Genomic DNA, 576,716 nt, shown 5'->3' on the forward strand with positions numbered 1-576,716 from the left:
GAGGCATTGTCGTTACAAGAAGTTATTATATTATTGCCGATGTGCTTGTTAATAGGCCCGAACATAATAAATTTAGCTTCTTGTGCTATTAGTTTTAGTTTGTTCTTTGTTATACAATCAGAAAGTTTAGACAGTGTTGCTTCTGGGTCGCAATCCCCAAGGGTAGCGTTGGCCTGGCGGCCTGGGGCAAAGCTGAAAGCATCCGAAGGTCCTGGCAAAGGATGAGTCGACTGCTAACAGAACAACTTGTTTATTATAGCATTGCAAAAGAGCGGCCGGTCAGGTCGACCGAAGTGGAGAGACGGGAGAGCACGTTACTCGACGGAAGAAATCGGAGCCTCTCTCGGCGTCCGTGGGCTGCTGCTTTTATACTCTCGGAGCCGAGGGCAAGAGGGAACGGCTCGCGATGAGGCGCGCGTGACGGCGCCGCACGGACACGTTGAGACTAGAAGTGACGCATCCGCCGGGCCGGCACCGGTCAGACCTCCTCGCTTCACAGTTGGGGAGCTCCTCTCCCCGGCTGCCGCGCTTTGACAAGCGTGCGTGCGTGCGTGCGTGCGTGCGTGCGTGCGTGCGTGCGTGCGTGTGCGTGTGCGTGTGCGTGTGCGTGTGTGTGTGTGTGTGTGTGTGTGTGTGTGTGTGTGTATGTGTGTGTGTGTGTGTGTGTGTCTGTGTGTGTGTGTGTGTGTGTGTGTGTGTGTGTGTGTGTGTGTGTGTGTGTGTGTGTCTGTGTGTGTGTGTGTGTGTGTGTGTGTGTGTGTGTGTGTGTGTGTGTGTGTGTGTGTGTGTGTGTGTGTGTGTGTGTGTGTGTGTGTGTGTGTGTGTGTGTGTGTGTGTGTGTGGCAGAAGACATTTGGCAGAAGAACGCCGTTACTCTACTCTATACTACTCATTTATCCATTCACATTCAAACTATTGGTTTGCATGCTGGGGCAATACGTATCGTACCCACTTACAATCATTACAAGTATTACAAACCAGGCGGTTAGAATAATTACATTTAGTCCTAACCATTTCAATTCCAAACAGTTATTACGTAACTATAACCTTCTTATTGTGGACGAACTTATTAACTTTAGTCTTGGTACGTTTTCATGCCGACAACTAGATAACGCTCACCGAAACAGTCTGATACCTCGATCTTGTCTAATGAATACTAATCTTACGCGATTTGCACTACACAATAATTTTATTCTTCCCAAGGTACGCACAAATTATGGTAAGCAGAGTATCCATTCTTCTGTCCGTTTCCTTCTGGAACACACTACCTCCTAATATTAAGTCATGTAAATCATTCCAATTTTAACGACAACTAAAAGACCACATTTCATCATCTGCAACCACTTAGATAAGCTTTCTTTTTCTTTTCTCCCTTCCAAATGTACATTTGGTTACGCTACACAAATAAAAGTTCAATTGGTTATGTCTCATTAACCATTTACTTTCATAATGGCGTTATAGTTATGTAAGTAGTCGAATGTATCAATAATTATTATACTTTTTTACTAGCATGTCTGCAGCTGATTTGTATTAGTGCTGCCAAAGCTAAACCAATACTATGTTTGCTATTTCTTTTAACATTTTACATTATTTGTTGTAACTGTTGTTTATATTTTACTTATACGCTGTACAGGAGGTCCCATTACAGTCTTCGACCTCGGAACCTCCTCCTGTATAATATTCTCTTCTACTGTGTCTTGTCTATTAGTAAAACCTCATTCATCATCATCGAATTCTCTTCGCAGTCTTAAGCCGGCTGCGAGAGTCACATTTTTCAATGCAAAACATACCGGCCGCAAAATAAGACACACACACCATCACACAGGTAGTGCGCGAGCACGTGTGTGTGTGTTCTTTCACGGCAACTACGTCTTACAGCTAGTGCCAAACAGGCCAAGAAGCAGTTTTATAGAAACGTGTTTTATACAGATCAAATTGCAAGAAACGCCGCGAGCCCTCACTTTGAACACTTGCGGTGAGTCTATGACACACACACACACACACACACACACACATACGCACACAGGCACGCACACAGGTCTTGGATACATATTAATGCCGGGAAGTGACAGCAGGGACAGTCTAAACTTCCAGCAGTGCGCACCACCTACTCCATACCGTAAACATATAGCAAAGAGTAAAAAATAGCTGACAAGCTAGACTGAAAAAAAAAAAAAAAGAAGCGGCCAATGATGCCCTCCGCTCCTCCTATCCCTCCATTTTTTGATATTCAAGCTCCTTCATTGAAACGAGTTGGGAGAGTAGCGGGGCGGAATAACACGGAGGCGGGTGGGCGCATGCTGAAATATTCATGAGTGAAGGCATTTATAGCGTTTGCCGATTCCGCGTGCGCAACCAAATCGTGGAGCACACCGGCAAAGCGAACGTCAAAAAAATAAAAAAAGCAGGGGGGGGGGGGGGGTAAAATACATCTATTTGGCCAAGCGCGGCGTTTCCAGCATTCTCGCTGGTGTTGAAGACACGCAGACACTGAGGAAAAGCCCGAAGCACGTGCCTTGATCTCTGTGAGAACCCAGAGGATCGCGGAGTAGCCACGGAGATGTGCTACGCACTCGTTCTCGGTCGGTGCAGTGGCCGTAATACGAACACTAATGAGATGGGAATTCGCGCCCTTTTCTCGTATTCTTATATGTGCCTGTGCCTGCAGATGAGTTTCTGCGTGTCACGAAATATGAAAACGAGAAAGACGCAACGTCAACGAAAGAGCACGGCCCCATATAGGAGGCGGTGGCGTTCTCGGCTATATATACATATTTGCCTGCTTGATTTATTTATTGGATGATATTGAAAATGTTGATGGCTTTCATCCCCGGCCTTTCGACAACATTTGATTATCTAATGAATATCCCGAAACTACATGAATAAATGAGCAAATAAGAACACGCGCATTCGCGCTCTCTCATAGATGTAGGGAAAGATCGAAATCCTTCCAGGAAGAATACAGAAATGGCGGCCACATACAAGTGCAACATATTGGAAAATGCCTATATGTGAATAAGTATACGATGGAATGGACAAGTAACCGCACATAAACATAAAAAGCAGAAAGAACAATATAGGCATCAATAGTTAGAAACAATGTCCCTGTCCCTCAAGAGACTTATGAAAGCTTTCAGAGCGTTCGCCTTCTTGTTATTTGCATTCTAGTCAGCCTACTGTGGTTCATCAGTGTGGAGCCTGGCGGTTATTAGATCGTTATAGCTCAGCGAGCCAGCGGGTCAGCGTAGACGCCACTGCACACGTTGTACCGCGCATGCGCACTGGCGTCTATGCTGGCCTGCTGGGCCCGCTGGCCCGCTGAGCTATCTCTTTTCTGATCCCTGTCGTTCGCTGCGATAGCTTCCCTGCTGATTTCATCAGCATGCGGTGAAAGCTGACGTCATACCTGTCTTGCGTAAAATTTGCAGCTTTCCTCTTGTTTTGTCTTAGTTGTGTAATCAAATAATGTGCGCTGAAAAATAACTCGTTTAGCAGATTGTTGGCAGATGGTCAGCAAAGGTGTACGAGCTCTGCTCAGTTAAAATTCTTCAGACACACTGGCGCAGAAGGCGTTCATGTGAAGTAACACTTAAATCACGGACGGCCATAACTGAAATGAGGTGGACGTATGCTACTACAGCGATGCTATGCATGTGCTATGCATACTAAACGAGAATATACACTACTACCGTGGACACTCGAAATACGAAATGTTGAGCGCATATCTGGTGGACTGGCTTATACTTGAGGCGATGAAAGCGACGACGCAGGGCCCATTCTCATGTGATGGTTCATCGCTCTATGCGTGTTTGCTTTGATGCCATGCCACCTGATGGTGATAGCGTCGTATTCAATGACGGCCATTTGAGATTACCGCACGGTATGTGTTAGTCCTGCAGCCCTGCAAAAACTACGAGAGCCAGAGGCGACGATCAGACTTCTCCGGGCCCCAGGCCACGAAGGTAACCTGGGCAGTGAAGCTGCCCACCTAGACACCCGCGCACACACCAACCTGGGGGTTGGGGCAGCTTGCCCGAGTGCTCATGAAGAGGCCTCAAATAGTTTTGGGCATAAACTTAGACAATAGCGCTAGGACCGATGTGCGTGTCCACCTCCACATAACACTCTGGAACGACACCAAGCGGTCGCCATCCGAAGGGCTCAGACACAGCGCTCTGAGCCCCCGCAGGCTGGTGGCCATTCTCAAAAATGAGAGCGCGTGCGGGTGCACGCATTATGGTTTGACGCCGGCAGCGCAGGAGCACATAACGGATTGGTGCAACCGTAACCTACCCTCGGGTGACCTCATACGATCGGCTTCCTCCGTGGAGACCTGGGAGCGCGTGCTCCGAGCGTCAAAACATCTGCTGCGAGCCATGCTGGCAGAGTTGGTCGACAAACTTGCGGCCCCATGGGCCCCGACCTAGACCTCCCTGCGGCCTGGCCTCCCTCCGCTTTGTGATGGAAGAAAGTTGCTACCACCACCACCGCCACCTCCGCTGTTAGCCCTTCAATTGGGCACCGTTGTAAAATGTTAGCGGGATGAAACGCGTCAGCCTGCGACTAACTAATGCGCATACAGTCGTTTCCACCCGTTGGCAATTCGTGTCACATTGGTGCAATTCCGCACTTAGATCAGATTTGTGTACTAAGATCGGAGTCCGCATCACCTTTAGTGAGTAGGTCATACACTTACAAGCTCTTACACACTAAAACACTTCGTAAGAGCCAATTCAAGCCAATCGCGATGCCAGCCATGTGATTAGCGAAGCCGGCCAACCGATAAAATAGCGCTTACGAACGTGAAGCTTAGTGAATAGGGCCCCAGAATCGCATCGACATGAAATGGCAGTATTGAGTAATTACACATAAGGAGTGTTCTACTTTAAATTTTCCATGTTGCGTTTCATTCCGCGAGTAAAGCACCTGCAGCCGTTTCATTAGTACTGCATGGCTTCGTACATTAAGCTATGCCATAGTCACAGCAGGAGGAGGGAATACAGTTTATTGGGACGCTATGGCGACGGGGTTGTCTGAGGCTTCCAATTGCTGCGCCAATTTTAGAACAAAAAGGTGACCTGTGTGCCGAACTACGGCAGGGAAAGAAGGTTCTTTTACTCTGCTAAGAGCTCTAATCTTCATCTAGTCGTTCTATTTGTCGGCAGGTTTACCAAGGACGCAATCAAAATTCCAAATTATAATCACCTGCTATCTGGTTAGTTGTGCTGATTGTACGGCGGCAGCGCTACTGGGACAAGAATTGAAGCATTGAAAGACAGAACATGCGCTGATGTGCTGCACATGTGCTAAACAGGACAGCGTATGTCCTGCTCCTACTCTCCTCAGTCTTTGTCCCAGTAGTGCTGTCGCCATAGAATGGACGCTCGCCAACTCGCGTAGTTCTATTTTTTTATTCGCCTGGGTTGCCACGCGGCATAATGTCAGTATGACTCTATGTATAAACGGACGTGCGTAGTTTTTTATTCTGATGGTTAGTTCTGCTGCTTTACATTGACCATGACTCTCTCTCTCTCTCTCTCTCTCTCTCTCTCTCTCTCTCTCTCTCTCTCTCTCTCTCTCTCTCTCTCTCTCTCTCTTTCTTTCTTTCTCGCTCGCTCGCCCACTCACTCATTCATTCGCTCATTCCCTCATTCACTAAGTGACTAACTCACACACTCTCTCACTGATTCTTCGTGTTTAGCTTGAAAAGAGAACGCCTTGAAATTTCTTGTTTACGTACTTGAACATGCAGCTCCGTCCGAAAATAACATCTATTTGATCAAGAAACGGACATAAAACCGTTTCACGACAGAAGGGCCCGTTTCACAAGAATATCGGCCCTTATGTATTCGTTCCACAGAAGGCGAGGCTATAAGTGCAGGCTCAGTCAGCTCCTATATTTGATACAGTGGGTCCCCAAGATTTTATTCCCCCTTCTGCTCAGTCGCCTTCTCGGCCGACGAAGCACGCCTTCTCCACGTCGAAGATGAAATGTAATGGCTCATAACCCATCCACAGGCGTCGATGGCCGTATTCTCGGACCTAACCGCGCAAGTGCCATTTTCCAGCCTCTCGCGCATGTTCGTGCCTCGAAACTTTCTCTATAATTCAAAAAAGTTTCTCGACCTCGCTCTTATATAGTGCACCAAGAGATAACCTCGGGCCACATCCGGAACGACAAGCCGTTTCGCTTAATGCTTTCCTCTCTTTGGAGGATTTTTTTTTTTTGCGTCCTCGGTCTATGTCATTAAAATTTTGGCCATTATCTTTTGTGCGTGTAGTTTTGCTTTCACTGTGTTATTTCAAGCTCTTCTTTAAAAGTGAACCTACAGCTATTTTCTTCATAGCGAAACCAGTTATTGGAGTATTCCGCTATATTCGCCAAGTCACTGTGGGTCGTCACTGTCTGTCGTGCCGTTAGTAGCCGCCATTAAGGATTATCCCGGTATAGAGAGAGAGAGAGAGAGAGAATCAACTTTTGAACTGAGCCCTTAGTGACGGTTGGTGCGCGCTGGCACCAGATGGGGTGGAACCTTATTCTCAGGTCCCATATGCGTCCAGCAGTTCCTGGCCCCTAGCCGCCAGCGCGAGCTGGGTCGGTAGGTCGGGGCTGGACAACAAGGTCTCCCATCGCTCGGGGGGGTTGGGGCTGGGGAGGGTGGGGGGTAGGGATGGTGGGGGGTTCTTGAGCTTAGTGCACTCTGCAAGGATGTGTGCTAGAGTGCCTTTTGACCGTCTGCAAAAAGGGCATAAAGTGTCATGCTCTGTTGGGAACATCTTGTGCAAGAGCACGGGATGCGCTAGCGACCCCGCTTGCGTGCGTCGCAAGATCGTTTGCTGCTGTCGGCTGAGTTGCGGATGCGGACGGGGAAGCCTACATCTGCCGCTTCTGTACATTTGCGTGATTTCTTTGTAGCTTGTCACGGGGTGCGGTAGCTCTGGCTCGTCCTCGGCCCGGATTGACTGTTCTCGGGCATAGTGGTCGGCGAGTGCGTTGCCTTCCACTTGCGAGTGAGCCGGGACCCACACGAGCTCAACGGCCCGTCCCGGTGATTTGCATTTGGTGAGGATCGCTAGTGCCGCGGGAGAGATGTCCCCCTTGCGGTAGCTTGCGTAGACGGTCTGGGAGTCTGTGACCACGGTCCTCACTCCCGGTTGTGCGAGTGCGAGGGCCACGGCCACTTCTTCTGCTTCGGCTGTATTCGTCGTCCGTATCGACGCGCCTGTGACCAGTTTATCGATGGTGGTGACGACCGCCGTTGCTCTGGTTCCCGGTATAGACTAAGTGAAATACGCAAGAAAGGAGGTGCCGCCACTGGTTTTGAAACTGGGACCCTGACATTGGTAAAGGGGGACTAATAATATTAGGGCATTCTTGTACAAAAGATATAGCAGTCAGGTGCCGTACTTCCTTTTATTTGCAATATAGTATGGCCACGAGGTCTAATTAAGGTGGACACGATACGAAATACACAACAATAACGAAAATTTACAAACGCACTAAATAAATGAATACAACTTTGTCACTGGTGTCAATATTGTATTTTCAGATCGACGCCATTCCTGTTTCGTAATTTTATCGTCGCCATAGAGTAGTCGTCAGGGCACCATTTTCATGCGCGACCTTGGCAAACGTGTGCCATAGTGGCACGGGCAAATACCGGAGACAGTGTATGTCGCATACAGCCGAAGTAACAGAAGTGTCGCAATGACCCCTACTTCCGCGGCTTTCTTTGCCACATATACCAATGTTGTCCTTATCGTCAAAGGCCTCGGTACGATCAACTCTCAACCCCAGCGCCCAACATCCAATGGCCTTCAATGGCGCAATCACGTTCTCGCAGCAACTTTTGGCAAGGAAACTTTCGTAACCGCTCCCCAGCTTCCGACCGCAGCGTGATGGCGCCTCCTGCTCCTCGACTGCACCGGTCTCCTTCACCACGGTGTCGTTCAAGGTCCCCACCACCAGAAAACTAGTGAGCGCAACCAATAGAGGTGAGATCGCTGGAGGATCGCTGCTGAATGATATGCCTCGCCCGGTGTTTATGTTGAAGAACAAAGCGGCAGTCCTTGACGACGGTGTGTCTACAATGGCGTTAGTGGACACTGGTGCTATGGTTTATCTGATGAGCTTTGCTTTTAAAAGGTTATTAGGACGTAAAATGATCTTTCAATGGAACCAAGTGGCAAGACTTTGTGGCGTAAGTGGGCATTCGTGGCAGCCCGTTCGTGTTTGCACTGCACAAGTCTCACTGGGTGGTCAAGTTCTCACGACTGAATTTACCATTCTCCGCCGATCCTCACATGATGTTATATTAGGTTTTCATTTTCTACAGATGTGCTGTGCCACAGTTGATTGACGAACAGGGGAGATGCTTGTAAGTGGCGACATTTCGTACCAGCTCAGACAGGATGCTCCAAGCGAGGAAGGTGCATTTCATGCCTGTGAGGACACTCTCGTACCTGCTTTGTCCACTGTGTGTGTTCCGGTGGGCTGTGCTAGTAGCAATCATCAAGCCCCATTCTTCGGCATCTCGACCCAGCCGCACCGACAGAGATCCACACCGATGCGAGTGGCGTGGTCGTCGGTGGAGTCCTCGTGTAACGATGTGACCGGAAAGAGCACGTAATTGCTAATGCGAGTCGCACGCTAAGAAAGCCTGAACGCAATTACACCGTTACGGAGCAAGAATGCCTAGCGGTCATTTTTGCTGTGCAACGTTTCCACTCGTATGTGTATGGGCTTCCATTCACAATCGTCACGGATCATCATTCGTTGCGCTGGCTTGTCAACCTCCGTGATCCCTCTGGTCGTCTCCCGCGCTGGGCTCTACGTCTCCAGGAGTACAGCTTCACAGTTTCATACAAGAGTGGTCGCCGACACGCTGATGCAGACTGCCTTTCGGGAATGCAACTAAACACGACACTTTGGATGCGGATAACTTTGACCACCGGATTGCTTCTTTGACGCCAGCATTTCCTGACAAAGAGACCTTTGAAGAGGAGTAGTGAGAAGACCTCAGCTTACAGCCGCTTTTCAACGCTGCGCATGACTCCACAACAACCCGAGGCTTTTCGTATTCGTGATGGCCTCCTCTACAAAAGTAATTTCGCTACAACTGCTGCCCGCTACCTTCTTGTTATTCCGGAGAAGCTACGCTCCACTATTCTGCGGGCCATGCATGACGATCCTGCCTCCGGACATCTAGGGGCAGCGCACACACTTCATCGTGCCCAAAAGAGCTTTAGTGGCTCCGTATGCGTCGGTCGACTGAAGTGTATGTGGCTGGTTGCGCTCAGTGTCAGGCCCACAAGTACTTAACTACCAAGCCATCTGGACTCCTACAACCACTGACGCCTCCTAGCTCTCCTTTCGAGCACGTTGTAATTGGTCTCATGGATCCCTTTCCCGCTCATCGAAAGGAAACCGCTGGATCATCGTAGCTGCCGATCATCTGACCCGGTACTGCGAGACGGCTGCCTTACCATCTGCCACCGCCAGCCAAGTTTCTCTTTTTCTGCTGCACTCAATCATTCTCCGTCACGGCCCTCCTCGAGTCATCATCAGCGACTGCGACTGCCAGTTTACTGCAGGTGTCGTAGAAGAGCTTCTTCGATTTCGCGTTTCCAGCTTTCGCCATTCGACATCCTATCACCCGCAAACAAATTGGCTGACCGATAGTACCAACCGCACACCGGTGAACATGTTGTCCATGCACGTCACATCGGACCATAAAGACTCGGACGAAATTGTTCCCTTTATTACATACGCCTTTACCACTGCAAAGCCCGTACTGGCTACAGCCCCTTTTTCCTCCTCTACTCTCGTCCGCCACGCCGCACACTGGACACCATATTTTCTTTCTTAACCCACGAAGATATCTCTATCGGTGGGGCTCTGTGTCTCGGTGAAGAAGCTCGACGCTTGACCCGCATGCATACTCTGGCTTCGTAAGACCGGTCGAAAGCACGGTACCATCGCGATGTCGTCTATTCTCCAGGGGATCTAGTCTTGGTGTGGTGTCCGGTGCGCAAACGTGACCTGTGTCAGAAACTTCTCGCTAGCTATTAAAGCCCATACTTTGTTTTTCACAAGTTCAGTCAGGTAGACTATCTACTGGCGCGTCTCACCACAACTGAACGACGCTCCGCCAAGACTGAGGAGGTACACGTCGCTCGTCTGAAGCCCTTCACTCTTAACTTAAATGGTTCGCCCGGTGGGCTTCGTCTAGGAGGGGTGAAATATTACTGTAAATGCAGCGCATGAGCGGAAAAAGTGTGGGCGAAGAACACGAGGAAGAGGAGAAGGACGTTTTGCCCCGTCTCAGGCTCACCTTGATTCCTCTCAAATAAACCCCGTTTCTTTCGTGACGTAACAATATCTTAATAAACGTGGCTTCAACAGTGGAATGTCACACTACGTTGCTTGTATGCTAATCGCATTACCGTCGAAAGTCATCGTGAGGTGGCTTCTGCTGTAATATCTTAAAGCATGAAATGCTTTTAGGTCCCTTTTTCGATGACCTTCAAGTGACCTTGAGCCAAAAGCCAGAGCCGTTGTCCGGGCACTCAAACGAGAACATCCAGCAACGTTGCGAGAACAAAACGAGATCATCCGGGCAACCAGTAAAACTTAAGAAAATGAGGTCTCGGGCCCCGTACCTTTTGCACAGAACCGCATTACATCCGCTAGTTGTTGCCCAAATAAGTTACAGAGAGTTCTTCCTAACAGTTGTTCACAATATTACTCAATCTGTAACACGTAGTATGCTGAAGTTTTATTTGTCATTTTCAATAGCGACGTTCACAAGGGAGATACAGGGCACCGTACACTTCATTGTCATCTTTCGGCGCTGAGATAGAGTTGCCTGTGCTCCTTTGACTCCAGCGGTCCGTGAGTTCCGCGGCGCGGGTTCTGCGTCGCCTCGGGAGATGGCGCCGCGTTACGTGGCGCCTTCTTCAGGCGCTTTTTTTATTCTAGCTGGGCAGTGTGCTCTGTCTTTCTGGTGTCTTTTGCTGCCTGTCGGGGCGCCTTCAGCCGGCTTTGTTCTCCTAGCTTGGCAGCGTCCGCGTGGACCAGTGAACAGTATGGCGTGGCGCGTTGTGGTGGGGTGAGCCGTTGCGAACAGGCACTACACCAATTTTAAGATTGTGGCTAGTATCATCTCCAGCCAGTCTGCTTTGCCGGTTGCCATTTCAAGCTTACATCTACTCTCAATTGCGGGAGAGCCAGCAATTCATTTCGGTTTCGCTCCGGAGTGAAACAAATTGTAACGTTCCGCGTTCAGTTCCGGTTCGAGCGAAAGTAAAGGCTTTTCCCGGTTTTCGGTTCGGTTCCTGTTCTACACCCTTCCGGCTACAATCCGCGATTTGCAATATACGTCATTATGTATTCCTAACACAGTTTTCGAACAAGTTAATTATTCATTTTTATTTCTCGTGCAAATGACATCCCACTCTTAGAGGAGTAAAACTCATGGAGAAGACATCCGCGATATGAAGCTTCTGTTAATTCCTACAAAGAAACATAATAAAATTTCTGTTACCGCCTTTCATTAATTGAAATTCGCTCTCCATATTTTCTCATGTTGCCCGCCTTGTTACCTGTCAAGATTACAATGGTGAATTAAAACCACCATTTTAATGGTGATAATGGTGTCATGGTAGTATGTCTTCATTTCCGTCCTTCACGTGACCATCTTTGTAACAATCGTCTCCAAAATGTTCTTTTCATCGAGAGCGTAGGAGCGATGGGCACTAATTGTTTAACGCTTCACTTAATTCGTTTTAGTGCTACAACGTGTCACGGGAAACGGTGGGGCCATCCAGTGCATAATTCGCAAACGCGGCCTTCTCCGCCCAGATGTCAAACGGATAGCCTCGCTGATATGTCGGCTGTGGTCTATAAAATTGGCGTGCTAGCAGTGCGGTTACAGCTTTTGAAATCAAGACGCAATGGGATATTTTCAATATAATTTAATTACTTCAGCACTTTACAGTTGGAAACATATCGCGCCTTTGTTCTCGCTAGGCACGAAAGTAGACACACGATAACGAGCAAAAAGGGGAGCGTGACTGCACGCGTAGGCACATCGGTAGAGGCCAGAACGAACGATTATGAATGCAATGGTGGTGAGGTGAACGAATACCGCGAGTGACACAAATGACGCGGCAGATTTCGCGACTACAAGGGTGGCACCCGCGATGGCACGACTGATGAAGAGGATGAAAGTTTCGCCGGCGACGAAGCGTCCGCATTTTGTCCTCGTCGCAGGCCATCTGGACAACGCGGACCACCGTCGAAGCACCAGCTGACCGCGGTCAGCCAGACTCGGTGGCGGACGAGGCCAGAAACTACGGAGTCGGTGACGTCGCCTCTTCGAGTAGGATGGAACTCCCACTCGAGAGCCACCTCACCGGCGTCAACACCGCGGCTGGCACACGCTGCACTGGTGGCCTACCCCTGCTGCCATCAGCCGCCCGCGCCGTAGGAATGGCCATATCCTTGCGCCAGCTGGGCTTGCGGGGCTCGACGAGGTCGTCCGGCAGCCGACCCCAGTGGTCCATGACGCGCGCCGTGGCTGGGAAGCGGGCCAGGTGCAGCAAGGTGGCGACGACCGGGGTGCTGGTCGAGTGGAGCAGGCCCGCAGGCAGCATACGACGAGCTGCAGCGAGCAGCCGGCAGCAGTGCTCGCAAGGCGATGGGCTTCGGTCTTGGACGTCCAAGTAGCCGCCCGCGATTCGCCGCCGCGCCGTGCTCAAGGAGCCGGTTGGTCGGAAGACGCCGCACGAAGGATAGGCTGGTCCGCTGGGGCACCATGACCGCGGACAACATTCGAACGCTACGATGGCGACGGTGAGAAAGCCTGACGCGAGCCACGCGCATGCCGGCACGTGATCTTCTTCGTCCACCTTTTCGTCGCCGCGACCGTGGAGTGGCACCCTTGAGTGATGCACCAAGTTTTATTGAATATTTAGTTCGTTTGAAGACAGCTCGGCAGCGAGAAAGAAGAAGTTGGAAAGCGATTCAACCTCCAGTTTCTGCATCTACATCTACAACCTCCAGTTTAAGTCGATAAAAAGGCAAAGTTTTTCTAAGCGAGTTGGGGAGTGAGAAAAAGGCGGAGTCACTGCGCACCACACTTTGTCACGTCACTCCTCGCGTCAGAGGAGTAGGTGGACAATGTTTCGGATCGGCCTACATTTTGACGTATGATGACGTTTTACATATATTAAATAAATTTCCGGGATTTAACAAGTCAGAACTATGATACGATTTTGAGGCATGCCGTTATGGAGAGACAGTTTCATTGATCGATTGAGTGAAAAGATCAAAAATTTACCATCAGGCCGAAAGTATGAATGCGATAGCAACATGTTAAAATAACCCGCCGCAGTGGCTTAGCGGATATGGTGTTGCACTGCTCAGCACGAGGTGGCGGGATCAAATCCCAGCCGCGTGTGGACTTTGTTTCCGAGAAACGCGAGTGGTTATCCTTTGTAGCTTCGTGCTACATACGGGTGGATGTGAATTTTTTCTTCGATGAACCTTCCGCCACCTTGCGTCCACCTTTCTCCACCTTGGAAATCCGCAGAACGGATTTGTCACACTCAGTGCCCTTGACCTTCGAGTTGTCAATCAATTCGCCATCCCGTTGCAATCTCCTAGCCTCCTGGTTAGCCGAGATGGTAAAGCGACCGTCCCGGAAATGCGTTAGTCCCGGGTTCGAATCCTCCGATCCTTCTTCGACTACGATGCTTTGCTTCTGAGAATCCCGTGACGATTTTCCTTTGTACGTTCGCGCAACATACGGGTGGCTGTCAATTTTTCTTCTTGATGAACCTTCCTCCCCGCTGCGTAATTCCGCAGAACTGATTCTCCGTTGGAGAGATTGTATCTCCTTGCCTGATCTCTTTCTTCGTCGGTAGTTTTCCCCTTTTCTTGCGGATAAGTACGATAGCTGTGGAACCTTTTTAGATATTTCCCATGATATTCACGTATGCATCCACGATTCCTTGATTGCGCAATGCCTCCGTGACTGCTGGTATCTGCACTGAGTGCCTTTTCATAATCCATGAAAGTCATACACAGAGGTTGATTGTACTCCACGTCGTTCAGGAGCTATACCGAAATGCAAACTCCAGATCAGGTGGATGCGTAGTGTGGGACACATACGTAACGATTTCATAAGGATGAAGCCGATGTGCGTGACGCCTCTAGAGGGAGGAATGCTGATGACAGGAGTATGCACAGAGAAGAGCAGCATGTATCTAGCTATATTTAGGGATTCTATGCCTTTTGTGTTGCAGTGGCACATGCCCATCCTGGAGGATTGGCCAAGAAGGGGCACACCCCCAGGGACCCATACCAAATGGCTATATCAATAAATGTAAAGTAAATCAAACAAGCTGAGAAATATAATTCACCATTCTATTAACAGATCTGTGTGCCTCAGATATAGCTCTGAGTGGTCATTATGTATTTAGATTCGCAATGGAAACATAATAGAAGTTCCTCGTTCCCGCTAATTTAGTGACCTGCATTACCTATATTAGGATAATAATAACTATAGATACTTAGCATTATATGAAAAGTGATAACGCCAATTTTGATGAAGCCGCTGGTATAATAAGAAATGCGAATCAAATGTTAATAAAGAGAAAAAGGGTGTTTAACATGTCAGCCTCCCTGTAGCAATGAAGTATTCAAGCACAATATGACACTCTCGCTTTCGGGCACGACCAAGGGCATTCGCACCAACAGATAAACTATTAGGTAGTGAGAGAGGAAGGCCAATACGCGATAGGGGTTGCTCTAAATATGCCTTTCTTTCGGGATTATATTTTCGCGAAGAGAGGAGGAAATTGTCAAGAGATTCTGCATCCTCACTCGACACACAATAGTTCGATGGTTTGAACGCACATCTATTCGAGTAGAGGTTTAACTATTGTAATCGACACCACTGAAGGGTAACCGATACTTCACATTGTCGTTACAGATGTGACCGGGCATTCCGTGGCAAAGCTAAATGTATGTAGGCCGGTTAAGCAGAAGGGGCCCGTTTTTGCTACCAAAAAATTGCTCTCTTCGGAACCTTGTCACAGCCATCAGCGTAAGATTTGGTTTAAAGAAATCGACGGGCACACTAAGCCCTACCTTTGTCAAACGGTCATGAGCATCATTAAGCGCAAGTGCACTCTGCTTCGTTATCCACGCAAAAAAATTTGTGAACATGAGTGTATTAAAAAAAATGTTGCGAAGAGTGCACTAGTGAATGATCCGTACTTTCTGGCGACATAAAAATATGAGACAGTCGGCGATCGTTATTATTTGTGACACATTCTAGGGAATTGTGCATAGCGCCATGCAATGGCCATGAATCTGGTGACAAAAATGTGAGTATTAACGCGAAGACGGATAGCAAAGCCCCATGATAGTTTTTCGCGGCATATGCCAATTGCCGATCCCTCATCTCTCTATGAGGCGTAGGTGCACACTGCAAAGTGCGAGGGAAAGTATTTTAGGTGTATTCAAGAGTCTAACTTCCGTATGATGGACTACTAGCTTAGAACTACTTGGAAAAACGTAATCAAACTTACAAGTATTGCCACCTTCAATGAAATTGACACGTTGAATTGGTCGTAAGGTAACGTTTATTTTTACTAAAAAACTGTGCGTAAACAAAACCTCAGGAAGCTTGATATAGGTCACATAGAAAAAAAAAGTTGTGCTTGTTGTGAGACAGACACCGGATGGCTTGTCCCGGGAGCATGTTCTAATAAAGGTTTCACTGTTAGCAATTGAAATTACTGCGCTAAATATGTGACACTTACGTTAGCAATTGAAATCTCGACGCGGAATATGTGACGCTACGTGTGTGCCGCTCTTCTTTCAAACAAACTTAGGGCACTCAGTGTGTGCCAGAGGGTGTACGCGCGTTTCGGTAGACCTCTCTGACGCCATCTTGGGTCACAGGGCACGTGTCCCTAGGTAGGTGTGGCTCTTCAATCAAGAGTCCTTCGAAATGTCGCCAATGCGAGGCGTAATCGAACCCCTATCGTATCAGGAAAAGGAGGAGGATGTCGTTGGCCTTGTAAGACATGCCGGCGACTGGATCGCCCGAGTGCCCCCTTTCAGGAAAGAGAGTCACCATTCACAAACCAATAACAGATAATTCGGTCCGAATATTCACGCACAATACGCGCCTCCAGAGCGACGCAGCGCATCCAGAGAAATGCGCGAGAGAGGAGCCCTGCAGCACACACGCCTTTTACATGACGCGTTTCGGCGGTTTCAATATAATGTGTCACTACATCGCTTCAATTCTCATAGCATTAACGGCAACGTTCATAGTGAGGTGTATATTGCTGCTGTCTTCTTATTTTTTGGAAACGCTTTCTGGTGCATAGAGATATTAATATCAGTGAAACATCAATCTACTGTATCACATATTTGTAGAATGGATATCTCGAAACTGAAACTGGGGCTATCCTCAGAGTCAGTTCCAAGGGGATGTGCCTTGGCTATGCACCGGCTACCGGAGTGTCAAACCGAAACTTTTTCGTTCCGGTTTTCGTTTCGGTTCACCGAAAACTGTTCAGTTCGGGCTCAACTATGGAGCGAAAAGAATAACGAGTCAAACCAGTTCATGATCACTTGCATAACCACAGAATATTTACAGGAAAACAGCTAAATGTATTTTGCCTAACAACTTGATGCTGCTGCTAAGCTGCACTTGTTTCGGATCTCTCGTGCGCGCCTGATTTTGGCTGCTGATTGTTCCTAAGCCAGTACGTAAATACAAAAGAATTATGCAGATCCAACACCAGTGCTGGGATCCATGGACAACGAGGTTTTATTAATGGAGAGAGAGAGAGAGAGAGACGGAGTAGAGAATGTATTGAGGAAACACAGAGTCTTCCTGCCTGCTACTCTGCTCAGGGAAAAAGGGAAAAGCGGAAGAGTAGGGGACGGACGAACAATAATAAAGACAGGCACAAGGATGGCCTTCAAATACACATTCGTGTTTGACGGGCTCATTCACAGCCATATGTATTAGCCTGTGTTAACTAGTCGAAGAAAGCCTTGATGGCTCGCTTCATCGACATGTCCGGTCAATGATCCAGTAACACGTTCTCGCTATTAATTGTTGTTAATTGCTTCGCTCGTTGTGACGTTATGGGTGCTAACGAAGCGATCAATGCCTGCCGTTCACTGGGTAGAAGCAACAAGTGTAGGTGGTCCAGTGTCTCAGGCACTGGCACGCATCACATTTTGGCGAGCCCACGCGTCGGATGCGATGCAGTAGTTGGGCCACAAGTGCAGGCCATCCTAAACTTGACCACTGCGATGGGTCCATCCGGTGCCGGTATGGTGCGGTTTGTGTGTGCGTATGTGCACGCGTGTGTATGTGTGTGTTCTCGTGAACAGACACAAGCGCCCTATATCGTTGCTTAATGCGCAACTCTAGGTTGGAGCACTGGACCCAACCAGATCGACGACACAAGTGACTGCATAAGTGGGACCCAGGAACGAAACTTTCCTTCTCATATCATCATAATTCATCGGCCCTTTTCCTCCCCGTCGCTGTTCCCCAGTGTAGAGTAAAAGGCCCGAGCAAGCTATAGCTCAGGCAATAAGTAAATTTTCTATAAGTCTCTCTCTCTTTCTTTCTCTCTCTCTCAACAGAATAGAGCGAAGAAAGGCAGCAGGGAAGCACCTGTGCTGCTCACCATGTTGAGAGGCGACAGCTGCGAACCGTGGAGGTCCATGATCAAACCCAGCATTCAGGCTAAGGAAAAAAAAGAGAAGAAAATGTACGGAAGGAAACTGAACTGAACGAAAATAAATCTGCTAACATGTATCTATATATATATATATATATATATATATATATATATATATATATATATATATATCATTTTTGTTGTCAGTTCGCGTGGATATTCCCTTTAATGACACAGTTCACGGACTCTTCACATCAAAGCGAAGAGCTTCCACATAGATTTCATAGACAATGTCACGCTAATATTTAACTATGCATATTTTATAATTAGCTGCTTTATTTTACATTCCAGTTTCTTGTTTTGGTCAGCTCCTACCGTACCGGGTTAATCGATATTACTTCATCCTGTATTCAACTGATCTGCCGTTAATGAAGAAACGAAGTCCGGCACATTTCATTTCTCTGCACAGAGCGAAGCAAAGTAAGTGTCAAGCTCTTAAGGTGAGAAGATATTTAAAAAAAAAGAACGCTACACTGGAAATTGCATGACTGATAAAGAACGGAGAATTAGCATATTATTACACTTGCCGCAGCAAACCAGCAGGTGACGCTGTTCTCGTTTCAGTGAGGTAGGACATTAGGCAGTATAATAGCTAGAGCTTTGTGGCGCAACCCACCGCCCCGTTCCAAAGGGGACGCTCATAACATCCATCCATCCATGACGCGAATTCGCAAGAATTACGATAGAGAAATGAGAAAGAGAAATCTGTACAACAGAAAAGACAGTGCCTTGCTATTTGAGGCTTGAGCTGGTTGCCTATGGAAAAAAACATACCGGAGCAAATATTCGCAATTCTATGAGACATGTCTGCTGCAGTAAAAATCTGGAGCAATTCAGTATGTCTTGTTTATTCCATTTATATATGATATAATACCTGTCATAGCCGTAAAAGTCAAGCTACACGAGTACCGAATTGAACGATTCATCTCAAAAGGGTTATTGGTTGCTGCTGTAATTCGCAAATTTCTATTAATTTCGCAGCGACTATATTTATGAAAATGTTCCATAAAACTAACTCTCTTCATTTTAGGTATTCAGTTCGTAGAATTCTTTTTTTTTTTGCATTCGAGCCATATAAATACCTTGGGCTTTGATTTTAAGTGAACTCAGCCGACGCAACACATACAGTAATTAGCTCAGCTAACGATAAACTTTGATAAATAGTATGGTTCAATTCGTCCAAATTTAATTAATTTCTTCTGTGAGGTATGCGATTGATTTATTATCCAGATTTCGCAACGTCTTGTTGGAGATGCCATCCGGCCCTTGTGCGGATCTACCATTGAGTCCATGTGGAGCCCTACGAATCTCCTCAACGCCAAACTCCGCATCCAGGTAGGAATTGGCCCTGGTAATCCATATGTACAGGAGACCGCCCTGACCCGACTGGGAGATATTTGTCAGCAAGCGTGCGGATTAACTCATCTTCGGAAGTCATTCATGTGGCCTCATGTATGGTTCTACCGATGACATGCCCCTGATTAGATTTAGTATTGGTCTCGTTATGCAGCTGCTTAAGCAAGTTCCAAGTTCTGCCATTACGCATCTTCCCATCTATGGAATTGCAAACACCATCCCACTGCTGTTTTGAGAGGCTTATACAATGCTCCTCAATGTGTTTGTTAATCTCAGATATGTTTTGCGTAGCGTACGATTCAGTCGTTGACTCATCCGTCTGTTGAGAATGAACTGTTTGTCCTCTAACAGATGGGCTAACCTGCTGTCCGTTTTCTCAACAGGAAGGTTGGTGCAAAGTTTAGAGGTCGCACGCTGATCGTCCTCTTGGACCTGAACCATCCATTGCTCTATGGTAGGTCGGGAATCTGAGGGAGGCCTCTCCTCCCGAAGCTTGAGGAATTTATCCCAGTCCGTGTACGAGAATTCGCGCTGTTTTTTACCCACGATAGGAAGCTGGGCCTCACAAATATAATGGTAACTACCAAGGTTCTCAGCCAAGTTATTCCATTTCGCCTCAGTCACATTCTTGACGAAGATGAGATCAGGAGTAGAGTAGGAAACGTGGTGGTCCCGATTCGGATCGGAAAGTTAGGGTCAGGGATCAGCGTCAGGTCCAGATCCATGACATTCTGCGAGAGGTGCTTACCCTTATTGGTATCATATTTATAAGCACAGATATGAAGCCGGGCATTAAAGTCCCTGCGACATTAAGAGGACTTGAGCCTGCCAGGTCTACGGCCTTGCGGAGCAGAGGCCGTAGAACTGGCACCTTCTGTCGTTAGGAACAACGATGGCCTCAAGTTTCACGCACGCGCTCGTCCTATCTTTATCTGCGTGTGGAATTTTTGGCTCTGAACCTCCATCATGAGTGGGGCCGCAATATTCTGTGCATGGGAGAGGGGATCGCCCCCATGGTACCCCCCCCTTTTCGTACCGCCACTAGCCTTCGCCTCGCTTTCACATTCAAGCTTACCCTTTCATTCATGTCGCTCTTTCGGAGCCCACCTCCGGACACTTTCTCTTCCGTGGGAAAGGGTTAAGTGGGAAAATTTCGGGTGTGGGGAGGGGCTCGATTGCCCAAACATTCCTACCCCCTCCCCCCCCAAGCTACGCCAATGAGTAGGTGGCACTCTTCGGTGATGAAGAAGGAAGCCACTGACTTCGTTTAACCTACGTATGTTTACTACAACCGATCGTGCACGAGGCAGTGCAATACTTACTGAGTGTAATATTGTGTCAGCTATCACGTCGGTTTGCATTATGGGCGAAACTGCAAGATTTTTTCTGCCATTTGCCTCCCATTTTCAAAAAAAAAACTAAAAGTGCTCCTTTATATACTGGAAAACTTAATTAGCTGAAACGCCAATGTTTTTCATCGCACATCTTGAAAACTGTGACCACGAAACTGCAGATGTGTCATCCTTAGAATTTGTTTCGAGTAGATAACCTTTGTAAATTGAGTCGCCGTATATGATTCCTAATTTGCAATATGTACCGTAAAGTAATTGGTCGAAACGTTCGATAGCAACAATCGGTGATTAGTCGATCCTGCTAATAATGTCCGCCTGCTAGAGAAGTTTAAGTCAAAGAGTAAACTTTTTTTTTTCATGCCATAGTTTACCTTACTGTTCGTGTGAACTTTTAATATATGGGAGAGAGAGAGGCGGGAGGGGGGGAGGCCAGCCGACTTCCAGGATTCTTTGGACTCCAAGCTCATTTACCGCGATAGCAACAACCTCCCGTAGTGAAAACCACCATCTTGTTATCTCTTACTTGCTTTCCTTCAAAAAATTGCGTGCAGCCACTACTCATGACTGGACAAGAAAGTAGCGGTTGTAATGTTGTCGGCTGGGGGTGGTTGCTTCGAGAAAAAGACAAAGTTTGTAAATAATACTCGAATCATAACTATACGTATTTTATATATTAGAGAAATAACATTGTTGTTTAGATACCTAAGTTGGCGCTTTATTTTATTTGTGACGTACGCAACTTCGTTTCTGTATTTCATAGTTATGCATGTTGCTGAATTCTATATACATGCGCACATTTTAGCACCCTCATGAACACTATCTCCAAATGTATAAAATTTGTTGAGTTTAAATGTATAGCTTTATGCAACCTTACATTCGCAGTTGTTAGGCCAAAGAGTTCTGCAAATTATTTTTTGTGCGAGGTTCTCAAATATTTCCTTATTTGAATATATTTAATTCAAACAATCTGGGTGCATCATGTTTATTTTCGCTTACTTCGTAATGAGCACACTTTGTGGCCCACCTGATAAGTTTCTGGGAGCTGTGTCAAAACAGTCCTTTTATTTTTGCTTCTGTCATTCAGTAAGACGTCTTCCAAGCACTTACCTACTTGACGTGACAGAAGCATTCTTTATTCATTTTATTTATCGGTGCTGCAATCCCAATATCAGGATTATAGCAGGGTGGGGAAAAAAAACCAAGCAGTTTCACAAAATAGGCAAAATGTAAACGAAAAGAAATAAGGGTACAAGTTCAAGCTCTGCAGTGAGCTGCAAGCATACATTTGAACATGTGAAAGAATAAAAATAAAATATACAATAAACAATAGAACAATAAATTGCCCAATGCAATAACACATATGTTGTGCGAACAACGTCCGTGACGGCTGAAACAGTTCGTTGTTAGTGAGGCTACTCCAATCAATAAATGTTCGCGGACGGAATGAGTATTTAAAGCAAGTATTACTGACGCGAAAACGAGTTAAAGTTAGCTGATGTCATTGTGGGGTCGCAAACCTAGACAAAAAATTAAGCAAATTGGTGAAATCAGTTCTGAAGTGTCCTTTAGTTAATTGGTACAAGAACTGAAGTCGTTCAGACCCATTTCGCTCAGTTATTGTCGGCAAGCCAACTCAGATTAAAGGATGTTAAAGCAGGGCGTTAAAGATGACATTCAGATATACAGTTTCCTTCCACCATTTTTGACATTCTGTGTTTTTGTAGGCCAATGTTTATGCCAGTGGGATGAGGTAGCTGCTGTGTTAAACGCGTCTTGATTTTCAGGCTCTATAACTCGTTTTGACAGCCCTGGGTGGGGATTCATCAACTATAAGGTGAGAACATAGATTTGTGGGAGAGTTCTTTTCCCTGTCCATTTGCAATTTAGGGTACATGGCGGCTGCGATTGTGAATTGCCAAATGCTGTAACACATGTTGTGCGAATAACGTACATGGCGGCTGCGAGATTCATGCACAGGCACCAACAGTTCTCAGAGTATGTATGCAGCGCGAAACCTTGAACTTAATTCCCAACCTTTTCTTCTTTTTTTTTTGCGTGTGCAGTGTAGGCGCGCCCAAATTTCATATGCGCAATGCTGCTGTGACTTAATTAGTTCGACTTCCAAAAACAGCGATTGTAAACAATGTCTTGTTTCGTACCAATGCTTATTGCTGGGCTAGTTGCGTCAACTTATTACACAATGTTAAGGCGCAACCGAGGGCGGGAAAGAGTTCATTGCGAGAAAGTTGTTGTTTGCTGCAATGAGCTCCTTTCCGCCCTCCGTCGCGTCTTAACATTGCATTTTTCTCCACATTACATATATGGCGATGCTGACGCTCAAGATGAAGCGGATTAACGACGAAATAACGTACACCATGGCAACGGTGAATGGACGGATGCGCGGACAACGCGAATCTAGTTTCGCGCACTTAACTTCCGTTGCAGTAAAAACAATAATAAGACTCTAGGCAGACTGTGCAACTCGCTGTCTCCGTGTCTCAGCTCAATCGCCCTGCTAGTGTTGAAAATCGCTAAGGCTAATCGTAGCACTCACCACAATCAGGAACATGGGACAGAGGTCGGTTTTACGTGCTTCGCATGGCGCTCTCCACGTAGTAATCGTTGCAATATTACTCTTCGATGAGGGTGCGGCAAGGACTACTGTTACCTTTTCTTACGGATTAATTTATTCGTCTCACTTCAACACTGCGCCACGTATACAGCTCAGGGTGAAGCTCGCTAACACGGCCAGCTTGGTACAATACTACCGCTGTGAGACCACGGTGACGTCAGGAGGACAAACTCGCTCTGCAGCGCATATACGGCTAACACGACCAACCGCGCTGGCTGACGAGCAGGCAATGGTCTACAAGGTTTGCCTGCGAGCAGCGCAGTTCCAGCTTGAAAAAGGAAGATGCAACGGAATATTTTCAACACAATTTAATTATTTCAGCGCTTACGAGTTCGAAACGCACTACCCCAAAATTCTTTTCGATGAGTATAACATTATATAAGCAAGAATGACCAAGAAAGAGTGCGTGATGGCACGCATGGGCCCATTCATAGAGGCGGTCACGGGTGACTACGAACGCGTTGATGGAATGCTGAATGGACACCGTGAGAGACGAATAGCTAAGAGCAGTGGGCAACGACATCGGCGGCGCCCACGATGATGCGACATATGAAGAGGATGAAGGCTTCGCCAACGATGGATCACATAGCCGGCCACCCAGATGACGACGAAGACAACCGTTGCGCTGCCGCTACCACTCGGCCCGACTCGGCGGCAGACGGAGCCACAACCTGCGGAGGCCGTGACGTGAGGGAGGTCGAATTCCCACGCATCGCGGGACTCGAGACACACCCCACCGCCGTCCGCACAAAGGTGGCCGCACGCTGCACTGACGCTACCCAGGCTGGTGTCGGCTGCCTGCGCCGGAGGAATTGCCAGTTCCTTCCGCCAGGTGGACTTGGCAGGGATGGCGAACTCGTCCGGCAGCCGACACCAGTGGTCCATGACGCGCGCCGTGGATGGGAAGCGGGCCAGGTGCAGCAAGGTGGCGACGACCGGGGTGCTGGCCGAGTGGAGCAGGCCGGCAGGCAGCATGCGACGAGCTGTGGCGAGCAGCCGGCAGCAGTGCTCGTAAGGCGATGGGCTTCGGTCTTGGACGTCCAAGTAGTCGTCCGCGATACGCTGCCGCTTCGTGCTCGAGGAGCCGGTTTGTCGGAAGACGCCCCACGGAGGATAGGCTGGTCCGCTGGGGAACCATGACCGCGGACAACGTTCGAACGCTACGATGGCGACGGTGCCTGACGCGAGCCACACGCATGCCGGCACGGGATCTTCTTCGTCCACCTTTTCGTCGCCGCGAGCGTGGAGTGGCAGCCTTGAGTAATGCACCAAGTTTCGTATTTCCAAGTAATCATATTTCGGGATTGGAATTGCTCTTTCAGTTAATTAAATGTCAGTATAAGTTAGATGTCTGGAAGATACTTTCCTTCTCTGCAGGATATGTTACAAGACAGAGACAGGAGTTCATTATAACTCCTTTCTGGGCTCATCATCATCATCATGAGCCTATTTATATCCACCTCAGGACGAAGGCCTCTCCCTGCGATCTCCAATTACCCCTGTCCTGCACCAACCGATTCTGGGTTCATAATAACACTTATTGTTTTTCACTTTTACACCAAGTGAATGGAATAAACTTTCTAACGAAATGGTTTTGCAGCCATCTTTACACCTGTTTGCCGTAAGGTTCAGCAGGGATAAGTCCCACATGAGGTGCTTTGTTTGAAATGTTTCCTTCTAGTGAAGCACTGTGTTGCATTGACAAAATGTGTAGTTCTTTTCCCCGTTGTATTGTTGTTCCTATTTGCCAGTTTGCCAAACCCAGCAAATGTAACTCCACCCTGCCTAAAACCCCACATCTGGGTTGCAGTATATGTAAACGTAAGTAAATGAGATATTAAACATCCTGATAGAATGCGATAGTATTCACCCAGCGAGACCTATAGGTAATGTAAACCTTCCAGAAGCGCTTGGATTTAAAGTGCACAGAAGCATTAACCGGTCTGCAGTAGAGATAAGCAAGAGACATTTAGAGAACTACTAAAAAAAAGTTCGGGCCGAACCATTCATACGGTGGCGGATTAGCCAGCGAAGTTTTCGGTCGCCGATCGAGCAACTATGGCCAAACTCCTCGTTCTCTTGAATTTTCGAATTCGCCCGGGTGAAACTCGAAGGAGGTCGCAACTCACGCTTCTGCCGCTTGGACGCAGACTCGAACGACCTAGCTCGACGCTTACGAGCGGCCTCCAGTGCGCGATTTTCATCAGTAGCTTGCGCTCAACGCCAACGATTACTCTCGCATCTGCTCTCGCTGACGTTCTTCGGAGGCAAAGTCACTGGCCGCATTCTCTGCTTTCGCACGGGCACCTTGTCGTTGGTTATAGATGCGTCTGTGCGGTCGACGCTTCTCCTCGTACTCGGCTTGTTCTTCGGCCGTGCGCACAAGGCGTGGTCTTCCCACTTTCCCCACATTTGTTGGAGTTCCAGCTGTTGCGATGATCTACGTCTGCAGTGCACAATGCGGTTCTTACACACAGCGGCGGCTACCGAGGTGCACACTTCCGTGTTTTCCCTCCACACTTGCCGCGTCGTTGTAGTGAGGGCAGACGGCAGCCGACGCAGCCGGCAGCAACTCCCCCACTGAGCACGTGCCCTTTCTTTCCTTTGCACCGTGCCGCCGCTCGTTATCTTTTTTGTTCGCTTTACAGACATTAGCCAGCTCATATAACCCCCCTACGATACCACGCAGCGCCGCCATCTTTTTTGTTCACTTTACGGACGTTAGCCAGACCCAGATAACCGCCTACGAGACCACGCATACGGATCATTCATACAGGTCCGTCAGGTAAACAGCTTCGATGTAAAAAGCAAGGACGAGATTGATCAGACCGGATACGTTACAGGCATAGGTAACGGTACAAGATCGAGAAGCTTTAAGTAAGAGAAGTAGGATAACTGAGATGTAGACAAAGTACTAGGCTGGAAAGTATCTATAGCATACCTGATTACCTCCAACGGGCTAGGTGACTATTTGTCACCGCCACGTCTCAAATAGGATCCCATGAAATCATCAACATCATCAGCATCATCATTACAAAAAGGAGGAGGCAAGAGTAGTAACAAAACGGCACTCCTTGTATTCGAGCGCTGCGCTGAGCACACACTGAAGATGTGCGGGTGCTTGTTTTCTTTTCTTTTAATCTTATACAGAAACTTTTTAATGTGCCTGTGGCAGATAGCACTATTATAATTATTGAGCTGTGTTGCTTAAAGAGGGAGACGTTATTTGTACCATAAATCAATGTACATATTTCTATACTTAACACAATTTAATTAATTAAAATTGTACCTCAATTCTTTACGGCGTCTATAACAATTCACGAATTGTAACTGGCGAGTTTTCAAGGCGTATCAATTTGGAACCACGTCTCATAATTGAAATACGCTGAAAATTCTTATTTATTCAGGCCCGTGACAAAAGAAAAGTACAATAAAAGATAGGAATGTGCGCTCGTTTCGGGTCGCAGTTTAGCCAGGCGTCGCGCTATATACGGACTGCTAGAGCTTCATGCAGTGAGCCTCACTGCTCTCTCCCCCAAGTCCTTCATCGGTACAATGTTCGTAGGCTTGGTAGCCGTGGCGCTAATGAACCGCATCGCGTCTTCAGTAGAGATGCGAGAAAGCGTAGTAAGCCAAGCGAGTATATGACAATTAAATGAGGGTCATCAAGTTGGAATCATACGTGCCGATGATGAGGCATGTGATTCTTCTACATGATAAACTGCTCATATCAGCCACACGTTGTCAAAAGTGGTCGCGCCATGTGCACAACAATATTCTTGCACAGAAAACGATTGTGTGCAAACATTTAGGAAGAGACCTCTAGCACTGGCATAATCTGTGCAACTATTATAACAAGTGGAAAGAGAGAGAGAGGAATATAGAGGAAGGCAGGGACGTTAACCAGTTTAGACTCCTGTACTGCGCGAAAGGGACAACGTCAATGTCCAGAATGTTCTTTCTTAAGTCTCACAAGCATCGCTCCTATTGAAGTTATAACAAGTAGCAAGGCGGCTTATTTAAGCTCGTGAACTGGTCAGTCAGTGTTAATCGCAGCATTCTCGGTCGCTACGTCACTGACTCTAACGTCTGAGTACAGTGTTAATATAGCTAATATCAAGTTTTTATTCCATATCCCGACACCTTCGGCGCTACATGAACTCCCTGTGGGCTTCATTTATTTCTACGTTCTGGACATACTGCCCCCTCCAAGTCTCCACTTGTTCACAAATTATCCTAACGGCTAAATCTAGACGAAATCTGGTAGCTGGAACAAGAAGTCACTCATTTCATCGTGGATAAACACTGTGTAGGTGCACACACAACCCTGCGCAAGTGCCTCTTATACTAAATAAAATAACTGTGATTGTACGTCTATGCTCCTTTCTTTCTTTATCTCTACTTTGTTATCACTTTACCCCCCCCCTCTTTCCCCAGCGTAGGGTAGCAAACCGGATCTTCCCCTCTAGTTAACCTCCCTGCATTTCTCCTTTCCTCTATCTCTCTCTAAGGGGCAGGCCAAGGTCTTTAGTTTAAAAGGAAGCTTCACCTCGGAGTCAACTTCGATTTCTCCTTTCCCCAGTGCAGGGTAGCCAGCCGGACTCTTGACTGGTTAACATCCCTGCTTTCCTTTTATCTATCTCTTCTATCCAGGAAACCCAAAAATATTAGACAACTGATGTACCAATTTGAACGAAATTTGTTGCATTTGAGGGAGAAATTTTAGTTATAGCACCAGTAGGCAACAGCATTCCGATTTAGGACATTATACTTTTTGCGAAAATTGCCATAAATGCGGAAATAATTTTTAAACTGTAGCTTGCAGTTTTTAAATCCGTAACTCTGCACAAAAAAGAAAACAGATATCGCAGATCTCTAAACTGTTTCTGTTTGAGCGTATAACGAGCATATAAACTTGATGTATAAACTTAAAGCTTACTTGAAAATTTTACAGCGTTTACGAGGATTTTGTATAGCTACTAATGATTATTTAGTGGTATACTTGAAAGCGGTGTATAATGTGCGAAGTTTGTCTGCTTTAGGTGGCTTAATCGGCGCAGTTTACGTAATCTTAATATCTTTATATACAGAGTTGACTTCGTACATGAATATTTCTTGCAATTTTCAACAGTCCTTGCAAAAAAATGACATAAATAAAAAATTTCTCCAGTCAATAGATTCTAGTTTAATTTCTTTTTATAATTGCTGCGAAACTCATAAATGTAGGTGCAGCGGATGCCGAGCTCCAGAGGTAAAGCTCGGTTTTTAACAACGAAACAGAATCATCTCGAGCTGCCTTTGTTTCTTGCACGTGGTTCAATTCGTGGCGCACCTCGCTGTTCTTTCCACCAGCGCAACAAGGCGACATCGCGTCGTCGCCCTTCGTTTCATCAATTTTCCAGGCGCTTTACCTTTCACACGGTCTATTGCTTCACGCCAGAACAACGTCACAGGATCTCCAGAACTTCCGGTTAAAAAGTTGGAGGGAGCGCAGGCCTCCCTTCGGCCTTAACGCAGAACTGCATCGCAACTGGGGCCATATTCACAAAGACTTTCATCCGTAAGTGCTCTTTGCCATTGCCTGGCCATCTTTGCTAATCATATTTCCAGAATCGGGGCCGAGTGGCTGAAATTTTCTTTTACGAACAACCGCTGCCTAAGAGCTTTTCGGGAATTCGAGTCGTGATGTGCGTCAGGTAACGAAGCGTAGGAAGAAATGAATTCAGCTTAGGTTTGCATGACAGAGTTCTCTTAGGATACGTCTGTTTAATGTATACGTGTGCCATACATGTGCGAAAACAAGTGTACCTCCCTCGCATATCTCAACTAGTGTTTCTTGGAATGTTTCCTATTTCTTTTCTTCCTATTTAGAGCCCTCATTTTTTTCACGAAATGAATGAAAGTGTTTTGGATTACTTTATTGCCGTGCTGAAGGAAACCCTTATTTTCTTGCTTGCCTCTTTTGTTTTTGTACTCGGTTTGTAGCATTTATAAGCTAGTTATCTTCCAACATGGTACTTATATTATGCGCGTTTGTGCAAACACTTACTCCCGTATTCAGATATGCATCTTAACTTGAAGCCCATGCTTGACTTAATATAAATGACGACTGGCGCCAACGCGCCCAAGACGCTCATCGCGTTTCGTTATGTGCGTTCGCGACAGGAGTCATTTAAATCGAGTCAAGCGTGTGCTTCAAGTTAAGACGCATTTCTGGATACGGGGGTTAATGATTCCTTCGATGTATTTTTCTTAATTAAAGTTTGCTTCTTTCGTACCATGCTGCTTTTGCCTGTGTTACGGTGTGCGGGAACGAAGGGTTTGTCCACTTGCTCACGCAACTCTTTTTTTTCTTGATCTCTTTCCACATTTATATGTCTACGGAAAAAATAAGCAAACAAACGAGCAATCAAATCAGACTGAAGTGAAATACAAGCAGAGACAAATTCAGTCTACAGGGCCACAGTGGTATTCTATTAACGTTCCCCCGCATTGTGGCTCATTGAAGGTAAGCGGCCGGTGATCGCGTTAGCGGCGAATCTTACCATGCCGACTCCATCACAGAAACACACAGGGACAAGTACGACGAGCAAATCAGCCGCGCGGTGGCATAATCACGCCGCTCGGAATGTGACCGTAATTTCTCCAGTACAGTCGGTCAGTCAAAGAACTTTATTGATAGGTGATGCGAGCTTGTGGGACGGGTACTTGCTCATTGATTTTCTCCGCCTTGCTCAATGGCGGTCCCGGACTTGGTAACACTGCCCGACTGCTTCGAAGTTGCCTGCCAGCGTCTTCTTTCTTTTTTTTTTTCTTCTTTTCTTTCGGGGGGGGGGGGGGGGGAGGGGGGGGTCTCTGTGCATGCACCTCGTTTAGACCTATTTCTAGACGTCAGCGCGGCGAAGTTCTCGCGCTCTTGATGTGGCGCTGCCGGCAACACGCCGGCCGCATGCGCATGCTAACGACGTCTTAATGTTCCCGGAACGTTCCCTAATGCTCCCTAATGCCGTTAAGCGGGTGGTTTGGAGGACAGCTTGACAAAGAACTATCCGGGCATGTTTCTTCGCAGATTATAGTCCCTTTACATCACTCGGCGTTAGCTGTTGACTCGTGATATTACCTGGTCTCTTCACAGTGACATCTGAAAAAAGAATCCACACTTCGTAGCCTTCGTAATAGTCCCAGTCCATTGTACTGCCTGGGATAGTGGCTTATGAAATAATCCTACGAATACTTGAATAAAGAAGCCTTATGGCGGACAACCCACCTCCCCCGTTTGTACGATATTGACCAAGTACAAACACTAGAGTATTCAAATGTGCCGTCTGTGAATGTTTTACATGTGGTGTCTATACGACGCACCGAATTTGGCCTGGTGTAATAATCCCTGCCTCATCCCTGCTTCGCGCACTTTGGTATTTCTGCCGTTATGTCCGTGAACAGCTGTCCATAAATGTTACGGGGTAGTGCTGAGATCAATCTCCGTATTCAGAAATTCATCTTATATTGAAGTCTATGCTTGACTTGTTTAAATTACGCCTGTCGTGAACGCGCCGAAGGAAACCCAGTGAGTGTCTTTGGCGAATTAGCGCCAGGGGTTATATACATATATATATATATATATATATATATATAAAAGAGTTCCGTCATGAGCTTCAAGTTAAGGTGCATTTCAGAATGCTGTGCTAAGCCTTGCAAGGCTGCTTAATGTCGGCAAAAAAGGAAACCCATACGGGTTTCTCGAAAGAAAAGCCTCCTTTGCAGCAATTTTTACAAACGGGTGTATGTCTCATTTTCCCTTAATTAATTAATTCTCTCCACCTTGCGGGTTTCCGCAGAACTATTACATCAAACCCTTGCCTTTGCTTCGCATTATTGACAAATTCGACTTTGCCCTGCCATCTGCTAGCCGCCTGGTTGGCTCAGATATGGTAGAGTGGCTGCCCCGGAAAGACGTTGGTCCTGGGTTCAAGTCCCGGACTAGGACGAATGTTTCTTCAACTGCGAGGCTTTTTCTTTCGAGGAACCCGTATGGGTTTCCTTTGTAGTAATTACTACAAATGGGTGGGCGTCTCATTTTCCCTTAGTTAGTTACTTCTCTCCACCTTGCGGGTTTCCGCAGAATTATTACGTTAAAAAAGCATTTCTGAGTTTTAAATGTACTTGAACAGAAAAATCGCACTTAGGCCCGAGCTAAAGCTTTCTCTTAAGCATTTTCATTTAGCCTAAAATATGGGGTTATCGCCAGCTTTTTTCATACCTTTGTTTCCACATAGGGTGGCACTATAATACTATGAAATCCATTTCATTCTTGTGGAGCCGCGCAAGAGGGAAAAGCTGTCGCAATATGAAGGAGCTTTTCAAAGCCACCGTGGCGTGTGGAAACCCCGTTCGTGTTGACGTCGTCCATAACGACTGTTCAAAAATTGTGCGCTCCAAGCGGGCACTATTGTCCAATACCTGCAGGGTAAAGTGCCTCGAAGTCTGGTCGCCTCGCAGATCGAAAACAATGGTACACTTCATCCTCCCTACAGACAACACTGGCGGATAGAGGGTCACACTGGCATCCCTGGAGCTGCGTGTGTTTGAGCGGTTTCATCTAGAACTAAACTCATCCATAAGAGAAAAGCCCGAGGCCTCTGAAAAGCGACCCGCCGCCCAAGGCGGGATACTTTCGTAAACTGCCCGTGCGCTCGGAGACAAAGGCCGTCGCTTGAAGTGACCAGTTAGGTCTGACCAGCGATGCTGTTCTAGTGTTTCTGTTGTTTGATTACGTTTATTCGTGGTGTTGTAATCTGGCGGCGCTCATGTGCGAAGACGGTCTCCAGAGCGCTTTACTCAACTTCACTAAAATGTAATACGATGAAAAGATACAAAGGGGGCTTTTCCTTTACGGAAACAAAGCGAAATAAAGAAATAGGGTCATGGAAGGGCGCTTCGGAGCAGTTGAAAACGAGGCGCCCGGGAAAATATACAAAAATTATCATGACTTTCCTTTATGAGGCAACAACTCGCCCGTCTTGGAAAACCAATAATTAAGCTCGCGATAACTGAGGTTGGGAGCCGAAACCAAGTGCTTTCATTTGTTCTTTGCACTAAATATGGTTTGCTTTCTTGCCTTCCTAGTGAATGTCTTCATGTCATAAAAGCATGGGAGCGAACAAGAGGGGCCCACTATCTCAATTCCAGTATGGATTTACGCATGATGGCGCTGTACGACCATGCATATGAAAAGTCCGCCACTTCTATGCTTCAGGTGGACGGCTGAGAAATATACGAGTAGCATGTACACAGTTACACAGCTTTCCACACCCAGCTGTTCTCATAACGTGAACCTTGCGAAGCATTGCTCATGAATATTTATCCGTAGCGAGAGAGAGAGAGAGGAAGAGAGAGAGAGATAAGAGGAGCGATGATGATCTTAATTAACGTTCTGGGTAGCTATAATGACATAAGATACGTCTGCGATCTCGTCACAACCCTTTCTTTCTTGTACAGGTCATACAGCAGTACTCTGTAGTTGTTATGCAGGCGTCCGACGTTTTACGAAGCGTGCGGCCGCATTGCAACGTTAGCTGCCGCCGAGCACGCCGCCAGATCACCAGGTGATTGCGGTGTGAAGAGCGCGCCGTCGAGGCATTTGCCGCACTGTAACGAAACTGCATGGCCACTGGGGCATACCAGCTGGCGTGGCGAGGAACGATGAACTCTTGTATTTGATTGAAGTATTAAGTATAGATTGTTTGATATATTCCAGTGTAATTGATAATTTTATTAGACTGATTACTCATTTAGCGACGATGTTCAACGAGCGTTTATGTTGACGGCCAGTGTCAGTCACTGGAGGATCACATTCGTTCATCGCCAGGTGTCAATGTGAAAGACAATTCTTCCGCAGTAATCGCGGTTTAACGACTTTCCGTTTCCCGCTTTGGTTGTGCACGTTTATCGTTCGAAAGAAAGATTCTCGTTGTGCCTTTCCTCTGTCCTGATTTGTACAGTTGTCGTGCAATGTGAATGTACCTGATAATGCTAAGTGTCGACTGGATTACCTTTCCTCACCAACGTACTGCTCGCTCGCCTGGTTAACTGCTCAGTGTCCCTTACTCGCTGCACGGTCGCAGGAATTGCACACTCATGCATGTATGCGTCGAGCAAATGGCGGCCAACCTTCCATTCTATCAAAAGTTATTTAGGGAACGATACAGAAGTGGTTAGCAATACATAACGTCACGGCGGCACGGGAAGCTTTCCGACAGTCTTTTTTCGCGTGACCTGCTAGGTGGGAACCACAGCTGCCATCAAAGCTACCGGCCGGGTCGCCTTTTCTAACGATCCCTTCTGACCTGACAAATTACAGCTCTAACGAGATCACACGCTAAAGTCTCTCTGGCTCTCCAAGACTATTCCTTTTTTTTGTCTTCCTTTTCCTTGTTTGTCGATCTGCTCTGCTACACCGTCCATAATGGCAGCAGCTCCGGGCGGAGTGCTAATGCGTCAGTATAGGTTTGCATCAGTGTACACGCCACTATACAGATAGCAGCTCTCCGAGATTCACCACCGCAGTTTTGTCGCGGTAGCTCATGTACAACGCCTATTATTCTTTTACATTATGACGGACTTTATTGCAACAGAATTCAATTCGGCCATTAATTTTCATTGCCCCTTGTGGCTTGCCCACGCTTTTCCCTCCGTTTTGTCTTTTCTCTACTCAAAGCTTATATACGGTCGTGGTGCCGCTGGAATGTGGCATTAACTATCCGGCTTTTTTTTTATTTTTAGCGCATTTTCGCTACTATATTTAGCGCAACTTGAAGGCGTCCACATACGCTCAACGAAGTAACGCTTGTGTTGTGCTTCCAAAGGTAAGTCTGCCTAACTTTGTGCAATCCTCTTGACTTGTAGCACGAACGTATAATTGTTTCCAGCAAGTACGGACGCGAGCACAAGTAAGTAGAAACGGACAGGACAACGCTGGACTTACAACTGTCCTGGGGACTTACAACTCTCCTGACTTGCAACTGTACAGCGTTGTCCTGTCCGTTTCTACTTACTTGTGCTCGCGTCCGTACTTGCTGGAAACCATTATACGTTCACTATGCACCAACTGGCCCAGCAAACTACTCTACTAAACTGCTTGTAGCACGAAGCTGTGAAGGTAGCCTCTACGAGATTTCTCCACTTTGCGGGCTTCCGCAGAACTGTTTTGCTAATTTTACGTTAACTGGGAGACGGAGAGAGAGCAAGGACAGGAAATGCAGGGAGGTCAACCAGACGAGCACCCAGTTTGCTACCCTATACTGGAAGGGGGGAAAGGGGAATAGAAAGAGGAAAAAGGGGAGAGAGTAATCACTGAGTGCGTGTGGGAGGAGGCACAGGGACACTATAAAAGGTCTCTTAAGCAAGTGCACTTCAAGTAGTGTACTAGTACACGAATCGCTTTTCGTGCCAGTGATGGGTGTGGCCACGGTCCGAGTGTCTTCGACTCGGAGAACAGTCTTGAGTCCAGTCGGTTGAAAGTTGTCCGCAGAGAGAGGTGTTGTACGTCGTAGCGAGGGCAGCTACACAATAGGTGCTCGATGGTTTTCTCGCATCCACGGGAATCGCACACCGGGCTCTCAGCCATTCCCATGCAATAGGAGTAGGCGTTCGTGAACGCCACTCCCAGCCACAAGCAGCACAGCAAGGTCGTTAACTGGGAAATGTGTACTTAATCATGTGGAGGACATCACATACTCCTGTATGTTAGGTGGTACAGTTAGAATGAGAGAATGAGCATAAAAGCAGACAAAAGGCTTAAACAAATTACAATAGTTGACTTGTTTGTGTAACTGCTTGTTCATTTCTGGGACTAGAAAATTGAGCAAAAGTAAACGACAAAGCCTGAAGAAAGTTCATTGCTCCAAATACAGTGTGGCAGAGTGGAGGTTGGGGCTACAAAAGAGAAAGCTCCAGACAAACACTGTATTAACAATAGGGCATACACAAGAACCATGAGGTGACATGTAGAAATGATTTTTAAAAAAAAATCAAGTTGAAAGAACAATTTTGAACAGGAGAGGTATATACACTGCATCGCAAGTTCACAAAGCGTGAAAAATGCGCAAGTTGCAAAAAGGTAAAAATTGTTCAAATGGCAAACATCGCATAAACTATAGAAATGCAATGTCATTCTGAATCGGAGATTCTTTGCATACTTCTTTGAGAACACTGTCAGGGAAACCAATCTACTTTTTGTTCGAGTCAGGGACGTGGGCACTTGGTACTTTATGCATTGTCGTACATAGTTTATTCTTGTTCTAGTGACTAGCCTATTCTGCGCGCGAAATGCATATATTTGCGTATATATATATAGTTTTTTTTTTCTTTTTTGATGACATCGTAATCTAGACGCCCTGAAAGAAGGCAGGATGCGACGCAATATACGCAAGGCGCCAGATTGAAAAGACGAGCGTTAACGGACGGCACCTCGGCAAAGCGTTGTAATCGACAAAGAGAACAAAGTCAGACGGTCGAAGCTGACATGAAGAAATGAACGCAGAGATGAGAAGGGTACGATCAACCTCGCGTCGTCAAAGCAAGTACGTCGCGGTGGGCGAACGAGAACGTCAGGTGGGAAATATGGGGGTCGCGAGTGGTAGAAACGGCTCGAATTATATCACCGTCGCAATAAGCCCCGGTGTCATTCGTTCCCGATGCTCGAAGCCTCCTCTTTCGGAATCATCAGGCGCGACGAGTAGTCACGGAGGGAAAAGGCTGGCGCTTCTATATGGGAACAAGCGGAGCGATCGGTTCTGAATGAGTCGTATAGGTGTTGCCTGGACGGTACCGTGTATAAGAGAGAGAGAGAGAGAGAGAGAGAGAGCTGTCACTGCTTCTTCGAGATTATCGCCCGCCGCAACGAAGATTCTGATGCCCTTCTTTTCTGCTCCGTTGTCTCTCGACCCACGAAGTGCCTTGGTTGGTTCATTCACTTTGCTTCTTATATTTGACGTCTGATGGAAGGAAGAGCTCTGAGACGACGCGAAAACACCCTGGGGCGCGGAAAGGGATCGAAGGAAAGCTGAATTGTGGACAGCGTGAAAAAAAAAGGGGGCTAAGAGGAATTTGAACCGGTGCGGTGAGGTGTCTGGCTGAAGTTTAACCCTGCCTTCGTCTGTGACTTTGTTGAAGACGCCCTGGCGAGCTGTCGAGCGCGATACTATACCCGGTATTTCGCTTCGAGCCGCGCTGTGTTGCAGGCGTCGCGCTCGAAAGGAAATGGAAGGCTTCCCCGCGGAAGCTCCGAGCCAAGATTTTATGACTGCCTCTTTGTATTAGGTTAGTTCTCTGACATAAAGAAGATGGGCAAAGTTTGGGCGGAGAATTGAAGGGAAATGGAAAGGCCGCGTGTTATCGGCGCCCATTGATAACCAGCGTAGTACGTTAAAACGACGTGCGAGTCTTTGTCCCTTTCTTCTTCTTTTTTTTTTTTCGGTGAAAGGATGCGGATGAGGAGGCGTTCTACTTCCGAAATGTGCAGAAAGAGAGAGATAGATAAAGGTGTACTGCGCCAAAGGGAGTGTTTTGTATCGATCAAAACCTGGAGCTCCTTTCTTTGTGCGAAGGCATGAAGTGACGCTCGAAATTTGGAGTAAAGACCCGCGAACAATGACCACAACTAGCGCAAGCCGCACAAGAAAAGCGTGCAGAACGTTGCGCTGCTGGACTGTCTACCGTCCTCATAACGCATGGTAAAATGGTAAAATACAAGGGCGGCTGTCATTTTTCGAAAGAGAATTCGTTTTCTGTTTGTCCTAAAAGCGTGTAAAAGCTTCTTTAAGACAACGAAAGCAAAGCGCACCTTCTTGATGTTGCATAGAATCTTGTCAAAAAGTGAACTGACCGTTATGCTATAGTTTATCATTCGTCTCTGCAGTTCTTTTTTTTTCTTCTTTTTTTTACGTGCAGCAACGAAAAAAAATGGAAAGCTGCTGTCTACTTGTTCGATGCGAGTCCACGGTGGTAAGCAAGCAATAGCAATTTCTTAGTAGAGATAGAGAGAGAAATGAGATGGGAAGGCAGGGTGGTTAACCGGAAGAGAAGCTTTTGTTTGCTACCCTACACTGGTGGGAAGGGTAAAAGGGGAAGAAAGACGGAAAGTGGGGAGGGAAAGCAATATTCTTTAGTTATGGGTTAGGATCGGCTGTGAAGTCAGCGCAAGCTCTCGGTGCATGCGTCGTTGTATATACGCCTATAACTTCACCGCGCCCGAGAACACGGAGTTGGTCATTGGGTATAACGCTCCTTTGAGTACTTCGTATAGACATCGTATACAGGGTGTCTCCAGTAGTCGATATAGAATACGTTTACAAGGTGTTCCAGTTGATTTCATGCAACGTTTATACCTACTTAAGTGTGGTATAGAATAACGCGAATAATTGTATACGCCATTCGTGACTGTATACGAAGCAAACCACGCAATTTCTTTTACTCTTTATCTGAACAACAAGTCTACATTGCTTATTTGATTTCTCAATCGTCACGTTTATTGCAAGATATCCACAAAGATTTAAGAGCGTTATAAGAAAAATCCCATTCAGCAGCATCTATAGACTTGCTAGCTATTGCGTAAGCATTTTCTCTTTCAATTTCATAAAGAAACCGCGCAAAGTATGTAATAAGAAAAAAAAACAATGCGTTTGCGCGCCGAACTAGTAGTATATACTGTAGAGCGTGCCACACGGGGACGAATAGTATTTTTAACCTAGCGCGCTGGGGCTAAGAAAGTGACAGGGTTATGGTGCATGGCGTTGGATTCGACATTCCTGGCACCGATCGTTCTCAGTCGCACTGCCGAAATCTACAGACGCGGTCGTTCGTGACAGCAATATACAGAATGAAGAACCTGAAGCAGTCGCTACCCTGCAAGTTTCCAAGTAGCAACGCACTGACTTAATACCGCTGTCCGTTCACGTGCGTTGCGACTGAGAGCACTACGATGGCGGCGAACAAGTGGGCAGTCATGTGGGTTCCTCTCGTATTCCGCCTTTCTTCAGGACGAGGGGCAAAATTGATCGAAAGGTGCGAATTGAAATACTGCTGAATTGGAGGTTTTCTGGAGCGCGCTAGCATTTTCGCTTTCGAAGTTTCTTTCTCTGCAAATAAAGTTTGCGGAGTTGAGTAATTCTCGATTATTTATGCGCCTATAGTGAATGCAAAACATTTCGTTTTGTTGTTTGTTCTGCAGAGTCGCCAACAATATGCCTTTAGAGGATTCCTTCTATTGCGAACTCGAATATTTCTGAACCTAGGCTACCATATAGATAGTTGGGACACCTCGTAAATTCAGCAATTAGGCTATTTTTGTATACCTTGTGTATATATAGCGTAAATGTCGGCACTCGACAACCAAGAACTGCGTGAGGACTTACCATACATAAAGAAAGGATACGAAAGCTCTATAAACGAAAGGTGTCATGTCCAATGAAGGCTGTGTGAGAGAGGAAGAGAGAGAGAAGCTCTTTATTGAAAGCTGGAGGAGTTTGCCTGGCGGTACGCGTAGCATGCTACTCTAGATGAATATGATGATAAATAAAATTATACAAACAGTATATGCGACAATTAACGCAAACACATAACAAACGGATAACACATACAATATCAATGTCTTATAACTGCGAGTGCTTTCTTGGGAGTCGGCGAGCGTCTAACTTCAGGTAGATGAAAACTAACTAGACTACATTTGTATACTTGCTCTCTCCCTCCACTCTCTTCCCTCTCTCCTCCCTCTCTCCCCCTCTATCTCTCTGGGAATACCGTGCTTTCACCTTAACCCCAAGTTTGCTTCTTGGGAAAGCACTGCTATCATTTAAAGTAAAGGGAAACAGCGCTTGCAGAGGTACCCTTTCTGCTTCTGTTCTGCTTGCTATTGTAAGGAACTGAGTTGATGATAATGGCGTGGCAAAAGTTTTAGGTACGAGGATAGTTACCTTGTTCTAATTCTTCGTTAAGACTATGTGCTTGAATATGTAGTTCAGCAGATTCTGTCTGTGTTCATGCAGTGCCGTTAGCCTTTCGTTCTACCACACGAATCACCCGAGAATGGATCAATCAGGTTTCCAGAACCGGGGACATTGGAACCACAGGCTGAAAACTCATAGACTTTTTACGCAAAAGCGTAACTCGCCAGCTCGTGAAATCGGCGGTATATGTCTGAAGCCGCGAAGCAAGCGAACGAAGAAGGCGCCTGGTCCTCCGTGCTGGTTCCGGTTTGTTTGGAAATTTCGTCTGCACATTTAATTAGCACTGTCGGCAACCACAACGCAGAAATCAGAGGTTAAAAATCGTTAAGCGTCCTTCATACTCTTTAAACTAACACTTTTAACATAAAATCTGGCATACATACGCCTGAAGTTGCACTGCTGAAATGTTTGCTGTTAATGGATAACGAAAAAAATGTATAAAGAACCAATCTCGCTTACTATTTGAGACAAATTTAAGCATGCATTGGGAGGTGGTTATTTGCGGCACTAAATTTTACCCTGTTATGGGGGGTGCTCCCCCTTAACACCGTGTCTTACTCCTACGCGAAAGCCAGCCGGTACTTCGACTTCGAGTGTCACTTCCTTAAACAACGCGTTCGGAACCCCGTGCAGCGCCTGCCACCTCCTCGATCGCAGACGCATCTCAAAACGATAGCTGTCACGAGGGAAGAATGCGAGAACGCTCCCCTTACCACCGTTCCACCATGCGGCACTGAACGGTACTACCCTGCCAGCGGTACCACCATAAGCAGTCCCACGGCGCGGTTGCGCGCGGTCACGTGGGCTTTATCTTTAAAGCGATCTGCTTTGGGGGCACAGTCTAGATCGGTCGACGGCTCGTATAGCTTTGCGTGCGCTGTGTTCTCACCGCTCAGTTTGCGTTGAAGCGATGGACAGCATGAAGATCACTTCGCTCACTGCTGCTGCCGCGATTCCTCACGCCAGCATTTTGACAGCGAGTGTCCGCGGTCATCGAGTGTGAAGTGTTCACATGTGCCTGTGCGCATTGACACCATGCTAGTTAATTTAGATGGTAAGCGAATGTTTACAACGGGGCCTTCTACTCCGGCTGCTGCTGCGTATGGCGCGGCCGCGCGAGCCCTGTCTTGTATACGAACAGTGTAGGCGTCTAGGCGCACCGAGGGCCGATAGCATCGCGTGCGCTATAGCACCCATACGCTTGCGCGTCACCCGCGTTCACGAAGTGAAACGACACTGTAACTTTTTTTCTTTGCTTCTGGAGGTCAAATTAAAGAACCTTCAGAAACTGCGCACGTGCGCATGACGTCATCAAGTTTGTACTCAAGAGCAATACGGAATAACGTACACTGCGAAGAAAGAGAGGCCCCAGGATTGCGGTTGCAACACGGAAGTCCGTGTTCGCAAGCTCTTTGCCCCCGTGTTGTAGACCTGCAGAGGGCGCAACCGAACGGTGTTTGCACAGAGAGGAAACTCCGCTCGGGGCGCGTACGTATCCCACGTGCTTCGAATAACGAGTGCACATTAGGCATTCTCCTCAGATGCGGCTCACATTCTCGAATTCGAGACACTAAGTGCATGCCTACACAGCCTCCCACGATGGCGAGGAGCCGCTTTACATCTCCCGGTTAGGGAACGACTGCAGAAGTGAATGCAGTAGCCAGAGCATTACGAATCGAGAAATGGAAGTGCGTTTATTCTCGCAGAGTCCAAAAATTCGATACGCTTTGATTCAACGCCTTCATCACTATTAGGAAATGAGTGCAGCGCCACAGGCAAGCACGACACCACAAACTGTTTGGGGTGTTGCAACGCCCTCTTTCTTTATTTTCTTTTGTCGGGCTGCCATCACTGCATCATTGATTCGTACGTAGTGGACAAAAGTAAACCTTTCTGCGTTCTTTACTCACTCTTTATAGTGTGGTCATTACCGTTTGTCAGCGCTTTTCTTGAAGGCGCGTGCGTGCCCTTAAGTTGAAGCATTAGCGCCATTGCTATACCGCTCCTAACACACTACTCTATTTATAAAGTCCTGTAGGTTTTTTTCGATAACTAGATATTCAAAGGGGGATCGAAGGTTCCTGAGAGAATGATTAATTCTGCAGTGCGCAATATAGATAAGCTGGTGGTGGTGACATAGGGACCGAGGTTAGGTCCACATCAACAGCGTGCGAGTCAGCGAGCGAAAGACCTGAGAACAGGAACAGCAGGAGCAGCAGTTCTTTCTTATTCTTCCCTTAGTGAAGATGATGATCATCATCATCATCATCATCATCATCATCATCATCATCATTATTATTATTATTATTATTATTATTATTATTATTATTATTATTATTATTATTATTATTATTATTATTATTATTATTATTATTATTATTATTATTATTATTATTATTATTATTATTATTATTATTATAGTTCTCTTCGCAAGTAGCTCCACTCGCATCGTCAGCATTTGCACTTCCTCGCCTCCTCTCCGTTCTCGCAGCTGCCCGTTAACAATATCAGCGAGATATGCAATGTTCACGCTAAGCAGTGATCGTTCGATTCGTCGTGGACTCTTGAGAAAGAAGTCCATGTACAACTTCCAAACGTTGGCTTAAATGAAAACAATTTCGGTTGTGCTCCTTGATAAGTTTGGAACAAACGAAAACGATCCGAGCACTCAGTTCTGCTCCCCTGTATAACTTCTGTGCACTTTTGCATTTATTTATTGATTCGCTTAATTTCTCCTCGGTGTTATATTTCAAAGGCGGAGGCGCATCTGAAGCAGCATGTTCGGAAATGCCAGCAATGTTCATAAATATTGCCGCCATATTTTCCCATGCGAGAAAACGGGCGGTGAATGAGACGGTCAAGGAGCGACTGAGCATTCGATGCGAGGCGCAGATGGTCAATATAATATATATCTTTCTAAAGGCTACGCTCAGAATTTTTTCGCTCCAGGTCTCGTTGCGCCCTCCTTAGCAGTTTCTCAAGGATTTACGTACAAGCGTAGAAACATTACTCAAGAAGCGGCAACATCATACGTGCGATCGCATGCGATTGGTTTCGCTGGATGACGTCAATGACGTTATGAACAGTGCTTGACTGTAGTCTATCTATACAGGTCAAAATGTAAACGTTATGGAGGACAGTTGTGAGGCATCGACGTCCGCATGTCGAGTTATTGAATAAGTAGCACTTCATTGCAAACGTCCAACAATTCGCATGGCTCGCTTTGCCCTAAACGTAATGCCATACAAGAGACGAGACCATCTGTAACTGAATATTGTATAGAGTATATAGGTTACCGTTTGTAACCTCAGGGCAAATCGCGACAAGTTGGATTTAGGGTAGGTACAATTTAAATTTTATCTTTAAGGCCGAAAAATTGCGCGTTAAATGTTTGAGGGACAATTTTAACGGTTACTGGAAAAAAAAGAAAGAAAACCGTTTGGTGATCGAACTTTTCTTGCATCTACACCGGTAATAACAGGACCGCTTAGGTCAAATGAACGCCGGTAAATATGGATGTTTCCTGTGGATAAAAGCGTACGAACTTTGTACGTACAGTTGCGAATGCTTCGGGAACCACGAAATGCTGTGGCTTGTCTTTGGATACTGAAAGTTTGTAGACGCGAATTGACCAAGTGCGCAGACGTTAACGCACCCCCTTCAAGTACTCGTGCGATCGAATCGGACCCAATCAGGCCGAAACTTACACTGAGCAGCTGAATTTTCTCTTTTCTTTGATTCGCGAGCTCTCTTCAATCAAGTCGAGACCAACACTGAGCTGCTCAACTACTTATTTACTTCTGATTCGTTGTCCTTGTTTTATTTGCGCGAGTGGTCAACGCGAAGATTGATTTCCGATAAAAGGTCTACGTCCGCGTGCCTTCGGACAAGGCAGTAACTCTGCCTTGCAGGGCACGCTCCACCGCCAAATGGTGCAGTTCCTGTTTGCGATTTATCGAGTTAAGAAAGGCACAATGTGGCTGGGGAAAAAAGAGGTTGTTGGACAAGCACAGAGACACAATTCCGAGGGTCCACTCTAAGCCATTGGGTCAGCAAGAGCCCGTTCCAAGCTCCTTCCGGCGCTGAAACGTGACGGAGCAGGCAGATTTGGAAAAAAAAAAAGAAGAAAGAAAACATTTTGTTTTCGTAAGAAAAAACGGAGATTTCAGCCTGAGCCCAGAGGGCGGGAGTTTTTCGATTGTGATGGAAATAAAACACACAAAAAACAGAAAGAAAGAAAGAAACAGAGTCAGGGAAAAATATGCTCCCTACGGGTAAACTGTATTTCGTACTGCAAACAATTTAGTTTAGCCGGCTGGAGATTTCGGGCGAGCCGGTATGTTATATTTAAATTTGTTAAAGCGTGCTGCAGGCAGGACAAAAGCGATAGAGACATTTGCATGAAACACGGAGCCGCGTTTCTGCAACTGTCTATAGCAGCCTGCCGCAAGCTTGAATTGAAAACAAGGCTGCGCGGAGAGATATGAAAGGATGAGGTGCTGGACAGAACTGATTAGTTATAGAAAACGAGTTTTTATGACGGCCTGCCTTTCGTGAGTTCAGCATAGGAAACGAAACAATTTGCGAGGCCCACTTTATCACAACGCACCACACGGGTACAACGAGAAACGAAAACGGAAATAGATGCCCCATCGAACAAATAATGCGCTGATACAGAGGAGCGCTGAAATTTCCGCATAAATAGTTGTTGCTATTGTTGACAGTGATGACCGCGTTGCGTACAGGACTGCATTGCGTACTAATGCTCAAAAGAAACTCACAGGCCGTGGGAGATGCCGGTGTGCAGGGTTCCGGATTACTTCAACTATACCCGCAGTTCTTGAGCGTTGCGCGCAAAGCTGGGTGCGCGAGTGTGAAGGCAGTTGCCGCGGCAGCGACTCGAACCCGCGACCTCGTTCTCAGCAGTAAAGAACACGGCCGCTACTCAACGACCCCGGCAGGTCAGGACAAATAGTGAGACGGAGAAAAAAGAAAGCAGTGAAAATGAGACTAACGTGCACAAGAGTGCTTGTGGCGCGTACAGTGCATCAGATGCTCCACGAAGGCAAAGACATTGCATACATGCATCCCGCACTCCTTATAGTAATGATGAAGATCACAGAGCATGAATTCGTACAGAAAACAAGGAATCAGCAAAGTTAGAGATGTGTGCCTGTCCCTTACACACTGTAACCTTTAGTGCGCCGAGAATGACATCACAATGAAACGCTAGCAACCTGCCCAAACTGTCACGTTCGTCCTTTTTTATAATACGCACTTTTGTCTTGCGGAAAGTAAAGTGACAGCATTAAGGCTAGTCTGTAAGTCAGGTATCGAAATCGTAAATGAGCCAATGACCTCTGTTATGAATACTGCTGTAGTTGTTGGCGAGAACAGGAATTCTACATTCCTGCAGCGCTCTCAACGTTGTGAGTGGCTACAGCAGAACCGTTGAAAGAGTCCAGGCAGCCTATAATAATTGAGTACTGCATACCGTGTATGTCTACTCTCCAAGCGGAAAACGTCTGCAAGTGCTGGGCCACAACCACATCGTAACATCATTATTTCTAAGTCCCATTGTTTATCGCGTTATCTCAGGACGCGTTCCACGGATCTCTCAGCACGCGGCGTTTCTTGCGGCGTTAGATTCGCCATATGCGACGCTCGCAACCACGACCACTCAAATTTCATTGGTGCCGTAGGAATGAGCGTCGGAAGCAGTTCAGCTCATGGAATTCCGTTCACCCTCCATCTATCTCGGCACTTCTAAGAAAAGCATATTGCAGTGTATTAAGTAATGCGCGCCCTCCGCATTGCAGTTTGGGCACAACTTGTCTTTGAGAATCATGTCTATGACTGCACACTGACTGCATCATCACTGCATGCTGTTCTGTCCGGAGTGGGTTGTAACTGCTCCTCAGCGGCAGTGGCACAGAATAAAGGGAGCAATTGTTTCAGTTGAAGGCACAGTTTTGCCTTCCACTGAAAGTGCCAGAAATGGCGATGTCACTTGTGACAAAACCTGATGCACAGCGTATTTCACCATTAAAGCGACAGACGGCAGCGTTGCTCTGTAGCTGCGAAAGTGCACATTTTATCTGGAATCACTGCGGATGATTTGAGATTGGAATTCGTTCTGCTTGAGACGACAGGCAGCTACTGCGTTGACATGTAGCCGGGCGGCTTGTAACTGGAGATCACTCCAGCATTGCTTAACGATTACATCGCGATGCAACTTGTTCACTGTCGCACATTTCGAAATAGGGCACTCGGCGGCGGTGCATACAGAAGTGCGCTGCCGCCCTTTCTCAAACTGCGAAAGACGAACTGTATTTCGAAAGACTTATGTACGTTCCCTCTCCTGCAGCTTTTCGTCAAGAAACCATGAGCCCGAATATGCGTTCCTTGCATTCGTGTTGGGATTAATGCAAACTGTTTTGCCTTGAGCGCGACAGTATTAGAGACAAATGAGGTATGGAGGATCCTAGCCGCAGGAGGAGTTCCAACGCATAAAGTATTCGCTCATGCGGTTTCTTATATTCAAGGTGCTCCCATACAACTCTTACTAATCCGTACGAGCTCCGCAAGCGCTGCAACTTTTGCGAGAGCATTGCGCAAGGTTAAAATGCGTACGAAATCATATGTAAAAAAAAAAAGGTGCGTCTTTCGGGCGATCTGCTTCGTTTCACCGTCCTCATTAATGCAGTCCTTGCCCTGAGTTCGCTAGCCGTAAGCCTCGTCAGTTGTTCTAACGGCGAACAAATAGCTAGTGTGTCACGCCACACCGAACTCCTATCTTGGATATCCGTTCTTTTTTCCTTTGTGGGACACAAACGCTTTCTACCGAGGCTCGAGTGACCCGCCCACTTCGTGTTTGTTCTTGCGTCATTGAGACCGAAGGTAAGTAGCTTCCAAAATGAGGGGACTCGGACCACTGTTGCTGCAAGCGCCGGTACTCAGAAGAATCCAAGCAATATCGTGAGAGAAAATAAAACTAAAAGCAAAGCCGGTGGGGGGACTTGTCTGAATTCTTATATCGTAAGCTAGCCAATACTACCTCGTGCGTATGCCTGCGGGAGAACAACGACTGGGCAGGGCTCAGGCACAAAAGACACGTCCCTGACCGTATAACTTGTCCGAGGTGCCATACCTTTATTCGTCGTCAGCTTTCTCGAAACCTCTTCTGTATCTTAGCGCTTCACTCACGCTCCGATATCATTTACCAACCCTCCATAAAAATACATTAAATACAAAGGGAGGAAATATTGTCAACGTTTTCGTACACTCGCAGCAGTGGACGTAAGAAAGACACAACGAAGGTGGTAGGATGGGAGAAGTGCACCTGGACGCATACATTTATTATTATTATTAGTAGTAGTACTAGTAGTAGTAGTAGTAGTAGTAGTAGTAGTAGTAGTAGTAGTAGTAGTAGTAGTAGTAGTAGTAGTAGTAGTAGTAGTAGTAGTAGCAGTAGTAGTAGTAGTATGCCATATTAAAAAACATATACAATGGAAAGAAACAGGGATGGAGCAAGCTGGCAACTGCCACCGGGAGGGGACACAACTTCTGCCTGCATTTTAGGAAGGAGGATATCGAAAAAGAAGTTGGAGATAGGAATGAGGGAAATAAAGGGAACATAAACAGTAATATGACAGGCCAAAAGTATTTTGTGACGACTGCGTATTGTGCGCAGTCTTCCGGAAGCGCGCTGCTGACGTGGTATGAGGGATAACATGCGGCGCTCATAATTTGGCCGCCGGCACTCAAATCAATAAGCACCGCGCGGGCACCCTCCTAGACATTTCAGTAAGTGTCCTAAAAGCGAGCGAAGTCTCTAGCTATTAAATGGTCGGTCCTGGACAAGCTGCAAACACACAACACTTTACAAGTTACGCTCTTTTTTTTTTTTTTTAGTTGTAACAGATTGTTTCAAGATCATCTGTGAAAGATAACGCAACAGATGGATTATGAGAAGAGGCGGAATTTTCTTGCTAAATAAATTGAAATGGCCATGCAACTAATTGAAAATATTCAGTAATAAACTGCTTTTATGTAGACACTTGTTGCAATTGCGATACTGAAATCGAAACGTCCTGAAAATAAACCTGCCTATAGCAGAAACCTTGATTCTATAGCATCTCCTTTTGAGACATTCATCTACACGATATGCTAAAAATGAGTAGGCGTTGCAGTTATTTACGTTCCCAGATCTCAGGGAGTGGCTTTCGTGGAACTGTTAATAGAAACGCCATATACTTCGTACCACGTTTAGGGGACCGGGATGCCAAAGTTGGTGCTAGTGTTTGAATTTTCGCTAAACGGGAATGACAAACGGGAACGGGAATACGGCTGCTCAATTTCGCAATCTCAACATGTAACATAAAGAGAACAATTACAAAGTTAATTGGCGAATATTTTACACTTAGCTACCTGGACATTGCGATTTGCCGTTCAAGTATTGTTCGGCTCTTCAAAACACCCATATGAGAAGGCCACATTTCGCCATCAAGAAGGTCTCTTTAGAAAAAATGAATTTTTTGAATGACCATAAGTGAATGAATAAATAAATAAATAAGACACAATATCTTGCAAACGCGCATTAATAAAAACTTGGTATACGGCTTCATGCCCTATAAACAATGAAGAAAGGAGTACAATGAAGGAAGAACAGCACGAGGCTTTTCTGTCCGCTCTTTTCCCATTTCCCGCGAAAAAAAAAGATATTTAGTCATGAGCGCAGTATGTACGTAATGCATGTATTTGCACCGTGGCGTGGGCTTTAAGTCGCAGCATATAAAAGAGAGAGAGAGAGAATATTTAACGGCAGAAAGCTGGAGAGGTCAGCCTGAGTGAAGTGCCTCTAGCCTGCTACTCCACGCTGGGTAAGGGTTTTGGGGAATAAGAAAGATAGGATGTGAACAGGAAGGAGGATAGCGGTATGGTGAGTATGATGAGGGCTACACAGCATACTGTTTCTGTGCAATGCGCACGTGTACGCTTCACAGCACAGCACAGTCATCTTCGCGGGCCGAGGTAGAAGTTACTGCAGTGTAGCTAGGAGACTGTCTATAGCGTTAACAATTTTTGCCGCTGTTAGCGCCACTGGCGTATATAAACTGGACAGTAGCAGCTGCAGGGCAGCATATAATCATTTGTTGGGACGAAAGCAAACATCTTTGGGGGAAGGCTTCCGGAGCTGTTCGAAATTACTTTCGCTGTGCAGCTAGAGATATCGTCGCCCACGAGGAGATGCGATAGCCCTTCGTAACAATCCAATCACTTTATTTTTTTCCTGAGCTCTACTTGTTGTGTCAATATGTATCGCCGATGCGCTACGAATCACAGCACGGCTAAGGCTTCGCTGACGTTGCTAAAGCTTTCACTCTCAGCTACCCCCCCGCCCCGCTCCCCTACTTTAGACGCGGACGACGTGGCAGCTGTGCCCACGTAATCCCTCGTACCATGTCACGTCGACTACAGCGTCAGTCTTTCCAGCGGTGGCATTCCCCCTAATAGCGCGAACTTCGCTGAAGTAACCGTGATTGTAATGTGCGCCTTCGTGGCAATATCTTGTAGCCCGTTCTTTTTTTTTTTTCAAACATAAAATGCTGTAAACAGAATATCTGCGACGTCATACGATTGAGTAATCCGTGCTTTCGTTTATTGGGTTTACTAAAACCAAGAGCGTGAAAACAACAAAGACGCAGAGACAGAGGTGTACCCCACAGCGCTCTTCTGTGTCTCTGCGTTTCTGTTCTTTTCGCGCTATTGCTATTAGCAGTCATTGTGACTCGAGGTGGTGTTCGGGCCAGGAATCCACCTGGCACATTGATGAGTACGTCCGCAAGTAGGAATGGAGGAAAAGGGGTTTAATTTAGATTATTGACACTGGCTCCGGATACGGAAGCCAACTCCATGTAGGAGCATATTAAACGACTGAGTTCACATCACGACACGTCGTAACACTCTCTACTGCCCCAAAAGTATCCGCTTTTAATACAGGCGTCTTCTCTAGAACACTAGACTAGGGAATTTGATTACTGTATCGCGGCCAATCACAATTGATCGCAAAATCCCGCGCATGATATCACACCGTACCGCCGAACTCCACCTCCTAAGTCGCACCTTCGCCCCTGCATATGGCGCAAGCGTGTAGCAATCTGGGAATACGAGGTCGAAGCCATTCCCACGGTAGCAATCGACGTTGGCCCTATTCATCAATTAGTTTAGGTTGTCCGGTTGAGGTCGAGGGGTCTTTTTTTGATCCGTCAACAGTCGGCGTCAACTCTGCGTCCACTTCTGGATAGGCGCTGACAAATGGAGGGGGAGGGGGGAAGGGGTGTTGCCCCGTGGTAAACGTCTAACTAATGCCTCTGGCCCTATTGAGACGTAACACAGTGCTGTACCAACACGCCCAACCATTCACGTTTGTGTTTAGTGCGAAAGCGCCTTTCTAATTGGGCCATCGATTGGAATTTTACGCGCCGGCAAGAAATATTCGCCGTTCGCACAAACACCACGTAATCCCCCAAACAGTCACAACGTTAGGATATTAGTCGTATGATATGATGTTATGAACCTTTTATTGCGCCTGTTACTTCGCATGCCACAGCATTTACGCTTCGTCTGACAATGACGGAGTGCAAGAAAGCTGACTCTGCAAGCTGCAGACATTTCGAATATATCGATCGATCAACCAATGAACTAAGTAGTCATTCAATAAATCGATCAATCGAAACGTGTGACGCCAGTGTAACCTAATATACCGTTACGATTAACTATTCCTTTAAGGCACCCGCTAATTGCTTAGAACCTCACTCTTCCGGGTCTTCAATGTCCGCAGCTAAGTTTGTAAGATTGCACACAGATCACTCAATTAAGCTAATTGCATTAGCCGGTTCATTTATTCTGTGCTTTAATGGAACCACGGGAACGATTAAGACTCGGCATTCCGGAACTCCGCGTGAGCTCCCTATATTGCCGACCAATGCAGACAGGCTTGTACGGGGAAGGAGTTCACGTAGGCTCAACCCTTTCCCCACTTGTGAAGAGCGTTCCTGTAACGATGTATTTATTTTGAACGCGCACTTTCAGTCAGTGTACGTACTGCACGTGCACAGGATGCTCACATTAGCAGATGAGCCCGACGTTTCCATAATTCTAATGTGACATGTCTTCTTTCTTGGCACTTTTTTAAAGAAAATCTAAATAAGTCGCTTATAAACAGAGGGCGTATTCTTCGGCGATAGTACCGCCCAAGTGATCGTCGCAGAATACGTCCCCAGTATATTGCGCTAGAACTGTTCGTCTTGCTTATTGCTGTCAATTTTAAAGCTGTTAGCCTCTCGTTGGTCGGCATTTTCCATATCCGCGGGCCAAAATGTGGGCCCATCCCGGAGTAAATTCAATATCGGGCCGACCCGCGGCGGAGCTGAAGCAGGCTTCAAGCACTCGGCAAACTCAAGCGAAAATAGCATACATTCTTTGGATTCACGCATACAACATGCAGAACAGCACTCGGTTCAATAAATAACAAGTACAAAACAAGCATCCGAACCACATAATTGATGATAAGGCGATACTGATGACAATGCAAAGCACGAAGCGCTCCCCGTTTACGTTTGCCGGTAAAGATTACTCTTGCGCAAGCTGCCACGGCGACGGCAGCTTGCGACGTGGGTTGTGACGTCACTAGCCGTTCGTTTATGAAAACCATCCTAGCAACTGATTTTATTGTTGTTGCAGAACCGCTATGTGTGAGCAAAACATAGTTAGGACTCTTGAGCAGCTTCGTGAATACGAGGAGCGGCACGGGGAAAAAGGAACGGCAATACGATCAGCCGCGGCCTGCTGTCAATATTACCAGTCCTTCCATTACTACCATTGCCATAAAGCAATAAATTATTTCATGCCCTCATCAGCAGTTGTAGTGGTGAGTCAAGCTTTTCTTGTGTAAATGTATATATATATATATATATATATATATATATATATATATATATATATATATATATATATATGTATGTATATATATATATATATATTTGGACGCTTCAACAATATTGTTAAGCCCCGAAGATGTTCAGGTGTATGACGTATACACCTGAAAGTTGAAAGAACCATCAAGCTTCAAATTTTCAAAAGCTCCAGGCGCCTATAAATATTGCGCATGCTGCGTGGCCACCATCCACTCAGCCGGGATCGCTTAAGCTTCGGTGGAAAGCATCGCGGCTAGAGAGAGAGAGAGAGAGAGAGAGCAGTGAAGCCAAAGGGCCGATGCAGCCTCATCGGAGATTCACGGCGGGCGTTAGAGGCCGAGTACGGCGAGGAATTCGGACACGCCGCCCGAAGGAGCCGTCTGAATCCTTCTTCGCCAACCACTCTCGCAGTCCGAAACATTTCCTACAAACTCGCCCACCGAGTAGCCTGGATTCATTCCGCGTTCCGCACACCGTTCGCTTAAAGCGAAGCCGACCATGCATAAGGCAAAGCGGCCCCGCTCTATATCTACCGTACTTCGGGCATCTGTAAAGGCTGGAAAAAAAGGTGGTCCAGTCGGTCACTCGAGCTTGCTCAATTACAGAAGACAAGACAGTTTGGCTACATGTACGACACCGTGCGCGCGCGTGTGTGTGTGTGTGTGTGTGTGTGTGTGTGTGTGTGTGTGTGTGTGTGTGTGTGTGTGTGTGTGTGTGTGTGTGTGTGTGTGTGTGTGTGTGTGTGTGTGTGTGTGTGTGTGTGTGTGTGTGTGTGTGTGTGTGTGTGTGTGTGTGTGTGTGTGTGTGTGTGTGTGTGTGTGTGTGTGTGTGTGTGTGTGTGTGTGTGTGTGTGTGTGTGTGTGTGTGTGTGTGTGTGTGTGTGTGTGTGTGTGTGTGTGTGTGTGTGTGTGTGTGTGTGTGTGTGTGTGTGTGTGTGTGTGTGTGTGTGTGTGTGTGTGTGTGTGTGTGTGTGTGTGTGTGTGTGTGTGTGTGTGTGTGTGTGTGTGTGTGTGTGTGTGTGTGTGTGTGTGTGTGTGTGTGTGTGTGTGTGTGTGTGTGTGTGTGTGTGTGTGTGTGTGTGTGTGTGTGTGTGTGTGTGTGTGTGTGTGTGTGGTGACGGGCAGCGTCAGTTTGACAGGCAGCGTCAGTTCCGTGCGTAGACTCAAGTAGACTCAAGTCACCACTTTATAGCCAGAGCGTGTCAGTACCGTAATTAAACCTACTTCATTGTGAACCTCTTCACTACCGAAGGAAAATGTAGGCAAGAAAAGAGTAAATGTTTTTTAAAGTTTATTTCACACTGTTTTAGCAGCTCATAGAAAAGAAATTGTGACATAAGAAACATTTCTACGCCTGAACACCGTTTCTGCAAGTGTGGACAGAAGTTGCGAAAGTATCGCTTGAGCTGCTTGCAGACATCTCTTTCTTATCTTTTTTTGTTCTGCCACAGCCGAAATATGGCGTCCTCCTTTGCAAACTGGGTAAACCACGATGCAGGCTAATAAAGGCACGTAATTTGAAGGCCTCGGAACTTTTCGCTGAGGCGTACTTAACTTTAGAGCAAGTGTTCATAAATATGGACACTGGTAACGAACAGGAAGATTTGCCAGAACGCTCACAACTAGCTTTCTTTTTTTTTTTTTTAGCGGCCGTCTCAGCCAAGATATGACGTCCTCCTTTGGAAGAACCTGAGTAAACCATGGTCCAGGTTTAGAAAGGCGCGCGAGTTTACCTCGCTACTTTTCGCTCAGGAGTACTTCGCAACTCCTGAGAAGTGAGAAGCGTACTGCACAACAAAAGAGAATGCACGCGCAGATGAGGTCAGTGAACTCTCTAGCAAACTTACCGTACTGGCAACACGTACGGCCTCGAGAAGACGCCAAGTATTGCCTAGAGAACTGGAGCATAGGAGGAGGAAAAGTCCTTCGTTTCACCTGTTCGTGTGCTCGGTCACCACTTTCTTTGGCTTTCTCTTGTCTTGCCTAGAAGAGAGACAAAAGAATAGCACGTTGTAATGTCGTTGTACGAGTAACGCTGATCAGTCGCCACGAGAACAGTGACGTCCCCTGTCTCTGTCAGCACACGTTCATCTCACTCCGTGTAACGCGTGCTTTGTTTATGTACAAACCGACTGGCACTGCCGTTAGGTCTTCCTTCTGCCGGATGGTGCCGCCCGGAAGGACGTGGAATTAAATCAGGCTCCATTCGCTGTCCACGTCAAACATTGTTACCATTCTAACGCTGGAACGTGGCGACAAATACAATTTCGGCACCTTTGTCTTTTGTCTGTGGCTTCTTCTGCCTCACTCAGGTTCCTGCCATAGCTGTGTCCCTCGATGGTCGCCAATGTGATTATTACTGCCTGGAGAGCTTGACCGTACCTTGCGGGTTTTTTCGGTTCCTTTTGCCGCGTGCGAAGAACAAGACCAAAAAAAAATAGATGTTTGTTTTGCCGACTCGACTCCCGGTGCATAGAGCGTGATAGCGTTAGTGTCCAGGAGATAACGTAAGAAAATGACCGAAGATACTCTTGCAGCAACAACGATCTTCCAGTTGCTTTGACAACGCACTCATGGCCACGTGGCACCACTATAAGCGTTTTCCTGCTTCGACACAGTGGAGGAACGTTTCTAATGTACGTCACCTTTTTTCCCTGCTTCCTTTTACGTGTGTGCGAATGCCGTCCGTCCTTATTCCTGCTTTTGAAATCTCCACGAGCAGCTACAGCCACCAAGGTACATCCTTCTCCGCGCAGCTGTGTAAAACCTATGCCTCTTCGGTTTCACGTTTTGCTTATCGGGTGCCTTAACTGCTTGCTATTGTCACGTTGCAATAGCGGAGGAGGAGCAAACACTGCCAAGAGCATGAGTAATTAATTTAACTCTTCATTGGGTGATGTGTTCCCAGGAAGACACGCAACACCCCATTAACAACGATAGCGGCGAGCACAGTCGTAGTTCGAGTTCACGGATCCAGTCTGTTCGTTATTTATACATGTGTCATCCCTGCATTACTACATTGCAGAATCGTTGGCCATACGTGTACACTCAGGAGTCTGCAACACTATCCGCGTCGTCGTTATAAAAGGTTCTTTCGCTGCACTAGCATAATTGGCGACAACATTTAATAGAAATGGAATACAGTATGCGCGCCCTGGGGGTAAATTGATAGCTGCGATTTCGTGGTTTTGGCATGTAAAACCCCATAATTTAGTTGAGTCGCATTCTGTGGGAAAGAGGAAGGAGGCACGCTAGAGCACGAGAATCACAGTACATTATTTCTGTGTTTTAGGGAGAAACTGCTCGGTGGCATGCCATGAGCGCATTGAGGTGGTGCCGCATTTATCTAACGAGCAAACACCGTTGAATGCTGTCAAAGACAAATTGAGTGGCTCACTTCGCGCATGCGCTCTTGATGCATATTGCGTCATGCGTATGCAAGCGTACCCTTTCGCTAATTTCCTCACTTTCGTGAGCTTGGAAACTGGGCAGGGAGTAGGTTTAAGTGACTTGGTAGGGGAATAAAACTGCAGGGTATAGCGCGGTGCAGGGCTCAGTTCAAACACCGACTTCCATTTGCGTTTAGTTTTATATCGACACGCAAACTTGGTATTGAGGACTCTCCCCCCCCCCCCCTCCCCTCCGCCCAGGCGCATACACAACCATCAAACAGATACATAATGCTTCAATGATAAAATCAAGAACAAACAAACAAACGCCACTAGCGAGCCAATAAACATGTGTCTTACCAAAGATAACAACTTATGTTTTCTATCAGTCACTCACAGCCCGGCGATGTGACGCCGCTCCGGGAAAAATATAATTATGTAATCGACAACTTTAGCAACGACGCTTTGGGATATTGTTCGGTACTTCATGAGAATAGATCGTGAATCACACGTAAGGATTCGCGGACAATCATGCCCAGCGAGTGATAACTGGCATTACATGCCAGAGACCGTTCGACTGGGCTGATTTAATTAACGGCTATTATACTGATTCTGTGGATGACGGAGAGCTGCGTCTTTTATTGCGCAGCGCATATTAACTCACAAATTCGTACTTTCGCTATACCGCTGTCGTTGTGGTACACTTAAAATGTAGAGATGTAGACTGCTAAACACGCGCCCATTGATGTGCCCCTTACGCACTTTCTCGTAGCGTTGTAAAACAGCGCGGTTGGTTCCTCATTTATGTGGTACTTTCAGCGCCCAAACCCATCTGTACATAAGCCGCCGCGGGTTGCTCAATAAGAACCTGCAACGTTGGCTTCCCCGCAGCAAGAGTCCTTGTGAGGTAAAGACCCACTCAGTTGTTCCCATTGCTCCAGTTGCAATGCGACCGCTTTTATTGCACGGTTAACGATGTGGCGCGTGCATACGCATCAGTCCTTATCATTTTATCTTCCTTTCCTTTTTTTACGCTTTCCACTCCCCCTTTAGAGTATCGAGCTAGATGCAATCTGGTTAACCTCTCTCTCTCTCTCTCTCTCTCTCTCTGCATTACTCGCCCGTTTTCCCCTCCCCTGATGCTGAGTCATGCTCCCTCACGGGTAGCAGAAAATAGCCTATGTTTCTCCTTCCTCTGAATCACTATATAAGTATAGGCGGAAGAGTCCTCCCGTCGGGCTCTGCGTGTAAGAATGTAATGAACGCCAATTGTGATTCCAGTGTAAAGCAGTGAGGTAGCGGTGGGATCTTTAGGGTGTACTAAAATATCGAACTTGGAGAAAAATCACGCAACGCATAGCGCTTAATTAGGTGAAAGGAAATACAGATAATCAGCTATGACATAATTATATGCAAATAAATGAGAATATTTGTGCAACGGTGGCTATAAAACCCGTTGGCTGTCTTCTAGACAAACGCACACACATGCAGACACAAACAAAAATATTTTGTCAAAGATACGTTATTTACCTCACCTGAAATTTGCTGAAAGAGAAAACAAAGAGAAGAAAGACAGGAAAGTGAACCACTGAGATGTTAAAAAAAAAAGGGTCACCGGCGCTTTTCATTGGTAAGGGAATCAACCTTATGTTGTCGTCTTATACCTGATCATTACCATTAATCTGATATTGAATAATTATGTTGTGGGGTTATTGTCAATGTCCAGCTTGTTAGGGCGGAGCATTAGTTTCTATGGCACAAGAAACAAATGCAGGCAGCAATACTTATGTTTGTAGTCAATAATTATGTAAAACCTTCTTTTGCTTTTAGTTTTAATGATTTGCTTTCCTCTACTTCAGAAAAATACAACCGTTTAACGCAGGAGCCGTGGCGCAGGAGCGGCGGCAATTGCCATTCCATCGAACGCAGCATAGCTTCAAGGAGAAACAAGGCGAAATAAGGACACAAGGCACTCGCGAGAATTGGTCTAATTGGCACTTAGCTTGAAGGCACTTCCTTTCTTTGAGCAAGAGGCAAACACAAGAATCGAGCCAGCCCGGGTGACCTCAGGGCTGAGAATTAATCGCGTCCTTGTTAGCCTTCACTTGGGCGAATACCATGGCCACTCTGGTCTAACCCAGGACGCCTCCGTACAGGTTGTCTCCAATAGTCTAATCGAATTAGACGCTGGCCACCACTGCTCGTAGTGAACTGGGTCGACGCAGAAAGTGTGGCGTTCACGGCGAAACCAAAAGACAGAAGTCAAATGTCAGCCGAAGTATAAATGGGTTGTAGTTGCCAGTTTAGTTCGGCGCAGCATCTTGCGAAGCTACGCTCACGCCGTAGTGCGTCAATGAGGCGGTTCCTCGTGCAGCTTGTATTGTCACTGGGCGAAGAATGTGTTGTTCGAACCAATTAGGGCATCGTGATCATATAGATCTCACTTATGGGTACAGCAAGGAAAACAGCCTAGCCACAGCGTATAGTGCAACGGAGAGCTTCAACGTTGCCTTTTCGCGAATGTGTTTATTGAGCGTTGGCTTCTTTGCGATGATGCAATCCTTCAGGCGATAGAACCTTGGTCCAAAAGAAGTGCGAGGAGATATGCGCCGAGGTTGGTGTAAAGGAGTTGTGGGATTAGGTGAGGGAATTGGAATCCGCCCTATAGAAGCCACTCCGCTCCGCTTTTCAAGAATAATTGTATTTTAACATTAGAAAACCTTATTGTTGCTGTTGGAGAAGTATGGGAGAGGCCTTTGCCCTGCAGTGGGCTTAACCAGGCGGATGATGATGATGATGATGATGATGATGATGATGGTGATGATGATGGTGATGATGATGGTGATGATGGTGGTGATGATGATGATGATGATGATGATGATGATGATGATGATGATGATGATGATGATGATGATGATGATGATGATGATGATGATGATGATGATGATGAACAAAAAACAGCCATTGCAATATTTAAAGAGGTAAGACTCAATGAAAGCGCCTTTTTAAAACATACCTCCCGAATGAACATAAATACAACACGAGGCAATTAACTTACAAGGGCAAGATCCGTACCAATTACGGCATGCAAAAGCAGACATTCATAGTTGCAGATTTTTTGAATCATCACCCTGGCTTACTCACTATAATAAATGAATCACCGTCCCTAAACACTTTCAAAAAAAAAGTGAACATGTATTTGCTGTCGCTTCAGGTATGACTGTTCATTCTTTTGTACAGTATTTGTGTTACGTATTTCATGTACTTTTCATTTTTTTGTGTGTGTATCCACTTTGTGTACCATGATTGCCCTGTGTGCTTGAGTGTTTTGTGCACTGGGAATGGGTTGGGAAAGGGGACTGACACTTAGTCAGGCATTCGTGCCTTTTTGTCAGCCTCTTTGACAGAGATTCTTTGTATTTTATTTCTGTCAAAATAAACATTCATTCATTCATTCATTCATTCAAAAGCAATGTAGTGTGGTGAGGGTGGCGGAGGGCGAGGGAGTCGGCGAGTGATCGCGCGTTTCCAGTGGGCGCGCGAAAGCACACACTTGGCGAAACCGCTTACATAGATGCCTTACATAGCCATCTATGCTGAAAATATTCTGGTGAAAGACACTGTTCGAAATTACGCAATGAAACACCAAATGATACCTTAATATTCTCACTGCAATAAATATGGGTCTTCCAACACATAATTCCTTTGTGAAAGTGAAGCTTTCTTTACTTTCATTCAAGTGCTCTGGCTCGGCCGCATAAACTAAAAACGCATAAACGCATAAACTAAAGTGGGCCAATCCCGGAGACACTGGACCGATCCAAGAGATGGTGTAATGAAAACTGTGCCGATTCGATCTTAAAATATTACAAGGGAGTTGTGAATGAATGAAAGGCCAAAGATTATGCGAGGGGAGTTGAGGAATGAGGGAAAGCAGCGTGCTGAAGCCGGAACCCTTCAACGGAACCCACCTTCCAAGCGAAGCAAAATCATGATGGGGCCTTCCTGGTACGTGCAGATCATCTGTATGTAATCTACTGCAGTGACGTCATATTGGACCGCCCATTCATGGTAAAGCCGGGTCCCTCCACTTGCAAAGCCGAGAATATAAAAGAAGTCCCGATGTTCTGGCCCTTCAGTGAGCGACGCGACATCGCTTGGACAACCAAGCTGAAGCGATGTCTGTTTCTTACGCAGGTACGTCATTTCGATAATGCCTTTGCGTACGTTCCGATAACAGATTTTTGCTGCTGGTTCCTCGCCCACGCAGCAAATATTTTTTATGTAATTTCTTGTTTTTAAAAAGTATTATATTGAGTGGAGATGTTGAACTAAAACTCCTGGCCCTCCTAAAACTGTTGAGACGTAACGTTCTCTTCTCCTCATGTAGATATTGTGAATGAACCCAGTACTCTTGGTTCTCAATGAGAATCTGTTCGTCCCTTCAACAACGTCCTCAGCGTGGATGACTCAGACGAAGGCATGGGCCAGCTACCCCTTTTGACATCATCATCACCATCATCATCATCATCATCATCATCATCCTGGTTACGCCCACTGCAGGGCAAAGGCCTCTCCCATACTTCTCCAACTACCCCGGTCATGTACTAGTTGTGGCCATGTTGTCCCTGCAAACTCCTTAATCTCATCCGCCCACCTAACTTTCTGCCGCCCCCTGCTACGCTTCCCTTCCCTTGGAATCCAGTCCGTAACCCTTATTGACCATCGGTTATCTTCCCTCCTCATTACATGTCCTGTCCATGCCCCATTTCTTTTTCTTGATTTCAACTAACTAAGATGTCATTAACTCGCGTTTGTTCCCTCACCCAATCTGCTCTTTTCTTATCCCTTAACGTCACACCCATCATTCTTCTTTCCATAGCTCGTTGCGTCGTCCTCAATTTAAGTAGAACCCTTTTCGTAAGCCTCCAGGTTTCTGCCCCTACGTGAGTACTGGTAAGACAGAGCTGTTATACACTTTTCTCTTGAGGGCCTTTTGACATGCCCGACCCAAACTCTTCCACCCCCTCCCGCGAAAATCTAGACATTTTAAATGTTAATGCCAGAAGCCTCGTTAACAAATACCCAGACTTTGTTTTCTTGATTTCGTCATATTCTCCCTATATTGTTGGTGTGACAGAAACACAGCTACATTGCAATATTTCTGACGCCAAAATAACACCGCCAGGTTTTACCTATGCTTAGACCTGACCGTACTATATTGGCAGATGAGGTGGCGTGGCTATGATTTATTTGTTCTAAACTTCAATTTTCAGCTATCCAAGGCCCTGCTGATATTGAATCAGTATGGTTTTAATGTGCACCTAGATAACGATACTGTATATATATATTTGGTACTCTTTACCATCATCCAGGTTCTTCACTTCTTCATTTACATAGCTTAAGTACATTTCTTCATGAACATGGCCTGCATTCCTCTAATTAAGTTTTATTTGGAAATTTGAACACCCCGGGCATTGCATGGTCATCCCTTTCAGTTTCCTGTTATGAACGCTCTGTCTGGCAGGGCACTGGTAAACTTATCCTTGTCGTGCAGACTGAGACAAGATAGTGGACAGTAACCCCAGACGTACGCCAGGGTTCACCATTTGGGTTTCCTCAGTGAACAATAGCTCAAATTGGCTTACGCGTGTGAAATTTTTGATGATATATCTGATCGCAAAGCTGTTTATGTTTCTGTTTGGACAAAGGGTCCCAAAATGCATTTCCTTTATTTGACATTTTGGGATTTTTCCCGCGCTGATGATGTGTCCATCATGGATAATTTAGCTGATTTCTTTTCTATTCTTAAAGAATTTAGCGTCTTAACCTGATGTTTTCGATGTGACGTGTGCAATGGTGCACGCACTAGGCACATAGTTAGTCAACAAAAACCGTGAAGCCGCCATGGCGTCGGGGAAGCGTGCTCATATCGCAGGCCCGGGTTCAATTCCCACCAAGACTTAAATTTACCTAATATTCTTTTCAAACGGCATTAATTTACTTTGTTTGCAGGGACCTCCCTGAGAAATTTGACGTCAATCCGAGCATTTATTGAAGAGTTTTTACTCTTCGGTGTCGGCTATTTTTGGTACCATCATTCGCTCACGCCGCCTTTAATGCTTTCGCACTAAGAAGAACCCAGGACCAGATGACATTCCGGACTAATTTCTTTTACGTTGTTCATTATGAATTTGACAGTACCTTGCGATGATTTTAAGAAATCCCGGTTCACATGGTAGCCCCAAATTCGTGGAAGGATAAGGCTCTCCCATTATAGAAATCGGGTGATGCGTATACATTAACAAATTACAGACCAATTTCATTAGCTTTTCTGTGAGACAAGTTCCTAAAGCACAATGTCTATAAACACATAGCCCAGTTTATTTAATCTAACAGCACGCTATCTATGTCCCAACATGGTTTTAGAAAAGACCTAAGCATGGTTTACAAACTCGTTGAGTTTGCCCGTGATATAACTGAGTCCCTTGACATAGGTGTCCAAATTGACGCGTTATTTGTCGAATTTGCTAAAGTTTTCAACACAGTAGACCCCACTAAGCTGTTGCATGAACTTAATGGCATCTTAATAAACCAAAATATTGTAAACTGGTTATCTAGTTTTCTCTCCCAACGTTCTCAGTATGTACTCTGCAACTTTAGTAAATTCTCCGGCTGTAAATGTGTCATCTGACGTACCGCAGGGCTCCGTGCTGGGAACACTCTCTTTTCTGGCCTACATTACCTTCTAATATCTTCGCAAATATCGGCTTACATGCCGATGGTTGCGTCATTTATCACGTCATTAAATCTCGCGCTGATTAAATCCGCTCTTAACCGTTGTTTTGAAAGCTTTTGTAACTGATGCCAGCAGTGGCAGATGACCATCAACTTCAGTAAAAGTGTTCTTTTTTGCCATTTTCAAGATGTCAATTGATTTCCGATTTCACATATACTTTTAACAGCCAATGCTCAGATATAGTTTATCCGTATAAATATTTGGGAGTTGTCTTATCTCACGATGTGTCTTGGTGTTCACTTATAAACTTTAACATGCAATAAAGCGCTTCGGTGACTTGGTTATCTACAGCGCACGCCCCCCTGCTTTCTGCCCCGAAATCCCACCAACTCTTAACCCTATAAAACTCCTATCCGTCCGATTTTAGAGTATATGCATAATTCATCTGGAATCCGCATCAAAAAATGAGATAAAGACGTTGTGTTATTATAAAAATAAATCAGCTAGATTGACCACGTGCACTTGACTATATTACTTTTCCGGCACCTTCAAGAACTAGGCTGTACAATAATCTAAATATTATGCCATATACTACCCGTGCAAACATGGTTACGTATAGTTTTTTTTTCCAATACCATTCAGTGCTGGAATGTTGTGCCTGGAAATGTTCGCGAATTGCCTGTAAATGAATTTCTAGCAGTCATTGAACGCTTGTAATATTTTTGTGTACTTTATTGCTTTACTGTTTTGTAACCAACCCCTGCTATAACTCAAGGTGGGCCGCGGTATGTCCAAATAAATAAATTAAATAATGCCAGCGGATTTCAATGAAGCCAGCGCTTTCTTTGACGACTTTCACCGCTGGTTTCTACCGGAATTTTCATTCGTCAGAAACATGGTAGGCTGCTCACGAGGAGTCAGTTTGAATGAAGTGGACATTCTCTCGAACTGGCTCAAGTTAACGATCGCGTCGTTCGGCGTCCTGGTTGTCAGCCTGCGCTGAACGCTTTATTGAGCAGAATGCTTCGCGATATGTGCTGGAAAAAAAAAGCTCCTGGGAATTAAACCAGATAGATCACGTTCGATAGTAGGAGAGAACGGTAAAAGGTTGTGCACAGCTTCGAAGTACAAAGTGCACTTCCATCTGAACGAACGGGAGTGTCAGGACTGCGTCAACGACGTTGATAGTGCACAGAATTAAAGAGTCGTAGTTTTGGCGCCAGCGGCAACTTTGCCATACGGGAGGTCGCGTGCTGTGTCGATAATATCGAACTGGCTAGTCTGTATCCCAGCATTTTTCTTTCTTTCTTTCTTTCTTTCTTTCTTTCTTTCTTTCTTTCTTTCTTTCTTTCCTTCTTTCTTTCTTTCTTTGGAGGGAGTAGGGGGTGGGGGTTGTCAGGCCTCTTGTAGGTACGCACGTTGGCTTCGCTCTCCATTTGATATTACTCTTCACTTCCATAACGACCTGCGGAGTATTGCTTTCCTCAGTTGCAGGGTGCATTTTATTCCGGCATTTGGACTTACGTCGTCAGGCTTTTTGCGGCATTCTCTCTCGTTTCCTCTTTTCTTATATATTTGCAGTGCGGACTTGAAATAACTTCGGACCAACGGAGAGCGAAGCGATGTGACGAAATAACATCGTTCGCAAAAGCACGAAGTTTGCGACTTAGGAAAGTGTACGTGCCCGATATTCACGCAGAGAAATACAAGCAGAACGGCAACGGTAGAAAGCTGATAGTGTTCGTAGGTTCCGCTTCCATATCACGATATATTATCCGCTGTGACAGCAGTGATTGTCGGAACTGGACACTTGCGCTGTATAAACCCTGCAGTGTGAATGTTTTGAGAAGGCGCCCTATGCATAAAAAAGGTGCTCGTATTCTGTATTCTCTATTGCGTTTATCAGCGGTGTCAAGCCTACACTGGGTTAACCTTTCAATTAAATAGTAAAGAGTAGTCGACGGAAGGTGGTAGTGGGCTCTGGCAGACGTCAACATAAGCGCAGCCTCATAGTCTCAGCAACAATGGAGCCGTCATCAGCCGGAATATCCTAATAAAGGGTAATTTCCTCCAGCCCCAGTTAGATGAGGTGAGTAAAGATATACAGGAAGCTCGACGACATAAAAGCCGCCAAGGGAGATAATAATACGCAAACCATAAAGATAACAAAAAGGGGGGCTCGCGATTTGTCGGAAGTAGGTGATAGAATAGATGTGCTAGAGCATGAAAGAAATTTACGCTGCCTAAGTTCGCTGTCCTGTTCCCAGATCTTGACGGCGACCGGTGTGAATGAAGTTCCAAAGCTGTCACTAGATCATGGTATAACGGAATTTAATATTGCTATTGACGATGAAAAAGAGATGGCTTTCTGGCATTTATTGAAGGAGGGGGACGTATTCAGCCATCTCTTAAAATATGCTAGCAGTATTTAAAATTAAGCCTAAAATGAAAATTAAGCTTAAGTTAAACATTAAAATTTAAGCTAGCAGTATGCTATTGTACTACATTGTTGTGTGAAATGAACGAGAAGAACGGGGAAACCAAGGGGCCCAATTTTCGTTAATCAAAACCATATGAAACCAACAGATAATTGAGCCAAAGAAAGCATAGGAGAAGTTATTTGTGGTAATAAATGAAATGTAGAAATGATAAAGGGAAATGAACGTGGATCAAAAAGCAACCTGCCATCGACGCGAACCAAACTCACAACCTTCACCTCACGCGAAGGTCGTAGGTTCGGATTACGCATTGCGTACAAGGTTCGCATTCATTTCCCTTCAATGTATTATTTCTACGTTGCAATTATTATTACACATAAGTTCGCCCGTGCATTCGCCGGCTTCGTTATCTGTTGGCTTCTTATTATTGCGTGAAATAGTTCGATTGATTAAGCAAGTCTTGCTCTACAGTCGGCTCTCCATTTTCTTTTTCTTTTTTTTTCTGTTTGCCAGAACACTGGTGACCCAGCCGCCGATATCACGGCCATTACGACTCCACAAAGCGCCGCTCTGTTTATCAATCAGAGTTTCTTCTGACTCGAATCAACATGGTCACAATTAACTCCCCGTCCCTTGCTACTCTAAAACTGCATCACGGCGTGCCTCTAGCGCAGTCATAAGACTCAAATCTATGGCCCATGTAACTGATCACTCAAGATACTTTCGGGCGTGATATCATGCTAACTTATAACGATGCAGAGGGCTCTTGCTCAGAGGCGTTCGCACAGACACCTATAAAACAACAGAGCAACAGTGTCAAGTTCCTTCCCGTCGTATAGGTGTCGAAATTTATGGAACTCTGAAGCGATCACTTTAAGGTTTTCTTGAAGTACAGTACTGCAAAAATACATAGTTAGCATTTGGGGTCTTCTGAGCTAAACTCCTCAGAAAGCTGGCGTGGCACTATGCCAGACCACCAGGCTCGAACAAGTGCCTCCTGAACTCTCACATTAATCGCAACGTGTAGCCTACCCATCGCACGCGCGACTTGCGAGTCACCGCCATGGACACCTTCACGGACTTGAACCCAGACATGCAAGTGAAGTTACCGCCATCATCTAAAGTAGTGCAAGCTTGCTGCTCAGGTTGCGACTAGATGTGGCATTCACTAGGCGCTACCTACACCTTATCGGCTGTGCAGACAGTACGGACCACATACCGGACTGCGAGGAGTGAGATAAACTCGAGACTGCGGAAACAGGTCTTGTACATCTTCCCGTGAACAACATTTGTCCAAATTCATCAATCAACCTTAGTCTGCATCTGAAAAGTTCGATCATATAGAACCTTGGCGGGACCATTGTCGTGGGCGTGATGTTCCAAATGCTCTTATCAAATTCTTGCACTGAGTGATCTGGGTTGGAGACTTTAAAGGGTCGTCTCTGGTCAACAATCAGTACCATTTTCATCCTCACCATCTACACTTTACTATCTCTCCCTTTCTTGACTCCCATTTCCCTTCCCCATTGCTGAGTAACCGGTCAGAACTTCGGTTCAGGTCTCCCTCGCAGCTTTTCTATCTATCTATCTATCTATCTATCTATCTATCTATCTATCTATCTATCTATCTATCTATCTATCTATCTATCTATCTATCTATCTATCTATCTATCTTGCGTACTCCGAGAATTCATCACAAGGAAACCCTTTGCATCTACCAGTAAGCTCGAAAGCACGGGCGCTAGGGAGAGAAGGTTTAATGACAACTGGATAGGGTAACCTAGCTAATGAAAGGCTTGGCATGCTACTGCAGATTCAATATTGGCACGTGCTGTATGCAGACATGTAGACGACTATGAGGACAGTGCTTTAACGGACTCCGTGTAGTGGGACTGAGGAAATGCAGAGACGAAGAAGACGTTTTTGTTCTGGTAGTTTTGCAGCAGGCTGTTCCGCCGTCTTGCTCAACGTGTTGTCTCTTGTTCACGTTGAACCACGACACTGGTGGAGGTGCGGGGTACGACAACCCGATGCTCCGGACTCCTCTTGGGAGCCGTTCATCCAGTCCGAACACTCTGTCGTCCATTGCAACGCCTATGCATCCTTTCAGTCGTTGGTTGCAAGGCCTCTCCGGCGCTCACACCCTGCACGAACCTTCGTCCAGACGCTGCCCATCGCAGCCCATGGCCGACGCCAGCTCGCCACAGGATCCCGAAAGCGTCCGTTCGTCCAGACCGCCACAGGTAACCCTTCTTCAACCGCAGATTTCGGATCGCTTTCACGGCGGCACCTTTGAAGACGTCGAAGACTGGCTTGACCAGTTTGAGCGCGTCACCAAGATCAATGAGTGGAGTTTAAAACAAAAGCTCTCTAATGTCTATTTTGCTCTTGGTGATCGTGCTCGTACGTGGTATGAAAACCGAGAAGGCAGTCTATCGACCTGGAGCGACTTCCGCCAGCATCTCCTTGATATCTTTGCGAGTGTCGACCGACGGGACCGTGCCCAGCAGCTAATTTAGTTACAGGTTCAAAAACCCAATGAAACTGTCGCAATGTTCGCCGAGGGCATGGCCCGTCTGTGTCGTAGAGCCGACCCAAACATGACAGATGATAAAAAGCTACGCTACCTCACGAGCGGCGTGAAAGAGCAGTTGTTCGCCGAACTGGTGCGCCTGCGAGACGGTAGCCTGCGTTTTTGTGTCGACTGCTGCAAGCTAAATCAGGTCACAAAGAAAGATGTCTACCCACACCCAGGTATAGATGACTCCCTCGACCGGCTTCGGCATTCTCGTTACTCTTCCTCGATGGACTTGAAGAGTAGGTATTGGCAAATCGAAGTGGACCCGAGAGACTGTGAGAAAACCGCTTTTGTGACGCCAGATAGACTTTGCGAATTTAAAGTTTTGCCCTTCGGGTTGTGCTCTGCGCCCGCCACTTTCCAACGGCTTATGAACACCGTGATTTCGGGGCTGAAGTGGAAAACCAGCTTAGTCTACCTCGACGATGTCATAGTGTTTTCCGCAAAGTTTGAAGAGCACCTTGAGCGGCTTAAAGCGGTTCTGCGGTCAACACGGTCCGTTGGCCTCACCCTAAAGCCGGAGAAACGTCATTTTTGCTTTGAGGAGCTAGAGTTTCTTGGCCATGTCGTCAGTCACGCGGGTGTCCGCCCGAATCCTAACAAAATGGCTGCTGTCGCACAGTTCCCTGTACTCACAGATAAAAAGGCTGTCGGACGCTTTCTGGACCTCTGTGGATATTATCGGCGCTTTATTGCAGACTTTGCTCGCATTGTGTCGCCGTTAACTCGCCTCACGAGGGATGGCGTTGCTCTTGTGTGGGGCGACGAACAGCAAGCTGCATTTACCGATTTGCGGAACCGTTTACAAACGCCTCCTGTGCTTGGCCACGATGACGAGACAGCTCGTACAATGCTTCACACTGATGCCAACAACGTTGGTCTCGGAGCCGTGCTTGTGCAGTGCCAGGAGGACACAGAAAGAGTGATCGCTTATGCAAGCAGAACGCTGTCACTCACAGAAGCAAGATACTTTACAACTTAGAAGGAGTGTCTCGCCGTCGTAAGGGTGGTAACAAAGTTTCGCCCGTATTTGTATGGTCACCCCTTAAAATTTATCAGCGACCATCATTCGCTCTGCTAGCTCACAAATCTTAAAGCTCCGAATTCCCGGCGATTATTACGTTGGATCCTTAGACTGCAAGTGTTTGATATGACGGTCATGTACAAGTCGGGAAAACGCCATACCGGCGCCGACTGCCTGTCTCGGTAGCCCGTAGAGTCGGCTCCTTCTGCCGATGAACAGCATTCCTCGGTCTTCTCGACACGTCTACCATTGCACAACAATAACGTGACGACCCTGAGCTGATTGGCCTGGTTAATTTTTTGAACGGACAAACTCAGACCCCACCTAAGTAAGGCTTTCGCAAGAGGCTTTTTGTCGTTTTGCGTAAAAAACAAAGTTCTGTAGAAAATGAACTTCTCTTCGAGCGGATCCAGCTATTTGCTCGTCGTTCCTAATGCTCTTCGTTGTGAAGTACTGGAAGCGTGTCATAACCAGACCACTTCTGGGCATCTAGGATACACGCGAACGCTGAACAGAGTACGACAAAAATACTAGTGGCCCGGATTGCCCGTTGCCGTGAAACACCACGTTCGGACTTGCCTAGATGGTCAGCGGCGCAAGTCACCTCCAAGTACTGCTAGTTCAAGTACTGCAAACGCCATTTGACCAGATCGGAATGGACATCTTGGGTCCACTTGCTACGGGTAACCGCTGGGTTATTGTAGGAACTGGCTATCTTACTCGCTACGCCGAAACAAAAGCTATTCAGAGAGGCACCGCAGCATAGGTGGCGCGGTTTTTCATTGAGAGTGTTGTCCCGAGACATGGCGCACCTACCATCGTCATAACAGACCAAGGCACCGCATTCACAGCCGCGCTTTTAGATCCTGACGCTCAGAGGCACAACTCATCGAAAGACGACAGCGTACCATCCACAAATGAATGGACTAACAGAGCGCCTGAACAAAGCAATCGAAGGCACGCTTTCAATGTACGTGAATATAGAGCACAAAGATTGGGACGGAGATTCTGCCTTATATCACATTTGCTTATAACACGGTTAAACAGGAAACTACACGGATGAGTCCATTCAGCCTTGTTCACGGACGGGAAGTGAGGACGATGCTCGATGACACGCTACCACACGAATCTGACGACATTGACACGAATGCCGGCGCGTTTACGCAGCGTGAAGAAGAAGCCAGGCAGCTCGAACGCGTGCGAATACACCGGCAGCAAGAGTACGACACAGGGGCCGTATTCTGTAGCGGTTCCTTTGGGAACCGGTTCCTTTGGGCTGTTGCCATTGGTCGGCGTTTCGTTGTCGTCATCCCTGGTGGGCGGGACGACAAATTTTGATGACGTCACACAGGTTGCCAATCTTCTGGAAAGGAACCGGTTCCCTGCTAGGAGAGGAACCGCGGAGAAGTGGTTCTCTCGAGGGTCGCGCGCGGGGGCGAGCATGATGTCGAGGGTTGCTAGGGCAACCGTGGCTGCCGGCTAATCTCGCGCCAGCTGACGAGCCGGCACCTAGACGAGACGAGACAGAGACGGCAATGGCGGCTCCTTTGGTTGTGTTGCTGGCGAGTGCCGAAAGACAACGACGCGACGAGAGGCAACGACGCGACGCGTTCGGCATGGCCGAAGAAGAGTTTCGAACGCATTTTAGGCTCTCCAAAGACATAGTGTGACGTCTTTGCGATGAGCTGGAAGGACATCTCGGACCTCAAAGATTTCGTGGTGTCGACACTACGATGAAAGTGCTGTGCGCGCTGCGGTTTTTTGCCACCGGGAGCTTTCAACAGTGCGTCGGGAATGAAGAAGCGATTGCACTGTCGCAGCCTTCGGTCAGCCGGATCATTACAGCCGTCGCCAAGGCCATTACGGTTGTGGGCAAAGAAAAAGGATGGGTTAGATTCCCATCCACGGCGCAACAGAAAGCCGCCGTCAAGGAAGGCTTTCTTAGCCGTGGAAAAATTCCATGAGTTCTAGGATGTGTGGACGGGAGTCTGATAGCCATCGTTCGCCCTAAGAAGCTCGGCCCCGGCGAAACGGAATCGTACTTGAGCCGTAAAGGGTATTACGCCCTCAACTGCAAGGTCGTGAGTATTGTTCATTGACAAATATTTTCGATATGTGATTGCGCGAGTGCACGTTGTAAAAAACTTCGTTTCGTTATTTTCCTATTCGAGAAAGTAGCGTTTGTGTTGTATGTGTAATGACAACTTTGATCTTGGCAATAGAACCCGGCCGCACTTTTTCAGTGCTCTCTAATCACAGTTGAATAGCCTTTTCGATGCTACAATGTAAACACATTACGCGCGACTTAAACCGGAATAGACGCCGTAGCAGTGAAGGGAGTCTTCGTCTGCGAGCGATCCTAACAGAAGACGAGCCCTTGTGATTCTTATTCGACGTAAAACTAAAGCATTGTGGCCAACAGACTGTAAACGTGAAAAGGAGCATCCCATCAATGAAAATGGTGTGAGGGAGAATGAGAATGTGTGGACACCCATTTGCTCTAGCTGTTGCTACGGCACATGCTGCCACTTCCGCGTTCTTTCGCTTGTAATAGGCACTTTGTCTGGAAAAACAAGAAAAAAACACAGGTGGCACTCTCTAGCAGAATCTTGTACAATATGGACGGAAGAAACCAAAGGAATTATTTTGCACATTGTGTTGTGACCGCACGCCATACATGAGCACATGTACACATGCCAACATTGCATTTGTAGGTTAAGATGACATTGTTATCATGCTGATGATTAGTTCAACTGCCTACTGCGTATGTTGATATCTCCTTTTCTGTAATTGTGTTGGCTGACTGAACAGTAACTGATTGGCAAGTAGTGTTGTAAGCAAAAGTTTGTGCCAGATATTTGTTGCAGTGGCATTGACACCTTCTCTTTGCTTTCCCTTACGAGGTGTGTGATGCAAAGCTGAATATCCTGGCAATTGACCCACGGTTTCCGGGATCGTGCCACGATTATTTCGTTTGGAGGCATTCTGCATTTCGCCGCCGCCTCACTCGTGGCCTGTTACTTCATGGAGAAGTCTTGCTTGGTAAGTGCACCTAAAGTAGCAGTGCTTCTTCCACATGTAAAACATACACAGTCAAATAGTTTTGCATCCTAGCAAGCTTTAAGAAAGCGTGATTTGCTAGAAATGTGTTGTGAATGCAGCAGTACCTAATGAACCTACAGCGACTATCGAGAGAAACATGTCTCTCTTAGAAGGCAGATATTTTTACCAGCATGTATACAACAGCTGACATGTTATTCTGTTTATTTACTTATTAATTTCAATACACTGAATGCCACGTGGAGCGTTACAGGCGGGGGTGTAATTCTACAGAACACGTCGAAATGGCAGTTTTCAAGTATGATGGAAAAGGGTTGGTGACAATGGACTCGGGTAGCTGGTTGCTGGTCACTGTCCTTGGAACGAAGGAATAAGCGTGTGCGTGAAACTTTCGGCATCGACGTTAGTGATCGGTGTAGTATATATTGTAGAATAGTGCAAGTTGCGCTATTTTTCTTTGTGTCACAATGTCTGCAATTTTTTTTGTTGCAGCGACATGTGGTGCTGGAGTGATTAGAAAGGATCAAACAGGTAGCTCGAGTTCGGGTACCTTCACGAGAAGAGGTACGAAAGGTAGAGTAAGGATCCCAGATACTGGCAGCATATTCGAGAGTAGACCTTAGAAGTGTTTTATAAAATAACACTTCTGAAGAGAGAAGAGCTAATTAGTTTTAGTGGAGGATGTACATTTAGGGAGAAGCAAATGGGATGAGCGGAGCAGAAAACCACGAGTATGAAATAAATATTACATGTCCAACTTAACCCGAGAATGAGATTTGCAGCCGAGACAACAGGTGAAATTGGGCTTTTCTTTAAAATGAGTCGAACTTTCTTTACAACTTTCTGGGAAGGTCAATGTTCGATAGATATTGCAACAATAAATCCAAGACCCGCTGCTGTTGTAAAAGGGCCCTGGCGTAGACTGTGTTCTTGCATTGTGCCTTAATGTATCCACGTTCGTTCACTGACGTGCAACACTTTACAGGGGACTCTGGGTACCCGCTAGAGCCATGGATCATGACTCCTGTGCCTGGTCACCCAAATCGCCTCATGGCAGAGGGGCGCTATAATGAGGCACACGCATCAATGCGAAATGCCGTTGAGCGGTGCATAGGAGTCGTCAGGAGCCGCTTCCGATGCCTGCAGAGGTATCGGGTGCTCCACTACTCGCCTCAGAAAGCAGCCACTATTGTTGCAGCTTGTGCAGCACTGCATAACCTCTGCCTTGCAGCAGGCGTGCCTCTGCCAGACGACCCAGGTGATGACGGTGCACATGACGACAGCGCACAGGAGCCAGCCCAGGCACAAGTGCCGCTTCAAGTACAGGTGCCACCGCAGGCGCACCCTGTACAGCCTTCTCGAGCTTTGTTTCAAAGAGGCCGTGCGGTGCGTGAATCCATAGTTGGTGTGTTTCGGCTGCCCAGAAATTTTCGCATTGCCTACCTGCAAAGTGTTCGCCGGCGCATTCGCTGGCAAATGAGGCGGAGACATGTGCTGGTGTAACATGTTTTATTTTTATTTTCATGAAAGTAAATAGGCCGTGCACTTCAACATAACACATTGCGTGTGCTCACATGTGGCTAATCATAGTATGCTGCATACTGCAGTAGTGAAAAGCACATGATTTGTCTATGTTGAGCATGACAGATACACATGCAGTGACAAATAACCATGTGCCATTATGTTACTCCTTTGCTTTGTTCACTGTGCTTTTGAATATTGTCTCGCCAGGGAATTTTCTTTAAATAAAGGTTATTTCCAAGGTGAATGGCAACCAATCTTGCATTGTTGAATATTGCTTTGCAATGCCTATTTTACTGTGCAGTATGCATTGTTCCAAAGCTGAAGATGTCTGTTCATGTGTGACACGCAAGAGCAGCATGAGTTACACAGCAACTGAAATGTCGTCAGCAATCTGTATAGCACATATTGAAACGTATAGCAACAAACGAGACATGTCAAGCACTTATTGGAGCAGGATTTCTTTAAATAGCAGACACTCAAGCTTACTACTGCTTTGTTTAAACTCAAGAGTTGCTTCAACATTGCATTTCTTGCACACATGATTTCACATAATGCTCGTAATTGCTGCTTAACAAGGTGCAACAATATAAACAATTCTTTATTTATTCATTTTATTCATTGGGTACCTGCTTCGCCATTCAGGCATTACAGCAGGGAGGGTACAACTCATATAAATGAACACTCAGAATTACACTCATAAAGCATGGAAGAAATCATCATTTGAACAAATACAGACAGTGTCAGGTGGTAGAGTATTCCAGTCTCTTATAGTACGAACATAGAAAGAGTAGCGGAAAGCGTCGCTTTTAACCCTCTATTGCATGGCGTCCCATATTTGGCACATACCGGTTACCATTCTTTTTCGCGTGTGTGAGATTCCCAGTTGAGAATGTGATACCGTCAGAGTAAATCTCGTAGTTATGCGCACTTATTATGGGCAAGTGCTGCCATCTCTTGAGTGATACGCAAAACAGAGGTGAAGTAGATTTTGGGATGCGACGTGAAACTCGGAGGGGGCAAACACGAGCAATTGGTTTTTTTTTCTCTGAAAAGTTCGACCGCAGAAACATAGAAAAATTTTGGCATATTTTTTGGCCTCGCCAATTCAAGGCAGTTACTAGTTTTCTCAATTTTGCCTGCAACTACAGCAGAGAAACCGAAATCGGTGTGTGCCATATTTGGCACAATATGAACTTGAAATACAAAATATGGTAACGTGCTGCCATCTGTTCAATAGCCCGAAGCTGCAGGTCACTCTATCACAAGATGTAATTTTGACGATCGGTGTGGTGAGGGCGAATCGTCTACCAAACAGCCGCCTGAAAAGTGAAAAGGAACTGAAATGTAAAGGAAGTGGTGCTTCAGAGGCACTCACAAGCGCGATAGATGATGTAGAGTTATCGTGTGTGCGTTGATACGACAACCGCGCCGTGACATTTCTGTCGAGCTTTGTTGGGAGAGATCCAGTCCAAAAGACTCAGCGCTGGTTTACCTCCGCCAAGGTGTTTCGCGAAATTGATTGCCCCAGCGTAGTAAAGGTCCATAACAGGCACATGGGTGGTGTCGACCTGCTGGACTCTCTGTTTGGACTTTACTGCATACATATCAGATGTCGAAGAAATGGCACTTTCGAATTTTTACGCCTATGCTAGACTTATCGGTACTAACAGCATGGGTATTGTACAGGAGGGTGCAGGAGCAGCTTAGGAGGAGACAAGTACTACCGCTGGCTCAATTAAAAGCAGAAATTGCAGAATGCCTTACCTCGGATAACAAGTGCCTACCCAACTAGCGACCAGGAAGGACTTCTAGTCAGGACATCGAATTCCATGTTCAAGTCAAAAAAGCACAGGGACCAGCGGCCGCAATGCCACCCAAAGACGACCGATCTGACCAAGTCAGCCACTGGCCAGAATTTGACGAGAAGAAACAAAGATGTAAGCGGCCACCTTGCACAAACAAGTCGTTGGTAAGATAGAGGAAGTGAAACATTCATCTGTGCCTGAACGCAGCAAACAACTGTTTCATTTCATTCCCCACATCACATTAAAAGGCCACCGTCCGTGAAGCTTTGTTTTCCGCCCATGGCAGCAAGAGCGCTCAGCCATCTTCATGGTGTGCGATGTTTGGCACAAAGCTTTACCTTTATTATTACAGTCATGTTTGTTCATTAAATCAATAATGAAAGCTGAAAATATGACTTTCATAATTCATGCAATAGAGGGTCAAAAGGAATCTCACATATCTTTAATTTGTGATCTCTCCTTTTAGAAACATATGTGGGCGGCTGAAAATACAATTACCTGGCTATCCCCGTATTAGAGTGGTATATGTTATGAAGAAATTTTAATCTGAGATTTCGGCGACGGTGTTCAAGAAGATGCCAATTTAATGCTTTTTTGCTTTCTGTCATGCTAAGCATCCTGTCATAATTGCCAAGGACAAACCGAACTGCCCTGTTCTGCACTTTTTCTAGTTTATCTACAAGTTCTGCAGCATATGGATCCCAGCAAACACACGCATACTCCAGTGTACTGCGCACATGTGTGAAATACAGTTGCTCCCTAAGTTTCTGTGGCAAGCTACTAAAGTTACGTTTCAAAAAATCTAATGCTCCGACAGCCTTGTTCCTAACATGAGTAACGTGTCTGTTCCACCTTAGATCAGCAGAAGAAAATACATCTAAGTATTTATATTCTGACACTTGTTCAAGAGTAGCATTATTTATAGTGTTATGATTGCTGTCATATGAGCTCTTCCCGGTAAAGGTGACGTGGACACTCTTTTTCTCATTCAGTGACATTTTCCATTTTTCACACCATATGGCAATCAAATCCAAATCGTGTTGTAGTGCTTGTTGGTCAGATTCGCTGTTGATGACCCTGTATACTATACAGTCATCTGCAAACATTGTAAATATTTATTTATTTATTTACATGTACCTTACAGGCCTTCGAGAAGGTATAGTGTAAATGGGGAAATACGGTAACATATTAGTATGGAATCGGGAAAGAAATAAACATCAGCATAATGAAAGGAGTACGCACAGAACATGGAAAATTATTACATTAGCAAATACAATATGTAGAGCAATAACAATAAATGGTAAACAACAACATAATAGCATAATAACATTGTAAACGTTTTTGCATGTTATACAGTAGTAAGTATTGTAAAGAAATTGGGACCACTGAAATTCTTTAACTTGTAGAAAAAATGCAAGAAAATTACAAAAGACATGACGTGTTTAGACGGATGAAACGGCATATTGATCGTTTAGCAGATTGCGAAATGCAGTGTTTATATTGGCATGCAATGGTATCTGGTAGTGCGTTCCATAAACGGACCGCACGGGGCAAAGTTGAAAAATTAGAAGCGTGTGTGTTGCCATAAATCGCGACAGCGCGTCGACTTGGCGTTGACCTATTGAAACCCATGCGCTGATGTTCACCTCTTCGTCGGGCTCGAAGAACGGCGGGCAGACTCCGATGGCGCTCGCCCTTCCAACTAGGGAGAGGACGCGCCCTCGCGGTCCGGGCAGGCTGCCTCCTCCGGTTCCTCTGTGATTAACACGTTTGTTAGAATATGGTGCGCAAAAGCTCCGTCAACGAGTGTGCTTACCTGCTTTCGGCGTGCAAGGCGGCTGCATCACGACGGGCGTTATACACATCTTTCTTCCACACGCCGCGCCATTGGGCTGCAGTTTTCACTGCCGGGCCCTCAGCATTCAGCAAGGCAGTCACTGGCTGCCAGAGCTCCTCCTTGCGCGCCGCCGTCAGCTGTTGACCCAGCACACACGACGCCTTCGCAAGGTAGGGGTGCTCTTCAACAAATGACACGAGTATATCGCGCGGCCTCGCTCAAACATGAGGACCCAGTTTCGGATTCGGCGCGCAAACTGGCAAGTCCAAAACGTAAACAAAGCGAGGCAACTTGTTTGCATAACGTATGGCACACCACCTAGCGACTAAATAAGAAAAAAACACAAATAAAATTACAACTCCCAGTAGCGGTCTGCGCCGCAAGCTCACATTTATTACTGAAAATATATTTGCAAGTGTTCTATACAAACCAATGTTTTTTTATCAAACCAGCAACATCCTTCAATTGCTATACCGTCCCCTAAGTACAAACAAAAATGATGACGTGATCTTCCGGCAGACCGCCGCTCGTTGATTGGTTCCCCTCACGCCGCCCCGTTCCACTCTTTCTCCGAGTGACGTAATCCAGACGTAACAGCCAAAGGGAACCGGTTCCCAAAGGAACCGCTACAGAATACGGCCCCAGGCCGCTATAATGGCCATCATAGACCTGTCATTTACGAACCCGGTGACCGAGTATGGGTCTGGACGCCTATACGAAAACGGGGGCTATCCGAAAACGGGGGCTCCGCAGGCGATATTTCGGACCCTATAAAGTGCTGCGACGGCTAAGTGACGTCACATACGAGGTCATTCCAGATAGCCCTTACTGCACAAGGCGCCGCCAACACCCTTCTGAACTTGTCCACGTAGTGCGCATGAAGCCCTGTGTCAACGAGTGAATGTACGACGGGCTTTCCTTTTCACCAAGTAAAGGGTACGCAAAATCCCAGAATACAATTAATTTAACCTAACCCAACTGAACTGAACCAAACCGAACCTAACATTCGAGAGTCACCGTGGTCCGCATCCTGTTTGACAATACTGGAGAAAAAGAAACAGCAACTGATAGCTGAGAAAAATACGCAATTGACTGTTCACGGGAAACCGCAATACAAAATATTTTTTCTTACACCAATGCTATCCGCGTTTATATCCAAGAGACGCGTGTAAAACTCGCGGACAAAGAGCAACGCTGCGACACATGCTCTGGGAATGTGCTGGCAACAACGGTAATCAAACCAGCCGCGTTCGCGACGCGTCCATAATCGCGGCCGTTGCCAGAGTCCGGGAAGGCTCGAGCTCGCGTCTTCCCGGCGCCGCCCCGGATGCGGGAGCCGCCGGGGACCTTCTCCGTAGGCGTCGCCGCCGCTGGGAGGCGGCTTTTAAATGTTCAGAGCTGGCAGACCAGCTCTGGGCCGTCCGGCAAGCCGAAGGTGCCGCCCGAGTCCAAGCACTTCGAGTCGCCACCTGAGGCCACCACAGCAAGAACTGCCGGACTATTCTTGTCTTGTCTTGTGTCCCAGACAGTGGCGCGTACCCACTATGGGGGATTGGCCAAGAAGCAGGCGGTTTTCCGTATGGTTAGGAGTAGAGAGAAGCTAGATTTGTATAGTGGAGCGTGGGACGATAGTACTGTAATTTAGAAGTGTAATTAAATATTGTTAGAAATTCCGATAAAATAAGTAAACGTAAAGAAATGAAATAATATAAATTATGGACAATTTTAGAAATTCAGCAAGGTACTCCTTTTCAGTCTCTAATAAAATTGTAAACTGCCAGAAAAGCATCCCTGTGGCTGGATCCCAGTGAAGTCGCCCCAAAAGAAAGAGTGGTTGGCGAGGTTAGCGAGAGGCCAAGTTTGGTAAATGAGTATTCTAATAGTTTTCTTTGTCTTAGAAAGCGGTGGCACGAGAGAAAGTAATGTTCTATAGTTTCAGGTTCACTGCAAAAAGAACATAGAGGGGACACTGCGAGACCAGATCTGTGTAAGTTAAAACTTAGAGGAGGTATGCGACCTCTCAATTTTGTAAAAGAAACTTCCAATTGCCTTGAAGGGCACCAATTAGTATTCCATGGGAAGCCAAGATGGTGGAAATCAGAAGACGGTGTTAGCATGAATATTGCAGAATATTGAGATATAGCGAAATTTCTGTACCTAGCCGCGGTGACATAAGCTGATGTCGGCAAAACAGATATGATAGGGCCGTTCAGGGAAGCTCGTGCGAGTGAATCAGCCATTTCATTCAAGTCCATGATGTCCCGGTACCCAAAGCAAACGTACTTTTCGTAAGTACGGAGGCACCATCAAACGAATTGTTCTTTCAATTGCTGAATTTAAAGATGCAGTTAGTGCTGTGCATACAGATAGCGAGTCGGTCACAATAACAGCTAATGGGTCATTTTGGGGCAGTTTTCGTAATGCTAATATAATCGCTAATAATTCTGCCTGAAATATAGGTGTGAAGTCGGGAAGGCGAAGGGAGTAAGACCACTGAAGAGATTCAGAGAAGATCCCCACTATTGCCTTCTCATTGCACATAGAAGCGTCCGTAGCTATTACATTGTCAGTGGTTAGCTGGTGTAAATGGCCGTTTAAGATATCAATTAAATCTCGCCTTGGTAATACTTTAGCGTGATTTGGAAATATGTCATCGAACTGAATTTTGAGGTCTGGTAAGGCATCATTTGAATGGTAAACATGGCGTAGGGACACATCCAATTTTTGTAACTGTTCTTGTACGAATATTACCTGAGGACTGTGGGATCTCGACTACGATACTTGGAAAAACTCAGACGGTTCAGTGATAAATATATATTGCGTACGCCTTTTTAAATAGTCATAAATGTTTAAAAATGTCTGAGCCGTAAGTATGCGGAATCTGCAATCTAGGGTGGGTATATGAGCTTCCTGATAAAGAACAACGTTGGCAACAAATCGAGGTAGCCCAAGGCATGACCGTAGAGCTTCTCTTTCTAAAAGTATCATAGGTTTAATTTTGTAGGCGTGGCTACCGGAAAATATTACGCAGCCGAATTCTAATATGGGCCGAATATACATTTTATAGATCATCAGTAAGGTATCTCTGCGTAGTCCAGAGCGTCGGTGGCTGAGCCGGCGGAGCATAGCTACGGCTCGTTCTGCCTTTGTTTTAATATATTCAATGTTCTTTAATAAATAGTATGGTATGGTATTCCTTATGCGATGGCGCACACCCACTGTGGGGGATTGGCCAAGATTTGGGTAAAATTAGGCTATCTTTATTAAAGGACTAAAATTGGTAAGGCTAACTGGAGAAAATGAACAAAAATAAAATGTTTAAGAATTCAATACAATCTCTTTGTAGCACTTATAAAATCCTCCACGGTTGAGCAAATATCCCTGTGGCACTTTCCAAGAGAGTAGGCTCCTAGAGAAAGGATATTTATAATAGAAAAGCTCAAACCAAGCTGTGTAAATCTTGATTCTAGATTTTTTCTTAAAGAAGTGAAACGGCGGCAGAATATGAAAAAATGATCTATTGTTTCATCTTCTCCACAGACTGGGCACAGAGGGGAGGGCACCAGACCAGCCCTGTGACGATAGAACTTTAATTTTGGTATTCGACAACGTAATCGGGTAAAGATGACTTCAGTTTTTCTGGTGTGAAAGGAATTTTTGGGCCAAGGGAATAGGAGGTGTCGATATTCTGAAAAATTAGCTACAGCTGGGTTCAACAAGTCTTGAGTAATTGTATATCTCCTGAATCTTGTAGTCGTCAGGTAAGCTATTGTAGGAAGTTATAAAGTTAATAAAGTTTCTTCTTCTTCTTCTTCTTCTTCTTCTTCTTCTTCTTCTTCTTCTTCTTCGCTGCTGCATATCAACGTTGCGCCATCTGTGTTGTTTCCAACGAAGTCTACTTCACTTCAGCGGTTAAAAGCAGCGGAGGCGTCGAGTCAGCCGTGCGCTTTTCAAGCACTCAGGTCATGTCACGACTTCCACGTGGAAAGGAACGGAAAGCTCGTTCTCTCGGATTATAAAGAAGTGGACGTCACCAGAAGGGTCGCAAACTGAGCTCGTTGGTTCTTATCTATACAAAAATACTTGTGGACAGCGCGAAAAGACGCGACAAGGTTAGACGACATGAACGCAGACAACTGCGCCACTTGTGTTGTCGAATCTTGCTCCATCTTTTCGCGCTCTCCCTAATTAAGTATACTTGTAGACGTGCGACCTTTGTATTTAAAGTTAACAGCATAGCGCAATGATGAAAAAAGAAAATGTTTAATAAAGGGACTACATACGGGGCGATCATTTTTATGTTTTCCAGAATTTTTAGAAGTCATCTGTGGCAGATAGCATATTCTTGTCCTTGCGCTGAATTGTTCGAAGAGGTGGGCCTTACTAGCGCGAGAAATTGAAACACATAATCAACTAATTAACTTCCTAATCAATACCTTTACGGCACATATTGCAATTTACGAATTGTAGCCGGTGTGTTTGCAAGACGTACACACTTGAAACGAATATCCAGGATGGCACCAGTTTCGAGATATTGTTTCCCAAAGTGTGGGACGAAGTACGGGAGCGTTCCAGTTACTTTTGTGCTTCAATGCATAAAAGGGCGTTTTGGTAAAAAATAACTGGAACAACGGTGCATTTTTACGGTGCGTTTGGTGGCGCATATCTCCAAACTGGTGGCATTCTGGGATTTTATTCCACGTGGATAAACCTTGCAATCTCAATGGCTACAATTCATAAATTGCTATATGTGCAGTAATCTAATTAGTTAAGAAGTTTATTAGGGAATTCCTTTATTCAGTTTAATGTGTTTCGATTTCTCGCGCAAGTAATGTCTGCCTCTCTAAGCATTCCAGCTCAAGGACTAGAATTGTGTTATCTGCTACAGGCGATTTTTAATGATTCCTGGAAACTTAGAAATGATCACCCCGTATACCTAGAGGCAGAATTCTGGTAAAGACTGCGGCTTTTTCAACTTGGAGAAATTCTATCTAAATATACCAAAGAGAAGTTGTCCGAAGTTTCCCACTACCTTAAAGAAAGGAACGAAAATGTACCGAACTGGCTTCAGCATTGCAAGTCGCACGCATCCGCTGTCAAAGGACATCTCTCAAGGAAGTGCCGCTCGGTTGTAGAAGGGCATACGACAGAGTAGTTGAAAACAGGCTTTTACGAGCGAAAACAAACTTGTGTGACCGAGATTGTTGGCTCTGTGTGCACATTCGCTATGGCTGCCGTGCTGTGTCCTCGTCATTCTTACTTTTATTTCAATATTCTTGAGTTCGTCTATACTGCTTCAATCGAACGGCCTCTTCACCTCCCTCGTCTTGTCCTCCTTCTTGCAGCTTTATCATTATTCAGTGCCGGCATTCTTTCACCAACTCTCGAACTTACTTTAATTCTTTTTTTTTCTGTGGTATTACGTGCTAACACCATGGTATGATAATGAGATATGCCGTAGGGAGACTGCAGAATAATTTTGACCGACTGGTTTTCATTAACGTGCACTATAGCTAAGTACACGAGCGTTCTTGCATTCCACCACCATCGAAATGCAACATTCACGAGAGGGATCGAACCCGCTACCTCGAGCTCAGCAGCCAACGTCATAGCTACTTATCTGCTGCGGCGGCTACACTTTTTCCTTAGCTCATCGCGAGCGTACGACACTCCCGTCGCTAATATTGCCTCCCCTTTCCACCAAAACGAGAATCTTTCTGTGGAAATGAACTATTTAAAATGAGTTATTTTTCGCTGTAGTGGTTCGAGCATGGAACAGCCTACGATGCATGATTGTTCATAAATTTTATTACGATATGATAGGTAAATACCCGAGAGACGAGCCGCCATGAGAACGACGACGAAGTGGGTCGGTGCCCTTGGCGCGAGTGAATGTCGGCCTGGCGCTCTGGCTCCATTCTAGTGTAAATAGTCTGTAAATAGCCTCTTTTGTCTGTGTCTTTCTACACGTAACATTCTGGTGGAGGTCAGCGATCCCCGTCCTCGCCACGGAACTCCGGAGTGGTCGGTACGTCGAGCTTGTCACCATGCCTCCCGGTGACGAGCCCGCCTCTGCAACGGCTTCGGCTGGTCCGACTGCTCCCGTCGTCACGGTTGCGCAACATCGCGACCCTGGTGTGTTCTCTGGCCTGGAGGGACAGGACGTTGACGAATGGCTCAAGCTATATCAACATGCCAGCGCTAATAACAGGTGGGACCCAACCATTATGCTCGCCAATGTCATCTTTTATCTTGGCGGCACGCCACGTGTGTGGTACCAGACGCATGACGAAGACATCAGCAGTTGGGACTCTTTCAAAGAACAGCTACGGGAACTGTTCGGCGACCCCATTGGCCGCAAGGTTGCCGCGAGAAAGGCTCTTGCGTCTCGCGTTCAGACATCTACAGAGCCGTACGTTTCCTACATCTTCGACGTCTTGGCTCTATGCCGCAAAGCTGACGATGCTATGTCTGAATCAGATAAAGTGTCACATGTCCTAAAAGGCATCGCCGACGACGCTTTCAATTTGCTTGTTTTCGGAAATGTCTCGACAATCGACGACATCATTAAAGAATGCCGTCGCCTTGAACAAGCCAAGAGCCGTCGTATCACACACCACATCACGCGGCTACCCAACACCGCTGCTACGTCGACATGTGAGGGTCGATCGCGTCAGGCCACCACCTGTGACGACGTCACCCGTATTGTTCGCCGCGAGCTTGAAGCCGCCTGTTCGCCAGCTTTCTCGACGACGCCTCCCGATCCGCCAGCAACCACGATTGCCATGATTCAGGCCGTAGTCCGACAAGAATTTGAGAACATGGGTCTGAACTCCGTGTGTTCAACATCTCAACCCAGCGTTCCCCAGTTCTCCACCGGCCCTCCTCGTCCCAGACAGTCCTTTTCCGCCACATCTCGCCGCAACCCGTCCGATTGGCGTACCCCTGATGACAGACCAATCTGCTTTCACTGCTGTCGCATCGGCCACGTCGCTCGTCACTGCCGCAACCGTTGGCCTCCGCCTCCTCGGACATACGCCGCCACTTACTCCCGCACCGTTGGACCTTCCGTTCCCTATGCCACCCGCCGTGAACCCACTGCCGCTGATGCTCCTCTTCCGAACCTTCGCTACAGCCGCTCGCCCTCACCTCGACGCCGTCAGTCCCGTTCGCCCCAACCCCGCCGCTTCTCTTCGCCGCCTATCACCTCCCGGGCCCAGCCGGAAAACTAGGCACTGCAGCTTCTGGAGGTGAAGCTGCGTTGTCGACACTGCCCTCAAATCCTCTGCTCACGTTAAACACGAACCAAAACCTTCTTGACGTTGACGTTGATGGCTATCCTGTCACGGCACTCATCGACACAGGGGCACATCTTTCTATTATGAGTGCTGCCTTCCGACGACGACTGAACAAGCTCCTCACCCCAGCGTCGGCACGCGTCGTCCGCGTTGCGGATGGTGGTACTGTGCCTATCATCGGCATGTGTACGGCACGTGTTAGCATCGCCGGCCGCCACATTCCTGTCCTCTTCACCGTGATTGCTCATTGCCCCCACGACCTCATTCTCGGCCTCGATTTTCTCTCCGCGCATTCTGCTCTTATTGACTGCTCTGCCAGTACCCTTCGCCTTGAGTTACCGATTCTCGCAGAACCTTCTGACGCACCCCAGTACCGCCTACGCCCCACTGGCTTTATTTGCCTGCCGCCAAAATCAATAGCCCGTCGTTTGTGTTCGCGTCAATTGCTAACAGACCGTGGCCGTACGTTCTTAGCCAAAGTCATTGACGACATCATGCGTGCCTGCGCAATACAGCATAAGTTTACCACCTCCTACCACCCTCAAACGAACGGCCTCACTGAGCGTTTGAACCGCACCCTTACAGACATGCTATCCAAATACGTTTCAGACGACCACCGTGATTGGGACCAGGCTTTACCTTACATCACCTTTGCGTATAACTCTTCTCGTCTCGACACTGCTGGCTTTTCTCCTTTTTACCTCTTGTATGGCCGTGAACCGACGCTACCGCTGGACACTGTGCTTCCGTCCAACACAGCATCAACTAGCGCTTATGCCCGTGATGCTATCGCCCATGCTGACCATGCTCGCCAACTTGCGCGCGCTCGGCTACAAGTCTCTCAAGACAAACAAAAGCAGCGCTACGACCTCCGTCACCGTGATGTCACTTTTGTCCCCGGCACCCTCGTGTTACTTTGGTCACCATCGCGTAAAGTTGGCCTTTGTGAGAAACTCCTTTCCTGTTATACCGGCCCATATCGCGTGCTTCGCCAAGTGACAGATGTCACCTACGAAATCGTTCTCGCCACGCCCACTACGTCCTCTGCTGTGACTACCAGTGACATTGTCCACGTCGCCCGACTCAAGCCCTACAACTCTCCACGTGCCTTGGATATTTAACTGCACCGTGACGGCGCTTTTGCCGCCGGGGGGTAGTATTACGATATGATAGGTAAATACCCGAGAGACGAGCCGCCATGAGAACGACGACGAAGTGGGTCGGTGCCCTTGGCGCGAGTGAATGTCGGCCTGGCGCTCTGGCTCCATTCTAGTGTAAATAGTCTGTAAATAGCCTCTTTTGTCTGTGTCTTTCTACACGTAACAATTTAATATCCGGTTACTCTATCTCATGGTAAGGTAAGACTGTAGGCGTATCTGTCATTGAAAAGAAAAGTGTGCAATCATTGTATTCTACCGGTGCTAACATATGGGGCAGAAACTTGGAGGTTAACAAAGAAGCTCGAAAACAAATTAAGGACCGCGCAAAGAGCGATGGAACAAAAAATATTAGGCGTAACCTTAAGAGATAGGAAGAGAGTGGCGTGGTTCAGGGAGCAAACGGGGATACCCGATATTTTAATTGACATTACGAGAGAAAAAAAAATGGAGGTGGGCAGGCCATGCAATGCGTAGGTCAGATAACCGGTGGACAATCAGAGTTACAGCATGCGTGCCAAGAGAAGGGAAGCGCAGTCGAGGACGGCAGGAAATTAGGTGGGGTAATGAAATTCGAAAACTCGCAGGCCCTAGTTGGAATCAGCTAACGCAAGACAGGGGTAAGTGGTGATCGCTGGCCTTCGTCCTGGCAGTGAATATAAAAATAAGATGATGACGATGATTATGATGTTACAAGCTGTGGGAGGTGCGTTGCACGCCTGCATTGCAGAGCAGGCTGTCGCAGGGTGGTCCAAAACAAGGTTCGCCTTTCGCCACTTGCATTATATCCCGCGTGTGTTGGGGCCGTCTACCCTAACTATTTTCGAAAAAAACATATAAGTCATCCTTGTTTCTTTTATAATTTGTAAACAGTCTTGCCATTGTATTAGTGATTTTGTCGCTGATTAACGGTTCTCTTTTCTGTTCAGCGACTGTTTCCTATTTGTGGGGACCGGCGACCTCTGTTTAGTGACTCCAACGAACGATTCGCGGCATTTTTACGACCTGGAAGTTTTAAATTCGGCTCTAATAATGGTCTTCTATAACGTAGATTATTTTTCAAGAATTTCGTTGTATTAAAATTGTTGAAAACCAGAAAACTTAAGGATAATGTAAACTAAGTGCCTTTTCGCGCTTCTAAAACTAGGTTATTTGCTTTCTTTTTAGTCGTGCTAAATATGTAAACTTACAATCTGAAGGTAAACGCCGAATTAGAGCACCCATCGTCCGTTATATATATTAGTAATGTAACAGCCCTCTACGCCCTGGTGGTAAATTCACGGTTTATTCGTCACCTGCACGGACAATAGACAAACATGAAACGTCCTGTTAGCTTATATTACAGAGTTCCGAAATGTATACACCTACCTTATTTAATATCTATTCTTGACATTTAGCGATAATTTAATATTATATATATATATATATATATATATATATATATATATATATATATATATATATATATATATATATATATATATATATATATATATATCGTAGTTACTCGATTCTAACGCACCCTCGATTGTAACACGCACCCGTTTGCCGTGACCTAAAGAAAGAAGAGTAATATACAGCACTGCGCACCTCATTACAGAAATACAACTTCCTCTCATTTGGAAAAGCAAAGATTTACTCCCAATGCACTAAAGTTGCGATAAATAAAACAAGTCGCAGTTTTGTCCGAAAGGCGACGCATCGATGGCGATAGCAAATTCGTAAACAGCAATACGAAACGTAAGCATAGTAGTTTTATCGGCCGTACAAACTTTCAAACGGGCGCAGAAGCAAACATGAACCCGTCTCACTCAACGAACGTGGAAACTATTTACCAAAACGCTGGAGTGAGGAAGCGCGGAAGCAGGAGCGAGCGAATCAAGCGACCCATTGGAGCAATAAATCCAGCATCTGTAGCAGCGAAATGGCCCCTAAATTCCCATTGGCTGCGACGCCATGCCACGAGCGTGCCTGGATGGAGCGGAGGGTACGAAAGGGAACTGTTGCCTCGCTAACGTGTCAGATGTTGAGCGAGGGGAGAGGGAATCACCGCTACGTGTCTCTCTCTCCCTTATCTACTGTGCCTGCTTGCGGCCTTGGTGGCCGCTGCTGCTACTTCCTGCGTCTCTCGTCAATCAGTACGGCGGTGGCACGCGGCGTTGGCAAAGCGGGCTGCCGCTCCTTGCTGGCTTGGACAGCACGTACGGCTATGGTGCGTTACTTGCAGCGCAAAACTCGAAGCACCGCTCAGTGGCGTTCAAGTGGTCATTAATGCTTTCGCATTCACAACTCATATAAGAAGTGCTCGGAAAAAGCGCGCAGTCCATTGAGACATTTCCTTACTCGGCGTTCCAGCAGGAGTGCCGGCATTAGTCAAGATTGTGTTTATCAAGGCCGAAACTTCAAGTAACAAAAATTCTGCAGAAGTTCGGAGAATGATACTTCGCTTCTGCTTAGTTATTTAGCTAGCTTATGCATGTCTACCCAGTACTAACAATCATCTACTATTATACTATTATAATGTTTACATGTGTTAACTTGACCAATTATCCTTCTATTTTGCAGATATTTCGTGTCAACTGAGCCGAATCGCCATCACCTCATCTCTTATTTTTTTATTTTTTTATTTTTGCCACACCGCAGTTTCCTTTCTCCTTTTTCCTTTTTTGTTATGACCTTGACGCGGCGACGGCGGCGCCAATTATATTTTTTAAGGCTACCAATCATCCACTATTACACTATTACCCATCTACCAATCAACTATTCTACCTTGTTATATACTTCGCAATTCCAAAGCAGGCTTCTTTTCACGCATGGCAGTAACGCAAGAAAGTAAGCTTTCAGGGAGGCCAGACGAGAACGGTTCATATATTTTATTTTTATATCTCTTTCCCCATTTCTACCTTATCAAGTCTAAGCTACCAATCATCTACATGTACACTACTATAACGATTAAATATCCCAACTTTGCCAATTATGCATTTACTCTGCATATAAAAGAAAAGGCGTGACACTTTTCGCGCTACGGATCGATTTTGCAGGAGTACTCGCCAATATATATATATATATATATATATATATATATATATATATATATATATATATAAGTTGTTTTTTTCATCCACTTTCATTTTGATTAATTTATCATTTCTCATATGCCAAGTGTGAGGCGCCAGCTTGTCGAAGACTGGGAAAAACCATGGTGTTCACATTCCTGGGGAAAACATACTGCATCAAAATTTTCGGCCTTCTTCTGCGGTGCTACTTCAACAAGAGGACTTTGACCCACTGACGAATCTGAAACGAGACTGGCTAAAGAGAGGACGTCTGCCCCTTCCCCCTGCAACCCCCCCCCCCCCCCCGCCACATCCAAGTGCAGGAGTGCGGCACTTCGCTAACGACGGAGCAGCACAAGTGCCACCCTCGGTTTTTTCCATCCACTTTCATTTTGATTAATTTATCATTTCTCATATGCCAAGTGTGAGGCGCCAGCTTGTCGAAGACAGGGAAAAACCATGGTGATCACATTCCTGGGGAAAACATACTGCATCAAAATTTTCGGCCTTCTTCTGCGGTGCTACTTCAACAAGAGGACTTTGACCCACTGACGAATCTGAAACGAGACTGGCTAAAGAGAGGACGTCTGCCCCTTCCCCCTGCACCCCCCCCCCCCCCCCCCCCCGCCACATCCAAGTGCAGGAGTGCGGCACTTCGCTAACGACGGAGCAGCACAAGTGCCACCCTCGGTTTTTTCCATCCACTTTCATTTTGCTTAATTTATCATTTCTCATATGCCAAGTGTGAGGCGCCAGCTTGTCGAAGACAGGGAAAAACCATGGTAATCACATTCCTGGGGAAAACATACTGCATCAAAATTTTCGGCCTTCTTCTGCGGTGCTACTTCTACAAGAGGACTGTGACCCACTGACGAACCTGAAACGAGACTGGCTAAAGAGAGGACGTCTGCCCCTTCCCCTGCCCCCCCCCCCCCCCCGCCACATCCAAGTACAGAAGTGCGGCACTTCGCTAACGACGGAGCAGCACAAGTGCCACCCTCGGTTTTTTCCATCCACTTTCATTTTGATTAATTTATCATTTCTCATATGCCAAGTGTGAGGCGCCAGCTTGTCGAAGACAGGGAAAAACCATGGTGATCACATTCCTGGGGAAAACATACTGCATCAAAATTTTCGGCCTTCTTCTGCGGTGCTACTTCAACAAGAGGACTTTGACCCACTGACGAATCTGAAACGAGACTGGCTAAAGAGAGGACGTCTGCCCCTTCCCCCTGCACCCCCCCCCCCCCCCCCCGCCACATCCAAGTGCAGGAGTGCGGCACTTCGCTAACGACGGAGCAGCACAAGTGCCACCCTCGGTTTTTTCCATCCACTTTCATTTTGCTTAATTTATCATTTCTCATATGCCAAGTGTGAGGCGCCAGCTTGTCGAAGACAGGGAAAAACCATGGTGATCACATTCCTGGGGAAAACATACTGCATCAAAATTTTCGGCCTTCTTCTGCGGTGCTACTTCTACAAGAGGACTGTGACCCACTGACGAACCTGAAACGAGACTGGCTAAAGAGAGGACGTCTGCCCCTTCCCCTGCCCCCCCCCCCCCCCCCCCGCCACATCCAAGTACAGAAGTGCGGCACTTCGCTAACGACGGAGCAGCACAAGTGCCACCCTCGGTTTTTTCCATCCACTTTCATTTTGATTAATTTATCATTTCTCATATGCCAAGTGTGAGGCGCCAGCATGCCGAAGACTGGGAAAAACCATGGTGATCACATTCCTGGGGAAAACATACTGCATCAAAATTTTCGGCCTCTCCCCGCCACAGATCCCCGCCTTAACAGATTCCTGCCCCCCGTCAACCGCCGGAAACCGCAGCAGGCCCCGAGGAGGCTAGTGCCCCGTCCCCGAAACTACGTGGTGAGCGCTCAGCGTCTCGCCAGTCGCGGTCCCCGACGCAGAGGTTGCTTAGGCAGGAGCTGTTCCAGGCCCCGTTCCAGTTCCAGGCGCAGAACCTCATCGCGACGACGGACGTCATCCCGTGGCAAGACCTCGATGCGAGATCGTTCCTCAAGTGCCAGAAGAGGAAGCAAGGGAGCAGCGCAGGTCAGGCAGCAGGTGAGCCGGGCACAGGTTGTCTCTATACCAGAACTCCTCCGCCCACCGCCCTGTTGACACAAAGCTGGCACAAGCCCACGCACACATTAAGCGTGTGCTGAACACATCACTGAAGCGAACGCAACAGTCAAAGCAGAAATCACTAACGTACATGCAGAGTTCGTAGCACGTGAAGATGAATTGCTAAGCAGAAGTAGAGCTACCGCTACGCAAAACACCTCCTTACCGCGGCTGGACCTGACGGAATAACTAACAAGACATTAAGAAATCTAGATGATGAATCAATGTGTTATCTAACTGAACATTTCAATGAATGTTGGAGAAAAGGGGTATACTCAGAGGAATGGAGGGTGGCCAATACTATCCTCATACCAAAGCCAGGCAAACAACTCACTATTTCCTTAACGTCATATCCAGGCAAAGATATGGAACATGTCATCATAAATCGGCTCACGAAATACGTTGAGCAGAATGACATCCTCCCATACAACTTGATAGGCTTTCGTCCCGGGCTGTCAACTCAGGATGCTATGCTGCTGATCAAACACCAACTTATACAGGCCAGCCCAGCGCGTACGAAAGCTCTTTTGGGATTGGATGTGGAAAAAGCTTTTGATCGTATAAAGCATAAGGCAATACTTGGCGTTCTCTCGGAGATGGGGTTAGGTAAGACACTTTTTAACATGATTAAGGACTTGCTTATAAACAGAACTGCACAACTCATGCTGGGAGAGCTTAAATCAGAAGCTAAGAATCTGGAAAATAGTGGCATTCCACAAGGGGCTGTGCTCTCACCCATGCTACTCAATTTAGCAATGTCTAAGGTTGCAAGAAATCTGGAGAAAATTGAGAGTATACATCATGTGGTATATGCCGACGACATAACCATATGGAGTGCCAAGGGTAATGTAGGACAGACAGAGACCAGATTACAGGAATGTTTATATGTTGTAGAGAACACACTGAAAAATATGGGCCTGAAATGCTCAGCAGCCAAATCAGAACTCTTGGTCATTAAACATTGCAGAAAAGGTCGTAAACCAAGAGGTTACATTCCAGAAGATGAGCCAAGAGTGTGCTTATACACACGTGAAGGATCCGCAATAAAGCTAGTTGAACAAATCAAGGTTCTTAGGTATCACATAGAATGAAACAATGCTAACTATAGAACAATACAACATATCTCGAATAAAACAGATGAAATCATTAGGTTACTAAGGAGAATTACCAATAGACACAGAGGCTTAAGAGAAGAGAGCGCTTTGAGGCTAATACATGCCTTTACTCTCTGTCACTTAACTTATGTGGCTGGATTATTCAAATGGAAGCAGGCAGAACTTAACAAACTTCTTGTAATGCCCAGGAAGCTCGTTAATGTAGCCATAGGGATGCCCAGTAACGCTGCAACCATCAGGAGTAATAAGTAAGCCTGCATTTACAGTGATTCGAAATCCGCTATAGAGTGTTTTGATAAAGGCTATGTTGCTGGAGTTGCAGCTAAACTTTTTGAAAACATTGGGATTATGAGAACTGAAATCCGATGGTTTCCTGCGCATATGGGGAAAGTGGACGAGACTCGAGTAAACCTCGATGAGGTTGCTCATGACTTGGCACGATGACTTGCTAACCGTGACAGTTACAACCAAGCCGTTCACCATCAAGCCAGGGAATCTAGAGATCATTTATGAACTTACAATGACATAACCAAACATTACTATTTAGGACGCAGGCAATACCCATGGCCACATTTAAAACTGAACAGGGCTCAGGCAGTCTCACTTCGCTTATTGCAAACAGGTACATATCCCAAGCAGTACCCCATTAATAAAATATATCCAGAAAGGGACATTTAGATGGAATGAAACGATTGTAATCAGACATATGCTGGCGGGGTGTCCCGCGACTCTCCCCAACCTCGTTGAAGAATGGACACAGCGAGAAGAAAGGATTCGAAGCCCATTGTTTCAAGGCCAACTAAGGGCCGTCCAGAGGGCCCATGATGTGGCTGAAGGGCTTGGCCTGGCAGTGCCAACGTGGGAGCGGCCCGCCTTGACTAAATAAGTCGAGCCTCCGGACACACACACACACGCGCGCGCGCACGTGCACACACACACACACACACACACACACACACGCGCGCGCGCACGCGTGCGTGCGTGCGTGCGTGCGTGCGTGCGTGCGTGTGTGCGTGCGTGCGTGTGCGTGTGCGTGTGCGTGTGCGTGTGTGTGTGTGTGTGTGTGTGTGTGTGTGTGTGTGTGTGTGTGTGTGTGTGTGCGCGTGCGTGCGTGTGTGTGTGTGTGTGTGTGTGTGTGTGTGTGTGTGTGTGTGTGTGGTGCAGGTTTCGGCAAGTTGGCATTTCATACTAATCGCTGGGTTCACAGCTATAACTAACCACCTAACTTATAACACGTGTGTGTGTGTGTGTGTGTGTGTGTGTGTGTGTGTGTGTGTGTGTGTGTGTGTGTGTGTGTGTGTGTGTGTGTATGTGTGTGTGTGTGTGTGTGTGTGTGTGTGTGTGTGTGTGTGTGTGTGTGTGTGTGTGTGTGTGTGTGTGTGTGTGTGTGTGTGTGTGTGTGTGTGTGTTTATAGACAGACAACGGCGCCTGTCCTTGTCGCCTTTTTGTGCCCCGTGTCTACTCTTGCGCTGGTCACTTCAGCAATGGAATACCAACTAGCCCGGTCGCACACGCTGCAACATTATAGATGTAATGTCCTAAATAGTGACTCGTTGAAAACAAAGAAGCTCTTCCACAAACTGATAGCTGTTGACTCTTCCCTTCCAATCCAGAACTTAGCAGAGCCGTTCGACCAGGATTGTAGTGGCCGACACACTCGCCGTCACCAGCGCAGGCCAGATCGAAATGTATTCGATTAGTTGCGATGCTGTCCTGACAAGCTGCTTCTCTCTGTTCTTCTTCGTTAGCCTGCTTGTTCGCGTGAGAGCTGCCAGCGTGAAAATTGATTTTCAATAGAAGGGTTGCGCCAGCATATATAGTTTTGCGTGGCACAGAAAGTTGTGCGCCTTGTGGAACATTGCTTTACGCCGTCGCAGTAGAGTGGTCCTCACTATGTCGTTCTCACAGCACATGCAGACGCGTTCCCAAGTTTGGAGACGCATAAGTTAGCATAAGAGATACTTTCTAAGGGCGAAATTCTGGTCTGTCCCTTCAGGCGTAGTATATAGAAGTGAGGAAGCCCAAGAACGCTACCTGTAGAACAGATCTTAAGAGGTACTCGCCATCAGTGCAAGACATGAATGTATGGCTAGAAAATGTGAATATTGTATGACTATGCCTTGAATCGTTCACCCGTTCTGTTGTGTTGTTCGTGAACGCATCGCATGGCTGCTAATTCAGCCTTGGCGCATGGTGAGCCTTATAAATCACCATTAACACAGTGACTAATCCATATTTATTCAGAAGTCGCCCCACACAAAGCACAGGTTAGAGTTGCGCAAGGTAAAATTGGACACCAGGAAGATTCATGCTGATTTTCATGATGAGTTAATTGTACAGGAGGAAGTAACAACGTTCACTTTCATCAAGCATTACCGTAATATACAATAAGGAGAGGGAAATGGGGGGGGGGAAGCGACCCCGCATCAGACGTGAAGCCGATGTGTGTGTGCCAGTGTGTGTGTGTGGTGCAGGTTTCGGCAAGTTGGCATTTAATACTAATCGCTGGGTTCACAGCTATAACTAACCACCTAACTTATAACACGTTTAAGCTAACTTACCTAAATGACTATATATATAAATAGACAAGTGATGGTCTTGCAAATTCGATCCCCGTAGTCACGCATGTATGTGTTAGTCTTTGCAAGATCGGGATATATCGCGATTTTCTTGGCCATATTAAATTTGTGTTTCGTACATACCGAGCCAATACGCGCAATTTTTCTCAACTATACCGCATAAGGCGTATTGTCACTGACACAGGTAATAGACAGAAAGAAATATTGTGGTTATACGGCTAGCTAGCCCGGTCACAGTAGTATTCACAAGAATAAAGAAATCAATATGCCTGTATAAGCAGCTATGTTTGGTACGGCGTTTGGAGATAGACTATAGTTATATATACGGAGCAACTGGGTTTGGAGATATTATAACTTGCCATGTAGTCATGCGGAAAACTTCGATCAATACAACAGTGGCTGCTGAATTTCAACGCCCCTCCATAAAGGCATATTCGCACGAAATCACTTTCACCTCGTCGAGTGGAAACAGAACACCACGCTTACACCAGGCTGCACCGTTGTATCTGCTGTTTGAAATCACGCAGCGTAAACTTGCCTCGTCGCATAAGTAGCACAGTTTACATCATTTTACGTTGTATTCTTGCCGTTACTACGTCGCGAAGTCATCAGCTTTAAATGTAATTTTTCATGGTAAGAGAGTCGTGCACGGGATGGGTGCACTTTTCAAATTGTTTTTTTGTTTTTTCTTCCCTTTCGTGCGATAAAGAAACTTCGATGCGGGAAAGGCGGAGACGTCGTCCTGAGGGACATACTTCTAGTCTTGCACTTCGCGATGGCGGAAGAAAAACAGGAAGGGTAGTTGGAGCTCTGAAAATTGATGCTGTCGCTGTCAGTCGGTCCAGGCGCCCTTGGGGACTGCGTCGTCACGCTGCGACTGCAGCCCTTGCTTTTTTGTTGAACTATAGGACATACGCAGTAACGTAATAACAATAAAAAGGACTTAGCAAGCCCCGAGACCTCTTGTCGCTGTGCCTGTCAGGGCACAGAAACTCTACAGCGGCAAGTTAAGAAATGCCGATACAACCGTACAACGAAATCAAGAAAGGCGAGGGAAAAACAGCGAATGTAAAAAAAAAGGAAGGAAGGAAGGAAGGAAGGATCGGAAAAAAACAAGTGAATGGCAAGTTTTGTCCCGTTAGCAGACCGTAGTAGTGTTTGACTACACTTTATAGACCGAGTTATAATTAAAGCGGTAAGCTACAAGCGACGTTAATGGGATGAACAACAATGCGGTGATGAATACAAGAACGGCTGCTTCGCTGTTAAAAATTGTGTCAAGGACTGCTGCACGAATTTGATGGCATGTTTAAAACGGAACACAGATTTCTCTCTCTGCTCTCTGACTTAGGTGGGTACCAGTGAAATAGCTGAAATATCCAACGTCTGCATGACTTCGTCGCATGCTGTCATGGTCGTTTCGTCGTCGTCTTTCTCTCATAACTGTGTCATGTTCTTTCACACTCGTGCGTGGGATCCGCATGCTCGAGTGCCACACGTTATAGCTGAATGAGGCGTTTCGCGGTGAAAACGGGTCCAACTTGGCCCCTTCGAAATGGTGGGCTAAACAAGAACCGCGTTTTTCGCAAGCACCGTATGAAGGTTTCGTTTGAACCGACTTCCAGGACGCGCGATCTCCGCATAAATAATAATAAGCGAACTACCGCCATTTGTAAGTCCGGAAAGAGCGGAAAGGCCAACAGAGGAAAGGTGGACGAACGACCGGTTTGCAACCCAAATGGGGAATTGGGGGGGGGGGGGGGGGGGGGAGTCGATATTGCTGAAGAATAATTAAAGATAAAGAAAGGAGGAACACTGTGCGGGAGACTATGTAGCATAACTATCGACGGACACAGGCAGGTGCACTGCAACAATTGCAGTAGCCTCTCAGGAGTACGAATTGCGCCAGGAAATTGCTTGATAACGGCAGATGATGCTGAACATGTATTGGGGTTGTTGAGCTACCAGTTGCCATTTTGGCCCGTCATATCCTGCAGCACTCTTCTTAACTGAAAGTGTGCGCCGTGTGCTAACTAATTACTAGTACCTTGAATTGTACGTGCTTAGAAGGAATTTTAACTTGCACCTAAATCTAAATACACGGGTGTTTTCGCATTTCGCCCCCATCGAAATGCGGCCGCCGTGGCCGGGATTCCATCCCGCGACCTCGTGCTTAGCAGCTCAACACCATAACCACTAAACAACCACAGCGGGTATAGGCACATTATGGAAAATCTGTAAGCAAATTTCAAAGTGCGTGGACAAATTACAGGCCTTAGCAGTAAATTACGTATGCAGGCTATCCGAAGCGTAATGAGTGTGTCATAGGTACAAGAGATAATTTAACCTGCTGCTCCTGGGCAACTGTAGACGCCACCAAGATATTTAGCGAAAATGGAAGGAACATTATGGCCAATATACTCTCAAAGTCAAATGTGTGTGTATTTCTTTACCATATGGCCCAAGGCGTTATTTCCTGACAATATTTCAAGCAGACCAGTCATATAGCAGCAGCGTTTTAAAGCGAGTGATTTAATTACAGGCAACTGAATTTTTATTGCATCTGCTCGAAAGAAACAGCTTGACTGGCAGTTGGGTTGAGGTTTTGCAAGGTGACCCAAGTATCCATTATTTTTTTTTTCATGTTGTAACGTTCGCTTCTCCGCGTTTTAGAGCTAGAAATTAAGGTGACGTCCCAGCACAAGAGAATGACCACACATTTTAACACCTAAAGGTAGGCCGTGAGCTGAATAGGCGAATCGTTCATCTTCACTGCCGCTGCGTACGTATCTTTTGCACCGCCATACCATGCGGAAACCTTCAATTGACAGTTTGGGAAGAGATATATAAAACAGATGAGGCGATTTAAAAACACTGAGATACCCACTGCAAGCATTTTTTCTCGAAATAAAACAATAGTGAAAAATACCGCTCACCTTTCCTTGAAGCAGCCTCTGTCCATTTCTCACGCACTTCTGTCGCAGAAAACTTGCGTAAGCTTTCGCAAAGATCGGGTTCCTTGCTCTTCAGACTTGAATGACGCCAAACTGCAGTTAACCGCACTGCAATTTCTAACATTAACCTATATACGCCAAACTCTCCAAAGCTTAACTATAGCTGCATGCAGCCAAAGCTGAATTAACCTGCCGTCTGGTGATTTTCACAGTGTGTGTATGTACTGTTTATCGTCTGCATGAATATTTTTCTCGTTTACAGCAAATGTATCAGATTCTTTACTTTTATACCTGATTACGTGTTTTTTGCATTACCTTTTATCCTATAAATGTTCTACTAATAATTTATCCATTCTTATCTGGATGGAAAGGAAAGGTTGCCGTCTGCCAGGGCTGTACTCGTTGGTTTCCTTTCCTGCACCACATACAGGCTATTCAAAAGGCACTGCGTGACTGGGACGGAGACAAAGAAACACAAACCACATCACAAGCGCTGACTAACAACTGGGTTTATTTGCACCGAAACACCAGTTGTTAGTCAGCGCTCGTAATGTGGTTTGTGTTTCTTTGTCTCCGTCCTAGTCGTGCTGCGCCTTTTGAATAGCCATGAACCAACTCACTCAAAGTTTTACTGCCACATACGGGGTCCTGAATATTTCGCTGCGCGTGTTCGAAAAAGGTTTCGTGCTGACCGCTGCGCTGTTCTTGCTCGAATTTTGCAGAACTATTGAATTTTGATGTGGACTTTGTTTAGTGTAACACTTATTACAGTTATTTGCCTGGTTTTTAAGAAAAAAGTGAAACTTTGCCTGCGCTTATGGGGATGCGAGCGGCTGCCGCGACGGCGCAATCATAAACTTGTGTGCCGCCTGTCGTCATCTGCAGAAAGCAGCGTTTCAGTGAGGGAAGTCGCCTGTTCAAGGCGCGGGCAATACGTGGCAACCCTCCCTGAAACGCTGCTTTCTGCAGGTGACGACAGGTGACAACACCAGTTTGTGCTTACTCCGTCGCGGCAGCAGCTCGCATCCCTATAAGCGTAGGCAAATTTGCACTTTTTTCTTTTAAAAAGGAGGCAATTAACTGTGTTAAGTGTTATACTAAACGAAGTCGACGCCAAAATGCGATCCTTCTGCAAAATTTGAGCAAGAACTGCGCAGCGGTGAGCGCAAAACGTTTTTTCCAACACTCGCAGTGAAATATTCAGGACCGTGTACAGTACTTTAACGCCCTATTTAAGTACATAACATCAGAAAATTTGTTTATTAATTTATTTTTGTGAATTTTTGCATTCACAAACAATAAAGGCTTATTGCGCATGCCGAAGATGCGGCGCGAGCGCTGAGCAGACCTCGGAAGCAGACGACGCCAGGATGTTATAAATAGCGCTAATAGTGCCATGCCTCTCGTAAGTTTTCTCCCTGATGGCTAAATGCAATAGGCGCAATGCAACAGATACATATGGGAATATCTTAAACGCAGTGATTCAAGCTAAAGTCCCAGGGTATTTTTTGCTTAGGAAAGCTGAAAATCTAGCGACACCCAGTTCAAGTTTCGGTTTCGTTTCCCAGCGTAGTGCGCGTCATGACGTCGTGGCGCCGAGGATGATTACGTGAAAATCAAAAAGGGCGAGTTTGCGCAAAATTTGAGTAATAATATTGCAAAAGTAAGTAATAAATTACTTTTTTACAGTATTTAAGAAAACATTTGGCTGTATATTGCTTTAAAGTTGTTTATCTGTCGTTTCTCGTTTTAGAAATAGTATCAAACATGGCGGCGTCTAGAGTGTTCACAAGTTTCTGCCGGCGTGCGTACCTTCAAAAACGTATGTTTACGGATTTCTTGGACCAATGTACTGTAGTTTATTCCGTGACGTTAGTTTCAATAAGAGTCTAATTGCACCAATCAATTTCGTGATGTTATCCCTGTCTTGTTTGTTTGGTAAACGCCTGAAAATCTCTACTGCTAATGGCTGTGTTGCCGAATGGTATTGCAGCCTCTTGCAGGTTTCTCGCTGTGCAGTCACCTCAGCCGTCCGATGCACCAGTAGAGAATGCTGTAGTCGACAGGAGGAATCGTAGCAAGTTACCCGACAAACTTGTAGACTACAGGCAAGCGAATATTCCGCATTATTGTGCACCGTTGTAGCGCGGGGGTCATTTAAAAAATTTAACGTATATTAATCTTGATTTCAAACTAGGCGCACGCTATAAAAACTGCACGCTATACTAACGCTGATCATCGCTGCGAAAAGATTCTTGAGAAATAGTCGGTAGTTACAGGTTCATTTATAAGAAAATTAAAAAAAAAAAGTTATTCAAAGCGAAAGTTACCGCTTGCCGCACTGTAACTTTCTCTGAGATGAGTCTGCTGACAACTGAATGGCGGCCAGCATTGACGGAGAGGTATAGGAGAAAATTACAGTGGAAAGGATATTATTTAGAGCGGGAGAAAAAAGACTTTACAAAACTGTGTTTCCACGAAAGACTGACAGCTCTGATAATCTGGTCACATAATGGATCAGCGTCGGATGCGTGTACCATCGTGTTGCCGAGACGAATCGACGCAGTAAATAGTGCGTGCGAAATCACAAAAGTGCCAGAGGCAAGAGAAACGCAGTTCTGAAGCGCTTTTTGTAACCTTGGAAATCGTTACTGCACGCGACAAAAGGTTGCTGGCGTTAAACCGGCCTTTAAAGAGCAGCACGAATCACAAAAATGTGTTACTAACACGCGTTTATTAGAATAACTGTGGTATGACAGCCAATGAGCACAAAACAAACATTTTCTTGCCGCTATGGTTGTCACCTGTATGTATGGCTTGATTTGCAAATACACCAAGCTTCTTTTTATTTGTAGTCCACATGATGGGGCTAAGATCGCGTCTGCACATCTAGGGTAAAAAAAAAAAAAATCTGTGACGTGATGGTGATGTGCACACCGGAATACACCAGCAGCCTGCTCATTTCTTCTCTGCGTGTCTTCATCGTCAGGTTCATCTATCCGGAGTTCCTTCCAGACAGAGACTTTAGTCTGAGAAATGTCATTAGGGAGAAACTGGAGAGGAAAGACATGCTCAACCGGAGATCAGTCATTGAGATCCCAGAATTCTACGTAGGTAAGAGGCCTTTCTGTTTTTGTCAGTGCTCCAAAACTGCTTGTGTCTTGGTGTGTTTGCATAGAGCGTCTTACAATATTTCATAGCAGAAATACTGGAGGTGTCATCTGTGCAAGTTTCCTAATGGTTGCTGTGCCACCACGGGGAGGCCAGGATGTGGTTGTGCAAGGCTTGTCTCAAATGCGGCTTGGCTTAAAATTATGTAATTTCCGTTTTGTGTGAATTAAGCCATCACGCTGTCTTCGTTTGCCTGTAACACATTGTGCATAATTGCTTGCTCACATTTAATGCAACAAGCAAGTGAAGAGAACAAAAACTGACAATTGAGGCTGGCACACAGTGAGTGTTAACCTTATAGTTTTTCTTCTAATTTTGGACAGTCGGACTTCCCCAGTCCATGCCAGTTGGAGCACACCGGACAGTGCAAAGCCGCACTGCTCTAGCCGCACCTCATGGGTGTCATAGTTACTCCCATCGTTTACTAATTTTTATGGCCACCAGTGGAGGTATTCTGTAAGAGCCCACCTAGGGGACATGTCCATTTCATCTGCTGTTTAACGTTTCGATTGGCTGGGCTGTGAATCTGTGGCAGCAAGGTGCCACAGCCAATCAGCACTTCAGCAGCAGACGAAATAGACATGTCCACTAAGTGGACTCTTACAGAATACCTCCCCAGTAGTGCTCCCATTCAACATAATTGCGTGACCTAGCACAAGTTTCAATAAATAAAAAAAAATGATTATATGTGATAACAAAGAAACTGGCATTTTACACGCTGCTTTAGCAAAGAATGAGGGAATGTGACGTAGAGAACACAGCTAGCCAGGCACATCTTCAGGGTGTCTTGGCCCGTATAAGCCATACTGTTTGATGACTACGATGCATAGCTGCTGCAGTAGCACAGATGTCCCCTAATTTCTTGTTCAGAACCTTGACAGGCTGTGGAGGTTACATGAGTCTGGCTGGTGTCGAATACTACACGGCAACGAATGTATGGATCATGAGACTGCTTATAACCTAGCAGTAAAATGTGCATTCAATATTCTTTGTGATTTTGTCTATCACTGAATACAGTTTGCCCCACTGCACACATAAAAGGGCCCCTCGCAAGTTTTGGCCATTGCAAACAGGCAAGCACTAAGTGTAGATCGCGCATTGCCAATCATGTCTGCAGAGCATCAAATGGTTTCACAGCACGAAAACAGCTGAAACTTATTACAGAAGCCCGCTTGCCCTTCCTCTCAAAGGAACTGCACTTCCAGCCAGACAGTCAAAGTGGCATGCACGAATGCCTCAACATAAGACACGTTGCTTACAATACCACGAACAATGGCACGTGACCCTGTTAAAAGTACAATGCAAAATGCTCAGTGCTGCTCCTGGGAGCGTGCTGCAGCAAAAAGAGGAAGAGAGAAAAAAAGAAGAAGGCCGACTTCGTGACATACATGTGACACGGCCCCTCAGCTCCAGTATGTGTGGAAGGCTGGGAAGTCAGTTGCAGACGCTAGTCAAGGCAAAAGAAGAGAGTGCCTACATTGTCAGTGAAACTCGCTTCCTGGCAACATGGCAATGCTACAGATTAGTTTCTCCTTTCTTCTCTAATAATGAACCAATTTGAAAATTTCTTATGCTATGACACTCCCTGCACAGTGCTCACAATTTCCAGTGTGTGACCAGAATTTGCAATGGTGCCTGGCGAGCAGCCGTTTAATGCAAGTCTCCTTTGGGGAAGCCTTCTTTTGTTCCTTATAGAGAGGGCCATAAACATAACATAACATTAAGTGCTACAAATTATTTAAAGGCACGCTAAAAGCAAATAAGTCGAGCTTAAGTGATAGATTAATCCTCGAGAACGTTTTACGTGTCAATGTTATCATGAACAGAGCTTCAGTAATTGAGAAATTGATGTAAATACAGGGGCATGATTTCAGACTCTCCTGAGACATTCAAATACTATGTCGGTGACATAGAAACCCCTCATTGTAACAGTCACTTTAGTCAACCACTCATAATAAAAAGATCATTGCATTACATTGTAAGAGGGAAGAAAATGCTTCTTGTCTGCTTCTATTCAATTCTTAGAAAAAAGAACTTGTTGACGTTACCTTTGACAGGTTTTGTTTGCGCTTGACTCTGGGCTGCCTGCGCTTTCAAGGTTTAGCAGTTTCGTTATCACGTAGTGCTGTGCTCATCTTACTGGCTCGCAAGGCTCACACAAACTACAAGTAGCAGAGAATGCCACACCGTCAGTGCAAGCCCTCAGTAGCATGTCACGCTCTTCACAACTTAAATTGCTGAAATGGAGCCCAGCATCACGAGCCAATGTGTTGTTGTCAAGGTCTTCAGTGAGGTTTATCAGGACAAGCTTCAAACATTGTGTATACGATTCTGCACATGCTTTCCCTTTCGCTTCCCACTGTCGTGGGTCCATTTCTGGCCACAATATTGCATTTTGCTCAAAAAACCGCAGTGCCAGCTGTTGGGCACTGTTTTACTTACAAACTGCAGCAAAAGGTGGTGATGGCATATTCAACATCACCACTCCACATTAGGGGGCCGGTGATTTGAATTGCACTAGTGATAGGCAGACCCATCAGATGCGATTTTTTCCTAAATTATCTCTCTCTCTCCTTTTTTTTCTGTTTTCTGTGTGCGACAAACATTGCAAGGTTTCTGGAAGGGTATTTTAATAGTTCGTGTTGACTTAATATTTGCCTTTAGTGTCCCATGAAGGATGATGGTTTTCCTATATGTAGCAAATGCAGAAATATGTATTTTTACATAGCAAGGTCATAGTACCTGCCGCGGTGACCTTTTTTTATTATTATTATTTAACTTTGTGCAAGGTTACGCATTTGCTTCCCAACCATCGCTGCTGCATTCATGTGGGTGCTGTATGTGAAAATGATTATGTACTAAGATGCAAGTGCATGGCTAACCACTGCCAGATGGTCAAAATTTATACAATCCCCTCTTTGGCACCCCCCTCACCCCACTATGGCATCCATCATAGCACCATTGTTGCTTTAGCATGCTAAATACACCAAATAAGTAAGTCTCTTTTAGTCGCTCAGGCAGTATTAGTTGTTATGGGGCTAAGCTTGTGGGTACTTCTAAGTTGTCATTGTGCATAAGTTAATCTGACTGCATTTTGGGGCCTACATTTTCTATCGTTATCCAGTCATATCCACTGTGCATCGTTGCCTGCAATGTTGTGTGCTGTTTCCCGATTGCTACCCAGGCTCCATAATGGCAGTCACAGTCTCGGACAACAACGCCCCTGGCAAGCAGAACCGCTTTGTTGGAATCTGCATCATGCGTGCCGGTGTTGGCATGCGGCACCGATTCACGCTGCGAAATGTCATCGACAATCAAGGTGAGATCACTTACAGCCGAGCTCGCTTATAATGAACCTGAGTGTCATGCTGCATCCGTTTTTCATGAGCCAAAACGAGGTGCATGGTAATCGCCCACCCTGCCACTGAAACGAGAGCACCCAGATGAAGGAAATGCTGCTGTGGGTCCACATTGTGTTTGCCACATTTCACAGAGAGCCACAAAGCACACACCATCACCCATTGATTAAAAAGACATGAGTTGAAGTATGCACGACATCACAACACATGGCAGCTGGAGTTTTTCTCTTCTTCTTCTTCTTCTTCACAATGGAAATTGGTGGCAACGCGATTTCGTCTACACCTGCGCCCCACTGCTGCTCCGCTGACACACAAGAAATTACTCCTTGAAGTTTAGTTCGATTCTTCATTAGTGCTAGCACTGTGCACTTCGCAGACGATGCTGTTCGCACAAATGATGTTGTCCCAGTCAGTGTCTTGCTCCCCTCCATATCGGAGTCTACAACACACTACCCCAAGTCACCGCTGGACTGGTTTTGCTGGCAAGTGTCGAGGTCACATTACGGTCACCACAGGCATGGCCTACTTCCCATCCACCGTCTTCAATAAATCATGTACACAACAAAGCGCAGCTCATACAAAAGCCCACTATACTGAACATGTGAACATGAAAAACAGAGGCAAGGAAGTGCAAATAATGATGGTGAGTCATGGGAATAATTGGTCACATCATGATGACTGTGGTGGTGAGATTACAGAGCCTTTGTACACTCATGCGCCCTTACTGCGAGTGTATGAAAGCTCCTTAGGCAAGCTAGGTGAGCGATGATCAATGCGGCGCCAAGTGAGGCAGTCTCCATATTGGAAGGGAAAAATTGTCATCCACTCGACTGTAGCGTGAAGCTACAAAGGAAACACAAATGGGTTTCTCAGAAAGAAAACTTCACAGTTGAGGAAAAATTCGTCCTGGTCTGGGGATAGAACCCAGCACCAACGCCTTTCTGGGGCAGTTCTACCATCCCATTGGCATAAATTCGCCAGCAGCAGTTTTGTCTGTTAGGAAGCAACAATTCCATGCACTTTTGAAGGGTGTGAGGTCTAGAAATGCTGTTGCATCTGCAAATAGAAACAAGCCAAGTACAGTGGAACTTCAGGATAGCACAGTCCACTGAACATTTGCAAAACACATACCCTATTCTTACCATTGGTTATTGAAGCAACATTATTTAACACTGTGAGCAAATGTAGCTGAACTTTTTTTAAGAAAAATGGTTTAGACTTAAGTGGTAAAGTTTTTATCATTGCTGTGACTGGTCCTTTTTGTCTTACTCTCCTGCGTAAATATTATCACTAGATTTGCTTAGACACAGACACACATGTGAGCGCCTCTCCGTTCTTCATAAAATTGCTAACAAGGAAATTCATATTGACGCACCCATTTCCTTAGCCATTCAACATGTGTCTCTTTTCATATACTTGCCCACCAAGCTGTTGGTGCCTCGCTTGGACCATTCTATATATTTCTTTTCCTCCTTTTTTCTCAATGCGATCAAACTGTGGAGCATCTTGTTAGACACACTACAGCCGCCATACAGTTTATTTGAGAAGGAATTGCCTTATCAGGTTTTACCTTTATTATTTCTTAATGTGCAGTATATTCTTTTACTAATGTTTCTTCCTCCTCCAGCTCAGGGTAGCAAACTGGATAGCATTGCCATCTGGATAGCATTGCAATCTGGGTAGCATTGCCAACTTCCCTGTCTTTCCATTTATTATTCGCTCTCTCTCGTCTACGCCTGCCTTGTCCCAATACGATGGGGCAGCACCACATATAAATAAATTAATAAATATTCTGACTACTTTAGCATACCTGGAGCCAGAGTTTCTTACAATATTACCTAGAGGGAAGTCTGGCGTCATTGTACCATATTTTTCTGCCTATAACCCATGAAAATAATTGCACACAACATTCAAATCTTTGAAAAAACAGTCTCCATTTAGCGGACCTGTCCCTGTGGTTTCTTCTACCAGTGGCTCTGCTCGCCCCTCTTTAGCGATGCTGTATTAAGCTAGATTCATATGGTGGATTTGATCACTGACGAATCAGTCACGTCACATGTGACGTGAATCGGATCACTTTACAGCTAGCATTCATGCAACAGAGGATGACCGTGCAGGCAGAAGAAACATGACAGAGCCGAAAATCTCAATTACAGTCGCCGACCGTTTATTCGGACCTCATGGGGACTGCGGAAATGTCCGAATAAGCAGGTGTCCGAAAAAGCAGATTAAGAAAAGCAAATGAAATCCTTTTATTTCCATGCACTTATTCTGGCTCGTCAGTAGGCTTGAAGAAATTGTGAATGCGCCGTTGCACGCTGTTCCGTTTACGCGCAATCAGATAAGCCTGAATCTCGGAATGGGTCGTACGGTCACTATAGGCGGCTGAAAGCACAGTCACTAGGGTGTTTTAGTTGAGCATCCTTACGGTACGCTCCGCTCCGAGCTGCCCCGCTAAGCCACAGCGGAGAGCAGACCTATCGCAGTTGCAGCGCCCCCTGGCCAAATTCAGGGTAATTAAAGAAAATAAAAACACCTATTGATCACTCTTACACAGTAAAACGTATATATGTATATATATAACTTATTTCTCCATGAAGTATCTAGATGTGCGCTTGTAATGCGTTACCGGTCTATTTTATCCAATGGAAAATAAAGCGCCGTCTTGGGGAACGCCACGTGATAGCCAGCGTGCTTGCTTTCTGACGCCAACGCTAGCCAAAGCGCTGCGCAGCGCGCTCCGCTCAGGCAGCTTCTAAGCGGACCGTGTTCCTCGCTCCGGTATCCCGCTTACGGCTAAGCAGACGGTGCATGCGCATTCGCGCTTTTGCTCCGCTTAGCTGCTTAGCGGAGCATAAACACGCTCAACTACAACACTATACTGCTTGTACACGCTCCGCATGCCACAGCAGCGTAGCACATGGTGCGTCATCTTCAGACTCAGAGTCAACGTCTGGCGGTGCAGCAGAAACCTGACGAATGATCTCGCCGTTGTCGAGTTCTGCGCATGTCAGTACAGCAGTGTCAGCACCTGTGAAACTGTCAAATGAGACGGTGTCCAGAATCGCAATTCAACCACTGCGCAGGTTTCGGCAGAACATTTTCCACGTCAGTAGGGAGCACATCGGAAGGCGACAAATCTTAGGCCTCCCGGCATCTGCTTGCCGGCATTTCCCAGCGCAGTCTGCGCGGCCACTGTCGGCGCCATTAGACACTTGGCGTGATGTTTCCGTATGCCGCGTTGGATCACCGGAACCTCGACACAGCGCACAAAGCAAACACCACCATGCCGACACCAGTCACGCAAACGGAAAATGTGGCCTACTCGCAGCGTCATCCGCGAAGAAACAAATCAACTGCTGGATTTTCTTGACATGGCTTACTAAGCTGAAACCGAAACTGCTGTAGAGCCACTCTATCGAACCAGGCAGAAACGATGATGATGAGCAAAGATTTGCAGTAGCGCTACTTCGTGGGGCAGCAAGGAGGCACCGTTCAAAACAAAAATGGCGTTCAGCAAGTCGAACCAAGTACCGGTCAGAGTCGGTGCATGTTTCTCTCGATCGAGTTGGCTCAAGGAGTGTCCGAAAAATCAGACGAGAGGTTGTAAGGTGTCCGAACTTTCAGCAGTTGTTATACATTATGGTCTATGGGGAGAATGGCGGTGCTGCAAAGCAGTACGAATAATCGAGCATGTCCGAATTTTTGGAGTCCAGAAAATCAGTCGGCGACTGTATAGTTTGGCTATCTGCCGTATTGCAAAGTGCATCGCACAGACCGAGGGAGCGGCGCGGAAACAGATTTACCACGCAAGGGTTGCGGTAAGAGTGGTGTTGCCTAGAAGATAACGAAACTTCAAATGGCGGAGAACCTTGCCTTGAGTTGTAGCTCCACGGCAGTGTGACGTGCATTGCCATGAAGCCACACCTCTAGGTGAAATTTGCATGTAACCTGCACCCCGACTTTACTGGTAAGCTTATTGAATTTCTGGTGTGGGTTATAAGCGCAAGGTTACGGTATATACAAGTGCCCTACTGGGTGCTGTCCTGATTTGGGAATGCCACTATGTGAATGTGCTCGGCTTTGCCTCAAATGCGGCTTGGCCTGAAACATGGTCATGGTTGCACACTTAAAGCCGGCTTAAAACGAAAACTTCATAAAAAACTTTACCTGTGCTATATCTTTCAAAGAAGTGTAACGAGGAAAAACAAAAACAGACTACAGTACAGCGAGCCCAGACCTTGTTGTCTGTCCTCCAACTTTAGCAGCCCGCTAGCACTTTTTACATTTCATATAGTTGTGAATCCAAGCACAAGTCCCCATGATGAAATACAAAACATTTTTTTTTTGTGTGATATTAAAGAAAGGTGGCTCTTTAATGTACTGTCTTAGTAAAGAATGAGCCATTATAGCAGACAAAATGGTGCCAGCCAGGCCTGCCTTCAATGTGTCCTGGCTCTCTGAGAATGTCACCAATCCAAAGCCAGCAATATCCCAACATTTCTGCGCATACAACAGCAGAGCAGCACCAGTTTTTTTCCTCTAGGTAATACTGTAAGAAAATGTGTGCCTGGAGCCTTCCATAAGCATGGCAATTGTTTTCTGGCATGCTGGAGAGGTTAGAAGAGCAGACCAGAACACAGCAACGTTCGGGCTTCCTGCGACTTTTTTTTTTAATACCCTCTACACTGCCTGGTGAATATTTATAAGCCTGTGGCCCTTGCTCTTGCAGGTGTGGAGATCATGTACGACCTGTACTGCCCCCTCCTGCTGAAAATTGAAGTTTTGCGACTGGAGAAACGCTTGGATGAGCACCTGCGCTACCTGCGAGATGCCCCGCTTGAGTACAGCACATTTCCCTTTGACATGGAGCCTCAGACGCACAGTGAGGGAGCAGATGTGCCAATTAACACTCTGAAGGTAATGTCAGCAGCAGTGGCTCAGTGGCATTATGTTGCTAAGCATGAGGCCATGAGTTCAATCGCAGCTGTGATGGCTGCGTTACGATGAGGACGGAATGCAAAGCATTCAAATGTCGCACTTTAAGGACACATTAAACCGCCCCAGATCAAATAAAAGACAGTTATAGTATAGCGTACGCTAAGCAGCAGACGTTTGTTACAGTTGCCCTGCAAGATCTTCGGATCTCAGAGGCCATATGCCATCGTTCTGGCTATCTCCCGACTGCATTGATAGGTGGCGCTGGCATCTCAAATGTTTCTTTCGTTATGCTTTGACTCTTTCTAAACGAGAAGCAATCTCGAAAACTCCACAAGGTTATCCATAATACTCTGTCGTCAAAGCGGCCTGAGTCTAAGCGAAAGCCATTTATACAGTCATTTGCTACGAACGAAGTGAATTTTTTACAGAAGCAACGCCAAATCCAATTCAAAGCGGGCAGCCGGGACCGCCGCCATATTTCACGCAAGCTATGCAAACCACGCAGGCGCTAACCCTAAATCTGAGACATAGCGTGCATATGCTATACGCTATGGGTCATTTAGCGTTCTGCACATGCGCAATAATGACCCACTATATTATAGCATATGCAATGGTATAGCGTACGCTAAACTAAATCTGTCTAAAATCAATCCTCCTTTCCTACAATCTCCATTTTGCATCGGCTGACTCCTGCCTATGCCAGCAAGTTTCTCCATTTTATAACAGCTGCTAATTCTAGGCTGTCGCAGGGCTGTCTTCCAATTAAACAGTACTTCATTCCTGCAATTTCTGAGTCTGCTATGCAATGCGTGTCTGCTGCAGATCCGGAATTCTAGCTGAGCCATACCAGTATACCACCCTGTATATATACAGTCACCGAACGTTTATTCGGACCTCACGGGGCTGCGGAAATGTCCCAATAAACAGGTGTCCGAAAAAGATTAAGAAAACGAAAGAAATCCTCTATTTCCACGCACTTATTCGGGCACGGCAGTAGTCTTTAAGAAATCATGAATGCGCCATTGCAAGCTGTTCCGTTTACGCGCAATCAGATAAGCTTGAATCTCGGAGAGGGTCGTAAGGTCACTATAGGCGGCTGAAAGCACAGTCACTGCTTGTACACGCTCTGCATGCGACGGCAGTACTCAGAGTCCGGCAGTGCAGCAGAAACCTGACGAATGATCTCGCCGTCGCCGAGTTCTGCGCATGTTACTACAGCAGTGTCAGCACCTGTGAAACTGTCAAAAGAGACGGTGTCTGGAAACGCAATGCAACCACTGCACAGGTCTCGGCAGAACATTTTCGGCATCAGTAGGGAGCACATCGGAAAGCGACAAATCCTAGGCCTCCCGGCACCCGCTTGCCGGCATTCCCCAGCGCAGTCTGCGCGGGCACAGTTGACGCCATTAGACACTTGACGTGATGTGTCCGTATGCCGTGTTGGATCACCACAACCTCGACACAGCACACAAAGCAAACACCAGTCGCACAAACGAAAAACATGGCCTACTCGCAGTGTCGTGCACAAAGAAAGAAACAAATCAGCTGCTGGATTGTCTTGACATGGCTTACTAAGCTGAGACTGGAACTGCTGTAGCCACTCTATCGAACCAGGCAGAAACGATGATGATGAGCGGGGATTTGCACTAGCACCACTTCATGGGGCAGCAAGGAGGCTCCGTTCAAAACAAAAATGGCGTTCAGCAAGTCGAACCATGCACCGGTCAGAGTCGGTGCATGGTGCTCTCAATCGAGTTGGCTCAAGGAGTGTCCTAAAAATCTGACGAGAGGTTGCAAGGTGTCCGAACTTTCGGCAGTTATACATTATGGTCTATGGGGAGAATGGAGGTGCTGCGAAGCAGACCGAATAATCAAGCATGTCCAAATTTTTGGAGTCCGAAAAATCAGTTGGCGACTCTATAGATCTTTCTAGATCCAGCGATAGAAGTGCTGCACCAATTGTGCCAAACTGCGTCATGAAGGAAATCCTGCCACATGCTGCGCAAAATTGTTGTTTATGGCAGCTGTTGCGGCAGGCCTGCGCCAACTTGCCCCTGCTCCGAATTGGGAATACTTATTTTGCATGCACAGGAAAGCGCTGTGCATCAAGCCGCCCTTTTTCGCAACTCACCCTTGCATGCTTTACATCACAGCATCACAGCTATAACGTATAGACCTAACCATGTTTGCATACGGTAGGCACCATCAATGCATTCTATAGTATTCTAGGCCCAACAGCACCATAGCATAGGTTCCGCCTACATTCACTGCCCCCGCTTGCGCTTTTTGGGCGGGGGGGAGATGCCGAAGCCACAATTTAATTTTGAGGCACACGGTAGTGTGAAACTCCATATTAATTTTGACTACCTGGGGCTTCTTTGACATGCACTCAATGCATGTTCTTGCATTTTGCCCCCATGGAAATACGGCCGAACGAAACAGTGGGCCCATCTCGCTGACTGCCACAATAGTGACGACCGATGGTGCCTGCGATCTGGCCGCAGCTCATCATAGTGGGCTTATATTTTACAGCACGATTAACATGGACACAAATGAACTGGATTACTCAGTTTTGTCAGTTCAAATAGCAAGCAAAATGTAGTATACCTGCAAGCCACCCAAGCCACCTCACTGATCCATGTTTGCTCTTCGTCTGCGAGACGAAATGCTGTCGAATTGTGCTGGCGGTCATGCCAGTGGTTTAGTACTCCGTGCTGCTTTACGAAACACTCGCACACTTGATCTAATGTTGTTCTATTAAGTACGACTTCGTGTGAAAAACAAAATGTAGCAGATTTCTATGTTGCCATGAGCAGCGATAGAAGTGATCGCCTGGGCTGGGTGTTATGGGACTGGCGGGGTACTGGCCCTATAGGGCCGGTACCTCTCCATGCAGCGATGCCGGTTGTGTTCAGGCCCATACAATCGTAGCTGTTGGTCACGGCCATCCGATCACTCAACTCTGTACCAACTCTACATTTTATTTCGTGTGCAGAAATTCATTAACACGTATAGGCATGTTGATGACATATACACTGCAATTTACGTAGCTGTGACAGTGCTGTCTACATACGTGAACATGTGATAGGCAATCTACGCTGCAGGTGGCTCAATTCCTTGCGATGAAAATTAATTATTTACTAAACTCTTTATTGAAATGCAGAATTAACTGCAAATTAGGATTAAGTTTATGCTTATCTTCATCTTCATATTGAACAACAATAAAATGGAACAGCAAGTTGAAGAAAAAATACTTGCACCTTAGTATAATACATATTGAATACAATGTTTCAGAAAGCACTAGCTTATACAGAGCTTTCCCTTTGCACCAGAGCAGTAAGTTAATGCCCTAAAGCATTTTTTTGTTCTTGCTCCAAACAGCAAATTTCTCTGCTCCGAAAGCGTATATTTCTGCTCCAAACTGCGATTTTTCCTGCTCCGGAAGCTGCTCCATAAGCCCAAGTGCCGCTTTCGTCACTGTAGATCTTTTTTTCCCTCTAATTCTCATACTCTGTGCACAGGTGAAGCTGAAGCCACGGCCATGGCTAGAGCGCTGGGAGAGGCAGAACCTGAAAGGTGTACAGGATCTGGGCCTGCCGCAGAAATTCTATGACAAAGCAGCTGCCGTGGCGACGCCATGGGAGCGCTATGACTTGATGAAGCAGTACCGTGAGGTCATCACCGAGGAAGACCAGCTGCCCATATGGGAGCAGGTGGAACATCACCGGGAAACTGTCGAGGATGTACAGAAACGCGAGCGACGGCGTACGCTACTTCAAAAGCCCAAGACTTGATCAACGCAAAGAAGAGACATGACTGTTTACCGTTAACGCAACAGTCACATCTCTTGTCTGTCATCACATGTATTAGGGCATTTGACATTTGATACAAACTTATCTGGATGCTGGCTTTTAAAGATGTTACTGCATTCTGCTGCTGGCCATGCAGAAGGTCAGAATATTTGCGAGCACCGTCGTGTGCTAGTGCTCTCTGCTGTGTTTTCTTTTTCTTGTGCTCGTAAATTTCTGGCTAAGTTTGGACCTATGCACCGATCAGTCATACTGATGTAGCTTGGTCTGTACATAGGCATGCCTTTCTCAGTGTTCTACACTGTGTGTTGTAGTGAGGACATTTGTACAAGTGGTTGGTATGCTGTATATTGCAGTAAATGCAGTACCTTTATGTAGTGTTTATTAAATAAATGAAAGAGAGAGTTTGGCACTGTCTGTCACTTGTTATTCTTGCTACTTTATCTTGCTGTTTAGAACTCCCTAAAGGAGTCCTGCAGAGGCTTTTGAGCAGCACCGATGGCATTGCCTCGCTTCACAGGCGGGATTGCTGCTGTGATGATTGGTCAAAAATTTAATGTGTGGTTTACATTCGCACTGTATTGTGATTGCTGCAAAAAAATGCTACGGCATTGCATTTTACAACCATTTTAAGTATTGCGGAGCCATGAGCAAGGGGTTGCCACCACAGGAAAAGCGCATAACATGCCAGGCACTTTGGCACACGAACAGCCGCCTCATGGAAGATGTAACCATAAAAAAAAGAATGACTCGCCATCCCAACCCTGCGAAAGTGGATGGCCGGCGAAACTGTTAGAAAAACTCTCAAATGCCGTCGATGGGGACATGAAATGTTCTATTGTTCAGCCTAGCCTTAGCACAACACGATTGTTGAGCATTAAGATTTTGCACTCTTCGATGCTCATCGTACTCACACTGCTATTTTGGGAGTCTGCGTGGTCTACCCATAGCGGTCTTGAAATGAACTGAATGAGTTGCTAGGCAGGTCTCCCTATTATATAAGAAGTTTGGTGACGTCACTCGCTGATTCGTATGCTGCTGTTGCCCCTTTCCCACCGGAGCAGCTTATGCAACCGTAATCTTTACCAGGAAACACACGCAGGGAAAAAGAATGTGTCTTGCATTGTTCACAGGTGCCTTATCATCCATCATGCGGTTTTGACACTTGTTTTGTGCTTTTTTTTGTTGAAATGAATACTGAGCTGTGTGCTGCATGCCCGATTCCAAAGGAGATATACATTTCCTTTTTCTGTTCTCTCCTTTTTTTTTTTTCTGACGGACATGAACAATCCCGAAGAGGCTAATAGCTTCGCTGTAAAAAAGAAATTGATAACAGTTTCTTCACTGCCTGATTTAAGGCCAATCCCCTGGGTTGCGCCGTTTCACTAGGGAACACAAGCAAGTGACGCCATGGCCACCGAGATTATCCTGCACTCCGTCTGATAGCAGAGGCCATGGGAACGTTATCAATGGCGCACCGACTACCTCTAATGCCACCATATGACGTCATGGGAGGGAGATGTGCACGAAAGCTCAAATCAAGGATAACACTCATTTCGCTTGTATTTTTAATTTCCTCTGACCGATAACTTGGATTTGTGTGGGTCGATTCTCATAATTTTTTAGAGTGCCTGTTCCTGTGGCGAGCGTCGGCATTGTCCGTCGTAACCAAAGCGACCGAGCACAGTGAAGGATGAAAGCGAATGCGGAGCCCAGTACGAGATGAAAGACTGTGATTGCAAAGAAAACGCAAGGAGGAAAGCGGGGGAAGAGGGTGCATCGGAACCATGAGGCGGGAAGTAGAGAACGATATGGCAAAAGCGGGAGAAGTGTAGTGCAGCGACGATGGCTACGAGATGATGCCAGAATAGTGCATGTCATAGGCGACGAAGGCATGTATGACGATTTCGTGGAGCTGCTGGGGCAGATATATCTACAGAGGCCAAAGTAAAAATTGTATATGAACGCGGAAATTGTAATGGTGGAAATTCATCAAGGGCTGAAGCAAGGATGCTCTCTCTCTCCATTGTTGTTCACGCTTTATGTTAAGGGCATAGAAAGATGGAAAACAGTCAATTAGAAATTGATTTCTCATACATGCGTAATGGACAAATGGTGCAACAGAAGGTCTCCGTACTCATGTATGCAGACGACATAGTGCTACTAGCAGATAGTCCAAGAGATTTACAGACACTGGCCAATATGTGTGACAATGCACCAACAAATGTAAGCCTTTAATTTAGCTCAGAGAAATTGGGAATTATGATCTTTAATGAAAAGACAACTCACTACGGGTGTCAGTTCAACAGCAAGTCATACCCATAGTCAAGCAATATAAATACCTTGACGTATACATAAACGAAGGAAAGACTTCCTCAAGCACTCACCAAGGTAATTTGAAAATAAAAGGGAAGCGTAATACAGCAATAATTAAACATAGGGCCCTTTGGGGCCACAATAAAAAATATGGATTAAGCTTCATCATTAAGAGTGGAATGCAATAGCATTCAAAGATCCCTGACTGCTTCTCATGCTTCCTGGCAACTGCAGCTTATGTAACGCTAATATTTACCGGGAAACACTGGCGGCGAACGCTATGCACGAAAGCGAGCTTTCTGGTAGAAATGCAGCCTTTTACATGGGCCGCGATGGATGGATGGATGGATGGATGGATGCTACGAGCATCCCATTTGGAATGGAGCAGTGGGTTACGTCACCAAGCTCTTATATTGCCTAATGTCGTGCCTATGTTAAAAAGTAAAAGGGAAGAAACACGATAAATTCTCATAACAAAACTTTCTGAATCCCTATTGTGAACTTTGTTTTTGTACGCCTTCCGTTGTTTGTCTTTTCCCCACTTGCACCGATCTTCCGATCGCCGCGGCGGAGGCGAGCGCCACCTGGAGGTGTTGCAAAGAACCGGGCGCGCTGCTTTCTGGCCTTTGCGCGCAAATCTCGCAGGCAATGGCTGCTCTATGAATGGTAGAAACGCTGCAAAAGGGGCTTGTGTTTTTTTTTTCACGTTACAGAATTATGTTTTCTCGTGTATTCAAACTACAATCCGACGCCATCGTGTCTGTAGGTTATGTGCAAGTCGTACTTTGCGACTTTTCTGGCGTATTTTACCTTGAGAAATTCAATTAGTTCAATAACTTCCTTGTGATACGTGGAGGGTCTGCGTGGTTCGACATTCCTTTTGCTGAAACGGCGTCCCGTGCTGGACGCCAACGCCGGATTTCCTGCGACACAGAACCCCTAACGCTATCGCATTCGGAATTTATACCGGCCTCGGAATCTCCGCCGCTAGGTGGCAGTAGAACCCCTCAACTTTCCAAAAGTAACGCCATTCTTAGATCTTTCCGCCACCCCGCTCTCCCCGACGTTTCCTCCTCCACGCCTCCTCCGCTCCCCCATTGGCCAATCTGTGTCACGTGGAAGCAGGCGCCGCGCTTTTGTATATTTTTTTCTTTCCACCCTGCTCTGACCGCCATTGTTGGCTCTGCGCGACGAAAGTACGCGTAAACGGACTGATCGAGTGCGTTAGCGGAACAAATCGAGTTGTTAGGTACGAGCACGGAGTAAAGGCTGTTTCACATGCTGCGACTGCAACGACGAAAATCGGTGCTGTCGCACGCGTCGCAATGCGATTTTTAGAGTGCTCATTTCACATGATTGCGATTTCAACAATGCGACTGGTGCGACGCCCAGGGTTGCTTACTGACAGGTTTCGTGGCACACGCTGCATAATTCTTTTATTGTAGTGAATAAAACGTTTAAACTATAATATTATTGACTTCTCTTGATTATAAGCAAATAATATGTACGTTTACTAATTTAAAAACGTTAGTTAAGATTTGTCTTGGGGTGCGCGACGGCGGTTTCTGTAGTTCAGTGCGACATCGCGCACGTAAACAGCTGTTCGCAGGTGGTTCAGCGGTTCTTTATTCTATGGTTCAGCGCTGTGTGTTGTCTTATCTACCTTCTATTACCGTTTCGTTCTGCCTGCGCTACAACAATCTACAACATGACCTATCGACAAGTTCATATAGCTACCCTCACCGCATATGCAGTATTCGGAATTCGGCTGCCACGAAGTTGTCGTGTCAGCCCAACAAGATCCTCGCGCTACCCGTGCTCGGCGTCAGCTTCTGGAGAAATTATGCGTGTATATTGCCCGTAATTGCGCATATGTGGTGCCTGCTCCTAGCCATATTCTTACGCCAAACGCAACAAGAAGCATCAACCCGAACGCCCGCGTGTGCCCCTGAACGAAGCCTCAAACGATCTGTGGGATTACGACGTGGAATGAAAATTGTGTTGTGAAATTCAACCTTAGCGCTAGCCTGGTTCGTCCATCGCCGTGCTTGCGCTGCGAATATATATATGGGAGCCCTCTCTAAATATTTCTAAAGGCGCAAAAGCCGACGCATCAAATGTTTCGAGCAGTTACCGTCACTTTTGTAGAAACCTGTACGTCGTAACATAGCATTCTAAAAGACACGCTTCTCGTCCACTTTGCTGTCCCGTGTCTCGCGCTGGTAGTATACTCGGAACTTCTAACAAGAAGACCATATCAATACGCGCTATTCATAATGCAGGATCGTAGGCCCACGGCAGGCGCACTTGCCGTAGAATTTTTCAGCTTTCTGCTCAGCCTCGCACGCCTCTCAAAGTTAGCCTGTTTTGTGGAAATAAATATTATTATTATATTATTAATGTTATTAGATATTATAGTTTCTTCACTGTAATTTATAGCAATCATCCAGATTTCTTAAGCTATTCATGCATTTAACCTGTATTAGATCAACATTGTTACAACATGCTTATGGGAGTCATTTCAAACTAGATTGCTCAGCCAGAGAAAGTACAAATGCAAGCGTCAATGTTTATTCCAATTTGGTATTCCTAAACAGATTATATTGGCAGAATTTTATGCCTGCTTGCATTTCCTGCAATTCAATGTTCAGAGCTGGAAAAACTGATTCGTTTTCTTGCTGTCGAAAGGCTGCTTCAGTGTCGATAGCAAGCTATAATTATTCATTTCAAAAGTGTGAAGCAATGACTATATGTCTAAGCTTATCAATGCATTTTTGTTCCATGAACAAAATGAATGAATGACGTGCTTATGTACTTATTTATTTATATACCTCGCAGGCTGCAAGGTTGGAGTATTATGCAAGGGGGAATAAAAAAGTTGTTACAAAAGGAAGAAGGGCACAACATTAAGAAAAAAAACAGCAAGAAAAGCAGTACCAATACATTGCACCAACTAGCCCAACGTGTTTTACTGGCACAACATTATACAATACTTAACAAACAATAACAGAAAAAGTTACTGCCCATGCACCCTGTAGAGACGGTAAACCAGCGAAGCTGAAATGTGCGGCCCCGATGTTTATCACTGGGTTAATTCCAATGGTTTATTCAAGTCTTTCTATATTATTGGTTATGTCTGTGTTTCTTAATGAGGTTATGCACATGTTTGGCTTGGATTTATCACACTGTTTATTTGGAATGCCACACATTGCACTTTGCAAGATCACCATCATGGAAAGTGCAATGAGTGGTTCATTGTGTTAATCCAGCGGGTCCATCAAAGTCTTTCTGAATTATGTTACGCACTTGTGTTTTGTAATGTGTTAATCATAATGTTTATGACTCAGTTATGCACTGTAGTTACGAAGTGACACACCGGGGCTGCACATTTCATTTAGTTAAATACAGGGACACATTTTCGAACCTATTGGGAAGTCTGAGAGACTGCTGCATGCGCGCTCTGCTGCTAGAGAGAAACGACGTCACTATCGGTCTAGCCAATGGCCCACCACACCTTTGCTGTAAGATAATAATGACATCATGATCTTGTCTTAACCCCATCCCCCTCTGTGTCCCTTCCCTGCAATAATACGCAGATAAATGTATGTTTGTAATGCATAAGCATTTCTATGTCTGCCCAACAAGAAATGTCTCCGTCCATCATGCAAGACGAAGGCAATGGCTCACACCCCCTTAAACAATGGCTCATACCCCTACACTAGGGTTTTTGGGATCAGACCATGAGTGTTTCGCCTAGGCATATACAGCTTCACTGTAAAAAGAATGAACGCCTTTCTGCTAGAGACCAAGACAATCATGAAGTGTATTAACAAATGAAAGTTTATTGAACATGCCGAGTAAATGCTGTTCGACAAGCAATAAATCGAATTTACACAAAAAGCAGAAGCAAGATCTGATGTGTGTCCATACAGATCCCAACAGGAAACGCATCCATATCTGAAAGTGTAACAGCGGCCATGCTGACACAAGATTCTCCCAGTGTCTTTGCATCTACAGCTTCCGTAATTTCTCTAGGCAGCCGATCTCCACAGAATGCTAGCTTCTTCCTCTACAATGCACTCTCCACATCTGAGCGTGCATTGTAGAGGAAGAAGCTAGCATTCTGTGCAGATCGGCTGCCTAGAGAAATTACGGAAGCTGTAAATCTAAAAATACTGGGTTAATCTTGTCAGCACGGCCTCCGTTAGAAATGGATGCATTTCCTGTCAGGAAACGCACATGAATTTTTGCTTCTCCTTTTTGTGTATGTTCAGTCTATTGCTTGTCAGCGAGCATTTACTCAATGTGTACATAAAACTTTTTGTTGTTAGATCATCTTGGTTTTCTTGTTTGTCCTATGTGTTCTCTGGTGCCATTTGCAGCCAGGCTATTCATTTTTTTTTAGACTGCAACAAGTCACTTTAATGGCCCTCATGATACCTTATAAAATCTTTTATTTGGCCAATGTAGCAAGAATGTACAGTGTGAAGCAGTAAGAACAGGGTATGCTAACTTCTAAGTAGTCGTCTTTGCATCTCATATGCTAGCTGGCATAGTATCTTGGGACGGGGTTCTGAGCTCTTGAGACAAAGAATTTGTGCTGCAGGCTGCAACTCTACTCTGTCTAAGTGCTTGTTCGTTAGCTCTTTCTCATAGAGGTCTTCAAGCATGGTACAGTTGGAAAGACCTGTTATTACTACCCGATGCCTGTATTCGATGAGTTGTCTTTTTTGTGTGCTGCTGGTAATTCATACCGTACCATACCTTGGACACAAGCACAGCATCTGCGATTTTCTATAGTATCCACTCGTCCACCCCCATTATTTCGAGATTATTCTTTTCACCAGGTGTGGAAGTTGCGTCCAGGCATTGCATAATTGTTTCACCCACGTGCTGGCTCTGCCGTCATGGGCTTACACTAGCTGAGGATATGTGGATGTTGACTTGCGGGCATATTTGTCCAGCTATGTGGATCACAATGTGAAATCTGGGGTAGTTCTTGATTCTAGTCTTTCTTTTTTTTCCGACGTCGATATGAGCTGACTTATCAGAAAGCGAGAGGCCAGACTGGCCAAGAAAGTTGTTGAGGGCTTGTTGCATCATTCTTGATTTCTGTATAAGATAGCTTTCCCATAGACTGTAATACACCATAGGCTGTAGTGTTTCTTGTAGTATGCCCGTGTTGTTGGTGTGTGTGGGCCTAATGTACCTCCAACGCTCACCTGGAATTTTCTGTCTTTCAGAAAGTTACTGTTTAAGTGCTCTACCAGAAATGTTTTTGCTCATCGTTCCTCTTATTAGAGCAGCATGAGGTACTGCTGTTAAAAGCCTCTTCACTCTCTTCATTCTTTCATAAGCGGTATTACACAATGTCCTGTAATAAAGTTTCTGCTGCTTATGGCCCACTCATATCTGCCAGAAGGGACAACTCTTGAAAAAGGTTTTTTTTTGTGCTATGTGTGCGACGTAGTATGAGCATTCATGCCTTGACATTTATACATCTGTAGAACCAGCTTCCTGACAGAGTACTTGCTATACTTGATCGTGCTTATTTGTGCAGTGCTGTTGAATAGTACATATTGATGCAATGAATATTTACACACTCGAATTATCACGAAAGATGGTTGTTTTACAATTCTGCCCTTTGCTTTCTATTGGTGTTAGATTTTGCATAAGCATGCCCCCCTATGCAATAGTATTTTGAAGTGTAAGGGTTCAATAAAAGGCGATGAACTAAATCTAAGTGCAAGAGATTTTTTTCTCACCTATGACTCCCACCGAAATGCGACTTCCATGGCTGGCAAATCAACCCCTCGCCTTGTGTTAGCAGCAGATTTCTATAGCCACAGTGGCAGGTGAACAAATTGAAGAACAATATTTCTGTCTATAACTTTTTTTCTTCCCTGTATGTAAGTAAAGTTTGGAATAAGTTTGTCATTGCAAAAAAAACCAGTTTGTGGTCTTTTATTGAATAAACCACATATTGTGTATAGTTGAAATGCCGAAATTTGTTCTAAAATCCTCGGGTGATATATGTTCTTGCAAGTAGCATGGTATTTCATTACTCATAAAGATAGTAATCGCAGCGGATATCGTTATATGGGTTTACACACTAATGTGTGTGATCACAAACTTATTAGAAACTTACTAGAAACATGCAAGGCATGAATGTTTCTGCACACTTGATCAGCTGTGAACGTGCAAGAACTGCTTGTACTGGCTGACTTCACTGCACAGTTTTGATTTACTTTTCTTCAGCGTGTCGTTTTATACTGTTTTATTCCCACAAGAACAGGACGTTTGCCTGCTTTTCGCATTGTTGCACGAGTTCTACATAATTGTGCAGGAGGGTACGTTGTCACTTTGCCACTATAGCAAGGAATTTAATTAATCTACTAGCTGTACAGTTAATTACCTTGCAGAGCAAGTGTTCATACAGATGCAGTAAGGATACAAAGTCCGCAACATAGTGTATGTTTATTGGTTTCTGTGCAAGAAAAAAAAAATTCTCCAGAGAAGAGGTGCAACTTAACGTGCATGTAATATTTTATTCAAGCCACGGATTTAATGCTATCGTAGCAAATTCATTACGATAGCCTACACTTTTGCTCTGTCAAATTTAATAAGAGGCAAGATAAGCTTTCAAGATGCAACTGAACATGCAACTGAACGGTACCGCGTTCAGCGCAACGTTGAAACTTCGGGTACTTTGCTGTCTTGTCATTTGCCCTTGCCGAGGTTGAAATAATACAAGCTGCTCCGTAAGCGCGATTTTTGCATGCTACTCAACAAAAGAAAATTGTGACGACCTCGTCGTCTGCTGGGGATCGAACACCTGTTAGCACTGACAACTCGCAAAGGCGTACGAAGCAAACGTGAAAATGCACTTCATTTGCTGTGTAGCGTGTCAACAAACGCATAGCAATCGGAGAATGCAATCTGCGGTACAAGTTTTTTTTATTCTCCCTTCGCGTACGTACCGAATTCGACGATCCACGTCTCCGCGCATTGCACTTGTCGTACGAGACGCCATTTTCCAAAACAAACCGGCGAAATAGCTCCGTTGACAGCTCTCCGCGCAATTTCGACGGAAAATCGCAGCGATCGGTGCGATGGTGCGACTGTGCGACCAACCGGTTGGTCGCAGCCGAAAATCGGGGGGTCGGCACTGCGACTGCGATTTTCATCGCAAACGACGGAAATCGCACTTCCGGTGCGACGAAAATCGCATCATGTGAAACAGGCTTAAGACATATAGGAGGTGAAACTCCCGTCAGCGCGAGCGGGCGCGGGCGATCAGATAAAGTCACAATTGCTGCATGCGCCGACGCTACCGTATACAGTGGCGGCACCATGCGGCGCGTCGTAGAAGCCGCAGCGGAAAAAAAAAAAAAAAAAAAGCAGCGCCCGGCAGGCGGCTCCGGCAGCTCCGGCCACTCCGTGGTAGAAGTCAGGCGCGCGCGGCCGAACGGGAGCAACACGCTCAACCGGTTGCCCTGGCAACCGAAACGGCGGTAATTTCTTCCCATGCCGCCAGGTGCCGCCAGCATGAAAACATATCCGCGGGCTTGTGACCTTTACTGGTCGCCGCAAACAGCGGAGTTTCCACTCCTAAATATTTCTTGCTCCGTGGGTACGAGAACTTAATTGTGATGCCGTGCTGCTCCGCGTTCGGTTGCCGCAACCGACACAGCGACGTCAAAAGGCTTCTTACCATCCGGCGAGCGCAACGCACAAAGAAAAGTGTGGATCCGGCGAGCTGACTTCGAGGAAGTGGCAAAAAACGCAGGGCTTTGTGAAGTGCCGCGGTTCCTCGCAATCTCTTCTTTTGAGCCTAGTACACGCCTGCCGCTTCGAAAAAGTTTGTGTGTTCATGCTGTGCGTGCTTCTAGCGCGTTTAAGTTCACTTTTGTTCGAATGTGCTCTCTTTGTTTCATGTAGTTTCGGCTTGCGGCGAAAGTGTACGCATCTGCAGCTGGCCTGTGACATAAAAGCGACTTTATTCATGTTATATTTTGAGCTCAGCCAGAAGTTTGCACATTCTCGACGCTTTTGCTATGACTTACGGATGCAGTCGTTTAGCTTCGAATTTACGCCCGCATGTATTCATTTGGTTTGTAGTGATTAACGTTTTTATCATCCCGAGGCGACTAAAGCTATGAGAGAGATCGTAGTGGATGGCTCCGGATAACTTTATTTAGGTAGCCTGGGGATGTTTAACGTGAACTTTAATCATAGTTGTGCGTGGTCCGGTAAATTCCTCGTTGGCGTTTCGTAATTCTCGCGCGGGCGCGGTAGCGCTGCGCCAGAAGTTGGCGCCTCGGAGTGATTATATTTCTTTATTAGATTTTGTTTACTAGTTGTAACAACGTGTCATTATTTCGGGCACCAAAGCGTCAACGGGAACACTTGTAATGTCACGTGCTCTCCAGAGGCCTCTGTTAGCCGTATACATGTGCCCTCCTAGAGCAGTCCTTGCAAAAAAAAAAAAAAAAACTGTCGTCGCGATTACCGAAGCACCCCGCAACGAATGAAGCGCTCCACGACTGCTGCAACATAACGCGCCCGTGCGATGAGAATTACGGAACACCAACGAGGAATCTCTCCACGGGCCTCTTGCATTTCGCCTCTATCCCGGCTGCTGCCGGACGCGTCTCAATATTGGAGGCATGAGCAACGGCTACTCGCACGTTTTGTGTGCAGCACTATAATGGCCGCGAAGGACCGCAGGCCCGCTGATAAGGATAAACATTTTTACTGCTTAACGTTAACATACTTAGCGTCCGATTAAGTAAATGGGTATCGCATGCGTCATATGCACTGTATGTGAACCTACGAAACCACGTACACGCTGTCAAAACCTGAAAGTCTGGTAATTACGTGCGTGTTTGAGCACACCGCGTGCATGCGTCGTGTTTCAGCAACACGATCGAACTCTCAACGTGCGCGTGCTTTACGCCTTAAATAATGGTCATTTTATCTATTTCTTCCGCAATTCCAACACGACATTCTTAAGGCACGTTACCGACTGACGAAGCAAGATCTCGATTGAAAAAACTGCTCCGCAGGGCTCGAACGAACTAGTCCGCGGATATCCCCCGGTAGCGTTTTAGCCGTCGAGTGCTACGGCAGGGCCACGGAGTGGGCAGGGCTAGCATGGGCGGCGGCACCGTCGAGGCCGCGCCGAGCGCATGAGGAGGGAAGTGGTTGGTAAAACCCCTTAAACTTCGTAAAGCAGCGCCACGCTTTGAAGAATGCCGCCTCCTCCTCGCGCGCTCTGGCCGACGCCGCGTCGCTGTTGGCCTAATAGCATCACGTGGACCCTCGCGCCGTGCTTCAGCGCCATTTTCGCTCGAGAAGCGTCTACGGAGTGGCAAGGAGCTCATGTTGGCGCCGTTGCTACGCTCGAGCAGTGTAGGCGGCGCCACGGTCGAGGAGAGAGCGTGAAAGAGGAATGAAGGCGGAGGAGGAGAGTGTCGCTACTTTATGAAGTTTAAGGGGCTTTAGTGGTTGGCGCTAAAGTCCCTAAAACTAGTTGGTTGGTTGAAATGCTCGGCGACGTATTTTGGAAGCTTTTTAGCTGTGTCCGCGTGATGTCCGTTTAATCTGACGTTCATTGATTGTCCTGTTTCACCGACATATTGTTTCTTACAGAAGGAACATTCAAGCATATAAATCACATCCGAATTTGTACAAGTGAGCTAGATTTGACTTCGTGTGTATAACTATTTGCGGTGCTTTTAATTTTAATGCCACTTTGAAGGTGCCTGCAGGTTTTGCACCTGGGGCGACAACATGCTTTTATTACGGGGGAATGCTGTTGGCTGACTTTGCGTGCACTAACATGTCTTTAATGTTCCTGTTGCGGCGATAGGTAACCCTAGGGACATCCGGGAACGCTTTTCTCAGAGGCTCGTTACTAATAATATTGGGTGGTATTTTCTTAGGATGTTGTTTATGTTTGGGAGTGCACTAGAATATTTTGTTATAAAGGCCGGTGGTCTGTCAGATTCTGGTGTGGGCTGCTTATTCGCCAATTCCGACTCTCTCTCCAATCTTGACGCGACATCATAAGCTCTATCGAGAGCAACTTGGGGATTGTTCCTTTCTGCTAGTGCTGCTTTAAGGTCATTTAGGTGGTGCTTGGCGGTCTTCGCTGCAGATTCTTCTTATTCGTTTCGCTTGTCTGACAAAAATTACTTGCTTGCAATGCCGCAGGTGATGACTGCTGTAGTCTAAATATTGCTAGCTATCCGTACGCTTCAGGTAAAGTGTCGTCCTCAGTTTTCTGTTTTCTATGTAGACCGTCGAGTCCAGGAAGTTGAGTGGTGAGCAGTAAATTTAATATTTGGGGGAAAGCGATCGAAATGGCTAATTAGGTCGGTTAACGTGCTTGTGCCGTGTTCCCATATTATAAATATGTCGTCAATGTAACGAAGATAGGTGTGGGATTTTAAAGGGTAGGATTTCAACAGATATGCTTCAAGCTGTCCCATGAAAATGTTCGCATACGTGGGAGCGGATGCTGTTCCTGTGCTAGTGCCGAAAGTTTGCAGGTAGTTGATAGAATCGAATTCGAAATAGTTGAGCATGAAAACTAACCTAAGGAGCGACAGGTAAACTTCAGCAGCGTGCGCTTGGGGATTGATTGCGAGTGATTTAGAAACGGCTTCAATTCCTTCAATCAGGCGTGTATTGGTGCAAAGGGCTAAAACATCCAAAGTTACTAGAATAGCGCTGTCGGAAAGGATTTGGTTGGCGTTGATGCCGTCGATAATTCGAAGGAAGTGCGGCGTGTCTTGAACAAAAGATGTGAGGGTGGTGGGGATGTTTGACAGGTGGCGATTTAAGAATTTAGATAGTGACTCTGTAGGTGTGTTGTTATTAGACACAACAGGCCGACCTGGGATTTCTGCTGTAAATATTTCTTCGACCGGAACTTTATGTATTTTAGGAAGAAGATAAAAGCGGCCTGCTTTCTTGTTCTTGGGCATCATGAAGCGATATTCAGATTGCGTGATTAGTTCCCTGGACAGGAGCTCCGCTATTGTGTTTTTCACAGTATTGCTGTAATCTGAAGTTGGGTTAGGGTCGAGTTTTCTGTAATGGGTGTGGTTGCTCAGTTGTTTGGAGGGCTCATTTTTGTACTTTTCTATAGGCCAGATTACGATACTGCCGCCTTTGTCTGCTGGTTTTATTACAATATAATTCCTTTTCGCAAGTTTTTTTTTTTGGTGTTGAGCGTGTGACAAATTTTTGCGTTCCCGGCAATGCCGCGCTGACTCTAGAATTTCCTTTGATATCACCTTTATGTATAAATCCAGGTCTCGGCACTCTTCGGTTTCCGGTGTCCACGGGCTAGGTGGTCTAAGACAGTCTCTACATTGTTTTCCTACGTCTGGTCTATCCAAAAAGAACTTGATGCGCATGCATCTTGAAAACTCTCTTATATCTTTGTGGAGTTCGTATTCGTTTACTGCGTTGTTCGTTGGACAAAACGTTAGACCACGTTTCAAGAGATCAATTTCCTCGGGACTTAGACTCTGGGATATGTCTACTATATTGCTGCAGGGCTCCGGATGCTCGCCTATATGACTATCGGTGGAGCTACGTGCTGCAGGGGATACATTAGTTCCTTTGGGGGGATCTGCAGCTCTAATATATTTGTGCTGGTATCCACCTAGTAATTTTTCCTCCCTAGCTTGGACGAATTGTCCAAGTTCTCTTCTTTCCGGTTCAGATAAATTTATGCTGTCGAGTTGATCAGCAATTATCATAAGTTGTTCCTTGCAGTATTCTTCGAAAATATCAATAAGAGAGAGCGATGCATTTTCATCGCCACTCCGTAGACGCTTCTCGAGCAAAAATGGCGCTGATGCACGGCGCGAGGGCCCATGTGATGCTATTAGGCCAATAGCGACGCGGCCTCGGCCAGAGCGCGTGAGGAGGAGGCGGCATTCTTCAAAGCGTGTCGCTACTTTACGAAATTTAAGGGGTTTTAGTTAGCGCTACTTTTGGAGATTGAGGGGCTTTAGGTGGCAGTGACTCTACTGGGCCCTAAAGCCCCTTAAACTTCGTAAAGTAGCGACACTCTTATCCTCCGCCTTCACTCCTCCTCGTTTCTCCTCCCTTTCACGCTCCCTCCTCGACCGTGGCGCCGCCTACACTGCTCGAGTGTAGCAACGGCGCCAACATGCGCTCCTCGCCACTCCCTAGACGCTTCTCGAGCAAAAATGGCGCTGATGCACGGTGTGAAGGCCCACGTGATGCCATTAGGCCAATAGGGACGCGTCGTCGGCCTCGGCCAGAGCGCGCGAGGAGGAGGCGGCATTCTTCAAAGCATGCCGCTACTTTACGAAGCTTAAGGGGCTTTACTGGGCCCTAGAGTTACCGTATATGCTACTAAACATATACAGTAACTATAGTGAACTAGAAGCTAGTTCACTGTACAGTATCTCTACAGGGCCCTAGCTAGGCTGCTGAGCACGAGGTCGCGGGATCGAATCCCGGCCACGTTGCGAAAACACCCGTGTACTTATATTTAGGTGCACGTTAAAGAACCCCAGATGGTCAAAATTTCCGGAGACCTCCACTACGGCGTGCCTCATAATCAGAAAGTGATTTTGGCACGTAAAACCCCATAATTTTTTTTACTGGGCCCTAGAGTTACCGTACATGCTATCAGTAGAGTAACCATGCTGGGCCTTAAGACGACTAAATTCATGGGGGCTTATACTGAGTCCTAAACTGGGTCCGGAGCGGATGACGTACGACCGACACCAACAAGAACAATTTGGTATGATGCATAGTCCTCTCTAAAGCCGCGCTGCACTTATGCCCTTGTGCCCTCTCCGCGGTGCACTTCCTCTATTGAGACATCAGGTGCCCTAGCTCTCCCCTTCAACCTTCGTCAGCCTCCTTTCCATTAATCTCCCCTCTTTTGCTATATATGATGTATAATTTATGCACGAGCATATAATTCCTCGCGTCCAATACAGTTCGCATTTAGATTAACGCTTTTCATATCACAAGTTACTTTTTCTTTCATGTACAAGCCGACAGACGGTTTTTCGATCACATGAGCGCTCTAATGCTGACGCATCCAAAGGATTTTGCTGTACCCGAGACAAAAGTAAATAAGGTATATTGGTGCGAGGGCGCAAGCTACTCTCCCTGCAACAGGGGTTCATTCCTTCAGCGAGTGCCCACATTCCTCACCAGCCTTTTCCCAGAACCTCCGTCTTAAAGCGAATAGCTTCCTTGGCCTCTTTCGCATGTTTTCGTGGTTGACGGCGGTGTTCGATGGCAGGTGTTGGACTTGTGATACCGAGGGAAAGGGCGCTTTCTATCGCGCTACCTCGCGCGACCGAGTTGCGGTAAAATGCAGGGGGGAGGGTGAGTGTGGGGAAGGTCCTGGAAAGTAGCGTCACTCTCCTCCCTAGTGCGATTCCTCCCTTGTGGGCTTGCTTTTCCTGCCTGTGCTGCCGGCCGCCACGAAAGAGTCATCGCGCGCTTGTTGTTTCGGCTGTTTCAGGAATTATTGTGAAAGTATCGTCACACACACACGCACACACACACACACACACATATATATGACGCAGTTACGACGTTGTTGAGGTGCCGACGAATTGTTCAGAGGGGTATTTTTTTGAAAACGGCTCGGAAATGGCGTACTCTTGCAGTGCGTGGTCGACATATGCGGGTCATGCTGCGAAGTGTGGAGAATCGTCCGCGCATTCGTTTTATATTGACACGTGTACATCTTTCTCGGATGATTAAAAGTTATCTATCATCGCAGGACGCGCCTGCGAACGTATCGGAAGTTCCTGGGTGTTATCGATGGTTCTATATGTCTGTTGTCACCGAACCTTGCGTAATCTGATTGCACGCGCGACGCGAACCGTGTAGTATACTTTCTGGAAGACATGCGTGCACCAGCGATTACTCCTGGAACATTCGACGACTATCAATAAAAGCCGACGTGCTTGGCCCACTGATCAGGTTTCGACAATTCCCGACTGTATTCGCTGCTACATATTTGTGCTTTGAAATTATGTCACTTCCTATTAAGGGCACTAGTTCGCCCCTAATAAAGAGATAATTTCGTCATTCACAGTTTCGCTGTACGCATTCTTGATCGACCGTCACTACTACGCACGTACGTGACAATATTCGTGGTTGAAGAAAGCTTCATGAATAAAAGAAGACATTAACAGAATTCTAACAATGAATGATCATCATCATCATCATCAGCCTGGTTATGCCCACTGCAGGGCAAAGGCCTCTCCCATACTTCTCTAACTACCCCGGTCATGTACTAATTGTGGCCATGTTGTCCCTGCAAACTTCTTAATCTCATCCGCCCACCTAACTTTCTGCCGCCCTCTACTACGCTTTCCTTCCCTTGGAATCCATTCCGTAACTCTTAATGACCATCGGTTACCATCCCTCCTCATTACGTGTCCTGCCCATGCCCATTTCTTTTTCTTGATTTCAACTAAGATATCATTACCTCGCGTTTGTTCCCTCACCCAATCTGCTTTTTTTCTTATCCCTTAACGTTACACCTATAATTCTTCTTTCCATAGCTCGTTGCATCGACCTTAATTTAAGTAGAACCCTTTTCGTAAGCCTCCAGGTTTGTGCCCCGTACGTGAGTACTGGTAAGACACAGCTGTTATAAACTTTTCTCTTGAGGGATAATGGCCACCTGCTGTTCATGATCTGAGAATGCCTGCCAAACGCACCCCAGCCCATTCTTATTCTTCTGATTATGAATGAATGATCAGTCTAGCTTTATTCAGTGCTCGCGAAAAGTGCTTAATTAAGACAATCTCAATGTGCGAAGCACATATCATGAAAACAACACTACATTGCGTGCGCTTGAAGTCTTGGAATACTTAACTAGTATGGTTCAAGTGGTGTACGTAGTTGTAACTTGTTCAGTTATTTTCTGGAGCTTGCCTGCACCTGCCATCGCTATACCTTAATTAACGAGTGTGCTCGTCCCTGGACATCCTAACTGATACAAATATACATGTCCACCGAAAAACCTTTGCGACGAAACCAGAAAATGCTGCAGCGGCTCCACTACGTCGCACCAAAAAAAAAAAAAAGAAAAGAAAGAGTTGGCGTATTAAACGAAAATTTATACAATTAAGTTACATGAAAATAAGCCAACAGCATAACATAATAATTTTGGTCTATGCAATATGAACAATTTATATATGCCATCTTCAGTTCTCGTAATGTCATTCCTCAAAAGTGTTTTAGATTCTGATTGGAAGAAACTCAACGAAATGGTCATGCTTCTATATGGATGTGCGTTGCTAATAAAAAAAAAAAACTAGTACAGCGAATTCTGCACGGGAATAAATGCTCTTGATTGGTAGGCAATTAACAAAAACGTGTTCCTCTCAGATAATCTCACAAAAAAAGCTTTTTTTTTTTGTGCATGTGTGTATCTGCAAATTTGAAGAAGATAATTTAGTCTTCCCCGACCAACCAGGAAAACGGTCAAAAGAGGCAAAGAAAGCTATCCGTTTTAAAAATGCTTCCTCCCCCTACCCAGTTCGGCACCGGTTTTTCTTGTAAATGGCGGCAATGCTACAACCAGGGAAAAACGTTGAACCAGGGGCATTTGGGAAAGTGACGCCATTGCCGCCACGCTAGTATGTGACTGGCTGCAGCGGCGTATGGACGTGCAGGAAAAGCGCTTCGCCGAGCGACACAATGTGGTTTAACCGTCTGTGCATGTCCTGCGTATTTGTTCTGTTGAACGTCAAAAGTGTTTGACACTCTCCAACTCTCTCGGTAGTCTGCATGCTGTTCTGCTACTCATTGCGTGACTTGAAGTAGTCGCATATAATAGCTGGAACGCCGAGCAAATGGAGCAAGTGCCAGGTCCTGTTCCCACGTGATGCAACTTCTACTTCACGACACATACACCTCCTGGGAAATAAGACCGAAATTGGTTTGTAAGAAAGCCACTATAGTAGATTATTTAGGGTGCTCTGAGGCTTTCTAGCTATTTGTTCTAAGGTTCCAATTAACGCAAAAAAGTAGTAAATGTCATGCCAGTACTCACTTAAAGCACTGCTAAAGATGTCTAATAGGCATCTAAACGTCCTTGAAGCACTGACAAAGTTGTCCTATAAACGTCTAAATGTGTTCATGCGTGGGTATCTAAAAACGCCCACCAGCATAGTGTTAGCGCTTGCTACATAATTTGCCAACTTGCCCAGACTACTAGTATACAATACTTCTGGGTATTCTTTTGAAGACATCTTCTAGACATTGTGGGGATGCGCGACTCTCATGCGTCCCCTGATATGTTGTTTTCCCGCTTAGCTTCCGTCTCCTGTAATCCAGCTGCGCCGCGTGGCTTGATGCCCGCGGCAGTCGGTGTGGTTGAAGCACATCGCGAGAGATGGCGCGAGCGTGGCTCTGCTAACGCCACCTAACAGCGGGGTTAGTTGGGCGCGGAAAGGAGAAGGCTCTTCCTCTTTGGCTCGGGATCGACAAACGGCGCGGACGTTCTGCGCGTGCGCCGATCCATGCTTCTGCGAGACCGTCTCGCGAAGCCTGCCGATGGACGAGCACGATCGTTCGAACGCGCCACCATTCGCGTGACCGTACGCGCGAACGACCAGGCGTTGGTGTCCAGCATGGGGCGAACATATTCGCTCGTTATCCGGTCGCGGTGAGTCGGACTTCCGCGATTTGTTGCGCGCCCATCGGCGTTTTGTGAATAGCAACTCGGCTAGCAGGCATTGATCTATGAAAGGTGCAATAAATGCCCTTGTGATTGTTTGCACTACTGTGTTGTCGTTCCTTTGTCCCAAGAGCTCGGGTGTGACCCCCACAACATCTACAAGAAATTGTTGTGTTGGGTGGGTACAATGCCGTTAGCGAATAGGCGACTGTCCTCACCCGCGTTAATCACTATTGACCACAGCACGTACCACAAGCAGAAAAGCATTGTGGAGGATGATGAATAAACTTTCATTAAGCAGACGGTTATTGTCCAATGGTGGGAGGCCTCCCTTAGTCCAGGAAGCTTTGGTGCCGAGCCGTCCTCTTCATGCAGTCCACCAGCTCGAGGAAATTAAAAATGCAGTTGTGCACTAATGGTTTACTTATACCATTGAGGACCACACATACTCCCCTTCTGCTTAACTCGTTTATGTCCCCAAATGTGCAAATTTTTTGTGCTTGTGTTCTATCATTTTATTGCAAGACATATTAGTACCGATGTATGAAGCAAAAAACAAAATGGTAGCCTAATCTTTGTTTAGAATAGATGTAAAGGGAAATTGCGGAATGTGTTTGATATTTCTTTGTGCAAATTCAAAACATCACGTCAAGGCGTGAAGTTAAAGAATAATCCGTCATGTTAGCAATAGCGGTGCCCACACCACAAATGAAAACCACAACTTCAAGTTTATGCACCTATGGCACAGATGGTGCTTGGACTCCTTGCGGCAAGTACTTTTGAAGCAAATGCCGTCAGGTCGGGGAACATTCAATTCCTCATATTCGATCACACTCCTTCTGTAGGCAAAATGAAGGCACACTGCAAACCGTAGCAGTGGGAAATGGCGTAGCAACGTAAAAATTTATTGAGTGGTGGTGCTGCAGACATGCACCTTGGCTTTAATGTAAACAAAACAGGCAAGTAACGTTCCCAAATGGGGCATTAAAATTGAACTCGCTGCAAAGTGCTAACTCTGTGTGAAATATGAGTGGAGACCAGCTAGCGATGTAGGTGGAAGAGCCATGTATACCTGGCACTTCTAATTATGCAACACTCGGTATATGCCAAAGTGTGACCTGAGGTGTGACCCCATCACTACAAGCCTTTTGCACAGTAAAACAGTAAGCAGGTGGAGGTAGTAAATGGCATTTATACAAACTCATTCACAGCAATTGTAAATCTATACAACAAATGTCAATTTTGTAAGCTTGTGTGGCAAAAATAAATGAATGCATTAAGAAAATCATGTGAGATGATGAAAACATCCACATGTGAGATGATGAAAACATCCACATGTGAGATGATGAAAACATCCACAGCACCATACAAGTCCAGTAAATGATGGTACAATTTACTCAAGGTTGAAACAGTAAGTGAAATTACAAGAAAGAGCCAATGATCTTGCTGCAATCAACCTTAAAGTTGCCACCTTTGCCAAGACCAAATTAAAAAAAAAAGCAGCACCAGAAAGAGGGAAGAGGAAGGGGGGTTGTAAATAAAGTACTGCAAGCACCTTGCGATACAAGCCTTATGAACAGTAAAATGAAAACAAAATAAAGTGGCAGTATGCCAAGTACATACATGATTGAAGTTTACTGGCTTTACCTAAAGTTTCGTATACTTAAAAATCTTCATGCTACAGTTGTTGCAAATGATTTTTACTTGTAAGACCATATTAGTAGCTTAGACAACCCAGCAACATGTACAAGTCTAGATGATAAAATAAGTGATGCTCTAAGGCATGATGGATAATTTTAGGAATTAGGAATGAGTTCGCTTGCAGCAATTCAGTAGTGTGCCATGAATCAATGCCTGACAGAATGCTAGCGACGCCACTTTAAACATGCCGATTCAGAGAGAACTACGAAATGTTGTGCCTGTGAAAGTCCCAAGCTGGAAGCTGGCACCATAAGGGTAAAGAATATTTGAGCAGTCAGGTGGCAACCCTAACGATCACTATTTTCTTGAATGGACATCTACACGAGCACATTTTGAGACGTATGCATGACAAAGAACAAAAAAGGGCATACACCATGTATAACAACAAGAGGCACTGAATGTATGCAAAATGTCTCACTAAATGAAGAGGCTGATGACAAGTAGGAAAAATAGCTGCACTTTGTCCAGTATTATCCTGCAGCAGGTTTGCTTTTTCTTTTCCTTCCTTAATTTTTTTTTAACAAATGACCATGTAAAGAAAAGTTGTGTAAGCACAAACACTATCATAAGAACATTGCCATCAGCAGCAGGGAGATTGCATAAAGCTAAAGTCATTTTACCTTAGCACCTTCCAAATTAGTATGTTAAGTACAATGAATAACCATGCAATACTCTTAACCATGTTTCATAGGGGACCTAGTAATTTCATTTGGAACTTGGTTGCCAGCCATTAATTATACCACGCTGAAATTGTTGCTAACACTACAAAACAGCAGGCCCTGGTGCTGGCAGATAAAACAGCCCCATTCATCCGATTCAATTTCATGCTTATCAGCTGCTCCACCAAATAATGGTTAACATAGGCAGGGTAATGCATAAGTCAGCAACTGACCGGTTAAAGCAATCTCAATTTCCAACAGGCACCCAATCACTTCATTATGTCAGCTGACACCCTGGTTTCATTTGAACAGAAAATTCATTCAGAGAGCAGAGAGACCGAACAAGCTGACATGCCTGATGCAGTGGGAGACAAGTTTGTCTTTGGATAGCTAGCGTTTGGCTTTGCTGTTGCTACACCTATCTTGTTTGGAAACAGACAAACAAAAAACAGCAGCAGGTTCTTCCCAGCAGTCATAGGTAAAACAGACTGCAAGTGCCGAGACATCGGAGTACCATACTCTTCAAGTGACAAATTGGACCGCGAGGTTATAAATAGCACTACAACTCTAGCAAAACATTTAAAAGTGGAAGGTCACTTTGTCATCTTGACATGAAAATCTAGAGTGAACCTAATGTTTTGTTCTTAGAGCTAATCTTTTAAGTTCACACAGCCTAAAGTTAGTTTTTTGTAACAGAGACAGTGCTCAATTAAGTAGCCGTTTTTCAGGGTTGCAAGAGTGTGCCAATGTAATATATTAAGACTAAAGGTCTACTCGATTCAGCCAGGTTTCTCTGCACCTTTTGCACCTATCCACGGTGCACTGCACCTAGGCGTTCGATACCCCAAGGTGCAGCGTGCACCCTGCACTCCCGCGCTCGATTAAATGGGGTGCAAGGCAAGGTGTCGCCGCGGTACAGTGCACCCTTGAACCTTGCAGCGAGCGGGTGCAGTCCGACGCACCATAACTGCCACCCCCTGCACCTTTTCGTTTGTGGTGCCGTGCACCTTTTTTGGAATCAAACAAACCTTAAATAAGACTATTTGGATAACTGAAACATGAACGAAGGATACGTGGCTAGCAGATGGAGACCGAACATGGGCACTGTTTTATAGTGAAGGCAACATTTGAGACTGCTTTCACTGCCAGAATGTCATCTACCAGTGCTAATTGCCCAGAAGATAGAAATGACAGCAATTTTTAAACGCTGCTAGTCGGAGATGCCTTTATAGTGTCTTGGCTCTCGAAGAAAGATGCCAATCAGAAGCCACTACATCCCATAATTCTCATGCATACCACAGAAAGGCAGCGCCAGTTTTTCTTCTAGGCAGTAAGGAACTCTGTGGTGGCAGGGATGAGGTCAAAAAATTGTGGTAGTAGTTGTGAATCGGCATTCATTGTTGTAGTAGGTCCGGCTGCTCAGAAAAGCCAATGATAGTTCGGCACTCTGCCTCTGGCTTAGGCAGAATGCTTCCAGAGTTATCTATATAAAAAATTAAATGAACAATGACCTAGGTTGTTAACGAGGGAGTCGGCAAAAGCGAGTTCTGTGATCCTTCCTGTAGTACTTAAGGTCGGCTGCCGGCCACCTTTAGTCAATGCTTGGCTGATGACTGAATAGAGCAACGATTCCTCTCAGGAGTCAGCGAAGCACGCATTGATCTAGAGGCTGTTAACACTCTTTCTATTGTAGGTAACTATATGTACCCTGAGTTGATACTGATACCTTCAACGTTTTTGTGCTTCAGAGGTTCGGTATTAGATGACGTCAGAGACATAGAAGGTGAGATCAAGGCCAGCATAATGTAACGATTTAATGTCGATGACTATTAGGTATTTTTTTGTTATTCGTTAGTTGTCCGAGTGTCACTCAACCAGTGTTATCAATGGGATCTGCCGGCCACGAATGGTGAATAGTAGGAAGGAAATGGGATACAGCAAAAGGAATCTTTATATTATACTAGCCAAGATTATACAAATTGAAGTTATCATTGCAGCTTGGGCAGAGTGGTTTCGAACCTGGCTGCTTGGATCCAAAGGATTGGAGTGTGAAAATTGCATTTTTTCAGTGGTCTAAATATGTCATAATTGAAACCAACTAGCCCAGCTTTCTGCCTTGACTATGACTGGAGTGACCAGTCATAGACGACATGATTCAACTCGATAGTACATTGAAAGCGTGGCACCACAATGCATCGTGCTTCTCTGTAAATTGGGTTGCCACAGCAGCAAGGCTGATGGGATGTTGCGATGTTCAGAAGCAAGAGACCAACGAGCCCTTGCGAGGTAAAAAAATGCAACCTATCGGTTTCACGCAGCATTCTAGAGCACAGTTTAATGCACCATGTATTTATGCAGTTGATGTAAATCTCCTCAGCAGCAGCTCTGGCGCAGTTCAAGTTGGAACTGCCATTCTGAATGCCTGAGTGCAGCTGCCACAAGTCTACACTACAGTTGGACCTTGGTACAGTAAACACAGACAAAACAAAATATTGGATGCAATGAAATAAATGTAACGTCTTTCTTGCCGATATCCCCATGCAACGAACATATGCTTATAATGAATATAGGAAATCACAAAGGTATTTTCATGTCGGATGCGATTTCGTTGTAATGAGGCTTGGCTGCACAAGCAGTGGGTTAACGCAGAAGCGGGGAACAACGGTGATAATACAAACAAGTGTGAAAGTGCAACAAGCAAACAACTTAGGTGGTCATGTAGCTTGCACTGCATCTCTGTCCTGCGTATTCAGTCCCATCATTTGCAGTAGATGCCACCAGGTTTTGACATACGGACCCAGCTGTGGGTCATTCTTCCAAGCTTTGCTGACGAGGTGTTGTGCCGAGATTGAACATTTCTTGCACCACCATCAGTGCTGGCATCAAGACGATGAAGAACCGGAGGAGGACGCGGTGTGGCGCAGCATGTTCTGGTAGTGCATGCTCTCGATGGCGGTCAGAGGCCGGGCGTCCTCGTGCACTCGCTGTATGGACAGCACGCCGGGCTGCCTCCTCTTGGGGACGGGACCGACAACGGGTGGCTTGCGAGTGTGTGGCGCGTATCCGATGCCGAGGCGGGTGCCAAAGATGAAGTCCCCAACGTTGCTCCCCGACGGATGCTGCAGCTCCGCCAGGTTAGAGGCGAAAGAAGAGGATGCAGCCGTTGCCGTCGTTCCCGAGGCAGACTGCTCTTGGCTCTTGCGTGCCTCGGCATCTTCACCGCATGCGTCGTCATCATCAACGTCGGGCACAACTTGGAGGGGCTTTCCACTAGCGGCCAGAGAATTCCTGTCAAAACAGAAGACACTACTAAGTCCGTGCATGTGTTCAAATTAGACATCGCTGCATAACTGCTTTACAGGGATAAGCATATGTGATCTGCTCGAACAAAGCAAACTGCATTGTCTAGTACTGCCTGAATAATCCAGACAATGTAAGACAGTTGAAGCGACAGTGATGGCAGACATAGCTGGAGTGATAGATCATGTTTCCAAAGCATTGTTACATGCTTTTTTAAGCTCCTGTGCATCCACCATGGGCTGCACCAGTAATATCAAAGGCCCTACTTTACTGAATACCACTGCTCATAGTGAGCCATGCCATGGACATAGGTCCATGAAAAGCTTTTTACAACTGGTAACTGAAACATATATTGCACTGCTACGATTGCACAAGTACAGCCTCTTTAAACCTACTAGGGTTGCAGTCTTGGTACCTAACTTGTCACTTACACTCTGCTATCTGTACAGTCGGTGAGGTCAAATGCGGGAAAATATGGAACTCATTCCAGGTTCTAAGAACACAGTCAAACTTCCAAGTCGCACAAATCTACATGTTTTTGCTTTACTCTATATCAAGGCAGAGAATTCAGCTTCGATGGGAAACCGAAACAAAATCAAGCAGGCAGGCGATGCCGGAATACAATGCTACCAGAGTGAAACATAAAGCTCACTTTACGATGCCTGCAGCAGACAACAGCGGTGCATTTGGGTCATCATCTATTAAAGGCATGCAGTACGCTTCCAAAGGCACTACGCAACACACGCTGCGAAACAGGCAGGTGAAGATGCTTATTGCATTAGGGTTGGCAGTGATAACTGTGAATGTGACTTGCGACAACCCGTGAGATTTACTGGTGATGAAAGAGGAAACTTAGTGCGTGCCGGCATTTTCACGTGACACAGGCAGTTGAGTACTGTGGGGAAGTTGCCGTAACAGGTGTCTACTGCTCTCGATTGCAAGCGCTTCACGTCTTCTCTTGTTCACATGTGATCTAGCAGCTGGAAAATGTATCATACATTGCAGTTTGGTGCCATTCTGAACATTGCTGTCGAAGGATCATGCTTTGCAGGGACGTATTAACCAGTAAAAAATAAACGCAACTCTATTGGCTCATTTTTCATGTTATCGATCGCGAACGTTGACGCCGGGAAATTGTACGAAATGAATTTGTGTCAACGAGGTTCTACTGTATAGCTATATTTGTTTGGGACCCTTAAAGGGCCCCTCACCAGGTCTGGCCATCTTGAGCTGACAAGTGCAGAGCATACATTGCGTGATAACGGTTGTGTCTGCAAAGTATTACATCGCTATGCGCTGCAGAGAGATCTGAAATTTCTAATTGAATGCAGTTTTTCCTTCTCTTCGCGGCTGCCACGCTCCGAGCAGGAGGATGACGTACTCATGTGCCTGCGCCTACGTACTGGTATCCGTAGTCTTATGTCGCTTGTGGTGACGCGCGAGTTCGAGAATTATTCAAGACAACATCTGTTATCCGTGCGATCTGTTGCTTGAATTGGCGAATTGAATTGTAGAGAAACAATAAGACACCCGAATGGAATGTCTGCGTGTTTTTTGTTTTACTTCGCACCGAAGCAAGGGAGATGTACTTCCGCTTCATCTGCTTGTTCCCACAGTCGTGCGGTCCCGTGCGCACATACCGAAACTATGCCATTTTCTACTGTCTTCCAGCACGTGATCACGCTCTGAGTTCCGCTTGTTCTGCCTCAGTATTCGTGTAGCACTGAATTATACCGCTGGTCATGTTTCCTTGTGCACAGCGCGCAATATTGTGGGCTGTGTGAATGAGACAACAGCTCGCGCGCGACGCCATCAGCGGAAGTGTTTAGTGCCGAAAAAAAACAACAACAAAATGCGTGGAGAAAAAAAAAAAAATGAAGGCGGGGCATGTGATCCTCGAGGTCCAGTATGGGAGAACGCAGGGAAGGAATTTCGCTTGCGGACGCTACACAGGGCAAGTGGTGAGAGCGTCTTGCTTGGCAGTGGAGCCCGCCTACTGAAATCATGGGTTCGCGGCACTGAAATATTTATATCTCGACTATTAATGAGCAGATTTGAAAATTTTTTCCAGCAACACACTCCCTAGAGGACACGTAACAACTTCCAGCGTATAACCAAAATTTGCTATGGAGCCTGGTGAGGAGCCCTTTAAACAATATTGCTGGGTCCCGAATTTTTGTGCTTTTGCTGTATTCACCCTAAGTACAAACTACAAACATACCCCTTCATGCATCTGTCCACTAGTGCATGCACAGTTTATACTGTGATGCCACCAGCTTCAATAAACCAGTCGGTAGTGTGCACTCAAACTCTTTAATATGTCCTCTTGTGTGATGCCCCTCTGCAACTTTGCATAGTCCGTGTCCAAGAGATAACATGAACCAACCAGGGCGTCCTGATTAAAAGGAACAATGCATGCGTGCCTCAGGCAAAAGGGGGATAGACGAAAGCAGACGAGAGAAATAAGAGAGAATAGTTCCAGTTAAGCAATACACAGTGCACAGTGTTCAAAAGAAAGGACGAATCACCGAAGAGAAGGGACAGTGCGCCACTGTGAAGCATGCTGTCTAAACATGTCCTGCGAGATTAAACGTACCACATGGCCAACGTGCTTGCGATGGACTCTAGCACCTCGTCGGCCTTCATCCTTTGCTTGGGGTTCAGAACGAGCAGCTTGTGAATGACCATCCGCGTGTTCTCCGAAAGAGGGGATTCCCTGCACAGGCGAGTAGCAAGGACAGATGTATCGAACACTGTACTGTCAGATGGCACAGGAGGCAGTTGTTTGCAACAGACCAAGCACATATTCTCAAGCGCGAAAGTTTACAGGTCACAGACTCTGAGAAAAAGCTGAATATCTCTGCATCCTTTGAACACAGCCTGGCACTCTGATTTCCAGCTTATACTTGGTAGTACAGTATATGTGAACATCGTGTTAAACAGTTTTACTGGCTCGTGGTCCATGAACACTTATGATATGGGAATATTGTCACCCAACCAAGGGTAGCACTAAGCCACAAAGGAAACCCAACATCCGTAAACTTTTACGACCTAGTGTGTGCTGCAGTCGTTTCTCGAGGGGACATCTGCCTGGTAACCAAACCAATAAACATGAAACTATACCCTTCAGTTTTATCGGATAGGAACAGCTGATGTGACACCCTAGGCAGACATCTATGAGTCAGGAATAATCTGCAGGCATTCATGTCATACCTTGGCTGTAAGTGATTTATTTATTTATTTATTTATAAACTTATTGCCTGATTTATTTATTTTACTCTCAGGACCAGAGGTATTATAGAGGGGAGTGCTACATATACGTAAAAACAAACTAATGCAGGCTTTGATAGATTCCTTTTAACACAATATTAGCTAAACTAATATACAAAGGCAGGAATGACTAACATGGAACAAAATACTTAACAAGTTAGAACAAACATGAATACAGACTTCTTTATTAGTTACCTGGTCATACGGTACCTAGAGCAATGTGAAAGTCGGAGTGACTAACAGTTGATGCGACCGATTCAAAAAGGTGGCTCCAGACCTCTTAAGTTCACGGTATGAATGATTAAGAGCATGTTTGCGTTACACACATAACATTATTCCCGACCTTTGGGTATAATCAAAACGAGGTGAAATGTATGTCAGAGGAAGAATAAGACAGAATAAGTAACAGGTGGGTGTTCCCTATAATAGTCGACACTGACATTTATAGGGCATTTGGCTAGCATGAACATTTGTACTCCAATATTCCATACTAAAATGCATTTGAGCTGTTTATATCAACTGTGGCAAGTTGAACTTCTGCATTGAAAGAGAGAAAGCAAAACATTGATTAATTAGCCACAGTTAAATTAATGATCACGCCCCTTAGTCCAGAGGCTTGATGGTCGTTTGCATCATTGTTGATTTTGTGTAAGCGCCCAAAGTAGTGTTGGTTTCAGATAAGTGCAGCCTGAGCCAGCCACTCAGTGGAGGGAGGTAAGCTGAGTTAGGTTTTGGAAGGAAGCGATGGAAGTTGGGATACACATTTTCATGGAATGCATGTTGTATTGGAGTGTCCGTTGCAGTATTTGCATTTTGATGGGGTGTCAGTTACCAGTTTTCATATAAAATGAATATAACTTGAAGCAGTGCGAAGAAACGAGGCCAAGAACAAGAAAACAATCACAAATGGGATGAGCACTAACTGCCAACTGAACTTTATTCAAGAAAGCACCAGCCATTTATAAACTGTAAAAAAAAAAAAAAAAAAAAAAAAGCCCCAGAACTATTAGAATTGACAGGCATGCACACAAGGGCACTGAATGTACAGATGTTTATCCAGTTATTGGTGTCCACTTGCTTACCCAGTTAGTGCTGCTACTACATATAGAATGGTTCCCGGCTAATGTTAAAGAAGGTGTTCGTTTGGGCTCGCCTAATAAACCTGCATTGAGATCCTGCTCAGTGCCAAACGGCCGTGGCCGTCAACTGTCGCACGGACACCTAATTTGTACTGAAGTGCTCACAACAGCCTGAATTCGGAATAGAAACACGCATATTCCGATACATGTGCTTGCCATCTGGTGTCACAACAGTCTTCTTCTTTTTTTTTTTTTTGCTCGTCAAGCAGAAGAAATGTTAGTTGGTTGTGCTGCCACTTTAGAGTGGACGACTCATGGCCAAAGTTTCGATGGCAACAATATGTGAACGCTAACTGTGGTCAGTGCAAGTGATATTATATGTTAATAAAATGTGATCATACATCCTTGACAGTACATGCTAACAAGGGTACGCTACCACTGTGGTCAGTTCTACATTGAAGCTGCACCAATTGGCTTCCTGGCTCCTCACAAAAAGAAAATGTAATAAATTGAAGAGTACCAGGAATGAAAGGGAAAACCAGGAAAGCCAGAATAACAAACACAGAAGCAAAAGTACACTTCTATAGAAAATGCAGCTAGTAATCTTCCAAGCAGTGCAAAATTCCATACCTTGCCTCTCAGCACACATAAGTTAATATTGTCATGCTCATTTCGTGCTAATAACCATAAGAAATATTGGTTCTGTAGCTGCTGTCGCGATACGTCAGCACCAAACTGAAGTCCGAGCCATTTCTCCTTTGTTCTAATGCATGGTACAGGCACACCTAACAGTACTGTTCATTTAGCCAAGCCTTCTTTCCGGACTTTGTAAACAGCCGCTACAGGAAGCAGTAGGCAGTGTGTGCCTTGAAAATGACACTCACTTGGGCAGGGTGAATTCAGCAGCCTTAATCTTCCTAAACAGTTCCTGCGGGTTGGAGTCGTAGAAGGGGAACTGCCCGTAAAGCATGGTGAACAGCACCACACCCAGCGCCCACATGTCACTCGGCTTGCCCAGGTAGGGCTTTCCTGTAAGGCACAGACGCAAGGCACAAGGGGTCACCAAATTTTTCCTATAGGGAGCCACGACACCAAATTTTCCAGCAAGAATTATGCATTGCATGTTAAACCACGCATGTCTTAGAGCAAGCTAGCAAAATTTGAGCGCGAGCAGCGAGGTAGAAAACTCGTATACGTGAATTTTTTTTATCACAGTTTGAACCGTACAACGGCCTGGCAACACTAACTGGTAACGAGATGAAATCGCACCCCCAGCAACGACTCTTGTGGAGTAAAGAAAGCCAGTATTGAAGGCAGTGCATTTGTGTACAGTAAATGCTGGAAGAGATTGCAGCAGCCATTAGATTGCAGCAGATATACATCAAGATCTCCATGTATCGTTTCATTTTCACATGTGTGCCTCAGTGGTCAGTGCGAGATAGTCTGTGCAGGTGATCACTGGATTGTGTTGCTTTTACGCCATGAATGAAAGAATTGCGGGCACAATTCAATAGTGAAGCCCTTGCTGCACCGTCGGGTGCCACAGTGTGCAGAGCAAGACGTCCAATGTGGTTTCGGACTGTTCAGAGCGGACAACCCAACGGGGGCCCTACACTTTGCGACATCACACAAGCCATGCAAAAATTACGGTCACTGCCAGTGCGCAGAAAGTCTAGTTTCTCTTTTTGTTTGTGTAACCATATTGGCCCCCTCTAACCTCAATTACAATGGTAAGCTGAGAATAACTGGAGGACTATATCACAGCCCTCTTATTCAGCTCGTAGCTTTCAAGTGCTCTAAAGCAATCGGGCGGCGTGCTTTATATTTGGGCGGATGTTCTGGAGCATTGCGCTTGCAGCTACAGCCCTCGGAGGCAACCTCACCTTTGACCTGGGAATGCAACCGAGATCTTGAAGAGATCTGGTCATATGGTTCCTACAGCTTTCGTAGTTGGCATGACGTCTGCTTCGGCAGGTGCGTGCTCTTGGTTCGCCATGTATGTTTACAACAGAAGAAGCACTGACATGTTGCTGCTACTGGCCTCTGATTGCTCTATTGAGCAGCTGCACGTTTGGTTCGGACGCACTTTCTCGGACTCTGATCTAGAGCAGGCACTGCATTGTTGCAATCCGAGTTGGAGCACGGTAGGAACCAGTCATAGTGTGCTACTTACCAAGTGCGGCTTTCCTTCACAGCCCTGAATATTTTGCCACAATGAATGGCGCTTGCGTTGTGATCCACTTTTCTTCGTCCTCATCTAGTTAGTGCTGCTGCTTGTCAAACATGAAGTTCTCTTTTGGTGTTCTTGACAGTAATGGTTTACACTCTAATTGCTGAAGAATGCTGATAATTTCGAAACACAAGTCACATGAAATGAAATATTCCATACAACTCCTGCACTTAAAGCATCGTACTTGCACGATTCTAGCGTGCCACCGATTGTAATGTACAGTTACATCACCAGCAAAAGAAAAAAAAACTTGGTGCCAATTCCGTGCATATCGATAACGAAACCTTATGGCAGCGTGGTTAGCTACCTGGCACTGAATTTCTTTTTTTTTTTTAGTTAGAATCAGTTTCATTTTTGATTTTAAGTAGAACTAGTTAAGATTGTAACGTGCATGCACATTTGAACACACCTTTTATTTAAAAAAGGCGCGCATTAATATCATGCAAGTACTGTAATCATGTTAGCATTTAAGTGAAGTATATTAAAGTGAAGGATGTCGAAGTGTCCTTTGACATCGTCCGATTTTGTGATCTCCAAGGCCCGCAATGCCTTCGAACAAGACATATCACTAAAAAAACGAATCCCTACGAGTGTGGAAGACATAAGCAAACTATTAGAACTATGCCTCTCAAGCACCTATATTTAGTTCAAAGGAGAGTTCTTCAAGCAGACCATTCGGACCACGATTGGCGCCTCCATTTCTGTTACGGTTGCCACACTCACAACGGAGCACATCATGGAGCGGGCGCTGGGCTCTATCGAACCACAACCAAGGATGTTTGTTTGTTACTTTGATGACTGTTTCCGAGTAGTAAAAACTGCAGTAATTGGCAGCCTTCTCTCTTATATAAATTCTACTGAAGCATCCATACAGTTTGCAGTCGAGCTTGAAGGCCAGCTCACATTCGACCCTGGACGCACTCGTAAAAAGAAATAATTCGGAACTTCAATTCTCCGTCTACAGAAAGCCGATCCACAGTGGATGATACATTAATCTTAACTCCTATCACCAGACTGACCATAAAGCCTCTGCAGTAAAAACTATAATCGACAGATCGGAAAGGCTCTGCTCATCATCGTCATCAACACAGTGAAATAAAGAAAGAAATGTCGTCAATGAGCTCATCAAGAATGGCTACACTAAGCCCTCTATCTGCCCTGCTATTCGTTGAAAGAAAAACGAAAGCACATGTGTGACAGCGGGCCCCCATCCACAGCGATGGCACCGCATCTGTTTAACCTATTTGACAGGCGTGAGCAAGACTCTGACATGCATTCTACGCAAAGAGGGTGTCAATGTCTCCCACAAACCTTCTTCTGCACTCGGATGCTTTTTTACAGGCCCAAAGGACAGTTCACAAGGCATAGGAGATTGTTTGCAAGATCACCTGTTCCAACTGTGATCATTCTTGCATCGGCGAGATAAAAAAAATATTCCGAAGCACCCCCGCCAACCCACGAACGACCCTGGAAATTTTTATTGTGAGTGCAGTGTGGTTGCCGAGCACTCGGAAGCTCACGACCACAGAATTGGCCTCATCACTGCGGTCATCTCATAAGTGGACAAAATCCTTCAAGATGCCTTTTTTTTTTTTTAGAATCGAATCATGGCATATACAATGAACAAGAAGACATTTCACCTGCTCACTAGGCGCCACACCACATTTGTACGCTGAAGGACTTCGCGGTTTCATAGCCTGACTGGAACGCGGATGACAGAAAGTGTAAAAGCAGCACTACTGGTACTACCAACCTATCCTTGAAGAAGCCAGCCTGGCTTTGAAACCTCGGCAACAGTAAAATTAAGATCTTTTCATTGGTGTTGAACTCAGTTCTATTAAACAGTTATTCGCAGCCAGACAGAGATCTGTCGAATGCTCACCTTTGAAAGAAATGTGTTCAACATAAGCATCCAACAGGGAATTAATTGGTGCCTGAAGGGAATACAGTAGAGCCTTTGTTACGTTTCTTAGGGGACCATGGAAAAACAACCCATGATCTGTAAAAGCTTAACATCCAATAACAATTTTGTGGGGCAGATAACCAAACGGGGCTCATGTTTCAGAGCTTAAAACCAGGAAAATGCAACAAATGGGAGCATATCAATGAGGTTTTAGTGTATACACCAAGCATGCACTGATGCAAGAAGTGACAGCGCATTCAAGCTTTGTGGGTGGTCACAACACAAACCACACATGCATCCAAGCGTACAACGATGGAGTCTCACCCACCACTGAGCACGTCAGGGCTGATGTAGGCGGGACTTCCACGTTGGTCCTTGAGAAGGTCATTTTCGTTGATCAGGTGCTTGCCCAGGCAAAAGTTTGTGATTGTGACCTTCCGTTTCCGCTTGTCAAAAACCATGTTGCCCAGCTTGAGGTCTCGGTGCACTATGTTCAGCTGCAAAAGGATGCAGGTGGCCGAAAAAAACAGTCAGTAATCGCATACTGCAATTCTCTGTCACAGATTTCAGACCAAAAAAAAAAAAAAAAGTAGGTGGCTCAAAGTTTCACGAACTGGTTGGCACGCACATGTAATCACGTAATCACGTGTAATTATCCAACATCTTGTCTTCATATCCCGCTATAGAAATGTTCTTTTAATGTGTTCACATGCTCAGGGTACCTCACGCACTTTCCGGGGCTATATATAAAGGGTGGCAATTTTTAAGTTTTATGGACTTTTAAAGAATAGCCTGCTGCAGATAACATAATTCTATTCCTTGAGCTGGATTATCCGGAGAGGCAGACATTACTTGTACGATAAATTGAAACACATATTCAACTAATTAACAAAAACCTACAAATTATCTTTTGAATTATTTACTTTATGGCACATATTCCAATATACAAGTTGTAGCCGATGAGTCTGCAAGGTGTAACCACTTGAAATGAATTTCCAGAATGATGCCAGTTTGGAGATATGCACTATCAAACTTGCCCTAAAAATACACTGTTGTTGCACTTACCTTAAAAAAAAAAAAAACTCTATTTTATGCATTGAACCGCAAAAGTAACTCGAATGCCCATGTATTTCATTCCACATTTTGGGAAATACGTTGAAGCTGGTGTCATCCTGAAAATTAATTTCAAGTGGATACATCTTGCAAGCTCACCGGCTACAATTTGTAAATTGCAATATGTGCCATAAAGTAATTAATTGAGATGTCAATTATTTGAATATGTGTTTAGATTTCTTATGCTAGTAATGACCGCCTCTTGGAATAATCCATATCAAGGATAAGAATTATGCTATTTGCCATAGGCGATATTTAAATGTTGAACTGAAGGTGTGCACTGTTGCAGATTGATCCTGCCATGACTGCACAGCTGCTGCTGGATGGCGTAACGCAATTTCAATTCTACTTGAATATTACAAAGCAAGAATAGCCAGGACATGAAGAGGACGCCCTTATGATGTCAGAGGGCCGCAAGGAGTGTAAGAGAAAATTTCTCGCAGGAATGGACCTGACATGTACACTGCATCCACACAACAGGCTGTGCACTAAGTGCAGACCGGTGTGACCAGTCGCGCGTGTGGCACGCATGCGGTAATACTCATGGCAGTGTCCTCAGATTCACCGAAAAGAGATGAAAGAGTAGACGCAGGGCAAGACTGATTCAACAACTGCTTTTTGCAAATGATGGCAATTCTCGATCAGCTGCTGGGGGAGAAGTTGACTTGTTACACATACTAGTTAGCAACTAACAGTTAGTACTCTACAGACTTACACTCTACTGGCAGGTTTGAGAGAATACTATTCTTGCGTGCACGGTTCGCAAACTCGCTGAGAGTTGCTCAAACCAGAAAGGCAAGGCGACACTGTGGGAACGCTTGGCATGTCTGTCTACCCGGCACGATTCTTGTGTCTTGTGACATTTGGCTTTTCTCTGCATGGCACAGGTGACGGAAGGAACCAGTGTCATAGTTACGCAGCTACGAGGAGAGGTGGTGCGAGCACTCCGAATGCTAGTACCACCTGACAGCATAGAGAACTCAAATGTGAGAGGAAGTTACTCCTTCCCGTTTGACTTGGACCTACGACATGCCCGTCAACACACTTCGTGACACCATGACTGTCCCACGGAAGGCTTGTGTAACATCGGCAAGGGCAAACACAATCCCTTGTACATGCTGTGGTAAAGGGAACTGCACTCACTAGCCTGTGTGTTGCAAGACTTTGAACCTGTGAACCTCTGATTTGTAGCCTGTGAGCGTCAGTGTCTGACATGGGCCAACATTTGCTCGGTATCAGTGAACTTCCTCAATTCGTTTTTCCTTATTTATCCTCACTTATTGGTTAGCTAACAATACCGTACACACGGAGCAATAAATGTCACCTTGCAAGTCTGTGCTTGTGCATTGTGCCTTAGAGCATTTCCGCCCCACAATGTGAAGCGAGGTGACAGCCCGTGGCATGCCAAATGGATGCACAAATAACAACCAAAACATGACAGCAACACACACACATACAAAAATACATTCTAGAGTTCTACGTGCTAAAACCACAATGTGGTTATGAGGCACACTGTAGTGGAGGACTCCGGATTAATTTCAACCACCTGCGGTTCTTTAACAATGCATGGTACACAGGCACTTTTGCATTTCACTCCCATCGACCAACACAAAGTGGACCAACGGGGGGAGCCACGAGGGGACTGACCTTGTGAAGAGCTGAGACAATGCGCACAATATCCTGGAAGATGAAGAGGGCCTCTCGCTCCTGCAGGCGTTTCTCACGTATGACATAGTGCTGCAGGTTGACCAGGTCAGCCGTATCCGTGCCAAAGTCATGCCTGCACAGGCAGTCGAGCACAAGGCACAGGCGCTGCTGCTGCCGCCCCGTGTACACCAGACCGTCTGCAGTCTCGCGCATCTCCCAAGCACGATCCTGGGGCAGCACGGAAGGCACAACTGTTAAGGCACGAATAGCAACTCGGTAAATGAGCTCAACGAAAAAGAAATTGCCGAGTGTCTGCTGTGGGTGTCCTTGCTCTTGTGACGCGCTCTTTATTGCTATTCTATGAATTGCTCCTGTACTCTCGTTATCATGCTTTTTATGCTTCTTTTTTTCTTATTGTTTTCATTTTGTCCTGGATGAAAAATCTTACAATAGAAAATACAATTTAACCTGTCTAGTGCCAATACCTTTTGTTTTACATTGTTCCTGCAATATTTTTTGCTATTCTACTGACACGTGTACTTGTTTATCTTCATACGCTGATTACTTTTCACTGGCTAACAAATGTTAAATGTTAACGCTCTGTGCAAGACATGCCTGCATGATTTCGAATTTACTTGAAAGTTATCGTTGATTCTATCTGTTGTGTATGCTTCCGCTGAACTTTGTGTTATCTGATTGCATGCGCGACATGAAGCGTGCAGTAGTTTCTGGAAGCCAAGCAGGTGACAGCGATTATGTCTGAACTTTCAATGGCTGATATATAAAAGGTGACGCATTCGACCCACACATCAGATTCCGACGACTGCCAACCGTGTCTGCCACTATCGTTGTGCTTTGAGTGTAACTTGCTTTTGTGGGCATAGGTTCACCCAACAAAGAGTTAGTAGTTAAGTTATTCACAGTTTTGCTTCTGTGTTCTTCTCCATCACTACTATGTGACAACTGGTGGAGGTGCTTGTGCGTTCATGTACCAGATGCCCCTGCAAAGCTGCGACCCAAGCCTGCAACTCGAAGACCGCACCAACTTCACCACGGAGCATCGAGCAAGCTGCAGGCTACAAAACCCGCCCCCGGCGCACGGACTTCTACCTGAGATGACCAAAAAGATTGTGGCCAATTCAACAACCCCAATGGCAGCCCCATCATCCCCCATTGTGCTGCAACAACCCTGGGAGACACTGACCTTCGCTAATTATCTTTTGAAGACCCGGGAAACGGACTGGAAACATGCGAAAGGGTCGCTGCAGTCAATAACTGGAACTCTTAACGACAAGCTGCGGAATGTGTTCTACACCTTAGAAGACGCCGCGAAGACATGGTTTGAGAACTGGGAATCGACCCTGACAACATGGGAGCTGTTCCGTAATGACTTCTTGTAGACCTTCATGAGCGTCCTGCGCAAAGATCGAGCCCAAGCTCAGCTGGAAACCTACATGTAGCTGCTCAATGACAACATAGCGATCTTCACCAAGGAGATGACGTGCCTGTTCTGCCATGCTGACCCGGATTTGCCTGAGAATAAAAAAATTTGGTTCCATATACATGGGGTAAAGCAAGAACTCTTTTCCCAACTTATTGCTAACCCCCCCCCCAAGACCATAGGGCGAATACTCAACAGCAGTCACACACACACTCTTCTATGTAACTGTTACGTACGGCAATGCCAATCTAAGAAGTTCAGCTTTGTCCTTGTCAGCAACAGGGGTGGCATGCTGGCAAAGCTGTGACTGCATAGAAGTGCGTGACTATAACTGCTGAATGTAATTGAGCAGGTACCTTTCGGTCCGTTGAGGACAACATTTTGTTGAAATAAATTCAGTTGTAAGTCCAGTGCCCTATCAACTTAGTCTTTGCTTTCCTTTCAGTTTTCTTTGCCTGTTGGCTATATTGCTTGCTGGCACTCCCCTGCTCAGAAACATGCACAAACTTGGCCAACAAGCTACTTTCATAAACTCACAAAATATGGGGGGTGATATCAGTATATGTTAAACAGTATTCTTCAGAGTTACTTATAACTATTTGTTGTAAAGTCATTAGTGCTTTCTTGGTATTTTATGGCATGTCAAAATAGAAGCTACCCAGAATGTCTGCTCCTGGTGAAGTTCTCTGTACTGTCATGCAGGCCAGTTAACAGGCAAAGAGAAATTCAAGGCCACAATTTTCTCATTGGGTCAAGATGTGCCTGCTAAGAAAAGAGTAAAAATCAGTGACGATGGACAAGTGCATGCAATGGTCCCCAGTCAGCGATGTGGCTTGCTATTAGGCCCCTTTTATAAGGCACCGATATACCGTAATATCTTGAGAGAGAGCCCACCTAAAATCGAGACAAAATCGAGTGAAAATATGAGGTGGGCTAACCTTCAGTGCACCTACAGGAACTAGCACATGTTATGTTATAAAACTAGAAAATCTTTCCAAGAACAGGGGTGGGTTATCTTTCGGAAGTTATCTTTCGGTTATCTTTCTGGACTCATTTCAATCACTCAGGTTGCTTACACCAAGTCTAAGTAAACAAGCATTTTTTTTTTCATTGTGCATCAATCAGAGTGCAACCAGGAAATAAACTCATGATCTCATGCACAGCAGCAGAACACCATTAGCGGCGAGAATTTGGAGTGCTGCCCTCTCGCGAGTGACGTCGCGGCCAGGACGCCGCTCGCTCCTGCTCGCTCAGCTGCCGTGCGTGCTCGTTCCCTTCGTGTATGCTTGGGGTGTGGAGGGCTGGAGCCGTACTTATTGTATGGTATGTCGGCTTCTTTCTGCTGCCATGCTTGAACCACAGTTCCTTCTTCGAAACCGCGTGAGTCGAGAAAATTTACGGCTTGTATATGGCAAGCTATGTAGCGTTGAAGGGGTCTACTGGTTTTACAATGCATATATGTGCCGTGTCTGTCCATAAATTTTGCGTAAAAAGAATGTCTGCAAATTCAACATGTGAAGTTGTGTATGATGCTTCGCTAAACACTTAACATTCCCTTGGTATTTAGCTATGAGAGACATTGCATTTTACATGGAAGAAAAATCTTGGTAACTGGCGTCAACATGTTATCCATGTTAGAAAGACACTGTCCAGAGAAGTTGTCATCATGATTCTTATTACTCTGGTGAGTTGTTCTAGTCAAGTATGGCCATTTATTAAAAGAAAGAATTTGCGTATTTCTTATGAAAATGTTTGCTGCTACTTTCATGCCTCTCTGAAACAGGCCCCTAAAAAACGAATTGCTCATTGCTGCTAACTCGACGGCGCGTCATGTAGAGTATTTACCTAGTTAATTCACAAATACCATAGTAGCAATCACCTGAGAGAAAAGTTTCATGGTTAAGATCGAGAGCCGATCAATTGCAAGCGATGAAATGTTTCATGATGGCCCTCAGTAGCCTTTATCGACAATATGGCACACCCCTCATGCAACGGTAGCACCCGACTGTCGGTATGGCGAGGCACCCATTCTTCGCGAAACCCATCAGTTCACTGCCACTTCGAATTGAAACCAGAAAGAAATTTTTACAGTGCCAATTTGAATGCCTAAAGTATTCTCGAGGTACTACAACGCAGCTTAGATTGCCTAGAGAAGGAAAATTCAAGCACTTCTGCCTCACCATGGCTCGATCCAGCATTGTTTATTTATACAAATGGAGAACTATTCGTTTCGTCGGTACATAAAAGAGAACCTCGCAAACCTTCATAAAGAAAACACCACAAGCCTTACATATTTCACTTGATTTCTGACCCTCCACCGGGGAATTATGATATCTTCAATATGTCCCATACTACGAATTATTGACACTTCGACTTCTTTCTGGCTGCAAGCATACGGTCCAAAAGGCTTATTTCACAAAAAAAAGGAAAAAAAGAAGGAAAAAGAAAGAAAAAAAAATTGGGCCGAGCAGCCTGTGTTAGCTCACCAAACAGATTCGTCATGTATATTCCTCAAGCAACAAGCACCAGTAAATTTCTCAAGTGAGTTCAACGTGTAGCACAGAAAAGGGAATATATATTGATACATTCCTTTTCGTATTCTGCAAATAGCTGTAAGCCTTCATTAGCTTTACTTCAAATTACTGCCACTTAAAATAAACATGTGAAGAACAGTCTAATTTTTAGAAGCAGATAAAGAAGCAAGTGGTGCTAGTAGAATCTAAACTGCAGTGTTAAGTCTTCGTGTTACTGCCGAGCGTTTCTGTGAAGAAATGCAAACATTCGATATTATACCATGAACCACTCGTCGTGAGCAAACCTGTTTTAGCGGATTAAAATCAAGGTAACTTTTGTAGATGTCATATATAGCCAGCGTTTGTGACATACTTGTTGCACCGCGGCAGGTATGGTATCATAACTGGGTTCTTATATGCTATGTTATTGCGGTTGTCGATCTGCGCATGAAAAACCCGCAATGGGCTGCTCCTTCAGCTGGCACTATAGCGTTGCCTTTGAGAACTGCATTGTCGTCTAAGAAATGAGCTCTTTGAATAAATTTTTGTGAATTAAGACGTCGTAAAAATATATTTGAGACGACCATCATAAGTATACAAGCAGAGAGAACGAGGGCGAACAAACGAAAACACCGTAGAAAGCACCCGGACACCGCCCGTCACTGTACCCGAACTGCAGCAGACGACAGGTGTGAGTCCGTGCCCTGACGTCACGCGAGCGGCGCTCGCAGCGCCCCTGTAGTTCATTCTTGGGGTTAATAGCCAGTGAGCCAATGTGGCAGGTAAGGAAAGAAACAAACAAAAAAACAAGCAAAGGAAAACTGCCACAAGAGAAGATCACGAAACAATGCACTCGTGTGCATGGTTCTGAAGTCTATAGCAGGCATCCCCCACCTTCTGTGGCTGTGCCCTGGTGGACGGGATATTGGGCACAAACTGCTCAGAGAAACCAAACTAAAGCCTAATGTTCCAGGGGACTAAACCTTTTGGATAACAGACAACAAATGTGGCAACTCACTGCTGAAGTACCTGCTGAAGCCCCACACAGGGCTGCATGCATTTATTTGATGCCCCTTTCATTAAGTTTTACTACATATGCCTTGAGGCAAATTCCCCAAATAAATAAATACAGATAAACAATGAAACAAGACAGCTAATTAGATGGTACTGCAAACTTGCCTTAAATATTCCATGGTGGTGTACAACTCCGTCTTGATCGTGAAGCATGGAAAGCAGCGAATACTCTGTGTGCAGTAGCATTTTGCCTTGGCGATCCTCCTGGGTCTCTTCCTCGGGGCTTCGAATGATGAGAACCTGAAACAAAAAGAACTTCAAGTACAGTGACACGCAGTGGCATGCCATGCACAAGATAAAAGTGTAAGCAGGAACTCCACAACCTCACAGCTTCCACAACTTGCAAAGAGGCTTTAATGGTCTGTGCATGAATACTGTGATTTGAAAATGAAATCGAATGCATAATCCAAAACGGCTCCCACAGTTCTGAGTGAACCCATAGTGCAGTCTCAGCAATACAGTTGAATCTTGATATGAACACGGACATAACAAATTAAATTATAGGTTATCATGAAGTAAAATGTTTCTCGCAGCATGTTAACAAATATATGCTTATAACGAATACAGATACAACAAAGGTATTTCCATGTAAGGTGCGATTTCGTTATTACAGGGTTCGGCTGTAGCTCTGGCATCTCATCGGATCTGTACCTTATACAGTTAAACCTCGATATAATGAAGTCAGTAAAATTGGCAAATTGCTTCGTTATATAGAAATTTCATTCTACTGAAATTTGACCTTTTATGCAATTAAGTACAAACGCAGATCAATTTTTCTTGCGTGGAAAGGGGGTTGCAGAATTTTCAGAATTATCAGGCAATCGAAAAAAAAACAAGTTTGAATGAGACAACAATTAATTTTGATAAATGTAAGAGTCAGCGATGAATGATACGTTTTCGTGCCACACACATAAATGATAAAATCTCGGCGGTACAAATTAAGCGAAGCCAGCCACGCTTTCGTGTGCACTCCGCCCCCGTGACTGATAGCGTCGCCCGCACTGGAATGACACCATCAGGAAAAGCACCGACAGCGGCGAGTGAATGCTTCGTCTGCCTCTCACCCCAACGGGTCACTGAAACTCGACATTACGTAACCTCCACTACTAAACGTACGGTATGACAGTTTACATGGTGCCACGCCGTCTCGGCATGCCCACTTTTTGCGCATGTGGCAGATTACCTCTAAAGCAGTGTGCATAGCTACGTATGTGCTCAGCCGCACTTACAGGCATGCCCAGCCACGGACGAGACGTGCGTCGGAAATTGGGAGGCGCGCCAACTTATTCCCTACTCCCCCCCCCCCCCCCCCCCTTCACTCTTTCTTTCTGCTCCTGCGGGAAGCCACCATCTTTCTTGTCTCACCCTTGCACACTTACACTCATACCTAAAGCACACAGTCTGCGGGGCGGGATAGGAACTTATCGCATTTGGACTTTATGCGGAACATGACGCGGCTCTACTTCGGCGGTCGCTCTTGTCGCGCAGAGCTCGATTTGAGACATGCGTTTGCATGCAGCTGCATGTAATTCAATCATTTGGCTATCTGCGTCCGCGGAAGTATCCGTTTATTGTATCTGCCTTTCTATGTGGCGGCATTGAAATTTCGTTATATTGAAATCGCATACAAACACACTTCGTTATATTGAGGTTCTAAATACATGGTGTTCAATGGATAAGAGGTTATGAAAAGTTAAATACTTTGTTATATCAAGAATTTTTTTATATTGAAGTTTGTTATATTGAGGTTTAACTGTAGCAGTAATAAAACACAGGCAACTAATGTGAGATGACCTCACGATGACTTAGTGATTATCTGTGTCAACCTTACGACACAATTGTCCCCTGTATGGCAACAAATTACCTGTGCTCAATGCCTGCTGCACCATTTTCAGCTGCTTTATGCTAACCTGAGTGGCTGATTTCAATTGCAACCATCCCCCCATATTGTTTTTGAACCAGGAAACAAGCCATTACATCTAGTTGCAGAGAAAATCCACTTAAAACTTTTTTAGTTCTCTGAGCACTTATTTATTGTGCCCTGGCTGCTCTTTCATTTAGGACGGCGTGCTAGATCGCCTCACAAATGTAAAAGTGCACCACACTTAAACCATTAGAACGCTTAGTCATAGCGTTCTAATTCAAGTTTAGTCTTAGCCTTTGTATATAGTACTAAGATAGGCTTCCTTGTTTCTGTACCCCTTCATTCTTCTTTCCATCTCTGCCTCTTTCCCCTTCCTCTCAAGTGGCTGTTCAGAAGCCAACCTCAAGGCTAGACGGTTAAAATGCGGTCAGCAGTCCCTTCCTCTGTCTTCTTCCAATAAGCAACTGCTAATAAAAACAGCCTCTAATATGGGACTAAATGCCAAATATTTTTCTAACTATAAACAAACTGAACTTACCAAGATAACTTAGTGGCTATGACGTTGCGCTGCTGAGCTCAAGGTCGCAGGTTTGATACCGGCCATAGTGACCACATTTCGATGGGTACGAAATGCAAAAATGTTGTTATCTTATATTTAGGTGCACATTAAAGCACCCAATGTTGTCAAGATTAATCCAAGGTCCCCAACTACAATGTACCTTATAATCAGATCAGTGTTCTGGCACTTAAGACAATAATTATTTTTCTTAAACGAAACCAAAAAGGGGGCAAAAGGATATAAAGCAGTCTATGCCAATCTATGGGAAGTATTCAAGGCAGGGGTAATCAAGTGGTTCAAGAACATGGGGAAGTGAGCAGCAAATAATGTCCTTAAGCTCTGCCTACTATTGTGTCCTGAGGAGGCCATTAGACAGCTTTGAGGAGTGGCATCTGCTATGTTCCTTAAGTATTGAATGTGAACATATCTGCACAATGCATTTCATGTCTTCAGATCTCTGTTGTTCACAACATGCAACACACACGCCTGATTCGTGGATCTGAAGCACGTGTGTGCATGGCCTAGCTAGCCCAATAGTGTTCCATTATAAACGATATATGTCAAGCACACTTGATAAGCCCAAGTGCTCAGCCATGCCAGCCAGTTTGCGAGCAACACAGTACACAGACTTGTGCCTCGATAAGATCACCTCACAAGCATTTGGGCGCATTCTCTTGGCACTCCTAGTCAACAAATCTTAAATGTAGGAGCCACTGCTAGCCGTCGCAGATACATTCTGAATCCAGCACTCAGCCACTCCAGAAAACTGTGCTCATATCTGTACACACTCCATTAATAGCAATAATCTTGCATATTTCATCATCATCATCATCCCGTTTTATGTGCACTGCAGGACGAAGACCTCTCCCTGTGATCTCCAATTACCCCTGTCCTGCACTAACCGATTCCAACTAGTGCCCGTGAATTCCCTAAGTTTATCGCTCCACCTAGTCCTAGACTGCATTTCCCTTCTCTTGGTAGCCATTCTGTAACCCAATGGTCCAACGGTTATCTAACCGGCGCATTACATGACCTGCCCAGCTCCATATTTTTCTCTTGATGTCAATTAGAATATCATCTATACCCGTTTGCTCTCTGATCCAGGCCGCTCTCTCACTGTCTCTTAAAGTTATGCTTAGTATTCTTCGTTCCATCGCTCTTTGCGCAGTCCTTAACTTGTTCTAAAGCTTCTTTGTGAGTCTCCAAGTCTCTGCCCCAATATGTCAGCACTGGTAAAATGCACTGATTGTACACCTTCCTTTTCAATGATAATTGTAAGCTTTTATTCAGGAGCTGACAATGTCTGCCGTATGCGATCCAACCCATTTTTATTCTTCTGTGAATTTCCTTCTTATGATCAGTGTTCCCTGTCATTATTTGACCTACGTAAACATACTCCTTCACAGACTCTAGAGGCTGACTGGCGACCTTGAACTCTTGTTTCCTTGCCCGGCTATTCATAATTATCTTTGTCTTCTGCACATTAATCTGCATATTTACAACTGCATATTTGCCTATATGCAAATACTATTAACAATTGTGGTGATTGAGATGCGCCCTGTCGTATCGATGCAGACACTGCACCTCTCTTTTTCTCAATAGCGGGGGGGGAGGGGGGGTGATAGAGTGACAGCCAGGCTGCCACTCACCTGTCACTTCACCTCTGGAATGGCCACAGGGCAGTTTCCACTAACTCTTTGCTGTCAGGAATCGCAACCCCAACTGCTGAACACAGCAGTGCAACCGGTAGTACGAAATTTCAGAATAAAGAATGAAAAGTGTCGAATTCATATTTCTAGTTTGAAATATTTATACACATGCTACGATTCACTGAAGCGACAGAGGGTTACTACCTTAATGGTGTAAAAATCATCAGTGCCTTCCTTCTTGGCCAAGCACTGCGTAATGCTGCACACCGGAGACGATCCCAACTTTGGACCTGGGATAACAGAGCAGTCAGTGACAGCAGAACATGAGTAAACAGACTAAAACACAAGATAAAAGTTGGATAATAGAAATTTTGTGCAGGAGTGGACACCTCGTTCTGGGATAAATTCTGGTATAATAATGGAGTGAACATAAATAGCATGCACAGTGCTGAAATCCACACCAGGACGTATACACGAATCGTTGGGTCTATCCTTTCTTTTTTTTTTGAATCGCAGGATGGACAAAGAAGATCCACAAAGCTGAAAGAAATCATATGGTATCAAACACTGACAACAAAAATATGTGTGATCTCAACCTGGCAAAGCCATGTTATAAGGTGAAAACAAAACAAGTTTCTGAGCACAGAAACACCAAATTTAAATCTGCAAATAAATTAAACCTGCACCCAGTTCCTTGAAAAGTGAAAGCACACTAACAACCGCAGGTACTGGAAGTGCTTAGCAGCTTGGAATGCGGGCGTGTTAGTACTAAAGGACGAGAGGGTCTGACCAGTTGAGCTATGCGACAGTATTTGCGGAGATTGTTACCGCAATGTTTAGGACAGGACAAGAGCAAACACTTCCCTGCACCTACCCGATATTCTTCTCACACCACTGAGAGAGAGAGAGAGAGAGAGAGAGAGAGAGAGAGAGAGAGAGAGAGAGAGAAAACTTTATTCGGTTCCTTCAAGGATTAAGCGTCTCGAGGTCTCGGTCGTCTTGGGCGCCGGCGACTTGGAGCCTCTTCCGGCAAGGGTGGGCCCCTATTCCAGGGCTCCACTGAGCCTAGCTACCTCACTAGCGTGCTGCACTAAGTCCCTTTGGGCCGTGAGCTCGCAGCTGGTAAGCCGACTCTCCCATTGCTCTGCACTCGGGTTATTGTGTTGGTGGAATGATTGATTGTGTTTACATTCCCATGTGACATGATATAGTGCGGGTGTGGCGCCGCACCATGGGCAGGTGTCTCTGTATTGGGTTGGGTACATTTTGTTTAGGATGTATAAATTTGGGAAGGAGTTTGTCTGCAATCTGCGCCAACTCGTTGCTTCCTCCTTCGTTAGAGCTTTGTGCGGGGGGGGGATATTTGGCTCTCGTCCCTCTGTATAAGTTTAAGATTTCTGTGTATCCTCCCTCGCAAGCGTGTGGGTGATACTCCGGGGCGCGCGACTGCTCTGCTCGGAACGTGGTCTCTCGAGCTAGGCTGTCTGCCCTTTCGTTACCCTCTATGCCTGCGCGGGCCGGAATCCAAATTAACTTGTGTGTAACGTTCCTCTCGGCGAAGTTGGCTCCGCCAAGAATTCTGAGGGCGGCTTTGCTAATCCTGCCCCTCGTGTAATTTCTGCACGCTTCCTTCGAGTCTGTTAGGATGTTTAGAGGCCTGCCTGTCCTATATCCTTCTACTGCCGCCAGCGCCACGGCAATTTCTTCGGCCTCCGCTGTGTCGACTGCCTTTGCCGTCGCACATGTGATCAGATTTCCGTCGCCGTCCACCACCACCGCCGTGGCCGTGCGCTTCCCTTCTCGCAGATACGTGGCAGCATCCGTGTACACCGTGTTTTCTAGTAGCGCTAGTGTTTTTTTCACGTATTCTGCTCGCGCCTGCCTTCTGCTCTGGTGGAGTTGCTGAAAGGTAGCAATACCTTTGAACCAAATGTGGCTTGTCGTAGCCGATGTACTTGCACCTAATATTATATAGTAGGCTGACGGTGGTCATGTTAAAACAAGAGATTATCTTCAGCGCTACATGTGAAGGCGAGGGTTCCGTCGCGAAAGTGTTGGGTACTGTTCCTTGTGGATCAAATGCGTGGGGAAAGTGGAGTCGCCTTTGCTGCTTGATATCTTTGACGAGGTGAACCTAATGTTACTGCCACTTATTTCGACGATGATCGGTTGTTATAGTGAAAAGGGCCAAAGTGCAACTGCACGTTTCGTAGGGTACTATGACAGTTCATGCTTGCGAAATAGACTGTATAAACTACGCATAAGCTGCGGGCGCTCATAATATTAACGCTAGCATCAGTGGCTTCTTCCGCACCGAGCTTTCCAAGACATTTCTCGCATCGATATGTTGAGCCGATAGGAAGCTAAGGTTAAGTATTAGACCCGCAATTGTTGTTTCTTGCACTTTTCGTCTCACTGCGTCGTTGCACATCCACGTGAGCAAACGGCTACTTACCGAGCAAGTATGGACCCGCCTTCCTGACTCCATTAAGCTTTACGGGGCTGCCTTCTTTCGGGCACTCATCGCTCTGGCAGTCCATGCTCGTCGAAGGATCGGCGTGGTCGTGCTTGGCGCTTTCCATGTTAGCGTGTGATGCGTCACTAACGTTGGGCGGCCACTAGGAAGTAAAATCGGCGGCGCATATCGGCCGAGTGCTCTCTATCAACCACTAGACCAACGACTTTTCCGGTGCAAGGACTTCTTTCTGTGCGAAGAAAACTAACACAACGGCGACAAGCCGATCTAGGTGGGAAAGAACTCGCCTACAAACTGGGAACTACTGCAAACAAACATAGCAGACATCAAAACCAACGTCACAACGCTGCCGCCATGGAAGTCAGCTTCGCAGAAAACTCTGGCGCCGTAACCGTCTTATAATCGTTAAGCAGCCTCAAACAAACCCTGAAAGCTTTAAATAAACAAAAACAATTAACATTTTTTAGTGTTACAAATTATTACATTGTCATTACTAGTTATATTGAAATATATCTTTCTTTTCTGCGCGGCACCTATGGTGGCATCCGTGAACGTTTGTTTGAGGCGGCAGAATTGGTGTGCCGCTGGTTGGTGTGTACTAATTTTATTTTCAAAGTAGTCATGAACAGCCTCGCACAATAAGATGCTTAGGTGAGTGTCTTTCTTCTAAATCTACTGCGCTAGATTTAATAAATGTTTGCTTGGCATCAGTCATTCGCTCTCACAAATGTCGTTTGTTATGCTTAGGCGTCAGTCGGCAGAGACGGAGGGGAGGGGGTTGGGCTTTGTAGTTAAAGTGCGTTCGCGTCTTCCTGAATGTGTAGTAATGTTACCGTTCTCTATAACTACAGAAACGTTGCCGTGAACAGTGCACCATCAGTTACACCGCATCACAAGTGACCCAAAGTTTTCTTGCAAGCCGGGGAACAAAAAAGGCCATGGAATCCGGTAAGTTTTCAAAAGTCCAGTTCAAGTGTGCCAAGTTTACCAAAAGCCACATTCGTGCAGTCCTTATCGTACCACCTGTAACAAGTGTTATTATGCTGTTGTGAAGTTGGCATTTAGCTTTACTGGCGCGTATTTTTCATTTTTCGTTCATGTATAAATGCATACGGAACCCGCTTTTCCTCGCTGAGATAGTAAAAGGCTGTTTCCTAGCTACCATTTTGATATCGCAGTACCAAACCTAGCTTGAAATAATTTTGTTCTTCAGTACTTTCAGTAGATACATAAAGTAAGCGCATTAACATTGCGGTTGCCGAAATCGGGAGTATAACTTATAATAGTAGTAATAATAGTAATAACTCATTGCAGCGAGACCTTTGAAATTATGTTAATTCACATAGCGAAGCATTTTCTGAGCGCACTTTCGAAGTTTTCGAATACCAGCGCCCAATAGTACGTTGAATATTTCAGCCACCTTAAAAGATGCCGAAAACGCCGCTTCAAACACGACACAATGGATGAAGCCTAACGATATCCTCAAGCTTCGCAAGGCTGGCAGGCGTCGTCTGCAGCCCAGAGCTCTGCAACCAGTTAGCGTGAACGCCATCAGCACTACAAGTCTTCCCCTGAAGCGTGAATGCAGCCTCAACCCTTTCCGGTAACGTGCCTTCTTTTAAACTTTACTGACGTGATATTTTTTACTTTACCTTTCTGGCATAAAACGGGTATCACAATGCGCACTTACGATCGCGATCAAGCCCAATATGGATCGAATTTCTCGGTCGCGATTGGTTCCATTGCGCAAGCCACGTGAGGGAGCCAATCGCGATCGAAAATTTCTTTCTGGATCAGGCATGATCGCGATCGGAAGTAGTCGTGCAACATCGGTATCAGTCTCAAGTGGCCCCTTTCTGTAAGTGACCACCTAATGGACATGTCCATTTCATTCGCTGCTGATGCACTGGAGGCGCCTGTCCCCTTCTGATGCGTACATCAGAATTCCAGCAGCAGACGAAATAGAAATGTCCACTAGGTGGACACTTACAGAATGCCCCCCATGACCATGGAAGCTGCATTTCGATTGGTGCAAAAGGCAAAAACACTCATGTACTGTCTTCGCGGCGCCTAGGGAAAAAAGCGGTGAGGAAGCGCGCTGTCTGCTGTCACGCACAAGGAACCGGGGAGGTAGGGGTGCGTTGTACTTCGGCAGCAACAGTGGCTTTACCTTGAAAGTGATCTGCTTCGGGGGCATAGTCTAGGGGGCCGAGAGTACGTAGCTTCGCGTGTGTTGTGTTCTTGTCACTCAATTGGCACTGAAGTGATAGACAGCATGAAGGTCACTTCGCTCGCTGCTGGTGCTGCGCTTCCTCACGTCAGTGTTTTGCCAGTGAGTGTCGTCGGACATCAAGTGTGATGTGTGAGTGTTTGCCTGTGTGCACTCACACCATGCTTGTTCATTTAGTTAGTAAGCTAGTGAGTGTCTACAAGTTTATACGGCCAATAAAACTACTGTCCTTACCTTGTATGGCTGTCTACGAATTTGCTATCGCAATCGATGTTTCGCCTTTCAGGTGAAACTGCTACCCAAAGGTGAAGAAATAAACTTAGAAGCAGTGTGGGCTCCATATATACTCTTCTATCGGCAGGTGAACGCTAACATCTATAGATTTCATACTTGCCGCCAAGAGGCCTTGTGCCAAAGGTGAATGCGGTACAAATTTTGAGTGGCGGGAGACAACTTCAACATTATCTTGCTTGCTTAAAACAAACATTAATTTCATAAAGCTTTCTCGGATGGAAAGAATACAATTTTTCATCAGAAGCGCCATTAAGCATATTCATGTTGGCGTTCAATTTGCAGTTAAACATAGGTCAGCAATTACTTTTTTGCATTTTTATCGTTACCTGTGTGCATTTCTACACAATTTAGCTGCCCAAAAACATTTCTCGCGTAAGGTACACCTCCTGGGCACTTAAGTTTGTACAAAATTTGTGTTTCTGTATGAAGGCATTATAAAGAAAAATGCCAGATATGGACCAGTTATCCATTTTTTAATGGCTAATAATGAACGCAATTTTAGGTGTAAAGTCTCCCATTGCCTGAGAAAAATAACTTGATTTTTCAAATTAATGAAACGCAGTTTTTGGAATCGCCTTTTAGGGTGCATACTTTCATTCAGGAGGTTGTTCAGGTGATGAAATTTTTTTTTTTTCTGGTAAAATGTATGTGGAATAACTTTTTGTGCTATATGCAAGTGCCTAAATTTTTAGAAATTGCTGGTGGTTAAGCATGGACATTGGTACAGTTGGCGAGAAATGACCCATACACAAACAAGACTCATGTTTAAAATAAAAATTGATTAGTATTTGGTCAATAAAAGGTGAAAGAAAAGAATAAATTAGGGCTTCGGTCCAATTTCTTGTTGTAACATTCAGGATACAGTGCAGCATGTTGCACCTTGTGCCTGAATTGAGCACCGGAACACTGGCCATGTTGCTTGCTTGGCCTCACTGCTGGGTGGTCTAATGGAAAAGGCTGCTTTTTCAGCTCAGTGAAAGCATCCTATTTCAGCCATCATATTCGTGGAAGACTGCCATGACACTGTATTATGAATGCAGCTTTCCTGATCTGACATTGTGTTCAGTACGCAGTGCTCAACTTTGGAGGACCCGAATTCCCGCTGTGTAGAATTAGTGTTGAGCATAGAAAGCTTTCAAAGCATACTCTTAAAATTGCCTGCAGTGTTAATAAATGCTCCTACGACGAACAGTGTCTGCAAGATGTTGTGCATCTCAGTTGCACCCACTTCGCCAGAAGCTGAAAGTGTTGTCAGCACTGTGGCAGCACCATGTTGCGACCTGCTGTGATTGCTTAGTGGCTTTGGTGTTGTGCTGCTAAGCACGAGGTCGTGGGATCAAATTGTGGCCTAGGCGACCGCATTTCAGGGGGGGTGAAATCTGACAACACCCATTTACCATGCACTGGGTACACATTGACGAGTCCCTGGTCCCTCGCTATGACATGCCTTGTAATAAATGTGGTTTTGGCGTGTAAAACTGCCGAATTTATTTTTAGCACCATGTTGCAATTGAGAACCATAGTGTGAAGTTGTTTGTTTCACCAGAGAATAGAGGGCTGCTGTTCAGTGTAATTTAAAGTGTGGCAGTAAAACTGGATGTGAATGAATCGGAGCATGGAATCGTCTTGATCTTTCCACCTGCAAGTGGCCCATTGCAGAGAGAAAGTGTTATGCATTTCTAAAGCCTTGCAGAAAGCTATTGTTTGGCTATGGCCTTCCCCTGCTGTGCACGAGGTAGTGGGTTTGATTCCCGGCTGCCATGGCTGCATTCAGGCAGGGCTTGAACTGAAAGAAATGCTCATGCAAATGAATTCAGCTGTGCGTTAAAAGAACACCATGTTATCAAAATTAATCTTGAGCCCCCACTGTCCATTTCTCATAGCCTGTGTGTGTCTTGGGATATTAAAATCGATGATTTCAAATAGGTAATTTCTTGGAAGTGAACGTTCTTGCACATGGCTGTGGAGGCCCCTCACTTTACCGTGTCATGCAACATCTAACGTTTGTTGCTTATCATGGCAGGTGTCCAGTGCAGAAGAAACCTCGGTTAGAAGACGTTCACCCCCTGCTGCACCGGACAACAGCACTCCCTCCGACTGTGTCGCCACAGGTTAGCCGATTTGTCTTTTTGGTGTTGGCCTGAGCCTGTGTCATGCCGGGAATTAAGCAACGCGTAGAGTGCGCAACGTGTGGGAGTGGATGCCCTGTGCGCGACGAGTACAGGCATTCTACTCGGTGCTATGGCATGGCAAAACAGCTAAGATCCGATTGCCTTTCCAGCGCGTCGGCTGCTGTATCGGGCACCAAATCGTCCCATGTATCTGCCAATTTTGTCACATGCCAGGTGCCCAATCAGGTGCTATGGCATGGCAAAACAGCTCGGATCCAGCTGCTGTTCCTGCGCATGGGACACTGTATAGGAAGCAGAATCATACAGTGTGTTCCCTACTTTTTAGAGGTGGTTGAGAAAAGAAAAAAATCACTCAAAATTTTGCCCCCGCGTCTACTCAGCCTTGCGTAAATTTTTTGGGAGGAAAAGTGCGTTCATTATGCGAGTAAGTAAGGTATGTCTTTCTTTTCTATGACTTTTTTTGGTCCTAAATGCAGTAATGGAAGTCGTCTTACAAGTCCTCGTAATGTTGCTCCTTATGAGTGAAATAGACCATAGTAATAGTGTGACACGCGTAGGAGAGGTAGTTATGGCTCTTGGAAATGATCCCTATAGTAGGACACAACTAAGTCTGCAGTGAAGCCCCTGCCCATGCCCTCAAAACTGCCAGCCACTGTTCCTCCCTGAGGCTGCAAATAGTTCATACCTCAAGCTTTTCCTGTTAACTAAATAAGGCGGTAACCACAAAACTAAAGTTATAAGCGTGTAATTTTATATTTTCACTCGTCTGTCATAGTGGAATGGCAAAAGCCTAATTCTTTATTGAACTGAAATAAAATGCTTGCTTCGCTGCAACCATTTATTGTAGAGTTTCACTTCAGTTGGCAGTGAAGTTTCACGACTAAAACGGGCTCAGCAATGAAATGAACTGTACTGAGGACTTTTGAAGAGTGAAATGCTCAGACTCCATACACTTTGTCTGGGTTTGTTGCACACCTCATCGCTTCCGCCATTGAAAAGACTCAAGAAGAGCAGACGCTCTGGACGTATCAAGTACAACACGATTTTGAATACGTCACATGACGACGACGACTTTGTTTGCTTGTGTGATTGGCTAGCGGAGTAACACAACGCCGCACAGTCTGTGTGCCTTGGTTGCCAACTGCTACTTTTTAAGTTGTATCCTTCTATAGATAGCTTGCATAGCATGCACCAAGTTGTGAAGTGTGAGCCTTAGATTTCCTTTTGTCTAGGACACCACAAGGGAAAGGCCTTATTGAACGATTTAGCACAAATTGCATTCCTCAGGAAAGCATGTCCATGAAAGTAGCTAGCCCGAGGTCTTTCTTCTCTTTGAACCAAATGAGCACTCTCCATAGGAAAAGGACAAGAAAAAAAGCAGTAGCTACCTGATAATACAGCATGGCAAATTACTTGTACATGAACATGTCTAAGTATTTGCACAAGTGCAGCTGCCTTTAACTGCTCTGAAAGGTCACGTCACTGCTTCAAAGTGCTTTTAACTGCACTAAAAGGTAGTTCAACATGATTGGGAGCAATCTGATCACTGCTACCAAGTCAGCTGGCCAATAGGCTAGCCATGCAGTAAATTAAGACAAGAGTAATTGGAAACCGGAAGCAACGCATATTAATGAATTAATTCTGCTGAAATCGCGGTGGAGGGAGTTTTGTCAAGGGAGCGTTCTTGTCTTGCGTACAATTGCAGAACAGTGCTCCAGATACAGCAAACTAGTCTGTTATAAAGGAATGAAGAATCTTTTAATAAAGGCAGAGCTGTATTATAAACATGTTTTTACATAGTCTTACATAGAATGCCTTTGCACCACCAAACATCACAAACCAATCTTTGTATTTGACAAGCAGCAGCGCTAAAAAGATGAGGACCAAGAAAAGAGGATTACGAACACAGTCAATCACTTTCTTATTGTTTTTTTTTCTTTTCTCTGCCATTCTTCACAGAGACTCACGGTGACAAAGGTTGCCGTTGACTCCTATGATGATGAAACACGGCACTCTCTGGTGGATGGCGCAAAGGCTGAACAGTCCAAACAGGTGAGTCCGCTGTGTGTTACAGTACGCAAAGTGTTGCCATATCGCCAGTGTGTACGAGTGCAGTTAATTCACATGCATATTGAACTTCTAAGACCTGCACTTTTTGTTCAATTATATAGACACTCCAGACCAGTGCCTCCTTTACTAGATGCCTGCCGCATTGTTCACTTTCCCATTGTAGCGGCGGTTCCCTTAGTTCAGCATAAATTCCGTGAGGCGGCGTTTGTTGCCTTTTCGACTTCCGGCGGAAGTGGCAGCGGTGGCCGAATGTTTCTGCCGGCGCGTTCGTAGAACCGATATGCGCGGGAATCTGTTAGCGAGCGTTCTCGCGGGCCTCCCAGATGCCATGGTAATCTCAGAGGCTGCAGCACGTGATCTAAGTTGCATGTGTTTGCCATGAGAGGCGCTCATTGTCTTTTCGCGGTAACGAGAAAAGGGAGAGGGCATGGAACTGAGTTTACCGGACAACGCGGCAAGCATCTAGTAAAGGAGGCATTGTCCAGGCACATTTCTGCCATCGCCGTGCGGTTCTGTACGAGTGAAAGCGTGTGAGGGTGAGCCGGCGAACGCCGTTCAATCTCGCGTGCGCGAGCGAGGAATGCAGCCCGGGTGCGTGCCCTCTCCTGTGGCATGCGAGGCAGGGTGGTGAGGCGAGGGAGGAGGGGCATTCTTCTTCGGTGGCTGCTACGGTGCCTTGTTGTCCTTCTTGCCCGCTGCTCTGTACAGAGTGTAAACAACCGCGGCATCTACTACGACGTTGGCCACGCGTATCGCGGACGCCATAGTAGACGCTTTGGTGAATGCCATAGGGATGCGATGCCGGCACTGTTGTGTCTTGAAAGCGATCTGTGACGTGGCTAAAGTGTGCGCCCGTGGGGGCCTCATCTTTAAAGCAATCTGCAATGCTTTCAGAGTGTGCATAGTGCCGGTAGCTTCGTATGTGCCATGCTTTCGACGTTTTGTTCGCACTGAAGCGAGACAAGCATGAAGGACAATTTGCTTGCTGCTGCCGCGATTCCTCACACCAGAATTTTCACAGCGAGTTTCTGCGCTCATCGAGTGAGATGTGTTCATGTTTACCTGTGTGCTCGTGACACCATGCTGGTTAATTTAGTTAAAACTCATTGACGGGCTAGTTGGTTTGAATCCATGAATAGAATGTGTAAGCGTGACTGAACAAGGACGTAGAAAGCAGACGTACAGAGACAGTGCTGTCTCTGTGTGTCTGTTCCTTTCCACGCCGTCATTGAGTCACACTTACACGTTCTATCATTGTGAATTTAGTTTGTAAGCAAATGTCTACAAGCTTATACAGCCGATAAAACTACTATCCGTACTTCGTACAGCTATCTACTAATTTGCTATTGCAATCAGTGCTCCGCCTTTTGGGTGGAACTGTGAATTTTTTTACCAATACTTCCGAACTGTGAATTATCTGAACTTGCGTACGATGTTATCGTGGACAAAACTGACTTGATATATGAACTAATTTATGCCAAGACACATCTGTGTTTCCTGCGACACAGCGCCTCATTTACACATGTAAAGCTAGGTTTCACAGCGTAAAGATAACAGAAGCAGGGCAGAAAAGGCTTTTCATTCTGCAGTCAAATGCTGCTAGTCCGTTAAGTATAAGCGATTACCCTGTGTTAAAGCTGTAGTTTTTGATTTTGTAGGTTTTCTGTCGTGGTGGCTTAGCAGTTATGGTGTTACGCTGCTAAGCATGAGGTCGTGGAATCAAATCCCGGACGCAGCAGTTGTATTTCGATAAGGGCAAAATGCAAGAATCCTCGTGTCCCATGCATTGGGGGCACGTTAAAGGTATCCTGGGAGCCCCTAGGGGACCGTTAAAGGTCCCCCGTTCCTGACTCGTGACTTTCTACTGGCCACCCTGTGTTTGTGACGTCGGAGACTACACCGCCACTGCCGCTGAAATCCTAGCTTATATCGCCACTGTCTAGTTTGGAAGATCTGTAAAAGCTCCCTTTGTCGTCGGGAGACATCATCAGCTTCACTTCTTCTGCGTTAGCGCCAACTGTACTGCTTGTTTAGCACGCATTCTGCCTGTTTACTATATGGTAGTACAGGCTCTGACATCATCGACTCATTATGCGATCACGAATCAGCTACCTGTTTCATTTTCGGTATCTCGTTTATTGTTTATTTAAAATTATTGATGAATTTCTAAGCAAATTGAATCACCCTACTGGTGACAGGACTGTCAGTGCCATTTGAAAATGAAAATATCCTAATATGGCTAAAAAATGCCAAAGTTGCCCTTTAATGTGAAAAAGATTGTGACGAAGAAAGACAATTTCAAAATGATGTTCTTTGTGCAAGCTGTGATTTAGTTATAAAATGCTCTACATGGTTATGATCATAGTCAAAAGTATCATGTTCAGCTACTTCTGACTGCAGAAGCTAGGTTGTTATGGCAGTTCTTTCTCTGGGGAAGCTAAATCTTTCAATTACTTTATATGTGCTTAAATTCAAGCAGACCTCTAATGTGCTAGAAATGTGTTGGTAAGGCACATCGGCAAAATTTTGCGCAGGAATGCACATAGTTGCAGTTGGTAGTGGGGTAAAACAGCAGTTTGCTTTGCAGCGTACAACTCTCAAGTGCGGACATGTGTGCACTGATGTGCATGCTCAAAAACTGTAATACCCTTTAGGGTTTTTGTCACATTTAATTTGGTACATGAAAAAGATCATCGTGAATTTTTAAAGGGCCTCTCACCAGGTTTCGCCATTGCAAACAATTGTGGTGCTTGGATCTCACCCTGGAAATTTTCTGCAAGGTGTAAAAAACAGCTGAAAATTGAAAGGGAAGCCTACGCACCCTTACTTTCGAGAGAGCCTTTCTTCCCAGCAGAGCGACGCCACATGACTGCAACGTCATTGCAACGATTATGGCGTGTGGCTTGAGTAAATTGTCCATTGCAAAAAGCACGAAACTTCCACTGGAAATGTGCCAGGAAGCAAAATAGGAAAAGAAGAAAAAAAGGGAGTCTGTGCTCATGAGTTCAGTGTGGCGTTCTCTCGGCCCCAGTATTGGAGAAGGCAGGAGAGGAATGTTGCTTGCAGACAGTAGTTGAGGCAAATGGAGAGAGTATCTATGCCGATATTGATGCTAGGATGGAGAGCTCCCAATATGCAGCTTTACCATTTTGATGTGGCAGGTTGAGGGGCTTTAGCACTTGAATTACTTATAGTGTACCTAACAGAAAATTGGGATGCATCGAGCATTAAAGAAAAGGATGTGCGTGTGAGATTGATCATGATTGTCATGTTGCAAAATTCAGCCCTGGAGGCTGTAGCTAAATTCATTGTCTCACACTCATGCGGACTTCTAATCACTCGCTGGGCCGAGACTCTTGTGTGACTCGCAAAATCACACTCATGGAATTGTCTGCCAAGACTTACTGATACTAATGTAGTGCAGACTCATTCAGTTGCATTACCCTGCTGCATGTGGAACAGAACTGTTAGTATGTGTCCAAAATCGGAGGGTCTCCGTGGTTACGCAGTCGGCAAAACTGCCGGGTCTTCCCCTGGACTGGAGCCTGAAAACTCGTGTGCGCTTCTGCTCGACCAGCCACTTCCCCTGGAGTGGAAGCCTCAAGACATGCGAGGAGGCCAGTGGGACCACAGGATTTGTGCGGGGCATCCATTCTGAGTGCTGCCAGGAGTCTGCAGCAGAGGTGAGTGCTGCAGAATGGAGAGTAGCTGCCACACTTCAGTGACGGAAGCATGGAGGATAGAGAACAACTTGCAGTGATTCAGTACCAGCTAATATACAGCAGGCAATTATAATGCAAAGCATTCTTTGCCTCATACCAGGCCCAATGAGTTAGCATAATGGGAAAACACCACAAGAAACTGAATGAGGGTACAGGACTAGGCGCTGTATCCTAGGCGCTGGAACCGTACCAGCAAACTCAAGATAGAGCCTTTTACTTTGAGGTGGGTAGGTATGTTCCGATCTAGCTCGCTTTGGGCATGCTCAATTTTTTTATAAAATGTGTTCAGTGATAGGATCGAACACCAAATACCTGGCACAGAACCCCAATGCTCTACCCATTAGGCTTCTGTGCACAGCACGTGGCTTTGCGCCTTTCCACCTTCTACTGGATGTGTTGTTGGCTTGAGGCAGCTTTACTTTCCAGCATATTCTGCCATTCAGGCAAAGCACTGGTGTTAATTTAGTGTTGCTTCTTCCCTATCATTTTTGTTTAACCCTACAGCAAAGGCAGCTGGTGCAACGGGCAACAAGGCATCTAAAGTACTAATTATGTAGCTGCCTTCATTTGGTTTCTCATGCATCGGGGCTCAGTCATAGGCAAGCAGGAGCGGCGCTGGGAAATTAATGGCATAAGTGGCACTGGGCTAGCCTGCTTGATAAATGATTATTGGTAGCAACACAAATCACTCTTTTTCAAGCCAGCGGCACCTCATATAGAAAGCTCAGCTTTTTACTCCACAGTAGAGCATCACAGCACTCTAGACAAGAGTGACGAAGACTGTACTAGTGCTGCCTTTTTGTTCACTCTCGAAAGAAGTCCCTGTGTTTTCTTCTTTGGTGGTCTTTTCTGTGGGTCTAGCCTCTTTTGACATTCAGGAGATGAGCTTGCACAGGTGTTTTGTGTAATTGCAGTGCACTTTTCTTCTTTTCTTTTGACCGTGTGTCTACACTGGTAGCTGCGATGGTTCTATGCCCTGTCTCTGTTGGTATTTCCACCGCAAGGACACTTTCGTGACCACTAGCAGAGCGTTTCTGCTACTGATGTCGTGTTAATCTTGGGGATGGTACTTTTTGGTTGTTGAGTGGGATGATGCTGCTGCCTGAAAGAAGTGTGCATGCATCCAGCAATATCATTTGATAAATCCAACAATATCTTATTTACTTGAATAAAATGTCCTTAATCTGGGGATGGTCTTAATTTCGAGGTGCGGTTTGGCTGCAACCGCCAGACATTTAACGCTGCCTTGTGGCCACAATATGACGGAAACAATGGAACTAACTTTTCAACTGAGCTACGAAGCAGATGGATTCAACTGTACAACAGAAAGGCTGACAATTTTAGGTGGAAAGCGATGTAGCTTCAGGACACAGCGAGAAGCAGGAATGTCTGTGATGAGAGATTGTACAGCTGAAGGTGATGGTGGTTTGGAAACATTGTAGGCATCGCTCAGAACAAGCTCAGACGCCTGTCTACTTCGACATTTCAGCAAACTGTAATAAAATGCATGTTCTTTTCACAGTAGAATGCCTTTATTTGTTCGCCTTATGTTTGAAGAACGTTTTCCTGACCTCAATTTCGGGGGCCAGCCTAGATTTGGGGAAATGTGGTATCTTTGGTCTCCACACTGCAACTAGAGAATTCTGCAAAATAGAGAATATTTTGAGCTTACCTTTGCACCGTTTAATGAAATTTTGCATCAATATCATTTTATGTATGGTTATAGCACTTGGCACTCTTGTGGGATTTTTAAGAAAAAGCTAAGTTGCTTCCGTTCATGGGGAAGCCAGTTGCTTCCAGGGCAGCACTAGCATAGGCTTGTGTCTCCGCGTCTCAGAAGCTGAGGAAATCAAATCAGCCATTCTGGTAGGGTTGCCACGTGGGAAGGGTGGTTGGTTTGAAGTTGCCTACGCCAAAAAGTGATTGGCCACGTCTAGTATGGCGACAACTCTCGCCTGCAGAATATTGTACGCCTCTGAATAACGAAAGGAGGAGCACAAAGAGGATGGCGCATTGCACGTGGCGCCGTGTACGTAGATAAAGTCAAACAACTGGTAACACGAATCTTGTGCGCCACCATGTGCATCACAGGTTTGTGTGATCATGTGACCAGCTGTGTTTACGAAGCCTCGCATGAAGTTATGACCCTCTTGTTGTTCTCTGAAATGGAAATGTGGACTGGTCGCTATAAACAATGTTCCAAAGAATAGCCTGTTGCGTGCTGAAACAAATGAGGTTCCATGACATGATGACTGGCTCATTAGCTACTTGTAACGACAGAAAAGAAAAGATCCCACATTTTTTGTCAGTGCTTTTTTAAGTTCTTGGCTGTGACTGCAAACAGTCAGCATCTATTTCAGGTGCTGTAGTGAATATCGGAAGTCAACTGGTGGGTAGGGCTCTACCTTGTGCAACCTGGTGCTACTCAAAAGTAGTTTTTTACAGTCGAACCGAAGTTGCGTTGGACACGAAAATACTTTCATTATATGCGATATTCATTGCAGTCGAACCCACTTATAACAATGTATTGGTTATAACGACCACATTTCAGTGTGTTTACGGTTTTCCAACCATGCCTATTGAAGCCGTGGACCAGGTCACTCGCTTTCAAGTTGCGTTTCCAGGGACGAGGCATACAACATAAACTGCATGGCGCGGGGCGTGCAGCGCTGCAACATCAGCTGCAACGACAGTGGCACTCTCGTTATTGTGCAATTGTCCGTGCAGCACCCCTCGCATTATGCCTATTTCAACGATTTTGGAACAGCCAGCTATGTCCTTTATGGGAATGGCTGCTCAAGCGTTCCTGTTATTGCTGTTGATATCCTTGCAGCCCAAGTCGGCGAGAGCGCTTGCACCATAGGCTGCCACATCCCAATTTTGCAAAGGTTCGGAGTTACTACGCCGTTATCAAGAGATCACGGTTTTGCGTTGCTTCGTTTATGTGCTGCCAATTAACGATAACGGTTTGCAGTGACGTTCTATCTCTCGAATATAGAATTTCTTTTCACCCCAGGCGACATTGTCACAGCTTGTCACCCATTCGCCGTCGGCGCGAAGTCGTCGACGGGGTATACAAGCCGGTTGGTCGTTCCGTACTCGAGCGAACACAGCGAAGAAGTCAGTCGGGAGAAAGAGAGAGAAAAAAATGTTGATCGACTGATAATGACACAGAGATTAAAAGAAACACAAAAAGCACAACTAACACACATGCACTTAATCTAGATCAATGATGAATACAAAAGAAATGCAACAAGCAATTAACAGTGTGTATAAAAAATAACGCTACAAAAGAATACACTTCCGGGTTGTCCACTAAACAGAGTTAAAAAGAAAACAAATGATGGCATATGCATGGCCGAGCAGCAGCAGCAATTCCATAAAGTGTGGAGTCGATGGCAGAGCTTTCCCAAAGAATGCTGGCAAGCCAATCTCGTTGCGGTGGATGTGATTGCTGGGCTGGGTATCCCGGGAGTCTAGGTCTGATGTCTTCCCTCGAGCAGGTTGAGCTAACTTGAGGGGAACTACCGTGAACTTCGTTGCATAGGTTGGTTTGTCTTCTCTTACGCCAACTAGTAACCTGCAGTTCAGACGCGGCTAGGCGGCCCAGGCGATACTGGACGGCACTAGCTCCTTGACGCTTCTCAGCAGATTGTAGGCTCAGCTTCTAAACTCTAGACTGTCTAGCTCGGTCTCAAACCTGCGTTTAAATAACTTCTCCTTTCCCTAGTGCCCTGGGTTGGAGGACGGCAGATATTGATGATCCAATCAAATTTACCGAATTGTATACTGGCTCCTCCGAAGGTCTTGGATGTGCCCCTTTTAATTAGGGGCGAGGGAACGGGTGCTTCCCCCCTGCTGATAGTTCGTGCACTTGTATTGCACCACACACGCACACCCTTGAGTCCGTGGCGGCCCTCTATTGTTCGTTCATAAACATAGGAGAAACGACGGCAGCCGGCCATATGGCGCTGTCGGCACATATACTCTGTCAGCAATTCCACTGGTAAACAATCAACACTGGTAAAATCGCCACTGCAAAAATTTGTCTTAACTGAAGAGTACCTAAATGTGAAGCGATTCATAATAGGCTGTTGATTTCTAAGGGCTCTTCAGGCTCTCTTCTTTTAGTACATGTACCCTTTGTGGGATACACATGCATTTCATTATAATGGTTTACCTTTAGATGCAGCACACAAGCTGCAACAAATGTTCAACAGCATTAAAATGGTAAACAGCACATTGTTTTTGAGTGACAGTGACAAGCGACATTTGCAGGCTTTGATGTTGCCAATTTTACCTGGTATAGAAACTTGTCTGACTAAACCAGCATGAAGGAAGTATCCCTTAGTTGTCCTTTGACTATCCGAAGATTTCTGAGTGTTTTCGGAGGCAGAAGAGTGAACATTTTCATCAACAAAGCTTTCCATAAAATTTGGCACCTTTTGTGAAATTGTGAAGCAAGCCCAAATTCGTAAACTTCGGAGTGTTGACAGGTATGCACTCGTGTATCTTGCAGTTGTTGTCAAAAACGGGGTATTGAATACAAGCTCTTGTGTGTTAAATTATGGCAACCATTTTCACTGCCTTTTCATCAGTTTTACACATTTCTTAAGGTATGCCACCCAGGGTAGTGGTTTAGTGGCATTCGGCGTCCTGCTGCTGAGCTTCAGGTTAGGTTTGATTTTTGGCCATCATAGCTGCATTGCAATGAGAATGGTACGCAAAAGTGCATTGCGCACTCGTCAAAGGGACCCATATGGTCAAAAGTAACAAGGTGTCCTTCACTACAAGCTTGTTGCTTGTTAGGCTAATTCATCTGCTCTCATTGTGCCTCCAACCAACACTGCACTGTCTCCCATTTCTTTCGGTGCAGCGAGGGAGCCTGGACAGTAGCCCGCAGGCACGTTTCCACCAGCACTGCCTCGTGTGGCTGCACCCGCACCTGCCCTGGCTGCGGCTGTTTCCCCGCCACGGGGTGATGGCCAATGCGTCAGTGTCCAAGGAGGCCACCTCCCTGTTTGCCGACCCCGCCAGCCCCGCCCGGGCGGCCCTGCAGGGGGACTGGGCGCAGGGCTTCCGCTCCCTGTACCAGCTTCTGCGCGCCCGCCAGTGCCCCTACTTCTACGTCTGCGCTCCCACATTCACCGTCCTGTTCCGGGCTGCGGGGGTGGCTGGCCTGGCGGACCTGCATGCCTTGCTGACGCCCACTACGCGAGGCCTCAGGCAGGCACTTCGTGACGAAGGTAGGTCATGATGATGGAAGCGTGCTTGTAGAGAGTACGCAGAACGCTAACATTATTGCTGTTTAGGATTTGTTGGGTTACTCTCATTTCATACATCGCAGGCATTTGCCACCAAAAGGGTAGTAGTGCGTCACATATCAAAGAAAGATAAAAGCGTCATGTACTTGGATGTTAAATTAAGTCTTATACTCTTATACATTTTTTTCCATTATACATTTTATAAATTTTTTTCCAGCCCTGGCAGGCACCTCATGTTATATGTGTGTTTGGGACATGTATAATCGTAATACAGGACTTCAGGTATGTCTAACATGACAAAGAAGCTGTCATCAAGAATCTCGTTATATTGAAGTTTAACTGTAATATCTTGTTCTTATGAAGTGTCTTTTCTGCTACAGTAAAACCTCGTTAAACCGTACCCGCTTAAACAGTAGTTTTGTTTTAAAAGTAGTAAAGTCAAATCCCCGACTCAGCGGCCATTGAACATAATGTGTTTCGTATCCGCATAAACCGTACCAGCTCATTGCGTACGCATCGGTTAAAACGTAGCGTTTCAACTTTTCGTCGCGCAAACACGGCGCTGCGCTGTCTCCATCGGGCGGCCCGGCAGAACAACACGCCTCAGAGATCGGAACAACGGCCTCCAAGCGCCCTGTGCGTTTGTGCGTGAAGCCACATCAACATTAACATCATTTCGACGCGGTGCCAGAGAGCGTTATGGCGTCGTGCAATCGAGGACTCTCATCGTTCCGAAGCTCGGATAAAAAATACGCCGGGTGCTCAGCATAGAAGAAAAATTAGACATCGTCCGTGCTATCGAACGTGACACGAAGAAGTCGGCGCTGACGCGCAGCAGGGATCTGCTGTTGACTACAGTGTCTGGCATTTGGAATGCGAAGAAGTTGCTCGGCAGCGCTGCTGCGACCGCGAAGATATGTCGGCTACGAGGTTCGACTTTTCGTCATCGTTGCCTGTGTTGTTGCGGAAGTGTCGACTATCGACAGTGACGAGGACGACACGGAAAGCGATAGCACGGGCGATTCAGGCCCGACAGTGGCATAAGCTGCGCGTTACGTCAGCCTCATGAATGCAATCGTCGCGACGACAATAGGGGCGCGATAACGTAACTCTATTCCAAATGAAAATTATTCCAAACTCCGGCACCCGGCAATGAAAAAGGCACCCCCGGGACTTCTGCAGCACTACTGTGCACGTGCACGGAGAATACGTAACGCCAACGAGGAATCTGCCATGCGAGTGTTTGCCGAGAAGAGGGGGCTGGCTGAAAAGCTGGCACGCAGCTTCAAAAAGTTTGAGGCCGCTATCGTCGTCGTGCTAGGCTGCAGCGGCATCAAACGAAAATAACGCTTTTGTCGCGCGAAGTGAATAAATACTGCATGTCTTTTTCCCCCTTTCATCGCACTCTCTCTGAGTTCCGTTTTCGACAGGTAAGTGGGCGATCTCATGCTATTCGGTTAAACAGTACTACCGTTTAGTACCGTATTTATTCGCGTATAACCCGCACCAAAATGTGAAAAAACGCGTTTAAAAAGTGGGGGTGCGGGTTATCTGCGAATTTTTTCCTTGGGAGGGGGGGGGGGGGGGTCGGCTTCACCGCAATGTGCGGCGGCCTCCCCGTGTAGTCCGCCATCCCCATCGTCATCGACGCTTGTCAAGCCGATGAAGGGCCAACGAAAGGCCAGCATTGTTGAGCCTCGCGTTAGGCGCTGTTTAGTGTACTTACCCCAGTTTGCACTGTTTGCCTGCTTTGTTTTGGCATCATGAGTGCGACTCGACGGCAGTGTTTCACAGCGAAAGAGAAGCTAAAGATTATAGCCGCTGCCGAAGAAATCGGCAACAGAGCTGCTGCAAGACAGCATGACGTCGACGAGTCGTGCATTCGCGACTGGAGGAAGAAAAAAGAGTCTCGAAGCAACGAACCGGGACAGGCGAGCGTTTCGGGGTCCGAAGACTGGCGCGTACCCCCACCTCGAGACGCAGCTTGCGAAGTTCATTGAGGAGCAGAGAAGTCGTGGCCACGCTGTTTCGACTGAGATGGCGCAAATGGAAGCCCTGAAGTTGGCCCGGGAATTGAACATTCCACGTGAGTTTCGTGCAAGCCGTGGATGGCTTCAGCGCTTCATGCGAAGACATGGATTTTCTATGCGGCGGCGAACAACCATGTGCCAGCGGCTTCCTGAAGCCTACGAGGAAAAGTTGTTGAACTTTCAACGATATGTGATCGCACTTCGGAAGGAGCACAGCTATTTGCTGTCTCAGGTGGGAAATGCTGATCAAACACCTGTGTACTTTGAGATGCCGATGGACACGACCATGGAAAAAAAGGGCTCCAAATCAGTCAGCGTGCTGACCGGCGGAAATGCCAAGCTGCGCTGCACAGTCATGCTATGCGCTTTGGCTGACGGCACGAAACTGCGCCCGTATGTCATTTTCAAACGCAAGACGCTACCTAGCATTCCACTGCCCCCAGGAATCGTTGTGCGTGCGGAAGAAAATTCGTGGATGAACAGTGGCCTAGTCGGTGACTGGCTTCGAGTAATCTGGGAGCGAAGACCAGGTGCCTTGCTGGCACGCCGGTCGATGCTCGTACTAGATTCCTTCAGAGGCCACTGCACTGATGCGGTGAAGGCTCGCCTTGCCGAGACCAGCACCGACCTCGTCATAATACCTGGCGGCATGACGTCCATGCTACAGCCACTCGACGTGTGCCTGAACAAGCCGTTCAAGGCACACGTGAAGCGGCTGTATGCCCAGTGGATGGCCGACGGCATTTACGCCCTCACACCGACGGGACGCGTGCGAAGGCCTGATATTCCATTGCTGTGCCAGTGGATCGTGGATGCGTGGAAAGCGATACCGGCCGATTTGGTGCGGAAAAGCTTTAAAAAATGTGCGATCAGTAATAGTTTGGATGGTTCCGAGGACGACTACGTCTTTGAGAGTGGCGATGAAGCCTCGGATGGCAGTAGTGAGAGCGGCGACGATTAAGAATCGGATAACCAGTGACGTGGTGGCGGTCGTTTGAATAAATGTTCTGAAAACGAAATGATCACCGAGTGTGAGTTGCATCTTTCTAGCGCTCATTTTTTTTTTTCAGGTAAACGTGCGGGTTATACGCGAGTTGTTTTTTTTTTTTTCCGCCGAGTTCAAAGTTAGGGGTGCGGGTTATACGCAGGGGCGGGTTATACGCGGGTAAATACGGTACGTACCTTTTCCGAGCTCCGGCCACCTACGGTTTAACGAGGTTTCACTGTACAGTACATTATGTACTATTACTATTCCACTGAATGTAGAGCACAGTAAAATAAATTGCAGGAACTATCGGTGATGATTGTTAATGTGAGCAAATAGCCTAAATGAGCAAATGAGCGAGTGTGCAAACGAACAAACATTTTCTATGCTGAGTTATTGCCTCGTGGCGTTCAATAGTTCACATGAGTGCTGATGGTGTTTCTACTCCTGTGTATCCTGTCATTCTGAATTTTAAATAAATTTCTATTCTGGGACCTGGCGAATGTTGCATTCATAGGTCAGCAGATTAAGTGGATACTCGCTCACAAACGTTTTCTTGGGCTATGTACTCACACATGTGCACTCCCCTGCATTCATCGTGCTCACCGGCACCCACTCACGCTCATGCCTGCATCCATTCACACTCGCGAACAGTCACCCACGTTCATACTTGCGTCTACTCAAAATGACAGTCTTAGACTTTAGCTCATGCACTGAATTCTGTTCACATCACATCCACAAATGCACCCTTTGTCACTGGCTAACACTCTACCTCACGCCTGTGAAACGAATGTGGAGCGAGTATAAGTGAATGTAATTAGGGATATGCCGACCTATGGTTTCCTTTGTGACTGATGTTATGTGATCTACAGCATGCATTCAAACTTTGTCTCTCACTTGTCCTTTCAAGAAAGGAAGGCGGATGCCTACACTGTTCTCACTTAGTGTTCTGGTTCTTGCTTCTCTCTCTCCCAGGCATTACATTCAGCATGCCTCTGTGCACCAGCCAAGAGCAGATGGACGAGACAGTAGATGGTGCCTCACAGTCCCCGCCTTCCGAAGCCAAGAGCGACGGGTGAGTGATTGGCCTGTATCTCGGTGCAGATAGTGTTGCTCTCTCCAAAATGATACAATCCCATTTAAAACAAACTCAATAACCCCACAAAAAGTGGTGTTGTCTCAGTAGTTAGTTATACCTGAACTTGCCCTTCAAAATGCACAAAAATTACTGGCTCTGAAGCTGACATAGACAGCTAGGGTTTGACACCAATTTGGTCCAAAAAATATGACTTTCGGTACTATACCATGCAACTAAAGTCGCCGACCGTTTATTCGGACCTCACGGGGACTGCGGAAATGTCCGAATAAACAGGTGTCCGAAAAAGCAGATTAAGAAAAAAAAATGAAATCCTTTATTTCCACGCACTTATTCGGGCTCGGCAGTAGGCTTGAAGAAATCGTGAATGCGCCGATGCACGCTGTTCCGTTTACGCGCAATCAGATAAGCCTGAATCTCGGAGAGGGTAGCCACTGCTTGTACACGCTCCGCATGCGATGGCAGCGTAGCACATGGTACGTCATCTTCCGACTCAAGAGTCATCGTCCGGCAGTGCAGCAGAAACCTGACGAATGATCTCGCCGTCGTCGAGTTCTGCGCATGTCAGTACAGCAGTGTACCTGTGAAACTGTCAAATAAGACGGTGTCCGGAATCGCAATGCAACCACTGCGCAGGTCTCGGCAGAACATTTTCAGTGTCGGTAAGGAGCACATAGGAAGGCGACAAATCTTAGGCCTCCTGGCACCCGCCTCCCGGCATTCCCCAGCGCAGTCTGCGCAGGGACTGTCGGCGCCATTAGACACTTGACGCGATGTTTCCGTATGCCGCGTTGGATCACCGGAACCTCGACACAGCACACAAAGCAAACACCACCATGCCGACACCAGTCGCACAAACGAAAAACATGGCCTACTCGTAGCGTCGTGCGCGAAGATACAAATCAGCTGCTGGATTGTCTTGACATGGCTTACTAAGCTGAAACTGGAACTGCTGTAGAGCCACTCTATCGAACCAGGCAGAAACGATGATGATGAGCGGGGATTTGCAGTAGCGCCACTTCGTGGGGCAGCAAGGAGGCTCCGTTGAAAACAAAAATGGCGTTCTGCAAGTCTAATCATGCGCCGTTCAGAGTCGGTGCATGGTGCTCTCGATCAAGTTGGCTCAAGGAGTGTCCGAAAAATCAGATGAGAGGTTGCAAGGTGTCCGAACTTTCGGCAGTTGTTATACATTATGGTCTATGGGGAGAATGGCGGTGCCGCGAAGCAGACGGAATAATTGAGCATGTCCGAATTTTTGGAGTCTGGAAAATTGGTCGCCGACTGTACTATCCTTACTTTGTGTAGCTGTGTATTTGCTATCGCAATCGGGGCTTCGCTTTTCGAGTGAAACTGACTTTTTATCTGTGTATACTACTTTATTGCACTTCTGTGTTCTGAATATATTTGTTTTATAATTGTCTGTGTTCATCGCCTCACTTTCATGTTAATGTTATAATTAGTGCCATGGTAAAGGCCCTAGGCTGCTTCATGGTCACTTATACCAATCGAAAGATTTGGAATAAAGACTTCCAGACTAATGCCAATTCATCTGAACATGCTATATTGCTCACTTTTCTCTTAAGATAGTAGAGATGTAGAAGTTATGGCACACTTAACATTGACAATGTGCTGCTTTTAACACAGATAGCCCTGTGCAAGTTGCTCTATTAACAAATACTAGCTCTGATGTATATAAAATTTAAATGCACCCAAGCTGGAACTCTCTTTTCTTGTGTTCACGGCCACTAGTGCACGTATGCAATTTATTCTGTGGAAAGCAGATTACAGCTGAAGCCCATTTAGCAGCAGGGTATACAAAAGTAAAGTCATGCACGGTAGTTTAATCTGTGTGTTGTTGACATTTGCTTTAGGTTTGTGTTTACCTTTTGTGCCAATGGTACCGCTCACATTTGCAGTCAAGACGAGAACGTAGCAGAAGAGGAAACAGTGACCTGGTTGGAAAGCTTGGGCCTCAGCCAAGCAGATTTTCCTTCTCTCAACACGACACGGAACAAAATGTATCCTTTCAAGGGTCTTTATTGAGATGGCAATTATACGGTACTTGAAATGCATTCGTGGCATCATCCCTGTCGCCATGCTGTCATTCGTGGCATCATCCCTGTCGCCATGCTGTCATAGTATTGACGGTGCATGCGTGGCTTGCTTTTGGAGGTTTAGAAGGTTTACAGAGTTGCGAGCAGATGCTTAGTGTGTTTGGCTGCAAGAACTGTGAAGCCAAGTAGATGCACTGATGTGCTCAGAGCAGTGGAGTGAATCCTGAATTCGCCTTCCACTGCTGGTATGAGCGCTGTGAGCACGCACACTAACGTTCCTGCCGAGCAACTGTTTTCATACGTGGTCTCAGCGGAAAGAACAGTACGCTTCAAACTACCGACGAAGACAGTCTTCCTTTGGCCTCATCTTGTGCACCATCAAGGGTGGATGTGTTACATACTTCAAACTGCAGATGTTGCGTAGTGTGTAAGCACAAAGGCAGGACATGCCTGATGAGGTAGCATACGAGGGTTTGTTGGCCAGTTGCCTACTCTTGAGCACGTACTACATTGATGCTGCACATGAATGCTGTGCCAATCGGTACTGACTAGAATTTGTTGCTCCACACTACTCCAAAGCCTACATTACCTATATTGCGCCATTGCTGTGTGCTGATATACCGTATTTAGTACTCGAATCTAAGCCAGCCCTGATTCTAAGCTGACCCCCGAAAGTCCGAAGCCAGGAATAAAAGAAAAGGAAAAAGAAAGAAAAACTTACTTCGAACATAGGCGGAACAAAAAAGGTAGGACAGTGTTCACAAAATCAATACCGTATTTATTGAATATGAGCATGCAGAGCTCGTTCTACGTCATCATCGCTGTTGTGGTCTGATAAATCTCATCCTCGTTGCGGTGCACATGAAAAGCATCTCCTGTTGCCCCCTCCAATGACTGCCGCTCTTCTCATTGATGCTGAAGCACAGCCCGGCTTGAACGTGAAAGCTGTGCCTCTGCAGCTAGCACAGCTTTCATTTGAAAGTGGCACTATAGTGGCATTGCCTCTTGGTGTCATTACGGTAACGCCATGCTGCACGCCGATACGACACAGGCGTCAAAATGGCGACGTCGCTCACATACTTCAGTTGGCTACTGGTACGGCTAGTAGCAGTTGTGATATTGATTTGTTTAGCTGGTGCTAGCGATGCACCATATTTCTTAATTTCGATTAAAAACTGGGGCTTTTCTTTATAAATCCTTGAATCTAAGCCGACCCTATAGTTTGGTATATGATTATTTAAAAAAGCTTTCGGCCTAGATCCCAATAAATATGGTGGTTTCAGCAGTGTAAAAGTTGGGAAGCTCCTATGCTGTATCATATACAGCATGGCGCCGCTGCATTCATTGGGTGCATTCATTCATCGCATTATATCCAGTGGTACAGAAGAAAATGAGTAATAGCCCTGAACAATGGGACGTGACTGAGACAGACAGCGCTTCGTCTGTCTCAGTCGCGTCCCGTTGTTCAGCGCTGTTAAGGCTAAACTCCATGAGTGCGATTTTGTGCGCGACAGCGACGAGCGACGGATCGGGCCGTCACTTGAACAGATCGCTCGGTTCTGCAAATCTAGAATTTGTTGCTCGTCGCCCGGAAGTGCTATGAGCGACTAGCCAATAGCGCAAAGCCGGAACTGGATGTACATAACTCAAGTACTTCCGATTGTCGCACGGAATGAGAAAACGATTGAATTTTTATACGTGCAAGGATAAGAACCTACTGGAAGACCTTCAGAAATATTTTATGCTGCTTTTTACAGTAAAACACATCAACTTAAGTTAATAAAGCACGCGTCATGCTACTTTCGGCACCTATAGTGCTGCCCTCATACCAGCAACAATGTGGAGACGTCGCTCGAAGTCATCGCTCGCATGGAGTACAACTTGCAGGCGACGAGCGAACGCGACAGCCATCTCCGTCGCGTCGCTTGTCGCTGTCGCGTGAAAGATCGCTTGCATGGGGTTTATACTTTACTCGTTTTCTTCAGACATGTACCAACCAGCCCAAGTTACCACGTTATTGCAGTGAGACAGCCGTTTTGACAGCAAACGGAACGCAACTCAATACTATTTTTCTGCACCAGCCATGAGGCTGCAGTGGGTTAGGTGCCCATGCTGGCTCTGACTCCCTGATCAATCAACACATCGAGGGCTGATGTATGATGGTGCACTACTTATTCCAGTTGCTTGCATGCGACTTTGTTCATTCAACCCTGCCACTTTTGTTTTCAAGAGAATTTGAGGTCCTAGCCCCTTATGCCTTGTTTGGGAGTGCACATCAGTGATGGAATAAAGAACAGTACAGGCACTCAAAGCTGATTGATTCATGAAACAAAATCAAGGTCTCCAGAATGTCAAGCTTGCAAAGCGGTCCTGTAGTAAAGGGACACCAAAGAGAACAATACGATATCTACTCAAATCTAGGCCAGCCCCGATCCTAAGCAGACCTCAAAAAATCCGAAGCCAGGCAAAAAAAAAAAAAAAAAAAGCTTACCTCGAATGTAGGCTGAACAAAAAAGCAAGGATAGCATTCACAAAATGAAAACGGCATTTATTGAATTGTGAACATGCTGAGCTCATTCTACGTCATCATCGCTGCTAGCCTCGTCACTATCTTCGTTATCGCTGTCAACTTCAAATAGTGCGCTATCTTCAAACAGTAAATGCCATCGTCGTTGCGGTGCATGCAAAAAGCATCTCCCATTGCCCCCTCCAGCGATGGTTGTTTTTCTCATCTATGTCGAAGTCCCGCATGGCTTGAACGTTTGACGATGCCTCTGTGGCTGGCACAACTTTTTGTTTGAAAGGAGCACTATAGTGGCATCGCCTGTTTCATGCCGCACGCCGATACCATAGAATAAACAACCAGCTCGGATACGACACAGGTCAAAATGGCGACGTTGCTCGCATACTTCATTAGGCTACTGGTGCGGCTAGTAGTGACTGCGATACCGACTTTTCTGGATGGCGCTAGCTATGCACCATATTTATCAATTTCAATTAAAAACTGGAGAGTTTCTTAAAAACATCAAATCTAAGTAAGCTGACGCTAGAGTTGGTATGTGATTATTTGAAAAAAAATCTATTGGCCTAGATTCGAATAAATACATTAACTTGAGCTGCATTAGTAAATTACCCCCATCTCGATACTCTCACCATGAGAAGAGGCTTGGCAAGCAGAAAAAAAAAATTGTAGCAGATTCAACGAGTTGGAATCCGTATACAGCGAAGTTTTGTGTGAGCGCATAAAGAATTGAAACACGAGTTTATGTGTATTGAATGTCTGCACAGAGGGGCACAGAATGCTCTATTCAGGCATTGTAGAGAGGCTAATGCAATGCTGCTGCAGATGTGCGGAGGCGAGCGATATCTGATAGTGGCACAAGGACCCAGCGGCGGTGACATTGCACGTGTCCTGCAATGTGATTGATTGGTTGGCCTATTCGGCGATAAAACAGCCATGCAGGGCCCATGGTCACGCAAAGCAGGCGCATTCGCAATGAAAAGGTGTGCTTTTAAGATATGGCTAGCAAAACCACCTTGGAGTTCCTGGACCAGCTTGATGTGGTGTAATGGATTTTGAAAGGAAAAAATTGGCGTCCACCTGAAGTGTAGCACGAAGCTACATAGCAAACCCATGCAGGTTTCTCCGAAAGAAAGCCTCGCAGTTGAAGAAAAATTTGTCCTGGTCAAAGACTTGAATCTGGGACCAGTGCCTCTCTGAGGCAGTTGCTCTACCATCTGCGCTAACCACTGGTTAGCCAATCGCAGAGTGAGGTTGAATTAATCTACAACTTGAGGCACTGGGACACTGAATATGCCAAATCAGCAAGATGAAAAAAATTACATGAAAGGAAAAAATTGGCATCCACCCAACTTGTAGCACGAAGCTATGAAACAAACCTATACGGGTTTCTCAGAAAGAAAGCCTCGCAGTCTTGCTCTGCCATCAGCCAGCCTCCTGCTTAGCTAAGGTGGTAGAGAAAACCACCCTTGAAAGGCGTTGGTCCCAGTCCTGGACCAGGACAAATTTCGTTTCAGCTGTGAGGTGTTCTTTCTGAGATAGCATACATACGTAAGAGATCCAGCACTGCTTACGTACAGTGTATGCACAGTGTGGAGCACACAACGCTAACGCTAACTCCTTGCATATGCTGCCATATGCAATAATAAAACTGTCTATGGTGTCGTGAATGGGTGGCTCAGGAGCACGAATACAAGCTCATCTGGTGAGCTGTTTTGAGAGCTAGTCTCTCCTTGACAGCTGGCATTACCTTTTTAATGTGTTGCACCGACCAGGCTTGATAATGGCTGGCGTTTTGACCTTCACAATAGCCTTTCCTTGACGACTGTCAACCAGGTTGGACGAGAGCAGGGATGACCGCAGACCTAGGTCACTGGTCTTTGTCGAGAGGGGAGAGACGCTGGCCCTGTTCAACTTCCTTCTGAACAGCCGAGCCTGTGTCTGCCCCACGGGGCCCCTGGCCGGTGTGCCACCTACGCTCATTTCCCCTGTGGCCTTCCATGGAGCCAGTTTGCGCTCGCTCAAGGTAATTTGTGTGCAGCAATAATTACTCAGTCTGATTCAATCCATTGTGACAGATCCTGCTATGGTGGCTTCAGTGTTTTGCTGCTAAAAGTGAGGTTGTCAGTTCGATTCTTGGTGGCAGCTGCATTCTGATTTTCTTTGGTTTAGGTGCGCACTAAAGGGACTCCAAACAGAATATAAGTTGAGCTGTATTAGTGAATTATGTGTCCCCATTGCTGGGAAAGGCGCTCTCACCGTCAGAGGAAGGTGCATAAGCCTGAAAAGACGCAGTGACGAAAGACTGGTGGGGACACACCTCCTTGAGGTTTCCGCACCAGCTTGCCATGCTATAATGCAATTATAGATGGCGTCTGCTCTTGTCTAGCCACCTGCTTAGCGGTAAAGAAGGACTGCATTACATTCTGAATTAACGAAAGACTTGAGGGCTTATAGCAAGTTTCGAGGACTTTGACTACATGCTAGTAACGTAAACGCTTGAAAATATTTTAAATTCGTGACGTTACACTAACATCCCTGTGCTGGGGTTTCGGTACGAAATTCAAGATCTAGAAATTTGGGCTTTGTATTCTCTTCTAGTAATCGATCAATTTCTGTCAGCACAGTTATTGAGAATACAATTTTGGAAGAATACATTATCAATCTAAACTGATTTAGTGTTTCTATTTAGTTTCCCTTTATAAGGAAACCCATGTGGTCAAAATTGATCCAGGCTATCAGGTGATTGATATTAAGAGGAAGCTTTACTCGGGGCCTCCTGTCTAAATACGAGGGTGAATCGGAATGTTCTTGCCCCTATTTTTTTATTAGCCAAAATAAGGTAAACACAGGTAATTACAAATATACGTACTATTCTACGTACCTTACGCTATCTTTCCACACAGTCCCCACACTGGTTCAGACATTTGTCCCATCATAGCACTAAATTTGAAATGCCCCTGTGGTAGAATTCGCGATGCTTGTGGCCTCCCCGAACACTCATCGTCATGCAAGTCTTCATAGACTTTTGTAAACTCCCAACAACACCACCTCACACTTCTCAAAACGAGGTACTTATCCTCATACGTGGGCTGCATTTCCCTGCGGATTTCGATGAGCGTTTGTTCATTGCTTCATAGAAAACGAATTGCATTTGTTGCTCTACGCACGGATGTGTGAAGCACAGTTGTCATCTTCAACAACTGACAGCAGCGCTGTGCCGAGGAGCTACCGGCAGATAACGCCGGGTCAGTCGAACAAAGGTTCACCGCTGGGAATGGATATTTTGGCTTCGAATTTACAAAAGCAGAGGCAAAGAGTTTCTGACTTACCCTCATACATGGGAAAGGAGAAATCTTTTTTCTCAGCAAACACTGCACTGAATTTGATGAGGTTTGCTCCGTTTAAAAGAAAAAGTTAAAATCTAATGGCTTAGTTGCAAATTTTCGATTTAGGTCATCAATTTTCTTAATAAAAAATTTACAGCATAGAAAATTTTCAGAAAATGAGACTGAGACTATCATGTTTACAGCTCTATAATTCGGCAATGAAAAATGATATTGCAATTCTGTAAATGGAACCTAATAGTATATCTAAGGCAGACAAAATTGATGTATTATACATGGCTCTCAAATAGACCGTAATTCGTGAGTAACACTTTTGCGAAACCCGCCATGGTTGCTCAGTGGCTCTGGTGTTGGGCTGCTGAGCACGAGGTCGCGGGATCGAATCCCAGCCACGGCGGCCGCATTTTGATGGGGGCGAAATGCGAAAACACCCGTGTACTTAGATTTAGGTGCACGTTAAAGAACCCCAGGTGGTCAAAATTTCCGGAGTCCCCCACTGCGGCATGCCTCATAATCAGAAAGTGGTTTTGGCACGTAAAACCCCATAATTTAGTTTCCTTTTTTGTTAACTTTTGCGAAACCTTTGTAAACAATGTAACGAGCTCACGTACGATACAAATTCACATATCAAATTTATCTGCTTTGGATGCTTTAATGAATGCAGTTTACAGAACTGCGATATCTGTTCTAGGTGCAGAACTACGAATTTGTAAACGTTGTACTTCTGTTTCTTTTTTTTTCTTTCCCGAACTGCCCAATTTTTGAAAATTCTATATAAAGAATTCAGGCCCTAAGTCAAAATTTTGCTTCCAACAGTCACTAGAATTTAACTATCCCTCAAATACAACAAATTTCAGTTAAATCGGTCCACTTTTTATCTCGGAAAAGTGTTTCTGCGTTGTATACTTATTTGAATATGCGGCACCGGAGTTGGGCCCGAGCTAAAGCTTCCGAGCTGCAGTCTTATGGCATCCCTCATGAACCACTGTGGAGCTTCACAACGTTAAACCCCAGAATTTAATTTAGTTTCCTAGATTCTTGCTTCTCTTGGAACAAACACAGAGATGCTGTCTCTCTTGTCATTAGGTGCGTCAAGGCTGGGTCAAGCAGAATGACACAGATCTACACATGGTGGAGATGAGTGGGCCTATCCTTCCCAATGCCCTGCATGGCCTGTGCACCCTGTTTGGGAGCAGCCAGGACAAGGGCGCCTTCTCGTTTGTGGCAGCGCCAGACACTCCCACGGCTGCCTTCAACGCCTTCCACCCTCAGCCGTCGGCTGCACCTGCTGCTTTCGCAACTGAGGCGCTCAAGGACTGCGGTCTGTCACTGCCCTTTGTGCAGCGGATGTGTGGGAAGCCCGACGGACCGACACCTGTGCTCACCCGTGTCCAAGTCGAGGACGGCAGCTATGACATCTCTGGTTGCCTCTAGGAGTGCCGGCTTTGAGCTGGAGAACCGCTTGAGAAACTTGGTGGTTTCGTTACCATTGCTTGTGCTGTTATGATTGGACCGTCAGGGCAGTCTTGATGCATCGATTCCAGGCTGTGGGTGTTTGCAAGCATTGCTTGCTGCCTTTGCAGCTTCCAGAGACCCACTCCCACGCATGTGAGGAAGGACAGTGTGTGCTTCATCTCATTGCTTTCTTGCATTTGGGATGAAAGACTGACTTTTATGACCAGCCTGAAAACTGGTGAAATGGCACTTTACTGGCCTTCCCGACGGGACTCTTTTGTTTTCGTGCTGGAACAGTTATTTAGGTGACAGCTGGGGATCGACTACAAGCATTTTACTGTGTTTTAAGGACTCTGGCATGTGACTTGGTTAGTTATGATGTGGGTGTTATTTGTTTTGTTAGACTACTTACACTGCCATCTCAGTAGTTTCCCGCAGCAACAAAGGCTACAAGATCTTCTGAGGCTGTCGTTGAGCAGTGCATATAGTGCCTGCAACGAACACTTGTTGCTTGTATCTACGGCAACACTACACAGATTGACATATGTAGTGATGTAGAAATAACCTTTTATGAGTTACGGAAATGCATCGAACAATTTGTTCACGACTTTTATTTTTTATCCAAGGGTGAAAGAATGAGAAGTAGGCTTATATCTTTGCTGCCTGACAAATTAGAGATAACTGTCCCCCACCTAACATACTGTATTTACAACCTGAGAGGCAATATTTATTGCAAGCAGCATAGTTTAACAGTGGACGTCGGCAAATGGTCAGTGCTCCGCATTGTGCCATTGTGCCGTACACCATCCGCATTGTGCCGGATGGTGTAGCATTGCTGGAAAGCCAGTTTGTGCATGAAGGTGGTAAACTAGGAGAGCCCTGGAAGGAGTTTGGGAGCAAAGAGGCTATATGTTCAATCATCAAAAGGCCTGCAGCATTTGCAAATGTGGGCGAATGCTCATGTACCATTGACCTGCCAAATATGACCAGGCTGGGGAAGTGCAGTTGGCCAAAGAGTTCTTGCGCAGTGGCATGAACAAAAATATGCACGGATAGACCGGGCGACATTGACTTCAGTGTGCTGCAGCGTTTTTGAAGCTTCTACTGTAGAAATGAACTATGACTGTTGGTGTTAACCGCAGGGAGTCATCGTAGGCACAAGCAGATGATAGGGCAGCGATCAACGCTTTCTCGATAATCATCCCCCTCCATGTTGGCCAGCAACATTTGTAGCCTCTACACTACTGCAGGAAACTATGTCGAATTCAATACGACGTACACGTGTATGTCGGATACGATGTGTACGCGTACTTGTCGGATACGACTTAAATCTAAAAAGTGTCTTGCTGATATCCAGCATGTAAAAGGTATCTGCTTTTAACCCGCCGTAGTTGCTTACTGGCTATGGTGTTGGGCTGCTAAGCGCAAGGTCGCTGGATCGAATCCCGGCCACGGCAGCAGCATTTCGGTGGGGGCGAATTGCGAAAACACCTGTGTACTTAGATTTAGGTGCACGTTAAAGAACCCCAGGTGGTTGAAAGTTCCAGAGTCCGCCACTTGGGCATGCCTCATAATCGGAAAGTAGTTTTGGCATGTAAAACCTAATCATTTAGTTTTTTAATTAAAGTATCTGCTTTTAATGAATTTCTGATATACCGAAGGTATTTTAGTGTTGAATGTGATTTCATTATTACGAGGTTTGACTATACTGTGGTGGAGTGTACGTGCTTCATACTTGCCTTTAGTGCTTGTCGTAAATTTGTTTCATGCGCGAGGCAGTGCTGGTAAAATGTTAAAATTTATATGGGCAATGCATGCTGGTTGAATGGAGCGTCTGGTATTTGCAGCTTGTGTGGTCTCGTCATGTGGTGTGATGCTCTGTTGCACTTGGTGCAGCACTGACAAGCTTGCCTGCAGGGCTGTGTTGATAACCATTTGTCAAAGTTGTGCTCTACCTGATGGCTGCAGTGTACATTTTGCATTTTCTCTGTTGTGCCATCAAGACACCCACCCAGCTTGCGTTACACGAGCAACAAGTAGCTTCTTTTTCTTTTTTTGCAATTGTTTGTCTATTGTAAAACTTGAAGCACAGGTTGCTGCATTGAGTTTGTTGCTTTGTAGTAATGTTAGGTTATTTTTGTGCAGTTGCCTGGTGGTGGGTCACGGTGGTGCTTGTTCTAGAAGGCTTTCACAGTGATCGCCCCCATATTGAATGTACAGCAGCGCACTGAATATTGAGATTGTCTTATAGGCACTGTGTGACGCAGGTTTGCAGCTGTTTTTGTCGTGTCGAACCAAGTGAACAGAGAACCTCTGTGGGCGATTATATGAGGTAGCGGATTCTATTTGTCACGATAGCACATTTGGAATGCAACAGATGAAGCGAAAGAGAGGAAACTAAATTTTTGGAAAGATCTGTGTAGGTTTTACTAGCTACACATCGTAGGCTGTGAAGAGCTGCCAGTATATTTGTGGTCTACAGCTGCACTGCTCTTCCTTACCTTTGGCAAAGAAGGCAACGACCACACTTAACCCCCTTCCATGCCACACTACTATGCCGAGTTCTGACCAGAAATTGTCAAATTATTATTGAAAATTTTAAATTCCAACATGTTTTAGTTCCTCGGAAAGAATAAATTTGTTCTGCTTACGTGCTGTCCCATCGATTTCATGTTGCCATCTACCAAAAGTATGGGTATGCATCGAGACGAAACTAGGCTTGTGTATTGCATTGCTAGAAAATGCAAAGCTCTGTTAAAGAGTTGAGCTCGCCCTTGGCCGTTTTTACCATAAACATGTGGATGAACCCAACTTGTCCAAGGCACAGAAAGGTGTAAGGTGCAAGGCAACCCACCATGGCAGCTCAATGGCATGAGGTCACAGGTTGAATTTCCAGCCATGGTTGCTGCATTGCAATGCAGAAATGCTTGTGTACTTGGATTTAGGTGCGCATGTTTTGTGTGTGCCAATCTTTAAAGGCTTTCGAGGCGTATACATAAAGCGGGATGGATTGATGCCGAGTGTGGGTAAAGACTTGTTCGTTGTAAATAGAATGTACGAGGGCATGTAGACAAGTACTACTGGTGTCTGCCGAAGGCAGACTGTAGCTCACTAGTGAATGAAAGAGGAGGCTTGTAGTTGTGCCAGTATGCAGTGGAATTCTATTTCATGGATGCCGTAACTGGCTCCTTCTAGGTAGACAGTTCAATTGTCAAGGAGGCTTTCAAGAGAAGAGCAGTGGGCATCCAAATGGTGACGGAATGGAAACGCAGCACTGAGAGTTCGTAAGCAAAGCGAAGTGGCTTTGAATTCGAGGTGCATTAGCGCAAGCTCTTGTGCCAGTTGGTGCATGAACTCCGTCCTTGTCAAACGCCTTTTCCTTGTGTGCGCGTCCTTTGTGTTCTGCTGGTACCCCCTTTTATGAAGTTTGAATTTGAGCACGAAATGTGGAGGCTAGCCGGTGATGACAGCAGAGAAACTGAGGCGGGCCAACCTGAGGTCTGGGAGTGAGAGCTTTAAAATGCCGCAAATGTTCACGGGACCACATTGCCAACTGCGTGATGAAGAGATAAGGAATCTCTTGGCACAATGTAAACATCCATCTGCTCAAGTTGTAGCTTGAAGCTCCGTCATGCAACTGAAGTTTTTACTGTTTCAACAGTTTGGGACTGTATACATTTAAAAAGAAAATTGAACTTTATGCTGGCGTTTTGTACAAAGCTTTGACTTGTATGTTGTACAGTGTCATTTTATTCTTACTTATTTGTGACTTGCATGGAAACTATAGTAGTGCATTGCCAAAACAGTAGTAGTGCCGCTGCTGACTTGGCAGAGGGTTAGTTTTTCATATCACAATATGGGGTCAAACTTTGTGCATGATGTACCATACAAAGGACACGTTTTAGCCCCATATTGTTTGAGACACCAGCAAGACCTGTGAATATGAGAATAGTGCTTTTAGTGTGGTTGTGTGGAGTGCCAAAAGGTCTGCCGCTGAATTTTTTATGGACAAAATATTTGCCGTTTGCTCACAATTGCATGTCTTCCTTTATTATAAGCCTGTTTTGAATATTGAGGTATTGCATGTCATTGGTTTAGCTAAGTAGTGTAGTTCATTATTACCATATAATACTAATAATGACCCGCATGGCTTTTGTTTATTTCAATTCTTGCTTTAAAGAAAAATTGTTTCAAGAAAAATTGTTTCATAACTTCTTACGTTTAAACTCTTAATGAAAACGTCACCAAGTTCGCTTGATATGTATGTAGCTGATTGTTTAAAAAGGAAGACACAATTTTGATTCACTATACCGGCACTTGTCCATGTTATGTCTGTGTACGCTTGCGTGAATCTGTTTGTGTTGTCGCAACATTGTTGCTGAGGTTGCGTGGTCATGCACTGTAATCTCATCCCCTCATGACAGTTGTGTGATTGTAAAATGTGGACTGGTTTTAAAGTTCAGGGGTTTTAATGGTACATTGGCTGAAATTGAGCGCTCGAAACACAGTCACTTGATTCAGCAAGGTTTTAAACTGCGCGACAAAGCGCAGACTTCCAGCTGGCTTTATTTCGTGAAGGCAGGGAATTTATAGGGTTCTAAAAAATAGAAAAAACAAGGAACAGTTGCAATTTAATGTTGAGTTAAATATTTTGCTGAATCTGTGAACCGGTTCACTTGGTTCTTTCATAGTGTTGCTCTCGAGCTCGTAGCACTGTTTTCCCCACCTTTGCCCTTATAGCATGACTGAGATCCACTGTAGTTCCGGTCACGTGGCTGCTGCAGCTTTTCTTGGTGTGCCAGCTGTTTGTTTACAACAGACGCAGCTCCGGCACTTTTTTTTTTTTGCTTCCAGCATCCGATTGCTCTGGTGAGGTGAACATTTGCTCGGGCATGATTTCTCCAGACTCCGTTCTAGCGCGGGCCCCGCATTGTCAACGAGAAACAACCAACCATATGTACCTTAAGATGATGTGGTGGAGGTGTCATTCAGCTGATTGTGTATGTAACTATAGTTATTTGTGTCAATTTTGAGTACGTCTATTTATAGCATGCAGTTTTATTCCTTTTTTTTAATATGCTTGTGATTGTGTGGTTGTTTAAAATGTCGGCTGGCTCATGGAACAGCTGGTCATAGTTCAACAATGGCCTCCTCGACCAGACGACTGGCAAGTGGATTTGCAAGCACTGCCTGAAGGAGCATTGTACAAAGATCATCAGTACAGCCAGTGCTGTTTTTCTCCATCATCTTTAATCATTTTGCCTGTGAGCACTTGGGAAGTCTTGCACATTCAGCGTACTGCACATTGCCACTTTGGAGCTTTACACCTTAATGTCTCTTCAATCTGTTGTCACGGGCTGCCTGAGGCACTGCTTTCAGCCAACAAAAGCGTTACAGTATGCAGTGTTTCAGGCAGCCTTGTACAACAAAATGATTCTTGGAGTAAAGGTACTCATATTTTGCCAGTGTGTATTTTTATGTGCAACTTGAAAAGCAGTCTTGCATCATGAACTCGCCACATGATGAAAATGTAGTTAGTCCTTCTGTTCTGACTTCACTTCATCCCCCCCCCCCCCTCACATTGCACTTTTCACCTTCTCGGCACTGATGGGTATGTCTGGGTGGGAGTTTTCTACTCTCTTGTTTACATCATATGTGGACAAAAATAAACTATTTATTTTTCTCTTTGGATTGTTTATATTTTAATTTCATGCTTTCATTCACCTCTCCTTGTTCGAGACTGACTACTGCAGTAAATTTGCTGGAAGTACAAATCTGCATTTCTGAGAGGTTGGCATGCCTCTCTATTATATTTACATTCGGCCAAGACTCGATGGAACTTGGAACAAACTTCTTCGTCTGGGCTAACGGCTGCATGTGTTGCCAAAGTCTTCTGCGCATCTCTTGCCTAAATGCACTGTTTTGTCTTTCCAGTTTACCACAGCTTCAATTAGACCTACTCACACAGTGCATAGAAGTCTTTATCACTTTAAAGATAGTGATTGGAGAAGCAAAACCATTGTCAAATCGGTGAAAACGGGCAAGAAACCATGTACTATGCATCATTCTTGGGCTGGTTAAATGGCTGTAGTAAACTGTTTCCTTCTAGCAATGTCGGCATCAATCTGCATTCAAGGTGCTTCCATAAGTTGCCATTGGAAGTACCTTGCGTAACAACTATATCTTGCCCATGATGAAAAGCACATTCTGGTCATCTGGCACATTCCCTGGCATTGTTTATTGCAAGCCACACCAAACTAATTAGCTAATCACTACAATTTAAGATCTGGTGTAAGAATACACCTGAACCAGTATTGCATCTGGGACCTGGCTTTGGTGCTTTGCAATTTGGAGAACTGGCCTGTTGCAGAGTGTACAGTGCTCAACAATTTAAGCATGATATATGCTCTGGCACTGCCCGTCGTTACGAGGCATAGAACAAATCAATGAGGACAAGTGGCTCTCCGCTATCAAGAGCCCCAATGCCGGGGCGCAACTATGGGCTGTCCAGAGGGCCCACGATGCGGCGGTCGGGCATGGCCTGACTGTCCCAACGTGGAAGCGGCCCGCAGCACGCTGAGTCGCGTGCCTCAGGACCTTCATTAAAGTTTTGCAGTCATCCATCCATTCAGAGTGCCGTGGGGAGACTGATGCATTATGATATATGATGAGGGTGAGAATGTTTGTTATTCGGTGTGCATTTGGCCCCTGGGCACTCATTGGTGGCATAAGTGCTGGCTGCCATGTGGTCCCTGTATTGTATTGGAATTGCTGAGCACTGTACGTTTACCAGACTGGGCACCGCATCACCATTTGCCTGAAAGGACACCACAACTCATTAAGAGACACGCCTAACTTCCATTTGTCTAGCCATTGTCGCCTAGGAGCATCGGATTTGCAAGTCGTGCATCATATAAGCATGTGCAGGTAGGTATAAGTCAGCCCTGCATATCTCTAACAAAACATAAATGTGCACACTTGAATCGTGTGCAACGGTGTCGCTGTATATTTGTCACTTGTCTTCATTAAAGCTTCAATTGAAAGACAGCACTTGTGTGATCTCTACTTGCCAGTGTCCATTTGTCCACCCAATACAAACTCGTTTGGTGCAGTCTATGCTTGCATTTGCAAGACTAATGTGCATCGAGTGTGTAAGTTTGACGGCCTCGAACTGCAGGTATGGAATGGCTTTTCAGGCGCAACTACATCCCACAGTTACATACACGTATGCTGGGGTTATAATGGCACTTGCACTTGTGTACTGCATCAACTGCTGTGCTGCTGCTTCCTGCCTGCAGCAAGTCGGCACCAACCAACAGTGGAGAGGGAGCATCAAAACTGTGAACCAGCCCTGCACCTTTTGAAACGAACGATTTGGTTCAGCAGTGCCATTGCTGCAGCACTGAAACGAATGGTAGGGTGCAGCACCTTGTGAACTGGTTCAGGTCGTGCAGACGAATTGAACAGACCTTTAGAGAACATGGGGTTGCCTGCGGTAAAAGCCTGCTGCTGTTACAATAAATGAGTTCAAAGTTGGAGGAGTTGCTGAATGCTGCTCATTCCTTTGTTTCTCTTTTTGAGCATACATAACTCTCACCTTTTATGCGTTGCATATTGCAATCACTCAGTTCAGCCCTTGGGCGCGGCCGGGCAGCCACCATTGACCTTTAGTGCAACCACGTGACGTGACGTCATGACAGCCGGAGGAAAAGCTGGGCCCCAACACAATATGCAACGCATTCTTGGCTTAACCAAGCTAAGCCTGGCCATTTTTTCCCTTTATGGCAGCTCCTCTTCAGGCTACAAAGGAACTTTGACACTGGCAGCTGGAAAAAAACAGCCTAGTGGCACAGGATATGACTTGAAGCTTTCGGCTTTCAGCAGCGTGGTGTGCTTTACGGCTGCTACATATGTTCATTATGTGGAGATTGGTGTGTCCCCCGGTTCATTAATGTTTTTTTTTTTCATATCGCATGAATGTCCGATGGCACTGTCTTTACGAACATCCTTTGCTCGTGTTGGGACATTGTGAATGCAAAGAAGTTTGCTTGCTTATTAGGCTACAACCACTTTTTACCATCCTGCAGTGCGACTGATCCTCCAACAGTTGTAATCAGTTTGCATTGCAACTTCTGTACATAAAGCTTTGTGCACTTGAATATACTTGGAAGAATTTGCTCTGAGAACTGTGTTTATGGGGTGCAGCGTGACTGCACCCACATTATTACAGAGGACACATTTGGGAGGAAGCAATGCGGTGCTGCTGGCCACTGTATAGGCCATATGCATGTGGTATTTAAGTGTGCCTCAGAAGTAAGAGCTGCTATTTATGTAGCTCGGAGATGCTTTTCGTGATATTAGGGAGACGTACAAGAAATGTGGGTAGCTCATGCCTGCAGGACAAAGTCTTTCGAAAGAAATAGCTTGAATCTTTAGTTTTAAGCATAGAGCATGTCTCCATTTAACAAACCACTTTTTTCCATTCTTTAAGTTGGTCTGATATTGTACAGAGTAGTTAGATGTAAGTGTTTGTAAATAAGGCCATACAATATTAACTTTCTCTAACCGTAAATGGTAATGAACTGCATTTGCCAAGGGTGATGTTGGCATTATACTAAAACGCTGTTTCTTTTTAAAATGTTTCCTGAACACAATAATTCTGAGCGATTCAAGCAGCTTGCCATAATTTGTGCATCAAGTATGATGTCATATCTGTGTCACTGTCAAAGATATGTCGACAGGCGCAAAGAGGACACGTTGACAATCCAATGTGCTTCTGAGTATAAAAAAAAGACAGTTCTGAAGATACACATTTTTCAAAAGTATTCCTGCTACTGTTGAATCCACAGCGAGCCCTTGGGAGTATGTAACTTAAATTAGTTTCGAGCATAAGGGTAATATGAAGAAAAACAGAATGCTGACCAAAATAGGGGTGTCTAAAAATTCAATGTTTCAGCTTCCACACGGAAGCCTTGTTCACTGAGGTGAGAGACAAAAAAAAAAAAAAAGAAAGAAAAACAAAGAAAAGAAACCTTCAGCTTAAATCAGCGTCAATAATCGCTTCAGGCATCTTGCGTATGTTGGCGGGAGGTTGTCATGTATCGTTACTTCCCGACCGGACGAGATTTCGTGAAACTCCTGATTTCATGGCTCTGTATAAATATTGATCGCTTAGAATGATCACAAATCAAGTAAAGATATTAAAAAAAAACTGCCATAGTGATGGAAATATTGGGCTTAAAGCGATTTTGTAATACACATTCGTGGAGCGTCGATTGGAATCACAGCCGCTCGCGCGAGTGCCGACTCTGTACCATCCCTCAACCAGTTTTGAAATGACAAAAAATTTCGGATAGTACTATAGCGTCATTCGAAAGGCTGCCTCGGCTACTTAATTTTCGACACGGTGTGTGCGCGCGCCGTTTTCTCTGGTGTCGCATTAAAGAACATGCGAAGAGCGCAGTCTACATTAGGCGAATCACGAAGCGACTGCTACTTAACGAACGAAAACGAGGCGCGTGCGGCGCAAAGGCCTCACTTTTTCGAAGGGTTTAAACTCGACCGCCGCGCGCGCAGGATGAAAAAAAGAATCGGAGCGAATTGCGTCTATTTGTGCTTAACCTCCTCAACAATGACAGTTACGAGCGCAGCAGCGAAAAGAGAGAGTGAGAGAAAAGACAACGCCTGACTCTCCTCATTTCGGAAAAACAAAAACAAGAGGCAGAAAAAAAAGAAAAGAAACATTCGAAGCGCGTGACAGCTCAGCGCCTTGAGACGCTAGAAGGAAAAGCCGGCGCGCGCAATCACGAGGGCACCGGCGGAGCCGTCGGCGAATACCACGCCTCCCCTGGCGATAAACGATTTAGCGGGAAAAACAACTTGAGATGCAGATCGGCCAGTGCGATTCATGTGTGCGTGGATTTCGCCGGTGCAAGGCTTTCCGACGTATTGACCGAGGAGCGGCCGATCGTTGCGTGGACGGTGGCGCCGCCTGCGTTTGGCCCGCAGCGGCGACGGGTCACACCGTTCTCCTCCTGAGTGACGCGTTTCCTGGCATTACACCACATTTAGGCTGACCAGCACCGTGTGGAAAAGTTGATGCGCTCATGACCGCGATGCAAGATAGCCCATTTTGACGTGCTTGACGGCTGACCGCGCGCGAAAATTTGGCCAGAAACGGCAAAGCAGAGAAAAAGTTCACAAAAAGAGCCACCGTCGGCAGTATTCGCACATGAGTCACTGCGCGGTGTTGTCGCGAGCACTCTCGTTCGTTAATCGCCCAATAGAGCTTTATGGCGCTCGAAAAGTGATCGTACGGCAGGAAAGGCATTTATTAGAGCCTTCGCAGCGTTTTTTCCAGCCTGAAATGCTTTTTATATCGAGCTAGCGAGCGAAAATACCGGACCGCAGCGCCCCCCGCGAGGCGCTCCTTCCGCGGCCGCGGTTAATTGCAAAAAAGTAGTCCCACGCGTCGAAAATTTATGTCGGTTGCGGGTCGATGCGCGGTGGTGTGTGCCAGTCGGACCAACTATTTGAAGTGGATTATTGGATCAAGTGGACATCGACGGTGATCGGTGACCCTGTGTGGACGAGACAAGCGTGCGGAGGGATTCCGTTATCCTTACTTTCCTTCTCACAGATGTTCCCGCTTTCGAAGTGGCCAGAATAATAGTGTGCGTGCGGTTGATAAGGCCATGCCCGTGTAAGCATCGTTTTGCGGCTTTCCAGGCCAACACACGTGGTGACTGTGGGCATCATCGGGGTCCGAGATGCGCGGCGGACCTCCGGGAAGCCGGATTACGTGCGCCGCGTGAGGATGCGACCGTTCAGGGTGTGGGCTTAGTGGCAGTATGGCAGCGCCAGCGCAGAGCCTGCTGAATTGTGAACAAAAAACGGCAGACAGCGCGGAGCTGCCTCCTCCCGGATCCGGCGGAGGACTCAAGAATGGTGCTTCGGGCGAAGAGCTCAGCGCGGACGAAATTCCGGCCGGTGTGATGGTGAACAACCGAGTGAAATCTCCGAGCAACGCCAGCGGACACATCGGCCGAGAACTGACAATGGATAACTTCCAAGATGGAGGTACCCACCAGCTGAATGCTAGGCCTAGCGCTGTCGCCGGCGATCCGGCCGCTTTTTCCGATCGACAGCGAATCGGTTCCGACTTCCGAACCTACAATCCGAACATGCGGGATTCGTTGATGGTAGGTGAGGACTTCCGGAACTCTCCGGATAGCATGAACCACGTTCCGGTGCCTGGTTACGGTACGGGGTATGCGGATCGGGGAGGCTACATGGCGAGCCAACATGGCGGCCCCAATCTACCTGGGAACGCCAACGACCCTGCTCAGAGCAAGCTTTACCAGCATTACAACCAGCAACACATGAGGCCGGGATATCCGCAAGGCCCGCGGGCCGCTATCGGGCCCATGGGGGGACCGCAGCGGCCTGGCGCGGCCACCATGATGCCCTGCTATCCGCCGAGCGCCAACGGCGGCGCGCCGCCGCCGCAGCGTTTCCTCACAGGACCGAGCCTGAGCCAGCAGGGTGGACCCACGCCCACGCTCAATCAGCTGCTGCAGTCCCCGAACCCACTGCACCGCTACCAGAACAGCTACGGCGAGTACAACTCCATGCACAAGGGCATGGCGGACGTGGGACAGCAGTACTCGCCGTGGGCCGGCTCGCGTGGCTCTTACCCGCAGCAGATCTCCGCGCCCATGTACAGGCCGCCGGTGAGTAGTGCCTTGCCTTGCATGTGACGACCACGCACTGTCGACCGTGCGATCGGCGCAGCTTGCGCGCCCCGCGTCCGCGCGAGCGTTGGAAACGTGCTGCGACCACCACCACCACCACCACCTTGCTCCGATTCCTATTGGCGTCACCCGCAAGGCCAGTGTTCGGGAACGTTTCTTTCGACTGCACGCGACGCAACCTGTGGCTAAGCTTGCACCGTCGACACGTGCTTTCATTGGAAGATTGGCCGACGCGTTCAGCCCGTGCCGTTTGCGCGTTCGCACAGAAACGCGTGGTTCGCGTCTCGTTGCGCACGTGTCGCGACCGTAGGTGCAGCAGCGCGAGCACGCATAACGTGGCCGCGGCAGATTCTGGCCTCCGCGTGACAAGCTCGCGCGCTCGCCATACCGGAGCACAGCGATTAAAATGTGTAGATCGCTCAGTGAGCGGTGCTTGAAGCTTCGCAGGAACGGTTAGAAGCGTCTCATTAGACTCGATGTGGCAGGTTGCGTTGTAAACAAACCACAGTTGTTATCGAATGCCGCTGAAAAGAGCATTATAGCGGCCTCAAATACGATGCCATAGATCGCGATGAAATAGCGACGGAGGTTATTACGTTCCATTGAAAAACGTCAAGCATTGGTTTGCTATGGAATACTGAAATGTTGTGACCTATATGCCCTTCATAGTCTGGTAATTACGGGTACTGCGATTGTGCAGAATGTTTCCGGTTTGTGTTACATCTCTGCAGACGTTTTTTATTACGTACGCATTTCGTCAGTCCAATAACGTCGATAAAGAAGCCATACTTCGTTTTGTATACGCGAACATAACAAAACCGCCCTGTGGCCTTATAGGTCATTATTGTTTCTGGGCTTGTGCGCGTATGTTTATCGCCATAGGCAAAATACAGTATGACAGTATTTATTCATGTTGCTGTAGTAAAACGGTTTGCGAAAATTGCACCCACGCATGAACAGAACAGAATTTAAGGCTGTGGTACAGGGGATGCTGTGCGCTATAGATTGTGTCGGTTTCATCAAGGGCTGCAGGCAGCTTGCCATCTTGGATATTTACATCCACAGCATATTCAGTCTTGGTTGTTAGGGCGCTGCTTGAAAACTCGTTCCCACCGATTTGAACATCTCATGGTTTTCATGTAAGCAGAAATGTACCAATTTGTCTATTCATCTATTTTAATGTTATAAGAAAAGTTGGGAAGAACTGTGAAAGTGCTTTTGTATTAACGGATCAAGACAGCAGGATGGTCAGGAATGTGATTCTGGTAACAACACCGTGTGTTCCATGGCATGAGCACACGATCTAGATCCGTTACTACATGTTCGTTTCTGGTTCCTGTTCCTGCATAAAATGTAAACGTTCTGAAGACCAAGCTCGGTGCTGTCTTTAATAACATAATACTACTGCAAGTGTTATCAAAGTGGCAGCATCAGTATTGCAGCAAGCAAAATATTGATGCGCTATTGCATGCACGCTATTAGTGAATGTCCGTGGACTCCTGTTTCGCTTTTGGCAACATAGTCGCATGTTAGTCATAAAAGTGGGTGGACACGTCTATCATTTTCATAGGCCTAGTCATCTGGAAAGTTAAATCTTAGCATGAAGCCAAGCATTCGTCAAATAGTGAATTGGTAAATATGCATACATTTAAGGTATTCGGGAATTTTCTTTCATCATGATGTATGTAGAATGCTCGCAATAATGAAAATGAAGACCTCGCAATTCTAGCACCTACTGTTATCCAGAAGTGTCAATGTTCCACAAAAGCTATTGAGAGTCTGTGGTTGCATACGTCACCATGATTTATTGACTGATTTAATGATAACTGTGTGCAGACAAGGCAGCTGGGTGCTACTGTCATAACAAACATGCGTGAAACAATGCCGTCCAGGTATTCTGTTCATTAACCTATAGTAGGTGTCAAAACAAACATTAAACGCGGACAGTGTTTGTGTGTGAGGCACTTTTGTGCAATGTATATATGGCATGTATGCTGTTGTTCTTCGTTCATTTGATGTACTGGCGCTGCAACAAAACCTAGCCCGGGAGCTTTATATATGCACCAATGAAAGCAAAATTCACATAGATGCTTTTTAGCTGCATCTGCTGAAAATGATTTTGGCTTCTGTCTCTTTTCCTATTGTGCTCTAACAGCCCATTTCGTGGGCATTGTGCATGTTTGGCAGCATAAAGAACACTGGTTTATATAAGTTACCATTAGCATCTCTCGATCTGTGGACTTCTGGTTGCATTAGGAAGTATTGTTATTCCTTAACATCTGCCATTGCCCACTGAATGAGTTGCAGCATATTCCTCCCATTTGAGGCAGGTTCCTAGCTGCCAACCACACGCCCAGTGATGGGAACATGCCAGTGCTTCAGCCTTCAGAAGCTGAGTGAATACTATCAGGGAACACTGAGGAGGACGACAGATCAGTTGGTTTAAAAGGGACAGTAAAGGGAAACTGAACCATTTTAGACTTGTGGAGTATTCAATTTGCATTTCTGTGATTGAAAGAGGCTGGTGAAAAGCTGAGAAAATGATGTCCTGAAGCTGCAAATTTATTAATTTTATGCCTTACCTATACGAGGTCTGTTCCGACCTTTGGCCAAAGAAAAAAAAATAACTGGTATAACTGGAGTGTTGGAAACCTAATCGCCCTCAAAGTAGTCTCCTTGTGACTCCACACACTTCTGCCAGCGCTGCTGTCATTGTTGGAAGCATTCCGAGAAGGCCTCTTTCGGAATGGAGTTTAGCTCGCTGTTGTTGCAGCAATAATGTCCTCTCTTGTCTGAAATCGTGCTCCTTTCAATGGCCTCTTGATTTTGGGAAACAGCCAGAAGTCGCAGGGAGCCATATCAGGAGAGTAAGGAGCCTGTTGAACTACAAGAGTCAGGTTTTTCACCAAAAAAGTCTGAATCAAGTGCGAGGAATGTGCAGGAGCATTGTCGTGATGGATGCGCCAATTTCCTGCTTACCACAACTCCGGTCTCTTGCGCCGTACAGCATCACGTAGGCGACGGAGGACATTCTTGTAGTACTCTTTGGTGATTATTTCAACCTGCGGTGCGTACTCGTGGCGTGTCACGCCACAGGAGTAAAAAAAAGTCAGCATCACTTTAATGTTGCTGCGCCCTTGGCGGGCTTTCTTTGGTCTTGGTGATGTGGAATGCTTCCACTGTGACGACTGGGACGACTGTGACGATCCGGGTCGTACCCATAGACCCAAGACTCCTCACCAGTGATTATGGCGTTCGTGAAGTCAGGGTCACTGTTTGTGAAATCCAGCATGTCCTGTGAGACTTCAACATGAAGTTGCTCTTGTTCCATTGTAAGCAGCTTCGGCACGAATTTCGGCGCAACTCTCTTCATGGCCAAATATTCGGTCATAATGGAATGCGCAGAAAAAGTGCTGATGCCCACCTCTTCTGCAATTTCTTGGATAGTCACACGACGGTCCCGCATCACCTCAGCGTTCACTTCGGCAATGACCTGGTCATTTCGGCATGTTGATGGTCGACCGGAGCGTGGCTCGCTCTCCACCGATGTGCGGCCATATTTAAACCGGTTGTACCACTCCTTAATCTGTGTGCTGCTCATAGTATTGTCACTGAAAGCCGTCCGAATCTTCCGAATGGTTTCCACTTGGCTGTCGCCCAGTTTCTGGCAAAATCTGATGCAGTAGCGCTGCGCGCTACCTCACTACCTCCCAGTGACTGACGCTATCGGCAGGCGGGAAAAAATTCGCGCATGCGCACGGAGGTTCAAGGTCAGCTGATGCAAGCGTGCTCGTTTTATATCCATCAGGTGTGTGAAAAAAAAATAAAGTCGGATACTTTTCCAACAGACCTCGTATCATCATGATGTTTTTCGTATTTGGGTGGCTTTTATGTTAAAGGGGCCCTGAACCACTTTTTACCGAAGTGGAGAAATACATTTGAAATGAAGATAGGCTATTTCAGAACCACTTTGCCGCAAAAAGTACTTCAATGCGTTCAGCAGAAGCGGAGTTATCGGCAATCAAACATAGCCTCAGCTGTGCTCCCCTTCCTCCTTCAATGCCTTGCACTGTGAAGGCAACGGCGGAGACGTCACCGTGGCGCGCAGTTCAAATTTCCGATTTGGTGCGTATGCCGCTAAACGCAAGCAAAGCGCGGCTGTCCTCGGAGAGCCGCAGTGCGCTTAGCCACTGGACTCGTGGCGGCACCTCGCAGCGGCTGCGGTGTAGCCGAGCGCAGCGACCAATAGCAGCCGCGTATTGGAGTGTGCTTTATGACGAAATAGAGCACACAGAAAAGAGCGAGGAGCATGGGGTTTTCGAAACGAGAGCGGTTGAGAAAAAGGTGACTTTGCGCCCACTTGCGAGCTCCAGGGACCGTGTACGATAGCAGAACTTGGCTGAGATGTTCACAACAGCGTATGCTACCCGCGGACTATGTTATTTCACCAAGCCCGAGGGGTGGTTCAGGGCCCCTTTAAAAGAACCCCTTTGAGCTCTGCATACTGCATTCCTCCAGGTTTTAGCTTTATAGGGAGGCATTGAAATATTCCCTGGGGCCCAAATTGAGGCGTAGGCTGAGGGAAGACAAAAGAATGCAAATGAACCAAAAGGCCTACACTGGAGAGGTCTGATTGGGTACACTACTTATAATACTCCATCATTACTGCCACAGCTAGGTTGTTAGAGTGAACACTGCCGTGCTTTAATGCGACAATGTTAAGGGCCTTGTGTCACAGAAAATTCGGCATCGGCAGCCAAGAAAATCATCCCAAACCATCCCCAACCACGCAGGCCCTCCGCAAAGTGCATAGGTGTTGCTGAACTAACTGAATTTCTGAAGGTAAAATGTGTCAGGAAATTCGTAAAGTATGAATTATGCACAATCTACAGACAAGGTAGATGCAAGAGAACACAATTCTGTTACGCAGAAACTGAAACACAAACCCCTTTTAACACAATATTCCACCTGCTTGAAGTCTGTCTAAACGTAGGAGCAGCGTAGCCCGCTTGGTTCCTTCAAACACCAAAAACAGAACCAGAAAGCTCGCCTTCGTGCATAGCGTTTGCATAAGCTGCAGTTGCTAGTAAGCATAGAAGCATTCTTTGAATGCTATCGCGTTCGACTCTTACAGGCAAAGCTTGAGCATACTCCCCAATTTTTTTCATTGTACGGCATGCAAAACCCCATGCAAATTTCAAAGCAATATAGCTGTGTGGTGGGTGGGGCAGTTAGCGCGTCCTGCTCCCAACTGCACATTGCCAGAGGCACACAAGTTCAAACTCCTGTTGCAGTGGTTGGCATCATCTTCATCCGCCTATTTTATGACCTCTGCAGGACGAAGGTCTCTCCCTGCGATCCCCAATTACTTCTGTCCTGCGCCAACCAATTCCAACTAGTGCCTGCGAATTTCCTAATTTCGTCGCCCCACCTAGTCTTCTGTTGTCCTCAACTGTGTTTTCCTTCTCTTGGCACCGATTCTGTAGCCTTAATGGTCAACCGGTTACCTAACCTTTGCATTACATGACCTGCCCAGCTCCATTTTTTTCTCTTAATGTCAATTAGAACATTGGCTATACCCGTTTGCTCTCTGATCCAAACCGCTCTCTTTCTGTCTTTTAACATTATGCCTAGCATTCTTCATTCCATCACTTTTTGCTCGGTCCTTAACTAGTTCTCAAGCTTCTTTGTCAGTCTTCGAGTTTCTGCCCCATATGTCAGCACCGGTAAAATGCACTGACTGTACATCTTTCTTTTCAATGATAATGGTGAGCTTCCAGTTGGGAGCCGACAATGTCTGCTGTATGCACTCCAACCCATTTTTATTCTTCTATAAATTGCCTTCTCATGATCAGGGATCTCTGTAAGTAATTGACCTAGGTAAATGTACTCCTTCACAGACTTCAGAGGCTGATTGGCTATTCATCATTATCTTTGTCTTCTGCTTATTAATCTTCAACCCCACTCTTACACTCACTCTGTTAAGGTAATCAATCAAGTTTTATATATATGTATAGTGTGGCGAGAGCGGGAACGAAAATGTGGGGGATGGAAGAACTATGACACAATAATGACTTGATGGCGGCGTAACAGGAGAGGACGGATGAATAGGCACCACAAGCCACATTTCAAGCTTTTAACTGCTGCCACTGTAAAAGTGCTATATGTTCAAAGAGTACAAGTGCATGGATTCCAAGATTGCATCGCCACCTGTCTTCTATTTTTCTGTCTTTTTCAGCTTGCCAAACTTCAGATCATGGTGAAACTGACCTATTAAATATTCAGAAGTGTAGCATACCAATCAATGTTTCTCTCTAGCATTCCTCTGAAGGGACATTAGAATTAACTGTTCACCTGTGCTTCCAAGAGATCTAGTTGGTAGGGCATCGTTTGGTTTCACAACTACAGAATTACTAATGCCTGGCCGATGAGGGTTTCTTTGCAATTTAGCATACTTGGGCCATTGTCATTATGCAGAAAAATTATGTACATGTTTCCAGGTTGTCTCTGCTTACTTTTGGATCCATTATAATCACCTGATGTTAATAAACGGTAGGGACATGGTGCAAGAATTCAAACCTTGCTTTGCCAATAGTGTTTCATTGCATCTTTTCTGACATCAGCCTTAAGCATGGTAGGACCAGCGTAAGTGCAATGTTTAAAAGTGTAACCTGTAAATGGAGTTTAACATATTACCAGTTAACATATATTTAAAAAGCAGTTGTAATTTTCTTTTTCATGGCGTCCCTTAGTTTTGATATCGGCTAGCACTGGTGTCTGCCGCAGGAATTCCACAGTGCTTTATGAGAAGTTTATAAAGTAATAAAAAAAAATCGAAGAGCACCACGAGGGTATGAACTTTTGTCTCGGAGGTTGCTGTTCTACCTCTCCGCCACTTCTATGATGCTACAGCAAGAAAATACTGCGTCTGAGAGTGTTGTCGTGCCACCAGCTACGATTTAATGAAACACAATGATTGACTGACTGCATGCCCTGCAGCTTATCCATAAATTAGCATTGAGGTAAAAGATTTTAAACAAAGCTAGTGGTAACAAGTGCAATAGGAAAGAGGAAGAAAGTCTCGTCTTTCTACTTCTCCACAAATGAAGAATACTTGGTCTAGAGCTAGTCTTCACTGAATAAAGTTTTCTTCTTCGTTAAAGGAGATTGCTTGTGCTCATGTATGAATGTTCACTCCAACTGATGTCACATGAAACAGCGCTAGACTTACTGTGTATAATATTGCAAGAGCTATTGTGTTACTGCTTAGCATTATGTGCAAAACTGCAACTTTTTCAGCGTGTCAGGGAAGTAGTCGTTTTAGATTTCTGTGTGCTTGACTTTTGTGGGGGTTGATCCTGATGAACAAAATTGAACAAGTTGTACTACAGAATATAGAAAGCATTACTACTCAAAGACGAGCACAGGCTAATAAACATGATTGAAGCGATGTTGGAGACAAAAAATTGCACAAATTAGTAAAATCACTTTTATGTGCACAAAGAAAAAGCAAACACGAGTTCATGAGTCGTCAAAATGTACATAAGAGATATGTGCTGCATCCTTCATAAACTTTGAGAAAGGCTGTTGCTAAATCTTCTTTGCAAGGGAGCAGGGTTTCTTTGTATTGCCTCTCAACAGACGATGCAAATTGCTGTATGCAAAAATTATGTATTGGCGATGGGCAGCCCCACCACCATGGGATAAGTGTTCATTTTAACGTTTGTCCAGCTGGAATGGCATGTGTGCACCCTCTTCGCCATTGGAAATTTTGCAGGTAGTGCATCTTTTTCTGGCACAGTTGTCTTCATGTGGGGCTATGTGGTTCATGTCGCAGAGCTTGCTGCGTCTAAATTAAATTAAGGTGCTAATGTCTCAAAATTGCACAATGAGTTATAAAGAACATCATGAGGGCTAGATAAATTGTAACCAAAGGACCTTTTGAACTCTGCCACCATTGGAATGCAGCTACGGCTTCTGGGAATCAAACCCATGACCTCATGCTCAGTAGCTGAACACTATAGCCACTGCCACTGATTACTTGCTATGTTATCAGCGTCCAATAATGTTTTGCAAGGATGCGTGTGTGGAGAGGTTGTGTGTTCGAGCCACGTCCAGGCCACCATTATCCAATACTTTGTTGTAGACATAACCTTAGAAAGAGACCAGCCAGAGCCCTCGAGACTCGCAAGTCACTTGCTGGGGCACTCGTGCTACATTGAATGTGAGGAGTCGTGAGAAGTCATTGCCTGTGACCGTCATGTCATGGTGCACTGCAACTTCCCAAGTTCCTATTTGTTTAGATTTATTAGCTTGTAATTGACTATATATGATTGGCATACTTTATCCCTACTAGCTGTACATGAGTAAGTGAAATTATGCATGCTGTTTTTGGCGGGTGGTTTACAACTTCAGGTAGCTTGCGATGGTATATAGAAAATGTCTTGTGATTTTTCATATTTATGCAGTTAGTGCTTATTTCAAATGGAAATGACGACCAAGCTAGTATCTACAAGGTGCGTTAGATATTGTACATTAGAATCAGCACAGCTTTTTAGTTGGTTAAAGGCTGATGATTGTGTTGAGAATGTTTGTTGATTCCTGGGCATAGTATAATAATTTCATGTGCTGACAGCACGGCCGGTATAATGTACTGATTTCTTTCGGTTGATTCGATTCCTTTCTTATCATCCACAGTGTGTAACCAGCCTTTAGTAGTGATAAGGTATGTGGAATGCAAAAAGGAATGGCATTTCAATAATAATGAATAATCCTGGCCCTGAACCATTAGTGGTACTGTTAACTTCTGCTGTGCAAAAGGCATGGACTGAAAATTTGAGCTGTCGGGCTTGAATCTATTTGAGGTAGTTCTAAGAGATAAGTACTTGAAACAAATGTTTTTTGGACTATGGTGCAATGTCACCTCAATAAAAGGCAGTTCAAACACTTATTTGCAAGAGCATTAAAGATGGTTATTTGCCATTGGTTATATCAGTTTAAGTATGTCAGAAGTTTCAAAAGCTAGCCATGTGTGTTGAGCATTCCCTTTAATTTGAACATCGGAGAAAATTTGCTTGTGGCTGGTGATTCCGGAGTCACAGATATGTGTATCTGGAGAGCAGTAGTGTGGCTGTTTGTTTTGGGTTTTTGTTTGTGTGGGCCAGCCTTCTCCTCCTTTCTTTTTTCTACTCTTTTAATCATGTCCTTTCTCTAGGGCCTACCAAGGCAGTATCCTTGAGTGATCCCTTTTGGGGATACCATCACTTTTGCAAGAATTCGAATCACTCAGTACTGGAGATGTTCAAAAATCCAACCCACAGCACTCCTGGCACTGTGCGAAGGTAAATTGGCACCGTGCTGGAAACGCTGTCAGCCTCATCAGCCCTGTATGCTATGTCCAGTGCCGATTCACTTAAAATCTTGGGGAGGGGATCGTGTCCCCAAAAGTGATTGCCCAAGAATGCTGCCCCCGATCGCCAGCCCAAGGCAACTGAGCTGGCATTTTCCGAAATTGCAAGACGCAGCTTCAGAGCAAGAGCTTCATGGATGCATGCTGCCAGTGTTGCATATTCAAGCACTGTATGCTGTGCAAGTCAGATGCACGCACAGATGCATGAACAGATGCATGTCTGTTGTGAACACTGACTGCATACTCTTTCTTGGCTGGGGGACTAAGTTGCAGTTGTGGTTGGTGTGAGGATGTTGCTGTTTGCACTACCAGTCCAAGTGCTTCTTTGGAAAAGGGACATTTGGCTTCTCGCAGACTTTCTCTAATTCAGCTGAAGCTGACTAAGCCTTCCTTCCTTCATAGTCCAGAACCAGGGAATCAATTTTCTAGTGGCATCCAAAATCGTAGGTTGGGTTTCTCAAGTTAGTGTTACAAAAAATTATTGCATAGAATGAAGGCTCTTGGTGCAGGTTTCATTTATTCAACCACGTGTTTTCTCCTTTTTTCTTGACACCCTTGTACTCCTGCTACACTGATGCAGAAAGTGGCATAAAGGTGGGCAAGGGAGTAGGCTGAAATTCCAAAGTTTTCTGCTTCCTCCCTCCTCCTTGTCGCTTCCTTTCACAATGAGTGTGTGTCAGCAAATTTCTGTAGCTTAAGTACCGTCAATCGCCAAGGCATTGCAGAAGGGGTGGACATACAGTGAGTAACATGTAAACAAAGTGCAATACTGAACATACAAATGTAACAGCAAATAAAAAGCAGCAGTGAATGCGTTGGAAAGAATTACATGTTAAGAAAGACCTACTACTTTTTATCGTATCTTTATCATAACATATGTGTTATGTGTGGAGTAACATTTGTGGAGGTTTTTGGCAGTTAAGAACAGATGGAACATTGAATCTATAAATTGATTAAACTGATTGGCTTGGCCTGCCTATTGAATGAGCACACTTGTTTCAAAGTGTGCACTTCATAACAAACCTCACTGTCTGTCATCAGAGGAGCTAGAACGAGATCAGAACCATGATTCATGTATTTGAAAAAACTTGACTCGTCAAATTTAGTACTGTTAATGTTATTTCCTGTGCTTCCATATATGGGCTTGAACCACATACACCATATAATACTCTGAAAGATTTATATTGAAGAAAGCAGACCATCAACACCAAGAACTGAAGAAACATGGTTAAGAAGTACACGTATTGTGGTATTCTAATGTTATAAGAATGTATTTCAGGGCCATCCAAATTTTTTAAATTTCATTTGTTGGGACAGTGCTCTTGAATTTGATCTCACCATACCACCTTCCTGCACTCCAAATGAAAATGGTGAATCATTCAATGTGCTAAATGCTAAACCAGGGTGTGGCAGAGTTGGATAATAAAGCATGTAATTTAAAATTAAAGGTTTGCTTGTGTGAGCAAGCAATTGGATGCTGCTTCTGATCTCACTTTTGAGCTTATTTTTCAAGTTATTTATTACTCGCACATCCTTGAAAGTTTGTGCTATCTGCCTTCTGCATTTGGCCATACTTGGGCCCTCTCCGAAGTCTTGGTTCCTATTGAGCATGATCTTCATTGAACATGCCGAGACACACCCGTGCAGAGTGATAGTTTCAGGAGCATCGGAATGTGGAACAACCTCAACCATTAGGTGCTCTCGATGCAGTGGTAAGCAATAGTGACTTCTGATGTTTACAAACTCCGTAATTTTAGTGGCAGGAGCCCCGTTCCCCTCCTGGTCGTGTCTGTGGGATATTTACAAATATTAGAGTTCATAGGTTGGCAGGTAAGGTTTAGCCAAATCTTGCTTCTTGATATAAAAAGGTCCAAATTCTTTGCCATCATTTCATCCATTCAAATATTACAGCCATAGAAGCTTCACTCACTCCACGAGCTTTGTGGTGCAGTTGTTATTGATCTGTGACACTTTCTATGTAGTAATTTCCTCATATTGTCACATTGTAGGCAAGGTGAAGAAACTGCCGCTTCTTATAGATCAATTGCAGTACGTTTCAGAGTAATCGCTCGAGCTCACTTCTGCTAAAGGATGTACAATAGCATTTGTGTTGTGTGTAATCTGAGTATACAACTCTTTTGCTTCAGAATCTGTGCAGGATTCAAGACTTTTGATATCGTAGGCACGCCTTGCATCGAGCGGCAGATCGATATCGGTGGCGATCTGGTAAAAAAATGGTCACCTTCAAAGAGCAAAATAATGTATGTGTGGCCATACTATACAACAGAAACTTGTGGACGTAAGGTTGTGTTGCCTGTCTGTGTCTGCTGATCTGGGTGTGCGGCTGCTTGTGTGCTGCACGTAATGGTAAATCATCGTTAATATTTAAAAGCATGTATGTATCCCACAAAAGATGCATGGTTAAGGCAAACTTTAAAAAGAGCGTCCTGTTCCCCCTGGTGCTGTGTCTGCGATACGTTACGAATCTTAAAAGGTGAAAAGTTCGCTTGTATACTTTGATCAGAAGCCAGCATGAATAATTTAGAAGATTGTTCGGTGGTCAATGGATTTCAGATTGCAGGCTTTAGTTTAGAACTGTAGCATTCAACGACGGTAAAGTGGGGAAAAAAATATATCTTTCATTTTTTGGTACATTGCCACATTTATCATGTCACATGAAGTGAGTTTGGAAATTTTTGGTAGTATCTCCACCTTGATATTTGCGTTTACAATACTTTTTTCTTACTGAGCATTCACTCAATATCAGACATGTATTACTATTTGCAGGAGTATAATGTATAAATCTTGCTTAATTTCTTTAGAATCCCATCATCTATATCTAGGAATGTACTATCAAGTTAAAGCACAGAGGATTATTACAAGGAAAGGTAAAAAAGTATTCTGGGCTAAGGTAATAGAATAATTATATTCTCATTTACTACCAGCCTGACGATTTATACCCTCTGTCCCTTTCTTTCTTGCTTCTGATCATTTGTTTGAGCACTGTTGCTGCATTGTAGTTGGGGTTACGTTGCAGGGTATGTGGGCGGAGGGTAGGGGTGTTTGGTGCTAGTTTAATTTGAACTTCTGTCGGATTTCCAAGTAGCCTCAGTGCATTATATAGTTGTGAGCATTTCCATTTATGTACAGGAAAGCAATTTAAGCAATTGCTTGGTGATAAGTGTTGGTTGTGAATATCTGTTAGGAGATGGGCATAAATTTGCATATTGATTTGCACTTAAAAATAACTGCTGTAGAGCACAAATTTGCATAGTTAATGAGCTGAATAGTACTCCTGAATGCGTTGGATTGCTTCATTGTGTGTATGTTCATTGGTGGAAGTTTTAATGGCCTTGTTTCCAGCATTCTTAATAAAACATAGCAAGAATATGGGTACATTGTGTGACAGGGGCAAATGTATGTTAACTCGGAAGGGTGATTGCTGTTTCTGACTAAATGTAAACAAACCTTAGATAACCTCTGTTAGAATGTCACCAATCATATAAGTCAGTTTCCAACATTCAGGCTCCTATGTAGCCTGTGCAACCACTAAAGGAAATTGCCCTTTAGTCAAGTTGAATGAACGCTCTGTTTATATATACATACATGCACACACACAGATTTTGCACTTAGTCTCCCCAAGTGCCTGGTTCAGTCCAGCTGTGTTCCCTGATCAATGAGAGCACAGGTGTGTGCATGCACATTCATTTTTGTATAGTTGTGTTTTGTGACTGGAGGCAATGTGCACTGGGCTGTGCTATTTTACCTCATTCAAAAAGGGAAATTTTGAGAAACACCATAAATGTCAAGTGGTACTTCTCACTGAGGATGAGCAAACTACTAAACTTGCTGTAGACATAACCTCTTGAAACTTTTGAGTAAAGTGATCTGTTTGCAACTTTGGATGCTTCCCTACAGTTCCAATGAGGACAAAAACTTTGTCATTGAATTCAAAACAAAATTAAAAAAAAAACTTTCTTCTGGGGAGCAGAGGGGGGGGGGGGGGAGGAGCGCAACATCATCAGAAACATCACAGAATGGCTGCCAGTATGATTTATTAGATGTCTGAGTGCTCGTACTGTGATTGGTGATTGTGCGTGTGAGCGTCTATATTTAAGGAACGCATACCATGTCCTGTGACAGTGGCCCGTCTCCACTCTCATTATGCTTTACCTCATAAAAGAGCTCTGTAGCAGTGAAGCTCACTTAAGAAAACCGACCATTATGCAACGCATATGATGCCTTTGCCTCACGTGCACTCCTGAGTGCGTGTCTCGATCTTAAGCAGACCGAGTTATGCCTGCACGCAAATGGCTCAAATTTAAATCTGACTTCAGCTAACTACCTGGCAAGCACATCATGGCAATCACAATGTGGCTGATGAGGCAGTTTTTTCGTGGTGGAGTTGGGGCAGTTTTTGGGAGGATTTACGTCCATGTCCGTGCAATTGGGAGAGTTGACAGGTATGCTATAGAGATTTGAAAAGGTCTCTGACACCCTTTGTCCCACCATAGCCTTGGTAACTACCTGGCAAGCACATCATGGCAATCACAATGTGGCTGATGAGGCAGTTTTTTCGTGGTGGAGTTGGGGCAGTTTTTGGGAGGATTTACGTCCATGTCCGTGCAATTGGGAGAGTTGACAGGTATGCTATAGAGATTTGAAAAGGTCTCTGACACCCTTTGTCCCACCATAGCCTTGGTGAAATGGTTGAGCTTGGGCCGCTACTGTGGGAGGCAGACGATTGCTGCTGCTGAGTGCCTACTGGTACAGTAGGTACAAGCATGCTTCTGGCCTAATGTTTGGTAACTATGAGAGTTCCAAACACTTTAGAGGACCCCAGCCTGGTTTAAAGTTGGCAGCATGGGACTTCCAGGCACCTTCTTTACATTAGTGGGGCGTTTTGTTCGTCTTGGTTCTTGCACAGCAAGCATGTCGGTCCTTGCAAACCTCTCCTAAGCAATGCACCCCTGGAAACCCAGGGGCGCCGCAAAATGGCTCGGTAAATATAGGTAAATGGCTCGAGCCGACAAGCCCCGAGTCATTTTTACCTATTGTGCAAGGCTAGTGGTAGATTTGGAACAAAAACATTGAAATTGTTTAGCGTTATCGCGGTCCTAGTTTTCAGCATATCGTTCCACCATAATGGTTGTCCTTACTGCTAGGCTTACAAAAAAGCCTTTCCAACTTGTAATATGTGGATATGGTAGTTGACTGTAACCTGGTGCTGTATTCTTGCCGGTACATTTTCAGTGATGTTACCACTTGTGTGCGACTCGACTCGGCACTGGAGAGACGTATCTGATGTGGTCGAAGTGTCTGCTATCAAGTCACGTGAAATCACATCTGTAAAATATTGCATCACATCCTTGAAAGTGATCTTATTAGAATACTGCCTCAAGGTTAACTTTTAGTCATCATTGTAAAGAACAGGGCGCACTGTTATCTTATTAACTGATTGCCATCGTGTCAATGTGAAGATTGTTATGGATTGCAGTGTATTTTCACATATCGCCATCAGTAATGTTTGTGTTTTAATAATTGGCAGTTCACATTTAACAGGTTTGCTTCCTTTAATTTTAGAGTTTGTCCTCATTGGCAGTCATTTTAATTAGCTTGTATGTATGGAATATTTAGTTTAACAGGTTATTTAACGCTACAAGTAGTGCAATGATTTTTTAATATTTAAAAAAGTTTTTTGTCGTGATAGCTGACTCTTGTTCACCCGTGAGCAAAATTGCGTGGACTAGGGATTGTGCGATAAAGCTGATTTTCTCCTCTGCCTGCAAATGGAAATTGAAATTGAGGACTGCAGTCCAAACTTGGCAGTGAGTTTTTCAGTGTCCTCATCAATTTCATTTCAAGCATGTTAACCATGACGAAATTCAGACTTTTCGGCGACCTGGCAGTCTACAGTTTAGCTCACAGATGTACATATTTGGCCATTTCATTTTTGGTTATAGGTCATAATGTGGTATAAAAAAAATCTTACTCCTCACTCGCATGGTTGTGTTCTAATTGTGTGTCTGTTGAAACCTTGCAGCACTGTATGATACACTGCGTTACGGAAATATTGGGATACAGTATCCCATTATGTTAATAATACTATTCCAACTAACTCCAACGCAAGTCTTAATCAGCTCGCATAGCCGCTGTTAAGAAACGGAAGCGGTTTTTCTGATGGTGTGTGTGTCGTCGCATCTACGCTTTTTGTTTGTCTTCCACGTGAAAAGTATGACAAACCTTGTGTACTTTTCGGGGTTTCAGTTGGGCCTGCATGGCAGCATGGCAGACACTGCGGGCAGGACGGGTATCGTCTTGCGAGTGTGGGAAGGCGTCCAAAGATGAGCGGTGTGGCTCTTTGCAAACCTACCGAAAAGGCTGCCGAAGCGTGCATCCCGCATACCAAATGCCAACTGATCGCCACAGCTCGGGCGGGATAACTGCTCTTGGGATGTACTGCTCCTAGATCTGTGGGATCAACGGTGTTGGGGACACCTCAGCCCAGAGCTAACGTTTCGCCCTTTTCGAATACATCGAAGCCTCAATTCTAGGACATGACCGCGCCCGCCATAACGGAAGCTTCAGGCATGGCATGTCTTCGACATTGCCAAAGCCGAAGCTTCAGTTCTTTACGGACTGTTTGTCAATATGTTTGCCGGGGAACCGTGGTGGTCAACCTCTTCTGGGTTGCGGGGCGGTGCCTTTCAGTTGCCGTCCTGGCACGCGCCAAACTTCGCGACCTTTGAAGAAAGCCTGATTTCGGTTTGCGAGTCGGCAAACGGGTGAGTGGGGTGACTTTCCTTGGCACGCGCCGGTGCCGTGTCGGAGGCGATGCGTACCTCCTCCTCTTTGGAACCGCCGCTAATCGCACGTTCATCGTGCCGCTTGTCGTTTGTTGTCTCCCTCCCCCCTTTCCTCGCGCCTCTGGTCACGGCTCGTTTGAGTGCGAGAACCCGCGTGGTGCTCTCGCCGGAAGGAAGGGCATTCGTCTTGCTGGCGTGGGGCGCCCCGCTGTCTCGCTGCGACGGCGGGGGGAATGGGCCGCGGGAGTGTTTGCGCCCGTGAATGACTTGACAGCAGCCAGCGGTGGAGTTGATGGCTGCCGAAGCAGTAGAGAAAAAAGGGGAAGTGCAGGAATTCTCGCGACACCTGTTTTGCCGATGGCGCGAAATGCAAAGAAAGAAACGATCGCATGACAGCGAGCGAAGACGAGCGCCGACTGAGTTTACTCACCGGCATTGGGACCGCTATACTGGGTGTCCCAGAACGTTAGCCAAGTTGTTAAAATAAGGAAAACTGGTGCTCCATAAGGTTATGAGACCTCCAGTGTTTGGTCATCAGCCTTTTTCCGCCATCTGGGTAGTTTTATTTACTAATTACCTGACAGTATTAATCAAACACGTTAATATTTTTTTTTTTAATTAAGGACGCGGCTTCCGATGGAAAAGCAGTTACGCAGGGCATGGCGCGCTGAAAACGACTGCGTGGGATTGGTTTAGGACTCGGTAACAAACGCGAGTCCAAATCAATCGATCTATTCCTGTCGCGTAACCGCTCCTCGCTGCATTTCAAGAAAAATAGTTGTGGAAGATCGCCTTCGCGATCTCGGTCCGAATTTGGCAGTCCTTGCACCACCTTCGTTCGGAGTCTGGACTCCTGGATTCATTCGGAGCCTCTACCCTGCAATGCGGGCGCAGGGAAGTTCGCTTCGCCGTCCACGGTATTCTTATCGATGCCAGCCGGATGCTCTGTGTCTGCGTTGTCTTTCGTATCTATTAGTTAGTGCAAAAAAAAAAAAACGGTGTACTGTGCATTGGGTGTGCGTTAATTAACCTGAGGGGGTCCATATTAATCAGAGGTCTCTCACTACGGCGTGCCTCATAATCAGTTCGTGGTATTGGCACGTAAAACGGCTGGGCGTTACAAATTTTTTATCCGCGATTCATGTTCATTTTGTTGCAGCCCTTTGTGTGCCAATGCTCTCTCCTTTCTAGCATCGCACTTTATTTTTCTGTTTCATAGTACTTACTGCTGCCTTCTTTGTGAATATTGCCTTCAGTCCTAGCGTACAGGTTTGTGCATGCGTCTTATTTTTGCCATTTCTTTGCAGTGTTGGCTAGAAATGGACAGAGCATTAAGCTTAGGCTAAAGGGAACATTCTACTTGCCTAAAGTGCCTCCATTTCACTTTTGAGTGAAATGTACCACTACAGACGACCGCCAGTGAAGGCACTGCCGTTAAAATTTTAAAGGACGTTTCGGTCGTAATTCCGAAATACACGTTTTTTCCTCCTGTCTAGTAATGCGTGCCGCCAATAATTAACTCGTGCGTGTAATTCGAGCGGGTGACTCAATTCTTTTTTTTTTGTCGCCGAAGAAACGTGCCATGACCGAGATTAATATAGTTCGATATTTAGTTACTCTGTGATTATGATGACTCGCTGTTAATATGCACAAGCAGTCAGCGTGAAAGTAGTTTCACAAATTTAATGGGTAGTCCTTCATAATTCGTGACTTAGTGGGGATGATATGATCCACCCGATTTCTCTCGGCCAGTCAATCCTCCGTAGTCGGCGCGAGCCACAACGTTTCTCGGCTTGCGACGGCAATGATACACCGGTGACATTTCGCGCTCTCGCTGGCGTGTATTTCTTTTTTTTTTCTCCCGCCTTCCGCCCATCGTGATTTGTTCCGCGTCGCTCTGTGCGTGCGCGCCTCGCGGTCTCTCTCTCTCTCCCGCCGCTACCGGCGCCCATCTCTGATGGCGCACGCGCGTGGATGTAGCAGCGAGGTGTCGTCGACGTCGGAACATGAGCGCGCGCGCCCCAGGTACCTCCGGCGCGCTGCAGAGCCTCCGCTCGTTTCGACACCCCGAAAATAGACGGAGCCGGGCCGCGTTCCGTCGAGGGAGGGGGGGGTGTCGGGAGAAGACAAAAGAAGGTGACGGGGCACCTTCGAGGCACCCACTGGCAAAGCGCTGCCCGCCTTTTCTACGTTGGATTCTTTTTACAGCGAAGCTGTCTGTGGCTAGGATCCGGCAGATTGCGTCCGCGCGTAGACCATCAATTTTTCGTGCGTGGGCCGATCCGGAAGATAGTGCAACACCGGGCCGACCCGCGGCGGAGGTGCAGTTCGCCATTAGGGGCCCACATACACAGCTTCGCTGGCCATCCTTCTTCGCAGAGTGGAATGGCACTGAGTTTTTGTTTTTATTCATCGACTTTGCAAGCAGGCAGCTGCGCAAGGCTGGCCTATAGCCTTCATCCACTGCGTTCTTCCGCCTTGCCTAATGTACTAGTGACAGTTGTCATTTGAGTACTGTTGTTTACTATGGGGGCGAAATGCGAAAAGGGCCGTGCACTTAGATTTAGGTGTACGTTAAAGAACCCCAGGTGGTCCAAATTTCCAGAATCTCCGCCACTGTGGCGTGCCTCATAATCAGAAAGTGGTTTTGGCACGTAAAACCCCATAATTTAATTTAGTACTTTTGTTTTAAGTGAAAGTCCTCGACCGCGAAACCCCAGAAAAAAAAAAAAAGCCTCAGAATGCCCTAAATAATGTCCTGTAATCGCTTTCTTGCGAACCAGGTGTCAGCATCTTGACGCAAGGTGGTGGTCAGCGGGAGTGTTGACATCGCGACGCTCCTGCACTAGCTCTTGCTCGCTCGGTCGTCGGCCGTTCTACCACTAACTCGTTGGCCCCGGGGTCGCCAGAGCAGCGAGTGCATGCGTTTCGCTAGTTCGCCGTAATAAAAAACGCGAAAGAGAAGAATGTGCTAAGCTGCATTAGTAAATTAACTTTCTAGAGAACCAGAAAACCTACTCTCGACGTCAGAGGAATCTTGACAAGGCAGGACGGGGGACGACATTCGGTTGCCTTGAAGTTCTCGCACAAGTTAGGCGTGACGTCGTGGATGTTTCTGCGCCACAACGGCCTCAGTACGAGAAGGTACGTTCCGTGAGGTCACACTTGCATGTCGCTGATAATGTATTGGTGCTAAACTAAAAAAAGAAGAAAAAGCTTTTGCTGTTCATGTTATTGTCTAATAACTAACATATTATAGCGAAATTAACAAAAAAGATAGTTTCGGAATAATACTTTATCAGTCTGCATTGACTTGGTGTTTGTGTTCAGTGCCCCCTTGAGAATCCCCGCGAAGTATCCCGGACACGCAGTCACCTCAAACACGAAAGAGAAAAGACGCTTTCATGATGCAGTTGTGCGTGAAAGGCTGTAGGCAAACCAGATACGTTTTGAATGTGCCGCAGCACCTGCTCGGGAATTACGTAGGGCGTGACCTAGTTCGAATGCGTCACTGCTTCGTTAGTGCCTCGTCGATCACATCTGGCCTGCACGGAGGAGAGAGAGGTCGTCGTCACTGTGTGTTTATCTACAGGAGTCAGTGACATCCCGCGGCCGATAACGGGCGTTCTTTACGCGCGCATGCGTGCAGTTGGCAAGAACAAAAAAACAGCGGCGTGTGCGTGGAGCCGTGACGTGTCGCAATGCGTAATCGGCGATTGCGTTTATACTATGACAACTGCTATTCGCATGACGAGCACGCATGCCGACGATGTCCTGCGGGGAAGTCTCGGAACAGGCGTCGGGCGAAAAAAAAGCGCAGTTAGAAATGCGGTTGTGCCGACACAATTCCTCTTGCAACGTCCTTCTTTTCTTTATTCCGTTTATTCGCTTAGTGAATTTTATCGGCATCTCCCTTTTCCGGTAACGATTGTGCCGCATTTCGTAACGTCGAATTGAAGGTTTTCTCTTTTGTTCTCTGCTACTAAACGAGACCGTCGCATAATGGCGGCCTGCGTGTGTAGACGAGTGTTAAACTGGTCCACGTGACACTTAGTGCATGGGAATCGCGTCGGCGTGGGCTTTATGTATATGGCGCCGGTTCGCTAGCGGCAACTAAATTGAGCTTTACCGAAAGATTTGTGGCGCGAAGTTCAACCCACACCACCCTGTGTTACACGCCACTAAATTGAGTTTATATGTTTGGCGACGCGTCGCCCGCCCCATCCATATCGAGCTGCGCGGTACACCTTCCGCCTAATTGTTTCCATGTAGTTGGTTGATCTTCGCGCGAAAACTGTGCGTGCATCGCCTTGCCGTGAGATGAACTCGCCAACGCCGGTCGATGCGACGCCTTAAATGAGCTGGAAAAAAACAAAAATAAGAACGCGCCGTGTAGTTGCCGCCTTACAGGCGCTTGCGCCGGCTTTGAGCCGAGCACGAAAATATCGCGTTCCAGCTGCCTCGCCACTTTCCACCGCCGCGCTCGGGAATTTGCAATTCGACGATGTGAGGCGAGGCGCGCCGACAGATTATCTGGGAATGGTCTGTGGTGTTTAATCTTTTGCACCGAAGGCGGGTTGCCTCCATTGACGCAGCGCCTTGTTGAAAAAAAAAAATATATTAAATTATGGGGTTTTACGTGCCAAAACCACTTTCTGATTATGAGGCACGCCGTAGTGGAGGACTCCGGGAATTTCGACCACCTGGGGTTCTTTAACGTGCACCTAAATCTAAGTACACGGGTGTTTTCGCATTTCGCCCCCATCGAAATGCGGCCGCCGTGGCCGGGATTCGATCCCGCGACCTCGTGCTCAGCAGCCTAACACCATAGCCACTGAGCAACCACGGCGGGTAACGCCTTGTTTTGGTCAGGGTGGCTGTAGTGTGGCGAACGGTATCCGCAGCAGCGCCGCACTCGAGTATAACGCGCTGGGACTGGGCGCACCTGCCCGTGGTGAACACGTGCAGTGGTCCCGCTGCTAAGAACAGTCGAAGGAGGGAAGGACGACGCTAAACGTTGTGGAAAACACCGAACAAGATTCTTGGGGCGATTTCGCGTGCGTTTGGGTGCGTACGATTTTACGAAAGCTGCGATTTAAAAACAACGCGCCTGCTGGTCAATATCTCCCGTTGTACTGTTGTTGCTGCTACAGCAGCTCGTGTGCTGCGTCTAACGGTGCGTGCCGTCTCCCCCTCCCCAAGTCGTGTTTGCGGAATTTTCACGAGTACGTTTCCTCACATGTTGGTACGTATGTGGAGTGGAAGCTGCAGTCGACGTCGGCCAGTTACACTAGCGATCACGCAAAATCGGCGTTCGAGCGCCGCCTGCCTACGCCCGAGACTCAAGGTTCAGCGCGGAGGTCGCGATTTCAAACCCGCTGTCCCGGTATTTAGTGTTTCGCACGTGCGGTTGCAAGACGGCTAGGATGTATTACAATTGCAAGGAGGCCGCGGCGAGAGAGCGGAGGAATGAGGCTGCCGATGACTTTTCCTCGGAAGTCGAAAAGACTCGCGCCTGCCGGAATGCGCACTACAACATAGCACTCGGCGGAGTGTCGGCATTGTTGTTCCGCGGGGCGTGAGAAACGTTGGCATATGAGGATCTCTCTCTCTCTTCAAAGCGCGCGCGATCGCTCGTCGGGATGATCGATTGACGCCGCCACTCCGCGTGCTTGCTGTTTAGCGCATTCCGCCTTGCTGCTCGCGCGCGCGGCAACAGGCGGTCTGTCGACGTTGGCGACGCTCGATCCGCGTGTTTCTCTCCCCGCCGCCCCTGCGCTGCTCTTCGTGGAGCGTGTGCAGTCGCCGGCGGCTGCTCCGTCTTTGCTTTCTCCCGCGCCTCCGTTTTTTTGACGGCTCTTTTGTCATCGCCGCCGGAGCGAGCACGTGCGTGCGCGCGAGCCTCGGCGCCGGCTAGAATGTCGCTGCTGCTTTTGTGCTACCTTCCCTGCGCTTTCGTCGACGCGATCGTCTCTCGCCGTTCTGTTGCTCTCGCTGCCCTTCGCGTCGACGTTAAATGGCGAGCGTGCGCGCTCGGCTCGTCTCTCTGGCAGCAGTGCGGAGCGATTTTTCGCGGAGCGCTCTCGATCTGTTTCGTCGAGCTGTTTGTCGCAAGCGCGCGCGTTTGCCGCCCGCATTGTGCTCCCTCTTTTTCCGGCGCGATCGGATCGGAGCGCGCGCGGCTTGCGCAAGCGAGCAAGCGCCGTCGCAAGCGGGGGAAACTCGGAAAGGGTGACATTTCGAGCGCCGCGATATTTTCAGTCGGAGCTCCTCCATCTGGCTCGCTTCTGGCTGTGTTTATGGTTTCGCGAGCGCGTGCGTTGTTAGCAATGTCGCCGACGTTGGAATTGAGAGGGAGAAAAATTTGTCGGAGGTGAGAGGAACTGGAGGTCGCCCTAGGCTACTACGCTCAGGTCCGCCGCTCTGCGCCGGGAAAGGAGCGAAGGAGGGCAAATAAGAGTGACGAGGAAGCTCGTTCGTATTCTCTCCGCGCACGCCCCGCGGTCAAGCAAAAGAGCGGCCGGCGAGTGCGGAACACCTCGAATCTTTTGTACGCTTCTATGCTCTCGTAGTTGCCTCGGAGCTATCTTACTTGGCATAAGTGCAAAGCCACTTTCCGTAACACGCGCATGGCCACTCTCCGCACGCGCGCACGCGCTTGTAGATGCCGTTGGTCGTAGCCGCGGGTCGTGCAACAAATGTCGCCGCCTTCCGTCGAGCGTTACACAGCGAGCGTGCCGCCCATGCTGTGAAGCGGGCAGAATGATCGATCGCACGAACGGCATCGTAGTGTTTTTGAGATGAAGGCGCGCATCGTCATCGGTGGAAAAGAATAGATACATAGAACCGCTCGACGGGTTAGGTAGATGCCCCGCTGCTCTGGTGGCAAAAAATATCCCCCGGAGATAATGCGTGCGCAGGACATTTATTTATCTGGTGACAGTGTTTACACACTCACCGCGTAAGGGGAGTGCAGTGTAACGCGCGCTCATTTTGCGTTTTCATTAGTAGCACATGATTCCCCCCCCCCCCCTTCTTTCTCCCGGGATGTGTGCGTTGCCTGACGCTTTTGCGTGTGCCTGTGATTGCTCGAACGAAACATTTGTGTAATCCTTAGTGCGCACGGGTTGTGTACCGTGCAGGGGTACTGTTGGCAGAGTTCGATCCTACAATCGGCGCTGTTTGCGCAGGTGATCAATTTTCGCTTGGCCGCCGTGACGAGCTACTGGGATTCCGAAATCTGCATGAAAGATGTCGTACGCAACCGCTTCTTGCAGCTTTTTTGCCGCTGTGCTTCGAAAGATATTGTGTTACTCCGCGGCCGGTATGAATCGGTTACGACGTCGGTGAAATGTTGGATTAACGTGTTGATTGACGCACCGGGCATTCCGATGCATCAGCGGTATTGCTAGAGGCTTTCCCGAGAAAATTAGCTGGAAGTTGTCGCCGCGTTCATCTTCACTTGCCTCTTCCGACTCGTGAATGAACTACGTCCCAGTTATTTAAAGCCTACAATTTACCTGCTTGTCTTCTCTTGAGATTGTGCAAGCCGGATAATGGCGGGTGGTTCTGAATCATTCTTGCGAGGTAGCATGCGTAGTTGTGGATTGTGTTTACGTATTGCTTTTTTTTATATATTTTCCTGGCTTACAGCCACCGTCAGACTTAGCTCGGAACAATGAAGGCACAGCTATAGCGGCATAACTTACTTAACACGGACTGTACAGAGAAAACACGATGCTTTGGAAGGAACACGCATCAACAGAGTACAGACGTGACATTATTGACTTTTCATTCTTTGCGCTGTTTTTAACCACTATGGGTTACTTGGTTTTGACGTTGCCTAGTAACAACCACTAGCAAACGCAAACACCACAGGCTCGCAATAAAGAAAAACAAATTAAATTCAGACGCGCAAAATGCAATTGACACGTGCACTGGAAGGTTCGCTGTGCCATGGACCGCAGTCCTCAATTTATGTTCATAGGCGGAGAACACCGGCTGTATCGCTTGTCCGCATACTTTTGCTCAAAAGGGAATACAAACCTGACCCGGTTGGGCCTGACCGAATGTAGGAGGGAATACTTTATAATCCGTCGCAAGTTCAACCTGAAGTACAGCGAAAGCTGCGGGGCCTGCTAAGGAGGCACCGCCAAGTGCCCTTCGGGCAACTCCATGGTACGAAATGAAATGAGGTCCGTTTTTCGGCGTCTGCTATGTTGCAGATACATGGTTTAGGTGTAACCAAGTGGTCGATCAATATTTGTATGTTTTCTGGCATCCTAAGGAACTACTTGCAATATGCGCCGCCAAAACAAAAATAATAAATGAATAATGCGCAAATTCTGCGCGGCGTGTCAGCAGCACTGTGTATGACAATGCGCGTGAACGTGTGGAAGGGATACACGGCCAGACTGGCGACACGTCGAGTGACCGAGGGTCACGTATGACGTCAGGTTTAAAATTTCCGTAAGAAATAGCTACGTTGCCACAGCGTTGTCGTTACTGTCTGCACAAAAGTTGATGAAGGGGTTGTATTGAAAAGGGTGTGCGCCTGACGCCCGATTACGGCTCTTGCGGCTCGCTGACTCGGTCCCTTCGTCCCGTCTCAGCGCCCTGCGACAGATTAGATAGGCGCACCAAATGTCGTCCGTCTCCACTTGGTTGATAAGTCTTCACTCGCCGCCTTCTCTCTCGCCAACGATTGTTTCGTCTGCTTGCCCACTTCTTGTGCTGTCTATCTCTCTGGTCCTTGTGTATATGTTTGCTGTTACAAGGGTCACGTCTGTTGCACGGGAAGGTTACTGGCACACTTGGAATAAAGGTATTGCTATCCACGATCCATTCTTCACCTCCCTCTTGTGTCGTCAGAAGCGTAATCGCAAAACATCTGAGTGCTTGTTCTCCAGAGCTTCGTTTACCCGAACTCGACGCGAGCGGGCCGTGTCTGAAGTCGAGCTGATCCAGTTCGACCCGACCGCGTTTACGCGCATCTTGTCAGGCTGGTGGGCCGAGTCAATCAATCTCTTGCAGGTGGCTTGGGCGAACTCGCATCGACGCTCGCACGTCTGCATGCGTTTTGCACGAGCACGAGACCCGGTTTTCGGCCATGCGACGCGCCCTCGTCGTGCTCATGTAAACGTAGACGAGGCAGCAACGCGGATAGTTTTTGTTCTTTGCTTCCGCAGTGCCCATTATGCCCGTCCTTCCTTTATCTTTGATGCTGCACTAAGGCCTTCTCAAGTCCGTCTGGGAAAGGTTCGGCTAGCGCTTTTGTGCAAGGTGAAAGAGAGTTAACTCACGTTCCTTCTGTGAGTTAGTCGAAGTAAAAGGACTGGACGAGCCGACCTCGTTACCTTAGTCGCTGCTGCGGCTCGGCACGAGGTTGGGGGGATTCGTTTCACTGCCGCATTTCGCCGAATGCTCGTCTCTTGCATTTAGGCGTACGAAAAGGAAACCCAGGTGACCAAATTAATCCGGAGGCTGCTACCATGTCTCTCATAGCCTCTACCGTTGCCTTGAGACGGTTAAAGTACTTGATTACACTGTTTTTACCGGCGCTGTCCGATGCTTGCAGGGAACAAAAATGAAAAGCACGGACGCTCAGCTATGGGTGATAATGACCGTCGTCAATACCCAAATGTGGCTCTAGTTCACTTCGTTGGCAGAGTAGCCGCTATGCGCTTCTGGCAGGGATGGCGAAGGAAGACTGCATGATAGAGCGTATAAGCGCGAGTGAACGAGGACGTAGAAAGAAACAGATGAACACAGAGACAGCGCTTTTCGTTCAGTCGTCCTCGTTCAGTAGCGCTTATACGTTCTATCATAGATTCTAACCTACTAGCCCCCCAACGTGTTTTAACGAAGGAAGAGTGATTCCTTCCTCGTAATGTCCGCAGCCAGTGATTAACTTGCGCAAGTACTTCGATCCGCTTATTCAATTCCTTTAATTAGTAGGAAGACGCGACGTGAATGATATTTATTTAATGCACCAGGACTCGCCAGAGGGTGCACGAGTGCGCGTGATATAACCTCGAAAATCTTTCAAATAAGAATTAAATTTATTCCGCAGTGTGTTTGCATATAATCATTACATAAAGTGCAGATATGCTTTACTATGGTTCGTACGCGCGCAAACAAGCAAGCTCACTGCATTTTCGGCATCAAAAGTAACTTTAGTATCAAACCACGCGCTCACGTGACGCCATTCGAGACTCGCGTATCGCAGTGTCTCGCAGGCGAGCGAATCTCGCGCCGGCGACGCGCGCGCGGACACACGCGATTATTCCTCGATCATCTACGGTTTTCCTCCCGTTTCGAGCCTTCCTCATTCTAGTCACGTTTGGGTGACTGCGCGCTACACAGTGTCGCACGGACGGTGGGATCTCTTCTGACCGAGCTCGGACGTCAATTACCGCCATCTCCCTTTTGCGCTGTCCGGAGAGATTGCGCATGCGCAGGCCCCGAGCCAATCGAGGATCTCTGAGCGTCCTTGGGCTGACCGCGACTCGTGCGTTGTGTGGTCGTGGCTTGACCGGTCGTCTTTCCCTCTTTCCACGCGGTTTGTGTGTTCCCCAGGCATATATGTATGTATATGCGTACCTTCCAACCTCCCGATTTTTTTTTTTTCTGATAAACTTTACGAATTTGGGCTTGTTCTACGATTTCACGGGTGTTGCGCCGAACTTTACGTATTTTGGCGGCACTTGCTCTCGGGTAGGTTTATTCAGACGAGGCGAAATCGGCAGTACTGAAGTTGCAGAAAAGAAGTCCACTGCGATCTGAAAACGATGTGTTGCTAGTCTGTCTGCGCTGGTCCAGGCTTGCTGCCGCTTGTGTTATGCGTTTAACGTTAAAGAATGGTTAATGAATTGCGCATATATCCATCCGACGAAAGATGCGTGGGCAGGAAACGCCATTAAACAAAAGCGGGCTACCGGGCCCGCCGTCGATACTTTTTTACCGCATTAACGCAGATAATCATCCCCGAAGGACGCGTCCTGCCTCATTATTAAAGGCAGCTATAAGTAAAAAGAAGTTAAAACTAATTAATGGCATCCTAAATGCAGCTGTCATTTCGCGGTAATAAATAGGTTGATTAATAGAGGCGAAAGGGGAGGACAAAGTTATTATTTCGTTTTTATATCGCGCCGGTACGTCAACGGCACGTCAAAGGAACGTCAAAGGTGTATATACATATATATATATATATATATATATATATATATATATATATATATATATATATATATATATATATATATATATATATATATATCGGCCGTTGTAGCGCAGCAAAGATTACCGAAACTCCTGACGTTTAGCCTTTGGCTCCTTTTGAATGTAGTATGGTCGGTCTTTACCGATAAAGATTAATTAATGATATCGAGGGCCGAACGGACTGCGTCGAAATTCGTGACGTCACAGCCAGTTGGTGCAGAAAATTCGAAGCTCGTTCTTGGAGCTTTTTGTTTTGTTTGTTTTACCGAGCATCCTCCTTCACGGTAAGGGTGGCTTTTCGTAGAAGGGTAATTTGCCAATACAGGCCAAGTTAATTTTACAGCGAAGCTGTTAAGGGCTACTTTCCTCACTATCGTGTCCGCGTGTAGAAAAAAACTATCATCAGCAGCATTGGCTCCAGTGTCGTCTTCCACAGCTGGCTCGTTGGTGCCCCTCGGCGCTACCGTGCGAAGGCGCTCGCACCACTGCTCCCGCGTTCGTCGTCATTAAATAATTAATATTTAAACACTCAATGAATTAATTACTTAAGTAACACAACGACGTGACCAACAATTGAGAAAGACTAATGAACCGTCCGTATTTACTCAGTGATAAACATCGGGGCCGCACGTTTCACCTTCGCTGGTTAACCATCTGTGCCGAATGCTTGGGCTGACAGTTTTTTTCTGATGTCCCTTTAATACTAGCAGGTAATCTGCTAATACACTCCAACTCATTTTTGTCTTTGGTGTCCCTTTAATGCCAGTAAGGAGACTGCACGCCGCTTTGTGATCTCGTCATCTCTGTTCTCGTAAGCAGTCGGCTTTCTTGCTTTCGCCGTGTGGAAGAATCCTCTTCGCGCGTAGTCGCTTTTCTCTCCTTTGTCTGTTTTCGTTCCTTGGTGTTATTTTTTGTTCTTGCCGAGTAGTCTCGCTTTCCTCGATGTAACGGGTGTGCGCTTCCTCTTCCTGGCTGTGTTGCCTTCTCTAGTTTCTTTCTCCCAGTTTTTTTTTTTTTCACTGCTTTACGTCTGAGTCGAATTCGCCACTGCCTTGCCACTACTGGCGCCGATTAAAACGGGAAAGCGACGGTGTTTTCCGTTTGTTTTTCTTCCATGCCGCCAGCCTGCGAGCCATGCTCTAAGTGCGGCCTACTCAGAGGGCGGCTATAAGACGTAATGCCCTCTCTTCGACGAAACGCCTCCGATGACGGGCGTAGAATGGGAGAATGTGCGAGGGAAAAAAAATCGATACAGTAGTCAGACGCGTTGGCTCCTTATCTATGTCTGTTACGCAACCATTTCGGACACCTCCCTCCACTACCCCCTGCTCTTTGCGAGAGGCTGTTAAAATGGGCTGCGGGATTCCCCCGCCTGTTTATTTTTTTTCTTCTGCTAACCAAGGTTGGGGCGGTCTAATTTGTTCAGGGCGGGCACTCGCCGTTAGCGTTTTCTTTTGTTTCTGCTAGCTGGAATTCCAGGTCGGATTTTTTATAAACGCTTTCTTTATATCGCTTTTCTTTCGTCGCCATTTCGGTGCTCCACGCAACGCAATGTAGGGGCCATTTAACGCTTCGATTAGGTTTTTTTTCGCCGCGCAAAGCGGCGAATGATCTGGCAGATGTGTACAACAGAGCCCGCTTCGCAACGGAAATCGCCTCAACGCGGTCTGCGGCGGCGGCGGCGTCCGTTGGGATAGCGCCTCGCAGGCAGAAATCTTTCCGCGCACGGCACCGGCAGGAACGAGTTCTTGTTGTTTCTTACGTGACGCCGCCGTCGCTCGCACTCTGAGAAGCCCACGGAGGGGGGCCGAAGAGAGCCCGCCAAACTGGTCGGGCGAGTGTGCCTGTGTGTGTGCGCGCGCGCGGGCGCCTTCGAGGCTGCCTTGCTGCTTGGTGTGCGCCCTTTGCCTTGCCTTGCCTCGCTTCGCTCCGGGTAGTGCGTCAGGCAGGTTCTTTCGCGCTGTGTGCGCTCGATGGAAGAACGGTTGCGGAAAATCGAGAGAGAGAAATAGCTGGCGAAGGTTCGGCCATGGTACTACGCAGCGCCTGCAAGCGCGCGGGCGTCTGTGTTTGCGTGCAGCTACGCTCGTGCGGCCCGCGTGGGGCGCCGTGAGAGCAGACGACGCGTCCCGAGCGAACGTCGTCTGCTACGCTAGTTTCCTTCTCTGCCGCTGCTTGGTGGCGGCGCGACTTAAGCGCCGGCTTTTTTTCTCTTCTCGCTGGCCGTCGTCTCGCTTGACGAAGAACGGACGCGCTTCCTTTCTCGCGTGCGGGGCACGGCGCTGCTGGCGCCATCTCAACGCCGCCCGACGCAATATCGGCTCGAGCGCGTTGTGACGCGCGGGTTTGTTTAGTTTTTTGAAACGTATCGCGGCGCGCCGTCATTTTCCGGCGGTCCTGTGACCAATTTCATTATCGAGTGGCCGTATCGCTACACGTCAGGCGAGGAAGTAATTCTTCCTTCCAGGAAGTAGTCGCCGGTTTTTGTTGACGCGTTATTCCGGCCGCACTGGGATGGATCGATATTCTTCCAAAGAGGAACTAATGATTTTGTGCAGTAAGAGAAATATGTGTTGCCTCTAACAGAACACAGTCGCCGTTAGTGGTTAGTCCACGCCTTCATATGCTTTCTTATACTGCAAGATTTGTTTGACAATAAAAGTTTCTTCTCTCTCTCTCTGTTACGAAATAGCCCTTCACAAAAGTTACGTCGAAACTAGGGCAAAATGCAGTAAAATAGAAATGCATAAACGGCACTGCTTGTATAAACGTGGTTATCTTTTACATTAAACTGTACTTGGCTTCAAGGCAACATGATGGGAATGCTGAGGAGAATGCCATTGCGAATTTTCCAGTGAACCTTCTTTTTTTTTTTTTCAGCGAACTAAGATCAATGAACCCAAGAAGGCACTTATAGAGACCACATGTCTGCAGCTATTCACCTGAACTATCTCACTCATATTGCCCTCTCCTTTCAATCCTTCCTCCCTTTTCCCCTGACTTAGGATAGCCAACCGGATGGCGGTCTGGTCGACCACCTTGTTCTCTCTTTATTGGTCCTTCGATGCTGTTCATGCAGCGGTAACTTGGGATTGCGTGCAGATGGGACGGCTGCCGACGGCAGGGTTGTAACTGCCTGTTTAAACGACTGACACTGTTTAAACACTCGGAAGCGTGTGTGAAATACCATGATAGATGCAACTGTTAGTAGTTGGCGTCGTGTAAACGTCATGCGGCGCGTTTCGCAACGGTTGTCTAGACAAGCGCGGTTATAAAAACCTGCGTAGCAGCCCAAGCTCAGCCATCGTCGCCCACTTCAGCAGCTGCGGCTAAAAGAAGCTAGCAAATAAGATGGTGTCATCTGTATCAGCTTGATTTGGGTTGCACCTGTTCTCCAACACGCTGGGTGTGTCACAAGTGAGGCTTTCAAGGACAGAGTGGACCGCGAAAAATTCTGTTCGGTGATCGGCATGAGGTCGTTCAATGCGCGCGGAGTTCTGAGTATTACAATATTGCTCGGTCGTTTCTAGTGTGCGCCACGCTACAGAGTTATCGCAACACGTGAAACTGCGCTTCTCGCATTGTCGCCACGTGCGATTGCGGCCCTTTTGTGGCTGTCTGGGGTGTGGGGACGTCGACAACGCAACGAAGGTGACTCATCGGTGGCACCCGTGCGAAGGAAATAACGAGGAACATCAGTGCTGGCCTCACGTAGGAGTAATAGAAGACAAGGGGAAGTCCCTTGCTTGTCTCCCCAGTCTTCGGATCTGCCTTTATGCGCGGACCCGAACCCACGGTCAACCGACGGCCGCAACGGCATGTTACGGGGCAGTTCCTCGATATTTGGGGGCACATCTCTGGAGCGGTCGAGGTGTATCTTAGGTTGCGGCTTCTGCCGCGCCTTTTCTTTGAAGCGGAAAGGTGAGGTGTGCTGTATTTGGAGAGCGTTTCAAACTCTATACGTGAAGTCTGGCCTGAAGTGAGCCTAAGGGCAAATATTAAGTCAAGCTAAAGTGATAGATTAATACTCGAGAACATCTAAGGCGTCAGTGATAAAGCGTGCACAGCTCTGGCAGTCGAGAAAATCGAGGTAAATTTAGGAGGACACGACTTGAGACTCTGCCGGAACATTCGAGCCCAGTGACGCAGGAACTCCTCATTGTAATTATGTCACTAGTACTCAACGATTCATAATAAAGAAATCATTGCATTGTAATATAAGACGGAAGAAAATCCTACTTGTCTACTTCTATTCGAGACAGTGACGCAGACAGTCGAACGGTTTCGTTCGACTCTGAACAGTGTTGTTATCGCGTAGTGCCGTGCTGGTTTTGCTGCCTCACAAAACTCTTACAAACTGCAAGGAGCAGAGGTGCCACGTCCGTGACCAAGGGCAACTGCAGCGGCGAACTCAACGTGACTTCGCACTGTGTCGCATGGCGGTGATGTCGTGTGCAAGTCAAGTCCTTGCTCGCGGGAGAGAGATTTCCATTGAGCCAGCGCTAGGCATTCTTCAAACGCGATTTTCTCTTTAACGAAGTCTTTTCTTGGCGTGATACAAGCGCTGCGAGGTTTCTGGAATCGTGTTTTGACAGTCCACGTTGACTTAATGTTTGCCTTTAGTGTCCCTCTAAACGAACAACGACCTCTGCTTTAATAGTAGCGGGGATAGCGGCGTCGCGTTCGAATAGTTGTGCAAGTTCGTCCTGGAGGGGGCTTATGTGCGATGGCTATGCCGTTTCCTAGGCGAATGCGCAAACAGCTTGTGCTTAAAGACCTCGGTTATTTTGCAGCGCCGTCTCAGTGCTGCCGGTGTGAAAGACGAAATCTGGAATGATCGTGTTCGTGGCAAGGGAACGTTCGGCGTCGTTAGCACCTGCCTTGGCGATTCGCTCCTTTCATTGCCCGATGGAAGGGGGGTTAATAGACGCGCACAGGGAACGGGCTGGACCTCGACAGATTGCCTGCATTTGTAGTGTGTCCGTGCAACACGCAGACGCGGGACACACGCACTTGCATTCGCACCCCGTTCCCCTCCAGTGGCCGTCGTGTGGCGATGAGGAAGCGAGCAGCGGGCCACCGAGAACGCCAGCGGGCATCTATTTATCGGCCAAGCGTGCCTTACGAGCTCCAATTCTCCCGCCCATATGCGCCTTCCCCCCACTTCCCTCAGCGCCCTTTCTGTCTCCTCTGGGCCGACCTCTCCTCACTGCGTTGTTGTTACATTTTCGCTTTCATTGGCGCGCGCGCGCGGACTGCTCCTTCAGCGGTTTCTTTCTGCTGATACATTATTCGCCTGCCTCTTCTGCCGCCTTGCGTGTGCGTGCGTGTGTACGGTCGCGATCGCGCCCTTGCGAGTTCGACCTTGTCGTTTATTTTTTTCTTGGCTGCCTGGGTTTCCTTTCGGCGCTGTCTGGCGATGGCCTGTTTGTGCTTTGATTGCGAGTTGCAGAGGGGTTTTCCGTCTCCGCTCTTCTGTTGTGTTTCGTTTGGTTTGCGGTCGCGGTGGCGCGGCCATTTGAGAGCGGGAATTAGAAAAGGAGGGCGCAAGATTTTGGACGGCTTCCGTATCGCCGGCCCGTAGAAGTGTGCGCGTTGTTGATGTTCTCTTCAACACCCCTTCCCGCCAAACGTCCGCGGCTTTCTGTCGCGGCTTCATGTTGTGGTGCTTTTTTTCCTTCGTTTTTGTCACACGCTCCCGCTATCTCCCTGCTTTGCTTGTTTGTGGCCACGCTGCGCGTTCTGTTCCCATAGCTTTATTGTTGGCGTTCGGACGGCCGTCGTCCCCGCGCCTTCCTGCCTTTGTGCTGCGCCGGCTTTCGCTTCCTCGTGCCCCAGTGTGTGTCTGTGGCTGTCTGCCATTCATTCGCCTTTTTGCAAATGGCAACGAGGAAGCGGGGGAGGGTGGGGGTCGGGGTATTCCCCGTGAACTTGACCCGCTTCGTTGGCACGCGGTCTCCCCTTTCTTTTTCTGTCGAAAAGTGCCCCTTGTTCCGGGCGCTCTCTGGTTGCTTTGCTCGTCCTTGTAGTTTCTTTTCTTATGTTTGGCGTCCCGCTGTTGACTCCGCCGTTGTCTTTGGTCTCTCCCGTCTACGTCTCGTTTACTACGTCTGTGCGTGCGTATGTGCGCGCGCGGCACTCGGTCGGAGCAATAGCAGTCGGCCCCGTTGCTTGTTTACTCCCCGTTTTCAGTCTGCAGACGCTGTCCGTGTCTCTTCTTTGTTGAGCTGAGCCGCTGTCTCTTGCATGCAGTCCTGGTTGTTCCTCTTTTTCTTTTTCCTTTCCTGTTTCTTTACTACCTCTGCGACATTCGACGAGAGCCGTTTCGGGATGCTTTTGGGTGGGCCGCTCGACGTTTTCGTCCGTTCGGGGCGTTCGTGACGCCGATGCTCGTTTGTAGAGTCACCGTTTTCGCTGTTTGTTGAGGCGTGGACCTTGGCGGAAGTTCGCCTCTCGCATTCGCGGCGCGCGTGCCGAAGAAGTGCTCGGTTTGCCGACGCCTCCGATCGGATTCGACGTATGCACGGGGATCGGTTTTGTTTGCTCGTTTTTTTTTCCCCTTCGATGTTACGACGTCGTGTATGTGCTTCTGCTCGCGAATAGTTGTCTTCTTTTGAGATGCTGGCGTTATCCTTGGAGAAGCCTCGTACTGTGTGTAGTTGCTGTTCTGTGAGCTAGCGCCGCGCGTTCGTAATAAAGGAAGCCCTTAATCATGTTTCAGTTTCTCCTAATGATTGTACCACGGTTGGGTGTAGTGACACTTGGTGAACCGAATACTTTCGTAAATCTACTGCTGTGACCGCTAAATAGTACTATCAATAACAAATAACGAACCTGCACAATATTGAAATACATGGGACCCGAAGTTAGCGTACGAAATCGGACGTGCGCGCTAAGGAGCTGCAGCAGGTTTTGGTTTCTGCGCAAGCGAAGAGTTCCCGACCATGCTTCTTAGGTACGCTGACTTACGGTGAGCCTTCTTAGCCTACTGTTTCCGAAGTTTTCAAATGACAACAAGGCGAGCGTCGTTAGCTGGAATTGGCTTCGCTGCGGTCTTTTGCCAAAGCCTCGAGATCTTCCCAGAAACCGTGTACGGGCACAATCAAGTGGACTCGCACAGTCGCTAGCTTCTACAAATGGTTCTATTCGAGGCAAGTGCGCGACGTACAATATCATACTCGTGCGGAAGCAATGACGCCCTGCCCGCTCTATGTAACACTGAAAAAAAGAAAGTCCTTGACGAAGCTAGCGAAGGCACGCTCACACACTGGGTACGTAAACTTGCATTTTTTTTATGCCGCTCCAGTAATCGCCATTAGAGTGTTTTAGTTGAGCGTCTTTACGGTACGCTCCGCTCCGAGTGGCCCCGCTAAGCCACAGCGGAGCGGCGGGCGATTCTCACGTTTTAGTTGCACGTTTAGCGTAGCGGAGCGGACCTTTCGTAGTTGCAGCGCCCCCTGGCTAAATTCAGGGTAATGAAAGAAAATAAAAACACTTTATGATCACTCTTATACCGTAAAACGTATATATGTATATATATAACTTGTTTCTCCATGAAGTATCTAGACGTGCGCTTGTAATGCGTTACCGGTTCACTTTATCCAATGGAAAATAAAGCGCCGTCTTGGGGAACGCCACGTGTTAGCCAGCGCGCTTGCTTTCGGCATCCAATCCAATCCGTTCTGACGCCAACGCTAGCCAAAGTGCTGCGCGGCACGCTCCGCTCAGGCAGCTTGCGGACCGTGTTCCTCGCTCCGCTATCCCGCTTACGGCTAAGCGGACGGCGCATGCGCATTCGCGCTTCCGCTCCGCTTAACTGCTTAGCGGAGCGTAAACACGCTCAACTAAAACACTCTATTATCGAGTTCATCTCTGTCGTGACACAACGAAGGGAATTCTGAAACAGCGGCTCACGATCACACGCGCTGCAGTGCAAGCTCGCCGTCACGTCCTTTCTTTACAATAGGTCCTCCGTTCCCTTACGGTCATTTGGAAACCGACCCGTCTGGCTTGCGTAATGCTTCTTTCCTCATGTAAGAGGAGGTCGATAAACTACGCCATCTGTGTAGTTAACAAGGCGAATTGTATGTCCGTTGTTGCAGCCCCCCCTCCCACCCTTTTGTCGGTGGCAAGGTTACCGATTCTGCAGAAAATACTTGTCTCGCACGAAGCGGAGAAGGCAGCCTTGACACTGACGCTTTCAGCTAGCTTTTCCATATTGTGGGACATCTTAAGTGAGGAACAAGGTTGGCGACTTACTGGCTATTACGACATTAAAACACTGAATATATATTTTGTCACGGCATATGTCTACACGTCAGTAAAATATTATTTTATTATGGGCGGCGAACTTCTCGCAGGGAATCTTAATTTAGCTCGATGATCGCGCGGTCACCCTAGATATATTTTTTTAGCTGGGCCAATCTAGCAACGGTAAACCATTGTTAACCACAACTGAGTATATCCGCAATTATTTCCGTCCAGGTAGCCATTTACAATAATAATAATAAATGAAGTAATTGTCCACATGGCACAGGTAGTTAGCGGTAGCTGTTATAATAGGAGCACAAATTAAGCTCACACACAAAAGACGAAACATACTATACTTCATCTATGCAAGCGGTGCTAATTTGCGTACCTCTTTTAATAGTTGCTCTCGACCATCTAGCCCAGCAAGAATTACCCCTATGTATTGGCGGAGGTCTTTAATGAATCACCAAACGACTTTGGCATTAGTCAAGCGTTGAGCGCGCCACCGCATTCGCGCGTCACCTTTGCACGGGGAAGACGCGCCGACGCCGTTACGCAACTCGGCCGAGAAAGCACCCTCCAACCCCCCGCCGTGGGAAAGATCACAGCGTGTAAACAAAAGAACTCGCGGTATGTGCTTCGGCAGCTCGCAAGGAGACACCAAGGCCGGCGCTGTTGAGCGATGGTTGGGCGTCCCCCGGGAAACGGAGCCCGCCGATCTCCATTGTCTGCCGTGCGCGCGCAGCGTAAAGCGAGCCGCCGTGTGATGAGCTCAACCAGGGCAGGAAGGGATGCCGCGCATATTATTGTTGCACGTCGGTCGAGGCAAAACAATCCCCGTGCTTGGCGCTGCAAGGAGTAGAACGGGCAGGTTAATAATGCCTGTAGGACTACTGCATTGGGCTAGTTAGTGAAGCATATCTGTAAGTGGAGAAGGCGCAAGTTTACACTTATGCACAGAAACTATCGTCCTGTTATATAGTTACGTGTGGATGTGTGTTGATTTGAGCCCATCTACTAATGGTGCAGGTGGTGCAGTTGGTGTTCTGGATGCTTGCCAAGTTCAGTCTTTGACTCCTTTGGAATGCAGCGCAGCCCATCATTAGCACTAGAAAAATTACCTCGCCCCGAACAAGACGCCGGCAAAAAAAATCTATGGCGTCACGGAGGGGTGGTGTGGCAACTTCGAGGCGGCGACGCGTCATGTATTTCGCTTGTGCTTCTCTCGCTTACAAAAAGCCTCAACTCACGGGGAAAATGAGTTTGACGTAACCTGCTCGAACCTAGGTAATGTTTTTTTATTGGTAAAGATGGACTACGTTGGATTATATACAGGAGTAAAAGACTAAAGTTGGCATGTTTCGAAGTCTTGTACTGCGCCACGACGGCCGAAATATATACGTAGCGGCGTGAAGAAAAAAGAAAGAAAAAGAATTGAAGTTTGATTTTCATTTTTTTTGTTTGATTAATCAGTCTTTCAGCGCGAAATTAACGGGAGGATGGTTCTGAACGAGTATGTAATCACTGCAAACGGGTTTAGTGTTCCTCTTTAGTTTTCTTTTAAGAGCGAACACCTCGTCTGCTCGTTTCAGAAGAGCAATTTTCGACGGAAAGAGCAGCATTTGTGTGAAGCAAAGGTGTATGCGATGCTTGCAAACGTCTCGCTACTGTGAAGGCACTTTGAATAGGGCACGAACGCCTGGAAGCTGGAATTCTTTTTGTAGACAGCTAGCAATGCGTGATACTGATAAAGTTTTCGTCCCCCCCCCCCCCCCCCCCCCCCACCAGAACGCCGGAATGTTTAATGTAAGCTGGTTGCAGCGCCGATTTCGTGTTCCCCGTGAAATTTTGCTCGCACTGAACTTTGCCCAGAGAAGTTTTCGGACCGTGGTCAGCACAATAAGACCTTTTTCTTTCTCCCTTCTCCCGTTATAATGTAGGAATGGTGACTACATTTTCGAAGTGCTAAATTATCTCGGCATTTTTTTTTTAAAGAGGTGCCTTAGCGTAAGCGGTGATGTTGCAGCTTTGTTTCGTATTTTGCTCCGGCGTGGCAAGTACACGGCCATCGTCCTTGAATCGTCGTCACTTGACCCGCTACTCTGACTCGTGGTTGCAATCGCTCCTTCGTTTGGTGCTCCACTTTCGCCAGTGGGCGCACTGTCGCGTCTTCACGAGTCCAACGCTGCCACCGTGCCGCTCGCCGCGTGGAACCAGAGGCACGAATGAGAGGGGAGCCCCCTTGGTGGTATAGGCGAGGCCACGTGACACGGCGGGCGAAGATGAATGAGAGCGGAGGGGAAAAAATAGGGAGGGTAGTGAGGCAGCGATGAACGTGATCATCGCGATGGGGGGGGGGGGGGGGGAGGGGGGGGGCGGAGGAATGCCGCTCGTAATGGCCTGTGCGTGCGTGCGTTGGTGGTGGTGCAATGTATGCCACGATGCGCCGGCGTAACGATTTGTGGGTGCCGTCCACAGCCACGGGGGGAAAAAAAAAGGAAAGAAAGAATTAAAGAAGCGAAGGTTTGATGGCGGAGAAAGCGGGAAGCGGTTTATGGTGCGGCGCCGCCGTCGACGTGAATGAAATATGATAATTAGCCACGTGGAGTGCGGCGCGGTTTGCCATCGGAGGGAAGCGGAAACGGCGCGCTCTGCTCCGATGGGCGAACGGGGAAATAGAGCAGGCGTCGCCTCGGCCACCGCGTCTCGAGGTCGCGCGCGCGCGTCCGTTCTCGCACCCGCGTGCTAGTACGCCGATTATCTTCTGCCCAAGCTTTGACCTTCTGGTGCTTCGAACGTCTTTGTAAATATGAATTGATATTGAGAAGGACAAAAAAGAAGAAAGACATTGCTTCATGAGTACACAACTATTCGCATATGTTATGCATGTGCACGGTCACCTACTGTCTCGATGGTGATCTTACAGAAGTGTGATTGCTCGAGAAAGATTGAAAGGTAAAGCGTTGTAGATGAGGCCACGAGAACGTCTGAAGCCGGAAGTACGAATACTATAGTCGGATACTACTTTAGAAAAGAGGGGGCGTTTACTCCTCCGAGGCGGAGGCACACGAGCATGGGCGCGCACTCTGGACTAACGTCATGAGCCGGACGGCCGGTGACTCCGCCGACGGAGATGGCCGCCGGCGCTTCGAACTGGGCGAGGTCGCGTCAGCTGTGTGCTTCAGCCCCTCGTCAGAGTGAATTCCAGAACTGTATGTGATGGTCTATCATGCCGGAAATACTACTGCGAGCTTACAATGCGGCATTTGTGCCGCGTGCGTTTATTCTGAGCCGTGATCCGGCGAAGGAACATTGCAGCGAGCATCGCTGGCGCTGTGCTACGCTTTGCCTGAAGACAGGATCCCGCGATGACCGCTACGAACACACATGCTGCGTGTGTGTTCCATGTTATTTTATTTCGCTCCCGAGTGAAGTTACGACGAGAAAAGTTTTCAAAAGACTGGTGGCTACTGTTAGCGGCGGGTGTGTTCGTGTACTGCGTCGCTGCGTTTTTCGTCGGACGGGGTGAAGTGATGGGGCAAAACCATTCTCAGGAGAAATCATAAAAGTGTGCGCGCATGAATCAAACCTACGAGTGTCTCAACAGAGTTATGAACTCACGACCCTACTGTCAGAAGCCGAGTGTGCTAAAGACCCACTCTTGCAGAGGGTGAATATATCTAAACCATACGAATGTGTTGTACCGGCGGTACAAAAGAAATGTCAGAGGATAACTTCACTTTTATTACCTTGAATAACAGTTTCTATGACGGCTTTGTTGATTCAGATTTGGTGATGGAATGCAAGCCATCTCCTAGGACCACGTGTAGAGCCGTCTTGGAGCATCGTAGACAACAGGAAAATTCCTATTTTGCGAAAATTTAATGCCAAACACACCATATCCACGATACGTTTCGATGGTCGCGGGATGTTCCTTCCGTCGGGGAGTTCCTTCACTGACCGAAATGCCACCGATCTCCGAGGGCTCGTGCGCTTCACGTCGCGCAACACAGACAAGCAGTGAATGAGTTGATAAGGAATGATGAGCGGTTATATAGGTCTGATTACGGTTGATAATGGTTCGACGCGGATGGGTAAACTGCTAAAGAGCGATAAGGGCGAATCATGGTTAAGCAATCCTGCTATGGTTAAGTAGCGATAGGGGGTCAGATCAAGTCCGGTAAGGTTGATAAGGACCGATATGAGTTGATAACAGTCGGATCGTGTCCGATGAGGTTGATAAGGACCGGGTCGAGTCCGATAAGGTTAACTGATAAGGGTTAATACTCGTCGGATCAAGTTTCATAACATTGATAACGACAGCCGCTTGGGTGGAGGTGAGCAAATGGCACAATTATTACGCATACTTAGACGTCTCACTCGCTGAAGAGTTTCTGCGTGAATTTTATTTTTGTTACACCTTCATCGAATGCACGCCTCCTCCCTTGCAACTTCTCCCGGCATTGCACAGTTCGCCTCCTCAGACCTCGTGGGAGGCGAAGCGGCGGGTTACGCTTCGAGGTATTCTGAATCAGTGGCGGTTTCCGGCTTCTGTTTACGTTACTCCCTTCCACTTCTCTCTGCGCGGTGGCGCCTCTCTCGGCCCTGCTGCTTGCGTGCGTCGCATTCCCGGATCTTCGACGACGTCACAGAGAGCGCTCCTTTACCCGGTTGATTTATCTAATCTTGTTTTTGTTTTTTTCTTCGCCGTATTGTCGAATCCTAGGCGCGGGCAGTTTCTCTCACCGCACGCGGTTATTTCCGGACCGGGTTAGAAGGTCGGCACTTTCATTTTTACCTCGCTGCCGTCTGCGTCTCCACGCGAAGTTCTGCTCGAGTCTCCCTCTCCCATCGCAGCGCCAACTGCTCTCTTGGCGGAGCAGTGTTGCGACGCGCACGTGCAGTGTTGGGTTTTCCTCGCCCCCCCCCCCCCCCCCCCCCCCCCGGGTGGTGCTGGCGAAAACGATATTCGCGGCACGCAGCGCGGGCAGGCGCATTGAAGAAAGAAAGAGCTCGCCTGCGCAAATAGTTCCCGAAGGACGCGCTCGAAATAGGCCTGTGTGTGGAGTACGGTCGCTCCCCCAGAGCCGGCTTTGCGTTTTGGAACCTGTTGAGTGCAACGTCCGAGCACCGCGCTGTTGTTGCGGGACGCTCGCGGCTTTTTCCTAAGCTGAATTCGTCCTGGGCCTCGCAGGTCATGACCGTTAGAAAGCCCCGCGAGCTCTTTTATTACGATACCTGAAGGCGACAGATATGTGTGTCGCCCGACTGTATAAGTGTCGGGCATCGTTGGGTTGCCCTCGCTTAAATTTGAACTCTTTTTTTTTTTTTTGTATCTTTCATGTCTCCCTCCGCACGTGTAGAGAGTAGCAAATTGGACAGTCTAGTTAACCTGCCTGCTATTTATTAGGGCGAAAGCCTTTCTAGGCTCATGGTGAAGTTTGTGTCAGCAGACCTGACCGCCGGAGTGTCCGCCGAAGCGTCATCACGCCTTATGAAGACAGATTAAAGAATGAAAAGTGATTGTGATAATTGGTGAATGAAACCGTTATAATAGAGATTGGTAGAGTTTAACAATGACTTGTAATGACTACTAATGACTCCGAAATGACCAGTATGTCTAACGACGGCCTGTAATGACCACAATTGATTAGAGATGACTAGAAATGACTAGTAATGACTACAAGATGACCAGTATGTCTAACGTCGGCTTATAATGACCACAATTGATTACAAATGACTAAAAATGCTTACTAGGGACCAGTAATGACTAATAATGACAAAACTTGTAATGGGTATAATTGATTAGAAATAACTAAAATTGATTAGTAATGACCAGTAAGAAGTAATAACGACTGAAATGACTTGTACTCACTACGAAATGACAAACATTTCTAACGACCCATTGTAACGACCATAATTAATTAGAAATTACTTAAAATGCTTAGTAATGACTACTGATGACTATGATATGACCAACATGTCTAACGACGGCTTGTAATGACCACAATTGATTACAAATGACTAAAATGCTTAGTAGTGAGCAGTAATGACTAAAATAAAGAAGTGAAAGAGGCGAATGTTAAGAGGAGGTAGCGTAGGCTTTCGCCGTTCGCTTCTTACGGGAGATCTTAAGAGACCCTGTAATTTCTTATCTCTATCCCTCTCGATTTTGTCAACCGGCTCGCAAGAGAACTAAGCCTGTTTATTGGGGTTTGACTAAAAGTGAAAAGGTGGCGAGTCGAACGCTAACATCGGCGTCCTGCTTGTTCCACATCGGTTTGGGAACTTATCCATTCGCTCGTCGTCCTGTTTAATCTCCGATTTCCTCTGGCTGTCTCAGCATACCTCAACAGACCATGTACTTGATTGGAAAACAGCGGACGCGAAGAATATTACATGCAGCATATGACGTACAGGGCATGCTGACAGAATATGTGTATAGACTTCGGTGTGTGTGATTAACGCGACGCTGGTGTGTACCCGCACACTGCGTTGGTCAAGTGTGCGTCCGCTACGGTTTGCTTGCTGCTGAAGTTCGATGAGGCCCCGATAAGGGTAAATAAACGTGTCAGTGCCCGTGGGTAGCAAGAAGGGGGGGGGGGAGGGGACGTGTCACCGTCTTCGCTTATCTCGCGTTTTCGCAATCCTTGGGCCCACGGAGTGGAGGTCAGCGCGGGAGTGTTGTGTGTACATAGCACTGCACTCGCGTGCCGAGCAAGGTCAAGCGGACGGGGTCGTGCCGGAGTTTACACTGGGGCTGCACTGTTCGTCGGGTGCGCGTCAAGTGGTAACTTCCTTGTGCCTGATGTCGACGCCTCGCGAGTGAAATCTGCGCTTGTAATTTTCAAGCCTCAGACACTTGCTTTCAGGTTTCAGACTTGCAAACTGCGTTCGTTGCTAGAAAGCAGTACAGGAAAATGAACGCGGTGGTTACGTATAAATAAATATGACGGTGTCGCGCGGGGTAGGATGGACAAAATCTGTTTTACTGCCTTCCTTGCTGGCTGCAAGCGTCTTGCAACTTGACTTTTCACAGAGCCCAATTTGGCAGCAGATTGTTAGCGTTCTGCGAACGATTCTCTTACCTGCTTGCTCTCTCTGTTTTTCCGCAAACTCAACGGATTTGGGTTAGGATTACGGTTCTACAAATGTTGCGTGGCGTTTTACGAGAAATTAGTTTGCGATTAAGTCTCACTCCTAGGTCTCCTATCTGAACCATCCGTCGGTAACCTGATGGTGAAAGGACGCAAAAGGGCTACTTGCTTCGAACAAGTTTCTAAAGCAGTTGAAATCGGCAACAGCAAGTTCGTTGAAAGATAAGTGATTGATCTAGACAAAAATGTGTTTATTATCAGTAACTACTGCCCCAAGTTTGCTGCTGTTTGTGTGTTGCGTACGTCTCGACCCTCTGGCGTTTACTCGACACAACGACACGGCCCGACTTCTTCGGCATCGTTGCTTACTTTACATGAACTCGGCGCGAGCGGGTTGATTCAGAAATCGAGATGACGCAGCCAGACCCGACCGCGTTTGCATGCATCTTGCCAAGCTGGTTTGGCGAGTGAGTCAACTCACCCTTTGTAGGTGGATTAACCGAACCCGCTACTCTCGCTCGACCAGCTAGCTTTTCTACAGGAACCCGACGACTGGATGTCTACCGACAAGCCCAGTCGAGCTGACTTTATCGGCTTTACGTAAACATAACTTAAAAGAGTGGGGCAGTTGGCGCTATATTGTCTCCCGCACTGTAGCTGTAAAGATGGAGATTACGCGTCTGAACGAAAATAAAGAGTTTGCCAAGAAATATAATCTAAGCTCGCATGCGGGGAGTTGCCACCCCAACGTCCGACGTCAGCGCCGCCTGAAAAAAAACGCGGGAGGTTAGTGTAGTGCCCACGAGGTTTGACGTAAGCATCGTCGGCTGGGGGAGACACTCTCCGAGCACACGGGGCACGAGAGTGTCAAGAGGGGGAGGAGTGAGTGAAAGAGGCCTGCGAGCATTTGTGCACCTCTGCTTTCGGCGGCGCGAGCTGTGCTCGTGCCTTCCTGCGACGGAGGAATGCAGGTGTGAAAAGAGGAAGCGAACTAAAGAGAGAGGGAGGGAAAGTGTTAGAAGGGGAGAGTGAACCGTTGACCCATTCTCTCGTCGTCGTCACGCCGGCCCGCCGACCCATTGTGTCGCGCCGCTCGTGCCCGCTGCTGATGACGGGACGGGCGACTTCCGCGTGACTGAGCCGAGAGGGAAAGCGGCCGGTGTGTATGCGTGAGAGGGAGAGAGAGAGTGGTTGGAATGAGAGAAGCCCGTCGGCATAGAGGAAACGAAGACGAGAAAGCCGAGCCCGGGAATGATATCATCGTCTGTGTGGAAGCGGGAAAAAGGAGCCGGGGGGGGATGGGGGGGGGGGGGGGCTGCACTCTGCGACGACACATCGCCAGCGGCGAGCAGCCTTGAGCGCGACCTTGGCCGATTGACTGGCGCGCGCTTATAAAAGAGAGCCCGGGGATGCGGAGCCCGTTTCGCTTGGCTCGCCGCCGCGTCTCGCTTTGCCACGCCCACGCTCGTGTTGTGTCTGCGGTTTGCTCGTGCGTGCGTGTTTTGGTATTTTTTTTAACGAGGTCGGGCAGTGGGGGTGGGTGCCCCTTGTTCCGTCGTTGACGCCGCCTCGTCCCGTGTGTCTTCAACCCCCCTCGTCTCGAGCTTGCGTGCCCGTGGCTAATTGTTTGCGATAGTACGATCCTCCCTTCCGCCCACGCTTCTATCCTTTTACTTCTCTCGCGCCCCTAATGACAGGTCGACGCCGCGAGGTTGCGTTCTCCTGTCGGGTTTGCTTGTGGCCATCGGTGTTCATCGCACACCTGGCAGCTCTCCCGAATTTCTCGCAAAGCTTACGAAGTTCGGATGGTTGTCTGTGTTACGAACGAATGTTGCGTCAAGTTTTAAGAAAACCAAATTCTGTTCGCGTAAAAGTTTTAAAGGTGCTAAAAAATGCGGCGTTGCTAGATTGCAAAAAAATAAAAGAAGACAGAAACAATTGTGATGCTGCCGCTTCCGCCGTCTTGTGGCTGCGCAAGATACCATATGCCAGAAAAAAAAAAAAAGAAAAAAAAAGAAAACGTTATACTTGTTTCGGTCAAATTGGAGCACATTCTTGAAGCACGCCAAATCAGTAACAGCAAAGTCGCTGGGAAAAGTGACCGTCATCTAGAATCAATATGTTGCCTGTCACTTTATGGTGTTCCATGTTCGCCGTTGGTAACAGCCGCGTGAATGTGGCGGCTGTTGAATGAACAAATGCGTGTTTCGCCCCTTGGGAGACTCCGCGAGCGCGCTCTTCAGTTAGAAGGGCGCCCCCCGCCCCCACCTAGTGCCACTGAACGCTAGAGTGCGGTTACAGTCTCACGTTTTCAAGGCAATGGAGCCTTGCCGTACCGTTTATCTCGCAGCGTGCGGCCCTTTCCTCTTCTGTGTCCTACGAGTGCATAGTGGTGGGTGCAAGAGTTCGGTTGCCAATACTGTGTGCATTTCGACATCTGCTGAACGGCATGCGTGCGCTGCTGGCCTGACAGCGGAAGCTGTGCTAAGCGCTGGCAGAAAACGAGAGTCACGAAACGGTGGCTTCGGAGGTGGTGGAACGGGGGCATGACCGGCGCTGGCATCAGCAGCCGAGGCGGTTCACTGACACGCCCTCGTAAATAGTTAGCTGAGCAAACAGCGGCGCAGGAAGCGGGGGGCAGTCAGTCGCAGACTCGTTCACACAGCTCCCTGGATGTGGGGCCGTGCGTTCGTTGTTGCGGTTTCGCCGACTCAGCTGTGCGCGCCGATCGTGTTCTGCCTTGCTGAGGGTTTCGCATCGAGCAAAATTATAGCAACTTGTTTTAATTTCTGGCCCATATCGGGTACATTTGTTTGCGCCCCACAACTAAAGACTTCCTCCCGGGTATCATGGACGCTAGTTTAGTTTTCCGTGGTTCTGTCAAAATCTTTAGGTGTCAAACTTTAGCGTAGCATACGTGTATATATCGTGGCTGACAACGCACGGTTTGCTGACGGGTGCGGCGAGTACGCAATACGTTTAATTGTGAAAACAATCTGCAGGGGAATGACACACGACCTGTTCACGCACGTTCGCATAGTTCCCTCGCTGTCACACGCACTTGTCTGACGCCTAGTCGCTCGGTTACATTCCAGGCTCGTTTCCGAACCCTGTCGACCACGCGTGGGCGCACATGCACGCACACGCGCACAAGCACCGTGAACTCGAAGGGCGTGGTCCGTTGTCCCCGCACCGCTCTCGCGCCTGTCACTGTCCCGCGAACACGCATGCCTTAAAAGCAAACTACGAGAGAAGGAATTATTCAGTACATCCGCTTACAAAGATTAAAGGGATTGTGCGCAGCGGATACTCAGAGGTACACTAAAGAGAATGAATTTATCAGTTTAGGCTGATGAAGGCTTTCTCTTAAAACTATCGTTTCGTTCTTTTCGCGGTAAGGAGGTGAGTGATTACTAGCAGGAAAAAAAAAAGTTGAAAGAAAAAAAAAAACTCCCATTTTCTGCCAAACTTCGGCGCCTGCACTGAAGTATGACGTCATGGATTTCGAAGTATATTGTGTGTGGCGCTGCAAAAGTTATTGAAAGTTGCCAAGTTCGGTCTTTGGTTGTTTTAGAACGCAATGTAGTCCTTTATTTGCCGATAAAGAATTACTTAGGTCCTAGCAGACGCCGTCAGTGTCCATGACGTCAGGGCGGTTGGTTCGGCAACAAAGGGAGACAGAATTGTCGCCTTGTCGCTGCGATGACCGCCGCTGAAACACGCCGGGGCGTCTCCCGGATTCTGCAGTTAAAGGGACACTAAAGTGAACAATGATTTCTTCCGCATCAGTAAATTACCGTTATACAACACCAAAAACACCACTCTTACAACGATAAGACGTTTGGTAAGCCAGAAAAAGCGCAAGAACGAAATACGGGGTGGCGACGCCTACTTGAATTCTCGCACCTGGGGGCTGTGACGTATTGGATTTTGATGGCATCTTCTAGGCCTACTAATTATATATATAGCGGTACAGATTGACTACATTGTGTTCTAAAGGAACCAAATATTAAACATGGCAAGTTTCGGGAACCTTTATTCAGCCAACGCTGCCCAAATGCGAAAACATACTTTGCAATCCCTGACGTCACGCTGACGTACTGGCGCTGGGGTTTCGGCGCGAATTTCAAATACTTGGACCTTCATTTTCTCATCTAATAATCAAACTATTTTTTTAATGACTGCTTGCAGGGTTCTCAAACAATGCTCCATTAGTCTAAACTAATTTATTGTTTCGCTTTAGTGTGCCTTTAAGGAGTATTTAGCCTCGCCGTGTTTGCATGTTAGTCGTACGATAATAGAATAATCCTCCGTCTTGTATCGGCAGTTCTTTGCCGGACGACGTAAAAAACAAACAAAAATAATGCCGTGTGTTTAGAATAAGGTGTAGATAATGCTTTCTGTTAGAGAGCCTTGAAATAGCGGGCTGATATGTCGCACGAGCTTTCAGTTCACCTGACGTCCAAAACCATTTTTTTTTTTTTTTTTAGGAAAGAGAAAAACAAGAACGCGCCCATGCACACACTGATTGCGAACAGCATTGCACGTGTGTCAAATAACGTAAATAATTGTTTTTTTTTTCTTTTTGGCACCAACCGCACGCAGCTTTTCTATTTTGCTTTGTGCAGAAGTGCGAAAATGTTTGATATTGGAGTGACGTTTTTTTCTCGTGTATTCGTTCGATGGAGGACGTTTCCAGAGTATTTACGGCCCTGGAACTTTCGATGCGCTAGCACCCGGCCTGGTGCCAACCGTTGGCCTAAGCACATTGCACCGCGTGTTCTTGTGACGACTGTCCCGGGTTTTTCTTTAGTAAGGGGTTCGGCATACAGGGACAATTCTTGCTGACCGAGCCCAGGTCTCTGGGCCGCATCTGCCCGGTGCTTTACTTTCAAAGGTATATTTGCGCGGATCACTTCCTGCAGTCGTGGCACGTTTCGCGTTGCGCAAGGGCCCTCTCGGGTGTGAAAGTTTGCGTGTGTTTTAGCGTCGCGCCTTCCTCGAGTAAATAACCGTCCGCGAAGTGTGAGGAGGAGACGTTAGAGCCGCAGCCAGAACCCGGAGGGGAAGGAAAAAAAAAAACAGCCAGATATTGCGGAAGCCGTCGCTTGAAAGAAACAGCCAAATGAAAGTAAACGAAGGCAAATAAGAAGCGCTGCTGAGCGACCTTGAGAGGCATCAAGAATGTTTCGACGATCGAATCTGACTTGTTCGCTGCTGCGCATTTATTTTCATTCTTCCTCTTTCGCTTTTCCGTCTTTATTATTACTCTCTTTATTTTGTATGTGTGTGTGTGTGTGTCTTCCTTCGCCCCTCCTCCTTCATCGTTCCGACTATATTTAGCTGGCTTCGGCGTCGTTCCTTTTCTTTTTTCGTTTCTTTTCGAGCATTGCGCCTCAGCCCACTTATGTTTTCGTCTTCATCTTTTTTTGTCTATGCGTTTCATTCTCGACTTTTCTCGGTCTCGTCCCGCCCGCTCCCATCACGTTCTGTGTTTATTTCTCTGCTTCGTTCCCGTGCATTATTCTTTGTCATTCTTTTTTTTCCTTATGTTTGTTTTGCGTGTGTCGCGAGCGTACTACGCTAGTCTCGAACTGAATGAATGCAGGGGGGCAGGGGGGGGCGGTGCCCTTTTACGCTATCTTTACGCGCGCGCGCGCGAAAGCTTTTCCTTTTTCATTGAATCCGTGTCCCTTTTATTGTTTTATTGGTTTACTTTCAGTATTTACGCGGCTTCATTGTTTGGGTCTGTCGGCAGCCTCATAAGCGAGTTGGTATTTTTATCTTTCTTTAAACCACCTCCTGGATCGTTCGTACCGCGTCTCTCTGTGGTCTCGCTCCTTTTCCGAAGCGTTCGGAAACATCGTCTGTTCCTTGCCGAACGCCGTTCGCACTAATAGTGATCTTTCGTTCTTTTTCTTCTTTTTTTCCTTCCTAACTACCTCTACGCGACTCCCTGCCGCGCTGTTCGTTTGACCGTTCCGAAGCCTCGGTCGCGGTTTATCGCTTCCAATTCTTGTCAGTGCGTCCAGACGGCGTTTTGTTGCCCCCGCGTCGTTGTTCGGTATCTTCCCTTCCTTAGGAAGTCCTCAGTTTCATTCTCCAAGTTTCCCGTCCTTTTTTTCTTTTTAAGCACGCATGCTTCGGTACGTGTTCGAAAAGCCTTCTGCCTTATTGTACGCCTACTGTATGCGAAGGCAGCTGGTGCAGGATACTGGGATATGGGGGAGGGCTCTCAGTAAAAGGAGACGAGCTTAGTGGAGGGTCACCACTTTCTAAAGGGAATCCGTTATGTGAAGGCGAGCGCTTGCGGGCTGTCTGTGCCGGCGACGACGACGGTTCGCGTCTTTTTTTCACGTCTTGTTTTTCTTTATTTTCTTCGTGCCTGCTTCCGCGCTGCGCGAGCACTTTCGTTTGGTTTCTTTCGTCGTCGCCTTCCTTCCTTCCCTCAAGGTCGGCCGTTCGCCTTTCCAGCCTCGCCTGTTTCTTTAGTTTTTCTTCTTTTTCTCTGAGTTGTCTCGTGCTCGAAGGAGGATGATTATTCTTGTTCACGTCTGTGCGTGTCTCGCTTTTCTCTGGGGCACTCCCGCCTCCCTCCTCGCCATTTATTGTCACTTCCCTCCCATTCGGCTTACGTTCTCGTTCATTCATTCATCGCGCTTTTATTGTTGCCTCGCCCCGCCTCGGCAACCACGCTTCCGCGTTCTTCGGCGATGAGTGTGCGCAGTTTGTTCTTTTTTTTAAATACTTATTTCTCGTTCATCGCCGCTCGCTCGGCGTGTATGCTCTACTTGTTTATCATTGGCCTTCGCTGCTATCATTAGTCACTCGCGAACGCCTTTTTCTTTGCTGTTCTTTTTCTCTTTAGTTCGAGACGAAAGTACTTGATTTTCTCTTTCCTTTCGTAGCGCAGTTGGCGTGGCCATTATCAACCGTTTTGTGTGGATCATTATATCGGTGGTTGCACGATGTTCCCGCTTACGCGCTGTTTTTTTTTGTTGTCGGTATTTTTTTTTTTTTACCCCCTGCGCTTGGTGTATGGATTGCTTCTTTGTTCAACAAGAGGTCTTGCGATTTGACGAGAGGTCAAGATGCTGCCAGTTCTCTCTGCGCTGCGAGTCTCTCACTGTTTTATCTTTCGCTAGGACTGGGCGAGTTTAGCACAACATTGAGAAGGCCACTTGCATCATTTTTCATTTCCAGTAAACAATCTTTTTTTCGTTAAATTAATGGCAATTGAGTATTGGAAGAATACTTGATCAGTCCACACTGATTGTTTCTCTTTACCTTTATAAGTTTCCTGTCATTGCTTTTTTAAATTCTCCTTTCAAGTGACAGTTTCGCTCAATGGTTGGTATCATGCTCAACGAGATATATCCATGGGCACTACTTTATTGCTTGTTCCTGTTGCATATGAGAAACCTAACCTATACAAAGACCAAGGTAAGCCGCAACACGTCCAGTAAATAGCTCTGCCGGCCACTTCTTTCACGTACAACTAAGAAAGTGAGCTAAGTACGTGACATTCAATCATCGTTATCTGAAAGGATCAATACGGAATTGTGATTTAAACTATGGCACCTCCTGAAGCGTCAGTGGGATTCGTCTGTATTCTTGCAAATCTGCTTTGCCGCTAGCATTTTTCAGTCGTAACATTGCACCAGGTCGCCGATACTCAATCTTGCCAACTCGGTGCGGTGTGGCATAAGCTATCACGCATTCGGCTGTGTGTTTCAGAGAAGGGAGGCGGCTCGCCGATTGTGTGGCCCTGATCCTTCCATGAAGCCTCCATTCAGTTGGCGCTTCGTGGAAGCCGTTCAGCGATGGAGAAGGATCTTGTCTCTTTCTCGGCGCTAGTTCCCTGTGGTGCGATCCATAGTTGCACTGCACTAAAGTTTGGTGAAATTGAGTGCAGGCTTGTGCTGTGCGAGTTTCGCATAGTTTGCCTGAGCCCTATAGTGTTGCTGTTCGAATTTTGCGAGCTTCTCGTGACATCGCCTCCTTTCTGTCATGTGTCCCACAGGTCGGTGGCAGCATGCACGATCCTGGCGGTGGTGGCGGTGCAGTGCCTGCGAGTGCCGGTGCTGGTGCCAGCGGGGCCGCGAGCGCCGGTGGTCCGGCAGCCAAGCGGCCCTACATGGGGCCGGCCCAGTATACGCAGTACCAGCAGAGGCAGCCCTACCCGGGTCAGCCAAGGCCGCCTAGCCAGGGCTATCCGCAGCAGCAGGTCAGTCTTCGCCATGGACGGTGACGCCGTACACTGCCACTAGCGCTTCCTCGTACACGGTGATTAACACTTGTCTAGAGTGGTCAAGTGGCGATCATTGAAGCGGCGGTGAAGTGCAGGCCGATTCCGCACCAAGACCACACATGGCCATACTGGTGCGATTCCACTCCATGCACTAGTATGCAGTTAGGTCTCGAACCGAGCAGATAACGCCAGCTGAATCCGGCGGCTAGACTTCTCTAAACAAGTGTGATTCATACAGTGCTATATTGAGTTCAACTACAGTTGCTAACTTGCCCCTATTTGTTTACAAAGTAAACAAAGTCTGGACAAAGTGGCTTGGACAAGGCTAAAGCTTCATTCTCCAAGCCGTTTCTGTGGCTTGCCTTGCCAGCCTCATCAATCATGATAAATAAGAAGCCTGTTGAAATTCACATTTATGCACCATATATTGTACAAGTTCTGCCTGTATACATGGTGGTGCCGGCTGCTAAAGCAGTGCGTGTACGAGGTGTGGTTTTTAATTGCAGTACAACCCCGTTGATACGTCCTTTGGAGACCATGGAAAAAGAATGTGATATCTGGGAAAAGGTAACATCCGTTAACGCTTGCTGTTGCACTGCTTAAGTTAGAACAACCTGCACTCATGCAAAACCTCATTTGTGGTTGATTAGAAAGCCAACAAATTATTTAAGGAATGCTCAGTAGAGCTCGTTATTGCTGCTGGCAGTTAGACTGAACACTAAACAATCTCTAGGGCAGTTGCAAGCATGAATCACACTAAATGAAGCTTGTAATTTTCATCTGACGCTGCAATAAAACATTCAATAACACCCTCTTTTTGAGTACTCATGCCCCTTTTTCAGTTTCCACATAGCCTTACTATATCGAAGCAACCTCAGAAGGTATCGAAGATGATGAGACAGCATCCTTGAACCTGTATTTAGGGTGACCATATGCATAGGGCCACCATCCTAGCCCGGTGATGGTGACCCTTCTACGCAGCACAGCAGGTTTTGCCATGTGACCGTTTTCAGTGGCAAGACATGTGGCAGTCAACACAAGTGCCGCACCAGCTGTGCACGGTCACTGTTTTTGGATGTAACGACCAGGAAGAGAAACATAAACAATACACATGTCCAGATTATAGATAAACGCAACCTGGGGTTCAGAGTGTAAGAGCTTAGCAAACGGAACAAACAGGAGCGTATTGGCAAGGTTCTACTGCATGTTGTTGGGAGTCATTCAATCCAGGTTGAGGTCGGGTGAGCCAGGCAACCAGGTATCCCTTTACGGCACAGGCACACTATGCATGCACCTTGAACAACATGAGGGTTGTAAGCCACCCGCTTGACCTGGAACTTGCTTATTGGCCCATGTTTATCGGTACTGTCTCTGTTGACATTTTACTTTGCATTGAAAACCTCGCTGAGAGAAATGCTAAATACAAGATGTGAAGTTTATCTCTAGTGAGGCAGCAGGGCGTGCAAGTTATATTTAGGTTTTGGAAACTATAAGTGACGGTGCATATTACACAATCTTGTTTTACTTGACAGCCACACATGGAAGTCCCAAATGAACTTGCATGTACAGGCAGAGAAGAGTCATTCTTCCGTGTAGACTGTAGAGGTATGTAAATTGTGGCTGTCAGTGCAGTGTGATGAGTTTTTTTTTAAATTTAGTTCTGATAAAGGTCAACTCTAGTGATCATAACATTACCTTGCTATGTCTTCCACACAGGCAACTGTTGGTGCTTAAACATATGCTAAAGGGATACACTAAACCAGTGTGCATGAGGCTCAAGTTGTAGATGTCAGAGCTTGCAATAACAAAGGCAGTCTTGTATGGTTTAGCTGTGAAATCACTTGCGATACCTAGATTTTGTTGGGAACTGCATTGGTAGACTTCTGTGTTAACAAGAAAGAAGTTCAGTCAAAGAATGCTGGCCGGACAACCATCAACAGAACTGAAATCCAGACCAGAGAAACTGGTAAAACAGTGGCTCCTTACAGATTTGTGACAGAGCTGAGAGAAATGACTTCATGTGGCAAGTAGAAAGCCTTGTCAAGCAGAAACGTATTCTGCCTGTGATGTAGACGCCACACTATATTTAAACTACGCTGCATGGATAATGTAGAATTTGCATAACGGCCAACTCTCCTGAATTTTCCGTAATGTTTACAAATTTGGGCTCATTTTACAATTCTACAAATGTTATGTCTGTTATTACGAAAAATTTGTTGTGCTCGGGAATAAGCCTTGCTCGTCTTTCTTTGAACTTTCCATTGCCAGTCTTCCGATGGTCAAAGGACAGCAGAGCGATACTTGAATTGAACAAGTTTATACAGGCAAGCTTCTGAAGCAGGTGAAATCTGCAACACCAGAGTCGCTGAAGTAGTCACTCTGATTTAAAAAAACAATGTCTCAATTGGGAGTTAGGCAGTACCAAGGAGGTTATATTGAACTCCTGGAGTGGCAGTCCCAGCCGCCGCTGGCCATATTGCTAGGGGTAAAAAACCACAGCTCCAGCATAGGCGGCCCTGGAATACGCATGGCACTCCCTTTCTTTACGGTTCCGCGATGAATAGTGAAAAAGGAAACCCTTTAGAAAGTATGTCAGTCTGTACTTGCATGTCGGCATTGCCGATCAAAAAAAATATTCCTACATCGATTTATCCCTGCACACTTTGAGTAAAGCTATCGGTGGGATGCTTTGCCAGTCACACTTTTTCGCTTGATTAAATTATGAATGGTCTCTCCGTACAAACTAAACTTGTGTCATGTGAGTGCATAATGAAAATTAATCACTGTTTACCCGCTAATTGGCGTGAAAGGTATGATAGGCGCTGTTGTGTGGCATGTCAAGTGATCGGTCTTTGAAGTGGTGCGGTGTATCACTCTGCCATCCGCGTAAAGCTTTGCTGTGCTTAATTGTGTTGCGGGCATTTCTGAAGGGATGTTTTTTCAATAACACCTTGGAGGATGTTTTGAACGATAATGCCATTTTCGCCGACAGCGATAAATACGTCAGCCCTTGCCTTCTCACTTTATTTTGCAACGGCAGTTCGAAGTAATGATGAGTAAAGCCGTGCGGGCAGCATTTCTTGTTCTTTTTTTGCATTGGTTCCTGTTTTTATAGTAAGAATTGCTGTTGGTAAAGTAATTTCTATAGCAAGCAATTTTTTTTGTTTTTGTGAGACCTAAGGTCTCCCCTGCATTATATTCGTAGTTGCGTTACTTACATGCAGATAAAGTAATTACTCTCTATTTTAGTACACAACATTACCGATCTAGTTTACACAAGGCACTGGAAGCTATCCTGTACGCTATCCTGGAAGCATCCTGTACAACTTGATAGTCATATGTTGAAGCTTGAGCTTGCGTCGTGAATTTCACTGCGTACAGTCTTCCACATTTCATGTGTGTTCAGAAAAGTTGACGAGTCTCATCCACGTGTCTAAAACTTCTTATTGTAACATACATGACAACATCAGTCAGAAATGCTACAAATATTTCCAATAGACACCTGAGCATTTACGATGCATATAATAGTTCACTATAGCAAGCTCAACTTGTAATACAGGTTCTGCATTCATTAATCTTTAACTATGACAATCTTGGGTGCAGTGTTGACGCTGTTTCTTCACAATCCCCTCATTTAGTATATTTATAAAAGGGCTCAAGCTGTTGTGTTTAAGCCCAGCTTTCGCAACAGAATTTTTTTGTGAGCTAGCTGGTGCAAATTGTTGAACAAGAAACTTGCGAAACGTAAAGACACGTATGCAGGAGAAGTGGTCAAGACGAGCACTAAACTTGCAACTCTTTTCTTGAAAGTCCAGCATTCGTCATGCTCATGTGTTACTCGCCACGGTTGCTTAGTGGCTATGGTGTTGGGCTGCTAAGCATGATGTCGCGGTATCGAATCCCTGCCACGGTGGCCACATTTCGATGGGGCGAAATGCGAAAACTTAGATTTAGGTGCACGTTAAAGAAGCCCAGGTGGTCCAAATTACTGGAGTGCCCCACTACGGTGTACCTCGTAATCAGATCGTGATTTTGGCATGTAAAACTTTCCCACCACCTCTCTTTTTTTTTTTTTTGCTCACGTGTTCTCTTGTGTATGTGTTTGTCTTGTTGGTTTCCCCTATTAAAACACAGTCGCAGCGCGGAACATACACAGTTCAAACCAAACAGAGTATGTTGTTGTACAAGCACATTGCTCATGTATGCGGGTACAACCCAAGGCCTCTGCAAGCCAGCGGTGAAGTCCAATCCTCTCCATCTAACACGTAGCCCATGTATGCATTACTTAAGAACCGCATGCAATGATGTGCCGACATGCATTTATAGGATGTAAACATAAATTTAATGTTGACATACGCGCATCTTACGAGCACCTTCCCAACCTTTGCGAACTGAAGCAAATGCACGCACGACGTACGACAGTCCTGGGTAGACGACGTGAGCTTATGTTACAAGTGACAGGCTACAACCGGTGTCATCTTTGATGAGTGGTGCAGCTATGAACTACTGAGGTGTCGCACTGCTCTAGGAAAGCATGCCAAAGTCAGTTAAACACTGTTGCAACAGCGCACAAGCAACAAACACGATGAACACACTCTCATATGCAATGGTCACTATGGTGGCTCAGGCTTCTTGCCTGTAGCAAGGTGGCACTGACCGGCTTCATTTTTGGAGAGCCACCACCACTCCAGAAGTTCCAAGTATGTAACCTCATTCGGCAGTACTTAGCGGTGAGGTTGTTTGTGGACTTCAGTTTTTCTTTTTCTTGCCTCAAACAAAATTTACTCAAATAAAAATTTCTGGATCACAAGCTAAGAGGCTGGTGTGTGTAATGAGTCATCTCTTTTATATTTATCAGGAGGGCATTCATGCATAATTTAAGTGTGAGTCCGATGAAAAAGTCATATTCTGCCAATTTTAGAGTAAGTTTCTTCAAAAGCACATTTCTTTAATAATATACAATTATTTTAGCATAAGATATAGCAACTGGAGAAAGTGGGAAAAATTTATGGTGGCTGAAACAGTAACAATATTTATGCAATAATATTTTGAAAACTCACAATATTATTGCTTTTTTACTGAGTCTATTAAAATGTGCAAAATCTTTTCATGCGTTCACTTATGACGTCACATGAAAGATCAATGCTAGCGGAATATTCTAAACTAAGATTTGTCCTTGCACGTAGTGTCGCACTTCATTTTAAAGGGCCCCTCACCAGGCCACATTGTAAGCTTTAGTAATAGGCTGGAAGTTGTTACATGTCCTCTAAGAAATGTTCTGCTGCAAGAATTTTTCAAATTAGTTCATTAATAGCAGAGACATAAACATTTGGAGTGCTGTGAACCCATTATTTTCACCGCCAACATAGACAATCTCGTCACTTGCCCCTGTCTAGCCTCCGTGAGCGAAATTCCTTCTCCGCTTTCTCCCATACTGGAGCTGGAGGATCGCATGACGCATACGTCACGAGCTTGACCCTTTTTTTCCCCTCTTGTGTTTTTGCTGAGTGGCACACTTACGGTGACGGTCTCACGCACGAGCCGTTTGGCACAGCGCATGGTTACACTTGGTTAGTGGTGTAAGCCCGTGCCACAGTTACAAGCACTGAAGCAGATGCAAGCAGGTCAAAGAGCACGATCACACATGGGAACCCGATAGAAAATGCCATAGTTTAGTACTGCATGACGTGGGAACAAGTAGATGAAATGGAAGTACGTCCCTCTTGCTACTGTGTGGAGTAAAACAGACTCGCAAGCCTGCAGTTTTAAGTTTCATTTTGTATCTAAAGGTTTAATCGTCTATTGAAGCAACAGATCAAACAAATAGCTGATGTCGCCTTGAATAAATCTGTCAGGTGTCACTGTGAGTAATGTAAAAGCACTGCAATTTACGTAGGCGCACTTGTGCGATTGTTATAGACTCTCCAGCTGGGCGCTCAGCGCCTGTGAGGAGAAGGGCACAAGGTGTTTGGTTTCAAATGCTGGATTTTTTTTGGCGGCGCATAGTGGTATAATACTTTGCAGACATGATTGTTAGCATGTATTTTATGCATTGCGCTTGTCAGCTGAAAATGGCCACACCTAGTGAGGGACCCCTTAAAAAGTTACCTCCTATCAACTTCTGCATTTTAATCTTTAAAGAAAATACCTTAGTGATACCTCGTTCAGACAGTCACGAACAAGCCCAATTTTTTGTTCGCGAGAATCTGTGATGGTTGCTTTTAGGTCTAGGACACTTTGGGTGGAATAACCCATAAGTAAGATCTGCTGTCACTGGAAGAACTTGATGCTTGCAAGGAAGTTTCATACCTGGCCTCTTCATGTTCAGTAAGAGCATTGTAGCGCCAGGGGAATGAAGTATGAAAGTCGACAATTGCACTCTATCGCACTCTGTTCCCTGAAATGCTAAAATGGGATTGTGCTGCCATGCCGTTGTCTACTTCCGCATATTTTCTTGCATTTTTTTTAAAAGCCGAACTAAAGTAGAACAGAAACCTTTCATCTTCCATGCTGATACACAAGAGACTCTTCCAGTTGTCCGCTGTTCTGGGTCCTGCATCGTATATGTTTCCCACTGGCTGCGTGCATAGTGTGTGAAGGTTCTTTTTAAAAGCATTTAATTAGACAAATTAGGTGATTGCCAGTCTCGTGGCTTAGTTAAGGTTACTTTGGTTCTGGGGACGTATTCTCCAATAATCACTTTTGATCATACGTTGCCTTTGCGTGACTTAGTGCTCAACCAGCCAATCTGCTCATCTGGCTTTGCTCATCTGGCTTTGCTCATCTGGCTTTGCTAATCTGGCTTTGCTTATCTGGTTTTGCTCAACAAGGCAAGCAGTGCACACCTCATGGTGGAGGCTATAGTATTGCCAAAAGTGATTGTCCCAGAATGTGTCCAAAGTATACTACTCATAATGAATTTAGCAGAGTAAAATTTTCCCAAGCTTGGTCACCCATGTGTTCTAACTGCTGTTATCTCTGTATGCTTTCCTGTGCAGATGCTACCTTATCCAACCGGTCCCCAGCCACCACCTGGGCAAGTGGGTGGCTCCCACCCACCCTCCCCTGCGCCATCGCCTCACCAGCAGGAGAGGCCCACACCGCCGCCGCCGCAAGCCCAGGGTTCGGCGTCACCATCTCGGGGTGGCGGCCCTGATGGTCCTCCATCTCGGCAGGGCACGCCGAACTCTCACCCATCGGCTTATGGAGGCTACTCGCAGCCCGGGCCCCCGTCCTCGTCCTCCTCTTCGGCTGTGCCCACGTCAGCCGCACCCTCGTCGTCATCTCTGTCTTCTTCTGTATCAGTGGCCCCTACGTCTTCGTCATCCTCGTCTTCTTCCATGTCTTCATCAGGTGCACCAGGACTTTCAGTGTCGCAGCAGCAGCAACAACAACAACAGCAGCAGCAGCAGCAACAGCAGCAACAACAGCAGCAACAACAGCAGCAGCAACAGCAGCAACAACAGCAGCAGCAACATCAACAGCATCAGCAACATCAGCAGCAGCAGCAACAACATCAACAGCAGCAGCAACAACATCAACAACAGCAGCAGCAGCAGCAGCAGCAGCAACATCATCAGCAGCAACATCAGTCGGTAAGTTGAGTTTCTTTCATTAGATCAGCAAACCGTGAGCTCCATGTATGGTTTGCCAGCAGAGGGGGGTGGGGGAGGGGGCCATCTATCGAGCAGCTTTGGGCAATTGTTGTTTGTTTGTTAAGATGTATTACTGCTATAGCTGGAGGCTTCCAGACAGCGTCACCAGCAGTGGGCCCTTGGCACTGCGCGTAAACCTACACACAAACTTCTGGATTGTGGAATGCACAGGAATGCGCTGTAGCCTAAGCATGTAGCCTGAAATGGGAAGGTGCAATGTGCACCACTACATCTTTCTTTGCTATTTTGAGGACCTTTGCCTGGCTGACATGGAAGTTACATGATCGAAATCATTAAGCTTTATCTTTGAATGACTATGCTTTACTAGCTGGCTGCCTTTGCTAACATTGTTAGCTGCCAGAATTCATTGGCGCCTCTTTTCACCAACTACACTAGCCTGCGAAGTAACAGGTATGGGTCTGCTCTGAGCTCTTAATTTCCCAAGCTAGTACGGGAAAATTACCTCCTAATTGACTGGTTAGGAGTTATGCAGTAGTGTCAACCATTTCCGTCCTTCACTCTCTGAAATTGGCATGTTTCATGGTTTTGTAGATGAGGTAGTGTGTCTGCGAAGCCTAATGCTACAGAATATGGTTTTGATAGTCTAGGGTGCAGCAGTTATACTTTATTTCAGCCCTTGCACTGCACCAGAGGCTAGAGGAGCTTTTTCTTGCGTCTCGGTTTGGAAAAGCTGTGAGAAGGGTGATGGCAAAGAAGAAAGAAAAATTAATGCCTTCTACCTGAATGGTTATTTGCACAAAAACCCCAAGGCCTTGGTGTTATGTGGTTATACATCGGGCAAAATAAAATTGAATGATGACCATTGTGTTGAAATTCTAGCTGCTTGTATACAGTATGTGTTCCACGCGGAGCAATTATGTTTTGCTTGTCAGCAGGTCGGGCCACTTGTTCTCCTTCAAGTTTCTCGGTGTAGAACTGTCGCATTGAGCGCGTAAAGAAACAGTCAAGGTTATTTAGATATTTGTTGTCTGGAACGGTTTGCTGCACCTTTGCTGTGAGCTCTGTAAACAGGCCAGCAGGAACGTGCTTTCACAACTGGGCTAGTGGTATGACATCCAGGTTGGTTATATTACAGCACGCATTTTTTCAGTGTCTGTGCATGCCGTTGTGCAAATTGTCACAGCAGTAGTGCGTCAAGTCCTAGAAATGAAGCCCGCCGACATATGCACAAGTCCGACTATTGCAGATTAAGGGGTCCAAATGGTGATGCTATTCAGACTCCACAATTTGAAGTGCATCATGTTCTTTTGCATCTGAAACAACCGAAATGGCTTTCCTAGTATAGATGAGGCACTGTAGATTTCATGGGAAGCTATTTCATTATTCGTTCTTATATATAAAACTCTGCAGCATATGCATATATACCATTTTTTTGTGAATTGATAGGGAAATTCCAGTTTTTTGTAGCTTGTCTGTCATTGTCATAGTTACACCAATCATTTTAGGTATATTTATTTTACGTTTCGTGCCATCATCTATTCTACAGAGCCAATGTATAACAGTGTCTGAAAACTTGGCTGCTGTTAGATAAATGGGGAAAAACTCGTGGATATTTCCTTTAGTCTCTGGTACAGACCATTCTAGCTAAAGAGAGGTGTGTCTATTTACAGCGTTCCTGCAAAACAAAGCTGTTAATCTTTTCGTAGAGGCTAAATAATAACATTTTTTACTATTTTTTACCGAAGTCTCATGTTCGTTTGCTTCAAAAGTAGTATTTTTAAAGCTGAGAGTTGGCTGATCTTTGTATGTACGGTTTGGTTGACACTGCATGACTTCACAGGTGGCTAGTTTCATGCATGCTTCTATACGTCTTCCAGAGAAAACATTTGCCATGTAGTGAGTCTAAGAGACCGAAAATGTTTCAAATAATTCCAAAGACGTCGAATGAAAAGTGAATACAGAGAGGTTAAAAGAATGGGTCTTTAACCTCATCGACCCCACGCCATCATCTGCATGAGAAATTTAGTGTGTATAAGATGTTAATTGCGCGTCCTTAACACTTCTCTGCTGAGCTGCTTTGGCCAGCTTTAAGTGTACTGAGAATTCAAAGAATTTAAGAAAAATGAAAGTTAAAGAAGCACTGTAGTGCATCACTCTTGGAAAAATATTCATATTTATGTTAAAAAGGCGCATGTTTATGGAAAACAATTTCAATGGAAGGTCGGTGTCATGGCTTGTCACTTGTTCGCCGTTGGCGCAAAGTCGTGGACAAGGGTATACAAGGTGGTTAGTCGTTCCGTACCTAAGCGAACACAGTGAAGAAGTCAGAGTCGGGATATAGAGAGAAAAAGAAGTATTTAGACTGACGACACATAATTTAAACGAAACACAGAAAACACAAGAACACTTAATCAGATCAATGATGAAGACAAGATAAATACAACGAACAGTCAACAGTAAATATAGAAATTTACACTACAAAAAAAAAAAAAAAAGAAAAACACTTAACGGTGGTCAACTAAACAGAGTTCAAAAGAAAACAAATGATGGCATACACATGTCCGGGCAGCAGCAGCAAGTCCAGAGATTTCCTGACGAACGCTGGCAAGCCGATCTTGTTGCGGTGGACGCGATTTCTGGGCTGTGTTTCCCGGGAGTTTAGGTCTGACGTCTTGAGCAGGTTGAGCTTACTTGAGGGGAACTACCGTGAGCTTTGTTGCAGGTGTTGGTTTGTCGTCTCTTACGTCAACTGGTAACTCGCAGGTCAGACGCAGCTAGGTAGCCCAGGTGATACTGGAGGGCACTAGCCCCTCGACGCTTCTCGGCAGCTCATAGGTTCAGCTTCTGGACTGCCTAGCCCGGTCTAAAACCTGCGTTCAAATAATTTGTCCTGTCCCTATTTCCCTGGGTTGCGGAACGGCAGATATCGGTGACGATCCAATCAAGTTCACCCAATTGTATCCCGCCTCCTCCCAAGGTCGTGGCCGCGCCTCCTTTTAATTAGGGGCGAGGGAATGGTTAATTCCCCCCTGTTGTTAGAGGTCGCGCACTTGGATTGCACCACACGTATTGCACCACACCACTTGTATTGCCTCGCTCTGCACACGCGCGCCCACGAGTCCGTGGGGGGCCTCTATTGTCCGTTCACAAACAGGAGAAACGACGGCAGTCGGCCATACGGCGCCGTCGGCCATACGGCGCCGTCGGCACACATACACTGTCAGCAATTTATGGACACGGGACTGCACAGAGGCACCGCATATTTCGGAGTATTCGTACCCCTGCCATCCTAGCAAGCTTCTCAATCCACGCGCGGGTCAGAGAATGCACAGGGCTTCCTACAAAAAGCTGCCTGGGCGACACGGTCGCGCCAACAACAGAAAATGAAAAGAAAAATAATATATATATATATATATATATATTATATATATATATATATATATATATATATATATATATATATATATATATATATATATATATATATATATCCTGCCTTCGTCTTTTTCGGCCGCTTGCCGAGTGGCTGGCAATAGCAATATCCGTCTTGCTCGGCGGTGTCCCTATTCGCACGACCGTTTTGGTGCCCGTTGATCGGTGCTTCGCCGAATCGAATAATGCCACACCGTGGCAGTCGGTAATCTTAATTCTCTGCATTGATGGCATCGAGTGATTTGTTATCTCGCCGATTTCGACCCTCGTTTCATAAAAGCTGTCGGATAACAAGATAACAATCTTCGCTTCTGTTTAATGTCAACCAGCATAACGATGGTGCACTTTATCCTTAGCCAATACCGCTGTTTCTTTTTGTCTCCTTGTGTCGTGCGTTGCTTGCGCTCTTTTGCAACACCCCTCGCTCCCTTTCAACCTTATTTGTTATCTTCCACGTTCTGTCCCCATAGACAACTGCCGGTCATCCGGGAAATGCAGTCTCAGTGCCTTCCCTGTTCTTCAGAAATAATTGCCCTTCCCACCGCGACTGCCGCCACACAGCGATCGCCGCAATCGTGGGCTCCCCGCAATCGCTCGCTTTGCCTTTCCGAAGGACTGCGTGCACTTTGGCATTCGCCGTCGCTGCAGTCATGTTGACGCGCCTATCTATGCGCACGTCGTTACTCGTGGGGCGCCCCTCCCGTGCGGCTGGAGATTAGCGGGCCTGTCGCAATGTCCGCACCCGTTGCGCGTGTGTCTGTTGTTTGTGAAGGGGGTTGTCGCGACGCTGGTCGGCGAGGGCCCAGGTATATTGGGTTTAGGTGCGCGCCGTTCGCGGCGCGAGGAATTGTCGCCGTGACGTCGAGGGCCCTTCGCTGACGGGACCCCTCCCGGTTTTTCTCACGTGACGGCGGGTGACGCGGGCGGAACGTACGATGGCCGGCCTCGGCTTTCGAGCGCTTTGCGATAAGCGGGGACGCGAGGGCGTTTACGCGACGAGGGGATTTTCTTTTGACGAGTATAGAGCTTCTAGAGCGTCAGCTTGTCCGTAAACGTGTTAGCGTTTGTGGAAGACCGGGTTAGTTCACTGTAACAGCGTTGCCCTAGAAGTGCACGCATATGGCTATTGGCTAATATACGAACTCTACGAGTGTAGGCGGCAACAACGCTCGTAGCGTCACCTCACGACGCAAAGTTTAACCAGTGAGCAGGCGGTGCTGCGGTTTCTTACGTTGTTCTACGGAACTGCTCGTGTAAAGCGTTGCTAACGGCACACTCGTTGACGTGCGACGCAAGTTTTTCGAGTGCATTTTGTAGTTGGACAAAGCGTCACAAGATGTCGTTGCCTACTTTTGTACTGTCGTCCCCGGCTCCGGTAATACGGTGTTCTGTAAACGGTAAGAAGTTTGCGATGGGGCTCTTGCATTGCCCAGGGGGCGCTGCTAAAAAGGTGATAAAAAGCGCCCTCTGTCCAAAAATGGGTCGTACCAAGCTCGGTCGTCTGCTTCGGAAAGCACGTTTACAATATGGACCCGCCACTTTCGGTTGTGTTGTATCACGGCCTGCAGCAAATATCGGGCGCCGAAGATTTTTTTCAGGGGTGGCACGCTGCGTAAAGGCAAGAAATTATGCAGTGCCGAATACATGTGCGCCGTTCAAGAATCAAGCGGCGAAGTTTTAGCGCGGTGTCAATCGCAAGTGAAGCGAGTCGCGTACGAAGTGGAACTTCAGGTAAGGTTTGCACGCTGCTAGATTCAGGCGCACAAACGCGAGGAAATGCTTGCTATAAATGAATCCACAGCAGCTATAAGCAGACATCATGTGTACGGAACTGCTCGAGCACACGACGGTACGCGTCGCGATGTACGAACTGCTCGAGCGCACCATCGTACGCGCCGCGACGGCAGCGGTCTTTCGACATGCCGCGAAACGGCGGGCCTCCTGCAATCTTTGTTGACTGCATGGCGCTAAACAAGTAGTTATGCCTGCGTTGTAGTAGCGGCCATCTGTCCCTTTTAGTAAATGGTAATAACTGATGCAATGCATGTGAGCTCGCACGTACGTGCGAATCGCGCTGCAGCGCGAGCTCTTGCACAGCTCGCTTGATGCAGCTTTTAATGACAGCGCTCGAACATCGGTCTGCTGTAATCAATACTACCTTGCTGCGCTGCCTCAACATGCTGGCTTGAGGTCAAGTATGAGCACATTTAACTCTCTAACTTGTGCTGCTCGTAGTGGAGTAGTGAATTGTCACCGAATCAGCCCGACCATTTGTGGTCATTTGCACACACCTGGTCACTTCACCACTTCGCATCGGTCGAATTGTTAATTGATCGCTGTGGCCGGGTCTCGAATCGTGAATTACCAGCCATGCCTGCTGCTATGTCGGTCTGCTGTCGGGACTGTAGGTGCAAAAAACCGAAATTTAGAACGCAGATAATCAAGCAAGCTTCAAGACAGGCGAAGCAGTCAGCATGGCGCGAAGTTTCGCTTACTCAGCGCGACGAACTGCAGCTATGCAGCGCGCCCGTCGCTCCACTTCGTGAAGCCTTGAAAGAAAACGGTAGAATCTGATGTTGGGATTCAGGCCTTCTTGTTCATGGCAGCCCACGACGCAGAAGTAATGACGGTGACGCCTTTTCGAGGCTGGGCTAGGTCTCTCCGGATCGGCGTCACCGATTCCTTCTGCTCCCAGCATTACGGCTCACGGAGAGTCCGTTTTCGTTAAACTATAGGCTGCGGCGAGCTCGCAGCGTGGTCGGCATGGTCTGTGAGAAGTGACGAGCCTATTCGCACTCGCAACAGGGCAGAAAAAAGTGCGAATCGACGCAAAACTCGGCCTAGAAACGTGCTTCGCCACAGCCAGGGCTTAATACGACCCAAGCTGGTACGACCCAAATGTCGTTTCCCGCGCCGCCACCAGGCGCCGCTACTATACCTCAAACTCCAGCGCAAGACGCCCATAAAGCTAAAGCTCCGTATGATATATTTTAGCTCCGCTGTTGCGTGACAAGAGCCGGGCGTCGTCTGTTTGAACAGCAAGCAGGCGCGGATGTGTTTGAGCACCGTGTTTCCGGCGCGTCCCGTCAGATTTGGTGGTCCGTGTACGTCGAAGTGTGTGCAATGGTTGCATTTTACCGGTACTTTCGTATTGGGGCGAATACTTTTGAGGATAACAAAGAAGCTCGAGAAAAAATGGCAGGGACCGTGCAACGAGCGATGGAAGGAAGAAAAAAAGAAATAAATGTAGAAGTAACGTTAAGCGGTAAGACGTCTTCAAACTCTTGTTTAAAAAAATACATCCTGCCAAGTAAATTAAAACACTCTCATATATTGCTTGATGCACATGATCTTTCTGTCGGAACGGTTCCGCCTCATGTTTTTTTTTGCAGCGCGTCTGAAAATCGAAGCAGTTTGCTGTGCAAAACAAAGAAAAACAACGATAATAAAGTTTGGGCCTTGCATTGATCAGGCGCGAAAGGAGGGAATCTTGGACGTTACAGGAAACCGGTGCCACGAGGACCTGGAATTCATCACGTTCGTATGCGTCGCACTGTAATCCTCGTTAGCCTTTCGTGCACATCTCCGCGGAGTGACTCTTCCCCCGACCCCTAATACCGATGCGATTGGATGACGCAGCTGTCGGGTCGCGTTAAGGAGAGCGTTCTGTGGTTAAGGTTAACTGCGACGCTACGTAGTCGGCGATCACCGGCTGCCTTTATCGAGAAATGTCGCTCGCCAACGTCGAGCAAACGAGATTGGAATTGGCGACGACGGCTCGCTGATTCGTGCTGACCGCAGCTTTCAGCGGCTCCTCGCAGTTAACCACGAGTGAAGCAAACCTAGGACTCCGTTGTCCCGACCCTTAATTAAAACACTCGGCTCGCTCGTGAGCGCTCGCCGAGAAAACGGCTGCATTTTCATGTTTCCGTTTTAGAGTCGGCTGCTTGAAAAGCGCGCGGCCGCACGTCCATTGTTACGTATTTTCCAATCGGGCGCGCGGCCGCCTGTCGTATAGATTGTAGAAATTAGGAAATCTTGGCCGTGTCTCTTTGTTTTTCTCTTCCCTTTCGTGACCCGCCGAAAGTGAGGGAACAAAGCGGCTGCCATTTATTGCGCCTTTAAAATGGGAGCGTTTTCTTTTTGTCTTTCGCCGGAGCCGTTGTATTAGTTTTACTTTAATTCCGGGAACGGGGGGTGCGCGAAATTAGAATTCTAAGGCGAGGCCGAGATTAGTTTTTTTTTTATTTATTGATAGCTCAAGGGTCCATGTAGGACATTACACGAAGGGTGGACATTCGAGCATGCACTGTCGACCGGTCTCATGCTTGTCGAATGCGGTCTACTGCAGCATCGCCAGGCTTGGTGATCTGAGTGATGACACGCGCGCGCATGCACGAGAAGGGAGACCGAGGGGTCCGATTTTTATAAGTCATATCGTAGGAAGCCAACAAAGACACCAAGGACATCATAGGGAATATTTCTTGTACTTACTAGTTGAATTAAAAAATGATAAATTAATTGAAATGACTGGCCGCAGGTGGGGTACGAGCCACGTCTTCGCATTACGCGTGCGATGTTGTTACCAACTGAACTACCGTGGAGCCGTTTTCCCATGGACTTTCTGGGGTACTTAGGTTTATCTACTACAACTGACCCTGGGAGTGCTATATATATATATATATATATATATATATATATATATATATATATATATATATATATATATATATATATATATATATAGAGAGAGAGAGAGAGAGAGAGAGAGAGAGAGAGAAAGAGAGAGAGAGATCGTCTCTTACGTCAGTGAGTCCTTCACTCAGAACCTATTGCGGCACGCCCCCCTCTAGCGACGTGAGTGTCTGTCGAGCTGATGACTCTTCCCTCGCTCTGCTTTTTCTTTTAGCCAGTTCAGCATAACGAAAGTTTTCTGCCGAGGAGAGAAATAACACGTGTTATCGTGCAGGGTTTCATACAAAAAACGCTGAGAAATGTGGCGCTCCCGTCTGTGGGACTGCGAATATGGCGGTTAAATAAGAGCACGCGAACGTTGTTCGGTATAATACACGGACTTCCCGAAACTTCGTCCTTCAGGGTTTTCAAACGTCGTTTTGACTTCGCGAATCGATCGTTTTCGACAGAATGCTACGTTATAAACGCAAGATATCGCCATCATTAGAAAAAATAAAAGAATCAATCGTCATCGTTCTGAAATTCGGAATGATAGAGCGTGCTAGGTAATGTTACGCAAGAACATTTGAAGTCACGAGCACGAAGCTAAGCCGAATCCATACACTACCCATCGTTCTCGCGGTAGCTGTTAGGGCGCATCCAGTAGCTGCTCGATCGCAGCGCCATAGTTCCCCCTAGCGATATTGGTAGGAAACCCTCGTGATCGTGACCCCTCCGGCGCGAGGTCTCGCAACGACGCGCGCGTGGAAAAGAGACGGGCGCTTTCGATGGCGCGCGGGAAGGGCAGAGGTTGAAGGGGAGAGTCAAAAGGGGAAGAGTGTATTGCGCGCTCGTTTTTCCAATTCATTCTCCCCCGATTATGTAACGCTCCAGTGCCCCAGCGAATTAGTGACCGGCGTGCGGCGCAACTTCTCGCTCGCCCACGTGGGCCGTTTTCGTGTTTCTTTCATGTTTTGTTTTCTCAGCCCGTCTTTCGGAAACTCCGGCGATGTTCGTGGCTGCCGTATCTATCGCCTGCTTCAGTTGCGACGCTTCCGCGAACGCCCGTCCCTCCTTCGACTTTCTTCTTTCGGTGCCCTCGCGTTTTTCTTTCTTCTTTTGTTTTGATATCGTATTCCTGCGATAATGTTGCGATGTGTGCGCACGTGCGGAAGAACGAGAGTCTCTCTCGGACGGCGGGACGGCGCGCGCAGAATGCGCCGAACGCACGTATTAATTAGGCTCGTCGTCGCGCGGGTCCGCTAATTGGCCCGTGCCGCCAGCACGGCCCTCGGACGTCCGTCGCCCCGCATTTAATGGCACTCCTAATAGCCAGCGCTGACGACGACGACGCTTTTGGGAGGGCACGAGCAGGTAGCGGCGGCGGCAGCTAAAACGACACTCGGAGATCGCTCCCCCGCTACCCGGGCAGTGTGTACCAGTAGAGAGAGCAGGCTTAGGGGCGCGTCGTAGCACTCTGACGTAACGGCTCGGATGTCGCTGCGTGTGCGCCGTAGACTTTCGTGTACGGCTTTAATAGCGGAGGGAAGAAGAGAGAGTTGAGGCGAGTCGGTGAGGCGTTCGTGAAAACAACAGCGGTGCGAGTGACTGTACGTGAAAGGGGTATGTTTGGCGCTGCGGTCGTTATACCAGTACGTGAGCAGCGTTACCCAATCGCTGCACTTGGCCGTAGGTGGTGCTGGGATGGATCTGGTGGGTCGACACCGGAGAAACTGACGAGAGCCCAGAGTTCTGCCGGGCCGCCAGATCTTTGGAAAGCTTTCTAGAGCGACGCTGTTTAAACCTCTAATTGGTCAGATTTTTTTTCGTGACGTGCTCACCCTAAAAACGGCAGCTGGAAAAGGGGTTTGTGTTTGAGTTTCCGCGTAACAGAATTATCTTTTCTCCTATATTCGAATTCTGTCCGATGCTATTATGCGTGCAGGTTGTGTGTAAGACGTATTTTAGGAATTTTCTGACGTAAGTTACTTTTAAACATTAATTTAATTCAATGAGGTACCTGCGCTTGACGTACGTAGCTTCTGGTGGTGGTCGTTGTGTAACGCCGTCTAACGCCCGCACCAGCTTTGTTGTACTTTTATTTTTTAGCGGGGAAGGAGCGGGGGCGGGAGGAGTATGCGTGTTTTCCGATACTGACCAAGCTTGGTGTCAGTACTTTGACAGATAAGTAACACACAGATTCGAGCAGAAGTATTGGAACGCATTTCGGACATTTCTCGCAACTTGCCAACTCGTGTCGACCCAAAGTGGTTTTGTAGCCTCAGTGGTGATGGAAGCCAACTCTTACGAACCACCGCATCCACTGCCGCCGCTGCCGTTATGCCGATAGAAACGCCTCACTGGCCGCTCCCCCCTGACTGCACATCCACGTTATACTGTTATATCCGTACAGTTGGCTCAGCGGTATTCGAAAGCATACGAGATGTTCAAACATGGCAGGCAGCCGTTGTGTGCTTCCTACTTTACAGAAATGCGTGTCGCAAAATAAGCAAATGTACCGCCAAGCTCTGACGTCCAGTAGTTTAGTAGCATTCAGCTCCCCCCTCTCCCTTTTCTGCTAATAAGGTGACGCAAGACTGGTGTAATTACAGACGGCTGGGAGAGCCTTCGTGTGGACGCAGAATAGTCGTATGACGACGAAGAATTCTTTTCGCTCCGAAAATGTGTTGTGGGAGTGGCTACTTGCCAGTCTGGAGTAATTTCTTCATTACATTTAGCGCCCCTTCAATATTGCTGCGCGAGGGTGCCCCCCATCCAGCCGTGCTCTTAGTTCGCTCTCTGCCTGCTTGTTCGCTTGTGTTGCGCAGTAGACGACTCGCAAGATTCGCACTGGCCGTTTCGTTTGGCGCGGTTTTCCCACTCGCTGCTTGCTTTGCGCTCGTCGGAGCGTGTCCCGGACAGGGGCTGTCGACGCTCAAGGGAGCCGCGATGTCGGGACCACGTGCGTGGAGGTGAATCAACGTCTTGGCAGCAGTCCAGGGCATTTTTCTCTTTGCAACTCTCGTCTTTGTGCCACCCTTACGAAAACGCTGCGGCGTTCGTGTGTGTGTGGGGGGGGGGGGGGGCGGAGGAGGACGAGGCCGCACGTTTGGCGCCGCGTAACGACTTGCGAGGCAGCTGGTGCGTGTTACGCCCATGCGTCCTTGCTTTCTTTATTTTTATGAATGCTCGTTTATTGTTAATTCTTATTGCATGCCAAGCATTCGCCGACTTTTCGAAGCGTTGTTGGTAGCTACGCGCTCCAACTCTTCATTTTCCTGCTGTCTACTTGCTAGCATAATTCTGGTGCTTCTGTATTAACTGCTGTATTATCGCTAACTTAAGCGCGCCGTCATTTTAACCACGGCTCCCGGTTACAATTATGAGACATCGCGGGGAGTTAAGGTCAGATGCATGAACGTTAACGTTATTGTGATTTTAGTTAACCTGGATGGCGCTCCTGCCGACGTATACTGGTGGCTACATCATTTTTTACGGTTTGTTGGACCGAAGTGAACAGAACTTCTGCGATAATGCCACTTGATTGCAACTCGCATGGCAAGTGTGAAAGCTAGGGCTGGTTGGTACATTTCGATAGGGTTGAGAGCGCACACACAAACTTGCGATAAGGGATAGACATTCCTCTTGTTTCGACGCTGGTTACTTGAACCTCCACCGGCGTTAATAGAGGCATTTAGCTTGTCCGGTGTTTGTGTGAACGCAGGCGGACTGGGCGTTGGGGCGGAGGTGTAAACGTGAGCGGCCTGCATGGTGCAGTCACCTGGTGGCGCAGAGCTTAAACACAGCTAATATTACAGCGGCCAGGTTTGTTTTACTTTGCTGTTGGGGCAAATTTTCGTCAGCAACGCGATTGCGCCACTGCCGAAGATTTACACCAGCAGCGAAGTAGAGTACACTTGCTTACCGCAATATTAGCTGTGTTTGTCTGTTTGAGCACTGTGCCACCAGGCCCGCCGTGGTTGCTCAGTGGCTATGGTGTTAGGCTGCTGAGCACGAGGTGGCGGGATCGAATCCCGGCCTCGGCGGTCGCATTTTGCTGGGGGCGAAATGCGAAAACACCCGTGTACTTAGATTTAGGTGCACGTTAAAGAACCCCAGGTGGTCGAAATTTCCGGAGTCCTCCACTACGGCGTGCCTCATAATCAGAAAGTGGTTTTGACGCGTAAAACCCCATTTTTTTTTTTTTGTGCCACCAGGTACCTGCACCGTGCAGACCGCTCGCGCTTACACCTCCGCCGCAACGCCCAGTCCGCCTGCGTTTACCCGAATAAGGGACAAGCTAAAACTCTGTGCTACTGGGTAGCGTGGCGTTGTCGGCAGGCTGCAGGCGTCCGGGAGACCATCACTACCAAACAGGGGCGACGCGATTTCTAGTGCGAAACTTGAACTGTTTATTCCATGGTAATAGAGGGAGAGAGAAACCTTATAGACTAAAATAAATTTGAGGTCCCGTGGTTGGGCCACTAGTCCAGGGAGGAAGTAGGAAAGAAAATACAAAAAGATACATTGCGGGGCAGCCTAAATAGGCCCGCTAATGTCGTAGGCGGGATTTTGCTCACGTCAACGTTACATGGTATGTACTGAGTCCTGTCGGCCGCTGGCGGTAACTCGTGGGTCCCGCTTGGTTCGAGGAAGGACGGCCTCCCTTTGACTTGCTCAGTTCACGAAGGGCAGCGTCCCACTCCCCTTATTCCGCGCACACACACAGGGGCCCGTAATCAATGTGGGTCGTCAGCCGGACCGGGAACCACCTGAGACACCCATAGGAATTTGGGATCTACCCTGCGCTTTCCGATTAGGCATGGTTTTTCAATAGCCCTATTTGTACTGGGTGTTTCACGCCAATCGTAACAGCAGGGTTTTCGATGACCGCATTTGCACTGGGTGCGTCACGCCTAGCGTAACACTGTGCAACGTTCCTTCTTCTCCATATTCGTAAAGGAGCATTGAACAGGAATGCTTCCTACGCATTATGGTTGACCCTATCCTTACTAGACGTCTTACTTACTGTCTTGCGCAAAAAACACGCCTGCAGATTCAGGAGGGAAAATTTCAGTTCGATGCTTCGCTCCAAACGTAACATTCCTTTAGTACTCAGTTATGGTAGACATTCCATTTACACGGACCAGCAATATTGGTATTTGGTGTCCAATTTACATATAAATCAGTATGTTAGAATAGGGTACTGCCTGCGAAGCTTTCATCAAGGTTCTTATTGCTCTGGTGGTTCTACTCAAATCTATGCTCCGCAATAATACGTAAAAGAAAGAGTTAGGCGTGCATTTCCTTAAAAAAAAAAAAAGCTATTACTTTCGCCTTTCTCGGAAACAGCCACACACAAAAAAAAGCATTCTACATGGCTGTTAACATGACTGCGCATTGTGTGTGTATAGCAATCACCCGAAAGAAAAGGTTCGTAGTTAAGATCTAGAGCCTAGCCATTACAAGCCATGCAATGTTTCATAGTGGCCTGAAGCGGTCTTTATCGACAATATGGCCGACACCTCCCGCAATGGAAGTAACCGACCATCTCTTTATGACGTTTTGGCGAGGCAGGCATTGTTCGCGAAACTTCGAATTGAAAGCCTGAAGCAGCTCTCTACAGCGCCAGTTGGAATGCCTGTAATATACTCGAGGCACTAGAGCACAGCTTCGGCGGCCTGGAAGAGGAAAATCTAATTATCATCTGCATGGCGAAGTCTTGAACCACACTAGTGTTTAATTATACGAACTGAGAACCGTTCGCTGCCTCAGTCCATGAAAGACCGCCTCGTGTACCTGGCTCATTAGTAATTAGACACTATATGAAAGCCTCGTATGAATTGATTTTTTACTTACTTCGGTGAATGCTAAAATTTTCAATATGTGTTGTACCACTAAAGAATGAAGCTTCGGTCACTTGCTCGCTGCAGGCATATTTTCTAAAGGGCATATTTCGCCCAAAAAGTTGCGCCGAGCGGCCGTGTCAGTTTCACCAAACAGATCAGTCACAACGGTCCTCCAAGCAACAAGCACCTGTAAATCGTTGGAACTGAGTAGAGCGTGTAGCACTGAAAATGGAATAAACATTGGCCCACGCTTTTTTTGCGTGACAAAGTTTAAATCCTCAATTAGCTTTACTTCAGATCACCGCCGCTTTGAATTAACCGGTGAAGAGCGGCTTCATATTGAGAAGCAGTTCAAAAGGCAAACGGCGCCGGCAGAATCTAGACTGCAGTGTTCAGTCCTCGTGCTAATCCCGACTGTTTCTGTGAATAATTGAAAAAAAAAAAATATCGCTATTTTGTCATGAACAGCTCGCCGTGAGAAAATGAGCTTTGGCGGGTTAAGATGAAAATAAATGCTGTAGAAGTCATACATAGCCAGCGTTTGTTACATGCTTGTTGCACCACGGCGAGTGTGGTCGCTTAACTGGATTGTTCTGTACTGTATGTTTGCATTTATGGTTTTATTACCCACATGAGCTACCGTTGCGAAGTGTAGAACTGTGCATAAAGAGCCCTCGCCGCTCTGGACTGTGCTCCGTTGGCCGGCACCGTAGCGTTGCCTTTGAAAAATATGTCGTCTAGGAAATAAAATCTTTCATTAAATGGTTCGATGAACGGCGACATCGTAAAAGTACATTTGATAGCACTACGATAAGTGCACCAGCACATGGAACAAGAGGAAACACTGCAGAAGGCGCCCAGACGCAGCCCGAACTGTAGCAGACGGAGAGGCGCGAATCCTTGCCATGACGTCGTTCCAACGGCGCTCGCAGCGCCCCTTCTGGCCGTTCTCGGGGCTAATAGATCTAGCCCTAGCAGTCTTAGCCAGCGCCACTCATGGCCAAGGCGGCGAATGTGGAACGCACTTTGAACAGTTGGTCTCACATTATACGGGGTGATCACTTTCCAAATTTTGAAAAAAATCGCCTGTTGCGGATAACATGATTCCGGTTCTTGAGTTGGATTGTTGAGGGAAGCGGGCATTACTTGCACGAAAAATTGAAACACATTTGGGAAATAATTAAAAACATTGATGAACTTCCTAATTACTTCGCGGCACATATTGCATTTTAAATTGTTGCCGGCGAATTTGCAAGGTATATTTATTTATCCATCTATTTATTGATGTTACCCTACAGCTCCCAAATGAGCATACGGTATGGAAAGGGAGTGGGGGGCGATACAAGAAAGTAAAGAGAATGTAATAAATACAAAAGAAATTCAGGAAGTGCAAAAGTTGTTCACACAAGCATGCATATATATATATATATATATATATATATATATATATATATATATATTGGAAGAAAAAGGTTACGCAAGCGCAGAACAAGTGATAGGGAAACAAGAATCGTTATACGAAATCCAAACGACATGATAAGTTGCAACTGTTCCTGAAATTTCGCAGATCCACCTATCGACGCAATATCGCTAGGAATATTTTTCATAGTGCTATGGCGCGTGGCAACGCTAAATTGTTGAAAGGTTTGCTCTCAAAAATGCACCTGAAACTGAAGTGATTGTGAAATGATGGCACCAGTTCGGAGATATGAGCTATGAAACTCCGTTTGAGAGGAAATGCCATTAGAGATCATGATCAGGAAATAAGCGAGGCATGGCGGGCGGGGGCGGGCGCGCCTAAACGAAGCGCTGTCTGAATGAATGAAAGGGGCCCGATGGAAGCGTGAATGAAGAAGAGACACACGATTGCGGAGGGTGAGTGGATTGAGAGGGAGAGCGTCGTTGGCCTGTGCCCTTCCCTCCGTAGTTCTTTCGGCCGTGACACTGAACGAGTGTCGACACAAAACAGAAAGGGCCGCCTCGCTTGCGGTCGGATAAACACAACAGGAAATAAAAATGGATGAGCCACGGCGGGGAAGGAAAGGCCGGAATGAGAGCGAGTCCGCGCAAGAAACGGCCGGAGCAGCAGCAGCACCACCCTAGGAAAAATAAATAACAGCAGAAACGAGCAAAGAAAGTACCGCCGCGCCGAGGAGAAAACGGCGGGGCACTTTGTGGTTGGTACTATAAATGAGAGTCACGGGAGCGGCGTGTGCCACGTTCCACCCTGCTCCGCCTCACATTCTTTTTTTTTTTCTCCTTCTATTATTCGTTGGTCTTTCACCTTCGGGCGCATTGCCTTTTTCATTTGCGTTGTGGGCGCCTCCTCGTTTGTCTCGTGTCGGCTGTAGTTGTTTCTCTTCCTTTTGTTAGGTTCGGTTGTGTGTTTGTGTGTGGCCTATCGGAAGACGAGGTCGTTTCGAGGGTTTTTAACGCGGATCGGAGAAGTCGCGTTTACCTTTGTGCCCACTGTCGGACGCAAGCGGTTCTTTCAGGCTGTCGTCTACAAGATTGAGGTGTGTTGAGGGAGGTGTTTGAACGTCCGGATAATTTCGTCCTGGAGCTGAGAAGATTGGAGGTTCAGCGCGAAAGAACGCTTTTATCTGACGCCTATAGGGTGGCCGAGTTGAAACGATTGGTTAATCTATTCTGCCTTTCCTTCTTCCCCCTTTATTTATTTTGCCTTTTTGGAGCTAAATTTTCCGCGTTCTGTGTTCGCGTGGGTTGTTTGTGGAATAGTTTGTATCTCCCACTAAGACACCTTGTGGCAAGCGTGCAGCCACGGCCACTGCGTGTGTGGGGTTATCGGTTGCCACAACATGTTCATGCGGGTCTTGTACGATGCGTATTCCGTGCGTTTAGGCGTCGTCCAAGGAAAGCGATTCGGAAGTATCCGGTGCGCTGTAGCGGCGAGTGCGCAGTGAAATGAATTGATTATAGCGATCTATAGGATGAAATGACGCTTAGGTCTGCAACCCTTGAGGGAGCCCGGGAAAGTCTCGTCAGGGGAGTGGGAAGGGGATAGAGGACGAAGGGTAGTAGACTCCACTACGTGCAGAAGAGGACAGGTGGCGGTCCTCGCCAAAGGGTCTAGCGTTCTCACGGGCGCTCACAAGGTGGCAATCCCAGTTGCATCTGCAAACTGCAGCAGGTTTTGCAGCGCAGGGGGCGCTGGGGGCGCACGTCAGTCTCTGGCTGTTGGAAGGCCGTGGCGACTGTAGGTGGTGATGACTATGCAACGTTCTGGCGCCAAGGATGGACAGCCACAGAGGAGGTGCTCCAGTCTCGGGGTCCCCGAATATCATGCAGGCAGGTGACTTGCAAAATTAGAAAGTGAGAGACAGAGATGGAGAGAAACTTTTACAGAGTTGATGTTTGAAGGCTGTTCCCGACGTGGTGGCAAACCGATGTACGTCGAAGATCTGTGTCTGCAAAGCTGGGTTGGCAAAGTCGCAGCGCAGATATCGAAACACGGCTGGCCTCAGGCACTTTCGAATGCGTCGTTTAGCTTGTCTGGCAGAAGATCGTTAATGCTGGGGGGAAGCCCTTGCCCCGGTAAACACAGATTGGTGCGATGCCAGAAGTTATGCACCGAGCGTGACGATAGACCATCGAGTTGATACGGCAGAACGAAATGAGCTTTGTCTATTGATCGCTGGTCGGTGAACGTTTGTATTACAGTAGCTGTGGTTATTATTGCAGTCGCGCCGCATCTGTTGGCCCTGTCGCACGCACTTTAGGGGAAGCGAAATTAGAACCTTCGACTTGCTGGCAAACTGTGTGGGAGGAGGAGTGTACTGCTGGTCTGTTCGAACGCATTTGCTCGCGTTGTCACACTTGAACACATCGGCGGCGCTTGCGAGTATCGGGTCCGTTTTGCTATTCGCGTTTCTCTGGCGTGATGGCTAATGTGCGTCGATAAGATAACGGCAATGTTGTCCAGTATGCTCGAGCAGCTTATCTGCGCACGCTGTTTGCTTTCGGCCGTTACCTCCTAGGTCAGTGCGCGCACGTTTAGTTTACACTAAGCCTGTAGATAAGGGGGGGTGGGGGTGGATTCTCTTCTTCCGCTTTGACTGGCGTTGCCTTTTTAATTCCCCGTCGACCTTGACGCGTGCCGTTATAGAGGACGCGATGTTATCGGCGGCTTAAGACGTCGCCGCGCTTTTCTCTTTTTCTTTCTTCTCTTTTTTCACTTCGCCGGGGTTCATTCCGTCAGCGGCGACGCTGTGAGCCGTTTCTCTATGCTCCTTGTGTGTCAGTTGATACCGTTTCTCTGCGTTCTTATCGCGCCAGTCGGAGAGAGCGCCTTAGTTCTGCGCATTGCGGTGCAATAGAGCGACAGCGATTCGGAATGCTTAGCGGGCTGGCTTTATGGTGTGCACTCGCGACGTCACCAATCCCCCCCCCCCCATCCCCCTTCATTTCTTTTGTGTACATGCGAAGAGGGTTTTTGACGAGCTAAGATGCGTTCCCGTGATAGTGGCTGATAGCGCAAAGTGAGACCACGCGCTTACGCGCAGTGTGCAGTCCTGTTTGCCAGCAGCTGTGTGGGGGTCTTTCAGTAACGTTATTTTTGCCCAGTGGCACCTCGAACAGCTGCACAAATTTTCTATGTGGTCTGTATGTAAACGAACGAATGCGTTCAAGTGGTTTCTTGCGTTTCCTGCAGCGCAGCGCGCATTTCTGGTCGCGACGAAAGCGAACCGGGTTAACTCGGGATCTGTAAGCAGCGGGTTGCGTGCGCTTCTCTCTGCGGGTCCTCGATGACCAGTCGTACACGCGGGAGATTAGGTTATAGTTCGAGCCAACTGGTTGCGTAAGAGACACACACCATACAGGCACGTTTCATACGCGCGTACGCTAGGTAGTTAAGTGTATGTCTTGCTGCATCGCTCCTTTCATCATCCAGAGTTCCTCTTCCCCTCCTTTTATTTTTTCTTGGTACAGTCTCTCTCTCTCTCTCTGTCTCTCTCTCTCTCTCTCCCGCGTGCATTGCCGGTGTCCGCCGTGCTGCGCAACCGGCTTGATCGCCGGGCTTAATTTCTTCCTCGTCTCGAGATGCGTTTCAGATGTGTTTTTAATGGACCCCGAGAAAATCGAGGATTTGTCGTGGTGCGCTTTCTTTTTTCTTTCTTCCTCTCTCTCTCACCCTATGTGCTCGTTTACGTCTCCTGTTCTCTCTTACGTTTACGCCTCTCTCTCTCTTTATCTCTCTCTCTCTCCAAGATGCACTGCCGACCTATGCTCCCTTTGGCTTGCTCTCCTCTACAGTCAGCCAAGGACCTCGCCTCTGATCGGTGCGCGCGCTCGACAACCTTGGGGAAGTCATTTGCTTCATGAACTTAGCTCGTTTATCGGTACTTTTGATTTCCGTTTACGCCTCCTGCTTTGCTGCTCGTAAAGCGCCAGTAACACCGTTTTCACTATTTTGTGTACCACATCGTCTCTCTTGCAATCTTTCTCACCGAGAAAAAAAAAAATGAAAGAGCAAACGAAACTAATAAAGTGAAACGACCGCGGCGTGTTGTAGTGAGCAGCAGCGGAAGACGCTGTTGTATGGCGGGTTTCGAGGCGAGACGCGGCGGAGCTCCGACCACGATCGCTGGAAATGCGATGTGCGATCAGCGGGCGATGTCTAGCTGAAGGGAGAGGAAACTGGGGAGAAAGGGGAGAAAAAAAAAAGGCGGCGAAATCCGTTTTGCCGGAGCGCATTTGCAGCGTGCATTGGCCTCTCCGCTTTTCTGTCCCTATTTTCTCCTTCCCTCTCCACCTCATCTGGTGTCGTCATTGCCCCCGTTTTCCCTTCTGCTCCGCCTCCTCCCTTCTTTCCCCCGCTTCCTTCATGGTTCCGTCCGCCTAATGACGATTTTAGGATGAGCGATGAGAACGGCGATTAGGCGTAGGTTAGCGGGGTTGTTGGAAACTTGCGGTGCGCCTGTCGTGCGGGAAATGAGGAGGCAGTTGGTTGATCGACGTCGTTGCGTCTTCCTTGCCGGCGGCGCATCGCTGTGCGCCGGGTGTTGCGCTTGTTGAGTGCAGACCATCTCTGGCGTCACGTGTGCGGTTAGGGGCCACCGCAGAGTTTCCTGCAAAATTCCCAAGGAGAAACGCCGGTGCTGCGATCGTTCAGATTGCCGTGGGAATGATTCGTAGTACACGGATTCATTTGATCTCGGTGCTTGTGTACTTCGGGCGTTCCGTTTTATGCTCTAGCTTTCTAAGTTTCCGGGAGGTCATAGTTTTCGTAACGCGGCAAGCGAGTAAGTCTTTACAAGCATGCGCATTCATTGGGAGTCTCTGTACTTATAACACGGTGCTTTGTTTCAAAGGGGTCAATTTGCGAAGTCACGAAGCCGTTTGAAGCCAGGAAGAAGTTTTGGCATAGTGTACGTAGTACACCCATCATTATCATGCTGGCTGAGCCACCACGCTTGCAGCTACCGTTGACACAAGCGCCGGAAGTCCTAGCGAGCATCGTAGGAAACTCCACGCAGCACAAGGCGTGTGCCGCGTTCTCGCGCAGCCCCGACCAGCACATAATCGTAGCTGCTGGTCTGTCAGTACGCTTCCTGCTTTCTCTGTCCTCACTTGGACATGCTTCGGAAAGAAGTTGGCGCGACGAACTTAGCTGGCGGGACGCGCAACAAATTATTTGACAGCGGAGAAGAGTATTTGTTGAGGGTTGGCCGACAAGGGCGCGGCAGGTAGCGGTACTTGATGTACTGCCATAGTAGGGGAAATTAAGATAACGTATGTGCTGAGGCTTTTTTTTTTTTTTTTTCGAAAGGTTTAGGGGAGGACGGCGCACATGTGGGCGGATGGAAATAAACGCAGTCGCTGGGAAAGACTTGCTCTTGCGCTACGTATGGTGGTGGATTGATCAGCAGCGAACCAACGAGCTTGGAGCCGACGTTTCGAGGGCACTATATCGTGTCCCAGTGCGCTGTACTCGGCGGTCGCGGAACCGGCGACGATCCAACGTCGCGTGCGGGTTTGGCGCCGATCTATCGGGGCCGCATTGATCCCTGCTCCCTCGGCGGGCTTTTATACCTTTCGGATGAGAGCGTGCTTCGATCCGAGTGGGCTTACACACGACGACGACGACGACGGGGATCGGAATATGTATGCCCCGTTCTCGGGGGATCGCGCGATATCGGTGATGCAAATGAAGTGCACGAGCGGTGTTTGCCGGACCCCCCCCCCCCCCCCTCCCCCCCTTTCTGTCCCGCCGCCCCGTCTCTCATTATGCTTTTGATTTCCCCCCTCTTCCCCTAATTTCGCTGCGCCGTGTGCTTGCGATGGAGATGTCGCCTCTAATTGGACGGAACTTTGCGATCGGCATTTCGTGCTTTCTCTCCCGGCATTTCTCTTTTCTTTGTCTCGCATGTATAGTAATAGACGGTGTAGACAGTGGCGTCCTTACATTCGCTTTTGTTCACGGAAACAAAAACAAAGAAGGTTATGTCGTTTTGGTTCGCCGTAACGGTGCGGTGTCTAAATGACGTAGTCTCCATGCCAGTGGAGCCCTGTACTGAGGGCCCCACCCAGACCTGCCATAACTCCGATTAACTGAGCAATAAAGTTTTCTCTCTCTCTCTCTCCATTACATTACATTTAGTTTACTTGTGGTCTAGCAAAGTGGGATTTCAGATTAAGTGGGCGTTCGCGTGAAAAAAGAACAAAAAAGGAGAACGAAATAGCGAAGGCAAGAAACGTTAAATGAGAGAAATTGTGACTAGAGATGAGGCTTAGTGTACATTAACGTTGTTGTCCCCCCCCCCCCCTTTTTTTTTTTACTTTAGTGGCCAAGAGCGTGGTAGGAATTGCGAGACTGAAAAGGGCGGCGAAGTTCTCGACAATTTCATATCGCGTTGGCGTCGCCTGCACAGTGGCCACCTCTTTCTACTTGTCTCGGCGAACGTGGTACAGCGGCAACCTTTCTGAATTAACGTCGTGGGCTGCAGTGCTCGCAGTCACCGTTGGCAAATTGGTTGCTCCACCCGATAGAGTTGCCCGGTTGCCGTTCCGGATTCCGTTCCGCGCAGTTTCCTCATTGCGCTGGCTTAGCGAGCGCGAGAGCCGTGTCTCGGTGCAGTTGCGTTTCGGTTTCAGTTGCGCTGTGCCCACGCATTACCGGAGAAACCCGCCGCGGTGCCTGGCGTTGTTACTTTCCCCGCCGCCTGAAACTTTGGCTGTGCCCCGGCAACATCGGTGCGCAATCAGTGTAACGTGTTTCCTCTTCGATGGGAGTCCGGCCGAGCCCAGGAGGTCCTGATGACCGCGGATATAAGGGATGAAAGGCCGCCGCCGAGCTTATGAGTCGTGTCCTGAAAATTGCCCCGGCCTGCGCCGGGTCGACCCTGGTTCTCGGTGCAATCGCGTTCCCTCTGCCCCGCCATCAGCGTTCGCGGCGAGTCTTTTGTTCGCTTTCGTGTATCACTGCTGTGTGTGTGCGTGAGCACCGGCACGCTGACCTCGTTGCTTCTGTTTGTCTCGATATGCGAGTGAGCCTCGAGAGAGAGCAGGGGTTATGTTATCGTAGTCGGTTTTCTCTTTTTTTGTTTCCATGTTTGTTTGTTTTTGTCGGACGATACGCGTCGCTGTACGGCGACGTAAGATAGAAAATCATCGCCTCGCCCGGTCGTTGCCGACTGGGAGGGCTTTTTGTTTTTGGTTCGGCCCCGTCGGACGGGGGGCGTAAAATGGGAAGGAAAACGGAAATGGAAGCAGAGAAGCCGTGCCGTAAAGATATTTGGTATCGTCTCGTTTGTTTAATTCTGCGTGCCTGCTGCTTTCGTGGTTCAGGGTTATAGTGGAATTGGGAAGTTACTGGCTCGCTCGAGGGGCGTGCGCTGGCTCGCCCTCCGGGAATGAAATGAAGACGCCCGTTTCACGTGAGGGTCGTGACATGCGTTAAAGGGACAACAAAGAGCTAAAGACTAGATGGACTTTCGCTAAGTTTCCTTGGGCCACAAATGTCTAAATAGGAGAAAGTACATTGAAATTCATTATATTGCACTGACGTACTTGCGCTGGTGTTTCTGCGCGAAATTAAAAAAAAAAGGAAAAAAGAAGGAAAGTTAGGTCCCCATTTTTTATTCTAGTAATCAAGTTTCTTCCCGCGAAATCAACAAAAACACTCTGAAAAACTAATATGAACCTAAACTGTTTTAGTGCTTCCCTTTCGTATCCGTTTAAGCTTCGTGACCAAGCTTATTAATATATGCAAGCAGTGGGCCCTTTCAAGCGTACTCGACGAACAGGGACCTTCTTTTGGTGATGTGCCGTCCTTTGTGCATTGCCTGTGTTCGTTTCCTGTATGCCGCCATCTCACTTGTATCTAAGAACAGCTGGACGCTCGTGTTAGCCGGCATTGTCCACGCCATCGATCGACCTAATTGGATCTAACCTTACGTTGCAGCGAAGTGGCTATTGTGCGCCAGCGCTAGCATCATTTGGGACAGGCCTGGTTTCGAAAGCCATGTCGAGGCTCTGCAGCGGGATCGCAGTTCCATCAAATTGTCTCTCCGGGCCAGCGCTGCAAAGCCAATCTTGCGCCAGCCGCGAATGTGTACAATCGAACTCGGGTCTGTTACTGTTTGCTTATATGGCGCGCCTTCTTTTTCTTTCTTCTAGACTATAAAAAATATAAAGGAAAATCGCCTGGGGATGTAACGCAACTCAACTCCTTCAGGTGGATTACCCGAAGAGGCGGATATTGCAACTGCGGGAAATTGAAATGCGTAATCGACTAAATCAGAAATTACAAAATTCCATTAATGAAGTTCTTATCTTATTGCTTTATGGCACATATTGCAATTTGCGAATCGTCGCTGGGGATCTCGCAAGGCGTATCCACTCGGAACGAATTCTTGGACTGATTTTCCATGCATTTCTGTGCTTCTTCGCGTAAAACGGACGTTTTGTAAAATAAGTAAGTAGAACAAGAGTGAACATTTACTGCTTCCAAGAGAATGAGAACCGATTCCAAAAGAATGTGCCCTGCGAACAGGCACTTCTTAATTCCAAGTTTTAAATGTCTTGCATCAGCAATTCGTAGATTGCGATATCTCATTGTGTGGTAATTAGCTAAACTGAATATACTATTATATATTTTGCTTATTCAATTGTGCATTACGACTTCTCCTGCAAGTAATGTCCCTCTCTTCGAGCAATTAAAATGCAGCGCAATGATTAGAATTGTGTTATTTGCCACGGACATTTTTTTTAATTTGTCACGTCAAAAAAAGAAAAGATGTGGAAGCACCATTGCCGATGATTGTCAATGAAAGCGAGTAACCCAACGCTCCAAGAAAGCTACAATCATCGTACATACGGTGAGGTGCTCGCAACGGTTAGATACCTCCATAGTCGGTGAAGTCCGCCTATAATGCTACAAAATAAATGAGTGACGACGGTGGGATGGAACTTCGGTCTTACGGCGCATTAAGCCCAGTGACGTAACAGTTGGGCCGCGATCGCGCCCATCATGGTTCTCTCGCGCCAAAAAGCGCTTCATGAAATGTCTGGCGCGTGCTTCAAGTGCCGGCGTTCTTCCCTCGTGAAGGATCACCGCAAGGTATCCGGCATTCCAGCCCTCTGTTTTGAACTCCGGCGCCGCTACCTCGCCACAGCGTTTCTCTCGGGTCCCCGGCGTCCGCGCACGAACCTTGTGCAGTTCGCTTGCACGCTGGGACTGCTCCGTCGGTGTAAGCCGTGTTTATCCTGCCAAAAACGAGCGTCCGCCCGCTAAGCCGCCTAGACAGTTTGTGTGCGTCCTTTTTTTGTCTTGCCTGTTGCTACTGTTGTTAAAACTAACGTTTTCGTTTCCTTGTTTCTTTGTTTCCGGCCTGTCGAAGCCGCGCAGGTTGGTTCGGCCCCTGTCTCGCCGGTTCGTGCCGTCTGAGCAAGAGCCGTGTCCGCCTAATCGTGGTCCGGTCGTTGGGCGCACGCGCGCTCCTAATCTGCAATTAATCCGATTACGGGATCACGGACGTTGGAGGCAGCGCTGTCTATTAGCGCGGGCCGGTCTGTGTGTCTAGCCTCGCGGTGGAAATTAAAAGGAGAAGCTGCAGGCGTTCGGACAAGCTGGCGCACACGTGGCTTTCACTCGGGACACTAGAGAAAAGGGAGAAGAAAGAAAAGATCGGTATTTCAATGATCGCCGTTCGTCCTGACAAGGGGAGCTGGGCAGAATTGAGTTCCGTAAATGTTTTTATAGAGGTCGGTAAGACGAGCTGGAGAGAATAGCAAACTACCGCGTAACGTGAAGCAGTGTTAGAATTACGCGACGCATTTGGTTGGTGGCTTGTGGAGGCAAGTGGAGGTCTCGACGTTCTTTCGAAATCCGCGCGTCTGGTTCCCGGTATGGCACCGTTATCGGATCCCCGTTTCCGGGTTCCCATTGTTGCGACAGGCAGCCAGAGGGGAACTAGTCTTGCACAGAGACGTCCGCCTTCCCAGGGCTCGTGGGTCTCCCGCATTTCCTTGGTTCGGGAAAACGGCGCGTTAGTGGACGGTGGTTGGGGAATGGGAGGGTGTCGTCGACAGTGAAAGACTCGGGACGCGCCTGCACTTGTGCATTCTTGTATGCGTGTGGGTGGAAAACAAATGGGTCGTGCTTTGGAGACTCGGTGATGAAAGGTATGCCCCCCCCCCCTCCCCTTCACCACCACTACGAAGGACACACCCACCACAAATCCAAGGGGGAAAAAAAAAGACACGTGCTACTTACTATCGCTACGAATGTTGCCTGCCTTGCCCGTTCGACTGCGTCAGCTGACGCCTGGCCGTCGAGTCATAAAAGCGACCTCCTCGCCGACCTTGAAAGGTCGGCCACGAGGGATGGGGGAGGGGGGGGGGGGAGTGTTCCGTTGTATCTGCTCTGCAGCAGTAGACGCATAGTGTGTTGTGCCTGCTTGGCTTCTTTCTTCGTCGGCGAGGCGCGACCTTGCCCCCCGCGTCCTTGCATCTTTTTGTCTGTTTGCCTTTTATCTCTCTTTTCCCGGGTGTTTACCGCGATGATTTATTCGAGGCGGTGTGGCGTGCGTCTGTCTGTCTGGCTCGGCCGGTGTGCTCGCGCGTGGCAGGCGTCGTCGCGCCTTTTCCCCACCCGCGCTTCCTGACCTCCTCCTCCCGCTGTTTCCTGCTTGCCGCAGCCGGACTTATTATTGACGGCGAGAGTTCGTGCAGCGGTGGTTTACCGCCAAGCAGGCCGCTTTCTTTCATTTGAACGTTTTCTCTTTCGTTCGCGCACGAGAGCGTTCCTTTAATGGGTTCCCCTCTGTCCCTCAGCAGCGCTGGCACGCGTGTTATTTCGTGTTTCGCCGGTCGCGAGCCTCGTGTCCTTCGCCGGTAGCTTCGCGGTCGTCGTTGTTTGGTTGTTTGTTCGTTCACTCTCGGCGGGGCGTGTGTTCCCCGCTTGGCAGCTGTTTTCATTGCGGAACGTTGACCTCTTGCCGAGTGGAACGAGTCCGTGGTTAATTAAGGGAGCGGCCTTGCTGCTTGCTCCGCGTTCGCCGGCGCGCGGAGCCCCGTGCTTCTGTGCCGTCAGATTGAGCTTGCACATTCTGCGCCGACACTACTGGTGCAGCGAGTAGGTTAATCGGTAACATAATTTTTGCAGTGAAGGCCGTGACATTGGGTGGTCGTCATTTGAAATATAGTTTTGCCTTTCTTCTCAAGTTACAACGCGATGCTTCTGCCCATCTGGGCCAGGAACGAGTCATGACACGTCCGTGCTGCAGCAGTGGCGGTACTTCTTTGTTTGAGAGTGTCCGTAAAACTAGGGAATGCTTACGCCGCAGTGGGAAGTAACTTTGGAAATCAAAACAGAAAATGTACATTCTAAGCTTGTAACTGTCAGGACACTCATTTGTACTAGTGGAAGTTGTAAATGCAATTCAGCGTTTGCAATAACATCGCCACACCGGGAACTTATGCTGAAGAAATTGGCTCCAAGTCAAACGTTTAATACAGCAGCATGAAAAGCAGATATTAAACACGCACAATACGGCCCGCGTGGAATTTGGTCGCCGAAATGAAGTTGCTCCCGAACACGTTTGAAGACAGCTGTATACGGTCAGTCAATATAAGATCGAGAAACAAACAAGGTAACACGCAGGCTAGTCGTGCCTCTTGAGGCGCCATATAAACTCCACCAGCGAGGCAGCGTTGCGTTTCTCGTCTCAAGATGCGAACCTGTTCGTCTTATCCATCGTTGCATCTTGCATGCGATCCCTTGTGTGTGTTCGCGTCTATGGAGATACCGTCGGTGATTTCTGCGGGCACAGTGATATCTGGCATCAGAATTGATAAATCTGGTCTTCGAATTGCGCCTGGCTGCGGAGTTTTTCTAGGGCGCCAGCACGTTACTGCCAGACACGCACGACGTTGGCGAGCGGAACAGCCACGTTTATAGTGGCACTGTTTCAGCGCGTACAAAGCAATGCAGAAAGTACACGCCACCACGCCGTGACTTCACGGATCTTGCCTGCGTCTTCTCGTGTCTAGTTGATTTTCTATCCAACGGTTACAAAGTTTCGAGAAATTTTACTGAACCACAATGGCGCAAGTCGCAGGTACAAAAACAAAATACTTTCAATGAAATCAGTGACGTCACACTGCGTATGGACGTTTGGGTTTCGGCACAAAATCACGCTAAACATAATTTGGTGTGTGTCGTTAGTGTCGTTTGAAAGCGGTCTTTCGCAGTTTTCATAGCGCATTGTCAGCGCACATAGGAATGCCGAGTTAAATATGGCCGTTATTCTTGTCAAAGATTACCCCGGAACTTGTCCAACACGGTTGTGTTTATTTTTTCTTTCCCCTTTGCGGCAGGACTTCCGTACCGTGTCGTCCTGCACGATTTTAATCCCAGCGTGCCGTCGCTATAAAACGCATAGTCGTTTGTTTTGGTCCGTGTTGCGTTTCCTGCCCCCCCCCCCCCTTCTCTTCTTTTCTTTTTTTGCTCTGTGAGGCTGTTTGTGACGTGTGCGGAAATGACACATCCAAAATAAAAAAGGCACATCCAAAATAAAAAGGCACGGCTACAGATCGATAGAAGCAACGAATATTTACGCCCTAGAAAAAAGGAAAAAAGAATGAAATCGGGATTGGGTGAGTGGGGAAGAGAAAACCTCTCTCTGCCTCGTGACATTTTCGAAGGCCACGAGTTCCACTGTCTTCCTCTTACAACATAAGACTCGCTCTTTTTGCTGTATTCTTCTCCAGCTTCTTTCTTGATATTGTTCTGCCTCGCCTTATTTTCCTTTCCTCCTTTTATTCGGGCACCGTTTCCCTCTTGACCCGATGCGTTCTGTGGGAGCCCGCCTCCCACTCATGTTTCTTCATCTCCACAGAGGTTGTAGAGGAGCGCCTTGTCCCCTTTTACTCCCCCACCACCACGTATTTTTTTCTTTTCCTAATTTCCTTTCACAGTTCGCCGTCGCCGAGAATGTCGGTTATCTTTTATTTTTTATTTTCCACTCGCTAGTATTTCTTCTCCCTCATTCATTCGCGGCACGTGAGGAGGGGCGTTTCTCGGTGTCGCCGCTGCTTGGTTAATTCAATTAAAACTTGCTGCGACATTTCCCTCGCACGGCCTCTCTTCTTCTCAGCAAGCGACCTTACTTTTGCTGGCTGGTGTGTCGATCGAAGCAGCCGTTCCCTTCCTGGCTCCAGGCTCTTCTTTCTTCCCCGGTCGGTTTTGCTTTTATCTTTTGCTTGCCGTTATCCGCGCTCATTTCTGACCTCTCTGGGAAACTTTCTGGGAGAGCGAGAACTTAACGGTAGGATGGACGAAGAAGGAGAAAAAGAAAAAGAGGAGCTTGTTGGGACGGAAACGAGCAGGATTAGCTGGCGGTGAGAAACAATATAACCGGAAAAAATTAATGCAGCGCATTGCAAGAAAAACAAGAGAGAAACGAAAGATTGCGTCGTGTTCGTTCGTGAGGAACATTTTTTTTTTATTTGTGCGTCCACGTTCCGGAGTTTTACTAAGTGGACTTCGGGAAAAGAAAAGGGAAAGATGCAAAAAGGAAAACGGGAGAGCTGCAGGAGCGCTTATTTGGTTTGCATTAATTGTTGCTTTCCCTTCGGTTTACCAGCCGGGGAGCGCCGCGTACATAACGCACTTCTTTGCGCTCGTCGCACGCTACTTTATTTCCTCTTTCTAATGTTCGCTGCTGTGTGTTCCGTTTTGGCGCGCTTGTTCCTCTGATGGCATTACGAGCGGCAGCCGACAGGGGGAATTTTTTTTTTCCGCAACGTTTCTGAAGAGTGCGTACTTGTGAACAAAGAGGAAAGAGTGGGTGTGCCAGAGGGAGGGGGTAATGCGTGTCGGACGGCTCAATGTAGTGAGAGAGAGAGAGAGAAAAGGCGGGGGGAGCGGTACAACGCGGTAGAAGCGGTCGCCGTCAGCGCTTTTGCGAAGGGGAAAAACAACGGTCGAAGGAGGAAAAAAAAGGTGCCCCAAATGGGAGCCACGCGCGCTGTGCTTGCGTCCCCTTGGCAACGAGGGCGGCTGCGCATGCGCGGTGGCGCTGCACGCGTGATGCGTATCGCGATGCGACCGACCGGCCTGCATCGAGCGGCGGCGTCCTTTTTTCCCGCCCACGTACAACGGCGATGAGCCTTTTTTTTTTTTTCGGGAAGATATGCGTATAAAAATCGATGAATGCAATTAGGGGAAGCAGTTGCGCTGGTCGTTGAGAAAAGGCGAGAGTTGAACTAAAGGGGATGATAGAAGATACTGTGGCTGACAAGTAAAAAAAAAGAAAAAAAAAAACTGCCGCTTTGCGTTTGCTTCGGGGTGTTCCCAATACCCGTAGGGGGTAGGGACGGGGGGGGGGTACAGGCGTGATGGAAGCTTTGCGTTGAACCCCTCTTTCTTTCTTGAGGGAGTTCGTCGTTTCTCTGTTTCGTTCATGTTCGCCCCCAACATTACTACTACTATTACTGTTATTTCTCTTTTTTAGTTCGGAAGCATGTTCCTTCATTCGCTGTTGTCTTTCCGCTGATCGGCGGTACAGTATCGTTGTCTCTCAGTGTGTGTGCGTCTCTGCCCGCGGGCGGTCGGAGGAGGAAGATTAAAGGGAACGGAACTCGAAACCTTTAATACCCGCGCTATGACGCCCGCTTCCTTTTTTTTTTTTTTTTTTCGCGGAGCGCGCGGCGAAGTCCGGCGCTGCAAACAGCGCGCTTGCTGGCTGCCTCGATTTACGGAACACTCGCCCGGCGCTGCTCAACAATTTTTTTTCTCTCCCATTTCTTTCTCTCAATTTTTGCTCTCGCGTTTTTGAGCAGGGTTGACGCGGAGTGAGCCTGTTGTCGCTCAGGGCGGCGCTGTTTGCCGCCGGCAAATTGAAAAAGAGCGCTAGCGGTGTGCTTTCGGTGTAGTTGGTTCCTTTTTATTTTTCCTGCGACAAGCGCTGGCGCGTTCCTAATTCGGCTCAGTTCTGAAGGCCTGCCATGACAACCTCGTTGGATTTGTTTGTATGATCTTGTGCTAGCGCGCTGGGGAGGCTCTGCCACGTGTTCTGTCGTTCCCAGAGCACGCGAGGCTTGGTCGCGACGTGTCCGCGATGTTTTGGTTTCCGTTGCAGTTTCGGAAAGTTCAGTGAGACCGTTTGGTTTAACGAAACGAATTCGTGGGTCGGATTTGCTAGACTAAAACTGTTCTGCTTGCTGTCTTGATTTTATTGAAGGAACTCCCTACGGCGCTGTGCCCGAAGCGAACGTCATGCTTTGTAGAAAGGTGCGTGCGTGTCTGCCGTGTGTGCTCGCTTTACCTGGCGGGTTCTTTTGCGTCTTCCATCGTCTTTCGGTTCCCGACTGAACGTTTTCTTCTTTCCTTGTAGGGAAACGGCTTTGTCCTTTCTTTTTTTTTTTCATCTCGTGACGCTTTTGCGGGCCTTCTAGAGAAGTACACAGACTTACCGTGATCGTTGTACTTCCGTTTTCAGTTGTGAAGATAGAGCTTACAGTTGACACAAACGACGCAATATCTTCCTCGCAAACAAAGTAAAGGCATTTCTTTGGGCAAGAAAATTCGCTGCTGACGTTCGCGTAGCGGGAAAAAGTGCTCGTCATCGTTCCACCCTCTCAGTCTCGTTCCACATAGCTTCCGCCGAGTTGAGTGAGCATACCTGCACAAGATGTTCCACTTACGCTTTTCGCACAAAGCCTTAGTGACTAATGACGTATCTACGTGTCAAGGGCTGGTCACGATATAAATATATAAATTCACGGATGACATGAATAGTCACCTAGTCTGCTTGATGTAATGGGGTATGCTATACATATATTTTATCTTGCATTTTTCTATACATCTCCTTAAGCTATGGCTGTAAGAGATCAGGTCGTATCAATCTATTCCTTGCTTTTTTTTTTTTTCTATCAATGCTCTAAACGTCTCTTATCTCGACTGCTGAGTGGTTGACGCTTCGTCCACTTTAAACCCAAGCGCTTTTGGAAGGTGTGCGTTACCTACGGTTATCACTAGCTGAATGAATCCCTTCTCATTCAATTAGGATGTGCGGAATGGTCTCCTGATTGTTCATGCGGCACACACGTTTCACCTAGTTCCGAATAGAGCAGCGCTGCTCATGGCGCCATCTTGAGACGGTTTGCTCAACCGTCTCTCGCGAGACTCGTTGCGTTAACGGGCCACGATAGCTGCTGGCAATAACGCGCCGATAGCAGCGTAATCACAAATGTGCACTGCCACTTTCTTTCGTGACGAGAGTAATGCAAGAAACGCAACGTTGCTGGCACTTCCGAGTTCCAGTTTTTCGTTGTTGCGGTATTTCGTAAAAGCGGGATTCACACCACTGCAGGATGGGTCGCTGGTTTCGTACTGCGGACGAGTGTACGACAGGTCTCGTTATGGACGAATCGCGCCGCAGACGAGCTCCATGGGGGCGATTCGTTGCAGCCAAGCCGCGTCACGCTCATTTGTGAACTCAATTAGCGATCCGTCACGGAGTCGTGTGAATCCAGAGTTGTAACTGCAGCACCCGTACAGAAGGGCTGGGATTTCGCGGCCTCAGGCGCGGCCCCATATTTTGGAAGTGGCAGTAGCAAAAAGCTACGCAATAAGTTGGGCACGCATTCGAATGTTGGTTTTCCTTTCGTGTTGTCCATCTTGAATTATCCGTTCAGAAGCTTTACTGATTAGTCTTTCTCTCACCTTTCTGTGTGCACCGCGTCTCTTTCCCTCTGTATGGTAGCCAGCCGGCCGCGCCTTTGCTTGCTGCTCATTTTTTTCCCCCGAGTTCCTTGGCAGACATTTGTTTGACCTGCGGAATTTCACCCGCGAAAAGAAACCTGCAATTCTGCAATGACACGAGAGCCTGGTGAGCGAAGTGGGATCTCGCGGTGACCCCCCCCCCCCCCCCCCCCCCCCCCCCGATTTCATTTCGTTGTGGTTACCACTAGCTAGTTTCGCGCGAACCCTTCGAAGTCGAGGCAGTTCGACTTTTCGTGCCGAAATCTGGTCGTCAGGTACACGTAAACGCGAGCGCGTCGAGCCGATGCAGCCGTCGGGTCGGCCACTGAACTGGCGAAAAATGCACGTTCAGGTTTCTGTGGGCCGTCCCCACTTTCTGAGTCCGCCCGCTTCCAATCCAGTTCGTGTAAACAAGACTGTATTGAAGCAGACGGCAGGGTGAAAAAGGAAGAAAAAGAAAACATGAAAACCTAGGGGGAAAAAAAAACTGCGGAGAACGGCGCATTAGTGACGTCACGCCTACCCTATGCCCGACGTGCGTGACGCGCGCACGGGTTTTCCGTCCGTCTCTTTCTCTCGCTGTCTCGGTGCTGCGGGAGAGGCCGAGTCCCGCTTCTCTCAGCCACTCATTCCTCTCTAATCGCTCGCGTTGTACGCGCCCATCCGATGGGAGTCGGTGCGGAGAAGAAAGGAAAAAGAAACACCACGACGGAGTGCGCGAAATGGGCCGTGTACCGCGCACGACGTTCAGGTTGCGGGCCAAGTGTCGTCCTCCGAAAATGAGGGAGGTTTCTGAAACGGCCGTGCGCTCTGGAAAGGAAGGAAATTGGGTGAAAAATGTCTAGAACGGATGGGGGTGCACTGAGAAAAAAAAAAAAAAAAAAGCGGTGAGGGGGCGGGGGGGGAGCTGTTCGAATGGTAGTTTATCGCAGATTGAAAGGTCCATCCATCATTCTCGGTAGCGAATATCGCTGTTTCTCTGCGCCGTGGTGTTCGATTCGCGGGCCGCCTTCGGGAGCGGCAGATTTCTTATTTTATTTCATCAGCCTTTAAATGAATCGCCTTGAGCAGGCTCTCCCATTTATACTTTTCGTTCCTGGCCGCGTTAACGTTGGCTTCCCAAGTTGTAGCCTTTGTACGTCGTTCGTTGTTTTGCTCTCTGCTGTCGGCGTTACCTTGCGATGGGCGCATTGATGTGTAAGCTTTATCGCCGCCCTTTCGGTTTTGCGTGTTTGCGTTTTTGTCGCTCTCGTCCTTATAACGCGTGACAATTTCTCGAGAGAAGGGGCGGGAAGGAGGAGGGTACCGCGCATTCATAATTAATCGCAGGAGCGCTTGCGTTCTTGTACGGAGAATGTTCTTGTTTTCAATGTAGCAACGCTAAGTATTGTAAAGTTGTGTTCAAGCTTTTTATTTTTGAACTTGCTTGTAAGTTAAAGTTTTACCGCGATTGTAGTTCCCACCCTACTGCTGTGTGCGCGGGTGCGTGCGTGAGAGAGAGAACGAGAAAGAAAAAAAAAGAACTAGGTTGGAAGGAAAACACCTTTCGGACAAAACTCACAAACGCCATTATCGCTTAAGGTCTGTTCCGTTTTGTGCTTGGTCCAGCAAGAATGCTTATTGCTATTTTAAGTTCGGGGAGAACAAAGTTTTCTCTTTTACACTGACCTCCATTTGTTTATTGTGGTACTTGATTAATTAATCCGGGACTACTTAGAGGAGCCAACTGCAACTTCAGGCAGCATAACGACTTAGTATCCATCTTTGCCCCCCCCCCCCCCCCACACACACACACACACTCTATTTTTAATACCGCTCGTTAGAAACGGTATGGTGTGCGACACTGCTGACCTTAATCAGCAGTGCAAAGAGTGAAAACTCGAAACGTCAACCAAAAGGCGTAAAAAGGATTTGCGATGCTTCAGTACTTTGTGCGTTCCGCTAGCCGCTCACTTTCGCCAGGTATCCACCCGTGTCCCCACGGCTCAGTTACAGTCATCTCGATCGCTCTCGAACCCTGGTTGTCTCGCTCCTTGATGTTTGCGTGATTAGTACCCTCTAGCAGCTTCGCCTGGAGAAAAAAAGAAAGAAATGCGGCTCGTGCAGCGATTGAAGGTGGACGTATAGTGGATTTCTAGTCTATCCGTGGCCCTGTCGGCACGGCCGTCGCGGTTCATTCTCTTACGATTATACGTAGCTCCCCTAGTCCCCTCTTCAGTAGCGCCCCTTTGGCTGAGTACCCGACTCTCGAGAAGTTCGAAACGTGATCACTTTGCAGTGGGGCTCTCCCTCGCCTTTACCCCAACTACAGGTCTTGCTTCGTCGTCGGGGTGTCCGCTTTCTTTTTAACATCTCTTTTTTATTTTACTTCCCTTAGCGCGCGTGTTAAGGAGGCCGTGCGAGACGAGTGCGGGAATTGGAATTTGAACGGCGCACGTACGTATCATGCGCACGTATGTGTGGCTACCAAGTGCACCGAGTCGTGTGCTCTTTGAAGACGTTTTTTGGTGTGTCGCGCTTCCTCAGCACAGCCGATTTGCCCGCACCCGGGGCTCCGCCGTAGTGCGCTTCTCGAGCTCGCAGTAGCACTAGGCGCATCTCTCTTAAACCCACTAGTAACACTGCTCCAATGATTACGCTTTTATTACTGAAACTTAGGCTGGGCGTTTCCTGAGGAGGGACGCAAGAGGAAGAGGCATTTTGACGTAGTTGCTTCGAGATCGCGTGGAGCTGGGATTATTCGGGCCACAGGGAAGTGTCTCGTTGAGCTTAGAGAAACTGACTTAGGCAAATCTGTTCGGCGTTCGTATGTTTGCAGTGTCACCACGAAGAGTCGGAAGAGACTGGATGGTATTGCAACGTAACGCACCGGTCAGAGGCCCCTGCGGCGCTCTCATCTGTCGTCCTAGCTTCGCCGACAACGGCCGCGATGGGGATGCGAATAAAACCGCGCCGCATTAAAAACAAGGACCCACGTTTCATCGTTCGTCGGAGTTGCTATACCGGTGTCACACGGTCGCTTTTGATCGTGATCGGGCCCGATCCAGATTGAGCTTGATCCGGCTCGACCGTTGCTGCACGGTCATTTGCGATCGCAATGTTGTTCGATCCGAATCGGGACAGTCGCGATCCGTGCATCGCGGTCGAGCCTCTTGATCGTAGGCTGACGACCGTGTAGTTGTGAGATTTGCAGACGATCAGCAGATTTTGGCATTGTGACGCATCGATTGCTTCATTGGTCTCGTGTTGCCGATATCCAAGGCGGAACAAGTTCGGGCCGAGCGTAATCGGCGCTTTGTCGTATTTGGCATGCGCCTGTAAAAGCGAACGTTGTCCGAGAGAGCGACGCATCGAAGCGGGAGCGACTTCTCAAAGTGGCGGCTACGCAGTGCAAGCACGAGCTCCAGCCAAGCACCTTCGTCTCAATATTCTCAGGAAGGCCTTCCCTCAGTTTCCGAATGTCAAAGCTGTACTTAAGGTCGCGGGAGTCTATTATGTATGCCAGCGTCTCTCTCTCTCTCTCTCTATCTATCTCTCTTTATGTATTTTTCCGAATAGGGCCGGTTCCTTCGACAGAAACTGGAGGACAAGGCTTTTTTTTTTTTTGCAAAGAAAATAAAAGAAAGGGCATGGCTCCGACCAGTGGCTCGCGCTGAACCGTTTAGGTGGTCTCTGATGTTAGGAGGTCTCCGATGGATCGCGCAGTCAACTGGCGCAGGCACGCACGCACATTGTAGTAGCCCCCATGAGCGATTCTTGGACCGTGGCAGTGATCTGGATCTCAACTGCGCCCCCCACTAACACATCTATAGAATTCCTGCACGATACACGTCTCAATTTGCAAATAACTTTTGTGGTCGTGTGTGTGCTTTGCTTTTGTTTTGATCTCTCTCTTTCATCCCTCGCTGTCTCACCTGGAGTAGCATGCCTGGCCTGTCTCTGCGGCTAACCTCTCCACATACCATTGAAGTTTCTCTGCATCGCGGAACGTTCGTGATTTCCCGCGCCCGCGCTGTGCACGAAAGCGGCGGATTGCAGTTTGCACCTGTGTGCGTCTGTGTGTCGCGGTCGCTTGGTCGCAGTGTAAGCGGCGTCGATGCGAATCGCGCTCGTAGCAGCCTCCCCGAGTTGTTTAGCGAGGGGTGTCTGCTGTCGGTGCGGTTGCGCAAAGTGGCTTCCCCACCCCTCTAATCCACCTTCCTCCTCCCCCACCCTCTTTCTACCTCAGATGAGCGATCGGCGTTGCAGCGGGCGACATTAATTAGGAACGAGACGGTGTTATCCGGGGCGCCGTGCGAGAAGCCCACCTCCCTCCTTTACCGGTCCTTCATTTACGCGTCGGCGAGGAGCCCACTTTAAGAGCTTGTCCTGCTGCGGAGGCTTCGAGCGTGCGTAATGCGGCGAGGGCCGGAGGAGGAAAAACGCGATTGCCGCGTCGGTCGGTCGGCTTTTCTCCGAGGCGGGTGTGGTCTGCCGCCCGGTGGCCTTGCGCACGCTATGTGCACTTCGGCGGCGACCACGTGCAGCGTGCGCTTGGACTCGGCCTTATCTCACGCGCTGCCCATCGCCAGCTGTGTTAACCAGTATTTGGATAAACGTAGAAAGGACGACCCGTTGCTCCGTGTTTGCTGCGAACATTATTACGGGGAACTTGGGCGCTGCAAATCATTCACCCGCATCGGCTGCGATAAATTGTGTACATGGATTTGTGCGTGTCGCATTGTTTGTCAAGTTCCGCTTTACTGCGTTTCGGAGAAATCCTATTTTTTTCTAGAACACAGTAAGTTTTGTGCACGTGTACGTAACCATCCTGACATGTTACACTTATAACTCAAAATGTTTGTTGAACAAGCCGCCCGAGGAGCTAGAAGGACAAAGTTTAGGCGATTGCGGGCTGACTGAGCAACTGTAATTGTAGCCAGGGTACCATCCAGTAATTTTTGTAACAAAAACTATCGTTTAACTCCGTGGAATTTTTTCTCAAGCCACAAGCTGTTGAACGAAGGCAGTGTTTTCTTGGAATACCGGTTTCCCTATGCGTTTTATGGGCCACGCGATCTGGAGGCACATTCTCTCCTAGTGTCTCCTTCAGAATTTGAACCTCGGGAGGCGCGCAATTGCTTCCATTTGGGGTTTAGAAACACCCGCATTAAAACTCCAGTTTATGTAACCACAGTACAGATGCTTTGCGTACTGCGTAAATGACGTGGCTTCGGATTCCACCGTCGTAAAGGTCGTCTGTTGGCTTCGTACGGCTGACTAAAGAAATGTTTCGTTTACGAGGAATATACAAATCGTGTGCATGTGCGTGTACAAAAAGCGAAATTGCTTTTCTTTTCTTACTTTCTTTGTTTTCTTTCTCCCGAGAAAACGAATCTAACTGCAATGCAAGAAGAGGGAGGCCAACTTGCCAAATTTTTGTGTTTTGTGGAATTCGAACTGCACGGTAAGAACTGCTCGCCTTACAACGGATTTTTCTTTAGTAAACATATAGCATGTAGGCAGCACTTACAAAATAAATAAATAAAAAGGAAATTTCATCTATCTTTTTTTTATTGAGCGACTTAGCGCACCATATATATCCTTTTATTTCACTTAACGGCGCAAGCAAGAATCTATTCACGAATATATTTCTTCGTGAGAGTTACAGGTCGAGTTAGAGGGTCGGGCATGTGCGCCGTGCCCTATTGCACTACGTTACCCAAGTCAGAAGAGCGTCGATGGGGCGTCATCCTCACGGAGGCTGTATCTTTTGCTTCGAAACAGCGGGCGCGAGGGGCAGTTTTCTTTGTTTCCTGCTGCGCTGCACATATTTTCTTCATAATGTGAACTCTCCTAAGACATATGATGCGATGACAGACGGCTGCCATTATTGTGGTTTGCCACTGGTCGGGCAGCAACGATTTCTCGCGTTCTTCTTGTCGGTCTCAACGAGCTCAGCTTGCCGCACGAGCGCGCAGAAGAAAAGGGTCCTTGTTGTTGTTGCCCTTTACGTATGTCACGTAGCCACGATTGACCATGGTTCGCAATGGAGAATATATATATATATATATATATATGTAATATGAGGAATGTACAAATACTGTTAACAAAAAATTACGTTATTTTTGGTGCTACTAGAGTAAATGGTCTCCTCTCTAACTTTCGGTTTTTCTTTTTTCTGATGTGCAAACGCACCGTGGGGTTGACCCGCCCGCTACTGTCCTGGGAGAACAGGAAAACCAGATTCGCGTTTAACGGTCGTAGTATTTCTGTTTCTTCCTTTGAAATAATGAAGTGCCGCGAGGCAGATTCATCAGAACTGTGTTTCAGGTATACTTGTGGAGTGGGTTTCGAACTTGCATGTCTGTAGGAATCATTGTTTGTACGGAGGTTGTGTTTCCTTTCGTATTTGGTAAGTCTACAGTGCTCTTCACGGCTAAAGGCAACACATTGGCCTAGAGCTCGCACGAAATTTTGCTTTCTAGTAATTGTGCAATACTCCGGCATTTAGACCAGATGGCTTGTGCTCGGAGGCGCTGGTACTTGTGCAGCGAGCACATTAACGACTGCAGCCGGCACTGACAGCTATAGAGCGTCAGCTAAGTGAGAGCCACACATTGGGGGCTGTTTGATTTAACGGCGGACCGCACTTGTACAAACCGCGAACGCATGCAGGTTGCTGCGCGCGGCACACGCCGGTGGGCGGGGCTCTCCGCATTTCGGGGACTCGCGAGAGCGCGCCCGCGCTTCGATCGTGTTTCCGAAATGGGGCTCACGTTTGATCGGGTCTCATTTTGGAAGGATGGCTGAGGGGGCGGCGGGGGGGGGTCAGAGAGGGAGCCGCAATTGTTTTGAATCGGCCGCTCTCGGACGAGGCCCGCTGCTTTCCTAGCGGTACTCTCGCTGCCACGTCTCTGTGTATCCCCCCCGCTCACCCACTTCCATTTTATGGCCGCTTAGCGCTACGCTTTCTGCGCCGTCGTAGCTGCGCCTAACTGCCGACCGTTTTATTCTCCTTCCGTTGGAGTCGGTCGTGGTGGTTCTTACTGCACGCATCTAACTGGCGCCCTGACGAACGACTTGTTTCGTCTGGCCGCGGCGGGTCTCCGCTTTGAAGAGGGTGGAAGAGGGGCCCGCTAAGAACTGGAGGGTTCACGGGAGGGGATAGCGCTGGGCGTGAGGTGAGCGATGCGCGATCAGAACGCACGGACGCGGGTGCGCATAAATAACGGACCACCGTATTGTGGTGGCTGCTGCTGTTCCCGGTTCGGAACCCGCTGTCTGGGAAAGGAGGAGGGGAGGTGACTTGCGGATTAAAGGAAAATAAGACAACTGAGACACTTGGCCCGAATCGGGGAGTGGGGGGCAGGGCGGGGGGGGGGGGGGGGTACTCCGTATCGCGGAACCTTTGTTGCCTATTCTCCCAGCACTTTTTTTTTTTTTCGCAGCAATGTCCAAAACAGACGCACGTGCAGTTTTGAAGTACGCCGTACTTTTGTGGTCGTTCTCTTTACTACCTTGCGAGAGTGTTTTCCCCCTTTATATATTTGAAATCTACGTAGTTGCCACGTTGGTTCTTGTTTTTCGTTTTCATTTTTTGTCTCTCACCTTTAGAGTATATATACATCGTTTCTAGTTCAATATTCTTATATTCAATCGGGTTAGTGTGGATTCAAGCATATTTTAGTACAACCGCTACTTACCTTTTCACGTTGGAACGGTGTGGTATTGTCACACACGTTCTGGTGTTTAACGATGACTGAACTTTTTTTGTAATTTATCTTGGGCTTGTAATTTAAGACCTTGGCTGGATAATCGTGCATGTATTCTTAGCCCTGCCGAGCCAACACTAACTCGCCAGTACGTTATGGTTAAGCAAGATAGGATGTGCGACAAAAAAAGTGTATGAGAAATGTGTTTCTAAATATTCGCAATGTTTACGCAATACAATGTCACATTAGCTGAAAGCAAATATCTCCCTCCATAGGCGTTGAATAAGAAAGTCGTGCGAATGACAGTTTCGAAACTGGTTCGCAGCCTACGCTAAACCGCGCCGACGTCCTTATAAACGACGCGCATTTCGCGCTGTCGGGAGCGTGAGCAGTTAAAAGAAGCAAATCGACGAGAAAACGTGCACGTTCAGAGCTTCGTTGGTCAGTCCATAGCGACCTCGACACTCTGTGCTAAAAAAAAAAAAAAATTTGAAAATAAGACGCCATGCGTTTTTCTTCCCTCGAGGCAAGCGGCGGTGGCAGTGTAGATAAAAACGCATACATTGGCTCTTGTTTCTTTTATATTTTCTTTCTTTTCTCGTTAGAAAAAAAAAAGGGGGGGGGGGGGGCGGGAGAAACGGCGCGAAAGGCCGAACTGCTGCAAAACGCGAGAGGCTGTCGCGCGCGCGCGCGCGTGGGCTTTTCTGCACTGGCAGTCTTGGTGCGGTGGAGTTGGTGGCCAGCGGGGCGAGCGCTGCGGGCATGTTCGTCGGGCAGAGCCGGCGCGGTAATATCCGCTGGCGGGCTGCTGCGGCGCGAGAGATAGACGGGCACGTCGGGCGAAAGTTGTTCTCTCTGAATACATATTTTCTTCTTTTTTTTTTTTCGTTTCTTTCAGCCCGTGACAATCTCCCGAGCACGCGCTGTGGTGCGCTCTTTTTCGGCTTTGGTTTTCTTATTTGCGAGCCGCGTGGAACGTATAATGTTCTGTATGCCTCGGAGCGGCGGCAGTGGCCGTGTTTTTTCAAGCCACGCTGCCAGCGCGAGCGTCGTCGCCGAAGCAGCGCCTGGGGAGGAGAGCCTCGTGTGCGTGTGTGACGTTACTTTTCTTTCTCTTGGCGAGCGGCCCCGGCCAACGATATGGAAAGAGTAATATAAGCGCCGCGCGCATTCGGGGAAGTATACTTTTATTAAGGGAGAGGAGGAGGGAAGCGGGCGTCGTGCGCGCTGTTACCGGCTGTACCCGAGAGCGCTTTTCGGGCACGGACGCGGGAGAGGAGGGATTTTTTATTTCTTTTTCATCCTAAGCGCGCTGTCGAGATGGTGGAGGGCGATGGAACTTGTGTGGGGAGTGAGAAAGAAAAAAAAAAAGGCGCTACGCGAGGCTCTGGAAAGGCAGAAAAGAAAAAAAAAAACGGCGAAAGTTTTCCCTCGCGTTTCTCGGCCCTTTTTCTATATTTTTTTTTTCATGGTACTTTCGCGGTGCTTTTCTTTCTGCATTCCCTCTTCTCTGGGTCGCGCGCTGCTGCTTGCAAAGGCCCCGAGAGTAATTACTGTGGGATGCAAGAGCGAGCAGGCGATGGCGGGCGGGTTGGCTTCGCTTGCCTCTGCGTTTCGCACATAGATCCGTCTTTTTTCCTCGCGGCGGCGGCCTGTGGGAGAGCGAGCGCTCTGCGGGGCGTGCTTGCCGGGCCGGCTGGCAGCAGCAGCGAGCACCGCCACGAGACGAGGAGCCCCTGCCTTGCCTGTCGCGCCGGTTCTCTCCGTGTACACAGGGCCTCTTTTTGAGCGCACCGCCCTCCCTCCCTCCCGGCAGGCTGAGCCCCCGCTATCTCTTCTCTTGCGCCAGTCGACCTTCTTTTATGCCGCGTTCCCCCCTGAGTAGAGTTGGGCCCGGCTGCGAGGCTAGCCCGGCGAGCGTGCTGGAAGCTGCGCCCGACTAGAGTTGAGCCCTGCTGGGAGGCTAGCGAGGCTAGGCCGGCGGCACTCCTTTGCGTCCCTCCGCCTCGGCTGCTGACGTGCGCTCTTTCACTCGCCCCTCCGGCTGCTCCGCGTGCGTCTATTGACAGGGCCGCTGATAAATGGAAGGAAGGCGAGGAGGGTGCGGCGGCCCGATGGCGGGGGAGAGATAGGCGACTGCCACGCATGACTGTGCGTGTGTGTGTCCGCTCTCCGACTGCGGCGCATGCGCGCAGCCCCGCCGGCCTCGGCCGCCTGTGCCGCCGGCTCTCCGAGCTCCCGCCTGTGCATTTTTTTTTTATTTCCCCTTCATTCTGGAGAGCTGCGTGCGTGTGCCTGCCGAGGCTCCCTCGTGTGCGCCGCTCTGCCCGGCTGATGGCTGGCTGCGCGGAGGGGGAGAGCTGGAAACTTTATAGTTGACAGCGCTGCGGGGCGAGGAGGCGGACACGAACTCTCCTGCTGCCGGCTCGGTCGCTGGCAGCAGCCAGCACGCAGCGCCAGCAACGCAGCAAATTTGCGCCTGCGCCGTCGGGGCCGGCGCGCGCGCGCTCCATCTAAAAAAGTTCGTGCCTGTCCGTGACTTCGTTTCCTGTTTCGTTGGAAATGGAGGGCGGCTCTTGCGCGCTCGCTCTGGCTGCCAGCCAGCGCCGGTCTCTTGCTGCTGCTGTGCCGAGGGGAGTGCTGGCTGTCGACCCTCCGGGCGGCCGGCTCTCGGCGACGCTTCTCTTTCGCCCAGGCACACAAATGTTGCCAGGAAAGGAGGGGGGTCCTTGCATTGGAGATGATTATTATGATGGCGGCTGCAGTGGTGCGCGGTGGTTACGGCGGGGCCGCCCGAGTCTCTGCGTGCCGGGGAAAAATAGAAGAACGGCGCTGGTGGCGGTGCACACGCTGCGCACAAGGGAAAATGGGATGGGAACGGGAGAGGAGGAACACGACGCTGATGGGAGAACGAAAAAAAAAAAAAACAGCGTGGGCGCGTGCTTTCGGGACCCGCTTGTCGTTCGTTCCTCCGTTCTCGGCTGCTGCTGCTCTGGATGGGGCTAGCTGGCTCGCTCGGCCGTCCTGGGTTACAGCGGAGGATTGCTTTTTTTTCTATCTCACGACTTCGCTCTACGCAGCGGGCGAGCTTCCTCCGCGAGAGAAGTATCGGCCCTGCGCTGCCACCAGAGCGCTGCTCGCTCTTTCACTTCTTTCTTCCTTCGCCGTCCCCCTGTGCTTGCGTTGTTTTTACTGTGCCCCGAATTTCTATCTTCTCCCCTCGACCGTTCTCCCGACGACAGTGTTTTTCTTGGGGGCCCCGGTTTTATCCGCGGCGGCTCTTCGCCGCTGCGACGAACCATCCCTCCCAGAGCGCGACGGCGCGGCGCTCCTTCGCTACGGCTTTGGCCGTTTGTTACTTCGTGCTCACGCCGACAGTTCTCTCCCGGGAGGCGGACAGGAGCGAGAGAGAGAGAGGGAGTTATGCGAGCGCGTTTTTATCTCCCGCCTAGCACCGAGCTAGCCCCGGCGAACGAACGGCGCTGTCTCTTCCTTTTTCTTTTTTTCCTCTCAACTTCCCCCGGTATTCTTTTCCATCCCTGCGTGCTGCCACTGCTCAAAAGAATGGTCGGCAGCGCTGGGATGAGGCGGAGAAAATAAGGCCAGTGGAAGAACTTCAGAGTGGCAGGGGAAGCCTGGGCGAAAACGCTGTATGTGCTGCAACGGCGGCGGGAAATACGCGCGGGCGGTAATGGCGCAAACACAAGCAAAAGGCGCGACGACGTCGCGAGCGCCCCGGCGAATGAAAAGCACCGCCGGCATGCAACGACGTCGTCTCCTACCGCGGCAACGTGGATCCGTGAAGGCGCGCGCTGGCTTGGCTCTGCCCGCAAAGCGGCACTTTTGTTTCATCCCCGTCGTTGCAGCGCCTTAGCTGCTTTTGTTTCTTTTTTATCCCCCCCTCCCCGCGCACTTTGCTGCCGGTGCTTTCCGAATGCCGCTGTGGGCTGGCGGCTGCTTTTGTCTAAGAGCGGCCCATCGGTGGTGCGCGCTTAATAAGGAAAAAGTGCCCCCGAGAAGTTACAAGCGCGGCGGCCGAGGCTTCGCCGTTCCTTCCCCGCCGAGTTCGATTGTCGGGACGTTTTAGTCAGCTCGCTTGTCGAGCCCTGCCTTGTTCGGTGGTGTGTTTCTTTCGCTTAGCCAGCTCTGTGCTGCTCTGCACGTGGGGCGATTTCAGCGCAGCGAACGTACCTCATCTCGCTGCCGCAGGCGTTCGACTCGGCGTGTGCAGCGGCAGGCGGGATGCTCCCTCCTCATAAGCTGCTCTGCTGGGGCTGATTAGTTGGCGCCGCGGAGATCGGCAAGGTGTAGGTTTAGCTTGAGAAGCGAATTTCCCCTACCATCTGCTCTGTGTTGTTAGAGTATGGAACGAAGGCGAGAGGCGGCGAAAGAAACTCCAAGACTGCGGCGCGGGCGTCAAATTTGCGGGGAGCGTTCTCGCTCGCTAAGTCGCGCGAGTCTTCAAGGCAACGCAGCGATCGTTATGTGGAGAGGCTCTTCGCCTCGCTTACTTAAATGCCAGGTTGGTACGGCGTCTTCAGCTTCTCTGGGCGTTCTTGCACCGAGCTGATGCATTCTTTCGCCGTAGTGCGCCGACGGGGGGTTCTTCGAGCAGAGCTCCCCCCTCCCTCTTACTGCGTTTGTCGCTCGTGGTTGAGCTTCTCTACAACAGGTGCGCCCTGGACAGCGCGAGTTCCTACCTTCGCTTTCGACTCCGAGCCGAGCATGCTGTCAAATGTGGGGTTTGGGAACTGGCGTCGACTGTAGAGGCTGGTGCATTGAGCGCGCTTTGTTTTTCTTTTATTCTGGCCAGGCTTCCTTTTCCGGTTAGTCTTCTCGTTCACTTCTCTTCATATTGCGTTCGTTTTTTTTTTTTTTATTTTTTTGCCACCGCGTGTCTACTATCGCTCGCCTGTATTTTCATTATACCTCTGCCGTTGCTCGGGCTTGCGAGAGGAATGGTCGGGTATTTAGTCGGGTTGCTCGAATCGGCGCGTTTCGCCATTGTTGTCTCTCGGACGGTAGGCGTCATAAATAATCGAGTTTCCCCCCAGGGGCAGCGTAAACCTGCCTTGTCTTTTACTAGCTACCGAACGGTGCCGCGGTGTAGTGCTCCCTCTTTCTTTGGCAGCCCCGTTTTTTTGTTGTGTTCTCGCTAGCTCCTTCACTCACCGCATTCCCCTCGCAACAGCAAACGCACACTGACAGGCACACACACGTGCGCTTCCTTTATTTGTCAGCCGCATCCGCTTCTTTTCAGACTTTGGGCAGAAGAAGAAATGCGGTGCGCGGATTAGGGTGATTAATAGCGCGCTTTTGTGAGGCACACTCTGGAATTGCGGCGGTCGGGTGCACAAGTTCCTTGGCAAAAAGCGAGCCAGTTGGGCGGGGGGTGGCGGCTGACTCACGACTGTCCTCTGCGTTCGCAAAATCGAGTATTAGAAGATACAAACGCAAAGCAATGTTCAGTCGCAGTTGAGTAAACGAAGCACTCGCCCGGCGAGAGATTGAAGTGCTAAACGCGGAAGGAGTTGTTTTACTTCTTTTTTTTTTCGTAGGTTGCGCAACGCGTGAAAAGAAGGACGATAAGGGACTTCTAAAAACGAGAAAGAAAAGCAAAAAAAAGAAAAGGTAACAGTGCGGCGTCGGCAGCCCTGTCGTTGTTTTCGTTTCGTCGCCGCCCTTGTTTTGAATGGCTTGTGTTGATCGCTTCTGGGCGTGACGTGTAGCGCTTGTTTTGTTCTGCTTTTGAGCTGTCTTTCATTTTTTAGCTGCGGTCCTTTGATGGAGCGTGTGCGAGCAGCTTCGGTTATGTAAATGCGCCGGGCGATCTTTGCTCGATTTTCGCGTGGCTTCAAGGCGGCTCGTTTCGGATGCGGGTTGAGACTTTGCTGCGTTTACACGTAGGAGTGTCTACGTTTTTTAAAGATTATTATTGCTTCGATCGTCTTTCTTTTTTTCTTTTTGTTACAGCGAACACTGTACGCATCTTTTCCTTTTTACGTGACGGGAAAAGATTTAAGTGTGCTTTGTAGGGGCGCTAAAAACAGACTAACTAAATCAGTTATAAATTATTGTTGCGAAACTCTGTTAATTGGTAATTTCGCGGTTAGAGGTTAGTTGCTGGGATATATAAACTGAAGGTAAAATTCCGTTCCTTAAATCTTGCGTCCGGACCCCCGCGCCAGCACTTCAGTGTGACGGTGGCGCGAAATTCAATGCATGTTTTAATGCGCTCGCACAGGAGTATCAAAGTGGAAAAAAGTGTATGTGAAGTGTGGGAAGCCGGTCACGTGGTGGGCGTGTATGTATAGGCGTGGTCTTCCCCCGACCAGGGTTAGTTTCACTTCGCTCCTCGAAGAGTGCGAAGTGTGCCTTCTAGGTGTCCAATAAAAGAAAGTTCGGCGTTTATCCTTGACGTAATCAGCGGTGTGGCGTTGTTAGAGCTCGAATGTTAGGGTAGCGTGGTGCGTAATTAACGTTCATCGGCGCGCAGTTAGACGTTATGTCGGTTCGCGCCTTTTGAAAGGTGTAGCAGCGGACGTTATGCGTGGACATGCACGCTTCTTACATGTGGCCGTAGATCGGCACAATAGGCAAACACTCGCTCGTCAATGTACGTAATACGGTACGCAAGCACTGCCAGGTTCGTCTGACATCGCTCACGTTCATGCGCGCACCTTACTCATCCTCACTCACGACCTCTTACACTCACTCCTGTTAAAACTCGTCGGTACTAGCTCGTGTTCACACTCGCGATTGTGAAAATGCTGGCTTAAGCATGTGGCAGTCATGCGTTCCTTTCTTTTTCTGCTTCCTCTTCCTCCTCCTCCTCCCCCCCCCCTCCTCCTCCCTTTATCCTGTCCACGCTTTCAGTAACACCGGTGCTCGTGTAGCTCTCTCGCTCTTTCGCTGCGTTTGTCCACGCGCGCGCCTGCTAGGCGCATGGCGTTCGGAACTCTCGCGCTCCTTAATGACCGCCCCCTAATGGGAACGGTTCCTCCGGTTGCGTACTTGGCCGCAGGCGGTCGCTTTGCATTTCCTGTTTCTTTTCGCGCGTTATCTTTCGTCTCCGTCCTTTTCGCGTGTGCCCCGCGGCCTTCCGTCCGATCACGCGCTGTATCTCGCCGGAGAAGCTTAACCGGGCGGCGTAGAAGCCGTGTGTGGTTGGACGTGGACGCCTCGCGCGGTGTGCTTGGGAAGGACATCGGTTGCGTCACGTTGATCTGCGCGCAGGGGGCCGAGTGCGTCACTCTAGACGCACGCGAGAAGCCTGGAGTCAACTTCCGGAAGTGGTGTGATGGCGAGCCTCGTCAGAAGCAAGCTTTAAGGTCAACTTTCGACGAAAATTTTGGGCCGCGTGGATAGCCCACTTTGAGGTATCGTGTAGCTGTCGAGCTTCCGTGCAAAATGTCGATGCGCCGCCAAAGGCTCGCAAATGCAGACGGATTGTTAGTATAACCCCTCTTGGAATGCGGTGTCGGGACAACTTCGCGCACTCTCATTTATAGAATTGACGTTTCTGTACGTCGTATCTTTTACGAACTTGCGATTTCGTGCGCATTGTGACGTGTTCCCGCACGCTCAATGCACCTGGAACTATCTTGTTACGTACCTTTAAAGTGGGTGGTGAAATCCACCTGTAATGATATAAATGCAAGACCGATGATGGGATTGAACCTCGATCTTGCAGCACAGCAGCCCCGTGCTCAAACCGTGAGGCCACGATCGTAGCCCTTTGAAATGGCCCTTTGAACGCGAAGTGTTCGAGCTGACAACTGGGGAGGGGGGGAGGAGGAGGAAAGATCGCGCGCTGCACAGCAGCTTCTCAAACTTAAGGCGATTGAGCGCTTCGCCTTACAATCTTTGTCTTAAACGCGACAACGTTGCGCTGTAGCGCCACCGTTTCCGCTAACCGAGGTTGGGTGAGGTAGTTTCTCGCTTCACTTTTCCCGCTCGCCTTAACAACATGCCAAGTGAAGCGAATTAAAGCTACCGCCGATGGTTTATCCGTGTGCAGAGGGCAGCGGGAAGACGCACACAGCGGGAACGAGGTGCTCAGCAGCTGCTTCACTCTTCGCAGTAGCAGGCGTGCCGGGCTCGGCTGCTTTTTCGTCTCCGCTCTTCCCGGACGAGCAATGCGCGCACGCTGCAGCATGTTGGAGGTGGCTTCCCCGCCTTCTCTCCCTGTGCCGAACACGCACGCGGGCCGTGGGAAATCGCTGCCGCCGTCGTCGCCGGATGCAGTGGCACGTAGTGCAAGGGAGGGTGCCGGCAGTAGCAGCATGATTGTTTTAATAAATTAGCGTGGCCCGCGCTAATGGGCTGTTAATGACGCCGTCACCTCCGCCTCCTCTGCGCGCCGCGTTTAATTTCTTCTTGACAGCCCCCTCCCCTCTATCCCCCGCGGGTCATATCCTTCTCACCATCTTCTCGTCGTATGTATGCGCGACGAGTCGTTCTCAGCTGCGCCGAAGTTTGCATCGGTGCCCGTTTTGTATCGCCGTATTGGACTATTTGTCAGCGGCGCAAAAGAAACGATCTCGTAAGCAACGTGGTGGAATTTCGGTAGCGTGCTTCCTAATGCAGGGCTTCCTCCTTTAATGATGTGTTCGGTGGTGGTTGTGAATGCGGCGAGGTATCGCCCGGGATCATGATAAATCGGGGGCGGCTGGGATGGTGTGAAGAGCGTCGAGTTGGAAAAGAGCGACGACGATGCCGGTTTCGCGATACTCGCGGTATTGTGGTCGCCGGGTTTTGTGCGAGGCTCGGGCGATGGGGATTACTTTTCCGCCAAGCGGGCGACTAGCGGGAAAACTACGTTCCACGCGAAGCTGGTTTCGTGTCAGGGGTGTGATCTTTTCGGTAATCTCTTGCGAGGTAATTTTGAAAATGGTGGAACCTAATGTGTGCTGTAATGTGCGGGGTTTTTTCAGGGGAGATAAAGCAATCAGCAGTCGATACGTAAGTACCGGCTAGCTGGGATTCAGACCATAGGGTGCATCCATAGGGTGCATAGGGTGCATAGCATGCTGGACCATGCCTGACCGCGACGCCGTAGTGCGGCCAGTGCCTCGCTCTCTCCACCTCTGCCCCTCTGCCTCCACCCCCCATCCCCTCCATCATTGCACAACCCATCCGGGCTCCTCGGAAAGATCTCGGTGGCCAACAATGGACGCTGTTGTCCTCGCTCTCTCGAGGAGCTGTCGACCGATGTCCGGCCCGGCAACGTGGGGCACGCGGTATCTGCCGCTGCCTTCTTTTCTTCTCTCCGCACGTGGACGCTTGGCGACTGTTCCTTTTATCTCCGTGGCGCGTGCTTGCCTCCGCGCCGTATCTCTGCAGCAGCCACCGTGGGGCGTTTCCTCACGCCGCCGGCAACGTGATGGGGGCCTTGCCATCTGCCTGCCTTGAGTAGTCCTCCGTGCAAGGCCACCTGCTTTTTCGCAGGAAGAACAGGGAAATTAGGTCGAGCCCAGGTTGCGGGGAGTGCGATGCTACTAGACGTAGCTTCCGGGCACCTATCCATTTGTGCTCCTTAAGCAAATGTCCTGTGACGAAAATTCCTGAGGTGTAAGTATACTATGAAAAGTCGGTATAGGGAGAGAAAAGGTTTAATTCGAGAATAACCGGGAGGCTGGTCAGGGAAGCTTGGTCTGGCTTTTGACTCCACTTAGGGGGAATGAGATGGCGAAGGAAGAAGAGACAGGGAGTACGGAACTATGTACACATGCGATGTGTTAAATTCGCAGGCATCTGTCATGTGCGGTGCTAGAGCCAGGTGAGACCGAGCTCTGGTAAAAAAAAATAAAATGTCTGGAGCTTACTTAGTACTCGCAGTGCACTTAGTGCTTGCAGCGCACTTAGTGTCAATCCAAGCCTTCCGAAGCTTCCGCTCGGAAAGACGTCCGCCGTCCAGACAACACAGTTTAGCATTTGGTGTCTTGCGTTCTGTTCTATAACAAGGGGGCCAGTCGCAGATTATGTGCTGCGAGGTCGTCTCTGGAGCATCTATCACACGCTTGACAATTTCGGTCGTTTTTCGCGACTTGTCTCGGAACGGTAGCGTCGAGTTTAGCTTGAAAAGGCGATACCTGCGATTAGCGTGGCACAGACTGCGGACGCTCCGTGTGGCGCAGCAGAGTTAAAGTTGGTGCAGTTCTTTAATGTACAGCACCAAGTTGCAAAGCAAAACCGTACTGGTTCCTCGGAAGTCCCTCTCTTCGCGAAATTCGGGACGTATAGGTGCCGACGGGCAGCTTAGCGAACAGTAGTACTTCCTTTGCTCGGGCGCTTCGATATTTATGGTGTGCGTGTGTTCTTGGTTAGCTTAGTTGGTGGAACGATTTCGCCGTTCCTTCGAGCAGATCGGCGAGGTATAGTCTAAATTGGCATAACGCCCCGAGTGTTGTAGGCGCCTGTGTTGACGGATGGTGGCAGCGCGTTTTCTAGCTATTCTCGCTGTTGCCGACAAGTTATCTCATTGCAGAGAGCGCTCGAGAAATTTTTTCATCGTTGTCTTTGGCCCTACCTTCCCCCCTCACACACACACACACAAAGAAATCCATAAAATAAATAGATTCATAATAGATAAATAAAGTAGTTGGGCGAGGGTGAGAGCACTGGCGTCCGCATTGCTGCATCATCTCCGAACGAAAGCCGCGGTACTGCTTCTCTCCTGCAGCAGCAAGAACGGCGATGTCATTGCTGGGTCTCCGCTTTTGTCCACCATGTTGTCTCTCGTACCTCGGCGCTGAATCCACTGCGAATTCTGAAACGACGCAGCGACTGACTGTCGCGCCTTTCCTTGCTAGTTCCATCTGGTTCTCGTGGTTTAAGGATGCTCGGGACACGGCGGCCGTGCTCGGTGAATCGCCAGACATACGTATCCGAGGCTTTCCTGCGCTGTCGTCGCCGCGCTGCGTTCTTCGCAATGTCTCGAAGCGTGGAGTCAGGTTTTCTCCGGCGAAGCTTCTTCGCTGTCGGCGGTGGAGGGATGGGGATCAACGCCGCGGCTCGCGACCCCGTCTTCTCCCTAAGTGACGTGGACGCTACGCGCGCTCAGTGTCGCAAGTCCGAGCGCGTGTGGAACCTCCCGAGGCTCGTTCGGCGTAATCCACTGTGCGCAGCGGTGTCGCCGCTTTGCCGTGGCTTCTCGGGAATGAGTCGTCGAAGAGCGCGGTACGCGCCACGAATTAAGAACAGTCCTCTCAAGCTCCGCATGTGCCGTCGACGCCGCGCTCGTCATTCTCTGGCGTGACCCGCCGTAATGCCCGGCGCTTTTAAAGCCGCGTGTGCCGCCCCCTTCCTCCCGTTCGCTTCCCACCCCTCTCCCTCTCCCTTCTTTCATTTGGTCTTTCTTCATTCCGTCGTTTATTTTTGTGCGCGCCTGCCTGTTTTCTTGCACGGATCGCGTTTTTCTTTTCTTGTTTTTCTTCGGTCTCTCAGCTTCTCTTTCGTTGTCGCGCTGTTCTATCCGAACGGCATTCTCTTGTTTATGTTCGACTGGCGCTTCTGTGGTTTTTCCTTATTTTCTGTGTTTTTTTTTTCTTTCTTGCGCGGTCTCCTTCCTTTGAGGCAGTAGCTGCTCGCCCTCTCTTTTATCTTTACGTACGTTTCCTTTCCGTCTTCGCGTGCGTGCGTGCGTGCGAATACTGCACGCACTCACACGCGGCAGACGGGCCGTGCCCCCCCTGGCTCGGTTCTGTCGGCTATTATATTTACGTCGGCTTCTGTGTCGGTGCGGTAATGTTTTCTTTTTTTTTAATCTTAGCTTTATTTCCGTTCGCTTTCTGAGCGCTCGTCCGCTGCCCTCTTTATTCCGTGAGTGGCGTTTGTTTTGTTTTCTTTCTTCCTATCGGTCCTTTCACCTAGCGAGTGTGTGTGTGAGCGTGCCTCTTTTACTACGTGTTCATTCATTCATTCGCTCGTACAGCGGCCTGCTTGCGGTAATCGCGTGGCGACATGAACGATGGGGCGTGATTGAGAGGCACCCTCCCCTACGCCCCCTTGTATCTCTTTTGTTTTGCATCCGCCTTTCGCTCTTGCTACATTTCGTTTTTTGTAGCTCGGCTCGTGGAGTGGTTTTACGTATGTTCTTTTGCTCAATTTCCTCTTTGGAATCGCGTCTCGCGACATTGCGTTTGTTGTTGTCTCTTTCCCACTGTAGCCTTCGAAGCATCAAGGACAGCCGCGCGGAATTATTTTCCCGAGCAGGTACTAGGAACTGAGGTTGACACAGGGTCTTGACCTCTATATTTTGTTTACCTCGATATTTTGTTTCTTCTTAGCGGCGGGAAGGGATGTTCTCACAACCCTTCCGGCGCCCTACCGCTGACATTTTTGACATATATTTCAGGGACGTGTAATTTCGTACTTGACTTGTCCAGTCCATTGTTTCCTTCTCATCTTTCTGGCTTCAGCGTTCTTCCGCATCCGGTACTTATTTCGAGGATTCGATCGCTTTGTAACGTGTTGTAGTTTTGTAACGTGTTGCTTTGTTTTATGTGATTAACTTCGAGTTTATGCACTGCAAGGGCCGCTAGCGGGATCCTCTTACAATTACCAGGCTGCCTACCACCTTTTTCAGGCCGTTGTCAGCTCAGCAGAAATCAGGGGCTAAACAGTCTCCCCAGCTGCTTTGAATTGTGTAAACTTGTCTTCGGCGGTTGGGTTGAAGCTTTATTGGTATGCCAGGAGGAAGCGAAGTTTTCAAAAAGCTGAACCTACGCAATCCACAAATAGGGAAAATTCGCACTCGGCCTTTGAAACTGCCGACGTGACGGCGTGTCCTGATTTCATTTACTTGCAAATTACCTTGGCATTAGCATGCAAACTATAACTTTTGGTCGTACAGCAGGGCAGTGAACCCATATCGGCCAGGAAACGACTTGTGTGGATGTCGTGGGCCCTTTAACGAAGTACTGCTACTGCGATGTTACCGTTCGTGCCTCTACTAGGCCTGTGCATTGAGAGGTAAATATTTATCTGTAACCGGCAATACAAGCGTATGCTGCAACACCAAGAAGAGCAGCACGGGCAAAGTTGGGTGTAAGCGGACACGTATACCTATCTAATAAATCCTTTATCTATCATCAATATATGTCCAAGCGCGGCAATGCGATCGTGATGCTAAACAGCCGCGTATACTAAAATTTACCGGGAACCACCCATAGGCTGCGCAAACTTGTACAAAGCTCCGGTGGTCATGTGCTTGTGCGAGTTTTGTTTTGCAGGAAAGCTAAAAATTAGCCGCGTTTATTCATGCTTCGCTGCAAGTTACGCGTAAGCACAAGTGTGGTGGGGCAACTTCAGTACACGTAAAAAAAGAAAGCACAATTTTTTACGTGGCTGTCGTGAAGAGGCGCACTGTTTTGACCCTCTTAAATTCTGTGAGAAAAGCACGGGGCACATCGACGTGACAATTCGAACGAGGGTCCGTGTAATCTTGACACTTACGTCTAAGTGCAAAACAACTTTGGACAACAATATACACAAGCCGACGTGGTCTTCATCAGTACTTCTTCTTGGGCGAGTTCGTTCATCTTGAAACATATGGGTAACAGTGCAAACAGACGACCACAAGAAGGGAGAGACAGCGCTTGTGTGTGCGTGTCTACATTCTTGTGGTCGTCTGTTTGCGCTGTTACCGATATGTTTCAAGATATGTTTCTTGAAGAGGCTGTGTTGTAATCATATGCATCTGAGATTCGAAATCGTTTCAACTTGAGTCCAGTAACTTCATTATTTGAATATAAAATGGAAATAAATTTACACTATAAATATTGCATTCTCTTTGCCTGACAGAAGCTAAATGTTGTCATTACGGAGATTATATTGGCAAAGTGAGCAACCACATTTTGCACACATCTAGGGAGTTTGCAGCACTGAATATCTGAAATAGATTATTCGATCAAATTTGATAATGCATCCCAGCAGAAAAGGATGCATAGAAAGGCAGGGAGGTTAACCAGAGGTAGTTCCAGTTGGCTACCCTGCACGGGGGTAAGGGTTAAGGGGGACAAAGAGAGAGAGTGGAAGGGGAGATAGAGAGATGAGCATGAACAAACCACGTACACTATAGAGCGGTACGGGGCGGCGTCCTTGAAGTCTATCGTGAAGCCCCGTAGACCGCAGGGACCTTAATAAGGCGAATAAGGCTTCAGCGCGCATGTCCTTTGGGAGTACTGACCTAAAGCTTTGAGTTCTGATAGTGGACGATTGTCCAACTGGTCCATTACTCTGCACATCACTTGTCTCTGGGCGCTAAATCGCTGGCAGACACAGATAACATGTGCGAGCGTCTCATCGCTTTTGCATGTGTCGCACGTGGGGCTGTTGGCCATTCCAATAAGGAACCAGGTGAAATTGGCAACATTAATGTCGCCGATAAGTGTCATTGTGTGCGACCACCCCACCCTGACTGAAGTGGTTAAGCGTTGTGGGTTCCGAGCACCCAGTCCACGAGTCGATATGCTTGCGGGAATTTCTACCGGATTGCGCGAGAACTGCTAATTTGTCTTTGTTGTTGACAGCTCGTAAAGCGGGAACGGATTCGAAAAGGCTGTTTACGGGGCTGCTTCATTTGACGTGCCTATGGGTAGCAGATACTTCTCGGAAAATGTGCTTCTTACTGTTCTAGCAAGCAAGACGTCGCAAATCAGTCTAGATACTATCGACGTTACGTGGAGGAATGGAGTGAGGAATGGAGTGAAGGAGCTGGGCTGCTGGAAGGAAAACATCTGCGGACGCCCGCGTGGTTGGCCGTACCACCTGCCTTGAGACGGGATCACCTGCCGCCGCAAAGCGCCGGGGGTGGTAGAGGGCGGGCAGAACTGGCTTCGCCGTCGGGGTTGTCGAGTGGCTTTGTGGATACGCACTGCGGGGATTGCGCTCCGTTGACGTAATTAAGGAGGTGACGTAATCAAGGACGACTGGAAACGGCATAGTCGCTGTAGCCTTTAAAGCGAAGCTTGCTTGGCCAGCCCTCCCGGACTAGTTCACTCGCTGGCCGTAGCTGCTGGCTGCCGCTAGATTTGAAGATATACATACACATGTCCGACGGTGGGATTGAACCTCTGCCTCCCGTTACAAACAGCCCGATGCGCCTGAACCATTACGCCATATTCGCACGCATACTTCTGTCGTGCCAACAGCCAAGTAGCTCTTTGACAAGATTGGAGCGTGCGTCAGATTCAATTAGATGCACGTGCTCTTCTTGCTCGAGAGTTTTGTGCGTTCCAATGATTTATATGGATGCTGTGGCCACCGCCTGACGGTTGCGGTGGTAGGGGAAAGGTGGGGGGGGGGGGGGGGGTCGTTGAAGCCCGCCGCCGCACGTTTTCTCGGTTTGCCGAAGCTTGGCTGAAGCCGATTCCCACGGCGCTGCGAGCTGACTTTCAGGATGACAAGACGCCGTGAAATGACGAGCCGTATGCGAGAAAACGGCTGCTAGCTCTTGCGCATGCTGGAGCTAAGACGCTGTCTAGTTTCGCCTCCGCGTTTCCGATTTCAGACAGCTCTCTACTTGTGTAATTGTAGCGCTGTGGTGAAAATTGGGACCCGTCGAGTGCCACTTGCTGATACAACTTGCTGTGTTTGACGGAGTACTCGTTCACTGCTTCCCTGTTTAGTGTTCTGCAGCGAAGGAAAATCGAATTCCCGTTCATGTTCACACCCCTGAGATACGACGCACGTGATTTGCGTGTCTGGTGCTTTTCGTGGAAATCGGCACCAGTTGCGGCGCGGGTGATGAGGGGTTCTGCAAACGGCGAGTATATTGGGTGTGGCTTGAGTCACGCCACCGTTGCCAGCGAAACGCTGCACGGACTTCCGGTAGAAAAGCTCGCGTGCCGTTTGCGTTCGTAAGCTAATTAACTTGTGCCGGGAAGTCGGGGTGGTGAACGATTGCGGAGCTCGTAACTGTTCTGTAGTCGGATACAACTTAAGTATGCAGTGACGCCCCGCCTACGCCCTCATAACCTCCAGCCACTGTTCCTCCGCGAGGCTGCAAATAGCTTGTACTTCAAACTTTGCCCGCTATTTAAAAAAATGCGATAACCGCAAAAATAAGATAAGCGCGTAATTTTATACGTTTTTACTCGTGTATTATAGTGGCGCGGTGAAAGCCTAATTCTTTATTGAACTGAAATAAAACGCTTGCTCCGCTGCAACTTATTGTCAAGTTTCACTTGTTGGCATGAAGTTTCACGAGTAAACGGGCTCAGCAGTGAAATGAACTGTACCGCGAACTTTAGAAGACAGAGATTCTCAGACACCATACACTTCGTCCATGTCTTTTGCACACCTCATCGCTTCCGCCAGTGAAAACGATTAACAACAGCAGACGTTCCGATTGTGTCAAGTACGACGCCATTTTGAAAAGGTCGCCTGACGATGATTTTGTGTGCTTCTGTCATTGGCTGGCGGATTAACGCAATCCCGCGCGGTCCGTATGCCTTGGTTGCCAACTGCTGTATTTTTTTAAAAGTTTTATCCTACTATACGTATATGCACCGCGTAGCCGAGGGTGTCATTTAGCCAGTGCGCCACCACCGAGCCGTTGCGGGAATCTACACTCGCACCCGCCTCGGTGGCCGTGGAGTTCTGCTGCTGGACACAAGGTCACTGGTTCGATTCCCGACCGTGGCGGCCGCATTCCTACGAGGCCGACATACGCAAGAACGCTCACGTACCGTGCTTTGGGTGCACGTTACTTCGCGTGACCCGAGTTAGCCCGGAGCCGTCCGCTATGGCTTCCCTCCTGCACCCAAGTGTGCAGTTTCGGGATGCCAAACTCCGCAGTTTCTCTGAATTTGCGTTGAGGCGGGCGTGCGCTTGCTCACAGGACTGTTCAGTGCAGTAAGGCGCTTCAGACTTGTCTTTGCATCACGGCTTTCGCTGCGTGACGCAGTGCTTGCGGTCTGCTTCCATTTGTTTTACGTAATTTTGAACAAGGCTCCGTTATATTGTTGCGTTCGTTGTGTAGCTGACTGCCGAAGTTTTGAGAGCACGGATTTCACGAAGTGAAATTTCTTTGTGCGAACCCGGTTGTTCATGTGGGGAAGTGTCGACTGCACTTTTCGATTGGCAGGCGTGTTAACTGGTTGCGGAAGAATTCCGCCTCCCTCTCTGTTGATTTCGCGCATACCGTATTTCGAAATACTTTTGCGATTAGCATTACATAGCATCGCTTTCTGCTTGGTTAGCTTCGACACTTCCAAAGTACGATGACTGGTTTCGTCTGAAACAAGACGTAAATGTGGTTTGACACCTTTTCAACGATATGGTGCAGTGTGCCACCTAAATTTATTCGCATTTGTTTCAATAGACTCTTACTGCGTGGCGCTGGAACTCTAAATTTAGTTTGCCGTGCGATGGATAATCGGAATCATTTCGCAACACCTTTAACGGCGACCGTAGCGCTTGCAATATCTACCGATGCCTGTTTTGTCGGCGCGTGCTCTTCCTGCTATTGCTCAATATGCGAAATGAACGAGCTTCGTCGACGAACGGTGTAATAAAAGGGGGGGGGGGAAGAGGCTTGGAGGGAGGAGGAGGCACCTGGGCATTCCTTTTGAGAGCTTCCGGAAGGAAAGTGGTGTGGCGTCCGTGGCCTTTCTACGGAGGAAATAATGAGCGCCACAGAAGGCGCGTGCGTATAACGGGGCAGACCGGCGATAACGATCGAGCTCTCGCGCAGCGGCGCCGGCAGTGTGCGTTAGTTTGTGCGGCCCCAAATAAGCGATCTTCTCGCCGCCGCGCCACCTCTCTCCGTGCCTCGCGCGAAACCTTCCTGGAAATGAGTGAATGGATGACGTCTACGCGACGGCCGCTTTGTACTCCGCTTACTACGACGGAGGAGAACGCCCGTTTCGAACCTGCATCGCCTTTGCAGCGTCTTGCGGATAGGAAGGCACACACGGGAGGAATCGCCAACGCCGTTTCTTCTTCTTTTTGGGCTAGATTGTTTACTTCCCTCGCTGCCGGTTTTCGACGTGTTGTTTGATGTGGCTGCGTTGCACGTCTCGTCGATACACTTTCGTCGCAGTCTGCGCCGTCTCTGTCCACCTGCGTCGCTTGTTTTTCCTTTGGCAAGCGCACCGTTTTGAAGCGTCGGTGTCGTTCTTTTCATGTGTGCGAATGTTCGGTTCGTTTTCCTGGTCCTACGCGAAACCGCCCATCTCTTTTAAATCTTCCCAAGTCCTTCGTTCCCGCTTTTCTTTTTGTCTTCACGTTCTCCGCGTACTTGCCGTTTCGCTCTCGTGTTCCCCGGCGCTGCTGGTTCGGCAGCAGACGGCACGTTTTATTGCCTTCTGGATTTCTCTTAGGCTTTGCGTGGTACGCCACGGGTACTTTAGTTTTTGTCTTTGTTGTTATCGATTTCGCTGGTGCTTTTCATTTAATCGCGACCTTGTTGTTCCAACTTTTGTATTCACGTCCGTCGCCGCCGCCGCTTCTTCTAGGCTCTCTTTGTTTTTTTTTTCTCTTTGTCTTTCTTTCTATCTCGCTTCTTTCGAAGAACGGTCGCGCCCAACGCTATTGTTTTGATTTTCTTTCTTGTTTTCTTCCACTCGTGGTTTCGCGGCCTTGTTTTCATTTGGGAGGGAGCACTTCGGTAGATCGCGCGGCACGATCATTTTTCATGGCGGCATGTTTCGCTTTCACTTTCGGATCGTCGCTTTTTTTTTTCTTTCTCTGCGGGTGTGTGTGTGCGTTCCCCGTCTTGTACCGGTCGTTGTCGTCGCGATTCTGCCCGGTAGGTGAGTAAACGTGGTCTTGCGCCGGCTGCCGCCTTCCTTTGTAATTGGAGCGACCGGCCTCCTCCTTTCGGTCGTCTTTTCTATTCCTTCCGTGTCTCGCCGCCTTTTAATGCTCTCGTTTCGCCGGTGTGTGTTTGCTTTCGCTCTACTGCTCTCGTCGTGATATATATATACGCTACGCGATAGAGGAGGACCCGTGGCCACACGAGAGGCTTAGGGGGGGGGGGGGGGGGGAGCCTCCTCCCGCACTTTCTCGCTCCTTCCTTTCCATTCAGCGCGTCGGTGGTTCAGTCAGGCTTTTTTGTATGATTAGTTAGTAGTACGGTGCGGCGCGCGTCGGCGCGTGCGTCTCTTCAGTGCCGTGCGTGACGCTGCGTGCTGGCAGACGATCAACTTTCGCGCTCATTGTCTCTTTATGACCCCCCCCCCCCCTCACCGTGTGCGGACTCCCCCTCGCTTTCTTTCTTTTTTTCTCTTGCTACTGTTGTGCTAGACGGCGACGGCATTTGACGGGCGTCCCCTTGAAGGGAGGTGAACGAACGCCCTTCCCCTGGCGCGCACGTGCTTCGAGTGAGCTGTTCGACGGCGTTTAGATGAGTCTCTCTGACGGCGTGTTTATCGAGTGCCGCGCTTGTTTTGCGGTCGTGTATGCATGGACGATGTTTCGGCGGGTGCTTCGAGTTTACTTGTTCCGTATTCAGCTGTTTCACAAGTTCTTAAAGGAGTCGCAAAGTTTCCATCCTTAATATTTTGCGGCACTTTTAACGTACATCGCCTATGCGTGCTCTTACATTTTTCCCCCCATTCGTTCTTCAGCATTGTAGTTGGAGGGAGGGGGGATGGCAAAAGGGACGGCTGGTGCGGGCACAAGGTCTGCGTTCGCTCGACGCCGGCTGCGCCGGGAACCGCGAGCGTGCGTGTGTTCCCTCTACTCGACGGGGAAAAAAAGCCAGCCCGGCTTCGGCGAACGAACGAACGGGCGGCGGGAGAGAAGCGCGCTGCGCAGCAGCAGCGACCGCCGCCGCAGCAACGAGGGGAGCTGCCTGGCGCGCCGGCGGCGGCCCCGGCAACGCGCACACATTTCGCCCGAGCAAGCCAGCAGCCGCCGGCGAGCGAGAGCGCGTTAGCGACGGAAGAGCGCGAGGGAGCCTGCCGCCGACCGACCGAGCCTGCCTGCTTGGCCTCGTCGCCGGCGCTGCCAGCAGCCGCCGGCGAACGCCGAACCGAGGAACTCGGTGCCCCAACATGGCCGCCGAACGTGCTCGCTGCCCGGGAAGGAGACCGCCGTGAAACGGCGCCCACGGCCGCCGACCACGCGTCATGTACGAGACGGCGCGACGTCGGGTCGAACTGGACTTCGGCGGCAGCCCCGCGTGGCGCCGTCGCCCCAACGTACGTGTGCTGCTGCTCCCCTTCGCTCGCTGCCGCGCCGTTCCTTTTGTCTAGTCTGCGTCTCTCCTTTTCTTTTTTTTTTTCGTCGACGACGTGCTTTCTTCCCGTCTCTGCAGACATCGTGCACGGATAGCGAAGACGTAGTTGTAACGCTTGAAGTTCTCGCGTATGGACGGCGGTGTATTCGAGTCCCCTGACCTAACTTTCCGTTTTCTACCCAGCACTGCCGGTATGGATCGCCCTGTCTACGTCAAGACCCGCTCCATTCTCGCATTGATACCAATGTGATCCACGCGCGAATGTTCCACATAAAGCGAAGGGATGGTCTCCCGTTCTCTTCCCTTTTCATACATACTTGCTGTTCGTAATTTGTTTCCTGTTTATTCATTTTTTTCGAGTTACCCTCTCCCCTCCCTCTTTTTTTTTTCTCCCTTTGCGATTCCTTTTTGGCGGGTCGGGCAGTTTCGCTCGGTTGCGTAGAGAAGCGGGCGTAGTTGCAGGTCGCTGAATCGGCTGCTTGCCCAGCGCCATCTGGAGGCGGCGAAGGGCGAGGGATTTATCGGGGTGCGGGCGAGGGTAGGCGGAAACTGCCGCGACGCGAGCGCCGCTGCCCGGCTGCTCTCCCCCCTACGGTCGTGATGGCGGCGCCCTTCCGGCGCAGCGCTGCGGCCTCGTCGGAGCGGCGGCTCTGCTGCGCGCCTTGTCGGCTCGCCCGTTGCTCGAGGACGGCCCCACCACGTACGCGTTGTTTGTCCCGCGAGGAGCCGGCAGCCTCTTGCTGCGCCTTTTTTTTCCTCGCTAGTTTCCTCGTATCCACCGGCGCCGCCGAACTGCGGACTCGTTTTCCTAGTTTCGCGCGTTTCCTTCCGGCCGTTTGATGTCCTGCCTGGAGTACCGCCGCGTCCTTCCGTTCTCTGCGCTGTCCGGAATCGGCGTTCCTCCTTCGTCGCCGTTCGCACGCAGCCGACCCTTCGGAGATGGGCTCGTTCGCAGAGGCCAACTGGTGAGTCGGCTTCCGAGGCTGCTTTGTTTCCCCATGTTCCAGCTAGACGAGGGAGAGCGAGGAAAAAAAAGAAAAAGCGTGGTCGATACCTCGTTCTGTGCATGGTATCCCGGCTTGCTGTTTACGCCTTTGCGAAATCATTCTAGCCCGCTACTTCGCTTGTGTATCGTGCTGCTGAACTATATTGTTGTTCATATGCTCGTTATTATTATAAGGTGTCCATAATGCTTTTTCGCCGATAGGAAACAAGGCGAGTTTATGCGAGTTAATGTTTGTAGGATCGGCCATTGGGATGTGCTGTTTATTTCTTTACAGATGTTTTTCCCGAGGTTCTCGCGCAGAACTTACCCGACGTAAATGCTATGTGTGCGCACAACAAGCGCACTTTGAAGGCGTTGACATATTTTGGACTCGCCTTGATTTTTCTTCTCCCGTTTGCCTTACGTTGCCGCAGCATATGGGCAGGACAAGAGAATTCACGTGGCTACTGTGCGTGAAGTGGGCAGTGGTCGTGGCTGCTGATGTCTGTATCAACCTCTTAAAATGGGTGGACAGCTACACGGCGCCCTAGCCGATGCATTATGTACAAATAATCATATAAGACAGAAAAGTTAGGCATAATCCCCATGTATGGAGCCAGTGCCAGCGTATCTCTAGCGCCCCGCGCAGGCTGGCCTTAAAAACAAACCAACACACACACACAGTACTAAACTTTTGGGCACGCAAACTGTCGGGACTCATACCGCACGGTTTAAAAAAGAATGAATAAATGTATACAAAACGCCAAAGCGGCACAGAGGAGCGCACCTAGGACGCTTTGGGTGCGCAATTTCCAAAACTCCCTAATAACGAAGTAGAGAAGCACGTACTGAGACGCACAGTCGGTGCAGTTAGTAGCAGTTAGGACGAGTGAGCGCCACCTGACCGATTCAAGGCGTCTCGAAGCATCGCTGAAGAATCCGCTCACTCTTTCAAATATATTTCGTTCGAAGTGTCTAGGGAATAGAACGAAGAAACGGCAGTTGGCCGAGAAAGGTGAAGTGTCTGCAAAAATTGCTGAGAATATAAAAAGGTCAGTGCAAATAAAAGAATGAAACACAGAAGTCTACGTATTGAAAGCATTGTTGCAGTCGAGGAAAAAAAGAAAGAAAGAGCGTCCATAACAGATTCCGTTTCAACCTCGCAGCTAGAGCTCTCGGCAGGAAAACGCAAATAGAAATGCTGAATGTCATACTCTCTCTCCCGCTCACTTGAGTACTGCGTTTTCTCTCGGATGATGCTGCATACAAATAACCCTCTCGGAACTCCCAGAGCCGGTTGACTGGCCCTTGGGTTCTAACTTCATGCCGCTGATATTGTACCTTTCGATAAGTTGCGTCTTAAAGGAGTACTGATATGACATTTTCAACTTTTCATTATTTGCTTTAAATAAAGATAATCGAACTCGAAAGCCTAGAAGTAATGCTGGCAAGGCAAGCATGACTGGCTGCTAAATATTTTCATTTTCTACAACGTCTTTTCCCTACGCCAGTTTCGGTTTCGTTTTCAATGAGTTTTTGTTTTGTTTTGTGTGTGGGCGCAAGATATTCGCGACATTTAGGCGCTCGCTCCAGCTAGCTAGGTCGTCTTCTATGCCGCGACTTGGAGGTTGCTGCACGATGAATATGAGCGTTAAAAAAAAAAAAAAAAAACACGTAAACCCTAACTACGCGCGAAACCCAGATATCGCTCTTCTGTAAACGTCATCTCTTAGAGAATCTGAAGGCGACAAATTTCACAAATGAGCTTAAGTACAGCTTACGTGAGATTGTTGCGCTACGAGAGTTATTGCAAAAGCGCTACTCCGAACCTGCAGCGTGTTTCAGAGCAGTGTATAACGCATACATTTTGATCGCTTTATATCTCCCCGCAGGTGTACGCTGAATTTTTTAAGAATAAAAATGATGGCAGAAATAATGATAGTAGATGTGGTGTCCATATAGTCGCTAGATTATTTTAGTTGCATTCGAAGTCCGGTGCAGCGCGCTGGACAGAATCTGGCGTAGTGCAACTCTCGTCACTGCCGGTGCCCTGGTGGTAGCGAAGTGCGTTTTTTACCCCGTTTTTTCTTTTCTCGTGTTTTTTTTTCTATGGTTTTCTTTCAGTAAAGCTGTGGTGCGTAATCGGCTCGATAGCAGAATTAGTGGTGATCGCTCGCACAATGTTTTGGTACTTCTGGCTCGAGATTACGCGTGCATTATCGAGAGACGTGGTTAGTAACCGGAGGTAGAAGCGGTAGCAGAATTGTGGGTGACGCTGTGGTCGACGGTGACGTCCGTAACTAATGGTATCGAGCACACGATTGTGGGGGATCGCTTTTGCTGGTCTTTGCTTGCTGTGTTGAGATTTTTTGCAGTTTCGTAATCTTTGTACACCCCCTCCCCGACTCTTTATTTTTTGTAATGTTTGTTTATTTACCGAAGCATCGTCCCAAGCTGCAACGTTTCCGACAAACTCAGGTTGAACACTGTTTCGACATGTGTCCACCGGAACCGAGGTTCTCGGCAAAGATATGGCTTTAATGTTGAACCGTAAACATGTACGCATGCAACGTTGTACATCTAAATCGTGAGCGGCTTCTCTCACGATGACCTTGGAAACTACAGCTTAATACAGTGAGAAAGGGTCGTTAAAAAGGAACACTTAAAGGCTAACTCCGGTGATTTTTCGTTGTACACTGATCTTAAAAATTTTAATATACCTTCTTTTTTGCACTCTAATTATATGTGCCAAACAATATGACTGCAAATATGAATTTTAAAAATTGGTCGCCTTCCCGACTCATGACTTTTTACTGGCCACGCTGTATGTATGACGCCAGAGACTTGTTATGGTTGGGGTCGTGCATGAAATAGATGGTAGCTGGCCCATGCCGTCGTCCAACTTTTCCACGCTGAAGACGTTGTTGAACGGAGAGACTTGTTCTCATCGAGAACGAAGAATATGGGATTTATTTACAGTATTTACATGAGAACGTTGCAGTTCATCAGTCTAACATGACTGAAAGAGGAATGCACACTGAGGAGCCGCCAACGGCTCCTTAAATACACTCTGCCCTCCCTAGATCCCTAGGGAAGGGAAAACGGCCGTTCCACCTTCGACCAAGGGGAGCTTCCAAAGACATCGTTGTCGACCCGCCTTTGAGGGGGAGGGTTTACACACTTCCGCACAGGTTTCACTGACCACGCCGAGGTGAGTGGGATCTCGCAGACCACGGGTCTTGGCCCGAGCAGGCGCCTCTTCATCCCAGTGTTGACTCCGCAGACAATGGCCGTCGCGTCTGTCCATGACTTCTAAGCCCCGTGAGACGGCACCGCAAAATATCTTCCAGGAGCTCCATCGCTCCAAACAGCCCGTAGCGGCCACGGCGAATCCGCGAACAATACTTGGTCCGCCGTCCGCGTTTAGTCATAGCGGCGCCGAGGGGGTGTTGATGCGGTACATCGACGTCCCTACAAAACGAGTCGCCGCAGCAAGTGGGGAAGGGTTCCAACGTCGCTTCTGGGAAGCTTGCCACCCTGGCAGCTGCGGCTGGCTAGGAAATTTTTATAGGTCGGTACCCTTGCCGGCCGTTCGTAACAGACTACACCGCCGCTGTCGCTGAAATCGCCGTTGTCTAGTTGGGAAGATCTGTAAAAAGCTCCCTGTGTCGTCAGGAGACATCAGCTTCGCTTCTTTGGTGTTAGCGCCACGTGCACTGCGTGTTTAGCGCGCGTTCTGCATGTTTACATTATGGTAGTGTAAAATCTGACGTCATTGACTCATCGTGACGTCATGCGAAGCAGTTATCCGTTTCGGTTTCGGTATCTCGTTTATTGGTTATTTAAAATTATTGACGAATTTCTAAACAAACTGAACCACCGTACCGCTGACAGGACTATCAATGCCATTTGAAAATTAAACAATCTTAATATGTGGGGAAAAAAAAAACGCTGGAGTTGCCCTTTAAGCTGCTCAGTGCAAGTGGGAGCGCAGGCTCGGTGCGCCGGAAAGGAAATTTCCAAATGAGAGAGAGAGAGAGAAACGAAGGATGGGCAGTGACATCACGTCATAGATTTTGACATCTTGTCGAAGCCTTACTGGCTGTTTATAAATGAACAAGCAAATAGGGGAAGGGGAGCATTCGATAATATAACGGGTTAAAAAAAAAAGAGCTTTCGTCATTTGACATATTTTCCGCCAGAAGGAGCCAAATGTGTGATATTATGAGGAGTCGGTGGGGTCACTTGGTTTTAGTTGGCGTTGTGGTGTGGGCACCCGATTCAATGTGTCCATTGTGGCCGTTAACTTAACGGAGCGAGCGCTTTTTGAAAGTTTACCTGTGTATGTGGATCTGCTTTGGCATTCTCTAGTTTCTCTTTGGCGAAGGTGTGAGGCTGCGGTTGATCGTTAAGTACCTGCTTTTGCTCGAGAGATCCGAGAAACCGACCGCCGTCGAGGTTCTACTAATCGTTGAGTTGGTCGTGCTTTCCCTGGCCAGCTTTATGGCGTCGTCTTAATTTCGTGCCCGCATAAGCGTACATCTCAGTGCGGTTATATGGGGAAGTCGTGGAGATGGCCAGCATTTCCACGGGGTCTTTTCCGGTTTAGGACCTGTTTCTCCCTTCCATTTGCATTTGAAATGGGGGCGTTCCAGATTGGTTTTGTGCGTTAAACCGTGCTGCTTTTCTCTTTTCACCCCATCTCGCTGCCTTGCTCTCGGTGCCTCTTGCATTTCTACGTGCAATGTTCTTTTTTTTTTACCGTGTCGTTACTTGTATGGTGAAGCGACACTAAAGACATACTAAATTAATCTGGACTTAAGAAGTATTTCAAGAAGTATTTCATTTCATACATTTCATAGTTTCGCGTTAATAGGCTGATTATAATAGGCGAACTGCGTCAGCCCGACGTCGCGGATTTCATACTATTGTTTCGTATTTTCGCCGCTGCGGTTGCTGTACAATGTTACCGAAACTTTGGGACTTTGATTCTTTTTCGAATCTTTGCCGACAAACAGTTAACTGGGCGTCATGTGACGTCACTGACGCCACTGCGAGCTCGTTCGGAAGCTTTGTGGAGGCGTTGCCGTTTGCAACAGACTTCCGGATCCAGCGGAACTTACGTCATCGCCTGATATGGCAGTGTTATATAAGGCGTCGCTGCCTACCGCAGCGCCATGAGCAGGCGCGCGCTTGGAGCCGCCGAAGGGGGAGGAAGAAGAAGATGGAATAAACGCAGAGGATGAGTAATGTCTCCATTTCTGTCGTACTGAGTAATATGCACGATATAACATAATTGGCGACGAGGATGGGATCAGCTATCAGCAGAATGAAATTAGGTACCACTGCTGTCATGAACTGGTCACCGGCATCCGATGACTCAACTAGTGCGGCTGTAAGCCATTCGTCACAACCTTGCACATCAAGCGCAGATAATGCACCCCTGAATCCTGAACCACCTGCTGCAGGGCACACGCAAAAAGCTTCAGGTAATTTGCCAAGTTGCGAAGAGCGCGTGAGGAGAAGCGCCCGCAACAAGAAGACACCAAAGAAGCTGCATGACTACATCAGGAAGTAACGGACAATTTTTTTTTTCTTTCACGAGGGGATATGTTATATAAGGCGTCGCTGCCTACCGCAGCGCCATGAGCAGGCGCGCGCTTGGAGCCGCCCAAGGGGGAGGAAGAAGAAGATGGAATAAACGCAGAGGATGAGTAATGTCTCCATTTCTGTCGTACTGAGTAATATGCACGATATAACAGGCAGCATCTGGGACACATCGGGCCGAAAGGCAGCCGTTTCCAACCCGTTTGCCCCCTTTGGAAAGTGAAAGGTGTTGCATACTTTCGTGCTACGCCTTACCTCACCTCGGCAGCAGAGTTGGAACGCTATCTCAGCGGTCATCTTGAGATTGGTTACTGATATTGAAGAATGAAGGCATCGCCTGTGGTCGCACATCGGCGGCTATTTCAGCTCCGTCGGAATAGATTACGGTCGCCGCGGTCGGCAATAAAACCCATTACCTCGTGCAAGGGCGTCATGACCACTGAACGTCACCGCGACTGTGACTTGTGTACGTGTTCGCCGACGCCGCGCAAATTAATGTGGCGCGTTTGAAATCTGCTCGTGTAAATTCCTTAATTTTGAGAGAGATGGCCAATTACGGACACGCTAGCATTGTTTATAGAGGAATAGGTAGCGCAGCAATCGTTGCGTGGGCCTTTTAAGCTACAACCCTTCGCTTGAAGCGGTGGTTTCCGCAGGAAAGTGGCACAACACCGTTTGACACGTTTCGACGTCGCGTGACGGACTAGCCGTGAACAGCGTTCTCCTCGTTTTGGTTTTGTCTGCAGCTAGCGGCGGCAGTAAAGGCTGCTGCGCGCGGTTTCCTTTCGTCCGTCCGACTGGTTTGATATCGCGTGCGCCTCCGGTGTCGTCTCTCTGCGCGAAGCCCGCACGCCGTGTTTTTGTTCTCGAGGTGCCCAATGGAGTCTCTCGAGCCACTTCTCTGTGGGAGTTCCAGCGCACGCTGCTCCGTAGTGGCTTCTCTCGTGGGCCGACTAGAGACGCGGCGGCGTCTGTGAGACTTCCCTTTCATTCACCCTGCGCCATCCGTGCTTTCTTTTCGGCGAGCGTCCGGTCGCGTTCGTCGGTTAAGTCGAGCCTTCGCCATCGGAGCGCGGTCAGCGAAGATGGCACGGACGTGTATGTCTGGGCTTCCCAGTAACCGTTGGTGAAGTCACTCTTGCTTGGGCTAGTTGGTCCATGCTTGAATGAGTAAAGGCAAGGCGCAAAAGACCAGGACTGAAGAAGAACACAAACGACAGGACCGGCGCCTGTCCTGTCCAGGAAGCAGCGGCTCCGTTCCTGTCGTTTGTGTTCTTCAGTCCTGGTGTTTTGCGCCTTGACTTTACTCATTCAACCGTTGGTGACAGCGCAGCGACTATACGAACGAGCTTTCAGCTTTGGTCGCTAACGGCTTTGCCCCGTAAGGCCTGCTATAATGCGAAAGAAGAGCGGTGTGCTTTCTCTTTTATTTGTTCTTTAATGGGAGCTTTACTCGGTTGCACGCACATGCTCCTGGCTCCAGCATTGTGGTGCGTGGGTGGTTATACGAGAATGCAAGCATGCGAACGAGAGAAACGCGACGGCGGCGTGGATGAGTCGTTTCTCTCGTTTCCGCGCTGGCAGTTCGAGAACGAAAAGCGGGAACGCACCGCGACGACTTTTAAATGGGAGCGTAGCGGGATCGGCGAAGCGAACTGTGCCAGCACAGCTAGCGAGTTGAGCGAAAGAGAGCTCCGGCTGTCCGTCGACTGTACCTGCATTCACCGTGGATAGTGGGGGAGTTCACCGTGTAGCCATTTCTTGGCCGTGAGCGTCTTCTTTCCATCCAGGAAGCAGCGGCGCGTTGGAGTCGTGCATGCTCGATACGGATGTCTAATACTTCGGTGGAAGTCGATATTTGAAAACAAAAAGGGGAGGAAAAAAAAAATCTTGCGGCGATTTCCGCCATCATTTCGCCTCCAAGCGCTCGCGTTCACGCTGAGATGCGTTGTTTGCATCGTGGCCGCCTCTGGCCACGATGATTTAACGCGAGAAAAGGGGTCTGTCCAGGTGGTCGAAGGTGGGAAGGAACCAATGTATTGGCGGATCCTTAGTCGTAGTGACAGCGTTGACGGGGCTATCTATAACTGCGGTGACATCCCGCTTTTCGTCGTAGTACCCGGCCGATAAAAGCGAGAGCTTGGCAAAGGAGAGTGGGATTAGAGCAAACGCGCGTATATCGCCCTCCCGCGTTTTTTTTTTTTTCCCCGAACGTATCGGCGCGCGGCAAAAGCGCGGTCGAGCGGGCTAATTAATGGGGCGCATTGAGCTGCTTCCCTAATTGGCGACGGCGAAGGGGCTCGTCGCTTCCGCTAATTGGACGCGCGTGTTTAATGGCTGCGCGCGCGCAGCCGCCGTGGGCTTGCTTCTTCTTCCGCAGAGTGCGCGCGGTGTCTTCTTCCCTCCTCGGAGGCACTTGTCGCCCTGCACTTCGGGACTGTTTACTGCGTGCCTTCTTCGCAGCCGATGGGATGTGTTTTGATGCGTATGCTCGCATTGGCGTGTGTTTGGGCAGCCCTCCCTCCCTTCCGCGGTTGCTTGCCGCTTTGTCTGCGTCGCGCGCGCAATAATTTGAGTGCGAGCAGTGCATACAGACATCGCCAAATGTGAGAGCGCTCGCTTGCGCGAGGTTCTTTGGTGAGCGTGAGAAGAGTCACTTGGGTGGAATTTGGTACTTCGACTCGATTTTGTCCTGGGCGGCCCCTGTTTGTTGTGTGCCCGCTACGTATTCCTCCGCCCGGGACTGCGTGACAAATGCGTCGCCGTGGTCAGCTACGCCATGCTGCTTGAGCCGCAGGGCGGCTGCGATGCTTTCGTTGACGAGTGAAAGTGTCGTGCGTTGCTATACGTCATATATATTCGCAACATGAAATTCAGTGTGATATTGAAACGGACCTATGCTAAAAGAAATAAAAGCTTCGACTATTCGTGGTGCTCACATTACGAATCTCACGTGGTGCTTCGCGGTCTTTCTCTCAAATGTCAAGTGCAACGAAATTTCGGACCGCGTAAAACGCCTAGTTCAAGGTAGTGCGGACATAGAGGAGCCTCCTTTGAAAAATTCGACGTTTGAAGTACGGGCGGAAGCATCGCGGAAAGCTCGCAAAAATAGCCGTTTTTTTTTTATTCTGGAACTGAAAGAAAGCCGCTGTTAGGCTCGCCATAAGAGGAAGAAATAACTTTGTGGTGTGACGCGTGACCTAGAGCACGCGCTACCTCGCCATGCTTTCCGAAATAAGCTGGCGCATGCGGCTGCCCACGGGGCGCCGGGAGAGAGAGAGAGAGAGAGAGAACGGCGGAGGCGGCTTGCTGGAACTTGCGTCATACCGACAACTAGCAGGTGCACGCGTCGTCTGCCTAGGGGCCGTTTAGAGGCTGCTAACAAGAAAACGATGCAAATTACCAGCCGCACCGCTTTGCCGGGATTGCTTTCGTGGTATACACTACTCATAACAAATTTAGCCAAAGGGAAATGTTCCGGTTGGCCTTTAACGTTTGAGCTAATATTGCGTATGGTCTGGGTAGAGAGAGCGTTCGTTCCATTTCTCGCTTATTTCCGTTGTTTAATTTTCCTGTTTAAATAGCTGTTAACGTACCGAGTTTACAATATTCTAGTATTTGGTTTAAATAAGGCTGTTTCCCGGCCAAACTGAATATAATGTCGCTGTGCACGGGCGTGTTTTGATGCGACGATTCGGACGTGACGGAACATCCAAGTCATAGCCCGCGGAAGAGATGCTCTCGAACCTTCTGGATAGTACACCCCCAAAACGTCGGATGCCGCCCATCTACCGTGATGATTTGCTGATTATCGCTTACGGTTTCAGGAGATGTGCTTCATGAACACGCTTAGACACGCACGCACACAACACACAAGAAAAAAAAATAATTCAATTAATTTTGCCGGGCGACAAATGTTTCGCTCACTTGCGGTGTTTTTTCTTTTTTTTCGGCTTCCGTTTAGAAGTAACATCGATTGTCAGGTGACCCCCCCCCCCCCCTCCCCTGTCCCATCACTGAGGGTCTCACCACGCTTGCATGTGGCCTTTATCCAGCGTTAACCACTGCTGCGCCCATCTCTTACGTAAGCGGAGGAGAAGATGCATGCAGCAGTCGGCTGTCGGAGCCCCTCGCCGCTCCCGTCTGTCGCCCAAATGCCAACTGGCACTGTCCTTTATGCAAGAGCGTGCCCGCCTTTGCAGTTCGTGGAACAGCGGTTGCTGGAAAGGAAGCTGGAAGAGGGAGAGTAACTCTTGCCAGCGCCCTGCAAGAGAGTTCGCTGTTGGGCCAGTTGGTACGGGGCCCATAGAACGGAAACACCGCAAAGAGCGGTACAAGAAGTACACACGCGACTGATGCCCCTTGTTTGGTTCGCGGCTCTTGGGTTTCGGCTGTCCTGTTCGACGCTGGTGCCAGTGCAGGCGCCGTTTCGCGAAAACCCGGCTGCGGCCCTGACTGGTTTTGTTGCGAGGAAAAGGGGTGGCCGAAGGAGGTGTCACGTTGCCCTCCGCGTGGGCGGCGGCGACCTTTTCTCCTGCGCGGCCCGTTCACGCAGCGTGTCGTTCGTCTTTCCCCCCTACTGTCTCCCGACCTGCCCGACAGGGGACATAAAGACACGTTTGTGGTTTAAGCGCGAGAACGTCGCGTTGTGTACCGTGGGGACGTGGTTGGGCGCGTACAGCTCACTGTAACGAGGGGGGAGGGGGGTGCCAACGTTACTAAACTAGGAGCATAGTCTAGTAACGTTGGGGGGAGCGGTGAGTTAAGGGTGGTGTAGTAAGTAAGCGGCGGTTCTAGTGGTCGCGAGTTCTTGTTTACTGCCGTCTGGTTTCTCGCGGTGTGAAACAGCGTATGCCGCGAATGTGTCTGGTATCGTGGGCTTGCTCTGCCGGTAGGCCGACGCGACTGATCAAATCGGGGTGCCGTATTGTGTAGAGGACGGTCTTTCAGTAATAGGCTGCGGCGAAATAATAGAAATGCCCGGTTCGTGCACAGCCGCTCTCCCACCATCGCTCGGATCGGATGTCACGCGCGATGGATAAAAATGTATTGAAGCGAAGGGAGAGAGTCCTTCGGAATAGAGCACCGTCTCTGCATTCAAAGCAACGGTAAGCTCTAGGCAACGCTCTCACCTTTCAGTTTTGTGGCTGTTTATAGGAAGAAGGCCCCTTTTTGACTTGCACGTAACAGCTTTCTAACGAAAGCGGCTTTCGTAATAGCCCGTCGCTACTGTGTATCTGTGTTTCACTCACTGGCGAAAAGAAGGGGCTGTCATCACATTGCGGGAGAACATTTCGATTCTGCACCGGTGGTTTCGTAATGAGCGATCGTGCAAAACAGGAGCGCGGACGGTGCCTCTCTATCGGCGCGGACGCAAATTGCCGTTGGGGGGGGGGGGGGGGGGGGGGGGGAAGCGGATCATTAGCTCTGTTTGCGGAGAAGCGAATCGCGAGCCGTTCGCCTGCCGGCCGTTACCGGCGAGATATCGCGTTGCCATCTATCTGCAAAAGCCCCCCCCCCCCCGCTCTTTGGTTTGTTGTCTTTCTGCCGCCTCGCTGTCTGCGCGGTTCGTTTTCATTCGGCTGATATTTCACACCGGTCCGCAAGGTCGTCCGAACCGAAGGCCGACCGCGAGTGCTGTGCTACAGTCGTGTTGCCCGAAAGAAGTGGTCGTGCAAAAGAACAGCGCCTGTCAACAAAAGGGAAGGAAATGCGCGCAGCCTAAGGAACGGTAAAAAAAGAAAAGAGAGAAGAAAACGCGAACTGACAACACTGCCGCTATCGGTTGCGAAGAGGAGCGCTGTTCGAAAAGGCAACGCTGGAGCCGCACCACCGTGCCGCTGAAAATAGCGAATGGACGGATCATTTACGAGCGCACCGCCAAGATACGAGAGTTGCAGACGCGAACAGGAACAACAAAAGGTTGTGGGGCGCTGACGGTCCAGCGAGAGGCTTTTTTGTTTGTGTGTGTGCGCGTGCGTGCATGCGTTTGGGTTCCTTGGTTTGTTGTGCACTTCGGATTCGGTAGGAAAAGGTTTCCTTTCGGCTTGGTTACGTAGTAGCGTCGAACTCGGAAGGGCGCTCGCCACTTTTGCGGAAGGAACCAAGAAAGAAAAATAAAACGGCGAAATAAATCTGCACGCTGCCAGGCGTGGCGGCGTCCGTTTCCTCCCCCTTAGCACGGAAGACCCAGTTCTTTGTTGCTGTAGTGATGCCCTCCTTTCTTTCTTTTTGTCCGTTCTCTCTCTTTCTTTCTCTCTCTCTCCGTTCTTGTAGTGCATCGTCTGTGCATGTCGTGTGCGGGGATGTCTTTCTTGCTCTTTGCGTGCATTTGTGCCGCTCCTTTTTTTTTGTTCTTTCGTTTTTTGCTTCGCTCGCTGCGGCAGTGCTCCGCTTTTCCTTCCTTTATGTGCTGCTTGTTCTCGCGAGGGAGCTCCACCGGCGAGCGAGCAGATACGCGCAGCTGCTGTTATCTTTTCTTCTTTTGGCCACCGCGAGACGACGGCGTCTGTGCGTCTGTACCGCGGCGAGGGCGTGCGTGCGTGCCCGGGCGTTTGAAGAATTCACCCCGACAGCGCGACCGCAGCTCTCCCGATGACGTAATTGGGAAGTCGTTTCCTGATTGTGAATGCGGTGTTATGGGGCTTTCCCCGTCGTCCGTGTTTATGTTCCTTTTTTTTTTCTTTTTTTTTTTCTCTAAGTGCGGGCGCGCGACGCCGTATGTTTTGATCGGAACGGTTCGCTGGCCGCCGGACAGGTGTTTGAGCGATGGGAAAAACGCGTCCAGGCGTGAAATGGTGCGCGTTCGCGTATGCGCGTGGCTCCGATGTTGCCCCCCAGTAAAGCGACAAAAAACAAGAACAGAATCAGTGCTGCGTGTTTGCGGAAGGAATAGGTTTCGTAATGGACGGGTGGCAAAAGCGGATACGACAGTAAGAAGAAGTAAAAAGAAAAAAGTTCTGGAGAACAATATTTGATCGCCTCCTCCTGCACTCTTTAAATCGACGGGTGCGCTTTATGGTGGATCCACACGACGGACGAAATCCGTCTTTTTCGCGACGGACTGCGCATCACGTGACTACGCGTCACGGATTTGTGCCGTCCGCGCGTCGTCCGCGACCCCCACGGACGGAAAATGCCGAGCTGTTTTTCGCATCCGGATTTTGGGGGTCGAATGCTGCGGATTTAGCCTAGCGTGCTCTACAGTCTGGCAACAAGCGCGGCTTTGGGATCTTTCTGAAACAGCTTCATCGCTGCTTGGACCATTCGTGTCCAATTCGGACAAAACAACAGCCATTGCGGCCAACCGTCGTTTCCTTTCGATCTCCATTTTCATTCAGAGTGAAAACACCTATCACAAAGTCTTTGTTACACCGATGGCGCCATCTAGAGTGAGTAGAAACAAGCAATTATATTAACTTACGGCCACTGAGATCCGCCCGGGCCGCCGCAACATCTTCGAGGCCATGTTCAGCCAATACCGCCACTCTAAGCCTACAAGCCGAGAATCTGAGTATCGCTTTCGGAAACGGTGTCCACTCATCACGAATACATTGCTGTCGAAGCTTCTGGACACAAATTTAAACCAAATACAATCCTCAGTTTGAAAGTTACGGGCCGCACAGTGGACGACGACGACTTGACAGGTTCGAGGCGGACGGCAGTCGCTTCGAGCGTAGCCGCCATCTTTATTTTTCCGGCGCGGTCGTCTACTCAGTCCGTCCGTCGTCTGGATGCGCTGCGCAGCCGGACGGGCGGCGGAATAAGCGTCCGCGGCACAGATTTGCGCGGAGCCGTCCGTCGTGTGGATACACCATTAACGTTGACGTAGCCGCCCCACGTTTCCTTTTTCCTTTTTTGGACGTCCAGGAGTTCCGTTTGGTAGCGATTGCTGCGCGCGTCGTCTCCGGCAAGCTGCGGCGTACACCGTTGGCCAGGAGTGTCGCACGTCCTTTGACAGCTCGACGCCGACAGCGTCGGGAGCCCTATCGAACGGGTTAGAGAGCGTGACGTGTTTGTGGTAGTCGTTAGCGGGATAGCTCTGGCTAGCAAGAAACTGCTGGGCCGAACCCATGCCCGTGCTTGCGCATGTGCGTAGAACGTATCGCCTTGTGTGGAGTCCACTTGCGCGTGTGAAGCAGTCGGAGCTCCGCAACATCGCGTATTCACGCAGTTTGGCCTCAGAGTTACTGAGTCGGGGCGCTCTGTTCTCTACCGGCCAGATGTTAGCGGATTCCATTCCCGGCCACAGTCCTGCTTGGGCGGAATGAATATAGTCAGATGGTACATCGTGATGCAGATAAACTGCTTCCTAGACTTTCGGGGTTGAACTTAAAATCAAGGTTGAATTTCTACTGCGTGTCTGGCTTCGAGCCGGCTTCCGGCGTGTATCACGATGCCAATAAACGCAGCGCTCGTTACTTTGCGCCTTGTGTCTTTTTGTTCCGACCTTAGTTAGGATGACGGTTTAGTGTCCGTGTGTTTTCACTTGTTTCGTGTGAAAAATGTCTCCTTTATGTTCTGGAACGGTATAGTGCTCTTGTGGCTGTTTTCCTTTTTTCCACATTGAAGAGCTTGCTCGTGTCTCTAGCTTAGTTTACACGAGCTCTACGCGAGCGTGTCGATTCGGACGTCCGTACCCCGCAGCCGTACCCGACCCCCCCCCCCCCCCCCCCCCCCTTCTTTTTTAAACGTGCATCTTGCCAAGCTAGTTCTGGCGAGTCACCTTTGGCAGGCGGGTTGACTGACCGCGCCTCGATCCTCGCTCGGCCCGACCCTCTAGCATTTACAACAAACCCGACGACTGGTACTGGGCCCTACAAGTCTGCTCGACCCGACCCTGTCGTGTTCGGGTAAACGTAGCCGCCACTGTGAGCGAATCAAACTGCTCTTCGCACGTGCGTGTGTATGTCTTGTCTCGCTGCGACTGACCCCCTGCACACCTGTTTCTTCTCGCTGCCGCAGGAGCTGAGCGGTGGCGCCTCCGAGGACGAGCACGCCGGGGGCGCCCGCAGCCCCGCGGCGGGCCCGGGTCCCTTGCGGGGCGCCGCGGGCACGCCACCCGCCCCCCAGCAGTCGCCGCTGCGGCCGACGCCCTCGCCGGGGGCGGCACCACCCGGAGGGGGAGGGGGCCCTCCGCCCCCGGGCTCGTCGGCGCGCTCCATGTCGCCCGCCATCGGTGAGCAGATCCGTTGCCTTGACGACGGCGTCCCGTTTCCGTGCAGCGCCAGTCCACTGGCCGTGACAAATACGGGGGAAAAGGGGGACGAAGGGACCTGGTAATCTCTGTAAAAACAAACAATTGCCAGATGGCTTTCAGAGGCAAAGACACCTGTTTATTTCAACGTTAATTGTTCGTGATTTAGTGTTGGCAGAAAAACTAAGCTACCAAGTAGCATATTCAGTGCTATGGGGAAATATTAGTGACTATTTTTTAGTGCACATTATCTCATTGCCAGCACAAGTTAAACTACACCTTCAAGCAATTGGGAAGTTTAAAGGGCTCATGGGGCAGTGTAAGAATTCTTGTATTTGTTTAGCAAAGAAAGTCTTGGCATGAAAATTGTCTTTCAATAGATATTTGTCAATCGTGTTACTATACAGTATGAAGCCTCAATTACTCAAAAGTGCCACAAATAATTACTATCTTGTATCGTGTATCTCTTAAACAAGTACAATGAAATAGACAGCCGAAAACATTTGTCTAGAAAGATTAAAGGTTAGCACTGATGGTAAAGTGCGCATGTCAAGAGCAACTGATCCTCGGAGCACATCAGGCTTGTCATATGAAGACCACTTTCTGCACGGTGCATGCACGAGGCGCTCAGCAGCAATTTTTTGCAGTCCAGGTTTGTGGATGTGAATCGGAGGTTCTTCTGCGAAGTGCTTATCTCATAGTGTGTGTGCAGTCATCAGGCCTGTGGAGCCTGTAGCTGTGATGAAGCGCTGCAAGGGATTGAAGCTCTATGTAATACAAGCCATCAAGACTGTTCAAGACAAGATATGACCCTGGAAAACTTGTATAGAGGACGTGGTAGTCCAGCATTCATGAAATTTTAAAGGATGAGCGTGTATGGATGGAAAACTGAGTGACTTGGTAGGGGTTCCTGTTGAAGCTTGTGCAGTGCTCACAGTTGGACGAAGGACAAGGAAAGTACACGGGACATGCGTTGACAGTCAACTGACTTTTCTTTAAGTGCAGCTTCGCTCGCAGAGGAATTCAAGCTTGTCGTATCCGACGAAAATGGCGAAGGCCGCGTGTATCGACCATCAATACAGCTTTAGCTTACAGTTACATTATTTGGTCGGCACGTGAAGCAGCCTAAGGTAGAGTGCCAGTGGTGCCCATGGCGTCTTATAATACACTTTCAAGTTTGCAGACGTTCTAGCTCGTGCTGGCAGTTTTCTTTCTTCGTATGTTTCTCATCTGAGAGTCGGCACATGTCTCGTGTACTCTTCTTGCCCTTTCTTTAACCGTGAGCAATGCACAAACTTCAAAATGAGCATGTACTGCACGCTTCATTACCTTGGTGGGAGGCACACTTAATATATTTATTGTGGCCTTTAAATGTCGGCATTAGCAGATTGTGTTGCTGGCTTCTCAACAACGTTATTTAAGTGAATGATCGATGGTGATTAGCAAAGTGATATGTTCCAGGTATTTAGCAGTTTGCAGTGGGGTAGTCAATAGAAATTGATTAAAAAGATAATAAACGCCCGAAAATTAACATATTAATCACATTCCTCATAGCCCTCTAGTGTTTACAGGCGTTTCACAGATTTTATAGATAGTCACCAAAGAAAGGTTTTCGCACGGTCTTCCAACGCCATTAAAAACATTCTGCTTCGTCAAAGCAAAATGCACACGAAAATACAACTTGCAATGGGGAGACAACTAGAATGTCAAGTATACTGAATTCTAGAATATTAAACACACACTAGAAGCCATACTTCATATGGCGTCCATGGTTCGCAGTGAACTCCCCGTTGCTTTTTCGTAGAAACGTGTGGTGAAAGAGATATGCATACCTTGGGTTTTATTTTTCTTATTCAGGCCAGAATGGGCACTGCTTTTATCCACTGTTTTGAATCGGCATATATTAAAGAACTTCGAGAGTTCCTTCTATCATTCGTCGAAACAATTGGAGCGATCCTCTTAGTGAATTAAGGCCTCGAGAGAACGAAGTCTGCGGCGCAGCTGTTCAAACCCGAGTTATAAGCAAGGAGGGGGGAAGGGGGGCGCTGTGGTTGTGTAGTCCTATTGGATGTGTTCCGTTTTTTTTCCTTTGCTGGAAGTAGCCTCAGAAGTTGGGTTTGGTGGTCACGACCCCCGCGATCGCTACGCACCAGGCAGCAAGAGCGCGGTTCGATAGCGGGCCCCTTTTCCGGAAACAGCAGGTGCTCTTGCTAGGAGATATCCCGCCATTGTGACAGACGTACTGTCCCGCGCATTCGTCATTCTTTCGTTTGACGATCGTTAGTGTCACGAGGCCAAGTTTTTAGAATTTGTCACTCCTGCAAAGGCAAAAATTCGGACGCTTTTGACCTTAATTGCGCCAAGCGACGGTTAAAAGCGTCGAAGGCCCAGTGCATCCAGCGAGCGTCAAATATGCGGGGCCACGAGCATCGGTGTCTAATTTGTCTAGTTGCAAGCGTGCCTGAGGTCGTTGAGTCAAGTTGAAGGGAGCGCGATACGTTTTGCCTGGCTTTAGAGCCGCATCCACGAGCAGTGTTTCTGCTGTGCGATGTTAGTTTGCTCTCTCTCTCTCTCTCTCTTTTTTTTTTATCTCGCACCTGTTAGCCTAGTCGGGAGAGAATGTCGGCGACCTTCGTAGTCCAGTCGCCGCTGGAATGTGCGGTATTTCGTGGACGAGGGAAAGCGGCCAGCGACGGGTTAGGCGCAGCAGCGTTTAGAAGCGGGAACGTTCGGCGAACCGCATCAAAATTTAAACATACGGCGTGGCCGCCGTATTTCAACGCCCGCCCGCGTAGGTGCCCGCCCGCGTAGGTACCCGCCCGCTATCGTCGTAGAAGGCTGTGTTGACCACCGCGCGTGGAAAACGAGTGAACGGTGCGACCCCCCCCCCCCCTCCCCATTTTCTTTTCCGCGCGTGCGTAGGTCTCCACTAGGGCTGCCAACTCGAGGGAAAGTTCCCATATTAAGGTAGTTTTCAGGTCTATGTGGGAATAATGGAAATTTTTGCTAGTTTGAAGCAAGTTTTGGGGCTCCGTATGTAGCTGGAACTTGATAGGTAATTAGTATTTTTCTTTCCTGAGACAACATCGAATATCAGTTGCTTTGGCTACGTTTCGGTTGTTCCCTCCAGCCGTTTGGCGGTTTTTTACGCGGTTATCTGGTAACACTGGAGAACTCGAGCAACTTTTTCTGCTAAAATCGCAAAATCAGTGTAGCGGCGCGCCTCCTGTCACCGCTCCCGCTTACTGCGGGAGTCTAGCCGTATGCTCCTGCTTACACCAGCGCTATCTTGGTGCGGAAGGCGACAGCAAAATAAGGAAGCACTTGACTCTGGGCTCGCAAAGCGCTCTCGTGTTAATTCCGTCGCTCGTTTGCGCGCGTTTATTAGGCGGCGAATACCACGTTCCTTTATCGGTTTTCATGGCCCACGCGAGAAAAAACTAGAATGTGACCGCCTAAATTGCGGCGTTTGAGAGCGCCGTTGTCCCTTCTCGGAAATGAAAGTCTGGGTACAAAGGTGTAAAGGCAACATAACTTTTCTCATCGTGGGAAAATGGAAGTGATGAAGAAAGCGACAAATATTTAGTATTATATAATTATTTGGGCAATTGAAGGAGATGTCGCCAGTAATAGGGAAGTTTCAGGTGTCCGGTAGGGAAATTCTGACTTTCGTTTTCGTAGCCCTGGTCCCGGCGTTCGTTTTCCTGCCCACGTCTTCGGTTTGCTTTGCTTTACCGGGGCATTCGATTTTCGATGCTTCCTCGTCGTTACATCGGGGACGGGGTCCTGTCGGGTGTGCCACCAGTCTATTTCCAGAGCAGAGGTCGCTTTTATTTTACGACCATGTCCCGAGCGTTAACTATGCTGTCTCGTTGAGGACCGACCGCGAGGTCTCGATCTAGCGCCGCTCTCCCCACGGCCGAACTTCGTGCGGCGTTGCGTTCGATCATTTTTGGACCTTGGGCCGTAAACATTTCGACCCGTGCGTGTCGCGGCGAAGGGAAAAACAAAAACAAAAAGCGGAACTAGTGAAGACCGTCAACAAAACGGCGGAATGCTGGGAGGGCGTAATTGATTTGCCAGAAAAGGGGGCGGGGAGGCATTCGCGGTGCCTCGCTCGGATCATTTCTTTGACGACTCCCTTCCGCCGTGCCGAAACCCGCGGCTGCCGTCCTTTGCGGAGGTCTCCTTTTCCGCCCGGCTGCCCCCGCTGCAGCTGCCGTTCGGCGAACGCGAGAGCGGGCGGCAGCAGCCGTCGTGTGTCTCGCCTCGGTGGCGCAGGTCGCTTCTTGTGTTCCTCCTCCTCCTCCGACGTCGTCGTCATCGTCTCGCTGGCACAGGCCCGTGAAGAAGGCGTGCGGGTCTTCGTCGTTCCGCCGGCTGCTGCTGCTGCTGCATCGCGCGGGCCCGTCGTCCCCTTCTCTCTCTCACTCGTTCCTCGGCGCTGCCTTCTTATCGGCCATCCGGATGCGAGCCGGCGTTGCCTCAGCTTTGCTGCCCCGTGGGAACACGGCCGCGCTCCGAGGGGTGGCTGTGTTGCGCGCCGGGTGCGCCAGCCGAGCGACTCGGTTTGCCGCGCCTGCTGCTGCTGCAGCCGTCGTCGGTAGCTGGGGTGCACGCGCGCGAGCGACCGCTGTGTCTCGCGAGACCCGACTCCGCGGTTTCCCTTCCCGGAGGCGGCAGTCGCGAATAATGTGCCGTCGAACGTGCGACGGCGAGAAACGCTGTGGGCGGCGCAGGTACCGACGCTATCGCCGCGTCCATCTCGTTGGTGCGGTAGGAGACTCCTGAGGGGAGAGGGAACCAGCTATCCACCGTGGTCAGCGGACGTCGCGCAGGGAACGACTGGAATTTGAACAAGTTGGCCGGCAATCATGTGAATCGGGGAATCAGAGGCGGGAACCAAAGGGGTGTCGTCCTTTTCGTTCCTTCTTGTGCCCAAGTTAGCCCACGCGTAGTGGAAAAAAAAAACATTTTTTTTCGTTGGTCATACTGTGTCACGGCTTGCGCACGTTGGCAACGTGCAGCGACATCGCTGTTGGTAACGTGCGGTATGCTAGGGCTCGCCCAAAAGGCGAGTGTCGGAATCGCGCCGGCTTGGTTGCGTGTCCTGCTCGACCAAACGAGCTGGTGGCGAGTTCTTCCGGGCCTGCGCTTCCTCCGTTCTGGCGCGGCCCTGTGGCCAGACGCATCTGCGACCCGAGGACGGCCGCGCTATGCCACCATAGCCGCGCAGTTTGCATGCACCGGCGCGGCTCGAGGAAAAGAGAACAAGGGTTGTGCTCCGCCACCTGCCTCGACGCCCTCGTTGGCGCCGAGTGCCGGCGGCTAGGTTTTCCCCGCTGCTTGCTCGGCGTGCCAGTTGTTGGGGGAAGGGCAACGCGAGGTGACGTGTGCGCCGTGTTGGCTTCTTCTTCGCGACGCCCTCCCATTTTCGTCTACCGCGTTTTGGACACTTCGGTTCGCTATGCGAAATGTTCGAAGAACGCGTTCGGCAGTGTGCCAGCTCGTAGTCGTTGAAGCACGCTCCCCCCTCCCACTTTTTTTTCTTCTTTTTAGCGGAGGGTGAGGGAAAACTAGCTTTTGGCAGCGGAATCGGTCACACAAATATGCGGATGTTGTGGTCTACCGCGAACTGTTTCGATTTTCAGTAACCGCACGGAAACATGCGCCATAGAGCACTTTGTTGAGCGAGGTTCCAATGCCTTGGCTCGTTGAAATTCAAAGGACCGTATAGTCTCCGAAAAGCTGATGCCTCGTCCTGTTTGCTGGACGTTTGTACCGCTCCGGAAGACCCCTCCCCGTAAACTCACGTTACGTATATTCACGGTGGCTGAATCATGCGAGTCGAACGCGCAGAAAGCCGCACGATACCAAGCCCAAATGAGGATCTACTCGCGCGCTCAGTGAACTTCATTCGCCCGTGCCCTGACAAAAGAGTAAGATGAACTTGCAACAATCCCAGGCCGTAACAAAGCAAGAAAGAGCAACGCAGCTGAAATAGGCTAAAACACTGCAGTTGTGTTCTTCCCCTCCCGCACATTCAAATGTGTTTCGCGCGGCTTGCGTTCTCCTCTTTTAATCAAACGGTGACTTCCATAGCCTCGTAGAGAGCAAGTATTTTATTGCAATAGCAATTATATGAACACTCCAGGCGCATTTTTGCCGTCGCCGTGAGGTTCCGTAAGAGTGTGAGGGTGAGCCGCCGAACGCGGTTCAATCTCGCGTGCGTGAGCGAGGAACGTGGCACGGATGCGTGCCCTCTCCTATGGCGCGCGAGGCGGGGGGGGGGGGGGGGCATGGGGGGGGTCAGGCGAGCGAGGAGGGGCGTTCTTCTCCGGCGGCTGCTACCGTGCCTCGATGTCCTCCTCGCCCACCACTCCGTACAGAGTGGAGAAAACCGCGGCGTCTACTACGGCGTTGGCCGCGGGAATCGCGGACGCCGTAGGGACGCGTTGCCGACGCTCGTGTGTCTTGAAAGGCGATCTGCGACGTGGCTAAAGTGCGCGCCCGCGCGGGCCTTATCTCAAAGAGATCCGAGATGTTTGCTGAGTGCGCGTAGTGGCGGTAGCTTCGTATGCTATGTACTTTCGACGCTTCGTTCGCGTTGGAGCGAGAGATACATGGAGGTCAATCTGCTTGCTGCTGCCGCAATTCCTCATTCCAGAATTTTCACAGCGAGCTTCCGCGCCCATCGAGCGGGATGTGTGTATGTTTAACCTTTATCTTTATCTGTGCGCGCGCGACTCTGTTCTAGTTAATTGAGTTAAAACACGTTGACCGGCTAGTTGGTTTGAATCCATGATAGAATGTGTAAACGCGGCTGAACAAGGACGTAGAAAGAATCAAAACACAGACAGTGCTGTGGCCGTGTGTCTGTTTCTTTCTACGTACGTCCTCGTTGAGTCACGCTTACACATTCTATTACTGTTAATTTAGTAAACGAATGTTTACAAGTTTATACGGCCGATAACACTACTATCTTTGCTTCGCACAGCCATCTACTAATTTGCTATCCCAATCGGTGCTGCGCTTTTCCAGCGGAACTGCGAGTTATTTTTTCTTCTTCATCCGCAGCTCCGAATTATAGACTGGTGTTGCGTTACAAAGCTAACCGCTTCAGTGCGAAGCTCCTGCGCATTCGCGTGCTTAGTCGACGGTGGAACAGGTGTCACTCATCCTAGCTCGTCTTTGACTTGACTTGTCTCTCGTTGTCCGTTTCGTCGATCCCGCGCGATGCCCTGGGATCTTCGGAACTGACGCAATAGGGGATTCGAAAATTGGGTTCTGGGAGTTCATAGTGTTTATTTTTTTAAAATTTTTTAATCTAGGTAGGCAGTATAATAGCAAGAGCTTGGTGGCGCAACTCACCGCCCCGTTGCAAAGGGGACGCTCATAACATCCATCCATCCATCGGACGTGACTCTCGTGGTTGGCGTGCGAGTACGCGCGAGGCGCCGGCCGTAAGGAGTGAGCAACAGGAACGTGCCTCCCTCTCTGCTCGCACACAACTTCTCTAGGAGAGCGCCACGCGCCGACGATGAACATCGGCGGCCCGTTGCGTGCCCGTCCAGCGTTTCGGCAGCGCCCGTTGCAGAGACTGGGATCGCGTCTGCTGGCGCGTTTCGTTCCTTGTCGTCATGCCCTCTCGGTGGAGACAGTCGGCGTCGGATCGCGCCGCTGGCAGGTCTCCCCGGGCGTCGTCGACTCGCAGGAGACGCCGAAGCGGGGCGCGCTCTGCCTGCGCCGTCGCGCAAACATCGGTAAAGTGCCCGGAAGAGGCGCCGACCGACGCCGCCGTTGGTGCAGGCAAGTTCGCGTGTGGCCGGCACCGTGGCTCACTCGGAAGCGCAGATGTCTTGAGCGTCCCCTGTGACGCGGCTTCGGGATGGGGTCCAATGCCGCACGCGGCTCGCCACGTCGTTTATTCGCGAAAATGAACTGATAACAAAAGCGCGTCGAAGCGCGGCTTGATCGAGCCCCGCGGCGGGGTACGCGATGCAGGAACGCGAGCTGTGGCGGGAGTGCGAATAACTGCCTAGCGTCCAGGTAAGCCGCCGTAGGGGCCGTGCATATAGCTTGCTGAAGGATCCCGTAATTTTGATGGTGATTTGACTGCCACTTGAACTTTTTGGGAAAACAAACATCCGCAGCTGGAATTTTGGGTTCGGTAGTCATCAGCATTGGGCCCTTCCTAACGGTAGCCGAGAGCGTAACGTCCGCGTGCGCTAAGTCATGGAAGTTGTATTCTGGGAAGTTTCTCGCGGAGTGATAGTGCTCGCTGAACTCCCCTTTACTCCCTCGAGATCGCTCGTGACGTGATGCATCGCGCACCCAGGCGCACCGCCAGGGAAAATGGCGTGATGCCGATTGACTCGCGAGACGACGGCGCTTCCGCCATAAGCAAGCTCGTGGTTTGGGAAGCTGTCGCTTGCAGGCGCTAGTGTAACGCTAGCAAATGTCAATCCCTAGGCCCGGTTCGCGCATCGCGATGTCCGCTCGTTCGATACATGCAGCAGGAGAGAAACTATTCGTTTGTCCCCGACGGCGCGACGTCGGCATTTTTGTTGGTGCGCGTCGAGTGCCCGTCCACTGTCGCCGCCACCCTGGCCGATGTTCGCGACGGCGCCATTTTCCGCCGGACGCTTGGCGCGTTTTCGCGGCTTGGACGTCGGCCGTGGCCGCCACCACGGCCGGGCACACCGTGCCCGCGCGCCGCGCGCTCGCGCCTGTTGTAATCGAGCTCTGTTTATGAGCCGAATTCCATGAGACCACGTGAGTGTTCCTCGCATTTGAAACCCCCTCCCCCGCGTGGTTTCTTTCACTCTCTCTCTCTTTTTTAAAGTTAGGCGTCCAGCGGGTTTTCCCCCATGCGTTTTATCTGCGTGCTATCGTGCTCAGTATGAGCTACATACAACGTGTGATCACCTTGCCACGTGCTTTCGCGTTGTAGCTCATACTGAGCGCGGGAAGCCCTGCCTTTCTCCAATAAAATGTGATGGCGAAAATGTGGGGCAGTGTGTTCCAGCTTGTGGTACAGCCATTGCCAAAGACCACCCATCTTCGAGATGCGGCCCTACACTTCGTAAACAAGTAGCCGCGAGTTGCTGCAATAGCCTCCTGCTCTTCCCCAGCTTGAAATGGCTTAGCAGGGGTTCTCAGCAAGGGTCACAGAGATTAATCGTAACGTCATTACAGGTTTACTACAGATCTGTGAGGGTGATAAGGTACTGCAGCTGTTGCCATGGCTGCACTTGGAATTTGAAACAGACTGCAAGGATTTGCCTTCCATCCAGCTTTCTCTTACAATAGGGGCACTTACTTTAGAAACTAATTGTTTAATTAGAAATTAGTGTGCGCAGCCAGAGAGGCATGTCTCTTTGTTTCTCAACTGTGCATTGCTTGCATGATTGCCTGTGCAGGTTCACAGTCAAACATTCCTGTGCCTCCTCGACCCTCATCAAGTCAATCTGAGAGCAGTGCGCCAAATCATCTTTCTCAACCACAGCTGCCTCAGCAAGGTGCGTGTTATTTGACTCCCAGCTCTGTTGCAGTTTAGCTTTATAAGGGTGCATGTGGTAAAGATTACTGTCAAGTTAAGCTGTATTAATTATGCTTCTAGAATGACAAACGGGTTGCTCTTAGTGCAAGCGGAAGCTTGGGAAACCAGAAAATATGCAAAGCAGCAAAAAAAAAAAAAAAAATCAAATTGTGAGTAATCTGTACTTGTTTGCTATTGGGGACTAAAATAGTAATGAAAGAATACTTCCAGCTGTTTAAGGGGATGTAGTGTTTGGCTTTAGCTTGGCTTTAAAGGAACATAAATCAAGTATGGTGTGTTATGGATTCATTGGTAAACTAAACCTTAAAAAACTATATTTGTTTTGACAATAGCCTTGTCTCCTTGATATGACAACAGAAGGGTAGGTACCTTGTCATTTCCTGTTTAATTTTCTCCTCTTTAAATATGTTTATTAGAGGCGGCACTTGTAAACGTAGCAACTTGCCTTGACGCTGCACAATTTTGGCTACTGGACTGTCTTTCCTTGGCTTGTTCGTCAATTACTGGCAAGCTGGGCTTTGCCACTGTGACAGTGAACATCAACACCACTATCACATAACTAAAAAGAGATGTGCACAGAGATCACAGGAAACAAAAAACTGAACATACTCCTTTGTTTCCACCCAGGGTACAACCAACAGATGCAGGCATCGTCAATGTATGCAGCCAAGATGCATCAAGGAATCATGTCGTCATCTTATCCCGGTCCCCACTATCCTCAAAGTAAGATGTTTCTCTGTTTCCTGTTGAGAACATCTGTAGTTGTGGAGTCTGTTGAATTTTTTGAAATTTGCTGTTCAACCCCTGTTGAAGCTCCTGATTTATTGTACTGTCAGTGATGTGTTTGTGAACTACACATACTCTTGCGTTCCACTCTAGGTTTCTGGAATAGGAAGCCAATAAGTTTAGAAAAAATGGATAGACATACAGCTGTGTTGAACCAAACATGGCATACAGGGTGTGGCCGTGAAGTAGTAGGCCTTTGTTTTCCCCGCCGAGCAGAACAGCTGCGTGGTGGTGCCAGCAGGCATAATGGGTACAGCACGTCCAAGCTATGCATGTGCATATCATGACAGCTGTTGGTAAGGCATTACGGATAAAAAATTTATTACTAAATGTAGTATCTTGTTTTATCTCGGTCGTAGTTTTAAATGGAGTTTACCATCGAGCCATGGAATTTCAAACAACCGGGCAAACTGTTGACTTTGCATTTTACACGGCAATGCTCATTCATTTGAGGAAGGAGGCTTTCCTTTTCTGCAATGAGATCACCACTACCTGGATCCTCCATCACGAAAATGTGTGTCGCACATTGCTGAAAGTGAGGGAGTTTTGACCAAGCACAGCGGGGCAACAGTGATTCATACGGCTCCCCTACAGTCTAACTTGGCCCCAGCCAACTTCATTTTGTTCCCTTGGATCAAATGTGGCTTGCAAGGACAGCGTTTTGAGACCGTAAGCAAAATCAAAGCATCCCTAATACAGGCTCTAACAGATGTTCATGTTGCCGTGCATACCAATCTTGGCAGAAACGCGGACACAGTACATCAGCACCCAAGGAGCATATTTTGAAGGTACCAAGTGCTTGTGTATTAGCAAGTTGAAATAAATTTGTTTCCTGGCAATAATCTTACTACTTTCCGGACGCACCACCCTGTACATTGTGATATGTTTCTGGAGCTAATTATTCTCTGCAATGTGGTGGTACTTGTATGTAGTGCATCTTGTTTCAGTTTAGCATAGGTTCTATTAGAGTCGTCGACCGATGAATCAAACACCGATAATTCGGACAGCTTAGTGGCACCGCCAATGGCACCATTGACTTAATGTGTAAAGACGACCGTTATTTCAGACAGCCGTCCGTGGCTGTAGCATAAGGCAACTCTGCCACCATTATCTCCTCTGGCAACCTTGGCGAGACATTAAGTATGGCCTCAGAGATTACACGTTAGATGGTAATCCATTGCCTTGGTTGCAGCACTGTGTCTCAGGGATATAGATTTAACTGCAAATTCCGATCTTGGAGGCCTTGCCTGAATTGTGAGGTCTCATCAACATCGGGATCATCACATCGATTCCGACACTATCGTGCATGGCTCACTCTTGTTTGTTGAATTTGCCTTCCGGACAGGGTTCTGCCATTTGGTGCTTGATTGTTTCTTTAGTATGCGTTCCAGACTGTGCTCTGCTTGCTCCAAGAAATCTTTCTCCGGACTTTATCAGCACTCCGCATCAAATGGCACCAACGGTGCCCTAGCAGTCCAGCTCCGAATGAGTCTTGAGTCGCAGTCCAAATGAGCATGCTTCCTAACTGAAGAGCTTGAACTGCCTACCACAATGAGCTCAAATGCGGACATCATTGATGACCTGCTAGGCTGCCGTGGGCCGATTCCTGCCGCCGTTACATTTGAAGACTTTGCAGACGTCGACAGTGTGGTGTCGTCGTGTGTCGAACTGAACGATGACTAAACAATCGAGCAAGTTCTGCCATTGTCAAACTGCGACTCCAACCCGGATGATCTGCCGTGAGCACTGGTGCCTTCACATGCTTATGTAACTCGAGCCTTTGCAGTCTTTCCATCGGTGTACAGAGACAACACAAAACCGGCAGAAATACAGTAAAAGCTCGTTAATTCACAACTCGACAATTCGAAATTTCGGATAATTCGAAGTAGCCGCCGCGGTCCGTCTATTGAAAGCAATAGGTAACACACCCCGCTAATTCACACTGAAATGCGCACCGTCGCCGCTAATTCGAACTCCGCGCCATAGTAAATGGGGAGAGTGCTAGTGCGCGGGAGCTATCTAATAATTTCTAATAATCATAATTAATAATAATATCTAATAATATAGCTATCTAATAATTTGCTATCTTAAACGATGCTTCGCTTTTCGGGCGAAATTGTCGGGCACGTCGGACTGCATTGACCGCGTCCGGTTACGTTGGCTGCGCCAGTGCTTCAAAGTATAGACGTTGTTCACGCCACGTCGGACTATATACGTGCCTTAACCGAGCGATTTATCCCTCTGACTTTCATTAGTTCAAATTTTTGTAGCATCTTTGTAGCATGTAGAATTAACAAGCTTTTACTGTACAGGTGGACTTGGTTGCATGTAAGCGAAAGTGCATGTAGCAATGAATCAACCACTTCTTCCTTGCACAGGGGCCTTAAAACATAAACAAAATTATCTTTCTTTGCATACATTCGCATTTTTCGGAGATTTGATAGTTTGGACTTTTTACATTCCTCGTGAAGTTTGAATTATCGGTTGTCGACTGTACTTAAAGCGGGTACCGACAAGCCTTCATGACGCGATGACCAAGCACGTTGTGCCAGTGGATTTCCTGTGTTTGTGTTTACTTGCCGTTTCAATGCTTTGTCTGTCAGCCTGCATGTGCTCAGAGCAGTCCACTTTATTCTCCCCGTCTGCAGGCAGCTACCCTAGGCAACAAGGAGCCCTGGGCGCCATGCCAGGCTACGGGCCCCCACAGGGTCCCGGCGGCTACCCAGCCGGGCGGATGGGCTCACAGGGTGGCTACCCGTACGGCAACTCGCAGTACGGCGGCTACGGAGGTGCCAACAGCCTGATGCCCCCACCACCAGGACCCCAGTACCCGAAGGCGGCGGGTGCAGCCTCTTCAATGGGGGCAGTGCCCCCGCAGGCGCCCGGTGGGCCCACGCGCCCCATGTACCTGCGCCAGCACCTTCAGCAGAAGATGTACGGCTACAGCAGTCCCATGACACCCCCCGGTGGGGAGGGGGCCTCCCCTTCCCCTTCGGAAGGTGGCCCTCCTCCTCCAGGTGGAGGTCCCATGCCACCGGGTGCCTGCTATTCGCAATGTCCACCAGCACCCATGAGTGAGTGGCTTTACATTTATAGGTTGCTGTTGTGAAACCTGTTGTGTTTAGTGTTTGGCTCCTTTAGGATACATCATAGCGTTTTTATAGACAATTCTGCTCAGTAGACGCTGTCGATCCAAGACATTACAGTAGGCTAGTTCGGAAACTTAAGGGTAGCATATCCACCTTTCCATCATTGCTGCACCTTCTTTTTCTGTCTGTCCAAGCTTACTGTCATAAGAGGGGCCTTTCTGCTACTGCAGAAATGCTATGAACTTATGAAGCTGAACTTATAGGGTATGTACAACCCTACTAGGTATGCTTGCATGTGGACAAAAATTTGGCTGTGGAATACTAGTTGGGGGTGCAGCAGCTATGTTGTTCAAGACTGTTGACAGCAATGCTCAAGTGTATCATAGTTCAGCTTTCTGAGGTTTTTGCTCTGTCCTACAATTTGAACTTTGTGGGCTTGGTTGCAACCTTCACAAGAGGCGTGTTTTGTCATGACTGTTTTTAGTTGGTTAGTTTTTGTTGACTGAAGTGAGGGTCTCGGGTATTTTTGACTTCTTAACGGGGCCCTGAACCACTTTTTATTTAAGTGGAGAAAGAAATTTGAAGTGGAAATAGGCTATTTCAGAAATACCTTGCTGCTAAAGGTACTTTCATGCTCTTCAGCAGACGTGAAGTTATTGACAATCAAAGACAGCCTCCGCCTTGCTCCCATTCCTTCTTCAAAGCCTTGCACTGCAAAGGTGACGGTGGAGTGGGGTCTGCCCACAATGCTCCAACTTTTAAATTTCACCGTGGTGTGTAGTTCAGATTTTGAATATAAACGTAGATGCCGTGACTACCTCCTTTGGTACCTACGACACGCTAAGTGCAAGCCAAACATGGGCCCCTTTAAAGTGCGCGGATTGGATTGGCAAGTGAAACAGTATGGCCAAAACTAATGCACTGTTGTACTGGACACAGAATGCACTGTCGATAATACAGCCCCTGATGACAAGAGATAGGAAACCGAAGTAGTGCTCAGTGTGGCTTCTTAGGTGTAGTGTCTTTTGCGCGGATGCGTGTTCTAAATCAGTGGAAGGATGTTTGAGTACTTTTTCACTCACTGCTGGGTATTCTGTTGTGCTTGTATGGTGCTTGAAATACCAGCTTTCAATAATGCGCCGGAGCCAGCCTGTGTACCCTTTCGCATGCTTGGTAGTTGCACTGCACACTTTTGGGCCATCAATTCCAACAATCTTGCCTTCTGCCTCAATGGGGTGTGCAGGTGGGCCGGCCTCACTGTTGTCGCAGCAGGGAGGTGTTGGAGGCAGCCCTCCCGTAACAGGTCCAGGTCAGGACGGAGGTGGTGGCGGCGGGGGGCGACCCCAACTTGCACCGCCACCTACGGTGCTGGATGAGGGGAGCCAGGCATCCAATGCGTCCGCCTCGTCATCACTTCCCGAGGAGCACCTGGGGCCGGGTGACAAGGGGGGCAGCAGCAAGCAGCCGCCCATGTCGCACCCGCCTACGCCCAACACCCTTCCCTCTCCTGGCGGTGCCTCCATGTCCTCCTTCCACGACGAGTTCGAGAGCGTCTCGAGCCCAAGCTGGCCACGGACACCAGCGAGCCCTGTGAGTGGCCATCCCACAGTATTTGTATGAAAAGGTGGCTGCTGCGGTTGTGGCTATTTACGCATTATATCATAGTGCATCAGGAGGTCTTAAAGTCATTCTTTAAGGCCATAACTATGTACAGCTATAGGTCAGTCCTTAAGGGTGTAAGCTGCACTTGAAGGCCTAAACACTGCAGAAAAATTAACTTTTGCAGTTTTCTCATTTTCACGCTTCCAAGACATCATTGCTTTAAGATTTATTGAATAAGATTATGATACCCTTAATTTCCGTGAGCATTTATAAGTTTTGCCCCAGTAAAGATGTTTTGGAATATTCTACTTGGATTTCTCAAAACAACAATCGTCATGTCCTTTCTGTTGTGGAGGAGCAAGATCTTTTGTTCTGCTTGGCTGTCGTTATAATTTTTCCCCTAGAAAAATAATGATAGGGTGTGTCATGAAGTAAATTGAGCTGCTTCATGCAGGAACTGGAGAAGCAGCTTGTGGAACCGATTGTCCTCGAGCAGATGAACATAACAAAACGCATTGAGATCGACTTTTGAGCTGTTCGAACATTCTGAATTTTGTGTTTTCCTTTCATTTTTTTCAAGGCGGAAGTGCAGTGACATCAGACAGGGTTTTGTCTTTCACATACTCTCTCGAGATAGCTGCACTCATGTTTGCATGACCCTGGCTTTGAAGTGTTGCCCCAGAAGGTGTTCTGGTGATAGACTGGTGGCAGATCTCGGTACACACTTGCTGGTCAGTTGACGTAGTAAGCCGAAGGTCTCAAGCTGCCAAAAAGCATTGGGCTGCATACTTGGCAGGCTGCTTATGATGCACATCGAAGGAAAGTAGCAGTCGCCTGAGAGTTAGCAGGCAAATTTTGGACCCCCCCCCCCCCCCCCCCCCCCCCCCCCCCGCTCTTTTAAAACATATCTCCCTGTTAAATTCGGGTAAATACTACCGTACTTACCCGAATTAATGCCAGTGTTGCCGAATGCCAGTGACAACAAGGAGGTTTGGGCATTTTGTACAATTTTAATGTGCAGGCAGTCTTTTTTAATCTACTTCCTTTGGGGGAAGAAAACGACGCATGTTAGGTTCAGGTAAAGCAGCAGACAGTGCTCATTTTTAAGAGTGTTACCTGCAGAGGTACACATCAGCCGAAATGGTTGGAAGGCAGACGTAAGGAGTTGTTGTGCATCTCTGAAATACTTTTTCTAAATCGGCTTCCTGTTTCTTTCGTAGGTTGTGAATAGCCAAGTGTACGAGCATCATATGATAAAGGTACGTGGCAGGTTGTTATTGCATCATTCTTGCTTTAGGGTGTGCTAAATTGTTTTTAAACATTACACCCATGATTTCGTTGAGTAAAAGTGACCTGAAGTTTGCTTCTTTTGCTTCTTATTATTGGCTTCTCACCTTAAACTTTCTGTGTTCACTTCTTTCAGAACTTTTAACTGGTATAAGCAAGAAAAAATTATTTTGCGCTTCTTTCTCCATATGTCCCAACAGTGCATGTACTGCGTGTTCCATTTCTTGTTTCTACTGGGCTGCCGTAGCTATGCAAAGGCAGTGTGCACACAGGCGCATAGCTGTTGTGCTTGGTGCGGCCGTTTCTGCCCATATGCGCTGACATACTCTCTCTCCTGCTGTGTGCAGCGGCCAGATGGCCTCCTGAAACTGTACGACATGTCGGAAGACCCCGAGCGAAGGGCCTTCCTGGACAAGCTGATAGTGTACAACGACGAGCGTGGTACTCCCATCACCCAGTGCCCAACCATCAGCAAACAGCCCCTGGACTTGTTTCGCCTCTACCTCATCGTCAAGGATCGAGGTGGCTTCGTGGAAGTGAGTGTGCGCCTTATCCTGTGTGGGTGCTGTGGCTGGCAAGTGTTGCTGAGCGTGCTGCTTCCTCCTCGCCCCTTGTCTTGCAGGTAACGAAGGCAAAGCATTGGAAGGATGTGGCTGGTGTGCTGGGCATCGGGGCCTCCTCTAGTGCTGCGTACACCCTGCGTAAGCAGTACATCAAGCATCTGCTGCCGTTTGAGTGCAAGTTTGACCGAGGGGGCATCGACCCTCAGCCCATCATCAGCCAGCTGGAGTCGGCCTCCCGAAAGAAGGCCAAGGGAACCATGTCGCCTTCGGGTGCGTCTTGTTCTTCCATTGCTTGGTGGACGCGCTTGTGGGCTGTGTACACGTTTGTGCTGCTGCGCTCTTCAGTTAAATGTGCAAAGTGGGCAATGGCATTCGTCAGGAGGGTTGTACTGTACACATATACTGAATTACGATCCCCATGTTCAAATAAATCTGACACTACTATCAAATACACAGCAGGCTTAGAAGGGAAGCCACGCCGTTATGGCAGCGAATCACTGAACGGAATTCATTGAACTGTAACCTTTACCGTTGGCTTGTGAATCGTTCTGCACAAATTTGTGGTACGGACCTTTGTTGTAAACTGCTGCGTTGTGGCAGGGGGCGTGCATGAAAGATGCTGTGTGAGCGCCTCCTTTTCTGCTGGTGTTGTAGGTGCGAGTCAAGATTATGGGCCACCTGCCCAGACGATGGAGAGCTACCCGAGCAGTGGAGGCTACCACCCAGGGGCACCCTACCCCCCAAGTGGTCCCCCCAGCATGATGGGGGCTTCTGAGTACCCGTGTCCGCCTGGCTACCCGCCTTCAAACCATGTGGGTGGTGGCTGTGAGCCAGATGGCTACCCTCCTTCCGAGGAAGGGCCCTACCCTGGGGAGGGGTACCCTCCTCCACATGGCTACCCTCAGGCGCCCCCCTACGCGGCAGCCAGCCAGGCCAGCCTGAGTGGGGGCTCCTGCGGCTATGCAGGGCCTGGTGGTGATCAGTATGGGCCTGCTGCCCCTGAAGGCTACCCCCACGAGGGGGGCTACAATGGCAGGGACCCCTACAGCAGCAGCGGCTATCCCATGCGGCCGCAGTCAGGGGCACCACCCTACCCACCCCAGTACCAGGGAAGCCACTACGACAGGGAAAGGTGCGGCAGGCCTTTTTGCTCTCATGGTGTCGCAGTTGGACTTTCCTCCTCTGAAGTAGATACTGGAGAAGGAAAATGTCCCTTGATGGTAGCAGGACTGTTGGGGTTTGGTGGATATCAGACAAAAAGGGTTATAGAAACTGAAAATGTAATTTTCAAAAAATAGGTTGTTTGGCAATTTTTCGCAATGCGAAAGCCGCGTCCCCCTTTAAGGAGGCTGCCCTATTTGCTCCATAACACACCGTGTCCACAGTGTCAAATTGCACTGTGAACAGATAGCTGTTTGTACCCTTCTACATACCTGCAGACTGAATCGGTGATTTGGCTCATCATGTGACCTAGTGTCAAAATCATTGTGGTCTTGAGTCTGACGAGAGTGAATAGTGCATGCCAGGATTCTTGGGGCTAGATTTGGGGGCTCTAGCATGACTAAGTCTCATTGTAGAAAAAAAAAAAAAAAGTTGTTCCCCCCTCTAGTGATTGATTTTTATTATTAACATTACCAAGAGGTGGGTGGTGTAAGTTTGAAACAGTCGCTGACGCTTGTGCTTATACTGTGGCCACCAGTCGAGTACCTAAACAGTCGGTACTCCGTGTTGCATCTTCTCGCTTCATTGTTTGTGATCCTGGTGGTTCTTGTTCATCTCTCATGATTACAGAAGAGAAAGGGCACTGACTCAGAAGGCTTCTTTTCTCTCCTTTTGGTATTGTCCGAGTGAATGACAAGTCAATCAATTGACCTTCCAGGTACGAGCAGCAGCAGCAACAGCAAGCACAGCAGCAGCAGCAGCAACAGCAGCAACAGCCACAGCAGCAGCCGCAGCAGCAACAGGGGGCGTCTGGGGGTGCCCCACCATCGTCCCAACCGGGTGCGACGGCAGCGCCCCCACGACCCCAGCCACCCCCGTCATCCCAGATGGGCGCGGGACCTCCGAGTGCCGCGGAGCCTCTGTACCAGTACGGCTCCTCCGCAGCAGCCACAGGTCCCACCCCCCCATCACAGGCAGTAGCAGCAGCGGCAGCAGCAGGCAGCTACCAGAGCAGGCCCTACCCACCCGGCCCACCAACCACGCCGGGCCAGGCACCACCTTATTCCACACCACCGACCCAGGGGGTTGCCCCGCCACCACCTCCCCAGGGGAGCACCCCTGAGCCCTACCCTCCAACCAGGGTCCCCCCAGAACAGGCCTACCAGGTAGGGGCCCCCTCTTTTGCTTTGGTTGGAATGCTGCTGTTTTGCTTCTCTTGGTTACCTGGCACGTTTGCTGCCAAATGCTCCAAAGCCTGTCTGATTCGATTGGTACACGGCTATGTGATTTGGATTAATTACTGTTTGCAGCCCTAACACAGTACAGTCAAACCTCGATATATCGAACACGGATAAATCGAATTATTGCGTATATCGAACAATTTCTATATCACATGGAAAATCGCATGCATTTTTAATTCTTTATTTCGAACGGGGCCGGATGTAAAATGGATATATCGAACTCCGCCGCCCCAGACCAAGCGCGCTCTGTTGACAGGAGGCGAGCTTTCCCGCAACACTCTCGAAGATAGCGGCGGCGCGATCGGCGTACCAGACTGCTGCGTACGACAGCTGCCCACATCGGTTGCGCCGAGGGCGCCATTTGAACGTAGCGGCGTACACACGCGGCGGCTTGGAGCCAGCACGGCCGCCTCGAACACGCGCGCACCTATGCGCGCACGGCGGGGCAAGCCGCCTCGATCACGCGAGCACGGCGAGGCTTGCCCCCGCCGTGCGCGCGTGATCGAGGCGGCCGGGGAGCCAGTTGGAGTGCTTTGTCGGTGCTGAGCCACACATCATGTGCATTGCGGACTTCGTTGGCGGTGACGACAGCACCGGAACAGTGGCGGAGTTAACAGACGTGGATATCGCGGCAGAAGTGACTGCTGAGCGGCCAAACGAAGACGCTGCCGAGGCTGATCCAGCAAGCGCTGATGTTGCCCCGCTCCCGACTGCAACTGAGGCTGTAGCTGCTTTGGCCGTTGTACGCCGCTACTGCGGCACAATAGAAGGCACTGGACTGTCCCTTGTGGACCGTTCGGACTATGTTGAGGACGCCGTGGTCAAGCACGCGGTTGCCAATATGAAGCAGGCTACGCTGCTTCAGTACTTTCAGCGAACAAAATAAATACTTTGTTTCAAGCTTCATGTGAGTATCTATTGCGCCACGATTGGTTCATTGATTGATTTGCGCTAGTTTTTGACGTGTTTTCTACGTGATCTTATATATCGAATTCCGGCTATATCGAACTATTTTGCGATCACCGCGCTGTTCGATATATCGAGGTTCGACTGTATAACCATGTTAATGGGTTTTTCAAGGGACTGTGTAAAGAAACCGTAAAAGTGAGGAAGCCCCCAAATTACCACAGCAACATCAGAAACAGCTCTGATTGGCTGCAAGTACAACTGTTAGGGGTCGCGGCATTGGTATTGCGACTGGACCCTGTGTGTATGCGCATGTATAAATAAAGGGCACATGCAATGTTCTGTGACAGTAGCCCCTTTTCACTCCTTATATGATTTGCCGCATTAAGATGGCTGTACTACAGCAAAGCTGACTTTAGGAAATGGGGGGGAGGGGGGAGACAATTGCACTGTGACATGCTTTTTGGGAATGACATTACCATATTGGGTTGGGGCCATGGGTGAGCCTTGACAGGCCTAACCGTGAATATACATTTACTGTCTTCATACGAACATGTGACAGCAAATTTCCTCTGCACCACTAAACTTGTGTGAACACTACATTGAACCGTAACTTAAAATGCGGGAACATTACTGAATGTCAACGTATCAAATGGGAACATAATATGTAGGTGTCACTGGGATTTTGGTCATGGCCGTGAAAACACTATGTAGCAGCCGTGAAAACTCCACTGCAAAGAACCTATCAATGAGGTTCTATATTATAATGTGTGCATTGCATCAGAATCATCAAATTGATTGTGTTGGTGAACTTTTACTGCATACTGTAAGTTACTTAGCTGTGCGTGGCGTCGGATTTGTCAGATTTTGCAGGCTGTTTCTCCAACTGACGCACAAAACTGAGCCAAAGTGCCTCTTTAATTGAGTATTAACTTCATCACGACTGCATGATTGAGAGAGGACAAAATGGGAAAATTTTTGAAGATTACAGTCCAGCGCTCTAGTGTTATGCCTAGGCCAGGTGACACTCTACGCAAGTTAATTCCGGTCATCACTGAAACTCGATTTGGATAATACAGAGAGTCTGCATAGAAGCTTCCGAGACGTGTTCAAGAACTCTCTCCTTGTGGCCTTTTCTTGCTATGCAAATAATGTTGCAGGGTCGCTGCTTGCTTCTTTTTCTCACACCATCATATGCATCATCGACTTTTGTCCACTTTGTGACTGTCTTCCTAGCTGGCGTTTTGCTTACCTTGTGCATTGTGTTGCTTTCGGTGTCAAGAAGTCATGTCAGGGCTACAGGCACAGAAACCTTGTGTCTGCTGTCCCCTAGCTTCACTAAAAGGATTTATTGATGACTTTTACAAACATGCATTTGTTACAGGTAATAATAGTGATTTACAAAAATTTTATTGTAGAAAGCTTTGCTAGAAAGATAAAATGGAGAAATATCAAGGCTGCGATAGCATTTCCACTGCATCCTGTACTACGTTTGGCGTTGTGTGTTGAAAACAAATCGGCATAGAAGTCGGAGCGAAGCTTCACCCTCTTGCACGAATAACAAAAAGCAAATTCACACGTCGTTTTTGCCGGCAGACCAACATGGAAAGAAAAAAGAAAGAAAAGAAAAAGTTAGGAAGCTATTGACGATGGTTTTCAATGTTTAGCGAATAGCTTGAACGAATGAGTAAGCGAGCGAGAAAGGAAGAGAGTGGACGAATGAGAGAGCAAGCTAGAAAGTGAACAAGATAACTAACATCATGCTGCTGAGCACCAGGTTGTGGATCGAATCCCGGCCGTGGCGGCCGCATTTCGATGGAGGCGAAATGCGAAAACACCCGTGTACTTAGATTTAGGTGCACGTTAAAGATCCCCAAGTGGTCGAAATTTCCGGAGTCCTCCACTACGGCGTGCCTCAGAATCAGAAAGTGGTTTTGGCACATAGAACCCCATAATTTTTAACTGACATTTTCCTTGCTCAGCCCACCCATCGACAGCCAACCAACCTAAAAGATGGCTGAACGAGCTAAACATAGCTATTTGCTCTGAAAACCAATACCTGGAGGCCGCGATTGCAGGTTCTCACCCACCATCCAAGCTTTCTGGGCCTTTTTGCCAGGCTGCGGCTTTGCAAATGCAGCATCTTTTGTGTTCTAGCCACAACTCCCCTTCTGTGTATGTGTGTGTGCTTTGTTGTTGCTGCTGCTGTTGTTGCTATTGTTGCTGTTGTTGTTGCTATTGTTGGTGCTGTTGTTGCCCTTGTTTATTTTTTCCACTGTGCTCTGCTATAGTTGGTGTACCTTTATCAGTATGGTTCCCTCCCTCACCCCCACCACTTAGATGGCCCGAGGTCCAACCCCTTTACCCCCAAGATCAATACCCAAGGCTCCTCCTGCACCCCCTCATCCTCCTCCTCCACAAGTAGGTAGCCTGCCACTGCTGCTGATGAAGTTGAACTGGTTCAAAGGGTGGCAGAGATACCGAAACTGCGACTGTCACTTCCTTTTCCTTTAAAAGTTAAATGCAGAAATCCACAAGTGTGCTTTGACACATACCTTGTCTGACCTAACGTAGATGGCAAGCCTCGGTCTAGAACCATAAGCAGGGTGTGAGAGTGTCAACCTCTGTCGCTGTCACTGCCACCGTCCCTACCCCGTGCCAGCTGAGCTTCTGAACATGTCACTCAACTTCCACAGAGTTGGGGCTCATTCACACAGACTATTACCACAGGCTGCACAACAGACCACAGCTGGCAACCAAAGAGTAGCTCACAGCGACTGGTGTTCACACAGGCAAGCGCTACTTGCCAGTTGCCACACCAAAATGTCTTGCGTTTGATGACGTTCACAGCTGGTCGTGCTGTGATTGCCTGCCACTTAAAAATAAGTGTCAGCGTACACAGAGATCCTGTTCCTGCCCATCTCATTTGTTCAGAAGCTTTACGTCTGCAATCGTAGAGCTGAAAAGTATAGCAGTGAACAACTAATCCAGAACAGTCTCCTTTCGACGAAAAAGACCATTTGCGACCCACTTTGCTGCGTCAATTCTGTGAGTTGCCAGTGTGAATGAGCCCTTACTGGCAGGAACTCTGTGTCAAGCCAAGTTGGATGTCTGGGGAAGCCTGCTTATGGAATTTCAGCGTTGTGTCTTTTTTGGAAGAGTGAGAACGCAGCAGCAGTTTTGGTGTCTCCACCCTTCTGGGCGGTGTGCTTGTTTGTGCAAGTGTGCTTTAGCAAAGCCAGGGCATGTCCTGCTCATCATGAGCCCATGATGAGGCCTATGAGTTGCATGTTGCAAGGATTCTTTTTCTCCAACTCTATTGATTTATTTTGATGCCCAGTGCCAATTGCGTGCCTGCTTTGCCAATTGCCAACTGACACTCACAATTGTATTGGCACAGCTTTGTGCAAGCCAAGGACAAAGGGCAAAGAAAGAATGGAAAAGGAAACAAAATCCTTTCAGAAAACAACCCTTCGACCCACCCCTTGGCATGTTGCATCTTAGACTGACGGGTAGCTAGAGTTGCTCTGGTGCGGCCCTTCTGTTTGTGCAAATCAAAGGCCTAGGCACCCAGCCACCCTATTTTGGTGCTGTGTACGTATGTGTGTGCTTTGTATGTCAGTTGTTGCATGTGTGTGTGGGTGTGTGTGTGTGCTCACGCATCATAAGGGCCATGAAGTAGAAAAATTGAGATTGGTGGCTTTGACTATTGCATTTCCAGATATGTCATTTGTGAACAAGTCGGAGGCTTTGCAAGTATGAAAGGATACAGAAATGCTGGGTTTTTTGTGACCCTTGAAACCCTTTAATGCAGAGCAGTCATTTTCAAGGCTTTGAAGACCTTTGAATATTTTTTTGTGTGTGAAAGCTGCTACAAATCCTGCAAGACAGAATTGCCAAATTTATTTAACTGTAGCAGCATACAGTAGACTTACGTTAAGGGGGGACGCGGGGATCAGATCGCGAAAATCGCAAAAAAGATCGATTTTTGGCAACGACGCGTTTCGGTATCTGCAATGCCTAATCTACATTGTATCAATATGGTTTGACTGAAAACGCACTAAAAGTGCCCGAAAAAAATTTATTTATCAGTGCGTAGGGCAAGAAAACAGCTTTAAATCGCGTAAAATCACCGCAGTTCGCGGAGCCCTAACTTTTCTTTCCCGCCACCGAACGCCGCCATCTTGGTATCGTTCGAACGCTCGAAGTTTCGCCATTCCGTTTCTGAATTCTTCGGTCGTCGCCATCTTGTAACAAACGCACAAACACAAAAGAAGCGCGGGTCTGCTAAAGGCGGTCACACGGGCCCTGCGATGAAAGCGGGCCTCCGATTGGTTGCCGTACTGAAAGGCGTCTCGCCATTGGTTGCTGCTGCAGCAGCGGGCAAGCTGGCAACCACAGCGGACGGCAGTTGTCTGCTTTGAAAACCACGCCGGCGTCGTTCTTCGCTTGACACTCGCAGAATTCGGATTTATGAAAGCTCCCAGGTCAGTGATGGATCGTCGCTCGTTCGAAAAGAACTTTTAAATGAAGCATGCCTTCGAAAAACGGAAGCGCAAGCCTCCTACGGCGAGAAAAAGACGGCGGTCAGCGGGAGAAGCGGAGAACCCGACTGAACACGCGGATAACGTGCCGCGTTATCTTGCACCGTGCTTTTCCAGCAGCGAAGCCGACAATCGCCCTGTGACATCGATACTGATAACTAAGCCACCGGAAGACGTGCCAATGGAGGCTCTCGCACCTGTGCGTACGGCCGCGCGAGTCAGCAACCGAGATCGCGTTGTTTGAGGCGACGCGGGTCGAAGGTCTCCATCGCCGGCAGAGACGGTGTGCGTTTCCGATGCATCGTGCGACAGGGACACGCAGCCTGCGAGGGAGCCCCAACCGTCGACGAGCTACATACTGTATGGTGACTCAAGGCTCACCAGACGAATCGTCGCACGATTCAGACGCACCTCGAGCCGCGTTTTGTGTCAGTGGTGACTGCAGAAGCGCAGGCATGCAGCGTTCGCGAAAGGAAAGGATAAAGAAAAGGATAAAGAACGCCTGAAGAAGGCATCCAAAGCCCACCAAATAAAGAGGCGAAGGTGTAAGAAGATGCCTGACAGCAATGATTCAAAATATTACAGCCCTGGTGCTTTTTAATAAATTTGCAGTGCTTTTAAAACTTTGCAAACTTTGCAGCCAGTTTTCTCAATTGCATTTTTTTTGTCAATCACCTCGCTCGTGGAAAGCGTAGCACAACAATGGCTTGACTGATTTTGGTCCAGTTTGTTTTGCTGTGATCCACAAGCTGTGCTGTACTTAAAGACAGTCTTGAAATGTTTCTTTATCTTTCCATTATTTAATTATTTCACAATTACTACATGGCTCCATGCAGTGAAGCACAGTCATGTGCATGTTATGTTGAGCAAAAAATTATTAGCGCACTAAAAAAAAAAATCGAACACTGTCTTGATGTAGATTAGACATCTGGGCAAACATGCAAAGTATTTCCAGCTCCCTATCATGTTTCGTTACTGTGCCAGGCTTTCCACAAGCAAGGAACTTATAAATTCTTATAAAACAAAAACTAATTAAGATATCCTAATGAAATTTTAGAATTGTCTCTTTATTGCAATGTGCAGTGTGTGTGCCAAATTTCAGCCCTTTCTGTCAAGAAACAAAAAAGTTAATTCTGATCCCCTCCTCCCCCCTTAATTTGACTTTGGTTTCTCATTCGGTTCAGGGACTTGTGAAAATTTGGGCAAATACTGCCGAATGAATTCGTGTTGTTTTGGTGTTTTTCTGCTTCTTGTATAATTTGACCTGCCAGATATCTCAACCAATTTCGTTGGTCCCTTCATGATCGAATTAACTGAAGTCGGCTGTACTACAATATGGCCCATTTGGGTGTGCTCAGTAAGAATGTGAAAAAAAAAAGAATCTATCCTGTTTCGAAGAATTAAGCAGGAGTGGTTGAATTGCTGGGTTCAGCTGCTGTACTAGGACAATATGGGGGAGAAATAAAGAAAGGAAAGACTGGTGGTGGCAATGCCACTTCGGTATTGCCGCACAGCTCTCCGTTACCCAGTTGGTATTGTCATTGCCCCAAATTAAAAGATTGAGGCATTGCCTCAATTAGGAAAAGGCTAAATTGCACTTGAGAGAGAGCAAACTGGAATGTCATAACATTGGGCTGCTGCTGGTGCACAAAGATGGCAAAAATTAGGAATGACATCAACTTTGTGTTTCCACTTGAGCACATTGGCGTTTCTGGCTTTCCAGACCTCTACTTTTGGAAAAGATGGTGTATTTCCTTATTTAGAAGCGTAAATTTTTGGCAGAGGTGGCCCATACGCTATTTTGGAAGGGCAATTTGTCAATCTACCTTGGCCTGGGTTACTGCGAGTACACAGGGCTCACTGTTGGTAGCTTAACAGAGACGTCAGCAGCCTCCCTCCCCGCCTCTTTCGTGGTTGAATGTGTGCTCTGCGTTTGGTCCAACAGATGTACCCTGGAGGTGGGCAGCAAGTGTACCCGGGGGCCGTCACGCCTCCGCAGGGTCAAGGGGGGCAGCCACCACCTACGGCGAGCAAACCTGGGCCATACCCGCAGCAGTCTTCCGTGCAGCGCGATGCCCCTTACCCCAAGCGTCATCCGGACTTCATGAAGCCCCAGGAGCCTTATCCGCCCCCACCACCGCACATGGGTGCTGGGCCCCCCTACGTGCCAACCCAGCAGGCACAACCACCGGCCACGCAGCAGTACCCAGGTGTGTGTCTCATGGCTGGGCAGCCGAGCCAATAGAACTGATTTTATGATGAGTTGCACTGCGCCAACTGTGCGACAAAGCAGGCTGATAGTAGTAGCAGTAGTGGTAGTAGTAGTAGTAGTAGTAGTACAGTAATACCTCGATAACAAAGCCAAAAACCAGTGTCCAAATTGACTGTATGTCGAATTATCAAAGGTATGAAGAAAACACTAAACAAATGCTTACTCTGTCAACACGCTTTTATTTAATGAATGAATCTGCAAATCCTGCTTCTGTTTTGCACAGAAGTGTGTGGAAGCTGCAATTGTCGTCGTCTTGCGACTGATTAGCTCTCGCAGCAGTGAAGGCATCACAAGTTTGCAGTGGGGCTACGGCATGTGTCTTTGTCCGATACATACTTTTCACTACCACGCGTGCAGCCCGATTATTTTTTTGTCTGTGAGCCAGCTGATTGTCCATCCATCGCGATGTAGCCAGCACTCTTCATCACTCTTGACAACTTCCTCCATGTTTATGACACTGTGGACGCAGCCATTGCACCGAGTCAGAATGATGTTACTGTTTGCCGCAACCGCTGTGGACTAAACCGTGGCCGCTGTCAACATGGTCACAGATGCTGACTATGTAGGTGTAAAGGCATTCGGCCTATTTGGTGCTATGCGCTGCGGTAAATGCAAAGGTAAAGGCTACAAAGGCACAAACAGGCTTGATGCATTACAACATTCTTGTCGTTAACATAATATTTCTGCTAATGACTGTGGCGATGCAGACACCGGCGCTGCATTTCAGAAAGGCGCTAGCACTGCTTTAGCTCTTTTGCGTTGCACATATGCGGCGGTCCGCACTCACCGAGCTCCAAGAATTGTCCGAATTAACCATCGTGTGGCCAAACGTGTCAGTTTCACCTGACAGGCAAAGCTTTGATTGCGATAGCAAATTGTTAGACTGCTGTACGAAGTAAGGTTATTCGTATTACTAGCGGCATAAACAGCTGCAGAGATAAGCTTACTTAAAAACAGAAAATTGTGAAAAAAGTATATTTTTGGGAGCTACTTGTTTTGGCATCTGTAATGCCTAATCTACACCATATCAAAAACGATTTGCCCAAAAATGCACCCTAAGAGCCTGAAAAAAATTATTTCGTCAATGCGGACGGCGAGAAACGACCCAAAAATCGCACAAAAGCACCGGAGTTCATGGAGCTATTTCTCGTCTTTCCTGCCGCTGAGCGGCAGCATCTCGGTATCTTTCGAAAGCTCAAAGTTCCACCTTCGCCGACGATGGCCGTATAGAAAAAGCGCAAGCATGAAAACAATCGGGTGCCGGTCTGATGAAGCTTGTGATGCATGCGGCCCTCCTATTGGCTGTTGCTATGGCAACTAGGCCTAGCAGACGAGCTCGTCTGCTAGGCCTGGCATTGGGTCGCTTTGAAAACCACTGATATAAAGTTTGTTTGTTCATCTTATTGCGAACATAAGTGACAAATCAACCCTCTCTCTCTTTCCCTAAAAAGAAAAAAAAAAGTTTGATTCTTTTAAATTCTCAAATTTTGGGATCAGCACTGCGTTCCTTCTGCTCATGCAATTGTCATCATTCTTTTTTTCCCTGAATGCAGGCAAGTCGGAGAGTGCACAGAAACTGTGACATAGTGTCTTGGGACACTTAAATATTTTGAAACCCTGTAGACATCACCAACAAGAATTCACATTTGTAAAGCTCCAACTTTGGAATTTCATAACTTTGGCTAAAATACAGATACAAACATCCAGGGACACACCTGCTTCATTTTAGCTATGTTGTTGCAGTACATATATTGCATAACACATCCCACATTTTTAGCACAAGAAGAATTGTAACTACATTTTTTTAATGACCTCAGGAAAAATCTAATTGCATATTTATAAGCAGCACACAAGATTGGATGTGTCCTGAAAGTTTCGTGTGTCTAGAGCGAGTATCAAGAATGGTTGTTCTGGATGCCATGTCCCCTCATATTTAATGCTGTTTGTTTTTTGTACTTTTCTTAAAACACAAATTTTGGCTCACAATTTGGGCTCCATGTAATATTCAGGCCTCGTTATCTCAACACCAAGAATAGATAGAATTTTTTTTTTTTTTTTTGCGGAACAGAGCCTAATGTGTACTCTACGCAGTACAGCAAGCAAATTGTTTTGTTTTCAGTTTGGAAATTAATTATTTTGCTACAATTTCTGCCATATGGTTGCCATATTTTGTGGGCTTGTATTCAATGTGCTGTAAAATATCTATTAAGGGTCAGATAAAAAATGTGCTTGCTATCTTTCATTCCTTAGTTTTTATGCTATCTAAACACCCCTTACAGATACATATTTTATTGTGCCATTTATTTTCCATTGTGGCCTTAAACAATGGAAGTCAAATGTTAGTTATCGTAAGAACTAATTTCAACAGCAGTCTCCCCCCTTACATTAACAAGCGCGTTAGGCAAACACAAACACATCTTGCTTGATGACTGTGGGCAGTTGCTGTCAGAACACTGGTGTGATGAAGAGCGGCAGCGTTTGAATTCCCTTGTGTGCTGCCTCTGGCTTCTGTGCTCGCAGAACGCACACAAAGCCATCGGCTTTCTTGGGTCAGCCAGCATTCGGACCAAGTGTAGATTGCCTCCAAGATGGCACACGCGCGACTGCATTGAGCCACTGCAGCTGAAGTTGAAGAATAGATGCGCACTATCCTGCTTCTCCCCAGTGCACGCACATCTCCCCGCTTCCCTCCTTGCACTCGTGAGAAGATGGCGCGCACCCTCCCGCCTCCTCCTTTGTGAGCACGAGATGACACCACCTCATAAAGCCACCATCCTTCTCGACTTGCCCTCACACCTACAAAATGAAGTCTAGGGTTTGACGAAAACTCATCTGGCGAGGAAAGAACATGGCTGAATAAATGTACACTCGCCAACTGAAAAAATTCAAAACACAGATTGACGTTTCGGCGCCCAATACGGGTGCCTTGTTACCCGTGTACCTACAAAATATGGCGCAAGGCCACAATGTTATCGTATTTGGACTTTGTACGGAACATCACGGGGACACCGATGGAGGAAATTTGCCTGGAGTGTCCACATAACGGCTATCACAATATGTCCGAATTAACAAGAGTTTGATTCCGTTACACAGTGCATACGGCCTGCTGCGACCACAGGGTGAAGCCGAATGGTCCCATTTTCTGAATTGACGAGGGTTGAATCTATGTGGTTTTACTGTAGTAGACAATAGAAGAAGCACGCACTTTGTACCACGACAAACCCATGTAGCCCTCAAGATGGCAGTAAAATGATTCTGCAGTAAGAGCAGGGGTTGAGGACCCTTGACTCTCCCCTGGATTTCTCTGCTGAAATCCTCTTTGGCATTCTTCTCAGAATTACCCTTAATACTGCCTAGCACCCAAACACAGTGGGAAAACAGCAAAGGCTATGTTGCCACGGAGTCTGTAGCGAAACCCATAGCGAGACCTGTCCTAAGGTAGATCCATGGAAATGTGGTTACTTGTCCAAATGATTTCATTTCATAGTAGGTACACTTGGTACGAACACAGGAAAGTGTTTGGGGACCAAGAGTGTCACTATTAAATTTATTTTGCTTCCTAGATGCGTGCTCTGAATTAAAATGGAACATGCTCTGATTCCGGTCTGCACAGCCGTGCCACATATCTTTCCTTGTTGGTGTGGTCTTCGAAGCTTTGCTCATGACTGCATGTTATACATTCAGACATTCTTTGTGGATGTCTCTCTCAGTTTAAAAAGCACTGTTGAAATGGTTGCATTCGTTGTTCATAGCACTGCCGTGAGCTTCGAAAGCAAGAAAGAAAATTCAGTTGCAAGTGTGTTGAGGGAAGGCACAAAGACCCTATGCTCCGTTTCATTGTACATAGCAGGCAACACTGCGAAGGGTAGAGTGACTAGTTTCTACAACCAACAGCCGCAGCGCACTGCTTGCGCTTGCGTCCAGAGCATAGTATGCCACATGCTGGAAGCACAGAAGGGCACAAATGATGTGCAACTTGATGTAATTATGTGTCTACAAGTTTTGGCATATCATAAGTAACTGCTCTGCGAAGCGCACAGAATGAGAATTTTATGACCGTCTGCTTCTGTGTCGTTGCCTGTTAAGTATGAAACGGAGCATAGTTCCTCGTAACCTCTCACGAGACGTAGAAGTAAGCTTCGCAGGGGCTGAGAGGTTGTGCCCTTTTCTCTTTCAGTCTAGAGACCTCACTATGGTTGTCTTTGACTTTGCACAGACCGCAGCCAGTACCCTTACCGGCCGCCTCACATGATGACGCCACCTCCTTCCTCTATGCCACAGCAAGGTGAGATCCCTTTTGGAGGCACTGATCAGAGGAGGGCACTGGGAAAGCTCCAGTATAGACTTGTGTGCAGTAAGCTGCAATGTGTAATGTGATTCAAGTGCTTAAGCTGCAGTGTGAAAAGTTTACCAGGGTGTCTGTTTGCCAGGAGGTAAAATGTACGATCTGGTCTGCATCACGTGACAACCCTAAAACTGACCTGTGTTGTGTTGGCAGGATGGTGTTCCGGTCTTCAGCCTGTATTTGCTCGAATGTGTTGGTTTCGAGTGCAAGTCTTGCACTACTTGGCATTTTTGGCTTGTTTGTAGAAGTGGTTTATAAAATGCAGTAATGCGTGCTGCTAGCAGCGGCACATCCCAAGGGGAGAAGCGGAGTAAACAGACATGCTGCTGTTCTCTGCTCCCTGGTTTCATATGTTCTTGGTAATAGAGTAGGCTTATGTTGGTTAGACTCCGGTTAATTTGATCCTAGCCAAAGGTCCCGGCCACCAGCACCCGTGTATTTCTATGGGCCAAGCTTTTGTTATCTTGATCCTAAAGTTAGCCTTTGTCAGACAATTTGAACTTGACCAGTCAGCATGCACGCACCTGACCCCTATGGTGACCCTGATAGTGGCCCCTTTAGTGGCAGTCTGTGTCAGCGGAGTGAATGCGTTGAGTACACATTCTCTCTTGTCGAAAACACCCATTTTCGGCCTGCCCTAGGTATGCTTCCAAGCATTAACCCTAGCTGACAATGTTTCATTATGGTATTTACCTGGTGTTAATGAGCAGCTTCTCCCACTTTTTTTTTTTTTCCCCGAGATTTGGCGAAAAATTACCTGCACGAGTGCAGTCGGTCATGAAACTAAAACTGCCTTTGCAACGTTCATGTGCTTTGCCGCATAACACTGATGTATTGTGGTGAAGCTTACTTTTCCAAGAAGCCACCATTGTGCAATAATTTTTCTTGCCAAAAAAATGTATGTGTGTTAGATTTCTTTCTTTAGGAGCTATAATGTCATTTATAGGTTAGTTGAAGCTGAATTTAAAACTGGCCACTATTGTGCTATCGTTTTTCTTGCTAAAAACTGGGTGTGCGTTGTTAGATTTCTTTGTTTAGGAGCGTTAATGTCATTTCTACGTTCATTTTCTCTTTTGGACACATAAAGTAGATGCACGTTTGATTCGGGGGTTTGTTAGAATCTGGAATATACTGCCAAATGAATCGGTGGTGTTTGATTCAGGGGTATGTTAGAATTGTGAATATACTGCCAAATGAATTGGGGGTGTTTGATTCAGGGGTGTGTTAGACTCTGGAATATACTGCTATTGAATCGGCGGGGTATTTTGGCATTTTTTTGCCTGCATGTGGTTTAATTAGACCTGCCGGATGATTCGAACAGCTTCGCCGTTTCTGTCAGTATCAAATTCACGACAATCGACTCTATGATTGTGAATTTAAGAGTGTAAAGTATGCAAGTGCACGAGTGATTTCGTGAAAGTTAATCATTCATTTACACGTTCGTTCCCCATGGTGCAAAATACAGAAGGAATTCTGGAAGTCTGAAATAAACAGCATTGTGTAAGAGTTCTTACATTTATCCACCTGTGCCTGCTCCTGACTTCCTATTCCTTCGCTTGCAGTTTGCTGTGTGCATTGCACCGGCATGCCCATGTCTGCTCTTTGTTTTGTTTCCCAGATGGCAAACATCACAGGCTTATGGTAATTTTTGAGCAGCTTGGTTATTGCATGGAATGTCCTTCCTGTGGTGCTGCCATGTTATGTGAAATTCGTGTTTCACATCTCATGTTCAGCTGCAGTGGATCATTGTAGCCAAGTGGGGCGTAAAGTTGGTGCATTACTGTTGACCTCATACCTTTCTTCTGCATCCGATGCCTGCGGTAAAAGCAGTCCTTGTCCGTCTTTGTCCAGGCTGGGGACGTGGAGGAGCTGAGAGCCAATACCGCGGTTACCCAAGCAACGCTTACCCCCCCCACTCGGGGGCCCCCCCTGAGCGATGGGAGGGGCCCCGAATCGGAGATGGAGCGCCCCCTACGGGGGCATGGGGAATGTCAAGGGGAGCACCGCCAGCACAGGGGGAGCCCTACCCACCACAGGGTCCCTTGATAGGCACAGGGGGTCCCCAGGTGAATGCCATGGGCCACCATAAGATGGCTGCTGCCTACGCTAGGGACCGAGTGTACCCGCCTGCCGGAAAGATGCCGGTGCGTATTCTTGCTGTCTCGGTGGGCCCTTCCTGCTTGCAGAGCACGGATAGTCTGGGCACAGTTGGAGCAGTGTTCATAGCAAGGAAACGCACTCTCTTAAAATAAAAGTTTGCACCCTTTGGGGTTCATCTTGTCCCACAAAACAACAATCGTCATCTGCCTTGCTTGCATTTCCTTTCTTGAAAACTCTGTGCTTGCTACTCTCTGGTCAAGAATGCAATGTCATGCTGATAGCTTGCAGGCTATTCGTGACCTGTATCTGCTGAGCATGCAACATTAAGGGGGGAGGCTACCCTTGAGACCGAACTTTTTTATTTTTTAAGATATCCAGATGAAACTTTCAGGGTACGTTCACACCACTGAACTATGAGGAACTGCAAAGTTTCATGAAGATAGGTTTATTAGTTCCAGAGTTATTGAGGTCTAACTAGGTAATTCATGTATATGCCTGAGGAAGAGCCTGGAGAAATGCCAGCACATCGTAGGAAGCCGAAATTCACTGTGATGATCCCTTGAGAGATATCCCAGGGGGCTAAAGAGCCCTTTTCTTTAATTTCCCCTCCAAAAAATTTTAAGACAACTTTGAATTTGATGTAGCCAGTAATGACCACATTCATCAAAAATTAATTGCTTATTATAAATTAACTGCACCAGCTTTCAAAAAAAGAAGCCTGTTACCCCCTGGCAAAGTCATTCAGGAACAGAATAAAAAAAACGGCATACAAATTTGAAGGGCGGTTCTTGAGATATCGCCTTCCCCAGCACCACTACTAGCGAAAAAATCCATTCCGAGAAAACAGGCCTTAAAGTTGAACACGTGTTTTTTTTATTAGAAAGCTCCTGCGGAGCTTCTAATTAGCTCGATCTTTCGGCTCCAGGCACATCAGTGTGTCGGATTTTCGACTGGCGACAGCCGAAAGCACAGTTCCGCCGCTGAAAAGCGTCTACGCAGTCGGCACTCGCTACGGAAGGTTGGAAGTTCGATGCTCGTACAAGACGCATATCGCGCTCCCGCGCACTGAACACCTGCACTGTCTTGGGCTTTGCCGGCATCGCGTGCAGCGAAGAACTAGCGAAAAAAAAAAAAAAGCTGAGCAAATAATCTAAAAGATAGCGCAAGGCGATGAGCAGCTCGCAAGGTCATGTTGAGGCGGACGGAGCAAGGGGCAACAACGACGCGAGCGCGGCGGGCGCGCCATCAAAGGGAGCAGCCGCCGCCGCCCGCGCAGCAGCCAATGGCAGGCGCGCTTTAGCCCGCGGGATTTGAGCAGCCGCCGCTGCCCGCGCAGCAGCCAATGGCGGGCGCGCTTTCGCCCGCGGGATTTGAACGCGCTGCTCCGGCCAATCAGCGCTCCGCATCACATCGCGGGAAAACTCCAATAGCGCCGCAACCGCGCCGACGATGCCATTTTGCAAGGCGGCCAAATAGAGACAAAGAATTCACGGTCGAAACGACACCAATATGGCGCGGGCAGGCCGCATGGGCCGGGAATGGCGCGCGCGCGCGCGAAGTTTGACTTCATTTCGGCATTTGCGCGTGTTTTGTGGGCCGCGGTGGCCTCGAAAGTAGCGTTTTTTTGGTACTTTACGGTTGAATTAGGTGCTGATAATTACAGAACAGGTAGTTTATGAGACATACAACCCAAAAATAAGGTTTTTCAGAAATCGGCTTTCTCGCGATTTTTCGGTTTTCAAGGGCCGCGTCCCCCCTTAAAGAAAGGAAAGGCACGCAAGATAGATGATGATTATTCTTGTGCGATAAGATAAGCCCCGAAGGGGGGTGCAAACCTTTGTTAGAGTGCAAGGTCACTACTGGGGGGGCAGGTTAACAGATGAAATAGACAATGCATTCCATTCCTAGCCGTTTGGGATTCTTTTCTATGAATTTCTTTAGTTGACATGTGAGAGTGCACTTGCAACTCGATGTAATTTCATTTCTAGGTATTTGTGATTTCTGCCCTGTGAGATACATTAGTTTGGATTTTAGAGCACAGTTGTGTACATGCTAGCCATGCGTGCCTGTCAGTATGAGATGTTTCACATGGCGCGGTTGGGGTGCGTGCACGTCACAGAATGATTTTCGCTGACAGCTTTCACATGAGTCTGCGACAGCGCTATTTCCGTTGCACCGACGCCCGAGGTTGCCCCATACTCACAAAGCATCCATGCCTGCATCATTATATAAAAGCAACATGGGCATTAGTCAGATGTTAGAACTTATTTTATTATTACCGTATTTACTCGACTCTAGGCCGGGCCCGATTCTAAGCTGACCTGCGAATGGCCGAAGCCAGAAGAAAAAAAAGAAGAAAGAAAGAAAGGCTTACTTCGAATGTAGGCCGCACAAAAAAGGGAGGACAATGTTCACAACAGTAAAATGGCATTTATTTAATATGTACATGCCGAGCTCACTCTATGTTACCATCACTCCTAGCCTCGTCGCTATAGCCCAGACCACATGCACGCTTGCGGACGCGCACCTATGCGTGTGCAGACAGTGCGGCACGGCTTGCACACATTGAAACGCAGCGCGACCTCAGTGAACAGCTCCTCTATGTTATCGCGCACTTATTTTTCTTATCGCTATCGTCTCCTCGTTGCGGCACATGCAAAAGGCAATTCCCATTGCTCCCTCTACTGACGGACGTTTTTCTCATCGATGGTGAAGTCCTTCCCGGCTTGAACGTTTGGCGTTGCCTCTGTGGCTAGCACAACTTTTCGTTTGAAAGTGGCACTATAGTGGCATCACCTGTTCGGTGCCATTACGATAATGCCACGCAGCATGCTGATACGACCCATAGGTCAAAATAGCGACGTTGCTCGTGTACTTCAGTTGGCTATTGGCACAGCTAATAGCGGCTGCAAAACTGACCTTTCTAGATGGCGCTAGCTATGCATCATATTTATCATTTTCAATTACAAACTAGCGTGTTTTTTAAAATCCTCAATTCTAAGCCAACTCTAAGCAAAATTTGGTATATGATTATTTAAAAAAAAAAAAAATGTCAGCCTAGACTCAAATAGATAGGGTATTGGGAAATGGAATATCGTATTTGCTTGAATCTAATGCATACATTTTTCTTAATACAAAAAAGCAAAAATTGTGTGTGCATTGGAATCGAGTACGGCTCTAAATCAGTGTTACCATATCGCCATCAGCATTTCAAAATGCCCACCTTGCAGTTACGTGCTTCCCGTTCGTCTTCCTGGTTTCTGCGTTTGCTCTATCGTCACGGAAGTGCCGACTGCGAAGACACGCTGAGTGTTCATCATGATCCCTCAATTAGCTGGAAAGTGATCACATGTGCGGAGACGGGCGGAAATCGGGTCACATCACGGGCGTCTTGAGTTCCTGAAAATTGCATGCGCGAGTGGAGCAAACAGGAGAGGCGTTCTACTCCGGCAGCTGCTGCATAGGCATGGCCACGCAGCCCCTGTCTTGAAAGCATTTTGCAATGGAGACAGTCTACGCATCTTGACACTCCATGTTCTCGTCGCTTAGTTCACATTGAAGCGAGAGGCCACACAAAAGTCAATTCGCTCACTCCTGCTACCGCACTTTCTCACTCCAGCATTCTGATAATAAGTTTTCGTGGTCATTGAGTGAGACATATTCAAGTTTGGTCATGCGCGCTTGACACCATGCTTGTTAATTTAGTTAGTAAGCGAATATTTAAAAGTTTACACGGCCGATAAAACTACTATCTTTATGTTTTGTATAGCCGTCTACTAATTTGCTATTGCATTCGATGTTGTGCCTTTCGGGCGAAACTGCGACTTTCTTTGATTTATCCTAACTTTAGTAAATTGGGAGTAAATCTTTGTTTTTCCAAATGAGAGAAAGTTTTACTTCTGTATGTAATAATGAGGTGCGGTACTGTAAAGGGCTTTTGTCTTATGTCACACCAATTGGGTGCACGTTGCAATGGAGGGCTCTTTCCTTTCTTTTTTTCCTTTTCCCCCTTTGTTTTTGGTGCGTGTTACAATCAAGGGTGCATTAGAATCGAGTAAATACCATTCTTCAACGTTTAAGAGCGTTGAGACTTTACAATCGCTCAGTCTGCAGCACCTGTATGTGAAACGCTGCACCACACCACAAGTATGAGTGTTTGGCTAGTGCGGCGTCGGTGGGTGGTTTCATTTAGTGCACTCTAGTTTCATTGTTGCAGTATGATGGAAGCCACAACTTTTCTCCTGGTGGAGTATTTGCTTCTGCAGAGGAAACTACTAAAGTCGACTCTTGTTAAAAAGGACCATAATCCGACAAAAAAAGTGTGTGTTATCCAAAGTCCGTAATATCCGAAGCACCTCACTTTCAAAACTTTCATCACCATGTTTAACAACTTTATATTGCAAAGAGCGAGTGACTAATTTCCAAAAGTAAAAAACAAGAAAAAATCTGTTTCACCTGAAAGGCGAGACATCGATTGCAATAGCAAATTGGGCAAGATAAGTGCGGCAGCTGCAGCAGCAAGTGAATTGACCTTTGCACTGTCTCTCACTTCAACGTGAACTAAATGTCGAAAGCACAGCATATACAAAGCTGCTGGCACTGGGCACGCTTTGTCCACATTGCAGATTGCTTTCAAGATACAGCGTCCACGCCGTAAGCAGCAGCCGCCGGAGTAGAACCCCGTCTCTCTCGCCTTGAAGGTGGCACTTTTCCGCCCTGCATTCCTCCCTTGCGCAGGCAATATTGAGTTGAAATTATCGGCTGTCCGTCGCAAGTCAGTTGTGAGCCCATGTTGACATGGCAAAAGTATGTTTTATGCGCCTGAGTTTGAAAAAAATTGCCATTAATTTCATTCGCTTTAGCTGATAGTTCATTGTAGTGCAGTCTGTTAAAACTTAAAAGTGAACTTTGTTGCCTTAACAATAGGTAGAACAAAATAAGGCTGAAATATTGTCCGTTATATCTGAAAGTCTGTTCTACGCGGGTCCGTTGTAACGAACGTAGACTATTGAGTGTGCTGGCACCCGGCACAATTTGTAGCGATAGAGAGGTTGACGACAGAGATGCTCAAGTGGGAATGTGGCATATGTTGAAGGTGACATCCGCTCCTGACTTGTACAGCGTGCAGCTTCTCCTTTTAAACTAATTGTGTGAGCTGGAGAAAAAAAAAGATTGTTCATGAAGCTCTTAAGACTTGGGCGCTGGTGGGTATGCCCTATTAAAACGTCATTAAAACTGGTGCATGACATTTCTCTTCCGAGTTTCCAACATGTGGTAAAACAGGAAAGTGCCTATTTTGACAGCGCTTGCCATCGAAATACACTGTCCGAGCGTTGTGCTCTATTGAGAGAAGTTCACGATGAACTCCACAAGTTAAGAGTGTGAGGCTGGTCGCATGTTGCCCCGCCCACATCGCACTGATCGCTGCTATTCAGCGACGTCACGACCCACTTGTTGGAATCCAGGCGTGGAGAGCCCTCGACATCGCGGCAGTCGCTGAACGACGGAATTCGCTGTGTCACCGAGTGAAAATCGTGCCATGTGAAAGACCCTTATGATGGACCCGCAAACAGGGGCCAACCTTAGTGTTTTGAGAGCACACGGTTCAAGGTGGCAAAATGGAAGAGATCCTGTTGTGTGCAGCCTGTTGTCACTCCTCTCTGGTTGCCGGTTGAACCGGCAAAATTAAATTGTAGTAACAGAGTAAAATAAATGGTAAAAGGAATAGGGGTTGGTTGTGGTTCTAGATGCCTTGCAAAAAAACATAGGCTTCAGATTTGGGCATTTCTCAAGACTAGTGCAAGTGCTAGGCTTTTAAATGTCCTATTTCTTCAGATGAGTTCACAAGAAATCTGCTGGTGCTGATAAATACCAACTGCCCTGTTAGTAAGCCAACTTTATCATGGCGAAGTTATGGGGAAAGACAAGGTCCAAGGAGCATTTCACGAACCTGCCATGTATCGCACTGCGGAGCTTTGTAATTGTTGTCATTGGTTGAGTGAGTGCATAAGATGCAAGTGAGGCTAGAGGATTCTTAACACAGTTTTTCACTGCAGTGACATACATATTGACTTGGTCTTAATTGCACAATCACATGAAGTGGTGACTGTCAGTTTCATGAGTTTGGGGGAAGCAGCTGACAGGTTTATCTCTTGTGTGCAGCCGGGTGGCCCCTATGGGTCAGCACCGCCCTCCCGCAAGGAGGTGGTGTTTCCGCCGGACAGTGTGGAGGCGGTAATGCCCGTGGCGACCAAGCGCCGGCGGCTCTACGCCAAGGATGTGAGCCCCCTGGAGGCGTGGCGCCTCATGATGTGCCTCAAGTCCGGCCTGCTGGCAGAGAGCACCTGGGCCCTGGACGTGCTGTCCGTGCTGCTGTACGACGACTCGACCGTGCTCTACTTTGGCCTGTCTCATCTGCCGGGCCTCCTGGAGACACTGATGGAGCACTTCCGTCGGTGCCTGTCGCTGGTCTTCAGCACCTGTGATGACCTGGAGCTGGGCTACGAGTCCAAGGCCGAGAAGGAGGAGGTGTCCGAGCCAGAGCGGCCCTGGTACCTGCTCGACAGAGATGCCCCGGTGAAAGACCCACTCGAAGGCCTCATTGTACCCACCCAGATTGACATCTGTGACCGCATGTCTGTGTTGACGGGGCCCAGTTTCACTTGGCGGACACGGTGTGGCAAGGCAGTGCGTACCCGTCCCGATGACGATGGTTCACTACATGTTGTCGACGGGGAGAAGCGCTGGGATGTGCACGAGGGCTTCACCGCCTCACCCGAGCACTGGCAGTTAGGGGGTGGCGAGATTACAGCACACATCCAGACTTGCTTTGAGAGTGACACGAACAATGTGCGTTTTGTGCGGCTGTTGACACCATCAAAGAAGAACGTCGAACGCAAGGTCAATACTTCACCACAGAAGTTGGTAGCAACAACAACAACAACAACAACAAACCAGGACGAGCCCCGCTCCAAGCTGTCGGAGCTCCTAGCCAAGCAGAAGGCAGCCAACTGCAAGCGAGATCCTGTGGTGCTGATCGAGGACATCCGATCGAAGATAAAGTTGGAAGCTGGCAGGGTGGACCATATCAAGCAGGAGGTAAAGGAGGAACGGCATTCGAATGACAGGAAGCGAGAGGAGGAGAAGGAAGAGGCTCCCAAGAATGTAGAGCACAACAAACCAGAGGCAGAAGTGGTCCAGGAGAGCGAGACAAAACCAGAGGAGGCGACGACGACACCCGAGGCTGTTGAGAGTGAGAAGGAAGAGGAGGTGGTGCTCAGTAAAGAGGGTGATAGTGAGTGTCGGACCGAGGAGAAGGTGTTTCCACGGCTTCGGGATGAGCGACCGCGAAAACGGCCTCTTCCGGAATCTTTGGAGGAGGAAGCATACTGTCGTGACGAACCTTCACTGTGTGTGGTGTCTGAGGCCCGGGAGGCCTTGGGGCGCCGATGTGTGTGTATCTCGACGCTATTGCGCAACCTGTCATTTGTGCCCGGCAATGACGCCGAGATGTCCAAACATGCGGGTCTTTTGGTGGTGCTGGGGCGTCTCTTGCTACTACGACACTGGCATGCCCCCCGGCGGGGTGCACCACGCCACTTTGACCAGGAGGAGAATGCCCTGGATGACCACTGCAGTTCGCTGCTAGCGGAGCGTGAGTGGTGGTGGGACTGGTTGCAGGCACTGCGCGAGAACACCCTCGTGTGCCTGGCCAACATGGCAGGACAGCTGACTCTTGCACCCTTTCCCGAGGAGATATCATTGCCCTTGCTGGATGGGCTACTCCACTGGGCGACGTGCGGATCGGCCTGTGCACGGGACCCACTGCCTCAGAGTACCCTCAGCCCCCAGCGACTCGCCCTGGAAGCCCTGTGCAAGCTGTCAGTGCAGGAGTCCAACGTAGACCTGCTTCTTGCCACGCCCCCTTGGAGCCGGACTGAGGCTCTCCTCGGACAGCTGGCCCGATGGCTGGGCCGTGGACAGGACCAGGTGCTTCGCGAGCTAGCTTTGGTGCTGCTTTCGAACGTGGCGCCAGCAGGAAGCGGTGCAGCGCGTGCAGTGGCACTACAGGGACCGTGCCTCGCCCACCTGTTGGCCTTTGTCGAACAGGCTGAGCAGAGTGCACTGCAGGTGGCCAACGCGCAGGGAGTGGCAGCGCTACGTGACAACCCCGAGCTGATGGGCACCACCCTGGACATGGTGCGCCGCGCAGCTGCGACCCTGCGCTGCCTTGCCAGGGTGCCCGACAACCGGCCCCTCTTCTTGCAGCTGCAGCCACGCCTTCTCGCCCTGGTCATGTCCCAGATCCTGGACCAGGGTGTTGCGGCCATCCTGGCTGACGTGCTCTTTGAGTGCTCACAGCAGGTGCCGCCCTCCTCCTCCCAGTCGGCAGCGGTCCCCTCCTAGGATAGTGTGACCACCCCTCTATCTTTCTCCCCACCCCAACCACCCGCTATTTATTATTGTTTCGACGACCCCCCGCTGTAGATAGGCCCCCACTGGGTTGATGACGACCCTCCTTCCCCTGCTCTAGCTCGTGGACTGTTGTGGGCCAGAGGGGAGCAACCCGTTCTCCCGTCGTGGTGATAAACTTGTACAGACATGCTGCTCTCTCGCCCACCCTCCTTGCTGCCGGCCTGGCGCGCACACACACCTCCTCTCCCTAGGGGACGGGGGCAGCCGCTCATTTCAAGAAGAAACAAGGGGGTGGTGGCGGTGACAGGCGGCCCCCCTTGGCCCGGGACGGACAGACGTACAAACGGACTGGCTCGTGTCGATCTGATGATTATGTGTGTGTGTAGGGTCTCTTTCTTTTATTATTTTTTTTTTTTTGCGAGTGCAGCAAGCAACATCATCCTGGTTTTTTTTTTCTTGTTTTTTTTCCCCTCGTCATTTGATATGGTATGAAGTGCGTGTGTGTAAGTGTGTGTGCGTGTGTGCCGAGCTTTATACCTTGTACATGTCTGACAAAATGAGTGAGCTGCAAATAAATGTACAGGTGAGAATTCTCTTTTCCCCCCTTGAAGAAAACTGATCCCTCGGGGTTCATGGCACTTGTTCTGAAGAGAAAAAAAGGCGGCTGTGTAATTTTTAAAAAAAAAGCAGTTTTCTTTTGCGGTAGAGGTTGGTGCTTGGCATTTGAACAGTACTTTTTGTTTTACTTTATTTTAGGTAACTCTGTCGCCCGGTAAATAAATTCCTACTGTTTACTTGCAACGTGTTGTATTTACTAGTCAAATGAATCATTGCCACAAAGCTAGTAATGATAATTGTTTTCTTTCTTTTTTTTTCTTTTCCTTTTTTTTATTATTACTTTTTTTTTTTGAACGACGTGGGGGAGGGGACTTCTTGACTTGTTTTAGGGCTCCTCCTGTGCTTAAATTTTTGCTCTCTAGGAGAGTCTGCCATAGTTCTTGCATTTGGAGGTTGCAGCAGGGGCAGTGTTGTTATCAAATGGACTTCTTCGAATTTTTTTTTTTTTTTAATTCTTCATTCTGCCTTCCAGCAGCCATTGTTGTTGCCCCCCTGTCATGCGTCAAATTTTTTTTTCTCCATGTTCGCTCGCTCTCGTCTCCATTCATTCCTAGAGTGCCGCACACGGTGGCAAGAACAAAAGCACAATGGTACTTACGCCAAAAATCCAAAGTGAGGATGGCCACAGGACTTTTGACTTTTTTTTTTTTTTCCTTAAGATTCTTCTGTGAGACGCGAGAACTGGGAGGGGGCTGAAAGGACAGCTTTGTCTGCAATGCGGAGTTTTTGTACTTCTGTGTCCAGAGTATTCCAGGGCTTGGTCAAGTTTTTCTTTATTGTGGGGATGAAGTTGTACAAAATGTATGGAAAACTTGTAAAATAAAAAATGACTTCAAAAATGTGCTTGAAGTCCGTCCTTACTGTGTCCCTTCGAGGCGCAAGTTTTGTGCAGGCAGCCTCACCTTGGACATTACATGCGTAGTTTCCTATAGTAGAAGCTGCTGGCTGGTGCTGTAATCATTCAGCTACCAAAGTCTTGGATACTGTGGGAATGACGGGAAGTACGCGGATTTGTCACATGTTCGTGCTTTTGGCTTCGTTCACTACAGATTGGTTGCCTTTATTAGTCTAAACTGCGAAAAATTGCTACTTTTCAGTATGCAATAGGCAAAACAGTCTCCTCACTTACGTACCGTATCTACTCGCATAATGACCGCACTTGTCAAAACAGTTGCAGCAAATTCAGGGGTGCAATCATTACGATGGTTAAATTTCCCGCGAAAAGAAAACTTTTTTTCATCCCGCATTTGCTGTGGGATGACAACAGGTCAACAAACAGGCAGCTGCCACTATATGTAGTGCGGGGCACCAACACAAAAATGGCAGCCGGCGGAGCAAGCTGAACGCACTGAACAAGATTTTTTTCCTTTTCATGAGTACATTATGCGCATTGAAACAGTTTCTTCCGTATCAGCAATGAAAGATATTAATATCGGCAAGTCTGTAGCAATAACCTAGCCATGTCCACTTTGAGGGGACAGAAACGGAGATGGGCATGCTTAGCTGCCAGTGACGTAGAAACACATGGTGGGTATGCTGCGAAAACTGGCATTTGTCTTCACTACTATCCTAATGCAGCACGCTTCCGCTAAGGATGGCCGAATATCTTGGATGTGTTACAAGTGTCAGCGTATGAATATGATACACTTCTAGCATATCAGTGTAAACGTGGCTACTATTGCTGCTTACGATTTGTTGTGTGCCCACGAGTGGAGACGAGAAGAATCGATAGGCCCCCCCTTTTTTTTGTTGACCACAACCATTATAAAGTCTACAAATAATAAAGCCAAGGCAAGTTTGGTTGTAACTTCTTTTTTTTTTTCGTGGAAGTGTGGAAAGTGATGAAAGGAATAAAATGGGGCCTCTGCTTAAGAATGTTTGGTGCGTGCAGACTGCTTGGTATGTCTTGGAAGAGTCGTTCGCGTAGCATTCGACAGATGGTAAGCGTGATCATTATTAGCTAGACTTGGCACACGACATATCGCTTCGGCAAGTTCGAGGTTCGATCATTATACTGGAAAGAAAAATGAAAATTTGATGACAAAATTCAGGGGTGCGACTATTACGCGAGTGCGATAATTACGCAAGTAAATACGGTACTAAACGATTTATCTAGGTTAGCTTGCAGCTCCTGTAGACACTAGCGCTGCAATTCACTAGCACCCCTCTTGCAATTTTGCCGGGAAACTACACTTGCGTAGGGAGGAGCCGATAGCTCAGGCTCGGGTTTGGATCCCTATTAAAATACTTAAACTACTAAGTAGTGGCTGAGCAATGCTGAGTCAGTTGCATTCTGACGGACTGTAGTGACTATTGGCTGCGGATTTTCGTTTGACAAGCTGGCATATGCCAGTTTTCGGAGTCTTCAGCGAGTGTGAAAGATAGCAGCTTAGCTGGAAACGCCTGGCTTCATGAACGACATATAAAGTGGTTGACTACAGAACCTCTCATATTATGTCTAATACCGTGGTTGCCAGTTACTGGGGCGTAGGCTTGCATTTTCGCCTCAATTTTCTTTGGTAATGCACAGTTCATGATTTCAAATAGTCAAGAAATGTTCGTATATATAAATAGTGACTACAGTCGGCGTTCTTTAATTTGACCCTAATGGGGACGACAAAAACTGATGGAATTATGCGGTGGGTCGAATTGAGCAAAAAAAAAAAAATTCGCTTACCAATATTTGCCATTAAAGTTGGCTTTACACAGTAAAGTTATGTTATGTGGTGAAGCAAACCAAGCATGGAAAGGTGCCACAGTTGCGGAACATAGCATATGTTAAATTTCACAGGCACATGCATTGTCTCCGGTCAGTACAAGCACAGAGGCGCCTAATAAATTTACTGGCAAGCCTTCAGAGCTTTGGACGGACCCCCCACTATTCTGTGGGCCCTAAACGTCCCCTTGACTAATTTTCACTTCACTTCTCGGTGAACGATGTGTGCGAGCATATAATTTGGGGAACGCCTACTAGGCCCTGTTAACGGTCTCGTAGACGAGGCACGAATGGTGTGCGAAGCGAGGGCCCAAATCATCACAAGAAGGTCAGAAGCAGCTCTGTATGGCTGCCAGTGTGGTTATTTGGCGTTTTGGTTGCTCGTACTGTGACCAGAGACGGCGCCTGCACGGATGTCTATTTAGGAATGCTTACTATATCCCTAGAAAGTGACCCCTTACTGTTCTTGGTAAGCTTCACTGCATAAAGTGGATGTATCGCAGCGAAGCTGACCAGTCAAGTTCAAAGTATTCGGTGAAGGCTAATCTTGAGATCGAAATAATGGAAGTTTGGGCCCATTGAAATGTATGGGTGCCTGTCTGGATCGACTAATCCGGAAAATTGAAGTAACCGGAGTCAAATTAGCGGAAGTCTACTGTATTTGATTTGAGGATTGGTTGGACAATATTCTATTTGTTAAAAAGCTTAGCACATTTGCATTCGAAGTAATCTGCAATGAAAACTTTCAGGAGAATTGTTGTGCTCTCAGATTCAGCTTTATACATGTGATACATTGCATATAGATACATAAATGCAGAAGGACGTCCCACAGTCTGGAGACTTAGCAAGACCTGTTAGGCCTTACATAGGTGAATAACGTCGTGGTGAACAGTGGTAAATGCAAAAAAATTAATTCTACAAGATATTGATGCGTACAAGAAATAACCATATAATGACAATATAGAACATGGAAAAGCAGCCCGCACAAAAATACGAAATAATCATGAGTGTAACAAGTATGAATGCAAGTTTGTTTTAAATATACCTGCAGGCATAGAATTACAAAATGAAAGTGATGGATAAGTTCCGGTAGACTTGCCGTAATTGCTCCCCAGTATAGGTAAGAGGATGTTATTGAACGTTGTAAAGGGACTCAGTTGTACATGAGGAAACCGATTTGAGCGCAGTAAAGAAAATGGAAGCTTTCCATTCCCAAATTTATATATGAGAAAACATTTAGTTTTTGCACCTATAAAATACAATGCACGAAGAGCAAAGCCGATGCATTGTACATGAAGCTGAAGGTTATTCTTAGTGCTTGCATTTTAAGGTGCTGAATAACGGATAAGTGGGTAATGTATGTTTCCCTCATGATGGGGGACATGCAATACATAGTATTGCTATGAAGTAGAGCGACAATGGAATTTCATAACGAAAGAAAGGGGGATCCTTGCGTAAGGTTCTAATAGCATAAGCTGCTTTCTGAGTAAGCAACACAACATGTGAATTATGTGAATTACTAAGTTTTCGTCCAGTTCAATCCCAAGGAACATAGCAGTGGAAGTGGCCTCAATTCGAGTATTGCCTATGGAGACAAAGATACCATTAAGATTAATACAGTTAGCTGACAAAGACACAGTAAGATTTACTAGTATTTATATTTAATTTATTGTTGCTGGACCAATAGAAATTCATCAAGTTGTCATTAAGTTTAGGTATCAGGAAATCCGCCTGTTTATCGGCAATTAAAATAGGGGTATTGTCCACATGTAGTATGCAGATAGAATGTACAAGAGATTGCGGAAGATCATTATTACAAATTAGAAATAAAAGCGTGTGCAATATGGACTCCTGGGGAACACTAATATGGATCGTCTTAGGGTTAGAATAGGTGCGAGAGACGCATACCATTTGTTCTAGGTCATGCTAATAACTACTAATTAAGGAAAGCTTGTAAGGGAGGGCCGATGCGGTCAATTTTTGAGTGTCTGGAAATATTTTCGAGGCTTTCAAGACTGCATGCTGCCTCATCTTGAAAGCTGTGGTTATTTGCTGGCTGCAACAAAATTTCGCACAGGCTAAATAATTTATAAATGATGCACTATTGAGCAATCTTGGCAACTACTGCAGGGCTAGTAATTGTTCCCTTTTGTTGTTAACCCTTTGATGTACTGTGTACATCATTGTATATGCCAATGTTGTGCATCAACACCAAAAGGACTGATGAAAATAATGACATTTAAAATGTGTCGCATACATTTTAAAACGTTTCTGATTGTAATTGGCCTGAAAGTTTGAATAACGTGTGCATATTGTTTAGTAACACTAGTGGGAATGTAGACAGGTTGGTAGATATTTTTACTCAACGTGAGTTTGTCAATGTATGTAGCATGTTTACTTCTTTATTTGTTTTTCACAATTTGTTGCACCAGACACAATTTTCAAGTGACTGGATGTATAGAGTTTTTTACTATAACACCTAGAGGGAAACCTGGTGCCACCGTATATGGGAATGTACTAAGGGGCGCTGTGCTGTCATGGGAATGATGGTATATGTGTCTGCGAGGCTTGTGTTGACTGGTGTTGTAAGAGACTTCGTCTAAAGCGTGGATATGGCTACACGAATAACGCATTCTTAAAGTAAAATCTTCATAAAAATGTTAATTCACCGATATTTCATCTTGCAATGAAGTTTACTCACCTACAATACATAATCAAGCGAAGAAAAGCAAGAACGGACGACAAAATCTTCCAAAATGAGCGCGAATCTTGTCTGTCCTCCATCATCAGCAGCCCACTGATAACTTTTACGCTTCACATAATTATACATGCAATGACAAGTCCTTATAATTAAGCAAAACATTTTTCTGTGTAATGTGACGGCTAAAACGGCTTTTGATGGGCTGTTTCAGTACAAAATGAGCCATTGCGACAGACTGAACAATGCTTGGCAGTGGCGTCTTCAAGGTGTCTTGGCTCTCCGAGGATGATGCCAATCCGAAGTCACAATATACCGGCATTCCCATGCATGCCACAGTGCAGCAGCGCCAGATTTCCCTCTAGGTAACATAGTGAGAAACTCTATGACTGGATGGGTGCTTCTCAAGCCTTCTGGACATGAAATAGTTGATGTTCTCATATATGATGTTCTTGTGTGAGTTTTTGCATGCAGTCCACGTTCTCTAAACATGACAAAACACACTATAAGGGATTGAAAATTGTTAATATATTTTACAGCTGCATGATATTTGTGATTTTGAATATGTAGGAAATGCGGTTGAGGTTTAATTCGACACCATCACTTAGTGCCTGAAAGGGTTTTAATTTAATTTGGTTTGATTTGGTGAAAGCCTGTAATTAATATCCGAGTCGACGCGTGCACGTTGTAATTGCCGCATGTGACGCAAATCCCAGTTGATGGCCTCCGAGATTTCCCGCTCGCCGCCCAATATCTGATGTCATGCCGAGGAGTCCCGCAGATTCTCATCCATACACCTTCTACGCTCTCGGCGTTCTCGGTTTTGCGTCATTTCCAGTGAGCGGTAATGGCGACGTTGAGTTTCGGTATCAAGAAATTTTACTTTTGCGAGCTTTCCTTCTGTCCGAAACTATGCTTTCTTGCGCGGTCAAAAATTTTGTTGCAGTTGGGCTTCTATTTTCTTTTTACAGCGAAGCTGTATATGTCTATCCGATTCGTCCGTCTGCACGCCGAAAACTTCGGTGCAACCCCATGTGCGTTCGCGAAAAGGAGCGTCGCGCGCGCAGCATTTTTTCCGGCTCCGATATGGCTGCGCGCCATACGTACACTTTAGGAGAAGGCAACTTTCGATCAGTAATGTTGCCAGCAGAACAGAGAACGAAGTCGTCTACGCCGCGCCGCTGCTGCAGCCCGGGCCCAAGAACAGGCTCGTGCAGCCGAGCGCAAGCAGCTGCATACCGAGGATCCGTTAGCCTGCCAAGCCATCGTTTAATGAACCGTCCGAATTAACCGAGGGATAAGCACTTGGTCACACGTTTCAGCTTCGCTGGTTAGCCATCTGTACGAAGTAATTACGCGGTGGTTTTTTTATTTCTTTTCCGAGTGACATTTCTCGGTGACAAGGTGTTTGCTACGGTGACAAGGTGTTAACGGTGGCTGTGCTGTCGCGAAACAAGTCACCCACCCGTCTGCGTTTTCACTGGCTACTGATGCTCCTATTGCGCATTTGTATCTATCTGCAATGCCCTAGTGAAAGTACTCTATTATAAGTACTCCTGTGAATATTTTGTTATTTCAGAAATGTACATTTATAAAGCAGTATTTAATATACAGTAATTAACTACTTTTCGGCGGTATCTTCAAGTAATACCCTACAAGTAATATACACTTCAAAACACGTGAACCGGCGTTCACTGTTTGCACATGCAGAAATGTACTGATGCACATGCAGAGATGTACTGCCTCGTGGTCTGCGCTCCGATGCTGCCCATATTCAAATACGTGTAAAACACGCAGAAATGCTTTTGTGAGACAACTCGTGGAACGATTCGAACGAAACTGGTTGTATCTGAAAGAGAAAATTAAATTCTGGTGACTGTAAGAAGCAGATTCTTATTTTAATGCCGGGTTTTGTTTTAACAGAGATTACCGATAATTGGTAAGCAAAAAAAATAAAACTAAGTTCGGAAATCTGTAAGTCAAACAAAAAACACATATTGCAGTTCTGTAAAGTGCCTCCGTTAGAGCATCAAAAGCGCACAAATTTGATACATTATAGTTATAAAGCTTACATGAATTTCTATAACGTTCGCGAGGGTTTCGCAAGAGTCCCACTTGCAAATAAGTAGTACGCATTTTCTAGAGGCGTGTATACTATACAGATTTTGTCCGCTTTAGATGTATTATTCGGAGCAGTTGACAAAATTTCGATATTTTTCATTGCTGGATGCGTTCAGATAAGGGCCGTTAGATAAGGGTCCCGACTATCTTTTTTATTTCGACGAATTAATTAAATAACAAAAAAATACCTCGACACACTTCCACAAATGAGCTTAATTTTTTCGTGCGCACGCCTTTGTTACAGCATGAAAAATATTTAACTGAGACAAGGTGGAAAATGCAGTTTGCGCAGTTGCACCATGTTCCGACTATGAGAGGGTTAAAAAAATTCTGTTTTCATCATTTTTATGCCTACTTTACGCAACATTTGGTTAGTGAAAATAAAATACACTCAATTAATTGGCCGCGCAAAGCCGTAACGCAAGTAAAAATGGTCACCTGGGCTTTTGAGCAAGGAGCATAAAAGTATACCTTTTTGGGGAATCTTAAATACGTCTTGTGAGCTCGAGTTCCTTTCGAGATGTTTCTCTATGCAAACTATGCTACATGTTAAAACCACAGCAAGTGTATTTAGTGTTTCTTGCGCAGCGTTTTTTTTTTCCAATTTTGGTTCCAAAAGTATGAAAAATTGTGAAACGTCGGAAATCTGAATTTTCGCGCGCGAATAAAAAGAACAGTCTCTGATGTCGACCAAAATTTCTCAGGATTGCCTACTGTCACCGGTTATCTCTTATACGCGAAAACACGTTGGATCGTTCGAGTCTGAGCACAAGACAAAGTAATGAATAGTGATTTTTTAGGCTGCGGTGTCCGCGGCGCCCCACGGCCCGTCATAGAGCTTAATGGTGTTTTTCATGGTCGATCTGGAGCGGCCGCCGAAATCCTCAAGCGAGCGCTCGGGTTTCACAAATCCGAATCGGCCAGCGGAGCGCAAAAACGCTCCGCGGGGGATCACACAGGAAGTCTGCGTACACGTCGCACAAACCGGTTCCGGAAACCATGCCCGACTTCCGCTCTGTACGTTTCCACAGCAACTAAACTCGCCGTCCCCAGTGCGTGATTTGACCGCGGTACACTGTAACCGCGGTAGTCGCAGAGTCCGTCATTTCCATGTCGCGCCCGGAAGGATTGTGCATGGACAACGTGCATAGAAGGCTTCGTACAGCACCTGCGTCACCTCGTAATCGCTGTCGTCCGAGCTCTCATCGCTAAACGCGAGTTATGCAGCAGCACCGAACGCAGCCATTTTGTGAAGCAACTCAATGTTGTGCGTACCAACCGGGTACAGATTTCGCTTTAAGACGGAAGTGACGCGAGCTATTTCCGCCCGAATCCGCGCCTCGGCGGCGGAGCAAGTGAGAGCGATCCCGCGCGGAGCGAGTTGATCCGGAACGACCAGTGGAACGCGCGAACCCGCTCCAGATCGACCAGTGAAATTCGGATTCGTTGCCGCGGCGCAAGAAATCCTGCTCCGACTCGACCAGTGAAAAACGCCATTAGTTTAGGGGACGCAAGGGGCTTGCGTACGCAATTGGGGGCGACGGTACTGCGCATGCGCAGTACCGTCCGCCCCTAGTTTTTGCATACGTAAGCCGCTTGCGTCCCCTAAACTAAAGCTCTCTAACTTCCAGAATGTTGCGGCGTGCAGACGTGAAGTTTTCATTACAGCTTCCATTTGTGCGGCGCATACCCGGTGCATTTGTGGAGCAGCCTGCAAAGGCGTCGGGCTGCTGTCCTTGAGGAACCCTCGTGACGTGGGTGCATTCCGCTCAGCATCGGATAAATTTAAGGGATCCTATTTGTCACTGTAGAGCGGCACATTCCCATTGGCACATACCTAGTTACCCAAGTTGACGTCAAAGACGTTCATCGAGGAGCGGCACACACCTGCTGGTACATACCCAGTGACCCAACTTGGCGTCAAAGAGGTTCATTGAAGTCCAGCACAGACCGATTGGCATACGTACCTAGTGCTCCGAGTCGACGTCAAAGAATTTCATTGAAGAGCGGTACACACTGTTCGGAATGGCCTGCCGAGGTGCCAACATGCAAAGTTTCTCGGCCAGCTGCAGCAGCAAGGTTGGAATTTTCTGGGAAGCCACCGTCATCCTCTAGCCAATTGGCGCCACTAAGCCTACTGTGTGCGGAAGACAAGACGCCGCGTCCGCGACTCTTCGTCGCTGGACTGCAGAGATGAGTTCGACGAACCAGGCTTTGTTACGGAACACGCCACCGCCGAACTGGTCTGCCGTGAGCGGGGGAGTTCCCGAGGGAATGTATCTGGCGGCAACGTCCCACGCGCCTTTCAGGACGCAAGACAATGGAGAACCGGCGGCCACGCTGCGGGTGTCAGCTTGTGGAATAAGAGGCGCCTCCTTTGTTCAAGACGTAAGCCCCGAGTTCTGCGAAGCCCGTCTCACCTCGGTGGGGGCAGTGAAACCAGTGCGTACGTGTGTGTGTGCAAGCCCTCCCGTTCAAAGGCGGCTCGGCTTCGAGGGCTGGTCGAACCTAGGGATCTAGGGAGCACGGAGTGTTTATAAGCAGCTGTTTGTCGGCTGCTAGGGCGTGCTTGTCAGTGTGCTCTGTGATCGTACTCGTGAGCTGTGTGCTCGTGCTCTAGAAGCAGTGTGTTTGGAGCTTCGTGCTCGCATGCTGTATGCTTCGTCTTGCGTGCTCCATTTGGGAGTCACGCTAGACTGTCGAATGTGTCCCTTCTTCTAATGTAAATGTCTATAAATAAACCCTGTACGCCTAGTTCCTACCAAGTTCCTCCCTACGACCTACAAACCCTTACAACTGGTGGCAGCGGCGAGATCGTCCGAAAAGTCCTACAACACCCAGTCCCGCGTCAACAGTCACCCATTGTCGGCGGGAAAGAGGTTCGTTGAAGAGCGGCACACATTGCGACATACTCAGTGACTCAAGCTGTTCCGACGGTTGGTTTCGAACCCTGTTCCTTCAAGACGGCAGCGCAATGCTCTAACCATTCGACCGCGGACTACGCCGTGACACAGGTTGGCGAAGAAAAAAAAAGGTTAGCTACAAACATGCATTCATAGATTCATGGATAGTTAGTCCCCGGAAGGTCCATGAGACACACTAAGGCGCTAATAAGAAACCTCAAGTGGTACAGAGGGAAGAGTGGTAGTTTTTTTTATAAGAAATGCGAAGGTGTGACAAGCTCTACTTACGGTGGCACATTGGATATATGACATTCGTTCACCTGCTGAACACGATGTCGCGGTTTCAACTGCCTTTCGCAGTGGCGGTATTTTAATGGAAAGAAACGCATAGACACCTCACGCAGTAGTTAAATTTAGGTAAACGTGAAGACCGGCGATAGGATGTAATCCCTAGCCTTCTTCAATCGGCTCTCTCGTAGTCCCGCTGCTGCTTTGAGGCAAGCGTTCTGTGAACCAAACAGTCAAGCATGAATATCAAAGAAATCAATCGATTCTCCTTGTAAAATTGTGTATTATGCCTGCATCGCGCATGCCTAAGCGTTATGGAAATTAGGTTAAGCTTTACAGTGTAAAAAGGGAGTGGCGCCGCGTTTCGGTCTTCGAAACTAAATAAACGTTGTTGAGTCTCGTGTAGGTGTCGTACCGCACGGAAGTGTCGTGTTCTTTCCCGACTGCCACTTGATGCATTCACTAAGAAGCAAATTATGGTAAATCAAAAATGAAGGAAACATATTTAAGAAGCTTTAAAGGCAGGGATGTGGCTACTAGCCGCGAAACTTATTTAATTTACCTCAAAAGACTAACACCCGCTGACTTGAGACGCATGTAAATACATGTTCGTCATCACACGATCCGAACTGGCGCTAGTTAAAAAAGAAACGTCTCAAAGTATATTTAATGTTCATTTCTGTGGTGTTGCTCTGTAAGCAGAACCCGCACCCAGAAGCATACATTCCACGATCGCTTTCCAGATCAATAGAGCCGATGTAGAGGTATAGGTTCTTACTGATATGGCTCTCATTACTCGTAACATGCGAGCTTGGTTACAATGAATGCCAAAGGACATCATTGAAAAAAAGCTCTCGATTTATAGAGCGCTGACTTTCCTAAGTGATGTCGCGACCACAGTGGCTACGAAATGTGGGCGTAGCAACGCCCCCCCACCCGCCCCTTAAATTTCTGCGTTAGTATGCGGCCTTCCAGGCACCCCTGCACTCTCAATCCCCTCTCCCGTTCCCGGACAAGTGGGCGTCCGCCCCCCTCCCCGAAAAGAATTTCTGTGTGCGTCACTGCGTGGCCACCCACAAGATATAGAGAGAGGGACCGGTTGACAGAGCAGAGGAAAGACTGCTGACAGCACCGTAATAGATCTATCCCAGACTGTTTCAGAAGCATTCCAACCTCAATAACGCATTATAACACGTTCACGGCTTGATCAGACAACCTGCCCCGGGTTGTCTACATACATAGATACCGCGAATTCAGTTGATGCGACTTTCTGCCGCAGGGATAACGCCTGAACTGGCACCTTCTCAATATGGTGCACTCTTGTTCCTTCGTTTCTCTATGCGATGTGACTTCAAGTCACCAGCGGAAATGCTCAAGAAAAGCACATTGTTCAATTTGCCAGAACTGATTATACGTCTATGGTTCAAGTAACGTGAAACAACCTGTATATATGTAATGGAGATAAGTGATCAATAAAACAATATATATGTGCAAAAGACACACACATACGCACGTGCGTGTTTTTCACATATATCTGGAAGCTCAATATTGCTCAATAAGGCTCAATATTACTCGATGTTATTCAGCAATAAGTTAACAGCATTTAGTCAACGACTTCATTCTTGTGAACAGTCAACAATGGCTGAATAATACTGAATAACATTCATCAATATGTCAACAGCATTTAGCCAACGACTTTATTGTTGTGAACTACACAACAATGGCTCGATAATACTCAATACTGTTCAACTATATGGCAAGAGAATTTTGTCAACGACTTCTTGTTGGGAACTACTCAACAAATTCATTGTTGAATTATTGCTTCTCCATCGGCGTCGCCGCCGCTGGGAGGCGGCTCTCAAAAGTTCAGAGTTGGCAGACCAGCTCTGGGCCGTCCGGCAAGCCAAAGATGCCGCCCGAGTCCAAGGACTTCGAGCGGCGGCTCGAAGTCCTTCATTAATTAATTCATTAATTCATTCATTCATTAATAAAGTTTCTTCTCTCTCTCTCTCTTATTGCTGTGTACTTTCAATAAAGTTGAGGTATTGTTGAAATGACATTGAGTCAATAATTCAACAATATGCCAACAACATTTCAATAGTCATTTTTATAAGGGATATATACAAGTACGCCAGCACTATATCCGTATACAGGAATGCGCCTTGAAGCCCCTGCTTGACTTGGTCAAAATAACGCCCGACGAGCACGCGGCGAAGACGCAATGAGCGTCTCGGGCACGTTCACACAAGGCGTTGCATCTATAATATAGGTCAAGTCAAGCACGGATTTCATGTCAAGGCACCGTTTCTGATTAGAATGGCGTCGGTGTCTGTAATTGCAATTCGCGCTTAGTGGTTGGTTGTTTTGTGAGGCCGCGGGTGTCTGCGTTCCGTGTCCAAACGGTGAGAAAATACGCGTTTTATTTACATCATTGCGCTGAAACTATAGTTCGCGTACAGCGGGAATATTGAAACAGATCACGCTGAAACGAGCGTGCATGGCTGCCCGGCGGCTGGCTGTTTGGACGGTCTTCATCTCGGCGGATATATTTGTTGATATTTATGCAAATGTGATATGAAAGTACCCGCGAAGTAGCTTATACAGGGTGTCCCAGCTAACGTTAGCCAAGCACTTGAATGAATAAAAAAATAAGATTTCAAATACACGGTGCCAGATAAAACTTTAAGACCTCTGACAACGAAACATCGTAGCTTTTATAAATGTATCTTGCACCGCGTTTTCTTAAAGGAACACTAAAGCAAAACAAGAAATCAGTTTAGACTTATAAAGCATTGTTTGAAAACCCTGCAAACAGTAATTTCAAAACTATATTTTGATTATTAGATGAGAAAATGAAGGTCAAAGTATCAGTATCAGAATTTCGTGCTTAGTGCTCTCGCTACAAAGGAAACCCATAAGGGTTCCTCGAAAGAAAATCCTCGCAGTTGAAAAAAAATTCTTCCCGGTCCGGGACGAATTTTTTTTCAGCTGCGAGGACTTTCTTTCGAGGAACCTTTATGGGTTTTCTTTCTAGCGATTGCTGCGATTGGGTGGATGTCTCATTTTCCATTTATTACTTCACTCCACCTTGCAGGTTTCCACAGCCTCCTCAGACTCATGCAAGCCTTCATTACCAGCCGTATAGTGTATGCCACACCGTATCTTGTGTTTAAACGAGAAGAAAAGGAGAAAATAGATGTGATCATTAGGAAGAGCGTTAAGAGAGCCCTAGGGCTCCCAGACTCGACCTCGACAGACCTCCTCCTCAAAATGAGGGTTCACAACACGCTAGTTGAACTCACTGAGGCAGTACAAGTGTCTCAGTTGGAAAGATTAGGCCAGTCTAAAACAGAGAGAAAAATCATGGAATGGGGGGGGGGGGGGGGGGTAGGAATCCAATGCGACAGGGGTGCCCCGACTGACAAAAAAGACATTCCGTTGGACGTGCGTAAACGCTTCCGAATCGCCCCCTACCTAAAAATATGCATCCTATCTACAACAAAGAGAGGAGAGCTCACAGGGCTAAGGCTCTAGTAAATAAACTTAAAAACACACCGGCGCATAACGTAGCGTACGTGGACGCCGCTTGCGGCAGAGACGGGGCTGCGGTATCGACTGTGGTTGATGGCGACGGGTGCGTTAAGATAGCGTGCTCCACGTGCACGAGGGACGCCTGTACAGCCGAGGAGGTTGCAGTCGCGCTCGCTTGTGCGGGTACAAAAGCGGAAGTAATATTATGCGATAACAAATTAGCTATCCGAAATTTTAACAAAGGGAGAATCTCGGATGAAGCCCTCCACATTCTACTCAAAAACCTTCCCTGGAGGGACATAATTTTTATTTGGGTACCGGCCTATGAAGAAGTCCCCGGCAACGAAGCCGCTCACGAGCTCACCCGAGCACTCTGCCACCGGGCAACTCTAGAGCAGCCAGTCCCAGGGATAAAAGATAGCATGATCACGTACAGGGAAATTGTCGATCATTACAAAGCTGAAAGAATAATCTTTCCGCCTCCGCATCGGTCTCTCTCTCTGGAGGACGCTCGCATTTGGCGACGCCTCCAGGGAAACAATTATACATCACCACATTGGATCTACTTAACACAGACGAGGTACTATAACGACGCCCTCTGCAAATTTTGTAAACAAAAAGGTACGCTAGACCATATAATATGGGAGTGTGCTGGCTCCCCAGGGGCCAAGGAAAACATTGATAGTAAAGAAGCCTGAGAGGCCTTGCTCCAGAGCGAGGCTGAAGACGACCAGCGTCGAGCAATCCGCCTGGCCGTAGAGGCCGTGAAGACTCACCGTCCTCAACGCGCGGGGACTGCTTCGTCCTCCCCCCCTACCTACGTGTATGTTAAGAGGCGGGCACCCCAGCTCGGTGGAGTAATAAAGTTTTCAATCAATCAATCCACAGAACTATTACGTCTAATACGAGAATGCTTTGATGGCTAGAGTTATCAATACAATAAAGTGCCATAAAAAGCCTCAATATTCAAAATACTAGTAAATTGCGAAACGTTCGGAAATTATTTATTTATTGCATGGGCTTGGACGCATAACGTAGCAGTGACAGCGATGACACAATTTATGGACGTTTGGCATAGGCGAGCTCATATCGCATGTATTTAAAAATAAAATTAAGACCTTTTATTGCACCGCAGCTTTCTTGAAGTGCGTCCAGTTCGCATTCAAAATAAGAAGGGAAGGTTACCTTGCCACGCGCTTGTTTTCTTGACTGAAGTGCCACAACTGGCGTTTTGAATTTGACGTTGAAGAGAGCGGCGAATACAGCACGTATATGACGACATTTGGGTCGCGCTATCGAATGACGTGTCGCTGTAGGAGTATTTTACACGGCTGCAGTAGTAGGGGCTGACATTCCTGGCTACGACGACGTCACGGCGAGAAATTTCAGTTTCTTCCTTGGCCTAAGGTCGTATCAGGTGTGCCTGGTTGCCTTGGCGTATATTTTCAACACACTTTTGTTTTTGTTAGGCTTGGTTAAACCTACAAGGGTGCTTCTTGGATTAAGAAGATTAAGAAGCAGAGTCATCACCAAAGAGAGCTCACCCTAATGAAATCAGCAAGTTGGAGTCTTTGAACAATAGTATTGGCCTGGAGGTTATGAAGATGGTGCGAACGAACAAGTACTTCACGAGGGCAGCCTTACAGTACTGACTTGGGAGCGAGGCGGCGGAGTTTCGAAACCGGCAAAGGCGTGACCCTTCGCAGTGGCTCGCTTTGTACGGGTCGTCGCAGCACGTTGAAGCAGCCTCGCTGCTGCAGAGGCCTTCTTGTCCCGCTTTGACGTTGGCGTGCCGTCTACCGCTGAACTGCGAAAAACTGGACGTGGATTGCGCATTCGAATATCACGAACGTGCCAAACTGTTGTGTTCTTGCTATCGCTAGCATGTTCTCTTGTATGCCTGGTACTCGAATCTTTACGTCTGGCAGCGACTATTGGTGGGCCGAAAGCGCCAGCGCGGGCTGTCGTTGCGCTTTTGACAGGTCGGGTGCGAATAGGGTTTCTATCGACACCATATATATTAGCGATGTTATAGATAGGCGCCTTGCGAATGTCAGTGGCTTGCTTTGTTAGCATAGGCACCGCATGACTCACCGCAGCAGCTTGAATGAGCATAGCGGAAAAGGTCACGGTCTCTCCGTAACCGGCAGCTCGAGCGGACCTAACCGGGCCTGATCCACGAGAGGCTGTGGATGACTTTGCGATGGCGGGCGTCGGATGTCTCGTTACAGCGGATCGAATCGGCCAGGCAGGCAAAATTCTCTTGTCAGTAGTCATTGCCTCAGGCAGACTCAACCGGCGTGTTTCGAGGACAGCTGTCAAAGGTGGTGTACCGGCCGTATTCGCGGGAATGTGAACACCGCTGTTATTTAGCTTAGTTGGTGGCGCCTTTTCATCGAAATCAGGTATTGGAACGAAGCTGGCCACTCGACTTCCACGAGTGGGGATTGCTGGCTTCGTCGTAGTAGTCGCTCGATTGCCGGTCATCGCAGTTTGGATGGTCATAGCGGGAAAGGTCACGTTCTTCCCGGCGCCTGCATCTTGTGCGGAGCTTCTCGGCACAGCGTCACCATTGGCTGCGGCTGTGCTGGTCATGACGGGCACCGAAAGGCGAGTCACAGCAGCTCGAATGCGCCAAGCAGTCTCTAACTTTGTCTCACTAGCCGCTACATTAGTGGAGCCAGTAACGGGCGTTTTACGACCCACTGGGGTGAGTGACTTGCCCGCATTTGCCTTGAGAGCGTCATTAATGCGCCAGGCAGGGAAAGTTTTGATTTCGCTGGCGCCAGCAGATCCGTCGGGACTAGCCAGAGAAGTCGCAAGATTGGTAGGCGCTTCAGTGTTGGGGTCGCTCAGTACGGAGCTGCGTGTGGTGGTCAAACTGTCCGCGCTCTCTTCACTATTTCGCGTCGGCGTTCCGGCGGCGCTTATCGCTGTCGTTAAGGCCGTGACACCCTCGTCGCCGTTACCGGCGGTCTTGGCTTCTGCCGTTCTGTTTCTCTCGGTGTTACTTACACCTGCCCTGTTCTTGGTCGAGCTAAAAGTGGCTTCTGTACCAGTACTTGCAGCCTCGTTAGTTGAAATGAATTGGCTCTCTCTCGTCCTTAGTGTCCTGATGACGTTTCCCTTTTCATCTTTGCGGACGCCGTTCGGATCGGTATTAGTAACCGTAGAAGTTTCTTCGATGGTTACAGTCGGTCGATTCTCGGTGGCCTCGATTGTTGCACCGGTTGCGTTCGCGGGAATGTGAGCACCGCTTTTATTCAGCCAAGCGGGTGACGCCTTTTCATCGAAAGCAGAGACTCGAACGGACATACCCGTACCAGTTTCTCCAGTGGCGGTGGCTGACTTCGTTGTGGTAGTCGCTCTGTTGCCGGTCATCGCAGTTTGGATAATCATTGCGGGAATTATAGTGTTCCTCCCGACGCTGTACATAGGGTGGCGAGCTTCCGAAGAAGCTGTAGCTTCTCGATGGTTAATCTCTCTGTTTTCGATGCTGGCGATAAGTGACGTGATGACCGTAAATACTTGGCCGCGCTGTCTATCCTTAAGTGCATCGATTGTGGCAGGCAGGGGTACGGAAGTTTGAGCACCTGACGTCGCCGTGAAGCTGCGTAAATGCGTACTAGGTCCCGGTGTACTAATCTCTTTCGCAACTCTTGCGGCTACGGAAACGGCAGTGGTCGATAATGCCTTGCGTTGGTTTCTTGAAGTCCCACTCTCAGTGAAGCTGTGGACAGTCGGTGCGCTAACAGCAGCCACTGTCGCTGGATTGATGCCGGGGCCGGTGCGGAAATAGCCCGGCAACACCGACTTTGCTTTCACCGTGGAAGCAGTGCCCGATTGGCGAATGCTTGCCATGTGCATTCTTGTTACGTCTGTACCCGCGGCTGTAGTTTGCACAGATGCGTCGCGACTGATGCCTGGAGTACTGACAAGCATGACGTGCACATTTGTGTCCTCGGAACGTACGTCTCCGTTTGTATATAATATGTCTACATTTGCACGACCGTATTCATTTAGTCCAGGGCTGCTCGTAGTGTTCCCTGCAGTATCTTGTTGAGGAAACGTCTTCCCGAGCGAATTTTCGCTAGCAGAAGAAATTCGAGAAGCGATTGCTTCGTTCTTAAAATTTTTAGACGGCGTTGTGGCCCCTGGAAGGGTTGTTTCGTTACTCCATCTCGTTTCTACACCAGCATCCACTCCGTCAAGACCATTTAGCTTTCCTGTCTGGTTTTCTGTGGTAGCAACTATAGGAATGGTGCTCGTCACATCACTGATCTTGCTGACGCCAGTGCTTTTAGACTTTTCAGCCCGAATGTCATTTGTTACGATACCATGAAACTGAGTTGCGTCATCCGGACGCGAAGCAGTTTCTTGGATTTCATTAACGTGGCTGCTCGTCCCTCCTTGCTTGACGTTATTACTGGAATCAGTTGCGTCTTTTGCGATAGCCGTCATCGTGTCCCCAGAAGCAGCGTTTCGACCCGTACTCGAGCTCAGAGATGCAGCCTTCGCTTGACTGGTCGCACTGCCGATTCTTTCGTTGGACACAAAGATTTCTGTCCGGGAAGCGACTCTGGGTGTTGCATGTTCGGTGCTATTGAAAAGGCCCCAGCGAAATTCTTCGTCCTTCGGTATCGTACCGTACCTGTCTACGAGCATATACTGCGGTGTTATCATTTTCCCAGGCGTCTCCGTTGTCGTGGTCGTCTCGAAGAGGGCGCCTTTTTCCAATGGCACGCGCGTACGGCTCGACTTGGTTGTCTCATGCATCGGTCTTGCACGCGGTTGTTCGGCTGCCTCAGCTCGTGTACCTGCGAGCGATGGCGTACCTGACTCTGCTGACACCCACGTTTGCTGTGTCACCATCCACTCTGCCGGCGTGCTCGTCGCTGACCTGCCTACGGGTGTGCCTCTGCCCTCCGGTTCACCGTTGGTCTTTACTCGAGTGACTCCCTGCACTGGCGCTGAACCGACGATCTCGGTCTGGTCTATCGCTGTGATAAACGCATTCCTGTTCTGGATTGGGTAAACGCCGGTGACTGCAGTCGCGACCGAGATACCGTCGTCGATCGCTGGAATGTCGAACAGATTAGCTGCGCGCAAAACGGTGGTGGACGATGGGGCAAGGGCAGTTGCTGTCGTGTAGTCTGGAGGGGAGGGGCCTATCGGCGACAGATCACTGCTTTCGGTCTCGTCATCTGGTTTGGTGCCGGTGATGCCTTCGTCCTTATTGTGGTAGGGATCGACGACGTCTGCGATGAATTCTCCAGATGGGTTCCCCTCTGCAGACCCGGGAGCACCGCGGACATCTCCAGGTGGTGTGTCGGATCTGCCAGGAGGCGCTCTTGTCTTGGTAGAAACGGTGAGTGCGGTGTCCCCAGCTCTGGTGACATTTGTCGTCTTTTTTTCGGCAGCGGTGTAGACGACTGCCGTAGTTGTCCATACCATATCCGTTCTTTCAGGACCTGCAGCAGGGGCATTAGGTTTTTGATGCTAAGTGACGCTCGTTTCCGAGATTTAGCCAATATAGAGGCAATGGTGTGGATGACTGAGGACAAGAAAAGAATTTAGAATGAGCGTTGAAGGAAGCAATGCATCAGTACAAGAGGCCGCAACAGTGTGCACGTGCAAAAGAGTAGAAAAATAAAACGCAGACGGACAAATCGTGATATAAGCGCGGTTGTACCTTGATGTATGGTTAGTGGAAACCAACGCGAGTAACAGGCTTTTGCAACATCGACACAATCTTCTGCACGAATACGTGTAGACTGCGTTTACAAAAGCGATTTTACAATGCAATAGGTATTGAACAGGTGCAAATTAGCCGTGACATTGTTACAATATAGACAAAAAATAATAAGCACTAGTGGGCAAACAGTTGGTTGAAACGTGCGCACGGTCATAAATGAAAAAGAAGACCCAAGAAAATAATAAAAATGAGTGGAATGTGCGAAAATAAATGCAACTATAGGATTGGGAGCAAATGGAATGTAATGACACTCCGTCGATGTGGTAACTGGAAACGCATCATATCACCCTACTTTGTCGTCACGGAATGTCCTGAATCTCTCAAAGGCAAATACTGCATGTGTTCCTGTCACACTTTAAGCAAGGTAAACTCTGGAACATGCCCATTGCTTTCCTTTTAATTCTTCGTTCATTGAGTGCCTGCCATAAGGTCGGTGATTGGCAACCTAGCTAATTTACTGAAAAGCGACTGTTAACGACGGTCTACAAAGCACTCAAGACCGCTTAAATCATATCTTGCTGTAGTATGTGCAATGTTTAATGCTGGGAACAGAAGTCGTTCCCCAGACAATACAAATTAGTAACATAAAGATGAACAGAGCTTTATGCACAGCGATCTTCATACCTTTACCTCATTATAATACAATAGTTTGGGAAGTGTGCCGTCGACTCGGGATACCTTTGCTAATGTAGGCTCTCCGTTCGGATCCCATGACACGAGCTGTGGTGCTCGTAGCGGTGTTCTTGTCGAGTGCCTGGCCGCGGTCATGGTTCTCGATAATTATCGCTAATTCGGCGGGCGTAACTTCACCCATCATGTCAGCAGCACTTCGGATGGTACTCGACGCACCCACATCGTCGAACGGTAGTGCAGGGCCGTTGTCTAGCGTCTTCGGCGCGATGGTAATGAAGCGCCAACCACCTTCGAGCCGATAGCCTTTACGGGTATAGATGTCGATCAGTGTAGGAATGGTGCCGCTTCCGACCACCAGTTGAGACGCGTTGGGCGGCGCTGCCGCGTCTAAAGACGTCGCTTCGGTCGCTATCGAGATCGCCGCTTCGGACGTGGCCGTTGATTCACGGGAAGCGTTGAGCATGCCCATGTCCGCGGTTATCTTCTCGGCTTTCCGTGCCTTGGCGCGCCCCACCATCCTCGCTATGACGTGGCCGGCTATGAACGTCAGCAGGCTGAACGAAACGAGGATGAGGGGAATGGAAAAGGAGAGAAGGAAACGGTCTCGGAGAGGCAGCTTGTTCAGTGCCACGGCCCTTGTCCTTGACGAAGCACCGCGAGACAGCGGCCGCAGCGGCTGCTTCTTGGGGTCCTCGCTAGGAGCTCGTTTCTTGCCCGGCGGTGTCTTGATGGTCACTCGCATCGTGTTCCGAGTTGCGGGCTTAGCGCGCGTATGTCACTCCATCTCCGCCAGCGTTGCAAGCAAAAGTGCGGAAGTGCGGCCTCCGGGGCAATTTTTTACGCCGGTGACGAAGTGCCGCCGAGACGAAACAGGCGCCGGTGTCGTTGTAGGCTTAACGATAAGACGTGAGCGCAAGCGCGACACGGAGAACAGATGCCAGGGTGCGACATTCGGGCGCCCCAGATTCTTCTTCCATTTCTTCTTTTCCAACTTCTCGCCTCATGCGCGCGCCCGCTTCGCGGTTTTAGGCCCTCGATTTTAGACCCCACTTGCGGGCAATTGCAAAAATTGTCACGCTTCCTATAGCGTACAGATCGTCTGCGCTACTAGATTTACTAAAGCATACCTCTGAATTTCCGAACTCAGGGCAAAAAACAAACGAGAGACTCTGCCATCAAGACGAATCGTGAACAGCGTAACAGAGGGCACTGCGAGCGTAGCTGTCTCAATGTGCCTTTGCCAAAAGAGAGGAAGAAAAGGTATTTAGGTCAGCCAGATGGTGCGTCTGGTTTGTTGCCCTACAAAGGGGGAACGGGTCTACGGAATGAAAAGAAAGAAGAACGAAGGCATAGGGTGCCGCTTCATCTAACTCTTGATTCCAGTGAAAAGCGCATTCGACACTATTTCACATGAACTTATCTGAGCTAAATGACATCGGTTGTGGACAAAGAATCTATGACTACGCCCGCTCTTTCCTGACCTCTCGCATCGCGACAATAGGCATCGGCACTACGCGCTCAGACCCTTTTCCCATGCCCAATAGAGGTACGTACACCGCAAGGGGCGATACTCTCCCCCCTTCTTTTCAATATCGGCATGAGACGCTTAGCCAAAACACTCGACATCATACCCGGGCTGGGGTACGCGTTATATGCAAACGATATTACTCTATGGGCAACCAGCGGCTCGTTAGGACAAAAAGAACAAATCCTGCAAGAAGCAGCGACGGTTGTTGAAACATTCGCTCGCAGCAGCGGAGTGAGCTGCGCTCCCGATAAATCAGAATTTATCAGGATCCGAGGTCGAGGCCGTTAAACTCACGAGCCAGTCAACCTCTTTCTAGGAGACAGCCAGATAAGGGAGGTCTAGAAAATGCAAGTCCTCGGACTGTGGCTCCAAAGCAACAAACGAGTAGACCACACCATTAAAACCCTTAGGAATAGGGTGAAACAGATCTCTTGTATGATTCGTAGAGTAACTTATCACCGAACCGGTTTCAAGGAAACAGAGACGATCCGGCTCGTTCAGGCTTTTGTGCTAAGTCGTCTCACATATAGCCTCCCTTTCTGGGACCCCACGAAAACAGAACTAAAGGCCCTAGATGCGTCGATCAGAACGTCGTACAAAGCGGCTCTCGGCCTACCACAGGGAACCTCTACTGAACGCCTGCTGGCCCTCGGGATTCACAATAACTACGAGGAGCTACGGGCAGCGACGCTCATATCTCAACGGGAGAGGCTTAGCTTAACCTCCTCTGGCAGAAAATTACTTTGCCGCGTAGGCTACCCTACTCGTCCACAGTATGCGGGAGAAGAACTTGAATCTCTGCCCAAAGTCTTTCGTGAAAGGATCATAGTAGCCCCAATCCCCAAGAACATGAGTCCGAAATACCACCGAGGTCGTAGAAGTGCGCGAGCTCGAAAGTTGCAGCAATTCGGTGGAAACCCGGATACAGTCTACACAGATGTCGGTCGATGTGGTGCTTACAACTATGCCCTCGTAGTAGTAGGAGTGGCCGCAGATCAAAGGCTTGTGACTTGCGCCACGGCTAGAGTTGCATCTGCGAATACCGCAGAAGCTTCAGCCATCGCGCTAGCTATTAAAACTAAGGACGCTCTGGGACAATCGTCGATAACTTTTACAGATTCCCAAGTCGCATGTAGACTCTTCCTCACCGGGAGGCTACGACACAGCACCACTCACCTATTAGGATCCAACCTAACGCAGAAACACATGATCATCTGGTGCCCGGGTCACGCAGGACTCGAGGGCGATGAGAGAGCGGACGGCGCAGCTCGTGCTTTTGTCAACCGAGTGGCCGACCACTCTGACGAAAACCCCTTTTTACCACGAGACATCCTTGAGCACCAACGGCACGAGCGAAGAAAGTACAGTCCACCACATCATGACCTATCCAGGCGGGACTCTTATGACTGGCGCCGAATAAAGACGCACACACTTCCAAACCTTTATTTGAAACATGACATTCACCCAACGCTGTACAGCGTTCGCTATCCTTGGTGCGGAGGCCGGCCAACTCTCGCCCACATTACGTAGGATTGCCAGAACAGGCTACCCAAAACTAATACACCAAAAATAGCCAGCAAGCTTTCCGGCAGGGAGCAGTGGGAGACTTGGCTCGCCAGCGAGGATCGGGAGATGCAACTAGCGCTCGTCGACCAGGCACGGCGGACCACTCAAGCCAGTGGGCCCTGGAAGAGAGGCTCCACCCAGTCGCTTTCAGCACTTTTTTTTTTTTGAATAAACGTTTTGATATATATATATATATATGTATATATAGTCTACCTATTCATTTGAATTCTTTTACATTTCTTTCTTATGTTATATTGAACTACCAGGTCCTTGGCCAACTCTTCAGAGCGGGTGTATGTGCTACTAACTTCTAGGCTCTACATCTACATCCGGAGCTGCACACTGGGACTGCACTTGGTCACTGAGCTCTGTAGACGTCAGGAACTGCAGCAATTCATGCTTAGTTTCTTAACTTGAGATAATCGTTCTCATTATGAAGCGGCGGGGTCCGTGTGGATATAAATGGCCGCATTACTGTGTTCGCCGCACTTTGAAGGATTCTCATGTTTCGAAGCCAAGTCGTATGCTGGATCCTTATAGGTCAGGTTGAAATCTCATGCAACTTGTGAAAACTTATAAAATTACGTATGGGTGAAATATGAGACTCACACGAAACCTCTAACATTCCGCTTGAATGTCAAATCATTTCTGCGAAAACCCGCAAGGGGTAGGAACATTCACGAAAGGAAAAAAAATTGGCATCCATCCGTCTTCCAGCACGGAAGCTACAAAGAAAACCAATGCGGGTTTTTTTTTTTTAGAAAGAAAGCTTTGCAGTAGAAAACAAAAAAACAAAAACCTAGGTCAGGACTCATTTTTCTTCACTTACGAAGATTTATTTCCGAAGAAACTGGTATGAGTTTCCTTTGTATATTATAGCTTCGTGCTATAATACGGGTGGAGGTTATTTTTTCCTTTTATTCCAGTTGAATATTGGGGCACTTCGAAATGGTGACTACCGGTGATCCTGTTAACGAAATGGTAACAGCCGGCTTACTGACACCTTGCGAGGACTGAACGCAGGGCCTCCTCTAGTTAAGCGCTTCGAGCTGACGGTGTTTATAGCTTAGTACATATAAAAAGAAAAAAAAAAACATGCGAAGAGCATCAGACAGTGACTGCAGCGTGAGGATGACCTGTCGGTAATGCTCAGGCAATTTCCCGGGAAGAGGTATCCTGATGTTCTGCCGCTTTCGACTGTCATCTTTCCTACATATCACCAAATTTATCAGCCCTTGAGAGCAAACTTATACTTCTTTCGTTTTCTAAATTAGTAAATATTGAAGAAAGAAGAAATCGGTGACCTGGAGAAATTGCGCATATCAGCAGCGTAACCAGCAGTACAGTCAACGCACCGAGAATGACGCTCCACAATAGCACCAGTTGCCCCGTAGCAGACGCGACAAGGTGGCGGTGGTGAAGTGTCACACCGTACACGGGTAATTCGGGCGTTTCTATAAGGCATCTGCACTGACCTGAAGCCGAAGTCAGCGAATCTGCTAAGGAAACAATTCTTGCCTCTCACTTGCGGCTGTTGGACCGCTAGGCGCTGCAGCCTCCAGTTTTCCAGATGACCGAACAGCACAAGAGGGAAACCATCCGATTCGAAGCTGTCGGTCCTTATACGCAACCGTCGCGGGTGCTCAGAGGCAGCGACATTCGTTTTGTTAAGCATTTAGTCGTGGGGTAGACTTTAGCTCACGGCTGCGTTGTGATGTGGGCTAAATTAAAAACAAATACATAAATAAAAACAGTATTGTATTGTGCGTTGGGTGCACGTCAGAAGGCCCTCATCAGGCTTGAGCATTGAAAACGGTTAATGCTGGTGCTCAAATTACGCAGTGACTGTCTCTGCAAAGTATTAAAAACTGCTGAAAAGCCAAGCGTCGACGCCGCCCTTCTCCTCCATACCCATTGCGGCGATGAGCGAGTAACGTCACGGGCAATGGCTCTTCGACGTCACACGTATGCCGCCGACGGTGGACCAATAGCTATTGGAGTAGCGGTGTCAACTAGGAGGTCCCCGTGAAACGTTGAGCGCGCAGCACCGCCTTGGGAAGTGCACTGGAGCACTTATAGAGTGTACTATGGCACTGCAACAGCGAGAGAGAGAGAGAGAGACCGAAAAGGCAGGGAGATCAACCAGAAGCACGTCCGGTTTGCTACCCTGCACTGGGGGAAGGAAAGAGAGAAAAGGCACGATGTGAGAGTCGCGGAGGCGGGAATCCCGGCGAAATAGGAGGAGGTGATGGGCACCCATCTCCGATATGAGAGACGGGCAGGACAGAAATTTCGCTTGCGGGCATGCAATAGTCAAGGCAACTGGAAAGAGCCTGCGCGCCGCGGTCAGGGTAGCGCGCCTCCACTCACCACGCGATGCTTTGCGCTGTTCTTCTACCTCGGCTACTGCTACCCCTTTCATTTCCTTTTTTCTTCGGTAGAACGCTCCATCAATCGTTTGCTATAACGCCTAGTGTGTAGCCAAACTTTTCGACGGATCCTTGTGGATGGCTCTGGTGGAAAGTGTTCCGGGAGGCAGTGAAAGAAAGCGTCGCCTTAAAAGTTTACGCTCACCTGCGAGGACTGTCGATTACTTCGAGGACGTTACTGTCCACGTACAAGGCCAATAAGTAAATGCGTGTTTCTTTTAATAACGAGCAAAATGCAGTGATAAATAGCAAATACAAAGCGACAAATAAAGCGTCGACTTGTCCCCAGAACAAATCTCTATTTGGTGGTGGCGTCTTCCAAGTGGCGACTCGTCAGCTGGCTGATTGTCGAGGCACCTTCGGCACTGCCGTTGCCCGCTGCGTTGTTTCGGTCGCCACCTCTGGCGCTGTCAGTGGCGCCACCTAGCGTAGGCAGGACGATCAGCGCTGCCTCGGTCGTCGTGTCGGCATCGGCGGTGATGTTGGGTCTGGCCGACAAGCGCTTGCGGGCACCGCCCACCCCGGCTTCGGCCTGTGCGAACAGCAGCAGATATCCCAGCACGCCGATGACGAGCAGCGCGCAGAGGACGAGAAGTCCCACGCACGCGCTCTGCATGGGGTTTCCGAAGGTGCGCAGAGCTTTCCACTTGCGCTTCTCGCGGGGCGAATACGTTGGCGGCTTAGAGGGCAGCCCCAATTCGGCGGGCGGATCGGGCTCTACCTGCCTGCGTGCGTTGACGACGGCAACGTGAAGGTATGTCCGTAATGATGAAACGAATGTCAGGACTGATACGTATTCAGGCCTAACCACCTGAAGCGTTTCAATGCGTTAGCATTAAGATTGTCAAATATGGGAAATAACTGTATGGGAGAGAGCTAAGAAGAACACACACACACAGATAAATAAAGATATAGTCATATCATGAGAAGCCAACAAACACTGACACCAAGGACAACATAGGGGAAATTACTTGTGCTTAATAAATGAAAATAAAGAAACGGTAAATTAATGAAAATTAAAGTGGATGAAAAAACAACTTGCCGCAGGTGGGAACAGAACCCACAACCTTCTTATTTCGCGTGCGATGCTCTACCAATTCAGCTACCGCGGCGCCGTTTCCCCATCCACTTTCTTGGGTATTTATGTGTCCTAGTAGAACCCTGGGAGCGTTAGCCAGCGCCACCACTCACAAACCTTGGCGGCGGACGTGGAACGTCCATTTTGCCGCAGGCGTCACGAGAACGGGATCTTTTTGGGTGAATGCAACTGGTCAATAAACCCACATATGCTACCTGAGGGCATCAATGTTACTGGATTCGAGACCCTCGTTATGTAATAAACGAGAAGAAAGGGGGTTAACCGAGGGACCCGATTTTTATTATTCATATATATATGTATATATATAAATGGTGTGTGCGTGTGTGTGTGTTCGCATCGGGGAAACTATCTGTAGTTGAAATGGGAATGTACAAAATAATAAGGAAAAGGGAAATGAAACTGGAAAAAAGATAATTTGTCGCCGGTACGTTGGAGCCAAAAACTCATTGTTTTCTAAATTTCCATTTCAACTACAGCTGATTTACCCGATGCTTTCTTTGTCTTCATTGTTGGTTTTCTATGGTCATGATTAACAAAAGTCGAGCCCTTTGGTTTCCCTTCTTCCCTTCGTCATTCATATCGGGGGTCTTGAATCTGGCATCCTTGATGTCATCAGGTAGCATACAAGGGTTTTTTAGCCACGTGACTGCTCTCCTAAGTTTAGGTGTTACGTGACGCCATCGGGGAAAAAACGGGATGTTCCACATTCGCCCGCCATGGCTTTGAGTGGCGCTGGCTAACGCTCCCAGGGCTAGATCTAGTAAAACATAAATACCCAAGTTAGTAGACGGATCGGTAGCCGTCGCTGAAGCAGAATTGGTAGTGCTAGACACATGAGATGCGGAGGTTGTTTGTTCGGCTCTCACCGAACATCGAAGAACGCACTTGGGCTTCGGCGTTCGGACTGCGGGCGAGAGCAGAGAAGAAGCAGCCGAGAAAAATAGGCGTTCTGGCGTACGGCCAGCTCTCTGTTTCTTTACGGTGGCGCAGTCTACGAAAACGCAGCCTAAGGACTTGTCTTTAGGACAGTCCTAGTGGGACCTCGCCCTCCCGGGTGCCTCCTGCGGTCAGGGAAGGCCGTCCACGCTTCCCTTGCCATGAGGAGTTTCGCAGCAAGGAAGCGCCTGAGCAAGGCGGAGGTGAGTATACATCGATGTCGATAGGACAAGGAAGGACAGAAGGACTAGTACAAGTCGTTTAGCTGGCGTATGCACGCGTTTTCTTTGAGGTGCACTTGCTGCTGGTGTCATGATCTGGCGCTTGGCGCCAGGGAAGTCGCGATTCTACGATCGCGTCGCTGTCTCAGGTTAAAGTCACTGTGACACGCTATGACACTGTAAGAGCCCTCCGTGCGCAATGTCTCCGCCACGTCCTAACCTTTGATCGCCTCCTGCCTGGGACGTGCCTTGGCGACCGCCTGGCGAGTTCCTTCTGAGCATCGCCAAAGACCCGAGAGATGCGGCCGCTGAGACAGCAGCGTGCGCTGCGGTCGAAGCCGCCGTCGTGGCTACGCCGATGGCAGCCTTCACCGGCAGGGCGGCAGTTGAGACTGCGGCCCTCTGGACCGGACGTGGAGGCGAGGCCGCCGGTGAAGGCTTCAGCGCCGGGCGCAGATTGGGAGGGCCCGTAATGGGCGCGCTGGCTGCGAGGAATGAGAGATTGAAGTTGTATACTGCAAAGGGCTCAGAAAGCGTACACCCTATAGGTAAGTCAACTGCGCCTTTAATGCGATTGCGTAATACGGTTCCTTCACGAGTTCTGGGCATTTGGGGTAATCAAAGAAAACAGCCGGGATCAGATAGCTTTAGACAATTTGTGGGCGTAGGGAAATAAGTAGGTGAAAGAGGAGGAGCAGGAGCGCGGTGGCCGGAGAGAGGAGGAGGACGAGGTAGACACAGACGACTAGGTCGGCGTCACATGACAGGGTGGTACCATCCTGTCCGATTGCTGGCTGCACCAGTCGCGCGGCGCCGATCGCTTCATTCGCAGCAAGCGAGTCACAGAAAGAGTGATCACGTGCGCTTTTGTGAACGTAATTAGTGCAGCACAGAGATACAAATTTAAAGAAAAGCACACACAGATGTATGTCACATCTGCTATTTACGTCATTTGAAAAGTTGTGGGGCCTCGAAGTGGCTCAAGGCTGCAGTATACTGCAGCATTCATTGCTAAGGAGTTGACCCGCAGTAGGATCAGAACCGTGGTTTCAATTTTGACAGCAAGTTTCATGAAACACACCGGCATTAATATAGGCGATGCGTGGAAGGTTTGTCGGCTGAGTTTAAAATGAACCAAAGCTATTGCGACATGACGATTAAGCTGAATAAGCACTAGGCGTGGCAATGTTGAAGATTGGGTGCGTTGGTATCGCGTACTTGCCGACAGATCACTCGATAGCCACGCGACAGAAAAGATAAGACATATAGGTACGCAGAACGCTACAGTTTTGTGTGTGTGCCTTCTCTTGTGTTGAGTGGTTATTGCACCATTTGCCCGTACGTGCTAGGTAGACGCGTGAATTTCTCATTTCGTCGCGCTATCTACTTCTCGATCAGCAGCCATAGATTGTATTTTCTTTTCCTTCGCACCAAATTTGCTATCTTAATGGACTGTCTGTTTCAAATACTTCATCACCTCCTTAACTAGAATGCCCTCTGCACGCGTTCGAGCGCTGTCATCCCTCTATCGAATATTTTGGCGTTCTAGTGAAGGTGAGGAACTCGCTCCTATCACTTTTGTCATCGCTTCCTTTCATTATCGTTTGTATGACTCTGGGTGAAGCCCTTAGCTCCTTTCACGCCCTTCTTTTAGCTTTCGATTTTCGGCATTATAATAAATTACGCTGGGGGAGCACAGTTACGCAGTCATGACTTGGGAGTTTCGGTGAAATGCGCTATTCGCAACTTTTGTTCTCGTTTCTCGCGACTATAGCGTTCGCTATTTTTATAGTTCGCCTAATTGAACGTTCTCTTTCACTCCTTCTGAGGCTTCGAAGCTAATGTTCCTAATCTTCGCTTACCTAACAAGTATTCCTCATTACTGTAGTTTTCTGCACATTCTCTCACTCACCCACTCATCTATACGTCTGTTCAGGTCCCGAATATCTTAAAAAGTTATCCCTACGTTTGAGTAGCATGATTCCTCCTACCTTCCGCTGGTTCTGCTGTCGCTCCATTGCTAGGCGTGGCCATAGCGTCTAGCCTTGCCAAGCGCGATGAATGGTTAGAGCCTGCAAAGTTCACCAAAACTGGGATCTCAAAAGCAGTGGCCGGTGGAGACAGGTTGCGCGTCCTTCTTCTTCTTCTTCTCCAGCTTCCAAGATTAGAACGCGCCTACAATAGACCTGTGTTGAACTGGGACTATATTGAACTGGAACTGTTTTCAAAATTGGGACTAACAAATCAAGGTTTGAATCCAGAAAGCTTTTAAGTGAAGCTTTCTTTTCCTCTTCCTTCCACTTTGAAGTTACTGGCTGCTGCTGAATCGGCGAGTGTACAACTTGCATGGGCCACTCAAAGTATGTGAACATTTTTGGCCAATCTCTCGGAATGGTTATGTGCCACTGGGTATGTGGGCGATCAGGCAAGCATAAAAAGAGGCAAGATGGGAAGAAATGGGCAATATAAAATTGAAGTAGTTGGCTGCAGAAAGGTGAAGTCGGCAACAGAAGCAGCCGAGTGTGGAGATAGAGAGCGAGAAACCATTTATTTCTAAGATGGCGTGAATTCCTCGTAGGGTGGAGCCCTTAGTTCAGAGCCCCATTGGCTCGCGCCACTCCACGTGCCCGCCGGATCAGCCGTCGCTGCTCTTGCAGGTCTAAGCTGGTCAGCGCAGTCTCCCAGGGAGGAAGGTGAAGGTGAAGGAATTGCGTAGTAACCCGGAAGGTGCGGGCACTCCCAGGTACAATGATATACTGTGGGCTTTGCTCCACAGTAGGGACAACCATGAAGGATATTGTGTGGGGTGCAGAGGTGAAGATAAAAGAGACAGGGAAATTAATTAGTTTGAAGCTGTCGCCACGCGAAGGCATCTTCTCGGTTAAGGGAAATATGTGGGGGAGAGGGAAGTGTCTCCTGCTTGCCCCCTTCCCTTTAAAGAGGGATAAATAAAGTTTTTCATCATCATCATCATCTCCTGCTGTCTGTGTAATGTTGTAGAGTTTCAATGTAGTTCAGTGGCTCTGTCGGTGCATCGTCTGGGTTTGACAGTTGTTCCTATGGCGCCCCGTTAGCGAGCTCTCGGGTTACCGCATTAGCGCGTTCATTACCATGGATATAGGCGTGTCCAGGCGTCCAGACGATACGTACCCTGTGCAACGCTGTGGGGTGTAATGATGTAAGGATGCGGTGTGTGTAGGGTGCTACCATCCCTTGTGCCAAAGTCTTGCAGGCGGTCTGCGAACCAGTGACAACTGTAATGGGTCCATCCAGTGCCGGTATGGTTGGGGCGTGTACGATGGCTAGGGCGATAGCAGCCTCTTCCGCCGTGCCCCTGTCCACAGTGCGGAGAAACACGTCAGGGAAACAAAATGGTGCCAGAGCGTGCATTGAGCGAGGAGTGTTGGAACTACATGTGATTGCGCGAAGAAGTAAAGGCATTTCAGTAAACATCAAAGAAGGCTTCGCTTATCACTGATTCTTACATGTGCGTTGGATCCGCCAATTTTTATTGCGATAGCAATTGTGTGGACTCCAGGCGCATTCCTGCCGTCGGTGTCGCCGTGAAGTTCCGTATCGTCACCGCGCGCGGTATGCTGTATGTGCGAGTGGAAGCATGCGAGGGTGAGCCGGCGATCACGGTTCTATCTCGCGCACGCAAGCGAGGAAATCGGGGAAGAAGCGCGCCGTCTTCCGTCGCGCGCAAGGCTCCGGTGGTATAGTGCGGGGTGGGAGAGGCCTTCTACTCTGGGCGGCCCGAGGGGCTACGCCTGTCCGCCGGGGCCTCTGAATCTTGAACGCCATCTGCGACGGGGACTGAGTCTGGCCGTGCGCTGTGTTTTCGCGTCTTATACCTGTGTCACACGGGCACATTTGGAAGGCCTTCCAGTCGACGGCCTTCGAAACGCCACAACCATAGAATAAAGAAACCACAACTCTATCGACTGAAAGGAGTTGTCACGCTGCTACACGGCACTTTTGAAAGGCCGCTGAGTGGTTCAGGTGTTTCTCGCAAAATTGTGTGGCGCTGCGGATCTTTATTTTCGTTTTCATGTCACGATAAGTTAAACAACATTAAACCTACTTAAAGACACCATAATTTCTTTCATGTTTGTTTATACATTTAAAAAAATTGTTTATACATTGCCATACATATATGTTTAGTTTTTAAGTTACAAGGCTATTATTAATGTTTTGCATCCATCCATCCATTTAAGTTTTTGAGTAGCGAAACTGCGGCAACGCTTGCGTCGCTGCACGTCGCTGTTGTGGAGAGTACGTGCAGTTCGCACATATCAAGTGGCAAAAATACTGTATTGAATAATTAATAACACTCATGTATAGTATTGTAGAGCATTTTGGTTTGATTTGTTCTTTCTAAACGTGAAAACGGGCACCCTGTGAACGGGAGGGCATGTTCGCGCTGTTTCCGTTTTCGTTGCTCAAAGGCCATCGAGATTTCGATAGAGTTGTAAGGTGCTCCGTTGACTCGATAGTCTATTGACTCGGCGGCCTTCGAAACCGCCCGTGTAGCAGCTCAAACTTGACCTTTGCGTCAACTGACTATCGGTTGGAAGGCCTTCCAAACGCCCGTGTGACACGGGTATTAGTTCCGGTTGATGCGAGACGCAGCACGAAGATCAATTCGCTCGCTGCTGCTGCCGCACTTCCTCACTCCAGCATTTTGACAGCGAGTTCCTGCGGTCATCGAGTGTGATGTTCATGTTCACGTGTGCGTGCGTGACACCATGCTTGTTAATTTAGTGTACCCGTGTTTACAAGTTTAATGGGCTGATAAATGTACTATCCTTAATTTGCACAGCTGTCCACTAATTTGCTATCGCAATAGATGGTTCGCCTTTCGGGCGAACCTGCGACTTCTTTCTTTCTTTGCATACGATCATCACACACACACATGCGCGCAACCCCCCCCCCCCCTTCCCTTTCGCCCCTCCCGCCATGGTGGTGTATTGGCTATGGCGTTGCGCTGCTAAGCCCAAAGGCGCGGGATCAAATTCCGGCAGCGGCGGCCGCATTTCGATGAGGGTGAAATGCAAAAACGTAAAACCCCAGAATTTAATGTTATCACGCACGCACGCACACTCTCACCTTCTTTCCCCACTATCCTGCAACAAAACTGAATCAAATTATTACTTTTTACCGGCATGTAGTTTACCCGGCGTGGTTGCTTAGTGGCTTTGGCTTTACGCTGCTATGCACGAAGTCGCGGGATCGAATCGCGGCCGAGGCAGCCACATTTCGATGGAGGCGAAATGCAAAAGCGCCCGTCTACCGTACATTGTGTGCACGTTAAGGAACTGCATGTGGTCAAAATTAATTCGGAGTATCCTGCTATGGCGTGTCTCATAATCAGAACGTGGTTCTGGCACGTAAATCCTCAGAACTTATTAAGGCGAAAGCCTTAATCAAGTGGCTCGTTGCAATGGCTCATACTCGAGATAAGCGATGTCTGGTCCATAGAAGTAAAATATATCGTCGGGGATGGCTCATACCCCAGTAAGCAAGCAAAGATGCAATGGCTGAATATGAATGAAAAAAGAACGAAGGAAAAAAAGGAAGAACAGTTCGGTATTAGGCACTTGCATATGTGTCGTTAAGGAGGTCGCCCTACAGCGCAATACGTTTACTGCACACTGCGGCTCGTTGTCTTGCAAGAAGTCTCACCCCTCCGATCGTACAACTTAATGCATTATCACGTGTGCAACAGGCTTTCGCCTTCACGTGTTATTGGAGTGTAACATGCTGCCTAACTCTTATTTTGTTGCGACAGCAATTATATGGAACTCTAAGCGCATATCTGCCATCGCCGTAAGGCTCCGTATAAAGTTCAATGACGATAAAATCGTCACTGAGCGCCTTATGCTGCGTGTGCGAGTGAAAGCGTGCGAGGGTGAGCCGGCGATGGCGGCTCAATTTCGCGCACTGAAGGGAGGAAAGCGGGGAGGAAGCGCGCCGTCTTCCGTCACACGCAAGGCTCCGGGCGTATTGAAGGTGGAAGCGTTGTGCTGGCTCGGGCGGCCGCGCACTCTCGCCCGGGCCGCTGTATCTTGAAAGACATCTGTGACGGGCACAAGGTCCGCCGTGGGTAGGGAGGGAAGGGGTGCTGCTCTACTCCGGGCGGCGTGGGCGGCCGCTGTATCTTGAAAGCCATCTGTGACGGGTAGAGTCCGTGCTGGGCTGTGGTTTCGCGGCTTAGTTCGCGTTGATGCGAGAGGCATCGCGAAGGTCAATGCGCTCACTGCTGCTCCCACGCTTCGTCACTCCAACGTTTTGACAGCGCGTTTCCGCAGTCATCGAGTGACATGTGTTCATGTTTGCTTGTTCGCGCGTGACACCATATTTGTTAGTTTAGTTAGTACGCTTATGGTTACAAGTTTACGCGTATACGGCCACTAAACTGCTATCCCTACTTCGTATAGCTGTCCACTAATTTGCTATCGCAATCGATGTCTCGCTTTTCGGGCGAAACGGCGACATTTTACTTGTTTCCCCTCTATAAGAAGGGCGCGTTGGACAGTTTCTTGTATTAGCTCGACCTGGTCCTTGAGTCAAAATGTCACGGCGCGACTTTGGATTGGGACATAAGCCGAAGAACAAAAGAGGATAATTTTATTATAGACGAGTGCTATATACTCATTGCAAAATGAAAACAAAGAACAAAGCGAGAAGTGCAGCACAGATCAAATACCAATTAAGTATAGGCGATAGCAAGTGATATACATTGGCGAAATTCGAAGCTATATAGCGAAAGTATATTGAGGGAAATATTACTTTAGTCCGATTGTATTTCCCCTAGAGGCTGCGACATTCCCAAGCCCTGCATAACACTCGTGCTCTGGACGGTTGAGGGGAACTCGTGAGAGTTCCCTGCGCCCTCGCTAGTTCCGTTTCTCATGACTTCGTTCTCCGTCGTTGTGCTCGCAGAGGACGCGACACCACCGGTGACCCTGAATTTCACGGTGTCGCGAGGGGGCAGCCACACGGGGTCCCGCTCGGTCGTCTCGTCGGGGTCGGCGGTCACCGTCGGCCTGTGCACCTGTGCGGCGGCCGCTCTGTGTCTGACAGGTGCGTGCAGCAGCATGTAACCCAGCACGCCGAGCAGGAGCAGCGCGCACAGTACGCTGCACGCCATGCACACCGTCTGCATGGGGTTGCCGACCGCGCGCAGGGCGTCCCACTTTCGCTTGTCCCTGGGTGTCAGCGAGCTCGACTTGGTGGAGCTTTCCGACTCGGTGGGTGACGGTAGCCTGTGCTCAGGTTGCAAGAACGCGCGGCATGTAAGGCGCATTGGAAGAGCACGTCTATACCGATCACGCCCTGTAATGTTTCCTGCTGCCACCCCCCCCCCCCCCTTATGTAAGGCCCCATCGGGGTCATTGAAGGAAAATAGATGATGATGATGAAGTCGACAGGTGTCGGCGGAGAGATCGCGCGCGAGGAGAGATTTATCAGGTCGAACTTTGAACGGAGCGACGGAGGACGAGGACAGCAGTCGAGGACGCACACCATCGCTGACTTCCGACACTTGATTTCGACAGAAGACACATACAGGGTGTATTCTTTTTTTGGGGGCTGCACCAATTTCTTTAGAAATTGCTTGTGGCAGAGAATACAATGATACAATGAATACAAGGATAGCACCCTTGATCTAAATTACTCCATGAGGCGGCCATTACTTCTACGAGAAATAAAAGTGGTTAATTCAATAAGTAACGTAATTACGCTAATTACAGTTTTAATTCATTCCTTTATGCCACATATTTCAATCTACGAATTATAGCCGCTGAGTCTGCGCGGCGTATCCACACGGAACGAATTCTCTGGATAGCACCAGTTCCGAGATATTAATTTTCGATGTGTCCGTCAAAATGCATTGGTGTTCCAGTTACTTTTGTGCTGCAATGCATAAAACAGCGGTTTCTTAAAGAAGTACCTAGAACGACAATTGCTTTCGTCGGACACTTTGAAAATTAATATCCTGAAGCTGGTGCAGTCCAGAGAATTCGTTCCAAGTGGCTGGTTGTCGGCGCGCGAAACATGCAGTCATGTCGCACGCTAAGTTGGTGCCTAAAGCATGGAAGCTTTTCGACAATTCTTTCGTCTCATAGCGATGTCTTGTTATCTCTGCTGCTAGGCACAGAAAACCTTAAGATTCCTGCCCTCACTTCTGAAAATCCCTATTTATACATACTCGAAATGCTACCTCTGATGAATCGTATCGTGAGAGCTACGCTTGCAAGTGTTCTTTCACTACGGCACGCACAGCGTTTAAAGCGAAGCTTTGCCTCTCCTTGAGACTTTTCCACTAGTGCTGCCGGTGCAGCTGCTGCTGCTCCTGTTTTGCACGCCGCGTCGGGAGGGGGTTCAGAGGGTGCATATACACGGAAGGAGAGTGGAAGAGGGGAAAGGTGACGCGAGAAACTGGTTTGGACCTTTCCACTGCGTTGTCAGAATGCCCCCTGGAGCTCCTGTGGATGGAGTAAACAGAGTTAAACAGGCCGATCGGTTGGGCGCTGTGGTACCCGCCAATGTGGCGGTCTGCGTGGAGGGTCCCAAATCAAGCAGCATCGTTACCGGAGATCGCTAGCAAGGTGATTACCACATGTGGCTACACGCTAAAGATGATATCAGCTCCTACAAACGCTTAGTCCCAACTCCGTATTCACAGACGTTATACTGAAATTTCTTCATTGATACACTGAACGGAGTACCGGACCGCCCTTAAATTAAAGAAGACACCGTGCCTCAGTAGCACTTCTCAATTATTCCTTCGATGATTGGAGAAGCACCCCCTGATGCGCATTCGAGTAGACGCCGAAAGCGCCCATGGATACAAAGCTTTCTCTCAAGAATCGCCATGGAGTGCAATTGACGTTCAGTGTCCCGTTCAGCCGAGGGACGGCACTGCCCCCCACTTTATTTTTCAGTATTTTTCAGTGAAGCTGGGGTTCGAAATGGAGAGAGGGACGGAATAAACCCTCAATTTAGAACCTAGTCCGGAGCTTTTGCTTTGAGATTGTCATTACCTGCCAGACCTCGCCTAGCAGATTACGGACGTGCTGAATAAGAGCCTGGAGTAGAAGAGAGATGTGAGTGACAGTTATCCAGTTAGCCAGGTGGAATGCAGTGTTGGGTGAATTGTGCTGAGCGTGCGCGGTACCGAACTTTTGGGCTATGGGACATTCGCACAGAGTTTGGAAAATATATGAAGTCCAGCAATGTTATGTAGCAGTGCAAGACTCATTAACTCAGATTTCCTGGGCGAAGTACAGCTGGTCCAGGGCAAAGTCCCGCCAGAGCCGCCAGATTCATTTCACCTAGCTACGACCGGTACTCTAGTGTCACTGGAATTAAAGCAGACTTATCCCTTAAAGCATTATGTACCCGCAGAAAAATCGCGCTGTTATGTCTGATACGCAAATACATTCACGGCACAACATAACACAAATTGCCCCTTGTAACCCTACTACGTACTTCTATAGTCTTCGTAATCATCAGACTCAAGCGAATATTTGGTAGAATCAAAGCTTTTAGTTCCTCAGCGTTGCCACAAGCCATTGCACTGTGGAATTATCTTCCTGACAGCCTTGTCTCCGTCACTAACCGTGAAACATTCCGCGGGAATTTTCGCGCTCACTTTTTATGAAGTTGTGTTTTAAGTATTGTACAGAAATGTTATAGTCCTTAGCAACGTTTATTTGTTCCTGTTTATGCTTTATGTAATTTTGTTGTACTTCCTCCCCATCACTCAATGTTCCGATTGGAATCTTGGTGTACTAATAAATAAATAAATAAATAAATAAATAAATAAATAAATAAATAAATAAAAAATAAATAAATAAATAAATAAGTAAATAAGTAAATAAATAAATAAGTAAATAAATAAATAAATATATTTGTCATGTTGCACAACAAATGCTCGCATTAGTGTTCCACTGAATCAATTGGAACGACTTTGCCGACAGAAGTCACATTCTCCTGACTACAGTTGGGGACAAGGTGAGAACGCATTGACAATTGCGTCGCTGTATAGATGCGCCAGCGAACTATGTAAAAAAAGCCCATTTCCGTGACGTTACCGTAGTTACGAACTTTCAACAGCGCCTTCTATTGGGAACTATATGTTTCTGAGTGCCGAATCACCCCTACAGTGTGGTTCTGTAGGCGGAACTTGTATTCTTAGCTTGTAAGCGAGCATAATCCGTGAAATTCAGTACAAGCGAGGCTAACGCCGCACCTGCCATCGCCTTCCGCGGGCTGCGGTGACCCCGGCTGCGACAGTTGCTGGCCTTCCAGCTGTCGACCGGCGGTCTCCTTGCGCTTTGAGAGGTACCCGATCGTAGACGCCGCGGCATGGACGGCGCTCGACGCCGCAGTCGTGGCCACGCCCACCGCGCCCCGCACTGCCCCGGCGGCTGTGGATGCCACCGGCAGATGGACCGGTGCAGGAGGCGGCGCTGGAAGCGGGCTAGGCTTGAGCACCGAGCGCAGAAGCGGCGCTGTAGCAGCGGGGCGCTCCTGGACACCTTCGTAGAAGAAGCGGCCGTGCCCGTTGCGCACGTAGTGAAACTCCGCTTATAGCGAACGCGCCACTTCAAGCAGCTTTGTGACAAAAAGGCCTTGGTCGGAACAGTCGATAAAGAAATACATGCAAGTGTATACAGGTAGATCGCCATAACTCATTTAAGAGCAGTAGTAGGGGATCGATGACTTCAAATCGACTTTATTTGCGTCTAAAGAGGGATGCTGAGAGCGTGCTGAAAGAGCCAACAATAACGTTGGCACGACGGGCCTTGCCCGCCCAGCCCATGCCATCTTTAGCAAACATACGTAATAAATGCGCAATGAGCAAATTTACTGTAGCAAAAAGGCTAATGAAAATAACAAAGTATTCGCGGGTATATTCAGTAAACATACATATATATGGCGTTGACACATTTCCCAAATAGTAAGAGAACAAATAGATAGGTTGATTGTAGTCTGCAGATTTCTGAATTACCTGATTGATGACATGGATGTGACCTATTGTCGAATATCCCTTCCTGAAGCCAAGCTGTTCTCTTGATTGATCGAAGTCAAGTGTTGCCCTGATTCTATTGGAAATCATCTTGGTGAATATTTTATACAATATTGAAAGCAAGCTATAGTGGGCCTATAATTATTCAATTCTTCAACGTATCCGTTCTGAAAGATTAGTATAATGTTGACATTGTTCCAGCTCTCTGGTATACTTGAAGTCATGAGGCATTGCGTATAAAGGGCCGCAAGCTTTTCAAGCATAGCACCTCATCCAACTTTCATTAAATATACTGTTATTCAATCTTCTACTGCCGATTATCCTCGGGACAAGTCTCGCAAGGCGCTTCTAAATCCATCGCTACTTATAGAAGGAGCCTCTGTATCCTCTTCACCACTACTTCAAATGAAGATTGCATGGCTGTTCTAGGAACTGTAAAGGCTAGTATGAATTCTTCTGCTGCTTTACTATATCACGGAAATTGTTGATGACATTACCCTGCTTATCTTTCACTGCATACATCTTGCTCTGTCCTGTGCCAAGTTTTCCGATCATTGATCTAATGCTGCGATCATATTTTATTGCTTCCTCAATCTTTTAGACGTTAGAATTGCGAATATTGTTTGATTTCTTCTTGTTTATAAGCTTTGATAATTTAGTGAATTCTGTATAATCTCTTGAGTTGGGCGCTTTCATGCTTTTTCGTTTCTTTATTAGGTCCTTTGTTAATTGGGAGACCTTTCCTACTGGTTGTCTCAGTGCCTTACATCCCACTCCAACTGCTGCTTTTGAAATCAACCTAGTTACGGCTTCATTCATTACCTCTATGTTTTCTTCATCTTACTGGGGGGGGGGGGGGGGTATTTTGTAAGAGTCCACCTTGTGGGCTGTTCATTTCGGTCGCTGCTCATTGGATACAGCTATACGAGCGACGAGGAGACAAGTGGCCCCAGCCAATCAGCAGCGGCCCAAATGGACAGTCCACTAGGTGGACTCCTACAGAATACCTTTCCTGTTCTAAAGCTGAATATCTGTTTGCGAGCAGCAGCTTGAAATCGTCTACTTTTACCCTTGCTGCGTCTAGGTTGGTATGTTTATTCTTGCCTAATCTCGATATTTCTCTCTCCAAATTGAGAAAATCTTAGACATTTAATCTATGATCACTACCGTTTATCCTATCTAACAGTTCTAGATCCTGCACTATGCTGGAATGGGCAGAAATTTGGAGGTTGTTGATGACATTACCCTGCTTATCTTTCACTGCATACATCTTGCTCTGTCGTATGCCAAGTTTTCCGATCATTGGTGACCTTTGGTGACTGCGGGTTTCAAGGTATTTTCAAGGAATTACGCTCTTTCGTTGTATCGCTTGCAGGGATATACCGCCATCGTCCGAAGTAAGTGTTGGTTTCAGCGAACGAGTTTTGCAACACGAGCACATTTAACTGCATGTGTACAACGGTGTCTTGCGGACTGCGCCTTCTCTTTATCACTTTCCACAGGCACGTGCTTTGTACGAACAGCGTGAAACTTTCCCTTGCGGATTGTACAGAACCTCCGGGGCACACTTACTTACCGGTCACGCAGAACTTACAAGTGAAAGATAAGACAGCTGTTACGATTCGCTACACCAGCCAATACTCCGTTGTCGCTCTCGACTCGGAACTGCGTTCAATGCCTTCACAAACTATGGGAGATGTTCGTCCGCCGTTGCCTCGACCTTAAACCATCAAAGATTAAAGACGCGAGTGGCGTTCCGGCTCCTAAAAACGAGGAAAGAAATTGTCGATGGCCGCGTTTGTTTAAAAGATGCAGCTTTTCATGGTGGCTGTCGGCACTTACCATTCACTACTGGAACTAGTGGGCGCGTCTCCATGTCTTATGGGGCACCTTAGAGGCCGTGGAGGCGTCGTCTCTCCGCTTATGAAGCTCTTCTTCTTTTGTTCTTGGGCTGCGCATGCCCAGTATAACAATCACTATAGTGATAATGATGATTGGTCTAAAACATGAAGTGTACCCACAATGGGAGATTAGCCAAGGAACGGCTGGTCGGAAGAAACACAACAACTATGGGGAATACTGGAATGAGACGAAAAGTTGGAAGCTCCAATCGAAAGAGTAATGTGTAATTGACTAATTATACCAGTGAAATATAGAAATAAAAGAATAATAATTTTGATTCAATTATTCAGAGCATAAGAAATTTACAAAAAGATAACAGTGGCGATGAAGAAAACGAAATAGTGTAGCAAACGCGTTGTCGGTTGAAGAATGATTCATTGCGTGTGCGTTCGACCGATGCTGTAATTTGGGCGCGTGATATTCACTGGTGGGCCAGCATACGAGATTAACACTCTAGTTCTAGAGCGGGAGGGTCTTCGAAATTGTCTTGGTTTACCAAAATTTGTTGCTAACAACGTTTTATATGAAGAAGCACGACTGCTTACTCTTCCATGCCGATTCCGCATTCTAGCAGTAAAAACATATTTAAACATTTATGAATCTTATTTGAGACGATCACAATTTGTATTTATTAGTGAAATTATTAGTGGGCATTTTTCGGTGAGCATTGCCCCGTTTACACAGAGCTCGGGTTTTGTTTGTGCAAGCTGAGATAGAGCCACTAAACGTTAATGTAAGCAAGATCATTTGCACAGACAAGCCCTTGCCTAATATAAAGATTGAATTTAATGATGTATTTCTATTCATTGTCAAACGTCTGCCCACTACACGTTTAAACGGCATGCTACAAGATCCTTTAATGCAATTGGGAATAGATAACCTGATCGCAACTGATGCGTCAATGAGTGAGGAGAAAGCGGGTGTGGATATTTTCTCCCAGTCACTACCCTGGACATATCCACTACGCCGTCCGGATTGCACACCCATATTTCTGGCTAAACTATCAGCCGTTACCTTAGCTCTTCGAAAACTTCCTTTAAATTATTCAACTGTGGTTATAGTGACTGATTCACTGTCAGTATGCACATTACTCACTTCATCTTCAGACATTACTGTAGCCAATACATTTAAGTTATTAAACCCTCCAAACTTAAGCCTAGTGCGATTGGTATGGGTTCCAGGCCATCGTGGTATATTCTTAAATGAAATGACAGACACACTTGCACGTATATCTCTTGATGGGCCAGTTATGTTAATTATGCCTGCTTATGCTTATGCCATTGCGGCTAGGTTTATAAAACTTTATCTTTCCAAGATTCTACAAAACTGAAAATCCAAACATTGGAATTTAATCATTTGCCCTTTTCATAGAACAATAAATGGTGTCTCGTACGTAAATTAGAAATCTCTATAACAAAATTACGCTGCCGCATCACACCATTACAATTATCACCTATATGCAGGTCTGGTCTGGCACCATCCCCTCTGTGTCCTACCTACCAGGAACCTGGAAGCATTTATCACTTCCTACTAGCATGCCGTCGCCTTACATATCAGAGGAAGAAATGCAAATTTTAATTCCGAAAATTGGGTATTTTTTTGATTACTCAAAATATCCTCTCTGGGGCTTCTTCATTGGGCTTTAGCCACACGAACAACTGCGTGGCCATTTGCGACTATCTCTATGACACAAGAAGGCTATCATGTTAATTCTTGAAATCAATAATCGGATAGCTCCTTAAGTTTCCGACTGTGTGTTCGAAATTATTCTAATACATAATACCACCAAAAGAAACCCCACAAAATTTGCTGCTTATCATAATTACAAATATCCTTATTTCTAAATCTGCCAGGTAAATCTATTTCCTAATCATCATAAACGTTTTAATTCACCCTGATCTACTTTTTCGTTTAGGGTTTTCTCTCTCCCCCTCCCCTTCAACCTCTCACCGCCGGCTTCTTGGCCAATCTCCCGTACAGTGGGTAAGCGCCACGAATGAGGAACAAGCAAGCAAGCGAGAAAATCGCATACGCGGGGCAATTGCCGTCGTCTTCGCAGGCCACAGGCTGCAGCAACGACTTAGAACGCACAGTGCTCGTAGACGAGAACATACGTTTCTGGTCTAGTTATCACGGACGTAACAAAAAAATAAAAAAGGATGTGCACGAAACGACCGCTAAAGCTGTGTTTGAAGAACTCCAGAGGCGACGGCACTGCTCCTTCTCATTGCTGTCAGCTCATCCCACGCTTTAATTGCTATTGATATCGGACCATTAATCCACCAGTGAGTGCGAAAAAGGGGAGAATATTTTTTGTATAAGGTATCCTTCTTTTCAAAGAAAGGGTTACAGAAGATGCTTACGCGACAAAGATCTTTACGTAATTGTGTAAAGCTCTATGTCGCTTAAGTATACTTTACAACGCACTTAAGTGTGCAGCAAACACACAGGCACTCATAAGTTAATATGTCGCACGCTTCAATCAACCCCACCCATCCTTCCCCACCCAAATAAAAAAAAGAAGAAAAGAAAAAGACAAGAAAAAAATGAGAAAAGAGAGCGAGAGAGAAAAAGAAGAATGTTACGGCATGCTATGCTTCCGCTTTATGAAATAGAACCGTGGAAACGCCGCTTCCTCGTCTTGGACTCGATTTAAGCGTTCCTGTTCTATCCCTGGGTGCCTCGGCTGCTACGGCTCTTGGTTACAGGGACAATAATTTTTGCTGAGTCATTGATAACTTTGGGGTTGCACGCTGTTTCATTGTGAGCTGTACACCGTACTGCATTTCTTGTTGCTAAATTCGAACCGATTTGTTTTACTTCAATTAAGTTGACTCATGCTCATTAATGTGCGCGTTTTAAATATTTTGACACAAACGAACCGATTGTCAACGTGAGTTTCTGTTCCTTTAGATTTAAATCTACTCTAATTTAGCCCACCGAGAAGCATCAGCCCCTCGGTGGGCATCTGCCATTGTCATAGCGGCACAACCTGCTCTTCACTGCTGAAAAGACAAAAGAAGGGGACGGACGGACGGACGGACAGACGGACGGACAGACGGACAGACGGACAGACAGACAGACAGACAGACAGACAGACAGACAGACAGACAGACAGACGGACGGACGGACAGAGAGAGAGAGAGAGAGAGAGAGAGAGAGAGAGAGAGAGAGAGAGAGAACTTTATTACTGGTCCTGAGGAACCGGCGTTAGGGTACCACCCTTTTCAGGGAGTTCCCGTAGCCGTCGCGGGCCGCACCCACGTCGGGGTCGGAAGATCGTGGTTCTCCGCCCTGTCGCAGGCCCTCTGGACAGCCCGCAGTTGCTCTGAGAGGTCGCCGCCCTTAAGGGCTGCCTCCCAGTCGGTTAGAGTGCTAAGCGATGAGCTGCGTAACGCAGGGCATTGCCAGAGCATATGGGATAAGGAGCAGTACGCCTCCCCACAGTCTGGACAGTGGGGTTCTATATTAGGCGCGAAGTGACTGAATCGGCCCCTGGAGGGGATTGACCCCGTTTGAAGCGTGCGAAAGGCCGACGATTGTGGTCTACTAAGTTTAGGGTGTGGTAGCGGAAAGGCCCGCCGAGCAAGTTGGTAATGTGCCAAGATTTCATGGAAGGTGAGAAGCGAATCCCTGTACAGTCCTAAGTCGCCGCCCGTGAGTCCACCTGAACCGCCGCGGTGTGTAAGACCTCGCGCACAGTTATGGGCCAACTCATTGGCGTTAACAACCCCAGAGCACAAATTGATTCCCATATGGGCCGGGAACCATTTGATGCTATGAAAATCAGCAGCCCCCCCGCTGCCGAGGATGGCCGCCGCCTCCTTTGAGATCGAGCCGGAGGCGAAAGCTCGGGCTGCAGACCTGGAGTGTGTAAAGATATTGGGACGTAGAGGGTCCTTCAGTGCTATAGCTATAGCAACCTGCTCGGCTACTGTTGCATAAACCTTCCGCAGGGATGCTGAGTTAATGAGAGTGTCATTGGAGTCAACCGAAACTACGGCATAGTGATCAAACCGCTCGTACTGGGCGGCGGCAACGAAACATGCCAGATTCGGAGTGGCCGCAGCCGCTTTTAACAGGGAACGAGCCCTGGCTACCCGGCGCCCTACATTGTATTGAGGGTGGACGTTACGTGGCATGGGATCTACCTTGAACGTATCTCGGACCATGGTGATAGGGTCACGTTGCGCTCCGTGATTTCCTGGTGACCGCATCCAACGGATTCGAGGATGCGTCTCCCCGCTCGCGATGATGGGAGTTGCATTATTTGGGCCACTCGTTGGGCCTCGATCACCTCTGATAGGGTGTTGTGCATGCCTAGTTGCATGAGACGCGCGGTGCTGGTAGTGAGTGGTAAACCCAGCACCCGCTTGATGCTTTTGAGCATGAGGGCGTCGATTTTGGCCTCATCCCGTTTAGACCAGCGCAACGCGGAGGCTACATAGTTAACGTGGCTCATCAGAAATGCGTGGTAGAGTCTGAGGAGATTGCTCTCGCTTAAACCCCCTCTGCGGTTCGAGACCCTGAGGATAAGCCGAAGCTTATTCTCCGTCTTGGAGGTAATGCGCGCTATAATCTGTGAGTTGCCCCCCTCGAGATTCCAGCAAGAGCCCGAGGACCCTGATGGTATCCACTCTGTGGATTTTTTGTCCGTCCCTCGTATAGAGAGGGCTATGGGAACTTGATCTAAGGGTGTGGAACACCTAACCTCCCTTCGGGTGGGCCTAACAATAGAAGTTCGCACTTGGCTGGTGACAGACTCAGGCCCGTGTCTAGTAGGAATGTCGAGCGCCTCTTGGAGCGCACTCTCAACTGCAGCGTCAGACCCTCCCATGCACCACACGGTAATATCATCCGCGTAGAGGGCGTGACCCGTTCCTCTTACTGTGGCCAGTCTGTCTGAGAGGCCTTTCATGGCGATGTTAAACAGTAGGGGAGAGATGACCGCCCCTTGCGTGGTGCCTCTCGCTCCCAAAGTAAATTCCTTGGATTTGATTTGCCCTATTTTGACAGTGGCCTTTGTTGTGCCATTACCACCAGCCCGGATTCCGAATCTACAAGATGCAGAATTTATCCTGCGAGCGCCCTTTGGACAAACCCGGGGCTGCGCCGAAAGGCACAGCGCCCTAATTCTCCCTTGACAAGTCAAGATGCTGAGCCGTCAGGCATCGGTGTCCTGCGGAGAAGTTTCGGCGAGCAACATGTTCAAACGTGCCACCAAGTGCCAGACAGCCCGGCGCCGCACCTCCCTTTTCCTGGAGGTCACCGCGCGCGCGAACTTTGAACCGGGTGGCCAGAGCGGTCGCTGGTTGGACCTCTCGGACGACCGTCGAGTGCTGGCTTTGTATTGGGCCGTTTGAGTGACAATGGTTTCTCGGGGCTTATAAGCCGCGAGAAACCTGGAAAACCGGATCCGCCGACCCACCGGGAGCCAGTGCCGCTCTCGACTGGAGTGAGATGTGTCACGCGTATTCGCCGGACGTCGCCGTGCGGGAACAGTCGCGTTTGCTGTGAGCTCTCGGCCCCAGTGCCGATCCCTTCATGTCCTGTATATAGTGTATAAAGTCCCTTTTGTTATTCTCACCGACGCCTGACTCGGAGTCTTCGCTACCAACGCTCTGTCACGAAACGGGTGACGAGAGCTACGGGACCACCTCAAAGTCGGAATAGCGGTGGCAGCGGTGCAAAGTCGTAACAGTGGTGGCAGCGGTGGGATGTCGTAACACCTTGCGATCCCTGAGGAAGGAGCTAACGTACGCATGGAATCGTGGCCTCAGGCCCAGATTCGAGATGGCGTCTAGCACGAACCGGTGTGAGATGTTATCAAAAGCCTTGGACAAGTCTAGAGCAAGGATGCCCCGAGTGTCTCTAGTGTCGTCATCAATGATTTGCCTCTTTATAAGTAACATGACGTCCTGTGCGGAGAGTGCCGCCCGAAAGCCAACCATGTTGTGAGGGAATAACTCATTAGTTTCTATGTGCCTAGATATACGGTTGTGAATGGCATGTTCGGCCACCTTACCCACGCAGGACGTGAGCGAGATGGGTCGCATGTTCTCCGGCGCAAGAGGTTTGCCTGGTTTCGGGATGAGCACCACTGAGGCTGTCTTCCAGGAGTCGGGGACGAGGCCCGTTTCCCAAATTTTATTGACCTCCCCGGTGAGCAGCGCAACTGATTGTTCGTCCAAGTTGCGGAGGAGCTTATTGGAGAAGCAAGGAGCTGACTTATTTTCTCGGACTGATAATCGTCGGCAACAGCCTAGATAAGAAAGAAGCGCCACAAACTCAATAGTGCACAAACATCACGATTAGTTGACTCCCTACCAGTTCCGAGATTTTTACGCGCTACCATAATGACGGACATATCCCTACTTTTTTTTTTCACTATTTCCATCATGGTAACTGCAGTCACTGTCATCATCAAGCGGCGTCATCGGTAGGAAAGAAGATAAAGAAGGTTAAGAAAGCAAGAAGCTATTCGTCAGCGTCTTGCGCCAGCCTCCAGTACGGAATGTCAGGAAGCGTCGAGAAAGCGGAGGATGTGGAGGCTGCGGTGGCACCAGAAGGGACTCATCGGTTGTCCTCGCCCGCTGTCCCCGCTACCTTGGCCATGACCGAAATTGACGTGGAGCAAGTCCGACAACTTCTGCTGCAGCTGTACAAGCACCTTATGCGCCAGGTATGCCTGCCCCTAGGTGCGGCCGAAGTGCTTGGCGCGAAAGTGGGGAGGTGAAGGGGGGCAGGGACGGGTGAATTGTCCGTCACCAAGCTTCCTGGCTGAGTACCTGCAGTAGCAGTGGTATGGAAATGTAAACTGGGGAGCTCTTCTTTTCCCTCAGTGACGCTCCATTTTCGACGCCGCTACATGCCTCTGCGTCCTTTCCCTCTGTCTTCTACTGCCTTCCTGTAGCCCGCATTCCACCATCAAGTTAGCTAGTAAATTGTATTATTGCTTCTAGCCAGCATCTATGGGTTGACTAATGCAATAACTTTCCCTTCATTCTGACATAAGTTCCCCTGTCATGACGACATACTATGCCGCTTCCCTTATCTACGACTTTCATGGTCTGGCCTTTCTACTCCTTCCCTTTAATCTTGGCTACAGAATATCAACTACCGGCATTTACAATGTAACCAATAACTCCACATCTTAATTTTTTAACGTTACACAGGTCATACTAAGAAATTCACCGACGATTACGATACTCCCTAATGCGAAATTTGAGTGCATTAGGGAGTATGTGTTTTCATTTTGCGATATTTGGCTGGCGCGGACAATCTGTTTCGTGCGACACGTTGCAAACGGAGCGAAGTGTGGCGCGACTGCCTCGCTAATTGGGAGATCGTGAGAGGCAGCGCGTGGATGACGCGTGGGCGCGATTAGCAGCAGCCGCCGCAAACAGACCTCCGCTCATGCAGCGTCATCGGTGAACAGACGACGCGCGCTGCTCTGGCGCCATCTTATAGCCGTCGCCGACGCAAAGCTCGTCTTGCGCAGCACTACGCTTCTCACGCTTTATCCGTACCCTCCCCCTCCGATTTCCACTGGTAGATGTCCACCGGTGGTGGCTCTGCTCGGGATCTCAGCTGGAGCACACGACAGCGGATCAGTGAAACAAAGCACTACTGAGTGGAAAGTGAAGCGGCGGTCACTAATTTTACGTATGTCCTGTTTGCAGCTATCTTAATTAATAGCGCTACTCGTGTTAGTGCGACATTCTTTCCCACAACACGATAGACATCATTCGGTAGGCATTTTCTGTTTCTGACACGTATGCCGGGCATTTTCCAGCCAAGAACGTTACTCGCGTCCACACTTTCATTACACAAATGCCTTGGGTACACGCACACAGAGGAAGGAATCTGGCCAACTAGTCATGATGATAAGACTAAATTCAAATTCAAATGTGTGTAACACCTTCAAGATTAATCGTTGCAATCCGTTGGTACATTTGCAATAAGACGATTACGGAACGGGGGACACCGAAGCCGCGTAGCTTTTAAGCGTTGAGGCCAGCCAGTACAACTATGTGCCAGTGAAGGGGTACTAACTCTGCCGCCATGGTGCACCAGGTCATCACGCTCATCGTGGCCGTCTCCATCTGCATGCTGAGCGTGAGCGTGCTGACGCGCGTCCTCCAGCAGAGCCACAACGACTTCCTGCAGATGGGCTACATTCGCTTTCCGGAGGACGCCGGCGCGGAGACCGTCGTGCTCATGAACTCCTTCGGGAATGCCTTCAGCTTCCTCGTGATGATCGTGATCGTCAACTGCGCCTTGGTGCTGCTATACAAGAGGGGTCACTACAACATCATCAAGGCGAGCACGCGTGATGCAACGCGTCGGGATAGCGTTCGCTGAGTGTCTTTTGTTACCAGCATAGATCCCTTTCCATGTTCCTTAATTACCGTGCATCAGTATGCTCAGCCATTCGGGCCGACGTGAAGTTGGCCAACTGTCAAGATGCTGGTCATATTCTTGGTCAAATGTAAATTATCCTGTTACGTGCTGTAGAAGACTTCAAGCATTCGGTACAAAGTATGACGCATAATGCCAGATCGCTTGAATGTGTGTGTGTTCACAATTCCTCAACACATGCTTTAGGAACCACTTTTTATACTTTGAACTGAATTCTGGTATTTTACGTGCCAAGACAACGATTTGATTATGAGGCACGCCGTAGTGGCGAACTCCTGATTAATTTTAACCGCTAGGAGATCTTTAACGTGCCCCCAATGCACGGAAGACGGGCGTTTTTGCATTTCGCCTCCATCGAAATGCGGTTGTCGCGGCCGGGATTTGATCCCGCGACTTTATGTTTAGCAGCGCAACACCATAGCCGCTAACCCACCACGAGGGGTACTTTGTATAAGTTAAATGGATTAGTAAGAACAGGATCATACATACATTGTAATAGCGAAGATGCGATATTTAATGCCGTTGACGCATGAGAAACATTTAACACGATGTTGAAGCTTTTTTTTATTCCGCTAATGAGGTATACAACGCAGTCAGCATCCATTCACTGTTGCCGAGTATTTGTTCGTTATTTGTGCGTATATGCAGGCCTGGATGATAACTGGAAGCGGCGTGTTGCTCTTCCTGACGGGCTACTATTACCTGGGCCGACTGGCCTTTTACTTCAACGCGCCGCTGGACCACCTGACGTGTTCGCTGCTCATATGGAACGTGGGCGTGACCGGCATCACGTCGCTGTACCACGACGGGCCGTTCCTGATGCAGCAGGGCTACCTCGTGTACATATCTGTGCTCATGGCCGTGGCACTGGAGGAGTCCTTCCCCGAGTGGACGTCGTGGATCCTCTTGGTGCTCGTCTCCGTGTGGGACATATTCGCTGTGCTCTGCGTCCTGGGCCCGCTCCGGATCCTGCTCGAGACGGCCAAGGAGCGAAACGAGCCGCTCTTCCCGGCTCTCGTGTTCTCCACTTCCTCCGCGTGGTGCTACGCCATCGGCGGTAGCTCGGCGAGCCTGGCTCGCGGCGCCCGCTCGTCCCGCGAGACTGCTGCCGGCTCGAATCACTCGCTCGCCGACAAGGAGCTCCTACCCACGGATTCGGCGTCCGATCCTCCAAATCAGAGGGCAACGCTGACTTCCGAGTGCGCCGATCGCACGAGCAAAGCTGCGGTTTCGATTCGCTCCTGCCTCGAGGCGGCTGCGGACGGCTCGCGGTTGGCCTCCACCTTCCGGGAGCGCGCGGACTCGACGGCTTCGCCGAAGAAAGAAGACAACTTGCTCCGATTTAGAGATCCAAAGGAAGCCAACGATCCGCCCTGCTCGACTGATAAGGCGCGAGAATGTCGGAACGAGTTCGATGCGAAGACCTCCACCGGGTCGACTCCGAATGCTGCGGCCGCCGGTTCTGTCGTCCCGGAGAATCGTGGAGAGCCGCACGCAGCACGGCCGCGCCAGTACCTCGACGAAGGCGGTGCCCCAGACAGCGTGGACGCTCCGTTACCGCTGTTGCCTCCCACCAGTGGCGTTCACAGGTGCCGCCACCACGGCAGAGCCCACCGGCGCCGAGCTGAACGGCGCCAGGCAGAGCGGGAATCGGGGGACGATATGTCGGGCAACCAGGGAATGAAGATGGGCCTGGGAGACTTCATCTTCTACAGCGTGCTCGTGGGGAAGGCGTCGCGACACGGCACCGCGCTGACGGTGATCGCCTGCTACGTGGCCGTAATCGTGGGCATCCTGCTCACCCTCTCCCTGCTGGTGTATTTTCAGAAGCCGCTGCCTGCGTTGCCGTTCTCGATCGGCCTGGGTATCGCGGCCTACTTTTCCAGCTTTTATCTCGCCGAACCTTTCATCGATGTCGTCGACGGGACCGTTTTCTAACTATAGTGGTCGCTTGCAGCTGTGGCGGCCAACTTGCTTTCTTTTATAGAGAATAGCAGCGAGATAGATATACGATCAAGTTAAGCAGTAAACCAAGAACGACCTCAATTTTTGTCATTCTTCGTCGTAAAAGGGGAGCCCTTAAGGCGTTCACGCTGCCCGAAGTTATCGTTTGCTATTTATAAGCTTCTTATTTGTGTCAAGAATATTCGTTTTCTGAAATGGCATAGGTATAGCTGGGCTAACGTTAAATAAGATCGTAAGTCGTATGGTCAACGCGAGGCTTCAGAAGGTGAAAGCTTTTGTTTGTCACGCTCAGTTCGTGTTCTCAAAGACCATATGCGCCATCATTGGCAGGTATTAGCTAGCCTCTGTGGAGTCTAGAAAGCGATAAAAAAGAAATAAACACAGAAACACGCATAAAGACCTTGTTTCGCAGTCAGTTTACATGGTTGCCATTTTTAAAGGTGACAAGTTGCTGTTTCAGCTCTGCCGATCATGGTAGAATTCTCAGAAATAACACTCGATCTTAAGCAGCGTCTTCACGTCATTTAGATATTTGCCACGTGCGAGCACGCTTTAAACTCAGACTAGGTTGACGTGAACACGCTCTGGAGCATGAAAGCAAGTGAGATGACGAAACAGGGAAGACGAGCGCTTGTTCCATTTCGCTGCCTCTCTTGTGCATCGGACGCGTGTTCACTCCCACTTTAACCACACACTACACACGAGCTAGTCCAAGAATTTCTTTCGAATTCATGACATTACTTGAAGTTAAATTACGAGGCGAGCCGTAACGGAGGACTCCGAATCGCTTTTGACCACTGAGGGTTCTTGAACGCGCAAATAACTTTACGTGAACGTTTCTGCATTTCACCCCCGTCGTAATGTTGCCGCCGCGGCCGAGGTCGAACCAGCAACCTCGAGCTCAGCAGTTCCACGCCTATAGCCACCGCGCGGCCGCGGCGGGTCTAGCAGGCAACAGCATAATACCAACGAGGCGCCGAATTGATGATGGTTATTCCATAGACATTATTCCAGAACAGTGATTGGCCTTGAAACTGGCGATCGAACGACAGCGAAAGTGTATGCAAGGCTATTATAAGACTATTAAAGCGATAAATATATCTCTTTTTAGTGACCGCTGGCAGCTGATGCAAGCAATGCAGTCGTGGGTGGATTTATACCTTTTTTTTTAACTGTCCTCTGTCAAATGTGGACGTGAAAAACCTTCCCTCGTTGCCCAGACTACGTTATTCGCACGTGACCTAAAAATGAAATCCAAGACTAATCACACGTCCAAGCGTTAAAAGTGTTAGTGATATAAATTTTAATGTTACTTTCGGTGTAACCCGGTAAGCCACTTTCTCGATAGCAAAGTAAAATAAAGCCGAACAACTTCTATATTGCAGAACACTAGTACGTTCTACAGCTTGCGATGTCTTGATCAGAGCGCGCTACTTCTGAACAGTTATAGCGATTGCGGCCGAGCGTGGGACGTGTTAAACTCCACTGTGGGCGCGCACAGATTCCTGCCTTTTATGCGCCGTGCTCTAGCGTGTGTGCATGTTCGTAATCATGAGTGCTTCACAAGCACAACTAAGCCATCTGAATGCAAATAACCGTCCACCATGGGCCCCGATGGCGTATACGTGAATGGTGGAGGCGATCAATCGGCGCCTGCATGACACTATGTATAGCTAGAGCAGCAGAAACTTCTACAGGTTATTTGAAACGCGTGTTAATGTCATTATTATGATTAATCTACGAAGTATACGTCGTCAAGTAAAAGCAAGTGTTTCGAACCACGTTTTTTTTTTCGCCGAACAACTTGCACCTATGTATCTGCTAATGATATTTTAATGCGCAAACTGTAGAGAGGACGTCAACCGAGCTCAACGAAGAATAATAGTTCGTCAATCAGTAGTGTACAGCATTATGTTGGCTGAAACTATAGAAGTGATGCATTGTACTGTGAGCCGCACCGTTTTGAAAGGGGTCTCCTCTTGACTTGAATCTTTCGACGTATTGAACAACGAAGATCAATTGCGCGCGCATCGGAACGTGCGCATGATTTGCATGCAAGCGGCATCTTTTGGCGGCTGTGTTTTGTTCGAAACACATTACTCTCCTCGCGTGTCAGTTTATTCTCTCAAGGGAATACCTTGTCGTGTCTTTCGTCTGCAGCACTGTAGTTCGATCGTGTATATTGGTTTCCGTGGGTGCCGCTGGCGTTGTCGCTACCATACGTTTCTTCATTGACGATTGGTTCCACGAAAGGGGATGATTCGTATGGTCAAGGCGCTTCGCTGTGGTTGCCCTGCTCGCGAAAGACATCAAGCGTGGGTCCCACCAAATTGGTGGCGTCAGCGTCGTTATTTGTAGCGTAGCCGAGAGCAGCATCATTCATAGACGTAGAATCTGAATGGGTAAAAGCATCAATAATAGCCTGCGATATAATGGTATTTAAAGGAGTGCTCCTTTCATGTGCATTCACTCGTTCAACGCCAATTTGAAAAATGTTTTGTCGTCTGGTACTTCCGATATCGTTGCTCGATGTGCAAGGCGTCGAGCTCATTTGGGTCGATTCATTAATTAGGCTGTTGGAGTCGTTGCTTAACGAGGGAGCATCGGTTTCCACCGTGATGTCTTGCGAATTCATTTTGCTGAAGTGTTGGGCGAGGTCATACGACTGGTTCGTGGCCTCAGCGAACGTGACGAGATCGGTCAAGGCGGTAACGACGAACGCTTCCTCTGTGCGGTCTGCAGGCGTACTGATCGTAGCGCTGGTCGCTATGCTTTCGTTCGCATATTCTGTTAGCTCGGTGTGATTATCCGTAGGTTGAGTGTCATTCGATGACACGTCGTCGGCAACCGTAGGCTGTGCAGTGATTTCTGCGGTGATTGTGAGATTTTCATGCATCGATGCGGTTCCTTTGCCAGTTGAAGACGACACGTCGTCGGCAACCGTAGGCTGTGCTGTAGTTTCTGCGGTCATCGTGAGATTTTCATGTATCGATACGGTTCCTTTGTTAGTTGAAGACGACGCGTCGTCGGCAACCGTAGGCTGTGCAGAAGTTTCTGTAGTCTTCGTGAGATTTTCATGAATCAATGCGGTTGATTTGTCACTTGAAGACAACATGTCGTCGGCGGTTGCGGACTCTGCGGTGGTTCCCGCACTCCCCGTGGGTCTTTTGTGCATGTTCGTGAGCGTGGAATCACCGTGTGGCGTTGTCTGGTGATGCTGTTCTTCGATACCCACCGTGTCGTCTGTCGCATCGGAGGTCACGGCGGTCGACGAAACGCTGACGTTGCTTTTGTCATTGAGCATGACGAAGAGGTACAGCAGGACACCCACGACCAGGGTAGCGCACACGGCGATGAGAGAGACGAGAAAGGCCAGGGCTGGGTACGCGCGTAGCTTGAGCAGCAGTTCTTCGGTCGCCGTCTTCGACGAGGCAGAGGAGTCGGTCGTCACTGTCGTGACCGAGGCCATGTTCGCCCCGCCCTTCGCGTCGCGGAGCCCGAAGGCTGCGACTGCGCATTTAGTGGGGAGGCAGTTCTGGGAGGGCCCGGGGACCGAGGGGCTCCTCTCGTTGGTGGGAAAAGGCTTCAGCGGTTGCGTTGGGGTCGCCTTTTTCGCAGGCCGCTTTCATACGCCGTGGAAAAGATAGAGTATCTTCTTCTTCCTTCAAATTATGGCACGTACCCACGAGGGGGGGGGGGGGGGGTTAGCCATGGTTTTCAATGGAAGCATAATGTGAAGTTCTTGCTTCTTGTTAACTTATTGATCTGTACTATGTATATTTAATTAGTAGTGATTATAAATTATTTGTCTGTTTTCTTGAATAGTGGTCACGCCAATTTTTACGAAGATGCTATACTACGAAATTAACGCGATTCAGTGTTAATAATGAGGTTAAAGGTGTTTAACATGAGAGTTTCCCAGTAGCAACGACCTGCTCATGCACAATCTGGCACACTTCCTTTCGGGCTCCACCAAGGGCATTCGCCCCAGAAGATAAAATGTTAATCACCGAGAGTGGAAGGCCCATACGCAGTATGGGCTGCTCTAAGTAGGTTTTTCTTTCGAAATTATATTTTCGGCTAAATAAGAGGAAATGGTCCAGTGATTCTACATTCCCACATGACGCACAAAGGTTCGATGGTGCGAACACGCACCTATTCATGTACAGATTTAGCTGCGGTATTTTATGTCGTAATAGCGTAATGAAAACTTCGCATTGCCGAGAGGGATAAGACCGGACGTCCGAGGGAAACGCTAAACGTTTGGAATCCGGTGCAGCAAGGAGGGGCTCATCTTCTTTAACCAGGACTTGTCTCCTTCGGAATCTTGTTAGCGCCAGCAAAGAAACTTACTAACCCACCAATCGCTGCCTTTGCCAAGCTATCTGGAATCTCATTGAGTGCTAGTCCACTATGTCCAGGTATCCACAAAAACCCAATTTCTTTAACATGATGTGGAATAAAAAAGTGTAGCAATCGGTGAAACAGTGAATTATTTCTGCTTTCAAGCGACATAAGAACGGACAGGTAGCCTGCGAGCAATATTATGTGTGACACATATTTCGCATATGGCCAGAATTCGGCTACATAATTTGGAGTGTAATCGGGAAGACGGATAGCAAAGCTCCGTGATGGTGTTTCAGAGCAAATGCCTATCGCTGATTTCTCATCTTTTTATGAGGCGTCCATGGACACTACATTATACGAGGAAAAATCTTCCAAATACTCATTCGAGTCCAATTAGTGTCTGTTTGGCTATGAATTTAGCATTATTCGGAAATACGTAATCAACCTTGTAAGTATTACATGTTTTTAAGCATGAAATGCTTTTAGCTCCCGTTGTCGGCGACCGTCAAGTGACACTGAGCAAAACAGCCAGAGCCGTTATCTGGGTACTCAGACGAGAACATCCGGGCAAGTTGCGAGAACAAAACGACGTCATCGGGGCAACCAGCCAAGACCACGTTACATACGCTAGCTACTTCCCCAAACAAGTTACAAAAGATATTGCTTCTGAGTCCTTCCAAATGCTTGTTCACAACATCACTCAAGCTGTAACTTTTAGCACGCTGAAGATTTATTTGTCATTTCCAATAGCGACGTTCAAAAGGAATACATGGCACTATACACTTGATTGTCACCTTTTGGCGCTGAGACAGAGTTGCCTGTGCTCTTTCCAACGCCAGCGGTCCGTGAGGTCCGCGGCGCATCCGGCGCGCTGTCAGCGCCAATAACATCCAGCAGTGTCCAAGCCGGTACGAGACGAGACTCGGTGGCAAACTGGCTGACCATTGTCGCCACTGTCGTAATTGCATGCCTAGGTTCCGCGGCACAAAAGTATTGAAGATGTTTGCGTCACAATTGAGCCGAGAAATCTATGACGCATACTGTGTAAAAATTCAATCTGACAGCTGTGTAAGCAGCTCTTCAATGTCATTGAGTGGAAAAGAGTTAAATTATTCACATAGAAATTTATGCCACTCACGCCCGCATGCCAATGTCAAGTGACGGTTGTCCGATGATTATCAAGTCTGATTATGATACATGTATAGATGTGCGGCTTCCCTGGAGTAAATCTGAGTTGAAGTCCCGCGCTTGTCCAGTGTGTTTCCTTCTTCGTCCGTTGTCGTTTGCACGGTTACATTGTGCATTCAAATACCGCATTTTGGCATCTGTGCCGCCACACTATGGGTTTGTTAGAAATCGCTACGTCAGTTTCTGTTGCCGCACGCCGAAAAAACTACAGAGGGTTAGTCATATAGAGCTTTCGCTGTAAAAAAAACAAAAGAAAAAAAGAAGAGAGAAAAAAAAAAAAGACGTGCTCGCCCTCCGCAATGTTTTAAACCAGCCCAACAGAACACCTTTCTCGCTGGACAAGAATACAAGGAGGTTACAAAAAGGCTGCTGCGATACCGGAAGGCAACCGGACTGAGCAACGGTCTGCGATAAGCGCTGAATATTTGACCACGTCGGCGGCATCAACATCAGTTGACTTTCGTTATCTTAATGCCTTCCTCCCTTTTCCCATTTCCCAAGTGCACGATATACGTACCCAACCGGATGCAGTGCTGGTTAGCCTCTCTGCCTTTCACTTATCATTCTCTTTATCTTTCACAACAGCACAATTTCAACGCCTTCTTATCCCATTTGGTAAAAAAAAATGACGGCAAACCGCATATTGCGTTTATTATTATCATGTTTTACTGCATCTGGGAAGTTTTTGCCTTGCTCAAAGAACAGAAGTCTTTCGGACCACCTTCTCTATTATCCAAACAGTTACTAAGGGCATCATTAAACCACATTCAAAAGCAAACCACGTTATTAAGGAAACGGCATTCGCAAAAGCGGCATCGCTGCTTAAACGCTTCTTGTCGACCTGTTGTAGGCTGGCCGTGCTGCGCCAGATGGTTCGTGAGCCTGGTCCAGTGGCTTCGTTTCACGAAGGTCAACCGCATATTTCAGGTGAGCCGCAGGATTCGCAGGCAGGTCTTTTGTACGGGGCCTGATAAAATGTTCTCCTTCAGAAGCATCGCTCGGTGCAGCGACGCTCGCATTGTAGTTGGTAGCGACGTCACTGGAATTAGTTCGCGCACTGTTTTCTGCGAAGAACGCCTTCCTTACGGCTGGTGTACGCCTGCCTGTATCCGCGTCACAGCCGTTTGAGCTTGTTGGCGTTTCTAAAGTAACCGTTTCCTCGTGCAGGCCAGCAAGCACTTCAAAGACGTCTTACCCGCCGTGGTTGCTCAGTGGCTATGGTGTTGGGCTGCTGAGCACGAGGTCGCGGGATCGAAACCCGGCCACGGCGGCCGCATTTCGATGGGGGCGAAATGCGAAAACACCCGTGTACTTAGATTTAGGTGCACGTTAAAGATCCCCAGGTGGTCGAAATTTCCGGAGTCCTCCACTACGGCGTGCCTCACAATCAGAAAGTGGTTTTGGCACGTTAAACCCCATAATTTAATTTTTTTTTCAACGACGTCTTACCGGAATCCTGACGGACTGAACCTTGCGGAGTCATTATTTGTAAAATTGGCAGCGGGTGCACCACTGTCGAAAGAGACGCCCTGTAACGTGACGGCGTCGCTTGGGACCTCCAGATCAACCAAGGCATCATCATCGCGATCTCTTCCACTTTCGTTCGCCCCGCGGTTACTCCTGCGTGGTCGTGCAGACCAGTGATGCCCGTAGGGTTGCTCGAGACGTCTGCATCGAGTCGTCTGTTCGAATCGTACGGTGTGGAAGCACCACCAGAATGCAAGTCACCGGCGGGCATAGGTTTCCCTATGGCGACGGGCCCTGCCACTGACGCTGCTCGTGGCTCCGTCTGTGGGCGCGGCCGAATCGGTGCTGCCGTTCTTCGCAGTGCCTTCATGGTCGTGTCCCTCGGACGTCGAGCCACGCGTCTTCCTGGTACGCCGCTTGTCGTCGTCGACGTCGTCGTCGGGTGTCACAGAGGGCAGTGAAGCGACGGCGTGGCCCTTGGCGAGCGAGAGAAACACGTAGACCAGGACAGCCGCGACAAGGACGACGCACAGGGTGAGGAGCGCCCCGAAGAAGGCCAGAGCGGGCGTCCCCTTGATTGCGCGTAGCCTGCTGAGCAAGGCATGTGTGGGCGTCTTCGTGCTGACGTAGCTCTGGGTGCTGGACCCAGTCGTGGTCAGCATGTCCGGTGGCGGACTTTAAGCGAAGACGCAGTTGACGGCTTGTCGACTGACGGGCAAGGAAATAACCGTGACGGTCACAGACTCGTGCTGGGAACGTGGCGTTCCTCCTAAGGTTCGGGGTCTAGACACCGAAGTACTCAGAGCGAGGCGATTGCCCGTCGTTGTTGTTGTTGTTGTTGTAGCCTGCGATGCGTGTGGCTCCTACCCACGTTGGGGGATTGGCCAAGAAATGGGTGGATTATTCGAAATTATTATGGAGCATAAATTTCCTAATAGCTATTGAAATAGCATTGAATAGCGCTTAATTACCTGCTAAATAAAATCAGGAAGGTCATATTGAATTGGTAATAATTAATTTAAAAGTAAAAACAACAAGAAAGGAATTTAGCAGGGCAGTCGTTTAGATTCCGTAAGAAATGATCGGACAGCGAAGCATGCATCCCTGTGGCTGAATCCCAAAGTGGACGCTCCGAACGAAAGAATTGAAGGTTCTGTCAAGTCCAGGCCAATTCTTCGAAAAGGTATTTCCAACCATCTTTTTCTAACCGCAGTAAAGCGGCGACAAGATAGAAGAAAGTGGTGTATCGACTCTTCCTCATTACAAAAAGAGCAGAGGGGGGAGGGAACCAAACCCGACCTGTGTAAATAGAAATTCAGCGAGGGTACGCGGCAGCGTAATTTGGTGAGGCAGACCTCAAGCATCTTTGTGTCACAGGATTCGCTATGCCAGGGAAATGCCAGGTGCTTATACTCTGGAGAAGCAGTCAAATGTGGGTTTGATAAAGCTAATCTTATTGATCGCATCCGAAATCTTGCCGCCGTGATCTGTGCTGTCACTGGTAGAATAGGAAGAACAGGGCCGGATAGTGATGCATTTGCCAGTGAATCAGCAGTTTCATTAAAAAACAAACCTTTATGCCCTGGCACCCAAATCAAATGAACACATTGCACATGGGCTGGAACTAGTAAGTGGAATAGTTTTAGCATGGGTGACTCATTAGTAGCGGTAAGGCAAGAGCATACTGAAAGGGAATCAGTCAGAATGGCAGCCGTTGTAATAATTGGGTCTAATTTGCGTAAAGCTAGGATTACTGCTAACAACTCGGCCAGAAAAATAGGCACAAAATCAGGCAACCTTAAAGAAAAAGACCAGTCGAGTGCAGGACAAAATATTCCAATGCCAGCTTTTTCCTCGCACTGTGAGGCATCTGTTGCAATGATAACGTTTGTTTCTAGGCTGCTTAGGTGGTCTTGCAACATGGCGTTTAAGATGCCGTAAGGGAGTAGTTTCGCGTGGTTTGGGAAAATGTCATCGAACCTGATCTCTGGGTAATTTGAATGCGTATTATCATGAAGCACCTCGCGAATTTGCACATTTAGTGGTTCAAGTAATGTTTGCACAAATATAATCTGTGGTCTATGAAACCTGGGCCAATGAATAGGAAAAAATAATTCTGGATCAGAGAGGAAAATAATTTGAAGGCGGTTTATTGGGGATTCATATAGCCTTAGGAAAGTCTGAACTGTCAGAAGGCGAAATCGGCATATTATGGGTGGGATTCTTGCCTCCAGGTATAATACGGCATTAGAAACGTATTTTGGGAGGCCTAAGCACAGACGTAGCGCCTCTCGTTCCAACAAAACTAGCGGCCGAAGCTTGTATGCTGGATCACCGGAGAATAAAACGCATCCAAATTCTAACACCGGACGAACATACATCTTATATACCATCAAGAGGGATTTTCTTCGCATACCTGTTCTCTGGTTGCTCAACTTGCGCAAAATGCCCATTGAACGAGCTCCTTTTGTCGCAATATATTCAATATGCGGCCGCCAGTTAAGAATTCCGTTGTAAATAACTCCAAGGTATTTTAGTGACTCTACTTGTGGGATATCTTCGAGATGATAGTTAAGCGATATGTATACTGGGTCTTTAACGGGAAACACAAGGATAGCACACTTATTAGCATTCAGGTTTAAGTGTAAGCTATCCAGCCAGCTTTCCAGTTCCCTGAGATACGACTGCAGTATTTCGTAAAGAGAGTATATGTCGCTAGCCATACCAAAAAAGGCAATGTCATCAGCATAAACGTATGTACTGACAGCTGGGTGAACGGGGATTCTGCTCAGTAAAATATTAAATAATACTGGTGAAAGTACCGATCCCTGAGGCACACCTCTTGTTTGCTTATATTTACTGGAAGAATAGCCGCTTCGAAAACAATAGAACTCCCTGTCTTTTAAAAATTCATGCACCCATGCTACAATATAGCCTGGAAAGCAATGGCTCTGTAACCGATTCGTTAAAATTGTATGTTCAATGCTGTCATAGGCTTTATATATATCTAAGGTAACTAGAGCCGCATATTGTTTTTTCTGTCTGGCGATGTTAATGCGACTTTCAAGGTCTACATGCGCGTGCCATATTGAATAGCCAGATCGAAATCCAATTTGACACGGACTCAACAATCGATTGTCGTCAATAAACTCTAATATATGTCCGAGAAGCACTCTTTCAATAAGTTTCACTATGTTTGATGTCAAAGCAATTGGTCTGATGTTGTCGATAGTATAGCCTGCCCCTTGTTTTTTAAGTAACGGAATAATTTTGGCGATCTTCCAATCTTGTGGAATCCATGCGTTACCAACAGAGTAGTTTAGCAACTTCAGAAGCTCACGTGGAGCTTCTTGAAAGAAAATCTTTAACATTGCATTTGTTATGCCGTCTGGGCCAGGCGCTGTAGTTGGCAACTGTAACATGACCTTTGCTACTTCCGAATAGGATATCTCCTTGTAGCCCGAGAATGCAGGAGAAAAAGCAGGAGTTTGGAGGCGCGTTGCGAACCGACTCTCCAGTCCTTTAGCCAGTAGTTCTAAGGACTCCTGCATTTCCTGTGAGGTATAGACGATTGAGTCTACATTAATGCTCATTGAGAGTTTGTGTCTAAAACGAAGGTAATTAAATAAAGCACGTTTGTTTTTGGATTTAGATAGATAATCAAAATGGTTTTTATCGTACTCATCTTTCGCATGTTTAATAGTACGTTTGAAGGTTGCCGAAATAAATTGATAATCTTTCCAATTTTGTGGGCTCTGATTATGTAGAAGTTTTTTCCAAGCAGCTTTCCTTCTTCTATAAACTCGTGTGCACTCGCTGTTCCACCAGGGACTAGATGAGAAACGCTTAGCTGTCTGAATTACAAATTCAGACTTTTGTCGGGACGTCTGTAATGCTGAACAAATATTCAAGCCAATGTCTTCGTCATTACTATTACTTAGTGACGCAATGGTGGACCGCAAGCAGTCTTTAAATTTTTTACAATTCACAAATATTCTGCCTTGTCGTTCAACTGATGTTAAAGGGCATGCAATTTCAAAGTATACCGGGAGATGATCACTGTTTGTACAGAAATCAATCGTTGTCCAAGATGTCACAGTGACACTTGTGCTAGAAAACGTCAAATCTAACACTGAGCGAGATTGTCCGCGGACAAATGTAGGTCCACTGGTATTAAGGCATGTAAGGTTTTTATCTATGGTCCAGTTCCACAGACGTGTCCCGCCTGAATCTGTTTTGTAACCCCAAGACACGTGATGCGAGTTGAAGTCACCAGTAAGAATGACTTCATTTTTGCAGCTGGCAAGCGCACTATCCAATTGGTATGTACTGTGTACGCCCGTAGGGAAATAAGCATTTATAATTGAAAATGTACGGTAGCCTGGGATGCTAAGATGCACTGCCAAGATTTCACATTCCGGAGACATTAACTTGAAAGCTATTTTCGCCTTATGACAGAATTTAGATGACAACAAAATCATTAAGCCACCTCCTTGTGAAAGGCGATCTAATCGAAAAGATCGAAAATCTTTAAATAGAAAAGTTTTCTCAGGAGTAAGCCAGGTTTCTTGTAAGATTATGACGTCAGGATTAAGCTGAGTTGTTAAGCAATGTAAGTCTGTTGAAGCAGAAAACAGGGAACGACAGTTCCACTGTAGCACTTTTAAAGAAGCTATGGTGATGATCTAATTGATATAGTTTCTTCAGCGACTACCGTCGCAATGAACTTTCTTGGACGCCAGAATGAGAAATTGGATTACCCTTTTTGTTTTTGGTATATGGACAAGCAGCAGTTACTGGAGACCCAGTTCGTTTTTGCGGTCTGGTATCATGACCTGTTTCCATGTCGACCTGCGAGCCTGACTGACGCGAAGAACAAGGATCGGAGCCTACAAATGTTGAGTCCGATGTGATACTCGGCGCTAGGACTGAACTGGCTACCTGTTCTGCAGCACAAGCAATCGATTTGGTGATTGGTGTTGCAGCTGTTTGCAATAGCTGTGTCATCTGCGCAGTAAACACTTGGGAAAGACAGTCGGTAACACTTGTGACAATATGTTGCATAGCCTTTGTCATTGCTCTACGGCCGATTCAATGAGTTTCGACAAGTTGTCTTCCTGTAAAGTAGACTGCCTCGCAGCGACGCCAGCGTATCCAAAGGCTCTTTCCTTGACGACTGCAATAGCTTCTCGCCGCGAACATCGTCGCCTGTCAATTACTTCGAGTACCTGTATTTCGTTAGCTCTAGCCGAGCAGTTTGCATAGTCAGCCGCATGGTTTCCTCCACATAGGCAGCAAGTTTCGGCTTCAGCTGTGCACTCATTGGGAGAATGATCGGCACCACAGGCGCGACAGCGTCCATTTGATTTGCAGCCTCCTGCACTATGGCCAAAACGCCAACAGTTCCGACACTGAAGTGGACGGGAAGCGAGAGGTTCCACTCTAAAAATAAGTGGCCACACTTTCAGTTCAGAAGGGCAGGACATGCCAGCAAACGTAGCAATAACTGATTCTGTGGCAACTTTTTCTCCATTTACCAGTCGGTTACACCGGTATACAGCTATGACTCCAGCATCAGACAGTTTCTCCAGAGTCTCAGTTGGGCTCAATCGAGAATCTACGCCCCGGACAATGCCTTTAGTGCATGCTAGATGAGGAGGAATAAACGCACTCACCGGGACAGATGCGAAAGTCTTACACTTTAGGAGGTCTGCGACACAGGTCGAATCTGATGACCTACAGACTATCCCACCTCTTCCAAATTGTCGGACATCGCTTATCATCTGGAAATGACGCGTCATGGCCTGGAGCTCGGCCTGAACAGCTTGTGGGTTGTTCAGCCGGATGAATCCACCGTTCGAGGGTACCAGCGCGACAGGGATGCTGCTAACACCGCTGCGGAAGAAAGATTGCAAAGGCAAATCATCAGGGGAAAGGGAGGCTGACCAAGGGCTGGGCCCTTGCCCAGGAGAGTTTTTAGACATCAGCGATGTTTCAATCACGGATACGTCCTACAAAAATAAGATAAGTAAGATAACTAGGTCAAATCCACCCAAAACTCAGCCAAACCACCAAGTAAGTTCCAGCTTGGGCACACCGGGGCGGAGATCGAACGCAGCAGCAGGAGCGTCGAACGAGCCTTTAGCGGCGTACACTTGGAGTGCACGCTAATGGCTTCTCAGTTGAGTCTGCGGCTCGGATGATCTTCTTTCTCTTCTGGAATTAATGCTTGCACGTGACAAGTGCACATGCCCTCATGGCTTCCCCAGCTTCACCAGCACCATAGCAAAAAAAAAAGCAATATTGAATTACTTTTAGATTGTCGACATGCATTTACTTTACCGTGATATCCTGAAAGAGACAGACAAACAAACGAAGTGCAATTTGACGGAACGCTATAGTTTTTACTACAAACACAACACTGGGGATGTAATAACTTAATTAATCAGCAAATAATAATTATGTCTAATTAATTATATTTATTAGATAATTACATGAATTATGAGTTCTTGCGTGCCAAAGCCATCATATAGTTATGAGGCATGCCATAGCTATAGGGACTCCCGATTAATTCTGAACACTTAGAGTTCCTTTCACGTGCACCTTAAAATAAATACACGAGCGCTTTTGCATTTTCTCCCTCGTTGAAGAGCGGCACTGGAAATCTCGAAGCGAATAAAAAAAAGAAAACCAAAGCCATAGATTACTTTTCCGTAAAGGTAACAAATAAAGTAAAAACATTACAGTACTTATTTGTGTGAATGAGTAACACGCACACGCACACGCACGCGCGCACACACACACACACACACACACACACACACACACACACACACACACACACACACACACACACACACACACACACACACACACACACACACACACACACACACACACACACACACACACACACACACACACGCGCACACACACACGCGCACGCACACACACACACACACACACACACACACACACACACACACACACACACACACACACACACACACACACACACACACACACACACACACACACACACACACACACACACACACACACACACACACACACACACACACACACACACACACACACACACACACACACACACACACACACACACACACACACACACACACACACACACACACACACACACACACACACACACACACACACACACACACACACACACACACACACACACACACACACACACACACACACACACACACACACACACACACACACACACACACACACACACACACACACACACACACACACACACACACACACACACACACACACACACATATTGTCACCGGTGGTGCCCACCGAAGAACCTTGCGACCAAAACCCGGTGCTTGGCTTCCCTTCAAGACTTCTCGAATATGTGAAATGCAGGCGGATGTCACTCGCTCACATTTTTTGAAAAGCGCTAACTTGTTTAAAGGCGCTGCACAATTTACAACTATAGACTTGCACGGGAAAGCTGCAAAATTATTTTTTCTCGCATGAAAAAAAAGAAAACAAAGTTCTGTTTACAAAGTACAGGACATGATGTCGAGGTACTGAATGAAAGGTTTATTGGCGCAATACAATGCAAGATTGTGAGCTGATGTCACCCACCTTGAGTGAATTGGTGAAACCACTTATACACCTTATTTCTGTCGCCAGAGCGATACTCAACTGCAATTCTAGGGTACCGGCGAGTGTACGCACTGAGTATGGGTGCTCATCGGGATTACACTGCATCAAGTCTGCTTGAACGCCTTGCAAGGTAAAAGAAGGTCCTCGTGCTTTCCTGCTTTAATGCGTTGTCGAGGGCAAAGACGTGCAGCACAGGCGTGTGTTGTGCCAAGCTTATCAAAAGAGCACGATATATGTGGCCTGAGACTGGGCCCCGATATATGTGGCCCACAACAAACCGCGAGTTGGTTATTGTGGCATCAACAAGGCCCTATCTAGGCGTTAATTGAAGCATATGTTTTTTTTTGTTCTTTCAGACTAGTATCTACAGACTTTTGGTCAGTGGCTCCATTCTTGGAGTTGCATCATTTGGATTAGATGCGAAGAACTTTGCTCGAATAGTCCCCGGACAGGGACAAATACGTAGTGCAGAAAATGGTCACAGCAGTTATCTTCCATAAGCGCATAGTTAGCAGAACAGTGCTGGCGATATTGGCATGTTCAGTGCGAGCTCACTTACACTGTCACCATAAAACGTGTAGTTCATTGGGTTCGTGTATTTCGTCCAGTTTTGCTTGTCTTACTGAGGCCGCTTACTTATTATATTTTGTGACGGAACAACACTAATTATCCTGTGCAACGACTACTGAGGCACAAAAGTCGGTAACTGTAAGACCTCTGCGAACACTACAAGGTTATAAAGACAGTCATGATGTCTGTACTACTGACTGCTGTACAGTAGTTGTCATAAGTTCATATGTACACATCGAAAATTTATAGCTTAAGCGATAACTGCAAAGCATGTACTGCATACAGTGAGCAGGAACATTGACATATACAGCAGCGTAGTTTGAAGACGTGTGACGGAGCATGTAAAAGATATTGCAGTTTGCTGTAGACATATTAAACCTGATTTCATAAACAACGAGCTGCATTACTTTATCTCGGAGGTTATCCTATGTTTCTAGTCACGTAGATCTGAACGTGGAGACTATTACTACATGAGACATCTGTGCTTAAGAAGAAAACTGTGATGATGTGAGAGCACTGAAATAACATTATGTTTCAAAGATTTAACAGGGAAACATTCCAACGGCGCTACACAAACAAAACATTTAACATTTTCTAGAAGTTGTTACATCCCAAACCATAGCTTTCTCGCAACTAGTTCAGGTGACAACACAATTAGGCCGGACAAATAAGAATGCACTTGATGATGTTTTCAATCCAAATCTTGACACAGAGACATGAATATATATATATATATATATATATATATATACATAGACGCAGAAGTCGTGTACTTCATACGCACTACTATAAAAATTACAAAACGTTTTCATTGAAATCGCATGTGGGTCTTAAGCTGTGACTGACTCTGAGCTTCTAAAACAAGGTTTACAAATGTGGTGTTCAAGCCTTTAACTTCAGCACGTAGCAAACAGTGTTTTCTTTCTTTTTTTTTTTTTGAAGTAGTTTCGAGCAATCATCACCCGACAGAACGCCAATGAATAAACGACAAGAATAGGATGGGGATTGATCCTCGTGTGTGTTATTGAACGCAGATTTCTAATATGTTGCCCCCTATTCTTCCAAAAGGTCTAAGGTGTTTTGCGAAAAAACAGTAACCTATGATGGAATGCAACATTTCTGTGAGTAAAGCCAGCAGGTTATGGCTGTATGTGCATGAAGAACATCGTTGCAAGTGTGATGATCAGAACAGCAGTTGAGGCGTGCCTGCAAACTCCCATGTTGTGACTTTCCGTGTGTTTTGAAGAAGTATTAGGACTCGGAATCTTAAATATCAGTTTGCTTTCCATGCACCCTTTAAAGGGCCGCTCACGATGTAGGACACGGTAGATAGACAAGCACGGTGCATGGATAATGTGCCGACAGTCGTGTCTGAAAAGCATCAAACTGCTGCATGGTGCAAAAGCAGCTGCAATTTTAAACCAAAGCCAGTGCGCCCTTCTTCCCGAGGGAGTCCCCGTTACCTGCCAGAGAATCATGGTCCTGTGCATAAACTCCTCTACGGTGGACGCTCTGCCTGAAAGGTGACTTATTATGGAAGGTGACTTGTGCAAATCATATAATGCAGAATGCGCGCCACTGTATGTGCACCGCACAGTAGAAGAAGGAGAAGAAGAAAAAAAAATGCAGGCCAGGCTCCTGATGTAAATATGACGCCGACCCTCGGCTCCAGTATATGGAAGAAGGCAAGCGATGGGGGAGGGGGGGGGGGGTGGGATTTCGCTTGCGCACGTTAGTCCAGGCAAAGAAATTATTTAAAATTAAATTCTGGGTTGTTACTTACCAAAACCACGATTTGATTATGAAGCACACTGTCGTTGTGTGGGACTTAGGATTAATTTCGGCCACCTGGTGTTCTCCAACAGTGCCCGACGTACGATACCCCGGCGCTTTCGCATTTCGGCCCATCGAAATGTGACCGCCTTGATTCGATCTCGTGCTCTCGTGCTTAGCAGCGTAACGCCAAAGCCATTGCGCAATCACGGCGGGTGTCGATGCAGAGAGAGAGAGAGAGAGAGAGAGAGAGAGAGCTGCTCTGTTGATAGTGAAGCTCGCCTGCTGGCAGCATGCCGACCCGACATTTGAACTTCTTCTACCTCCCCTATTTACGAAACCATTTGACGAATTACTGCAGTAAAATGCTCCTTAGACAGTGCTTCCCAACTTCGAGTGCGTAGCAAAAAATTTCCAACGGGGCCCGGTGAGGGGTCTGCTCGCACAAGTCACGGCCAGTTCCCGACCATGACGACGTGTCCGCGCCGCCTGCCTTGCGCCGGCTCCTCGGCGGCTGCTGTACCGCCCCAGCAGGGCTGGTAGAAAGGGAAGGGTGACGTCTGCTTCACGAACAGCGGCCGACGGCCGAACTGGCCGAAGGCTGGGTAGCAGTCGCTGATGACGTGGCCTCCGGGACCGACCGTGGTCCAGACAGCCTCTTCGGCCCGCTTCCAGCCATGTCGCAGACTGATAAAGGGGCGTGTCTGTGAAGAAAGGGATAACGTATTCGAAACTGTCGAGATCAACTGTCGCGGTGTTCAGCTACACGCACAATGTTCTATTCCTGGCTGAAGTAGACGCATTTGTACAGTATGCTGTGCGTCAGCGTCTGGGGGCTGCAAGTTCTTTTGCGTGTTACGTAAAGCCGCGGAGATCAAACTTGATGCAGAACCCTCACAAAATTAAACTGTGTCTTTCTCAGCTGGAGTGTGGCATTCGAACTATCAACAACATCACACTGAACCTACGGTAAACAGCTTCTGGTTCCAGTAAGCCTTCATGTGGATGCAAATAGCACTTCTGCGAAGCTTCTAGCGCGAGAAACGCGCAGGCAGGCATGTGGTGCACCACCGCAGTAAAAGGTGGCGGACGTGTTCAAAACTGATTGACATCGCGGGTTATGCAATCATTTCTGTGGCATTACACGACAGTATACCCTTTGCTATCACACGTGGCAAAGATACTCGTACTTCAATGGAAACAGTGAGCCCGATGTGAAGTATGTCTTACTGTGCATTCTAATACTCATGGCACTGTTTTCCATCAAAACGGCTATAACACTAGCTATTGTAATAAAAAAACTACAACAACAAGAAGACACGTTTTCACGGCAAAGATTTTACATACCGTGTGGTTGTCGGGTGTCCACCAACTGTTCTCGTGCTCCGAGGCCGGCCCCAACGGCGTCAGCATTCGAGCCCTGCGCCGAGCGCGAGCCCAGCGGGCGACGAACTCGACGGGAACGAGCAGCGAGGAGATCGCGGTGCCGATCAGCAGCAGCAGGAAGGCGCTCTCCAGCTCGGACAGGCCGATGGGCTTGGAAAGGCCGCGGCTGTCCTCGTCGTAGTCGCGAATGCACGCGTGCGGCTTCTCGCGGTGGTTCTTCAGCAGGAAGCGCAGGTTGCCCGAACTGCGCAGCTTGAAGAAGCTGCGTGCGGGCACGCCGAGCCGAAGTCGTATGCATATTAGACGCGCCACTCGATTCGCCAATGGATGAACTAAGCTCGTCGAACCGTTTCGTTACCGAGGAGCCCACTATGATCACTGTCGACGATTTAGTACGTTTGCCGCTAATGAAGCGGATATTATGTTACTTAAGGCCGAAATTCCCATTTAGTGCAGAGTGTTTCTTTCAACGGATTTTTAATTTTGCTGAGTTGATTATTCTACCGCCCCAGAAAACTTGTTGCGGCATTACGGCCGTCCAGCCTGGCCTTAGAAGACACAAGAGTGCCATTGTTGAGCATTGACTGCCAGGCAATGTTCGTCGACTCATCGGTAGTGCCAGCATGTACGCGGTGTCAGTGACAAAGACCTGAAGTGGCAAAACCTAAGGGCAGGCGTGACAGTCAATGCGCAGAAGCGTCCTATAACCCATGTTAGGCAACAAAAACCTGCTCTAAAGTGTGCAGGGATAGGTTTATCGAGATCAAATAGCCTGATGACACCCAGAAAATGAGGAGGAAATCTTTAGACCAATAAATGTACACAAATGACAGGAGAACTCAGATTATGGACGGCTGTGTACTGATACTCATGGTATCAACCTTTGCGAACTGGCGCCATTCTGTAAATTCATTCCAAGTAGATACGCCTTCCAAGTCCAACGGCTCCAATTCGTAAATTGCAATATTTGCTGTAAAGTAGTTCATAAGAAGTTAATTACTGAATTTTTTACTAGTTGAATATGTGTTTCGATTTTTCGCGCAAGTGATGTCCGCCTCTCTGAATGATCCAGCTCAAGTACTAGAATTACGTTCACTGCAAGAGGCGATTTCTTAAAAATTCCTGATAACTTAAAAAGATCACCCCGTATATCAGAGCAAACAAGTAATCTCGCAGTGGCGATGTTCTTTACTTTTCAATACGGCTGCCGTAGGTTTTGTTGTAGAAGTTGAAGGTAATTTGCTGAGCTGTAAGAAGCACTTAATGGTAACGTTTAGTAAATGAAAACAGAGTAAATGTTAACGCATCACTGTCAACATAAAAAAGTATACTTTTATGTTGCGTATATACAGGGTGCCCAACTATCATGCACTAAGATTTAGATACATGCAAATGACACGTAGCTGGACAGAACCAAGGTAACATCGTTTGCCGTCGCTTGGATATACTTGGATAACTTTTTGTATTCTGCCTAATCCCATAATTAGTCTAAATAATTAATCAACTCAGATATTATAGTTGGATTAAAAGTGTCGATGAGAAAATTGTAGAGCACCATGAAAAACTCCCGATACAACTTTCCGTTGCTCAATACGTGCTACATAAAATTGTTTTTTCCGAGCGTGAAAGAAGCCCGCGAATACACGCAAAGTGTCTCGAGCGGCCAGTCGCCCGGCAATTTTGCGTGTATTCGCGGGCTTCTTTCACGCTCGGAAATTTTTTTTTGTATAGCACGTATTGAGCAACAAAAAGCTGTATCGGGAGTTTTGATGTCCACTCTACATTTTTTTTCATTTACACTTTTCACGTAACTGTAATATTTGAGATGTTTATTAATTTATTAGCACTTATTAAGGAATTATGTTGAATGCAAAAAATAATCGGAGTACCTCCTAGCGACGGCAAACGGAATTGCCTTGGTTCTGTCCAGCTACGTGGCATCTGCATATTTTTTAAATCTTGGTACGTGATAGTTGGGGCACCCTGTATAGCGACGCCATTGTGTGTATTGAAGCACACACACACATAACTCTCACTCACTCACTCACTCACTCACTCACTCACTCACTCACTCACTCACTCACTCACTCACTCACTCACTCACTCACTCACTCACTCACTCACTCACTCACTCACTCACTCACTCACTCACTCACTCACTCACTCACTCACTCACTCACTCACTCTTGGTTGAAGGCCTGAACAAAGGGGCTTCCTTTGCGAGTGCCAATACCGACGCTGATACGCATGATGTCGTCGTTGAGGACGGCTACGCGGCAGCGCCGGCGACCTCGGTTCCTGTAATCCGTCACGGCAAGCGCTTCTAGCAGGAGTTTATCTCCTGCAGACAGAAACGAAAAAAACAAAAACAAAGGAAGTATAGGGGTAAACTAAAGTTCGTTTACTTACTTTGTACACAAAAGGGAATACGCAGAAACACTTAAAAAATAAAAGAAGAAATACGAACCAACGCGCAAAGCGTCAGCAAGGCCCTTGCATACCGACTATGAGTGACGAGTAGGTACTGCATGTTGGGTGAGAATAATGGAAGGCCACAAGCTCGCGGCAACTCCATTTCCCTTTCGATGTTAGATACGCTGATTAACTTTAGGCAGCCGTCCACACTGTCGAGAAGAGTTGCATGCGCAATCAAGAGTACCGTTGCGCGTCGTACGAAGAAAATGTTTACTCAAGACGGTGCCGAGTCGAGAGGGCCCCTAAAAATTAAATTATGGGGTTTTACGTATCGAAACCACGATCTGAGTATGAGGCATGCCGCAGTGAGTGACTCCGGTAATTGGGACCACCTGGGGTTCCTTCACATGCACCTAAATCTAAGTATATACACGGTTGTTCTCGCATTTAGCCCCCATCGAAATGCAGCAGCCGTGGCCGGGATTCGATACGGCGACCTCGTGCTTAGCAGCCGAACACCATAGCCACTAAGCAACTACGGCGGGTCGAGGACCTGCGATGCGGTTCGGCAAATTCCCATACCTAGAAGTATGGCCTTTCCAGCTGCCACTGCGTCGATGACAGGTCTGACGTCCTGCACCGCACTGGCACTGGCTTTGGTCAGTCGTTGTCGAAGCTTGACGAAGTCCTCACTCGAAGACTTCTGCAAGAGGTAGGGGCAGCAACAGGGAAAAACGATATCTTGCGAAGTAAAAAATAAATAAATAAAAAAAATAATGTCAGCGTATGTTCATGCTCATCTAAGTGTTTTCGAAAGAGCGGCCGTTTTCTGCTGGCTTTCATTGACATATCTACCCGTGTTGAAACTGAACTCGGGTAGCTCTAGAAGCTCTATGCAACTCGAGGATATACCGCCGCTAATGACAGTTGCGAACGAACTGCGACATGCATTTTTCGGGCCCCCTCACAATCTTGTGCAAAGAACAGTAACGAGTCTGCTCAGAGTGCATTTGCGAACATTGCTGGAGGCCGCGGAACCGGTGCACTCTGCTAGCTTTGTATGCGTGGTCTGGCAGATAGGCCAACTGTGCTCGTGCTGTTCCATGAGCAACAAAGGGGGCCTCTTTAGTGGACACTAGGGCAGATGTGACGATGAGGCACACCTTGACATCGAATCTGCAGTGGTGCATAGATAATTTCGAAGGGCTGCTGGCCGTCACCCACTCTACCACACGACAGTGCAAAGCAGCCGCAGCTGTCTCGTCTGTAGCTCAACTTCTTACCAATTAAAATGAACTCACCCTATTTGGCCTACGATGGTGTTTCCTTCGACACAATGGTCTCTACGACGTACTCACTTTAGTTTCCAGTGAGTGTGTGAGTGAGTGAGTTTGAGAGGCAGTGTGTAATGTCTATGTCATTTCACATTCCATGTTATAAGAAGTAGCAGGCTGGACGCGCAACCAGGCAAACATATTTATTAAAGCACCTCTCGCTCTCTGTATGATTGTCCCCATAATAGTAGATGACGCTAAATCTCACGAAAATGGAATGGATAACCCTAAACTAGCTGCAGCCGGAGATAGCCACTCGTGGTTATCCTGGCAGGTGGGTTCACATTGTACTCCACTGGCAGGCAAGTACTTCGCTTGAGCAACTCTTTCCATTACTCAATAGCCTGTTACCACGTGTCCATTAATGCAGTGTACTGTAGCAGGCGTACTGAATGTGGAAATATACTAGAACTCTCGAATGTTGATTCACACATCTCACAAGTAGCTACTTCCAAATGAAGGAGCCCCAAGAACTCCGTTGTTTATAGGATATTCGTGCTCGGCAGCGCAACCAATCGACATGTCCTCTGTAGCCTGGACTGGCATTCACATAAGCCTACAGCATCCTAATCTTAATGGCCAGCAGTTCTGAGCGTGACGTTTCTTGGTGGAAGGACATTATTTGAACCTTTTCTGTGAATTCTCTCAATTCAGTGCACAAATAACAGCGCTCGGCACTACGTCCGACAGACTTGACCACCGTGCCCTTACAGAAAACAGAATTCTTGGACCCTGATCACAGCCGACGCCATCCTGAGTTGCTCTAAAATAATTATTTTGCTTTCTCACAGCATCCTGAATGTCTGAAATATTGTAATCGCTGTCAAAAGCCTTCATTGCGCTCGTGAAGGTGGTTGGATGGATGGATGCAAAACTTTAATGAAGGTCCTGAGGTACGCGACTCAGCACGCTGCGGGTCGCTCCCATGTTGGGACAGCCAGGCCATGGTTGACCGCCTGTGGACATACTTGCGCCCCGGCATCGGGGCTCTTGATAGCGGAGAGCCACTTGTCATTGATTTGTTCTGTGCCTCGTAACGAGGGGCAACGCCAGAACATATGGTCTAGGTTCGCAAAGTCATTGCAGTGCCTGCAAGAACTAGTGGCATAGGTGTCGGGATAAAGCTTGTGGAATAAAGCCGGGCTGGGATACGAGTCTGTTTGCAATAATGTGAGGGTCAATGCCTGCGGTCTATTTAACTTCTTATGAAAGATTATTTTTATGTCTTCGTGTACTTTCTCCTTACATTTTCTACCCATTGCCCTTCCCTCCAGTAAGCCAACCGGAAAGCTACTCTGGTTAACCTTTCCGTTGCGGCCTTTCATCTCGCATTTTATCTATTTCCTGTCCGGCATTTTAAACAAAATGCCCTGCGCAGCTCAGGTTTTGATGTACCAGTATCTCTTGGTGGGGACCCGTGCCGTAAGGGATGTAGATGTGTATGTCTTCCCTCCTCACGGCGTCCCGGAAGGACGACACGAGCCACTGGGGTTCCGGCACCGTCAGGAAGGCGATCAGGTTGCTGCTGTAGTAGGCCATGACGATCACCACGTAGATCCACCAGGTGCCCACCACCAGGCGGGAAGAGGTGCCCACCGGAAGGTGCACTGCGCCTGCAATGCATGTCGCGTGCTGCAATATGGAGACCTTAAAAGGACACTGGGAGGCAACCATTAAAGGAGAGATTTCCGAGCTTTCATTTTTTTTTTATAATTGCACGCCCTGGATACAAGAGGTGTACGTGTCATGACGACATGGCATAGAAGGTGGTCATGTGGGAGTACGACGCGGCGACGTTTCGGCGCTCGCTCCGGCTCACTCGGTCGTGCGCTTTGCTGCTACTCATTCAGCGGCCTGATGCAGCAGCATAACAGCGAGGCGTAGCGAGTGCCAGGACGCGGCCATGTCGTGCTGTTCTCACGTGACCGCCTCCTGTATCATGACATCATGACGCATACGACCCTTTGAAACCGAAACCGGAACTGGTTCGTATAACACTGTTATTGGAAGTTTCTTAGGGCGCTCGTTCTGAGGAGTGCAAGCCAATTTATTTTCTAGTACTTTCAAGGCCTAGGACCTTCATTTAGTAAATCAAATAAATAAACAAAAACACAAACACATAAACAAACAAACAAAAATAATGTAAGAAATGTCGCATAGCATTCCCTTAAGTTATCTTGATTGGTAGATTGTTTCGGCACTCGCTCTGCCATTCCACAGTTCTGTATGCCATAATATAGCTAAAGAAAACGTACCCGAATGTCCAACTTCCCCTTCCCAATATCCCTCGCGCCCAAGCCGCAGCGCTGATCACCTTGCTGCACCAAACGTCCTTTTCGGTGTTACCGTAGATTTCCGTTCTGTATTTATTATTATGTTTTTACCTAATACAAGGAAACGTTTAGAGATCTAAGTTTCGGCTATGGTATTATGTATATAGCAGGACCCGTGATCGCCGCTGGCGGCTGGTGCGTTCCACGAACGCCCCGTAGCCTAGCACTGTGGAGCCGCAAAAAAAGGGAAGCGGCTTCGAAGTCTAGCGTCGTCGTCACCATCCACACTGCGATGGATATATATATATATATATATATATATATATATATATATATATATATATAAACGAGAAGAAAGGGGGTTAACCGAGGGGCCCGATTTTTATTAGTCATATCATGAGAAGCCAACAAACACTGACACCAAGGACAACATAGGACAACATAGGGGAAATTGCTTGTGCTTAATAAATGGGAATGAAGAAACGATAAGTTAATGGAAATTAAAGTGGATGAAAAAACAACTTGCCACAGGTGGGAACCGAACCCACAACCTTCGCATTTCGCGTGCGATGCTCTACCAATTGAGCTACCGCGGCGCTGTCTTCCCATCCACTTTCTTGGGTATTTATTTGTACTAGTAGAACCCTGGGAGTGGGTTTATATGTGGGTTGATTGACCACTTGCCTTCACCCAAAAAGATCACGTTCTCGTGACGCCTGCGGCAACAAGGACGTTCCACGTCCACTGCCAAGGTGTGTGAGTGGTGGCGCTGGCTAACACTCACAGGGTTCTACTAGTACAAATAAATACCCAAGAAAGTGGATGGGAAAACAGCGCCGCGGTAGCTCAATTGGTAGAGCATCGCACGCGAAATGCGAAGCTTGTGGGTTCGGTTCCCACCTGCAGCAAGTTGTTTTTGCATCCACTTTAATTTTCATTAAATTATGTTTTCTTCATTCCATTTATTAAGCACAAGCAATTTCCCCTATGTTGTCCTTGGTGTCAGTGTTGGCTTCTCATGATATGACTATATATATATATATATATATATATATATATATATATATATATATATATATATATATATATATATATATATGTATATATGTACACACCCTGCAGTGGGGAAGGGTTAAAGGGAGACAGAAAGATAAAGAAAAAAAAACACGTAGACATAGAGACAGGAAGAAAGCGAACATAACTATGCTTCAGTTAGTAACGTTCTGTTTCGTATTGCGCAAACGTAGTTCTAAAGTATCGAGTTACCCTATATTTATGTTTTAGGTTTCTTTATCGAGCACGGGGCAAGAAGGGGCTGTTTGTATATAAACCCTCGAGGCTTTATGCCCACTCTCCTTAATCAGTTCTAGGTGTACGGTATTGTCGAGCTGTATGCCGGTAAGAGACGTGCGAAACAGGAAAGGGCGAGTCTAGGCTTCTTCAGGAACTAAAGGAAGCGCTGTTGACCACTTACCTTGCTGCAAGAGCGCTCCGTAAGTGTACCAGGCGCAGTTGTGGAGCTGTGACAAACCCCTTCCTTTTTGGCGTCGAGGAGCTTCTTCGGGGGACCAGTTGTAAACTAGCCAGAGGGCCACGCTCACAACTGGGATACCAGGACGAGGACCCAAACCTGCGCATCGATGCCTAATTTCAGGCAACGTGATGTGACTTCACGGTCCGTAAGGAATACCAGGCTATGATAGGCACAGAAGGACATGCTTGAATTCCAAGCTGATCCATTCAAAACGTTAATCGCAGCGCACATTTCAAGGCTTTAGAACAGCTTCTACGGGATAACCTCGCACGCACAGGTACACATGACAGCTCACTCACTCACTCACTCACTCACTCACTCACTCACTCACTCACTCACTCACTCACTCACTCACTCACTCACTCACTCACTCACTCACTCACTCACTCACTCACTCACTCACTCACTCACTCACTCACTCACTCACTCACTCACTCACTCACTCACTCACTCACTCACTCACTCACTCACTCACTCACTCACTCACTCACTCACTCACTCACTCACTCACTCACTCACTCACTCACTCACTCACTCACTCACTCACTCACTCACTCACTCACTCACTCACTCACTCACTCACTCACTCACTCACTCTACCTGCGTCGTGAAGGGCTGCACGAAGAGCAGCTTGCGAGACAGGATCTTGGGCGTCTGAACCAGCATGGCCATCGGGTGGCTGATGATACCGTCGGTCATGGAGAAAGAGTGCACACGCTCCTCCGTTATGTCCATGAACGCCACGAAGTCCGTCTCCTAGGTCGAAGGCCGCCATGAGGATCATTACGCATCGGAAGCGATGTCAGTTGCTGGCGTTGTGCTTATGAATTTTGATTGGAAAGATATCCGTAAATATTATGCCGAAATGATGTTGCACGGTTGCACGAAGGTAAAGGAAAGAAGCAGCACTGACTTTCATACACTTGGTGGGAGCTGTACTCATGTGAATGACACCCACTTTGAGTGAGTGTACAAATATGGGGCTGTAATATTACAACGTAAAACAATATTTGTCTAGACAGAGAATGTACTAAGTGCGTGTAGAGAAGTGGATAAACGAAGAAATTAGCATGCCTGAGTTGGTACTGAAGAAGAGGAAAAACAAGAATTTCCATATCCCATGACTACCCTTCACTCGGTTACTGCGCATTGCGTACAGCAATCAGAACCATACTCCTGGAAACGTTTAGAGATCTTAAAAAGAACCACTTAGTACTCCTTGAAAACTTTTAAAGAACTCAAACGACCGCCTCAAGAACTAACGTAAACTTCTAGACAACGCTAAGAGGATATTCCGCAATCTGGAGAACATTTGTGAGAAATTTGTGGGAACGAACAATGAGAAACCGTAGATCACGTGGCGTTTAATAATTGCGCAGCTGGACTACCTTGACACACTTTATTATTTGTTCTTCGATTTACGTTAAAATCATGTCGCCCACCTTGTACATGAAACACCCTTCTTGAGAGAAATCGAAATACTCTATATTTAAGTAAGTTCGACCTGATCTTTTTCCGAATGAACTTGTCAGAGAGGAGAAAAATGAGAAAAAGATGTGAGCGAATATGAACGCATGGCAAGGCGATGAATGACACAACGTTGTTATCTCACACACACACGCTATCTCACAAAAATGACGTTCATTGGACAGTGTAAGCATCACGCCATGAGAGGAACAATTCGCGCCTAGACATTGATGTCGTCGACTCACCCTCGCGTTAAGCTTGCCTAAAGATCCGCTCCAACTGTAGTCTTCTCCGTATTTGACCCCGACGCTTGTGGCATTTTCTATTAGCTGGTAGGTCACACTGCGCAGGAAGATTTTACGTTGGATCAGACAGGTGTTTTTCAACGTGAGAAGCAGGTATTTTCGTGTTTTTTGAAGGGGCCCTGAACCACCCTTCGAGCTCGGTGAAAAAAAAAACAAAACACATTTCGTGGATCGCACACGCCGCTTTCAACAACTCAGTCATGTATTGCTCTCGTGCTCGACGCGTGGGGCTAACAAGCGAAGCGCGAATTCGCCCTCTTCTCAAGCTCTCTCTCTTCAACAGAGGCCTTCTTCTCACCCGTTTCGGAGTTGCCGGCGTCTGCCCCTTGACGTCAGCGGGCAGATTCCCATAAAGCACTGCCATTGGCCGATAGTGCACGTCAATCAAGAGGCGTGTTTAGATGAGTGCGCTCCTAGCTGCTGTTACTGTGCATATTTATTGACGCGGTTTACCAATCAGATTGAAGTAAGCGAAAACATACGTTTCCATTTTCGATAATAATTACGTTCTTCCGGAAGAACCTGACTGTGCGGTCTGCTCACGCTCGGCCGCGCCCGCCCGCGCAGGAGCGAAGCTTTGGCCGCACTGCTTATCGGTGTCGCGTGGCCATCGGGTCTCGCTAATTTCGATTAGTTTTGAACACTCAACTAGACTCGAAGCACGCGAAACTTAAGGGGGTACCGCACGTACGCTCCAGTACGTGCACACTCCTGGCCGCTCCTGGCAGCTCCTGTCTAGGCCCTTGGCAGACATGGCTTCCTAGTGAAATATCAACAATGCTTCAAAATGCGCAATTTGGATGTGGTTACTATCCATCGGCCAATTAAGCTGGTTCAGGACAAAGCCGGTCCGCGCCACGTTGCACGGTGAGACTGGAGCACGTGGGCGCTACCGAGAACTCCAGCCCTGTCGTGCACACAGTTGCATGTATCTGCGTCTGCTGTGTGTAGCGTAGATACCGCGGCCGCCGCGGGGTTCTGCCACGAGGCCATTCGCTGCGGCTCGTTGAGGACAACCGTGTGATCTGATTGGTCTCTGTGGGTGACGTGGCTTCAGGTTTGTGGTGAGCTAATCCGAGTGCCCCCCCCCCCCCCCTTTTGACAGACCGGCTGGTTTGGCCGATCTATGCCTTGGTACAGCACAGAAGAAGCGTGCTAGGCCCTATCTGCGCTACTCCTGTAGGCGTAGTATATTGACTCCTTTCACGGCAATCCTGTGGGCGCTGCCATGTTTGTTCACGTGGTGACGCGTCCATTGCTTGCCTGAACTGCTTCCGTTGCCTCCGTGCTTACAATGGGTGTGTATATGACGCCGGTGCGGCTTAGCAAATCTGTTTCGGGAGATATCATGGACGGCGACTGGGTGGACGACACCAAGCTTTGGCCACAGCTTCAGACAACATGGAAAAGCGCTTTTGAAGCTGATTAAGCTATGTCCAAATGGCCCGAGCACCGTGTATGGTACTTGTTTTAAACGCGAGGCTAAATATGTATTCCAAACTATCCAACCTTTACGCTCATGAACTGAATCCGGATTAGTGCGTTTTTCTTTTCATTCTTTATTTGGCAAATATTTTGTAGCAGCGGTTTGTCACATTTCCGAATCCGTAAATTTCCTCGGTGCGGTCAGCTATCTGACTATTTCTGCCTAATCGCTCGCGGGTGCGCTCAGTTCCGATAGCTATCTTCATGCTGCGCGCAAAGCCTAACATGTAGCCGTTTTGTACATTGTAATACCTTGTACCAAAGATTTATTATCACTAGTAACTCGCTTACTCTTGTGGACTGTCATGAAAGATCCAGCTTCAACTATTCATTCGCTATCGGTGTAGTCCGTCATTTATTGTGCGTATGGTGCGCATATATTCAAGAGTGCACCCATTCACTTATTGACACGTTGGCGATAGAATGGTGTACTATTCCGTGCCAGTTGGGGTAGACGTGTGTAGATACTGTGCGCGAAACGTACTGTGACAGCAAGCGGCTCTACTCCCTTTGTCATTGTTTAACGAGCGGTACTCACTCTTGCTGACGTTCCGGGGCTGAAGCACTTTCTTTGAAGGTTAGCGATACAACGCTGGATGATGAGCAAATTTCTGTCTCCTCGAAGAAAGCCGTACATCTCGAAGTGCCGCTAACACGTACGGACAGTTGCAGCAACGGTCCGTGAACTTGGCTACACGGATTCATTCCATTCCTTAATATGCCAGTCACTATTTTTACAGCCAGCTAGTGCACACGTCTTCAATCCGCATGATTCAATCCGGCATGATCGGAACACAGTGCGTTAGCGAAAGCCCAGTTGCATTTCCGACAGCTTATGGCACAGAAGCAAGGTGGTAGCGGTAATGGTTTCGTATTCGTGCGCTGTCGCTGAGGCGACGTGCGGCGCGCCTGAGCTGTGAGCTGTGGCAATGCATATATTCCGTGTAAAGCACGATCACTTACTTGAATCCGTATATTTCTTGCATGTAGTCCACAAGTCTAAGGAATGTGCCACTGAGGATGATCGAATTGCTTGGTCCTTTATTGTAAATGGAATAGGGCGGCAGCTGCGAAAAGAGGAGTGTTGTGTTAGAGTTACACCAACATCATGATTTCTCAAAGTGCCACGAAGAGAGAGAAAGAAAGAAGAAATGAATTCTTGGGTTTTATGTTCTGATAAACAACGATCTGATATTGAGGCACGCTGCCAGTCGGGGGTTCGGGAATAATTTCGACCCGCTGAGGTTCTTTAACGTCCACCCAATGTACGGTACACGATTGCTTTTGCATTTCGCTCCCATCGAAACGTGGCCGCCGCGGCCGGGATCGAACATGCGACTTCGAGCTCAGCAGCGCAACACCGTAGCCACTAAGCTACTGCGGCGAGCCGTGAAAAGAAAGAGTTAAAGAGAGAAGGAAAGGAAAGGCAGGGATTTTGAGCAGAAAAGTGTCCGATTCGTAACCATATATACGCAAAAGGAAAAGTGCTAAGGAATGAAAAGAAAAAAAAAGGAGATAGATGAACGAAGGAAAGAAGAAAATAAAGAAAGGAGGAAAGAAAGAGTTCAATCCTGAGGTCACACAGCGATAACAGACGATCATCGAGGCTTTTTGAATTCAGCCATTGTAGCAACGCACGTGCAGATTTCTGCGCTTGCAGCGCAAGTGTCCACGGTCTAAGGACCTTTGCCACCCGTAATTATCTTGAGTCCTGGGGATGCAACGGGGTTTGGGTATCTTATGCTATTGGGTCTGGCCTCGTCTTGACGCTCCATAATTAAATATAACGCGTCCGCCGAGAGCAGAATTAACTGCTGTGCGCTTCGTGGTGGCATAGCCTTTTCAGCAGGCATTGAATTTAATTTGATATCGTCAGGGAGCCTAATTCTCGAAATCGAATCGTTAACGATGTCTTGTTTCGTCGGCACACTGTCGTTAATGTTTTTCTAATAGTTTAGTTCCAGCCGCGAAAATTAATGAAACATCGATAGGTGCGAAATCATGCCTGCGCAGCTTTTAGTGTAATCAGAAAGAAGGTGAAAAGGTTTTGAAGATTAAAAGACAAGTGATGAACATCGTCTTAACGGTCTGTATCTGAGCATCTTATGGGGATGCTTTTGTGAGCTTTGACTTTGACCAGTTTCCTAAAAAGCATTTAATGAAAATCATTTTGAACAAGAATAAAGTACGTATGTAGATATCTAATACGTATTTACCGGCAAACCACAGTGTGTTTCAACCCGCCACTGCCCAAGACCTAGAAAATAAATATATACAGGGTGTTTTATTTTAACGTTAAACGAATTTTTGCAAATCACATTTGGCATATAACAAAAATCTACTTATTGAGCTGGATTATACTAAAAGAAGTTGACGTTACTCATACCAGAATTCAAGTGCCTCTTTGATTTATTAACAAAATTTCACTAGTGCATCTAATTACTTTAGCGCACATGTAAGAATACATGAATTGAAGACAACGGTTTTACAAGGCACATCCACCTGGAACGAATATTGAAACTAGCCCCAGTTTTAAGATTACACCGTCAAACTTGCAGTAAAAATGCGCTGTTCTTCCGTTTTCTTTTTTCTTTACTAACGCGCATGTAGTAAAGGAGTGCGTTGTAGCACGCACCTTCTGGAAGCTAGTTGCAAGAATGTTTGGAATATTGATCGTGCGGCCACCACAGCGCCGAGATCGGTTTGCGAATCTCGTCTACTACAGCGCTAGCTACGTTCTGTGGTGCTTCCGCAACAATGCAAAACGATCTCGACAGTCAAATAGAGCAATGTACCCCAGGATGCGAAAACTGCGGTTGATAGTATGGGGTCATCTTGAAGAACAGCTATTCAAACTCGGTGAAGCCGAGTCTCTTCGCCGCTGGTCTACGCGGTACTTAACCGTCTCCCGAGGCAAAGTCTTTCTACAGCCAGAATAATGCTCAATTCTGTGTGCCTGAGTTGAGACTTTGTATTTGTATGTGCTTAAATTCTTAAAATCTTAAATTCGAGACTGACAATAATGCTTTTGCTTGGACGCTGTAATGATGTTTTCTTGTTGTTGTTGTGTGTGGCAAAGCCAATGTCAAGCAAACACCATTTATTATTTCATGTGCTAATCTGTTTTGTTTACATCAAATATGATGTATTACATGTGCTATACCTTATATTGTACTTTACGTTCATGCCACACTTGTAAGCATGCCTACGGGTGAACAAATTTCCTTGTCAACATGTATGCTCTGGTAGCGGCACTTCCGGGTGCCAAGTCCTATTCCTATTAGACAATGGCAACTTGTCCGGATTTTCTCGTTTGAGTGCCCGGATAACGGCTCTGGCTTTTGGCTCAAGGTCACATGAAGGTCGCCGACAACGGGAGCTAAAAGCATTTCATGCTTAAGAAATGCAGCAGATCCGACTGGCCTTTCTAGAATCTATATACAACGAAGCTTTCTGTAAAGGCATAAGGAGTGCCGAAGCACGGGGCTTATGCAACGTGAGTGCAAAGTGAAACAGAACGCTTTATCCAGGAAATGCAATGTCTTGTAAACGAAACTGATACGTGCAATATAACGGTTAATCGCATGGTTTCGTGGTGGTCCCTTGGGTGTTTTCGGCGCTGAAGTAGGATTGACAGCATATCGCAGCGTTTTCGTTTCGCAGCATATCGAAGTTGTGCTTGCTCGGCGTGACGCTTCTATTGCGCCACTTTCTGCTGCTCTGTCGGGTGTCGTTTCAAGTGGCATGTTGGCGAAGAACGCAACTCACTTTTGATCGCAACCGGCATTATAGAAGTTGGAAGAGGCAAGCTGGCTTTCTGCGCCATTTGTTTGGGATACCCGACGTCCCCTTGGAGGCGCAGATGCGACCGTCCACGCGGTTGCCAGGTGGCGCAACGCATGCGCAACGTAAAGCCATGTACTCCGGTGCCCTCTCTCTCCCGTCTCATCGCGGTCCCCTCGCCCTCTCTACGCAATGACCCGCATTTGCAAGCCGGCTCCCCCCGGCCCTCTATCTTACAGATTGCAGAGCGACTGGCCACTCGAGGCAGTTTGCGTGCATTCTCGGTCTTCTGTCACGCTCGGAAAAACACTGTTATGTAGCACGTACTGAGCAACAGAAAGCTGTACCAGGAGTTTTTCATGTTGCTCTACAATTTTCTCATTGACACTTTTTATTTAATTATAATAATGGAGAAGTTGATCGATTAATAAAACGGATTATGTAATTATGCGGAATTCGAGCTAAGAATGCGCATCCCATACCGAGGATAAACTCGGTCAATATTCTAGGTCTCCTCATTGATGCCAGAGGCTGTAAATCGACGGCCCTCAACAGGCTCACTGGACAGGCTAGTAATGTCCTAAGATTTGTAGCCCGCGTTTCAAATCGAATAGGCGGTCTCAAAGAGGACAATTTGCTCTGAGCTTATCAGGCATTCTTCCTGAGTCATGTTATCTACATAGCGCCGTACCTTAATTGGGGTAAAGCGGAAAAGGTCAAGCTCGACTCCCTAATCAGAACCGGCCTCAAGCGCGTGCTCAGCCTTCCGCAGTCCACAAGCACTGAGAAGCTGCTGGAGCTAGGGCTCCATAACACCATCGATGAGCCAATAGAAGCTCACACAGCGACTCAAATAATGAGACTTTCATCCACTAAACCAGGGATCAAGATTTTAGAAGAAGTGGGAATCCAACCCAGACATGAACCGGCGACCAAAATTAGCTTCAACCGGGAAACCAAAACTCGCATGATGGTTGACCCCGTCTCGCGAAACATCCACCCAGTGCATAACGAGGGTAGAAGATTCGCGAGAGCCAAGTCCATCCTTAAAAAGATCAATCAGCAGAAACTAGATGCCCTTTTTGTCGATGCTGCCAGATATGACAGCGGGGATAAGTTCGCTGTCTCGGTGGTAGACGCGGGGGGCAACCTGGTCAATGCAGCCTCTGTTTGTACGAAGTTCGCCCATGTGGCGGAGAAGCGGTGGTCGCTCTGGCTTTTCACAGCTCAAAAGTTCCCGCTATCGTCTTCTGGCACTCCCGCACGACGGTTAGATCCTTCTCGTCCGCCCTCGTGTCTGAACAGGCGAACAGTATTGTGACCAAAGCACTTCAAAGAACTAGAGAGAGCAGCGAAGGAGGATACCACACCTCGTAATTCCCAGCCCATCTATATAGCTCAATTAACCCGCTTGGATGTAATCCTAACGAGCAGGCCCATCGGAGAGCGCGCGATTTCACGTACCGCGCTGTCGCGTGTAGCCAGGCTTGTAACGAGGTCAACATCCACAAAGATCCATTGTTTACTTTCCACGAAATTGTTTCCCATTATTGACTGGGCAGGAGGACATTTCCACCTCCTCACCCCAAATTGAACAAACCTCAGGCTAGCACACTAAGATTTCTGCAAGCCCATTCGTATCTCACTCCTCGGTCTCTTAACTCACTCCTCGGTCTCTTAACAGGATAGATCCTGACCACTCACAGTCGTGCCCCAAATGTGGTCATGAGTCATGCTCTTTTGAACACATGCTCTGGCTATGCCCAGCCCTTAACGCCTGTCCACCCATCACGAAAGAACAATGGCAGGAATCTCTCAAGAGCAGCAATCTCCACATTGAACTCCAGGCTGTCCAGAGGGCCCACGACATTGCGGCGGGACTTCGTCTCCCGGTCCCATCGTGGGCGGAGCCACCGACTTGATCTTCGGGAGCCTTCGGCTTTGGCTCCCCAAGATCTCAGTCCCTCAGGACTCAAATAAAGTTCTTGTCATGTCATGTCATATCCAAGCGGTGGCAAACAATATTACCTTGGTTCTGTCCAGCGTCGTCGCATTTGCACATTCTTAATGCTTCGCTCAGGTTAAGTGAAACACCCTGTATATGTACAGATAGAGTCAAAAGTTAAGGGATCGCAGGATCTAAGGAATTATTGAATTTCCGACCAGTGTTTAACGTAGATATAGTAAAACCCGTGTTGTCCTTCAGTGTCAGTGTGGCTTTAGTGTACTTATGTGAATGGACTTTATGTCACTGTGGTTTGGAGTTGACTTTTAGATTTAGTGCGTTGAAGTGATTCCTTTTTGATGCCTCTATGAGAAAAGGGTAGCCGGCGCCAACTAAAGGCGACATTTCCTAAGCGCCAAATAATAATGATGATAATGATAATAATAATAATAATAATAATAATAATAATAATAATAATAATAATAATAATAATAATAATAATAATAATAATAATAATAATAATAATAATAATAAACACATGTAGTTTTGCACGGCCTCTAAAGCTGAATGCCAAGCAGTGTGCCTCATGCTGAATTGTTCACTCTTTCCTCAGGTCCATCGCTCTGCAAAATTTGGCACCGACTCTAAACATTAAAAGCATGCGAAGAGAGGTTTCCAAGGGGCCCGACCTCTAAAACAACGAAGTTGAGTGTCCGGTTTCTTAGGTAAGCGTCCACTTCGCTGAGGAGAGGCGTGCGCTCCAGGGTGGCGTTGTTTAGGCTCCAGTTCTCCATGAGTTTGAGCCGGTACTCCTTGGAAGTAACGGGCGCCAGAAAAAATGTCCGATATCTGGCCGCACTGCTGTGTATCGCAAGACGCTTGACCTCTTCCTGAAATAAAGAGGAGCAGGTCGCAGTTGAAGGTCGGCATGTATACGGCGCAACTGTGGTTGACTTTCGTCCAGGAAAAGGAACGAGGGTATAGGTCGATACGGACGCATCAAATATTAGAATGCACTACAGGCAGCAACTAGCGTCTTCAAGGAAAAAAAAATAAGTAGATTACAGAGCTGCTATACCCAAAGTACTCTTTAGGCTGTCGGGTGGTACGGAAGAAGAAGTTTTAGTCATTTATGCAAACTGATAAAGAATAATTACCGAAGGCGGCTGTTAAATTACAAAGAAGCTTTACAGACAAAAAGATATTAAATTACAGGAGAGCTCAAAGCACAACGGCAACAATCCGCAATGCAGCCGTAAATTGTGGCAGGAGAGAAAACCCACAAGTCAAGACATGTCGAGTACGAGACGAGGAAGCGAAAAGACACAAGCAAGGTGACATAGGTTATCAAGAATAAGAAGTCAAGTCAAACAAATAACGTAACGCATATAGATTCACGCACAGAGTTTAGTGAGCTTTGCAACATGAATGGATGAAGTATTGATCAACAAAAGCTGTCGCTTGTGTTTTGTTCCTGACCAAGACAGTGCTATAAGGCCGCTCTAATTGCCGATTAAGTACCGTAAATACGTATGGCATCAGAAGGAATTACCCTCTGGACGTTGCTAAAAAAAAACCTGTTCAAATTTTGCAGACGTTTTGAAATATATATATATTTTTAAACAACTGACCATTGAGTTACACTAGTGTATTGCGGTGAGTCCAACGAATTGTGTAAGGGGCAAAGTCGAAAATTCCTTGACGTGCGTGTTTACGCTATAGCAACGTTGCGAAAGTTGCGGTCAATCTTACGCAGCGTGTTTCGTAGTGTGAATTCTTCGTATGCGACGCCTTCCTACGGAATGACTTCCTCACGTTCTACAATTACAACTCGCATGCGTTTTTGCGCCCAACGACGTATTATTTGAGCACCTATGTGCTCCCAGTATGTGACCTGCACTATGCTTTGATCGCGAGCGCAAGCGGTACGCCGTGGCCGCCGTATCACTCCGCTGTTTTGGTGGTGACAAATAGGTCCTGATCTCCGACGCCTTCCACGCAATAAGTGCGTCATATATCGAGACATAAGTTTATGTTACTTTGATTTACACGACGCGTACCCAATGTTTTCCTTTCATGCGTGGCGCACTATTTTTTGGTCGCGGATGCAGGCAGTGAGAGAGGTCTCTCTAGCCTTCGTTGCGTTGCTTGCTGCGTAGAGAACGTGGAGCGACACAAGCTTTGTTTGCGGCTCTCACTGTAAGATTCCGCTGCATGCGTTCGAGGACGTCGTCCATGGGAGTTCCACACGCAGTCGAGTCTGGCAGCTTATGCGCGCTGCGAGACATGTACTCGATGACGTAGTGTACGAACACCAGGGTGGTAATATCTGGCAAGGTGAACTGCGCAGGAAAGAGAGAAGAATCGGATAAGATCGATGGCCAAGGTTTCCTCTCTTCTCACGGAGAATTGATCGTTAAGTTAATTAATCGTACAGTTAGTCGTACTGCGTGACGCATGTAGGTATACAAGGACGTTGTTTTGACAGCCACAGCCCCATGACCGCGAGCAGCACTGGATAGCACTCCCAATCTTGCAGGCATACACAAATATATCCAAGCAACTGGACGGGAATATAATCGCCAACGTAGCAACTAATTAGTAAAGCACAGCACGTCTAATGCGGAGGGTGGTGGGTGGCTCCCACGTACTGCTGCAATTTATCTTTTCGTCCTCTTTCATTTTCATCTACCTAATTGTTTCTACATTCAGTTTCAGTTTTAGTATCAGTTTCAGTTTATTATTGTTTAAATACAATGCATTGGTACGATACAATATACAGACGAGGGTCCCAAAGTCAAAGACTGCAACGGGATCCACATTTCAATGAAACAATTAAAGAAAAAAAGAATTTTATGTGTGCTTTCTCTGGTTTCTTGGTTTCCTTGGTTTCTTCGTATCGTTGTGACTAAAAAAAAATTAACCCGTTGGATTGCCTTATTCTTCAGGCATTTCACTACACGCGATTTCAAAAGCGAGGCCAGCCAGTAGTCGTATGTTCCCAAGGCTATTAGTGTCTGTGTGACTTAGCTCTACTGATTTTAACGAAAAATGCGGCACTTGAAAACTCTGAAGCGCCCAAAGTCACATGTGCCCCCCCGGCAGCTGCAGTAGATGCTCGCCTTCCGTACTGTGGCTTTTCCCAGGAACGGCATCCACACGGGATGAAATGCTTGTAGAGGCGACGGGACACTGACAGACTATAGCTCACAGACAACGAAAGGTTTGTTACCGCCGATAAGTTCCACAGGTCACTTATGCACCTGATTTACAAAAAACGACTGCATGCATTTATTTAACTGTAATATGCAGTATGGCAACCAAAACGCAGCAAGAAAAAAAAAACATGAATGTAATGCCCGCATGGTCAGAAATGAGCCGTTGAACATAACTGGTCGGCAGTTATAAGCGCTAGCATCCTTAACACAGAGTCATGCACTGGCTATACTGCAGCTGGAACTTCCTTTCATGGTGTCTTACCACGTGGTCGTGGGAGCCCCAGCTGGCACTGGCCGTCTTCATGATGTTCCTGGTTTCATTGATGTACGCTCGGGTGATGACGTATATCAGCTTCTCGTACGGGTACCGGACCTCGTGCTGGTAGTACCAGCGTCCCAGACTCTTGTCCCAGCCGTTGTAAAAAAGCAGCAGCCGCATGTTCGGGTTGATTCCGACATGCGTGATCAGCTGCAAGACACGATCGCATAATGTCGCCGGCACAACGATAGACGGGTCTGCCATAGCGGATTTGAAAGGTAGTGGACTTTGAAAAGACTGGAAATAAACAGTTTTAAAATATCATTTCTTTGCGACGCGGTACGGTTTGCGTCTCTTTTTTCCTCCATGCTTTCTACAAAAAGCTTCAGATACACTTAAAGAGGGGTCCGAAGCCAACCACCACCACCACCACCACTACTACTACTACTACTACTACTACTACTACTACTACTACTACTACTACTACTACTACTAATAATAATAATAATAATTAATATTAATAATAATAATCAATCACTTAATCAATCAATAATTTATTTAATGTGCCCAACAACAACACCGATGTTTGTCTGCTGGTGCGCAGAAAACAAAAAACAAGAAACGTAAAAATGTAAAACAACTACGACTAAAAGTTACGGAATATAAAAAAATAGACTGAAACAAAAAGATAATAATGAAGTGCTTGTAGCTCGGTCCTCCTATGTAACGCTCGATGTTACGCATGCGTGCTCCTTACCTCAGCTTCTAGTCGCTCGGCGACTGTGAAGTTGGCGAACACGAGCATGACGAACGATGTGTAGAAGCTGTTTCTTCGCGCCAGACGCCGCAGTGTCTGGCTGATAGCCTCGTTGACATGCGTTCGGTTCGCTTCCAGCGGCACGAACGCCATCGTGAGGTTGAGACCCTCCGCCTGCTCCTTGAACATCTCCATGCCATACGTGGCTGAAAACATGTACTAACATCACCGTAGTGAAAACGAAGTACTAGAGAGTGTTTCTTTTTTTCCCCCACTGTGTCGAAAGGTCTTACATAACGTCAGACGGATACGTTAGACGCTTACGTTAGACGTTAGAAGGCAGTTACGTTAGACGGATCTGTCGCTTTTATTTATGGAAGCATGTCGAATCTATCTTGTTGAATTTGGCACGATTCACCGTTGAGGTACGTCGGCCATAAATAAATACGCTGAAGGGATGAAAATACGTGCTCCCCTCGCGTCAACGCTCATTCAGGGTGTTTTGCGGTGCAGCGTGCCTAAACGGGTGCGGCCAGGCGCCGATCGGCGTGCTCACGCATCGTCACTGCACCCACTGCCGCATCACATTCCATAACATTCATAACGCTCTTTCACAGAAGTTTAAATTCTGGGTTTCTATACGTGCCGAAACAAAAATAAGATTGTGAGACGCGCCGTAGTAGGGGATTCCGGAATAATTTTGACCACGTGGGGCTTTTTAACGCGCACCCAATTGCTTTTCGCCCCCACCCGAAATGCGCGGCTGCCGCGGCCGTGATTTAATCACGTGCCTTCCCGCTTAGCAGCGCAACGACGAAGCCAGTATACGATATCACGGCGGGTGCTTTCACACAAAAAAGAAAGCATTTTATTTGGTGGCCCTCGACGGGGAAGGGGGGAGAGGCGATATTATGACAACGTGTGCCCCTTGCAGAGTCACACAATTAAGTTCCGCTACCGATCCCCTCAAGCGATTGGTGGGAATGCGTCCGTGCTGCAGCATTTCGCAATTACGAAGATGTCAAAGTCGAAACTGCTGTCCACAAGTTAACAGGAACGTCGGCTAACAGATGCAGAGAAGCGCAGCTCTTCTCCGAGCAGTTAGCTCCCCTCACCGCTCTTGAAGTAACCTTCAGTTTTCGTCCGCGTGGGCGTGAGTGACCCTCGTCGTGCCGTTTGCTTCGTCGGCCACAAGCTGCTTTTTTTTTTCTTGACGCTTCTTCGTGAGACTGCCTTAACCTTACCGCTGTGCGGGCCACTAATGTTGAACTTGAAAGTTGGTAGCGCCAGTTGCAGCGTCTTATATGTCTTGGTTCTGCAAATGCTTTTTCGGTCGTGTCCATCCACATTTATACCATCGCGCTGTTTCATCATCTTAAAGTAGTTATTGTTATATAGGTGGAGCTCTCCGCAGGCGTGAGGAACAATCTACGAAGCAGCTCACTCTGATGGCAATCAGTGCAGTGTCAACTGACCATCGAAAATGCCGGAATCAACAAAGAGCATGTGGCAGAAACCTGGAGAGCTTGCAATCAGTGATTAATATTACAAGTACAGAAATCTCCGCAAGTCGGCTGTTTTGCTAGCGCTGTGGTAAAATATCCGATTGATACGCTGAGTACCTGGATTTGATGCCAGTGCAGTGCAATATTTATTTATTTCGTTTCTGTCTTTTTTTGTCTGTGGCATTCTGTCTGATGTGTAGAAAACGCTTTTCGTCCTTTACATTTGACAAGTTAAGAAAACAATGGAATAAGCGTAGCGTAAAAACAGCGTAATAAACGTACTGTGCGCACAAACTGACAGTGTAGTAGATGTGGCTGTCTAGTGGGCAGTGAGGACGCGCTGCTTGCTGTTATTTCCCATTATCAGGTGTAAGTGGCGAAGTGGGTTTTGCCAGGTAAAAACAAAACCGCCGCAAAAGAACACACACACACACACACACACACACACACACACACACACACACACACACACACACACACACACACACACACACACACACACACACACACACACACACACACACACACACACACACACACACACACACACACACACACACACACACACACACACACACACACACACACACACACACACACACACACACACACACACACACACACACACACACACACACACACACACACACACACACACACACACACACACACACACACACACACACACACACACACACACACACACACACACACACACACACACACACACACACACACACACACACACACACACACACACACACACACACACACACACACACACACACACACACACACACACACACACACACACACACACACACACACACACACACACACACACACACACACACACACACACACACACACACACACACACACACACACACACACACACACACACACACACACACACACACACACACACACACACACACACACACACACACACACACACACACACACACACACACACACACACACACACACACACACACACACACACACACACACACACACACACACACACACACACACACACACACACACACACACACACACACACACACACACACACACACACACACACACACACACACACACACACACACACACACACACACACACACACACACACACACACACACACACACACGCGCGCGCGCGCGCGCGCACGCACGCACGCACGCACGCACAGAGAGAGAGACAGAGAGAGAGAGAGAGAAAGAAAAGCTACAACGCAAAGTTGAACCCGGAACACGCAATGTCGCAATGAGATATCCTAACGCAACACCATCGCTGGAATTTCAGTACCGTCGAGCGAACATTATTCACATTACATTTATACCATTTAGACATACACACGAAAAAAACAAAAACAAATGCTCGCATGTTACACAGTCCAGTGAAAGTTGAAAAATGGGGCAAACAAAGACAAGCGTCCAGATGCGAAAGCCACTCAGGAACGGGATCGAAGATTTCGACCACGACGCGCACTAAAGCAGCGTCTTCTCGAAAGACAGACCTTATCGAGTGAGGCGGCTCGGCGTGTCTGTTGTGCCCCTAACCCTTTATGTCACAACATATATTTAACGCCAGCCGCTTCTAAACGCATCACGTCATATACGCCCACCACTAGGTGCGCGCGTCGTCTGATTAGGCTCTGTTAAAAGGCGGCTAATAAGAAAATTAGACAATTACCAGCTGTGAAAGTTCTGCCAAGATTGCTTCAGAAATATATACGATATACTCCTCCATATCTAATTTAGCCATATTGAAATTTCGTTGCTGTTAATGTTTAATGAAACAGGCATACCATTAACCATATGCCGTGTAAACTTGATGCGATGAACTGTACTGGTAACAACGTGCACGTACCGAACGCGTCGTCGTAGACAACGAGCACCCGGTTCACGCGCATTGCCGCCATCCTGGCCAGCACGACGCGGACGTCGAACTCTTCGAAATAGGGCACCAGCAGGGTTCCTGCGGGCTCTTCGGGCTCTCCGGGATCGGCTCCCCGTTGGTCCCCCGCCGTGGTTTCGTTGCCGTAGGCCTCCCGGAGCACCCACTGTCGGCTGCAGCCGCGGTTGAGAACGGCCAGGAACGGCAGGCGCGCTTGGCGCGCTTTCCGGGCCAGCATTGCCGTTCGAGCGCACTCGTTCGACACCAGCAGGGCAACCACGCCGTTCTTTCGCAGTTCGCAGACTGCCGCGGCAGCAGAGAAGGAAGCGAGAACGAAAGTTTTCATGGGAGTCTGTCAATAGCGTAAGACATTGGCTACTGGGAGTGAGCGTTCGTATTTGCGGCGTAACACTGAAGAAGACGCGTACAGAAAGAGAGCGAGAGAAAGCAGGGAGAGGAAAGGCAGAGAAGTTAACCAGGAAAGCGTCCGCATTGGTATAGCCTACACAGGCGGTTAGAGAAAGGAGGAGTACAAGGAGGAAAAGAGGGAGAGACCGAACATAGCGTGCGCGTGGGAAGATGCACAGGAGGACTATAATAGAAAGAAATGAAATAGAGGGCACGTGTAATTCGTCTGTTTCTTTGAGTGTTTGTCTGCAATTATGCGCTGCAAATATGGACACAAGCTTTCATTTGAGCGTCGCACCGCCCTGAGACACAGCTTTGAGCGCTGATTGGAGGCACTGACGTATCCGGCCCAAAACCGCTTTTAACGACGGTGCTGTTCCCAGTTGAGCCTTCGCCGTCCGGCGTCAGGTGTCACGCAGGGAGGGCAATTTATGGCACAAGACCACTGTGGGGGATAGGCCATAGGAGGGGGGAGGGGAGAGGTATACGAGCAGGTATTTCGCCGTTGCGCGTCCATTCGGCCCATGGATACCGTTCGGCGCGAGCGGCAGCGCCGACTTCTTGCAAATCCCGAGCTTCGAGAGCAAGAAGCGCAAGCAAAGCGCCGGCGGAGGCAAGCCAGCTCCCACTTTCAGGAGAAGGCAACCCAAGCCAAGCTCCAGCAGACGCAAGCTAACCCCTAATTTCGAGAGTAGGAGGCCTAGCAGAGAAGTAGACGCAGAGAGATTCCTCCCACGCAGGGTGCCGATGGACAGTTCAGAAGAGAATTCCTCGACTGTGAGTGCGGCCACAGCTGCAAGGTGTGTAATAGACTGTGGTTTCATCACAACCTCACGCAGTTAACTAAAGAGTGTGCGCAATCCGGAACCGAAGCTCGAATCTAACAAAACGACGAGACAAAAGACTTTCGTGAACATCGCGCTAAACACGAGTTCAAACCTGAGAAAATTACCGCCAGCTTCGCTATTTTGACAGATTTCACTGCGTGGAACTGGCTTCACCTTTTCTTTTTTTCTAGTCACCTAGATTTCTATATTGAACATCCTATAATAAACTACAGCTTGATATTACCGTAAGGTGTAACATTGGTTTCGAACCCTGTTTCCTCAGCACAGCAGTCCGATGCATTACCCATTCGACAATCGACTACCCAGTGACCCAGATATAGGCCGGAAAACGGGAAGAGACAAACATAGATAGCCCCCGGAAAATTCGTGAAGTACCGTAAGAATGCTAACGCAATAAATAATCCGAAGCTTGGGGTGCGCCACTTCTGAAAAACCCTGGCACTGATAGGGTTAATGAGGTACCGCTGTGTTTCATCAAGTTTTGTGTTTTTGAAGTCCTGCGCACGAAGTTACCCTTTTAGGCTAATAAAGCAGTTCGAATATGCCTCCTTTCGCAAGGAACTTTCGCCGAAAAGAAGACAACCGTTTGCAATGCCCCCTCCCCCGTAAATGCCTTTCCCGTAGATATTGAGAGTAGAGGCCTTTGGAGCGCCCGTGTGTCAGGGGTGTTAATCTCGACCCCCGTCGCCATGCTGATTTGGTGTCATGGAAGCTGATCACGAAACCATGGCGATCGAACACTGGCGGCAAGCATGCGATAAGGACCGGCTGAGCGTAATCGCGGTTGTTGTCTCGTTCTTTCCACCAGTTCCCGCATTTCACAGCAAAAGATGGCTGCCCACTGGAAGCGCTGCAAATTCTCGCCTACAGCAACCAAGCCAAAGGCTTAATGACAAAAGCGTGAACGTGAGGAAGACGTTGGCACGGAGCACCATATACAGTCAGAATGAAATTTACGCGAGGACATATGGTCTGAGGATAGTCCTTGAGAATCATAATGCGCTATATCGCACTCATGCGCATTTTGCTCCCCTCTTTTGTTATGGTATTTCCCTCGTGTCTTCTTCATTTATCTTCAATTCGCTTTACCCTCTCACCCAAACACAGGGTAGCCATCTGGTCTAGGCACTGGCTAACCTCCCTGTCTTTCCCTCTCCCCTTGCTCCTTAATACGGGCCATCTGGCACTCCGTTCTCATCGTTATAGATATTCTTACGGTCGACGTCGGCCGAACTGTTGATCCAGTGAATGCCAAGGGGGAGCACATCATTTCGGGTCATGTAGCCCGTCGCCAAGTAGGTGCCCAGGAACTGCGCCTTCTCTTCCCAGTTGCTCCCTGAAAGGTGACGCTGTTGGTAAGATCGCACTGCAATACCTGTTCGCGAAGAAAAAAGGGTTACTGATGCTTTTTAACATTGCAGAGAATTGGGGTGTTTCTATCAGTCACACCAAGACTTCGTGCAAAGGTTACTAAAGCTAAATAGGGCGCTACATAGGGCCCGCGAAAGCAGGTAGATTGTAAGTGGAGCCATGGTGGGATTTCGACGTCGTCCCATTATGTTTCAACGCCTTTACGGCTTCTTAAGCAAGGTCTTGCTTCATCAGGAAACCGCTGCACTGGATTGGATTGAGCAATTACACGCCCGAAGTGTTAATATTAGTTTAATGGCAGTGTTTGTTATATGAAAAATTATTTGTATTAAGAAAAAATATATGTCCTTTTTGATCTATACTACCAGAATCCTACACTATGATCAGAGCGAGCATATGTAGTCTAAAGATAGACCGCCTTATTAACATAACGCCATGAATATTCTATCGTTAATTTCGAACGTTAAAAAGTTCACCTGCTTTATGAAGGTTGTAAAGAGAACCAACAAGAAAGCGGCAAAAAATATAGAAATTCCACGAAATGGGCGGTCAGAGGAGCCCAATGTCCACGCCAAGAAAAAGCGCTGTGCAACCTCTGACTCCTACAACCATCGAACGATAGCTGCGCCATACAGTCTTCAATTAAGTAACTTTCGTGAAGAAGTTCATGCTGTGAGCACAGCCCACAGGAGTCCAGCGTTTGCTATCATTCGCTACGTGTTGCCATAACACTCTGAGCTGTCGCGTCCACGCGCTGCCAAGCATAAGGAAGTTACAGTGCGGGCGTTATTCGCGTGTTTGTAACAGTACAAAAACGCGCTCGTTATAGGGTGGTGATGTCCCGGCCGCTGGCTTAATTATAGCACCGACGCTAACATAGGCAATGAGAAACTTGCAAATGTTCCCGTGGATAATGAATTGTGATGTGGCGGTATACGCTGTAGAACACTTTTCAAGACATTACTGTTATGGCAAGCAACAGAGTACTGCTCAACACTCCGCGCTACCGCGTATATACGACGTAGCCAGTACACTCGTAACTGGAACTTTACTTGGACGGTAGCAGCGTTAAGGCTTTACCCGCTACGGGAAGAACCATAAAGTACGTCATTGCCACTATTTTTAGCAGCATGCGCTCATGACAACCGATTGTCCTTTGTGGCAAGTTAAAAAGAATATTCTTAGAAAGGTGCCTATGGATAGATTCATCGAAAAAGAAAAAAGAAAGAACGGCTATAGGCAACAGCTCCACCAGTACGTAGGTCTACTGGGTATCTTTATTATTATATATTTTGATTTAGATTGAATAAAGTTTTACTCTCTCTCTGCCGCATCGAAATTTGAGCATTATAAATTAAGGTGACGCTATACTGTTACCACTGCAGGACGAAGGGCTCTCCCTGCGATCTCCAATTACCTCTGTCCTGCGCCAACCGATTCGAACTAGCGCCCGCGAATTTCCTAATTTCATCGCCCCACCTAGTCTTCTGCCATCCTCCCCTGCGCTTCCCTTCTCTTGGCATAAAATAGGCTGATGATGATGAAGATGATGATGATGTTGATGACACTGTTACCATTCAAGCGCCAAGATTGCCAATCTCTATATATAGGAGGTGGTTAGCGTAGTCATGGGCGCAAATAAGTTATAATCAATTATTTATTATTGAATTTAGACGGCTAAAGAAAATGGACAATTTGGAGCCTGTCCTCCATATTATCTAGCCGAGCGATTATATTTTCGATAAACAAGCTCTCGTGAGAGCTGCGCAAACAAATTTTACATTCGAAGGCTCGCTGGAAGGGAAGCTGACGAGGAAAAAGAGCGCCCATGACGTCGACCTCACCTTATCGTGCCTTGGAAATAGTGTCGCAAGTCTCGCGACACAACGCACTGTTGAAGTTTCTGCTCACAACCAGCTCTTCGCCGATATAATAATAATAATAATAATAATAATAATAATAATAATAATAATAATAATAATAATAATAATAATAATAATAATAATAATAATCGTCGTCATCGTCGTCGTCGTCGGCATCATCATCATCATCACCATCATCATCATCGTCATCATCATGATTAATCGTGTAAGTATACGAACACCACGCGGAGAGGAAGTTAAGCGGGCTAAGAATTGTCTCCTAAAAGGAACACCACGGCCACTCGTTTGAACAGGACAGAAAAAGAAAGAGAGATAGAGAAAGAAAAGAAGCAGGAGTTAAATGAAGGGAAAGGAAGAGGGTGACACATCACAACACAGCACACCGCACTCAGACTACGAGCATTATAGACGAGAGCGCATAGTCCAGTGGTTGACAACAATTTCAGCACAACTTTGAGAGCCTCATATCGAATCGAAGCATGACCATTGGCAACAAGAAATGTTTAAGCGCAGTTCGAACGAGATACTTCTGGCGCTTGCTTGGCAGCAAACAGCCGTGAAAGTGGAACGTTGGGCATTCCAACCGCAAGTGCCCAAGCATTTCGCTGACAAGCATTTCGGTCCACAAGCTGGGCACGAAGGGCTCTGCGCGAATCCTTGTCGGTGCTGCATTAGTGCACCTGAAGCGTTATTAGAGCAATAGAGGCCTGCTGCTGCGGGTTAAAGTACGGCCAGAGGCAACTGACACTGCCTTCACACACCAACGCACAAGAAAGAGGCATTCTAAGCTTGCACCGTGCACCGAGAACATATTCATATGCGTTCGAAGAATTTCACTAACTGGAATCAAAGAAGCTCGTAATGTCGTCATTAACACGTTGAATAATAACTGGACAAGAAAAATTTATTGCGGCGAGACTAAAGATTCAACTATATCTGCTCAAGTTCTGAATTGCGCCTCTTTTTCATAACAAAGGTATTCTCTCCTCGCGTTATTTTTTATTTTTTTTGCCTCCTAAATCTCCAGCGCTGCGCGTTGTTCCTTACCGCAGGGCTCGGAGGCCGATTTCTCCCCTTATATGAGTCTGGGGAACATCGGCGGAATGATGCTTCGCGCGGCTAATAAGGCCGTATTCATGAGCACTTACAACTACTCAATGAAAGATTGATGTTAAGAAGTACATGCGCGTATGAGCTGCGGCAGTAATGTAAATCAATAAGATTGCACTCACCTATTTTGTACTTGAAGTGGCTTCCGGCAGGTCGGGCAGCTACGAGCAGGACTGCCGCCAGGACTGGCAAGATTCGCTCGTGCATTCGGCGTTCAGGCAGAACACGAAAGTTTTGAAACCTAGCGGTACCAATTCGTCGTTTAACGTCTTTCGTGTCTCGTTTGTACATGTGGGAGAGCTGTTTTCGAACTCTGAAACTCAAACACATCGAAAGAAGTCGCTCTCTTGCAAGATAAAAAAAAAAAAAAAAGACTCGTGCCTGAACGAAGTGCGCAATCGACGCTGCGTTTAGGCGACAAGGACGAGTTCCTACACAGGAGAACAGCGTGGAGCACTCGCTTGACAATCTCTTCTGATGACGCCGCAGAATGACACCAGTAGCGTTTTATGTGCGCCGAAGTACTCCTGACAACGCAGAATTCAAGTGAATCCGTGCAGGAGGTGGTGCAAGTTTGAAGCGACGGAATGATATAGGTCGGCGCTTGTCGCAGGGTAAGTTACTGAGGGGCACAAATGTGAAATCTGTGCACTCGATCAGCTCCACGTGAAGATATCACGCCTAGCGTTCGTGCAGATCTAACGGACGGTCACCGAATACGCTGGCGCGAAATAGCATTAGCCTTGATTTTAGGTCTACGATGGACACATCAGCTCAGTTCAGTGGCGGCAACAGCGTGATTTCTTCTGGAGGCAGGCTTAACTGCTATTTTACTTGGAGGCAAAGTCATGAATTCTAAATCTGACTGCAACAACCGCTAATTATCGAACCACGCGCATGGTGCATCAATAAGATTTGCCCATGCTGCTGTCTGAGAAATGAAAAAGAAAAAAAATTTAACAACTCGAGGCTTCTCGCGACTGCTCTTAGATTGGTAGAAGCATAGACAAGCTGAACCCTTCAAATACGCTCTTGAGGTTTCGCTACAACGTCATCCGTATCCTTATTCAACACTGCGAGTGACTAGAACGCCTCAGTGCTGCATTTCCTGTCACTTGGAAAACCTGCCTTAACGAGAAAAAAACCTTTCATGACTGCTTTCTCTCAGCACTCGATGCGAATGGAAGTGAACTTCCAAAAGCGAAAAGAAATCACTGTCTGGCCTCATGCGCGAGTCGCCTATGTAACTGCGGGTTCGACGCAAACAGAAAAAGGGAAGCAAAAGTGCAGCTTTTCTTGACATGCTTACCAAGCTGGTACCACTGCTGTCGAGAAGTCTTTTATCGGTGTTGCCTTGTTCATACTTTGCCGGTGCGGATCCTGCATCCACAAAAAGCTTTTCCTACACAAAACGTTAAGTCTGTAAGCCTATACTTACGTGCTAACAGCGAGCATTCAAATACCTGGGACGTGGCCGCGCTTGCCTGAGTGTCCGACTTGCTCCGTTCGCTGCAGGCGGGGCAAGGCGTCCCGCACTTCTGCCGGCTCGCTTCTTTCACGCCGTGTGACTGCAACACGTGCTGAAGACAACACCCGCTGGTTGGATAATGCTTCACACCGAGAGACTCGATGCAGTGAAGCACATGAATCATTGTCGTCTGGGGATGCCGTGCGAGATTCAAATAGGCAGGCTCGACGGCCTTCGATTTTTTTTCTCCGTCGTTTCGAGCGAAAAACAAGAACGGGGGGGGGGGGGGGGGGAGGGGGGCGTCCGCCAGATGATACTTGAGTTGTGGCCAACGAGAGACACCCTCACGAGGGCGGGAGCCTGTGGTTGTAAGGCTGTCATTGCACGCTTTCTTTTTCGACAGCCAGGGTAGAATTTGGAGAAGTTCCTTTTGTCACGACGAGGAGGGCACATCAACACGACAGGCGTTCGCGTCGCTCGCCTCAACCTTCCGGTGGTCGCCTAACACGCAGCTAAACAATAGCAGTTGTCACGCAACGGGACTCGTTCGATCACCGAACGATTCGATGCGTCACACGGGGCCGCAAAGATGGCACGCACTGTTCAGGCTCTAACTGCTATTGCTTACAGAAGAAAAAACAAGCGAAAAAATTGGGCTAGTAGATTGAGGAAAGCCGTAGCGGGCCCTTAAGAGGCAGCACGCGCAGGTGATGGTACCGCTCGAACAAACGATGCTACTGCTAAAGCCGATGTATGTATGTATGTATGTATGTATGTATGTATGTATGTATGTATGTATGTATGTATGTATGTATGTATGTATGTATGTATGTATGTATGTATGTATGTATGTATGTATGTATGTATGTATAATAGTAAAGATATCAGCGCCAAAAATACGATCGCCGAGGAAGGCATGGCATAAAGATAGGACGAGCCATAAAAATCGCTCTTGAAGCTCTCTTGAATCTATATGTGTGGTATCAGGAGTTCTTTAAGAGGTACCTACATGATATTTTCCACTATTCCTTTCTAGTGTTTAGTGAAAGAACAACACCTCTAAACCCTAACAAAACATTGTGATAAGCCTCAGAGGACTGTTATTAACTTAACAAGACAGCTTTCCTACAGCCAGTTTTGCTTTCGTCTACCAGGAGGCTGCTGTGTCGTGACGTCACGGCACAGCATGTGGTCACGTGGGAGCCGGACATTGCGACGTTTTCACATTTGCTCCGGCTCGCTTGGTCGCCTCGTATGCTGCTACTATTTGTGAGGGCCAGTGCAGTAGCATAGCGGATGACTGAACGGGACGGAACAAGGGCCAAAACGCCACAATGTCCTGATGCCACGTGACCACATACTGTTTCATGACGCCACGACACAGTAGTCTCCTGGGAAACGAAGCCAAAACTTGTTGTAGAAATTCTGTTATAGCAAATAATTTATGGCGCTCTGAGGCTTGTCACAATGTTTATAGGGTTTACAGCTCTAAGACTATCATCTAATGCAAAAAAATTGTCGTAAATATCACGTAAGTACCCTTTTAAGAATATGGCAAATCAATTTTGCAGAAATTCGCAAGGCGGAGGGAGTCTCATAAGAGAAAAAGAATTTGACGGATTACTTTTACCTTTCAGAAGTTCTTCAGGCAGCATCGTGCTTCAATGAAAATGTTACAAGAGCACCGGGGTGAAGGGGAGTGGGTTGCGGGGCGGTGTTAGTTTTTACCACATGAGTCTCTAGACGTATTGAGTGGTGGGGAGCTCGTAATTGCTGTTCGCAGTACTTGAGGGAAGAGTATCAAAAAGTCACTGCAGTCTGAGGCTATGTGGTGCGCCCCTGCAAAGGCAACACTACATTTATTTTCATAGGCGGTAACTTCCTCTTACATGCGCTGAAATAACGAAGATATGAGCGAACTTTTCAACATGAGAACTGTGTGATAGCAATCAGTGACTGCAAATTTAGACGCTTGTAACAAACCGCTGTTTGAAGCAGACCACGTGTTCCCTATATCGCATTGGTGCGAGTGCATATGCTCTGCATGTGCATGTGGAAGTATGTCGCACCGTCATAGAGAAACGGTATGCGAGCAGCTGAGCGCGTGTTTAAAGCGTAACAGAAAGCACAGTGCGCGCCGCCGGTCAGTCGTGGTCGTGCACAAGCACGCACATTCGGTTTGAATTCAGCCCGAAACAATGCGCAACTTACTGCGATAATTTTAGAAACTTCGTTCGATGCTTGTTTTCTGCTCCGCATTCGGGCATCCCAGAGCGGCGCCACCACACCGACCTTTTCTCACTTTCGGCCCATTTAGCCCGGCTATTTCCGTCACGACTCGCAACATTATTGTTGGGGGTAGCGACATCCCGCACGATCCGACTGCACCTCTCCGTGTATTTTTTTTTTTTCTATTGCGATTATATAACATTTATATGGACAATCCAGGCGGATTTCTGCCGTCGCCGTGAGGTTCCGTATGAGTGAAAGCGTGTGAGGGTGAGCCGGCGAACGCGGTTCAATCTCGCGTGCGCGAGCGCGGAACGCGGCAGGATGCGTGCCCTCTCCTATGGCGCGCGAGGCAGGGGCGTGAGGCGAGGGAGGAGGGGCGTTCTTCTCCGGCGGCTGCTACGGTGACTCGCTGTCCTCCTCGCCCGCTCCTCCGTACAGAGTGGAGACAACAGCGGCGTCTACTACGGCGTAGGAGCCACGCGAATCGCGGGCGCCATAGTAGACGCCTTTGGCGGAAGCCGTAGGGACGCGTTGCCGGCGCTCGTGTGTCTTAAAAGCGGTCTGCAGCGTGGCTAAAGTGCTCGCCCGCGCGGGCTTCATTTCCAAAGCGATCTGCGATGTTTGCAGAGTGCGCGTAGTGCCGGTAGCTTCGTATGCGCTGTGCTTTCGACGTTTCCTACGCGTTGAAGCAACAGATGCACGGAGGTCAATTGGCTCGCGGCTGCCGCCGCGATTTCTAACTCCAGCGTTTTCACAGACAGTTTTCGCAATCATCGAGATATGTGTGTTCATGTTTACCTGTGCGGGCGTGATACCGTGTTGGTTAATTTAGTTAAAACGCGTTGACGGGTAGTTGGTTTGAGTTCAAGATAGAATGTGTAAGCGCGACTGAAGAAGCACTTAGAAAGAAACACACACAAAGACAGCGCTGTATGCCTGCGTCTGTTTCTTTCTACGTTGTCGTTGAGTCACGCATTCTATCATTGTTAATTTAGTTAGTAAGCGAATGTTTACAAGTTTATACGGCGGCTAAAACTGCTATCTTTACTTCGTACAGCTATCTACTAATTTGCTATCGCAATCGGTGCTTCGCCACATGGCTTCGCGCCTTTCCGGCGGAACTGCGAATTATTTTTTTTCTCGAAGGCCCCCCCCCCCCCCCCCCTTCCTTACGCACAAGCAGTTCATGCACGATCAGACGCGACGTCGACCGTGCTATTTCACCATCTCTCGTTATCCAACTCGCGATTAAAGGATTAGACTATGACTGGACGCTGACAGCGCTACGATGACGTAAGCAAAACCAAAGCGATGACGGGCGCGAAACCGAGCGCGCGCTCGGCTCATCGGCGCGGGCAACCGCCGCTGCCGCCAGCACGAATGGCGACGGCCTATTGGTTGGAAACAACGCGTGCGGGGGCTGTGGATCTTAAGCGATGCAGTGGGGTCTGATGCGCAAGTATACGTGGAACTATATGAGTGTATTCTCAGCGGATTGAAGCCGCGCTGCGGCTTGATAAATTCGCGCCTTGGCTTTTAGCGCTGTCAGGCTTGCTTTGCGTTATGCGATGTAATAGCGACTCAAGGGTGCGCGTCTTCGCCACAGTGCTCGTTGCTGCACCCGCGGTAAGTCGCAGCATCTCTTTATCTCCTTGCACGCCTTTGCCTAACGTTCTGGCTGCATGGGTCAGTGTAAGTATCGCGTGCCGTTTGCGTGTTGCCAGCGTGGTACGACAGCTGCAACCACGTGGTTGCGTCTCTTCTAGACCGTATCCTGGCGACGTGCAATTGAGGGTTAACGCCGTCGTAAAGAACGCTGCCGGAGCCAGAGTTGAACAACTGTTCTAACTTATGTCACGCTTAATGCCGGAAACGTTGGTGCAAAATCTCATCAACGTCTTCTCAACGTGCCCTGCACGCTTGTTGTACTACCATGCTCGACAAAACGGCAACAACGTTTTCGTGGTTATGTGTTCTTGCCTCTCTGCAGAAGTGTATGAGTCGTGTTAAAAAAAAAAAATATATATGAGGCTCTATGTAAGGTACACGTCGTTGCGCCAAAATTATGCTTAATTAACGAAAGCATTAAGCGCGTGACGCACTTAGTTAATGACGACCACGGATGGACGTTCCACGAGGCGAGGCTTTCTGTCGTCGCTATAATTAAAGGGTGCCCTTATACTTGCTTTACGGTTAGTTTTGGCGTTGAACTTGGCTTCGTTTATTCCACTCGCAGGGGTCGGGAAAGTGCGACCGAAGTTCGTGCTGTGGTTTTGCCGACTACATTAAGTGTTCGAAAGAGGGAGGGTGAAAAAGTGCGTTAGAAAACGTCACGTAAGATTAATCGCCAACCCTCTGTAATCGTTTCAAGGGTGGTATGCGGTTTTCCGGTGTTTCACAAGCGGTGACCTATATGTGTAATAAATATAGGTTGTCCCAGTGAATATCATGAACGATGTGAAAAGTAACGGGTGTATAGTCAGCTGCACGTCTAAGAATTACCTTCTTTAGTCGTATTATTGCATTTTGCATAGATGAACGCTTGCTTAAACTTTTTTAACCATGCTTTTAACCATTCATTCTAATAAAGCTAACCTAAGTACCGTGGTTACAAAGCAGCATAGCGAGCGTTTATAAACAGCCGAATAATTAAACTCTAGCCAAAAATGAATTTACATTGTTTCTTTTTAGGCCAGTATTGTTGCTACTCGCTCAAACAATCTATGGTGGTGTTCTTTTTAAAATATTAGTGCGAAATAGTTGCGCATATTGAGGCAATTTGTTACATGTATCTTAAGGCTTATAACTAGCTATTTAATTGTATATCATTTTGCTCCTCCTCTGGGACAAAAATAGTGCCCTTGTCATCAAATGGAAGACTGTAGATCTACGTTTGCCTCTTGTTCTATAGCCGGCCGTATTGAGTGATTATATGCGTAACTGTAACAACTTCCAACTACATTTTATTTAAATCTGACTTCTTAGATAGGCCTCGGCATGTATGATCATTACGTAATAGTGTGTGTCTGGCTGCTGTTGCTCGTGCGGCATTAGATCTGTTGAGGAGAACGATTTTAGTCAGTCGTAAGTCCGGCGCCTCATGCAGCTTCAACATTGTCGTTGCCTTCCATTCGGTTTCTATTTCTTGCTTTCCTGTTCCATTCACTCGCATTTCCCTGCTCAGAACCATGTACCCACTGGCTCAACAAGCTAACCTCAAAACATAACATCGCATAGCACAAAGCATCCCCTCCCCCTTCCTACTCTGCCCCCCCCCCCCCAAAAGAAAGTAAGAAAAGCATCGATCTGTGCACGGTATCAGTGGTTACATAGTTATGCGCAGCGAACAAATCATTACGAATCCAAATCGGAAAGGAAGCCCACAAACCTTACGTATGCACTCTAACGACTTTGGTACGATTAACTGAGCAGGTTCTGCTACGCAGAACGACAGTATACATGCGGTCGTGCATTCAGCCTTTATCGAAGTTTAGGGTCAACTGTGCGCAACCATAAATCACGTGCGTGCATTAAAGAAAGGCAGCTGTAACCCAAACCATTTAAGCGTGTGCGTTTTAACGACCGGGGAACAATTAATGGTAAAGCACGCGCGAGGCGTGCAAGCGGGAGTTAATGGAATATGGGAGCGGCTACCGAAAGACATGTATGACGACTGTGCGTATCATTTCATTTCACGGTATCCGTCTCGAGTAGCATGCCAGGCAAACCTCGGCATTCGCTCGAGAGCTAGCTCTCTTTTTCGCTGCATCACCATGGCGGCCCGTCGCTCCGGTGCTGATCGAGGCCGCGCTAGATGCGTCCGTCTTGGTCTCGCAGAGAGCGCAGCGGAATGCTTCACTGAGGTCACGTGTTGCTACGGTTAACCGAGAATGCCGAGCTCTTCGCGGGGCTCGTCGCTGCTCTGATAAGCTTCACAGCTGGTCTTCTAAATGATTGTTGTTGGTGGCCGATGTCCGGCGATCGAACGGCTACTGCTAGAATGCTCTCGGAACGACCACTCCTGCGGAACCTGTGTGAACGCGACCGACAGGTTCTCGATTGATCGACTCAGAATTGGTTACATCCCCCTGAGCCATGAATTATGAACTTTCGATAAAAATTTAACGTTCGCGTAATTTAATCCGAAGGCGCTGGAGATCCCATTGAGAGAAAGTCGAGGTGGGCTATCGGACGATGCCTTGCGCAAATTAGAAGGGCTCGTAGTTATGGAGTAGTTAAATATCTATTTATTGTCATGTGAGTCACATTGCGTTATTTCGTACGAAAAACTGGCTCGAAGCACGTGCACTTGTTGGTTGATGGCTACATCCTTTAGGAGAAAGGCAAAATTATTCTGATACCATAACTGATGGACGCGGGAAGTCGTGCATCCTGTCGAACATGATAATGGCTTCAGCAAAAGTGGCTCGGCATACTGAGTACGCAGACGGCTAAATATACTCGAAGCCTAATGTCTGTACTTTACCGTCATTGGAAATACTTGCCAGTCGCGCACACAAGTGTGTATTTCCTCACTGAAGGGAATATGTAGCCATTTATGATTACTAAATTTAACAAGAAGCAGTGTTTAGGGCACGAGAGTGTTTACGAGTACTTTTGCCATTAAAAAAATACAACAGCCAAATTTCAGCAACGACACGAAGGACAACTCTTGTAAAGAAACGATGGTGGCTCGAGAAGCCACGAACTCGGTTGTCTGAGCGTCCATCATTTGACAAAGGGTAACCTGTCAGGGGGGTGGCAGTTAAATGTGCATTTTGCGTCCAAATTATTTGTATTTTATAAAGAGAAGAAAACAACATTATGGTTTATTGCGTTGTTTTAACGTACCCGCACGATATGCTGCTTAACTTTCGTGGACTTGTTTGCAGATTCGTTCGCAGTCTTTTGCTCACATATCTTGGCCATATCATAATAAAGCTTTGAATACAATTAGCTACCCGCCGCGGTGGCTTAGCGGCTATGGTGTTGCGTTGATAAGCTCGAGGGGGATTAAATCCTGGCCGTGGCCGCTGCATTTCGATGGGAGGCGAAATGCGAAGATGCCCATGTCCCGTACTTTTGGGGCACATTAAGATTTGATATGCCGCTTAAAATTAATTCGTGGGCTCCTTCCCAGCGACAGCATACGAATTTTGCCGATCGGCTGAATGCGAAAAAGCGCGTGAACTTACTTTCAGTAGTCTGCGCTAGATAACGCGGGTTGTTCAGGGTCGCTCACTTGAATGTTTCTGACAGGGTAGATGTTGATTTCGTACCCTAAACCCGGCCAGTTATTAGAGAGTTTTAGAATAGGGGCCCCAAACGTTTTGGGGCCCCAAAGAAATAGCGTCGAAGCCACTGCGCATGCGCGAGACGCAAACTGCGTTTGGGTTTCGCGTTGGGAACGCTATTTCACCGATTTAGCGGGAGCTCAAATAGCGTTCCCAAAAGCTGTGCGTCAACAAACATGGCGGCACCCATCGAAGCGACGGCTCTAACCTAGCACCAAACTAAGTTCGATTCGCGGTAATGCGTGAAGTTCGCAAGCTAGGAGAAGTGACTGCAGTTATCGCTTTCTCTCAACTAGCGTGTGTTATGAAGATTGATTCATTAGACGCCGCTGATTCCGAATTCGAGTGTGGATTTTATGGCTCGTAGGCCTAACACGGCTAAGCTTGGCTGGTGAAGGCACGTAAAGTTGGTTTTGTTGCTCCAAACTAAGCACAACTAATTGTTTGCTGCTTGAAGAATAACCTCTAAATTGTAATTAAACGCGAATACACGCAAGTCAAAATTACTATTTATATCATAAGATGGTATATTTTATTTAATTATTTTTAATCGTTTTTCTTAGACGCCGTAGTGGCGCTGTCAGCGCAAGACGCTATCTGCAAACGCAAAGCCCTATTCTAAAACTCTTCACTCCTGCGTGCCCCAACGCTAACACCCGCAAAGCTCTTTGGGGCCCCAAAATATTGGGGCCCCTATTCTAAAACTCTCTATTACTACTGTTACGTTCGATGGCATTCGGCAGCCATAAACAAATAGCCTTCTGTGGGTTGATTTCTTTTTTAGCTGTGTCGCGCCGGCTTCCAGGCATCGCAAAGAGTGAACGAAAGTAAATAAAATAACGCAGGGCCTTACGGAAAGCGCAATAGCCACGTCGTACCGTAAGCGTTTTCGCTTGCGAGTGGTATAGACAACTTTTGTGTGTCTGCCTTACGACTTTTTACTGTGTGTGACATCATTCTTCTCGAGCGAAAAATTCATGAAAGGGACAACCATTGAAAAATATGTCTTACAGTAAACATTAACTTGCCGAGGAAGACGTTATCTCACATTACCACCATTTATTTTCTGTTCGTCCTGGTGATTGTCGAGGCTACTTCGCCCGACGCAGTCATGTTCTGTGGCAAAGAGGTATTGCAGAGAAGGAGGAGGAGCAGCAGCAGGAGGAGGAAATGAAGTGAGAAGGCAGGGATGTTAACCAGATATGCAGAGATTTCTTAGAGGTTAAACCACCTAGTACGGAGCTACAGTGTAACTTTTAAGGCACTTTCGCTCCCCCTTTCTTTGCCACTATAAGGTTTTGATGTTTTTGATCGAACACCACGTATGCGTTCGCGTTCCCTGCCCTGTATCTGTCAGTTTCTTTGATTTCTTGATGCTCATCTTTCTTTTTTTCATTCACGGGTGTGTCAACATTTGCTGCAATCTCCACCGTACTACGTACTATTACGTAAGAGAATGCGCGTAAACGCTGTTAACTGTAGCAAGTTTTCCTACTTTTTTTTGTGTGTATGGTGCGACCGGCGGTGTTATTTTTATTCCTATTCCTGCTGCTGTACTCTATTCTTTATCGTTATCTTACTTTAGTCTTTATGGCCCGTCATTTTGTTCTTTCTTTTCCTCTTTACGCCATTTCTTCTCATGTTCTATTTCTATGTTATTCTAGTCCCTAAGTTGTATACATGTGTTGTGCCCCTTTCGCTGCGAGTTGCCACGTCAGACGGGGAAGGTACGAAAATCTGGCTGGCATATACCCGCCTGCTTTTTCCTCATACATAGGCATCGCACTGGCGTGGCGCAGTTAAAAAGTAATACGTGAGACAAAATGCACAGAGAAGAAAAATGTGGTCGACAAAACAATGCGATGTAGGGAAACAGAAAACGAGGCGGCGGACGTAAACGGGTGTTAATCGTACAACATGTGTATCTACATGTGCACAAAACACAGCAAAAGGAATTCTGGAAATCTCATTACAGGCACAATGCTTAATACATGATTTTCGGAGTCGAGTCATAGGGCAGTCTCTAATGAAACAAGGCCGTGCAGAAAACGCCGAATGCTGTGTGGTATACTTTTGCGACGCGAAAAATTGCACATGGTCAAAAATCTTTGGACAAGGTGTGTTCACAAAGTATCGAACATTCTTTCCCACGTAAAGCAACGAAGTGCGGGAAGCTTCCTTCGGTGAATATGTGGAGGGGACATTCATGCGCATGCGTGAATTCTTTTCCGCCCGCAGAAAGTGTCAGTTGCTGGCAATCGGCCTATGAATGAGGACGCGTAGTGGGCGCTTGTGGGATTCCACTCAGTTGTAAAATGAAGGGACAACATGAGCAGCGATATTGCATCAAATTTTGACAAAATCTTGGCCATACCCAAGTGGAAATCAGTCGAAAGATTCAACAGGCTTTCGGGAACGACGGCATTAGCACCTCACTGATAAAAGAGTGGTACAACCACTTCAAAGATGGCCGCACATCAGTGGACGGCGAACCGCGTACAGGCAGACTCTCAACAAGCCGAAATGAGCATGTCATTGAGCAAGTGCGGACTTTGGTCATGGAGGACCATCGCATCACAGTCCTAGAACTCGGGAACGAGATAGGTGTAAGCATTAGATCAGTACATTCAATTTTGACCGAGGATTTGGGCACGAGGAGCGTGTCCGCGAAATTCGTATACGGAAACTGCTAACAATGGTGCAGAAGTAAGTCCGCCTGAAAATCGCACAGGACCTGCTGGAGAACGGAAATAGCAACTCCAACTTTCTGAACACCGTAATCACAGGTGATGAGTTGCGGGTGTATGGGCACGACCCATGGAACCAAGATGCAGTCGTCACAGTGGAAACATCCGACATCCCCGAGGCCAAAAAAAGAAAAAGCCGGGAAGGTCAGCGGCAATGTCAAGGCCACATTCGCCATTTTCTTCAACACCCGTGGGGTGGCGCATCATGAGTCTGCACCACAAGGACAAATCATCACAGAGGAATACTACCAGGAGGTCCTTCATCGCCTTCGTGATGCTGTGCGGCGTTGACGACCAGATATGTGGGCAGCAAAAACTTGGCAGCTCCATCATGATAACGCACCTGCCCATTCTGCGTGTACGCTAACGACCAAAAAGAAAAACAAGGAAAAAAAAACAGCAGGGTATTGTATGGTAAAAATATCCATTAAAAATAATAATAATAAATAAAGAATCTTGATTTTGCATGCGCCTACAAGCTAGCCGTAGTTAATAATGAACATCAGCTTTCTATAGAAAGGCACAGAAAGGCATAACAAAAGGAACAAATCATTGATCCCCTTTTCGTTTTCATTCACTAACGGGCTACCACGTTGGTGCTACACGAAACTGACGGTGATAATGATAATGATTTATTGGCGTCCCCTTTGAAACGTAGCGGTGAGAAATAGACACCTAGCCTACTTGAGTTAGTCAGGTATGCTATAAATGCTTTTCATTGTAGCGTTATTGTATACATCTCTTTCTTCTCTCCTCAAAACTTATCTACCTTGTACCGCTACCTACGCCTGTGACGGATGCGGTCGTATATATCAATCCCTTCCCTGTTTTCTTTTATACCACTACTCTAAACGTCCATTGCTTTTCTCGACGGCTGACCAGTTGATGCTTCCGTCCACTTTAAGTCCAAGCGCTTATGGAAGGTGTGCATTACCAACGGGTCTCGCTGGGTTCACATTCCATTAGGATGTGCTGACGGGTCTCCCGATTTTTGCTGCAGCATACACATGCCTCATGTTGTTGCGAATATTTGCTCCGATATCTTTTTGCCCTTAGGCAACCCGTTTGAGACTCAAATAGCATGACACTTCCCTTCGTGCTATCGTACAGATCTTCACTTCTAATTTCTTTCTTCATATTCTTGTAAATCTCCATGGCCTTTTGTTTCCGTTCTTTGCATCCAATTAACTTCCTCTGTTTCTCTCACTTTCTGATGACTCCTGGTTCTCCATTTAGGCTTTCAACTACCCTGTGCTTGCTTGCCAAGTTTCTTGACCTCTTCCTCCATTTTGTGTCCACGTTTTTCAGGTACAGATACTTGTGCCACGGCCGCTGGATAAAAAAAAAAAAGAGAATAAAAGGAAAAAGAAGGACCCCCCCTCCTCCTTTTTTTTTTATTCCGGCCCCGTGCTTGTGCACTTTACCCGCCCATTTATTTTGATCCGTGTTCCTGAATCATTCTTCAAAACTAAACTTGCTCTGCGCTTCTCTGACTTTAAACGAGTCCCAACCCTTGTTACCCTGCACTACCACATTTGTGCTTTTGCCGTGGGCTCCGAAAGCCAACCAGCCTATCGATCTTTGGTTGACTTCCAGCCCCGACAAGATATCCGCTTTTAAGCACAGAATGGCATTTGCAAACGTTAGCGCAGGCACCATTACTCCTTTCCAGATTCCTCGCACCACCTCATATCTATAGTGGCCCCAAAGACCTCTAGGTTTCATCATTGCTGCACGCTTCACCATTCATTGCTTCCATGGCGAGAGAAGCAAAGGCGCCCTCTCACGGCAAGAGCACCAATCGAAAGAGGGTGCTTGAGCGCGATCAAGCTTTTCCTCTCTTCCGGCAGGGGGCGATTACATCCCATGTGTCGGATCCGATAGACTTCGGCAGATATTTCCTGGCGCTGGTTTTAGAAGAACTCATGGAGGAAGAACTTTAGCAGCCTTAGCTCGGACGCGCTTCGTTTGGTGAAAGGGAATGACGCAATATCGGTTTCGTTTTTACGTTATATTTTTATTTTTCATATCCACCTGCTTCCGCAGTTCGTCGCGAGTATCTCAATTGCATGAACAAATGTGCGAGCACTGAGCACGAAAGGAATGCACGTCACATGGAAATAACGAATCGTCAATTTCTCCCGTCCTTTTCATCTAGTTCTTATCTTCTTTTGACATTTCTAATCTCAATTTCGTTCTTGTTCAAGAAGGGGGAGTGCGGAGGAAAGCTTGTTTTAGGCTTTCGGTGTGCAATGCCTCTTGTTTCCTTTCTGGCGGGACGTTGCAAACAGCTATACTGACCACGAGTACCACGAGTAAGCCACGAAAATTAATAGCCTGGCATGGTGACTGACGTAACTCACGAAAGGTGCCTGCTATATATTCATTTTCCACGAATCGCGATCGTTCTAGGAACATTGTTTGATGAGTTGAAATGATGGCTGGACTAACATAACAGTGATAAGTAATGAATTCATTTCCTAGGGGAAATAAATATTGTTCAAGTATGGTGACGTCTCATTTCATCAAGGGAACATCCCTGTAAGAAGCATTAAATGATTCTGAAGATGGAATGTTAGAGTTCTTTAATATACAATAAGTAAATGTAGGAAATTTTATTTGGCGCCGGTTCCTGGGGTGCGGGGGGTTGGGGGTGGGGGGAGCTTATCACGTAGAAAAACCTATCAAAATTGAAAAAAATAAAAGGGAAAGGCCACAAGAATGCAATATCACAACAGTACTCAAACCAAGACAGATCAGAATCTCAGGTAGATGCACTAAAGGCAGTTATTTTACAAACAAAAGTCGCATACGATATTTAATGCTAAAGACGGCACAAAATAAAACAAGCAGTCGTGTACAGAAAGGAACATAACATCAGTTCAAATAAACACACGGTCAGCTTGCGATAGATATGAGACAAGCTGTGTTCAATTATTCAGAAAGCCCAAGTTGGCCTATAGGGCCTGAATATACTCGAAGGCTCCTCTTTATTAAGCGCGGAAGCTGATACTCAGATGTGCGGCGCAGTCCATGCAGAAGTGACGCTATCTCTACGCTAGATTTTGTTTTGCGAATGCACCATGTACACCTCTAGCAGTGGTGAAATTACTGAGGGGGACAAGCAGATGGACACACAAACCACAACCTTATCCTGTATCGTCCCTGCGAAGAACATTTATTGTCATGTTTGCTTGTTGCTCAAGCGTTTTGATGCGAGTGAAAGAGAAACAATCGAAGAGAAAGAGGCAGGAAGGTAGATCACAGGGAAAAAATCGACTTGCTACTTTACGATGCTGGGGAAGTGGAACGTAGAATAGATCATATTAAAACAGAAAGACAGGAATCACCCTAACACTCACGTTTACGGATGGTCGCGATCACAGGACGCTATACCAGCGCAGGCGGCTCACTTGCAGCACAATGCTCACCAGTTAAGGCTAAAGTTGTTCATGCAGGTCTGTTTCCCTTGATAACTTTACGAGTGCCTTTGTGACCTTCTGCTGACGTGGGAATTCCAACAGCCCTTACATGAAAATAAAATACTTGCTGTCGATGTGGCGATGCACTCAAAAGTTCTTCTTGGGTCCACGATCAACAGAATGCCGCTACCTCAACAAAGTGTTAACATTATTTCTTTTACTCTTCAAATTTCACTTATTTTGGCTAACATCTGGCCAGAAGGCACCGCTAGAGAGGTTAACGAAAGCATGAAGTATAACAGAAGCACTGTGATTCCCATTGGATAGCTCTGTGACTGCAAGCAGCCGCAAATGCAGTGACTGTTGTGACATTATCCTCACCCACGAATACTTGAAGCGAGGCTTTGCATCACTAAATGCAGGAGTACTTTATGTGTCAGGTTACTTGACATGACCGCGAAACACGCTAATCTTATTAAGTGAGCAAGCCGGTTTTCTATTATTCCTTTTTCAAGAATTAGAAGCATCCCTGATTCCTGCAAATAATAAAGAAACAAGAAAGAATGCACAGTTTTGACTTCCTCGACATATTCGTATAGTAAATAGCTCTACAAGAAATCACATGCTTGAACTGACCCATGATAACTCACTATTCGTGACATTCGCCAACCTAAATAAAGGAAACGCGAAGAGACGACAGCGTCACTATGCACAGTTGTGATTTAATCTAAACGTGTTTAAAGAAACAGGCAATATCCACTTAACAAACTCGCTTTATTTTTTTCGAATTTCCGCTTCCCGCGCAATGTCTTCCGATATCGCTAGCTTTTGCAACGATACCCTGCATTGGTTTCGTTAATTCCCCACCTGTATATAAAAACGTCACGCTTTAGTCTGTTGTGACAAGCCTGGCAGAATGTTCGCGCAGATTTTGACAAGTGTTTTTTTTTTTTCTACCCGAGGATAAATCGACAGTATGACAGATACATCACCACTGGGCACGGTCTGAAGCACACGTCAGCTGCTTAGCAGCGGCAAGTAAGGCGGCCAGCCACAGGAAATGACAGGTCGGGGTTACGTCTCGCGTTCCGGGCGAACGCACCGCCGGCAAAAGCGTCTGCGCCCGAGGAGACAGGAGCCGTCGGGGTGCGCGAGCCAGCAAACACAGATGACGGTGCTGTTTGTACGGGGGGGCTTCGAGCTAGCGGAGATTGCAGCAAGGGTACCGCGATGAGTATGTGACGGGAGTGCTCGGTGGGTAAGGTATGTAATATAGTCAAGGGTGGCATGCTATACGCTAAGCAGGCGGTCAGCGAGCGGCGCGAGCTCGATCCAGGATAAATACGGGCGACAAGAATGGAAATTGGCTGGACCCCTCTCTGTTGGTGACCCCTGGAGCTAACTTAAGCTGCCCGCCCAGTTAAGTGTGAGATGCGCAGATGCCCGATCAATATGACATTTAGCGCATCTCTTTAGAGACTGCACTAAGCTGACTGGTCTCTATACTCTATCTCAGTAGTTCCTTGCAGCACTGTGGAAGCTACACGAATTCTTAACCAAGAGGAAAGCTGAATGACCCTCGAAATGTGCGCATCCGCGCCGCGTCCTCTGCTCAGCGTCTGCTTGCCATCCTGTCGGTACATGCTCCATGGTTGGTGGGTTGACTAATAAATGCTTTGACGTCACAACCATAAGCTTCGTTTACATAGATGCGACAGCGGGGCTTCGCTTCAGCTGTATGCTTTCTCTGCAGTTACCTTGCAGCCTCTTTAGCAAGTAGTAACGAAGAACGCCTTCATAAATGTTCACCCGCGGCACAGCGTCTGCTCGGCGTCTACTTGACGTTTGGTCGCTATACCGTCATCACGCCATGCTAGAGCGGGGTAATAAATTAATGATGCAATGAACAATTAGGCCTTTATAGGGTTGGGCATCGTCAACGCATCACCAGTGTTAACGGTGTGACGCCATCTGCTAACTAGAAATGAAACCAGTCTTACTGCTTGGCGCCATGTCAGTAGTCCTAGCAGCGTGAAAACAAACAGCCGATCTGAATAATTACGACAACACATACCTAATGCTTTGGTCTCATCTTGAGATGAGACTTAGCGATGACGGATTTCGCTACTTGTTTCTTGCTGACAAGGCGGAGAGCGCGAATTCAGATCGAAGCGGACAAGCGCGAATTCAGATCGAAGCGGGTATACTCGGCGCTGTAAGGGCTCGGCCATGTTGCTACAGTTGATCATGATTAGGGTGGCTATTACGGTTACCGGTGGTAAATGCCACATTAATTCTTGGTATACGACGGCCATGCGCAAAGGCCATGACATGTCGCGTATCGTATCATGTAGCAAGCAAAAATAAAACTCTCTAGAGCAGCCAATAATCAGCCAATTGCGCCCGGAACTATGCACCGCTTTAAAATATACCACGTTTAATGAGAAAAACATGGCTTGTTCTCACCAATACGATAGGCGATCTTTTCATCAGCGGGGTTATCTTGATTCACGTTCTGAGCGGTTGTCTGTCCCTTTAATGTTCAATTGAACGCCGCTGAGCGGTCCTTCGAGTTATGAACTCCTTGTAGGCAAGTGAGCGCGTTAAGATGTTTGGCCAATGGTTTAGCAAAGTGGGTAAGACACTCGGCTTCTGAGCGTGTCGATTAGTGTTTCTCATTCTTCCTAACGTTCCGTTACCTTCGCCTTTTGGTGGAGCAAAATGTAACCTGCAGCTGTAGCATATGCAGGGTGTTTCAGCGAACACTTTCAAAATTTTTTAAAGGTTGCCTGTGGCTGATCGCTCAATTCTAGTTTATGAGCCGATCTACTCGAAGCGGCGGACACTACTTGCACAAAAAATTGAAATGCAAAATTGGCTGGTTAACAAGAATTCACTAATTACCTTTTTAGCTAATTAACTTATAACCCATATTGCAATTTACAAATACTAGCAGTGAACTTCGCAAGGCATCCACTTGGAACGAATTCTCAGGACGACACCAGTTTCGAAATATAAATACCCGAACTTTGCGGAGAAATGCATTGGAGTTCCAGTTGTATGCTTCAGTGCATGAAACGACATTTTGTTAACAAAGTAACTAGAACACCAATGCATTTCTCCTCAAAGCGCCTGTCGTTGCTTTTACCGGCGTCAAGAGCGTTTGTACTGCACTGCTTCTGCCTAAAGGTTTGCTGTTTGCGCTCTTCTCCGCAACACTCGTGTTCATCTACGACACGAATACCATGTTTATCTGTGTACTTGAAAAAACGAAACATCAGAGATGTAATCGGCACTAAGTGCAAAGCTCTGAAAAAATACGAATTATAATTGCTGTTTTTCGTCCGGATGGCTGTGCCATTAACGGTTAGGTATCTTTACGGTAGTAAATTGCAGAGAAGCATGAGAATGCTTTCTTTTATTATAAAGGCTCTGGAAGACAAAAGTTATATAGTTAGGCTTCTGATAGGAGACCTAACAGAATAGTGCACTACGCAGGGTGCAACACACGTGAAAAAAGAAAGGAGCATCCGTGTTCTTCATTTCAATCCGGCTGAGTGAACGCCATGAACCAGCGTATTTATGCTAATAACTGATACATTCTTCCTAGACGCTGCAGTATCAGTGGGAATGACGGCGCTGAAGAAGCCGCTCGATTTGCGCATGAGAGCGCATGATAGCGATTCCGCTGTCGCGACCAAACGTTGTAGCGGGATTACGCTCGATGTCCCGTGAATGCGCGGTGCCCCTGTGGGACTCGAATGCTTTCACTTCGTGTCTCGCCTACGTTCGTTGTCCTCCGACCTACAATTATATCTACCGTTTCGTTACCGTGACTCCGACGGACTAAGTTATTATATTTGTGACAAGGCGTCATATTTACTTCGTAGAATGCTCCTATACATGCTTTCCCGATCGCCTACAGCTGACAGCCCTGTGACACGTGCAGCTGTGGCGAGACATTGACACAGGTAGTTTGTGTGTTTCCGCACAAAGTGCCCAGAGGGAAGCTGTGTGCTGAGTGATTGATGAGCTCTAAAATCATCCACAATAACAACAGACAGTGCTGGCACAGTGCTCTTAACTCCATGCAGAACGCTATAAATGCGTTGCTGGAGTTTCCGAGGTCCATGTGACCAGCAATGAGAAGTCTTTCGCGGTCATCTGACCGCTTTCTATAGGTGACCTTTCTCTTTGCAAAAAGTGCTTGGACCCTCGTCGTGCCCTAAGAAACACGGATCAGCTCATAAGACTCCACCAACTTTGTCGTGGACAGTGACTTGATAAATTCTTTGTGACTAGAGATGTATATACATATTTAGTTTTCTCTTTGCTCTCTTTATTTATTTTACCTACTTTGTCTAGTGGCCTTATTGAGGTCGCGAAAGGTTAGGTCTAGAACATTAAAACTCACTGTCTTTTTTTTCTGTCCACGCTTTTTTTACAAAAAGCTAGCTATCTACTTGTATAGAACAACTTTAAAGCAGTGGTTTGTCACAGTGACCTTGCTGTGCACATTTTCATCAATATAAAAAAAAATTGCTTTTACCAGGGCAGACGCCAAACCGGATATAATTTGGCCATTAAAAGCGTCGTATCGCTTCGACCCGCGCCTAGAGTACATGGGTCTCGAAGACCACGTTCAAACATGAACATGATATGTTATTTCCACAGTTCTCATAACATGCAAACAAATGAACCATTTCCTCCGTTCACAAGTCTCACTCCAGCACTTATTTCGGCTGTATTTTGTTCGCTATAAGCAAATGATTGAAGCATGCAGCAAAGATAAACGCCACAGAATTGCACTATCTTTTTTTTACTGTATAATACGCAGTATATTATTCGGCACCACTCTGTCTACTCTCATAGTGAGGGCTGTGGCTAGAGGAGAAGCTGCAAGCACATTCGATATAATTTCTTTTCAGCGATACTCATGTAAACCAGATGTCGCAACCTCTTCTGCGATTACGCATCTCTACAGTTTTCCTTCCAATGTATGAAACAGGAATGATTACCAACTTAACGTACGCGTTATATTCTCCTGTACAAAGTTGTTTCTTAACTATTTTATTCCCAATTCATCCAACGAATAGAATCACCTGCCCACTTCTATTGCCGAATTGACCGATACCTAAAAGGAAGAGGTCCGGACACCTACCAAAATGGTTTAAAATAGTTATTTATGTTTCGGCTCCCCCGCGGCTGCCGTGGGGGAGTCGAAACGTAAATAACTAGTTTGAACCATTTTGGTTGGTGTCCAGACCTCTTTATTTTAAGTATGCATCATCCCGACCAGACGGGCTTCCGTCATACTCTCGACTTCATCGAATTGACCGATGTACGAATTTGCATTTAAGTCTGCATTATTTATACATTATTTATACATTATAGCAGCCTCATTGTAACATAAGTTATAGCAGCCTCAGTGAATGTACAGCGAAGCTGTTGCAAAACCACTACACCTGCTCATGGGGATACGAAATATTTTATTACTTTAGAGTAATGGTAGTGATAATCAGTGGCGTAGCAACAGGGGGGGCCGGGGGGCCGTGGGCCCCGGGTGCACGGGGCCAGTAGGGGGGGGGGGGGGGGGTGTCATATACGTCTGAAGACACGCGAAAATTGTCGACGACATCCTCGCCTTCCTCGACTACACCCGGGGGAGGGGGGGGGGGGTGACAGAAGAGCTAAGGGCCCCGGGTGCCAGACGACCTAGCTACGCCACTGGTGATAATCGCTTTGTGGTTGCTGTGTTAGACGGTGGTGCGTTCCGCGACAATTTTCGTTACATTCTTGGCGAAGACCAAATCCAAACACGATCTGTACCACGTGGTTCGTTGATTTGGGTCGTTGTAGCGTGCGAGTCCAAAGTTGTCCCTGACAAACGACAGGAACCAGTCCTTTTTGTCGGGTTTCGTAACGTCAAGATTAAAGTCGCCGATGATAAGCACTGGCGTTCCTCGCTCTTGTCTCACCCATGCAAAGTTATTTCGCTTGAAGTTCTCAATGACTGTTTTGGATGTTTCAGGCTTGATGTAGAGTGTGAAGATTAGCATTCCGTCACAGGTCTTTACACCACATACACAGGCCCAATGGGTGGCATTGATCCCTGGCTCTAAGATGCATCGAGAAGCGGCATAGAGCGCCCTTATGAATTTGTCGCGGGCTTGTCTTCAAATATGTGGTTCAGATGCGTGTTTTGTTCATGTTCTTTATCGAAATGAATGATGTTCTGTGTGTTGTATGCGCGATTCCAAAGAATGTAGGCACTTTTTCGCTTCACTTTGCCACGTGCTTGAAGCCTGTTTCACCTCCGCCGCGGGTGGGCCCGGTATTGCACCACCTCCAGGATTGGCCCACATTTTTGCCCATGGACGGAAATACGAAAAGCGCCGACCACCGAGAGGCTAACAGCTTCGCTGTAACAAATAAATAAAGAAACAAAAATAATAAAGGAAACAAATGCAATCGTTATTCAGGTAGTGGGGACTTGGCTCATAGGGAGTGATCATTTTACGTACTCTCGTTATTTGTGTAGTCAGAATAATATTTTCTCCTAATTTATTTCGCCTTTCGAGTGTCTAGTCTAGTGTCTTCGTACCGTGCATTGTCATCATTTCTTACATAATCCGCCAACATACCCCGCGTGTCACCGATATTTCCAGCTGGCCTCGACGTTTCAGAAGTGCGTCCCTCGGGACCACGGTGGCTCAATTCAATTATACCGAGGCGCTCGCTACAGTGGCGCTCAGGTAGGATTCGTTCGAACAGTTTCACCTACCTCCGCGCGCGCGGTTGGCAGGCAGGAGCTGCTGAGAAATTGCTTGCCTCGGTGCCACGAACAGACTCTACTATTTTTACTTCTTTCTTATCATATTGCTGCCACTTGTAGGCAGCAATATCATACGGCGTGGGCAATGCATCAATATTGATTTTCAGTTACTAATGTCAACTCGATTGCGCTGTTTTTGATTCGACACATCTCTGCCTACTCGTTTTGCTGCTATTGCGTGCAGCGCACTCCTGCGGCCTATGTCGTTGTGTCCTGACCTCTACCGTTCTTCTACAAATCACGAATGCTTCGCATTACGTAAACGTCAACTACAGTTCCCCCCCCCCCCCCCCCTGCTTCGTTTGCTAGCGCCATGGTCACGCAAGGTTCAATAAGTAGTGCGCAACCGCAGCTCACCAATACTATTATCGAAGAGTTGAACGCCCTGTAATTATCCTTTAGGGACGCGCCATTGATCTGGACAGAGCACTCATTAAATTTTTTGCTTTTGTAGAGCGGGCTATATTAAGCCTTTTCATCATTTCGTGTGTGCCCACAGACATTTGAAATGCGTTGTTCCTTTTTGTTATAGCTCTTGTTCGCATAACGGAGTGTGACGAAGGCGCATCAATGCACCTTACAGCGCAGCTGACTTACAGTAGAGGTAAGTGATCCACTTCACGAAATTTTACGATCGGTGTTTATCTATACGTCATCCCCATTCGTTACCTGCCGGGTTATGAACATTAGTGAGTTGATCGTCGCTGCTCGTGCCAGGAGGAACGGAATCTTTCTTGTTTGTTTATTTTTGTCTTGCATCGTTTGTACACTTAAAAACTTGCAGCCCTGCCTTGTATTAAAGGATGCCGCGGGCAAACTAAGGCGCAGATAGAGCAAGAGAAAACGTAACATTCAAAACAAAAACACAGGACACTGTAAATGGCGCACTCAACAAGAATAGGTGTATCATGAAATGCCACGAAATATTCCATGATATGAAGACGAATCATGTGGTATCTACCAACTTTTCAAGAATTCGTTTAATCTTCCAGTTAAAAAAGAACAGCGATTTGTAATTTTTAATAGTCTCTTGATAGCAAGGATCTCGGGGAAGAAACGAGGCAAGGGCTGACTACCCTAGAAATATCGATATATCTGTATATTATTTCACACTTTTTGGAGGAGGTATAGTTTAGCCTAAAAAAGCTTAAATATCTGCACTAACCACGTATTCCCGGTGCTCAAGAAGGAGGTAGGTGTATGCGGGTAGCTGCGTCGTTCTTGAATTGCAGACCAGGGTAGTGGCGCAGAAACATGCTGGTGAAAACCATTTTCATGCCATACTGGTCACAAAGTGGTAGCTCCTGCCATCGAAGAGTTACGCGAGAGAACGAAATAGTGCGGTGAAAAGAAAGTTGAGCAGATGTCAGACCGATACTTGAGTTTGACGTACGTATAGACTGTTTTCTGTGTGTATCCCTGAAGGTTTTGTATCGAGCTTCTATGGTGGTCTGCCGGAGACTGATGTGTCATTTTTGCTTATCGCTGATGATGAATGGTGGGTGGGGGGGGGGGGAGGGGTGGTTGTATCACAATTGTGTGACTTCGTGATCCTAAACGACCGCAGACGCACGGTGGGTTCGGCATCAGAAGGATCCAGGCGGTATACTATGCGATGTCATGAACAGCCGCTTTTCTTGGGCTTCAGACACGAACTAGTTTTGTGCACTTTGGCTCACATAGAGTACCTGCGTGTGAAAGGGCAGTGGCACGAAAACACTCTATATGTATTGAACGAATAGTTGACTCAAGGGAATTGAGAAGCGGATATATAAAGCGCTGGTGGCACATGGCGACATAGGAGGCGCAAATGAGCCTTCTGACTTTGATTTAACTCCTGTGCTCACTCTCTTCAGATTATTTGTGATCGTGGTCATCAAGGCCGGCACTGAGCCAGCAGAGATGGCTGCTGGTCCAACAACATAGCGCGCAAACGCTGCGAGCAGTAAAACAACCGCTGGACGAAGAGCCAGAAACGCGAGCAAATATTAAGAAAGAAAAAGTGCTTGTGAAGCCACAGGAAGGCGCAAGAGTAATCAGGCTAGCACACCTTCATGGGGGTGGGCAGCGCAACCCGGACGAAAGACAAAAGGAAGTACACTATAGGAGCGCAGACTAACAACTGGTTTATTTTTTCATACAGGCTAATAAAATATACAGAAAATGTAAACGCATGTAAAGTGACGCCTTCAAGGGTGAAAGGGTGTTAGCCTATCTTGCCATTCAAAAACCTGGCTGACGCCAAGTCTGGCTGACGCATGCGCCTGAGTTTACATGCATGAAGTAGGCTTCCACAATCTCGCGGTTGATTTGATTACCATTTTTATACAATATTTCGGTTTCTTCAAACAAAGCTTTGTATAAGCAATCTCTACAATAGAATCTCGTATCGTGTACTTCCTTTTCTCTTTCGTCTGGGTTGCGCTGCCTACCCCTAGGAACACGTTCAATCATCAACTCGCCCAGCTTACCGTGTTAATTTAGTACAGCTTCCCTTGCTCCCACAAAAGTTAGCATGGCCGAGCGCAGTTTTCTCTCCGTATTCTAGATCTTTTTCACGGTAGCGGCTGGCATTCTTAAAGTCTAACGTGTAGGATCATAGACCTCATAAGCTTAAGCAGCCCAAATATAGCCTACTGCGACGAGATGTTTTAAGAGCAGTGGCCTAGGACTTTGTGCTCCTCACTCTTTTTTTTTCTTGGTCCTCATGCTATTTGCTCTTTTTATCACTATGACCCCATCGCCCCGTGAAGAATAGCCGACCAGAACTACCTTTGGTTAACCTCCGTGACTTTCTCTCTCTCTCTCTCTGTTGATCCATGCTAATGGAGCTCTTTACTATACTCCATCGCTTTGTTGTTTCCTGCTTCACTGGCACAAACTTGCGAGCCGTGTGGGATCTTAAATTTCCACAGATCTAAATGAAGAAAAACAGAAGAAAAGAAACGCCCTTACACGTAGCAGACGATATGCAAACACATTGCGCATCACCAACATATTTATGCATAACTTCTTTTGGGGTCTGCAACTTGTATGACTCACCTGTTTAATGAGCGACTATTAACCCTGAACTTGTCGAACTCGTTAGCGAACATGTGCTGTCACCAGTGTTGAATGACGTGGATTGGATTGGATTGCGGAAGGAGGAGGAGGAGGAGACAAAGGAGAGGAAAGACAGGGAGGTTAGCCAGTGTAAGTACCGGCTGGCTACCCTGTGCTGGGGAAAGGGGTAAAGGGAATAAAAGGAGAAAGAAGAAGAAGAGGAAAAAAATGGAAAAAAAGAAAATTCACACAGTAACGCGAAACTACGCGCTACAACGTTCAAAGGCGGTCGCACAGTTCGCATGTCCTTAAAAACTTCAGCAAAACTCTTAAGGCCTTGAGTGCTGAAGCCCGTCTGGACCAATGTCCTAGAGCTTTTTCCTCTGTAAAGGGGCGATTGTCCAGTTTTTTCGAGAGCGGTCACGAGCACTTTTCTTGACACTTTGTAACGGGGACAGTCACAAAGGAAGTGCTCAATCGTCTCCTCGCAGCCGCAGATGTCACAAGTAGGGCTGTCGGCCATTCCAATGCGGAATGAGTAGGAGTTCGTGAATACCACGCCGAGCCACAGGCGGCACAGAAGTGTTGCTACCGCTCGTGGCAACCCTGGTGGTAGGCGGAGTCGCAGACGTGGATCCAATCTGTGGAGACGTGCGTTCGTGAATTCACCGGTGTTCCACAGATTCTGTGTAAGATTGCGGATTGCGGAAGATTGTGTAAGATGGATTGCGGAAGAGCAAGTAACTGAAATGTACTACGTCACTGAGCTGCTTGAGGAGCTTGGCGGGTACGTCACGTGACATAGCACGCATGACAGCACGTGCGCGCGTCGGTTGCCATTAGGCGACAGACGCAAGAACGGAAGTGGCGAATCATAGTGAATCTTACCAACCAGCCATGCCGTACAAACCATCAGTGCTCTTATTATGCGATATGCTTCAGGCGCTGTGTGTACAACTGTAGAGGCAATGATAGTTCATCAAAAGCAGGTACGCTGATCAAGAATAATGATATTTCAAGCGTCTCATATACATCTCTAAACACTTCCGATTGGATCTGTGCTGCAAGTTTGAATAATATATGTGAGGAGAGAGAGAGATAGAAATTGAGTGGGAAAGGCAGGGGGTTTAACCGGAATAGCCTCTGGTTTGCCACCTTGCACTAGAATAAGGATAAAGGGGGATAAAAGACGGCTAGAATAGAGGACAGGTAAAGCAAAGGCACGACCAAAAAAATGGAGAAGGTGGGTAGGCTGCGTGAGGACTAGTCTAATAGGCCGCCCGAACGCGAAAAGTTTCAGAAAGCCTTGACCTATCTCATGGCGTGACTACTCCATAGGCCGGCATTCCAGGATTGTCTGCTCCGAAAGCGGTCAGTCATCAAGGCTGGCCAATGCGGTCGCGAGTGACGGCCTGTGTGCGCTGTATTGAGGACAGCGGCAAGAAAAAAAAAAAAAAAAAAAACGTGTTCAACAGTTTCCTCGCTTCCACAGCGGTCATCCGCAGCACTATCTTGCCTTTTGATGCGGAAAGCGAATTATTTTGTGAAAGCGACCTCAAGTCATAGTCGGCAAAGTACGGTTGTCTCGACTCGGTACAGTTCAGGTGGAATACGAAATCGAAGACAGGGGTCAAGACGATGCAGGCGTGTGCGCTGAAAACTAGGTGTGCTCCACAACGATTGTGTGATATCATACGCTAGAACTCGGAGTTTCACTGCTGTATCTGTTCTTGAGAGCGAGATTTGTTCTTTCACACCGTCTTCATGAGCAGATGAAGCAGCTTCATCGGCGTGTTCGTTGCCCATTACGCGAGTGTGGATAGGAAGCCACTTAAATGTGACGTCGTGTCCTTGCTCGACGAGGCGACGAAAGAGCTCTCTGATTTCTAGAGCTAGTTCTTCGTAGGGTACGCGGCGTGAGGTGGAAAGCAAGCGATATATGAAGTGTTTAGTAAAAGAGTTAGGAAGGTAGACGGCTTGATGATCGCTCTCGGCGTCAATATGTCATGTTCTTTTTTTTTTTTTTCAATATGTCATGTTTTTTTTTTCTCGCAACGTTTTACCTCAGGCATGTCTTCCTAATAGCTGGTTAGCTGCTACAAAGTATGCCAGGCATAAAATATTTAGCGTTCTTAATGGTGGTGGACGCGGTGGGCTGTAGCAACAGGCTGGTTTAGCCTGGCGATCAAGGCCTGCAACTGCTTCGCCCAAGCGTCTCTTACAATATCACTGTGATATTTCACCACAGCTACACCAAACAAGTCTCTCTTACGAATGTAATAAGACGTGAAGCTTCTTTGTGGGCTGTAACTGATCCTTCTGGGAACAAAAGGTGTTGGAGGCACGCATGCGCAAGGTTCTTCTTTTGTAGTTTCTCCAGAAGAGTGTTCCTTTCATCTTGGTATTTCGGGCGCGACCATAGAAAGTGTTCAATGTCTTCTGTCTCGTCGCATGCTGTACACTTGGGAGAATTGATACGGCTCGACTGAAATAACCATCCATGGTACATGATTAGATCCTGTCGTTGGGCGTAGAAGTGAGGCTTCCTCTCGTTGAAATCTTTTGGTTACGCAGAACGTATGTGGTGCAATCCAAAGCAATCCAAAGTTATTATCAATGTTATATTATTTAACTTTATTACTCTTGGGGACCTTAACTTTATAGGAGGAGGCTAGAGCGCTGCGTATGCAAGAGCATCAGCTTTTACAGCGAAGCTGTTTATGCGGACCATGTGCCGTCGTTGTCGGACTTCGCTAAAAAGGAGCCACGTGACCTAGCGGGAGAGGAAAAAAAGAGCTCAGCAGAGGGAAGGGGTTGGAGCGACGCCTTTCCTTCTGAGAGAATGTCATCTTATACGCGAATCTTATACGGCCGTCACACGGTGCATTTTCGGCGATCGAGCCAGATCTCCATCGGATTTATCGACGCTTAATTACACCTTGCCGTGAAAGAAACGAATGTTACGCTGGCGGTTTGCGATCAACGAACAGGCCCCAGCGATTGAAACGTGATACTAGGAGCACGTGGCTGCCGGCACTTCTTGCGCCAGCAATAAGTGCAGGCAGCCACGTCAATCCTCAAACTAATCCAACCAGTCGTTAGAACAGTTGCAGCGCCCGCATCTTCAGTGGTGGGCCTTGCGCCGAATATGCAGAGCTTTCGATCACTGGTTCCGCACGTTCCACCCAAGCTACAACTATGGGAGGACCACGAGTAGTGTGTACTCCTGAGTAAGAAGCTGTCTACCGCGACCGTCAGCGAGAGTAGGCTCGTGAACGGGCTCGTCGTCGTAGGGCCGATCCCTAGCTGCGCGCCAGAGATGCCGAGTTTAAACGGCAGCGCTTCTAAAGCATGCTCCCCACGTGAAGCACGCAAAAGCGAAAATGAGGTGAAAGAATGGTGAAACAAAAGATTTGCAATGTAGACTGCTTGCGAAGTTTGACTTGCACGGCGTAACACTCTCTGTAACTAACACATCTTCGCTGTTCGACCATCTTCACGGACTGGAAGGGGCGGTGATTTTTTATTGCGAGAAATACGAGTGTGGGAAGAAATCCACTGAAACTTTACTGTGAGGCCATTGTTGCCGAGTTCTTTCACGAGAGCTAGCGATTTGCGCGGGAACTCGACGGACGGTAGATCACGATATAGCTGTTGCAGCGCATCTTTTGAGTCCGTAAGAAGAACCACATATTGTGGAGGCAAAGTCTTTAGTTTGCGTAGAGCAGCAGCTTTTGCTACGTCGTCCACAACTGTCGACCAGGGGGGAGGGGAAGAAAGAAAGAAAGAGAGAAAGAAAGAAGGAAAGAAAGAAAATCTTCCTACATAATACCTGCATATATAACGTTGGCTCACAGAAGTGCTTAAAGTGCACCAATCTGTTAATGAAATAGCGAATTATATTGAACGGATTCTTTGATTTACTTTCCGTTATTTAGCCCTGCGGTATGTGCCATTGCTTTCTAATTCTGGTGGGTTGGCCCGTTCCTGGCCAACCCTCCAGGATGGTATGTCCCACTGTGACGCAAGAGGTACAAGATCCCGAAATGTTGGTTGATACGTCTCGTACTTCTTTAGTGCATACACCTGTCATCACCAAATTGTACGCGTCTGCATTAGCTCTGAAGCATTTAATTAAATGATTTACTTAAGCTTCGCTTCGCCTAGATCACCGACATGTGCATTGGATCTGCATGAGTTTTCTTTTTAGTTTCCTGTTAAGGCTCTCCTCTGTCGCGCTATTAGTTTTCTTCATTCCTTTGATGACTACAAATTTTTGTCGAAGGATGACTGGGAACAGTTTGTGCCCTAAGGCTTGCAAGACCGTGTATCGTATTTCTTTTCGATCGAAGTCGGTGCGCACAGAAGTGATCGCGCTTTAGCAACCATGCACTTATGTCGTGATAGAGCATGCTGTTGTGGTGAGAGTAGGTTAGGAAACTAACCGAGGGCCATAAAATAAGATCCATTCAGTGATATAATGCGACCGGCCAGTATCGCGTATCTGCCGGTGAGCGAGATCAAAGGAGATATTTCTAATAACCGGTAGCCGTCAGGGCATCTCGTTTGCCGCAGTTATAGTCAGCAGGCACCTGGGAAGCCACGGGGTTTAATGCAATAAAGGTGCACTGGTCTTGAGACAGCGGAATGTCGGGATCTATTGCAGGCGGTGTAATTATGTAAACCCGTGCTTCTGAGGATGGCAGTGTCGGACGTTAAAGAGCACACATTAATAATGAGCCCTTAGTTAATGCTAATCCTTTAACCTTCGGCATGCAGTTGCAACATATGCATTGCGTTGTTGTTACTATAGCTGTGAAGCGACGTTTTTTTGTAGCCTACACTTGTGCTGAAACACCCCCCAAGCCCCGATGGCGAGGTAAGCGCTACAACTAATTTATGGCTTCATCGGTGTGAATCGTTCACGACTGACGCCGTAATGAAGGTGGGTCAACCATGAATTACGGTTTCGGCGAATCGCTTCACGGTTATCGAGCTTATCAACCGTTGTATCAAGGGTTTTAGGCACGCAGTGCAGCTCCTTGATGCATCTATGCCTTCTACTCTTCGTCGAAGCGTGAACGACTCTTTCTCTCTCTTCTAAACACGAGGTCGCGAGTTCGACTCCAAGTCGCGGCGACTGCATTCCGATGGCAACCCAAGACAAGGGCGCTCGTGTGCGTTAATGGAATTAAGGTGGTCAGACCTAATCCGTAGACCCTCAGATGTGTACAGATTCAGTACACATCCCAAATTGCCTCCCTCTCAAATTCAGTGTACAGAGCACCTCTCTGAAGCCGACAAAGGCGAGTCGAGTCGGCTAATCGAAATGAAGTTTGGCTGTCGAACTCGCATAAATGACAGTCGGTTGGATTGAGTGAGCGTCTGATGAAGATATAGGTCAACGCACCCGCCGGGGGTTGATTAACTCAGCACAACTCCACCGGGACATGTGCTTGTGAACAGGGTAGGGCGACACCGGTAGCTTGCAGCATGCGACGGAGGACCAACTGCTGTGTTTAAAAGCTCTGCCACTTCGTCTCCACGCAAATGAGTTTACATAAACGCAGTCTAGTCGCAGCGTGTCAGCTAAACCGCTGACCCAGCCCACTAACCTCGAACTTCAGATCTGCCCAAAACAGATGTAGCCGACGGACGGTGAGGTCATAAGCACATAAATCATGTGTATGATGTCAATGTTGCGCGTGATGGCTCACATTGTGAAATGTTCAATGCGTCTTCTTGACCCTGTTTGGGGATTGAAGCACGGTGCCTTCGAGGCGATGCACTTTGAAGGCTGCTGCATTGTTGGACAGCGTGAGCCCGGCGTTCTTAGCGCATTCCTGCTATCTTCAGTCGAGACAAAAAGTAGAGTGACGAACTATCAACTGTTTTCGTGGGCCCTTATTGAAAGGTGCTATCCCTTATTTTCTATTTGAAGAAGTCAGGACACAACGTTATAGCTCTATTTTCTAACTGGTGCGACAAACACACTATACCTAAATCGATTTTTAAGCATCGCAGCGGTTGCATGGACCTAATCCGATGTTACTCCCTCGAACAGTTATTTCATCCAATCCTTCGCTGTTTCGTCGAAGCATTTGTGAGCTTTGTGGTTGAAAATGTAAGGACGAAAACTAGGTGTCATTGCCGTATCATGTAGGCCATTAGCGTAGTTACTCTTGTATTGCATTACGGTGGTGGTAAACAGTTGCATAATTTTTAAATGACGACTGACATTACCACTTCGATATGAACGGACTCTATAGAGAGAGAGTTGGGGATAAAAACGAAGCCTTCTTCAACGGCTTGCAGTGTGCGATAAGCGACTAAGGCTGTGTGTTAGGAATCATGACTTATAGATGTCATTATCGGCGCCTCGTCTGGCTGGATTTTTCCGGAGTCCGCCAAAGAACGAAGCTAGAGTAAAAATTACGGTCGTGCGTTAGCCTTTTGCAATTTATACTGTGTTCGCTTCCGTTCATTAGGATTTGCACCCATGGCCTTTTTTATTTCGATAAACGGATCCGAAGCTGAAGCTTCTGGAGTGACTCATGTATTTCAGTTTGCCCGTGTTTGCCAGTCAGACATAAATAGCGAGTCTCTATTTCGTCCTGACGGCTTATATGACATTGTGTATTTACGATATCTGGATCAGTAGATTGCAGCCTCTGTATCATCACTGACAGCGCCTTATAAGGGAAACGGAACTCAAACACCGACTCTATGGTTGGGAGCAGCTTCGCTCTGTCCCAAGACCCATTTAGAACGGTAGCTTTATCATGACGAAACAAATGTGCACTTTTCGTTGTTTTACCTGCGCCTAGTTTAAAGATTCGTTCCTCCCTTCTGTTGTGGCCATTATGTTAATATTACAAAGGAATACGAGGAAGCGACAATATTTTCGTGACTACATTACAGAGTAATTTGAAAGGCAGCCACATTCCAATGATTGCACTATTATTTTCTTTCAACATGGATCAAGAAAACTTCCAGAAGATGACTCACAGAGCAGAACTGCTTTTTTTTTTCTCTGGCAAATGCTGGCTGCTGTAAATATCCCGACAAGCTTCCACTTTCGGCTTCATCTTTTTATGTTATTGAAGCCTGTTTGTGAGGCGCTAGAATATTGCAACTTACGCGTCCTGCGATAGGATAGCGATGACGATGTTGTGCATGACATTTTAAAAATGAGAGCGCAGTGCCACCTGGCTCTCGTGCTTAACCTTCTATGACCTAATGAAATAAGCGTCACACAATACTGTTGAGTTCTTATTGTCAACCGGACTTTTTACGAACCTGAAAAATTACTTGCTTGGTCGCATGGCACGGGCACATGCTTTCAGGAGTGTTTCCATGTATATGTGCAAAAGGTTGATTTCTCCATTTTGCTAAGGTAAATGCGCATTTGGCTTGTCTTAACACGTAGCTACAAATTTTACATAATCTCTTGGTTCGTTAGCCTTGCTTTGCATTCTGTATCACCCGCCGTGTCATCGCTGGCTTTTGAAGTGAGCTGCACATTCATTTTTTTGTTTCGTCGAATATGATGCAGTGGCACGTCTCACACAATGTATTAACTTTGTCGAATTCCGGTAGGAACAAAATGATTAAACGCTTGACAAATATTGCCGCCTGTATCCAGCTCTGTTACACCCGAGTATTTTAGCTTATCGTGGGGCACCTAATTTTCAAAGGGATGAAAGGCGATGCCGACAATGGTGGACACTGCGTCTGAGGAGGTTACATAAAATAAATATACTACAGTAAAAAAAAAAAACGTTAGTGACGGTGCATAGAACCACATAACACTTAAGCAAATTAGGTCAAATGAATGCTCACTAAGGCAGTTCACAAGGAGGAGGAGGAGGAGGAGGAAGTAAACTTTATTACTCTAGAAAGAGTAATTAAGCGGTCGGGCCGGATGTCTTGATCTTCTGTTGGTTGATGAAGATCTGCGGCTTACATGGTTGGCGCCCCTATTCCAGGGCACCACTGAGCGTGGCTGCTCGCCGGGCATGATCCACCAGCTTCCGTTGGAGGCTACGGTCGCCGCTGGAGAGCACGCTTTCCCACTGCTCCGCACTCGGATTTTCTATTTTGTGGAATTCTTTATTCGTATTGCACTCCCATGTGATGTGATAAAGTGTGGGTATTGCACCACACCACGGGCATGTGTCCCTGTATTGACTTGGGAACATTTTGCATAGTATATGTAAATTTGGGAAAGTTCCTGTCTGCAGCTTTCGCCAGTAAACTGCCTGTTGTTGAGTGAGTGTATTGTGGGGCGGGGGATATCTGATCCTCGTCCCTCTATGGTAATGTAGTATGTCATAGTACGTTGGGATCACTGTCATGAAATCCCCAGGCTCTCTGTTTAGGTCCGCGCGGTTTGTATGCTCGCGAGCGGTCCTATCAACCCTTTGGTTGCCCTCAATCTCAGTGTGCCCAGGTACCCAAAAGATGGTGTGTCTAATGCGTTTATTCTGTTGGCCAGTGCGGAGGAAGATTTGGAGCGCTTTTTGACCGATTCTGCCGTTAATGTAATTTCGGCATGCTTCCTTGGAGTCTGTTAGAATTATAAGGGATCTATTTGTGCGGTAGCCCTCCACAGCTGCTAGAGCAACAGCCATTTCCTCTCCCTCGGTTACCGTACAATCCCGTGCCGACGCGCAAGCGATTTCCCTATAGTCCGAGTCTATTACTGCCGCGACAACTCTTTGTTCTGTTTCCCTTCGTTCTCGAGGATATACTGCGGCGGCCGTGTATACCGTGTTCGCTTTTGTTGCTAGGTATTTTTTTACATATTTTGCCCTAGCGTTTCGCCTGGCTGTGTGTAAATTCGGGTCCATGTTTCTTGGTAGGTACCCTACCTTGATGGTGCTGCGATACTCATCGGGTAGGTTTGCCGTTCTTTGTTCTTGCCTTTGAATATCTTTCTGCCCCAGTTTTTTTAGGAGCTTTCTGCCCGTGGTAGTCTGCTGAAGTCTGAGTAGCTGCGACCCTGATTGTGTTTCTTTGAGCTCCTCGAACGTGTTGTGGAGTCCGAGGGCCAGGAGGTTCTCTGTCGAGGTGTTGGCCTGCCGGTGAAGCGCTGTTTTGAATGCTTTCCTTATGATGGCGTCGGCCTGATCCCGTTCGCCTTTGTTTGTGTTGTAATATGGGAGGGCGTACGTAATCCGGCTGATTATGAGGCTCTTAACCAACTTCACTGTATCTTCCTCCTTCATGCCACTTCGTTCTTGCGAGACGCGGGTGATCATACGTGCCACCTGTGCCGTCGCTTGCTTGAGTAGGTTTATGGTGTGTGTGCAGCGTTGATTGCTCTGCACCCACATTCCCAGAATCCTGACGGCTTCTTTCTCTGGTATCTTTTGCAAGCTAGCGAAATCCAACACCCTGCTTATAATGGGCGACTTTAATGCCAGGTGACAGAGCTGGGGATATCAAAAAGACGCTAAGAAGGGAACGCAAGTTAGCGACGCAGCAGAAATCACAAGCTGCACCCTCTTAACGGACGCAAACCAACCAACGCGCCTAGGCAACAGCGTTAGGCCCGGCACATGCCCAGACCTGACATACGTCAGGGGAGCTAGGCAAGCCACGTGGGCGAACCTGCTGGAGAACCTGGGTAGCGACCATTTCATTATAAGAACGCAAGTGTCAGCAGAGAACATCAAGCGCAAGATAGGAACAGCCAAAATAACGGACTGGAACGCTTTTCGCAAAGAATGCAAGCACATGGAGGGTGGGATAACCTCCATAGAGGAATGGTGCAAACAACTTAAGGAAATACAACAATACACCCAGGCGGTCGAAAGGTCAGAGCAAACACCGGAGGTGGACTCGCAACTCCTCAGGTTATGGGAGGCAAGGCGTGGACTAAGCAAAAGGTGGAAAAAACAACGACTAAATAAGAAGCTAAAGAAGAAGATAGCAGAGGTTACCAAGGAGGCAGAGGAATACGCAGCCCAACCCACACGACAAAGTTGGCAAAAGTTTAGCGACTCGCTGAATAGAACCCTCAGCACCGCAAAGACCTGGCGTATCCTCAAGGCTCTAATGGACCCAACCAAGACCAAGTCAGAAAGTAACAAGGCCATCCAAAGACTAGTACACCAATTTGAAGGGACAGAAGAAGAGCTACTGGAAAAAGTCCGTGTATAGTGCTACGGACAAGATAAACCCGAAGCGTACACGGAGAGATACCGAGGCGAAGAAAACCCCGACCTAGACAGACCCATCACCAAGGAGGAAGCTTTCGCAGCAGTTACGGCATCGACCCGGAACACAGCAGCAGGCGCGGACAAGACTAGGAACGCACTAACCCGCAACCTAAGTGATGAGGCGGTCACACAGCTGACGAACTTCCTCAATACACATTGGGAAGCGGGGACACTGCCAGAGGAATGGAAACATGCGGAAGTAGTTATGATCCCCAAGCCAGGGAAAAAGCTACTAGTAGAAAACCTACGGCCGATATCACTCACTCCGTGCCTTGGCAAGTTGTACGAGCGAATCGTGACAAGGAGGCTACAACAATACATGGAAGATGAGGATCTGTATCCCCACAGTATGTTCGGCTTTCGCACCAAATTATCAACCCAAGACATCCTACTACAAATTAAAGAGGGGGTTATAAGCAACATCCCTTACAACGGAGAAAACATAATAATGGCACTCGATGTCAAAGGAGCGTTCGACAACGTCAGCCACGCGGCTATCCTCAAGGGACTGGACCATCTCAACAGCGGAAGAAGAATCCACGGCTACGTGACAGCGTTCCTATCACACAGAACAGCCACGGTGTGGTTAGGAGACCTGCGGACAGACAAGTTCCACACGCCTAACAAAGGAACCCCGCAGGGATCCGTGATCTCACCGATCCTTTTCAACATTGCAATGATTGGGATAGCCCGGAAGCTGGAAGAGATCGACGGCATACATCACGCCATTTATGCCGACGATATCACCGTCTGGACTAACCAAGGCTCGCTCAGCCAAAAAGAAGAACGACTACAAGCCGCAGCAACATGCGTGGAAGAATGTGTTAGGGAAAGAGGCCTCGCCTGCTCGACGGAGAAATCAGAGCTCCTGAGAGTCAGAAGAGGAAAACGCTCGGAAGAACAAATCAGCGTCAGTTCACAAGGAGAAGTCGCATAAAACACAGGCGCATAAACCAACACATGCCTCCTATAACATACATCAACGGTCAGGTCGAACCGTAGTTTCCTCAACCAACCAGATCTATCCGCTTGGAATGAATCTCGCCACAATGCGCGTCGTGACATACCCAGGAATTTTGGGCATTGCCCCTGCGGCCATCTGTTGAACTTCGCCACAGTGCACCAGCGTAATTCAATGGAGAACATTTTGAAAAATGATACTTCAGAAGGTCTCCCGCATTTCCATGCCCGTATTCGTAACTTTTCAGCTGCGTTAAAGGAGTCTTTTATTCCTGACCAAAACACTGTTGTAAAACGCAGCAAGGACGTTACGACTAAGTGCCCTAAACACGCATATTAAAAAAAAAGAAAAACGGGCTTACTCTCTCAACGTTCCTAACTGAAGATAGAGAGGGAAGGAAGAGCAGGAAAGTTAACCCAACGCACGTCCGGTTTGCTACCCTGCAAGGGGGGAGAGGGGATAATAAAGGGGTGGAAAGAGAGAGAGAGAGAGCACCAGTCGCGCGCACACTCGGAGGAGCACACCAAGTCTACAAACGGTCGCAGAGGCCTGTCGATTTCAGATACTCTAACAACGCCTTCGTTGCTTTTTGCGCCAATGATGCGCACGGCCAATGTCCAAAATTCCAGGACATGCTCGTGACGAAATCGCTGCTGGTTGTTAAGTATGCCTGCTAATTTCGTTAAAGGTACTATGTACTAAAGCAACAAAGGGACATAGCGACTGATATTGGCGACCTGGGATCGAAGGACCAACGTGCGTATCAAACGTTGGGAAACAAAAAGTCCACAGCGACAGACACACACAGGCTAGACATACTAACGCGCGAGCGCCTTCACTTTGCATAACCCTCTCGAGTTACAGTCAGCACTAAACAAGTAGGAGAATAAATTAAACAGAAAACGAACGGGGTAGCAACTGCCGAACTCGGTCTCCCTGCCCACGACACGTGTAATACGCGCTCTCGCCCCTAAGCGAGTCACAGTGCCTCGGCCTCGGATAAACCAAAGCCTAGTTTATGTGACGCGTAAGACGCCTGCGAGACACCCCGCCGCGTGACTTTGCATAATTGTCGCATTATAGAGGGCGCCGTCGCTCGGAACACGTGTGTGCTCCCGTTTACACGTGTGGCGAGGCGTGCTCACACAACTCGTGCAAACTACCACTCGTCAGTTCCGTTGCGCAGCAAGATAGCTATACACTGTGCCCGCACTGTGCGACCACTTTTTAATTATAGACTCCCGCCGCAGTATAGGCTTCGCTGAGGGCGCTACGACGGGATGTCGCGTGGTGCGGTCTAATGGCCCCTGTCAGGTCTACGCGAACGACCCCACAAGCTACGCGATGGCTGCCCTTGTAGATGAAAGCTCAGTCGCCCCTCGCCTGCGTATTCGGGGACACGTGGTGGTTAACTTCACGCGTCATTACGCAGGGAGGGGTTACCGCTTGCTTCATCTACGCCAGCCACCGTGCACGCCTTCTGACGCGTTATGAGTCTGCTGGAAGCGCTGTGCGGAGAGCTGAGCAAGATGGGGCTTGGCTGAAGGCCTTTATTTTTGCACGCCGGCGTTTGCATTGGTATTGTGCTGTACGTTATCAGCGAAAAGAGAACAAAGTGAACACAGCAGTTAGGTTTGATCTTTGCGTATGGGTGACCAAACCGAATGACGCACAGGACCCGATGAACAATGTCCTACGTTATCAGACGAAACACATACCTTTCAATCACAGTGTCTCCGTACGTAGACGCAATATCCATTTGAGTAATCCAGCTAGTTACGATAAGACAAAAATATTAACGTAGATCGCTGAATCTTATCGTATGACACTCGGATAATGAAATAAATATTACAAATCACTGTATTGGGAAAGTAATGAAAAACACGCGTATATCGAGAGGTGCACTGCCAGGGTTGACAAAAACTTCGACCTGGTCCTCTGTACAACTGCATAAAGACCCTAAACCAACCAATGCATAAAGTTGTTAACAAAGATTAATGTTATTTTTATGATATAATGTGTCATCTACAAAAGGTCGAAATTCGTTTTTTTGTAGCTATGACGACTGTCCTGATGTGAATTATACGGTCATGCTACAAGTTTATACTTTTTCAGCAATGTTTGAGTTGTGTTTTCCAAAGTATATCAATTTAGCAGGCTTAGGAATTCTCAATCATAATTCGTGATGAAGGGGATATTATTAATCAGCCCACTGTGAAACTTTCCTGACAAAGAAAAACTGACTAATAGGACAACTAAGATATGGACATACAACATTAAAGCTAATATATTGAACTGTAGGTTTACATTTTGTACGAAAAGCCTTCATGCAAATTTTGAGCGCCTGCAAATGCTCAAACATGTTGAAGTTGCTTCACATAATCACGACTGAGGAAAGCAAAACGAAAGCAAAACATTAGTTTTCAGATTGTTATCTTGATCATAACCAAGCTGCCTTGTAACAAGTTCCCGCCGTGGCAGCCGAGTGGCTATGGCATGGCACTGCTGAGCTTGAGGTCAGCTGTTCGATCCCGACCACGGCGGCCGCATTTCGATGGGTGTGCAATGCGAAAACGCTAGGATGCTTAGATTTAGGTCTACATTAAAAAAAAAAAAAAAAAAAAAAATCAGGTGGTCAAAATTAATCCGGAGTCTGCCACAACGGCGTGCTCATAATAATATCGTGACTTTGCCGCCTAAATCCCCAGAAGTTAATTTTAATTCTGACAGGCGCAACTAACGTGCTTTTTACGGCGTACTCTTGCTATAAAGAAGACACATGTTGAAATTCCTACTGCACACGTTATGTAACTGTAAGATGGCAAAACTCTTGAATATGATATCACAACTTTGTTACAGTGCCAACTTGTCTCGAATGCTAAATTAGTCCCATAAACACGAGCTTTCGGACAAAACATTAGCCATAGGTGTATTAGTTTTCAGTTTAAATTATAGAACCAAATTTTAATGTTGAACCAATCGCTACTAGTGAAACGACTAATGCGACTCCACTGAAAGCTGGCATAATTGATCTAGTGCAATGACATTTTACACGTATCCCTTAGCACATGCAAACACCCGTCGACATGCCTGTCTTGATTATAAATAATAGAGCTAAAGCTCAGCGGGCCAGCGTAGACACCAGTGCGCATGCGCGGTACAACGTGCGCAGTGGAGTCTACGCTGGCCCGCTGGCCCGTTGGTACGCTCAGCTATAACTCTCTAATGCGAAAGAAGTGACTGGTCAAATGTTGGAGGAAAAGGTAAGCAGCGTTTCGCCGTCAATTGGGAAAGAAACGAGGGAGGAGGAAACAAACAGCAAACAATGCCCCCCCACGTTGGCGCGCTCTGCCAGGCCACGGACAAGACGCGAGTTTCCCATCAACGCCGTCGGCGCCGCGTCTATCGAGCGATGGTGGCGCTGCCCTAGCGTTGGCGGTAAGCGGGCTATCTCATTATTATTATTGATTGATTGATTGATTGATTGAAAACTTTATTGTTCCACCGAGCTGGGGTGCCCGCCTCTTAACCTACACGTAGGTAGGGGGGGGGGGGGGGGGGGAGGACGAAGCAGTCCCCGCGCGTTGAGGACGGTGAGATGTTCAAATATCACTTGGCTAGGAACGTCATTGGGCCGCGAAATTCAAGCGGGGGCTCCGCAAGAGTGGCCGAGGTTACCCGTTTGGGTTGTCACGATCAGCCGGCCGCCGGCTCATCGCGGCACGAAAACGGGCAGCGCGTGAGCTGCGAAAAGGCCAATAGCTGACTCGAATCACGCGAATGGGCGTTCGAGCAGATTTTCGAATTTTTGTGTCTTCGCGTACTTCGACGTGGAGTTGGAACTGGATGTCGAACGCGTGGGCGACTGGTTGGCGCGCTGGATATAAAGCGAAGCTTTCAAACGTTTTCTTTTTTCTTTATGGGCAAAACTGTTGAATCAGTTAAGCACACGGGGAAAAATGCCATCCAAGTGTTCGCACTCGTATTGTTAGCAAGGTAGCCCAACGACTACGACCAAAAGGAAAGACAGCACTTCTTGCGAGTGTCAATAGACAACACGTAAAAAAGGAAACTAGTATTTTTCAAAAAGAACTCTTTCTGAATTGCACCTAAAAGCAATAAGTACATCTTCACTTCATGTGTGCACTCTATACGTCCTTACTTTAGGCGCTTATCGTGACAGTCTCAATAAACATTTCGGTTCTGCTCCGCTATCGTGCATTTCTGTATCGACTGCCCTGTTTGCCCGGTGTACATAGCAGCGGCCTCGGCGCCTGAATGAGGGGCACCCATTGCCAAGAAAAATGCTTGCGCTGTGCGCGTTCTTGGTTCGAAATGAAACCAAAGATGAAAAGTGCCAGTCACCGCGTAGCGTAGCGAACGCGGCCGCTGCGGCCAGCGCGGCCGCAGAGCGCCGCTGCGTCACAGCAAACTGGAGCTGCACGGCACTCCGTCGTCACCATATTGGGTTTGAGTGGCCCCGCCGGTACGCGTCTCAGAAGCATGTGTGGGCAACGGGTCGGCAATTTTGATTGAGTTGTGCTAGACCGGTGTTGCGGAATTACTACTCATTCCACATTTGCGCGACCCCGGAATGGAATCGGATGGCGATAACGCTTGGAGGAATGGAATGTGGTTGGAATTACGTCTTTTTCCGAAAATATAGGGCTTTTTCGTCGACGCGCTGTTTTTTGTCAAAATATACCGATGAACCAACCAACCCACGTTCAAACGTTAGTAAGTCAGAGCCTCGAATTTAAAAAAAAAGTTGCATTTTTAAAACAGCTTGGCTGATTACAAGCATGGTACAGTTATAAGCAACGCGCCTACTACAATTCTGTCCTTATTGACTGAGTTGCTCCGAAGTTTGTCTCGATTCCTCGCGTAACCGCGACTCTATGCCGTTGGTATCCGTCGTGCGGAACTACCGCCGATACGGAAGATGTGTTGAATGTGGCAGGTCTGTATTTCTAATCTCACAACGCGACGAGGTGGAACTCGCAGCTGCGAATGATGAGAAAGCTCGTTACCGCTTTTTCGAGTCGCGCACGCCCGACAGAAACTCTGCACGCGTGCAGACAGGCTCAACTGTCTAAACATGAACTGAGGCTGGCGACAGGCTTGATTGAGCTTCTCTCCCCTGTACAGGAAGCCCCGGAGTTGCTGCAGAAAAGGCACGAGACAGCCGGGCTTTTGCTACCCGCGTTGCGAAATATCAGTTTTCCTTGCAGAAATCTTGAGCGAAGGCACACTTCTTTGCAAAGAGGTGGCTAAAGGCCTGCAGCGTAGCCTGGAGAAGCGGTTCGTAAGCGCGTGTACTGATTCTGTTTTTTGATGGCTGCCCTCCTAGACCCCCGGTTTAAGTCTTCTTGGTGTTCAGCTGCAACAGCCGAGCAGATGCGTTCTGCTGTTCTGGGGAGCGGGCCTCTTTTGTTTGGGCAGGACAGCGTCAGCACCGTCGCCAACGCAGACTCTGAAGCAGGGCCAAGCAGACTGATGTTTAAAAACATCAGGCAAAATGAAAATGCCCACCAAGACAATATGTCCGGATTCCATTGCAGGGGAAACTTCTCTTTAACTTACAAAGGGAACTTGCGCAGACACGGTTAAGCCCCTGAACTATTGAAAAGCGAACGCTAGCCGCTTTCCATTGCTTTCCCGCCTCGTAAGGGCAGTTTTCACTGTGAATGCGATGTCAGCTGACGTGTAACGCGTGTTTTCTACGGCATCCCTGATAATGACAGCGACGCGAAATCTGTTGTCACGCGCCTCTTTCGAGCAGCTCATGTTTGGGAAGCGCAACGCATAGGTAGAAGGCATTTGTTCTATCTCACTTTTTTTTTTGTTTTCAGAACTATTCGTTAAAGCAGCTGTCATTTACACTTCTGGTTTTCAAAACTAAACGGCGAAGCGTTCATTTACTTCATGACATGTTGTTGCAAAATTTCGATGAATAAAAACCAAAATACAGCTTCTTTTTGCACCTTGCACTGCTTGCGACCTTTACTGCAGCATTTAAAGATCACGAGGACACCCAAGCAAAGACACGCTATGTCGTAATTTTGGCATTAATGCATTTAAGCTTAAACAATATTAAAACATCACAAGCCGTTAAGACATGCTGACCATGCAAATACTATATATAGCGGGAGAACTGCCCCTATGGGGAATCAGTAGCGTGGTTGTACTGCACGAGCTATGTCACCAAGCTACTATCCCTTGACCTTGGTAACGTGTTTTGCGTATTTTTGCAGTTCTTAACGCGTCTGAGGACATCAGCTTTATGGTGCGTTCATAGGTAACTCGATAAGACTACCTAGATGCCTTTCCTACGTTGAGGAATTACAGGAACGCAATTGAAATTCTCGGCCATTCCCGGAGTGGGAATGGGCTAAGTATTTCCACTCCGAAGAATTCAAAGGAGTGGAATTGTGGCACGCTCTAAGTCCCCGGAATTGAATTGGAGTGGAATGGGGGCGCCCATTCCGCAAGACTGCTATAGACACAGATTTAGTAATGTTCAAATGGCTGCTTATTACTGCAGCGCAATATTATGCGTAATGCTGTGACACATATACTTTGCTTCCTTGACTTAGGCAGCGCAAAATGACATAGACGGAAGGAAAGAAAACACAGACACAGCGCACCATTCTGAAATACTTTGCTTGTTCAAATTACGCGAACAAATGTTGTACACCAGGCACGTGTCGAAAACACCTTTACCGCCAAAAAGGTCAGCAGGGGGCATGCTGGTGGTCTACGAACTTGCTACCACTGGCTATATTGGCATCTCCGGCGCCTGTCTCTGCTTCGTGATTTGCTCTGCCCATAATTAAAATATTCGTGGAAAAGTTTTGGTCTAAATCTTTATTACCGGGTCCTCTGGCACGGAGAGAGCACGTGAGAAAGAACGGAAAACATAGGTAGGTTGTCCTAGGTCCTGGATAGGTTTGCTACACTACACTGGGGAAAGGGTAAGAGCGCAGGAAAAGCAAATGAAAGAGAGAGAGCGAAACGAATAACAAGCGATGCACGCGCACACGCAACAGCGTTCACCGTGCAATCCAAGGCAATCGCACAGACCATAATCTTCAAGAAGGGCAGTAGTTGGAGGCATGTACTACGGTCTCGCCGCATTCTCAAAAGTTGCCCGAAGAACCGTCGATTATGGCAATGCGAAAACAAGAAGCAACTGTGTATGAGCACAGGCATGCCGGCTGTAGCGTCGCGATCTTTGAGCACGAGGTCGCGGGTTCCATCCCCGGCCGCAACGAGCGCATTCGGACGCCAGCAAAATGCGAAAACGCTCGTGTAACGTGCCCTTTGGGTGCACGTTAAATGAAACCGAGGGGTCAGAATTAGTTGAAAGCCAAGAGCGGCGCTCCTGTCATAGGCCACATGGCAGAATGGGGACGTTAAACATCGCATTTCACCATCTTTACGCCTTAAACGCAGTGTAAAACGTCGCATGCTTATTTACGTCGCAATCGAAATCGCTCTAAATTGTTTGTCCCTCCGATCACATCACATTTAGCACTGCTCGAATTAGCACTGTCAAATACGAAGAATGTCGCACAACGGGCCTCTTACGTTTTGCCCAGACGAAATGGGATGGAGTATCCGTGTGCGCTCAGGTTTCGATGCACGCTATATTGGTAAGAAGTGCATTTCAGTGCAGAGAAATGCGAGACTACACACACGCTCTTGCTTGTGTGGATAACGACTGCAACGAGCCGAGAGTTCACTTCCTAGAAAAGCAACAAGTATAAACAGAACTGCCGCCGCGGATGTATGCACGGTTAAATCTGATACGCACGTCGTGTGCTGCAATGAAACGTGGAAGTTTTTTTTGTTTACAATGCAGCAGTTCGGGATGGCTACCGCATGCTTTGATATGCAAGGGGGTGCTCTAAAACTTGCCGTTATTGCATTGCTGACGTTACCTGAGCTCAAAGCGACATTCGAAGCAAAACTAACGTATCTACGCTTTTTGAAAGGCGCACACGACACTTTAGGGATATTCAGGGTATAGGGAAGGAGCAATCCGTAAATTCTACAAAACTATACAGTATTACATAGTAAAAGAGAAAAAAAAGACGCTTGTCTCCGCTACGTACTACAGCGCACAGGGGTATTGTTGTGAATTGGCAGCATAGGGCTTGGTGCGCTGGTTTCTCCACGCTGTTGTATATAAAGTATCCTGTTTCGTGATGCTACTGAATGTTGTGGATGTAGAGCCTAGATGTTGCTGGCACACACCCACTCTGGAGGAGTGTTTTTCGGAGATAACTTCGTCTTCTGTCCGGCATCTGAGAGTGTCAGACAAAAAGAGATACATGACGACATAGCTGAGAGCATGTAAGGAAATCACATGCTAAAGACAACAACAATGACGACAACAAAGACGACGGCGACAACAACCTAGAAGATATCCCACAAGTAGGGTCACTCAAATACCTTGGAGTTGTTTAAAACGGATCTCTTAACTGGCGGCCGCATATCGAATATATCGCGACGAAAGGAGCTCGTGCACTGGGCATATTGCGCAAGTTGATAAATCGAAGCTCAGGTATGCGAAGCAAATCTCTTTTGGTGATATACAAAATGCATTCGTACGGTAATAGAATTTGGCTGTGTTTTATTCTCAGATGTGCCACCGTACAAGCTTCGGCCACTAGTTTTAATAGAACAAGAGGCACTGTGCTTAGGACTTCCAAAATACGTTGCAAATGCCGTATTATACCTGGATGCGAGGATCCCACCAATTTTATGCCAATTTCTCCTTCTGACCGTTCAGACTTTCTTAAGACTATGAATCACCATTAAGGCGTCCTGAAATAATTTTAATTTCTGACTCAGAATTAATTTTTCTCGTTCATTGGCCCAGGTTTCGTAACCTCAGCTTATATTTGTGCTCGTATTACTTGAGCCACTAAATGTAAAAAATCGCGATGTGATTCCCATAGATACGCATCTTAAATATGCTACAGGATCGGGAGGATCCACGGGGTGACGCGAGAGGCAGTCAGCGTCCTTGTGGAAGCGTCCAGTCTTGTAATGGACACTAACTGAAAATTCCTGGAGCCGCAAAGCCCAGCGACCAAGCCATCCAGTCGGGTCCCGAAGGGAAGGCATCCAGCAGAGTGCGTGATGGTCTGTGAGGACCGAAAACGCGCGACCGTACAAATATGGCCGGAACTTGGCCACAGCCCAAACTAAAGCCAAGCACTCCCGCTCGGTGATGGAGTAATTTCTCTCGGCAGGTGAGAGCAGGCGGCTGGCGTAAGCTATCGCGCACTCAGTACCACTTGGTTTTTGGGCGAGAGCAGCGCCGATGCCATGGCCGCTTGCGTCAGTGTGGACTTCGGTCGGTGTAGATGAATCAAAGTGGGCAAGTATGGGAGAGGTGGTCAGAAACCCGATGAGAGCGGTGAACGCGTGAGCCTGCTCCGGGCGCCATGAGAATGGCGTGTTTTTCTTTAGAAGATATGTCAAAGGCCGAGCAACGTCGGCGAAGTTTTTGACGAAACGGCGAAAGTAAGAACACAGGCCGGACGAAGCAGCGCACGTCAGAAGCAGAACGTGGCACAGGGAAACTGCGTTCGGCGCGAACTTTTTCCGGATCGGGTTGGACACCGGATGCCTCAACGAGGTGCCCCAACACGGCAGTCTGACGGCGCCCGAATTGACACTTCGTGGAGTTCAGTTGAAGGCCGTCTTTTCGGAAGACCGCAAGAATTGCAGCGAGTCGGGTAAGGTGGCTGCCGAACGTGGAAGAAAAAACAATGACGTCGTCAAGGTAACGAAGACAGGTGGTCCATTTGTAGCCTCGCAGAAGAGAGTCCATCATACGTTCAAATGTGGCAGGAGCCTTGCATAGGCCAAAAGGCATGACTTTGAACTGATATAAGCCATCCGGCGGGATGAAGGCCGTCTTCCCGCGGTCCATTTCATCAACTGAAATCTTCCAGTAGCGTGATCGGAGACCGATGGACGAGAAGTATTTAACTCCGTGCAAGCAGTCCAAGGCGTCATCGTTGCGTGGTAGTCGGTAGCCGTCTTTTCGCGTGATCTTGTTTAAGTGGCGATAATTGACGCAAAAACGCCAGATACCATCTTTCTTTTTCACAAGGACGACAGGCGAAGCCGAAGGGCTGGCTGATGGCTCGATGACCCCTTTGCGCAGCATTTTGTCCGCTTCCGATTGAATGACTCGACGTTCAGCATGCGATACCCGATAAGGCGCCGACAAATAGGGTTCGTGTCTCCAATGTTTATACGGTGGTGAACAACGGATGTTTGGCCTAAAGGCATGTCGCCGAAATCAAAGATGTCACTGTACGATTCAAGCAGGAGACGTATGTCCGTGTCCTGCGCAGAGGTGAGGTCAGGTGCAATCATTTTCGCGAAGTCGTCCGTTAAGGGACCAGAGCTGTGAGCTGCAATTGGCGCTAATAAGCCACTCTCGGCATTCAGACTCTCAATGCCAAATTCGGAAACACTAGAAACGCTGGCCAAGAACATGCCTGCCGGAATCACTTGAGGGCACAGGCTGAAATTCAGAAGCGGTAGAACGACGTCGTTATTAGTAACCGCGACCAACGTATGCGCAACAGCAACGTTCCGGTTCAAAAGCAGGTCGACGATGGGGCGAAGCACATATTCGCCGTCAGGAACCTGTGGCTGGGGGGTCAAAGTGACGTAAGTAACTGCCTCGGGTGACAGACGCACATTGTGAAGCGAGCACAAGTGTGGCGGGGCGCTGCTGGGAGCATCGGCGAGTTGAGGCAGTTCCAACTTAAGAACGCCGGTCGCGCAGGCGATGAGAGCAGAATGAGTGGATAAAAAGCCCAATCCAAGGATAACGTTGGGAGGGCAGTTGTCGATCACAGCAAAGAGAACAGAAGTAGGGTGGCCGGCTATAATTAAACGCGCAGTACACATTCCAAGAACAACCAGCACGCCGCCGTCGGCCACACGAAGCACTCTGGTAGCTGCTTGGGTGAGGACCTTCTTTAAACGTCTACGTAGGCTAGCACTCATCACAGATACGTGCACTCCAGTGTCGACGAGTGCTTGGACAAGTACGCCGTCTATTTTATCGTCTATTACGCTTCTTCTTGTGGGCACAGACAGAGGATTTACTGCGGTAGTAGGCAATGCAGCACCACCTCCGAGGGCTGCATTTCTTAGTTTTCCGAAAGGGTGCGGCCAAACGCCACAGGGGACGAAAGGCAACGTGGCCGCGGCAAACAGGAAGATGGACGACGTGTTTGTGGTGAACGATACTGGTGTCCGCGCGGCGATGGTGAGCTACTGTACCATGTGTTCCTAGCAATATTGTCGGCGCTGTTAGACTCGGCGGTGGGCGAAACATTGCGAGCATTTGCATCAAAACGGTTCAGGTTGGTCGCGAGGTGTTGAGGCCCACGAGTTGCGACAGTATCGGATGACATGACCAATGCGGCGACAGGTGAAACAGATCGGCAGGTCGTGCACAGTTCTCCACGCAGTCCCGTTGCGATAACGCGGAGAGAAGCGTCGGGGTGAAGCGAAAATAGTAGAAGGGCGTTCGTTAGCTCTGGGATTGGCGACAGCACATACAGAATGTAAACCGATGTTTTCAAGTTCCTGGCGAACGATGGCTTGTACGAGAGGAAAGGAAAAAGTGGTAGCATCAGGGCTACGCGAACAGAAAGCTGCGGGCGCCATCGCATCTAGTTCACGTCGAACGATTCGCACTACGTCCTTTGATGGCGATGCATGCTACTGTGCGGGTTGATCTTCACTCGTCGACGTTGCGGCTGTATTGGGAAGTCTGGCGAATGGGTGCAAGACACGTCGGCTTTTGGTCTGCTCGAATTGTCGGCACCCTTTAATGATAGCATCAACTGTAGAGCAGCTTTTGCACATGAGCAGATTAAAGGCGTCGTCAGCAATGCCCTTAAGCACGTGGCCGACCTCCTCAGTTTCTGACATGTCGTGATGGGCTTTACAACAGAGTTGCAGCACGTCCTGGATGTACGAGACATAAGACTCCGTGGGGGATTGGGCACGGGAGGCCAGTTCCTGCTTTGCGGCAATTTCACGGCCGGCTGATTTCCTAAACAACTGTGTTATCTTCTCTTTGCATGAGTCCCAGCTGGTTAGCTCCTCTTCGTGGTTTTCGTACCACACCTTTGCCGTGCCTCTTAGGTAGAACAAGTTGGCTAGCATTAGCGTTGGGTCCCATGTGTTGATTCCACTCACGCGTTCGTACATAGCCAACCACTCTTCGAGGTCGGCGCCATCGGTCCCGCAGAAAGTACCATGATCCTTGGGTTGCACAACCACAACCGATGGTGACAGCGATGTAGCTGGCGACGGTGACGTTGGAGGCGTCAACGACGTTGATCCCGCGTGCTCACCATCATTCATGGTGCGGACGGTGATGCGACGTCCACTGCGGAGCTGCGTTTCCAGCCGTGGTACCCTGCACCTCCTACCAATATCTTACGGGGGATGTTGCGAGTATAGAAAGACTATATTTACAATATATGTAAACAGGATGAGTCAGACTAGTTAAGATGGCTGACCACCAACAACACGCAGCAGCCAGCGTCTCCTATCGTCTTCTTCCTCTCTCTTCTTTCATCCTTCTGTAACAATATGTTGGGACAAAGTCCTCAGTCAATGTACCTTTCGCCATGATGTTCAAGAAATCTTCGATGTACAACGTAACTGCGGTAAAAAAAAAAAAAAAAAAGGTGTCATTATTCCACGCCTGGCGCCTATGTAGACGCGCGGACCTGCCAGACCGCTAAATCAAAGCAGGTTATATTGCTCACTAAAAATACCAAGTCTTACCTTTCATCCTGCCTTTTTCTTCAGCCATCGTGACTGTGTTTTGGCTGCTACTGTACTGAGGCATCACATATAACATGGCGAGACGCGCTCTTCCTTAATTAACTATCGATCGCTATCGCTAGCTTTAAGTGGCGTGCCGTTAACGAGGTTTTCTTTCTGTCGACCGTTAGTTTCTTGTAGCACAGGCGGTGACTGCGAGAGGCTGTCAAGTGCCACTAAAATCGCAGCTCCCTAAGAAGCTTAAGCTAGTGGGAGTTGCCTCGATAGATCCAATTACTTTCATGCGAAATGCTTTAGATGCACGCCCTGTCGTGCCACCTATACGACAATGTGGAGACGGGCAGGTTGTTTGCGCACAGTATCCTAATTGCTCGGTGATGTCCAGCCTTTTCAAGTCGCGCTGCCGAATTACAGGTAACGCTCAGAATTTGCTGTCTACAAAACAATCGTTTCAGCTCTGCACGAACAAACGAGCCAGCCGTCGCGCGAGTCTCCAGGTCTAAGTGCTAGCAGCCACCTCGGAGAAGCTGAAGTGTTGCGCCTATAACAGTGTGTAAAATTACGTGCGCGCACACATCATACTGTTACTGCAGCGAACGCATTATAGATCTGATGTCAGAGCATTAGTTACCGGTAGAGATAGTGACGTTTCCGGAATAATTAGAATTAGAATATCCATGATTACCGCACACAAAAGCACATAATCGTAGGTTTTGGAGACCCGCCACGTGGGCACGACTTTAGCGAAATTCCTGGAAACCAGGAAGTAGAAAGCCGAAGTAATGACGTCACTAATGACGTTACACACAAGCCGGGGGCACGATATTTAACCGGCTATTTGATGGAAAACAGCTGCCTCCGAGTTCAATGCGCACATTGCGTTGGCCTGAAGTTGTACCTAAAGAACACCAACCCCGAGGTGCGAGTGCCACTCAGAGACACCTCAGTCAAAGATTATGGTGACATACCACTTTTTCTCTTTTACCTGCCTTTCAATGCCCAAAACATAGTTGCTTGGGCCAAATGCGACTAATTCTCCTTCGTCCCCACAAGCCCCAAGGAATGACGTATATAAAACAGGGGAAAAGAAGGAACTAAACTAAATGGGAGCGAATATCGGTGATAGGATTGATACTACCGGAAGAAAAGCGAAGAGGCAGGAAATAAGCGTTTACTCGAGACACAGCGTTACGTGCATGTTGTCATCTCTTCTCCGATGATGCGATGCTGTCTACGCGCGAACGGCACTCGTGGCACGGGAAGTTGGCTTCCCTGCCAGCACTGACAGCTACAAATGAGCTCGGCGAGTGACGATGGTCGACACGAGAACAGGAGCCTGACTGTGCCAGGTGCTTAACTACAGAGAGGTCGCGCGCGCGCCTTTTCACGTTTAATCATATTCCATCAACCGGCGAACACCGAGCTCTCTGAAGGTTGCCATTTAAGACCCTTCCTCACTGACAGCTGGATCGGCTAGGTTCTACGACGTCGAGTTTGTTTTTCTTTTCAGCTTTTCTTTGTCTAAGCCCCAGCTGCGCGTCGTGTCATTCAGTGTCTTGCCGAGTATGTATGTATGTATGTATGTATGTATGTATGTATGTATGTATGTATGTATGTATGTATGTATGTATGTATGTATGTATGTATGTATGTATGTATGTATGTATGTATGTATGTATGTATGTATGTATGTATGTATGTATGTATGTATGTATGTATGTATGTATGTATGTATGTATGTATGTATGTATGTATGTATGTATGTATGTATGTATGTATGTATGTATGTATGTATGTATGTATGTATGTATGTATGTATGTATGTATGTATGTATGTATGTATGTATGTATGTATGTATGTATGTATGTATGTATGTATGTATGTATGTATGTATGTATGTATGTATGTATGTATGTATGTATGTATGTATGTATGTATGTATGTATGTATGTATGTATGTATGTATGTATGTATGTATGTATGTATGTATGTATGTATGTATGTATGTATGTATGTATGTATGTATGTATGTATGTATGTATGTATGTATGTATGTATGTATGTATGCATGCATGCATGCATGCATGCATGCATGTATGTACACCTTAAAAGTTTGCACCCTCTGGCGCTTATCTTGTCCGACTACAATAATGGTCATGTGCCTTGCTTGCGTGCCTCTTCTTAAAAGCACTGCTCTCACTACTTTTCTGTCGAGAATGCTTGTCACGCTGATGACGCACATGACACTCGCGGCCTGGAAGTAGTGGGCTCGCAGCAATAAAGAAAAACGCGCCAGACGGATGATGAACATCGTTGTGGGACAAGCCCCAAAGACTGCAAACTTTGTAAAGTACGCGCGCGCGCGCGCGTGTGTGTGTGAGCGTGTGTAAAATTTATGCAACATGCAGCCGACAGATGCAAACGACTCCGAACCAACATTGCTCCTAACACACACACACACACACACACACGCGCACACACGCACACGCGCACACGCGCACACGCGCACACACACACACACACACACACACACACACACACACACACACACACACACACACACACACACACACACACACACACACACACACACACACACACACACACACACACACACACACACACACACCACAAAATAAGAACATTTCCATGGCGAGAACGTTACCACTCTTTGCACGGAGGCAGGTGTAGCCGTGCGAGCTGCGTGGGCGCCGCGACAGGCGTGCGGCAGAACGTCTCGCCGTTCCCGCAAAATATGATGAATGCGAGCTTCTCTTCTGGGAACTTGCAGGCGACATGACATAAATAAAAAGAAAGCGTGCTCGGGATTATGGCGTGGGCGGGCGGAAATTTTCTAGCGCTGCTCACCTGGCTTACCGCAACTTACAGAATGACAGCATTGCCGATCGAAAGAAGCGAGGATAGTGCGTACGTGGGCCGTATACGGTTGAGTTCAGCGATTCGAGTGAGACCGGCAGCGGTCTGATAACTCGGAGCATGTGTCGGGCGAACACGCCGAGTGCAGAAGTCAATTACGAGCCTCTTACGAGAATGGGACTGAAGTATGCCGTCTATACTCGGCTATAAGAGGCTGCGCTGCGCGACTAAGCTCATTCGCTCCCTGGTACTCGTTAGCGCAAAGCTTTTGACAAGGCTACCATAGTTTGTTTTCGTAACTTAGACTGGTGAACGTGGCGGCTGCGTGCTTGAATTTTTTTCGGGAGCTCTCGTAGTAATAGTTGTGCCATTCTAAAGGAACCCAAGAATGAGTGTGACTCCTAACCTGTGCGTTGTTTTAGAACGTTAAATGTCGTAAGTCAACCAAGCTCAATGCGCAATCAATTAGGCTCATAGTGTTTGGGCGATTGTGCCCTCAACTGTCCATAGTGCAAATTTGACTCGGGCTTGCCGGATTCAATAACCAGAGGCAACAGTGTAAAAAAAAAAAAAAAACGATGAAACCACAGTCTGGTGAAAAAATATTTCGCATTTACATGCACTACTGCGGAAAGGCAAACAAATCGGTGATCGTTGTGTCTGCGATACTTCCTGTTCGATTGAAATCAGCTCGAGAGGTTACGCAAGGATAACCGTTAAGGCCACTGACCTAGGCAAAGAGAAGAATCGATTATGCAATGAAATAGAAAGGGGGGTAGAAATTGCGCTTGGCATGCGTGTCTCATCCATGACGACGAGAAAATTTCATCTTGGAAGAAAGATGTCGACAGCGACAACGGGACACGACAGGAATTGTGCTTGTCAGTGCACTGGAATTTTCCTCGTTATTACGCGTTACTAGCTCGCTGAAACGTACGACGTATTCTTATCCTGAATGTAACGGAGTCATTCTAGCTCGTTTGCTAGCCTGTCGTGGTCGCGCGACACGCGGAATTTCAGCCACATTAGATGGCATCGTTGGATATTTCTACGTATATATGCGGAAGCTACCACGCATAGCTCTAGCGGCTGCGAACAGCTGAAAAAATGAGGGGAAAAAGAAATTGAAAGGTGAACGGCAGAGAGGCTTACTGTTCGGTTAGCTACTTTGTACTAAGGGCGAGGGAAAGGGTAGAAATTATGAGGTGAAACGACAAGAAGATGGCAAGAAAATTTATTTGCATCAAGCGCGAGGAAGTCGCTTGACAACGACTATACAGTCTTTTACGCAATCTTGATGTTTTGAAGAAAACACAGCAGTGTCTTTAGAGCAACTCGTGCTGACGCCGGCTTGGACCATGTGTCCAAGGATTCTTTGTGAGGCTTATAGCACGCGAAAAAGACAACGACGAAAGGAAGACGTGACACACACAGGCGCTAACCTTTAGGGCCTGTTTGTGTCACGTCTTCCTTTCATCCTTGTCCTTCTCACGCGCTATAAGCCTCACGATGTCTTACCAACAAGTCCAAATCACTGCATTACTCCAAGGATTCTGTTTTCCGAAAAGGGGATGGTCGTCAACCTTGTCGCGCGCGGCGCAGAACGCTTTTCTTTGTACACTAACATTGGAACAAGTCACAGAGAATGAACGAATGAAGGTATCCAAGAAACCAGTCTGGTCAAAAGGCTTAAGCCATCCTGCTGTACAGCGGGAATAAAGCGTTCCTGACAACATCTGTTAACGAAAACAAACCGGTTGCTTCCGTCGCTGCTCTCCGTCGATATCGCCCTGCAAGAATGCGTCGGCTATGCGCAAGCGCATGCGGTAGGTGCAGGTTGCTTTGTGGCTCCTGTTCACGCAGACTGGAGAACGTATGCTGTCAGCGTTAAAACATTAAGCGAAATAAGAATATGAGAGAGTGGGCGCTGAGCCGTAAGGATGCACGCGGCGAAAGTTTTGGGCGCACCCTATAAAAAAGAAGGTAGCACAAGCTGTTCTGATTGTCAGCGTAGCGAAGACCAGGCTTCATCCTATGCGTCTTCGGGAAGAGAAAGGCAGATGCGGGGGTGCCATCATTACTTCAGGTGCAGGGAATCATTAGCCCGGTCGACGAACTTGTTCCAAGTTACTCAGTGCGTATCACACGATAGACCATCGCTCTCTCTCTCTCTCTCTCTCTCTCTCTCTATATATATATATATATATATATATATATATATATATATAAAGCGTGTCCCAGCTAACTTTAGTCAGAGTTTGAAAATATGCGAATGCCACGTAGCTGGGCAGAATGAGCGTAATCTTGTTTGCCGTCGCTTGGGGATAGTGAAATTATTTTCTAATTCTGCCTAATTAGATAATTAGCCGTCATCAATTATTCAACTTCTCAAATATTATATTTAGATGAGAAGGGTCAATGAGATAATTGTAGGGCGACATGAAAAACTCGCGATACAGATTTATGTTGCCCAATACGTGCTACATAAAAGTGTCTTTCACGCTCGGAAAAAAAAAAAAAAAAAGACTTTTATGTAGCACGTATGGAGCAACAGAAGGCTGTATCGGCAGTTTTTCATGTTGCTCTACGTGCAATTTTCTCGTTAACACCAATCGATCGTATTTGAAAGAAACTGCATAACGTGGCTGTCCATTAGAACTGAGAAAGTGTTGCGACAGCGTGTCTTTGTAAAAGGCATGAGGATTTAAAAAAAAAAAAAAAAAAAAAAAAAACGAAAACGCTCCTTCTCTGTCTTTCGCTTTTATAGAGCTGCTGAACGCCTTCGTTTACTCCGAGGGAGACTGACGCTTGCGCTGAGCTCTCTTTGACAATCGCTTGACTGGCAAGGGCACAGCATCTTCAGTTCAGACTAAACGTGAAGGCGAAATGATGTTACACAGGAAGGATGCTTTAACATTGTTCTCGTTTAAATAACGGAAGAGCTTGTTGATAAATTGGAAGAAAGAAATAAAGGATAAATTTTCCTTCTAGTATCCTTACGTGCAGTCTAAATGACAATGCTTACATTTATTACATAACGAGGATCTTGAATCCGGCAACATTGATGCCTTCAGGTAGCATGTGGGGGGTTATTGACCGGTTGCCTTCACCCAAAAAAAGATCATGTTCTGGTGACACCTGCGGCAGAAAGGATGTTCCACATTCGTTGCCAAGGTCTGTGAGTGGTGCCGCTGACTAACATTCCCAGGGTTTCACTAGAAAACATAAATACCCACGAAAGTGGATGGGGAAAACGGCGCCGCGGTAGCTCAATTGGTAGAGCATTGCACGCGAAATGCGAAAGTTGTGGGATCGTTCCCCACCTGCGGCAAATCGTTTTTTCATCCCTTTTCATTTCCATTCATTTATCGTTTCTTTATTTGATTTATTAAGCACAAGTAATATGCACTATGTTGTCCTTGGTGTCACCGTTGGCTTCTTAAGATATGACTAATAAAAATCCGGCCCCTCGGTTAACCCCCTTTCTTCTCGTTTAATGCTTACGTTGGGTTACCGGTAATGCGGGTTTTTGTGAATAAATTTATTTATTGATTTTATTTACAATAAAAATTCTATAGAAATGCAGAAACTCATAGTAATCTGTATGGGTTGAGGCTAGTTGGGATTTATTAAATCATGATGTACGGTAATTGATTCGAGTATTAGGTAATGACAATTGAAGCGTGCAGGTATGTGTGATGTAGCCTTTTTATGATAATATGTAATGTTGCTTTTCTCTTTCGTTAAAAAACATAACTGGTGTTTGTTTGAATGCAGTGCTAGGTTTAACTGTGCTGGACCGGAAATCGCCATGGTAGATGTGATGTCAGCAGCTTGCGAATCCCGTGAGGTAGAGCGTCCTGAGCAGCTTTTGACGATGAGCCCGTGCTCGTCGTACGCAACATTCCACATTTATATCAGCGTTGTTCAACAAGAACACCGCTGGTAATTTATAGCTGCTTGCTGTCTTTGTGGACACAGCTGCCATTACAACAATTAGGCAGGCAAATGAAGTTTCCATGCTTCGTTCTTGTAATGGCAGCTCGCCTTATGCAACTGGCCAGTGTGTCGTCGAGCGAAGTGTTTCGCTAAAGATCTTCATCTCAGTTGTATTTTAGAGAAAAAACAACAACACACGTTTCTAGTAGGGATACTTCGGCAAAATGCTGTGTTTCGACAGCTTGACTGGGGCCGGGAAACTTTGAAACTTTCAGCCGTGGTGACATCAACATAGCCATTAATAATACATACAGGTGACATGTGCATATTCTTGCACATATACTCACCTATATACTAAGTTACTACACATTCATATATCACATATACGCAAGTAAACTGATTACATTTCAATAGCGCACAGATATACGTACAGTAAAAATTTATAACACATCCATTTCCAACAATAACATAGGTTCGAAGTTTAGTTGAGGTTGAAAATAAAACCACTTGTACAATTGGGATAGCATCTTGAAAGTAAACAGTAATAAAAGGCTATATGTTTCGAAAATATTCGTTTAGGTCTTTCAAAGTAAAGGCCTTGATATGCTTGTACCTGTCCTAGGTACTTGTACTAGGTAAATTACGTTCAAGGGATTGTAACTTGTGGTTTATACCGCGATTCCGCACGACCTACAAGTCCGTGTTTCGCGCGCATATGTTACTTAGTGCGGGTTATGAACTGTATAGCCTGGAGGTCAATTGTACTGCCAGTGAAAACTTCCGTGAAGTGAAAAGCTGGGCAGCCAAATTTTCCAAAGAAAGTAAACCGTCGTTGCATTTGCCATTACACCATAAATGTCGCAGAATTCTAGTAAGAAACCCTATTGAATCGCGCGTGGAAGCGAAATGAGGTGAGTAAATGCGTTACCAGGGCTATAACCAATAAACAAGGAGAAACTGCAAGAGATGCGAGGTTTTGCTATGCTGAGAAATCGCTCAAGCTCAAGTTTTCTAGCGCGAGAACAATTCGCAAGTGGCCGTTGACAGTATGAGACGCTTGCTTTTTTGATAGACTTTTTATGTTGCAGTCTGCTGCTTCGCATCCCGATGTCGTCGCGGTGAGAGAAGACGAAAAAAAAAGTATTACGACGAATCTCTTCAAGTCAAGGCGAGTCTCTTCAAGTGCGTGCCAAACCAGATCGATATTGCGGTCGATAACTAATTAAGGAAAGGCATGTCGCCCTTGTGTACGAATTCTCTGCGGCAAACAAAAATAAACAAAGGCATAGTGGCATCATTGCTTGATATACATTCGCAGGATGATCAACGGACACATCGATGGTTACGCGTATCTTTCTGTACAAGCGCTCAGTGAATAGGGACTGCTGCCTTGATCCTAACAATCAGGGAGTCGCGCAGATTAAATTGCGAGTTTACAAATAAGAGAAACAAATTATCGGACCAATACTGCTTGTAATACTCCGACACCTACGCATAGATCCTGCAAGAAGAGCGGTCAAAAAACGCTGAACGGCGTTCCGGAAAGAACAAACAAAAAAGAAAAACAGGGCAGTGCTCTTTTGTATAGCTTATTGCAAAGTGGCTTTCACGAACAGGCCATTGCACAGGACGCATCGCATGGCGAGCGATAAGCGGCCCATCGAGCATTATACGTAATCCCCGTGATTTTTAATTGCAGCTATCCTAGCTCTCTGTTGGGGGGCCAACGGAAGCGTGTAATCGGGAGGCACGACGGCAATTTTTGCCGCATGTCGTGGCTTGTCTCGACTCCGTCCGGTTTTCGGAGCAAGCCGGGTTCGCTTTCCTCGTGTATACGGGTTGCCTCGCTATGCTCCGCCCATTCTCTCATCCTTCGTTCTCCGTGCCTTTCGGCAAAAGAAAGCGCCGATTCGCACGCCATTTTCCTGTCGCCCCTTGTAAGCCGCTGACGAACCGTGAAACAATTTATTCGATTCGAAGCGCTCGGGAAATGAGACACTGAGATCGCGTGCGTGAACAACGAAGAGTTGCGTGACTGCGTGCGGTAGCAATTAAGCGGCTTCATCTCGCAGCCTTCCAGATCATCTCACTGTAGCGCAAGCAGGATCGCTAGCTTTAATTATTTGTAGGCGGTGCACGGCGGTGCTGTCGATTCTCACGGTTTTATTTTATTTGCAGCTCACGAATCGGGCATCTTCGCCGCATAACTGCGCAGTCACTCTAGTGGCAAATGCTCATGCACTCGGTATCAAAAAGACCTCGCCGAGAGGAGGAAGCAGGAATAGACGGAAAGACAGGGATGTTAGCCAGTTCTCAGACCGGCTGGCTACCCTGTGCTGGAATTGTCGCAAAACGCGAACTGGGCCTGCTTGATTGATAGCGTGATTGCTCGAGACAAGGGGCATATTATTTTTGGGCGTCGATCGAAATGCAAAACGGTTGCACTTTGCAGAGACTACCGCTCACTGGGCTTACCACGTGCTCTACACTTGACGGCACTTTCATTTCCCACTGGTCGTGCATCTAGACGTGATCGAAGTCACAGAGCCCTTGTATCATTTTTAAAGGTGACATATTTGGACTTGCGATTTTTTGTCTGTGCATTCTGATGACTGATGTGGTTCAATTTTGTGCTAATTTGAGGACCATCTACTGTACGTTGAGTTCCGTACACTTGTGGGACCCAGATGCGTGTTTCCTTGTAGTTTTTCTACAGTGTGCCCATTTTTATTTTCTTATTTATATGCATCGTTTTCCCTTAAATCTTTCTTCTATATTCTTCACTCACTATTTATTTCTATGCGCTTTCATTATATATGTATATAACGAGCCGGCAGGCGTATTGCGGTGCCCTTCCTGGTGGGCGTTGCCAGCTAGCTAATAATTCTATCCGGGATCTTTATATATGAGTACGCAAGCGTAAGAATACTCATACAGTGACACAGAAGATCAATAACACCTTTTTTTTTCTATTTTGCCTATAGTGCCTTGAGAAAAGGATACCACCCTGCTTAAGAGCCTGCAGGCAAAAAAAAAAATAAATAAAAAAATGGCCAGGCTTAGCTTGGTTAAGCCAAGAATGCGTTGCATATTTGGGAGTTGGGAGGAGCGGGAGTCAGGTGGTGGCTGCGGCCGCGTGCGACCGCGCGAGTTGGGGCTCAGCTTTTCCTCCGTGACGTCACGCGCCGGTGCAGCGCTCCTAGCGGGAGGAGCGAGAGTCAGGTGGTGCGGTCGCGCGAGTTGGGGCCCAGCTTTTCCTCCGGCTGTCGTGACGTCACGTCGCGTGGTTGCGCTAAAGGTCAATGGTGGCTGCCCGGCCGCGCCCAAGGGCTGAACTGAGTGATTGCAATATGCAACGCATAAAAATAAAGGCGAGGTCAGGTGAGGTTTTGCCCCTATGCTTGCAGCAGGTAAATCTGCCGAAAGGAACCTACGTGGTGTGAAATCCTCACGTTCTCAAGGTTTACGGGACAACTTGGTGGTTCGCCTCTGGGTTCACGCAGGAGACGCTCATGCGAATGACATAACAGATTTTTGGCGGAACCTAGTTGTGAGACTAGTTGAGATCTAGTTGTATGAAAGACTTCGTTTCGAACGATTCTGCGGATTTCTTAGTAGCAAAGCTGAGCGTCTGCACTAATGTAGTAATGAGCATCGCTGTGCATTTTCTAAGGCTTTATACGCTTATAAACAAATGATACGCGCCTTCATTGGTCCATTCCGCGTCGCTGAGTGCGAGCAAAGAAACGTTTCACTCAAGGACAAGCTTACCTCGAATCGAAAGGAATGCATGCGGTGTTCACACGTTTTCACTTGGGACTGAAGCATGTTGTCACTCTGCCACTGCGCAGAATTTGCGGAGGCTGAAGGGCTGTAAAGCTACTTTTTAAGCAGTGTAAATGCCATTACATGTATGGTATACAAGGATGCGTAATTGTCTAGGATTCATGGCCTGGAAGAACGTGGTATTAGGTTAACTTTACTTTCTTCTTCCACCTCCCATTGTAGAGGCTCGAATGCACGACGTTTCAAACTCGCTGCACGTGATGGCGCTGACAGAATTTCGTAGACAACAACAACAACGACGACGATAACGATAACGATAACGACGACGACGACGATAACGACAACAACGACGACAACGATAACGACAACAACAAGAGTTTCAGGAGTTCGACGTGGCAAATGACCATCACAGATATCGCGAGGAAATTACAACGTAACGACCTTGCAAATGTATGGCACCCTGAATGTAAGAGCAGAGATGTAAAGCGCGACTGTAGACACAAGAAATGACAGTTTGACAAAGTAAACGTCGTTCATTGTGCAACGTACATCCCCATTGGACTGGATTCGTTTATTTGATCCTTGTGGTTCATTTTTTACTACGTATGCCTTGCGGCAAACCTCCCGAAACAAAAATGTGTTGATACGAATCGCCGCCTGGTATATCCAAACACAGGTGCACGAGTTTTTCTTTAGATACTCATCTCGATAATATTTTGCTGTTTGTTCGCAGTGGGTAGAAATGTACGGATAGGCTCAGGTGCACTGCGACTCCATTTTCCAGCCTTCTGCCTGGAGGCCGATTTTCATGCGCTCCTTGTGGCGGGCCATCGCGCGGTCGGACGTTGTATTCACGAGCTATCAGCATTTCCTGTAAGTGCAACAGCACGGCCCAGTGGGTATTCGCGAGACCTACTGCTACAACAAATTTCGTTTGGCGTGCGTTCCGCGTTTCCCAACGTAAAGGAAAGCAGCAGCAGCAGCAATTCGCCGGCTGAAAAAGAAAGCGCGTCGTAAAACGCAGTTCCTCCAGTATAAGATGCCGTACGACGCCGCATTCCAGTAGCCGCAATGCATACAGTTATGCGATGCCTGCAGTCCAGAGCCTGCAGAGAACGAACAACTCGTGACTTCTTGCATTGAAAGAGAAAGGCCTGAGCCATGCGAAAGCTGGTACTGCTGAAAATTGGTTTTATTCCGCACCGAAACAGTGTTCTCAGCGGAAGGGGGAAAAGCGGGTCAGCTGCGGCAAACCAAAAGTAAACTGAAAAAAAAAAGAAAAAAAAAAAGCCCTTCAGTTCTTCCTATAGGTATAAAAAAATATTGTCTTGCTAGAGTTATAGTTCGGTGCACTGTGCACGCGTTATTTCCCAACCACAGTGTCATTAAGCGTAATACATTACGCGAGAATTTACGAGAGAATTTACGAACAGAGACATCTCGTTGCTACAGACAGCCTTAGTTGCGGTTCCTCCGTCCTCGCCATTTGTTACACTTGTCGCCGATTCTCGCTGATGCACCTGTTCGTAGATTGCGTCTGGATTCAGGCTGTTTTTCTGTGAAAATTGCTCGAGTGTTGTTGACAGTGAGAAATGGGCCTCAGTAAGTTCGATCTTTTTCTTTTAATTTTTTTTTGACGGTCTTTAATGACATGGTGTAGCTAAGAAAAGAAAACCGATAGATAAAATCAACTGCGCGTGCTACGACTACAGTTAGACCTGCAGGTTAGACCTGCACAGCCTGCACTATAATTACGAACCGTGCGCGTTCTTCGTTCATGATTTTCTAAACGTCGTTGCCGTGTTCTAAGCTTGTTTTTTTTTACTGCGCCTGCCGCTAAGAAAAACAAACAAACAAACAAACAAACAAACAAACAAACAAACAAACAAACAAACAAACAAACAAACAAGCAAACAAACTACCGAGGGCATATGGTTTGCCGCCATGTGTATTTTTATACTCAGCTTAAATAGGTAATTAACTAAGATGTATTATGTAAAATATTTATTATTCACTTTATAGTCAAGTGCGTTTTGTTACGTTGTAGAGGGGGTTTGGAAACTACCGTTCCAACTTATTGGGGCAACGTACATGCTGCGTGGCGACTTCTTTCGCCGTTTAAAGAAAGCCCGAGAAATATGAAGTAAAATCACGTGACTGTTCTCATGCGCCATCGCATTGCAGCGCTCTCAGTCGCTGTTCGTGCGAAAGAACCGTGCGCGCGAACCGTGGCGAAGTGAGCGGCCGCGGCTCTCGGCATCGGCTCCGCAGTGCGTCAGCACCTCTGGCGACGGCACACGGAAAGGCAGCGCCGTCGTCCCTGATAAGCGACAGGCACGACGCACGGTTGAGAGCGCCAAACAATGCGGTAGCACACGAGCGTAGTCACGTGGTTCTATTTCACATTTGCCGGGCTTTCTTTAAACGCCGAAAAATATCGCCACGCAGCATGTATACGTTGCCACAAAAAGAACGGATCTGTTGTTTCTGAACCCCTTCTACAGCACAACGCAACGCACTTGGCCCTAAAGTGAATATTAAAAATTTGGCATAATTCATATTAGTTAACTAATGAAGCGGAATATCAAAAATACTCCAAGGAGCGCCAATTAATGCAAACCATATGCCGTTGGTGTTATTCAGCTGCGACTAACCACTTTCTTTAAATCCTTGGCACAAGTTACGTGAAATAAACTGCATAACATGGGTCATTGGGTCGCCGTAGATGATGTGACGAGGACGATATGACGAAAGTCACATCCCGAAGGTAGACTGACGATGATGGAACGACTGCGGACGTATCGCAAGGGAAACAAGAAAGCATAATCGTCAGTCACTCTCTGGAGTCTGCAGAAGTACGTTTATCTAGGCCAATTACTCACAGGGTACACTGATCATGAGGAAGAAATTTGCAGAATAAAAATTGGTTGGAGTGCATACGACAGGCATTACCAAATCCTGACTGGGAGCTTAGCACTGCCGTTGAAAAGTGCAGAGTCATTGAATTTTCTGGTGTTAACATATGGGGCAGAAACTTGAAGGCTGATAACGAAGCTCGAGAACAAGTTAAGGACAGCGCAAAGAGCGATGGAACGAAAAAATTACCGACGATTACGTTACTTCCTAATGCGAAATTTGAGCGCAGCAAATAAGTCTCGACGGCGGCGATGAGCCTCCGCTTCGGCGGCGCGAACTGCAGGGTCTTCTCGGCGGCGGCGATGAGCTTCTGCTTTAGCCTCGCTTACTGCTGGTTGCTCTCGACGGCGGCGATGAGCCTCCGCTTCGGCGGCGCGAACGGCAGGGTCTTCTCGGCGGCGGCGCTTAGCCTCTGCTTCGGCGACGCGTACTCCTGGATCATCTCGACGGCGGCGACGGTAAGCTTCTGCTTCGGCGGCACGCACCTCTGGATTCTGACGGCGACGGCGCTGGGCCTCTGCTCTGGCAGCTCGTTTAGCAGCAGCAGCAGCAGCAGCAGACGGAGGACTTCCATCGGTCGTCTCGCTCATGGCTCAGAAAGAACTGGCAGATAATTTCGCAGTGGCGAACGGCAGCGGCGATTTCGGCTCGGGCGGTGCACATATACAGATCCGCCGCCACCGATCTGGCTCTCTGATTGCCACCGCACAGGGGTTGCATTGGAGGAGGAGCGAAGAAAGGAATTAAGTTCGAGCCGGCGCTTTGACAACCGGAGACTCGCAGGAAGAGGGGGGAGGGGGGCGGCGTGTGCACCCAGCGGCAAACGATGGGGGCAGAAGCGCGCGCAGCAAGCGGACAACACGATAAAGGGAGGAGGGAAGAGATAGCAGCGACTGACTGATGCCGCTGACGCCGATAGTGAGTCAACCCCAGCTGCGGAGTTGGTTTCAGGGACAACGCCGCCGATGCCGACACAAACAATATGATACCCTCGCTTCCGCAGCGCTAAGAACCAGGTCTAGCCGTGGGAAGGTGGTCACGTATTCGTCGACGTGCCGGGGCCTACGTGAAATAACCGGCGCGTCGGCAACTGAAGAGCACCCTATCCGCCACACAAGAACAGGGGGGGGGGGACCCTTTCCTCCTCTTTCTGCATGGCGGCGACGGTGTTCTATGCAGTCACGTTATCTTGACTCTCTAGCGGCGTCAGCGGCATCCAGCGGTATCAGTCGGTCGCTGCTAGCGCTGGGGGGATGAAAGGGGGGCGGAGCTGGTTACGAGGCCGACGACAACGCCGACGACGACGCGAAACCCAGGAACGGACGCCAAAGAGCTGCGCTCTAAAACAAATGCCGCAGTTTCGTCCGAAAGGCGAAGCATCGATTTCAATAGCAAATTATTAGTTATACGGACGATAAAGCTACTACCCATATTTTTTATAACGCATAAACATTCGTTTACTTAGGAAACTGATAAGCATGGTGTCACGCGCGCACAGGCACACATGAATGCATCTAACTCGATGACCGCGGACGCTGGCTGTCAAAACGGTGGCGTGAGGAGGAGTGTTGGCAACAGCGAGCGAATTGTCATTCGTGCTGCCTCTCGCTTCGACGCAAACTAAGCGGCGATAACACAGCGCACACGAAGCCACCTGCCCTCGGTGCGCCTAGACTCTGTACCCACCGCAGATGGCTTCCAATACAGGGCCCCCGTGGCCACCCTCAGCCGCGCAGTACGCAATGACCACCGAACTTATGAGCCTGTGTGTGCGTGCGTTAAACTTTATCCTTTCGTTCCGCTCATCATTTTGGCGAATTTCTCAGTGCAGGGTCGCTAATGTGGCTCTGCTTGACTAACGTACCTGCTTTTCCCTTGTCAGTTTTTGTCGTCAGTGCACGTCAAGGCAATTAGGATGTTACGTTCCGAGTACCCTCTTGCACGCTAAAAAAAGTTTGCACCCTTTGGAGTGTGTATCTCTGCCACACAGCAATAATCGTCATCTGCCTCGATGCGTTTCCTTTCTTGAAAACGCCGCGCCCGCTACTTTCGTGTAGGGAATGCTGTCAGGCTGATAACGCGCATGCCGTTCGTTACTGGAAAGTACCGGGCTCGGAGCGTTAAAGAAAGGAAACGCATCAAGGCAGATGACGATTATCGTTGTGTGGCAGATATACACCCCAAAGGGTGCAAACTTTTGAGTGTGATTAAACGTAAGGCATTGGTGGCATAAGTTAGAGACATTAAAGTAAAAGAGCTGGTAGAATTGGGCTCAACGTTTCCTGTGTTACACCGAACTCTAGACATGTCACAATGGAACGAGGAAAACAAAGCAGTTGGTGGCGGTGAATGATACTATAGTTCAAGGAAAGGGCGAAGCTACACAGCGGCGAACTACAGGCAGAATAACTCATCAGTACAGCTTGTTCTTATGGAAGATGGTTACTTGTATCCAGAGGAATTGAGCGAAATAACTGAGTAACTAAACTGAGCAACACATACGTGAGTAATTCAGAATTGCGAGCTTGTCGAATTTTTTGTTGTGTGGTGCTATTCAGGGAAGAAACAACGCATGTTGTACCCGCCACGACTGTTTGTGACATAAGACAGTAAAGAGGAGACTGTTCAGCATATAGAACAGCACACTTTCAGAGTCGCACACATGATGAAGCCCAGTGACAGGCGAACTCACTCACTCACTCACTCACTCACTCACTCACTCACTCACTCACTCACTCACTCACTCACTCACTCACTCACTCACTCACTCACTCACTCACTCCTACTCATCTCGCCCACGCACAAGAGGGAACGCGCTGGCTCGCCGGAGGCCCACTCGGACAGACATAGGCCCACGATAGGTCATAGTTTCAGCCTGGCAAGCCCAGTGACAAAGCGAAGCATCAAGGCATGTGCAGCAAGAAAATGCAATGAATAACATCCCACTCACACAATGCACGACGCATAACAAAAGAAAATTAAGTGCACGACAAAAATACTGCCCTCAGAGTCCTTAAAAAGTTTGCGTCTTTCCAATATCTTCAGCTATTCCCCACCGCGCTTTGTGCCGTGGCTTTACGTGACGTTATTGAAAAGCCGTTAAGTACGGAGTCGCTGATCCGCAAGCGGGGGCCATTATTTCCTGCGCTGCGTGAGTTGCTTTCAGTGTTCCTGATCGGCTATTTCATATCTATATTTGTCTACTTTTCTCGGCATCGTTTATGGGTTCGCCGCGGATGAAGCGAACATAGCGTTAAGCTCATCATCCCGTTCCCTGTAGCTTTTTACAGCCAGTGGACGACTGTCGTTTTGCACCATTATGCCGGCGAGTTTTGCTTCTATCCGAAGAACGAACCGAGACTAAAAAGGAGCTTGCAAGTGTAGTTCATTCCTAATCCGTTTATCTCGACGGCAACGACTCCGAGAAGGGCCGTAGAAGGAAGCGGAGACAGTGTGCACAATGTACACAACGACGTGTAGTTTCGATATGGAGGTAACGTTTTACCGTGACTCCAAGAGACAAATGACGTGGCGCAGCTAACGATGTCGGGGCGCCGCGGTTCGTGCGCCGCACTCAATTCTATAGAAGCACAATGTGAACTTTTAGTCTCAGTGGTTGCACAAGAGTGCTTACTCAAACGGCTGTAGTAAACTTGACGTACGATCTTCATCTCGCAGATTAGTTTTCGGAACTGCGCTGTATGCGTTCCGCGATTTCTGTCCCAGCAGTAAGCTGCGGACGCAGCTTTATTTTGAAACTTTTTTTTTCCCAAGATGATGCTTTTTGCCGTGACAGCAAATTGGAGCACGGTTTCAAACGTCATGAAGATTGATAACGAGGTAAGGGACGTTGTAAACGTGGCACGCATCATATGCTATCTGTATTCTTAGAGGCAGGTTGCTGTTATGTTCTCCCCTCTCCCCTCCACCATTCTCCATCTCATTTTTTTTCTTGTGATTTCTGCGCTAAGGAATTCTTCGGCTTTACTTATTTCGAACTTACTCTTTTCGTTGGTTGCTTTGGAGATATTGAGGTAGAGAGCATCCTGGCTAATTGACTTTTTTTTTTGTTATACGGCAATACAAAGAAATAAGTAATGGAACATTAAATTAGCTAATCGGTGAAAATGTGGCAGTGATATTAATAGAGATATCAACGCCACAACGGAAAATACACTTAACGTCTGCCCATGCCGCTAATCAGATGATAGATGCACTTTGTAGTCCTCATTGCATGATGCAAGAATCCTCGACAAAAAAAAAAAGAAAAAAAATTGATGGTAAGGCCAGTCGCACAGTTCAATTGAAGTTGCGTCCACTGTATAGCGCACAAGTGCGTCATGTTATACATAATTGTACAGGACTATTTATCACGTTGATCTAACTTTGCGCCTAATAAAAATAATTTAATTGAAAGATATGTTCGCCATTTGCAATGAACTTACTTGATCGCTCCACTAGTCCCAAGCCTACTCTCCGTAAAGAGACCTTTTGCGGTAGATCTAGACCTCCCATGGAAATAGGTGACCAGCTATAGTTCCTTGAAAGAACACATGCTTCTCACGATTAAAGCTATTGGCGTGAACCCCAATTCTGACTCGTAGCGTCGGCCACAAGCGCAGTGTGTTCCATGCTAAACGGTTCTTGTGGGAAGGCTGAAGCAGCTAATGCCTCGATTACTCCATTTGTATGTGTTACGCCGCAGAAAGTAAAGTAAACGTGAAGATGAAGATAAGAATAGGGCATTTCAACTGGCATTCAGACTATTCAGCGTTGTTTTACGCGATGTGAAATTTCGCAGCAGCACTACTGAGAGAGCAATAATTCCACCGGCGCGTGTTTGTAAAACATCGCGTTGCATTTATTTCTGTTGTATTTTGGTGATATTTATCACAACGATTGATCTAAATTGTTATTAGAACCGTAATTTGCATATATTTCGTGGCGAAGGAGGCCTGCCACAAGTCAATAAAATCTGTAGGTCCCCATGAAATCTGAACTTCTATTTATTCCTGACGCTACAATTTATTCGGTGCTAAGTGTTGTTATTAAAACCCACTGCCAATTTTGACATGGTATGCGCACTTGATATAGTCATATATTGTGGAGATGCTCGACGCTCACGCGTCCGCTAATGTTGTTTTCTCCGCATGGCTGTCGCGTCTCCTGTAATCCGGCTTGTCCCCGTAGCTAAGCGCCACCAGCGGTCGGTGTAGTTGCAGCATATTACGAGATGGCGCGAGTGTTGCGCTGCTGACGTCACCTAACGGCGTGGTTAGTCTGGCGCAATGGGGACTAGGCTCTTCCTTTTTGGCTTGGGATCGACGAGCTGCGCAGATCTTCCGCGCGTGCGCCGAACCGCTTCGTGGTACCGTCCCGAGAAAGACTTGGGAGCAGCTATTAGACCGCGTCACCGTTCGCGTGGCTGTACACGCGAACGATTAGGCGTTTGTGTCTAGCATGCTAGCGAACGTATTCGCTCGCTATCCGGTGGCGGCGAGTCCGACTTCCTCGATGTATTGGACGCCCATCGGCATGTTCTGAGGATAGTAACTCGGCTAGCAGGCATTAGTGTATGAAAGGTGCAGTAAATGCCCTTGTGATTGTTTGCACTACTTTACCGTCGTTCTTTCGACCCAAGAGCACGTTTGAGACCCTATATAGTATATCACATTCAAGCGTCGTTCTGGGAATGACCTTGCACCGGCAATTTTCTTGGTGCATTCTGGTAGCCAGTAAATCCGCAGTCGCCCCTATTCCGTGTGTTGCATTGAGAATGGATACCGCATTGTCAAGTGAGTAAGTAAGGTGCACATTTAGGCGCGCTCAGTTTATTAGATAGGTGTAGGTTAGATAGGCGTGTATTAGATAGGTGTGTACTGTGCTGTTGTAGAAGCTAAAAAGGGGTAATTTATGGATTCGCCCCACGCGTCTCCAATGGCGTCTGCGGCATCATCGTTGCTGTCCCACTGTATGACTGGGAAATCGATTCATTAGACAACCGTCAGTCGATGGAGTATTCTCAGTAGCACCGCATCGAATGTGCAGGTACACGATCTCGGAATGTAAAACACGTACTGCAAGATTTACCTATATATGGGACTGACACGGTTCAGAGTATTTGCGTACGTTCATAATTACAGTGGACATGTGAAGAGCAACCGAAAACTGAAATTCCGCTTCCCGCGGTCAGCAACCCCACCGAGGTTTTTCTGTAATTTGTCGCTCTGATGTTTCAGCATCATTAGGTTCTTGTGCAATATCTATACCTTTGAAAGTTTCCATTGGTTCGTAGCGCAGCCACATCGCTAGCGCGAAGTACGATGCCATTTGCTGCACGCTTCCTTTTGGCTGGAAAAAATATCGTATTGACATGACCATGACAAATAAGCTTTCTTGGCAGTATCTTTGAAAGGACGTCATTAAAATCTGCGCACAAGAAGGTTCTCAGACCAATTCCAATTTCTGTCCGGTTCTCGGAAAAACCTGGAACAGTTATTAGGAGAAGACGCTTTCATCGACGACGCTACCGGCGCGCTTAAGTGGATTTCGTATTGCAGAAAGGACCTGCTAAAAGCAATCCCGGAACTCGAGACTTCGCGAGGGAATGCAAAGAAAAATAAAAAAAAAGAAAGAAAGAGAAATAAAGGCCGCGGCCGGTTTCACAAAAGAACGCGCGAGGAATTGAAATGTTCTTGAAGGCGCCCGCAAGCTTTTGTTTTAAGGAATCCCGTAATCTTCGGCGCTAGTTTACATTAAATAGCGCAAAATCCATAACCTGTTTTACTGCGGACGGGTTTTTTTTTTGTTCGCGACTGCTCGTAAAGTAACTCTATACTTGTATACTGTACTGCTACGCAAGTCCTCTGCGTACACACTTCTTTTGCCGGCATCTAACAGTGCACGTCGTAAAATCTAGCTAAGCTGCCTGCAACATCAAACGGAGAGCTTGCAGACTTCGCGTTGTCTGAAACTTTCCACACCTTTGAGTATCCGCGCTATCTTTTTATTTCTCTTTACTTTTTTTGCACTGCTGTTCATTACTGCTCGGCTATTTTAGGTGCGAAGTTTAACGCTAACGTATATACGAAAGAACGTTTATTCGACATCATTCTGATCTGGTCGACCTCAAGTTCGTTCTCTAAGTAGCTTGGGGAGATTTAACGCGCGTAATGCAACGTGTTTATTTCTGCTTGCGTGAGCCGTGATCCGTATTTGAAGCGTTCTTGAGTCATGAGTGTTGAATCGCCTCAGGCGTCCGCTTTAACAAAAACTATATCGTATTCTTGAAAAATTTACGTATCTCATCTTGTTGCCGTGGCTCGGCTTTATTTATGCCACGGTTGCAAGTGCCACCGTGTAACGCACTCCTTCACTTTGCTACCCTGCATCTTGTAACTTCACTCGAGGCCTTGTTAAAACACTCCAGCCAGTCGTACAACACGGAATGCTGGAAACAATGAATTGGCTGCGGAAATGTCTTGTTGCGCAGCCTTTTAACCGAGTGCTTGCTGTTGCAAAAGACACGCGAGAGCGAACATCCATACTGAGTTTCCGTAAAATAACGCACAGGAAACTTATTTGCGTCAGCTCTTCATTCATGCAATGAAGTCGCAAACATTTCAAACGCACGTAATATAAACACAGATTGCTGAGCCCGTTTTCGTACGATATGTAGCCATTTTTCGCGCTGCCAACTTCGAACGAAACTGAACGAGAACGTTGCAGTACGAATTTCTTTAACGAACTCTACATTACGATAACGTGAATATTAAAACCTAGGGGCAATGAGCCAGACGGGAAAGAAAGCCAGAATGAACAAATACTTCGAGCGTGGCTGACGGTTGGTCTATGGATAATCCTTGATAATCGATCGAAGTCTTTTGAGAAGATTTCGCGCATAACCGCAGCTTCGTTTCACAGTGGTAATATAACCCGTCGCGGGTTTGAAGTTCCGCGGCTAAGCGTGAGGACAAAGGTGGGATCCAGGCCGCGGCGCCGTATTCCTTTAAGGCCAATAAGTGAAAAACACACGTGTGCCGTGCAATAGGTGTACGTTAAGGAACCTCATGCGGTTAGAACTATTCCATAGTCCCCAACTACGTACGGTGTGCCTCACATTCGGATCGCGGTTCTGCCACGTAAAATTTCAGAATTTAACATTTACGATAAAATGGAACAGCTCGTTTCACATTTCTTTGGAGTGACGTACGAAGACCTGTTCGAAACTTTGGCACGACAAAAAATTAAAATAAACACGGATGTATAAGCGAAGGTTGCGCGTTTTTTAAGTAAAGTAATGCGGCTGGACTTGTTGGATCGATCATTCCAATGAGACAATATACGTCAAATATATTCAAGCGGATTTTCAAGGAATTCGCAGAAGTATCCAGTTTCAGTTACGCAAATAGGAAAGAAGTGTTGCCACCTGCAGCCCCTTGAAGGTCTCTGTTGTTCATGCCCCACTTTTGAGCACTTTACCAAATTGCCCTTTATGGACAAAGTAACGGGCCGATAGCACATGCTCTAACGCCAAGGGGGTGCTGCCTATTTACTTTCACCTTCTACGTGTCGTCAGAGCGCGGGTACGCGCGGTGCTTTGGGGAAGTGAAGGACGCAGCTCGCCCTGCTTTTAGATTTGCAGATAGAAGCTGAATGCAGGTGGTCCCATGTGTTCCGAGAAGTCTTAAACTAAAGAAAGGAAATACCATAGAATGACGGCTCTGACGGATGCGTGGTGCTCGCTGCTAGTGGTGCATTGCCGCTCTCTGAGCCGACGATTGAGAGCGTTGTCACAATGAAGTGTCAGAAGGCGAGAGCGGCTGATGCAAGACCACTCTTCGCAGAAAGGCTGTGCCACGATAAATGATTAATTGGTACATAAAATGCTGCGTGGTTATAGAAAAAACAAAACAATTGCAGTGATTTTAGCGCCACGAACTGCAGTGACCTGGATTCGGGCATTTTCTGTTTCGGACATTCGCTCCCAAACATCCAGTGGCGTTTTTGCCTATCCGAGAGTGAGACGTCGAACGCGTATCTGCTTTTGTCCGAAGACAAATGATTGGCTCGAAGGCGGTTTCGAATCGCCGAGACCACTTTGCTCGCTCTCAGATGGCGGATTTAGATGGAAGAAGTCATTCTTTGTTGGGCTCTCTTGCCCATGTGGAGGTAATGCATGACGTTTTTTTTTTCTTTTGTCATGTCCTACAGTTTGTGCTGTTCCCTTCGTTGCCTTGTGAGCAACAACCCAAAATCTGAGTCCCGTGCGTACGATGGAGGATATCGGCCTACGATTTGTCACCTAATGTTTTTATCTCGTGACTTGAAATACACTAGTAAATCTAGTTCCAAACGCGTATAGCTACCATACCGAGCCTTTCTTCAAAGACTCAAGTTACGCCGGGACGCGCATGTTTATCTTGCAGCCAATGCTATAGCTTAAAAACACGTTGGAAGGAGCGTTAGATAATTGAAAGAGATAAGAACCAATAGGAGGGGAACCGAACACTGGTGAACCGATGAACCGAACACTGGTGAGCCGAAGAACACGCGAAGCGAACTCCCTCATTATTCAGCATGGTTTAATATGCACGCTTGAGAGCAGATATTGCACCGCATGTTAATAAAAAATAATCCTGCGATTTTACGTGAGAAGTACACAATCTGATTAAGAGTCAAGCTGTAGTGGGTGACTCCAGATTAAGTTTATCCACTTGAGGTTTTTCAACGTGCGCCCAAAATCAGAGGGCACAAGCGTCGCCATCGAAATGCGGCCCCCGAGTCACGGATCGAACCCGCGGCCTGGGGCTTAGCAGCGGGACGTCAAAGTCACTAAGCTACCGCGGCGAGTTGCGGCACGTTTACGTCGTACAACGAACCACTGATATCGAGCCAAGTAAACTATTCGTATAAATGCAACGTGCCTAGGCGAAACGAGCCAAGCCTAATAGACTCGAAGTACCTAACTTAAAAAGGTGGCCGTTTTCACAGTTAAAAGTAAGCACCGCTTTTTTACTTCTTTACATGCGGAGTAAGAAGTCGTGCTAAAACATTGCACAATGTTGCCTTTTTACTTCTTTTCTGTATATAGCACGCTTTTGTAAGTCTCAATATGAACAAACAACTCATCCAAATGAATACCCCAGTATAAAGTACTTTTACTACCCAGATCCACCCGTAAAGTATTCTGTGATGTTCCAGTGCGCCTTATTTGCTTATTTACTTATTAAATATTTATGTTTTAAGTGTTTTATTTATGCATACTGCACTAGCATTTACTACAGGCTGTATCAGGAAATGGGACACTAAATAAGAACACAGGTTCACAAGATTATGTGCAGTTCTTACTTGCAGATACGAAAGATTGCTAAATTAGCATAAAATAAGATGAGATCGAAAAAAATGCTTCACCGTGTCCCAGGTAGCAACAATCAAGCACAACATAGGCACTAAACTATTATGGCTGAAAGTAATCAAGCACTATGCAATCAAACACAGGAGCAAACGAACACAGTAAGAACAAGAATAAAAAAAACACTTATAAATTATAAAAAGGTGAATTGCATAGAAGGGGAACTAACCACTAACGTCATTTTACAATCATGCATTTCAGGTACAGTAAATGTGATCTGATAGCTCACAGAGGAAACTTTCGGCAGGCTGACTGCCCACAATGTCGTTGGGGAGCATGTTCCATTCTCTGACTGCACTCGGAAAGGAGGAATACCAGAGGTATCACTATAAAATATTTATTTTTAAGTGCCTAGCAAGATTACCTCAAGTACTTGTTGAGCTAGACTAGCATAAATAGCGACTACTGTCGACTTGTATGGCAATGTCTAAAAGTAAGAACATGAATTTCAGGCGTGAGTACATGACTCGCTCGCTAATTGTAGGTAAACCAGACTTTTTCAAGAATTCAGTAGGGGAGTCAAACCGGATGTATTCGTTATTTATAAATCTGATGAGTTCTCTCTGTACATTTTCTAACTTCACAATATTATTCTTTCTTTAAGGAAACCAACATAATATGTCGTATTCAAGAACAGAACGCACAAAGGTTGTATAGGCTAATCGTTCGGTTTGTAGAGACGCTCACTCAAGGGAGAGTTTCAGAAAAAAATAAATGAAAGATCTTGATAACGCTTTAAATGTAATGCGAGCGACATGAGTGTCTTATTTTAAACCAGATGTTAAAATTACGCCTGAATACTTATACTGTTCTACTCTGCTTAGTTGAGTATCTCGAATTTGATAATCAATGGTCAGGGGTGCTAGGTTGAGTACCATCTACTGATACTAGCACCACGTTGCTATGCTTGATAAAGCGCCATTCTGTTTTGATTGATCTCGCACGTTCTTGATTTCTTTGTATATGATTCTGTCATCTGCAAACATTTGCACTGTTTCATCTGTATTGTGTATGCCATTTATGAAAAATGAGGAAGATAATCGCTGCTAATGCTTTGCCTTGAGGTACCCCAGACACCACTTCTACGCAACCTGAGGGTTGGTCTTGATAACATACAATTTGGTAGTGGTTAATCCAATAGTCTTTCAAACAATTTGTAAGCATGCTTGATCCGAAAAAGCTCTGTAGTTTATAAAGTTACTGATAGCGGCTGACACGATCGAACGCCTAAAAAAGATACAGAAATATTGCACGGATTTCACCACGTTTACCCATACCAACTGCAAGTTCCTGAATTGTTTCAATTAATTGAGTGTCTGTGGACAGTCCTTTTCTCAAGGATGGTTTGGATGAAGTAGTTTTGTTGCACGAACGTCGTAATGCAAATCCATCTGACTAGGCACTGCCTTAAACAAACACTAAATCACTTTGTTACTAGCTAGTTGGTTCATAATGAACGAGTAACGTGTTGAGCAAAATGCAAGGAGGAAGGCGGAAATATATATATATATATATATATATATATATATAGAGAGAGAGAGAGAGAGAGAGAGAGAGAGCAGTTAAACAGAGCGCAGCCCGTAAGCGCTAAAACTTTCTACGAGGCATAAGGTGAATAAAACTAAGTGCTAGGTATCTTACATCCGAAATCGAAAATGACGTCTTGAAGTAATAATTGATTTGACGCCAATTCAGTTTTCCATTTCGTTTCCCATACGACTGATCTCGCAGAGTGTCAACGTTAGAATATTTTTTATAGGCAGGCCAATCCGAAATGATCCAAGCAATTATTGTTTGCAAGCTACGTTCACATCCTCTAGCCAGTGTACAAACGGGGAAAATTAAACACGAAATATGTTTTGCAGGTAGACACACACACACACACACACACACACAAACACACACACACACACACACACACACACACACACACACACACACACACACACACACAAACACACAAACACACACACACACACACACACGCACACGCACGCACACGCACGCACACGCACGCACACACACGCACACACACACACACACACGCACACACACACACACACACACACGCACACACGCACACACACACACACACACACACACACACACACACACACACACACACACACACACACACACACGCGCGCGCGCGCGCGCGCATATACCAAACAATTACGTCGTTACCTCAGCAACCATTTCCCTGAGTTTGGTGACCTGGAAGTACTTTTGGCACAAGGACCACTCAACTGAGACCTACCTGCCTGAGATATTTGGCAGGTGTCTAATACAGCGATTTCAGGGCGCCCAAAACAAACAAGTACACTTTGTCACGCCTAGTACTCTAAGCCCTTCGAGGCGGACGCTTCTCTTCGTCTGAGAGCGCTTCGGTGCACGCAAGCTCACAGGCTTAACGCAGTCGTCTTGAAGGCCCTTGAAACAAACATGATTACTGTAATCCGCTAGCCCCATTGGTACTCTACCATGAGCTCGCACAAAGGAGCCACTTAGGCACGCGCAGTTCAATGGCCTTTGTGTCAATGGCCATTGAAAGCGAGCGTGTGACTGCAGTGTTAGAACTTGTTTTATTCTCCGACGATCTGCCGCTACAGTTTTCATTGCGAAGGAACACCCGCCCGACTTGGATTGGAACGCTCTCGAAGGACTGGCTGCTGGCTGCTTGGTCTGGCATTTTAACTATGGTCACTTAGCACAAACTTGTGGGCAGATACATACAAACGCAAAACAGAAAAAAAAAACTCCACGTTTCGCTGTACTTTTCTAGATAAGATGAATGCCCCGGAGTGCTTGCTGATTCTAGGTGATGCAACTTGCTCTTTCTCACTGATTATTAAAAAAGAAAACGGAGGACCAAAAGCATTGGAAAACAACAACTGAAGTGAAAGCCAGAGTACCGACATGGACGGTTTGTCTTATTTATTTATTTATTTATTTATTCGGTATACCTACATCGCCTGTACGGCATTATCGTAGGGGGGTTAAAATACAGGTGGTCACAATGGAAACATATTCACCAACATCAAAAGAATACATCAGTAAACAGAACATAGTTTAAGCACTGAAATTCGCAAAAGCGGAATAGAAACTAACAAAGTACAAAACAAAGTGAGTGACAAAGTAACTAACTAACAAAACAGAAAAAAAAAGTTGCGTATGTGCAGAGATGAATAACAGAACAATCAAAGAATATGACTCTCAATAGCATTTTCAAAACTAGAAGTTGCCATCACTTCATTAGGGAGCTCATTCCAATCGCTAATCGTGTTAGGAAAAAATGAATACTTAAACACATTGGTACGGCACTGATAAGTTCTAATTTTGTTAGCGTGGTCTCTCCTAGATGAAACGTAATGCGGCTCCTTGATGAACAGTGTTTTGTCGATACCAGTTTTACTTTTATATATATTGTAAAGGAATTTCAATCTTAGGATTTTCCTGCGTGAAGAAAGAGTTTTCCAACCCAACCCTTCCCTTATTCTGGATCCTCTGGTAGTAAAATTATAATTTCCTGTTACGAAGCGTGCTGCTTGCTTGTCGAATGATTGAAGGGAGCAGTGTTTTAAGTACACGTCTATGAGGAATATTTTAGCATAGCCTGACGTGGCGGTGGCTAAACTTTGTCCATAAGTATAGATTCACAACACGTGCTCGCGTATGTCTACATATTTATACGTAAAGAAACCTAAATTAGGAAGGGGCTTGTGCTACTAAGCGCAGTAAGCGGTCACAGTTTTACTGACGCGGAATTGCAGCGTGAATATTATCTCAGTACAGCAGAGGGAACAGCGCTCGAGCACAGGGCTATTGAAGGAACAAAAAATAAACTGACGCTCAAATGATAATCGAACGGCTGTTCCACAGTGCTACACTGTTACATTGATGCGCACGGCTTGCGGGAGCCGTCTGCACCACAGGCAATGTCTTAGTCGAGCAAGCGGCTACAGTGTTGGGCCCGTGATCACACTTTGGGCGGCGAAGTCAAATCGACCACGGAGTTTACAGTGTCACAGGGAAAGACTAGTGCGCTGCTTTAGTTTGGTCGGTTAGCATTCGCCGTCTTTGCACTCTTTGAAATCAGCAGACCGGAAAAGCGCTGACATTTTTATCTGCCGCCGGCGTTCGTAAAGGTTTAGACTGAGGGCCCTGTTCTGCGATTTGCAACAGTAGGAAGAAAATGGATTTATTTGCGAGAGGTGCTTGAAGTCACTTCACATAACTGGCTTGCCGGAGCGTTAGAGAATGTTAAAAACGCTAATGGCGTCCCTTTGAATGAAGCTCGTAGGGCGGTGCGGGACATAGCGTGCCACGCAGATATCACGGGAAGGTTTTAAGGAAAGCGTATGGTTGACGAAACTTCACCTCCATAACACGGGCATTACCATAAACGTCTTAAGACCTACGTCCGTAACACCGTATACTTGTCGTTAAGCATTTTATTTTCTGGCATTGATTCCGAGGCGCGGTGTCTATGAAGCGGGACTCTGCTCCAGAAAAAAAAAAAAAAGAGAGGTGCATGTCTACGCTAAATGGAAGAAAGCAGCAATGCATTTACGACATGTTCACTACTGAATGGGATGGCTTCACGTTCACTGTAGGATTTTTCAGCGCTCATTCAGTGCACACTTGACTGCTTTATTTCGCTGCTCTTTGCCTTCAGCACCAGAGGTAATCGGACTTCGAGAAACATCGCATCGCAGCGGAACGCGGGCTTTCCTTGAATATTTCATCAGCACCTCGGCAGTATCTAAGTAGATTTCCTTCAGAGACGGCTTCGGCTCTCTGTATAGTGCTACAGCCCAGCTGAAGGGTCTCCGTCGCGCCACTAAAGGGCTTATAAACTAATTATACGGTTAGCGTCACGCGATTGAATATTTGAGGTGCATAGAGAGCTGAACCGCCTCGGTTATGGAGCACGGCTGACCAGGTGGGGTCTGGTGCTTCCTTATCGTTGATTAGGGCGTTGACCTCGGCTTGCTACAAGTAGTGGCAGCACCTCAAGTATGCTTACCGCTTTTGTCTCTGCGAGTATCGGTAAAGCACACTGAAGCTGAAAGAAATAATTGCGATGCATATGCATAATAGACGGTGATAGAGCCTCTTGAAGTATATTCAAAGCATGTGGGAATATAGTGTCTAGTTTCACGTTGTCTTATGTCATATTTGTTTACTGGTGTCCGTAACCTAGGCACGTCAGCGAAAGTGAGAAAGAAAAGATCCTATTAGAAAAGATCCCAAAAACGATAAGACATATTTCAGCCCTTCCACTCTTTTACGCGCCTTCGTATATATTTTAGAAGGGTGATGGTTCGTGCTAGTTGTATGATTACTCTTTCGAATGTTTGAATAAACATTTGAACTGAATTGGAAATAACCAACAATTACTGGTATAATCCAGCTACTGTACATGCAAGATCATTTCCGTAGTCTGTTGTTCGAATATTTGTTCAAGCGTAAGGGACCTTCAGATTTTCATATCAGCGTTTTAATTTCTGTGCTAGCACCTGAATAATGACGTAATTACTCTTTGAACGTGGATTGCCAAGACTGCAAGGGAACGCACTTGTTGCCATAACTAGTTCCGTAACTATCAGCTATAACGTTCGAATACATATTTAAAGAATACAGACGATCCAACGTGCCCTGTTGGAATATATAGACATCGAACCTTACGAGGCAGTGTTCACGCGTACCTTCTCATCTCGCTGAAGGATGCCCCGAGCGAGGAGCTCTGCAATGCAATGAACCTTTGAACACAACCCGTGTTAGAGCAGCTGAAAGAAGCAAGCTTTCTCTCTGCGCCATTTGTTTGTGGTACCCCACCTCCCCTTGGAGGCGCAGATGTGATCGGCCACGTGGTTGCCAGGCGGCGCAAAGCATACGCAACACATACGCAACGTGTGGCGTCTCTTCCGGTGCTCTTTCTCCTTCGTCTCATCGCGGCTCTCCACGTCGCGTCCCCCTCGCCCTATCCACCAACAGCCAAGGACACACATGCGCAGTCCGTCTCCCCCCCCTCTGCATTCCACTGCTTTGGGCGAAGTAGTGTGAGCCATTGCTCCTAGGTGGCTCCGCCATCCCGAAGCCGTAGTTACAGTAAGTCACAGTAAAATTGATTATGAAGAACGACTGAGGATAACTGAAGAAAGTAAATGAGGTGGGAGAGTGTTCAATAAGAACATTGATTCACAGTGGAGGAAAAGAACTAGGAAGCTTACCAGCAAATATGCGGCCTGTAGGGTGGTCAACACAGCAACAAAGAAGGTCATGAGTAACTACTTAAGAGGAAAAAAACGAAATTAGGAAAGAAACAATTTATGATAACTCAAAGGGAAACTCATTACTTATCGAAGCGAGATCGGGATGCCTTAGAACACGCACCTATAAAGCGAGATATAAGAAGGAAGAAGAAGCATGTGCTTGCTGCGGTAAAGCTAGGGAAACGATGGAGCATGTTTTATTAGAATGTGAAGATATCTGCCCAGCGGTACATTTAGGAACCACTGACCTCCTTGAAGCCCTTGGGCTCAGTGAGAGCACGGGGAAAGTAAACATGTCTGCAGTATGGGGGGGGGGGGGGATTTGTAAGCGGCGATTGGAAGATTGGCGGAAGAAAACAAGAGAAACGACAAACAACGGAGACGCGCAAAAACAAAGTTCACAATAGGGGTTCAGAAACTTTGGTTATGGAAACTCATCGAGGGTTTTTTTTCTTCTTTTTTAAGCATACGTAGGACATTAGGCAATAGAATAACAAGAGCTAGGTGGGGCAGCCCACCGTCCCGTTCTAAAGGGGAAGTTCATAACATCCATTCCATTCCATTGCATTCTGCGTGGGAGCTATTCGGCGATAAAGCACGAGCAGCAGCAGCAACAGGCGGCAGCCACAGTCAGGAAAGTTCGGGTTGGTTCGCAAAAAAAAAACTTCGCTCGAAAACATAGACGTCCCTGTTAAGACAGTTACTGCTGAACATTTTCCCAAGTGAGCTGATTACAAGCATCTTGCAGGGCACTTGCTAAAAAATTTGCATAATTATTAAGCTGGTTCTGCTTGGCCAAAGTGGTTTCAAGATGCTGTAATGAACAACACTACATCAGTATATTAAAAAGTATATTTTCATTGACTTAGCAGAAGATACTTGATAAGTAGGGAAAAAAAAACGAAAGATGAACTTCCGTTTTAATATTAGACGGAAACAACAGCTTCAGTACATCAGTATGACGTCAAGGAGTCAACCGTATGCTCCTTTAGGCCGTTTTGGGCTAGGAAAAGTGAACTACACTTGCTGGTTCCTTCAAAATGCATCAGTTTCTTTGCATAACGATATCGCATATATGGACATAAAAGGCGCCGCCGTTGCCGTCTGCTGTCATGCGTGCAGGGTTGGAAGGTCTCCAAAGACGCGAGAGGTGCGCAGTGCATTTGGCTGCAAAAAATTCACCGGCGATTACGATACTAAGTGACGCAAAATTTGAGCGCAGCTCTACACATGCTTTCATTTAGCGATATATGGACTGGCGCGGACATTCTATCTCGTGCAGCACGTTCCAAGCAGAGCGAAGTGTGGCGCGACTGCCTCGCTGAACGGGAGATCCCGAGAGGCCGCGCATTGGTGAACCGGGGGTGCGATTTACAGCAGCCGCCACAGAGAGACCTCCGCTCATGCAGCGCTTTGGTGAACAGACGACGTGCACTGTTCTGGCGCAATATCCCCCCTCCGCTTTCCTCCTCGCGCTCTCTTCGCTGTCGCAGTCTTTCACCTCCCGCTACGCTCCGCGTTCGCTCTCATCCTTCGCTGTGCTCGTTCGCTCGGTTACGAGGTACGACGCCGACGCTCGCCATAGAAACGGGCGCCTAAGTACTGCGCTCAGTACGATGAATCCAAGTGGATGCAGAGGCATGATTCGCTCTATTACGGCTGGTATGGAGCGCGCCATAATTGAGCCGTGATGATTGGCCGTGCCTCAATTTCTGCAATGCTGCCAAGGCAGCATTCGTTCTGCCTTCCACTGCTGGTATAAGTCTTTTGAGCGTGCACACTAGGGTACATCTTACTGTGTGCATTCACTCGTCTCATCCGAACGGACCGTAAACGTATAGCTAAAGATCTATCTAATGATTTAATTTGACGTTAGCGCCGGTGGTCTCATCCAAGTAGGTCTCATCCAACTGCCCTTTACCTTTAACTTCAACCGAAACATATATAAACTAAAACCTAAAGTTTATTTATGCCAACAGTTTCGAGAGTGGAACTCTGTTCGTTAGGGTAGTTTGAAAGTGAAACATACTGCAACTCGCAGTGGTCAATACATCTTGGTGTTGGTTTCGACTGACGGCTGCCTGCTCGGGACCAGTGTCAGTTGCACTTCGCTCTTCGAAGAGGCAGGACATGTGCTTAGTGAGCTCCTGAACAACATCTTCCAAAGGGGTCAACGTGGTTTAAATTATGGATCCGGGACCTAACGAGGTGCGACGTAATGTTAACGCATTTCCCTCGCATTTACCCTTCATTCCCCACTGTTCCTTTTTCTATTGAAATTGAAATAAACAGGGGTCGTTTGCTGGCGACGGGGGCCGCTTTACGTTTTATTGATAATATAATAAAAAATTAGGTGAATGTAAATGCTTGCATTAGCTAATGCCCAAAGAAGGAATAAAAGAACAAAGAAGCAATAAATATACATCTAACGCACTAAGAGTGAAAGAGTAAGAGTGAAAGTTTCTTTCGAGAAGTTTTCATTTGGAGTGAATTCCGTGCATGTCTGGTGTACACATGTCTTAAAGGCACGAACGTGACAATGACTCACGACACAGTAGAGTCAATAATTGTCACAACTGCCGGTGTCTTCAAACAAGCGTTGAATCGCTTTCATACTTTTTGATTCACGTTTGAAGGCCATGGGCCTAACACCTTGGCAAGTGAGAAATGTCGTTGTCAATCAGTTGAATGAAGTTCTTGTTCAAGGCGCGGTGTAAGTGTGGCGTGCTTGGGAAAGTCGAGTAGTGATTAAATGGTATACATACTCGTCGTCGTGACCGCGCGGACATGTTGGAGAGGTCACACGCTTAATTCGAAATTATAAAGGTCTGGTGTAAGCATTTCCGAGGCGGAGGTGATGTATACGAGGATGTCGATGGCGTCGTCGAAGTGCCTAGCTGGTACTCAAGAAGTGGGTCAACTGCATATTAAATTCCTTTGAGCTCCCTGTAAGCCAGTTCGACACACACAGTTCTCGCTCGAGGCCTCGTATATAAGACTCGCCGGGTGTCGGACTGGCGTACGGGAATACTGCGCGTTTCCGAATCTTATTGAGGGTTTCTACGGAAGTTGGGTTGAAGTACCGCGGCATCCACCCTTTCAACGCCGCAGTCGCGCAGACTCATGGCCGACCTCCAACGTATAGAGCGTGTATAACGTGACGCGAGCAACTAAAATTACGGATTACTGGTTAAACCTCGCATATCACTTTCTTTTCTATTCGAACGGGATGTACGCCATGTAACCTTTATTTTAATATCATTGATAATTACATTTCAAACAAAATTCGGAGCTCGGACGCAAGTTGCGTTGCACTTACATTTCATATCGACGACGCTACCGCACGCCGACGAACAATAACTATTGAGAACCTACATGCAAGAGAGAAAGACAGAAGAAAGGGGAATGGCAGGGAGGTTAACCAGATGGGTAGATCCAGTTTCCTACCCTACTCTGGGGAGAGAGGGGAGGGGGAGGTAAAGTGATAGCAAGTAGAGATAAGATACATGCAAGCGTTTCCATGTAGGCACCCTAGCGAAATATGTTGCGCTACTCCTCTATAACCGTACAGTTTCCTACAATATCTACTAGAGGGAAGAATGAAGAAGAATGTCATGTACATACGATGCAGATTTAATAGAAGGAACTCTAACTCTACGTTACTTCAGCTGAGAATGATGACTAGTATATATGTATCCGTCTGATCGTCTTGCGTGTGGCTTCGTTTATTAAGCTTTCATCTTGGCCTAAATTAGCATAAATGTCGAAGCAATGTGCACTTTTTGTTTTGTTTTTGAAATCCAGAAGGCACTAAGGCTTCGCGGACACGTATAATCTCTGGTAATTACAATGGTTCCGCTTGTCCATCTGTCCGTAGCCCAATAGTTTCAATATAGGGCTCCTGTACATGAGGTCCCGTGTTGAAATCCTGTCGTTGGCCAATTTCAATAACGTTTAATTATTTACAACGCTATAATTTCATGAAAATGATCACTCATGTCATGTTTTTTTTAACATTCTACCACAGTACAAAGCATGGTTACTGGCGTTCTTTGGCCGTTGTAGCCCTTGCGCCACAAAATTGTATTAATAATAAATAATATATGCTTCAATCTACCACAGGCGTATCTATATATCTGCCGCAGGCGTATCCTATGAGTGTTCATAGAACGCGCTAAAGACGAAGACGAAAGGGGCACATGCGACAGGACGGGCACTGAACTTCCAGCTAACGTTTATTGACAGTTCATAAAACGCATAATGCGAGGGCGTAGGTTCGTATCCCACCTGCGGCCAGCTGTTTTATCGTCCACTTTCATTTCCAGCCATTTATCCTTTCTTTAATTCGGTTAAGAACTGCGGATAATTAATTTACATTATGCTGCCCTTGGTGTCGTTGTTCGTTGGCTTGTTACGAAATGACAACATATATTACGTGACCGGTTTCCCGCACTTCACATACACTTTTTTTCTATGGTCGCTGCTCTCGTGCTCAAGCCGACTGTGGCGCGTGCGTCATGTGCCAGCTTTTTTGCGTTATTTCTTCGTGTTGGTTCGCGCTTTGAGACACTGTGTTAGGCAGGCCGAACAGGTTTTAAGCCTTCATCGCCGGTGTGCAGATGTCATCGTCGTTTTAACATAGCCAACATGCCATAGCCGTAGGCGCGTACGATTCTATAGCAACTAGTCTCTAACCAGAGGTGACGTCACAAACTGCGTTTCTTTACGCTCGTCTAGCACCTACGTATACCCGCCGCGGTGGCTTAGCGGCAGCGGTGTCGCGCTGCTATGCGCCAGGTCGCGGGATGAGATCCCGGCTGCGGTGGCCGCATATCGATGGGGACGAAATGCAAGAAGGCCTGTGTCCCGTGCATTGGGACACGTTAAAGATCCCCTGGTGGTCAAAATTAAACCGGAGTCCCCCACTACACGCAGTCTCATAATCAAATCTCGGTGTTGACACGTAACACCCTAGAATTCATTCATTCATTCAGCACTTATGTAGAACGCAACTGTCGGTTTGTCTTTAAACTCACGTTGAATGGCAGGAGTAAAAATCGCGCCGTCGGCGTCGCACGATCATCGCCCCCGCGTTTGGCCGCTGCCGTCACAAACATGCTCGCTTCAGACACATAGCTGTTCGTTTTGATGATGATGACTTGCTGCTTCGCCCTTTCTAAACGGCGGGTGTATATGAGCACACAAACACGCGGCTCCACCTGCTAACGCTTTGCGTAATCACAGGCGGTGCTGGGTAGCCATCTACCAGCAAAATCCTTCGCATAACGACGATTCCCATAGGGCGCAGAATCTGCGTCATTTTTTTTTTGTCGTTTTGGCTTCTTCCCAAGCCTCCCATCACGGTAAGCGCGGTCACTTTGCTACTGAAGGAGTTTGGTTTACTGACGTAGCTTAACTTAATGTTTCCATATAGTGTTCCTTCAAGACTCAGTGTGTAAGTGTAATTCAAAGGAAAGGATGGACCTTTCCGAAATAGCGATCGTGTTGGTATGGCGCACTGATGAAATTGGTGGGTAAGCGTCCGTAGCTTTCGCAATAATGCCCGAGAGGGCCGTTCTTAGGAGCTCTTTAAGCTGCTCGTTGCCCTTGCTAGATGCTAAGCGCCGAGCTCAGAGGTCGGCGTTCTGCCGGCAACTTTTGATTCGCGATCCGGGCAATCCTCTAAGAATGATCGGAAGCTACGCTGAGGGGCTGGCCGATTGAGCAAGGAAGGTACGATTGTAAATGTTATCGTGGTGGAAGAAAAGAAAAATCGCGAGTGTGTTGCGAGAGCACGCCCTAAATGTTTCGTCCGAAGATCGTTTATTCTTGAGAAGCTTATGTGCCCGGAGAGGGATTGAGAAAAGCTTTCGTCATTTCTGAAACAATGATGAAACTGGGAAGATTATATTCCGAGGCTTTGAAATATGAGTTGTAAGAAACCCCGGAGGCCTCTTCGGGGGAGCTTTCTAAGCAAGAGGATGGAGAAATGTTTTTGCCACGAAATAATACGACTTTTCTTTTGTCAGCAGCACCTTATTTGTACAGAACATCGCGATTTGACAGTCTGGGAAACACTTGGACGCCTGCAAATTTTGAGGAAACTGTTTTCACAAAACATTGTGGGAGTGCAAAGCTTCAGGTTTTCGCTAAGTCATGCATGACAAGTTGAAAGAAGATGTTAAACAAACACGACAAAAAAGAACGGATTATGCTCGCATTGAAAATCGGTTGTATGCATGCCCCTTATTTCACTGGAACAGAGTTACACATATTTATCGTTATGAAAATTTAAAACTGAGTTCAAATATACGAATTGCAATTTATCATATTTTGCGATCTTATGTCCAATGTTTTTCCAATTGAGTAAGTGGAAATTATTAGAAAAAAAAAAAACGTTTCGCTTATATAATTGGAACCTAAGTAGAACTAGATTAAGAGTCTACTTAGCCAAGATAATTATTAATGGGTCACTTTAGCTGATACTATCATTCTGTGAAACCACGAGGAGGCTTATTTCTTTTTCTCCCAACTTTCTTTGACGTCACTTCTATAACACAGCTACCGCGGAACCGTAAGTGCCCGATCTATCACTTGGCTTCACTCTATTCAGCGGTGTAGTCGGCATTCGTTGTCGGTGAGCCAATGCAAGCAGCACTGTAACCATCTCCGGGACATATAGCATTGCGCTGCTGAGGTAACGGGTTACAGCCTGGCCATGGTGGCCGCATTTCAGTGAGCCCGAAATGCAAAAAAGGCTCGCCAAACTTAGGCGCCTGTTAGAAAAAGAAGTCGAGGTTGTCAAAATTAATCCGGGTTCTCCCCCTACTACGGCGCGCCTCCTAATCATATCGTGATTTTGGAGCGTAAAACCCTAGTATTTAATAATTTAACACAGCACCCTATTATGCAATCGGGAGGGAAACCGGGTCAATCCCTGTAGGAAACCGGTGCTTCAACTGAAAAAGCAGAAGCAACAAAGAAAAAAAAAAAAAAAAGAAAAATCAGAGTGGCGCAGATTACGGAGGAGGAGTCGAAGTAGCTCCCAGATAGTCAATAATTATTAGAATGGTCCGCCTACAGTATTCGTAGTCAGGAATACTTATCATTCCCTCTGAGAATGAATGCAGTTTTTTTTGCAAAGTGTTAAACCGTCAGCATTAGTCGAGTAGGTGAAACAGCTTCAATACGTGCGCGTACAGGATTTGTCAAAAGTATACGGGCTGCTCTGCGCCTTCATTATACATGTGGCGCCTGGTCGTATGCTGCAGTTCTCGCGACACTCCAGACCTCTGAAGAGCGAGTCTGAGAGCTCATTCCGTTCCCTGAGGGGTTAGAACTTAGGTCGTATAACGCAGGAACTCCTTCAAACATGTAGTCAACATGTCGGTAGCAGGCAACGCAGCCTGTATCCGTTTGACAAAGGCAGTAGACAGGCTTGAAGACCACAGTAATAGCTGGAAGACTCTATAGGAGCCTTGAAGTTTAGCTGGTCGGGATTCCTTTTCTTTTTTTTTCTATGCCTTGGCAATACTACGTTCATAGTGCTAAGTGATGAAGAAAAGTTTGTCCAGTATGTTTCCACTGGATGGAATCACGTGGCGTTTACTTTGTAAATAACTAGATGTTCAACCGATATTATTCTTCCGAAATCTACAGGTCTGGATTGGTTCTTTTCTCGTTGATTTTTTTAAACTCAGGTATGCCGATGTCGCCTGCTTCGTCACCACCTGCATGCATGCCGTGCTGCATACAGGGCTTCACAGAAACACGGGAAGTTTGGTAAGCGCTCAAAGTATTTATCTTATATTCTGATGACTTTTTTCTCAAGACTGTTTACTTGCCGTAAAATCACACTTTTAATTCTGCATAAAAGAACTATTCGGGGAATGTGGTCATTTTTAGTGCGAGTATTCTGTGAATTCGAGCAATAATGGCTGGGCGGCTGCTTCGTCGGCTCTATAGTGAAGGCGGTGACGACGTGATGAATCATGAATCGTCTTGAGAACAACAGTAACATTACAAACGGCTCTCTTTTTTTTTCTTATTATATGGTAGTTGGGAGATATTGTCACTTTTAATTGGCACCGGCTACTCTTTTTCACACGGGGATTTAAAGAAAGAAACGAATCAATCGCAACAAAAAGAGTGAAATCATAACAACACTGATTCCGGTAACATAAGTATATACACTGATGTCACACTATAACTGAAAGACAATTCCAAATCATAAAACCACAAAGTCCAGTCACGTAAGTAGACTAATGTCATACTAAAACAAAAGTCAACTCAGTAACACAATAACGCAAAGTCCGGTCACTTAGCTAGACTAAAATAAGGGCACATAAGGAATCACGGATTAAAGTCTTATGAAATTACAAAAAACCAGGCATTGGATTGGCCAAAGTCGAGTAAAAGAAAAACGTAGAATGCGCTATCACATTTAAACGCTCTATTCAATATTTTCCGAGAATATCGCGAGCTTGTAGAAATCTTTGAAGGGTCAGTAACGCTCATCTTTTCAATGAGTATCTTGGCCAAGGACCTAAGATCTTCCTGAGGCTGAAGGGCCTGCGACCCAAGGCCACTAAATCAAGTGCTAAGCGTTGTCTGTGTGCGTCGTGTCGCGGATATTCAAGCAAAAGATGCTGTACAACTTCATCAGCGTGGCCACAAGTTCATTCCGCGCTATCATCTCTTGAAAGTTTATGTAGAAAGTGTTTTGTGTACGCGGTAGACTTTCTTTGACTCCGAGCTGCTTGCACCAGCAACGAGATGCTATAGCTTGCTCCTAATAACCATGAGTAGTTTGCAAGTGCACTGCAGGCGTGCAAAGCCACATTGACAATCGGCGCGAAAGCAAACCAATGAAACTTTGATCCGTTTCATACTTATAGCTGGCAGCTATAAGTATGAAACTATGCAAATACACCGCGCGTTTCGCGGTGCAGTTGTTTTTTGATCTGCGACGCATTGTACGGAAATGTATAACAAACGCAACTTGTGGACGTAAGGCTGAGTCAAATCACGCATTATCTGAGTACCTTTGTGCTCACGGTACGCGACGCACTATGTTCTCTTCAGGAGTTCATGCAACAGGTGTGCTGTGGCCGTCGGTCGCAGAAACGTGCCACTCCGCTTGTTCGACGTTAAATATGTTCATATCTGCTACGTCTTCCGGGTTATAACTGTCATAATTTTGCGAAACAAGAGCATATTTAACAGGGAAAGGCGGGCTAGTCGGTGGTCGATATTTGAATGCGTTATGTAACCGCGCAAACGACAACGGACGAAGAAGAAAACGCACAGGACAAGTGCGAATAAGCGCGGAATCTGCGCTTGTCCTGTGTGTTTCCTTCTTCGTCCGTTGTCGTTTGCGCGGTTACATAATGCATTCAAATAAGAGTAGGAGACTTAACATTGCACTGAATTACATGACGCGCACCTATATCTTTTTTTCTTTCATATGGGACTCACTACTTTTTGGTTGCGGAAGCAAACACTGAGAAAAGTCTATTTCTTTAGCCTTTTCAGCATTGCCCACTGCGAATGAAACGGAGTATACGTGGTTGCGGAAAGCGTGCTCCACAGTCTCTTGTGCTCTTTCGTCTGCCTTCTGCTTTCGAAACCCCAGCAGAAGGGCCATAAACATTTGTTCAAACAAAGACCGCGAAAAAAAGCAGCACTGTTAAGTCGCTGTTCCTATTCTCGCGAAAGAAAGGACTCGTTCGTATTCAGCGACAAAGGTCGTTAGCGACTTCTGTTTGCAGCGCGCGAGCAGAAACGTTAATCGCGGACGCCTGCGGAAGTTCATTAAAGTCGGGACCATTCGAACGTACGTTGCTGCTTTTTGTTCGGCGTGCGCGTTCTCGAGCTCCACGATGTTCAAATGGCGGTTATGATGAACATTGTTATGCGATGCCTTGGGGAGTTGCGTGCTTTTATGTTGCGGCTACCGAGATAAAACAGAAAAAGATAACAAACATATGCACAATTGGAGATTCTTATCTCCTTAAAATCGTATGAATGTATGACTTTGTTGTGGAGTTCCGGACAAAGGTTTGTATTTTTGTATGCGTAAAGCGTTCTTCCTGTTAGCGAGAACATCTACTCTGAAGTTCGTCTCAGCAACGAAAGAGCGAACGGCTAATGACCCGACCGGAAGACGGAGGTTTTTATTACCAAACAGCCAGAATTGTTATGACTTGGTACTACTATAGCATATGTTTGCTGAAAATGCGTGCAAATGCATCTCGCTCTGCCGAGGAGAAGAAAGGAAAAGTTTGATATATGTTGCGTTTAGAGAAACACACACACGACAACAGTGAACTTATGACAGCCATGTCAATTGGAGTAGCTCGTAGCAAAAAGAAAAAAAAAACGTCTCATTGGCCTACTTGAGAAACACTGTCTTATGCGCCACCTGATGTAGCCCAGTATATCACGCAAGGCACGCATCAGTGCACCGTACGTGAACGATTGCTGACTATCTATTCAAGAGTATACCCTTTGGTCGGCAATGTGGAAACTATATCTGCGCTGCTTTTGAGTTCTCGCTTTATTTTTGAGCCTCAGAGCAAAAATATTGCCATAAATGAATTGCCAACAGCGAAAAGCACAATTCTAATGGACTTCTTGCGCGCAGTTTACGGGACACTCGTTGTTGTGTGAGCATTGCACATCTTTGATTTAGGCTTCAGATTACCTTTTACAAAACTACCTCGACGACGTTACTTTGTTACTGGCATTGCTTTGTTTTGATGTTTTTCGCGCTGTGAATGCCACAAAACCGTAAGGCACTAAATATGTCTCGCTTGAAGGCTCGATACAAGCACTCGCTTAGAAAACGCAACCAGTACTTGGAAACTGATTCTAGTGCGCTGGAAATACTCTAAAAGCACTATTCCTGGCAGATTCCGTAACGGGCGCGGCTTCGCTGCATCGCAAACCTCTACGAAATCGTAGCACCACGAATCTGCGACTGAAAGCCTGAGGGAGAGAGAGATAGAACAATATATAATAGATTGCCTAAACGTTGTAAAAGAAATTGCTGCAAAATTATCATTGCTATATATCGTAACGTTCACTCGAACTTATCATGCTCCTACAGTGGTTATTGTGTTTATTCTAAGGGTGGGCGGACATCAACGCTCTCGAGTACGAATCGAATACGGACAGCATGAATATCGAATAGAGAATCGTACATTGAATAGTCGAACGCAGACGCATATACTGAGAGCAGGAATACTTATTTCGGTATAATTTGGTACTGGGATTGTGATCACTAATGCAAAAAAAAAAAAAAAGAAAGCTAACTTTAAAGAAAAGAGGATTAGAGGCTTAATTGACAAAACTTGGTTTTCGTGAGTGCCCTTTGCCATTGGCCGGCGCCGGCATTGCTAACACTATATGCAGCATCAATATGGGATGAAATTTTCTACAAACAATTATAGTGCAAGAATGTTTTGTGAATACTGGCCCGGTTTTAAGCACAAGATCACTAACTGTTACCCACACACAAAAAAAAACAGCATGAATAGCCTTTCAAGAACTTGTAAACAAGCTTTCCAGGAAGAAATGGCTGCTGTTTAACTATATTTATAAAAATGCCAAATAAATGGTTGCCGAAAGAAAATGCCAAGATGGGCAAAAAGCAAAAAAATAAAAAGAACATAAAAAAATGAAATTAGGGGATTTAACGTGCCAAAAACCGGATCTGATTATGAGGTACGCCGTAGTGGGGGCTCCGGAATAATTTGGACCACCTGGGGTTCTTTAACGTGCACCTAAATCTGAGTACACGGGTGTTTTCGCCCCCACCGAAATGCGGCCGCTCTGGCCGGGATTCGATCTCGCGATCTCGTGCTTAACAGCCCAACACCATAGCCACTAAGCTGTGCTTGAGCCAGTTGACTGCCTTCTCAAATCTGGTTACCCGAAGCCATGTGGAAACGTGAGCCGGAGGCATTGGCTCATTCTTTAGCAATAATAGCCTAACACTTCTTCAAGCTGGTAAGGAGGGTGGGTTCGTTGTTATGTCGGATGATAACTTCTCGGAAAGAGCACCTCAGGCGGTCGAAAAAAATGTCTCACCCGTCCCAGTAAAGTACATAAAAGTAAAAACTATAGCTGTAGTGCTGTGTCAGCGTTTGGGTTTGACTAACTTTGCTAAAGGGGTTAAGAAAAGCAAAAGTAGTGCGCATAATGTCTTCTTTTCGGTGAGAACGCTCAAGCAAGGTTCATCCTTCAGAACGATAGTTACTGAAAAGGGGTCGTGGCATAAGCAACTTATCCTTTACTTGTTGAAACACTTGAGTAAGCCTGATACACAAGATCTCTTTTTAACGAAAAGGTCGGATGAGGTTTGTGAATTTTCGAAAACTAACAGTAGCTTTGGTCGTGCCTTTTCTGTGGGTGTTGTTGATTTATTTTATTCCGTTCCCCACGGGGCCTTATTTCCTGCAGTCAGGGAGTGTATTGAAAGAGCTGACTCTGTTTCTTTTCAGAACACTGCCTGTATCCTTATTGATGACTTTTTTTAGCCGTTTTAAAATTTTACTTAGAGCCTACTTTTATAAGTTTTGACCAGCGGTTCTTTCTGCAGACAGCTGGCATATGCATTGTATCTTGCGTCGCACCAGTGCTATGTAATATATTCCTTTCACAAATGGACCAAGTTCGGCATCAGGTTTTACCAACGAGGTTTTTAAAGTCTTTAGATATGTGGCGGAATTTTTGATACTTTTAACCAAGGATGGAAGCTTGAACTTCACAGAAGCTGTGGGCAATATTTTATCCCTATTCAGACAACATGGAAAAGGCTTGGATTTTACGAGTGAATTAACTGCCTGGGGGTAATTATTTACAGTTTTTTAGATGTGAAAATTGAGTTCTGTACAGATCGTCTTTGCTGGAGTTATGCTCCGCGTGCAAAGAAAGGGCTTCTGCCATTCGAGTCTTCCCATTCGAAACTAGTAAAGATAGGAATTGCTTTGCTCTGTCTTGAATACGCGCTCAGGAAATCTTATATTTTCTTGAGTTTCGAAAACCAACTAGCCAGGCTGCCTTCAGCTGGGTTTCCTGGTTCACTTGTAAGGGGGGTTGTGGAAATTATCTTGCAGAGAATGAAGAGAAGGGCTGTGAGAGCTGGGGCTGAGGTCCCTCAAAAAGAGGTGAGACCGGTGGCCGTGCCATATGTGCACAAGCTGTCCCAAAGTTCGAAGAAGGTAGCGAGCATGCATAGTGTTCCGCTCGATATTACAGCTCTTATTAAGCTCGGAGGCCTTTGCTACCGGATAAAGAAAAGGAAGGGAAAAAGAAAAAGAAAGAGGCTGCGGAACCAAGCATGGGCGACAGTTCATAAAATGTGCCGCAGAATAGTGTATGAAATTCTTCTCTCCTGTAGTTGTTCCTATACAGGACAGACTGGGCGCTGTGTAAATTAGCGGATCAGGGAACATGAACGAAACGTTGAGGAAAATAAGGAGGGCCCTAATATACCAAAGCAAATTAGAAGCTGCCCCTCGCGTTCTTGTGAGGCATACTTTTCTAACGCGCGGATTCTGGTCAGAAGTAAAAATACGAAAGCTAGGGAATTAATGGAAGCATTTTATATCAGTAAGAAAGGTAGCTTGTGTGTTAGCGAAACGTCGTTATCGTTGCATAAGTCAGAGAAAAAGTTTGTTGAAAAAGCCTTATCTTATCATACTTAATGCTTGAGTGTGCTTGTTGCGCAGGCGCTGACTGAGGGTATATATGTACGTGTCTTCTGTGAAAATAAAGTGGTTGTGAGTGGCGCTCTGTCTCGTTGTCCTCTCTTGTGACGTGTGTGTTGTTTTTAGGCGCCTTAAAAATAGGTATAATGAATCAATACCAACTTGCCCAGCAAAAAGTCCTCTTGTGCATAGAGAGGGTGGGTGCGGCAAGGGATTTAGTGTGCATTTTTTACAACGTTGTGGCGCGTTCATGACAATGCGCAAAATGCACTGTTTGAGCCCAGGAGGGTGGGTCTCCTGGTGGTGTATATGCTGTATACGAAGAAAGTGAATTACACGGCAAAAGCTGAGATGTTGGTCTTTACTACTGTGTTTTAGCGTGTTACCGGGCGCCTTTTCTCTCGCCAGTTTAGCTTTTGACGTGACTCCGTGAACGTCTTTTGCGACACGATCAGAATTTCGTACTGTCAATTGCCGTTCAAAAGTAGAGTGCTCCCGACACACTTCGATACGATAATTAAAGGTGACCCTCTGCAATATTTTGTTGATGCTGTGGTGTATTTGTATCATTTCGGGAGGCATTAACTTCCTTCTAAACGCTGCCTAAACTCCAGTAGATGTCGCAGTAAAAAAAAAAAGGAATGTGCCCTGACGCACGGCATATATTCGTGAAACTGGAACAGTCGACAAGTTTTGCGGACATTATGAATTCTTGAAGTAACTTCTAAGAAAGAGATGAATTCGAATCGGGCATACCAAGTGACTGTGTTGCTGTAAATACGCGTATTATAACGTTGAAGCACATCACAGAAAACACGTTTTTGGTCAAACGCGGGGAAAAAATTCTGTAGGCAGTCGTACTCAACCAGGTTCCCCACCCGCAAGTTCGCGCAGGGCGATAACGAACTGAAGTTAGTAATTGCAAGAACCACTACCCTGAGTTTTTGTTTGATTGTTTGTTACAAACTGTCATGCGTACAGTTTGTCAAATCGAGTGGCCGCAGTGACTGATTGTAGTCGTGGTGGGTAACATCACGCGTTCCCACCGCCGACGTTGAGCAAAGCGATTTCTTTGTTCGCATGTATTTTAGATAGGATCTCCTGAGCTAAAGCTGGGGCTCGAAACGCAAAGCTAGAGGCAGCAGTCGAACCTTAAGCCAATCCTGAAAGCGAAATCCGGGGCAATTAGGTCGATATCCAAGTGAAAGCGTAAACTGAAGCAGCTCTTTTGACAAAATTCAAAGGCAACGAAGAAATCCATCTTGCTTAGAGTCATTCTTGTTCTCTCCACGTGCTCTCTTGCTTCCTTTTAAACTCCTCTGCTGTGATCCTTGAATATGCAGTTTTTTTGCCCACTCGCAGTAGCAGGAAAGTGGTTGCACGCCCGAGCCCTGCATTTTAGAATATAGCTACCCTGGCCGCTCCGCACGTCGTTCTCACAATGTAGATCTAAGCGGTGTCTTCCATCGAAGCATGTAAACGCTCTGAATTGAGGGCGAAATACAAGGGTGGTCCTCTTTATACACGACAAAGACAAGTCATTCAAAATGGGGCCATGGTTGGCCTCATGGACTTATATACCGCATTTACTCGAGTCTAGGCTACACTCAATTCCAAGCCGATCTCCCAAGTTCGAGAAGTCGGAAAAAAGGAAAGGCTTTCCTTGAGTCGAAGCCAACCGGGAGAATAGTAAACGACAGTAGCTGCAAAAAGGGAATGACATTGAGAACCAGTGTACAGTGCCAGCCAAGCACTTGCCTCCTCTCACTGTAGGGATCCCTCTGAGACCGTGTGCTTGGTGCCAACGCCTCGCTCAAAGCGAACTTTACAAAAAAAGACAATAAATTGTGCTGGCACTGCAAACATTCAGTGCAGCCAAATTGCGCACCGTTGCAGTGAGCTGTTGGATTGTGTGGTCGCTGCAGCAGACAGTATAATGGCTACAGAGCTGCGTTTTGCCGCTGGCGTTAGGGGCGTGGAATTTTACCAGTTCCGACAGCTTCCACTGAAATTCTCTAAACAAACACGACCTAGAAGTATCGTAATTCATGTTAAAAAAGGTCAATTAGCCTAAGTCTCAAGAAATGTGGTATATGAGCGCGCATGCTTCAGGGTGGGGTCTGGATGGCAATGTCTCCTTTCTAAAGCTCTTCTTTTTTAGAGCCCTTCTTTCTGAAACTCTGATCACGTCGTATAGAGCAGCGGCGAGGTTCGCGTTCCTCAAAAGGCTGCAAAGTGCAGAAACGAGTTCGCAACCGCTGCAGCTTGCATGTCGCACAACTTGCCATGCGTATGAAAGCGAAAAGCCGAGAACTTCTTGCCCTGTGTGCTGTGAAGCCTTTCCCAAATTCAAAAGTGGGCGATGAAAAATGGCCCTTGAAGCAACAAATAAGAACTCGGCTTGGGTGGGGCTATTCATCCTTAAAAAAGGGACACAATATTTGGTTCGGAATATTGTTCACATTCCTTAGAAATATCACTCATTTGAAGCGGAACCAATTCAGAAAGATGGCCCTGGAACCAACGGTTCCTATAGGCGGCCTGTAAACAAGGTCACGAGATAGTTTTTTGAGAAGAAATCGATATGGCGCCGAAGCGAGATACATAGGAAATAAAAATAAGGGGGGACGAAAAGTATTTTCCTGATTGTGGAACAGGGTGGGGAACATCTATACCAGTTTCCGGAGCGCTACTTAATATTTGAGTACCCTCGGCGTAAAAGTTATACTCAACTTTCATTTATGCAGCCACCCAGTTGTCACTTCATCATTGAAAGTTTAGATGACCAGGAGTACAGAAATTTGGGCTATAGCTAGTCTGACACTGGGACCCTATAGCGCTTAACTGACGTGGGCGTATAGACAGACCGACAAGGACGGTGCGCGCCGTCGTCTTCTATGTGGCAGCCATCTTTTGACGGGAACTGGGGAGATGACGGAAAGAACAACCGTCGTAACGATAACGTCCAGCTCAATGCTATCGCATATTTGCGGACAGTGTACTATGCTCGTCATGACTTTGTAGTCAGTTGCCCCATTAACAAACCTGCAGCGCCTGCGCTCCATGGCCGTGCCGACAGATGGCAATGGCTGTCGAGTTTGTATGTGAGTGATTTACTTATTCTCCCCTAATAAAGTGCACTTCCAGAGAACGCGTGTGCGAGAGCATTAGACCGTAGCCTATATAGTTAACAGTCAAAGCGACAGAAGTTGATTCACGACCTTTCGAGCTTCGACAGCCAGTCGTTGTCAGAGGACGTTATATTGTCACGTGGTGGTGACGTTGAATAACACAGTAGCAATACTGTGAACGACAAAACTAACTTTTATTGGGCGAACCTGTGCCCACAAAACAGGCTACACTTATAGCACAACGATAGCGGCGAACACGCTCGGCGATCGTCGAAAATCTGATCAGCGGGTCAAGCGCGTCGGCTTTTATACAACAGTCGTCGAATGTTCCAGACTAATCGTTGGGACCCGCATGCCTTCCACAAAGTTCTACAACATTCGAGTCACGCGATGAAATCAGATAATACAAGGTTCGGCGACAACAGACAGCGGATAGAAGCATCGATAACTTTCCAGAAACTTCGGATACATGCAGACGCGTCCCGCGCTGTGCGATAACATTTGTTAGGCGGCGAAACGTGGTTGCCCGTTAAATATAAGTACACGTGTCAATATTGTGCCCTTGGCGTGACTGTAAATCTAGTTTTCAGGCCATCCAGACCTGTGCTTTAAAGAGAAGTACGGGTCTGGACTCTACGTTTTTGAGCTTTTCAGTTTCCTTCTGTCGTAATCATCGCCTTTCTTGCCATTTTTTGTTTCGCTCTCTCCCTTCCTCCAGTCAAGGGCAGTTGGCTAGATGAATGTAGCACCCTTGCAATTTTTTTTAATAATAACGCGAGAACGTCCAACGCACGGCCTGTATGCGGCCTTGTAGTGGTGAGGGGCACGCCTGAAGCAAACAGCGCAGCAGAATACACTCCAATATTTTAACCAAGTGTCGGCCAGAAGAGATCCCACACTTATGGAAGCTAGCATAGGTGGTACCGGTTCTGAAGCCTGGGAAGAATCCTGTATCTCTGGACTCATACAGATCGGTACTGCTGACCTCCTGTGCAGCGAAGCTAATGAAGAAAATGACATGCACAAGACTCACTTGGTACGTCGAGCAGGGATTTCGCCAGCGTCTAAGTGCTCAAGACAATGTGCTGGACCTGCTATGTCACATAGAACACAACAGTGCGGATGGCCTGTCGACACTTGCTCCTTTATGGATGTTTTCAACGCTTACGATTACGTGTCTCAAACTGGCATCATAGGCCAGTTACAAGCTATAGGCATCGCGGGTCATCTCTTGCACTTCATGCATATACCTTTTTCAATGATCACCGCATCACAGTCCGTCTTTGCGATACATTGAGTGATGAAATAGGCATATTGCACGGCCAAGCATAGGGGGTGTTCTACCTCCCTCATTATTTAACATCACCAGGACTAGTATCCCAAGAAAATGAACCGCCCTATACCAGTGAAGTTATTGATATATGCCGATCTGGTCTGCACATAGGTCTCCGGACGCAAGAACAATCGCCTCGCACGAATTGCCCAGGGAGCAGCACGTGCCATTCAGTGCCACGTGGCAACGCTTGGCCTATCACCGTTAGCGAAGAAATTATCATTTATATTATTTCCCAGAATTAAAGAAAAATATCTACACACCTGAAACATAATTTGACCGAAAATTGTATTCTACTAGTCACCGATGTGTGATTTCTGGGCATTACCTCGGACCGCAGACTGCTCTTGCGCTACGCTGTTGATCACGTTGCTGGGTCATCGTCAGAGAAGCTACATGTGCTCGAGCGACTCGCTGGCATACGCTGGAGCAACAACCCAACGTCGATGCCACGACTACATTCAGCGTCGGTCACCAGTCGGATCCTATACAAGCAACCTCTGATGTCACCTTCAGAAAGTCAGCACGATCGCTTAGAAGCCATACACATAAAAGGTCTTCAGCTGTGCCTGGAAGTTCCTCAGCCGGCTTCGAGCAAAAACGTGCTCTACGAAGCTGAGTCACGCCCTCTACACTTCAGGTGTACCCAACTCCCACGATCCAGTTAGTACGTCTGAGCCTTCGTCCATCGTTTCCCTCCTACCCCATTGTTCGGCCCTCTCACCCCCTTTGTTTTGTACTTTCAGAGCACAAAATAAACTCTTTGTCTAAGATATACAAATAACAGGGCGCGCTCATATATTTATGCAGCACTGAACATACTTCGAGTCTTAAGGTTAGGCTGCTTGACACAGAGGGAATAGGTAGACCAGCCCTGGACATTCGAAGGCAATACGTGCAACTTAAGTGCACCACGATTGCACTCAAAGAGCTGCATTCCATCTGCAGAAGCCAAGTCGCTAGTTCTGGAGCATCTGACATCCATTTACCGTGAACAAGTGCACAAAGATGGGCCTTCAATGTAGACCAACACTACTGCGCAGCTGCATTGTATATTCCCTCTCTGGGATAGCCTGTCCGTCTTTGGCTGTATAGCGTCGTCGACAGTTGGCGAAAGAATAGCAATAGCTGCTGCTCTCCGCAAACTAAAGGCTTTCCCTCGACGGAATTTGGTTCTTCTTACGGACTACAGTCCGTAAGAAGAACCAAATTCTTCTTGCTGCGTTGCAAGAACTCTGCAGTGTTGTGGTAGATCGCCCATCAAGTTCCCGCGCAAATCACTAGTCCTCTTGAAAGGATTTGGCAACAAATGCTTCACAATGAAGTTTCAGCGGATTCCCTCCCCCATTGGTATTGCTGGAAATGAAAAAGCTGATGCTCTTCCATACGCAGCGCCTTATAATCCGCCTAACGTCAAGGCCCCAAAGAGTAATTAAGTAATCGAACATTCATAAGAACTTCGGGTCGCTTGGGATTCCACAACATATGCCCTGCGTAACTAAGAGATTTCTTCGAGAGTCAGCATCACTTCTATATCGAATAAGAACAGGACCTGCTCGTACACCACCATGGTTGTTTAAGACGGGGCATATCAATTCTCCGAATTGTACGGCATGTGACGAGACGGGAGATAATGAACACTCTCTGTGGTCGTACTCAAAATACCGAGATGAAAGAGACGCTCTTCTGGAGAAACTGCAAAATAAGAACCTCCCGCATGCGCGCCTGCAACACCTTGTGTTCCCAGAAGGATCAGTTATAGACCGCGAAGAATTTTTACGTCTTCCTATTGCATCGTTAAGAGAGTCTGGTTTGATGGACATGCAGCGAAACGCTACAGTGATATTGTAAGAGACGCTCGGGTGAAGCAGTTGCCAGGCTCGATCGCCATGCCAAACCCACATGTTGCTACAACCCACCACCACTGCCACTTCCAAAAGTGCATGCCGAGACCCAGGAGCCACATCTTGGGAACTGCACCAGTTAATTACTGTGCAGACATACCCGCTTTATCAAAAAGGCAGGAGGGCCATGCCACTGATACGTGTGGAAATACTGCTAGTAACAGTAGTGGTAGAGGTCGTAGTGGTAGTGGTGATAGTATTAGTAGCAGTAATTAGTTGCTTAATAAAATGAAAGGTTGGCAGCGCTCAGTTTACAATTATCGCTGCTGTCTTTGCTGAGGGTTTTAGGGGTCAGGGACAGCTAGCATTATTTTTTTTCTTTCTCTTTCGTTTTTTTTTTTTTGTAACAGAGCACCACCTATGTGTGTCTTATTAAGCCCACCGGGGTGGCACAGGCAGCAATACGTTTCTGCTGCCTAGCTTCAGGTTGCCGATTCGAAACCCAACCGCTACGGTCGCATATCGACGGGGGCGGCGTGACTGTCAGAAACGCCGGGTGGTCAAATTGAACATGAACTTGTACAACACAGAGTCTCATACAACCCGCTGCTCAATTTTACCACATAAAACGTTATCAATAGGTCTGCGAAAGATTTGCGAAACCTCTAATTTTGCTGCATGTCTCTGTATGGACATCCGCCTAGAAATCCTTCATGCGCTGAAAAGATTAGATTAATGAGAGTGAAATGAAGACCGAGCATAAAGACACAGACAAGAGAAGTGCTAGTGTTGTCAATGTGTTTCGACTCTATCGTTTTCTTTGTTTCGCGCAGAAGAATGTTTTCAATGGATATCAACCGACTATAGCTTAGCAAGAAGCAATCTTTAAGGCCAATCAACTGCGCCATGTAAACTTCGCGCCATGTAAACA

The 576,716-nt window shown here is 47.5% G+C and overlaps 9 protein-coding genes and 2 long non-coding RNA genes across 15 annotated transcripts in view; 6 read left to right on the top strand and 5 right to left on the bottom strand.

Moving 5' to 3' along the window:
* Positions 1–68,512: 68,512 nt before the first annotated feature.
* Positions 68,513–72,110, top strand: LOC129382472 (uncharacterized). Its single transcript, XR_008610544.1, has 2 exons — positions 68,513–70,318; positions 71,322–72,110. It is a non-coding gene; the product is annotated as an uncharacterized lncRNA (long non-coding RNA).
* LOC140218993 (uncharacterized) lies at positions 71,831–76,141 on the bottom strand. Its single transcript, XR_011895239.1, has 2 exons — positions 75,482–76,141; positions 71,831–75,420 (listed from the first exon to the last, which is right to left on the bottom strand). It is a non-coding gene; the product is annotated as an uncharacterized lncRNA (long non-coding RNA).
* A 21,401-nt stretch (positions 76,142–97,542) lies between these two features.
* On the top strand, positions 97,543–111,490 carry mRpL19 (mitochondrial ribosomal protein L19). Its single transcript, XM_050171364.2, has 6 exons — positions 97,543–97,620; positions 97,792–97,906; positions 98,788–98,912; positions 102,154–102,288; positions 107,061–107,248; positions 110,791–111,490. Exons 1-6 carry the CDS (start codon positions 97,566–97,568, stop codon positions 111,061–111,063), a joined length of 891 nt encoding a protein of 296 aa, XP_050027321.1. The 5' UTR covers positions 97,543–97,565; the 3' UTR covers positions 111,064–111,490.
* Positions 111,491–134,975: 23,485 nt separating this feature from the next.
* On the bottom strand, positions 134,976–158,941 carry LOC126522591 (serine/threonine-protein kinase 40-like). Its single transcript, XM_050171363.3, has 8 exons — positions 158,566–158,941; positions 156,315–156,400; positions 152,144–152,278; positions 147,011–147,238; positions 144,579–144,747; positions 141,002–141,146; positions 138,365–138,484; positions 134,976–135,756 (listed from the first exon to the last, which is right to left on the bottom strand). Exons 1-8 carry the CDS (start codon positions 158,690–158,692, stop codon positions 135,351–135,353), a joined length of 1,416 nt encoding a protein of 471 aa, XP_050027320.1. The 5' UTR covers positions 158,693–158,941; the 3' UTR covers positions 134,976–135,350.
* Positions 158,942–159,132: 191 nt separating this feature from the next.
* Positions 159,133–193,471, top strand: hd (humpty dumpty). Its single transcript, XM_050171360.3, has 11 exons — positions 159,133–159,237; positions 159,438–159,534; positions 160,003–160,189; positions 163,134–163,221; positions 165,202–165,294; positions 168,822–168,995; positions 173,911–174,280; positions 178,289–178,388; positions 180,326–180,427; positions 184,821–185,010; positions 187,418–193,471. The coding sequence occupies exons 2-11, from the start codon at positions 159,525–159,527 to the stop codon at positions 187,763–187,765; spliced, it is 1,662 nt and encodes a 553-aa protein (XP_050027317.1). The 5' UTR covers positions 159,133–159,237; positions 159,438–159,524; the 3' UTR covers positions 187,766–193,471.
* A 4,734-nt stretch (positions 193,472–198,205) lies between these two features.
* On the top strand, positions 198,206–377,382 carry LOC126522587 (trithorax group protein osa-like). 2 transcript variants are annotated; one of them, XM_050171358.3, is made up of 18 exons: positions 198,206–199,518; positions 250,345–250,548; positions 257,571–258,167; positions 333,817–334,030; positions 343,471–343,569; positions 344,238–344,333; positions 347,045–347,470; positions 348,729–349,075; positions 350,308–350,346; positions 350,722–350,910; positions 350,997–351,207; positions 351,592–352,069; positions 352,817–353,264; positions 356,586–356,666; positions 360,735–360,999; positions 365,278–365,346; positions 367,258–367,550; positions 373,669–377,382. In XM_050171358.3, the coding sequence occupies exons 1-18, from the start codon at positions 198,637–198,639 to the stop codon at positions 375,910–375,912; spliced, it is 7,182 nt and encodes a 2,393-aa protein (XP_050027315.2). In that variant the 5' UTR covers positions 198,206–198,636; the 3' UTR covers positions 375,913–377,382. The 2 variants fall into 2 exon arrangements, with proteins under 2 accessions (XP_050027315.2, XP_050027316.2); XM_050171359.3 differs by lacking the exon at positions 356,586–356,666 and having other exon boundaries at positions 198,233–199,518.
* Positions 202,655–207,302, bottom strand: LOC140218883 (protein GVQW3-like). Its single transcript, XM_072288590.1, has 2 exons — positions 207,289–207,302; positions 202,655–203,234 (listed from the first exon to the last, which is right to left on the bottom strand). The coding sequence occupies exons 1-2, from the start codon at positions 207,300–207,302 to the stop codon at positions 202,655–202,657; spliced, it is 594 nt and encodes a 197-aa protein (XP_072144691.1).
* A 25,538-nt stretch (positions 377,383–402,920) lies between the features above and the next one.
* Positions 402,921–406,997, bottom strand: LOC129382533 (uncharacterized). The gene is made up of 3 exons (XM_055066661.2): positions 406,955–406,997; positions 405,184–405,448; positions 402,921–403,432 (listed from the first exon to the last, which is right to left on the bottom strand). Exons 1-3 carry the CDS (start codon positions 406,995–406,997, stop codon positions 403,006–403,008), a joined length of 735 nt encoding a protein of 244 aa, XP_054922636.2. The 3' UTR covers positions 402,921–403,005.
* A 17,420-nt stretch (positions 406,998–424,417) lies between these two features.
* On the top strand, positions 424,418–428,262 carry LOC126523008 (presenilin-1-like). Its single transcript, XM_050171844.2, has 3 exons — positions 424,418–424,585; positions 425,980–426,225; positions 426,973–428,262. Exons 1-3 carry the CDS (start codon positions 424,418–424,420, stop codon positions 428,260–428,262), a joined length of 1,704 nt encoding a protein of 567 aa, XP_050027801.2.
* A 17,477-nt stretch (positions 428,263–445,739) lies between these two features.
* LOC126523009 (glutamate receptor ionotropic, delta-1-like) lies at positions 445,740–476,688 on the bottom strand. The gene is made up of 16 exons (XM_072288955.1): positions 476,604–476,688; positions 473,334–473,492; positions 470,835–471,164; positions 467,452–467,657; positions 466,698–466,904; positions 465,416–465,559; positions 463,907–464,107; positions 458,453–458,556; positions 455,945–456,041; positions 454,828–454,988; positions 454,173–454,342; positions 451,800–452,038; positions 449,674–449,794; positions 448,861–449,017; positions 446,638–446,938; positions 445,740–445,994 (listed from the first exon to the last, which is right to left on the bottom strand). Exons 1-16 carry the CDS (start codon positions 476,686–476,688, stop codon positions 445,740–445,742), a joined length of 2,937 nt encoding a protein of 978 aa, XP_072145056.1.
* A 4,898-nt stretch (positions 476,689–481,586) lies between these two features.
* The window catches only part of LOC126522597 (hepatocyte growth factor receptor-like), a 566,006-nt gene continuing 470,876 nt past the window's right edge, over positions 481,587–576,716 (top strand). For 3 of the 4 annotated variants that reach the window (XR_011895240.1, XM_072288826.1, XM_072288825.1), the window contains exon 1: positions 562,440–563,544. The gene's annotated coding sequence lies outside the window, so the exon portion shown is untranslated. Of the gene's footprint in view, positions 481,808–499,011; positions 499,084–562,439; positions 563,545–576,716 lie in introns of those variants that run through there. The other variant, XM_055066486.2, reaches the window with a different exon arrangement.

This window comes from Dermacentor andersoni, chromosome 6 (assembly GCF_023375885.2).
Source record: "Dermacentor andersoni chromosome 6, qqDerAnde1_hic_scaffold, whole genome shotgun sequence".
NCBI classification, from domain to species: domain Eukaryota; kingdom Metazoa; phylum Arthropoda; class Arachnida; order Ixodida; family Ixodidae; genus Dermacentor; species Dermacentor andersoni.

Coding starts and splice junctions, on each gene's coding strand:
- LOC129382533 (XM_055066661.2), bottom strand. CDS start 406,997: ATGGCCACGCCTAGCAATGGAGCGACAGCAGAACCAGCGGAAG. Junction 405,449..406,954: donor GACAGCAGAACCAGCGGAAG/GTAGGAGGAATC, acceptor CATTCCTCGCAG/CCAGCGCGCCCATTACGGGC. Junction 403,433..405,183: donor CAGGCAGGAGGCGATCAAAG/GTTAGGACGTGG, acceptor CAACGCACGCAG/GCAGGTAGAGCCCGATCCGC.
- hd (XM_050171360.3), top strand. Junction 160,190..163,133: donor TGCAGCCTCAACCCTTTCCG/GTAACGTGCCTT, acceptor TTATCATGGCAG/GTGTCCAGTGCAGAAGAAAC. Junction 165,295..168,821: donor AGGCTGAACAGTCCAAACAG/GTGAGTCCGCTG, acceptor GTGGTTACGCAG/TCGGCAAAACTGCCGGGTCT.
- LOC126523009 (XM_072288955.1), bottom strand. CDS start 476,688: ATGCACGAGCGAATCTTGCCAGTCCTGGCGGCAGTCCTGCTCGTAGCT. Junction 464,108..465,415: donor GCATGCAGCGGAATCTTACA/GTGAGAGCCGCA, acceptor TCTTTATTTCAG/GAAGAGGTCAAGCGTCTTGC. Junction 449,795..451,799: donor TACATCAAAACCTGAGCTGC/GCAGGGCATTTT, acceptor TACCTCTTGCAG/AAGTCTTCGAGTGAGGACTT.
- LOC126522591 (XM_050171363.3), bottom strand. CDS start 158,692: ATGGAAAGCGCCAAGCACGACCACGCCGATCCTTCGACGAGCATGGAC. Junction 152,279..156,314: donor ATGATTTTTACACCATTAAG/GTAGTAACCCTC, acceptor TTTTTGTTTCAG/GTTCTCATCATTCGAAGCCC. Junction 141,147..144,578: donor CAGCCCTGACGTGCTCAGTG/GTGGGTGAGACT, acceptor TGTGCCTTACAG/GAAAGCCCTACCTGGGCAAG.
- LOC126522587 (XM_050171358.3), top strand. CDS start 198,637: ATGGCAGCGCCAGCGCAGAGCCTGCTGAATTGTGAACAAAAAACGGCA. Junction 343,570..344,237: donor ACCACAGCTGCCTCAGCAAG/GTGCGTGTTATT, acceptor GTTTCCACCCAG/GGTACAACCAACAGATGCAG. Junction 347,471..348,728: donor ATGTCCACCAGCACCCATGA/GTGAGTGGCTTT, acceptor TGGGGTGTGCAG/GTGGGCCGGCCTCACTGTTG.
- LOC126523008 (XM_050171844.2), top strand. CDS start 424,418: ATGTCAGGAAGCGTCGAGAAAGCGGAGGATGTGGAGGCTGCGGTGGCA. Junction 424,586..425,979: donor ACAAGCACCTTATGCGCCAG/GTATGCCTGCCC, acceptor ATGGTGCACCAG/GTCATCACGCTCATCGTGGC. Junction 426,226..426,972: donor GTCACTACAACATCATCAAG/GCGAGCACGCGT, acceptor GCGTATATGCAG/GCCTGGATGATAACTGGAAG.
- mRpL19 (XM_050171364.2), top strand. CDS start 97,566: ATGGCGGCGTCTAGAGTGTTCACAAGTTTCTGCCGGCGTGCGTACCTT. Junction 97,621..97,791: donor GCGTGCGTACCTTCAAAAAC/GTATGTTTACGG, acceptor ATGGTATTGCAG/CCTCTTGCAGGTTTCTCGCT. Junction 98,913..102,153: donor GATCCCAGAATTCTACGTAG/GTAAGAGGCCTT, acceptor ATTGCTACCCAG/GCTCCATAATGGCAGTCACA.